Raw genomic sequence first — 469,220 nt, forward strand, 5'->3', positions numbered from 1 at the left:
CCAAAACGGCCGCTATGGAAAGTATAGATAGCGCCACCGTAGTCTTGTGTGTTTGACAGAACAGCAATGCTGTCACAATGCTAAATCCCATATACAGTGGCGCCTTTGTTTTGATGCGCTGAGCACTTGCAAAAACTACCTTCAATGATCCATTGGTCTGAATTTCCATGGTAGTTTCAAGAATGGGTGTAGTCAGCTAAAATAGTTATTTTTACCACAGAATTTTTTCCCGTGTAGAGAAATTTTGTATTGGTTTCTCCCAGGGCGGGTGTACGGCTGTCAACTACAAACAAAGCTCGCCTAACAATCATCTCTCACGCGGGCCGTCCCAAACAGCATCATTCCTCACGCGGGCCGGCCAAACAGCACAGGTCGAAAACGCGGGCCATGCCAGGCAACAAATGCTGATGCTTTTCAACACTCAAACAGCGGGATGTCTAGCAGCGTTTTGAGCCACACGAGCACACCCACAAAACATGAACGGTAGGCGCACCTCGTTGCGTATACCCCCCCTGGTTTCTCCCTCCCAGGATCATACCATTTTTAACAACCTTACGAACGGCATTTTTTCAACCAGCCCTGCAGTTCTGTCAAACCCACGTGTTTGTTTTTTTTTTCGTTTTGTTCCTCTCTTGTCACGTTTCAGCTTAGATTGTTGTTTTCTTTCGGCACGTTTCGACCGACCGCCGGTTGGTTTATAGTTTAGTGGAATTTTTTTTCAAAATTCGTATAAATTTCATCAAAGTTTGATACTGAACAAGTTCAGACAACCATGGGAAAGAAATTCAAGAAAGGTTCCGGGCCCGAAGTTTCCGACGTTGCCGTGAATAAGGCGGAGGTAAAAGGTGATTCGTCCGGAATCTTGGGCTTATCGTCCAAATCGAAGAAAATCAAAAAACAGAAAAAGCGCGAGGCTGACTCGAAAGTTTTGACAGCGGTTCCCAACTCGGAATCGAAAATCCCGGATGCAATTGCAGTAATCAAACACAAGAAACGTGAGAATACGTTAACGGAAACGGCTCCGAAAATCAAAGTTGAACAGCCGGTATCTGGAACTCCTAAGAAATCTAAAAAGCATAAGAAAAAGAAGAACAAGGATCACACTAACGGAACGAATCCGGACGATTCCCGAAAGGAAGTCGGAGGAAAAGAAGTCAAAGCTGAAGGAACAGGAAAGGAGGATGCATTGAAGGTGCCTAAGAAGCACAAGAAAAAAGACAAGCGCCGTGCCGAGAGAGCCAAAGCTGCACAATTGCAGACAGGAACTGAAATTCAACCTAAGGTCAATGGAAACGAGACGCCGCCCACGAAGAAACATAAGAAGCATAAGCGCAAGTCTTCCGAAGTGGAACCGGAAAGCGTCCAGCAAGCACCAGAGAAGAAGCACGGTAAGAATCTGACCACCGAAGTCAAATCGGAACCGGAAACGAAGACCCATGAAAAGGCCCTGGAAGCCGATCGAGATGTGGTCACGTCGGAAAGTGAATCCGACGATGATGAAAATGCTGTCCAGAGCGAAATGGATCAGGCCAATCAGCTCATTTTGAAAGCGGAAAATGGAGACGAATCATCCGCAGATGAAGGGCAAACGGAACAGAAAGCAAATGGCAAGAAGGAGCAGGAAGTCAAGGAGGAGAAGACAGCGAAGCGATTTACAGGTACGTTGATGTTCAGGTGGGTTCTTTATATCATTCCCCAGAATGTGTCATTCTCCAGAATAATATAAAGAGTAGGACAGGGTAAGACCCCTCAGTTTTGAGACTGATTGGATGACTTTTGTTAAAACAACGTCACGTCCTATATGGCTTTCCATTATTCGTTTTACATAGGATATTGATGTGCTTTTTCACATTTGGCGACTTTTAACAGTTTTTCCCTGCTGGTTTTTTTCATGCTTATATGGTTTTTCACGTTTGCCGAGCAGTGCAAGATGAAGAGCCCGGGCAAGCATGAGTTTTTCTCGTTTACAACAGTGTATTCTATTGGGGCAGGGACGAAAGTCCAGGGGCTTAACGGGATCTCGAAGAAAAAATCAAATATGTTCACTTGATAATAAAAGTAAAATTCTTAAAAATAATATCAATTTTAAATCATTTCCAAAATCGGAAAAAAATGGCGGATATCAAAAATGTTTTTAAATTTCCATTCTTATATTTTGATGAGTAGCAATTTTCAATTTAAAATACTCTATCGATACTGTGTTAGTATTGGACTAATAAAAGAAAAAATACTCCAGTGTTTTTTTTATAGATTATCATTACATAACTATAGGTCACTTTATTTCTATTCGCCCACTTTTTCTGTTCACCAGTTTTTACGACATCTTTACATAAAATAATAAAAGATCGGTTTCATCTTGTAACTTAGTGCACGCATTATGAACAATGCTCGCTTTTAAAACGATTTTAAACGATTTTAAACTTTTTAAACGATATAATTTTCGAAGAATTCGAAGAGACGTTTGTAGAGCTTTAACCGTCGTCGATACTCTAAACGGAAGAATCGATTGCGAAGCTATCCTGCAACAAATGCATCTGAACGTGCAACCTCGTCCACTGCGGAATAGTTCGATGATGAGGCTTCCATTTCGTCGCACCAATTATGGATTGAGCAATGCTGTTCATGGTCTGCAACGTGTTTTTAATCGTGTGGCGTCGATCTTCGATTTCCATCTGACACGAAATATGCTTCGTCGTAAATTTTCTAGCTTTTTCGCTGGCCGGAGGGACTGAAGACATATTTTAAGTTTGAAATGTTTTACGATCTTGACTTTTTTATATTCAATGTTTTGCCATGTTTGTTTTGTTATATAATATGTATTTTTGTTTTTATTTTTAATATCATTGGGACTATACATAGTCTGTTGATTTAAACCTAAATAAATAAATAAATAAATAAATAAATAAAACACATTACAAAAGTGAAGATGCTGGTGATGACGGAGGGCGTCATCTAATTGACCATCACAAGTACCATCGCGCTAATGCTGTATGTGAAAAGCGAGATTTTGACCCAGATAACAACCAAAAACAACAGCGTGAGTGCCAACTTGAAAAAACTTCCTACCGTCAGCCGCCTGAAAAATCGCGCTTGCACTTCACACCACAAGCGTGGTGATGCTGGAAGCGCAAATGCCAAAAAGAGAGCAAGCAAAATGAATCTCTCTCGTGGACTGATTTCTCTCTTGTCTTCCCATCCGCACGCTCGCACGGATCGAATTTGTTGATGTAGCAAAACTGTGCACCGGTCAAAGTTGACGCTTTGGCTACTTACACACTGGCATTTGTAGTTCAAAATGCTTTCTACCATATATACAGGATTGCGTGTACGATACAAGGCAACGCGTTTCCCGAGCAGAGTGCACGCGTTGGGATTCATCGTCACAGCAGAAACGAGTAGCGTGGAACAAAGTGTTGCGCAGCATGCATCGCGCCGAGTGCGTAGAGAAAATTAGGTCTCAGGTCGCGCGTCGCATGAAACTTTTGCATTTTTTGCATAGCAAACATTTAACAATTCTGGAGCTCGATGTGAAAAGGTCGTAAGTAACAAAAGTAAAAAATCGCGTTTATTTCACCATTTGGTAGATTCTATTCAGCTTATCATGCTGGTAAAGTATCATATCGATATCATATTTCTTCTAAAATAAAAAAATAAATTGACACTTTGACGTAATTAACAAAAATTAGGAATAGTAAAAATTTGTTCATTCGTCCTATTGCGCATAAGGTCCAATGTAGCAAAAACACCAAAATTAAAAAAACGCGTATTCGACCTTTTTTCTTTCATCTTGGGTTTACAAAATCCCCCCATAATCAAAACCTGCTAGCTCAACACAGTTAACCATTTACTGGAGCTCGATTTGAAAAGGTCGAATGAGACATTTTTGACTATCTGGGATAACTCTCCATGAAGTTTCTCAAACAAAATTCAATTCCTATTTCAAGCAAATAGCTCAAAAGTGTTCAATATACGTATTAAGACACAAAATGAAATCCCCTTCAATAAACTATCGAACAAAACCATGAAAATACACTCAATTTATTGATTTATGATCATAAAAAAGCTTTCCGTCGATATAACATTGTTTGTTGTTCATTCGACCTAATCGATACAACCTAACGCTAGTCACCGCTGCACTTCGAACGGGTACGTTCAGACCAATGTGATGGATTTTACTAAGGTGGCGCAGATGATTGAAGCGTGCCACTAGTTCTCTCTTTCATTCTCCCGCTGTTCTTATACAGCGCAAATAGTGACGTCACTATTTGCGCTGCATAAGAACAGCGGGAGAATAAAAGAGAGTACTAGTGGCACGCATCAATCATCTGCGCCACCTGAGTAAAATCCATCACATTGCGTTCAGACGTTTGACATCTGAAAATGTCCATACGTCAAAGTACGATCGGACTGATTGGTGTCCAGTGAAGTACATACGACCCACCGTTGTAAACAAAAATAGAGAATTTCAAAGAATTTCTGAAGTTTTCTGCATGAAGGTATGTATTTTGTGAAGTTGGCAAACGATTTATGCGATCAGCGATGTTGCTCAGAGCAAATCCCCATCTGCGCTGAATGTCTACTGTAGAAAAAAGGCAACGGAAGCGATTATGGATGGGTTTGTCGGATAGATAATGGATTCATTGTATATGTTATATCGTTGCAGGAACATTCATAAGGCATCATTAGTACTTCTGCAGTAATGCTAAAGGCCGAAAATTAAACCAAAGTTGAACGAAGAGTGCAAATTGTCACGGAGTGGATCTTTAAACCTTTCCCTAAGGTCTTCCAAACAATCGGAAACGCTGTAACTTGATTTCCTAGGAAACGATACAGCACCAAGTGTTGCTCTGCTGTTTGCCAACATCTCAGTATAAATTTTATTTGCAACGATATAACATATACAATGAATCCATTATCCATCCGACAAACCCATCCATAATCGCTTCCGTTGCATTTTTTCTACAGTAGACATTCAGCGCAGATGGGGATTTGCTCTGAGCAACATCGCTGATCGCATAAATCGTTTGCCAACTTCACGAAATACATACCTTCATGCAGAAAACTTCAGAAATTCTTTGAAATTCTCTATTTTTGTTTACAACGGTGGGTCGTATGTACTTCACTGGACACCAATCAGTCCGATCGTACTTTGACGTATGGACATTTTCTGATGTCAAACGTCTGAACGTACCCGTCCGAAGTGCAGCGGTGACTAGCGTTAGGTCGTATCGATTAGGTCGAATGAACAACAAACAATGTTATATCGACGGAAAGCTTTTTTATGATCATAAATCAATAAATTGAGTGTATTTTCATGGTTTTGTTCAATAGTTTATTGAAGGGGATTTCATTTTGTGTCTTAATACGTATATTGAACACTTTTGAGCTATTTGCTTGAAATAGGAATTGAATTTTGTTTGAGAAACTTCATGGAGAGTTATCTCAGATAGTCAAAAATGTCACATTCGACCTTTTCAAATCGAGCTCCAGAATTGATATGTGAAAATTGCGTCGCAAGCTATTAGCAATATGGGTAATTGAAACAGGCTAGATTTTGTTAAACTAATTATTAAAAGGAACTTTGAAAGCAGTGCATATCGTAGGTGGTCAGGATGAACGAGTTGCCACCTGTGCAGTGCACATGTTGCACATGCGGACGCGACGCCTCTGCAAACATCCAAATGCAACTCTGTCACAGCGACCGGTGTCGCTTAAAGTACCCTAGCCCAAACTCACACTCACACTCCAGTACACTGAGAGATGATCTGAGATAGAAATGTGAAATGACAAAAATTTTGATTTCACAAATGTTCCAAATTCTTATTAAAAATTTACAAAATAAAGTACTTAGATGAAATAAAAGACACAACATTTTGAAAAGATTGAAAGTTTGCTAAACAATAGATTATTTACGTAAATGTTCATTTTTCTGCTTGAAAATATTTTAGGCAGTATATTGAAATTTTGGAAATACAGGTCGGACTCGATTATCCGGAGACTCGATTATCCGGTGACTCGATTATCCGGGATTCGATTATCCGGAATTTTAGACTCGATTATCCGGAATTTGATTTTTGATGTTCCTGTTTTTCAATTTTTATGCATAAATCTGAAATAATTTGGCAAAGCAATATACAACATGAATGGTTTTGCAGTTTTGAACGTTTTTAAGAAAAGGGGGGTTTGAAAAAGTGTTTTTTGTGTATGCTGATCAAAAACATTTTTTTTCTTGTAAGGACCCCTGCTGTTCCTAGATATTATTTCTGGCTACGCCACCGCATCATATAAATAAAACAATAAAAGATAATATTTAAGTTCTTGTATCGAAGATTCCAATTTTTTCTTAGCGATTCGATTATCCGGAGTGAAATAAAAATCGATACTCCGGATAATCGAGTCCGACCTGTATAATAAAATTTTCTAAATATGGTACTCAAAGAGATCTGCTACCTGCAGTGATCATATTGAATATTCCCTATCATATGGGATATTGATCATAAAACAGTATAATAGATTTGAAATAAAACTTATTACGGTTTGATTTTTCGAGAATCGAATGTCACTTTTTAGTCACTTATTTCTCAAATCTGGTCACTAAAATAACTTTTTTCGGTACCACTTTTTGCTACCAGTCCTGACCGTGGCTTTATTCAGTAGAGTTTGGCAGGCACCTTTGGAGTTCGTGTATATTACAGCTTTTTCGTATTCTTTTTCTTGAATCGTTTCAATTGCTTTCGACATTGCCAGCAGCTCAGCATTTGTTATGGAGTAATTGTTATTAATTTTATTCGTTTCATGAAGTTCTCCTGACTAGACTGGCCCAGCTTAGTATGGGAGAAAATTAAAGTTGTATAATTCCACGGGGCACCCTCCAGGATTATTCCTTAGAATTAGAAGAAGCTTTCCTGAAAGTTTCAGCTCATTCAGTCGTTCCATGAGCTGGCGCATTTGAATTGAAATTAATATGGGATTTCCAGCTCAAACATATGGGTTTCAGCACTTCATCTACTGTTTGGTTCAAGAAAATCGTTGATCGCGTTCAATTGCACCCAGAATGTCAAAAACACTACTTGATACCATATTGAACAATATTGTAGAAAGATGTATCATGATTAAAATTGATAAAGTTGGTTTTTTAACTATTTGAAGCAGATTTGCTAATCTCATGCTATACTGCTTTGTATTTCTTCAACATAGCCACTAAGCGCATCATAGCCACATATGACGCTGGGCGAGCTGCTACACAAGGCGCATGCATATATGTGATTGTACGGGAGGCTGATTCAGCCTTACTTTCAATAACTGAAAAGTTAATGAAAACGAGCTCAAATCCAGATACAACCTAGTGCAATTATGTTCATTAGGGTATCAACTAGTGTATTTGTCATTCTGGGCTCAATTGAACGCGACCAACTAGTATACCGAACGAAACAGTGACATTGGGTCAATTCTCTATATATTTGAAACGAATATCCCATACAAACTACAAATTGAATGCGCCAGCTGGTGGAGCAACCAATCGAGTTGAATTATTTGAGAGCTTTTTTCTTACCCTAAGGTTTATATCTAGGGGGTGCCCCGTTGAGTTTTACAACATTTTTGTTTTAGGGCCAGTCTACTCCTGACCTATCCATGATTCCTACTGCAGTCCCTTCGTACGTTTTCGATGCGTCCGTGTAGAGCTCTACATAGTTCCTGTATTTCCGGTCTTTGAGTTCTAGGAACTGTTGTTTCCACCTATCTGCACTCCAGTTTGATTTTTTGCTTTGGTATTCCACCAACTTAGGTTCAATCCTGTAGCTCATGTAGCTATCTGAATATTGTTTCCTGGGTTAATAAGGTATATTGCGCAGAGGATTAGCCCTGCCGAGGCTGGTCCCTTGTAACATTGTATAAGTCGGCTAGGAGAAGCAGTTTGCCTAGGCTACTTCTGCTACACGTGTTATGCTATATGCACTGGCCCCGAAGAAATACCGTAAGGTGGTTCCGGGGAGATAAGGGTCTGAGACCAAGGGTAATGTCGATGCACTGCACACCACTTGAGCAATTCTAAAATAATTGCTCAAGTACAGTGCATAGGCTGGTTTTAGCGGGTCGTCGTTGGTGCGTCATCCCCGCATTCCCTGAGTTACCTTCTCAGAGGATCTGTTTGCAGCTTTCCCCCTTGTAAAAAACAAAAAAATTACAATTACCGCACAATTCCCTGCACGTCTGGCTATTCGGAAAGATGTATATCAGACAATATTGTATGTTACACTGATGGTTCCGAACTGGAAGGTAGAGTTGGTACTGGAGTATATTCTCGTGAGCTAAGGCTGAATCAGTTTTACTTACTTGGTAGACACTGTACATACCGTTTTTTAAGCGGAAATATTTGCTTATATGTATGGAGTGCAATCAACACTTCAACAGCGCATAATGGGTGGTCATGTACATACTTCTGTTCAGATAGTCAGGCTGCTTTAAAAGCTCTTGCTTCGACCAACTCAAGGTCGAAGCTTGTTATCGCATGTCGAACTCAAATTAAGGAACTGAATTCAGTGAACTCTGTAAACCTTGTATGGGTACTTGGCCATTCTTCCTTCGCTGGAAATTAATTGGCTGATGAGCTAGCTCGCGATGGAGCATCGCATGACTTCATTGGGCCTGAACCGGCTATTCCAATTTCGAAGTGCTGGATGAAGCTTCAGATAAATTCATGGGCGGCAACTCAGCACAAGCAATATTGAAATAGTTTGGAGTCGTGTTGTCAAACAAAATTGTACATTACTGAGCCATCTCCAAGGGTGGCGAAATATTTATCCAATCCGTCAAAGCAGAATTGCAGTCTCTCGATCAGAGCATTGACTGGCCAACTCAATCATCACATGGAAAATATTCAACGTGTGTAATTCCGATTATAGAACTTCGTATCACCTGTTATGTAACTGTCCAGTTTTCATTGAATATCTGGCCGTTTTTATTTGTTTTATAGTTTTCTGGGAAATGTTATAGAAACATTCAGGTGGGCCTATAAGTTGATCCTTAATTTAAATGACAATTTTCTAGGTCCCGAACATTCGATTTTCATCGGAAACCTCCCGAACACGGTCAAGAAGTCCACGATGAAGTCGTTATTCAATCAGTACGGTAAAATACTGACGATTCGGTTCCGATCCAATGATGGCATCACGCTGTTCAAGAAGAAAGACCGGAAGGAGGCGAAGGCACTGAACTGTTACATCCGCTTCGAGACCAAGCCGGAAGCGCAAGCGGCCTGTGCCATGAACGGTCAACTGGTGGAAGGCAATCGAATCCGGGTGACGATGCACATGCAGAAACAGATGGGCCATGCTTCGTCCACCGTGTTCGTTGGGAACATCAATCGCAGTAAGTATCATCAGCATTTCCATCCTTTTCGATCGAAAGAGCATTCGAACGTAAACAAGAATAGGGGTGTATGTGTATAATAATCTCATGATCACGGCATAAAAATTAACAAGGCAGGCTTTTTACTGATATAAATATCAAATTCCATTGTAAACATGTGACTTCACTCCTATGGACCTATGCACGGGTTCACTATTTGACGTTTTAGCGGTGCCGTGTTATTTATGTGACCATGGCAACCAGTGAATTCGGCACCGCTCAAACGTCAAATTAGTGAACTCGTGCACTGATCCATTGTACCATGGATCAATGCACGTGTTCATTAATTTGACGTTTGAGCGGTGCCGAATTCACTTGTTGCCATGGTCACGTAAATAACACGGCACCGCTCAAACGTCAAATAGTGAACTCGTGCATTGGTCCATATACCTTCCGGATCACTAGATCATTTTTTTCGCAAATTTGTTCGAGGTAGATAGGAATGACGTCGTCAAGTAGCTGTCAGTTTTCGGAATATATCACCTTCTTAATATAGTACACCGTGCTCATGATATTGACCGAGAAAGTCGGAAATATGAGAGTGAACGGAACTGTTATGTTGTACGGGACGTTTCATGGCGTTTAGCAACAGCCTTCTGCGATCCTAGGGACCATCGAGGTAGCCTTGACAACCAACTTTTACTATATTTTTCTATCTCGATATCGAGTAATCGAGAGTTGAAGGTGAAGATGAATCGAAGCCAAACCTCAAATTTTCAAGAGCACAAATCTGGAGAATCGAACACCCGTTCAAGCTGAAAACTTAATCGACTGGTCACTAGCTGGTGGTGACCAATAGTTTAAGTTTTCAGCTTAAACGGGTGTTCGGTTCTCAAGATTTTGGCCTTGAAAATTTGAAGTTTGGCTTCGATTCATCTTCACGTGAAATCATGAAATCTCAACAATTCACAATCTGAAAATAAGTATTAAATTTAAAAAGACAGAACACGTCAGTCATAGTTTGGGTGCAACTGATTCATTAGCTTGTTACCTATGCATGTAGGAAATTCACATGAATATGGATACTGTTTGGCTTCTTATCTCAATCGTTATAATTCGTATTTAAATGGAAAATTTGATTTAAAAAAATGTATTTACTTCATCTACTTCATCAAAATGTCAGCACATGTATTTGCGTCTACGAAGGTAATTACCACAGTTGACCCTATGCGTGAAGCTCCGATCATTTTACATGGCCGTCAATTTTCAAATGCTTCTAAAAAATTCAAAACACTTTTTAATTAAATTCTGTTAAGTGTACGGGGTTAGACTATTGATCAACTATAGAATCAGCAGCATATTGAGGAAAACATATATACCGTAAAACGGGGTAACTTTGATAATGCAAGTAACTTTGATAGTGCGTGGGTTACGCACTAAACGAAATATCATAATTTCTGTTAATCAGTTAAGCAAAACGAATGCAAAACTAAGGAACATTAGTATGACACTTCATGTAAAAGCGGATTTCATTTGAATCAAGAACATTCTAGGCTTTCTATACGAATTTAAAAAATTACACAATTTTAGCATTTTCGAAACGCTTACAAACAATCTGTTCTACGATCACTATTTGATGTAGTTTTGAATAGTTGGCCACTTTTCTTTGACAGCCTAGTTATCATAGAACTTGAAACCGGTCTCAAATTTCTTAGCGAAAAGCATTTTCACAAACTGGGACCATTTTTGTAAACTAAGTCAGAAATTTCCATATAACGTTAAACGCCTAGAGGTATGCAATGCCCTACAAATGTTCGTTATTCATTCAATTTTGTTCGAATCATACTCAGGGTGTCTACTACCTGGAAAAACCTGGAAAACCTGGAATTATCAGGGAATTTTATTCAACCTGGAAAAAACCTGGAATTCTCAGGGAATTTCGATCACAATCAGGGAAATTATTTTGAAGCAGTAATTCATGATAGAATATGTTCACGACAAAGGATTTTTGCGTTATAACCCAGAGTTATCATTAATTGCCAGAAAACTATCTTCATCCGAAAAAAAATTCGGCTGCGCCGCTCTCCAAAAACTATATGAGCTGTTCAGTGAGAATTCTTTCGAGTATGAAATTTCATCAGCTTATCAAAACATGATTGATATTTTTAATGTATCTAAATTTATTCGGTAACATATCTAAGGCTGGCAGCAGGTTTCTTTTTATATACATATTTTTTGCAAGTCTCTATAAAGTCTCTATTTTTGATAAAAGGTGTCTGAAGTCTCTATTTTAACCAAAATAGTATCTAAAGTATCTTTTCTTTCCTTATCTTGCTTGCAGATAACTGAGATGCAAAATTTCTTCTCGTATTTCTCGAGAACAGCCTTAGGAAATCTCCTTGTGGTTTCTCCAAAGTTTTTATTATGAATTCTTCAAGAAATTGCTTCAGCATTTTTTCATAGGATGCTTACAGGAGTTCCTCCATAATTTGCTTCAGGAAATCCTTGAACGTTTCAACGTTAATACCTCTAGAAATTTTTCTCAGGCAATACTTTGAACAAAGACTATCTTAGGACTTCCTCCAGATATTTTTTCACTAACTATCCAACCGAATTCTACAGTCGTCAATCAAAGAGATATCCAATGTTTCCCACAGAATTTCTCCCAAGAAAACTTGACAAGAATTTCAACACCATTTCGTCTACGGTTATTCCAAAGAATAGATCCAAAAGCTCCTCGAGGGGTTATTCGAGTCATTATATTGAGAACATTTCAAATAATTTCCTCAATTCGACCTGTGTTTCATTATTCAGTTTCTTTAGAGTTTTTTTTTCTAGGAATTTCTCCAGCATTTCATCCAAAAATCACTGGAGTTCATCCAAACATTTTTCAATGAATTTCTCAAAAAATCCCCATGGAATATTGAAAAGTTCTTTTAAGGTTCCACACAATTTAACACCACAGCAATTTTTTCTATGAAATCCTTCGACTGTTGGAATGATTATTCCTACACAATTATCTAGTAATTTCGTCCAGTGTTACAGGAGATCCTGCGCAATATCCTGCGAGATATTATGATTTTTCTTTTTTTTTTACTATCGTAAAGTTCTTCAAGAGTAAGTCTTCCTGAAAATCCTCTTTAATCAAGGGTGGCCTAAGAAATTACATAAGTAACTGTAACAGAAGATACCCATAAATTTAAGTCAAGGATTTTTTTTTAATTCTCAGCTTTCTGGGAAATTACATTCAAATTTCCTTGGTGAAAACTCCTGGAAGAATGCTTGAGAAAAAGGTTTTGAAAACTTCCTTGAGAAATATCTTAGAATTAATAGAAGAATTTCCGAGAAGAAATCCTAGGCGCAATCCTGAAGGTATCTTCAGAGAAATTTGTAGTCAAAATCTTATAAAAATTCTAAAGAACAATTTTGTAGAAAATCCTGAGAAATCCTTGGAGGCATCTGGAGAAGTTTCTAGTTGAATATTACAACATGTTTTAAACGGGAGTTTTGGAGGATGTTCTAGAAAAAACTAATTGTAGAATCACCGGATAAAATCCTCGAGGACTAAGGGTTTTTTCACAAAAAAAAATATCTGAAGGAATTTCTGATGAAAGCCTTGTGGTATTTTTTGTGATAATGTTTGGAAAAATCTTGGTTCTATTCTAAAAACAAAATTTTTGGAGGAATACCTTTGGAAATTTTTTGGAGAGTGAATATCTTAAATATAGATATGAATACTTCCCTTTCGTAATGTCGTCGTAACACATTAATGAATGTTTGTCTTTTACTGGCATATACCAGATGTGCTGGTATGTCGTCGTAATGTAGCAAAAAAAATATCAGAAAAAAAAAAGTTTTAAACATATTTTCAGAGAAATGTCTGGTCTGATTAAACTATTTTGTTCTGGTTCCTGTTAGGTTTCGGTTTTTGATTATTGTTTTGTCTCTTTTCGGTCTCTTTTTAATCTCTTTTTTCCTGGAAAGAGGTTTCTAAATATCATATTTTCAAGAAACTCATTCATTTTTTAAATTATTGGAAAATATTTAATTTCAGAAAATGACTAATCATGACTAATTTAGAACTTTTTCGAATGAAATGCAAACATTTATAATTTAATCATATTACCACAGTCAAATGTTATACGGTCGAACGCGATTACCCAGGGGCTTGATAATCCGTGTTTCTATCATAAAAAATGGATCCGGGATCCAAAAGTTTTACGAATTATTTGTGTTAATTTAGATTGTAGACATATTGCCACATATCCAAATAAAGTTTAATTTAGCGCCCATGAAGCTGTCTAAGTTATCCAAACGACCAATGGAAATGAATGGTACATAATCTGTACAAAAAATACTTTCAAGAAGACACATACTGATGCACTTGAAAGTTCCGTTCATTAATTTGTTTTAGACATATAAAATTACAGTATTTCTTGAACCTGGAATTATTTTTATAAAACCTGGAAAAAAACTGGAAATATCAGGGAATTTCATTTTGCTAAACGAGTAGACACCCTGATACTCCATTATCAAAGTTACCCCAAAACAGAAAACCAACTTTCGATTATATGAAAAAATATATATCCATTCATAATAAATCTTTTGCCAATCTATCGACTGTAATCGATAGCTAGGATGCCAGTACTTGTTTTAAAAATATAAATTGTAAATCTTTGAAACAGCATGCATAAATATTCAAGTTTTCTTCGAAAAAACTATCAAAGTTACCCCGTTTTACGGTACCATATATATTGGACTGAAGGCTTAAGAGCTGCTCAAGAGCTTAATTGATTTTCGACGAATATGAGACAAATGGAATCGGATGAATATGCAGTAGTTGTCAGCAATAGAGTGATTCCAAGCAACAGCACCAAAATTTGGTAAATTTTTTAATTCATTTTTTTCTATTGAGCTGAAACTTTGCACAGTTTTCCAGTTCCATCTAAATCGTCATTTTCCGATATCAAATCTTCAAGTTGAGTCACGACTAACTTTTCAAAAGGGTGTATGAGAAAATGGTTCAAAAATATTCAAAAAGCTGCACAGCACAAACGGTTCGTTCGATTGTTAGACAACTAAAGAAACAAAGTTAGACAACTAAATAAAGATTTCAAAAAAAAAATACACACAGTAAAAAAATTTTTTTTTGCATAAAAAAACATAATTGTTGACACAAAAACTCAAATATCTCAAAACCCTATCGGAATACCAACGTAATTTTTTGAGGGAAAACGGTCCATTATATTAGCTATCTACCATAAAAATTTATTGATGGTAAACCAATAAACAAAAAAGTTATGACATTTCAAACATGTCACAATTTTCACATTTAGTAGAAAAAAAATTTTTTTTCGGTGTAAATTATTACGGGAACCGCAGTTTGTTGCTGATTTTATTGTTAAGGGCCTTGCGTGAATTAAACAAGTCGTTTTCATGTATTCATTAGTATTATGTATATTATATGTATAAATATTATGTATATGTATAAATATTATATGTATATGTATATATGTATAAATTAAAATGAATTAACAGATTACACGAAAATAATTTTTTTTTTTACCAGGATATTTTTTTTAGAGTATGATCGATGAGTTTCTAAATGTTACATATAAACTTTAAAAGTTTTGGATTTGGGTATGCGTTATGAGATCATGAAAACATTTTATTAATACTTATTTATTTATTTATTGTTATTAATTTTTTTACAATATCGAACACTTTTGCATCATTATCAGTACAGTTCGAGTATAGTTTTGCTTTAATTTTATTTTCTGACAATGGAATGAAACAGTGAAATTTTTGAGTTCCTTGGATCGTTTTCGCGTTATTATATTGCTCGCTGAGCTCTGATGCCGTTAATTCGTACTCTTCAGTAGTAGTAAAACAAAATGATAATTTTGTTAAATCTTCTTCTTTTCTGCGATTCGCCCAATCAAATAGTTCTTTTGCAGTTTTAATTGGATGCTCACGTTCTTTGGCTAAACTTGCTCTTGTGGCCATGCGCTTTATGGTTCCTCCAATAGCATCACAAGGACCTTTGCCATGTGACGTAGCAAAGAAATGCCATTCTGCATCAATTCCGTACTTTGATTTAAATTGACATAGGCTCGAAAAATTCTTACGGTTTTTGTACTGCGATGCTGCTCCATCAGACATGAAATATATCTTTCTGATTTCTTTATCCTTATCAACGCGTAAAAAGTTAATCATTTTGGCAACGAACAAATTTACAGATACTGAGTCGTGTCTTAAATCTTCGGAAATTACAATAAAACTAAAATGTTCAATTTGCGTACTTCCATTGAAATAAATAACGAATGGATGAATTGTAGCTTGTTGTACGTTCCAGTGATGGGACTGCACTTCATCTTGCAATACAAAGCTATAGTTTTTAGAAAAATCACAAATGACTAAAAATTCACCATCTTGTAATGTATTTTTCGTATTTTTTAAAAAGCGGGATTGCTCTGTTTTAATAAAGTCGTGAGGAATTAAACTTTCTAATTTCAAGCAAAAAAATGACACAAACTCATCTACAGGTTTTACAATAGTTTCTAGGTCACACCTATCCGTGGTCACCCATTGCTCAAATGATAACTGATCAATATGATTTTCTTCAAACTCAGCGAATAAAGTATTTTCCAATGATGATGAATCTGGACAATCCGAACAAGATCGTAGATAGCAATTTGATGTTGTATTTTCACACAAAAGACTACCAGTTAACATTTTAATATCCTTTGATAAATTGATTCTTTTCAAACTATGTAAGATTAGGTTAATATTTTCGTGTGTTGTGCACACACAAACATTATGTGTTCTTGAATTGGATAGAAGCTTGCATTGCCTTGGACGAAGGCTTGCAAATGAGGAAAAACCTACCTTAATATTTTCGTTAATTTCCTTGAAGCGTGTATACGCTTCTTTCAAAGTAGTCATCATTATTCGTTTTTAGATTGCTTGACGCTTTCCATCTTTTTTTACAGATACATAATCTTTTTGGCCAGGCATAGCTCTACTTACTTCATCGTCTTCAAAATATTGAATTATTTTTTCTTTTGTCTTATCTGTTGATGAAGTACTCGACCTAGCATTTTTGGTTGCAAGACAGTTATTTTTGAATTGTTTTGCCTCTTTTGCTGTATTTCTATTGGTTTTGAACTCATCAATGGCGTCTTGAATAGACCACGAGCTTGGCAGCATCGACAAAATCAATAATTTTTCTTTCCTTGTCGTGGCTAGATTCGAGAACCTTTCCTTCATATTCATAATTACCTCATCGTAGTCTGTATTTTCCACATTCTCAGGTCCTAATTTGAAGAGGTTTCTTCGTATTCGTACAGCTTCGTTGATTTCACGGTATTTTTTCTCGGGATAATTGACGTAACCCATCTTCGTCCATTTAATCGGAGTCACTTTTATTCCAGCTATCCCTTCGTTGAAGCGTTCGATGTTGACCTTCTGGATGCACTCATCTTCTGATTAATTTGTTGAAACAGATGTCGCTGATGGTACCGTGGCAAGACTATCTGCACTTGGTAACTCCTCAGTTGTTGTCGGTGCATCTAGTAATTCCTCAGTTGTTGTTGTTTTCGAACTTCCTGCAACCTGATCCACCGATGATGTACAGATTGCCCGTTTGTCAACGTTTAAACGGCAGGACGTACAAATGCGTAAATTTGTATTCAATGTAGACATTGGAGCATAACCAGCCGCTTTCAGTTTATCTATGGTGCTTTCGGTGAGATTTCGTAGCTCTTTCGAACACTTTTTTCTGCAAACGGCCTGCAACAGTTGAGAAAGCGACTACTCATGTTGCTCGTTAGATTTTAATAAACAAAATCACTTGTAAGTTTTTACTGACTAGTTTGGTGTCGTTTGCTTGACTGAAGAAAAATTTTACAATTAAATCTTTTATAACCATAGTGGTAGTATATTTTTAGCTTTTTCGTGAGTATGTTCATGGTATGTACCTATCATATTTTTGATGTTGTTGAAGTTACTCGCTTTCTCCCAAATATGATTAACAAAGTCTATTCTCTACCAAGGCGGGTCTATACCCAGGTGTAATCAGATTTTAACTTTGTGGAGAAAACCAGCGCCGAGAAAACCGACCTGCTTTACGTATACTAGATCACCTGGGTATAGACCCGCCTTGTTCTCTACGAGGTAAACTTTTTGCAGGTAAACTAGTCGTATACCTGTATAGAAAACTTTTTTTGTAGCTTTTGTCTTCAATATTAGATTTCTTATAGGTTTCTTTTATCAAAAGGTTTCAACACTATTGAGAGAATTTTTCTTCAGTTACGTACAATAAAAAATATGACACTATCAAGACTTTAGATCACAACACTGGATCGCGTCTAACTTTCTAATAGATGCTATAATAGTTATGAATAATTAAATAAAATATCATGAAAACAACTTGTTAACCTCATGTGGTACCCTTAACAAAAAATTCAGCAACAAACTGCGGTCGTAAAAAAAATTAACAATGAAAAAAATTTTTTTTTCACTAAGTGTCAAATTTGTGAAATATTTGAAATGTCATAACTTTTTTGTTTATTGGCTTACCATCATCAAATTTTTATGGTAGATAGCTAATATAATGGACCGTTTTCCCTCAAAAAATTACTTTGGTATTCCGATAGGGTTTTGAGATATTTGAGTTTTTGTGACAAAAATGATGTTTTTTAATGCAAAAAAAAATTTTTTTTACTGTGCGTATTTTTTTTTTGAATCTTTATTTATTGTCTAACTTTGTTTCTTTAGTTGTCTAACAATCGAACGAACCGTTTTTGCTGTGCAGCTTTTTGAATATTTTTGAACCATTTTCACATACACCCTTTTGAAAAGTTAGTCGTGACTCAATATTTGATATCGGAAAATGACGATTTAGATGGAACTGAAAAACTGTGCAAAGTTTCAGATATTTTTGAAATGGTCGATCAGAATCGACTTGCATGCCTCCGTGGAATCCCTCAATAGATTTAACGGTTGCCCTACCAAGATGCCCCGGCGTGAGTGCTTCGCAGCTGTCCGGTGATGTGGAAATGGGGTACAAAGGCCTCGAATTTAGGCATGCTTCGACACAGTACAGTTGACAACTTCTCGAACGTAAGCTTTTCGTTCCCAACGATTGGTTTCAAAAGATCTTTTGCACTCTTCACAGCTGCTTCCCAAATGTCACCCTGATGTGGACTAGATGGCGGAATGAATCTTTAGCGAATGCCAAGATTGCTGAAGAAGGGTTCGATGGTTTTCTTGTTTTGGGACTGCGTAGCTTCATAGATTTCCGTCGGTTGGCACCAACCCGGGAGCATCATGACAGCTGCCATACAATGTCAATGTACCGAAAAATTTTGGTCCGTGGTACTGTCAAACTCAATGAAATCATGGAGTGTGCTCAAAATAGGGCGCAAATTAAAATGATGCTTAACGGACATATTTTTTTTATTATATTTGTTTGGCATTTGTAATATCATTATTCATCAGTGATCACCAAACTGAAAAAGTTTTGTGCGGTCCTCGGGAAGATTTTGTACGACTCACGAGCGAGTTTTGAATAGCGGTGTGACGTGGTTCGCACAAAGACATGCTGAAAGATGCTTATAGTAACCGATTCTTTGCTTTCGAAATTATGTTTTGACCGCTTGGTAATTCAAAAGATGTCAAATTTGTCTGCGTTTCTCCATGTTGGGGATTGTAAAATATTACGTAACGCAACAGGGAGAGGAAGGGGGTGTTTCGTAGTGTTACGGGCCATGCAAAAACAAAATCCATAGATAATCTGTTACTTGGCGAAGGGAGGGTGCTTAAAATTGGTCATGTTATATTTGAATAATTCCTTAGCTATATATGATGATTTATGTCACATTTTTTTTTATTCATGGAAAGATTTTTCTTTTGCAAAAGTGCAGTGAAGTGTTAAAGTTCAATTAGTAGTTTTTTTTTCTTAGTAATTTATCAGTGGGAATATTCCCACCGTCCCTTTCTATCAATCTATAGTAATTTATCAGCTTGAAAATCAATTTTATGTAGTTCATATTCAGCCTTTTACTCGCAGCACATTTTTCTATGTGGATTTGAACACTTTTTTTTCTCATACTCACCACCAAATGTCTAAGCTTCAATCAGATAAGCTTATTCGGTGAACTATCAAGCTTTTACGAGCGCTAATATCATCATTAGTTTGCTCACTTTTTTGTAAGCTGCTGTTGAAGTGTCAAAATTTTTGGACCGAGTGAATTAAGTACAACGTCGATTGAATGGACTAAAGCCACACGTCAAACTGATGGATCCCTACCAGAAAGTAAATAACTTTTGAAGGCCATTACCGCTTTTGAAAAGCTGGATAGTTCATGCAATGGATTCATCCACGGTCTTATTTTCTTGTCGACTTTTTTTTTTCTTTTCCGCTCTGCCCGTATGTGTTTATATAAAATTACTATCGCACTAAAAGACTAATCCATTGGTGTACTAAAATCACTCGGTCTGAAAATTGTGACACTTGAGCAGGTCCAGAACACGTCAGGAGCATACGGATGCGTGCCCCGCTCAACTTTCACCATTCTCAGACCGAGTGAATTTAGTACACCGGTGGATTAGACCGTATCCAGTGAACGAATGTTTACCGGATGAACAATGCGTGGATGAATATGTAACGAAATCGTTATTTTTTTGTAAACATCGGCCGCTGTAAAGGTTTTCTTCTCGATGGAAGTTGCAGTGTGACATCATCGTAAATTAGTTCACGCACACTTAAACGGAATCGCCGAGAATCCAATAGTTGATTTTTCGGTTATTATTTGACGATTTTCGGTGAAACCTTTACCGAGATCTCGGTAAACGTTCACCGAGATCTCGACAAAATTTGGATTTCCGAAGTCTTTATAAAATAAGTACAGAGTCGGCATTGAAAATTACCGAATTCTCAGCTGTTGGGTTCTCGGCAAAACATTTTACTGAGGTCGGTGAAAAAATTTAAGTGTGTAGGCCTATTTTATTGAAACGTAGACCTCTGGTGATGAGTATGAGAAAAAAGTGTAAAAATCGCGCATTTTCACTTTTGGATTTAATTCGATCCCATTGAAACCCGTTCATATATTTTATTTTTTTATAATACGGGCCACGCCTTCTTTTGAGGGCATCAAAGTTACCCACAAAATTAGTTTTGTGACTAATTATGTTGCAAAATATCTAATCGCGCCCGATAACTTTACTCCGTTAAGCGATAAAACATGTACGTCAAAAATAAATGTACTATTATCACTGTATGAAACAGCATTTCCAGCTAAACTAACCACTAACAAGTCAATTAATCGTTTCAACGAACGATTTGATGCGCGTTTAATTCATTTGGTGTCAAAACTTGGTGCTTTCATTAAGTTTATTTTCATTGTATGAAGAAAAAATCGGATTCGCCCTTATTTCATTTCATTCCATTCGTTGTTCTGCACCCGTCAACAACGAAACAAATTTCCGATCTCCCATAGTGAAAAATCGTGCCGGCAGCGGTGGATGGCCCCATTGTTTACGCTGCAAGTAGGTACGTGAAAATTGCGTTATCTGTCACTTCGCGGGGGGGTTGGTTGGCACCGACTAGGTTCGCCCCAATATCTGACCACAACTCGTTACAGTATCCTCGGCGAGCAATCATTCGTTTGAACGCTTCCAAAAACGTATCCGCTGAAAGATCACCAGCTACCTCCAGATGAACAGCCTTGCTCGACAGGCAAACAAATACAACAATATATCTCTTCGAGCAACGTTCCCCGCGAGTATTACTGCACCGCACAAGAATTGGACCCGCATAGTCAACTCAAACATGGCTGAGTGGTCGACGTGCGGTCACTCGCGCCGCCGGCAAGCTGCTGTGCTGGCGGCAACATTTGACCCAAATTTGGATGACTTGCTTGATGCGATGCTGGTAGCCTTGAATTCAATACTTTTGGTTGATTGTTGCTGTCAGGAGTGTAGGATCCGCGTGACAGTTCTGCAAGTGTAGTTCTTTAAGTTCGATACCCGATGATTCTTCGGGAGTATCGCCGGATGCTTCACCTCAACTCTACTGACTCTAATTGTACCACCGCCTTCCAAGCTGCTGATCCTTGACTTCGTATGAACTTCGTTTCCCTTCGCCAGCGATTTTGCTTCTTCTTCGTAGTGTTCATGTTGAGCTAATCTGATGAGCTGCAATCTTGCTTCATTAAATTCGGAGGGCAGGATACCACCAGAACGTTTTTCATAGAAAGACGATGATTTCGATCTCACGTTGTAGATGAATCGCTTCACACACGCCAATTGTCGGCATGCAGCGCCGATGGTCGAGTATGCGCTTCTCGATCACGTACGTTGTTTCTGCATTGCTAATAGAGAAATTCAGTGATTCAGTGAACGTTTACGTACCTCCAATGACCACCACAGGTGATGATCGACGAGCTCTGTTGGAGATATCCCACGTGAAGCACAGTCGGCGGGATTTTCTCTCGATGTAACGCGGGCCCAATGTTTACGTGGAAAAATCTCCAGTATCGATGATGTCCTATTGGTCGCTTGAGAGACTCAGCGACCTTCGTCTTTGCTGCCAACAATGTAACGTGAATCTTTCCATCGAGGTCCTAGGATCTGAGGTACACTACTGAGGCGTACGCTTCCTCAGAAGCGTCAGAGAAACCGTTCAGTCCGATTTGATTATTGTAGTTGGGTGCCCATAGAGGAATGTGGATGATGATGCAAGTTCTCCTTCATTTCGATCCATTTTTCTTCGACGGCAGGGGGAAGTAGATCATGCCAATGCACAATGGTCCAGATAGCAAGTTTAGGCGGACATGAACTTTTCGACGTCATTTTGTGGTTTTAGAGTATAGGTTGCTTCCCAGAAGTGTCTCGAAATTAGTTGTACTACAATTCGTACGAAAGGGATTTTTTTCTGCACTAATCGCAATAGTGTCCTATACGCCAACTTTTTTATGTTAATAGATAGCAAGTTGGTACATTCAGCAACGTTGTAGCATATTTTAATACAAAAAACTTTGTAGAACAAACTTTTTCTCTATCTCTTATACTTTCTGAGATAATTGAGTTTTTATATAAAAAAATGAACTCATAAGTCATTTATTTACAAATTTTAGCAGTGTTCTCCAAAGTTTCTGGTACTATTATATTCTACAACTTTGGTAAATATACCACAGTTGTATTTCTTCTGGTTTTCTTATTGTAGGAGATATTAATTTAAAATCATGCCGTATTACAGGCCAAATAACTCGCAAAGATGCACTTGAAAATGAACCTACCTGTCACACCGTGGCTCTACACCCCTTAAAGAGTATTTGAGTGAAATTTGGTGAATATATTACGTTTATATGTATTTTTAAGACTATTTTCAATGACGGGTGATTTGCAATTAAAACACATTAATTAGTCATCTTTTCTATAAAAAGCCCTGATTGCATCCCGTAAATCGTTCTGCGTCTCGCTTCCAGTACTGTGCCACGAAACGCGGTCCTGATTCGCGTCCAGGAACTCGGTGTAAATGTCTTTCACTTTGAAGTAAACTTCTTCGAATTGTGTGCGGTAATTAAACACCGATGTGACATCCATCAGATTCGTCGTATTCTCATCATTCGTAGTTTGCACGGCATCGAAGTTTGTTGCAAGTTCCGTGAGTTTGTCCCGGCGTTCACACACTTCTCCAAACGATGAATTCTGGACGTGGAGTGCGTTCGCGACGGAAAATTCCCACTTGATTTTCGCAAATATAACCTCTCGCTTTGCACGTAATCATTCCAGCTCGGCTGGCTCCATTATGCGGTTCCGAAGGACCAACACTATGTATGAATAATGAAAGCGAATAGCGAAGAGGTCGCGGCGGAACTTGGACAACAATCGGTAACCCGAAAACACGATTCGGACGGTCGGAATCTTTCTACCGGCGGAACACGCATTAAAAATATGGACTAACTAGTTTTCTTTTTTTTTTTTTGTCGGTAGCGATAGGGGTAGTACTGGCACTCTTAATCTGCCCTAAGCTCCTTCCCAGCATTTGCTTTTATAAGCCTCTATTGCGTTCATCACACAGACGTTCCTAAGCAATGTTGCTCAAATGGTCACTGTGTACGCTAGCAGCAATCAGCCCTTGCCGTAGTTTTGCAGTCTAATAGTTCAAAATACTATCAAACTATGATAAGGCCTGAAATGCTACTAGAGTGGTTAAAGTGAAGAACGAAATAGTTTTATTAAAAGGTCCTCATTCCCCATTTCATTTCATCACTCACTATCGTCACTTTTATTTTCGACACTATCACGTATATCACCGATTATCACTCATCAACTTTCGTAATACACTTCAGATATACTTTCTATTATATCACTTTTCACATCACACCATTTTCATATAAATCTGTAAGCATTACCATCTGTTAGCATTACTAAGTAATTTAAAAATACCGTAAAATGGGGTGTTAAGGGATGAAAAAAAATTTCACTTAAGATTCGAGCAACTTCTAGTATGCCAATTGGGTCCTAAAATTTTTAATGAAATCTTGTTTTTATTTAATAACACGAAAAAACATGTTGCTGTAACTACTTTAGCAATTTTTCCCGCTCAAATAATGGCTATATCATGTTTAAACTTTAATTTAAAAATTTGGTCCATAAATGAACCTTGACACTTAAGATCATGTTTGACGTTCGCTTAGTCGACAAAAACACCACAGGGGTTTTAGTTCGACCACTGGGGTTGTTCCTATCTGACATTTCGTAAGGGACACGGAAAACAAAATACACCCAAAATTTGAGTTCAAGCCAAAGGATGTGACAAAATCTAAAAAAAAATGTTTTTGGGCTTAAACCAACGGAAAACATTATAAAATTGAGTAAACATGTGTTTTTGGCCTAAACTTAAGCGTTTGGCACTAAAATTGGGACAGGGCTTTAGGACCCTATAATTGAACAAAATTCAGTCCTACCATTCTCCCGGCGTGTATATCAAAAGCCAATTACAATGAAGACGATTATATGGCAGATTTCTGAGATAATAATAAAAATGTGTGATTTTTGGCGAAGATGCAAAATGGGGTGTTAAGGAATTTGAGCTTTGTATATAAAACTATATTTGCCAACAGCAAAAAAATATTTTGGTCAACATCGTTGATGTGTCCCTTCAACTCTAAAGGTCTTGTTCAATCTAAAGATGATATTACTTCAATATAATTCAAGTTGGAAGTCCTGAAAACGCTAATCGTTTTATTTTTATTGCTAAATCTCTCATACCCATTGATTCTATTTTCAAGCAAGCTATCAGTGCATCGCACAATTGTCTTGAAAAGATTTTAATACTTATATGCAGTATTCGTATCCTAGAACAGTGCAGAGCAATCTTGTCATGACTTGTCAAAAGAAGGATAATTTCAACAAGCTTTAAGTGTGAATAGGGTAAGTGTCCAATTTGCCTTTTAAATAAAGCACCACACCAAATTCAGAGTTTCTTAATATCAAAAGTATCAGCTGATGGCTGATGCTCTAAAACTATCAATATCACTTGCGAGCTATCAATATCACTTTGATTTGACAACCAACAGCATTGATGCGACATAGCAATTTAGGTCATAATCACTGCAGAATGAGTGATCACGTGGTAATTATCCAAGCTTTTAAGGCTTTTCAGTGACCAACACGTAATTTCAATCTGTTTGCAGCACTGTCAAAAAAATCATACTAATAAATTGCCATTTTATTTGCCTAGTTTTAGGCTAAACTTAACCCATCAGTGTTATCCATAGTCTATCGCCATCAATGCACTAGTGATGGAGTAGACAGCATGATGTTGATGTGTATGGAATGATCCGAGTTGTATCGCATTCGGCCTGTACAAATCAGCAAATTTTAAGCGTTGATAGTGACAGCGAGCAACTCTGCACCAAATAACGGATTTACATGTAACACCCAGTGGCATGATCGAGAAAAATCCTAACGAAAATTTACCAATATAGAGCGGAAATCGCTCACACTATACCGCACACTATATATTTTCCAAAAAGAGCTCGGAAATAGCCTTATATTATAATTGTTTATCTAGGTCCTAGGTAATACTTAAAAGAATTAATAGCTCTAAAGCATCTCAAATAAGATAATCATTCTTGTATGCAAACTTTTCACCAATGTGAATAGCTTTTGAAAATATTATCATGAAAAAGCCATATTCACATTAATCATTTTTTGTCTACATTTTCCTACCAATTTACCAAATTTTGAAATAAGTCATTTTTGGTGATATTTAGTGACTTGCTAAATAGATCCCTTAACTTTACGTTGCAGTTCAACTTCACGGAACAACTCAAAACTATATTGAAATATATTACGGCATAAATTTAATGAGTTTAGTTACTTAGAAAAGTTAGAATAGATAATTCCTTAACACCCCCTTATTTTCAAAACGAGACTTTTTTCATAAAAGTTTCTGAAAATCGAAACCCAGAGATAATTTTAAGAAGTTTTTGTCTGTACTATGATCTCAATTAAATTTCCTTATCTTCTACCTTACTCGCGAATTTTTCTCAAGTATATTTCATAGTTTTGTAGACAAATGTTTTTAGACCATAAAATTTGAACAAAAATGTTTGGAAAGGTTTTCAATTTCTAGAAACCACAATACTTCATATTAATAGACAGCTCCTATTACATAATGCAGTTCACAATCCTCTGGACAAATCGAGCATTTCAGATGACTTATATATCGACTTTCTAGGTTTCTATGATTTGTCGAACTTGGTTGAGAAGTTCAATCCCTTAAAACCCCACGAGTCCTTAACACCCCATTTTACGGTATTCAATTTAAATGTATCATTATTTTTGTTGCTGTAGAGTCATTACAATTCAAACTACGATTTAGCACTATGATCAAGAAAGTTACATTAAAAAAAAATCAATTCGATCCATTCTTCTGCACTCGCTGTCATTATGTATTAATATTTTTATCATGCACGTTTGAAGAACTAGGCAATTAAGTTTATATTCAGAAAAATGATTGCACAATGTATTATGGCCATTATTAAATTAGTAGAGTTCACATCATTATTATTATATTTTTAACAAAACTATCAGAATCACTTCACCTTAATTTTCAAATTTTCATCACTATAGATTTAATTATAAAATCACTATTAGCACCTTCACAATCACTAAATTTAATAACGACGAGTGTAACGCACAGTTCCACCAAACACCCATTCTTATGTTGCATTATAAAACGATTGATCACACGTTGGCTTCGAAACTTAACCACCATTGCTGATTAGTTTTATGTTTCACTTGGTGTTTGTAGATTCACTCTTAGTTTAAACTTTCGGGATATAAAGGGAAAACGAAACTACGTGTGGTTTCTACCAGATCACAGAATCTTCTGCTGCTGGATATATTTTCGATTCGTTCTTAGCCTACTCAAAAATCGATCGGCTTTTCGGCCGTATAACGACAGGGGTTGGATCATTTTACCGAACGCGCTAGATTAGATTTGTACGCGGTACGCTACAGTCCTTCCTTCTCAAGAACCTTGCTATATCTAATTCTTCTTAAAATATAATTTGAACTTAGGTTTAAATAGTACAATTCAGATCGTATTTCAATAAAATTCATTAATTTAAATCGAATGCACTACGCGCAAATTTTTCCTCAAAACCAGACCGGTCAAACTTTATCTTTCATTTCTCGAGCGCGACTCCTGGTCATCATCAGGCTACCGCTCGTCTTCTGACGTCTTGCTCTCTTAGGAATCGGTTCACTCAATACGTCCGGAAACCCTAGGAATGGTTCTTCCTCGGCATCGGATCCGGCACAACCTTGGTACTCGTCTGACTCCGCGCGCCCGCGCTTCCGATTCATTTCCGGAAGTAGCAACTTGGATCCTCGAACCGGAGTATGAGTCAGCTTCAATTGATTCTTGTGAGCCATGATCGTCGTCCTGTGGAGGGAGATTTGAAAGGTATTTTTAGAAAGTTGTTTCACAAATCTCGCCTCTATCCACCGTTGAGGATCAGTTTTCTTGTAATTTTTATAGTAAATTATATCTCCTTCCACTAATTTATCAAAAGGATCCGGTTTAGGAGGAGTTATCACAGGAATGTCCACGGGAACAGGTTCTTTTAAAAATTGTTTGTAACCCTTTTTTGGATTTATCAAATCAAGTAGTATTTTTGGTTTGTACGATAAAACTTTGTGTGACGGTGGGACTCCTTCTTTGCTAGCAATTTGATTGCGATAGTTAATGAGAAAAAAATTGATTTTAGAAGTTAAATCTAAATCTCGTAACTGAGGATCCAACAGATACTTTTCGAACACATCTTTTACTACCCTGACTAAACGTTCAGCTTGGCCGTTGCTGCTTGGATTATATGGAGGGCTTTTCATTACTCTCACTCCATGTTTTTCTAAGAACGCTACAAACTCCTTTGAATTGAAAGGCGGACCTCCATCCGTTACCATCACATCAGGAAGCCCATACCTGGCAAAAACTGTGATGAGAGAGTTTATCACACGTTTTGCTTCTGTTCCATGTAACATGACCTCTACCTCCACCCACTTTGAGTGACTATCAACGATGAGCAGAAATGTTTTACGTTCAAAATAGAAGAAATCTGCATGTAACCTACTAAAAGGCCGTGATGTTGGTATCCAATTACTATGAGGAGGTTTGGCAGGTACCGTGCCCATTTTGATACAGGCTTCAAATCTTTTTACAAAATTTTCGATGTCCAAATTAATACCTGACCAAAAAACTTTTTGACGTGCTAACTGCTTCATCTTTACGATGCCGATATGGTTTGCATGTAATAGTTTAAGGACATCTGCCTGTAGGACTGCAGGTATAATAACTCTGTCTTGATAGAGAAGGCACTTCTGAACCACCTCAAGATCCGTTCTAATTGAATACAAGTCCTTAAGCGAACGTTGAACATTATTAGGCCACTCACTTTCTACAAATTGCAACACCTCTGCCAAGCAAGAGTCTTTTTTAGTTTCTCTAGCAATCAAATTGTAATCCAACGGAAACACATCCGAAAAGTTCAAGCTATTGATATTACCTATATCAAGACTCTTGGGAATATACTGCTCCAGTGAAAAACGCGAGCAAAAATCAGCGTTTCCCATGTTTGTTGATGCTCTGTATGCAATTTTGAAATCATAAATGGATAATTCCATTGTATATCTCTGGAGTCTAGTTACATATAACGAATTGTTACCGGATTTGCCGAAAATTCCTACCAAAGGTTTGTGGTCAGTATAAACCTTAAACTTCTGGCCAAAAAGAAATTTGTGGAATTTCTTCACGGTACAAACTAACGCCAATGCTTCTAAATGAAGGATTGGATATCGTTTTTGTGCAGAATTCAGCGAAAACGATGTAAAACATATGGGTTTTTCTAATCCATTGATTTCATGGGCTAGAACACCACCCAATCCGTATGAACTAGCATCCGAGACAACCATTAGAGGTTTCTTAGGATCGTAGAATTCCAGCAAATCAGCCTTCAACAGAGCTTCCTTGCTGAACTGGAAAGCTTCTTCACAATCATTTGTCCATTCAAAAATTGCATCGTTTGCTAGCAGAGCGTACAAACTCCTTAGTTTGGAAGACAGATTGGGAACGAACTTATTGTAAAAATTAATCAAACCAAGAAATGCTCTAAGTTCTGTTACGTTTGTCGGCGCTTTAGCTTGACTTATCGTCGAAACTTTTTCAGGAGATGGCGATAGTCCCTTGTCAGTTATGAGATGTCCTAAATAAGGCAATTGTGAAACAAAAAACTTGCACTTCTTGAAGTTTACTTTAATATTAGCCTTTGAAAGTCGTTCAAGAACCGAATCCAATATTTCAACACATTTTTCAAATGTTTCAGCTGCAATAAGGACATCATCTAAGTATACACCAACACCCTCTAGCCCATGTAGGACCTGGTCCACAATTTGTTGAAAAATTGCCGCAGAACTTGAAGCTCCTTGCGGAAGTCGGTTGTAGGTGAATAATCCTTTCATGGTGTTGATTACAGTGAACTTTTTGGACCGCTTAGACAGAGGAACCTGCGTGTACGCCCCCGCTAAATCAAGACAACAGAATACCCTACAGCCTGCTAGTGATGCAAAAATGTCCTGTGCTAGTGGTAGTGGATAAGTATTTGGAACTATTGCTTTATTGATTGATGCTTTGCAATCTATTACCAATCGTATATCTTGATCTTTTTTAACTACCACTATCACAGGCGATGCCCACTCACTAGCCTTTATGGGTGTGATTACCTTCTGCTGCTCCAGCATTTCCAAATGTTCCGCTAGTTTATCCTTTAGCTTGTAGGGTACCATATACGCCTTCTTGAAAATGGGCTGCTCGTTTTTCAGGATCAGTTCCCCCTCATAGCCTACGATAGGTTCTGAAAAATCTTTATCAAAAATTTTCTTGTACTTTTGTTTCATACTGTCAACAATGTCGTCAATACCTTTCTGCTCATTCAGATTATTCACCAAAGTAGTATTCGTAAATCCAGATCGCCATCCAGGGAAGAAACAATCAAGCCATGATCTTCCAATCAAAGGAACAAAACTGTTGTTGCATTTAAGCACTACTAACTTTAGTTGTGCTATCAAGCCATTCAACTCTACTTGCACAGAAATTTCGCCTAAAATCCTCAGCCGCGCACCATCAACAACAATAAGCTGTCTATTGGTGTTACGCATCGGAATTGCCTTGAAAAATTTCCTAAAATCGGCCTCACTGATCACAGAAACAGCTGACCCTGAATCAATTTCCATTTTCAGCCAACAGTTTTGCACCTTTGCTTCAATCATGCATGGTTCATTCAGTTTGTTAACCGCAGAAATCATTAAACACTCCATTCCATCTGTTTCTTCGTCTGAATTATCATGTCCACCTGACCGCTTGAAATCGTAGCTCGTGTCTTTTTCACCCTTCTCAACATGATGCACTGAGTTTCGATTTTTCAAACTATAACAGTCTCTTCTCAAATGACCTCGTTTTTTGCAGTAATTACATATCGCATTAGCATATGCACCACGATTTCTAGCTTCAGACGGTGATCTACCACGAAAGCTAACACGCCTATCGTACCGATTCACGTTCCTGCCTCTGTATGACCTGTCTAATCTGTCACGTCCATAGTCTCGACTACTTTCACCAACCTTTTGACCTAATCTACTCTTCACTGAATGCACTTCATCTCTTCTTGTATCGCTACACATCGCTTTAGTTTGTCTGTTGGCTACCTCACTGCTAAGCAATTTCTTTTCTATTGCGTCCAGTGTCAGTGTCTCCGACATTAGCAAAGACTTTTGCAGCTCCCGATCATGAAGTCCCATTATCAAACGATCCCTGATTGCAGTTTCTTTAAACTGCTGAAAATTGCACAATTCTGCCTGAAGCTTCACCGACAAAATGAAACTTTCAGCTGATTCATCTGCTTTTTGAAAACGATTATAAAAATAGAACCGTTGCATCATGTCGGGATCTACCTTGTCAAACCTTTCCTTCAACTTTTTCACCATATCAGCGTAATTCAATGTTGCTAATTCAACAGTGGGAAATATAAGTTTCAGCTCATCATACACAACCGGGCCGGTTAGAGCAATCAGCACCGATTTCTTGTTTTCTTCCGTCCAATTATTGAAAGAACTAAGATGCTCCAAACGTTCCATATAATTTGTGAAGGACGTACCCTTCACATAATGGTCTAACGTTCCAAACGAAGGCATGGTGCAATAGCAACAATCAGCAGAAATAGAAAAAAAAATCCACTTACTTGATGCACTTTTTCTCACCACTGGTGCAACTGTTGATAACACTGTTGTTTACGTCTGTATGAGACACAGTCAGTTGAGTCTTCTCACTACTCACAACCGCTCACAACCAGAGAACTCTCACCAGTCAGCACAGTGACAAGTTCTCTCAATGCGACAGTACTCCCTCTCTCTCGCAAAGTGCTCTACCACACGATCGCTCACACGCTCACCACTCTTGCTCGTCGTTAGTGAGTGGGTCGGTAGAATGGGTGGCACGCCGACTTTCTGATTGCTGATGCTGAGGCAAACAATGGTTCCGCGGTAGAACAAAAATGACCAAATCGGTGGGAGCGGGGTGGAGTACTGTGAATAATGGAGAAATAAAATGGTGAAAAGTTGCACAAAATGAAATTTTTGGTTTCACAATATAAATACGCTATTACAAATGCTTGAGACACATGAATTTACACGCCGAACGAAGCGCTAAATGTTTTGTTCCTCAACAATGGCTCTGACTTGAACAAGGCGTTTTGACCTCTTCAAAACTGACACAAGCACACTGTCTTCGCACAAGTTTTCTAGAGCTTACCACCCTCTGCAAAAACTCTGCCTTCTACTTACACGGCTCACTCTGGAATTTCCTTGCTACAGGAGTTATTCCGTATGAGGCACAATATCACTGTTTTTCCTCGTCGCCAGCTTTTATGTTTCACTTGGTGTTTGTAGATTCACTCTTAGTTTAAACTTTCGGGATATAAAGGGAAAACGAAACTACGTGTGGTTTCTACCAGATCACAGAATCTTCTGCTGCTGGATATATTTTCGATTCGTTCTTAGCCTACTCAAAAATCGATCGGCTTTTCGGCCGTATAACGACAGGGGTTGGATCATTTTACCGAACGCGCTAGATTAGATTTGTACGCGGTACGCTACAATTAGTACAAAGGATGCTACAGCTCGTGTAAACGAATTGAAACATCAAACAACCAGCACTGGTTTATAAGTAACTAATGAGCTCTGGCGGTCCCTCCGTTCGAAGAGGACCTGATAATATGCCGAAACATATTAACAGATCCTCCGCCTGAATGCAGCCGTTTCATGATAAATCATGAACCGTTGGAGGTGTGCCAAAGTATTGGGAAGGTGATATGTTTCACAGACGGGTATTATTATGATGCACCTTCTACTTTGGCACCGTCAAACCCTGTGATCGTGGCCAGGGAAAATATGGACTAACTAGTTTTCACGTGTTTATTACTGTTCTGTTCGAATACAAGTGGTTTCAATTATGTTTCTTCTCTTCGTTAGAAGATGCGTTGGTCGCACAGTGGTACAAATTTCAGCGAAAATCCCCAAACAGTACTATTGAAAAACGATCAAATTTAGTATAAACTGGTTACGAAAAATTTAGCCCATTTACAACACTGTTTTTTCAAGCATTTTATATAAAAACGCTTTTGTAAAGAAATTGTCGATCAAAGTCGTGCGAAAGAAAGGGTTAAAGATGCTAAATATAGATTGCTAGATAAGCCACTACAGAAATCCTTCAAGAATCATAGGAGAATACTTTGGGGGAATTGCTAGTAGAGTTTCTGTAATTGCCAACTAATTTATATTTTTTTTTTTACGTAGGCGTTAGATAAAATCCAATAATTTAGAATTTTCTTCCAAATATTTTCCGCTATACTCAAATATCTTCCAATGGAATCCTCCCTGATCAAGATGCTTGACAAAAGGTTTGAAATTTACCTTTTTTTTAGAAACCACCGACAACGAGTTGTACGATTTCTTCAGCCGCGTCGGCGAGATCGAATACGTACGGCAGATTGCCGACAAAGGCATCGGATACGTGTGCTTCAAGAAGGGAGTGTCAATCGCCAAGGCTCTGAAAATGAACGAGCAAATGCTCAACGCACGGCCATTGCGCATCATGAAGGTGGACCCAAACAAACAGGGTCAGCGCAAGAACAAGAAGGGTAATCTAGTCGACAAACGTCGAGGCGGCAAACCACCGACCAGCGACGAAAAGAACCGCAAACAGGACGGAGGACCTAAGCCGAAAGCCCAGGCGAAGGACTTCCACGGCTCTGTTGCCCACAATAAGATGGGCAAGAAGAAACACAAGACTAACAAGAAGGGCGGTGGGGACAAGAAGAAGAAGCTCCTGGCGCAGAAGTTGAACGCTGCCGCCAGCAACAGTCGAAATAAGTAAGCTTTACATTATGTACAACAGGACTGTAAATGTTTTATTTTACTCGTGAAATACATGAATTCAGTGACAAACTCAACTCTTGAAATTGTTCCTACTAAGAAACGAAAAAGAAAACTATCGCATCGAGCGTAATTTGTATTAAAAAAACTAAAATCGAAATAACAGCTTATTATCAGCTAACAAGTTGGCTAAATCTGTACACATTCATTTTTTTATTCCATTTATATTAAATACAAGATAGAACAATCTATCCACATTGTGTTGAAATTCTACAATATTGTTGATCTTAAAGCGAAATAACTTAGCTTTTCGGTTTTTTGTAGACTACATTCCTTTTTATTGAAACAATCCTAATTTAAAGATGCATGTTATCGGCATACCGAAATCTGGAAAGAGAGAAAAAAAAAGTTCATTCGATTTTTTATAACCTGCAAATCCGAAGAAAATGTACGCAACTCAACAAAGTATACTATTGAAATCGGTAGCTTTAATTGTCTATTAGGTACTTACAAACTTTTCCCTTAATTATAACTAACTACACTGAGAACAGCGTTGCGGTTGAAAATACTATATCAGAGGGTTAAATTAAATACACAACGCCACTTGATTTGTGCAGACTAAATTCGCATTTATTGAGAATATTTTGTGCATTCAATTTTACCATGGCACCATTTGCATAGTAAAAATTACTATATCATGGTTAAAAACTTGCAGCAGACCAGAATCGAACCGAGGATCAGGCGATTGTCAAGCACGAACGCTAGCCGCTCGGCTATCGACGCGGTTGGATTGAGAGGGAACAAAACGCAAATAAAAAGCGTTCATGATAGCTCAATCGTGGTTGAAATAGTAAATTCAAAAACACGTTCATGGTTCTCATTACTGCAACGCTTGTTTCAGTGTAGATATTGACGAGACCATCGAATGACGGAGGTATCGAGGTATTTTTATTTCGTTGATGTACACTGCCGTGAATCGCAAGTCAGTCCCATTTGCATTTTTGTCAAAATTGAGTTGAGTTCAGTTTTCAACATATCTTCCGATACCTTTTCAGCTACACTAATAAGACAATATAATTTGTTTGGAAAAATTAAGAAAAAACAGCAAGCTAAATTGTCCCATAATGAAAAGTAACCGCATATCAGTCACACCACTGAATTCCGCAACGTGTACCACATGAATGAACCGTATTCTGATCATCTTTATATTTTTCTTGGATAGATATTATTAGAGATGTACCGAATAGCACTATTCGGCTTTCGGCCGAATACCGAATAGTTGAAATATTATTATTCGGCCAAACGAATATTCGGCCGAATAATGACTCAATATTCAGCCAAATAAAACCTTAAAATTCGGCCGAAAAACACCCATATGTTCGTCCAATTACCCGAGAACTTCATTTTTAATTTGGATCTACAACAAAAAATGCTTGTTTTTTTTGCAGTGGAAAAAGCTTCCAAGGCGAAGAGTTGGACGGAATGATCGTTTTATTGAGCTTCTAATACCGTTTAAGGAAATTACAATAATTATATTGTGTATTTCTTTCACCACTGGACTGCGAATCATGTTGGTATCTTCAGAGCACTTATTCTCTTATTTTTACAAAGAATAAGTTCCCGAAGACACCTATCCGATTTGATGCCATTGCGCACTTACATTAGCGTGTCCGCACTTGTAAAAACTTTTGCGATAGTCTAGTGGTGAAAGAAAGTTCTGAGGATTTGTTTTTCTGAAGTTGTATCTTATTAACAATTAACAATTGGTGGTATTTTTTATCCAGTTCATTTTTTTAAGAAATTCGGTTAATCCGACTTCTGGAAGTGCTTTATACCGAGACCACTGACTCGCATAATAAAGGAAGAACGTGATCGTGTGGGCTTCGTAGCCAAGCGGTTAGTTTTACAAGGCATATAGCCCTATGATCCAAGAATCTTGTGTGGTACTTCGTTCAAAGGACATAACCGTCCACTGGAAGCTTTAACGTTATGGTGTCTTTGAAGTGTCGCAAAAAATATCGAAAGTATGGATAGCCCTGACCGTAGTCGTCTTAATGCCGTAGAACGGAAAAAATCTCCATAGAATCAAACAATTTTTTTACATTTTCCTTTGTGTGAAACATAATGCTTTATTACTTTTCATTTTATTTTGCTATTATTCGGTCACTATTCGGCCGAATAACGAATTTCAATATTCGGCAGACCGAATATTTGGCAAAATCAAAATAATCGTGATATTCGGCCGGACGAATATTCGGTACATCTCTAGATATTATAGTGAAAAGCAAATTGTGAAAATTTCACTCAGATTGGAACATGTTCAAATCTTCTGGAATTTTTTAAATATTCGTATGGAAAACGAATTTGTGAACTTCAAAGTTGATTTTCCCAATGCCTACTTTTCACAGATGGGACTGACTTGCGATTCACGGCAGTACAAGGGGGTCAGGGGCCAAGTCTCCAGCATATGTTTAAAATGTCACACCTTCCATAATACACCGGGATATGGCAGGCTTGATAGAAACTTTTCTGCGATGCAAAGATTTTCTGAGGAGAAGAAACTGAACTCAAAATTTTCAACAAGGATCCTCAAGCGATTCGAGTGAAAGTGCAAAAGTCACTTCATTACTACGGAACTCTGAGCATCGAACAGAAAGGAGAAATGCGGACAAAATGGATGGATCAGGTTCACAAGCGTGTCGTGAAAGCGTTTAAGCTGAATCCCAATGCTTCCGTCGGGGATGTGGCCAAAAATTTAGGTCTGTCCAAGTTTTTCATTCGGAGAGTCAAAGGCCGAGAGGGTCTCCATACATACAAAGTGCAGAAGGCTCCAAATCGTGATGAACGGCAAAATACGGTGGAAAATTCGCGGATCCGGAAACTGAATCCAAAACGCTTCACACGCTGCGTCTGCCAGAGTGGAGCACTCTGCTTCAGTTGACGACAACGATACGGTGCTTTGCTTTCGGGCACTCCAACAAACTGTGGCTCCATACAGCTTGAACAGGATTCCAGAAACCGGACGCCTGTCATTGACATCAGTTGCCCAGTTTGCGCCGGCAAGGCCAATTATCTGATGGTTGGACACGGTTGAACGTTCGTAGAACAATCCATAATTGGCTGTACCCTGCAGTAAAATCTTCTTGGCGTGCGTCCAGTGATCTTCAGTTGGATTACTTTGGAACTGGTTGAAATAATTCACCGACGCACTCAAATCCACGTACATCAGCAAGAACACCTTTTCGACACCACGCTCACGCACGTACAGGCAACTATCGCTCTCGCTTCGTTGAAAACCGATGCGGGACACGAACTCGTGAAATCGGTCATTCCTTGCCGTTGAAGCCTGCCTCAAACCGTAGATGGATTTATTCAGTTTGCCGACTCGATTCTCCTTCTCAAAACCACGAGGTTGGCGCATGAAGATTTCTTCTGAGAGATTGCCAGCCGTTTGGAAGGAATCTCTGATTGGAAGTCCATCTGATGGACCAACAGATTCTGCTGTTTGGCTAATGCCAGCATCATCCGAACCGTCGACATCCGCATAGGTTTCGGTGTAATCATACCCATATCGCTGCGAGAACCCTTTCGCGATTAGTCTCGCTTTATATTTGTCGATGGTGCCATCCGGTTTCATCTTGAGCTTGAACGCCCACTTGCAATCAACCGGTTTTATTCCGCTCGGTAGGTCCACCAGCGCCCAGGTGTTGTTCGCAGCCAACAATTTCAACTCTTCTTTGATGGCTTCTCGCCAGTCCATTTGTTGGTCCATCGGCCAAACACACCGATTTTAGCGTTGGGCGTACATGCTCTCTCGACTATGATTTTGATTGCGATTTGTTCTAAGTGTTACGTCTGTTTGTCTGTGCGGCAGGTTTTGCACAAAGTTTCCAGCGTTTAGCGCATACGCCAAACTACCTCCAACCTTATCTGGGGCCTCCGGATAGGTGTTCTTCTCCTCGTATTAATCGCTTCTTCTGCTTTATGTTCCAGTGAAATAAAACTATAGTTGTCATCGTCCTGGTTTGTCGATCGATTGACCAACTTGGGCAGCGCTTTCCGACTCGATTCCATCTTCTCGCTTATCTCGGACTTCCATCGGCGATTTCGGTTGTACCCAAATTGGTTGCTCATCGTTATCGTTCGCGTTCTTGACTGCTGTTGTCGATTCATATCTTGATTCAACGATTATTACATCCCGAGCGATGTAAACCTTCTGTTTGTGACTGTGCCACAAAGGGTATCCATTAATGGCATAGCCCACGAAATAGCACGTTTGGCACATGCCTACATGCATCCAACTTCGAAAGTTTTTCCTTTGGAACAAAACTCTAGCTCTTGCTCCCCCAGATGCGGAGTTTGGACACGTCTGGTTTACGCTCATACCACATCTCGTATGGCGTCTTGTTCAACGCCATGGTCGGACTACAATTGATGATGAACACCGTTGCGTGAACAGCCTCGTACCAGAGTTTCTTTGGGAGGCCAGAGGCTCGCTTTGTCCAAGATCGTACGATGCAAACGCATGCTCGCGTCATTTTGTTGTGGCCTGTGTAAAACGGTATATTCCAGCGGCATCCCACGATCTCGGCAGAACAGCCGAAACTCGTTGCCCATGTATTCTCCGCCGTTGTCACACCGGAGGCGGCGAATTTTGCTGTCGAAATGGCCCTCAGCCATGCTCGCGTACTGCTTTAATGCATCCAGTACCTCATCTTTCACCGCAAGGATGTAGGGGGAAGTCCTCTATGGCCGGACAGTTTGAATTTTCCAAAAACGAATAATGATATCAAGATTTTAGTATTCCAGGATTATACCAAAACCCATTTTTGCAGTGTATACAAACTATGACGTTTTCATGTCCAAACGTAAACAAACAGTAGCTGTTAAAACTTTCACTCTGATACTCTACCAAAAAAATGTGAAACGATAAAATTTCATACAGGTATAGTCACGAATGTTTCTTTTAATTTAACCTGAATTGTCGCCATATGTTGACTTCAGTAAGTTTTGCATCAATCGCAATGCAAAATTTAATAGAAAATGTCGAATTTCAAAGAAAAGCAACCTTTTTTGTAAACCATTGCAAGTTCTCTATGGCCGGACACCTCTTGTCCTCTATGACCGAACAGTGAAAATGTTAACCTAATAATTGGGATCTAATTCATAATTCGCTTTTTTTCATAAATGTAGGGTACAAAAAACAAACTGCAACAAAAAAACATAAACAACAAAAATTTTGGTCCTTGGAGGCCTTATAAAGTGCTGTAAACATGATGCTTTTAAGGCAAATGAGCGCACGAGAAGCAGCCACAAGATAAGATGTACCTACAGTCATCTCTCCATAACTCAATAATGAAGGGACCATCGAGTTAGGGAGATATCGTGTTATAGAATAAATATAAAACCAGTGCAAATATGCGATTCAAGGGACCATGAAGGTAGTCATAACACCACATTTTACTATGGTTCTCTAATTATATATTGAGATACGAAGGTCGAGTAAGGGAGAGTTAACTGTACCTGCAGGGCTGGTAGTAATTAGACAGTAAAATAATACTGACTTTAGTGACCAAAATGATCAAAATGTGACCTAAAAGTGACTTCAAAACTACAAGTATTGGTCATAAAAATGGCTAGAAATGAAAATACTTTCTATTTGTATATAGGTAAACCATTCTACTGTCCACATTTTTCTAAATTGGTTTACAGGGTGATTACTATATCCTGTCAGTAAAATAAGTAATCATAGAAAAAAAATGGTTATATGAATTTTAATTATCAGTGCATATCCAGTTTAGGACATCTATACCATTTGTCTTTGCTATACATAGATAACAAATTATTTTTTTTTACCTCAATTTCCAGCCACAAGCATTGTTTCAGAAGCATTACAGTTAACACGCACGTTATTCAAAAGCATATATTTTAACCAAAAAATACATATTTTTTCGCTAAAATTTTCCATAATCAGTCTCATTCTATTCCCTAGTAAGTCTAAAAGATTGTGGTAACATGCTGTTTCAATCAGGCAATTTTTTCAGCGAAGTTTAGTCAAAAATACATATCTGTGGAAAACGTGCGTGCCAGGTGCAATGCCTTTAAAACAACACATATGACTAAAAACTAAGGTAAATGAAAAAAGATTTAATCTTTACTTTATCAAAACAAACTTTATAGATGTGCAAAACAGGATGTACACCGGAAATTAAAATTCATACATACATCTTTTATCTACGAACATTTACTTTACTGACAGGAATTAGTAATCACCCTGTAGTGAAGAAAAATTTATACTTTTTTGTAGCTTGATCGAAAGAACACATTTTTCTAAGTATGACACGATTTAATTGCACTTCAATATCTTAATGTTGATATCAGAAATGATTAGAAAAGATTTCAATCCGTCGACCCAATGGCATTTCAATTTACATGACAGCTCGCCCCGAAGTAAAATATGCCGAGGAGTGATTCAAAAGTGAATTTTAGCATTAGCATTAAGCAATTCGCACAAATTCGTAGGTGGTACAGTTCTAAACCGTTGTATGAGGGTTGCCTCCATTGACGTAAATACGGGTGGGCTAGGGGGGTCTTAGCTCCCCCTACAAAAGTTCAAACCCCCCTAGAAAATTTTAACTCTCATGCTAAGTACATCTTTCTTAAGTGATTTTTTTTTTATCGAACAGGCCAAGCCCCCTCTAGATTTGAGTTCAAGTTACGCTAATGGTTGCCTCCTCCCCGTTCGTTACCAAAGTCAAAGATTTGGGACTCACTCTTGACTCTTAGACAAGATTGACGCATCCTCCAACAGTTGAGAGCTGTCCTGGCCACGTCCTTGCGAATGCTGAGGAATGGGAAGTAATGATTAATTGAACTCTCGCTTTCTTGTTGCGATGCTCATCTTTACTCACGCTTCAAAAAAACGCTTGAGCGTCCCGCCCGAACAAGACAGTCCTCGGGAAGTTGTGATAGAAATCTTTTTTTTTATGGAATTTTACTTTGGTGTGTTTTACTTCGCTCCCTCGCAAAGAGGCAAAGGCAGCACGCTGCTTCAGAGTATGTCACCGAACTCTGACGATGCTAAGGAATAATATCAAGCCTGATGGAAGTTGTCCCCTTTCCTTCCGTTATTTAAGTCAGCGATTTGTGACTAGCCCCTGACTCTCACACAAGTAACTGGCTACATCCTTGCAAAAGCTGAGGGATAGAAAGGTGTTATTGAGCGAGTACCAACTTAAGAGAGATGCAGAGAACACAAATTATCATACGTTCGTACAAACAGATAATGCAATACTTCTGCTAAAATCATCTGGAGTCCACTAAATTTACTAAGAATTTTGCCAAGAGTTTACTAAACATCTTTGTAAAAGTATGATAATAAACTTCTAAAAAGAATATTGTTAAAATCAACAGAAAATCAGAAAGTTGATTCAATAAAAGTTTTTGACAGCTTGTTAAAAATGTCCACAATAGTACAATGAAGTTCTTTTCGAAATCACAAAGATTTTCACTATATTTTGAAGATTTCATTGTGTAGTCTCAAGCTTTCCATAATAATTTTCGAAATTTTCCCAAAGAAAGATAAGGTGCCCTCCACGCAAGCTAATTTCATGATATTGCAATAAGCCTTTAAAAAGCCAACTTAAGGCCGTTGCAGGATTTCTTTTAAATTTGACCAAGAATTATTCAAAAGTCTTGTCAGATCAAGAATCTTTGCAGAAATCCTCTTTATGATCACTACGACAGATAGATGTTAAAATTTCACTAAAATTATGCTAATAAATTCGAGAAGATTTAGCCAATTGTTCGTTAGAGAAATCAGAAACAGAGAAGAATTTCAAATTTCTTAAATTCCCTCAATAGTTCGCTAAGAAACTTTCAAGAAATTTTTCGGGGGTCTCACTAAGAAGCTGGAAAAACCTGCCAATGATTAAGCCAAAATTATGTCACGAACGATATTAGGTTCGTTGTCACATTTGAAAAAAAAAACATACAAAGCCATCGAGGTAAAATTGGGCTTGTAATCATTTATCGGCAGAAAAACATTGCTAGTATTGATCAGTATTGTGTACATAAAAATTGGACGAGTTTGAACATTTTGGGATGAAATATAGAAAATCTGAGCCCCACGACTAATGCTCTAAGCGAAACAAACAATGTAGAGATTCCATGCATTTATTTTTCAATCGTATTTACTATGGCTTCGCGGACCCCCTGATAAGTCGTCACGGCCCCCTAGGGGTCCGCGGACCACCGGTTGAGAAACCCTGCTGTACATCATGCAAAGATTGAACCCACAAGGCATGTGCTGACATACGAAGCACCCCTTGGCCTTTCTGTGGGTTTGGTGTAAACTTTGATGGTGAAAATCATAGTGTCCGAGCATAGAGGACACATTTCAGTGCACACCATTTTTGGTACATAATGTAATCCACCATAAAAATGAATTGTAAAGGTTTATTTTTGTTCTCATGTTAGTTTTTACTTAAAATAATGTGCATTTTTAATACTGTACACAAATTAACCGTAAAACTAAGGTAGATTTTGAAATATTACCAAAAAACAAAAAGTGTCCGGGCATAGAGAACTTCCTCCTATATAACACTTAAGCATGAATTCTATACATGAGAAAGATTATAACCAATATTAGGCAGATCCAGAGGCAGATTAATAGCTTTTCAAATTTTATGTAGCACTTTCACATAAATTTCTCGGACAAATTAGGCAGGATTTTCACAAAGAGCAATTTTGTCATAGAATCCTTGTAGGAGTTCACGAAATGATGGCAAAATGACTATCACCAAATACTGGATATTAGTATGCAAAATTGTCTTAAGCTATCCTCAGCGTATTTCTTACATAAATCTGAGTAGGACTGAGTTCTCCAGATTCTAGATCAGGATTTTATAATAATTTCAGAGAGTTGTTTTGCGGAATATTGGAAAATTTTCACAGAATCATACACTGGATTATCGTAACATCCATGGCTTCAATTTTATAATAAAATCTTCAATTTTATAAAACTAATCGGGGTTTTCAAACAATAGTAGATGAGATTCTGGTAGAATCTTACGTAAATTTCTGATAGAATTCAGAGAACGATTTTTATAAAATCCTGGACAACGGTCTTACAGAACTGTGCTGAATTTTTAAAGCAGGATATCACATTTCTAGCAGAATTATCGAGATTATCACATAAGCAAGTATCTATTCAAATTTTTCCAAAAGATATTTTAATAAATTTTATTTCACATTGGATTTTTTTTAAATCGCTACATTAAAAAAAGTTAGGCTCGCCGTACAATATTGTTTCTGAGATTTGACCCGCGGTTCAAAAAGGTTGGGCAGGCCTGCCCTATAGTGTCTTCGACAATTGGGTTAATTCTACGAGTGGCGTGAGGTGACAATTGTCGGTGTCGTATAGCGAGGAGACAATTCTCGACTCGAGTGAAGTGACTCGCTGTGCAAATCAAATGGAGAGTAATTTCACTCGAGTCGAGAATTGTCTCCTCGCTATACGACACCGACAATTGTCACCTCACGCCACTCGTAGAATTAACCCAAGAATCTCGCTGAGGAGGTAGAGCCTGGGTGAGGGTTAGCTTGGAATAAGTGCCCAAGCGTTGGAGGCCAAGATGCGATCGGGGCTGTCGATGCGGCTATGCTACATGTGCGATGCGGCTATGCTCAGGGACTCAGTATCAGTGATGAGCTTGCTACAATGCGGAGTTGGCCAGAAAGTATATGGTGCGGCAGACCAGGAGAAGCTCGAGGCTAGGAGGAGTTCGGCAGCTAGGAAGAGCTCGGTGGCAGATGTTCGGTTCGGAGGTTAGAGAGCAGGTACATCAGACGCTCTGTATAGTAGAGATGTCTTTGGGTAAGAATTGTAGAGGTAGCGGGCCATCTACGGCGGAGTGCAGATAGAAAACGGAACGTGAAGAAGGTGAATTATTCATGAATTGCACCAGCTACTGCGGACAAGAACCAACCATCGTCCACCTCGCAAATATTGGAAGGTTGTGATGGGCCAGGCATGTCACCACAATGTCGAACCGGGTTGTTGGAGGAAATGGTTCTCGAAAGCAAGCAAGATGGATCGATCCAATTAAGGATGATTTGCGGACCGAGTTGAATGAAGACGTCTCATACGTATAGCAGAGGCCAGGCCTTAACTTGACTGGTATGTGAATATGCCAATAAATGATGTTTTGGAAAATGCTTAAACTCATATTTAAGGTCCCTCGATAACCGCCAAAGAAGTAATACATCATTGACTTACCATTGCATCGATAATGTACACGCCTTATTCCATATCATCCCAGTTCTCATCTCCGCCGCCGCCATTGTCGCCACCATCCATTTCATTCATATCGAAGCAGCCTTCGTCAAACATCTGTTGCTGCTGCATCATCATTTGTTGCATGAAACGTGGCTGTTGCTGTTGTTGCTGATTATTGAAGCGATTGTTGTTGTTGAACCGCTGGTTGCGCTGTTGAAAATTGAACCTTTGCTGCTGATTGTTGTTGTTGTTGAAGCGATTTCCGCTGTTGTTGTTGAAGTTGTTGCCGGGGTTGTTGTTGAAACTATTGTCAGCCGAATCGTCGTTGAAATTGCTGTCGAAGTTGTTGTCCGAATTGTCATTGAAGTTGCAATCCGAATTATCATTGAAATTGTTGTTGAAGTTGTTGTCCGAATTGTTGTTGAAATTGTTGCCCGAATTGTCTTCAAAGTCATTGCCAGAATCGCAGTTGTCGAAATTGCCCGGATTGCCACCGAAATTGTCGTTGAAATTGTTTCTTCGATTGTTGTTGAATCTGTTGCCTTGGTTGATGAAATTGTTACCCGGGTTGTTATTATTGAAGTTGTTAAACCTGTTGCCCTGGTTGTTGTTGAAGTTATTGCCTTGATTGCGATTGAATCTACCGCCCCTACCGCGACCTCCACCGTAAATATTTCCGGCATGGCTTTGGCGTGGATCACGTTGTTGCTGATTCTGATCGAATTGCTGATTTCCTCCGAAACGTTGTTGTTGCTGGAAATTTGGTCGACCCTGTTGTCGTGGATCGCGATTGCCACCTTGTGGGAAATTATTTCCGTTGAAGTTGTGTCTCTGGACCATTTCATTGTCTTCCGGAGGAAAGGCGTTGAATTGGTTATTTCCTTGCTGGGCATTGAAATTTGGGCGCCTGTTGGGGTTGAAGTCTTGGTCGCCTCCCCGCCCGAATCTATTTTCTTCAGGAGGAGCAATGTTGGATTGATTTCTCCCGGGATGATCATTAAAATTTTGACCTCTATTGGGTTCGGGACGCATATTACGATTAGCACCATGTTGAAAGGGTCGTTCATTGAAATCATGGATTCCTTTCCGGATGAACATGTTTTCTTCCGGAGGGACTAGACTCGGCAGGTTGGGTGCTACAGGCAAATTTGGTCGTCTGTTCAGCTCAGGGCCTTGGAATCTACCCAAGAAGCCTGAAGGATGCAGTGGTGAATCGCTAGTCCTTGTTTCCCGGTGGAAGTTCGGGAAGTCATGAGAGGGCTGGTCGTCTTCCAATTGTCGCTGAGGTTCCATCGGTTGCAACAGGGGGTTAACCAATGGGGGAGGTGGTTGACTCACATCTACGGGAAGCATGGGAGCGAAGGGCGATGGAACCCAGGCATTTGCAGGGAACGGTATAGCGGACTTTGCAATGGGTTCAGTGGGTGGCGGTGGAGGATTGTCAGGAGGTGGTGGTGGAGGGGCGTCCGCTGGAAGTGGCGGTATCGGAGGAGCAGCAATAGGGGGTAATGGTGGGCAAACCGGAAGTGGTACCGGACACACTGGTACTGGCACCGGAACTATCTGTGACAGAGGAATGGGTAGCGAACCCGGTTCAGGGACAGAAGGTTTAATGAGCGACTTGTCGACACTGCTAAGCAGAGCGTTGACAGTAGCAAGTAGGGCTCTTGGAGATACAGCTGTCTGACTGACTACCAATGGCTCTGATTTCGATTCTTTCGTTTCATCCTCGAGGCCCTGGTCAACGGGTTTTACTGACTCAGGAGCTTCGCTCGGTTTCGGTTCCGGTTCTGCACTGGGTAGGACATTTGCCACACTTTTCTGTTTGATTTGCGCTAGAAGCTTTTGCCTGGCTTGCTTCATCTCCTCGAGTTTCTTCAATCTCTCCGCTCGCTGCTTCAAATTATCCAACACCGTTTTTTTCTCATCCGGTGCAACATGGGGCTGGGGCAAGAGATTCTCAGGTACAATATCTGCTTTTGAGCTTGCTTTGGACGAAGATTCCTTGTTATCCATACTTCCGAGCGTCGTAGAGTCGAGATCTTTGTATGATGGAATAGAATCAAAGGAATCACGTGAAGCGTCACGATCACGATCCAGCGTCGAGACTGCTGCAACAGAAAGGTCGCCCAGCCTGATCGGAGGAGACTGGGTACGTGAGAGCAGCTTGAGTGGGATCGTGTCAAAGGGCTGCTTCTTACCACGCTTGGTATTACCAAAATCGTCTTCATCTTCGGAGCTTATGGCATCCAAAGCACTTGACGGACTATACGAACCACTAACCTCTCGGCTATATTTAGGTTTCGGCTCATTTGCCCATATTTCCTCGGAATCGATTCGACTCTTGTGAGCCTTTTCCACCCGCGGAGGTGGAGGTGACCATGACCTATCCCCAGGCTCAAGAATATCACGAGGCGACCAGCGTTCAGGAGATTCGTGCCGTTCTGGCGAAATGTTTCCCATTTCCTCGTCTTCCACAGCCTTCCAATAATCCAAGGTGTTTTGGTAGCTTGGACTGTGTTCGCCGAAACTGCGTCTTCGCCGAACAGATGGGCGCTCCATGGGCCACCTTTCGGGCGATCGTGACCGGCTTCGCTTCCTGCGATCAGGTGACCGATCACGACTCCATCTGTTGTCGCTTCTCTCGAACATTAACGGTCTATCGAAACTAGTATCCCTTCGTCCAGAAAGCGAACGATCACGTTCGCGATCGCGTTCTCGACTGCGACTTCCCTCGAAATCGGGTGATATCCGCTCCAAGGGAAACCTTTGATCACGTGGTTGACGCTCTCTGTCCCTCAGCGGAACGTCATCATCCCAGTTGTCTCCGGATAGCAATGTATTTCTCGGAGTATCTTGTCGAGGCGACAACCGTTGCATCCGCTGTAATGGTCTATCTGCGTCCCACATATCTGATGCGCCAAGTGAAAGATCTGGACGGGGCGGTGAACAACTTCTACGTGATCTAGACGGTACACGACTAGGAGATCCTCGGAAGGGTGAACCTCGTCGATGGATCGGTGGAGATCTGCTACGACCCCGCTGCCGCATATCGACATATGGTGACCGATCTCGGGCAAGGTTTCTGCGATCAGGTGATCGGTTCACACCTGGATTCCATCTATCCAATGATCGTCGTCCTTGGAGAGCAGGTGACCGACTTCTTTGTCGGTGAATCGGAGACCGATCGCGGCTTCGACTTCGCCGGAAATTCCTTCGATCAGGTCTGATGGGTGATCGATCCGCACTGCGTCTTCGGCGATCGAGAGATCGCTGTCGATCGGCAACCTGATTCTGTCTGCGTCGCTCGGGAGATGCCCTATTGAAAGAAGGTTCATCAATCGATGGACTACGACGATCAATAGGATATGCTGCTAACCCTGTCGGTTCTTGATCGTCATCCCATGTTTCATCACTCAACAAGGGATTCCGAGCACGATCTTGGCTACGAGAAGCAGGACCTGGTCCTGCGTCATCCCACATATCGCCAGTAGAAATGGTGTTGCTCAGCTGGACTTGCCGAGGTGATATACTTCTTCTACGAGGCATCTCTTGTCTCGGGTTAGATTTGGAACGACCGGGGGACCAAGATTCGCCATGATCAATCGTTTGTTGCGGTTTCCGCTGGGCGGCACCACCAGGAGACCATGATTCTCCGGCGTCGATTGTATTTCTTTGATGTGGGCCACGAGCCTTTGGACCACCTGGTGACCAGTTGTCTCTACTATCGGGTGGCACGTTTTGTCTGCTATTTAGATTCTGTTCTCGGAGAGGTCTCTGCGCTGGTTCAGCATCCCAAGTGTCTCCTGAACCGATCGTATTCGACGGAGCATTATTGGCCTGCCAAGGCGGCTGCGCCCAAACCTCCGGTTTCTCCTTGGGGATGTTCCAAATTTCTTGGAACGTAGGTTTGTTGGCTCCACGGTTTGGTGGTTCAAACTTCCAATTTTCGTTCCGAGGGGTTGGTTTTGGTGGACCACTGGCCGAAGTTGGTGGATCGGCTTGTGGTGGTGTTGGCGGAATACGCTGGGGTGATGGAGAGTGATCGTCCAGTGCTGGATCGAAGTAATCAGGAGATGGTTCGCGTTCCTTGGGGGGTCCGGATGTTTCGGATCGTTTCTGTTTCCAGTCGCGATTTTTGGTAGTGTTGTCACGAGGTTTGCGTTCTTTCTGAAACCGTTTCCTTTGAATATCCGGATCGTTTGCTTCCTTGTGCAGGCAGTTCAATTCGCTCGCGTTACGATCGATCGATGTTACGCTGGAATTCTTCTTGGGGATTTTGAAGCTCGTGTTCAGATGAGTTTTGAGTTCGATCGGCAAGTCTGGAACCGGGAGATGCTTCTTGTGATTTATGTCGGTTTTGGATTTGACCTTTGATTTAAGCTTCGAATTAGCCGGCAGGAACTTGCTGTCGATTCTATCCAGATTAGTTTTGCGTGGCTTATCAGATTTTTCTTCCTTTTTCTTAACAGAAGAAGCGTCGAAAGATACCTTTTTCGGAGCGGGTGGTTTCACGTGGTGATCGCTGGATTTGGTTGCATGATCCTTGGGCCTGGATACGATGTGTTCTGTAGAAGTAATTCGTTTCAGTTTCACCAGAAGCTTAGGTAAAACGTCGAGAAACAGAAGATTTTCATCATGCGTCTTTCCTTTCAAAAGTCCGGCGCTCTTTGCATCTAGGGCGACAACTATCCGGTCCGGTTTCTTCTGTTCCATGGACTGTATTTCGATAACTTCCTCTTCTGGTTCATCAATTACCAAGGGCTGTTCATCTTCCGACTCGATATCGGCTGCGGACTCCACTTGGCATATTTCAACCGTATTCGCTATGTCAGGAACTGATTCGCTAATCTTGCCAAACACTTCGGAAGAAGCTGTCGATACGTCGACAAGTTGTTCATTAGCTACTTCAGACTGTTTCTCATCTTTTGTACTCGACTCTTCCTGTTGCGTCTGTTCAGTATCCAACGCTACACTTGATTCCTTTTCGACTGATTTCTCAAGTTTCGGTTTCTTCTTCTTTTGCGATGAGCCGGGTCCAGCCGTTTTATGCGACGCTTTTGGTGTATTACAGTTCGGATCTGATGGTTTCGATGATGATTCATCTTCACTATCAGATAACACACGTTTTATGGGCTTCTTCGTGGTCACTTCAGTTGCCTCAACCTTCATCGAGTCCAAATGCCTTTTCATAGCCGCTTTGTCAGGGCCAGGTTTCCGCTTTTTGCCGGGTACAACATCCTCTGATTTCACTTGTTTCTTTCCTGGAGCATCCTCAGCTTTGATTTGACTAGTAACACTTTCCCTCCGAATCGTGGACAAACTTTCAATTTGTTCCGGAGATAACTTAGTTAATTGCACGAAAGCTTTTTTCCCGAACTGCTGATGTACACTGGCTTCATTTTTCACAGGGCGCTTCACTTCACTGGCATCTTGTGTTGTTTCAGATTTAGTTGGTCCAGTTTCTTCATTCACCTTAACTTCCTTCCTTTGCTTCTGATGCTTGACGTTGCTTTCAGTTTCCTTCTTGAGTTTTTCTCGTGCAATTTCTTGTTCTTCACTGACTGCCGCTGGCATGCTTACGACTTTGTTTTTGCTTCCTACACCGGTAGCTGGAACAACTACTTTTTCATGTTTCTTTTTTGTGGACTTTTCCACAGGTTTTTCTTGTTTCATTTCGATATCACCACTGGTAAAAACTTCATCTTTTATGTGCGGTTTGTCTTCTTTTCTCTTCTCTTCGCCACGTTCTTTATCCTTCTTCTCTTTTTTCTTCATTTCTTCATGACCTTTGTCCTTCTCCTTTTTCTTTGTTTTACTAGTTACTGGATCTCCCGCCTTTTTCTCTATTTCAGAAAGAGTTTTCTTTCGTTCGGGGCTCTTCTCCTTTTTCTTCTCTTGCCCACGTTCTTCATCCTTCTTCTCTTCGCTACGTTCTTCATCCCTGTTCTCATTTTTCTTCTCTTCGACACGCCCTTCGTCTTTCTTCTCCTTTTTCTTTGTTTTACTAGTTACTGGATCTCCAGCCTTTTTCTCTGATTCAGAAAGAGTTTGCTTCCGTTCGGGGCTCTTCTCTTTTTTCTTCTTTTCCTTAACTGTCGCGTCGCTGCTGCTCGGCTTCTTCGGGCCACTCTTCCTAGGAACATGTTCGCGCTTGGAGACCTTTCGCACAGCTACCCTCAACTGAGGCAAATCAACCAAGCGTAGCAAATTACAGCTGAGCTGTAATATACTCTTGGTCCGATGATCTACCAGAACCGTGCCGGGCGTTGCTTTACCCTGCGACTGCAGTGCTTGTTCTTCGATCGCGGCCACGTCAGCACCTGCCTCGCCATCTGGGACGATTTCCTCTTCGGTCACGATGATCTCCTCGTTCCCAACCTCTAGAAGCGGTTTGTCCGAGTTGGTGCTCTTATCTTTCTCGTCCGCTTCCAAATAATCGTCCAAGTTCTCCATGTCCAAAAGTTGCATGAAATTGTTGATTTGGCCTTCCTCTTCGTCCACCAGTAGACTACTGTTCTGATCGATCTGCTCCAAGATACAGGTCTCGATGGATGCACCGGTGGAACCGTCCAGTACCGACCGGATCGTCACGGGATACTTGTCCAGATAGTCACACCGGCAACTGGACTCGACTGCTGAGGGCTCTTCGAATACTACGTACGTCACGGTAGTAGTTTTCAGTACGAAGCTAACGTTGCCAAATGTGGTCATGTGGTCGTAGATGACCTCCTCCGTGTGCTCTGTGGAAGGAGTAGAGGAGTGATGCTATAGTTTCGACTGAATAAACGAAAGTGCGGGTTTTGGAACAAATAAAAAATGACAATTTTGTGTTTAAATCAATCGAACGGAAAAGTTTCGATGCGTTTGCATATCGAGCATTTTTGTTTTCATAGTCACAGATTGTTTATAATCCCAACCTATCTTTGATCAAAAATGATTTGTACTGACGGTACGAACTAATTTGACAGGATCTGTAAGATCTATGAAGCGTGAGAAAAGCTAACCAACAGAAAGAGAACATCGAAATGTGGATGTAGTATTTCAACGAACACCTGAATAGGGAACGACGAATATCTGAAAGAGCAGCGAACGAAACGCTAGTTTTAGAAAAATAAAGAAAGTGAAAACTATTATCATTCTGAAAGCATTATTATATTATTATTTATCTTTATTTGAGTGGCCTTTCGTCCTTTTTAACGGAAAAAAGGCTGGCCAGATGGGTTAGCCTGGACGGATTACATTGAAGGTTTTCACAGATTTCACGTTACTAACTACTTTACAGTTAACACATTCAAACAAGTTTGGATTATTTGCAACTAGTCACCGTGGGGGGGCTTTTTGCATCTTGCATACAGCTTGCGTTCCGTTTCGCGGTTTCCCAACGTTTAACGTTTACACGCTTCCTCTTTCTCTCTTGTTTCCACTGATTTCGGGCAAAATCCGGGTCTGTCCAAAACCGCCGAGGACTGGTCAGTCCCAATGATGAAATCGTGGATCCTGATTTCGTCGTGGGAGCATCGTATATGGGGAAAATATTTTTCCACTTCTCGTCTGTGTTGTGCTGCGAAGATGGCTACGACGGGTGCTAGAAGGAGAACCCACCATCCTTTCAGCAGAAACCCTCGATGTGCCGTCGTGTAACGAAGGAAAAGTTAAACCCCTTTCCCTAAGGTTGGGGTATGCGGCGAAACCGGCTACGACGGGTGTGGGAGGTGATCACCCACCAGCCCCTTGAAAAGAGGGCGTTGGTCGCCAGCATTCCGTTCCTCCTATGAAGATGTGCCCAGCGAAAGAGGCTACGACGGGTGCGGGAAAAGACCTCCCACCAGCTATTGGACCGATGAGCGACCGGTAGCAGCGGTGAGGATTCGTAAAAAAGGGATTGGTCCTGGCAGCATCCCTGATTCGGGCAAACGATATGCCTTATGTAGGAAGCTGTTTCTCTCCTCCAAAAAATCGTATCGTATCGTGACGGAGGGGAGATCGACTGATAGCCTGGGTGAGTTGGCTACAAAGTAGCATAATTGTGCCTAATTTATTGATTTTTGTTTCTTTTCAGGATTTAGATTTCTTTCTTGTTGTGTGTTGTTCAGTATGTTGATACGGCCGCAGACGTTGGACTTACCACCTGAGTTTTGGGTGCTCAGGATGCCCAGTTACGGATTTTGTTGCCTACTCAATGGTAGGTCAACGTTTTCACTGGCGTAGACGTGGAACTTACCAGCCATGTTTAAGTGCTTGGGGAGCCCAGTTATGCTTAGGTTATCCGAAAACTCTAAAGTTCCGTCTGTTAGATAAACAGTTTCTGTGTTTAATTTTCGTCAAAAAGTTTGGCATCTTTAAGAAAACAGAAAAGCGTAGCCTCGCTGCTTCTATCGCCCTATAGGATCGTGCGAATGTTTCCCATATCGTACTGCTTTCTCAGGAGTTCCAGAGTGGGACAGGTGTACAAGAAGTGCTCAACAGGGTTATGCAAAAGAAGAGGAACAAGAAGCACGAAGTGCAGGAGCGTAGGGATACCAGGCCAAAGAAAGGTAGGAGGGTAGGTGTTAAGCGCGAAAAGGGTAATGCGATCATCATCAAGACGGAAGAGTCCAAGTACTCGGAAGTCTTGAAGGCGATGCGCAGCGACGCGAAGCTCGCAGATCTAGGAGCCGACGTACGCAGTGTCAGACGCCCTCGTACAGGTGAAATGATCCTCGAGCTTAAGCGCGACAAGGAGCGCAAGGGCGCCGCCTACAAGAGTTTGGCGGAAGAGGTCCTTGGCGAGGGCTCTAACGCAGGCAGTGACTCTGAAGGTGATGAATCTTGAGATCACTGACGCAGAAGAGCTCGTCACGGAACTGCGGCAACAGTGCGAGGTACAGGTGCCCACCGCTGCCGTTCGGCTACGGAAAGGTCCGGCAGGAACTCAGGTGGCCTTAGTACAGCTACCTGTGGCGGATGCTAATAAGTCCGCTAAGGTAGGGAAGATCAAGGTGGGTTGGTCAGTATGCTCATTGACCATACACGAGCAACCGGTGATCTGCTTCAGGTGTAGGGAACCAGGACACAAGTCCTGGGGCTGTAAAGGCCCTGATAGGACCAAGTTGTGTAGACAATGTGGTGCGGAAGGTCATAAGGCACTAGGCTGCAAGAACCCTCCCAAGTGCTTGATTTGTTCCGGGAAGTCCGTGAACAATAAGCATCCAACGGGAGGCTCAAGGTGCCAGACCTTCAAAAGAGCCATAATTGAAAAGTCACAGTGCAGGTAACGCAGCTGAAACTGAACCACTGTGACGCAGCTCAGCAATTGCTGTATCAGGCAATTGCAGAGTGGGGGACGGATATCGCCATCATATCGGACCCATGCCGAGTACCCACTGGCAACGTCAACTGGGTCGTGGATGGATCAGGAAAAATTGCGGCGATATGGACGACGGGTAAATCCCTGTCCAGGAGTTGGTATCTACTACCTACGAGGGCTTCGTTATCGCCAAGGTAAATGGGGTCCTCTTCTGTAGCTGCTATGCGCCTCCGAGTTGGTCGACCGAGCGGTTCACGCAGATGCTGGACTGTATGACGACCGTGCTGACAGGGCGAAGGCCAGTAGTAATAGCGGCTGACTTCGATGCCTGGGCCGTGGAATGGGGAAACCGTATCACCAAGTCCACCCTAGGAATGGGAGACCACCGACGTACTGGTGGACTCAAGCGATTGCGAACCTGCGCCGTGCCTGCCTACGGGCCACGAGGCGTATGCAGCGAGCACGTACTGAGGAGGAGCGTGAAGAACGACGGGTGGTGTTCACTGCTGCCAAAGTCGCGCTGAAGTCCGAGATAAGGGCAAGCAAAAAGGCCTGCTTTGAGGGACTCTGTCAGAGTGCCAATGCAAATCCGTGGGGCGATGTCTACAGGATCGTTATGGCAAAGGCAAGAGGTGCAATGGCTCCTACAGAGCAATCTTCAGAGATTGGAGGAGATCATCGAGTGGCTCTTTCCGCGCCACAACCCTAGCCCTTGGCCTCCTTTCATAGGAGAGCCGGGGATTGGGGCTGGCGATGAGGAGAGGGTAACCGATGAGGAACTTGTAGGGATTGCAAAATCCCTCAGTATGGGGAAGGCACCAGGTCCGGACGGAGTTCCAATCCTGGCCCTCAAAGTCACAATCCAGGCTCCCGGGTTGTTCAGATCTGGCAGGTGTGGTCATCGTTGGCTTTGCCGACGATATTACGCTGGAGGTCTACGGTGAATCGATCGAAGAAGTGAAATTGACTGCAGCCCACTCGATCGCAATTGTGGAGGAGTGGATGAGCTCCAGGAAACTGGAATTGGCTCACCACAAAACTGAGGCGGTTGTTGTCAACAACCGAAAGTCGGTGCAGCAAGCGGTGATCAGTGTAGGCGACTGCACAATCACTTCGAAGCGCTCCGTCAAACACTTGGGGGTGATGATCGACGATAAGCTTACCTTCGGTAGCCACGTCGATTATGCCTGCAAGAGAACCTCCACAGCTATTGTGGCACTGTCCCGGATGATGTCCAATAGCTCTGCGGTGTACGCCAGTAAGCGTAAGCTTCTGGCCAGTGTCGCCTCGTCCATACTGAGGTATGGTGGCCCGGCTTGGGGCACGGCTTTAAGTACCGACAGCTACCGTAGCAAGCTAGAGAGTACTTATAGGCTAATATGCCTGAGGGTTGCGAGCGCGTACCGTACCGTGTCACACGATGCACTCTGCTTCATCACCGGTATGGTGCCTATTGGTATCCTTATCATGGAGGACATAGAGTGCTTCGAAAGGCGCGGCACAAGAGGCATACGCAGGACTGCAAGACTGGTCATACAGGTGCCCTCCGGTCGAAATTGACCCTTACAGCGATTAAGTGGCAGCGGGGAGAACATCTTGGTAGCATTGCTGTAGTGGCGCCGGCCTACTGGGTTGGATACGAGCCTCTGGTTGTTCGGGGCAGGTGGAGGCCCCTTCGTCAGCAATCCCAGCTGGTGCTAACTGATAGGGCCTGAGCCTTCAGTAGGTCAAATTGCGGAGCCCACAGTATCAGTTCTTGATATCTGCGGTGCAGCTGGGCGCGGGCGTTGTGGCTGACCCTGCCCGCCTTCAGCGGACAATGAGAGGTAAGGACCACCTGGGAAGCTGGCAAAGCGCCAGCATGCTACCTTAAGCGTGTCATCGATGTTCGTTGCTGCATGGCTACGCAGCTAACCTTGAGGTAAATGGTCCCCAACCCCACACTCCCGGACCTTGGTCCGGGGTCTGTTGAGCAGATTATCCCCCCATGGCTAAGAAAGACAAAAAAAAACACACACACACACACACACACACACACGGACATGTGCTCAGTTCGTCGAGCTCTATCGATTGGTATATGAGACTTGGCCCTCCGGGCCTCGGATCAAAAGTCGGTTTTTCAAGCGATCTTTATAACTTGTATGAAAAGTAAAAACAAAGTTTCTGATTAATTTTTATATCTTCCCTGCTGAGCATGGATTGAAAGCTTTCGTTTAATGTATTGACAGTAACCAAAGGTTTTTTTGATTTATGTATAAAACATATTTTTCCTTAGGGTACAATTTTGAAAACTTGGATTCTGGTCCAATTTTCAATGAAGATTCAGTACCGTAATCCGGGGTAACATTGATCAGCGGGGCAACATTGATCAGTATGACCCGTCTCGTAAAAAGTTCGAATTATCATTTATTGATGGAACATTTTCAAAGCATGAATGGTGTCACTCTTTCTTACATTCATTATCTTATAAGATTTAAGATTTGTGGAAAAAATAAATTTAGTTCATGCCTAAATTTGCCAACTTTTTGAACCAATGATTTTTATCATTATGGATGACACTACCGAAGATTCATGTCCAGCATGAGTTCTGCAAATAGTAAGAGCAAGGAAAATGTGGTTGTTACTAAATATGACACCGCCGAAAACGATTCAATTGTCAAATCTTTCATAAGTTTATTCAATTGTAGCTTAATTAACGAACTACTATAGGAACGCAGAATTTCCTAAGAAAATTGCCTACCTTTCAGGCGTTTTCCGTAGTTCAAAATGTTTTTCTTTTTGACATAATTCAAAAAATAAATGTTTGGTTTTCATATTTGGCTTCAGGGGTCATGGCTTAGGTAAGTAACGACATTTCCAATATTACCGAACGTTTTTTACATGGGTGATCAATGTTACCCCATATCAGCTTAATCAAAAAATCGCTTTAAACATTTATTTAAACATACTTAAATCTTTTGGAACGCAAAATACAGTATGTAGTCACGAGCGGTGGGTTGTCAGTACAGTAGTTTTTAAAATATAAAACTTACGACATTTGCATTTTCAAATGAAAAATTCAAGAAATATCCCAAAAACTGATCAATGTTACCCCGGATTACGGTATATAGAAATTTAGAAAACTGGATAACTTTCAACAATCCAATTACCCATAGTCCCATGTCAATCATTAGTTTGTAGTATGCAAATAACACTTACTTCAAGCGTAAATAACTTGATTAATTGATCCTTTTTAATTAAAAGCAACAATATCCAAGTTTGATAACATTTTTACACACCTGCATTGTTGACAAGAACGTTTACTCCATTCTTATTCTTGTCACTTCTATTCTCATCGATATTATGAGGATAAATAGATCATTTGACTTACACCCTTTTATTCTGGAAAACGCTGGTTTGCAAGCATGCCTTCTTCAAGATTGTCACAAGTAACACATCTACATCATATTTCGTAATAAAACATTTTTGACTATTTTTAGTTTGTATGATTTTTCATAAGTACTTGATATAATATATTTTATAGTTATTATTTTTTCATTGAAAACATCACATAACTCTAAATGGCAACCCATCAAGGGAGCAAATGAGTCCAACAAATCCAAGAAACACTCACTTACCCAAGCAGTTTCATTTCTATATTTATGATTTCACCATAGACTAGAGGGGCAATCAAAACTCGTTTGCACAATTTGAAGCACTCCTCTGCAGGATAACTAACAAATAACACACAAATTTGTTGTTTTTCTCTAGTAAGTTACACAAATTGATCGGACCACAATACGCAGAATGCAAAATCTTTTGGAAGGAAAATTCGGACTTGACGGACGGATCTGTCAAAGTGCTGCTATATGAGAATGAGGAACCACCCTGTTCGGAAAGCTCGCACATTCAGACAGTGTTGCAAGATTTTTCAATTTTTATATGACTGTGAAGGTAAATAGCGCCAGGTCGACACTATAGGGTGCGTAGAGTATTAAAAATTGTACATGGCAAGGTATAGGAAGTAAAGCTTCAAATACTTCTACTTAAATTTTAAAACTGCCCATAACTGCATGTTTGTCACATTCTACATTTTTGACAATTTTATGTTAATACCGAGAGGAGTCACCAAATGATAAACATTTTCGACCAACTTACTGAAATCTATGAAATTGTTCTAGAAAACTCGGAAAAATACCAAGTTGTTTTGTCACATTGGCAATTGTAACCGCATAACAGTAACACTGAGATTTTACATGAGTCTCGTAATGTACTAGCAATTAAATTTCTATCAGATTTTTTTTTCTGACTATTCACTCAATATTCGATATAAGCTGTACAAAATTTCAGCATCAAATAAGCACGTTTGAGTTCTTGGTAGTTTTTCGAAATTGTAGTTTCTTCCCATACTGCCATGAAATGCACACTTAGTACTCCAATTACTTAATGCCTACTTTTGCCGAATGTTACAAACTTTTGATTATTAGCGTAACTTGAGCTAAAAGCTAGGGGCGTCATCAATTCAATCAAGAAAATCCTTGAACAAGGTGCATACCGTGATGAATCAATACCCGGACGCTTAATGTTCTAATACTAATATCAATATATTTGCGTTAGATTCGATTTTTAACTTGATGAAAATTAAAAATATTCTAGTTAAAATAACGAATATAATATGAAAATAATGATATTTATTAAACATGTCTTGTTTTTTTAATCTGGACATGTGAATCAAAAAGCCGGACACCGTTGAATCGATTTTCGGACATCCGAGCTTTACAGAGTCAAATTCAAATAAAATTAAGAAAATTCAATTTAGATGTTCTGCCCGTAAACGCATGTCAGTCCCATGTTTGCTGGATTTCCTATTCACATGGGACAATTATGTGTTTATGGGCAGTAGGGTGTCTCATTTTTCTCCGACCATCTCGGATTTCGCCTCCCCTTCAATTAACAGTTTCCTTTTTATATTGGAAGACTTCCTGTAAAATTTCAGCTCAATTCATCCAAATCTCAAGCATCACAAAGAGTTATTCGAAATTAGGTATATTTATTGACCGCCCATAAAACTGTATGCGACCAACTTGCATGCAAGAAAATATATTCCTAGTGTGCCATGATTTTTTGAAAGAAAACAACAATCATCCATGTTTGACATCACACATTAGTTTCTCCTGCAGTTGTGTTACTGAATAGCTAATTATTTTCAATTTTTTTCAGGTTTCTTTAAAAGGCAGGGTACAAGAATGATGAGTGATTACCTGGATTTGCCATTTATCTGGATTCGTAATATAATGAACTGTGACGCCGTATGCCGGATGATTAATACTACAGCATGTTATTCGCGAATGAAGTGTACAGTATCATATTTGGATAATTAAACTCAAAAGCAAATAAACTACTATCCGAATAACGATTGGATATTGCATCTGTGTGCAAATTATTGGCCACTAAGTTTGTGCATACGCTCCATCCTGCTCGAACAAAAGGAGCACCTATTCGTTTCCATCATTTGCTTCTATAGACTCCTTTTACCTTTGAGTCGCATGACCGATATAGCCATAAAACAATAATAATTTAAAACAATCACGGTCGAAACCTTCTCCTATGTATATGAAATTTGGCTAATAAGAAAAATGCAGTTCTAACTGGATCATGTGGTGACTGGCGGGAAGAGCACACATGAAAGAGACAAATTCTCTGACTGCGTGTCAATTCTCAATATCAGTCATCGATCGATAGAACCGTTCGGTTGATTGCCGTCAGTATAAGAGCTCATTGAAGCCTCCTGTATTTTGCCTGTGTTGGTAGCAAAGCTCATAGATTTGAGCCAACCCTTTTCCAGTAGAGAAGCTAGGCAAAATACAGGACGCTTCGATGCTTACTGGCTTTAAAATGGCTTGCTCAATTTTCACCACCTAATTAAAAAATTTTAATCTTGTCGCTCCCTTGCGACGCCTATGCACCTATTCGTTTCCATCATTTGCTTCTATAGACTCCCTTTACCTTTGAGTCGTATGACCGATATAGCCATAAAACAATAATAATTTAAAACAATCACGGTCGAAACCTTCTCCTATGTATAATTTTAAGTATTATTACAAGCTGCTAACGATAAACCAGTATTTTATTTTCATTTTATATGAAATTTTCGATAGTCTATCTTACCCCAAAATATCTTTGTACCCGGGGTAAGTGGGACCTATCAAAATAAAAACCAGAAACAAAACTTTTCGCATACGTTTCATACATTTTCCTAAAGAGTAGCACTAAAACATTCAAACAAATGATTTTTATCAAAAAAGATCAATCTCAAATTACGTAATTGCATAAGAGGGAGAGGAAAAGTGTAATTATTCTTTATTTTTTAATTTTTGAAATACGACTTCAAAGTTGAACAAACACAAAAATGAAATTTGAAATGCATCATGAGAACGATCACTTTTCTATTTTATTTGAACTTTATTTGTTATTTTTACCAAATTAAGTAGTGATGGAAAACAATTCCACCCAATTAAGTGGTTTTCTGCCATGCATATAAATAGTAACAAAACATATTTATGATTTATTTTATAATTATTGATTGTTTATGTGCTACATTTTAATTTACAACTTATAAATGGTATATTTTGAACATGTTTAATCCCTCTTTACGCTTTTATTGAGGAATTTTCAGTTAATATTAAATGTGAGGTGACATACTATTAAATAAAGGTTTTCTTCCTAAAACGTTACGTATTTAATGGTTGATTCCTTATGTGCATCAAATATGTACTTAAAATTAAAAATCTATGATTTATTAATCCTTTTATTGTAATGGTTGACTTGCTGATGTTTATTGACGCATGAAACTGGATGTGTCCCACTTGCCCCGTTTAGCGAGGTAACTGCGGCTAATGGCTCATTCTAAAACTTTCTTCCAAGGTTTTCAAAATTTCGAAATAATTCGATCAGTTTCATGCACACACACTCAAATATGTTTTCAAAATGTGATTGTGTTGTTGGATTTGAAAAATATTGGAATATTTTATTAAACAATTTGTTTGAACTATCGTTTTTTTCGTTCCCACTTGCCCCGCGGTACCTTACCTCGATAGGTATTTTTACAATGAAGCATATTGCCGAAGACCGCGAAACAATCCGATGCTTGTGAATTTGCTTTCATTTTCATAAAAAAAACTTTGTTTCTATGATGCTTCGTTCTTGAGTTATGATTTTTCAAAGTAAGTAGTGTCAGGGGAAAACAAAAAAATTCCAACTGAGTTTTCTGGGAAAATAGGCGACCCTGAATTTTTCTCAATTTTTTTTTATTCATATATTGATGAGCCCTGCCTATGGCAAAAGTTCCATGAAAATCTGAGACCCTTCGGCCCACTTTGTACGGAAATAAAAAAAAATCCCCTGGTGTAAACCTTCAAGTGAATAACACGTATGTTTAAAAGTGCTCTTGTACAACATATCATTGATAACTATCGAAAAAAAATCAAATACATGAACACTGGTAAACAAACTCGTCATAGAATTTATAAAATTTCTGAACATGAGGAACTTAATGCCAAAAATTCATTAACAATTTTGAAATAGAGTTGCACAACGAATTACATTTCTTAACAAAGCTGTGGAATAAATCGAGGGAAAGTGTTTGGTTGTAGACAAAATTATGGAGGAAATCGAGAATACATTTTAGAACAAAATCCTGACATTTTTTTTTTGTGGGGACATGATACCACTGCGACCATTAATTTGATCTATCCTGACATAATTCAAACACCAAAACAAACAAAAATAGAAACTCCTGCTAAACTTTTGGCGAAATTTCTGTAAAATTGAGAAGTTAAATAAACAATAACTCCAGAACACAATAGATTATTGACGAATTCGAGACACAACAAATTAGATGGATGTCGTGCATAAAGAATTAGAATGTGATTCCATGCGTATTTCAAATATCTATATTTCAACTGAACATTCCAATGAATTAATTATTGAAAAAAATCATATCACTCAATGAAGACTCGTAACCTCACGTTTTATCTGATCTGCGACCCTGAAAATGACTTATTTTGCAAATTTAGATTACAAAGTAAACAGTAAACGATAGAAATCGCTGAAATTCATGAACAGGTAGATTTGACGTTAGAAAAGTTTTTTGAGAACTTGTGGGGTCTATTTTGTAAATCGAGCGAATTCATGTGACTCGTCTGTAGCCATTGTCGATCAAAGTAAGCATGCATATTTCAGATGTCAACCGTCGACTCCCATAGTAATCCAGTCACATAGAGTGACAACTGTCGATAAACTCGGGTGACAGAGCTGAGTCGAGCGAAAATTGTGGTCGACAGTGACTCCAGTCGAATCGCTTTTGGTCGACTCGACTTAAAAAAATAGGGCCCTGTGAAATAATGGCACAAAAATATCGAGAAACAAAAGAAGTTATTTTAAGAAGTTATTTGAATATTTTTATTGCGGTAAAATATGAAGCTGCCGGTAAAGGGTTTAATTATTATCGTTCAACAATGTTCTAGCATTCATTATAGAAACATGTGTTTTGTATAGAAAGAGTTGACTAAAGTCGTGTAAAAACAGTGTCAAGGGTTAATCGTTAGAAGCATGTATTGTTTATTTGTTCGAATTTCTAATGTAATGTCTGAAATGATTTCCAGCAAAATTAGTACTCGCCTTTGAAGTCCTGGACGAGTTTCTGATAAATCTTTTTTTTTCTTTTTTGTTATTTCCAGCCATCTCTGGCTTATATTCGGGAGGAGTTTTGATGATGTTTTCTTCAGAAATCTGGTTTTGAATATCTTCCATAGTTGTAGATTACTCAGATCAGATATTGGTCCTGGTTTTCGTCAAAATTCTAGAATGTTTTTGCTAGAATGTTCTTCAAATCTTTTCCCAGGAAACTTTTAAATTTTCCGTTGTAAATGTCTACGAAATATTCACTTGAATTCTTCCAGAAAGTTAGCAGGGAGGGCGGGGATGCACCAAACTCGGGCTGAATTTCCCCATAATAAAGAGGCAATAATAATATAGTCCCCATTTTTCTTGAGTCAAGAATCTTGACTTTTTGATTTCAAAACCACACTGTTGTCTTTATAATAACAAATATAGGGGAACTTACGTATTCTCGGCAGTCTAAGCGGATGTCGTGCTTCTTTTGTGATTTTCTCGGACATAAGCTGCCAAATTACGTGATTGTGTGTTTACATTCATGCATTGCTCAATCCTCTATCGATTCACACCGACAGACTTGTTAAAATTTTTCTGGATACGTTTTTACAACGCTGCGAACATCTCTTGTCAGTGTGACTATTGTCGGCAGCCTCAATCTCTTCGGCAGCTTTCCCATAAGCGCTGCAGGCGAATCTGTTCGGCAGCTCCAAATCAGTCGCATTTTGAGGCGTGTTCATTTTAATTGATGACATCTCTGGCAAAATTGTCCCGTCTCGCAAATCTCGTCAGCGGGAAGCTGGCAGAGCAAAGAATCATCTGAATATTTTCATTGGTGTGTTTTGACAGAAAAATACTGTGTATTCGGCGTTTGAAATTTGGTTGCCGATAATAGTCGAATGGTGCCGAAGCCGTGAGTCTCCCTATATTTTTTTCTGTTTGTGTTAGAAAAGCTAACCCAGCCATAAATTTCATTATCATCTGATCACGAAAAAAGTGACTTCAGTGACCATTTTCCTGATAAAAGTGACTTTAGTGACTTTTTGTTGGAAATAGTGACTTTTTAGTGACCAGGTCGAAAAAAGTGACCAAGTCACTAAAAAGTGACTTGCTACCAGCCCTGCTCTATCGACCATACACGCAAAAAAATTGTGCGGTAAAAACTACCATTTTAGGGGGTTAACTTAAGCGCTCGCACCGGCAATTTTCAGCAGACCAGAAATGCGCTTGATTTTACCATAGCTGTGATGTTAAAGTCACCAAAATAGCTTTGGTGAGCGAATTTGACGGATAGCGCCGACAATTTTTGTCGCATAGGATTCATCGAGCGTAGCGCGGTTGTTGCACCATGGCCAGATTCATTTCCCGAGCGCGTGCACGGAAAGAAATAACAATTGTGATTTAAAAAAAAACAGTAGCGGAAAATCAACTGATGATCATTGTCAGCAATGGTAAATCGGTCTGATGTATTCTGCGCAGTTCATATGTATTTTCCACACGTTCTCCTATAATTGTTTTTAATCCACTTCGATACCGTCAATCCGCCCCCAAACTGGATGGCGTACACTCAGCTTAACGCAATTTATAATTAAGTATTGAGTTGTATATATTAGTATATATTAGTTGTGGTGCTAGAGGACATCTTGAAAATTCACTGAGATTCTTTCAGAAACCCTTCTGAAATTATTATATGTAGTTATTTCTTTGATCGCTCTGATTTTTCCAATAACCTCCTTGGGACTTCCAATTGGACTATCCCAGAAACCCATCTTGGGTTATTATGGAAATCCTTTCAGGATTCTGCTGTAAAATTCTGGAATTCTGCCGAAAATGATTTAATGATTGCTTTCCAGTGTAATGGAATCTATTTTAAAAATCTGGGTTCGGGGATTCTCACAAAATTTCTCGGGATTTCTTCTGGAAATCCAATCGAAATTATTATTTAAATTCTGATATTTTCCTCGTAATTCTTCAGTATTTCTTCCGTGAAACTCTTTGAAAGTTCTTCAAAATCCCTTTGAGATTCTTTCCGAAAAATGTCTTAGATTATACCTATTATTCTAGAATACTCTCGGAAAGACGCCTGAGACTATAATCAAAAAAATCTATTATTTCACTTCACTTTCTTCCGTGCAAATTCTTGGGATTCTTTCGGAAATTCCTCTGGAATTCTTTTGTAAATCCCAATGGAATTCTCCCAGAAATCCCTGTGGAATACTTCCGAAAATCCTGCTAAGAATCTTCCAGATGACGGGGATTTTTTTAAATCTTTATTTATGGAAATCATCCGAAAATTCCTCTGTAATTGTTTGTAAATCCTCCTTATATTCTTACAGAAATCCTTCTTATATTCTTACAGATTTATTACTATTGATTTTATTGTTTCTGCCTGAGATAATTTTGTATATCCAGAATTTTTCCGAAAATTCTTCGTGATTCTTTAAAAAAAATTTCTAAGATTTTTTGAGAAAAAAAAAAACTCTGAGATTCTTCTGGAAATTCATAAGGAAGTGTTTTTGATTTTTTTCGTGATTTATCATTGATTTTCCTTGAAAATTTTCTTAAATCCTTGGCAGAATTTTCTGAAAATCCCTCTTGACTTCAAATGGAAATCCTCCAAGAAAACTACCGGACAGCCACTGGGACTTTAAAAAAATACCTATGAGATTCTTTGATTACTGATTTCTTTTTCTGAGCATCTTTTGAAAGTGACTTTTAAATGGTTCTGGAAATTCCATTTGAAATTATTCCGTAAATCTTTCTGGAGCTCTTCTGGACATCGTAATTATTCTGGAAAATATTCATGAAATCGTCTGGATGTCTGTGACTTTTCATTGAATCTTCAGGGGTTCTTGCGAAATAACTTCTGGGATTCTTTTGGATATCACTGTAAAAAAACATTCAAAATCCATTCGAAATTCTCCTGAGATTGTTTCAGGAATTTACGAGAATCCTTAAAATAATTCCTTTAGAAATCTCCCTGATAATATTTTAGTGATTTCTCTGTGGTTCTTCTGTAAATCGACCTGGGATTCTTCCGGAAACCCTCCTTTCATTCCAAAGCAATTTCCAGAAAAATTTTCAGAAGGATATTTTTAAGAATCCTGTATATTTTTCCCTAAGAATCTCAATGTAATTAAACAAAATACCAGAACAATTTACGGTTGAATCCCACAAAAACTTCCGGTGGAATTCTTGAATGCTTATCATTCAAGCAGAATTCCAGTCGTATTTCCGGATGAATTTCGGCAGGTTTTACGGAATTCAAGGAAATTCCAGTAAAATTTCTGGAAGAATATTTGAAAGATGTTTTGAAGTCCTCCAGCAGGATAACAGAAAGAAATCTGGGGGTATTGTAGAAGAATTTCCGAAAGAATCCTAGAGAGATAGTCGAAATAATAACAGTTTTCTTGAAAAATTCAGGAAACTCCCAGAGTCTAGAGGTAATTCGGGAAGAATTTCTGCAAGAATCCTTAACAGAAGCATTTGAAGGATCCTCAGAAAGATTTTCGAAAGTATCCCAGAATGCTTCCCGAAAGAATGCTAGAAAGATATCTGGAATATTTCCTACAGGATTTTTGGAAGAGTCCCAGACAAATTTCAAGAATATGGACGTAAAAATCTCAGTGGCATTTCTAGAATAATTTCAGAAAGATTTTCGGAAGCATCCTCGAAAGTATTCTAAAGGGATTCCAAAAGCATCTCAGGTGATTTCCGGAAGAATACCAGAGGTATTCTCATAATAATCCCAGAAGTATTTCCGGAAAAAGGCCAGAGTTATTTTCGGAGGAATTCTCGACGAATTTGTAGTAGAGTCGTAGTACATTTTTTGGCAAAATGCTCTTAAAATATCCAGAAGAATAGCATCAGGATTTTTGTTAGAATCTTCCATTGAATTTCCGAAAGAATCTTCGAAAATTTCGATTCGAATTTGATTTCCAGGATTTCAAAAGTAATCCTTAAGGAGATAAACGCAAACTCACATACAGATTTATGCAAATATTCCAATAAAATGTCCAGAAGAATCACAAAGGATATCCGAAAGAATCTCAGATATAGTACCGGAATGCTAACGATTTTTTTAGATGAGTCCAAAAGCGATATCTGGAAGTATTCTGTGATTTCCAGAAGAACTTAGAGAAAAATCAGAAATAATCTCAAGATTTCCAGAACAATCCCAGAGAGGTTTTGAAGGATTCATAAGTGATTTAAGGAAGAATCCCAGGAGGGAAATTCCATAGAATTCTGGAGTAATTTCTGGACCAATGTCTTTTTATATGCTGTATCAATATTTACAAGTAATTATAATAAACAAGTATTTATGGAACAGTAACAATTTTAATTTATCGCCATAATTGAACCACAATTTTAATTAGAATGTGCATCCACCACATCATCCCTCTCAGAAGGATTGTGATTCTCAATATTTTTTTTTTGCGGTGATTCAGAATTGTAATCACATACTAGTTTAATTGTATGTGGTGTCATTCAATATTTAAAATAAGATTCGTTAAGCCGACCATGTTGATCCTTCGACATGAACCAACGAGCATTGCTTGAAATAATGAGATTTTTTCGATTACTTTGATTACTGATTTCTTTTTCTGAGAATCTTCTAAAAGTAACTTTCAAATGATTCCGAAAATCCCGTTTGAAATTATTCCATGAATCTTTCTACAGTTCATCTGGATATCGCAATTATTCTGGAAAATATTCATGAAATCTTCTGGATCGTGGCCGAGCGGTTAGTGTCGTCAGGCAGTGACCGTATCGTGTCATGGGGTGTGGGTTCGATTCCCGCTTCAGCCATTGAAATTTTTCGTCAGAAATGTTTCGTGGCTGTGCCACTGGAGCATGCTTGTCCGTTGTCTAGTGTTAAGTAACAGTCTGTGCAGCTAAATGGCTGAAGACGGTGTCCGTGTCCGTGTCTTTTTTTTTAATATCCTTTAAATCTTTCAGGGATTCTGGCGAAATAACTTCTGGGATTTATTTGAATATCACTGTAATTTGGATTTAGAATTCTCATGGGATTATTTCAGATATTAATGAAAATCCTTCATACAGAAGTGATGTTTCTGTGAATCGCCTTGGAATTCTTCTGGAAATCCTTCTATAATCCCAAAACAATTCTCAGAAAATTTTTCAGAAGGATATTTTTAAGAATCTCAATGGAATTTCTGAAAAATACCAGAACGATTTACGGTTGAATCTCACGAAAACTTCCGGTGGAATTCTTGAATGATATCCGGAAGAATGACAGTCGTATTTTTGGATGAATCTTAGCAGGTTTTACAGCACAATCCCAGCAAAATTTATTGAAAAATTTAGAATAGAAAGATATCCGAAAAAAACTCCAACAGGATTTTTGTAAGAGTCCCAGGAGTATTTCAAAGATATTGGCGTAAAAATCTCAGTGGAATTTCTTGAAGAATTTCAGAAAAATTTCCGAAAGCATCTCAAATCATTTTCGGAAGAATACCAGAGGCATTCTCATAAGAATACCAGAAGTATTTCCGGAAAAAAATCTAGAGTTATTTTCGGAGGAATTCTCGAAGAATTTCTAGTAAAGTCGTACATTTTTTTTATAAAATCCTCTTTAAATATCCAAATGAATTGCATCAGGATTTATGGTAAAATCTTCCATAGTATTTCGAAAACAATTTTCAAGAATTTCATAGAATTTAATTTCCTGGATTTCAAAAGTAATCCTAAATCACATACAGAGTTCTGCAAAAAAATCCAAAAAGATGTCCAGAATAATCGCAATGGGATATCCGGAAGAATCTCAGAAGTAATACCGGAATGGTAAGGTTTTTTTTTGGATGAATATCAAAGCGATATCTGGAAGAAAATTCGGAAATAATCTCAAGATTTTCAGAACAATCCCAGCGAGGATTTGAAGGATTCATGAGTGATTTAAGGAAGAATCCCGGGAGACGCTGCCAAAGAATTCTAGAGTAATTTCTGGAACAATTTTTTTTTCATATGATTTATATATAAAAATACTCTGATTCAAATATATGTCTTGTGTAGCATTAAGTTTCACTGCAGACACAGCTCGTAACATCAATAATAAATTTAATTTATAAATCTTTTGAGCACATCCAAATTGAATAACAGTTCAAAGAGTAAAATACCATTCTCATGAGTTTTTGAGGATCATATGGTCGGTGTTTACACAGACCAGACTAGATGAATTTTGGAGCTCTAAGGATACGTAAAGAACTCCATCAATTTTAAATCTTCCATGTTATTTTGATACAAATGTATCATCAAATAGATAAGTTTCATTATTACAGTAAATATCTATACTATTTTGATGTTTCACATGTTTGGGGTACATTTTTCTTACTCGATTAAAAAAAAACACTTGATTCAGTCTGTCTGAACACTGACCATATCTATGTTTGCTATTTGATATTTAAATACTTGAATTGTGCTGTATCAATATTTACAGGTAATTATAATAAGTAAGTATGTATAGAACAATAACAATTTTAATTTATCCCCATAATTGAACGACAATATTAATTAGAATGAGCCTCCACCACATCATCCCTCTCAGGAGAATTTTGATTTCCAATATTTATTTTTGCGGTGGTTCAGAATTGAAAATATCAAAAGTCTATTGTAATCACATCCTTTTTGTTCAACTGCATGTGGTGTTATTCGATATTTAAAATAAGATTCGTTAAGCCGAACATGTTGATCCTTTCACAAGAACCAACAACGAGCATTGCTTATGTTAAGAGATTTTATCGTAATGCACAACCAGCCTAAACGTTCTTCCCCTTTTGTTTATGTACTTATTATAATTTCAAATTATTTTAATTAAATTAGTTGTGTTGTCTACTATTGTACACGGCAACATGTTTCAAAATAAGTGGAGCTGCTTCTAAAACAAACTTTAACATCGATCAACCAAACCATAGAATATCCAATAGCGGAAAAATAATAATAATAACCGATCATTGCAAATCGAGCCGAACTGGCGCTCTTTCCGTGCGCACGCGCTTTCTGCAGAGCTGTCAAACAGACTTTTGTGCCTTCCTTCTTTTGCTCTCCTTCAACTCAACAACTCAGCACATGTCTGTAGTCGAAATCAGATTGTTGTAATTTTGTTCTGTCAAATGTACCAGTAATGCGGTGGGGTGTACCGTAAACATAGTAAATTGGTCTGAATTTCCATGGTAGTTTTAAGAATGGGCGTAGTCAGCTAAAATAGTTATTATTACCACAGAAATTTTTCCCGTGTACTATCGGTTATGTACGATGTGAAGCATAGTAGATTAGTAGTGGTCGAGCGACCGGTGGTGAAGCCGTGTTGATCGGTGTCAAGCTGATGTTTGCAGTGTGATAGCAATGGTTTTATAACTGCGAGTTCGAAAAGCTTCGAAACTGAGCTCAGAGTTTTGATGCCACGATAATCATCTACGTCACGTTTTCTCCCTTTCTTATGCACTGGAAACATGTTTGCTACTTTCCAGCATGAAGGAAAGGTTCCGGTGGAAAGTGATAGGCGAAATAGACTGTGCAGCGGAGTAAGCAGACTGTCGATATGGTTCTCTACTGACGGAATTCCATCTGGTCCAGGGTTATACGACGACTTGAGTTGCAATGCGGCCCTGGAAATGGCATTGTCGTCAACATCGAAATTGTCGAGCGTTTAGAGGAGCATTGTTGGCTGCTAGGATGACTTGTTCATTACTTATTCGAACGTCGCTGGATACGCTGGCAAATAACTGGTATATCTCCTGTAGGCACGATGCGGTTCTACAATTCCATTCCATCGAGGATGGAAGACCAGAACAGACAGAAAAAAAGTCTGCCTTCTTACATTCCGCCTTTTTGTAATTCTACCTATTGGTTTTTGACCCCTCGGGGTAAAATTTACATTGGAGGTATTTTCTGCACAAACCACATTGACATTTAAACTCACAGAATTGATCATCGTTATTTTAACCTAAATTTAAACCTTTAATATGCTTCTCTGCTTAAAATCAAGTTTCTGAAAATTTGTAAAACATCAAATTAGAGATGGTCGGGTCTCGGGTTTTCAAACCCGAAACCCGCCCCGAACCCAAACCCGACGGGTTCGGGTTTTAAAATTTAAACATTTTCGGGTTCGGGTCGGGTTTGAAGGCTACAAAATTATCGGGTACGGGTCGGGTTCAGGCTTGAAAAAAGTCGGGTTTATTCGGGTTTGGGTCGGGTTTGGTGAAAATTGTGAACAGAGTAGCAACCTGAAAGCTTACCTATGCATCAGAAATGATGAATTTATCATCTTTACAAACTCGGGTTCGATTCGGGTTTTTCTTTGAATTTTTTTTCGGGTTTCGGGTCGGGTTCGGGTTCGAATCCGGGTTTGCTTTTCAATTTTTGTCTCGGGTTCGGGTCGGGTCCGGGTTTGAAGAAATAAAATAAGTCGGGTACGGGTCGGGTTCGGGTTTGAAAAATATGAAACCCGAACATCTCTACATCAAATATATCAAATTATAATTAGTATAGGTTAAAGTAGTGTTCAAAGGATTTTATTTGATCCTAACCCGATTCACAATCTTTTTTACTTTGGGCCATAGTACCAAACAATGCTACATGGATACTAAATGAAAGATTTGTGGCGGTCTCACTTCCCTGTTGGCTTGCTTTTCTCAATCAGTGAACGTTTTGAACAGAATAATGGTTCATACTACCGAAAATTATACTTCAGGACGAGCTGTGCTCTTATCAACCGAAGAAATGTCATTGTGCCCATGGATCGAAATCTGTTTGATACTTGAGACATTGAATCCTTATAGCTTGGTGCTTAGGAAAATGAGCTCATTCGAGAAAACTACAGAAATAACTGTAGCTTTTTTATTACTAAACAACCGAATTCAATTTTAGCTAAACTTACATTTTTTATTATATTTTTTTTTCTTAAAAATCGCAATAATTGAAGTTTTTAAAAGAGATAAATGAACGACCCCTCACGATTTTTTTACAAGAATAAGTCTTTGCGTATTAACTTCATGAACAACAATCTGAATAGTTCCCCAAACTAAAAGATAAAATTGGCAACATTGAAAAGAGCTTTAAATAAATTGTAACACTTCTCAACCTTTCCGCCGGCCGGTACATAATTCGAACATAGATTGTTATTTAGCCCTAACAAATTTTGTTCGGGACACACCAGACCAAGCTTTTATTTTGTAGCGCAACACGTGATGTAGCATCGTGTCTGCGACAGTTTTCCTTACGCAAATTTGATGCAACGATACACCTCAATATTGGAAACGACATTATCTTCGATAGCGTTTTTGCTATTTAAACCAGAAACTGGACTCTGGATGAAAAAGTATACCAAATTACCTCATAATTATTTTTTCTTCTTTCTTGCATTACGCCCACGTTGGATCACATCCTGTTTGTCAGCTCCATGTTGTATGATCATTTCCAAAGTTGATCTTTTATGTATATTTTTATCGTGTGGCTATTACAAAGAATATCCTTATTTTGATTTTTGTATAGCAAAATAGATTACAAGGCAAAAGGGGTCTAAAAATCATAAAAACGAGACCACGTGGTTGCTGAACAACCCTTATATACCCCAAAAACTTAAACTAACAGGTATTTGAAACAATTCAAAATTGTTTGAATGAGAAATCAACAATAGCTGAAATTGATCACACATTTCAGTGTCTTTTTAGATAGATTAGACAAACCGTGTTTGATTATTATTATAAACAATGTATTTATAGGAATCTACAGTGAAGGATAAAACTTTAAGACCACTTCACTCAAAATCTTCAAAATTATTATACTGCTCCTATAATTCTCATAACTGCTATAGAAATCCTATAAAACATGGGACTAATGTGCGAATAGGAGCAGTATAGTTTTAGCACACTTTGAGCAAATTAATTATGAGTTTAAAATTCATTCTGTCCTATTCAATTTTAAGAATAAAGCATTTGCAGAATTGTAAAAAGAGTTAGCAGGACATATAAACAAGTGCGTGAAAAATGCGCGACAAAAATATAAGACCAGTATATGAAGAACATTGTGTGTACTACCAAAAACTATGATATCCAAAAAAATAATAATTAAAATTTAAGTTTTTCCATATAACGGTTGACTCGCCCTACAATATACTTAATTATATACTTATCAGTTCTAATATTCACTCACCTTGCAATCCATTCAGTTCGACCACATTCCTCTTATCGACAAAATGCGTTCTGTCTGGCTGAAGAAGCAGAATCTTCTTCCCATTGAGGGTCAGCGTGTTCAAAACCTTTGAACGAGACGCAGATTCGGCCGAGTCAAACTTGGCGACAAAAACGTTCGTGGTCAAAAGTCGGTGAGTAACTTGCTGCAGCTTTACAATCGACGCAAACCCGCAGAAGAACTTGTTGATTTCCTCCTCCGTTACATCGCGGGGACAGTTCCCGATGAGCACTGAAAATTAGAGAAAGAGTTAGGTAAGCAATGGAAGAAATACGTAAGCTGACCATAACGTAATAAAAAAAAACGGGATAAATGAAGACAAATGGAACATTTTTGTAAAAGCCCATAATATATTTTTTTAATTGTAACAAATTCACGGACCACAAAGCGCTAACACTTCGTCTTTGCCTCCCCCAGCTAGGACACGAGCCGGCCGTGGTTTATGGTCATTTCGACCGCATCTGCTCACCGACGAAATCGTTGCCGAGTTCCAAACACAGTGGCAATATTGGAACCGGCAACGTGGAAATTACGGCTCGTGGATCGAGGGGTGGGTCTCGTATGCTAAGCCCAGAATTAAATGACGAAACCATGACGCGCATCAGCGTCTATACGCGGAGTACTACCAGCTTCCCGAAATACTACCCACCATCAACCGTTTAAAGGGCAAAATTTTGGCGCTTCAACGCAACTGTTCGCCCATGTTTATGCGGAATTGTGGCGGGAGAACCCGTCTCGATATTTCAATTGAATAAGGATACATTTCACCACTGGACAATCGCAGATGTTTTTACAAGTGCGGAAACGTTAATAAAAGTACGCAATTGCATCAAATCGGGTAGGTGTCAAACAAACAAACATGCTTGTTCGAAGAGCAAATTATATGCATTGCATATAAGTTATAGTCGACGATTCCGTTCTTCGATAAGTCTTAGGGTAGGTGTACCAGTTATGGCCATAGTGGTTCCAAATCGATACGCACTTGATCCGCCCACCTAGCTCGCTGCGCTCCAAGCCTTCATGTACCAACCGGAACCGACGCGAACACCATCTTTGCAGGGTTGCTGTCCGGCATTCTTGCAACATGCCCTGCCCACTATATCCTTCCAGCTTTTGCCACCTTCTGGATACTGGGTTCGCCGTAGAGTTGGGCGAGCTCGTGGTTCATCCTTCGCCGCCACACACCGTTTTCCTGCACACCGCCAAAGATCGTCCTAAGCACCCGACGTTCGAAGACTCCAAGTGCTTGCAAGTTCTCCTCGCGCATCGTCCACGTTTCATGCCCGTAGAGGACTACCGGCCTTATGAGCGTTTTGTACATGATACATTTGGTGCGGGTGTGAAATCTTTTTTGACCGCAGCTTCTTGTGGAGGCCATAGTAGGCCCGACTTCCACTGATGATGCGGCTCCGTATTTCACGGCTAACGTTATTGTCAGCCGTCAGCAAGGATCCAAGGTAGACGAACTCGTCGACCACCTTGAACGTATCCCCGTCTATCGTAACACTGCTCCCTAAGCACGCTCGGCCCCACCAGCTAACATGTATTTTGTCTTGGCCGCATTCACCACCAGTCCAACCTTTGCTTTGTACAAGTTTGCCACCTTTTCAAATGTTCGGCCGACAATGTCCATATCATCCGCGAAACAAACAAATTGACTGGATCTCGTAAAAATCGTATCTCGGATGTTGAGCCCGACTCTCCGCATAACACCTTGTAGCGCAATATTGAACAACAGACACGTAAGTCCATCACCTTGTTGTAGTCCCCGGCGGGATCCAAACGAAATGTTCGCCTTAAACTTTCACACACTTTTGCACACCTTCCATCGTCGCTCTTATCAGTCTCGTGAGCTTCCCGGGAAAGTTGTTCTCGTCCATGATTTTTCATAGCTCTACGCGGTCGATACTATCGTATGCCGCCTTAAAATCGATGAAAAGGTGATGCGTTGGGACTGGGTATTCACGACATTTTTGGAGGATTTGCCGTACAGTAAAGATCTGATCCTTTGTCGATCGGCCGCAACGAAGCCGGCTTGATAACTTCCCACGAACTCGTTTACGACAGGTGACAGACGACGGAAGAGATGATCTGGGATAATACTTGGTAGGCCGTATTTAGAATGGTGATCGCTCGGAAATTCTCACAATCTAACTTATCGCCTTTCTTGTAGATGGGGCATATCACCCCTTCCTTCCACTCCTCCGGTAGCTGTTATGTTTCCCAGATTGTGCCTATCAGCCAGTGCAGACAAATGGCCAGCCACTCCGGGTCCATCTTTATGAGTTCAGCTCCGATACCATCCTTACCAGCAACTTTATTGTTCTTGAGCTGGTGAATGGCATCATTAACCTCCCTCTGGCTGGCTGGCTGGTTTCCATCCTCCGCAGTACCGACGAAGGCATTACCTCCGTTGTCCCGTCCTTCATTGCCTGTGCTTTCAGCACCATTCAGGTGCTCGTCGAAGTGCTGTTTCCACCTTTCGATCACCTCACGCTCGTTCGTCAAAATGCTCCCATCCTTATTCCTGCACATCTCGGCTCGCGGCACGAAGCCGTTGCGGGATGCGTTGATCTTCTGATAAAACGTGCGTGTTTCTTGAGACCGGCACAGCTGTTCCATCTCCACTCCTCCAGGCGGCGTTTTTTCTCCCGAAAAAGGCGGGTCTGCGGTTGCCGTTTCCGTTTATATCGCTCCACGTTCTGCCGGGTCCCTTGCTGCAGCATGACCGCCCGAGCGATGTTCTTCTTCTCCAGAATCTGCCTACATTCTTCGTCGAACCAATCGTTCCGTCGACTCCGTCCCATGTACCCGACGTTGCTCTCAGCTGCATTGTTGATGGCTGCCTTCACTGTTCTCCAGCAGTCCTCAAGAGGGGCTTCATTCAGCTCACCCTCTTCCGGTAATGCAGCCTCGAGGTACTGCGCGTATACCGCTGCGACATCCGGTTGCTTAAGCCGCTCTAGGTCGTACCGGAGCGGCCTTCGATACCTTACGTTGCCGTTTTCGTTCGTCAGCCGGTGGGAGCTGAACATTCCAATCGTCGGTTTGAACTCCTCCTCCTGCCCAGCCTGAGCGTTCAAATCTCCTATGATGATCTTGACGATGTTGGGCAGCAGTCGTACTCGCGTTCGAGCTGCGCGTAAAAAGCGTCTTTATCATCTTTAGTGTTTCCGGAGTGAGGGCTGTGCACGTTTATTATGCTGAAGTTGAAGAGCCGGCCTTTGAGCCTCAACTTGCACATTCTCTCATTGATCGGCCACCACCCGATCACGCGCCACTGCATATCACCCATCACTATAAAAGCTGTTCCCAGCTCGTGTGTGTTGCCGCAGCTTTGGTAGATGGTATGGTTATCTCTAAACGTTCGCACCATTGATCCCTTCCAACACACTTCGATCAACGCTATGATGCCGAATACACGGTCATTTAGCACGTCGGCGAGTATGTGTGTGTTCCCGATGAAGTTGAGAGATTCACAGTTCCACGTACCGAGCTTCCAAACGCTAGTCCTTTTACGTCGTTGTGGTCTTCGCCGATTGTCCCGGTTCGCATTCTCTCGTTGATTATTTGTAACTTGTTTTTTTTTACGGTTGGCTTGCAGGGTCATGATCATGACACCAACCCCCTAGATTTCCGGAGGACCATTCCCCCTGAATGTTCGGAGGACCATAGTGCGCAGTTTAGCTAAGAGTCTTTCTCTGGCACTCGGACGATGATCAGCCGCCCCTGACATGGGGAACAGACGCTGTTGTGAGCCGCTCCTAACATGAAGTACAGACGCTCCAGGTTTACTGAAGCAAAAGCTAAAGCAAACCCTCCTTCCCTGTCAGCATACGACCAAAGTTCCCACCGGGGGTTGGTTACCCGATCTTCCCTAAGGTTACTCGTACCCCGGCCATTACAACGAGGAGGTAGGGATAGGAGTTGCTGGGCAAGAGGCTAAGGACCACACAAAGGGGTCTATTTTATTCCTGCAGGTACACGAGGTACCAATGGTACGCCATGCCCAGCCAACTAAGCTGAGAAGCTGGCTCTGTCCCAGTGGGGACGTTAATGCCGAAAAGAAGATGTGACCTACAAGTTTAAAAATAAAAATCCTTATCAAATAAATCAAGCGTGTGCTAGAATAAGGGCGTAAGTCGCATGATCGATTTCTCTTCATCGATCCTCTCTTCTGTTAATAAAGGTGACAAGATGCGGATTTGTCAGCATTTGTTCACCTCAGGAAGCAAGATTACATCGGTGCCTAGCGCACTGAAGTGAAAAAGTGCTGATAAACCCGCATCTTGTCACCATTATTCACAGTAGAGAGGATCGATGAAGAGAAATCGATCATGCGACTTACGCCCTTATTCTAGCACACGCTTGAAATGTGTGAACCTTGATTCAGAAAATGGCGTTAACATTCTTACAGTTCGTGAATTTAATCATTCAATTGCAAAGGTAAACTTTGGAAACCAGTATAATACGCCTAAATGTAGGCGATTCCCCTTGACATTACAGGTTTTCCGACAATAACGATTTTATGATTAACTAATTATTCTTGTTATGCTGTAAATTTTCAAAAACAAGCTCAATAGTTAACTTTTAAGCTTACAAAACTATTCATACTCTCATAGTTTGCATATAAACTTAGCACCAGCGGATTGTTTAGTACTGACTATTCCAACAGCATTGCTTACAGCCAAAAAATAACTAAATATTTCTGAAACTAACGTTATAAAAAATAAAATTGTTTAAAATTATCATTACACATTTATAAACTATAAAAGATGGAATGTTTGTGATGCAAACAGTAAATTCAGCATCCTTGGCAAGAATTGCTATTACATATATGTACCGATCTGAACAAATTCGCTCCAGTGGTCATTTTGTCCCCGGATTATGGTATGCTTTATGATACTAAACGCAAGAAATTCTAAACGGAAACTAAATTTTCGGTTTGTGAGAAAAGACTCAGTGTAGGGGGAGATCCCCCAGTACCGACCCTTAAGCCACTTAATTCATAACTCAAAAATTATTGGTTTTATGTGATCTTGTTACCCATTTATGATTAATATTATCATTTTTGTAGCGTACAAAAATAAATTTGAAGATATAAATATGAATTTTGACATTACATTTTGATGATGTATTCTAGTACCAAATCGTCCAATCACAAGAGGTAACTTTCAATACCGGACACAATCTGGAAATGGCACAATTTCTGTAAATTTGTACATCATCGAATGTTTTTTTACTCCAGGAATTTGCAGAATTGAAAAATGTACTCTTTCCGGTTAGAGCAAATGTGGTATAATAGTTTTCTCAGTGTGTACCCATGTTTGAAAATATGGGACAGTTTTTAATTTTCATCAATGTGATCTCATCCCCAATGAAGCGCTGTCTATATTTGAAGTGTAATTTACATTCATATTCAATCTAAGACATGTGATTTATATTAAGTCAATTGAAATAAGCAGTATTAAAACTGTACTGTCAAGTTAAAAATGATTCTGTCCCGGCACTTAAATTTTCATTCAACAGACGAGACCATCAAGTTTAAAAAGGTACGCAAGGTCAGCCTGAAAGGTACTAGAAGTTGTAAATTTCACCCACCTGTGTCCTCGGTTGTAGTCTCGGCTAAATGGGTTTTAATTTCCTGAATCAAGAGTTCAAAACCGCTCGCCAAAGGTTCGCTTTTGGAGCATGCTGAAAGCAGAAATAAGAATAATATAACAGATAACAGATATATAAGCAGAAATAAGAATATATAACAAATTATTGCATTCCTTATAAAAATCTTACCGCTGGTGCCCGCTTCCGGGCTAAGTACGGTTTGTTTCGTCATGGCATCTGCTGCTATCTGAAATTGCACAAAAGTAAACAAAAGGACGAATCAATCAAACACGCATTGTTTCTTCGAAAACAAAAGAACCCACTTACCACTAGGGGATGATTTCATACTTGGGATGTTCCGGCAGGCTCGGTGCACAGTTTAAACCGTTTAACAGTGTAATTTTATAATTTTAAGGAACTTTTTTCGGCAAAATGCGTAAATGTGCGTCGCTTCGCGCTTGATGAAAATTTACGAAGGTAAATAAACAGATCGACACACGCGCAATGCACCTGTCAAATGTATCGAATGTTGCGAGTGACGAAGTGCAGTGATGCCATCTTGTCGATCACGCTCACAAATACACTGAGCCAAAAATTGCGCACTATATTCATGCGAGACCGCATTGTGAATGGGTTTACCTGCTTTGCTCTTGTTCACAGTTGATCAGCAGAAGTTTTCTCGTTTTATTTTGTATGGGGAATGGCATCTAACTTCAAATATCTTGTGAATGAATGCTTTAAGCCTGATTCGCTGCTGACAAGTAATTTCTTGGCCTATCTTGATGCATGGAAAATTTCTGCAAGGAATCGATCAAGGAAGCGCTTTTTTCTGATCGCAGTACGCAGTTGAAAAGAGATGTCAGTTCAAACGGGAGTCGCTGTACAAAAATTCTGCAAGGAATCGACGAGAAATTTCTTTACCGATTCCTGTTCAGCAGCAAATCAGACTTTAATCGAAAAAAATATTTGGTAGGCGTGATAGCCATCATCATCACGCACAATCGGTACCAAATAAATATTTTTTAGAAAATAGTTCCCAATTTTGAGAAATGTTAGATGTTAGATGCATTTCGCCATACAAATATGTTTCGCGTTATCTTCTAGCGATTATTTGTACACTCAAAGAAATCCACTTGTCAATGCTACGTGAAAGATCACGTAGATCTCTATAAATGATCTCTATAAATGAACCGTTGGTAACGATGAAATGAGACTTCAGTAATATTTACTGTTTATGATCATCACACCTACGTGAAAATCACGTACCCCACATAGATTCATTTCGATAGGTAGTTCATTCTGTGTTGTGGTTTGATATTTGACATTTTATATTACGTTCATCGTTTGTTGTGCTCGAGATGGTGAAGATGAAGTTATTCTTGGAGGCGTATATTTTTTTTTGCAAAAAGCTAAATTGCAATTCAAATCAGCATCAGATTTTTGGATCGAAGAGTTTTTTCGGCACCTGATTGATTTATTTCATTCTACCCAAAGCGTGAAGGCTCTAACGCAATGATAGCGGAACGGCAACGGAAAGCGGAACCGGTACGCCAGCATGAATCACAACATCCCGAATGAGCTGTCAACGAATAAAAGTGAATCAACACAAAGCCGACAACCATATTGTAGCTCATGCTGGCGAACCGGTTCCGCTTTCCGTTGCCGTTCCGCTATCATTGCGTTTGGGCCTTAAGTACCTATTTTTTTGCATTGTTTTCTCGAATGTACCGCCATTGTGTGATTCTACAGGAGCTGTGTAAATCCGGATCTTCGGACAACCTGGGTACCAAGCTGTATACCCGTTCACATCTACTGAACAGAGCACCACCACCCAACGAAGCACCTAGTAACTCGGTCGGAACTACCTAGAGAAAACTAGTCTGGCATTCATGATCGATCTTCGATCTTTTCAGACAAACATGAAAATAAAGGCCAAAGTGTTTTATAAATTCAATTTTTATTTTTATAAGAATATGTAAAAAGATGCGTATTTCAATACTTTATATTGTAAATTTCGCACCTTTTCGAACGATTTATAATCGGCGCTGGTGAAACCGTCGCCAAGCCAACACGCAGAAGAATTTCTTTATATGTTGAGATTATACTATCCCGTTAATTACTTTTACTTACGCACAAATAGTTGTTTCGAAGTCAAATTAACTTACACCAACACTAAAATAACGTCAAATCAAATACACACACTTTATTGATTCAGCTATTGTTAGGGTTCATTCACAAATTTCATAACGCTAAAATTGGGCATTTTTTGAGGACACCCACCCACCCCCTTCAGCGTTATGGAATTTGTGAACAGGCCCTTATCACAAGCAATCCAGTGGTAGCATCGTAGCAGTCCATGGCAGCCAACTCTGAGTTGGCATTCTGACAAGTTACTCTGAAAAGAGTGGTTCCATTACCAGCTCTTACAGAACAGTCGCAATTAGCTCTAATAAAGATTATTTTAGAATATAACCTCGGAGGTCAAGATGTTTTCCGGCTCATTCTCCAGCAAAATCAGCAGATAGCGGAACAGAATGCTCGTCTAATGGCCATGATGGAACGTTTCAACAACCTAGAAGCTCCAGCCAGGACAGCAAGCGGCCCCGAATTCATCATTGAATCCCTAGCGTCAAACATCCGTGAGTTTTGCTACGATCCCGAGAACGGCTTAGTATTCGACCGATTGTACCAGAAATATGAAGACCTTTTCCTGAAGGATGGCGTTAATCTGGATGATTCAGCGAAGGTCCTTCTCCTCTTAAGAAGCCTTAGCGTGAACGTGCATGACAAGAACGTGAACTTCCTATTACCGAAGCATGACCGTGAGTTTTCGTTTGAGGACACCGTCTTCAAGTTGAAGCAGCTGTTCGGAATGAGAACCACGTTATTCAGCAAGAGGTATCAATATTTTCTAATAACGAAGAAAGCGGAAGAGGATTACGTGACCTATGCAGCGACAGTCAACAAACGATGTGAGGATTTCGAGTTGAACCGTATCACAGCTGATCAATTCAAATCCCTCATTTTCATCTGCGGATTAAGATCGCCGAAGGAAGCTGACATCAGAACCAGATTACTTTCAAAACTAGAAGCAGACAGAGAAGGCGAGTGCAAGTTGGACACCCTCATCAACGAATGTCAACGGTTGCAGAATTTGAAACACGACATCACCTTGATCGAGCAGAAATCATCAATTGCATAGCAACAGTCTGTGCAGTCAAACAGAAGAAGCAACAATTGAATCAATCTGCGCAATCGAAAAAAGACAACAAACATTCAAGCATTCCAAGAACACCATGCTGGCAGTGCGGTGGCATGCACTTTGTTCATGATTGCCCTTTTGCGAATCATATCTGCAAATCCTGTAACAAAGTTGGGCATAAGGAAGGCTACTGCAGTTGCATTTCTGTGAAGCCCAACCCAGGATCCAAGAAACACAAAGATAAGAAGAAATCGAGCGTCAACGGCATTCTTGCGGTTAATCAGATCAGCAGCGAAATCAGAAGGAAGTTCGTGAACGTCAACATCTGCGGCGTGAAGATTAAGCTTCAGTTCGATACAGCATCTGATATCACCCTCATTTCAAGACAAACCTGGGAGAAACTTGGATCACCGGATTTGAAACCAACAACAAGCGAAACGGAAACGGCGTCGGGGAAGCCTTTGAATCTAGTAGGAGAGTTCACCTGTTTTATCAATCAGTGCGCATCGTACCTTCGTGCTGTGCGTACACGAATTCTCTCTGCACTTGGAAGTTTTCTTAAAAACTACCTAAAGCAATAAAACAGTACTTTTCAGTGCTAAAATTAAAAACGGTACTTTTCAGTGCTACTAAAACAGTACTTTTCAGTACTATTTTTTCTACTATTGATCCCTTTACGATCCTTGTTTGGACCCGTGCCTTCGATTTTTCGTTGGACCCGTTGGCGAAAGCTAGCGGTGGTAATCCTTCTTGGACACCGTATTGGGAAAAAACCTCTCGAAGGTCACGTCTTTCTCGTTTATTAACTAAACATGGTATCAACAACTAACAAAAGGAAGGGTGAATCTCTGAATTCACTACTTCCTTCTAAAAAAGTGGGATTTAAAACTGTCACTACACGTGGCAAGAATGGAAGAAAGGTTCGCTTCCCCGGAATGCGAACTTTCTTCCAAGGGTGAAATGAATAATTGTATCGAAATGAGCAATCAGTTCGATGCTCTAGACAAATTTTCCGAACACCAAATCAAAGCATCCTCTAGCCCAGGCTCTTTGATTCAAGTGAGGAAGCAAAGAGTGCCGCCTATCGTTGTCAGTTGTTCCGAATTTGGGGAATTTAGGCAGGAGATCTTGAACTCCATTAGGGAAATCAAAGTTTCCTTGCAAATCGCAAAGAAAGGAGACTGTCGCGTTTTGCCGGAAACTCTTAAAGATCGTGAACTTCTTCTCAGACATCTTGAAGAGAAGAAGCACATTTTTTTTTACTTATGACGACTAAACTGAACGTTTGTTCAAAGTTGTCTTGAAAGGTCTCTCAAGTGACTATAAGTCACCTGAAGAGATCAAAAATGGAATAAATGATTTACTTGGATTTTCCCCAGTCCAAGTAATTATTATGAAAAAGAGAACCCAATCTGGCATTGTTCGGAAAGAGTTTTCTCAAGAATATTATTTAGTTCACTTTAACAAAAAAGAACTAAATAATATTAAAGCTTTAGAAAAAGCAAAACTTATGTTCGATGTCCGTGTGACATGGGAACATTTCCAGAAACCTGGAGGAAATTACCAGAACCCCACTCAGTGCCGTCGGTGCCAAAAGTGGGGTCATGGTACAAAAAATTGTCGCATGGATGCTAAATGCATGATTTGCGGAGGTTCTTCTCACGCTAAGGACGTCTGTCCTGTGAAAGAAGATACCAGAAAGTTTGAATGCGCCAATTGCAAGGGCCCTCATAAAGCTAACTTTTGGGAATGCCCTTCACGCAAGAGAGTCGTTGAGGCTCGTGCCAGGCAGATGAAGGATAATATCCGCTACGATAACGGTCGTTTGCGGAATTTGCCTGGTAGAATATCGAACAATGCTCATTTTTCAGTTAACGATCGCTTGATTAGAAATCATACCCACCAGGAAGATCATAATCATGCTCATTCACAAACAAATTTTAATCCGTCGGGTAGCCGTTCGAATCTTTCAATTTCGAATGTATCTACCCACGGAAAATCCTTTGCTGATATCGTAGCAGGTAATTTGAACTCCTCCCCTGTTCGAACTATGAGTACCCATTCTACTTGTTTCAAATCAAATGGAAAAAAACCCTACCGCCTCAGGTTACATCTACTCCGCCTCTTCGTCTACCGAAAATTCTAATGGAAAATCATCAGATGTACCCACTTCAAGCGGTATGTCTGCCTCTGATTTTAATTTTCTAACTGAACAATTGAATCTAATGATTGATGCAATGTTCAAAGCCACCACTATGACTGAAGCAGTCCAAGTTGGTGTAAAATTTACAAATCAAATTGTTATTGGATTACGTTTTTCTAATGGATCCAAATAATAATTTAAATATTTGAAATTGGAATGCTCGTTCTCTGAATGGTAAAGAGGACGAGCTGTTTAATTTTCTTCCGGTTAATAACGTGCATATAGCAGTTATTACCGAAACTTATTTAAAACCTGGATCCAAACTAAAAGAAGATCCTAACTTTTTTTATTTATCGTAATGATCGACTTGATGGGGCATGTGGGGGAGTTGCAATCATCATTCATAGGCGTATAAAACATCAACTGTTTTCGTCATTTGAAACTAAAGTTTTTGAAACTTTAAGTGTTTCTGTTGAAACGCAGTCTGGTAAATATACTTTCATAGCTGCCTATTTGCCTTTTCAATGCTCTGGACAGCAAGTTAATTTGCTCCAAACTGACTTGCGAAAATTGACTCGCAATAAGTCTAAATTTTTTGTCATTGGTGACTTTAATGCCAAACGTCGGTCATGGAATAATTCTCAAAGTAATTTCAACGGCAGAATTTTATTTGATGAGTGCTCTTCAGGATATTTCTCAATTCAATACCCTGTTAGCCCTACATGTTTTTCATCTTTTAGAAATCCATCTACGATTGACTTGGTCTTAACCGACTCTAGTCATCTTTGTAGCCAATTAGTTACTCATGCTGATTTTGATTCTGATCATGTCCCTGTTACATTTCAAATATCCTATGAAGCGATTCTCAATCCTATCAGCTCCACTTTCAATTATTTTTGAGCCGACTGGAATATATATGAAACATTTATTGACTCTAATCTTGATGTTAATATTCCCTTACAAACAAAACTTGATATTGACAATGCTCTTGAAACTTTAACAAATTCTATTGTTGAAGCCAGGAGCATTGCAATTCCAAAATGTGAAGTAAAATTTGAATCCGTGATTATAGACGATGATCTTAAACTCTTGATCCGTCTTAAAAATGTGAGGAGAAGGCAATTTCAACGCACTCGTGATCCTGCTATGAAAATTATATGGCAGGATTTGTAGAAAAAAATCAAGAAACGTTTTGCAGATTTAAGAAACAAAAATTTTGAAAATCAGATTTCTCAATTGGACCCTGGCTCTAAGCCCTTTTGGAAATTATCTAAAATCTTGAAAAAACCTCAGAAGCCAATACCGGCATTGAAAGAGGAAAACTAATTATTACTAACTAATTGCGAAAAAGCTCAAAAACTTGCTATGCAGTTTGAAAGTGCGCACAATTTTAATTTAGGACTTACTAGTCCAATTGAAAAACAAGTTACTCAGGACTTTGAAAATATTTTCAATCAAGAGAACGTTTTCGAAAATGCCTGGGAGACTGATTTGGAAGAAGTGAGAACTATTATTAAAAAAATCAAAAATATGAAAGCTCCTGGCGATGATGGAATTTTCTACATCCTCATCAAGAAACTTCCAGAAAGTAGCTTATCATTTTTAGTTGATATATTCAACAAATGTTTTCAATTAGCATATTTTCCAGACAAATGGAAAAATGCTAAGGTTGTTCCAATTTTAAAACCAGACAAAAATCCAGCAGAAGCTTCTAGCTATCGTCCAATCAGTTTGCTTTCCTCCATCAGTAAATTTTTTGAAAAGGTTATTTTGAACAGAATGATGGCCCACATCAACGAAAATTCAATTTTTGCCAATGAACAGTTCGGATTCCGCCATAGACATTCGACCACTCATCAACTCTTACGTGTAACAAATTTGATCCGTTCCAACAAATCTGAAGGCTATTCTACTGGTCTTGCTCTTTTAGACATAGAAAAAGCATACGACAGTGTTTGGCATGAAGGTTTGATCGTAAAATTGAAAAACTTTGATTTTCCAACATACATTGTTAGAATAATTCAAAGTTATCTGTCAAATCGTACACTTCAGGTTAATTATCAGAACTCCAGATCTGAAAGACTTCCTGTCAGAGCTGGTGTTCCTCAAGGCAGCATTTTGGGACCAATATTATACAATATTTTCACATCTGACTTACCTGAGCTACCTCAGGGATGTCAAAAATCTTTGTTTGCGGATGACACAGGCCTCTCCGCCAAAGGACGAAGCCTGCGTGTCATCTGTAGTTGATTGCAAAAAAGTTTGGATATTTTTTCTTCATACTTGCAAAAATGGAAGATTTCTCCTAATGCTTTCAAAACTCAACTAATAATATTCCCACATAAACCAAAAGCTCTTTATTTGAAACCTTCAAGTAGACATGTTGTCACGATGAGAGTGGAACCCCTCTAAATTGGTCAGATGAAGTTAAGTATCTAGGGCTCATGCTAGATAAGAATTTAACTTTCAAAAGTCACATTGAGGTCATTCAAGCCAAATCTAACAAATATGTAAAATGTCTTTATCCACTTATTAATAGAAAATCAAAACTTTGTCTTAAGAACAAGCTTTTAATATTCAAACAAATTTTCAGGCCAGCCATGTTGTATGCTGTACCAATATGGACTAGCCACAGACAGCCACAGAGTCTGTGGACTAGCTGTTGTAATACCAGGAAGAAAGCTCTGCAGAGAATTCAAAATAAAATTTTGAAAACGATTCTGAGGCTTCCTCCCTGGTATAGTACCAATGAGTTACATAGAATATCCAATGTTGAAACATTGGAACAAATGTCAAATAAAATAATCAATAATTTCATCAAAAATCGTTACAATCTTCTATTGCCACGATTAATGCGTTATATGTTTAGGTTAAGTTAGGTTAAGTATATTGAAAACGTTTTTTTTTCTCTTATAAGCAGGTGAAATCAACTCACCTGTAAAAAATCTGAACTGCTACGGCAAATGAAATGTAATATGTTGTTAACAAAATGTTAATAAAATCTTAGATTTGTTTTACCAAATTAGGATGATAGTGTTGCCTAATAACACAGAACAGAAGAAATAATGAATGTAATGTTTGGAATAATACTAATAAAGTAATTAAAAAAAAACCTGTTTTATCAAGTTTGGAAACATCATCAAAGACGGCACCTGCTTCGTGAAAAACCACCCTAATCTCAATTTGTTCGGCCTAGATTGGATTGAACTTTTTGAACTATGGTCTAAACCTCTATCAGCGATCTGTAGAAAAGTGCAAGCTACGCAGTCATCGATCCAGAACTACAAAGAAGCGTTTCCGAACGTGTTCAAGGATACCCTCGGACATTGTTCCGTGTACAAGCCGAAACGTCCAGTTCCGTTCACATCCATCACGAAGGTTGACGCCGAATTGGATCGTTTGGAGCAAGCGGAAATCATCACACCCGTAGATTTTTCGCCATGAGCCGCTCCAATCGTTACTGTGAAGAAGCCTAATGGGAAGGTACGCATCTGTGCCGACTATTCCACCGGATTAAACGCAGCGTTAGAAGCGAACAGTTACCCTTTACCAGTACCGGACGACATTTTCACCAAGCTAAATGGATGCAAGTTCTTCAGCAGTTGGAGTGGATGACGATTCAAAACAACTATTAACGATCAACACACATCGAGGACTCTATCGTTTCAACAGATTGGCGCCAGGTGTGAAATCTGCCCGGAGCTTTTCAACAATTGATGAACAGCATGATAGCAGACCTCGAAGGAGTTGAATCATTTCTGGACGACATCATTTTATTCAGCAAAACAGAAGTAGAGCATCATCAGCGTCTCGAAGCTCTTTTCAAACCTCTGCATACCGCGAACCGTTTGCAACGATGGGCGCTGACTCTCTTAGGGGCCGTCCATAAATGACGTAGCATTTTTTCGCTTATTTTTTACACCCCCTCCCCCCTCGTAGCATTTCGTCACAAATGCTGGTACTCCCCCCTGGAAAATACGTAGCATATCGAGCACCCCCCCCCTATATTTTTTTTATTTGTTTTCCTTAGCGACTGGGTCAAAACAAAAAATTGGAATTGAGAAGTTCAATACAAAGTTTGATATTAATTACTGACTGAAATGAAAGGATAATCTATTCTAACAGTAGTGATATACAGTAGCGCTCAAAAGTAATTTGGAAAAGTTTTAAATAAACATTTTCCTTGGTTTTGGTGTCCAGTTTCTTATAGACTAAATTATATTACTATTGCTGTACTTACCATAAAAAAACAAGTTTACTATAAAAAATGTGAAAAAAATTGATTGGATTGATGCAGCTCGTTACTGTGGAACAAAAATTTCGTTCTATTAGAGGATTGTTTTTTTTTTATTATTATTCTTTGTTAGGAAATAGATTTCAATGAAGATGATCAAGAAAATATATTAATTTGAAATGAATCATCGTTAATATTATCCAATTTCAAATCATTTTAGCAAACAGTGGCCAGATACACAAAAGATTACAGTTGAAATATTTGGAATGTTTAGAAAATTTTAGCGATTATTATACAAATACAATAATCTCTATTAATATTTCAGTTGATTTTCATTATCGTTTCCATACACAACCTATAATGAAACCGTTAAATAATAAAAATTCTTCAAATTACCGAGTTATTAACAAAATTTAATGATAGGGCCATTTTGTTAACACTCGAATCTCTTATCCTTATCAATATTCAGGCTATTCCATCAAGAGCATTGATATATCAAAACAAATGATAAGTTGATTGGGTGGAGATCTCCTGGAACATTGAAGGCATAATTCACGGAATAAATATCTTGTACTCCCAGTAAAAAATGTACTCCAAGTATTCAGAGCATTGATTTTTAATCAATTCAATAAATTTATTTTGTTTATTTATAAATTTATTAATTTGGACACGAATATAATATAATATTCGCATAATTATTAAAAGCTTCAAAACATCTGTTTGATTGCATTTATCAAGAAAATCTAAAGTTTCATAGATATTTTTTCAATCTTGTCATATGAATGTTTTGAATAACCCAAGCTTATAAGTAGAAAAAATAAGTTTCATAAAAAAATAATTGTATGCAATTTTTTTTCAGCGCCTTTCTTTTTACGGACTTGATTCAAAATGCTACGTCCACTAGCTAGGACCCCTCCCTCCCCCTCGTCACACGTCGTCACAAATTCGTGAAGACCCCCCTCCCCCCTAAAAAGCTACGTCATTTATGGACGACCCCTTATGCTACGACTTCGAGATTGAATATGTTTCAACTACATAGTTTGGCTATGCTAATGTGCTATCGAGGCTGATCAACAATCACACGAAACCTGACGAGGATTTCATTATTGCTGCTGTTCAAAAAGATATTGAAGTTCCGTTAGACGAAGCTGTCGGAATACTGCCAATAACTTTCAACATGATTCGAAAAGAAAAAATCAAGTGTCCCGTTCTGCAGCAAGTGGTCCGTTTAAATCAGCAAGGATGGTCATCAAAAGCAAACAGTATCGAAGATGAGCAAGTACGTCAATTCTTCTCGTATCGTGAAACTCTGACTGTTGTGAAAGGATGCGTCATGATGGCCGATCGTTTGGTAATACCGTACAATTTTCGTACATGTACTCTGAAGCAACTACATCGTGGTCATCCCGGAATTGATAGAATGAAAGCCATCGCCCGAACTCGCGTGTTCTGGCCGAAAATAGACAATGCTATTGAAGCTTTCGTTAGATAATGCAACACTGTGCCTCCCATTCGAAAACGCCAAGGAAGGTTCCGCTGCAATCATGGCATCAAACCGCAAGTCCTTGGGAACAAATTCATATCGATTTTGCAGGACCGTTTTTCGATCAATATTTTCTGGTTGTCGTCGATGCACATTCCAAATGGCCAGAGGTTCAACTACATCAAGTGTTATTGAGTTTCTGGACGAATTGTTTTCCCGTTTTGGAGTTCCTTCAACTGTGGTATCGGACAACGGATCGCAGTTCACCTCGGAGCAGTTCACCGCGTTCTGTAAATCCAATGGAATCCAACATCTAAGAACAGCACCGTACCATCCACAATCCAACGGCCAGGCAGAGAGGTTTGTCGACACTTTGAAGAGATCACTACTTAAGATAAACGAAGGGGAGAAGATTGCCAAGAACTACAGGTATTTCTTCAAACGTGCCGTTCTACACCAAGTCGTATACTGCAAGAAAAATCGCCAGCAGAACTAATACTTGGTCGCAAAATGCGTACAGCTCTCAGTTTACTTCAACCAACCCAACGCATACCCACCACAGTCGTGAACCAGCAGCAGAACGATTAATTCAACAAAAAACATGGAGTTGTTTCCCGTTCGTTCCAAGCCGGAGATAAAATATATGCCAAGGTTTATTCTGCGAATAAATGGACTTGGTCAGCAGGAGTCGTGATTGAGGCGTTTGGACATGTAAACTACAATGTGTTACTAGACAACCAGCATGGCAGACGCAAGCACATTCGATCCCAAGCAAACCAGCTGAAGTGGCGTGAAGTAAGCAGCAGCGTTACAGATTCCAGCAGATCACCATTAAGTATCCTAGTTGACATGTTTGGCCTACAATCAAAACCTACACCCGTTCAAGATACTATTCCGGTTGACACAGTTGAAAATCAGGAAATATCGCACATTTCTGATGTACGTTTGCAAGCTTCCAATGAAGATGACCATGGACCTGTAGCTAATCAACAAGAATCAGAAACTATACCTTCAGTTACTCCAGAGGTACGAATCCGTCCAAAGCGAACAATTAGAATGCCGTACTCCGGAATAAGAAGGGAGAGATGTTATCACAAGCAATCCAGTGGTAGCATCGTAGCAGTCCATGACAGCCAACTCTGAGTTAGCATTCTGACAAGTTGCTCTGAAAAGAGTGGTTCCATTACCAGCTCTTACAGAACAGTCGCATTAGCTCTAATAAAGATTATTTTAGAATATAATAGCTATCCACTTGTACCTATATCAATAATAATTTGGATAATTACCACTATCCGAAAACATTTACATCCCTATAGGGATGTCTATAGACTTCAAGTCATGCTATAGACTTCAAGTCATGCTCACAAATCTATACTAACTTCCAACTTGCAAGGAATAGTGTAGGTGATAAGATGAACTCTAGGCCGTCCCTTATTTTTCGAAAATGCGAAATATTATAAGTTCGTAATTGTAAAGTTGGTAAGAAAAAAAACAGGTAAAAATTTGAAGTCCATACGTGGACGCTAAGTGGTCCCCCAACGGCCCTGAAGGTATTAGGCGTAAATGACACCGTGCGCAAAATCGAGCTCGCTGCTCTAGTGTACGCAACATGCAGTCGAAAATCCAAAAGTATGGACCACATTTTACCTGATTTCTAGAAGAGGAAAATCATGTAGGGCTATCAGGGTATTGAATTGAGAAATATACTGAAGAGCACTCATCAAATAAAATTCTGCCGTTAGAATTACTTTGAGAATTATTCCATGACCGATGTTTGGCATTAAAGTCACCAATGACAAAAAAAAATGACTTATTGCGAGTCAATTTTCGAAAGTCAGTTTGGAGCAAATTAGCTTGATGTCCAGAGCATTGAAGAGGCAAATAGGCAGCTATGAAAGTATATTTACCAAGTTGTGTTTTAACTGACACACCTAAAGTTTCAAAAACTTTAGTTTCAAATGACGAAAACAGTTGATGTTTTATACGCCTATGAATGATGATTGCAACACCCCCACATGCCCCATCAAGTCGATCATTACGATAAACAAATATGTTAGGATCTCTAGTTTAGATCCAGGTTTCAAATACGTTTCGGTAATAACTGCTATATGCACGTTATTAACTGTAAGAAAATTAAACAGCTCGTCCTCTTTACCATTCAGAGAACGAGCATTCCAATTTAAAATATTTAAATTATTAGTTGGATCCATTAGAAAAACGTAATCCAATAACAATTTGATTTGTAAATTTTAAACCTACTTGGACTGCTTCAGTCATAGTGATGGCTTTGAACATTTCATCAATCATTACACACTTAATTTAGAATGCCGAATCTCGGCTAATTTTAACCGAGATCCGCACAGCCGAGTAGTCGGCAAACAAATTTCCTGGGATCTCAGCAAATAAAAGCCGAGTATCAGTAAATCGTGCTTCGTTGCTAAGCAACCAGACAATTTGTTAGCTGAGTCTCGGTTAAAATCATCAGGAAACCGAGATTCGCACAGCCGAGCTCGTGAAAAAATTCTAAGTGTGTAGATTCAATTGTTCAGTTAGAAAATTAAAATCAGAGGCAGACGTATCACTTGAAGTGGGTACATTATCCAATGAATTCCCATTAGAATTTTCGGTAGACGAAGAGGCGGAGTAGATGTAACCTGAGGCGGTAGGGTTTTTTTCCATTTGATTTGAAACAAGTAGAAGGGTACTCATAGTACGAATAGGGGAGGAGTTCAAATTACCTGCTACGATATCTGCAAAGGATTTACCGTGGGTAGATACATTCGAAATCAAAAGATTCGAACGGCTACCCGACGCAATAAAATTAGTTTGTGAATGAGCATGATTATGCAATGAGAATATATACTAAGGTGTGGAAGAAGAAGCAAAGGGTATGTATTAGTAAAGAGAAAAAACGTAAACAAAAATAACTACGTCACTAATTTACATGGTTTCTTATGGGAGCTCGCTCGCTTGTAGTAGTGAAACATTTTGCACCGTACACGGATGCCACGCACACTAAATGTCTTCTTCCTCACCTCGGTATATATTCTCATTGATGATTATGATCTTCCTGATGGGTATGATTCCTAATCAAACGATCGTTAACTGAAAAATGAGCATGGTTCGATACTCTACCAGACAAATTCCGGAAACGACCGTTATCGTAACGGATATTATTTTTCATCTGCCTGGCACGAGCCTCAACGACTCTTTAGCCCCGCAATTAGAGCATATGAACTTGGTGGTATCTTCCTTCACTGGACAGACGTCCTTGGCGTGAGAAGAACCTACGCAAATCATGCATTTAGCATCCATGCGACAATTTTTTGTACCATGACCCCACTTTTGGCACCGACGGCCCTGAGTGGGGTTCTGGTAATTTCCTCCAGGTTTCTGGAAATGTTCCCATGTCACACGGACATCGAACAAAAGTTTTGCTTTTTCTAAAGCTTTAATATTATTTAGTTCTTTTTTGTTAAAGTGAACTAAATAATATTCTTGAGAAAGCCCTTTCCGAACAATGCCAGATTGGGTTCTCTTTTTCATAATGATTACTTGGACTGGGGAAAATCCAAGTAAATCATTTATTCCATTTTTGATCTCATCAGGTGACTTATAGTCACTTGAGAGACCTTTCAAGACAACTTTGAACAAACGTTCAGTTTTGTCGTCATAAGTAAAAAAAATGTGCTTCTTCTCTTCAAGATGTCTGAGAAGAAGTTCACGATCTTTAAGAGTTTCCGGCAAAACGCGACAGTCTCCTTTCTTTGCGATTTGGAAGGAAACTTTGATTCCCCTAATGGAGTTCAAGATCTCCTGCCTAAATCTCCCAAATTCGGAACAACTGATCACGATAGGCGGCACTCTTTGCTTCCTCACTTGAATCAAAGAGCCTGGGCTAGAGGCTGCTTCGATTTGGTGTTCGGAAAATTTGTCTAGAGCATCGAACTGATTGCTCATTTCGATACAATTATTCATTTCACCCTTGGAAGAAAGTTCGCCTTCCGGGGAAACGTACTTTCTTCCATTCTTGCCACGTGTAGTGACAGTTTTAAAACCTACTTTTTTAGAAGGAGGTAGTGAATTCAGACATTCACCCTTTCTTTTGATTGTTGTTGATACCATGTTTAATGAATAAACGAAATAAGACGTGATCTTCGAGAGGTTTTTTTTTCCCCCAAGACGGTGTCCAAGAAGGATTACCACTACTAGCTTTCGCCAACGGGTCCAACGAAAAATCGAAGGCACGGGTTCAAACAAGGATCGTAAAGGGATCAATAGTAGGAAAAATAGTACTGAAAAGTACTGTTTATGTAGCACTGAAAAGTACTGTTTTATTGCTTTAGGTAGTTTTTAAGAAAACTTCCAAGAGCAGAGAGAATTCGTGTACGCACAGCACGAAGGTACGATGCGCACTGAGACAAAGAACATTAATTCAATGAGCACTAGATTGAAAACCACTCCGTTACTAGGAAAATAACAAATAACAAACTTCATTTCGAGTTTCCAAATTGTTCTGAATCACTTAAATCTGGTCTAGTAACCTAGTCTAGTAAGTTCATATCGACATATGGAGAGAAAATTGGGAACAAAAAATCAACAGGAATACATCGAGATATGGAGATATCGAGATAAGGAGGATATCGAGATATGGAGAGCGAAATTGTATGCAGAATGAAGGGACCGAAGCAGTCGTCGAAATAGGGAGAGACAGTGGCGCAACCAAGGGGGGTTGGGGTCAAACCCCCCTAGAGCAGAAAAAAATTATATGACTTACCAAAAATATTTTCAAAAATTCAACACTGTAATCTACAAACACCGTAGTAGTAGGTTGTATTATCAGTTGTAGTCTTCTAAATTGTGCCTTTTAAAAGGACCTCAAAAAGTTTCACAAAAAAGTAAATTTTTCACTTTTACTGATAGATATGGTGAAAGTTTTCACGCTCTTTGAATGTTATTCTAAAAATATATTCAGACTTTTTCACATTCACCACCGTTTCATCTCTCAAACCCCCCCCCCCCCCCAAAAGCAAAATCCTGGTTGCGCTACTGGGGAGAGATATCGAGATGCAGAACATCGAGATGTGAAGAGTCGACTGTAGTACGAGAACATCCGAAGTGCGATCCTATTTTGGTTGAGGTTCGTGACTACGTCTTACAGGGTTGGCTCAAGGCGTTGGACCCCGCTTTAAAACCCTATTTCCAAATCAATTCGCGTCTTGGAATAGATGAAGTAAGTAAGTAAGTAAGTAAGTAAGTAAGTAAGTAAGTAAGTAAGTAAGTAAAGTAAGTAAGTAAGTAAGTAAGTAAGTAAGTAAGTAAGTAAGTAAGTAAGTAAGTAAGTAAGTAAGTAAGTAAGTAAGTAAGTAAGTAAGTAAGTAAGTAAGTAAGTAAGTAAGTAAGTTTTTTTTTTTTTTTTTTTTTTTTATAGTAGGGTTTAAAAAAGCTTCAAAAGCCTGGCCTGTTGTGTGTTGGCACGGTGTGGGACTCACGTTAGGCGTGCTTAACCACTAAAAAACTTTCCCTACTGCTCCTGTGCCTCGATCTCCCCCGGAACTACATCAGGCAACTTCATCGGGGGAGGGCTGTGCTCATGCACTTCTTCAATCTCAGCCTCTAACTGTTCTGCTAGTTCGCTGTTGGAGCGTTTTGCCCAATTGGCGATTGAACATCTCGCCGGGACTTTGGACAGCTTTCTGTGCGACGACGCATACTTCCCTTGGGCTGGCCTCGCATCAGAGCTCTGTTCATCTTCTACTGGACGCTCATGTGCACTTCGTTGCTCTACGACGACTTGTTCTCCGCTGCTGCTGTTCGAGCTCTCCTTGTTCACCAGTTGGATGCCGAGGTCGGTCCAGCGATTCCGGTTGGAGGATGACTTCCGGTTCACTGGCGCCCAGACGACCCTAAACTGGTTTGTGACGATCGATGCTACTCGGCTTAGTCCCCGACGGTGGAGCTAGCCTACTCCGGCTACGTGCTTCTTCATGATTCGATACAGGCCGGTGGAGTGCCGAAGTCGGTCCAGCGATTCCGGTTGGAGGATGGCTTCCGGTTCGCTGGCGCTCCGACGACTCAAGCCGGTGATACGCTACGTACTACTCAGAGTAGTCCCCGGCGGTGGATCTATCCTACTCCGACGAAGATTTCCCCGGCGGCGGAAGATCTCCCGAACCGATGCTATCCGGGCAGATGCCGAGGTCGGTCCTGCGATTCCGGTGGAGGGAAGCTTCCGGTTCACAGGCGCCCCGACGATCATTTGCCGGTGCAACAACGCGATCTACTCAACTAGTCCCCGGCGGTGGACTTAGCCTACTCCGAAGCTGGCCGGGCAGATGCCGAGGTCGGTCCTGCGATTCCGGTGGAGGGAAACTTCCGGTTCACAGGCGCCCCGACGACCATTTGCCGGTGCTATTTCGCGAATTACTCAGCTGGACCCCGGCGGTGGACTCAGCCTACTCCGACTCGACGTTGGTCGGCCAAGTGCCAGGGTCGGTTCTGCAATTCCGGTTGGAGGATGGCTTCCGGTTTGCAGGCGCCCCGACGACTATTAACCGATACTACGCTACGCCCGCTCTACTCGGTCTAGTCCCCGACGGAGGATCTAGCCTACTCCGATCGCGACCCGGAGCTCTCTGGTCTTCACGCCATCTCCTTTGCAGCAACGACATAATCGCCGTTATTCCCCTGTTCACCGCATTCCAGGTGCTTTCATGCTGGCACATGTTCTGCACGATGTTGTCCGGATTTAGAACGCTTGCGGTTTCTGGCATCATCTCGCTTCGTATATCCCTGAATCGAGGGCAGTCGAATATAACGTGCTCCGGTGTCTCCTCGATATTTGGACAGGCCGGACAATGTGGAGATTCTGCGTGTCCGAATCTGTGCAGATATTTCCGGAAGCATCCATGGCCTGACAGAAACTGGGTCAGGAAGAAGTTAACTTCTCCATGTTTTCTGGTCGTCCACACCGACACGTTAGGAATGAGCCTGTGGGTCCACCTTCCTTTCTCCGAGTTATCCCACTCCTGCTGCCACCTGGCCATTGTGTCCAACCTAATGGTATTCCTCACATTCCGTGTGTCCCTTTGCTGGTAACATGCGATGTCTTCAGCCAGAGTGATGCAGATGGGGATCATTCCGGCGATAACGCACACTGCCTCCGATGATATAGTGCGGTAGGCACTCGCAACCCGTATAGCCATGAGCCGGAACGTACCTGCCAGCTTATCTCGGTTACGTTTGGTTCCCAACGCTGCAGCCCAAGCCGGGACTCCATACCTCAGTATAGACGATGATACGGTCGCTAGAAGACGCCTCGTGCTGCTTCTTGGTCCTCCAATGTTGGGCATGATCCTGGCTACGGTGTTAGCAGCTTTCGCTGCCTTTTCGCAGGCATAGTCTACGTGGCTGTTGAAGTTTAGCCTGTCGTCGACCATTACTCCGAGATGCTTTAGAGAGCGCTTCGATGGGATTGCGTGCCCTCCGACGTTGATTTCCAACTGCTGTACCGCCTTGCAGTTGCTGACCAGCACCACCTCCGTTTTATGATGAGCCAACTGCAGCTTGACTCCAGTCATCCACGATTCGATGGTGTCTAGCGATTCCGCCGTCAGCATCTCCACCTCCTCCGCAGTCTCACCAGTTATCGCAAGAACGACGTCGTCTGCGAACCCGACGATCTCGACTCCATTCGGCAGTGACAAGGTTAGCACTCCATCGTACATCATGTTCCACAATGTTGGACCAAGTATGGATCCTTGTGGAACTCCCACCGTGACTTCAATTGACATCCGTCCCTGGTTCGTGTCGTAGACCAGTACCCGGTTCTGGAAGTAACTTTGCAGAACTTTACACAGGTATCCGGGAACCCGCATTCTGTGTAGGGCTGCGGCAATAGCCTCCCAACTGGCACTGTTGAACGCGTTCTTGACGTCTATTGTTACCACTGCGCAGTATCGATTGCCTCTCCTCTTCTGCTTGGCCGCTTTCTCCGCGCACGCGATGACTGCCCGAACAGCATCCACCGTCGAAGTCTTTTTACGGAATCCGAACTGCTTTTTCGACAATCCGTTCTCGCCTTCCGTGTAGATCATCAGCCTGCCGAGGATGACCTTCTCCAAAAGTTTGCCAAGAGTATCCAGCAAGCATATTGGTCTATATGAAGCAGGATCTCCTGGCGGTTTTCCCGGTTTTGGCAGTAACACCAGCTTCTGCACCTTCCATCTGTCTGGGAAGCAGCCTTCCGCTAGACACTTCTGCAACGCTGTCCTGAATATGTCTGGGAACGCCAAGATTGCTGCCCTTAGCGCAACATTAGGGATACCATCTGGTCCGGGAGCTTTGTTCAGCTTCAATCCTTTCGCAACCGTTATCAGCTCGGCGTTAGACACTTGTATACCGGCATTTTCCTCATCTACGTCAGCGTACGGTGTGGGCGGCCACGCTGTTGGAGCATGCGTAGGAAAGAGACCGTTCACTATCGCCTTCAGTTTGTCGGGACACATTTCAGCTGGGGTAACTGGGCCCTTGATCTTCGCCATCACTACTCGATAGGCGTTGCCCCAGGGATTTGCGTCAGCTTCCCGGCACAACTCCTTGTAGCAGTTCGTTTTACTCGTCGATATTTCCCGTTTGAAGGCGGCTCTGGCCAGTCGGTAGGTCACTTTACGCTCTTCCATGCTGGCTTCGGATCTAGCTCTCTGCACGCGTCTTCTGGCTCTTAAGCAGGCTGCGCGAAGGGTGCTGAGTCTGTCGTTCCACCAGTATGCAGGACGCCGTTGATTTCTTGGCTCCAATTTTCTTGGCATAGTTGCGTCACACGCTCTCGCCAACGCTTCTGTCAGCTCTCCTGCATCCATGTTTGGAGCGTCGCTTACTGCTCGGAGTGCTTCGACGAAAAGATCCTTATCGAAATGCTTCGTCTTCCACCTTCGTTCTCCATTCCTCCTCTGCCATACTGCACAACTTCTCTGGCCAACGCAGTAGTGGATCGCTTGATGGTCACTGTGGGTGTATTCTTCGCTAACTCTCCAGTTCATATTGGTGACTAGTGACGGGCTGCAGAAGGTCACGTCGATGATGGACTCCCTACCGTCTTTGCGAAATGTGCTAGCGAGACCGTCGTTGCACAGCCTTACGTCGAGCTTCGCTAGAGCTTCCAGCAAACTGTATCCTCTCGCGTTGGTCAGTCTGCTACCCCACTCCACGGCCCAAGCATTGAAGTCTCCTGCTATTATAACCGGCGTTCGACCGATCAGCTTGTCGGTTAGCACATCCAACATCTGGGTGTACTGCTCCAGTGTCCATCTCGGGGGGGCGTAACAGCTACACACGAAGATTCCGTTAATTTTAACGATCACGAAGCCCTCGTATGAGCGTTCGACAACTTCTTGGATAGGGAATCGGCCCATTACTTGAATCGCCGTCGTCTCTGCTCTGTCTGATACCCAATTGCCGTTATCGGGAGGAACCCGATACGGTTCTGCAATGATCGCAATGTCGCACTTTGATTCTGATGTCGACTGCCACAACAGTTGTTGTGCGGCGTCGCAATGATTGAGGTTCACCTGCGTTATCTCCATCATCATTACTGCCCTGCCTTCGCCTTCTGATATTTGGGGCACTTGAAGCCACCCGTCGTATGGGCGTTACCTTCCTCCACCTTACACAGCATGCACCTAGGTGACTTCAGGCAGTCCCTGCCAACGTGACCTTTTTCACCACATTTCCTGCAGTGTTCGGACCTGTCCGGGCCTTTGCAGTTTATTGCCCGGTGGCCGAAATCCATGCATTTGAAGCATCTCTCCACCGGATTTGTCTCCCGAGGGATCAGTTTCAGCGGGCAAACCGACCATCCCACCTTGATCTTACCAGCCTCGACGAGTTTTTTGGCTGCTGCGACTGGTAATCGGATCGTCGCTATTTGCATACCTCCGTAAGCTCTCCTCAGCCGGATGGACTGTGGTGCTTCTTCCAGGTTGCATTGAGATAGCAGTGCACCCCTCACGTCGTCTTCTGTTGTGATCTCGTCCAGTTCTCTACATTCGATCACTGCCTCCTGGGATAAGGCTCTCACGCTTGCCTCGTTGCCCAGCGACTTCGCGACGAGCTCTCGGCAGGCCGAACTCTTGATCGACGGATCTTTTTTAAGCTCAAAGAGCATGTCACCTTTCTGGGTGCGCCTGGTTCTCACCACGTTTTCACCCAGCTCCTTAAGCTCTGGGTCCTCCCTCACTCTCCTGAGAATCGCCGCGTAGCTTGTCTTATCGCTTGCCTCAATGACAAGAGCATCGCCCCTGAACCTCTCGCGAGGTGACCGTTGCTTTTCTTTCTTCTTCGGTTCCTTTTTTTGCCGCTTCCTCTCCTTACGAGCTGTATTCTTCTCCCTTTGACCTTTCACGGTGCGCCATCCACTGCCGTTCTGCTCACTGACGCACTCATTGCCGCTTCTCTGCTTTTTGGGATCTTCCTCCTCTCCTGGTGTATCCCTCGTTCTTTTTTCCGTGCGGGTGGTCGGATTGCTCCTAGGCGTCTCCTGTTCAACGGCTGTTGCATTCACCGAAGTTAATGCTTTTTCGGCTTTTTCCGCTCTACTCCGCAATTCCTTCTGCCCGCGTTCTGCGGCTGTGACGGCAGACTTGATGCTCGTGACCAGCTGCTTGATTCTGAGGTGGACGTTGTTTTTCGTCTTGACGAACTCATAGAGTTCATTGACCTTCCTCTTTACTTCCGACAGCTCCGACTTATCATGCTGCCGGTCGTCTTGAGCGGTGCTACTCCCCGACTTTGGTGTGAGCACTTGACTCAGGAAGCCTGCATCCCGCTGGTTTCCCGGTAGCTCACTCGGTGTGCTGCATCTGCTAGTGCTGGCTGCTACCGTCTGTGGTATCACTGGCGATCTCTGCATCTTTCCGCTCCTTGCGAATACTATCGCGTCTTCGTTCCCTCCACTAGATTCTCCATCCAAATCGATTATTTGCTCCATTCGATTGGGTCCCCCCTTCGAGCCGCTATCTCTACTCGTTGTAAATAGTCGCCTCTCGTGATCCCATGGTTGTCTATGCAAGCAGGGAGGCCATGCTAGGGTTGACACAATCCTTCATGGGGGTTGTGTTCAGAGCCGGATCGGCGTAAGTCAGGAATGTTACATCTGAGCCTACTACTCACCGAGGTTGGTGACGAGTTTCGAACGTACACGAAGGCCTGCCAAGGTTTTATCAGGACGGAGGCAGTTTCCTCATAGTCCCATTCGCCGTTTCAAGTTGGTGTCACCCTTCCTTACTCAGGGAACAGTAGAGTACGCTGCCAGCCCACGACTGATAGTCGACGTATCCAATCCGTAATCCGTGTCCTGTCCGTTGTTCTGCGTTATGACCAGTATACCATAATCAGGATTTTACTGGCATCCATCCTGATGTGCCGGTTGGCACTCCAGAGGGCTAAGGTACTTTGAAAGCGGTACCAGGTCGCTTGTTCAGGGTTACTTGCAGATATGTGGTTTTTTTGTAGAGATTCACCAGAGCCCACTGATGAAACCCCGCCACATCCTAGGTAGACCATGCTTGAGCCCCTGGTCAGATGGACCAGACGCTCGGTCACCTCCCGAAGGAAGTACTAAAGGTGGTATTCCATACGGCTGTATGTACGAGTTTCGCTTGGAAAGGGTAAAAATCCCAAGCTCCCACCTGGCACCTCCTCACTCTAGCTGATGTCAGAAGGACAACAGTGCCCAGGTTGCACTACCAGCAAAGTACGCAACCCTTTGCTGGCGGTCTTTGTCATCGTTAGACCCGTGGAAGCGTGAGGTAGGGGCTTGTGAGGACCAGAGCTATGTTTGGACGCTCCTTCCTAGTTGTCGACTCACCATTTTGCAACCCAAGTAATAAGTAAGTAAGTAGTAAGTAAGTAAGTAAGTAAGTAAGTAAGTAAGTAAGTAAGTAAGTAAGTAAGTAAGTAAGTAAGTAAGTAAGTAAGTATAGTAATAAGTAAGTAAGTAAGTAAGGTACAGTAAGTAAGTAAGTAAGTAAGTAAGTAAGGTAAGTAAGTAAGTAAGTAAGTAAGTAAGTAAGTAAGTAAGTAAGTAAGTAAGTAAGTAAGTAAGTAAGTAGTAAGTAAGTAAGTAAGTAAGTAGTAAGTACAGTAAGGTAAGTAAAGTAAGTAAGTAAGTAAGTAAGTAAGTAAGTAAGTAAGTAAGTAAGTAAGTAAGTAAGTAAGTAAGTAAGTAAGTAAGTAAGTAAGTAAGTAAGTAAGTAGTAAGTAAGTAAGTAAGTAAGTAAGTAAGTAAGTAAGTAAGTAAGTAAGTAAGTAAGTAAGTAAGTAAGTAAGTAAGTAAGTAAGTAAGTAAGTAAGTAAAGTAAGTAAGTAAGTAAGATGAAGTAGTAAGTAAGTAAGTAAGTAAGTAAGTAAAGTAAGTAAGTAAGTAAGTAAGTAAGTAAGTAAGTAAGTAAGTAAGTAAGTAAGTAAGTAAGTAAGTAAGTAAGTAAGTAAGTAAGTAAGTAAGTAAGTAAGTAAGTAAGTAAGTAAGTAAGTAAGTAAGTAAGTAAGTAAGTAAGTAAGTAAGTAAGTAAGTAAGTAAGTAAGTAAGTAAGTAAGTAAGTAAGTAAGTAAGTAAGTAAGTAAGTAAGTAAGTAAGTAAGTAAGTAAGTAAGTAAGTAAGTAAGTAAGTAAGTAAGTAAGTAAGTAAGTAAGTAAGTAAGTAAGTAAGTAAGTAAGTAAGTAAGTAAGTAAGTAAGTAAGTAAGTAAGTAAGTAAGTAAGTAAGTAAGTAAGTAAGTAAGTAAGTAAGTAAGTAAGTAAGTAAGTAAGTAAGTAAGTAAGTAAGTAAGTAAGTAAGTAAGTAAGTAAGTAAGTAAGTAAGTAAGTAAGTAAGTAAGTAAGTAAGTAAGTAAGTAAGTAAGTAAGTAAGTAAGTAAGTAAGTAAGTAAGTAAGTAAGTAAGTAAGTAAGTAAGTAAGTAAGTAAGTAAGTAAGTAAGTAAGTAAGTAAGTAAGTAAGTAAGTAAGTAAGTAAGTAAGTAAGTAAGTAAGTAAGTAAGTAAGTAAGTAAGTAAGTAAGTAAGTAAGTAAGTAAGTAAGTAAGTAAGTAAGTAAGTAGAAGTAAGTAAGTAAGTAAGTAAGTAAGTAAGTAAGTAAGTAAGTAAGTAAGTAAGTAAGTAAGTAAGTAAGTAAGTAAGTAAGTAAGTAAGTAAGTAATAAGTAAGTAAGTAAGTAAGTAAGTAAGTAAGTAAGTAGTAAGTAAGTAAGTAAGTAAGTAAGTAAGTAAGTAGTAAGTAAGTAAGTAAGTAAGTAAGTAAGTAAGTAAGTAAGTAAGTAAGTAAGTAAGTAAGTAAGTAAGTAAGTAACGGTAAGTAGTAAGTAAGTAAGTAAGTAAGTAAGTAAGTAAGTAAGTAAGTAAGTAAGTAAGTAAGTAAGTAATAGTAAGTAAGTAGTAGTAAGTAAGTAAGTAAGTAAGTAAGTAAGTAAGTAAGTAAGTAAGTAAGTAAAGTAAGTAAGTAGTAAGTAAGTAAGTAGTAAGTAAGTAATAGTAAGTAAGTAAGTAAGTAAGTAAGTAAGTAAGTAAAGTAAGTAAGTAAGTAAGCAAGCAAGCAAGCAAGTAAGTCTTGGGAAATATTCAAATGCCAACGGTTTCGCAGTATGGAACAAACTTAATTGTCCGATTACTTTTTGGTCAGTGTAATTATTCTCGTTTTTACAGACCACAGTCCTTCCCAGCATGGCCTATTTGAATTTTACAATCATTTCTAATAAGCCCTCTGACAAAAGTATCCCCATCGACTGTTTTGGAATTTCTACGAATTGCATTTGTGACTTTATTTCGTACGAAACGCATGCCAAGAATATTTCCGACTGCAGCTCTCTCCTGAGCAGCCGAGATAAGTAAGGCCCAGCAGGGTGCTGGATGGCAGACGATGCATAATGCCTTTCCCCGAGCTCTGTGCGAGATGATTGATTCTTATGCTCATATTCTCTCGGTGGAGTTCTAGATACCGCACCGCACCCTGATATTCTAAATCTAAACAGTCAGTGTAGTGATTGAGCTGTGTGGAGCCGGATGACACACGTTTCGATGCTAAGGTGCACCGGTACTGGACAAACTATCACAGAATGAGGAATAAATGTCTTGTAAGAATGCAAGTTCATCAAGCACACAGAAGTGAGAATTTGGAGTAAAAGAATGATTGTTGAATGCTGATTATTTAAAACAAAAATATTCTTATTTGGTTACCTAGTCAGGTGTCGATTTCAGAGAAACATTTTTCAGGTATGGCACTGTTACAAGCGCTCTGGTTACAGTGTCTTCCAGACAAAACCCAAACTGAGAGCGAGAGAAATTTGTGAGCACATTACAGTGATGAAGAGAGCCGTCTAAAAGATGGTCGATTCAACGAGTGTGTTAATATTGGGGACTGGGTGTGTTGATTTCTCGGTTCGTTCCGTCATTGACTGTGCCGCCGCCGTCGTCGCTGCGTTCACGACAAGTCTTGTGTAAATTTCTGTTGCTGGTGAGATCATACATCTTTTTCTGTCTAGAACATTTTGGACCACACCGCAGGACACATCGGTGAAGAGTGCTTCTCGGGGTCTGCAATATCGAGTAAGTTCTGCTGAGGTCCTGTTTTAGACTGTATACTGCTTCACCTAAGCTGGAATTGGATTAAGTGCAACACCGTCTGCGGATTCCATACACTTAGGACACAGAATAAAATACCATTTAAGGTAATACAACCCGGTGACCTAGCTCATTGGCCTAAATCGACTACGCGAGTGTTATCTGCTGCAACCTCAGAAGGCGCTGCTGGAAAGTGTGTCCTAGTTACGGATGATATGCAAGCTTGCAATATTGGTGCTATTCAGTGATATATTTCAGGAAGCAAATTAACCATTGAGAATATACATATGTGCAACTGTGAATTGCTGAGCTTTGCTTTTTCTACCACCGAACGACTGCTTAATAGAGATATATGATTTTCATTATTTGCTCGCCTGTCTGTGTTTGCATCGGCTTTTGCGTTCATGGTATTCTTGCTCGCTCGTGCGGATGGCATTCTAATTTTGGTGCTAAAGTGAAGAATTCCGTCACATCTCCATAGTAGGCCGATTGTGGAAAACCTTAAGTTCTAGATTCGAATGAATATTCAAACGCACGTTACAATAAGTGAAAATTCAACCAGGAATTGAGTTGAGCCAAGTTGGAGCTATTATAGAGTTGGGCGTAGCAAAAAAAAGTTTGAACGAAAAAAAGGAAAGTGTAGAATTTTATTTTTGGAAATCGTCATTAGTGTACCAGTGGATACTGTGTGTGTCACATATGTGTGTGGTATCATCCAACTCAGTTCGTAGCGTGTATTAAAAATACCACAGCTTGCCATGGCACAGTGCATGCCATAGGCGACTAAGAGTGTGAAGCGCGAGAAAGTCTCGTTACTTTGAGGAAACGTGAAATGAGCCAACTCGAAGAATCGCAGCAGCCGCAGCAGAAGATTTGTGTGAAAAATCGTTAAGAGATTTTATGTAATACTGATAGTGCTCGTGGCTAAAACTCACTGTGACGAAATTGAAATTTGTTAACGGATAATAGCATTCTGATTTATGATCGCGTGCATTGTGATCAAGTCGTATGGAAAACTTGTAATAAACTCAACATAATTGCATTCAAACGACGGCGGCGAAGTTTGCACAATATTGGAATCACAAACGGCTTTGCTGTTGCATGGTAAGTATTTCACACTTTTCGAGTTTGGGATTCATATTACAGTCAATTTTTTATACTATAACTTGATGTTTCAATCAGTCAACATTACTTGAACCAAAGTTATATTTGTTTGTTCGTTTCAACATTGGATATTCTATGTAATTCGTAATAATTAATAATTAGTATCGCAACATTGATCAGTTTTAACAAAATTTCTTAAAAACTTCATTCAAAAAAGCAAATGTTGTAACTTTTAATATTTTCAAAACATGTACATAGCTCATATCAATATATAGATTTTCCTTTTCTAACAGTTTTAAGCATGTTTAACAACCGTAAAATTCATTTGTTTATATTGTTGATTTAGGAAAACATTGATCACCTATGTAAAAGACGTTCAAAATGATAAAAAAAACCTTTTTTGATTTATTTCAAATCAAAAACATCATATCAAAACATTTTAACTTTATTTAGGGATGCTTAATCCATTGTCGTTTTCAAAAATATTGTAGCACGTCTAGTTTTTGTATAAGTCGAAAATACATTATTTAACAATTTCAGTCAACTTGTATGGAGATTTATTTGCTCAATTCACCATGAAATTCAAACCCTATGTTTCAAAGAATATCTATCAACAAAGTACATAATACTTTCAACGCTCATAAGTGTTATACTTTATATAATAATGGTATTTTGTCATATAGAAGAAACCTAGAATTTCGTATGGAGACTGCAGGCATGTTGGAAAATTTGATGTAATCAAAGTTAAATCAAAATTGAACCAAATTATATCCTACATGAATGTTCCATTCTGTATGATTGGTGGATGAGACATCAAAAAGATGAGACATTAAAAATCATAGTTTTAATTTCATGCAAACATTGATATAAACAGTATTTTATGCAATTTTTGCGACCTGGAGCTCGAAATTATGACGTGCTGGACAAATTCTAAGAGCGGCATCAGAATTAACAATCCCAAATCTCTGCTCGGATTCCAAAACTAATTACACCATCTACATTCCAGCAAACATTTTTTTCATTACTCACCAGCAAAAAAAAATCTTTCCTTCGAAGAAAATACGCACCGGAATTCGCCTACTGGATTCCTCTATCTTCTATATAAATAAAAATGGAGTGGTGTTTGTATGTCACACACTTAGATTTTTTTCACGAGCTCGGCTGTGCAAATCTCGGTTTTCCGATTTTAACCGAGACTCAGCTAACAATTTGTCCGGTTGCTTAGCAACGAAGCACGATTTACTGATACTCGGCTTTTATTTACTGAGATCCCAGGAAATTAGTTTGCCGACTTCTGTGCGGATCTCGGTTAAAATTAGTCGAGATTCGGCATTCCAATTTAAGTGTGCACGGCATAACTTGATAACGAGTCAACGGATTAACCTGATTCTTTCACAATTAGATTCTTGAAATTTTCCGACGTATCAGTAGTAGAATTTTCAGAAGGTATTCAGGAGCCCTTAAAATATATACATTCCATTAATTGTATGGCCTCTTATTTCTATTTTTTTCTATTTCTGTAGGTCTTCTGTCTGTTCAAGAGATTTTGCTTGAATATGGCTTAAGTATCGGAAGTTATCCAGATTCTAAGATATCCATAACTCAGGAAACGCTAGGAAATCTTTCTTTCAGTAATTCTTCCAACAATTCAAGTTTCTTCAAAAAGCTTCATCAAAATCCTTGCAATGTTTCTGAAAGTATAACTGTTGACGCCAAAGTTTATCTGTGAATATCCTACCGACATGCAGATAATGCCATTAGTTCTTATTCCTATAAAAGTTCTTTTTATGAAATTAATGCCCAGTTTTGCCATTTTTACTTTTAGGAATTGATTTTTGTTTTTATCCATAAATTTCTGTTTTTCTTTGTTATAAATTGACTGGGAGTCGTGGGATCGAAGCCCACTAGAATGATTCCATTATTTTTCACAATTTTACACCTCAATTTGTTCAAATTAACTCTTGACCGGTTTAAGCCGTAATAGGCATTACAACCCTAGTTGTCTGAAATTTCTATTGATATATTTTGGTGGAGTAAATTGGAGAGTTATTTTTATGGCAAAGAGGCTTGCTGGTTTGGTTAGCAGACTGCCTATGCATCAGGCGTAAGGAAAGGTGTGCTATAATGATGAAAGAATGGATGCGTAGCGAAACGGTTTATTTCTGTCCGTCTCGCATTCTAGCATAGATCAACTGTGATATCTTAAGAGTGATAGATTGAAGCAAGTGAAAGATACAACTACAATGTACGAGGAAAGGGACGGGCCTGGGATTGAACCCATGACCTTCTGACCAGGTCCGTCACACTCGGGCTCAGATTGGGTACCACTTCTAGTACTGCATTTCGTCCCTCGGTAGTGCAAAAGGTACCCAAGTTTGACAGATCGCAGTACACTTTTCACGGCATTCTAGATTACCTTATGAGCCATAAAATTTTGGGCAACTGCAAGGGACATGGAGGTCTTTAATTTGTCTTTGTTCTGACGGTAGCCATTAGACCACCAATCCCGTCTCTATACCAATTACTTTGAAACCTTTTCAAAGAATAACTTAAATATTATTCTGTCAAATAATTTAGCAGAAATTCATCAATACTCTACACCTAAGGGGTGCGGTCATTCAATTTGAACACAATTTTTTCCACCAGTGCTAACCGTTGTTTGTTTGCTTGTATCGCTGGAAACCATTTTCAAGTTGCTTCACACTAAGCTTCTGCAATTTGATGAGGGTAATAAGTCCAATGAATCAGCTGCAACAGATAGTTTCTGACCGTATGTTAGTATAAATATATTTCACAAAAGTATTACGCATCAATAAGACCACGTAAAATGCTTCTTCAACAGTTGATTGTTTCTGTGTCACATAAAATGTAAAACATTTTTAGCGTGACGAAATAATGACCGCACACTTCTAGGCATACTTGGATCATTTTGATGAAAATTTGAGCTTGACAGCAGTCTGGCTGCTTGTTGATATCCAGTTCGCACCACCCCTAGCTCTACACAATTCTTGAAAACAGAAATCATCTTCCATTTCTGTTAAGTAGGGTAAGTGATCCATTCGTTGTAGGTGTTCCTATAGTTGCGGTAGTGCTATTGTCACTTATTTTATTGCATTAGCCACAGAACCGATACTGCCAATCGATGAATTGGCTTGTTGATACACGAAATATTTGAAAATAGCGTTCAAATTGCTTTAAAATTGATGAAATATCCCTAAAATTGCCAAAACTTTTCATACTTGTACCAATAGTTGCGGTAAAGTGTTGTTATAGTGGAGGATCCCATAAGAAAACAACGGATTTATTTTCAAATACGGCTTTCAGAAAAAAATCAGTAAATTTCTCTCTTTCTTTTTTTGCTCAAGAACTTATAAATTTTTAATTATAATTTATGTTCAAATTTTTCATGTATTCTTGTCATAATTCTATTAGAAATTTTCTAAATAGGGCGATATTCAAAACTGAAAAGGCAATAGATGACTCTTTTTCAGTGGTAGTAAAAACGAAATCCTGAAGCAAAGAAAGCACAATGGAAGATGAACTAAACACAAAAAGTTATGTATTCATATTGCGCTTGATTTCTAATCACTACTTTTTCGATCCAGTTTCCTAATTGCAAGTAATTTACCATTTTTAATTAATTTCCATACGTTTTGACAGTTCACCGACTACCATTCTTCCATGCGCTTGTGTTTGAAATTTGAGAAATTTGAGAATCCAGCGTAGCGCGATCAGTGAAAGGAATACACACATCAGTGTCGCCGCTAGGCGGCCAGCACAGATAAACTGAATGTTCGAAGGGTTGTTGTCTGTACTTTTTGCCACTGGCGCCAACTGTTAGCGATTAAGATCAAAATAAACAGTCGTTACCCTATTGCTGAATCCAGATTCCCCGCCAAATGGAAAGAATCAATAATGTTTCCGGTATACAAAAATGGAAACATGTGAGACGTAAAAAAATATAGGGGAATAACTTCGTTATGCGCTGGATCAATAGAAATATTAGTAGTAGAACGCTAATGGCGCTGTTCTTACAAAACTGAATTAGTTTATTACCACCTTTAACTGTATCTCTTCATTGTTTGTTCGATGCCATGTGGTAGTGGATGATTTTAAAGTTAATTTGACACTTTGAAGACCGGTACTCAAGCTGTCAGCGCGTGGCAAACTAGATGTTGGTAACACGAACAGTAGCGACATTAGCATTCTTAGGTTAATGCTTCTGGGGATCTGCACTGTTTGGATTTTGCATGGGTTTTTGACGTTTACTGGCCTTGTTGTTTACTAATTTCATAGAAGAGTGAGAGAGACAGGATGATTTTTGTGCAGAGCCCAATACTGCTAGATCCAAGCTGCTTGAAATCCTAGCCAGCGATGTTTTGTTATCAGCTTCTAAGTCGTACATTTCTCCTGACCAACATGGATTTTTTCCGGGACGCTCCAGTGAAACAAATCTGGTACAATTTTCATCGTTTTGCCTGAGAAACATCAAAGAAGGCAATCAAGTCGACGCAGTCTACACGGACCTGAAATCAGCTTTCGATCTGGTCGACCATTTGATTCTAATAGCTAAAATGGAAAGATTGGGAGCACCTTCGTTCTTCACTCGTTTGCTTCAATCTTACTTGAGTCTGTTAAAATACGTGCGGTACAATCTTACTATTTCACTAACAACTCTGGCGTACCCCAGGGCAGTAACTTACGTCCTGTACTGTTCTCGATATTCATCAATGATGTATGCTGCTTGTTACCTACTGGATTTCGTTTAGTGTATGCGGATGATTTAAAGATCTATCTAGTTGTAAAGAATCACGAGGATTGCATCGAGCTGCAGAGGTTGGTTGATCTCTTTGAAGATTGGTGTATCAGAAATCATCTGGTTATAAGTGCCCAAAAATGTACAGTGATATCATTCAACCGGAAAAAATGTCCAATAACATGGGATTATCAAATTTGTGGTACTCTGCTGTCGCGTGTTACCGTCGTCAAAGACCTTGGAGTCCTTCTTGACACAAATCTGTCTTTTCGTAACATTTTTTCTAATATAATTGCAAAAGCAAATAGAAACTTGGGTTTCATCATGCGATCAAGCGGAGATTTCTCTGATCCATTCACTTTAAGATCCTTTCGCTAGTTTGCTCCACACTGAAATATGCATGCGTTGTTTGGAGCCCTTACACAAATGTATGGATATTGAGAATAGAAGCAATTCAGGCCAAATTCACCAGAAATGCCTTGAGACTGCTCCCCTGGAACGATATTGCCAAAATGCCAGCATATGAAATACAATGCCGTTTGCTTGGTATGGAAACGCTTCGCAATCGACGGAATTCTTTGAGAGCATTATTCGCCGATAAACTGTTATTAGCGGTTATAGACGCTCCAAATATTCTTGAGCGACTGAACATCAATGCGCCTTCAGTATCCCTGCGTTCCAGAGATCCTCTCAGACCGGATTTTTGTAGAACGGATTACGGAATCAACGAACCCATCACTGCATTGTGCCGGGAATTCAACAAAGTCTATCATCTATTCGATTATTCCATCTCAGCTTCAGTATTCAAAAGCAGACTAAGACGTTTCTCTCTACATCCGGAATCTGAGTGAGCAAAATTGTGTCGCAATTAGGTGAGTCCCAGTCCAAGAATTTTAAAAGTTTTAAATGATGCTTCTTGAGTGTTCTTTTCTTTCATATTCTCGGTCATCTTCCTTCAATACAACGAGTGACGAATACTGCTGCGTATGAACTTGACAAATGATTATTTCTCTCATAGCTCTTTATAAGTATTTATTGCGTAGAAATGTCAATTTGTATTTTATATTTTTATGTATTATTTTTAATCTGTATGTAATCCATTGTATTTTGTTTTGAAAAGATAAAGGGTTTTTACGCATCACAGGTGTGAAAGTGATGTCTTATCACGATTATTTTGAGCAACGGGGTATTCAATGCAGAAGATTGCTCTGCATCAATAAGCTAGTTCTATCGAATGTTTTTTTTTTTATATTTCATATTCAATATCATGAAAAATGAAAAATGAGAGGGTGGAGGCTGCCGGGTTCTGGATGGTGCCTGGCTCCCCTGACCACCCCCCTGTTTCTAAAGCAATGCCTATATGGAGGTCAAGGAAATTTCCAATACGAAAACATCTTGAGCCAACCGAGAATCGAACCGAGCCACTTTCAGCTTGGCAATATGCAACATGTTTGATAAAGGTTTTAGGATAATCAGGGTAAAAAAATGATAGTTTCAGCACGGAGCTCGTGCATGAACTTTTGAGGTCGTTTGGCCCCCTGATAGAAAAGCTGGCTATGCCTTTGAATATTTGGCAGAAACCTGGTAAGATCCATGATAAATCGTTAGAACGTGAAAAACACTCCAAGCTTAACCCAACTCATGACAAAGCTTTTCAAAGATGAATGCCAAAGGCAATAAAGTCATAGTGTCTTATAAAAAGATAAACTTTCAACACCCAGTTTTCAACAGACCAACTAATTCCAAACCAATTAACAATATCATTTCGTGAAATAATTTGTATGATCCTAGTCATATGCTGTGCTTCGAGCTAGTTCACTTGAAAGGATGATCGTTGCTCGGCAAACCAGTCATTAAATCTACCAGGAAACAATAATTTACTTCGTTTGTACTTTCTTTACGCACATATCCCAGTCCAGTAAAAGGAATCGGGTGAAAATAGCTGCTCAAATTTGCACGTTTTACTCGTTTGTTTTGTCTTGAGCACAAGCAAACCAGCGAATCTACACATAAAACTGCCCACGCCTTGGAACGGGTGTACGTTCTCAGAAAACACACCAAATCCATTCAACCGGTGCGGCGCTGGTCAAACGGCATATGGGCGTTCCAGAATGGAACTAGTCTTTGCAAAAAGAGCAGCACAAGGTAACGAGGCCATAATTGGATATTTGCCGCGGAAAGGTGTCTGGCCACTTCAGTCCATTCGTTCCTCTGGTGTGTGTCGTGATGGATACGCGGAAGCATGCTTTACAACGTGTCATCCCACGAGGAATCGCTTATTGAGTGTGAGAGTTGACAATGACGTTGTGGAGAGTGATGAGTTCACGTCTGAAGTCCCAGCAAGGTTGACGAAATCTTTTGCAAACTTTGCCCAGCTCGTACAAATCAGCGACCAGTGGGTTAAATTCGGTGAGCTGAGACAGGCGCCAGGCTCTGTGGGCGGACCTGATGTGGTGTTGCGACTTGTGAGTTTCTTGCTGTACGGAGAGCGATGCAAAAATGAGGGTCCTCTCTTCAACAGCTGCTGTTGTAAACTTAGTAGGCCGAAATGATATCCACTTTGTTTGTTTGGATTGGTTAATTAAGATTTCAAGCAATTATCATGGTAATAGAAGATTTGCATACGATTTTTGTCTATAATTATTAATAATTTTATTCGATATTCGTTCTAATATTTCAATATTTGATATTCTATGCAATTCATTTGTACCAGGGAGAGAGTTTCAATCTAATTTTCAAACTTTTTTTTTAAATCTTCTGTAGAGCTTTTTTCTGGTATTACAACAACTAGTCCATTTTGGTTCAATATATATGTTCAATGTGGTTTTGGATAAATAAAAGATTTATCAAATCCTAAATTCACAAAAGTAAACAAGAGAAATTCGAGAGATAAATTATTAATCTTTGTAAAAAATATTCAAAATTTATATCTAAGAATCGTACTTTTGAAATATACAACAATATTTTCTACTTTTGTGAATTCCGGCTTTGATGAATCATTTATTTTTATAAAACTATATTGAATATATAGTTAGGATTACTCGAATACCTACGACAACGCACACGACGTATCTACAGCTTGTGGGTCAAGCTCGATCACATCCACCACAAGGTGGCGATGAGGCGACGTTTCAGCAGAAAAAAACGCAAATGGAAGACGATGACGTACATTTCAATTTACATATTTGTCCGTTGGGAGAGTTACGTGTTAGCCGCACTACAATGCAGTCGGCGTCATATTTATAGACGAAAAATAATAACAACAACAACACCCGGTAAAAAGGTGTATGAATCACCTTGACTGGCTGGCTTCGCATTGAACCGGCAGCACAGCCTCCTACGCTCGTTTCCCGCAGGTTCGATGTCGTGACGCCGATGGTGATTGGTTCATACGCAGTCCTTTGCCTACCTAACTACTTCAAAACGATTGATGACAAAAATGGTGCTTTCGCGACAACCGTGTCTATCAGCAGACGATTTTCAAGGTGACGATAAGCATACACTTCGGCTTACTTGTCGTGCATTGCCCTGAGTGGATATTTTTTTTTTTTTTTTTTTTTTTTTTTTTTTTTTTTTTTTTTTTTTTTTTTTTTTTTTTTATTAGTATCATTTCAAACATTACATTCATTTCTTATATCTAGGTGTTCTGTGTTATTAGACAACACTATCATCCTAATTTGGTAAAACAAATTTAAGATTTAATTAACATTTTGTTAACAACATAATACATTTCATTTGCCGTAGCAGTTCAGTTTTTTTTTTTACAGGTGAGTTGATTTCACCTGCTTATAAGATAAATTTTTTTTTTTTTTTTTAATATACTTAACCTAACTTAACCTAAACATATAACGCATTAATCGTGGCAATAGAAGATTGTAACGATTTTTGCCTGAAATTATCAATGATTGTATTTGACATTTGTTCCAATGTTTCAACGTTGGATATTCTATGTAACTCATTGGTACTATACCAGGGAGGAAGCCTCAGAATCATTTTCAAAATTTTATTTTGAATTCTCTGCAGAGCTTTCTTCCTGGTATTACAACAGCTAGTCCATATTGGTACAGCATACAACATGGCTGGCCTGAAAATTTGTTTGAATATCAAAAGCTTGTTCTTAAGACAAAGTTTTGATTTTCTATTAATAAGGGGATAGAGACATTTTACATATTTATTACATTTGGCTTGAATGCCCTCAATGAGATTTTTGAAAGTTAAATTCTTATCTAGCATGAGCCCTAGATACTTAACTTCATCTGACCAATTTATTGGAACCCCTCTCATCGTGACAACATGTCTACTTGAAGGTTTCAAATAAAGAGCTTTTGGTTTATGTGGGAATATTATTAGTTGAGTTTTGGAAGCATTAGGAGAAATCTTCCATTTTTGCAAGTATGAAGAAAAAATATCCAAACTTTTTTGCAATCGACTACAGATGACACGCAGGCTTCGTCCTTTGGCGGAGAGGCCTGTGTCATCCGCAAACAAAGATTTTTGACATCCCTGAGGTAACTCAGGTAAGTCAGATGTGAAAATATTGTATAATATTGGTCCCAAAATGCTGCCTTGAGGAACACCAGCTCTTACAGGAAGTCTTTCAGATCTAGAGTTCTGATAATTAACCTGAAGTGTACGATTTGACAGATAACTTTGAATTATTCTAACAATGTATGTTGGAAAATTAAAGTTTTTTAATTTTACAATCAAACCTTCATGCCAAACACTGTCGAATGCTTTTTCTATGTCTAGAAGAGCAAGACCAGTAGAGTAGCCTTCAGATTTGTTGGAACGGATCAAATTTGTTACACGTAAAAGTTGATGAGTGGTCGAATGTCCATGGCGGAATCCGAACTGTTCATTGGCAAAAATTGAATTCTCGTTGATGTGGGCCATCATTCTGTTCAAAATAACCTTTTCAAAAAGTTTACTGATGGAGGAAAGCAAACTGATTGGACGATAGCTAGAAGCTTCTGCAGGATTTTTGTCTGGTTTTAAAATTGGAACAACCTTAGCATTTTTCCATTTGTCAGGAAAATATGCTAATTGAAAACATTTGTTAAATATATCAACTAAAAATGATAAGCTACTTTCTGGAAGTTTCTTGATGAGGATGTAGAAAATTCCATCATCGCCAGGAGCTTTCATGTTTTTGAATTTTTTAATAATAGTTCTCACTTCTTCCAAATCAGTCTCCCAGGCATTTTCGAAAACGTTCTCTTGATTGAAAATATTTTCGAACTCCTGAGTAACTTGATTTTCAATTGGACTAGTAAGTCCTAAATTAAAATTGTGCGCACTTTCAAACTGCATAGCAAGTTTTTGAGCTTTGTCGCAATTAGTTAGTAATAATTTGTTTTCCTTTTTCAATGCCGGTATTGGCTTCTGAGGTTTTTTCAAGATTTTAGATAATTTCCAAAAAGGCTTAGAGCCAGGGTCCAATTGAGAAATTTTATTTTCAAAATTTTTGTTTCTTAATTGAGCAAAACGTTTCTTGATTTCTTTCTGCAAATCCTGCCATATAATTTTCATAGCAGGATCGCGAGTGCGTTGAAATTGCCTTCTCCTCACGTTTTTAAGACGGATCAAGAGTTTAAGATCATCGTCTATAATCACGGATTCAAATTTTACTTCACATTTTGGAATTGCAATGCTCCGGGCTTCAACAATGGAATTTGTTAAAGTTTCAAGAGCATTGTCAATATCAAGTTTAGTTTCTAAAGGAATGTTAACATCAAGATTAGAGTCAACATACGTTTTATATATATTCCAGTCGGCTCGTAAATAATTGAAAGTGGAGCTGATAGGATTGAGAATCCCTTCTTGGGATACTTGAAATGTAACAGGGACATGATCAGAATCAAAATCAGCATGAGTAATCAGTTGGCTACAAAGATGACTAGAGTCGGTTAAGACCAAATCAATCGTAGATGGATTTCTAGAAGAGGAAAAACATGTGGGGCTATCAGGGTATTGAATTGAGAAATATCCTGAAGAGCACTCATCAAATAAAATTCTGCCGTTGGAATTACTTTGAGAATTATTCCATGACCGATGTTTGGCATTAAAGTCACCAATGACAAAAAATTTTGACTTATTGCGAGTCAATTTACGCAAGTCAGTTTGGAGCAAATTAACTTGCTGCCCAGAGCATTGAAAAGGCAAATAGGCAGCTATGAAAGTATATTTACCAAACTGTGTTTCAACAGAAACACCTAAAGTTTCAAAAACTTTAGTTTCAAATGATGAAAACAGTTGATGTTTTATACGCCTATGAATGATGATTGCAACTCCCCCACATGCCCCATCAAGTCGATCATTACGATAAACAAAAAAGTTAGGATCTCTTTTGAGTTTAGATCCAGGTTTTAAATACGTTTCTGTAATAACTGCTATATGCACGTTATTAACCGTAAGAAAATTAAACAGCTCGTCCTCTTTACCATTCAGAGAACGAGCATTCCAATTTAAAATATTTAAATTATTATTTGGATCCATTAGAAAAACGTAATCCAATAACAATTTGATTTGTAAATTTTACACCTACTTGGACTGCTTCAGTCATAGTGGTGGCTTTGAACATTGCATCAATCATTAGATTCAATTGTTCAGTTAGAAAATTAAAATCAGAGGCAGACATGTCATGTGATTTCCCATTGGAATTTCCGGTAGACGAAGAAGCGGAATTACCTGTGGCGGTAGGGTTTTTTTCCATTTGATTTGAAACAAGTAGAATGGGTACCCATGGATCGAACAGGGGAGGAGTTTGAATTTCCTGCTACGATATCGGCAAAGGATTTACCGTGGGTAGATACATTCGAAATAGAAAGATTCGAACGGCTACCCGACGGATTAAAATTAGTTTGTGAATGAGCATGATTATGATCTTCCTGATGGGTATGATTCATGATCAAGCGATCGTTAACTGAAAAATGAGCATTGTTCGATACTCTACCAGGCAAATTCCGGAAACGACCGTTATCGTAACGGATATTATCTTTCATCTGCCTGGCACGAGCCTCAATGACCCTTTTGCGTGAAGGACAATTCCAAAAGTTGGACTTATGGTTAGCCCCGCAATTACAACATATGAATTTGGTGGTATCTTCCTTCACTGGACAGACGTCTTTGGCGTGAGAAGAACCTCCGCAAATCATGCATTTAGCATCCATGCGACAATTTTTTGTACCATGACCCCACTTTTGGCACCGACGGCACTGAGTGGGGTTCTGGTAATTTCCTCCAGGTTTCTGGAAATGTTCCCATGTCACACGGACATCAAACAAAAGTTTTGCTTTTTCTAAAGCTTTAATATTATTTAGTTCTTTTTTGTTAAAGTGAACTAAATAAAATTCTTGAGAAAGCCCTTTCCGAACAATGCCAGATTGGGTTCTCTTTTTCATAATGATTACTTGGACTGGGGAAAATCCAAGTAAATCATTTATTCCATTTTTGATCTCTTCAGGTGATTTATAGTCACTTGAGAGACCTTTCAAGACAACTTTGAACAAACGTTCAGTTTTGTCGTCATAAGTAAAAAAATTGTGCTTCTTCTCTTCAAGATATTTGAGAAGAAGTTCACGATCTTTAAGAGTTTCCGGCAAAACGCGACAGTCTCCTTTCTTTGCGATTTGGAAGGAAACCTTGATTCCCCTAATGGAGTTCAAGATCTCCTGCCTAAATCCCCCAAATTCGGAACAACTGACCACGATAGGCGGCACTCTTTGCTTCCTCACTTGAATCAAAGAGCCTGGGCTAGAGGCTGCTTCGATTTGGTGTTCGGAAAATTTGTCTAGAGCATCAAACTGATTGCTCATTTCGATACAATTATTCATTTCACCCTTGGAAGAAACTTCGCATTCCGGGGAAGCGTCCTTTCTTCCATTCTTGCCACGTGTAGTGACAGTTTTAAAACCCACTTTTTTGGAAGGAAGTAGTGAATTCAGAGATTCACCCTTCCTTTTGTTAGTTGTTGATACCATGTTTAGTTAATAAACGAGAAAGACGTGACCTTCGAGAGGTTTTTTCCCTAGACGGTGTCCAAGAAGGATTACCACCGCTAGCTTTCGCCAACGGGTCCAACGAAAAATCGAAGGCACGGGTCCAAACAAGGATCGTAAAGGGATCAATAGTAGAAAAAATAGTACTGAAAAGTACTGTTTAAGTAGCACTGAAAAGTACCGTTTTTAATTTTAGCACTGAAAAGTACTGTTTGTGTAGCACTGAAAAGTACTGTTTTATTGCTTTAGGTAGTTTTTAAGAAAACTTCCAAGAGCAGAGAGAATTCGTGTACGCACAGCACGAAGGTACGATGCGCACTGCCCTGAGTGGATATGAATAAATGAATCACTAGCCGTCATGGTGATAATCGTTTATTAGAGATGATTTTGTGCGTGTGTGTGTAGAATCAAAGGAGGCTGTGAATGAAGGCTTTGATAATGAATTAAAACATGTTTATTAATGTTTGATTCATTATCAAATGGTTTTCGAAAAAAAAAATAGATCCAAGATGAAAGTGCCTACTCAGTCAAGGATGGATGAGTAATTTAGTAAGCTCGTTATATGCTTTTTTTTAAATGTGTAATGTTTTCAAACATAATTTTATCATAATAACGGTAGGGATGTAGCACATTAACTCTTGTTCATGTTTTACATAACATTGAAAAACATACCTTTCCTTCTAACTAATTTTGGTCATTACAAATAAAAACTTTAGATTTTATCTTCCTATGGGTTTCCGTTGTCTTTATAGATAATTTTTAGAGAAAGACGTGCGTTCTATAGCAAGGTTGGTTTATTAGTGACCAGAGTTGGGAAAAGTTCTGAGATTCACACAACAGTAGGCAAGCGTAGCGCTTCACAGTCACCGGAGCCAGTGAAACTCACGCGTATCGCTGCTGTACGCAAAATGCCTTGAAAATAGCAAAACACCCGTTGCTAAGGGCAACCCAAAACTACTGTAGAAAAATGTTCTATTTCCCGTTGCATTTCCCGCATTTGCAGCCTTCAATGACACTCCTGATTTAGAAAATTCATGTATCCAACATAGGCTACTTGATAACTGTATTATTGTCTGTTTCATGGACAACAAAACGCGCCACCAACTTTCAAACAGACCGACGAAATCGACGTCAGCAAACAAATCAAAGGAGGTGATTTGCCGTTATGTTGGTAAGACTGTTGAAACGTCAATTTCGTAGCGGCTGGTTGGCTGGCGACGATTTTGGCGACAGTTCCACCGGCGACGATTACAAATCGTCGCGTTCGATAAGGTGCGAAATTTACAATATTACGATTGTTAGGAAAATTTTCCAGTTTGCGGTAGCCGCAGAGTTCTACCGCAGCTGTCAAAGTTTTACCGCAGGCTTCGAAATCATTCCATCATTGAAGCAAAAATTCAATCATAGTATGCTTGAAAGAGAAAACGCTATGAAAAATAGCAACAAACAACAATCATCAAGACGGTATCCAAGGTATCATTGAAGCCTACTGATGATTTACCAGTGCAAATCAGTGATGTGACAGCTGCGGTAGCTTTTCGTTGAACCGTTAAACGGAAAGTTTTCCCTAAAATTGCAATAGGAGAACCACATGATCTTCGCAAAAACTCAACTATTACCATTCTCAGCACTGTTGGTGACTAAGTTTTCCAATAGTTGATAACGTATAAACAACTTGTTGGTAACCAAGGTGGGGATATAATCAACTGCTCCTACGATTTACCTCTTCACCCCCTCACAGTTGATGGTCTCCAATCCAATCATCGTCCGTAACGTATTGAAATTAGAAGTTTGAAGGGACTTAGTAAGAATGTCCACTTCCTGCTTCTTAGTTGGCACGTAGACAAGCTTTACTTTTCCTTCTGCAACCGCTTCTCGGATAAAGTGAAACTTGACATCATGTGAAGCATCGTTTTGTTTCCTCTTTCTCTGCCATAGCAATAGCCCCCTGAGGCCCCTCGAAGATTTGAACAGGGTATAAACTTGATTTTCGCATATCAGTTTAAAGTCCACAAAGCCAAATTGTTTCACTAACTGCGCAACTCATCGTGATGTATTCAGCCTCAGTTTATAGCCACCGCTCACAAACATCGCAAGTGTTCCCTCACATCGCCTTGTTTAATTTTCGATTTATATTTTTTTTTTGCAATGAACATCTCGCGAGAAAATACTTTGATCGTTGATTTCAACGTCCTACCAGTGCGTCCGGATACAGCAAAAGTCCACCAGTTCATGGAGAACGAGGTCAAACACCAACTGGCGGACGTTGAAAGTATTCAGCTGCATAACATTCGGAACTGCGTGTATATCGAAGTCAACGATAGTGAGACAGCTGCCCGCTATCAGGAGCTCCATAATAACAAACACTTGATTTATTATGGAGACATAGGCTTCAAAATTCCCGTGTTTGTGGACAATGGAGCGGTCCCGGTGCGTGTGCAAGATCTACCACCGGCGATGAAGCACGCTACTGTGTAGCAAGGTTGGTTTATTACTGACTAAGGTTTTCAATGGATCAGTGCACGAGTTCAATATGCCAAATTCACTAGTTACCATGGTCACGTAAATAACACGGCACCGCTAAAACGTCAACGAGTGAACTCGTGCATTGATCCATGGGACCAATGCACGAGTTCACTAATTTGACGTTTGAGCGGCGCTGAATTCACTAGTTGCCATAGTCACGTAAATAACACGGCACCGCTCAAACGTCAGATAGTGAACTCGTGCATCGGTCCATAGTTGATAACGTATAAACAACTTGTTGGTAACTAAGCTGGGGATATAATCAACTGCTCCTACGATTTACCTCTTCATAATTTAAATACACTTGTGTGGAATTTACTTGCAAACATAACAAAAATTTGTAGTTTGAAATATATACTGAAGCATTAAAGAATCAGCAGAGTTATTCAAAGCAACATATTTGTTAGACACCAAATCTCACAACACGGAACATAAAAGAACAAATTGTTCAATGTTGCTAGTCGAACACCACTAGGGGGTAACAATAAAGTTATTTCATAGTTCCGTCCTGCAATAGCTGTGTCGTTGCCCTTCATAAGCATAGAAGTGGTGTACAAATTGTCCTTCCGTGAATAGAATTCCTAGAGACAGCTTTGCAATTTCCAGCTTCCTAGCAGCAGCAGCAACAGCAGCAGGCCACGCCTCGAAAAATTTCGCTCCGAGGGCAGCAATCCACAGTCTCTCCAGTCAAGTGCCTATATCTAACCTATAAGCGCATAGTAGCTACCAATCTGCCTTTCGCTGCTTTATGCTCCAGAGCTGTACGTACACTGAGAAAATGTTTCACTTAAATGTCACTTGAAATAATAAGTACATCTTTTCCTTCTAGTTAATTATTTAAAATTATATGTTTCGTTACAAAATATTTTTCATTAGGAAATACAAAAAAAAAAATTGAACTCTTATTGCGATATGTAGTCGTTTTCATGTGAACAAAAGTAGCAATTGGGTTTTTCTGGGGAGTTAAGTTTGTTTCATTTTCAAACTCATCGTTCATATTTGACCCATCCATATAAATAAAAATGAAATGGTGTTTGTATGCCACGAAATGGCTTGAGAACGAACAAAAGGATGTTTAAGATTCTTCTATAGTTATGTTCCTGAAGTGTTCCGATGTGTGTACAAAAAGCTCAGGATGTCGTTTTTGATATCTTCATAATTTCAAAGCAAAATCCAACAATTTCTTACTAACAAGACCTTAAGTTCGGTATATACAAAACTAAAAAGCTTCCAGTGAAATTTACGTTAAAACTATTCTGAGTGCAGTATAGGGAGTCCGTATACAGTGCCTCCTCGAGGCACAAGTCCTCGTGATTGCACGACGGAAAAATTGTGACATCAGAAAGAAGCACTTTTCCTTCCTAGTTATCTACTTTTGCAGCGGTTATAGTATGCAGTGCACGCTAGTGGAAGATTATGCCCATTTGGCTGACAGCGAAGCATTTGAAGCAGAAAAGAGCCGGGTCAAGTAGCGTTCTTCATCACTTCTGTGCGAGACCTACGTTTGCATTGTGTATGTAGTAATAATTCGTATAAATTATGATTAGGAAAGTAAATTTGTAAGCTCAATGTTGGTATTGTGTAAGGGAAAAAGATCTTAAGATTCAAGGACATTATATTTGTCTATTGGATTATAGAAATATGCCAGTTAAGTTATCCGTAGATATACGCCTTTTAAAATGTGCAAACTTTTGGCTAGAGATAAACCAACAGACAAACATCGGTGTCAACTCTGCCAAAATGTTTGCAATGTCAAATATTCGTTTGTCGCTGTATCAATCCGAGCCATATATTTTCCATCTTAATGCTTATTAGGCGCCGAACAGTGGTCCAGATTTGAAATAATCATGACAAAACTTTAGCTTCCTTAAAATTTTCCTATTTTAGTACATGAAAATGATCTAATGATTTAGGATTGCAGACCTTATTTGCAGCTACCATAATTTGATTTATACGAAAAAAAATTCTAACAAAACTGTTGTTTTAACATATTTTGCGGCTCTCCATAAAAAAAACAAATGTTGAGGTAAACTTAAGAAAGAGCAATCTTCTCTAAAAGATTCTTTAGTCTTAAAATCACATTTGGACAAGATATGTCATCGGGTGCGACATAAGTGGTAGGCTCAAGCGTTACGACTCACCATTATAACGTGCAACACTGTTCAACTTCAAAACTATTTATGTGAATGCAAAGTTTAAGGATTCAGATAAACTTTAAATAATCTGCTACCGATAAGAGTATAAAGATGTGAGTGCATGAGTTAGATCTGACCGCACGGATCGTTATCATGCCCATTTCAACCAAATTCTCCATTTTATTATATTGTTCATATGATCTGTCATATTATATGTAGGCAAACCGATGATTAGATATTGACGTACCATTTGTTTTAAGCGATAATGCTTTAGAGGAGGTATTGCATGAATTAAAACATACCGCTCGGATCGTTACCATGCCCATAACACCTAATTTCCCCATTTTAGCAGGTTTTGCATATGCAGGGAAACTGTTTATTAGCTATCCACATAATGTTTTCTAAGTGATGATGATCTGGAGAAGGCAGTGCATGATCTGGAAAAGGCAGTACATTAAGTAAAATCGACCGCCTGGATCGGTATCAAGCCTATTTTACCCGAATTCCCCAATTTATCAGGTATTTTTGTAGGATTTCTCAGCGCCGGTTAATTATTTATTAGCTATTGAAATAAATTTTTCTAAGCGAACATATTTTTAGTAAGTGAGTGAAGAAGTTGAAACTGTCCACACGGATCGTTAACATGTCCATTTTTCTCAAATTCCCCATTCTATCAGGCTTTTGATAGGATTTCTCACATTATATGCAGAGAAACTGTGTAAAACCTATTGACATAACGTTTAGACGATAGGAGTGTAACTATTTGAGTGTAGAAGTGCTACCTGACCACACGGATAGTTAACATGCTCATTTTACCCAAATTGTTTATTGTATTAGGTTTTTCGTACAATTTATCATATTATATGCAAGGAAATCGTTTATAATCTACTAATATCACGTTTTCTAAGTGATAATAGTCTAAGAAAGAGAGTGCATGATATAAAACTGATAGCACAGATCGGTATCATGCCCATTTTACCTGAATTCTTTAATTTATCAGGGTTTTGATAGGATTTATCAGATTATATGGAGCTAGTTCTTAGTTAATTCCTGAAAAATGATTTGATCGAGGATCATCGAAAAATCATTAAGCAGAAATAACTTGTTCTAGAAACATCACCCTCGAATATTATGATCTAAAAGTTTCACTCGATAATAACTTATACTAGTTAATGCCTCCTCACTCACCTTACGTTCCGATATAAATATTGGTGTCAGTGAGTCACTGACCTCTTGCTGAGTAGATATTATACAATAATCTTTTTTTTTTCTCCGTATTGCACGATAATACCCAAAAACAATATTCTAATATCGCATAGAATCTATCGGAATAATGTTAAATGATAATAAGTATTGAGGGTTACAATTTTATATAAAACTATCCCTCTTTTCATATTATCGTTCCAGAGAGCGAGTAGTGGCGCTTAAGCCTTGGCTTCAATAAAACTAGAACTCTAGGGAGAAAATCCGGTGTTCCAACTCCTGGACCATCGGATAACTATGAGGTGAATTTAACCTTTCTTAGTAATACCACTTCCAACAGTCATATTCCGGTCGTATCACTCGGTTATAGTGAATCCTCGACCATCACTTTACCACCCACCTAAATCCTTGATGAGGGCGTCGCACAGTGCGTTGCTCCATAGACAAAAATCAAATTTCAAATGATTTTATCCGGCGATAACTATTCGCAAGTGTTTTAGATAGCATCCGTTATTGAAACAAGTATTTATAAGCTATATAAAGAACTAAAACTACAACAACAAACGTCGAAAGTGTTAGTTGTCGGAGTAGCAGAAAAACTAAATTTTGTCGCATGTTTTTAGCAATCCTTTCAACTAGCACGAAGAGTGTTGAAACCAATCTATTCAATCAAAATCTAAAAGAGAACATGGCTGAAAGTATATTTGATGTGATAAGAACAACAATTTTTAATTTGAATATGAGAAACCGGCACGTTGAGTTGTCTCTGAAATCAAACATATGAAATACTAACATGTAACTTTGATTATCGATTCAAAAAACGTTGCACCGAGTTCCACCCTAAATCACGCACAGACATGCTTCTTAGAGTGTCTTCTAAGAGGTCTGAAAGATACAGCTGCAACTCCCTGCAACTCTTCGGGATTTTTGACTATTTTTAGGTATACTTCTTAACTAGAATAAGTATGGAAATGAATTGTTTGTGATGAAAAATCCGGAAATCTTGCAACGCTATGCGGGCTCGGCTTAACCAGACATTACATCAGAGCAAGATTATGCTTGAAATAATATATTTTAAATGTAGGGTAGGTGTACCAATTATGGATGCAATATGTCAACAGTATGGATAAAAATCAAGTTTTACCCGCGTTCCTAAAACGTAAGCATGACTTGTTGGTGTTAATTACTAGTTTGAAGCCTTGCGAAGCAGTTGAATTAAACAGTTTTAGTACTAAATTGACTTTAAGATTCTAAAAAAATGGTTTTAAAAAGCGTTGCCTTTGTACCAATTATGGCAATAGCGTTCCTAGCATTCGACATAAAAGTGTTCCAATTATGGACTATCGAATATTTGCATGAAATGAACTCAAAAGTCATCCAGAGCGAATGATAATGCAACGCTAATATGTAATGAAGTAATTGCTCATAAATTTTTCCAAAAGTTTTGTGTTAAATGCATGTTAAATCAATTTATTGCAATGGGTTCATGAGAGCAAATTAATTTTCGAAAAGGAGTCGAAATGTAGTGAAAACGCAAATTATGATACAAAACAGCATTAATAAACTCACATTACCTTTCCAGCGCCTAATTTTAACGAAAAAAGAGGGAAAATTCAAAAATCGAGTGTCACCGAAAGCCCTCTCTACCATGAAATTAGCATCTTCACCTTGCGAACGTTTTCGAACGTGTGACTGAAAAATCTTAGCAAATGAGTACAAAACATGAAGATAATGCCTTACCGAACCTTCCCATCGTGGAAGTCACCAGTAAAACAGCTTTACTTCTTTTATTTCACTGATCAAAAAATGTTAACAAACTGCCTCCAGAGTACTGCCATAATTGGGCTCTCATACACTCCTTGTACCAGTTATCGACATAGTGGAAATAACACGATTTCCAGCTTGAAACAGTAGATTTGATAGCTCACCAGCTAAATTTATTCATTTGTTCTCACTAGGCAACATACATTAATCGGTTGAAGCAGTTTTTTCCGGATGAAAACATACATTTCGTAAGTGGTGTCCTTTAGCAAACTGCTAAGAAGGATATGTGTGAGGCAAAATTTTCAAATGTTCATTTTTCGAAGCTTATTGCACGAATGTTCTTATCAAGGTTTAGTTACCATCAAAAACAAATAGGTTTATCATTCCTGTGAATATTAGCCGTTATATTCTAGTGAAACAATAAGAAAAATCTCTTTTTGTTCCCACTATTGCCATAATTAGTGCTATAGCCATAATTGGTACTTCTACCCTAGTTTCCAAGATTTTATTCAAAATTTTATATAAAACTGAAACATTGAAGAAAAAATCGATTTTTTTAGCATGAAGGCGTACAACTGATAACATCTCTTCGTATTTTATCCAAAATTCATTTCGTAAAACAAGATTTCGTACATATAACACTATTTTCATTCATTGTACGAATTATTTGTACTTGACAGAATTTCGCGATTCAGTGGCTTTACGAAATAATCGTAAGATGTACGATATACATTTCGTAGATATGCGTTATCGTGTTGTTCGTATTACGAATTGTTTAGTATTACGAAACTGATCGTTTTAATTCTAACGACAATTATTTGTTGTTTTCTGCAACGAAAACCCAAACCCGGTAGCAGTCAGGAGAAGCAGGATGCGGCCACCAGGACGTCTCAAAGGATCATAAACAGAAATGCTACAAAATCTGTCAATACTCTAACCTCAATCCCCAAAGACAGTATGGCAGAGTATGTGAACAAAACACTGACCCATCCTACCAGTGCTTCGAAAAGTCCAACCCGTGTTCGATCTCTGGACAGAATATCGGGTCAATCGATGGCATACGCCAACACTGATGCCTGTACAAGTGAATTGGACTTTACGGAAGGCGATGGTGATACCGTCGCATCACCATTCATATCTCCAAACCAATTTGAACCACTGAGTGACGATGATGAGGGTGAACTTCCGAGTGCAAGTGCGCAATCGAAGAAGCCTTCCAAAGTTAGATTGCCGCCGATTTTCATCATGGATTCCACAATCAGTGATATATTCAAGCTGCTGAAGAACTGTGCCACACCACAGAGTGAGGATTTCCTGTTAAAGCGCAACAAATCTTCGGTGCAACTCTTAACCAAATCAAAGGATGTGTTCGACAAAACCATATCGACATTAAAGAGTAAGAACGTTCCGTTCTTTACGCACGGTACGTCAGATAACGTCCCAGCTAAATTCGTTTTGTCAGGATTGCCACTCGCCGAACTATCGAAACTGAAAGACGAACTAACGAGAGTTAACATTAACCCAAGTGACGTCAAAGTTCTGTCGACCACGAAGACATCTCAAGATACGTATGCACTATACGTACTCTATTTTCCTCGCGGTTCCGTAAAGATACAGGATCTGAGGAAAACGAAAGCACTGTTCAATGTAGCTGTATCGTGGAGATTTTATGAGAAACGTGCAGACGACGCTGCGCAATGCTATCGCTGTCAGCGTTTTGGACATGGCTCTACAAATTGCAACCTTGCACCCAAATGTGTGAAATGTGGTGGAAAACATCTCACCGATGGATGCACACTCCCCAAGAAAGCCAATCTCAGCAGCAAACAAAACGATAGGTCTCTGTTAAAATGTGCGAATTGTGGTGCAAACCACACTGCCAATTTTCGTGGTTGTCCAACTAGGAAAGCCTATCTGGAAAACCTTGAGAAGAGAAAGACAAAGCCTGTACAACGCCCGCCTCGTATGACGAACGATGATTTCCCATCCCTAGTCGGCCAAGGTACAGCCCTCCATAGAACTTCTCCTAATGCAAAAGGAAGAGCTACTTATGCGCAAATCTCTGCCAACACACCTCTCGCAACTTCTGCAAACCATTGCGATGAAAATCTATTCACGATTTCTGAATTTTTGTGTCTCGCCAGAGATATGTTTGCCCGGCTCAGTGGTTGCCGAACTAAGGAACAGCAATTCTTCGCTCTGTCTGAGCTGATGATTAAGTACTTATACCATGGGTGATTTAACCAAGCTTAATATTGTCAACTGGAACAGTAGGTCAATCCTACCAAAGAGAATTGAATTTTTCGATTTTCTAAACCAGCACCAAATTGATGTTGCTACCGTAACAGAAACTTGGCTATCACCTAAAAATTCGTTTCACCATCCTGAATATCACTGCATTCGTAGTGACAGGAGATCAAATAACAACGAGCGAGGTGGTGGTGTCCTTATTGCTATCAAAAAAGGCATAAAGTTTTCACAATTGGACCTCACTACAGGAGCAATAGAAACCGTCGGGATAGAAATCCAAAATGCAGCGCAACCGATCCACATTATTGCCGCATATTTTCCAGGTGGACACAGAGGTACAAGTTGGAACACGTTTAGAAGGGACATTAACAACTTAGTGAGACGCCCCGAGCCTTTCTTCGTTGCGGGCGACTTTAATGCACGTCATCGGCAATGGAACTGTTTGAGAGCGAACAAAGCTGGAAACATTTTGGCCTCCCGCGCATCTTCCTCTGATTTCTTCATTCATGCCCCAAGCGCGTTCACATATAATCCTCAAAACGGTCGCAGGCCGTCAACGCTAGATCTGGTTCTTTCCAATAACTTGGTTAATATGTCAACGGTGTCTGTTGTTAACGATTTATCATCGGATCACCTGCCGGGTCGTTTCGACATAGATCTAATCGCACCAGTAATCACTGTTACTTCCACATCACGATGTTACGCACGAGCTAACTGGCAACTGTACAAGCGATTGGTGAATGAGAAAATCGATCTAACTGCCGGTGTGATAAACAACCTCAATTGCTCCGCAGCGATAGACAACTCCATCCTACTTCTGACCACAACTCTCAAGGAAGCAGAAGCAATAGCAGTTCCAAATGTGCCAACGAAGATGTATAAGGATGTCAAGGTCTCAAGTTCTACTCGCCAGTTAATTCAGCTAAGAAACGTCCGTCGTCGACAATGGATTCGTACTCGTGATCCTCTAATGTTGATGATAGTTGAATCACTCAATAACCGGATTAGGGAGGAGTGCATGTCGGAAAGAAATCGTCAATTCTCTAGGACTATCTCCAATCTGGAAAACGGTGCAAAAGATGTCTGGAAAATCAGCAAAGCTCTTCGTAAAACTGTTAAATATAGTCCACCACTGCATCAAATTGACACCAACACTCTAATATCATCTCCTTCTGAAAAGGCAAACCTCCTCGCAGAATGCTTTGCTAGTACTCATCGTAACCCTTTACCAAGCGACGATCAAACAGCCATTGCTGTTGAGGAATCGTGTAATCTCATCGCTAATACGGCAACCGCGATCAACGATGTTCCAATGATTCGTCCCAGAGAGATCGAAAAAATCATTAAATCTATGAAACAGAAGAAAGCACCCGGAAAGGACAAAATCCGGAACGCACTTCTTAAGAATCTTCCTCGAAAAGGATTGGTTATGCTCACTAAAATCATCAACGCATGCTTGAGGAACTCCTACTTTCCAAAAGTTTGGAAACACGCAGTTGTCACTGCAATTCCTAAGCCAGGTAAGGACATAACTCTTCCTGCGAACTATCGTCCTATCAGTTTGCTGCCCAGCATGAGCAAAATACTTGAGCGAGTCATTTTGTCTCGAATCGAAGGACACCTCGAAGGTCACAACATCATTCCTGCGCAACAGTTTGGGTTCAAACGTGGTCACTCCACAAGTCATCAGCTAGTTCGTCTCACCCAGTTCATTAAAACTGCATTCACCAGTGGAAAGTCAGCTGGCATGGTACTTTTGGATGTGGAAAAAGCTTACGATTCCGTTTGGCAAGATGCAATTCTGCACAAAATGAGGACTGCCAACTTTCCAATGTACATCCTGAAGCTTCTACAATCTTTCCTTAAAGAGCGTAGCTTCCAAGTCATCGTCAAGGGAGAGCTGTCTCACGTTCAACAGATACCCTATGGTGTTCCACAAGGTGCTGTGCTGAGCCCGATTTTGTACAATATCTTCACGTCAGACATGGTGATGGTGAACGGAGTCGAATATTTCCTATTCGCTGACGACACTGGCTTTGTGGCTGTCGACAAAAAAGCAGAGGTGGTCATCGAAAAGCTACAGACAGCCCAAAAAGCTATTGAGGATTACCAACGGCAATGGAGAATTAGGATAAACCCGTCGAAAACTCAAGCTATCTTCTTCACTCGACGACGTAATCAACGTTTCCTACCACAAACGCAATTAACAGCAATGCACCATACTGTTCCTTGGTCGGATGAGGCCAAATACCTTGGCCTAGTGATGGATAAAAAGCTTAAGTTTGATAAGCATATTGCAAGCATATTGGGGAAATGTGACAAACTCATTAAAATGCTTTATCCTCTAATTTGCCGTCGATCACGACTCAACAGCGTGAATAAAATACTAATATATAAAATGATATTCCGGCCTATCATCACATACGGCTTTCCAGCTTGGCACAGCTGCGCTCAGTCTCGTCGCATGAAACTTCAAGTCAAGCAGAACAAGATCTTGAAAATGATGCTGGATTTACCATTCAACTGTTCATCTGATGAGCTACAAGAAGTATCACACACTGAACACTTGGGTTCATGGACCACAAAGCTGCTCCAAAAATTCTGGACTGGATGCACAATTTCGGAAAACGATTTGATCGTCAATTTGGTGCCATAATTTGTCTGTGATATAGTTTTAAGTAAATAATCCTTCCTCTTTCTGTCCCATCTCTAAAAGTAATGATTGCAGGTTTTTTGCTAGTATTTTCCTGCAGAGCTGCTCAAACGATATTGTATAAATTACGTCAAATGACAAACTGAATTATGAAATAGTTGTAAGGAAAACCAAAACTCTATTGTTAATCTAATGATACACTTTGTAAACTGACAAAACAACAAATATACATGAATTGAATTGAATTGAATTGAGGTTTCGTAGACACATTTCGTAAAATACAACATGACACGACCGCAGCTGAGAGAGGTAAGAAGAAGCGCGTATAAATGTTCGTTCTGAATACGAAACAATCGAATTTCGATTACGAAATGTTTAGTACATTATAACAATCATTGTTTGTTTTGATTTCGAGTTTGAATCATATTACGAAGCTGGTTGCATACATTTTACGAAACTGTTTCGTTGCAGAAAACAACGAATAATTTCGTAGTTCAAACGAACGATTTCGCAATATAAAATAATATATATTTTCAGTGTATAAGTCACTGATATATGTCATTGAATAATGAAATTGGCGCTTGGGACAGTTTTGCGATTATGCAAATATTATAGGTCATTTATGCAAATTGTAGCTCTTTTGACCAGAAACAACTTTCCCATCCATGCCAAGGTGCTCATAAGGCTTGATCTTCCAGTTTTGATGTTTGTCCCGCATCTCCATACATTCAACGCACTGTGCGTCGAGTAGATATAATATCATCATTATCCTTTCCTATCCCAGGAACGGAGAAGATGGGCGTGGCTGGCAATGGAAGCTTTCATATCTTCTCAACTCTGTCATTTCGGTGCACATGGTAACCACTGACATTAAAATAAGGGAGTTAGAAGCAAAGGGGTGTAAGCGACAAAAATCTGTTTCGAGGAAATTGACTTAGAAGTTTTTTTTTGCCTTTTCATTCCATAACAATGTATGAGAGCCAACAAAACAAGCCAAACTTATACGAATTATATTCATTTTTTTTCTTGGGCGAAAACATCGACAAAAATTACCGTTGGAAAGTTTAGAAACTGTAGCTTGTTTTAGTATGCTCAACTCAAAACCGATCAAAAAGTCACTTACATCATTTTTGGGCCTCTAAAATATAATCACCTTTAATTTCCAGCCAAGGATTCCACAGGGTTCAAAAGTTTCTTAGCTTTACTGTGCACAAAATATTTGCCAACGTTTCAAACGTGGATGCGCTCCTAACTGTGGAAGTACTTCAATGGTCACTAAGCTCAGAAACAGGCTCTGTCCTAGTGGGGATTTGGAAAAAAAATTATTGTAGGTCGTCCTTGGACAATCAGGATACCAGAAACAATCGCGAAGAAGACATCAAAACGATTTGAAGTAACTGCGAGAATCTACCAACATTTTTAAAAGGTTTTCAAGATCTCGATTGTTTTGTTTTATTTTGTTATAAATCTTATTGACATTCTATAGTAAATCGTCGAAAATGTTTATTTCTTCCTTGGAATTTTGTTCTTAGTTCAACTAATTGATTTTCAAAGCACAAGTGGTGCATAGTCAAAGTGAGTCGTCAGTTTTGAACAACGACTGAAATACGATTTAATTAGAGTTGATAGAAGAAATTTCACTTTTCAATCCCTTATCCTATTCGAAATATTATGTGTACCATCTAAAAGAAACGTTATAGCATCTGTATACAGTAGCAACTCAAATCAAACAACGCATAGCGCTGCGCCTATGCGAAATAATTGCTTCAAGCCCCACACACTTTGGAGTTACTGCTTTACTGCGTTGATGGGTAGCGTGATGTCAAAATCCCCTTAAAATCGTTCGGGTTTAAAAATAAAACCAAGCTACCAGCGCAGCGACGTGAAACGCAGTTCAATTTTCTTACACTCTTACAAGTAGGCGACGACGACGACGGCCATCAGCATCACGGCAAGAAAACCACATGAGGGTGTACGTTTGGTAGGGTAAATGATCCGATGGTTGTGGGTGTTCTTATAGTTGCGGTAGTGCCGTTTATCATGTATGCCTCGAATCAGCGTCATAATTTGCACACACTATCGATAGATTGGCTGGTTGAGTATTAGAAAAGAAGAAAACATCGTTGAAATATACCTCCAAACGTGCTTGAAGTTCTCTCACTTGTACTGATATGTAGTAGCGATAAAGTGTTCCTATAGTGAAGAGTCCCGTAAGAAAACAACGAATTCTGCAACAATAGGAAGACAAATTATAAAAAAAAAATGATATACCACAACTAAAGAAACAGTGTTTCAATACGACACTGCACTGTTTTCATTTAGTATGGGATTTTGACGTTTACTGCCCTTGTTGTTCACAAATTTCATGGTAGAGTGCAAGAAGAGAAGCCCTATGAACCACTGCACGAGTTCACTAACTTGGACAGTGACAATGGATTCCAAGCTGTTTCATCTTAATGGCTGTTATTTTCCATTACAAGAATAATATGAACATTTAACGTGGGGATTTGAATTCTAAACTGGTAACCATCTCAGTTATTGGGTCACCATGTGGCTCGGTAGCTTAGTTGGTAAAGCGCTCGTCTAGCATAGAAAAGTCGTGGGTTCAAATCCCAGCCGAGCAGGTGGATTTTTTTCATAATTTCACCCATAATTTGTCCATCTTTACCCCGCGTAATGAGTTAATTAATTTAATAACCATGCGGATTGGATTACCGAACAGCTCAATATAACATTTAACGGTCTTATTGGATTTTGAGTGGTTTAACAAACTTGAATCGTGCTTCATACCTCAATTATAGGTACATCTACCCATACATGGGTACATGTAGGTTCGTTTGGCAAATTCGTGGAAGTGTCTGGGATTGGGACGAGATTGCAAGAGAGCATCGTCGGTCGACCGAGGAGGGATCAGCAGCGCTCAAGCGAGGTGCAATGAAGCACACACTGATAGAAAATAAACCGAACAAACTGAAACAATCTCAAAGTTACGTGGGTGAACTTTTCTTTCCCGTATCCGATCATGCTCTCAGTGGTATGTCTTTACTTGTGGTCGAAGAAACTGCTCAATAAACTATGAAGAGAATCACAACGGGGCCATATGAGCTCGAGCAATTTTGCGTTTCGAACTAATTAGTGAGAAATGTAGCTTTCAAACACAACTAATAGCCCTGATTTGAGTCCAACATTCGAAGTCATTGTTGGCTACTAGCAAAAACAAGGGAAAAAGTCTATAGGATTTTCCAAAATAAATATGTTGCTCTTCTTTTAATTCTTACAAGTCCCTAGTTGAACCTACATTGAACGTTATTTTCATAACGTTCATAAATATTGACAAAACCTTACAATTCAGCAACTTTATGAAGTATTCGTAAATTACACATTATCCAAATAGTAGATGTACGTTTTCGTTCATGTACTATTTGGACGCACTGGATAAATGTAGTTTAGTAACTACAACGAAATGTTTTTTTAGATTAATTTATAAGAAATCTTGTGTTTCATACCAGAATCTATCTTTATATATCTATATAAAAATAGACGCAAAAAGTAGTTTTGAAATTTGAACCGTATTCAAAAAATGCAATAGTTTCTTTTGTGTTTAACTTTTTATGGCATGTGTAATAAGGCTTTGTTGCATTTCTTTTGAGTACAGTTCTTATGTAACGTGCATTTCGTGGTTATGATTTGCGAAGGATTCGTATGATTGAATGTTAGTTTTTTTTTGATAAATAAACAAATTTCGACAAGATTATGATACAATTTAACAATGTTATTCAACTTGTAAATTAAAAAATATTACGAAACTGGATAAATACTTGCCATGCAATTGTTTCGTTGCAATAACCACGAATGATTTCATTATATGAAACGAAATATATTTTCAGAGTAATAATCAAACCCAGAAGTAGTCATGCGAGTATCAAATAATGAGGTAAATCTCGGCGTTCAATGACCTATTTACGCGCGCTACCCATCCAGACATCAATTGAGAGCAGCAGGCAGTGACATTTGTGCTGTTCCAATGAGGGTAAATCTACACCAGATCATTTACAGCCACCTATGATGGTTTCACTAGCATGTCCCTAACAAAGGTGCACATGCATAAATATTTACATAACAGAGCATGCCAGAACTACTGTCTCTTTCCCGTTCGTCGCACCTCGACATTGTTGGTATCACATTTCTATTGACATGTGGTGTTTTAATGAGACTTTTCATTAACAGACTAACGACTTACTCCTGGTTGGACGTGGAGAACGGGAACAACCAGGAGCTGTCATTAGATATGCACAAAGAAGACACGCTAGACATCTTGATGTGTAACTTCAACACTTATGAGTATAGTCCTTCAATGTCTCTTGGACATTTAATTCCCAGCAACAGGAAATATGATTCCTTCAGTTTTCGAAATCTAATGGCAACAGTTGATTGTTAGGCAGAATTTAAGGTGAAGATGAATCGAAGCCAAAGTTCAAATTTTCAAGATCACGGATCTGGAGAACTAAACATCCGTTTGAGCTGAAAACCTAATCGATTGGTCACCACCAGTCGATTAAGTTTTCAGCTTGAACGGATGTTTAGTTCTCCAGATCCGTGCTCTTGAAAATTTGGAGCTTGGCTTCGATTCATCTTCACCTTAAAATTTTAATCCGTTTGTGTGTAACTTTTTGCTCTCGAAAGTTTTCAAAAATGCCTTTTTTCGATCCTTGTTTGGGCGCGTGCCTTCGATTTTTCGTTGGACCCGTTAGCGAAAGCTAGCGGTGGTAGTCCTTCTTGGACATCGTCTAGGAAAAAAAGCTCTTAGAAGGTCACTTATTCTTTCGTTTATTCATTCGTTCATTCATGCGCGCTTTCATCCAAGGGTGAAATGGTTGATGTTGATATTTGCATCGAAGTGAGCAATCCGTTCGATGCTTTTGATAAATTTTACGAACATCAAATCGAAGCAGCCTCTACCCCACACAGTTAAAACATAAATGTAAATTTAAGTTTATTTTCATGCACATATTTGGAGCATGAAAATAAACACAAATTTAAATCTGCGTATATATTAACACGACTTGAAAAAAGGTGAAGTCGTGTAATTTTACATGTCGTTTAAATCTACTTGATTGGCAGCACGTGGATTTGTTTGTTATGGCCCTCTCCCATTTGTTCTTTGAATTTGGTTTCCCACCCGGCTATCGGCAATTGAATATCATGATAAAATTAACAGGAATCAGACACAGGACATACGTATTATTTATTTCACTGTAAATACTTTCTTATTTTAAACAATAGCACTTTTCTACACATTTCCACCCGTCGATCGCTGCTGGCTGATTATGAGGAGATTTCGTCCGTTTCATCTCGGCTACAAGTATCTGAAAGTAGTCGGGCTTTTGTTGGCTCAAAAGATGCACCAAATATTCCGATAGAACTTACCTGCAGGTTTTCAAAGTAATTGGCTCAGGTGTGCTGGTACAATTAGTATTTGAAGCACCTCAACACAGCAGTAAACAATCGAATCAACAACACGATAAGCTGACCGAATCACTTGGTTTCAATACGTCGGCCATGTTACTTTCCCAACTGACGTTTAAAGGTTTATTTTTACACGTTGATTGAAAATTCAATGTTTATCCATTGAGAATCCCATGGATATTGATTTATTTTTGATAATACGTTGAAAAATACATTGTCTAGTAAAATTATATCGGTAATGCTGGGATATTGTATGTTTTCCGATGCTCAAATTATGTGCATAGAATTCAACTCAATTTTATTTCATCTTTTTGTTTCCAGCAATGTAAATTTACAAAAGACTTGGTTTACACGTCATTTAAATTTCAACATTTTTTGCTGTGCAGGCTCTTTGATTCAAGTGAGAGAACAAAGGATGCCGCCAATCGTGGTCAGTTGTTCCGAATTTGGAGGTTTTAGGCAGAAGATCTTAAACTCTATCAGGGAAATCAAGGTTTCCTCCCAAATCGCACTCTATTGTATGCCCAGGCAAGTCATTCTATTGTATGCCCAGGCAATCTCCATTACGAAATGATCATGGACTGATCTGGAATTGAATGCAGACATCTTCAGCATAGCTATGCTTTGTAGTCGTTTGCATTACCACTAGGCTAAAAAGACATGTTGAATTATTCTTAAATTATATTAGCGGCTGCAATCCAGAATATATCATAATTAGCTCAAAAAAGAAAAAAAAAGCTATCTGTGCTTTTCAGCATGTATGTAGATAAAGGCACCTTCTAGCAGATCAGGTAAACCTAATCCGAATATAAACTTTTCCGCTTCAGTATCTGAGTCCTACATACATAAAAGTGCAGATTTACACTCAGTTCCGTGCGGCTCAAATTTTCGCTGTGGTGAAACCGTGATACCACAAATAATATTTGCGCACGTTTGCGGTTGGCGGATGGGTCATACAGCTCAGAACCGTGAACGGAACGGAGCTCTTCACGAGTGGTGTCGGTGGGGGTGAAATGGAAAGAACATCCCGTCATTCCATTCACCGGTCGACGCTGGAAGTTGGCGTAGCTCTACTTTGTAGCACCTTCACTAACGTCCGCTATCAGACTCACGGTTAGAGGAAAAGGCGATAAAACCACAGGAGAGAGAGAGTAGCATGAGCTTAAGGCCGCACGGGACGTCATCATAATCACCCTATCCATTTCAAGAAGCAAATCTCAAGAACCACTCCATATATCGATGCGAAAAAGTATCACTATGATTCTACATATGTAGTGCACAACCCGATAAATTTTCATCATCATCGGTTCACTGAAACTCGAGATTTGCTTCCACAAAGTTTTGATGATTATTGTTAGAGTGAGACGAAAGATAGGGAAAATAACACGGTCTCCCGTGTCCCCTTAATGGAATTAGATAGATGAAAGTGTGAGGCACATCGTGAATCTATCCCGACGTTGACTTGTCTACCCGATCAGGAAGACATAACTAAACTAGTACACAATTATATCAACCATAGATATGTGTATCAACTGTTGTTATGTATTTCATGGATTACATGAGTTCTAAATTTGTTTTACAACATTTCTTCATAATAGTTTATTAATTGATAAAAGTTATAATTTATTTTCTTTACAATCAACAGTAAAGCTCCTGCGATTTACAGCCACAGTCGACATAGGATGAATTTATCCAGACATTGACTCGACATCGACCTAAAACATTTTGATCATCAACCCGACACTAATCCGTTGTCTATCTGACATATCAGTTCAAGATCAGCCCATATGTTTCCTTTGTGAATAAATCGGCCCTCCACCCATTAGCACCATTTTTATTTTTGCTAAAATCAGCAAATTTTTGCTGAATTTGGCTGAGCTGAATTTTTCCAGAAATTTTTGCTGAAATTTCAGCTCGATTTGCTCTAATTCTGCTAAACACCAGCAATGCTTTGTTGAATTTCTTCTGAATGGATTTGTTGTGTGGAACTGATTTAATTCAAATCAATCCATGTGCGTTGATAGCCTCATTGATAAAAGCAATGTCAGATATGTCGCAGACCCGAGTTCGACGCCCTTCTTATTCAGGTTTTACAAAATTTGTTTTTTATTCTGACTATTAAAATTACACATAGAAAAGCATTAAAGGTTACCCAAATTAGTTTTTACCTAAAGCTTTATATGTAAGTCAATGTGTAATAATTTTGAAAAAATCTGTCATAATTTTGTTACAGTTGTTAACGAAGAACCTCTGGCAGCACGGTTGTGTATCCATGCAACCGCTGCTACTGTGGTTTGGCCCTACTAGTAAGGCAACACTGTGGTAGCTGTCATTATTTTCTCTCCACTTTGTTATTCTTAAATGTATCTTCGATAAATACAAACGTATTTAGTTTCTCTTGAAGAGCACTTCTTTTATCCACTTCTAGTTCCTCCGTGTCGTTCCGAAACCCATTTCAGGTTTTGGGTCCAGTAATCGCGTGGTGCGAGTGTAATCGTTTCGTGATAAGTTGTTCGCGATGGAGGAGGAAAAAGTCGAGCGTGTTTGCCTACCGCTTTTCGACGGCATGAATTTTGCACCATGGAAGTTCCGCATGCTGATACTCCTGAAGGAGCATGAGCTCGTGGAGTGGGTGGAAACTTACGCTGCTGATGTGCCGGAACTGCAGGAAGTGGCTGGCGATAGTGAAGCAGTGAAGAAGACAAAAGAATTGGTCAGAGAGAAGGAAGAAAACGGATCGCAAGTGTAAATCGTTGCTAGTGTCGCGTATACACGATTCGCAGCTGGAATATATCCAGGTCAAACCGACTCCGAAAGAGATTTGGGTTGCGAAGCGGCGCAGCATCGCGAGCAGCATGTACCTAAAGCATCAGATACTCACAATGCGTTTTGAGAGTAGTACCGGGCAACTGATGCAGTGCTGGAGAAGATCAACGTGATCTGCCACTTGCTACCGTGGTTAGGGATTGTTCAAATATTACGTAACGCAAAATTTGCCAGGCGAAGTTAAAGGTCGACAGAGTATTGCCGAATGATGTCTTTTCTGTTCCCAAAAGAAACGAGCAAATCGACGATAGTGATGATGAGGAAGAAGCGAGTTCCGTATCCGATGGTGAGTCGAATGTTCGACAGTTTCCGTGATGATGGTTCATCGGACCCTGGCGAAGGAACGGTGGCGGTCGATGACACCGGATCAAGCGGAGAAGCAGATCGGAGCAGTGGTAAATCAGGTAGAACACAGCGGAATCGGAAAGTTCCGCCCTGGTACAGGGACTACGAAAACGACTATGCAGCATACGCGCTGAATGCAGCAAGCTACGTGGAAGACCTCCTGAATTCCATAGCAGAAGCGAAGAGACGTGCTTCCGGAGAACCGTACACCGATTACTAACAAGTGGGTTTTCAAAGTGAAGCGTGGCGTTGATGGAGTACCGGACCGGTACAAGGCACGGTTCCCGAGCAAAGTCGAATAACAACCACATAACATAATGATAACAAGATGTACAGCATGATTTCATTTTGTTATTTTTTGTTATCAATACGAAGACTCTTGTTATCAACGAATTTTGAGCTGTCAGATTGAGGATGCCACCGACGGGTGAATGACGTCAAACGTTTGCTATCATAATTCAATCTTCATAACTAATTGATAACATAATTAGTTATCAATGAGGGAAATTGGCTGGATAACAAAACTTGTTATCAATATGTTTCAAATGATAACACAATGAGATATTTGTATGATATCTTTAGTATAAACTTTTGTTATCGCGTTTGTTATGTTGCCTGCTTATTCAACCAAAATGATAACAAACAATATTATCAAATGCTTGTTATCGGATAACACAACTTGTTCTCATTTTGTTACCCAACTTTGCTCGGGTTGGTGGCTCGGGGATTAAGCCAAAAGTGCGGGATAGACTACAGCGAAAAGTATTCTCCAGTTGCGAAGCTGGATACTCTGCGCACTATATTGGCTCTTGCAAACCAGGAGAAGTTGGTCGTTCATCTAATGGACGTTCTTATATGGAACATTGGAGGAAGAGATCTATATGGTACAACCGGAGGGCTTCAAGCAAGGAAGAGAGTTGTTATGTCGTCTGGACATGTCCATCTATGGGCTGGAGCAGGCATCGCGCGCGTGGAATGAGTGGTTTCACAACTTCGTCTAAGAACGGCTCAAGTTCAAACGAAGCGAGAATGACCAATGCCTGTACACTCAAAGGATTGGTTCGGAGAAGTTGATCATCGTTTTGTACGTTGACGACATTCTCATAGCTGGATCGTTGAAGGCAGTTAGGATGGTGAAGGATCTCTAGTCTCGCGAATTTGAAATGACCGATATGGGTAACATTAGAAGCTTTTTGGGAATGAAGATTGACTATGATTTGGAAAAAGGAGTAATGCGGATCACTCAGCAGTAATATAACGAGGATGCTTTGCGAAGATTCGAGATGACGCAATGTAAGCCGATTTCAACCCCTCTGGAGCATTGATTGAAGTAACCAAAATGAAAAGAGGAGAAGAGGACTTTCAAGCCGTATCGCGAGTTGATAGTAGAGATGGTCGGGTTTCACATTTTCCAAACCCGAAACCGACCCGTACCCGACTTATTGTATTCCTTCAAACCAAGACCCGACCCGAACCCGAGACAAAAATGGAAAAGCAAACCCGAACCCGACCCGAACCCGAAACCCGAAAAAGTTTTCTAAGAAAAACCCGAATAGAACCCAGGTTCGGAAAGATGATAAATTCATCGTTTCTGATGCATTGGGAAGCTTTCAGGTTGTTACTTTGTGAACAATTCTCACCAAACCTGACCCAAACCTGACTAAACCCGACTTTTTTCAAGCCCGAACCCGACCTGTACCCGATATTTTTAGCCTTCAAACCTGACCCGAACCCGAACCCGAAAAAATTCAAACCCAAACCCGACCCGAACCCGTCGGGTTCAGGTTCGGGTCGGGTTTCGGGTTTGAAAACCCGAGACCCGACCATCTCTAGTTGATAGATTGTTTGACCTATGCGGCAATGACAACGAGACCAGATTTGGCAGATGCTTTAAACTTCCTGAGTCAGTTTCAGAGCTGTCCAAATGAAATACATTGGGTGCATCTGAAGAGAATTCTACGATACATCAAAGGAATCGTCACTGTTGGATTGGATGTGCGCAGAAGATTGAATGTGCCAGCAGTGGAAGTATTTACGATCAGTTAGATAGGCGTTCCGTCAGTGGATGTGCTTTCCAAGTGTTTGGAGCAACGGTCGGTTGGATAACCCGGAAACAACAGTCAGTCTCTCTTTCATCAACGGAAGCAGAACTTACCGCATTGTGCACGGCGGTTGAGCAGGGGTGTTAACGAACAACCTCTGACAGCACGGTTGTGTATCCATGCAACCGCCGCTACTGTGGTGTGCCCCTACCAGTTAGTTATTATGTTTTAATATCTGAACATTTTATAAGCTTATTTTATAACACACCATGTTACAAAAAAAAAATGGAATAAATAACACCAATTGTTACAATACTGTTTTGCTCTTTTGATCGGGATACCTTCCCGCTCTTGCCCAACGTTTTCCAACAGCTGAAACGTGATGCATTTGGCGGGCTTCCGAGAAGACTATAGCGACAGGTACGACAAGGAAGCGATGGATTAATTTATTTGGATTTTATCATCAAACACCTAAGCTGCTGATTAAATGGCGCTGTTTTGATTCTGGATATTGCGTGAACTATCAAATTTTCAATTTTAGGTGCTGGATTATATTCAATCGTTTCTCAAATACCGATATAATTAGTCCCTCAGTAGGAGCATGACGCATGTTGCATAATTATGCATCAAGCACATTTAGTTCTAGACATGGGAAGCCTCCAATTAACAGTTGTGAAAATGTTGTTTGTTACTTCCTGCTAAATCGCATTAAAATCCATATTTTCCATCGCTCGGTAGATAGATATGGTTGTTGACAGCGGCTTTCATGTGGTAAATGTGGCAAAACTGGAGGGTGTATATTATGCAATCACTTGGATGCTGTATTGTTGCACCATGATGATACAATAACCGACGATAAAACTCATAACGATGAAGGTCAATGCAAACTGCAAACTTATTTCAAAAGTGCACTCGCTTCTGAAGCAATCAAAAGCCGGTTATGGTTTTTCCTTTTACATTTAGTTTAATTTCAAAGGAGCAGTGAACAGGGACCGAAGGAGGTTTATCGAAATCAAATCAGAGCAGTGTAACCTGAATTAGATTTATTAAACTGGAAATCATCTTGGTCACTGCATAGCAAGGTGGTTCTTTTTCATATAAAAAAATACAATTGTAAAAATGTTTTTGCAATTTCTCATCGTAATGGGCTGTTTTTCATCACGCCAATCTGTCATGAAACGGCCTACTTTCCTGCACTGAAGTATGCAGTGCGGGAATAGCCATTACGCAACTGAATCCAGTACTGTAATGATTCATTACGCAACGCTTTCTCATTACACAACTGTTTTGAGTTGCGTAATGAATCATAGCACAACAATTTTTCAGAAATCGTAAAATAATGGTGAATGCATTCCGATATAATTTCTGATTCTCTCAAGTGGTCTTCTATGAAATTGCAAAAAATGTTGTACGTAACTCGTTGCAGAACTCGATTTTTTAAGACTCGTGCTGTAAAAATCATCATTCTGCAACTTGTTCCGTAAACTACTATTAGTTAACCACTAACGGGTTAACGGGTAACATCTACGCACTGTTATAAGCGGTATATGAACTGGTTTTTAAGTGCCAACTAGCACCATAAAACTTTTAACGCGTCATCTGTACTAGATTGCAAAAAAGTTTGAATACTTTTTCTTCATACTTGCAATGGAAGATTTCTCCTAATGCTTCCAAAACTCAATTTATAATATTCCTACATAAGCCAACAGCTGTTTATTTGAAATCTTCAACTAGGCATGTTGTCACAATGATACTGGTTTAAATAAATTGGTCAGATGAAGTTAAGTATCTAGGGGTCATGCTAGATAAAAATACAACATTAAATAAGCAGTTGAAAAAGGTTGGAAATTATTTTTTTTGTCGTTAGCATTCCAAATTTTAATTTTATTCGGCTTAATTTTAAGAAAATCTACATTATGTTGAAGAACTACTTGAGCACTTCCATGATTCACTTTGATATGTGGGATTTTCCTCAGTAATTGTTATTGAAATTTTGAAATAAGAAAGACTTCAATATGAATCCTATTTTTCGTATAATACTGACATGTCAGCTGAACGTTGCCTTATAAATCTTGATCGAACCACATGTGATTAATTATTATTCAAACCTTTCAAATCCTATTCGACAAAGTAGATTGAACCTAACAAAAACTTCGACTTTTCTCAGTATTTTCTCTAAGCTCGCTTGTTTGGCCCAGCGAGGACAATTTACTTGTCGGCACTCGCACACAACATTATAATGGTTGACATATGGAACGCAAGGCATTCTTCTGGAATGCTTTCCAGGTTCCACCCAACACACAGCCAACAACGGAGCTTATGCCTTTGTCCTTTCAAGGGTGGGCTGTTTCCCGGCTTGTTCGAGTGTGCCCTTGTGGTGCTACGTCCTGCATTATTACTCGTGGAATTTCTTTACAATTGAGCTATTCAGATTCAAGTCCCCATTTTGCGGATATTTGAAACGGGCGAGCACATATCGAAGAAAAATGATTTGCATCAATAATACCTTTTGTGGACACGTACATAACTATCTGGACCGAAATCCTGAAATAACTGTTCATAATTAGAGAAACTTAAAAGTAGATGGAGTACCGTGTACCTTTTAATTCCGCTGAAGAAGACTGCAAGTAGTAGTCGAAATGCGCGTATCTGTCAAAGATAAGCATTTAAGAGCGGAATTAAAAGGTACACGGTACTCCATCTACTTTTAAGTTTTTCTATTTGAGATTCTGCTCAGAGGATTCGAACATTCATTAAAGAGTTGTTCATAATTGATATCAACGCTTTTCAGGATCGGTAGGTGAAATGGAAATAGACTGCTAGATTGGACATTACTAATATTTAATAAATAACAACACATCAGCAAAACTTGATATTGAAAATGCTCTAGAAACTTTAACAAATTCCATTGTAGAAGCAAGGGGCATTTCAAACCCAAAATGTGAAGCAAAGCCGTGATTATAGACGATGATCTAAAACTCTTGATCTATCTTGAAAACTTGAGGAGCAGGTAATTTAAACCAAGGCTGGTTCATTGTACTCTGTAGCCAGGAGCTGTGGAGGAGCTGAACCCGCCTTGATTTAATTGCACTCGCGATCCTGATATGGAAGCTATATGGTTTTCTCTATTAAAAAAAAAAGAAAATAAAATTACTCCATTGGACTTGGCTCTAAACCCTTTTGGAAATTAGCAAATTAAAAAAAAAACCTAAGAAGCCAGTTCCAGCATTGAAAGAGGAAAACAAATTATTACTACCGTAAAACGGGGTAACTTTGATAATGCGGCTAACTTAAATAGTGCGAGACCCACGACATACTTAATAAAATAACAAAGTTTCTGTTAATCAGTTATGCAAAACGAATGCATAAGCAAAGAGTATCAGTATGACACTTCATGTCAAAGCTATTTTCGTTGGAATCAAGTACATTTGAGGATTTATATGCAAACTTTAAAATATCAAAAGATTTTAGCATTTTTGAAACGCTCACCAACAACTATTTGATGGAATCATAATGAGTTCGTCGCTTATCTTCGACAGCCTAGTTGTAGTAGAACATGAATTCGGTCTCAAATCTCTTAGCGAAAACCATTTTTACAAATTGGGACCATTTCTCGCATACTCTGAGATAACGCCCTAAAAGCCATTGGTAACCACGTGTGTAGCTCGTTGTTTCTGAGCAAATGAAAGAATAAGCACCCAAACCAATACCACAGACAGGTAGATAATGATATTTTCTTCCCCATAGCGTTGTTAAATAACATGAAAATACATTCAAATGCTCAGAAACAATGAGCTACACACATGGTTACCAATGGCTTTTAGGGCGAGATCAGAAGTTATGCGAGATTTTTGTAATCTAAGCCAGGAAATTCCATATAGCGTTAAACGCCTAGAGGTATGCAACGCCCTATAAATGTTCCGTAGATTCAATTTTTTTCCATTATCAAAGTTACCCTAAAACAGAAAACCAATTTTCGATTATATGAAAAATTATATACCCATTCAGAATAAATCTTTTGGCAATCTATCAACTGCAATCGATAGTTAGGATACCAGTACTTGTTTAAAAAATATAAATTATAATTCTTTGAAACATCATGCCAAAATATTCAAGTTTTCTTCGAAAAAACTATCAAAGCTATCCCGTTTTACGGTAACTAATTGCGAAAAATCTCAAACACTTGTTATGCAGTTTGAAAGTACGCATAATTTTAATTTAGGACTCACTAGCCCAATTGAAAATCAAATTACTCATGATTTTGAAAGCATTTTCAATCAAGAGAACGTTTTCGAGAATTCTTGGGTGACTGATTTGGAAAAAGTCAGACTTATTGTTAAAAATTAAAAACATGAAAGCCTTTGCAGATAATTTTTTTAAATCCTCATCAAAAACTTTCAGAGAGTAGCTTATCATTCTTAGTTTATATATTTAACAAATGTTTTCAGTTGGCATTTTGAACAGAACAATGGCCCACATTAACGAAAATTCAATTTTGGCAACGGAAGATTTCTCCTAATGCTTCCAAAACTCATCTTATAATATTCCGTCATTGTAGTGTCGTCAATGAGAGGTAATTAAAACACGTCTGTACAGCTTGACAGTCTGGATCAAAGAGATCGATCTATTTTATTATGCCTACTGTGATTACAAATCCATTGCACAGCCTACTACATCTTTCCCCCTTTCAATAAAATTTGATTAAAATAAAATTAATTCTAGTTAATCTTTTTACAAACACCATAATCTTTCAAGTACAGAGGCTTTCGATTGTTCGGTCGATTGTTCCGAAGTCTCGAAGGTCCAGCATTTGTGGTCAGGCACAGTAGTTTCCGATAGCTATTCGGCTGTATTAGTATCGTCGGACCCCATAACTTCATCGAAAACGGAAAAAGGTTCTTCTACCGTTAAGGATGGGTTACTGCAGGTTAAATGCTTCGCATGATGGATGTGTCTGTCGTACTCCACTCCAGTCGCTAAATTCTTCACCATAACACGTGTTCCATTCTTATGTGTAACCAGATATGGTTGCGGGTCAAAGTTAGGGGTTGGCTTGTTTCGTTTCACCATATTCTTGACAATGACGTGATCACCAACATCGATTTCAATATGCTTGGCATGTCTTCTTCGATCTCCGTACACCCTTCCTTTTTCCTTTTTAGTGTTGTGTGTATCGATCATATTCTTATCCACTTTTGTATCTGATGGTATCTCTGGTATCTTGTCCTTCAAGCTGCGACCGATTATAAGTTCTGCTGGGGTTTCATTTGTGACAGAATGTGGCATGTTACGATACGCTAATAAAAAGTCACTTTTCCAGTCCCTTCCTTGAGTAATGCTGATTTGAACAGTTTTCAGTAAAGTCCGGTTATATCGCTCAACCAATCTATTTTGGAATGGTGCATATGGGGTAGAGTATTTTACATCGATCCCCGAAACAAAAATGATTGAATCTTCTGATCCACACGGCAGCCCATTAACGCAAACGATTTCTTTAGGAAAACCATACCTTACAAAAATCATCCTTAGCTTGAATATCGTGATTGCGGCAGTTGTTGATGTCATTATCTCAATCTCTGGAAATCTTGAGAAAAAATCAACTACGACTAGTAACTGTACGCCATTAGTAATTTCAGTGAAATCTATAGCAAGTTTTTGCCATGGGCCTGAAGGCAATGGAGTTCTCACCATTGGTTCTGTCGACGGTTCTAATACCAGCAAACGACCGTCACATGATTTTACAAAATCTTCGATCGATTCTGGTACACCAAACCTTATCCCTTAGTTTCCTCTCAATTACTGTAATCCCTAGGTGTGGCTCATGTGCAAGAGCTAGAACCTGGTTTTGCAAAATTTTTGGAATGACAATCTTATTGTTTTTCAATACAAGTTTACCATCTGTTGACAGATCTGTTACTATCAGTTTATAGCGAATCAATGTTTTAGGCCATCTATTTGGTGGATAAGGTAACCATTTTATTTTCTTCTTCTTAATTCTGTTCGGTAGCACATTTTTTTTGTGTGCTACCTCCTAATGGACCGGCATCTTAGGCCATATGTCCAACCTGATCTATTTTTATACTCCGTAGAGTTTACAATTCGTGTTCTTTTTATCGACACTGCGCGGTGTGTTTGTTTTACAGTCCGTAGACTTTACAATCGTTTTAATGTCCGTAGACTTGTTTATTTAACTTTTATAGTCAGTAGACTGTATTCTATCCCTCCATCCCTGGAGGGAATGGGAATTGAACCCAAGACCTTCTGATCCATAGTCAGAAACGTAGACCAGTACTCTACATCCCCCCCCCCAACCATTTTATCAATTCTAATTATTCTACATCTCGTTTTGTGGCATCTATTATTTAGCAAAGAGAAACAGTAACTGAGCAAGAATCGTCTGACCTACCTACCTACCTTGATGGCTACACAGAAAAAAAATCCGTTCTCGTATCCGTGAACAGCAGACGTGAACTCGTCAACAAGCAAAAATACACCGTGAACTAGATCATGTTTAAGTGACCTTTGGTAGTTCATGGTGTATTTTTGACAGATCACGTTTTCCAGAACTCTTTTTTGGGCGTGTACAGCGCCATTGCCGGGCGTATTGTAGAGCTCCATCTTCGTCGGTCGTGGGCGAAACTTCTCCAGTTGCCCCGAACGTTTAGGGTCGCCAGGTCCTCTTCCACTGCGTACAGCCAGCGTATTCGTGGTCTTCCCCGAAGCCACCGACCTCTACCTGGTTCCCTGCAGAATATTATGTTCGCAATTCTTTCTTCCAATATTCGCGCTAAGTGACCAACCCACTGAAGTCTGCCGTATTTTACACGCTTGATACACCTTTGTACACCTGATACAACTCGTGATTCATGCGTCTGTGGCACACACCACTTTCGAGTTTCCCACCGAGTATTGTCCGCAGCACTTTACGCTCGAAAACACCGAGAGCTTTCCGGTCTAACTCTTTCAACGTCCACGCTTCGTGCCCGTAGAGAGCCACCGATACAATCAGTGTTTTATACAGGGCGAATTTTGTCTCCGTTTGCAAGCTGCGGAACCTATGCTGGTTACGTAGTCCGTAAAAGGCCCTATTCGCAGCCGCAACATGTCTTTTCACTTCGCGGGAAACGTCGTTGTCACATGTCACAAGTGTTCCAAGGTAAACAAATTCTTCAACAACTTCAAACACATCCCCATCAAACACTTCCTCAGCGCCTACACCACCAAGGCTGACTCTATCTCTACTTGCAACCATTAACTTTATTTTGATAGAATTAATGGTCAGGCCTATCCTCGCTGTCTCCCTCTTCAGAAACACGAAGGCCTCTTCCACTGACCTGCGATCGATTCCAATTAGGTCTATATCGTCCGCAAAGCCAAGGAGCATGTGCGACCTTGTGATAATAGTGCCATTTCTCTGCACGCCAGATCTCCTAATAGCACCCTCGAGTGCAATGTTGAATAGTATATTCGAAAGTGCGTCTCCCTGCTTCAATCCGTCTAACGTCACGAACGAGGTTGACACCTCGTCTACGATCCGAACACTTGATTTCGAACCATCTAGCGTAGCACGTATTAGCCTAACTAGTTTCGCTGTAAAACCATGTTCAAACATTATCTGCCAAATCTCATTTCTTTTCACTGTGTCGTACGCCGCCTTGAAATCAATAAACAGATGGTGAGTCTGAAAGTTATACTCTCGGAATTTGTCTAGGATCATTCGCAAGCTAAACATCTGGTCCGTTGTCGAACGGCCCTCACGAAAACCAGCTTGGTATTCGCCGACGAAGGACTCCTCGAGCGGTCTCAGTCTGTTAAACAAGATGCGTGACAGAATTTTGTACGCCGAACTCAACAGGGTAATTCCGTTGTAATTGGCATACTCCAATCTGTGCCCTTTCTTGTAGATAGGACGAATGAGGCCATCCAACCAGCCGGTGGGCAATTCTTCGTCCTCCCATACCTTCAGAAGTACTCGGTCTGGTCACTTCCGTGCTTGAGAAGCTCGACCGGGATCTCGTCCTTCACAGCAGCCTTACAGTTCTTCAGCTCGCTGATAGCCTTTTTAACTTCTCCTATGGTCGATGGGTCCACAGCTTGATCGTCATCATCTATGTTCATCCTGTTCCTCGCTACATTTCCATTTTCACCGTTCAACAATTGCTGAAAGTGCTCCTTCCACCTAGCAGCGACTGCCGTTTTATCGGTCAGCAAATTCCCTTCTCGATCATTGCACATGGCGGGCACTGGTACGGTATTGTGCCGCGCACCATTGACCGTTGCATAGAATCTCCGCTTAGCATTCCGGTTCATGCTTTCTTGAGCTTCAGCTACCACACTTTCCTCGTGCTGCCTTTTCTTTCTGCGGTGGATTTTCTTCGGCTCTCGCTGCAATATACCGCTCTCTGTTCTGTCGGGTACCAGCCACAAGCATACGGGCCTCATCGGGCGCAAAAACCAAAATATCGTCAACGAACACAATCAACCACGGAAGATCACCTAGAAGTGACTCCATGCATTTTTGGAACAATTCTGGTGCAGCAGATAATCCGAATACAAGACGCTTGTATCGCATCAACCTTAATGGTGAAATGAAAGTCGTTTTATAGCGACAGTCTTCACGGAGGATCAAATGATGGAAAGCGTCGAATTTAGCAAAAATCTTACTGTCTCTTAATCGAGTAACCAACTGTTCGAAAGTTGGTAATGGATGAACTTCCCTTACAACTGCTTTGTTCGCTTCTCTAAGATCGATAATGATCCTAACAACATCTGCACTTTTACCAAAGACAAATTAAAGACCCCCATGTCCCTTGCAGTTGCCCAAAATTTTATGGCTCAGAAGGTAATCTAGAATGCCGTTCAAAGTGTACTGCGATCTGTCAAACTTGGGTACCTTTTGCACTACCGAGGGACCAAATGCAGTACTACAAGTGGTACCCAATCTGAGCCCGAGTGTGACGGACCTGCTTTTACGCTTCACCAACATAGGTGAAACCCATTCAGACGCTTCAGTTACACGTTCTATTACATCCTGGCGCACAAGTTCTTTTAATTTGAGCACAGTAAGTTCTTCCAACGGTATAGGTATTCGGTGATACATCTTTTATGCATGAAAGCGTCTCTCCACTTACTGCATGCAAGAATTTCACAAGTCCAAGGTTTTCTGCTGTTCTTCCTGAGAGAACTGAACATCTTCCATCTTGAATGACGAAGAACGTAGTCTCGCAAGATGATTCCCCACAGACAATGCGAGCATCTACTTCACCAAAAACAACCAGAGGCTTCATAGCACCATATGCACGAAAAATCTTCTCGCTGCCTTTTCTAATGTCGATCGCTTTGAATCCAATCTTCTTCAAATTAGCCCAGTCTTCAACACTCAGGACATCCTCATCAGCTTCAGTATCGATGACGAAACGGACGGATACTCCTCCTACGCTAGCATTCACTGTACGCTTACCCTCAATGTGGAATAGTTCCCGGATTTCAACTGATTTCGTCACGTCGTCACCTCACGTACCAACTTCTCTTTCTTTTCAATATTACAATTACGTTCCTTGGAATCGTTTAGTCCTCTCCGAGTAGCAAAAGGCCGGAAAACAATAGTTTTACAACACCGTGCGTGCATAGGCCATTAGTTACCACATTTGCTGCAACGTGATGCTTTAGCAGGACATTGTGCATCAGATGCGAGGTGCGGTCCCAAACATCTGGAACAGGACGGATTATCCCGCTTCGTGTCACGACGACTTGTAAAATTCCGCAATTCCGCCATTGGCACAACTTTTTCGCGAAATTCGTGTAACTGCGTCATGATCGTCAATTCCTTTGAGGACTAAGTAGGAAACAAATTGGTCTTACCATTGTTCCCAACGTGCACTGGACGATCCATCTCCATTTTCCGAGAAAGGTTGAATATTGGAATTGAGCTGCAAATTAAAAATTATCAGTGCATGGGTTATTCACACTTCAAAGAGGTTGACATTTCTCTAAAAAATAACGGTGTCATGTTGCTATGGTAACGCTTGAACTTTTTTAGTCTTGTATAAATTTTTTTCCACAGTTTTGTTTTTCCAGGAACGGACCGGATGATTCGTTTTATTCTTTCGTTTTTTAATTGAAACAGACCGAAATTCCACGATATCTCCCCACGTTCCTTTTACAGAAACGGACCAGAATTTTTTCTATTCGTTTCTTTCTGAGAAGTAGACCGGAATTTAGTATTCCCTTTACTATCTGTTCTTGTTCCAATTGGAACTACTTTTATCACACATATTTTCCCTTAATCTGTTGAAAACTTCTGCTCAATCATCGAATGTTATTCACTGATTCTTAATGCTAATATAATTACCAAACCGATAAATTCCGCCGATTTCCCGTTACGCTGTCCAGCTCGTATCCCAAATCGTCAGTCAATGTAGTGTCGTCAACGAGAGGTAATTAGAACACGTGTGTACAGCTTGACAGTTTGGATCAAAGAGATCGATCTATTTTGTTATGCATACTATGATTACAAATCCATTGCACAGCCTAGTAGAAGCATTAACCTAAGAATGCTAATGTCGCTGCTGTTTGTGTTACCAACATCTAGTTTGCCACGAATTGACAGCCTGAGTACCGGGCATCAAAGTGTCAAATCAATTATAAAAACATAAACAACAACAAGGCATTGAACAAACAATGAAAAACCATAATTAAAGGTATAAACAATTAAAATCAGTTTTGTGACATCAGCGCTACTAGCGTTCTACTACTAATATTTCTATTCACAGCCTACTACACTCATGAACCAAAAGCTCTTTATTAGCAACCCTCAAGTAGACATGTTGTCACGATGAGAGGGGTTCCAATAAATTAGTCATATGAAGTTAAGTATTCAGGGCTCATGCTAGATATAAATTTAACTTTCATCAAACACATTGAAGACAATCAAGTCAAATGCATTAAATAGATAAAATGTCTGTAGCCACTTATTAACAAGAAAACGAACTTTGGTCTTAAGAACAACTCCACAAGGGATGCGACGTGTTCGTGCAAGGAAAACGTTCAGGAAAGTCTCCGGGATAATCGGGAAAACGGGAGAAGTCTAAGATGTCATCGGGCTGATGGTATTCGGACATATCGCATTTGTGCTTTGGACTTGTGTCCCTACCTATCTATAACGTTATAGAATTCTGTTATGATATGCAGAGAAATTATAATAACCAGGATTGTGGCGGTGGTATGCCGCGTGTATTGAATAACAATATAATTTTCATGAATCGAATTACTGGTATATTTTTGCCAATGCAATGTGTACGAATGAACGTATATCGTTTCTGTTACAATGTTCAATTTGTTATTTTGTTCCCACACATCGACCGTCGCCGTCGTTGTCGTCGCATGTTTGTGAAGAAAATGGCAAAGCAATACGGTTTATTACTTTGTTTAGAGGATTTATGGCATCTGCTTCTTATCGGCACGATGGTAGGCAGCACAAGTTCAATACAGTACGGTGTCTAGGTCGCAACATTCACCATAACCTTCCCATTTGTTATTACAGTTTGAACTGCGGAATAATTCCATCAGGGAAATTTCATAAAACGAAAGGTAATGTCATAATAGGTAGTTCAATGTGGGGAATTGCGTGTCTTGATGGGCTGGGTGAGAAAGCTTTGCTTTCGATTACTCGTCAAGTGGATGGATGTTTTATTAAATCAATTTGTATCCGAGACAAATTACATTTCCCCTTCTCCATGGTTTGCATAAGCAATAATGTCTGTCAGAAGAAAATACATGCAATGATGCTGTAGGGGGGAGATATCAGTCAATGTATACGATCGATATTCTGAGCTTTTTGTTTCAAATGGATCTTCTCCCTTTTAACTGGCATCACATCTTCTCTAAAGCCTGTTTTATATCTTAGAGCTCTGTAAGCACTTCCACAATTATTAACTAAGAGCTTTATGTGTTAACGTTATACACTGTTGTTACATTTATCCAACGAGTCTTTGCAAGTCAGAGAACTACCATGAGTGCGGTAAAAATCGAGTTCTGCAGAGAATTGCGTAAGTGCTACTTTTACTTTACAGTGAAGCAGAAGGACACATCGAAGTTGTTGTTTTTTTTTAACAGAGGAGGTGAAATACGTCGAATTTGTGAAGGCGATACAAGGTACATCCCATCGCACCAGAGGTCAGTGCTAAGGTCAAAATGCAAATTCCAAAAAAAAAGAGTTAAAAACTGCATGAGGTCTCCGCTGCTCCTAAAGAATGGTGAGACATCGATGTAGGCAGTGAACCCTGAAGTCAACAAAGCTATGGACCTATGCACGAGTTCACTATTTGACGTTTTAGCGGTGCCGTGTTATTTATGTGATCATGGAAACCAGTGAATTCGGCACCGCTCAAACGTCAAATTAGTGAACTCGTGCATCGATCCATGGACCGATGCACGAATTCACTAATTTGACGTTTGAGCGGTGCCGAATTCACTGGTTTCCAAGGCCACATAAATAACACGGCACCGCTAAAACGTCAAATTGTGAACTCGTGCATTGGTTCATTGGCTTGGGCATCTAGTATGTCATTTAGACAGCCAAAGTTGCAATCGAGCATAGAGCAGAGACATCGGTGGTTGTCAATCAGGATGTAAAGTTGGCGTTTAATTGCGCAAGTTGGGGGCAGGCTATCGACATCGATGGAGACACCATCTTCTATGGTGACAGAGGGCTCGATTGGCTTGTCAGATGCCTACTGCAAATCGCTGCAGTTGATATAGGGCATGTCCATAGGCTAGTTGGGGGAGATAGCCCATGCACTTCACCGCCTCAGATTCACACAGGTGGTTGTTTATTTTTATTTCTATAGTTCTCACTCAATGGTCTATTATGGTCTACGGATGCACGTCTCGAGGGTGGTAACAGAGAAAAAAGGGGGAAGATAACTTTGTATCACGCTACCTTTATTTGGCTTGGGCTACAAGTCCGATGTCTCCCGGAACTACCTAATAACTTTTACTACATGAGGCTTAGGGCTTGTTGATGCCTCTACGCCTTTTCGTCACCTCTTACTCTATTGGCTTTGGCTGCAATTTGTCTCTTCAACGTCACTCACATTTATCCATGTGAGACTTTTTTCAGCTCTGCTCGTCATGCTCTTCGGGCGGACCGGTGGATGCCTAGGTCGGTCTTGCGATTCCTGTTTAAGGGTAACTTCGGTTCGCAAGCACCTCGACGGCGAAGAGCCGCCAGTTTGTCGTGATCGATACTACTAGGGGTAGTTCCCGACGGTAAAGCTAGTCTACTCCGATGGAGAGTTCCTCGATGGAGGATATCTACCGAAACCGGTAACGTTACGCGTTTTTCATACTCCGTTGTTGGCCGGTAGAGTGCCGAAGTTGGCAAAGAGATTCCGGTTGGAGAATGGCTTCCGTTACGCTCGATCTACTCGGTTCAGTCCCCGACGGAAGAAGTAGCCTATTCCGATTTCGCCCGATGGTCTCCTTAATGTTCTATCTCCAGCAAACTGACTGACGAGTGCCGAGATCGGTCTGATGATTCCGACGGAAGGTTGGCTTTCGATTCATCGGCGCCTCGACGAACCGACGTCAAGCGTGGCTCTCTGCGTCTCATTTCACTACTCTGCTAGAGAGTTGTGCTGTAAGCCAGACCAAATCGATACAGATATTGCTTAAAGCAACCGTGACCTGACAGAAACTGTGTCAGGTGTAAGTCCACTTAGCCAGCGAACAAATTCCTGCCAACTACCTCGCCTGCCTGTTTTCTCTTTGCTGATTGTGATGTCTTCGGTCTGGATGATGGAGATCGGGATCATCCCAGCGATACGACGATATAGTCCTGTATGCGCTCTGCACTCGCATGGTAATGAGTCGGAATGCACTGTTTAACTTCTTCCAATTCCAATTGGTCTGTAGCGCCGCGCTCCAGACTGGTGCAACGTATCTTAAAAGCGATGTTGATACGCCAGCCAGAAGACGCCTCTTATTCCTTCTAGGACTACCGTTGTTGGGTGTTATTTTTGTGAGCGCATTGCTCGCCTTCACCGCCTTCTTGCATGAATAATTGAGGTGACTGTTGAAGTTCAGTAGATCGTATAGCATTACAACCAGGTGTTTCAGCGTTCGGCATGCCCCCGATAGTGATTACTGCTTTGCAATTGCTGATTAGTAGCACCTTCGTCTTATGGTGAGCTATTTTCAGCTTGACTCCCTCCATCCAATCTTCGACCTGGCCAATTGCCTTCGTTGCCGGCATTTCTTTTCCGTTATGACAACGTCATCGGCAAAGACGAGGATCTCGACCCCTTTGGGTAGCTGCAGCGCCGCGTTCTTCACATTTATCGTGACCATGGCTCAGTAACGATCCCTCCTACGCTTTTGTTTCAATGCTTTCTCTGCCTTCTTCAGTACCGCCCGAATTGCGTCCACCGTCGACTTTCTTCGACTCGAGGTACGCATATCGTACGGTTTTCAAAGAGTAAGTGTGCGTCATAGCCGGGATGATGCCCATCGGGCTTATAATCGAGGAAGATGTTCAGCGCTTCACCCAAAGAGGTATAAGAAAAGTTCGTAAGGCGAAAGAAAACGCTTAGAGGCTGTCAGCGGAAATGGGTTAGCTTTATCGGCTAACTACAAAATGTATCAAATTGATACGAGAAATGCCTTGTTCGATTACCCGCGTTTCTATGTTGTGAGAGATTGCATGCTCGCTACATACGGAGGGGTCACGAACATGGACGATGTCATCCATTTTCCATTTTCTGTGCTATGTTTACAACCAAAGGGGTGTTTGATGAACCATTAGATTATAATTAGGTTGTTATAGGGCTGTGCAAATATCGATATTATCGATAATATCGATATAATCGGCTTGATTTTTTCGATACGATATCCGATATCTCTTGACCCGATATTTTCCGATATCGATAAAATTATTGTCTGTCCGATAATCAGGACAACATTCAACGATTATGTTAAAACTAGTCAGACGGAATTTTAGATACCGTAAAATGGGGTGTTAAGGACTCGTGGGGTTTTAAGGGATTGAACTTCTCAGTCATGTTTGACAAATCACAGAAACGTGGAAAATCGATATATAAATCATCTGAAATGCTCAATTTGTTCAGAGGATTGTGAGCTGCATTATGTAATAGGAGCTATCTAATAATATGAAGTATTGTGGTTGCTAGATATTGAAAACTGTTCAAAACATTTTTGTTCGAATTTTATGGGCTAAATACATTCATCTACAAAACCATGAAATATATTTGAGAAAAATTCGCGAGTAACGTAGAACTAAAGTAAATTTAATTGAGATCATAGTGACAAAAAATTCTTAAAATTATATCTGGGTTTCGATTTTGAGAAACTTTTATGAAAAAAGTCTCGTTTTGAAATTAAGTGGGGTGTTAAGGGATTATCTATTCTAACTTTTCTAAGTTACTTAACTCAGAAAAGACTTATCTCAAAATTTGGTAAAATTGTTAGGAAAATGTAGATTAAAACTGAATTGGGGATACGACTGTGATAGTTATGTTCTAGGTTATGGTTTTCACTCTATTATGCTCAAAAACGGATTTTTAGTGTTCATGTCCGAAACGTCGGATGAAAACTTAAAATCCGTTTTGAGCATAATAGACTGAAGCCCATAACCTAAAAGATAAAAACTGATTAATCTAAATATGGGGTTTTCATGATAGTATTTTCAAAAGTTGTTCCATCGCATTGGTGAAAAGTTTGGAAATAAGAATGGTTATCTTATATGAGATGGTTTTGGAGCTATTAATTTTTTTTTAAACCACCTACGTCCTAGATAAACAATAATATAAGGTTATTTCTGATCTCTTTTTGGAAAACTTTTACTCGTGGTCATGTGTTAAGTGTTGTCGAGCATTGAGTACATTGTAGTATAGTGTGTGCGATTTCCGCTTTATATTGGAAACTTTTCGTTAAGATTTTGTTTCCGATTATGCCATTAGGTGTTACATGCAAATCCGTTATTTGGTGTGGTGCTTTATTGAAAAGGCAAATTGGACACTTACTCTATTCAAACTGAAAGCTTGTTGAAATTATCCTTCTTTTGACAAGTCATGACAAGGTTACTCTGCACTATTCTAGGATACGAATACTGCATATAAGTATACAAATCCTTTCAAGACAATTGTTCGATGCACTTATAGCTTGGTTGAAAAAAGAATCAATATGTATGAGAGATTTAGTAGGTAAATTAAAACGGTTAACGTTTGCAGGAGTTCCAATTTGAATTATATTGAAGTAATATCATCTTTAGATTGAACACATCATCGATATTGACCAAAATAATATTGTTTTTTTGCTGTTGGCAAAATATAGTTTTATTTACAAAGCTCAAATTCCTTAACACCCCATTTTGCATTTTCTTCAAAAATCACACATTTTTATGATTATTTCATAAATCTGCCATAGGATCATCTTCATTGTGATTGGCTTTTGATATACACGTCGGGAGAATGGTAGGACTGTATTTTGTTCAATTATTGACATACTAGAAGTTGCTCGAAATTTAGGTAGATTTTTTTTTCATCCCTTAACACCCCATTTTACGGTATCCGCTAAATATAACATACCATAACTGCAAAACTCAAACAATTGATTCCACAATGCAACAGTTGGTGTCAAATGAGCCCGAAATAGTCGATATTGTTTGAAAATCGCTTCATTAAAAATATCGGATATCGGTTTGATACCGATAATGTCAAATCCGATATATCGCCGATACCGACATTGAAACATTGGAATATCGCCGATACCGATAAATCGTCATTGTGCACAGCCCTTAAAGGCTGCATTAGGGCCAGACATTGCAGAATTCGCTCTCATTTGAGTATGAAGCAGCGAGCGAGAGCCCCAAAGAGAGAGCGATGATAAAATCCATTTTTCTCGCTTGTTTACCGTTGGGGATAGGTGTTTTTCTTTACTGGCACGATAAACAATCTACGAACTTCCAATAGCAATAGTGTCCCCCAGGCTTGAAGCATGTTTAGAGGGGTTTTATCATGCACTACTATCCCCCCAATCTGATCAAAGTTGTAGCAGTATACGATAAACAGTCTCTCATAATCTGCAGCATGTTATGATAGTTACAGAGAGCGATGCGTGAGAGGTTCTCTCAATTTTCTTAGGATTCAATCCCTAATTTAGGGCCCATTAACAAATTTCATACCGCTAGAGGGGGTGGGTGGGTGTCGTAAGATTGTTCGACTCATACCAAATTCGTAAAATATTCATACAAAATTCGCTACAAAACGGTGGGTGGCATAAGCTTAGTTGCGGCCGTGCAGGTAATATCGAGAGAGAGAGAGAGAGAGAGAGAGAGAGAGAGAGAGAGAGAGAGAGAGAGAGAGAGAGAGAGAGAGAGAGAGAGAGAGAGAGAGAGAGAGAGAGAGAGAGAGAGAGAGAGAGAGAGAGAGAGAGAGAGAGAGAGAGAGAGAGAGAGAGAGAGAGAGAGAGAGAGAGAGAGAGAGAGAGAGATTGCATGCCGTAGAGTTACTACTGTGAAATAATGAAGTTGTCGTTTTTTTATACAAATATCATTTTTAGCGTATCAAATTATTGCTTCTACTTATAAGGTTCAAAGTCGTTTTTTGAAACCGTGAACAGGTGTCATCGCATAAGACATTTGAATTCCTTGAAACAAGAAGCTTATTTTAGAAGTTAAGAGGTCTGCTGCTCCACTGATTCGGAATCGTTTCTCTCCTAGATACCTTGATGGCTACAGCGTAGCGTCATGCCATTGCCGGGCGTATTGTAGAGCTCCATCTTTGTCGGTCATGGGCGATACTTCTCCAGTTGCCCCGAACGTTCAGGGTCGCCTGGTTCTCTTGCACTGCGTACAGCCAGCGTAGTCATGGTCTTCCCCAAATCCGCCGACCTCTACCTGGTTCCCTGCTGAATATTATTTTCGCAATTCTTTCCGACATTCGCACTAAGTGACCAGCTCACTGAAGTCTGCCGTATTTTATACGCTTGATTATATTCGCATCTTTGTACACTTGATATAACTCGTGATTCATGCGTCTGCGCCACACACCAGTTTCGAGTTTTCCACCGTATATTATCGCACTTTACGCTCAAAAACACCGAAAGCTTTCCGGTCTGCCTCTTTCAACGTCCACGCTTCGTGTCCGTAGAGAGCCACCGGAAGAATCAATGCTTTATACAGGGCGAATTTTGTTTCCGTTTGCAAGCTGCGGGACCTAAGCTGGTTACGTAGTCCGTAAAAAGCCCTATTCGCAGCCGCAGCACGTCTTTTCACTTCACGGGAAACGTCGTTGTCACATGTCACAAGTATTCCAAGGTAAATAAATTGTTGCCGTTGGAGGAAGCGCCGGCGAACACCGAGTCTTTCAGCAGAAAGTGAAACAGATTTGTTTGTTTCTGATCAGCTACAAAGCTATAAACAGTTTTTATTAAGTTTAAGGATCTTAAGTATTTAATTGCAACTTACAAATTCGGTGAAATTATGTAAAATACATCACGGTCCCCTGCAGACACCTCCTCTCTACAGCTATTCATGTTTACTACTGTCTGTGAATTTGATGCTTTAGGCATACTGTAATCAATTGAGTTGTGTGGTTTCTAGGGATGCTGTATAACTTTTTTATACTAAAAGGTTCAAATTTACAATGCGCTATTATGCGCAACACAAATTCTTCAACAACTTCAAACACAACCCCATCAAACACTACCTCAGCACCTACACCTCCAAGCCTCACTCTATCTCTACCTGCAACCATGTACTTCGTTTTGGTAGATTTATTGGTCAGGCCTATCCTCGCTGTCTCCCTCTTCAGAGGCACGAATGCCTCTTCCACTGACCTGCGATCGATCCCAATTAGGTCTATATCGTCCGCAAAGCCAAGGAGCGTGTGCGACCTTGTGATAATAGTGCCATTTCTCTGCACGCCAAAATAATAATATAATAATAGCATAATGAAATCAATAAACAGATGGTGAGTCTGCAAGTTATACTCACGGAATTTATCTAGGATCATTCGCAAGCTAAACATCTGGTCCGTTGTCCAACGGCCCTCACGAAAACCAGCTTGGACTCCTCGAGCGGTCTCAGCCTGTTAAACAGGATGCGCGACAGAATTTTGTACGCCGAATTCAGAAGGGTAATTCCTCTGTAATTGGCACACTCCAGTCTGTGCTGTTTCTTGTAGATTGCGCGTATGAGGCCGTTTATCCAGCCGGTGGGCAATTCTTCGTCCTCCCATACCTTCAGAAGTACTCGGTGGATCGACTGATAAAGCTGTTCACTTCCGTGCTTGAGAAGCTCGAGTGGGATCTCGTCTTTCGGTGTTCGGTGGGTCCAGCTTAATCGTCATCATCAATATTCATCCTGTTCCTCGCTACATTTTCATTTTCACCGTTCAACAATCGCTGAAAGTGCTCCTTCCACCTGGCAGCCACCGCCGTTTTATCGGTCAGCAAATTCTCTTCTCGATCATTGCACACGGCAGGCACTGGTACGGTATTGTGCCGCGCACCATTGACCGTTGCATAGAATCTCTGCATATCATTCCGGTTCATGCTTTCTTGAGTTTCAGCTACCACACTTTCTTCGTGCTGCCTTTTCTTTCTGCGGTGGATTCACTTTTCTTCGGCTCTCGCTGCCCTGTACCGCTCTCTGCTCTGTCGGGTACCAGCCACAAGCATACGGTTTCTTGCGAAATTCCTCATGTCTATCTTGACGTCTTATTTTGGCACTCTCCGTAGGCCTTATCCAGGCTCTCATAGAACTCATCCTTCGCTTATCGTTCGTTAGCGCATATATGCTGATCAGGCTGTAGTTGAAGAACTTGCCCTTTATTCTCAACACACAGATTCGGTCGCTTACCGGTTTCCACCGAATAATTCGCTTCATCTGCTTCCCAATCACTATGAAGCCAACTCCATGTTCTGTTCTGTCGCCACCGGTGGTACTTGGATGAAGTGTTGGCGATGGGGTCCTCCGCTCAGAATTCACGTTTTCCGGTTCTCGGCCAGCGTATTTCGTGGATAGCTGTCACGTTCACGCCGACATTCCGCGGTTCACGAACCAGGAGCCCAACAAGCGCGGGTTCATTAAAAGGTCCCACGTTCCAAGATCCAACTTTCCAATCGTTGTCCTTTATCCGTTGCCGGGTCTGTTGCCGTAAAATTAATCCGTTTGCTCTACTTTTGCCTTTCTTGGTTGGTGAAGAGTCTTCGATAGGCCACCTAACCAGGGTTGCGCTATCTACAACGTGCTAGAGGGGCTGCCTCCCCGGTGCTGACACGATACAGCACTGTCCGTTTGTTCTTTACATGATGACCACGGTCATAGCCATCACAACCATCCACCTTTATCAGGGCTTGGGACCTGTAGCTCTGGTTCTCAATAGTTTCATGTTTTTTCGGACATGCTACTATAGTGAGCCGTCAGTCGCTAGCGGTGTTAGCAATTTCTCTCCTAGATATCGAAAGATAAACTCTTAAACTCGGAAAGAGCTTGTCTCATGAGTTAAAACCAACCTCAGATGCTGATTGAGCCATTTATTGAAGAAATATTTCCGAAGGTTGAATTGCACTTCTCCTTTTTTTTATTCATGAGCTAATGAAAATTAAGATGTTTTCGGAAATTGCATTTACTTCATGCGTAAATTTAACAACTTTTTGAAACAACAATTTCAATGTTTCAGGATGACACTACCGAAAACTCATGTCTCAAATAAGTTGTGCAAGCGATATGAGCAAAAAAATTGTGATTCTTACTAAAAATGACATCGAAAAAAACGATTCCGTTGTCAAAACATTCATAAGAATGTGCAGTTAGGCAACATTGACGAATTACTGTTAAGAATGTAGAATTTCCTTAGGAAATTGCCTACCTTTAGGCGTATTCCGTGGTTCGAGGTGTTTTTATTTTTCCAATAACTTAAAAGACTTGTAAGAGTTTGGTTTTCATATTCGGCTTCAGGGGCGATGATTTAAGTAAGTAACGACATTTTCAATATTACCGAACATTGTTTACATGGGGTGATCAATGTTACCCCATATCAGCTAAATCAAAAATTTACCTAAATCATTTATTTAAACATACTTAAATCTTTTGAAAACAAAAATACAGTATAGAGACACGAGCGGTGGGTGCCAGTACTTGTTTTAAAAATATAAAACTTGCGTGATTTGAATTTTCAAATGAAAAATTTAAGAAATATCTCAAAAACTGATCAATCTTACCCCGAATTACGGTATTAACAAGAACAGATACAACAAGAGTACAATATGGTAGTCTTGTTGTATCTGTTCTTGTCGGAATGCAGTAACTACGGCTATCACTCGCATTATGCTGGAAGTGCAGCGTCTGTGGCGCGCCGATCAAGAGTCGGCTACAGAGGTTAGCCCCTAGAATAAGGTTCAAGTCGGCTAAGAGAAGCAGTTTGCTGAGCATACTTTTGTTGTCTGTTTGTTGTCCCAGTACTTGGTTAAAAAAATACAACACTTGTCATATTTGCATTTTCAAATGTAATTTTGAGAGATAAAAAAAAAAACGGATCAATGTTACCTCGGATTACAGTACATATTTTTATTGGGGGTTGCGACTGGAAGTTGAAAACGTAAATTCTTGGTTGTCGGCTATCTCAGTCTTAATTTGCGAACGTTTTAATTTATTTTGCCCGACGTTTCGGCCATTTGTTGTGGCCTTTTTAAAGGGAAATATGGTCAATCGTTTTTATAAGGACAAAAACGATTGACCATTTTTCCCTAGAAAAAGGCCATAACAAATGGCCGAAACGTCGAGCAAAATAAATTAAAACGTTCGCAGATTACGACTGAGATAGCCGAGATAGCCGACAACCAAGAATGTACATATTTTTAATTGTAAAAATCTTAAATGATTTTGTTATGTTATGTCCAATCAGCCCTGTCGTCCTGCTTAGTCGCGCTTAGTCGACGACTAAGAAGCTTTTCTCAGACTAACGCCTTTTGGGACATCAGTTGAGAATTCAAGCTGTATCATCGACCTGAATTAATTTAACTTTGTTGCATGTAGATCAGGTGCAACTAAACGCCCTGTGTAACATCAATCGAAATTGTCAAGCTGTATCAACGCCCTGGAGTAATTTGACCTCGTCTCAATTAGATCAGTGGCCTTTAACGCCCTGTAGGATATCATTAAATAATTACAAGCATATTAACGCCCTGGAATAGTTTGAACTATGTAGATCAGGTGCATCTTAACGGTCTGAAAACATCAATTGCTTGTTGTATCAACGCCCTGGAGTATTTTAACTTTGTTCTATGTAGATCAAGTGCAACTCAACGCCCTGTATGACATCAATCGATCAAGCTGTATCAACGCCCTGGAATAGTTTGACGTTATTATACACAGATCTTTTCGAAATCGGGAGCATCTTTATGCCCTGTAGAAAATCAATTGAAATGTCTCTGTATCAACGCCCTGTAGTTATTTGACCTTATTATGTATGTATATCAGGTGCATCTTGACGCTCTGTAGGACATCAATCGAAATTTTCAAATTGTTTCAACGCCCTAGACTAACTTGCGAGATCTGGAGCATCTTTACGCCTTGTAGAAAATCGATCTAAATTTCCGAGCTGTATAAACGCCCTGGAGTATTTTTACTTTGCCCTATGTAGATCAGGTTCATCTCAAAGCTCTGTAGGACAACAACTGAAAATTCCAAGTTTTTTCAACGCCGTGCTGTAATTTGATATTGTTTCACGTAGATCAGATGCATCTTAACTCTCTGTATGAAATAAATCGATCCATCTGTGTCGACGCCCTGGAGAAGCTTGACGTTATTCCACATAGATCTTTGCGAGATCTGGAACATCTCAACGCCCTGGAGAAAATCAATCGAAATTTTCATGCTGTATTAACGTCATGGAGTAATTTGACCTTATTCCATGTAAATCTGGTGCATCTTGACGCTCTGTAGGACATTCATTGTAAATTCCTAAACGCCCTGGCTCTATTCTACACAGCTCTTTGCGAGATCTATGGGGCGATCCATTAATTACGCAAGACAATTTTCAGGGTTTTTCAACCCCCCCTCCCCCCATGGTAAGATTTTTTGTATGAAAATTAAAAATAAATCGTATGGCGCGTAAGAAATCCCAAACCCCCCCTCCCCCCATAAACCCTTACATAATTAATGGACAGCCCCTATAGAATCTTAACGCTCTGTAGAAAATAAATCCAAACCTACGTGCTCCAGGGCGTTGGAGTAATTTGAGCTTATTTCATGTATATCAGATACAACTAAACGCCCTGTAGAACATTTATTGTAAACTCTAAGCTGGATCAACGTTCTGGATTAATTTGACATTTTTCCATGTAGATCAGGTGCATGTGACCGCCCTTTAGGGCTTAATTTGATGATTCCAAGCTGTATCAACGCCCTGAAGTAAGAGTCCACAAAGATCTTGGTGAGATCTGAAGCATCTTTACGCCTTATAGCAAATCAATCGAATTTTTCTTGCTGTATCTAACCTCTACGGTTATTTGATGTATTTGAATATGTAAATAATGCGCACCTCATAGCCCTGTATAACATCAATCGAGATTGTCAAGCTGTATCAACGCTCTGGAGTAATTTGATTTTGCCTCAAATCAACGCTGTATCAACGCCCTGGAGTAATTTGTCCTTGTCCTTTGACGATTAGGTGCATCTTAACGCCCCGTAGAACTTCAATTGTAAATTACAAGATGTATTACAGGAGAAATTTGACAGTATTCCAAATAAATCAGGTGTATTTGAACGTCCTGTATCAAATTAAAATTGGTCCAACATCAATTAAAATTGGTAAGCTATATCAACGCCCTTGAGTAATTTGACTTTATCTCACCTATATTTTTGCAAGATCTGAAAGATCTAAAAACCCCTTTGGAAAATCAATCGAAATTTTTCATGCTGCTTCAACACACTGAATTTTTTTATCTAGTGTTATGTGAATCATCGCCCTGATTATGATCAATTGCAAATTCTAATCGGTACATACGACAAACTTGACCTTATCCTATGAAGATAAAGTGCGCCATGACGCCCTAAATCAATTAAAAATTCCAAGCTGTATCGACGCCCTGGAGTAATTTGACCTTAATTCAAGAAGATTAGGTGCATCTTAACGCCCTGAAGGATATCAATTGTAAAATACATGCTTCTAAACCACATTAGAGTAATCTGACATTGTCTTATGTAGATCATTTGCATCTTAACACTCTGTATCATTTGAAAATTTCAAGCTGTATCAAGGCACTGGATTTATGTGACCTTACCCTACACAGATCAGCTGCATATTAACGCCCTTTATGGCATCAATCAAAATTGTTAAGCTTCATTAAAGTCATGAAGTTTGATCATGTCTCATTTAGGTCAGACCTGAGGACATAAGCTGAAAATTCAAAGCAGTGTCAACGTTCTGGAGTAATTTGATTTTATTATATGTAGATCGGCTACATCTCGTCACCCTGTAGGGCATCAATTAAATATTTATACTTTATCAACGCTCTGAAGTGTATTGACTTAATTCCATGTAGATCATATGCATATCAACGCTCTGTATGGTATGAATCGAAATTGTCAAGCTGTATAAATCCCTTGGAGTAAATTTTAGATCAGCTGCATCTTAACGCCCTCTATGACAACAATCGAAATTAACCCGAGCTGTATTAACGCACTGGAGTAATTTGATATTGTCTCAGTAACTCAGAATCATCTCAAGTAACTCTTGAAGTTTGAGATACATGACATTTTTAAGCTGAAAAAAATAATGTACCTAATATGTTCTAAAGACAATCAGTTCGTATTCTTGTTCATCTTGGGCCAATAGTTTTCATGTGATAGTGACGAAAATTCATTATCAAGTACGCATCAAAAACGGTATTTGCTGAAATGAGTTTGAAAACCTGCTGTAATGAATAATTAACAAGTCTAAAATCCACTAATAGATCCAACGCCAAACTACTATTATAAACAATAGCGTAATATTTTGTATTCCAGGGCAATCGTTACATTTTTTGTACTTTGATATCACTTCAAGAGTGACATTTCATTTTAAAACTAAGCGATATATTTGGCTGAAGTTCGAACCTCTTGTTTAATCCCAAAATAAGGTTCAAACTTTCTAGATGTCCCGCTTTAAGAAACCTTGAGCATTTGTTCGTGAACTTAATTTATCGATTCTATTTTTATATAAATAATATAAGGGAATTTACGCATTTTCAGCATTCTAAGCCAATGCCGTGATTAATTTGTAATTTTCTCGGACATACGCAGACAAACTAAATGTTTGTTACGTTTATGTGCTGCTCAATCCTGTCTTGGATCACACAGGCAGGCTTGTTGAAAACTTTTTAGAAACGTTTTTACAATACTTCAAATATTAGATGCACATGAAAACCAAGAAAATACAGCATGCTTTGTTCTTAATAATACCGTTTTGCATCGAATTCCCGGACGCTTCGAAAGCCGGACACTCAGATCAATTTAAGCTATTTTTACATGCATATGTACCTAAATTTTGAATAATAATATACAAATCATTGCCTTACTTTAAGTTCTACATGATGCAATAATTTTCATCATAGTAACCTGGTAAAATAATTGTTAAAACTTAAAAAAACAAAGTCTTGTCATATTGAACGTTAGTTTTCGCGCTGATTAGGTCTTAGCTTAAGATTCGCCACTTGAGCGAATCTTATTATTTCAGAGTATTGAAGAACATTGAAGTGATTTTAAGCATAATAGAGCAATATTCTTGTTTGAAGTGATATTTGCAAATGGTGAAAAGTGTAAAAAGCTGCATAAGATTTCAGTATTTGTGGAAAATACCTGGTGTCCGGGTTTGGAAGCATGAAATTCTACCGTTTCGAAAGCCGGACACACTATGCTTCGAACATTCTACTCACAATGATTATTGAAATAAGATGAAAAACTTATAATAAGTGTTGATGACTGTTTTATAGTGGCTGCAAACTTCACAAAGCTTAGGAAAGTTATGGACTATGAGTGAGCGAGTTTTTCATTCAAAACAAATGTATGTTTAAGTTTATTTAGGGATGGTGCTGTAGATATTATACTTATATTTTTTCTTCAAACTACGTGAATAAATCCATGCTGAACAAAACAGGTAAGGAATGAATATTTAAAAAAAGTGCTATTCAAAAATTATATCCTTGTCCATTGGAAGGAAATATAATAAATGTTCCACTCATTGAGTTCGATTCACGCTTCAGATTAACTAACTCTATTGAAAACGGAAGATACAAACCTTTTCATAAACAGCTTAGCGTGCACTATTCTTTTTCATCTAATGTTGATATGTTGGATTTAACAGTACTTTCATTTGTTTTTTTTGTAATTGTATGAAATCTTTATGTTGTTTGTGGAAAGTGTCAGAAAATTTTCTAGCAAATATTTATTAAATTCAAAGCATTTATTGGTAGTTTTCGAGTGCCCGGATTTCGAAGCAAAACTGTCCGGGATTCGAAACATACAATATTCAGTGTCCGGATTTCGAAGCAAGACATACCACACATTTAATGTATTTTTAGTGGTTTATGTCCTATAACTCGTTATTTTTTATGCATTATAACTCTCTAAAGACAGTTGTTTTCAAACTTCAACAAAATATTTTATCGTTTAACATGAAATTCCTTGGAAAATATTAGGTTAAAGCTGTCTAGGTGCTTAGGTGTCCGGAATTCGAATCAAAACGGTACAAAGAAACGAAAATCTTCTGGTGTAAGCAACCAAAGACAATCTTCCCGGTTGAAAAGATAGATAGTATTAAGATGAAAATGTAAGTTATATACTGAATAATTGAGTAAATAAAATTAAAAAAAAATAATAATCTTGTTTGTTCCATAGAAAAGAAAGAATCCCTTTTCAGTGTAATGAAAAATTGAGGCAGAAACAGTTTTTTTCAGTTTTTCTTAGCGGTGTAATTTTTTATGAAAAATATCATCCATTCCGACTTTACTTCATTAAAACCAATCCCATATTTTTTTTCAGGTGTTTTAGAAAATTTGCAATTGCTTTGATAAAAAATCTTTGTTTTCCGATGCTTCGATTGAAATATGGGTTTTCAAAGAAAAGGCTTATATGATCATTTTCCACAAAATTGGCCATAACTCAAAAACGAAAAAAAAGTACATGTCAAAAATTTCAGTGATTAAAGCTTATGAAATAACTGAAATATTTTTTTGAAAATTTTCCACGAGTTGGAGCATAGTTTTCCGGCTTTTCTTTACGAATGTTCTCATCGTTGGAATGTTTTGTGGAAAACTTTTTCCAGTTATTGTTTTTTATTCCTGAGAAAATTTGCTTTCATTTTCATAAAAAAAATTGTTTCTATGATGCTTCGCACTTGAGTTATGATTTTTCAAAGTAAGTAGTGTCAGGGGAAAACAAAGAAATTTCAACTAAGTTTTCCGGGAAAATAGGCGACCCTGAATTTTTCTCAATTTTTTTTTATTAATATATTGATGAGCCCTGCCTGTGGAAAAAGTTTCATGAAAATCTGAGATCTTTCGGCCCAAACCCGTACGGAAATAAGAAAAAAATCCTATATCCTAAAACACAAATCAAACTGAGAAAGTATGTAGCTTTCATATGCAATAATTTTGGTCATTTCAAACTTGGTCATCTTGAATTTTATCAGAAAAAAAAATTATAATTAGTGCACCATTCGTTTTTAATTTCACCATCAAAAAGCTAACTACCCGAGCCAAGTTGAATAGCAAAATGATAATAAATCTTGTTACCTGATTATTATCATTTGATAACTGATTTTGTTATGATCTTGGCTGAATTAACAGCCAACATAACAAAATTGAGAACTCAAATTTGTTTGTCAAATTACAAAGTAATAGTAAATTATGTTATCTTTGAGTTCAAGTTAATAACTAAATTTACAGTATCATATTTTTATGAAGTTTATGGTCATAAGTCACGGACAAGTTGTGGGAATAGAGTGTATTGGATTAGACTTATGTTTCAAATAATTTTACAAAATTTTGTATGGCGAAAAGTCAACTTTGTTTATCAACACACACTTTGTTAAAATGTTATTGGAAAGAAGTGTGATAACATATTTTGTTATCAATCTGTTATCAATAATGTCTGTCACGGATACAATTATAACCAATTTTGTTATCATTCGGTTATCACTGATAACAGAATATCAAATAGATAACAGTGATAATGAAGGTAGGCCATTTTGATATCATCCAGTTATCCGCCTTTGCTCGGGTAAAGGGTCACCGAAAAATGACATTTGTCATTTGAGGGAGGGCGATGGTCTACGGAAGTGTGACAGTGCTTTTATTAGGTATTAAAAGGCATAATAGAGGGGGGTGGGGGGTCTAGAAATCCCGAAAAATTATGGACGTCATATTTGAAACTTCCCTAAGAAAAAACTGAGTTAGAACAGCTGCAAAAACTAGGTGAGCAATGGTATTAGCCGTTTGAAATGAACGGTTTTCTAAATTTATGGATACAACATTGTACAACAAAGTAAAAAGTATTAAATCGCTGGTTCTTTCCGAGTAAACTGTAAAATGCGATTAAATTTTGGGTAAAAAATCTGGCGGCCATCTTAATTTAAGCAAAAGTATGAGTTACTTAGTATGATGATACTCATCATGTTGAAATGAAATAAAAATTGAGTTGAAACAAATACTCTCCATTTTGAAAAACTGTGTGAATTTTAATCATATATCCCTGGTTTTGAAGATATTCCAATGTATCTAGAGGGCTCGACATAATCCATATATTTTTTTAAAAATTTATAGGTGTTTCTCCGTTTCACATTTGAATTGGAATGAGCATTGAACACAAACTTAACACGTGCAAATGCATATTAGTTTTCATGAGTTTGGAATATATATTAATTTGATACAATTTTCGTGTGAGACTCCCTCATTAACGCCTGGGAGTACAACCGCCCTCTGGGCTATAGCAACGCCCTCCTCAAAAGGGAATGACTAAGAAGCTCAAATTTTACGACGACAGGGCTGTGTCCAATGATATTCGAGCCTGCCGAATAAAAACAGATTAGTTTATGTATCATCATAGTGGTGGCCCAAAGGTTGATAGAAACCAACTCAATTGGTTTCAATCATTCAGCTAATGCACCTTATTTTGGTCTGAGATTCAATATTAAAATTTGGTAAGTTCTTCATAAATAAAATATCTGGCGTCGCTCGCAAGTTAGTACTTAATTCAAAGGTTTCATTTTCTAAACAAAAAAAAACTTGAATGAAGCGCGGTGATCCGTTGAACGAATTTACATTGCTGGCTAACTGACAACACCCAATGAAACCCCGGCTAAAAAATGAGATTTTCCACCGCCAAAGCGACGACCGAGTGTTTTAAAAACAGGAATAATTTGGTGAAACGCGAAACAACACCGAGTGTTTTGGATTTTATTCAGTGACTTTGTGAGACGGTGAATTGTAAATTGAGACGGTATGTTCGTTGCTTGAGCGTGGGTGAACCGTTTGGAGAAGGTCGCACTTCAAAAGAATGCTGAAGTGGGTGTTGAGAAGGACGTATTCTATTAGATAGGCGAAGTATGTTTCGTTTGCACTCCATGGACTAGATTTTTGGTTTATTTGTTAGCAAGACAATCTGTTTGTATGGAAAGCAACTTATTACGATTCAATTAAATATGCTTGATTATTCATTACGCAAGTAATTTTTACAGTATTGTTTGAGTTAACTTACACAATAATGCTATGTTGCCGATCCACACCAACGTGCATAATCGCAATAAAAGCCTCGAGTTATGCTTTCCACAAGCAGAAATCCCTCCCAAGGGCAAGGTTATGCATTGTTGAACGTTACATCGTTCGTACTAAATAGGCAATTGTAATCGTGTTCAAAAGCATTCCGATGGGAGCCTGCACAGTTCGAACGAAACGTGTAAATTTCTGAGACATATAATGCACATAATTGGAGCGTGGAATATCATGGATATTTACATGATATGTCATGTAAACTTCAATTATATGTCATGTAATCCAGCAGGATCCTGAGTGGTTACATGACATATAACACATTTTTACATGATTTCAGACTTAAATTTACATGATTTCTTGTTTACATGGCATAAATGAAGTTTACATGACGTGTAATCTTCATTATTTTTTACTGTGTGCCTGCAGAACAGTCATCATCATAACCTAGTTTCGTCTCCATCAGCATCGCCAATCATCGCCCTCATCATCAGCATTCGTCCTGTGAAGGTCTCCTCCCCGCTAGACACAAATGTTTCATTCGGATTCATTTCCCTTCCAGCAAACATTTCACCGCATGAGCACTCATAATGAAAAAATAACAGATTCTACAAGCGAAAGCTACCCCCCGGCCGTTTGCCTTTTGTTTTACACCATCACTGTTGTCTGGGTGACTGTTCGTATTTACAGTAATGAGTGGAACCAGAAGGATCTTCCCCAGTGTTCATACAAATGTTGAAGGAAGTCGGAATAGGTTGTGCAAATTCACATCTAGCGGTAGACTTTTTCGTTAGAGTGATCCCTGATCCTGTTCTGTCCCTAATTTGTAAAGTAATTTATAATTACTAAATAATATGTGACAAAATTATACAAAGGTAAATGAACATGTCTCAATGGTACTCAGAACAAGATTTGTAGAAAGATGAATTAAAATAGTATGAAGAGCGAGGAGCTAGAATACAACAATAGAAACTAAACTAGCTGGGGGCTAGATATCCTTGTAGCGCTAAACGCGCAGCTATTCAGCAATATCAAGCTGAGGATCATAGGTTCGAATGCTGGCGTAACGAAAATTTTCGAATGCTTTTCGTAACGAAAATTTCCTCGACTTCCCTGGACATAGAGTATCATTGTACCTGCCACACGATTAACACACACAAAAAGTAATCAATTTGCAAAGAAAACTATCAGTCAACAACTGTAGAAGTTCACATAAGAACACTAAGCTAATTATTGCTATGCATTCTTCATCTGATAATACACTCCTTAGACATGCAAACAACACTTCTTTGCTCGAGAATATTTGAACATATTTGAGGGAACGTAATGACATGAGCACATACAGCAACCTATCCGACCAAACATACATTTGTTAAGTGTTTCTTCGGATGTTCATTTCATTTATTTAATTAACATCTAAACAGATAACACTGCATCAACAATTTCACGCCACAATACTCGGTTCGTGGCTGCATCTCTCCATTCTCGGTTCTGCCCCACGCTCGCCAATTCGATACGCACTTGATCCTTCCACCTAGCTCGCTGCGCTCCACGCCTTCTTGTGCCAACCGGATCTGAAGCGAACACCATCTTTGCAGGGTTGCTGTCCGGTATTCTTGCAACATGCCCTGCCCACTATATCCTTCCAGCTTTTGCCACCTTCTGGATACTGGGTTCGCCGCAGAGTTGGGCGAGCTCGTGGTTCATCCTTCGCCGCCACACACCGTTTTCCTGGACACCGCCAAAGATCACCTAAACACCCGACGTTCGAAGACTCCAAGTGCTTGCAAGTCCTCGAGCATCGTCCACGTTTCATGCCCGCAGAGGACTACCGGCCTTATGAGCGTTTTGTACATGGTACATTTGGTGCGGGTGTGAATCTTTTTTGAACGCAGCTTCTTGTGGAGGCCATACTAGGCCCGACTTCCACTGATGATGTGCCTCCGTATTTCACGGCTAACGTTATTGTCAGCCGTCAGCAAGGATCCAAGTTAGACAAACTCGTCGACCACCTCGAACGTATCCCAGTCTATCGTACAACTGCTACCTAGGTGAGCTACTCTTGTTTAAATAAAGGCTTTAAATTTTAATTTAAAAGAATGGGTTGAAATTCAACCTTGACACTTTTTATCATGTTTCACGCTACAGGGTATTTTTCTTTTTAACACTGGAGCTGGTTCTATCTAACATTTAAGATGATACACGGTGAACAAAATTCACCCAAAATTTGAGTGTTAACCAAAAGATGTGGAAAAATGTCGAACCTCGAACAAAATGTATTTTGGACTTAAACCAATTAAAAAACATTTCTAAATTGAGTAAACATGCCTATACTTAAGCGTTTGGTAAAAAATGGGCTTTGGGACCCTATTGAGCTCTGCTGTTGCTGTTTGATGAAACTTATTCGAGTGTTATGTCTGTGATAATAAATCATATGGGTCTCTCTTTACCATGCATGTTTAAGAAAGAGAAAAAAAAACACGATGCGCCCTAAAGCCTTGTTTCATGCGGCAGGAGTGAGAGTGGAAACGCAATCAAGCCTCATACTATTCGAGTTGTCATTTGTCATACAATACACCTAGGATGCGACCTGCTACGGGTTGACAATGAACTTGTCCCGACCCGAGTAAATGAAGCTCTTTTCTTATTTGACAAATTATATTACAGTTGGTATTTGACGAAAGCATACCTACCCAACGAAACAGGACTTGCAGTGAAATGCTCACACAAAGATCGATGTTGATTTTCTTCCCGTTTGTGAGTCCTTTGCACTTGTGTTTAAGAAAAATGCTTGAATCCATATTTACAAAGCGACCATTTCGTATGGAGATTGTACCACAATATACTGACTATACTTGCATTTTTTTCCATCTTTATTACTTTTACTTTTTCTGTTTTTCAGTTTAGTATTCCTTGAGAACTTTTACAATTTATAGTTTACTTTATCGAGAATTCCATATAAAAGGCTCATGACGCTTTTCTCGCCACTTCATATTCGGAGTTGGCAGTACTATCAGTACATAAAAAAAAATTTATATGAGACCTTATAGAAAATATTATTTCTTTATTGTTCTATTTAGTACCTAGGGAAAATGTGATAACAAGTGAGAGAAAAAAATACATGATTTAACAATCGTGTAACCTTGCGATGCGATTCTAATGAATTTCATTTTATATATTTTTAAAAGTATTTTTACTTCAATGTCCAAACTAAGCCTACTTTTTTACACTTACTATGGGCAGGGATAATCTTTATTTACTTGATAAAAGATTCTTCTAATCTTATTCTAATTTTGTTAGAAACTGGTGAACGGACTATACAGAAAAAAATATAATTTTCAATGTGATATAAACTGAAATCTACTGTAAAAATAAATCAAATTCGTGTGTTGTTTCAGCATCATGTAAATTTAAATGAATATACATTCAATTTTCAACTATAAATGGTTGAATATTACATGATCGTGTAAATTTAAAGTGAATTTGATTGAACAATAATTGATTGGTCGTTGAAATTTAGGTTTATTTTGATGCTCCAAATATGTGCATGAAAATAAACTTAAATTTACAACATATTTTTAGCTGTGTATGTTCCTGTTTTGATATTAGAAAAAAATCTAAACAAATTAAATTGATTTGATTACTGGAGAACAAAATCATTTTAATTAAATTCTCCACTGCTCATTCAAATACAAAATGCGATTATCGGAATATCAATCAATAATAATGACCCACTAACCTCGGATCTAAATTTTCCAGTCATAAATCAAGGATGACAAAGCTGAAATCATCTGAAGTGTTACGGGCTTTTCACGTTCGCTTACATTCTCTTTGATGCTGCCTAAAATTGAATGTTTTCGTGCCGGCTAGCAAACATTGCCCAAATCCTCTATCGCAAGGCGCTCTGGTTCCGGACGACCCTGGCTGGAAATTTTCCCATCCAAATCCAATGAGCGACACCATTTGCGCTGAGCATTTCCGACTGTGAGTATACGCTCAAATAAACAGCATCAAATAGGAAGCGAAAATCTCCACCTCTGCTGCCTGTATCCACCACCATCAGCAGCGAGCCTCTGCTCATAGGCAGTTGGTTCATGTCTAGTCTGGACCTGGAGCGGCCAGAAACCGGAAAATCGGCCGCAAGAATTGCCTTGTGAAGCGTGTCGTCGGCATACCACACTCCACCACACTTTCAGCATCCTACCGTGGAACAAAATCAGAAACGCAGTCGTGAATTCGGTTTGGTTGCAATTCAGGACGAATATATATATGTAGGAGAGAGTGGGATGTTGTTGACAGAGCCGTAGCGTGGCCTCACGGCGCCCTTGGCAAACTTCTCTTTGGGCGCCCCCAAGCCAATTTTGTTTTCAAGATGGCGAGTTTGTATGTGGATTACCGTTTACGTAAAACATTCCAAGAAACCATGCTACTCAAGCTGTAATTTATGCATACAAACGGTGCACTATAATATATAACCTTAGTTATACGGAACTTACAGTTTAGACGAAATTTTGAAAGAGGGAAACCTTCTTTGATTTCCATTCGAATTTTTTCTTAAGGAGACACAGAACCTCTTCATCTTCTTATATAACGTTACAAAACAAAAGAAAACTCAAAACTAAAGGCTCATATGGCAAAGATATTTGAGTTAATATTATGAATTATAACATCAATATGACTCTAGAGCGGACCTTTCCCTCCTTTAAATCAACTTTAATTGTATCTATAAAGTAATCCAGTTTTATGTTTACCGTTTATATGCCTGAGTTACAGCTTCAGCAGCATGGTTCTCGGGAAACTAGTCAATTGTCATTAAAAATTATTTTTAAAATACTAGAAGGACTACGGTATGAAAGTATTATCGAAACCATAAAAAATATCATGCTGAGACTTCAGTATTTACTAATTTAGAGAATATTAAAATATTTGATAAATATCAATAGACGATCTACAAGACAGATTTTCTTGAGAACTGATCAAAATTATGCTGAGCTTGACATTAATGAAATTTTTCTTAAAATCGCTGGACCATTTAGTTTAATTTTTAATCTGTTGGATACAATGTGCTAACTACATTTTTATTTACTTAGAAAAATGCAGAGGCTTCTACCGTTTTGAATCATATTACGGACAGCTTCAAATTCCGGACACTCTACTTTGTATGGGAAACATTTCACACGAAAAGTTTCATTTTTTGCTGTTCAAAATTTCTCACTTTCGAGGCTCGTTTTAATAAGCTTTTTCCATAAGCAAGCTTATAATGTCCAACTCCCTTAGACGTCTCTTTAGTGGCTTGTCGGCTTCAGCTGATGGTTTGACTTTTCTATTAATGATTTCCATGAGCTGTCCGAAATTCAAATCAAAGTGTCCGGAATAAGAGCCAAAAGTGAGGAAGCGTCCGGAATAAGAATCATGAGAAAGCCACGCATTTCGATTTATTTAAAATTATTAAAATTGCGGAAGCGTATTCTTTACCTACCATTCGAAAGGTAAGGTTTTCCGACGCTCAATAACGCTGAGAAATCATACAGAATGATTTATTCCAGAGCATATGCTGAGTTATACTTCACTAAGGCCTTAGGTGTCCGTAATATGAATCAAAACGGTAGATATTTCATAATGATTTTGCTTAACAACTCCTCCAGAAAACATTGTTTTACTTATTTTGCCAAGATTTTTCCGAAAAATAGAAACAAATTCTTCAAATTCTTTGAAAAGATGTAATTAAAAAAAAACTTTTTCAATTTTATTTAGTGAAATTTATAATTTTAATTCCCAAATAGTAACACGGAAAATAGAAAATTGTTGTAATCATTGATAAAAGGCACTTTGGAACAAGCGCAGAATTCATTACGATTTTTTTTTTGCATTTCAGAAATGATATTGTAATGTTATCTAAAATTGGTTAGTGCTAAATCTTCTCCAGTAATAAATACTTGGTTCATACTAGGGAAAAACTAATTTCATTCTTTTCAACTCATGTTTGTTCTTCACTGGTACAAAATTATCTGAAAATGTTGTTCAGGATTATGGGTTTTCCAGGTTGTGATTTTTTTAATATTTTGCCCAAGTGCAAAGAAGTTTACAAAGGAAATCCGTCAGAAACTCACCTTGCGTCATGTGAAATGTTCAGGATTTTCTGTTACAATTATGTACCGTACTCTTAGAACCCTGTGTAAGATTCGTTTAATGTACGTTTGTAATGTATGTTTATGCTTTAAGCGTAACTAACATGGAATATAAACACCACAACAAATTTGGTTCAATTGAAATAGTATACCAACAAGAAACCCATCCCGATTGCGCCTATGGCATAGAAAAAAAAACATTTGAAACATGCATCAATGTCAATTCTGTTCTCTTTCATCACAATAAATACTAAAAAAATATTTTTGTCAAATTTACAATTAGCCTAATAATATAATATACGTACAAAATTGCCCCTATTAGAGCCCCTCCTGGCTATACCACTGGTCCATCACCCGAAAGGCTTTCGGGTTTTTCATATTTCAACATGTAGAATCTAACAAAAATAGTCCGGTTGAAAACCCCGTGTAACACCATCGTGACCTTCCCTTGTTAGATATTTTCTTGAGGAATGCGCAAAAAATTACTGTCTTTTTTTTATTTTCCTCGGTGGATTTTTAGCAAGATCTTTGAAAAAAAATATCGTAGGGATGAACAACCGGTGAAATTTTTGAAATTCAAAATTTTTCACTTATTGCACCCAAATCCTTGGCGCAACTCGCATACAGTTAACTAGATTTTTATTTGATTCCTTGTTAGATTTTACCATATTCCTGCAGCAGTACTTCTTGGGAATATTCTTGAAGGTTATCTGACTGGCTTTTCTGACAGTTCCAGGCGAAATTCATCCCACGGTATACAATGGGCTATGAAAACCTTTAGAAAGTGTCTTGAAATATGCACAGAAGCCGCCAAGCCGTTGATGCTTGCTATCTTCAAAAAATTGCCTGGCAAAAATATCTTCACGGGAACCTTTCAAGACGATTTTTGGGGAAATCTTTAACGCTAGTCCCTGGCCATCAAATTGATCGTGAGATTATTTGTTGGAGCTTTCGCAAGAGCTTATACTGCAAGAATTTTGTAGAATTTGAGCAATATTCTTTAGAGATTTTTCTTAGATACTAGTTCCTTGTTATTTTCACTGTAGATCCATACAGAAGGCCATAGAAGATATTATACATGGAACGCAGACGTGATCTCTGTGAGACTCTGTCAAGGACATCTATTGATAAATGTATAATTTTTCGAAAGATATACTAAACCGCTAATTAGGTTACTTGCCAAAATGGAAATCACGAAGCATCTTACGCGTGTAAACCAACGCAAAACAAACACGACAGTCTCGCGAACAAACTTGATGAGAGTAGGTTTGCACCCGCCTGCACGGGAGAACATACCAGAACAAATATTGAAATGTTCGTGAACATTTACTCGCGTGCAACTAAACAAGGTGAGATTTATTATGGTTTTGACAGACAAATCTAGTGTACATCCATCAAATCGACAGTAAACTACAAGTTTGTAATAAAAATCCCCTGAAGTCTAGAAAACTCCGAGGACTTTTTCACCAAAAGCCTAATTGACTTCGAACAGCTCCCAATACGTACACGAAAAGATTTATTATCGACAGATTACAGCACTCTTATACTCGCGAGTATTTTGATTTTTTTTTGTTCTGGTTCACCACCTTCATCACTGGTTCATCGACAGTTTTTTTTTTTTCAATTTCATTGATCATATACAAATCCTTTGTGAGATCTATTTAGATATGCTGGGAAAAACGAGAAAGAACATGTTTTTGTAATTGTAGTTAATTGAATCTAATCCTTTTTCTGATCTGCATTTAATTCACCACACTTAAAAACCAATCAAATCTTTTTCATTTATTTAACAAAAAAAAAGATTTCTACAATTTTTGTTTGCAGGGTTTCGCGGGATATTTGTAGAACTTGAAAGGGGCCACAGCTTCAAAAAGGTTGGGAACCACTGGCCCAGATGGTTCATTAAATCTTTTGAAGATTACTTGGAATATGCAATCTTGGATTCATGTCAAAAGTTTTAGCCAGCTTCACATGAGAACAATAACATGTATTTGGAACTATTATTTCTGTTAAAAGATCTTTTCTTGGATGCAACATGAGATTCATCACAGATCAATCATTTCTCCATAAATCAGGCATAAGCCATGAGTAAAGCATAGTTCTTAAGACATTCTTAAAAGGTAATAGGTTGGCTATTGAACTTTGCCCTTTTGTGTAAGTTTAGATGTACAAAGCAGGCCATAATTTCTCTGAACTTCCTACGAATTCCAGGGGGTAACGGTGTTTTAGATATTTCAGCAAATCAGCATTGTTTTTTCATAAGGGCCTATCTGCGTTCATCGATTTCTCTTCATCGTTGTTCTATTTGCGTTATTGCACACGGGAAAACATTCTGTGGTAAAAAATACTATTTTAGCTGACTACTCCTATTCTTGAAACTACCATGGAATTTCAGACCAATTTACTATGTTTACGGTACATCCCACCACATTACTGGCACATTTGACAAAAATAATTTACAACAAACTGATTTCGACAACAGACATGGTAAAATCAAGCGCATTTCTGGTCTGCTGAAAATGGAAGTTAACCCGGTTAACCCCCTAAAATAGTAGTTTTTACCGCACATTTTTTTTGCGTGCAGAAAACTGATTCTGTTGTCGTAGGATGAAGAATCACTATCTTCTTCATTAATAAGAAATATTGCAGATTTATCTAATTAAGCAAAGTTATTAGCGGAAGAGAGGATCGATGTAGATGTGCAGAAATATTTTAAATCTTTTTGTCTAAAACCCTTTTAAAATGTAAACCGTTTTTTAATTGTATTGAAAATAATTCATAAATAAAATGTACTCCAAATTTGTCCATTTCGTATGAAAAAAAAAAAAACAAAAATTTCAAAACGCAGGAATTTTTTGCCATCTGTTTTTCAATTTCTTGGACAGCCGGGAAAAATCTGGGAATTGGAAAACTGATTTTAAATGGACACCCTGGTGTAAGTCTATTAAAGAAAATGACAGACATGAAATAAAAATGGTTCTATACCGTTTTTTAGAAACCAAATCTTTAACGGGAATCGAACCGAGATATGTACCAAACCACCGGGATGCACCTGACGCCCCTACCATTGAGGGATTGGTACACTTGTAGTGAATCCTATATGAACATGGACTTGGTGTTTTTCAAATTGCTTCCGCGTCTGAGCTGTAAAACATGACTTCACAGTCAGTGACGTAAATAAAAGGTAAATCATTTATTTAGCCGGCTCAAGCGCTCTTAGGCTTTACGGAGCCGGATTCTTTTGATTTAATTTTAAACCATATTTGCTTCTTATGGAACTAAGATAGTTTTGGGGAACCGTAAAACTCACTGTTTGGTCGAGGTTGAGAAGTACAATCATTTTTTGGAAGGAATGGGAATTTTGGGTTTACTTGTTGATCTTCACCGTTTAATTCCACTAGAGTTTGTATTAGAGATGGGCAAAAAGTATCGGAGCCGTTCAACAGATCCACATCACTCGTAGAACGAGTGACCCGTGGCTCTTTTTTGGGGAGAGTCGGTTGATTTGACCAGCACGGATCAGAAATCAGAGAAGCAGGATAGTCAATTGAGCGTAATGAAAGAGGAGTTAATATCGATGACATTCCCGATGATCCAATAAAACAGTCGGTGCTATTGGATGTTCGAAAATGCACTTGCAAGCTTTCACACTGATTATGCAGTACCGGGCAATGATAGACGAAGGATTTGTTAGACGATTTTAACTAGTTCGGATTTGATGCATTCTCCACATCTTACAATAGAGCAGCTCACTCAAACCTTCGGTAGCCGGACTTCTTCATCGCCAATACAATCTCCCATCATTATTGACTCTTTTCACAGTTTATTCTGAAACTACAGGCATAAAAGCTAGAACGATCCATTTCCATGTATTTTTTTTCCTATGACAAATATAAACTGGGATCATAATTTACGTTTGTATGTTTTAAGTAAATTAGTTCATGATTTCAAGATCCTGCTTCATGACTTCATGACAAAAATTTCCATTTTTCATCATCAAAACTGGAATCATAAATGACAGGCATCTAAACTCATACTATTCATGAGCTTATGTTTTCATGAACTGTATACATGATTCCAGATCCTGCTTCATGAGTTTATGGCCGAAATTGCCACATTTCATATTCAAAATAGGAATCATAAATGACAGATAACTAAATCCTGGGAGGGAGAAACCAATACAAAATGTATCTACGTCACAGTGAGCCGAGAATTTTGCTGTCACGAACTGTCACTGTGAACCCGGATCTTAAACAATGGACAAACATGATAAAAGCGCGTAATTAGTCTAAGTATATTTTTGCATTTCACTAAAAGTAGCAAAAATCGAATTAGAATCAATTTATGCACATTCAGAAGTAACGTCACGAGACCACCGTTTATTCTTATTGAATGTAACGTATTGGAATGAAATTCTTTTTACTATTTTCATTAAAACTGAAAATCAAACGCATAGAAAACTGTGGCCCTTTTTCAATGTTTGTCCAGAAAGATCGAAGGTACACAACAAATAAAAACTAGCGATTTTCACTAAGCCTGCCTTGATTGCCGTTGGCAAACTGGAGTAATCTTGCAATTTGGAAAACAATTTTATCCAATTTCGTGTGTAGTATCGGTGCCTCCCTCCCAGACTAAATCCATGAATAGGGTTTATGTTTTCATAAATGTTATTCATGGTTCCAGCATACATACAGCTTATGGTTCAAATTGACGCTTCGAAAACGTAACGTACAGCAGGCGTTACGGTAAAATGATTCATGATATCATGTCTTTTGGTCATGGTGTATTTACATGAAAATACATTTTCCTCCCGAAATCACGGCTTTTTCTCCTTGTTTTGAGTGCCGCATTTTTACCCGTGTATATATGTAGCAAACTAGCTGATTTCGATCTATTCTGTCGGCTCTGCAGACCCCTCTGGCTACGTCCATGTATTTGAAGAGATTTTTGGATAGACGTTTTGTAGACTAAGTAGACTTCATATTGCTGTTCATGTGAATGTTGCAAATGCTTTGAAATGGCAATTCCTGTAGGGAAAACACTCAATGGATTCGAGACGTTTCTAGGTTGTGTTCGATATTGAAGGCCGTATGTTGAGATTGGTCCACTTGTTACTAACATACATCATCAAAATTTATGGTAAGTGGATAACATGATTGATACTTAGTCTGTGCACTTCGTGCTAAATCCTTTCCCAAATGTGGTATCGAATTGCTTGATGATGGCCACACCGCACACTGATTCAGAGTCCGAAAAACGTTCGTTTTTGATGTCTAAACATTATTTTATTCTGAAGAGTTTGACATACCATAAACAATAATTCCAAATAAATTAGCATTGGGCAACAACGGAGCAAAATGAAACAATAACTGATCGTTAGGCTAAAAAATATCTTTCATGTGGAAGTTGTTTTGTTTGCCATTTTCCAATGATATGTTTAGACCAAAAAAAAATACTATTTTTTACTAAAATCGTCAACTACTTTAACCCTCTAATACCCAAATTTTTATTTTCGATTTAAGTTTTATTTTTCGTTATCTAAAATCGTTCTAAACACGTTTTGGGCATTTATTTATTTTTATTCGCAAATTTTTAAATTTTGGTTTTTGATTTTTATAATTTTTATTTTCGAACAACTCTAGCTTTTTTCACATTTTCTTGAAGCCTTTTCTAGTTGTTGATTTTTGGCAATAATAATAATTTAAACTTTTACGGTATTTTTAAAAATATTAAATTTTTAATTTTTTTTCGGAGCGTATTTCATTTTCCGTGTAACTAACGGAAAAACAGGTTTGAAATTATTTTAATACCACCAGGCTCTTTGTTTGTGATAGGTTAATTGTAGAAAAATATAAAAGGTACGATTTTCTATATTACACGTTGAATGAAGCCCAGGCATTTGTAGGTTATATAAGAATGCAATTTTTCAAACAATTTCTAATAATACAAAAAAGTTTCAAAAGTCATAAAAAACTTTTCTTATATGCGTGTTATGAGTCAAGGTATAAGCCAAAAATAAAATCATTTTGATTTCCGAGCTACGAAAAAATACACAAAATTACAAAGTGCACCCCGTCTAAAGGCGGGGTTGGGTATTAGAGGGTTAAAATAAGATGAGATTGAAAGTTGTTATATTCGTTAAAAAAAAAACAATAAACTATTATTTTTAATTTATTCTATGTTTGCAATCACCGTTATAGAGGATGTTATTCTAAAAAATCTGGTTTTAGTCGTATTTTAAACAAAATGCTCTGTAACTCTTGAAAAAATGTTCGTACAAACCTGTTGTCTGAAGAGAAACATTTTCAATTATCATTGTCTACAACTTTTCTGAAGACAGTTACTCGATTTGAGCAAGTATGGAACTGCACTGGTGGATAGATCCCAAATATGTTTATACAAAACTGAAGCTTATGAGATACCCTTGTAAGACCAAGACCTTCTAAAATCACGTTTAGACGTCGAAAACTGGAAAACGCAAGTTTTTCGGACTCCAATTTTCAGCTTAGATAAACGATTAGTTCTCCAAATTTGTGCAGTTGACAATACCAGTTATGACTCCAGTTAATCTTCTCCCTAATGTTACGCTTTGGTTAGTAATTTCCAAGAGCTTATCCGTAGACGCAACTGATCCGATTCGCAATTTCAAAACGCCAACAATGTTAACGTTTATCGAGAAAGATTATCCATATAACTGTATAGAAAACTGGCGGATCCAATTTTCACGTAACCAAATAAAGGCACTGGTGCGGAAAGCCGGAGTGGATGGAAGAGACAGTAGAGCAAATAAAAAAGCTCCCTTTCCAAATGCTGGTGGATGATATTCTTTGGGGATAATGTAGCAATTTATTGGTTTCATTGTCTGTGGAATAATAATGTCCTTCGGAGGATTATATGATGTAGACACGGCTTGCTTTGAATTCTTAAGCTATTTGTAAATTGCAGGTAGACTTTAACGAGAGTACACATATAATGCGTCTTTAGTTTTTTTTTCTTTACGCGTAGGTATTTAATATTATGTTGCGTTAACAATATCCAGTTTTAGAGTCTAGATTGAATTACTTCTGGTACATCTTTTTTTTTTATTGAAGCAAATATTCAATGGAATAATTGCAAATTAACAAGCCGATGTATCTAAGAGTAGCTAAGAAGGCCATAAGATTCTGTCTATTAATTACGTAAGACAATTTTGATGAGTTTTCGAAAAAATAATTCTTCATAACTCGGGAAACTAGCATAATAGTACGTTTTCTATAAGAACGGTTATGTGGTGCGTGTTCGGACACTTCATTTCTTTCAAGGGTGTTCAACACAGTGTAGGCGATCGTCAATTTATTAAAAAAGGCCACTCACCAAGGCCATCGAAATAATAAAAGAAACAATCTATATAAATAAAAATGGATTGGTGTTTGTATGTCACGAAATGGCTTCCGAACGGGTCAACCGATTTGAATGATTATTTTTCCGTTTTGTTCGTCAAGTGTCCCGACGTGTTTGTGTGTATACAAATCCTAGGATATTCACCGGGAAAGTCGGAAAAAACGAGCGTGAACGAAACTGTTATTTTGAATGGGACGATCCATGGCGTTTTTTAACAGCCTACTTGATGGCAAGACGAAGTTTGCCGGGCTCACTAGTTTAATAATAATTTGTGATTTTCTTTTCGTTAAACTATAGTTCATATAATCCTCACACTAAACTCTGAATTTCAAGAAATCGAACAGTAATAGGGTCCTAAAATTTTGTATAAAAAATGTTTTTACAAGACAGAGCGTGTTCTTGCTACTACTTTTGCAAACTTACCCGATGAAATAACGATTATATCATATTTAAACTTAAATTTCAAAATTCAAAAAAGGAGGCCGTGAGCGATCGGCCAAACCGAAGGTGATCATGACCAGTGCTGTTAAATGTCAAAATTTTGGAAAAAAAAAATCAAATGCTTATAGCACCCTTCCATGCGAAATGTTGTATAAGTAAATATTGCCAACCGATAGTGATTCGGAAAAGGTCACCGGGAAAAATATTTTCCGATGACTTTTTCCACGGGGAACGATGATATTGGCAATATTCAATTGTCAAAGTCACGTGATATTCATGACATTTAACAGCCCTGATCATGACATGATGAGGCATCCGATCGTGTCAGAAACTTTAATCATTCCACAACAAGTCTTTAAACAGACAAGACGTGTTTTATAAGCAATACTTGAATAAAGCTATTCTAGTTTAACTCGAAGCTCACTTATTATCTGCCCATCTGTAGAGAACCTCCTTTAGGTCCAAACTTTGAACATTGATACTGTTGACCATGTTTGACGTTTACCTAGTTGACAAAAATGCCACAGGGACTCAATTTTACAGCACTGGTGTTGTTCCTACCTGACATTTCGAAAGGGTCACGGAAACAAAATACACCCAAAATTTGAGTTTTAAGCAAAGGGTGTGACATAATCTCAAAAATCGGAAAAAAAAGTTTTTGTCCGTAAATCAACGTAAGGCATTTAAGGTGAAGATGAATCGAAGACAAACTTCAAATTTTCAAGAGCACGGATCTGGAGAACCGAACATCCGTTTGAGCTGAAAACTTAATCGATTGATCACTTGCTGGTGATGACCAATCGATTAGGTTTTCAGCTCAAATGGATGTTCGGTTCTTAAGATCCGTGCTCTTGAAAATTTGAGGTTTGGCTTCGATTCATCTTCACCTTAAAAATTGAGCAAACGTGTGTTTTTGGCCTTAACTCAAGTGTTTGGTACTTAAGTTGGGACAAGGCTTTAGGACTCTATTTCAGCAAAATATTGCTGAAAAAATCAGCTTGTAAAAATTCATGCTGATTTCGTCGCTACAAAATTGATGTAGATCTAATCAATTTATCTAATTAGTCTAACGACATTTTTTTTTGTTTGCTTTTCAGATTCGAATATCAACCGAGACAAGGCTACAGCCATACACAAAGCATGTAAAAATCAAGGTAATTATTGTTGTCATTCTCAGATATTCAATTTCAAGACCAAGATGAGGGTCTAGGGCTCGAATCCCACCGGTCTAGGATGTTTTCGTTAAGAAAATATTCTCGACATCTCTGGACACAGCGGACATTCGTGATTGCCACACGATAAACTCAATCGACAAAAAAACCTCAGTTAATAACAGTGGAAGTGCTCATAAGAACACTCAATTGAGAAACAGACTTTCTCCCAGTTGAAACGTAGTCCTCTAGCGTGTAGTTTTTGAAAACATCAAATTTTGTACGTTATATTTGAAGTTGCAAACTTCTTCAAATGATTAATTTTATCAATGATTGGAACTAGCTAGAAATGTCCAGAAACTATCTAAGAACTTTCACCGAAAATTAATATCGACTCCGCTCAAAATCCGTTAGGAATCCAGAATCTCACTATGAATCTTGGAAGGATATAATTCACTTACATTCGCTGTAAGATTCCATGATTAGGAATGATAATGAATATTATAATGAATAATTTTCCGGAGAAGATAAAAAATGTGTACTGAAATTTTCGTCCATATCTTTCAATTATTATACATACTCTCAAATACGTGTCTGCACTATTAACCCAATACTATAGGCAGTCTGTTTCCACATGATGCGACCCAGTATAAATCTCCTCAAGCATGCGAAGATAGATGAAGAGTTGATTTCTGTGTGCGGCATTTTCAAAGAACGAGGAAATATCGCACAACATACCACATTTAAGCGATATTTTTCCACCACTCTCCTGTTCATCGTTGAGGGTCATCTTTACTGTCACGAAAACTACCGAGATCGCAAGCTATTTTACCAAACCAATCTCATGCGTCGCGTTTTCGTGTTTTCGTGGCAAGATGAAAATTTTTGGCAACTAGAATGATGGGACGTTATTTATATGTGAGATAGGCATGGCGTTACCACCATCACATCTGCAGAAAGTGGTTTTCCCGTCTTTACACAAGCAAGCGTGGAAAATTTGTTTTCATTCTAAAATTGACTATTTCCACCGAATACTCGATTGTGTTGGTTGGGTTTGAGAGCGTTGATCGCAGCAGGCAATACTGAGTTCGCTCTACAGAGAGAATGTTTTTCGGTTGCTCTGCGCAAAAGTCTCAACAGCGGGAACATTGTTCCATACAAATTAAGGTAAACATTTTCCTACAAAAATAATTCATGTCATTGAAGATTTCCAAATGCAAAAGTCACAATCATGCGAAAGCTGAGCAAGTTTCCCAGAGATATCCAACTGTGAAATGTTGCCAACAAACATCAAATTAGTTGTCCTTTATTCTACAGCGCAGATGGTATCATCTAACAGAGCAGGCCTTGGATTAGATTCAAATCAAAGTTTTCTGACAATATGGCCATCTTTGATACGATACCCAGCTCTCTCGTGAATGCTCGATCCCTTTAGTTCGGAAAGCACAGCACACTAGATCGCCTCGCACATGGGTATCCGTGCGATCTTCAGTAGTGCGTTTTTCATTTAGATGAAGAGTGTAAGTGTGAAAACTGGTGGAGTTCGGAAAATTTGTGCTAGCTCATTCGGGTGCCATATTACAAGATCGATTAGCAAATTTTCACCAATTAATCGGGATTTGTCTGCCTCAAATTGCATATTAAACGCAATACTATACATAAGTGTATTGAATTATAGGAAGATGTTAACGTCATGTGTTAATTGTGCTCTAGACTTGTTCACGTACCTAGATTCGAGCAAATTTTCGAAAGCAGTAGAGAAGTAGAAAACGTTCTTCGTTCGGAAACTGCGGAGATAGGCCAATTGTGGATACGCTGAGGAGCAAGAACCCAAAACAGAGTCATAAATTACAGTAATGTAAGTATAGTATACTAACCGAAATTAATCGCCTTTAGTGACATGAAATAGTTCGCCATTTTCCCTTCATTCCGTGTAAGCACATGAACATACGAAGTGCATTTATCCTACATTGAATGCTGCCAGGAAATTTATGACAATCAGTTTCCGCCTGTGTAGATGTGTAGCGTCAATAAGAGAGGTACATTTTCCTTGATAAATTATCGTATTAAACTTTTTTAAGGCTGTCATTGCTGCTTATATCGATAGACTATTCTTCATGGTGGATATTTTTTACATCGCACATATGTTTTTTTCATTGGCATGATTTTTTACACATAGCGATTGGCATTTGTTTTTTTTTAAGGCAAAGTAGGCCGTCATTGAAATTAGTATGCGTCATTAATCATTGATGCTATCTCATCGCACGATTACAAAGTAATGGAAATCAGTTGGTTTTGTACTGACAAAGCTTAAAAAGGATCAACATACTTTCTTCAAATAAGTGCATACTTTTTCGTATCAGTATTGACTATGAGTACCGATTTTTATTACTATGAAATGGCGAACAGAAAATACAACATGGTTTCCAAAACAAATGACAGGCTACTTAGAGTCATGTTCGAGCGCCATAGTGTTATACGATGCTTATATGGGCAACAAATTGTATATAAGATGGTGCGAAAAAGGCTTATACGTACAAAGGTGGTGGCGATATACGTGCATATTTTATATGATGAAAATAAGCATTCAATGCGAGTGTGTAGATTCTTTTGTGAACTTTATGTGACTAAACTTATGACAACACAGTTGATTTGGCAGCTGCTACGGATTGAACCGACTTATTTTGTACGAATACAAGTTGGTTAAATAAACGGCTTGGTTCGTGAACTGTTATGCGTCTTCTGGTTTATTGTAAGGGCATAACGGATCTAAAATCATGTCATTTTGACCGTTGAATTATCTTACATTCATCTTAAAACTATGTTAAAAGTTTATCTTTGACGCAACCGAATTTTGCTGCCTGACGTTTTGAGTCTGACATCTTTCAAAATATCCTGTCAACAACGCCCATATTGTCCGCGAGGCAAACAAAATGACTGGATCTGTTGTAGATCGTTCTTTGCCTGTTACAGAAAACTTTCTGTAAAACGATTTCTAGTGCGATATCTAACAATAGATACGAAAATCTTTTACTTCCGTACCGGGTCCTAGTTTTATTGACAATGAGAAGGGCTTTACCAACGGGTCTATTGATGAAGGTAAGGCAAATATCTATTTCAACGTTGTAAAACAGGTCTTTTTAACGGAACAATATATTTTTGAGTTCCACATATACGCCGTTCTGTTTACTACTTGTTTACATGATGGCTACAGCGTAGCGTCACACCATTGCTGAGCGTATTGTAGAGCTCCATTTTCGTCGGTCTTGGGCGAAACTTCTCCAGGTGCCCCGAACGTTTAGGGTCGCCAGGTCCATTTCCATTGCGTACAGCCGTGCCCGTAGAGAGCCACCGGAAGAATCAATGCTTTATACAGGGCGAATTTTGTTTCCGTTTGCAAGCTGCGGGACCTAAGCTGATTACGTAGTTTGTAAAAGGCCCTATTCGCAGCCGCAACACGTCTTTTCACTTCGCGGGAAACGTCGTTGTCACATGTCACAAGTATTCCAAGGTAAACAAATTCTTCAACAACTTCAAACACATCCCCCTCAAACACTTCCTCAGCGCCTACACCACCAAGGCTGACTCTATCTCTACTTGCAACCATGTACTTCGTTTTGGTAGAATTAATGGTCAGGCCTATCTTCGCTGTCTCCCTCTTAAGAGGCACGAAGGCCTCTTCCACTGACCTGCGATCGATTCCAATTAGGTCTATATCGTCCGCAAAGCCAAGGAGCATGTGCGACCTTGTGATAATAATGCCATTTATCTGCACGCCAGATCTCCTAATAGCACCCTCGAGTGCAATGTTGAACAGTAAATTCGAAAGTGCGTCTCTCTGCTTCAATCCGTCTAACGTCGGTTGACACCTCGTCTGCGATCCGAACACTTGATTTCGAACCATCTAGCGTCTCACGTATCAGCCTAATTAGTTTCGACGGAAAACCATGTTCAGACATTATCTGCCACAGCTCATTTCTTTTCACCGAGTCGTACGCCGCCTTGAAATCAATAAACAGATGGTGAGTCTGTAAGTTATACCCCCTACTGCAAGTTATTCGGCCCTCACGAAAACCAGCTTGGTATTCGCCGGCGAAGGACTCCTCGAGCGGTCTCAGTCTGTTAAACAGGATGCGCGACAGAATTTTGTACGCCGAATTCAGCAGAATAATTCCTCTGTAATTGGCTCACTCCAATCTGTGCCGTTTCTCGCAGATTGCGCGTTGAGGCCATCCAACCAGCCGGTGAGCAATTCTTCGTCCTCAAATACCTTCAGAAGTATTCGGTGGATCGACTGATAAAGCTGCTCACTTCCGTGCTTGAGAAACTCGAGCGGGATCTTGTCATTCCCAGCAGCCTTACAGTTCTTCAGCTCGCTGATAGCCTTTTTAACGTCTCTTATGGTCGATGGGCTCACAGCTTGATCGTCATCATCAATAATCATCCTGTTCCTCGCTACATTTCCATTTTCACCGTCCAACAATTGCTGAAAGTGCTCCCTTCACCTGGCAGCCACCGCCGTTTTATCGGTCAGCAAATTCCCTCCTCGACCATTGCACATGGCGGGTACTGGTACGGCATTGTGCCGCGCACCATTGACCGTTGCATAGAATCTCCGCACATCATTCCGGTTCATGCTTTCTTGAGCTTCAGCTACCACACTTTCTTCGTGCTGCCTTTTCTTTCTGCGGTGGATTCGATTGTCTGCGGCTCTCGCTGCCCTGTACCTTTCTATGTTTTGTCAGTTACCGGCCACAAGCATACGGATTCTGGTGACATTCTTCGTGTCTGTCATGAGTGCCAGAGCTCTTCATCGAACCAGTCGTTTCGTCTTCGTCGTTGACCAGTGCCAATCACTTCCCACGCCGTTGTTGTCACAGCTTCGTGGATAGGGTCCAACAGGCTGTCGAGATCTCCAGCAACGTTGATTCTTCCCAACTGCTCGTCTAGCTGCTGGCGGTACTGTGCAGCTACCCCATCAGCCGACTAGCGTTGTATATTGAAGCGCAGCGTTCTGTTTGTTCTTGGAACTCGTGACGCTGGATAACCGCGCACGAATTTTAAGCTACAACGAGATAATGATCCGACTCGATATTAGGGCCTCGGAAGGTCCTGACATCCATGACATCTGACACATGTCGCCCATCAACCAGCACGTGTTCTATTTGGGAGCAGGCATCGCCACTCGGGTGTCGCCAGGTGTGTTTACGGATATTCTTTCGTGCGAAGTAGGTACTGCTGATTGCCATCCCTCTAGCAGCAGCGAAGGTTACTAGCCGCAGGCTATTATCATTGGTAATAGAATGAAGGCTTTCCGTTCCAATGACGGGTCGGAAGAAATCTTCTTTCCCGATCTGCGCATTTGCGTCACCGATGACTATCTTGACGTCTTGTTTTGGGCACTCTCCGTAGGCCTTATCCTGGCTCTCATAGAACTCATCCTTCATATTACCGGTGTAACCGTTCGACAAATTCGAGGTTAGTTAACCGTCGATTTGATTTTCCCGACTATTTCGAATTTTTACCTCAGGGGTACTCGAACGGTCGCTGGTTCAAATTTGAAAAAAGAAACGCAATCTCTGAAAGGTACAATGTCTCCCACAACACGCTCAATCCCGGAAAATTGAAGCAGCAACTTGAAAAAAAAAACTCGCAATTGAAGTGACCTTCCTTACAATTGCACTAAACGAAACGCAACTAGCATAGCATAGACTGACTGTACATGTCAATGGTTGCTACTCCGTGATTGATCGGAACTGCCCAAGTAACCACAAGCATTATACCATTGCACTAATTTGACCGAAAGTCAACATTTTTTGCATTAATAATGTTATCATGCATTTATTCAATAACTGGCAAGCAATGATGCATTTGATTAACATCATAAATGCTTTGTAGCATTATTTTAATTCAGCATTATGTTGAGCGTTTAGAGTGAATATACAGTTATGCTGTCATACAAGATTACGTAACCTCATTAAACGCACTCGTATCTGTAATAAATCTGCCATATAAAGCTGAACCAATTCAATATGTAATTCACATATGTCAGCCTACCTACCATTTCAATCAGATTTAATATACATATTACACAATCAAAAATGTGTGTACGTGCGGCACGTGTTGGTTTTTGGACCCACAATAAAACGATTTGTGGTATTTTAGGTCTGACATACGAACCGCATAAATTGCTTTCTGGAAATAACTGCAATTTAATTGTGTTGAACTGATTTGCTACGATTTATCACAGCAGCACGTCAAAGTGAGACAGCCAGTGGGACAATTGAAAATTAAATCAACAATTAGTCGAAAGTACCAACGTGATTCAAGGTATGTATCGACGTTCAAAATATTTTTTTTTGCGTTACGAACCACGATTGAGAAGTTTTCTTTTTGAGATATAAGAGAATAAGATGTACGATAATATCAATATGCAGAGACCATTCATACCATTCTTTTACAGTATCGGACAATACATTTGGGAGACTAACTAACTAAGATTTAGAGTTAGTTTTGGACCGATTTAAACATTTTTTTTATTATGAAAATTATTTTTCAGGATATACTAAAAGAAGTTCAAAAACGCTTTACTCAATTAAGAAACAACAATTTTGGAAATAAAATTTCTCAATTGGGCCCAGGAACTGTCTAAAATTTTGAAAGAATCTCAGAAGCCAATACCGACATTAAAAGAGGAAAACAAATTATTACTTACTAATTGCGAAAAGGCTCAAAAAGCTGCAATTCAGTTTGAAAGCGTGAATATGAAAGCCCCTGACGATGATGGAATGTTTTACATTGTTACTCGGTGTCAGGAGGACCACCTTTTTGCCTAAAGCACGGGCAAGCTAAGCCGTAGCGGTAAACGCGCAGTTATTCAGCAAGACCAAGCTGAGGGTCGTGGGTTCGAATCCCACCGGTCGAGGATCTTTTCGGGTTGGAAATTTTCTAGACTTCCCAGGGCATAGAGTATCTTCGTACCTGCCACACGATATACGCATGCAAAAATGGTCATTGGCACAGTAAGCTCTCAGTTAATAACTGTGGAAGTGCTCATAAGAACACTAAGCTGAGAAGCAGGCTCTGTCCCAGACGTAATGCCAGAAAGAAGAAGAAGACGGGCAAGCTAAAGCATGGGGATTGTACCCCGTTTGGCATAAAGTCGTTTGGCATAAGGTCTTTTGGCATAAAGCCGTTTGGCATAAAGTCGTTTGGCATAATGGTCGTTTGGCATAATGATTGACTTACAATGAATATCGGTATTTTTAAAGTTTTTTATCGAGATCAACACCACCAACAATTTTTGGTAGGGTCTCAATAAGCGTGGTGTTCGTTTAGAGGTTTTCCAAGCTATGAATGTCAAAAATTGTTGTGACTTTAGAGAGCATAACTGAATAAAACTCGTGACAGGTCTGTAAGATCTCTTCGGATCAATATTTTTCTCTACATCCCAGAACATAGAGTATCTTTGAGCTTGTTGCGATGTACATATTTGAAAACAGTAAATTGGCAAAGAAAGTTCGCAGTTATTAATAAAGGGAATGCTCATAGAATATTTCGTTGCAGATCAAGCTCTGGCCCAGTATGAACGTAACACTTGATTAAAAATTACTTGATAAAAAGGGAAAATTTATTTGCATTTATTTGCTCTAATTCAAAGATCTTTTATTGTTGCCTAATGCAAAATATTCAGATTTTTTTTTTCGTTCAAAATGTTTAAAGCTCTAATGCAAAAACTCTTCCCACAACATAACTCAAATGAACAACACAAGTTTAAAAGAAAATATTTGGACGATTCAATATAAATTTTGATTTCTGAAGTGTACGTCAAAGCCACCGTCTATTATCGAAAGAAGGGAAAATTTGTGATTGAAATTTTTTTTCCAGCATATTTCGAAAATAGATCATGTGTTTGCAAAATATGTTGATTATTGGCAGGTTCTTAAGCAGGGATTGAATCCTGAGAAAATTGAGAGAATCTCTCACGTATCGTTCTCTGTAACTATCATAACATGCTGCACATTATGAGAGACTGTTTATCGTATACTGCTACAACTTTGATCATATTGGGGGGATAGTAGTGCATGATAAAACCCCTCTAAACATGCTCCAAGCCTGGAGGACAATATTGCTATTGGAAGTTCGTGGATTGTTTATCGTGCCAGTAAAGAAAAACACCTATCCCCAACGGTAAACAAGCAAGAAAAATGGATTTTATCATCGCTCTCTCTTTGGGGCTCTCGCTCGCTGTTTCCATTTATCAGACTTGTTACACCTAGCGATACAATGACGATCGTGGACCGCAACAGATGGGATGTTTTTCTTTGCTTGCTTTGATCGTGCTTCATACTCAATTGAGAGCGAATTCTGCAATGCCTGTTCTTAAGTAATTATCATTCTAACAGCACGTATTGCCAGAATTGCTAAAACAGTAAAATATAAAAATAATTAACATTAAGATTTACTTAATAATAAAATTTAAAACAGTATAAATATAAAGAACAGCCTATTATTAAAAGAAGGCAAAATTTATGATTAAACCAATAGAAGATTGGACGCCAAAAACTATTGCGGCATAATAAAACAAAAAGACATCAAAAATTGCATTCAGAATCATCGAATCATACTTTTCCCGAATGTTGTTTCCCCGAAAAATGGTGCAGATTAAAGAGGTGTTATATTAGTCTTCAGTGGCAGGATAGTGAACGAGAATGAATGATAAGCAATCAAAAGAAGGAGGTATTCTGACATTCACATGTTGGCAAAAATGCTGAGGACGGTAAAACTCGAAATAATTGCCAATTAAATAAATAAGGGTGCATAACAGATGGCCAGTTCGTTCACCATCCTGAAATGTATAAAGTTACGTGAATTATGGATTCCAAAAACTTTTCGGGGAAGTTGGCTAATCGGGGAAACGAGTTATTCAGGGAACTGGCATTCGGGGAACTGGCGTTCAGGGAAACGACATTGGGGGAAAAGTAGCACAATCCATCGAAGTAATCGATTACTCTTTTCGCCAGTAACTTAAGTAGATCAATGTTACCGATTGCCACCTCTTTGTCAGTTTGACACAAAAAAATATCTAAAAAAAATATAGCCCCAGAGAACATCCTATGTATAAAAGAAGGTGAGATTTATTTTAATTTTCCATGAACAGTCCTTATACTCATAATTATGGTTATATCATATTCAGAAAAAGTAGAATGTTTGAAAGAAGGGTTAATTTGTGCTAAATATATCAAAATCTCCAGCGCAAAAAAAAAAAATTCAATAGCGAAGCTCAAAAGAAGAATTAATATTTGAATGAAGGGTAATTTTTGGATAAATTAAAAAATACTATTGGCAATAACTTTTCTTATATGCTTTAGTCTATTCAAGAGTATATGATTGTTGAATAAAGTGTCTTTTTGTATCAATTGACTTCAAAACATGCCTGATGTCATCTGAAATATTCAATAGAAACGTAAAAACGAATGTCATTCTAATAAATTCTTGGTTTTAGACTCATTATGCCAAACGAATATTATGTCAAACGACCATTATGCCAAACGACTTTATGCCAAATGACCATTATGCCAAACGACTTTATGCCAAACGGCTTTGTGCCAAACGACTTTATGCCAAATGACCTACCACCAGCATGAATCCTGGAGACCCTCAGGGTCGGCTTTTAGGGCTTTCATGGGGTTCCTTTCTTCTACTAAACAGGTTTTGTAGCCGTTTGCTAGGGTTTATGCTATAAATTCTTAAACTTTCAATCTTGTGTGTGTATTGTGATGTGTGTTAGGCTGGCCGGCTGATTTACTGGACAGGCTAGCTACACTGGTGTTGGCCACTGCTGCGATCAGCTCGGGCTGGGGACGGTCGTTTGTCTTGACCAGCCGCGTAGGGTGAGGACTCACGGGTAGGTGAGATGATGGCGCAGATTCTTGTGGTCTGTACGGGTTGACCACGGAGCTTTCAGGTTGGGCCTCAAGACGGGGTTCTGCCCGTTGTTGAAAGCATGAGCCCACTTTGCCTTAAGACGATCAGTAACTCCTTTCAGCCGAATAGGGTTACTTTTGGACACGCGGATGTGTCCCGGAACGCTGTACTATCCTCTGAATGCTGATTTACACAGTCAATCGGTAGAAAGGATGGGTTATGGGTTAGGGAGCTACTAGGGGGCTTCCATTATGCTTATCATACCTGATTCGACTCCTTGCAATGTTAAGGGTGCACTTCCCTTCTTATTTCCACCAAACCTGGTTATATAATGCGGTTTTCAAGCTGGGTTCTAACTTCGTATGAATACGAAATGCGATTGAAATTGTGCATAGTTATCCGAGACCCTTGTAGCCCGCCCTTTTCAAATATCCCTGTCCTTTTTCCCGGTCCACTTGGCTCTTTCTCTTATCAATTTGGTCCATTTGCGATGGCGAACATATATCGCAGCGAACTGTGATGGACTACAGGGGAGTAAGCTTCGACATAGTTTAACCCCTTTCGTTGCGAAAACCCTTTGATCGTAAGTCGCTCCTTTTGTCGATCAAGGTTTCCATCGGCATCCAACTTCATTTTTTAGACCCATTAGCAACGGATTGCCGAAGTTCCTCCAAAGTCCACGTTTCGTTCGCCATATGGGCGTTATAGTACTCCTGCATGGCAACCTTCCATCTTTTCGAATCGTCTCGACTCATTGCTTCTCGATGCGGGGTCGGGTCGTCAGGGATGGGATCGCGGCTCGTTCGTCACTCTACTGCTGGGAAGCCACACCAGTTAAGGTGATTATAAAACGAAGCCAAACTTTGAATTTTCAAGAGCACAAGACTGGAGAATTTGACAACCGTTCGCGTTGAAAATCAGTCAAATTGCTTGCTTTCTGGTAGTGACCAATGGGATAAATTTCCAACGCGGAGCGCTGTTTGGTTCTCAAGTCTTGTGCTCTTGAAAATCTGAGGTGTGGCTTCGTTCTATAATCACCTTAATTGGCTAGAGCACTCAGGACCCAATGATGAATCGGTATTCAATGGATTTTTATCATCGGTTGCAGGAATTTTGGAATGGTGAGAACAGGCAAAATATTTTAACTTGCCTGGAAGTTCGTGCTCCCGACCATTGCACCTCAACACCTTTGACGAAGGTGGATTTGAAGTTTGTCGATGGGGGAGGACTACCTGATATTGCTTGCTGCTTCTTCGAATTCTTCTCGTCCCAATCGCCTTCTTCGACTTCAACTAGACCAGTTGCACTATCCGCGGGAGTCGGATGTACGCCGGTAGCTTCTTCTGCGTTTGGAGACTTTATCGCCTCTTGTACGTCTAGCTTGTTTATCAAAGGTTTGCTGCCCTTGTTAGTTGCCGCTGCGGTACCGGTGTCGCTCTCGTTGATGAATGATGAATATTAGATCTTGACTTCTTGAGATAGTCTTCGTTGCCGGGTCGTATAAACGATAGCTTTCGTGTCTTCAGGGAATCCAACTACACACTTAGAAAATATCACCGACTTCGGTAATTTTTTTTTACCGAAATATAAACCGCTGAGCGTTCGGTAATGCTTTCGGTAAAGTTAACAATAACCGAACAATCCGTAAATAAAAGCAAAACGCCAAAAAGCAAACGTCAAAGCTGTCAAAATATTACAAATCGTTCGTGAATGATTACCGAATCAATTACTGAACGAATTGTTCATATTGGCAGGCAGTCGGAATTGGATGGGATGATAAAAAATAAAAAAAAAGAATGACAATGTATTCTGATATTGAATTAAATAATCATATTTATTTCTAGATCTTTTCTTTATAGGCAAATATTATGCGCCACCATCATAGAGGTCACTGGGCAAGGAGAGAAATGTCACTGAAAGTGGTGCTGCCGATTTCCTCTTGAACGAGCCATCTTTCATCTACAAAAATAACAATTTTGAATAATCTGAGGACATAATTTTTCAATTTATTTACCTTGATCATCCAACGATGCCTGACAGTGGATTTTTGTTTCTAACAATATTTTGTTGCTTCCCAAAGTAAACTTGGCGATTGATAATCTCAAATTACCAATTGTTCGGCAAAATACTGTAGCACTAGGTACCGAAGTACGGTAAACTTTTACTGGCTACGGTGAATCTAAACGATTTACAAGTTTTCGGTAAATGAAGTGTCGATTTCGGTGAAAACAAATAAATATCTTTTGAATCTCCCCAACTGTGTACGTTTTTTTCGGTAATGCTCATTTAAAATACCGAAACATCAGGTGAATATTTATTTACAGTACGTTTTCGGTAACAAAATTTACCGAACAACGAAAGAAAATCTAAGTGTGTAGACGACATTCATGGGCCTTCGCATCCCACTAACCTTCGGGCTGTCGCGCTGTTGTATTTTGTACAACAGTTGTGATTTATATGCTATCATTTTGCAACAAAGATATCTATCGACACCAAACCAAAATGTATTCCTCAAGAATCTTCTTAAGAACAATACTCGACAGTTTTTATTTACAGTATGACCCTTTATAATACGGTAAAATCAATAAATGTACATGGAAGTCGCATAATAATGAACGCACTATGTACGGTTCGAGGAAACCACAGTTTGAAATCGTCATTTCTCGAAATCCAGATAATATAGAAACTTGGGGTCTTTAGTAAAGTTGTTCTGGAGGTGAAGCGCTATCTGATGGTACCTCATTTGATTCGGAATTTGACCACTAGGTGGCACTAGTGGGCATGGAAGTTTCACTTTTGTTTTAAAGATTTTTGAGGATCCTGACCATTTAGAAGGATGTCGTCTTCGGCAAAGTTGTTTAGTAAGATAAGGACTATAATTTTTAGAGTTAGTTGATTCAAAATTTTGCCACTAGGCGGCGCTAGTAAGCATGAAACTTTTATTTGCAGATATCTCAGGAGCCTGACCACTTAGAAAGATGGTGTCTTCGGCAAAGTAGTTTGGTAGCTCAAGGGCTATCATTATTTGAGCCAAAAAATACGATATTTGGCCATCACGAGCATGAAATTTTTGTTTTGCGGATACTGCAGGATCTTGACTTTTTAGACAGGCACCTTTGGCAAAGTTGTTCAGAAGCTCAGGGACTATCATTATTTTAATAAATCTCTAACTTTAAGGATTAAACAAAGAAAGAATTTGAGCTACTGAACAACTCTGCCGAAGACACCATCTTTCTAAGTGATCAGGCTCCTGAGATATTTGCGAAACAAATGTTTTATGCTCACTAGCGCCGCCTAGTGGTAACATTTTGAATCAACTAGCTCAAACAATGATAGTCCTTGAGTTACCGAACAACTTTGCCGAAGACGCCATCTTTCTAAGTGGTCAGGATCATGACATCTGGGAAACAAAAGCTTAATGCTCACTAGCGCCGCCTAGTGGCAAAATCCCGAATTTCTTGGCTATGATAATGATAGCCCATAAGCTACTGATCAATTTTGCCGAAGACTTCATCTATCTAAGTGGCCAGACTCCTGAGATATTCGCAAAACCAAGGATGTTGTACAAAGTACAACGCGCGACTACTCGCGTTACAAAAATTCGCGCGACGACCGAAAGGCTAACGCCGCTTTGGTTTCGGGACATAAACCGTCACCTTTGATCCAAAGATCCGAATATTCGACAAATCTGACTTTCCAACACTCGCTCCAGCACTCTTTGGGTGTCATCCCATGACCGCGAGTCGGCGATCGATTGATGAGGTACACCGCCGTCGAAACCGCTTCTGCCCAAAACGGTTTTTGCAGGTTTGCTTCAAATAGCATGCACCTAGCTCGCTCGACGATTGTCCGGTTTGCCCTCTCAGCCATACCGTTCTGCTGTAGTGTGTAGTCATTCGTTTGCTCATGCCGGATACTAAACTTCTCCATGGGAATCTGGAATTTCCAGTTGGTATACTCCAACCCGTTGTCGGTTCGGATGGTTTTGATTTTCGAGCTTGTCTGCCGCTCAGCCATCACGTGGAAAGCTTGAAACGCCTTCGAAACTTCATCTTCGCATTTCATTCGTATTTTTATTCGATTTGTCGTCCACAAACAGGATGTAGTACCTGCTACCCCCTAGTGACGATACATCCATCGAATTGCAAATATCCGAATGAACGACCTCCAGCAATTGCTTTGCTCGGAAACCCTTTTTTGCCAAACTGTAGTCGGGATTCCCTTTGGACGCTGGAATCAGTTACGCTATTTGAATTTAATTTCACGCCACTTACCAGACCACTCGCTAGGTGTTTCATACTGGCCCCGCTGAGGTGGCCCATGCGCCGATGCCAGATGTCCATGGAATCTTTCGACGGACAAGCCAACGCCTTGCCGGCTCCGTTTCGCTCTTCTTGAGCCACCAGGTCGCCGGTTGAGTTTAACACCTTGCAGCCAACGTTATCCAACATCATCGTGTACCCTTTGTCGATTTTGTTGATGGAGAGGAGATTCACGGACAGCTGTGGAATGTTGTGGACATCACTCATGGAAATTTTGCTTCCTTGATCCTTGCATAGTGGGTTTGAGTGCTGTGGTGCATGTTCTCTCAATCTGCATAGCAGCCTTCAGCCGGCTTCATATTCTGCAACAGAGCCTTGCTTCTTGTCATGTGAGTCGTGGCCCCAGAATTGAAGTACCAGTCAGCGGATTCGAACGTAGTCAAGACGATGCAGAAAGCATCTCCCTTTTTCTGGCTTCGACAGTCCTTCGTAATGTGCCTGTAGTTGTGACACTTCCTATATTTCGGTCCTTTCGACTGATGTCCACGGTGCTGTCGTTGCCGTGGCTAGAGATGGCCAAAAATAATCGGAGCCGTTCGAAACATCCAGATCACTCAAAAGAACGAGTGATGGCTCTCTTTTTTGCGAGAATCGATTCATTTAATCAGCTCAAATCAGACAAAAAGTGACCCGGAAAAACAACTTCACTGGAAAACCAACACATTCGGAGTTCGGAACGTGAAAAAGCGTGAAAATTCAAATAAACGTAATTAAAATTTCTAGGTGTTTTTCGATAATTTCAAATTTTTAAAAGTAGAAGTCATGGCCTACTTATATCTAACAGATACTAACAAATAAATTTAAAAAGATGATGTCCCATACCTCTTCATTCTGCGCTAGAAAGTTAGACATGCAACTCGTTCAAAATCAGTTTTTTCTGAACATCAAAATTTTCTATCTATTAGAGTAAAGAAGTTATCCGTCGATTTTCACCTATTGAAAAAGGAGATATGGTACTTCTATAACTTTTATAACTAAAACTCACCACCCGGAATTTGAAGAAGATTAAATAGTGAATGTTTTTGTGGCTTTCCTGTTTTTTTTTTAGTGCGATGATTCCCTGCTCGTGGTAAATTAAGGCAAGATTGAGGCAGACCTTGAGGCAGTTGAGTCGGGGAGTATTTCAGACGCTGCCGTTTGGCTGACCTTACAAACTCCTCTTTGAAAACGTAAATTATTGTTTCTAGGAATTCACTAAAATCTCACACGATTACAAAAAAATAGTACCATAATTTTCCAAGGTTTTTACCAGGAAAGACATTCTTTCAATAATCTGAAAATCACGAGAAAATGCGCTAAGAATTTTGCCAAAAATGTCATAAGGAGCCTTATTAAGGAAACTTTGACAATATGCTCCAAAAAAAAATCACCAAAAACTCTCATCCATAACCTTTTTACGATGTAATTTTGATAAAAACACATTTGAAGTTTTTCATTCACATACTCTGCTATAAATGTTATGTGTGCCAAGGAAGATAATCAATTGATAATTTTATCTTACTTAATTTAGTTATATAAGACTTTCCTTGTTGACAGGATTAGTTTGGAAAATTGGAAAATAAGTTTTGATGCAATTATTATTCACTCTTCTCGGTCATGAATACTTTCAATGATGTTTGCCTTCTTAGTCCATAATTTATTCCACAAAGAGGGCAATAGAAGGGAGAGGGGGAGGATACACTCTACGAAAACTATCAAACCGGCAACCGAGCCAACCCACTTGTCGTCTTCGACCATTGCCAAAACGTCTCACAAATATGTATGTCCTATTGAGAAAGAGAAATTGCTCGATGTCACGAATTGCATCATTTTCTGCCCATGTGCTTCTACTCAGCCGTGCATTTATTTTCGTCCTGAATAAGTAGTTTACCGCATCATCTTCATCATCATCGATATCACGCAATTGAAAGTCATATGATTTGATGAGTGTAAACAATCTTCTGACCGCAGGACGGAAACTTTTAGTGAGTGCATTTTAGGTCGTCATGCTATAGTACTCTAATGTCGTAAATCGCAAGTCTGCTCCATCTGCGTCAAACTAAAATAATGCTAGATAATTGCACTTTAGGCTTTTATTCAGAAGTTTAAAACATGATTTAGAAATGCGCTGTGTAGTGTCGAAATTTTGGAAAAATAAAATTGATTATGGCCCCGTTCCATGCGAAATATAGCATAAGCAAATATTAACAATCGTTAGTAATGTAAAAAAGGTCACCGGGAAGAATATTTATCAATGTCAAACATTCTCATTGTCACGTGATATTCATGACATTTAACAGCACTGATCTGGGGTGTTAGGCGAAGTAAAACATACAAGGGACGTTTTTTAATTCCGCATGCAATACATTCAGTTACTCCAAAAACGATGGAGACGCATGATGGCTCTCAATTTTACGAAGAACTCAGAAGATCTGTGTTTCAGGAGTATCTTCTGAAACAACTTACAATGAGTTTTAAATATTCGTAAATGATAAATCGACTTCGAAATACTTTATCAATAAAGAAGGTCATAGGTGTCATCTATTGTTCTGCAATCATAAATTATTTTCATTTGTTTTCATCTTTAGAATACAGTCGGCTTTCTCCAATTTTTGTAATCGAACTAATATATAAGAGCAATTGGAAAGATTTCAGCCTGCTAGCACAATTTTGAGGTGTGTGCAAATTTTTTAAGACATAATATGCACATTATTTTGAAAGGCTTTAGTTGGCAATCGGCTAATTGCGTTTCAATACAGTCCTTAAGTGCCTCCCTCATTCATGTCGACTAATGGAACTGTAATAAACACAAAAAATATGGTTAGTTTGATATCGATTTATTGAGGGTACACTCTACTAAGATCAACTGTTAACGATATTGGCTTTCAACTGTATTTAAAGCTGGTTTGTTCCAGTAACTCAAATGCTGTTTCCACGTAATTTCAAGCAATATGATTGAAGCAATGATTGAACCAATGTTGCTGCAAATTGCGTCTATCTTTAATTTATACCAATTTATACAAATAAACTATCTTTGCGTGGTTCCTTTCCTCCCATCATGCTTTATTGAACGCTTTCCCATATGGAAAGCTTTAGTGGCTAAAAGTTAAATTGCAACACATATAACTTTAAGCACGCTTGTCGCTAGGATTAACAAACAGCCAGCGTTTGTTAACGACGGATACGGATGGATCAATCTGTCAGGGAACAGCACAACATTAACAAGTGGCCTTCGCTCTCGACAACGGATCGGGCTCCCTGGTTGGCCGGCCACTGACTGTCACTCCGTTTAAAGTTTATAAATAGCATCACTATTAGCAAACAGTTCCTCCCCTTCCATGGTATATGTTTTCATTTGCTGTGTTTTTTTTCCTATATGCTCTTATGATGTTGGTGCGTCCCGTTTGGGTCAGCGAATGTGAAGTTGGTAAACCCCTAATACTCCACTAAGCGTAGAGTAATACTTTTTTTTATTCCTTTATTAGTATCATTTGAATCATTAAATTCATGTCTTATATCTGTGTGTGCTGTGTTAGACAACAATATCATAATAAATCTTCGAGCTGTTTAGTAGAATACCGTAATCCGGGGGCAAATTTATCAGTTTGATCAGGTCGGTACCAGAAAACATTTCCTCCGAAGGATGCTGAAAGCTTCGTTGGCATCACAGACATTCAATGTTTTCTAGTTTATGGATGTCTAATGATGATGTTGCACTATTTCATTTTTATAAGGCTCAGTTTTTTTTTTTTTTTTTTTTTGAAGGTGTAAGCAATACCGTTGGAAATGTCGGTGCTAAACAATCTACTGGTGTCAACTGGTACATGTCATCTTTGAGTATTTAAAATGTTGTGTAAGCTTAAGTATGAACAACTGAACTCATTTTTTACATCATACAGCATAGCAAGTATAGTTTTTTTTTTGTTCATAAGACCGTTTATTCTAAAAATGAGCCTGCATTTAGGCGTATTAGGCAGATTTTCGAAGTTTAATTTTGCAATAAAATGATCAAAAACTTGAGTTGTAAGAATTTTGACATCATTTTCAGATTCAGGAGACCTAAATTTAGTAGATACGGACATTTTTCATTCTTAAACCTGCTTTGTTGTATGGTGATCAATTTCGCCCCAGTGTGTCATTTTAATTTTTTGATATCAAAACTATTTTTATGATATGTTAATTATTATGTCATGAAAAGTCGATTACATCAACTAATAAAGATCAATCAAATTTATTAAACAATATTTGAATTCCCAAGGGTAACACAACAAAAAGTTGTAAAAAAGTGATCAATTTGCCCCCGGATTACGGTACCTATAAGTAGATGAAAAAAACGAATTTAGTACTGTACCATTTAATTCCACTAGAGTTTGTATCCTTTAACAGATACTCGTATTTCGACCACAACTGTAAGGCCGTATTCAGTGTCGTGTTCTAGACTCTAAAGTCGAGTCTAGTACACGACACTGAAGACGGCCTTACAGTTGAGGTCGAATCATCATATCTGTCAAAAAATACAAACTCTAGTGGAATTAAATGATATAGTACTAAATTCGTTTTTTTTTTTCAACAATATCATCCTAATTTGGTAAAACTAAATAACGCTTTTATTAACTTGCTGGAAATATTTTCGGCACTGCAGTCTTAAAAATAAGCTAACACGTGTGTTGCTCCTACGTTTCGGTTATTTTATTTAACCTTCTTCAAAGGGATAGGATTTTGTGTTTTTGTTATTGTGTGTAATGTCCTAACATTTGGTTGTCTGTAATTTGGTGTAATGGCGTCCTCTATGGTACATGCGTCGCGATTTGTTCGTACGGCACTGTGTTTCGAAGCTATAAAAACTTAATCGCGCAAAAGCTTGTTTTAGAACTATCCCCAAGCAACCAATAGTTCGGATTGTACTTAAGCAGTGAACTCCAGAGTTCACTTTTGGTACAAATCTAGTTTCAGTGAAACTTTTTCGCTGATTAAGAGAACACCATGAATATTAAATGAACTTCATTCTCAGAGAAGTAATTTATGAACTCATCAACAACTTGAAAGTTCAGAACAAGTTTGAACTGAACTTCTTTTGTACTTGAAGGTAACAATCAAACTTAAACGAACTTTATGTAAACTGTAAAGTTCGGTTAACTACTTAAAAAGGGAGCTGATTAAGCCCAAACATGCCCTTCTATCCGAACTTTTGGTTGCTTGGGTCTCTTTTACCTTTTGCCATTTTATTAACTAGATATGACATTTCATTAGCCTCAGAATTTTCAAAGGTTAGTTGAATTCACCTGCTTATAAGAGAAAAAAAAACTTAAATATAAAACGCATTTATCGTGGCCAATCGTGACAATCCATTTTTTTTTAAGACACGGACACCATCTTCAGCCATTTAGCTGCACAGACTGTAACTTAATACTAGACAACGGACAAGCATGCTCAAATGGTACAGCCGAGAAACATTCCTCACGAAAAGTTTCAATGGCTGCAGCGGGATTCGAACCCACACCCCATGACACGATGCACTCATTGCCTGACGACACTAACCGCACCGCCACGAAGCCCACGTATGCAAGTATGAAGAACTCTTTTATCCAAACTTTTTTGCAACCTACTACAGATGACAAGCAGGCTTCGTCCTTTAGCGGTGAGGCCTGTGTCATTCGAAAAAAAAAAGATTTTTGACATTCCTGAGGTAACTCAGGTAAGTCGGATGTAAACATATTGTATACTATTGGCCCCAAAATGCTGCCTTGAGGTACATCAGCTCTTACAGGAATTCTTTCATATTTTTAGTTCTGATAATTAACCTGAGGTGTACGATTTGACGGTTCATGGACAAAAGGTCGAAAGGACAAAAGGTAGAAAACGATTTGCTTGGTGGGAGATTTATCCTTCCTTGAAAATAGATTTTCGACCTCTTCGTCCTTTCGACCTTATGTCTTTCGGCCTTCTGTCCTTTCGACCATTTGTCTTTCGACCTTTTGTCTTTCGACCTTTTGTCAAAGATTCGCCAAACATCGAATGCCTCTTCTATGTCTCCAGTTCTCCTGTGGTGTGCGTTTTTTTATTTGTGGCGCCTCGTGTTTAATAAAATCAAATTGACAACGAAATTTTCTTGTCTTTTCTGGAAAACAAACTAAATTCAAATACATTAGGACTTTTTAATAGTTTTCTCAGTTAGCTCAGCATTTAGGGGAAAACGGGGCAACAGCGCCCACTGGGGTTAAGACGGACCACCTCCAGTTTGGTATATAGTTCACCAAAAACATAAAATTTGTGTCATTCTGAAGCATTTTGGGTAATTCATTCATCTATTTAGTTAACATCTAAACAGATAACACTTAATCAACAATTCCACGCCACAAAATTCGATTCGTGGCCGCATCTCTCCGTCCTTGCTTCTGCCCTACGCTGGCCAAATCGATACACGCTTTATCCGCAGTACTCCACACCTTTTTGTACCAACCGGATCCGAGGCGAACACCATCTTTGCAGGGTTGCTGTCCGGCTTTCTTACAACATGTCCTGCTCATCGTATCCTTCCAGCTATGGTCACCTTCTGGATACTGGGTTCGCCGTAGAGTTGGGCGAGCTCGTGGTTCATCCTTCGCTGCCACACACCGTTTTCCTGTACACCGCCAAAGATCGTCCTAAGCACCCTACGTTCGAAGACTCCAAGTGCTTGCAAGTCCTCGAGCATCGTCCACGTTTCATGCCCGTAGAGAACTACCGATCTTATGAGCGTGTTGTACATGGTACATTTGGTGCGGGTGTGAATTTTTTTTTGACCGCAGCTTCTTGTGGAGGCCATAGTAGGCCCGACTTCCACTGATGATGCGCCTCCGTATTTCACGGCTAACGTTATTGTCAGCCGTCAGCAAGGATCCAAGGTAGACGAACTCGTCGACCACCTCGAACGTATCCCCGTCTATCGTAACACTGCTACCTAGGCGAGCCCTGTCGCGCTCGGCCCCACCAGCTAGCATGTACTTTGTTTTGGACGCATTCATCACCAGTCCAACTTTTGCTGCCTCGCGTTTCAGGCGGGTGTACATGTCTGCCACCTTTCCAAATGTTCGGCCGACAATGTCCATATTATCCGCTAAGCAAACAAATTGACTGGATCTCGTAAAAATCGTACCCCAGCTGTTGAACCCGTTGACTCTCCGCATGACACCTTCTAGCGCAATATTGAACAACAGGCACGAAAGTCCATCACCTTGTGGTAGTCCCCGGCGGGATCCAAACGAACTGAAATGTTCGCCAATTTTGCACACCCTCCATCGTCGCTCTTATCAGCCTCGTGAGCTTCCCGGGAAAGCTGTTCTCATCCATGATTTTCCATAGTCCTACGCGGTCGATACTATCGTATGCCGCCTTAAAATCGATGAAAAGGTTGGGACCTGGTATTCCCGACATTTTTGGAGGATTTGCCGTACAGTGAAGATCTGGTCCGTTGTCGATCGGCCGTTATCGAAGCTGGCTTGATAACTTCCCACGAACTCGCTTACTATAGGTGATAGACGACGGAAGATGATCTGGGATAATACCTTGTAGACCGCATTTAGAATGGTGATCGCTCGAAAGTTTTCACAATCTAACTTGTCGTCTTTCTTGTAGATGGGGCATATTACCCCTTCCTTCCAATCCTCCGGTAGCTGTTCTGTTTTGCAGATTGTGTCTATCAGCCGGTGCAGACAAGTGGCCAGCCTCTCCGGGCCCATCAACAGTTGAATTGAAGCAGCGAACGCTACAAAAAATGAAACCAGTCGAAAATAGAACATTAGCGTTAATACAGCTAAAAACTACAAATGAACTTTAACACTTCACTTTTTTGCAAAAAAAAAAATAAAATACTAAAATCACTAAGGTGAGCAAATACCTTTAAACTCTAATATGTGTTGCTTATCTTGACAGATAGGCCTATTTCGTCTGCGACTTACAGACTTCTTCAGTGTCGAGCACTCGACACTGAAGAAGTCTGTAAGTCGCAGACGAAATAGGCCTATCTGTCAAGATAAGCAACACATATTAGAGTTTAAAGGTATTTGCTCACCTTAGTGATTTTAGTATTTTTTTTTTTTTTTTTTTTTTGCAAAAAAGTGAAGTGTTAAAGTTCATTTGTAGTTTTTAAACATACTCTAATAATCCCTCCCAAAGTTTAATATAAAAAAGTGTAGTTAATACAGCTATAACGCAAACATTTTGCAGCTTCAAATCTCAGCTGACTACATATTAGGGTGGTTCAAAAAATCGTTTTTGCTCCACACCGCTCATTCAATTAAAGATCAAATTTTGAGTGTCCTCCCAAAATTTGAGCTCATAAGGATGAAAACTTAGACTGCACAAGCTCTTCAACGTTTGTATGGGAAAAGCAAGCAATTCAGCAAAGTTGTAGGTGACGAATGCATCCAACAGTATTAGCGTAGCTCTAACTCTTAAGAGCACATGGGCAAACATTATGACCGTTTGAATGGTTGCTTTGCAGCGTTAAGACTTGTGGATGCAGTGATCGTGAGTTCGATCCCAAGCGGTGGCAGATACTTTAATGTGTAACATTGGGAACACTACATTCAGCTACTTATGAGTTAGATTCCGGAAGCTGTGAAACAACTTGAAAATAATATTCAAACGATAATACAGAGAAGCTGTATAAAAAATATTCAACAGTTGCAAAATGGTTAAGAAACCGCCTTCCGAAGTTGTTACACGACTACTTGTCGTACAACTGTCGAGATAGAGCAATGATTGGTATGCATAAGAGCTGGCAACAGAGTTTAAAAATAGCTGAGTAGATTCGTCAGATTTTTGGTGACAGGATCTGTTGTTTCTAAAAAATATCTTGTTATTTTGATATAACAATATGTTGGACAACAATTCTATATTGTTAAAACACTGAGAGAACTTATTGCAGCGAAAACAATCCAAAAATCTTATTGACTTTGTGTCAAATAATGTACGTTTTACAATAGGTTTTTTTTCTGCGTGTATAATTCTTATTAGGCTAAATGTCCTCCATGCCGAGCATCTTTATGCAAAATGTTTCACCCTCTTTCAATGATTTTTGTTAGGTATGCTTCTAAAATTTATATTAAAATGTTTTGGTGTAGAACTTCAGTTTTACTGATTGGTTTCTTCAAAGCAAAAAAAATTATGAGCATGATCCGTTAGGTTCAAGGGAAATCTTATTCTACATTTCATTAGTATGATTAAAAGTTAATCTCAATTACAATCATCAATTAAATTTAATAATATCAAAACATAAACTCACATTCATGAAAATCAGTTATATAAAAAAGGCGGTTTCCCAGTTACAATTAACTAGCAAAACTTTCGACATGAATCTTCTCTTGAAGGTCCATTTCCATTAATTATTTTTCTTCGTTTTTCTTTCCAGGAATCACTTACGACTGTGAAGGAGTTGGCTTTAATTACATTGGATAATCGATCAGAGTGAGTTAAGCAAAACACCGAGCGGACCAAACCAATCCATCTCAGTCCAACGTCCGTCGCCTAGTGTACAACCAGACCCCGAAGAGCCGAAACCACAAACCGACGCAAACATGGTGATAGGAGAGTCCACCAACAATGGGGAGGCTGTGCCTCCACCACAGCAATTTGCTCCCCAGAAGGCAACCATCGAGAACATAATGAGTGGAATTGAAAATACCGGTACTGTGAAAATGAATAATCACAGGAAAAAACTGAGACAACGGTAAATGTCATTTCTCACCTCTCGTAAGATTTGCTCTGGTCCAGCGTAACATCTGAAATGAACCAAAGATTGCTTTCGGAAAAATAAATCGAAATTATTTTATTTTCACGAACTAAGAAAACTGCTGTAAACATGATCAAACTCAGAAAAACAACCAACAAAATCGAAATTTGAATAGGGATCATTTGAAGCGTTACTCTAGATACTCCTCATTTCCCTATGCAAATGCCATCCACTTCAGGTCTTCCGTTGAAACCCGGAGGGAAAATTCATTACGGATTTCTACCGTTCGGTTTCACCTTTATTTCCTCATTTTCATGGTTTCTTTTTTCTCGCTGCAGATTTGATATAATCAAAAAGCTCGGCCAGGGCACGTACGGCAAGGTGCAATTAGGTATTAATAAGGAAACCGGTCAGGAGGTCGCCATCAAAACCATCAAGAAAAGTAAAATCGAAACCGAAGCGGACCTCATTCGGATACGAAGGGAAGTGCAAATCATGAGCTCAGTGCAGCATCCCAACATCATACACATCTACGAGGGTAAGTTTTTGTTTGGATGAAAAAAAAACAAGAAGAAGAAAAAAATAATACCTGGAGACAGATATTTCGAAAAACATAAACTTGCGTTCAGATAAAGGGAGATTTTCGGCATCTACGCTTTGGTGATAAACTAAAACACTAAGTCATTCAAAAACTTCTTGGAATATTTGTCCTGAAATATACTAGCGTAAAAACTAAATTTTGTGAATTCAATGGACGTTTTTTTTATTCTAATAACTTCCTGAGTATGGGTCTTCATATATGCATAAATAATAAGTGAGATTTTGGAGGAATATTGATCCAGTACACGTTCAAGAAGTAATCCTAATGCAATATAGATAGATTTTGCTGGAAAATGGTGTTCGTATCCAATCCGGCTCTTCGACTCATCGGCTTCTTGGAATACATATCTGGCAATCTACGAGCATAACTTATTCTGTCTTGAAGAATTTTGAATTGAGGACAGACCCGGCAAGGTTTAATGAAGTTTATTAAATTTTAATTCAAGTGAATACAACAGAATGTCTTCAAATGTTCGAAGCCTAAATGAACCTTTAGGAACCTTCGTAACGGATCCTACGGATCTTCGTGGGCAACCTTCACCAAATTTCACGGACTATCGTGGTCCTCGCAGATCTTCGTACACCATAGCGAATCTTTGCAGACCTTTGTGGACCTTCACGGATCTTCACAGATATTCACAGATTTTCACGGACGTTTAGAAATTGTCACATACATTCATGGACCTTAGGATTCCTTTGCAGATGTTCTCGGACATTCGCGAAACCTATCTAACGTTTTTGCGGATTATCACGGACCATCCAAACGAAATTTCTCTGATTCGTATAACCTCATTTTTTCATCTATTTAGTTAAAATCTAAACAGATAACACTGAATCAACAATTTTACGCCAACTGAATCAACTGCCCCACGCTCACCAAATCGATACGCACTTGATCCGCCCACCTAGCTCGCTGCGCTCCACGCCTTCTTGTACCATCCGGATCCGAGGCGAACATCATCTTTGCAGGGTTGCTGTCCGGCATTCTTGCAACATGCCCTGCCCATCGTATCCTTCCAGCTTTGGCCACCTTCTGGATACTGGGTTCGCCGTAGAGTTGGGCGAGCTCGTGGTTCATCCTTCGCCGCCACACAGCGTTTTCCTGCACACCGCCAAAGATCGTCCTAAGCACCCGACGTTCGAAGACTCCAAGTGCTTGCAAGTTCACGGCTAACGTTATTGTCAGCCGTCAGCAAGGATCCAAGGTAGACGAACTCGTCGACCACCTCGAACGTATCCCCGTCTATCGTAACACTGCTACCTAGGCGAGCCCTGTCGCCCTGTACTTTGTCTTGGTCGCATTCAACACCAGTCCAACTTTTGATGCCTCGCGTTTCAGGCGGGTGTACAGGTCTGATACCTTTTCAAATGTTCGGCGACAATGTCCATATCATCCGCGAAGCAAACAAATTGACTGAATCTCGTAAAAGTCGTACCCCGGCTGTTAAGCCCAGCTCTTCACAAAACACTTTCTAGCGCAATTTTGAACAACAGGCACGAAAGTCCATCACCTTGTTGGAGTCCCCGGCGGGATCCAAACGAACTGGAGTGTTCGCCTGAAACCTTCACACAATTTCGCACACCTTCCATCGTCGCTCTTATCAGTCTCGTGAGCTTTCCGGGAAAGCTGTTCTCGTCCATGATTTTCCATGGCTCTACGCGGTCGATACTATCGTATGCCGCCTTAAAATCGATGAAAAGGAGATGCGTTGGGACCTGGTATTCACGACATTTTTGAAGGATTTGTCGTACAGTAAAGATCTGGTCTGTTGTCGATCGGCCGTCAACGAAGCCGGCTTGATAACTTCCCACGAACTCGTTTACTATAGGTGACCGACGACGGTAGATGATCTGGGATAATACTTTGTAGGCCGCATTTAGAATGGTGATCGCTCGAAAGTTCTCACAAGAGATGATACACAAATTATGTCACGCTAAATTTCGATACTTTGGACCTCCTCCCCCCCCCCCCCTTTGTCACGTTTTTTGTATGAGTCCTTCGAAAATTTTGTAAGGCTTGTCACGCTTTGCTTGATCCCCTCCCCCCCTTGGAGCGTGACGTAATTTGTGCATGACCCCCAATCTAACTTGTCGCCTTTCTTGTAGATGAGGTATATTACCCCTTCCTTCCACTCCTCCGGTAGCTGTTCTGTTTCCCAGATTGTACCTATCAACCGGTGCTGACAAATGGAACGAAGCCGTTGCGGGATGCGTTGAGCTTCTGATAATACTTACGCGTTTCTTGAGACCGGCACAGCTGTTCCATCTCCTCACACTCCGTCTCCTCCAGGCGGCGTTATTTCTCCCGAAAGAGGCGGGTCTGCTGATGCCGTTTCCGTCTATAACGTTCCACGTTCTGCCGGGTCCCTTGTTATAGCATAACCGCCCGCGCTGTATTCTTCTCCTCCAGAATCTGTCTACATTCCTCGTCGAACCAATCGTTCCGTCGACTCCGTCCCACGTATCCGACGTTGCTCTCAGCTGCATCGTTGATGGCTGCTTTCACTGTTCTCCAGCAGTCCTCAAGAGGGGCTTCATCCAGCTCACCTTCTTCCGGTAATGCAGCCTCGAGGTGCTGCGCGTATGCAGCTGTGACGTCCGGTTGCGTAAGCCGCTCTAGGTCATGCCAGGGCGGCCGTCGGTAACGACGGAGAGTTTTGGGTGCAGTTTAACCATCACCAGATAGTGGTCAGAGTCGATGTTAGTGCCACGATAGGTCCTGACGTCGATAATGTCGGAGAAATGGCGTCCATCAATCAGAACGTGGTCGATTTGCGATTCTGTCTGCTGTGGTGATCTCCAGGTGTATCAGTATGAAAGGCTGTACTGGAAGTAGGTGCTACGAATAGCCATATCCTTGGAGGCGGCGAAATCAAATAGTCGTAGGCCGTTTTCGCTGAACTTTCCAATATTCGGTCTGAATTCCTCCTCTTGGCCAACCTGAGCTTTCAGATCTCCTATGACGATTTTGACGTCGTGGCTTGGGCAGCTGTCGTATTCGCGTTCAAGCTGCGCTTAAAAAGCGTCTTTGTCATCATCAGTGCTTTCGGAGTGAGGGCTGCGCACGTTTTTTATGCTGAAGTTGAAGAACCGGCCTTTGAGCCTCAACTTGCACATTCTCTCCTTGATCGGCCACCACCTGATCACGCGCCCCTGCATTTCACCCATCACTATAAAAGCTGTTCCCAGCTGGTTTGTGTTGCCGCAGCTCTGGTGGATGGTATGATTACTTCTAAACGCTCGCACCGTTAATCCCTTTCAACACACTTCCTGCAACGCTATGATGACGAATCCGCGGTCCTTCAGCACGTCGGCGAGAATGCGTGTACTCCCGATGAAGTTGGGAGATTTACAGTTCCACGTACCGAGCTTCCTATCGCTAGTCCCTTCACGTTGCTGTGGTCTTCGCCGATTGTCCCGGTTGTTATTATCTCGTTGATTATTCATTGCTTGATTTCTTTTACGGATGACTTGCAGGGCCTAACAGCAACCTCCTATATTTCCGGAGGACCATTCCCCCTAAATGTTCGGAGGACCATAGTGCGCAATTTAGCTTAGAGTCCTTCTCTGGCACTCGGACTATGATCAACCGCCCCTGACATGGGGAACAGACGCTGTTGTGAGCCGCTCCTAACATGAAATATAGACGCTCCAGGTTTGCAGAAGCAAAAGCAACCCCCACCCACCTCCCTTTCGGCATACGACCAGAGTTCTCACCGGGGTCGGTTACCCGATCATCCCTAAGGTTACTCGTACCCCGGCCAGTACCGCGAGAAGGTAGGGATAGGAGTTGCTGGGCAAGAGGTTAAGGACCACACAAAGGGGTCTATTTTATATACCATTTACCGCGTCATCCGTTTCGATGTTTAGATTTACCGTGCCATCTGTTTAGATGTTGACTAAATAAATAAATGTAATACCCCTGAACATTATAGTAAACGGCTCTGGAACGGTATTTTGTTCCCTTTGACACTTCTACACTTCTTCTAATCTACATACGTATGTGTATGAGGGAGTGGTCATAATAGAATATAATGATATCTAGAGGGAGCACGATGAATTTTAAGGAGGGAGTTTACATATAATAAGATGAGTAATGTAAGGATGATACAGAAAAGTGTATGATAAATTCCAATTTTACTCACGCCCCTTATGGAATTATTAGCCACTAACAAAGCAGCCGATGACCTAGTACAAAGTACGCCTGGATCCGGAGAAGACCATTTTCAAGAAATCTGCAGGTAATTCATGCCGCTGAATCGAGCGATGGTGGAGCAAAACGCCCGGCTGATGGAAATGATGGAACGTTTCGGCAATCAAGAAAACGTTCCCAATCGTTCCGCGGGCAGCCCGGAGTTCATCATCGAATCTCGGGCATCCAACATCTGGGAATTAGTCTACGATCCAGAAAACGGGCTCGTTTTCGACCGATGGTACCGGAAATACAAAGACCTCTTCCTCAAAGACGGCGCGAAGTTGGACGATGCAGCAAAAGTTCGGTTGCTGTCGAGAAGCCTCAGCGTGAGGGTGCACAACAAGTACGTCAACTTCGTGCTCCCAAAGCATCCTCGTGAGTACTCGTTCGAAGAAACGGCGAAGAAGAACGACGGAATGAAATGGATCATAGTGGTTTTCACGCCCAATGGTATGGGTACCCTAGTGTAGATGTAGTTGTGAACCTTAGAGGAAAACAATATGCACTCAGTCTCGAAAAACACGCAGAAAACGGGTTTAAATTTTTCAAATTGGGTAATATTTCCATATGCATTTTGGTGAGTCTGGAAAGCGTGTGCAAGTTTCTTTGAGGAAAACAAAAACAAACTGTGTATGACGAGCGTATGCTAGTCTACGTGTGTTCAAATGTCACTAAGCTCTATTGAAGGTAGTTTTTGTCAGTGCTTACCGCATCAAAACAAAGGCGCCACTGTATATGGGATTTAACATTGTGACAGCATTGCTGTTCTGTCAAACACACAAGGCTACGGTGGCGCTATCTATGCTTTCCATAGCGGCCGTTTTGGTTATTTTAATGATCCATTCCATCGCATGCTGCAACTTCGACATCAAGTACGTGTCCACCACGCAGTTTGAATGAGCTGATGTTCTGTACCGCCTTATCAACAGTAACACTAAACCGGAGGTGGTTTTCATCATCGCCTCGATTCAGCTGGAAGATGACATCGAGATTCCATTCCAGGAAGCCATCAGTACGCTGCCAGTAACATTCAAGTCGATGCACGACGCTACCCCCACTGTCCAATTCTCCAACAAGTCTCGATGACATCGCTAACCCTGAAGTTCGCCCGTTATTCGCTCATCGAGACGCACTATCGGTAGTGAAGGGCTGCGTCATGATGTCCAAGCGCTTGGTGATCACGGATAGATTTTGTAAGCGGATTCTCAAGCCAAGCAACTCCACCGAGGACATCCAGGAATGGAACGGATGAAAGCTATTGCACGTAGCCACGTGTGCTGATCAAGGATCGATGACAACATTTCTGAATTCGTCAAGAGGTGTGCAATCTGTGCCATACTTTCAAAGACACTGTCCAAGGTTCCACTACAGTCGTGGCCGCTCGCTTAATCTTCCTGGGAGAGTATTTACATCGATTTCTCTGGCCCAATCAATGGTCTGCCCTTCCTCATAGTGGAAGACGCCATCACAAAATGGCCGGAAATTCGCATTGTTCATTCCCCGACAAAATCAGTTGTAATCGAGTTCCTCGACGAGCTGTTTGCCCGCTTTGGCGTTCCCAACGTCTTTGTTTCCGGCAACGCTACGCCGTTCACATCGGAACAGTTCGTGGCTTTGTGCAGGACAGAAGATGCTCATCAGATCGCACTCCAACCAGCTCAAACATCGTTCCAGTGAAGCAACAGATTCAATACCACTAGGATATCCATGTGGATGTGGATGTGGATGTTTCGACTCCAATCTCCAAGACCAGCCGTACAGCACGCCACTCAACAAGGTCAAGCTGAGCAAACACCACTTCTTGTTTTCATCCAACCACGAAACGATGTGCAAGTGGTGCCAGCAGTTCCCAACCGGGAAGTCGAATCAAGTCAAAATCAACTCAAAGATGTTCCCAATGTGCTCTATCGATTTTACCAAATAATTTTCTATCCTACATGAAAGATTGGATAAAACTGGAATTTTATTTCTACCTTGCATAACATTATATTTTACCATCTTGCTGTAAATTTGCGATTTTAAACTTTATTTTTCTTAAGCAGTGTTGCCAACTACACGAATGAATTTGTATGATATGCAACATCTACTTGAACTTTGGTGAACATTTGATATTGTCTAAAATTAAATATTGTTTGAATTCAACACCTTCATATAATTGACTCTTTCGATAACAATCGAACAGTGTCTAAAACCATAATTTGAAAACGTAAGTGGCCATTTTGGGTTCTCAAACCATGTTTAAGCTTTGCTGTATTTTCGTTAAGTGCATTTTCCAAAAACGTTATTGTGAGCTCAAGTTTTTTACGAGCTATTCTTTTAACGGTCGTAAAACCAGTTCAGAGTGTACATAATACAATGTATGCCACATAAACGACAAAACTCCTCCCTCTCCTTATGTCAAGCGTAACGTACTTGACACGTACGAGACAACTATCGCCGGCAGTGCCCGAGACTTTACTTACTTGCTACCTCTTCGAGTATTGTCCACGTCTCATGCCCGTAGAGGACTACCGGTCTTATCAGCGTCTTGTACATGGTACACTTAGTACGGAAGTTAAGTTTACCAGACCGCAAGGTCTTGTGGAGTCCGTAATAAGTACGACTTCCGGCAATGATACGTCTTCGAATTTCTCTGCTGCAGTTGTTATACGACGTTATCAATGATCCGAGGTAGACAAATTCGTCCACCACCTCGAACTCATCCCCGTCGATCATCACGCGTCTGCCAATGTGAGCTCTATCACGCTCGGTTACTCCAGCCAGCAGATATTTCATCTTCGACGTATTTACCTTCAATCCAACCCGATCTGCTTCACGTTTTAGCAGTATACAGCTGTTCAGAAACCACCTGGAACGTTCTTCCGATAATGTTCACGTCGTCAGTAAAGCAGATGAACTGGCTGGATTTATTGAAGATCGTGCCCCGCATGTTGAAGCCCGCCCGTTTCATAACACCTTCTAGCGCAATATTGAGCAGGAGGCAGGAAAGACCATCGTCTTGTCGAAGTCCTTTGCGTGTTTCAAACGGGTTCGATAATGCAACCGATATCTTCACACAGCACTGTACACTATCCATCGTTGCTTTGATCAGTCTAGTCAGTTTCCCGGGAAAACCATTCTCGTTCATAATCTACCATAGCTCTTCGTGGTCGATGGTATCATAGGCCGCTTTGAAATCGATGAATAGGTGGTGCGTAGAGACATGATATTCGCGACACTTTTGGAGGATCTGCCGCAACATAAAGATTTGGTCTGTCATCGACCGCCCGTCCACAAAACCGGCTTGATAACTTCCCAGAAATCTGCTTGCCAGTAGCGATAGACGGCGGAAAATGATCTGGGAAAGCACTTTGTAGGCTGCGTTAAGAATGGTGATCGCTCGATAGTTCTCACATTCTAACTTGTCACCCTTTTTGCATATCGGGTATATTATTCCCTCCTTCCACTCATCCGGTAGCTGTTCTGTGTCCCAGATCAATCGGTGCAGACTAGTGGCCAACGTGTTTCTTGAGAACGTTACAGCTGGTCCATCTCTTCACACTCCAACTCTTCCAAGCGGCGCTTTTTATCCCGGAATAGATGGGTTTGCTGTCTTCGCTTTTGATTGTATCGTTCCACGTTTTGACGGGTGTCTTACTGCAGCATCATCGCCCGCGCTGCATTCTTCTCGTCTAAAACCTTCTGACACTTCTCGTTGAACCAACCGTTCCGTCGATTCCCTTCCACGAACCCAATGGCACCTTCCGTTGCGTTGTTAATGGCTGCTTTGAGACTAATCCAGCAATACTCCAGCCTCTCGGTGAGCTCTCCCTCTTCCGGCAACACTGCCTCAAGCCCTTGCGCGTATTCAGTTGCGACTTCGGGTAGTTTGAGTCGTTCCAGATTGTACACAACGGAATCGATGTTGGCGCCGCAATAGGTTCTGACGTCGATAATGTCCGAGAAGTGTCTTCCATCAATCAAAACGTAGTCGATTTGCGATTCAGTCTGTTAGGGTGATCTCCAGGTGTACCGATACGGGAGGCTGTGCCGGAAGTAGGTACTACGTATGGCCATGTTTTTGGAGGCGGCGAAATCAATCAGTCTAAGGCCGTTTTCGTTCGTAAGCTGGCGAGCGCTGAACTTCCCTATAATCGGTCTAAATTCCTTCTCCTGACCAACTTGAGCGTTGAGCGTTTTATACCTGCAAGTACGCGAAGTACTACGCATTGTCCAGTCATTTACCACCCAGTGCCCGAGAATAGCTCTGTATTTTCCCGATTTTCATGAAAAGGTTTCGTTAAGAGTAATCTTGGATATCATGTCCTTTGATTGAAATGCAAATCCGTAAGACTAATGTGGGTGGATTTGGGGACTGCTGTACCATTTTCCTATCCTTTCCATGGAACGAACTGAACCAACCTTAGGTTAGGTCTCATGCCGGTCAATTTAATATTGGCGAATGGTCCTCATTAGAGGTGGCGCATAAGCCATTCACTTAACTAACGCAAAAGGGTTATTTTTGTCAACGTGGGAATTTGGAGTAGAGAAATTTTAGTTCTTTTGGAGTAGATTCTTAGATTCGTCTTAATAGTATTAGATAAGGATCTGAGGTAAGGCATACCATACCTTACGATAAAAACATCGCTCAAAAGCATTCCTAATTTGGTGTTTTCTTGGATATTGAAGGTGTTTTTGATTTTTGACGTAACATAATCAACAATATGTGTGTTAAAATTCTGAATCAAAGCTAGAATGTTTTAAACAACGACACTCATTCCGAAATCAATGCTTGGTCTTCCAGTTTTCGAGAACCGTGAAAAGATGGTCCTAGTCATGGAATTCGCTGCTGGTGGTGAGCTGTACGACTATCTGTCGGAGCGCAAGGTGCTCTCAGAGGAGGAAGCTCGGCGAATTTTCCGTCAGGTCGCGACCGCCATCTACTACTGTCATAAGCACAAAATCTGTCATCGTGATCTTAAGTTAGAAAATATACTCCTGGATGAGAACGGCCACGCCAAAATTGCTGACTTCGGTCTCTCCAATGTATTTGATGAGCAAAGACTGCTGGCAACGTTCTGCGGTTCGCCGCTGTACGCATCGCCGGAAATTGTTAAAGGTACACCCTATCTAGGACCGGAAGTAGATTGCTGGTCCTTGGGTGTGTTGTTGTATACTCTAGTCTACGGTGCAATGCCATTTGATGGTGCCAACTTTAAAAGGCTTGTGAAGCAAATTAGTCAAGGTGATTACTTCGAACCGAAGAAACCATCCCGGGCATCTCCGCTGATTCGGGAAATGTTAACTGTTTGTCCACAGCGAAGAGCAAATATAGAACAAATTTGTAACCATTGGTGGGTGAATGAGGGCTACGAAGGATCATGCCTAGATCTAGCTGAAGAACTGGCTAACCAAACTCCAGTGCGATTGGACGTGCTGCTTTCACTGGCACCACCATCCGTAACTTCTGATCAAGTCGTGGTGGGGAGTGGTCAGGATGAAAATAAGCCAAAAGAAAGAATACAACGAAGTCATTCTGTTGGATCGATTATCGACATGGGTGCTACTGAAGCCGAACGACGAATATTGGACATGGTTGCTGCTGGTGGTGAAGCTGCCCTCATGCCATCTCCGACCCGTACTATCACGCCCTCAGAAAGCAGTCCCGCACAGCCTAAACGAAAACTTGAACCGACGGTTTCTACCGAAAACGCAACCGGAGCAGTCAAGAAAAAAGAGAAGGCTTCTGACAGACTCAAACCTGACAAATCTCAACCTGTGATCCCTGAAGATATGGACGTTGAGCAGTCACCTTCGCCTCGTCCAAGCTCAACTTCTGAAATGGAAACCCTTAAATCCGACGTGGAGTCAATTGAACAAGAATCTATTCCTAGCACGCCAATTGCTGCACAAGATGTTTTAGAAGATTTACAAAATCTTGAAAACATGTGTGATGAACTACTGCAAGAAACTGCCACTCCACCCGCTTCCAAAGCCACAACGCCCGAGGATACAGCATCGGCAATCAACGAAGCACCTCCTTCTACCCCACCGACGCCAAAGGTCGAATCGCCTCCTAAAACAGTTTCAGGCGTTAAAGCTAGACTGGAAAAACTTGAAAAGGCTGATAAACAACCGGGAAAGGTTCCGTATAAGAAAGTATTCAGTAAAAATAAAACTGTTGATCTTAGTTCCGCAATCAATCAAGTATCGAAGCAAGATCAAGAATTCGCACAAGTCAAATCAGCTTCCAATTTAGAACGGAAAAATAGTCTTCCAGAAGAAAATCTTACCAAACCAGCCGAACGACGAAAATCCCGCATTTTGGAAACCGCTGAGAAGTTCCAAAACATGAACAATCAAAACAACGACAAATTCAAAAAGTTCTCTCTTCCTGGAATTCCTACTGTTGGAAACTATAAAAAGGAGTTCGAACGAAAGGCTTCCATGAACAATTCTGCTTCCTCGAGTTCAGCATTCAGGCCATCACCGTATGAGATGACGCGAAAAATTGAATCAGAATACAATTCTCCAGATAACAGCTGCCAAAGCAGTGGAGCGGATCTTCACACTCCTCTATCGCCTAGTGACGAAAAAATTGGCACTCGTGATGCTAAGCTTGAGTCAGAAGAAGTCAAAGAGAGCGACTCCAAGAGCTCCGTCAGCAGTTTCTCACTCGAAGAAGCTAGACGGTCGATGGAGAACTCAATCGCAATGCTCAGCAAAGTACGCCCGGAGGCCAACACAGTCGATCAACTATGTGCCAAGACGGAAACGGTGTCCATGTCCGACGTTAATGAGAGGGAACGAAAGCTGAAGAATGCTCGAGAGATCATCAGCAACGCGATTCCAATTGGACGATTGCGGAAGCCTCCAATGCCATTTGGCGCTAATGGGCGGTCAGCTACAGGGGGAATCAACCTCACTGGTTCGCAATCCACTAAGCAGTTCCGATTCGGACCCGACACGCCGGAGCCGAAGTTCGACACCATGTCAGTGCCTAGAAGTAAGTATAGACGTGGACTGTTTAACAGTAAGATTAGATTCACTCATGGTTGCTCAATATTTGCAGAAGTATCGGTTGGAAGCATTTCTACACCACAGGGAGATGAAACTAAAACATCGCATGCAGAAATCACGCTCAAATCAGCAACGTTACCGAGGAGGAAAATCGGTAAAGTCGATGTACATGGAGAATCGCAAACGAAGGTAATTTACCGCATAATTCAGCATATATTGCTATTCATTAACCATCCATCTTTTTCCATTAGGCCGAATCGACGACACCAGCAGCACAGCCGTCGTCGATGCGATTCTCTACCGAGATGCAACATCAAATGCCAGACCTTCGCAGTGCACCGATTCGAGAGCATCCCATCTCGTTCACCGTACATCAACGTGCCAACAGCCTTGAGCCACAGATCAAGGAACACACCATCCCCATTCAGAAGCCACCCACCTACCAGCGGACAACATCGAATGCATTTGGTTCGTCGACGCGAGGCTCCCTTTCCCGTCAGTCTACCAACGAGTCTAACGATTCGGACACTACAGCGTCTCAAAGCCAAATTCCGCCTCTTCCAAGCAGTGTTGCGAGCAGCGGCGCCACCATGCCCATCAAGAAGAGCCCACGTGAGTTCATAATTCCTATTGCAGTGGAAGGCGGTGGATTTGTTACCCCACGTGCCAACAGTTTGGAACCATCGGAATCGAGCGCAACGACCACCTCTACTGGGTTCGGTTCAAAGGCACGCCTGGGACGACCACGCAAGATAAGGTAAGTCACTTTTCACTTCATCCGGATGGATTCCAATTTGAATCCAATCAAAATCCAACACAGTATCTATTTGAATTGGCTTACCGTACTATTTATTCCAGTTCCCTTCTAAGCGAAAAGGATCCTGAAGAAGAATCATCGTTCCCAAGACTCAACCGACACACATCGCTAGGCCGGGAGAGCGACTCTGAAGAGCCTCGTTTCCATACAATGCACAGACTGAGGTAAAACCCAACAACCCTTTCTGAAAAATTTTCATCACTCATTCCACACATTTCCCCCCGTGCAGGAGTTCTCGTCCATCCCAACGAGGAACGGTTGAACCGAATGATTCGGCCAGCTCCGGAGAGGAAGATGACGACGATGGCTTCGAAATTTTGACGGCCGAAAATCTTTTCTCTACACTTTTGTCCAGGGTAAGTTGCGAGAAAAGTTTCGCTTTCAAGCAAGGTTGTATTTATTTCACATCCATTCGATCAGGTTCGTGCACTTACCAATCGGCTCAACGTCAACGAGCCGAACTCTTCCGGGTTTCCTTCGTCTCGTTTCATGAGCGGCCTGAGACAAAATCAGCCCTCGTTCTGGCATCATCATGATCCATTTTCAAGGTGAGTTTTTTTAGAATTTTATAATCAGTATTAAATATTAATTATGTATCGAGTTATTGGTTGAATTGTAATTTAAAATGCCCTGAATGAGACATGTATTGTTAAAGCCGAAGTCTATGATCAGACAAATTTTAAAAATGTTTTACGGGAAAACACGTGGGAGGGAAGGTTGTTTCAGCTCCTCATCTTGATGACTTCGGCTTCAATGCCATTCTTTCCAGCTGCCTTATTGCTGTTGAGCTGATAGTTGGCATCTCTAATGCCGGCACTGCGAACTGAGACAGAGACTCTAAAACACGTATCTGATTTTCGTGCCAAAACTAATCAGCCTCTGATTGGTCTGCGAAACAGCGTTGCCAGCAATGATTATTGCATGGTAATTTGAGCACCTTCTGTGCTCCTTTTCCTTAGGCCTTTTCATGTGACAGATCCGTCTATGCATTTGTTTACATTGGTGGAGGACCGGTGCTAACACGGGCCTGTCATATTCATAGAAGAACTGTCAAAGAGCTTCCGGATTAGCTGATTTGAAACGTCATGTGAAAAGGCCAATTTTCTCTCTCCTTTTCAATTTTTTTATTTGCACTAGTTTTCTGGCAACACAAAGATCATACAAGAGAAAAATAAAACTGACAAGAAGCCACATTTGGTCTTAGCTGCGAACGTAGTGATGTTCCCTGCGAACTTTTTCATCTGTGCTATTCAAGTGTTTGTCATAGTGCTGCTTCAATCTTTCGATTAAATACTTCATTTTCCCTAGACATATGCAGAACAAAGCCTTTCTCAAGGTGCATTGAGCTTCTCGCGTTGTTTGCGAATGATGCAGCTATTTCACTCTCTTTAACATACTGCTTCATGTAGGCGGTGCTTTTCGTATGGGAATAGGCGGGTTTGACCCCCATGCGAAAATTGGTTGACCCAAGTGCAGGCTTGATAATTCTCCTCAACATCATCAGAGTTCGGTGACATACTCTAGAGCAGCGTGCTGCCAGTGCCTCTTTGCGAGGGAGCCAAAAAATGCTAAGCAGCGAGGCAACGAAAAATGAGCGAGGAAGATGCAGCACAAAAAAAAAACCGAGTTAAATTCCATCAAAAAAGGGTGCTCTCACAACTCCCCGAGGACTGTCTGTTCGGGCGGCAGACTCGAGAGTTCGTTTGAAGTGTGAGTGATGGTGAGCATCGCAACGAGAGAGAGAGAGTGTCTGAAAAAATCCTCGCATTTTTCTGCACTCTCACTCGAATCGCTTGAGGATCTGTGTTGAAAATTTTGAGTTTATTTTTTTTCTCCTCAGAAAAACGGCAAAATCGCCTCCTCTTTGCCTCGCAGAGGAGTTTCTATCAAGCCTGCCCAAGTGAAGCTTAACCTAGGTACTTATTTTGTCTCCGTGTACCGGTGAGTTGTTTTACGACAAACCTTTCCAGTCAATCTGAACACCAGGCAAAGCCAACGGAACTCAATCGCTGAGACATCAATTAAGGTGAAGATGAATCGAAGCCAAACCTCAAAATTTGAAGAGCGCAAATCTGGAGAACCAAGCATCCATTTAAGCGGAAAACCTAATCGATTGGTCACTAGCTGGTGGTGACCAATCGATTAAGTTTTCAGCTCAAACTGATGTTCGGTTCTCCAGATTTGTGCTCTTGAAAATTGAGGTTTGGCTTCGATTCATCTTCACCTTAAGATGGCTATAGAACAAAGCCACACCTTGCATTTTCACAAGCACAAGCCTTGAGAACCAAACAGCGCTTTGCGTTGAAAATTTGATCGATTAGTCATCATCAGCAAGTAAGCAATTCGATCGATTATCAACGCAAACGGTTGTCAGATTCTCCAGATATGTGCGCTTGGAAATTCAATGTTTGGCTTCGTTTTATCATTTTATCACCTTAAGGTGAAGATGAATCGAAGCCAAACTTAAATTTTCAAGAGCACAAATCTGGAGAACCGAACACCAGTTTGAGCTGAAAACATAATCGATTGGTCACACCCAGCTAGTGACCAATCGATTAGGTTTTCAGCTTAAATGGATGTTTGGTTCTCCACATTTGTGCTCTTGAAATTTTGTGATTTGGCTTCGGTTCATCTTCCGCTTAAAAGCCAAGGACAGGCCGCAAAAGCAAACAATATTATTTGCATTTTGTTTCCGAATCTTGCCACTCTTACGAGCTCTAGGCAATCCACTCTCCTACTATATTTGGTCGGCGTTTAGTCAGAGTGGACCAGGCTTGATAGAAACTCCTCTACGATGTATAGAGGAGGCGATTTCGCCGTTTTTCTGAGGAGAAAAAAATAAACTCAAAATTTTCAACCCAGATCCTCAAGCGATTCGAGTGAGAGTGCAAAACAATGCGAGCATTTTTTCAGGTACTTTCTCTCTCTCGTTGCGATGCTCACCATCACTCACACTTTTTATGGAATTTTACTCTGTTGTGTTTTGTGCAGCATTTTCCTCGCTCATTTTTCGTTCCCTCTCTGCTTACCATTTTTTCGCTCCCTCGCAAAGAGGCAAAGGCAGCACGCTGCTCTAGAGTATGTCATCGAACTCTGATGATGTTGAGGAGAATTATCAAGCCTGGAGTGGACCAAGTGACATTTTTCATATTTCAAGCGTGTGCTAGAATAAAAGCGTAAGTCGCATGATCGATTTCTCTTCATCGATCCTCTCTTCTGTAAATAAAAGTGTCAAGATGCGGGTTTGTTAGCAATTTTTCACTCTAGACCACATGGCAGCGATGCAATCTTGCGTCTTGAGGTGAAAAAATGCCGACAAACCCGCATCTTGACACCTTTATTTACAGAAGAGAGGATCGATGAAGAGAAATCGATCATGCGACTTACGCCCTTATTCTAGCACACGCTTGATTTTGAGAAAAATGGGTTTAAAATCTAGCGCTATGTAATTTTTGAACTCGTTTATATTTTGAATCAATGGGTCACTACACAAAAATCTTCCTCTCTCTTTCACTCTTACATAATATTTTTAAAGAACAAGGCCAGTAAACGTCAAAATCCCGTACTAAATCAAAACAATGCAGAGCCCTATATTGTAAATTTTGCACACCATTTTAAGTATAAGAAGTTTCATACACCTTTTGGTGTACACCTGTGGCCAAGGGCTAATTTCACGAAATATGAACACTTCTTGCGAAGAATTCCTCTGAACTTTTATTTCTTATGCTCACGAACATGATCAGATCAGCTCCACTATACACAATGGCAACCAACTGTTTTCTGACTTCAATTCCACTTTTTCTATAAAAACTTAAATTTCTTGTCAATCAGAATCGCAGTGGGCAGCGCGCGCGAACGGGTGTGTTGAAAATTGATCTGTCACGTGGTTATCGGCTCCGTAAATTATTATATTAGGCTAATGAGACGGCTGATGTAGCTCTTAAAAAAAATGTGTATAGGCCTATTCAAATGACGTCTCAAATCAGCTGATCGGGAAGCACTTTGACAGTTCTTCTATGAAAATGACAGGCCCGTGTTAGCACCGGTCCTCCACCGATGTAAACAAATGCATAGACGGATCTGTCACATGAAAAGGCCTATATCGGAAATGAAACGGTTTATTCTGCACGCGTTCTGCATACCTCTAGGCGTTCAACGCTATATGGAAATTTCTGACTTAGATTACAAAAATGGTCCCAGTTTGTGAAAATGCTTTTCGCTAAAAGATTAGAGACTATATTCAATCGTATCAATTTTAATTATTCGTATATAAAGCCTCAAATGTTCTCGATTCAAATGAAAATAGCTCTTACATGAAGTGTCGTACTAATATTCTTTAGTTTTGCATTCGGTTTGCTTAACCAATCAACAGAAATTATGAAATTTCGTTTAATAGGGAGCCGGATCCTGTTCTTGGCACTTTTGATTCACTTCGGCAGAGGGATTTTTTGAAAGCCACAGAGCTCATTTTTGGCCACAACATGCGTCGTACTGAAGTGCTCCTTGTTGCTAAGTTTCAGACAATTCGGCCGAGAAAAACTCCCCATGCCAAAGTGAAACATGGAAGTGCCCAAGTAGCTCTGCAACCTATGTGTTGGGTAACGCACTATCAAAGCTACCCGCATTATCAAAGATACCCCGTTTTACGGTACATCAATTTGTGTTTGTTGGTTGTATCCTTCGCTTATCGTCAGTAGCTATAACTACAAATAAAATGAATGCGATAATTTATTTATTATTCATGTAACATCGTGTATGTTCCCTGATTCATCACACCTGTTGCCAGACTCACCAACCCCATACTTCCATTTACCAAACGAGCATCAAAAACTAATTTCGGTATATCCATGCTGTATGTTGCCACATTTTAGCCCGCATTACACATATTCATACAGGAACGAAACCATCGAAACGAAGGACGTGTAAGTATCCGAGATTCTCATCCGACAGTAACCCCCCATTCAAACACTTTCGTCCATTACCACATTGTAGATTTAAGCTTATTTGAACCGCATCATGCTTCGTGAACGAAATTGTATTTCAATTTATTCACATAATAATCGATATAATTATGAATCGAAATTTTGCAGAGCTAATTTTAGAAATTTCCTCAACGAGTGATACAGTTATGACCGGTGATGTTAATACAATTTAGCTTCTACGTGGTCCCATAAAGAGAAGATAATTTGCAAATCAGTAGTGGATTTATATTGTGTATAATGGTGAAACATTTGCATTCAATCATCCCTTAATATTAAGAGTTGTTTCAAAAACACTTTTCCATCGCCCTATCACTCTGTACATCTGTAAAAGTTGAAAGCTGATGTAATGATGATAGTCGTAAAGCGCCCACTTTTGCTGAGATTCGCCATTAGGTTTAAATTGCTTTTCTAATGTTATAATGTATTTACTGACCATCGTCATGAAAATCAACGACCACGTTTCGCTTGGTGCAGAATTGAACTACCGGTCACGACCTATACCATCATTCCTGACCTACTCTCGTCAATAACTTTGCCATTCCGACTGAGGAAAGCGACCCGAACCCTAAAATAATTAAATCAATTCTATTTAATCGGGCCTGTGTTGTAAGCATATCTTTTTAATTATTTTCTCTCTGCTGTTCAAGTAGTATACTTATTAATCATTAATTTGTACGACTGGTCATCAATAAGAAACTTACTATGGAACAAAGTCGTCTACGTCGGTATGACTAGTGTGGTTAATATAAGGACTGTTCATTTTATAAAGTGGACACCTTGTGCATGCTGTATCTTTTTAATTTATCAATGAAATTTCAATCGGTTTTCTGCACATCGTTCGACTAGTACCTATAGTACAATGTTGTGATGATAAAAATTCTCCAAAATAATTAAATTTTACATGAATATGGAACAATGATTATAACGGTCGATTTTTGGAGGTTATCAAAATCAATGATTGTTAGAAATTGGCTGGAAAATACGACAATTTATATTTTTTATTTACAGATATAATAAAATCATTTTTCCCCTATATTTTTTAAGAGAAAACTATTTAAATTTGAAGGGAACTGATATGAGTAGAATTTTTTGGTTAAAAGTATGTCCTGACGGAAGTCCTAAGATAGTATTAATATGAAAAATAACCTACGCCTTCATAAAGTTACTCATTTAGTCCCCACGTCACATTTAAAGCACAATAGAAACACAATTGCTTTATTCTTAGAAGACCTTTCAAAGAACATTGACAATCATCAAAATTGGCAACACTGCTATAATGAAGTCGATTTAATTTTACACATTTTATTTTCATAATATGTTATTCTGAGATTACCAATTGAAATATTTGGAGAAAACCATTTACAATTTGCTGTAGATCGATAAATATGCGTACATGATCTTAAAAGCATGAGACTGTTCAGTAAAACTACCATAAACATTAAAATTTGTACTTAAGACCATGGTTCAAACGCACGATTTAGCTCTCGTTTGTACAAATATAGTTTCTTTAGTAAACCAAACTAGTTTTGAAGACGCTTTATACTCTTCTCTTTTGCTGGGAGTGAAAGAATGGTGTATCAGCAAATTTGGCCATAAATGAGTAAATCACTAAAGCCACCTAATGTCAGAGAATGGTGGAAAATAATTTTTTTTTAAACTATATCTTTAGTAGAATAGTAAAGAATACAAACATACAATTTGTTCATAAAAATTAGAATTTTTGTTCTGCGGAAAATAATGCTAAACTTTTACAGACAGCTTTTCTTATGAGATTTTGGAAAAACTATTTAGCTTTTCAACCAAAAGCACTTTGTTTAAGATCTTATATTTTCATTACATTGTAGAATAATAGTTGAACGATGCACAGAAAACCGATTTCGATTTTATCAATAAATAAAAAAGATATAGCATAAACAAAGTGTCCACTTTATAAAATGAACAGTCCTTACTGCTATTCTTCGATCTACGACGTACATCATCTAGGCGGTTTCCATGTAGGGTAGGTATACTGTTTTTGCCACTCCAGATAATATACTGCTTTACGACACGAATTGATGTACATTGTTTAGTGTCCAATAAATCACTTTGGATAAAGTGAGTACGGTTGGTAAATGGCTGGGCAGGGCGTACCATTGGTACCTCGCGTACCTGAAGGTATAAAATAGACCCCTCTGTGCGGTCCTTAGCTTCTTGCCCAGCAACTCCTATTCCTACCTCCTCGCGGTACTGGCCGGGTCACGAGTAACCTTAGGGAAGATCGGGTAACCAACCCCCGGTGAGAACATTGGTCGTATGCTGACAGGGAGAGGGGGGTTTGCTTTTACTTTTGCTTCTGCAAACCTTGAGCGTCTGTACTCCATTAGAGTGATGCAAATTTAGAAATTTTTGCTCCCCTATGCTTAAACGATTTAAATTATGGTAAAAAGCATCCTCTCAAAATTTGAAATGATTTGGAAAAAAATTGACTGTGCACACGCCATTTGAAGTTTATATGGAGATTACTATGGAAAACGCCAACCTTTTGTGTTCAGCCCTCTATCTCTTTGTCATAATATTTTATGGAAAAGTGAACACACTCTTTTCATGTGAAATTCTACCAGCTACAACTTTGCCGAAGACCACATTTTGATTGGACGTAATTGTTATTCATCATCATAAAGTGGTTTTGCCTTCAGTAAGCTTCACCAACTATTCGGCAGGCAACAGTGGTGCCCCTGGCGGGAAGTATGGACCAATGCATGAGTTCACGAATTTGACGTTTGAGCGGTGCCGAATTCACTTGTTGCCATGGTCACGTAAATAACACGGCACCGCTCAAACGTCAGATAGTAAACTCGTGCATTGATCCATAGATCAAAGTAATCCAGGCTACTATGTTCTACAGCAAAACAGCAGTTTTGCTCTGAAAGTAATTGAATGATCATCTCAGCATGGTTTAGACTTTGGAATCAAGAATAACAAATTATCCTTACGTCCAATCAAAATGTGGTCTTCGGCAAAGTTGCAGCTGGGAAGATTTTACTTGGCAACAGTGTGTTCGCTTTTCCATATATTATTATGGCGAGCAGATAGGGAACTGAACGCAAAAGGTTTGGCTTTTCCATAGTAATTTCCATATAAACTTCAAATTTCTTCCAAATCACTTCAAATTTTGGGAGAATGATTTTCATCATAATTGACACCGTTTTAGCATAGGGGAGCAAAAACTTCAAAATTTGCATCAGTCTAGTACTCCATGTTAGGAGCAGCTCACAACAGCGTCTGTTCCCCATATCAGGGGCGGCTGATCATCTATGGTCCTCCGAACATTTAGGGGGAATGGTCCTCCGGAAATCTAGGGGATTGGTGTCAGGCCCTGCAAGCCAGCCGTAAAAACATCAAACAACGAATAATCAACGAGAGAATATGAACCGGGACAATCGGCGAAGACCACAGCGACATAAAGGAACTAGCGATTAGAAGCTCGGTACGTGGAACTGTAAATCTCTCAACTTCATCGGGAGCACACGCATACTCGCCGACGTGCTGAAGGATCGTGGATTCGGCATCGTAGCGTTGCAGGAAGTTTGTTGGAAGGGATCGATGGTGCGAACGTTTAGAGGTAACCATACCATCTAGCAGAGCTGCGGCAACACACACGAGCTGGGAACAGCATATGCAGAGGCGCGTGATCGGGTTGTGGCCGATCAATGAGAGAATGTGCAAGTTGAGGCTGAGAGGCTGGTTCTTCAACTTCAGCATAATAAACGTGCACAGCCCTCACTCCGGAAGCACTGATGATGATAAAGACGTTTTTTACGCGCAGCTCGGACGCGAGTACGACAGCTACCGAAGCCATGACGTCAAAATCATCATAGGAGATTTAAACGCTCAGGTTGGCCAGGCGGAGGAGTTCAGACCGACTATTGGAACGTTCAGCGCCCACCGGCTGACGAACGAAAACGGCTTACGACTAATTGATTTCGCCGCCTCCAAGAATATGGCCATCCGTAGCACCCACATCCAGCACAGCCTTCCATACTGATACACCTGGAGATCACCACAGCAGACAGAATCACAAATCGACCACGTTCTGTTTGATGGACGGCACTTCTCCGACATTATCGACGTCAGGACCTATCGTGGCGCTAAAATCGACTCTGATCACTATCTGGTGTTGGTTAAACTGCGCCCAAAACTCTCCGTCGTTAACAACGTACGGTACCGACGGCCGCCCTGGTATGACCTAGAGCGGCTCAAGCAACCGGATGTCGCAGCGGCTTACGCGCAGCACCTCGAGGCTGCATTACCGGAAGAAGGTGAGCTGGATGAAGCCCCCCTTGAGGACTGCTAGAGAACAGTGAAGGCAGCCATCAACAATGCAGCTGAGAACAACGTCGGGTACGTGGGACAGAGTCGACGGAACGATTGGTTCGACGAGGAATGTAGGCAGATTCTGGAGGAGAAGAACGCAGCGTGGACGGTCATGCTGCAGTAAGGGACCCGGCAGAACGTGGAGCGTTATAGACGGAAACGGCAACAGCAGACCCGCCTCTTTCGGGAGAAAAAACGTCGCCTGGAGGAGACGGAGTGCGAAGAGATGGAACAGCTGTACCGGTCTCAAGAAACATGCAAGTTCTATCAGAAGCTCAACGCATCCCGCAACTGCTTCGCGCCACGAGCCGAGATGCGCAGGAATAAGTATGGGAGCATTCTGACGGACGAGCGTGAGGTGATCGAAAGGTGGAAGCAGCACTTCGATGAATACCTGAATGGCGCTGAGAGCACAGGCAATGAAGGACGGGACAACGGAAGAATTGCCTTCGTCATTATTGCGGAGGATGGAAACCAACCATCCCCCACTTCGAGGGAGGTTAAGGATGCCATTCACCAGCTCAAGAACAACAAAGCTGCTGGTAAGGATGGTATCGGAGCTGAACTCATAAAGATGGGCCCGAAGAGGCTGGCCATTTGTCTGCACCGGCTGATAGGCATAATCTGGGAAATAGAACAGCTACCGGAGGAGTGAAAGGAATGGGTTATATGCCCCATCTACAAAAAAGGCGACAAGTTAGATTGTGAGAACTTTCGAGCGATCACCATTCTAAATGCGGCCTACAAAGTATTATCCCAGATCATCTTCCGTCGTCTGTCACCTGTAGTAAACGAGTTCGTGGGAAGTTATCAAGTTATCGACAACGGACCAGATCTTCACTGTACGGCAAATCCTCCAAAAATGTCGTGAAGCTATGGAGCTATGGAAAATCATAGACGAGAACAGCTTTCCCGGGAAGCTCACAAGACTGATAAGAGCAACGATGGAGGGTGTGCAAAATTGGTTTCAGGCGAACATTTCAGTTCGTTTGGATCCCACCGGGGACTACGACAAGGTGATGGACTTTCGTGCCTGTTGTTCAATATTACGCTAGAAGGTGTTATGCGGAGAGTCGGGCTCAACAGCCGGGGTACGGTTTTTACGAGATCCAGTCAATTTGTTTGCTTCGCGGATGATATGGACATTGTCAGCCGAACATTTGAAAAGGTGGCAGACCTGTACACCCGCCTGAAACGCGAGGCAGCAAAAGTTGGACTGGTGATGAATGCGTCCAAAACAAAGTACATGCTAGCTGGTGGAGCTGGTGGAGCCGAGCGCGACAGGGCTCGTCTAGGTTGCAGTGTTACGATAGACGGGGATACGTTCGAGATGGTCGACGAGTTCGTCTACCTTGGATCCTTGCTGACGGCTGACAATAACGTTAGCCGTGCAATACGGAGGCGCATCATCAGTGGAAGTCGGGCCTACTATGGCCTCCAGAATAAGCTGCGGTGAAAAAAGATTCACGCCCGCACCAAATGTACGATGTGCAAAACGCTCATAAGACCGGTAGTCCTCTATGGGCATGAAACGTGGACGATGCACGAGGAGGACCTGCAAGCACTTGGAGTCTTCGAACGTCGGATGCTTAGGACGATCTTTGGCGGTGTGCAGGAAAACGGTGTGTGGCGGCGAAGGATGAACCACGAGCTCGCCCAACTCTACGGCGAACCCAGTATCCAGAAGGTGGTCAAAGCTGGAAGGATACGATGGGCAGGGCATGTTGCAAGAATGTTGGACCGCAACCCTTTGGTACAAGTAGGCGTGGAGCGCAGCGAGCTAGGTGGGCGGATCAAGTGCGTATCGATTTGGCGAGCGTGGGGCAGAACCGAGGATGGAAAGATGCGGCCACGAACCGAGTATTGTGGCGTGAAACTCTTGATTCATTGTTATCTGTTTAGATATTAACTAAATAAATGAATGAAATCACTTTGAAATCATGTGACAACATTCTTAAATCCTTAAATTTAGTGAGAAAATAATATAAAAAATCATTTTTTCTCATAATTATTGATTCTTTGCAACCTTATTTTGCCATGGTGTTTCTGAATTCGCCACCCTCCTTAAGAAATCAATGTAGTTGGCAAATTCAGAAAACGGAATTAAGAACTTGGCGAATACTGTTGCAGGTGATCCAGTTTTCGCCAACCCAATTTTCAATGCCAAAATTAAGTTTCTGACCAGTTCTTATATTTTTACTGATAACCATGGATTGGAAGCTTCCTTACCTGAGTTAACCTTCCTTAACTGTGTGGTTAGAATCCGCGGCTACCAAGCAAAGCCATGCTGAAGATGTCTGGGTTCGATTCCCGGTTGGTCCAGGATCTTTTCGTAATGGAAATTTCCTTGACTGCCCTGAACATAGAATATCATCGTACCTACCACACGATATACGGATGCGAAAATGGGAACTTTGGCAAAGAAAGCTCTCAGTTAATAAGTGTAATATACTATTAGAAAGCTTCTTATTTCTCACAATCGTGATAAAATGATGTCTGCGTTATGCTTCATTTCCTGTAGTAAAAAAGTAGGTTCAAGACTACCTTATTTGAAAAAATGAGTTTTCTTTTTTAAATACTTCTAAAGACATATCATTTTAAACACGAAGGTTCAAATACCTTAACCACATTATTTTTTTTCCTCGTAATTATTAACGTTGCAAAAACTGTTTGCAGAAGCTGCATTGAGAAAAGGGTATCAAGCCTCCGCTATGATTAATCTGCACACCAGTTGAACCCAGAGTCTATAAATGACTGTCAAATCAGCTACCTATTGAGCAGACCAGCTAAACAGATAGGGGCTATTTTCGAAGACGAAGAAGAACAATCATTCAAAGAAGTCTCTTTGCGCAACTCTCTGTATATAGACTCTGGTTGCACCGTATAGCAGTAATATCATAGTTTTCGATGGATCTTTTTACAATATTTTACAACTTTTCGAAAGTATTTGTTCTAGTCTGGCCTAAGATGTTGTTATGTCATCATCAGTTATCTATAACCTGTCCTACCATTAGTTCTAGTTCAACACAGAACATTCGCTACTTTTTCCAATGAATCTAACGTACTTCTTTCTTTATTTTTCAGCCGATTGAATGGAGGAAATTCCAACGCCTGGCGGCACAGTATGTCCCGTGATCTCAGCTCGGACATCGATTCCATGTTCTCGCGCTCTGGCGCCACGCTTCCTAGAGGTGATTATCGTAGTTTCTTTCACTAAATTCACATAATAGTTCGTTTCTTTTCATTTAGTTGTATGTTTTTGTAGTTCTTTTTTTTTCATATTTTAAGTTTTGTTCCTGTGTCTGTTTATGTCATATGTTTTATTTGATTCAACATTCAATAACCTGATATTATTTTTCTTTATTTTACTATCCACCACCCGAAGAAGTGAAGAACCGCCTAAAGGTTTACCTTTAGTGAAACCTCATTTTTTGAAAATACGAAACTTCTTACTCGTTGAGTGACGCGAAGCAAAAAAAATACACTAAACCAACTAAAAATTCCAAATTAAATGGAAAACCGCACAATTCCTCATTCAATGAACTGAACCGGAAATCCGCAAATAAAAATCAAACACCAAAAACTGTTACAATCAACTTTACATGTATACATTCAATTACTTAAACACTAGAAGATAACACACTCCTGAAAGTATATACACGTTTTGAGAATGATTTTTGCTAACGCTTTTAAATGTGGGTGAACCCGCGTTTGAGTTCATTTTTCTATAGCCGAGTAAAAGTAATTGCAACAATATATTGTACTAGAGCGACACATTATATGTATTACAAATAACTGCTTTTTGTAAGTTTTGTAGCTAGTGATTTTTTTTTCTGAAACGAGTGTTATGTATTAAATGATTACATGATTAATTTATTTATCTAGTGTAACATTAAATAGATGTTTGGATTGAAGATACATTGATGAAAATGTCAGAAACTGAATAAAAATTACATTGGTTGTTAAAATGTAGTATTTGTTTCCTTCCTTAGCTCTTACGTAGTTGTAGTTAGACTGTCTAAAAATCGGTAGAAATTGTCGCGTATGTTTCTTAGCGTGTCGTGTTTCGTAATCGCATAGGGTGAGTGCCTCAGTTTTCGACCAAGCTCCCAATTAGAATCTTTACAAACGTAGGTAAACATGAAGCGACATGAAAACAAGCACAAGGTCGAAGGTGGTTGTTACCTCCCTAATGGTAGTCTCAATCCAAAATATTTGTTTAGTGTTCCTCTCAGTTTTAGTTCTTTTTTGAAAACAATCCATTTCGATGCATTTTCTGACAATTACTTACTGACTGTCGTTGTATTTTTGCTAGTTATTTGCTTTCTGCTACCGCGTCCAATAAAGTCCAATACACATGGTCAATTAACACACTTGTTATTCAAGCAGAGAAATATTCTCAAATCCACATTCCATTGAACACGAGAGATGGTTAAAGTTGACGATCAGTCGGAAATTGAGTACTTTTTGAATAAAAAATAAACATTACTGTCTATCTGTTTGGGACTAGAACGAGAGGTACTAACTAACCGAATATTTTGCATGAGCTCTTATCTTCCTTGATCCGCGGCAACGTGACTAATCGAATTCGCGACATCGTACGGCTTTAACCATCTGTCAATGTCAATGGTACTAGTGGATGACACGCTGGCGATTCAGTGTGAACTCAAAAAAAGTGCAATTAGTGATGAAAGGCTTTGTTTTGGGTTTTGATGAAACTGAGGAGACAATAATACACAGCTTCCGGTTTGCAGCACAGTGAGTAGAATAGTTTTAGACATGATCAAATTGGCTGAATGTTGCTTTCCTTGGGTGTTGGTTAACGGAGAAAATTATCACGCGATGCATGAATTGTACGAGTAAGTTAAAACTGTGTACTAATTTTAAAAGAAATGATCAAAGGTTAATTTTTTAAAATAACAAGTGCCAATAAAAACTACAAAAATGGCTGTAATTTCAGTCTTCCAAAACCCTAAATGGCATCTACTTGTTTCCCATCCTCTAGCTGGTTGATGCAACTTGAGGTAAAACGAGGAAGATTTATTGTTACTGATCTGCCAGGGTACAAACCATGCTGGTCGCTGGAGATGAACGCTTTTGTTTGGCAAAAAGGTAATCATTGATGACTGTCTCAAACAGTTTGGAGCCGGCGCATAATGAAGTTATACCCCGGTAGTTCCGAACATCGCTTTTGTCACCGGTTTTGTAGACTGGGAACATGAAGGATTGTTTCCACTGAGCAGGAAATTGCTTCTGCTGTAGCGAGAGGTTGAAGATGTAACACAACGGAACGGTAAGAACGTCGATGCATTTCTTGAAGACGATAACAGTTATCCCGTCGGGCCCAAGAGTGATAGACGATTTCATTTTCTTCGCAGCTTTACGTAGGATTTGGTCAGTAACGAGTGGCACACCAATGTCGCATACGTTTTCTAGCACTGTGGAGCTAGCATGTATCGCATCATTAACTGTTGCAAAGTCAGCATTGAAAACACTTGAAAAATGCTTAGCGTAGAGTTCGCATTTTTCCGGTGCAGTTGATGCTACTTCGCCGACAAAAGATACCGAGGCAGGGACACCTTCGTTTTGCTTACGTTTAGAGTTAACGAACTTCCAAAAACGTTTTGGATATCGACGGAGGCTGTCTTGCATTCTATCAGCATACTGCGCGTAAAGATGCTCGTTGAGCGATTTGTATGCATCACTTGAATCTTCATTGTTTAACCTACACGGAAAAATATTTTTACCTAATATTTGAGTTTACTTTACCCAAAATTAAGTATATCGATTTTAGTTTCAACCCAAAATCTCTCGGTTTTCTCTTTCTCCCACACGAATGTTGTCAAAAATAGAGAGAGCTGCATCTACCCAATGGGGGTACTTTGGCCCAATAAGCCAAATTTGGGTAAATGCAACTTTTTCTTATGTTTGGGTCGAAAGAACTCAATTTTGCGTTAAATCAACCCAAAATAGAGTATATTTTTCTAATGGAATTAAAGCCAAACTACCTAATGGGGACCTTGGTAATTTAGCCAAAATTGAGTTATTGGGCTCAACTACGGAATTGCGTTGAAACAACCCAAAATTGAGTTGAATTCCGTCTCCGTGTATCATTCGTAAGGTGCATAAAATTAATCGAGTAAGCACAAATATTCCTCTCTATAGGCCTTCTCATATGACAGGTCTGTCTATGCATTTGTTTACATCGGTGGAGGACCGGTGCTAACACGAGGCTGTCATTTCTATGGAAGAACTGTGAAAGAGCTTCCCGATCAGCTGATTTGAAACTTCTTGTGAATTCGACACCGCACAAACGTCAAATTTGTTGAATCGTGCATTGGTCTGTGCTGATTCAAAACTCATTGTTTTGCAATTCCTCATCGTAATAGGCTGTTTTATTATCACACCACCCGGTCATTAAATGGCTTTCCTTCCTGCACTAAATTGTGCAGTGTCGTAATAGTAGTTTACGGAACAAGTTGCAGAATGATGATTTTTACAGCACGAGTCGTAAATTTATCCTACGAGGCTTGCCCAGTAGGATAATTACGACGAGTGCTGTAAAAATCGAGTTCTGCAACGAGTTACGTACAACATTTTTTGCGATTCCGTAGAAGACCAGATTGGCGTGATGAAAAACAGCCTATTACGATGAGAAATTGCAAAAAAAGTCATTGATCCGCATTCGTAGATTAAGAGAGGTTATAGGCATTTACCACTATTGATTATCTTCCATATCGACCAAATGTTGGATTAAATAGGTTAAGGCAAGGTAAAACTACACATTTTTGTCAACTATGATAAATTCTACTTAAAATTTATAATTGTAGTATTCAGGGCTAAATTACGACACGCCATTAAAGACAATCACCCTTATTCTTGTTTACGGCGGATTCAACTTTCGATCGAATCCTATTCGTTCGAATCCATGGCCCATTTGATTTTGCTGGTGTAAACGGGAATGCAAAAAGGTTTTCGATCGAAGACAATTTGAACGTAAACAAGAATAGGGGTGAATATAGAAGTTAAAGTCGTACGGTAGAAGACCATGTAAGCAAAATAAAACTCTTTGTTGGATTATCTACTAATGCATTAAATATATTTTAGCTTTAAGCTGTGTTGAGTAACTCCACTGCAACATCGATGTCACCAATCCGAACAAATATTGTCATGCCCAATAAAATCAGTGAAATAGTAAGCTGATATGATGGATCATAAAAGGTACACGCAAACAAATTTTGTTGTATAATCTACCAAATCCATGGTAGAATTAAGAACTGCACCAACGATTTTCAACCGACTACAAAAATCTGTTGAGTTTACCATAATCTGGTAAAAATCACTAAGCAGTGCAGTAAATTTGACTATGTCCATAGTAGCATCCACTACAAAGCATTGTACTTTTTTACGACCGAAATTCAGATTAACGACCGTTTTTATTAATGATCATTATCTTAAAAAGTATTCAAAACAGAGGATCATGATGTTCAGCAAAATTGTTCAGCTAACATATGGTGGTCATTTAATTGCGGAATTTTGCCACCAGGCGGCGGTAGTGAGCATGAAACTTTTGTTTTGCGGATATCTCAGGATTCTGGCCACTTAGAAAGATGGCGTCTTCGGCAAAGTTGTTCAGTAGCTCAAGGACTATCATTATAAAAGCTATAAGATTCAAAATTTTGCCACCAGGTGGCGCTAGTGAGCATAGAACTTTTGTTTTGCGGTTATCTTAGGATCTTAACCACTCTATGCTCACTAGCGCCGCCTGGTGGCAAAATTTCGAATCTCATTACTTTTATAATGATAGCGCTTGAGCTACTGAACAACTTTGCCGAAGTCACCATCTTTCTAAGTGGCTAGGATCCTAAGATATCTGCAAAACAAATGTTTCATGCTCACTATCACCGCCTGGTGGCAAAATCTCGAATCTCTTGGCTAGAATAATGATAGTCCTTTAGCTACTGAACAACTTTGCCGAAGACGCCATCTTTCTAAGTGGCCAGGATCTTGAGACATCCGCAATACAATAGTTGCATGCACACTTGTACTGCCTGGTGGCGCAATTCCACTTAAGCAGTGTTGCCAGCTACGAAAAAAAATTTGAACCCTTCATGAAAAACTGGATTACAGTTGAAGAGTATTGCTATGTTGCTAAGCATTCTATTTTTCTGTTCCTCTCAAGTTTGATGGTTTTGATCTTTACTTTATTCTTCCTAAACAGTGTTGCCAGCCACATGAACATTTGTGATTCGGCCAACTGTATGGCACGCAACACTTCTTTCAACTTTGGTGAACATTCGGTATCGTAATCTTTAATTATTTTTTTTGGTATTTGCATATCACACCACCATAAAATTGGCTCTTTTGATAACAATCGAGCAGTGTTGCCATCGATTACCAAAATATGAAAACTTGAACGGCCATTTTGGAAAGTTCTCAAGCCATGCTTCAACTTTGCCAAATATCTCGAATCAGTATTTCCGCATCTAGACGTTGCATTTTTCAAAAACATAATTATAACCCTGATTTTTTACGACCCCCCGATAACGGTCGTAAAAAGAGGTTGGGGTGTATCCCGATGTAGAACTTACGAAAATATTTTCGACCTAAAATAACGCAAAAAAGGAAACACATAAAATAAAAAATCAGCATTTAAATTTTAAACAAATTTTAAGAAAAGACTGAAAATGAGCATTGGCGTAGATTTTTTTCTGGAGGGGGCCCCTAGGGCCCCCGTAATTTTACCAGAATTGTATTGATTTTATTTATTAGTTATTTTGTCTCATTTCGCGGCACTTCAATGATATTTGTAAATTTAAGTGTGTGATTCAGTAAAAAATCCTTCCAGAATTCTAGCGCAAAAATCACAAGAAATGTCCTTTGTGAACCATCCCCGGATTTTTGCAGGTATTCAACTATGTGCTGTGAAGAGATTCCTCAGAATTTCTTCATGAACTTTTTTTTTACTTTTCAGTGTTTTCTTTAAAAACTCCTTTACCAGTTTGGGTATTTTGGGTTTCCTACGAAAAATCATTCCCAGACTTTCTGATCATCAGAAAATTTCTCTATCAATTTGCTGAAAAAATCACTTGAAGAATTCCGCAAGAGAATGCATTGGAAATTCTTTTAATAATTTCTCCTAGAGATCCTCTACGTACACTCCACACATTTTTAGAATTTTGTATACAAAATTTATATTTAAAGTTGAGACATTTTTCAAAAAACATAGCTAATTTCCTCAGCATTGGGTCGACTAAAATTTTAAAAGTAGATGTCATTAGAACCGTAATCTTATATTCTTTGAAGAGCACTCACGAAATTTTTGCGAAAAAATCTGAAAGCTAGTCAAAATCAATGGAACACTCATTCAAGTCATCGTGCAAAAATTTGGGTTCACCTGAGCCCTACGAAATTTTTTAAGGGCTTTTATAGAGAATTTTATTATTGTTTTCCTAAGATTCTTCCCAAAATATCACCATAGATCTCTCTTTCTTTAAACCTCACAAACGATACTTTTTGGAATTTTTTTAAATAATTTTTCGTCAAATGTACTAAGATTTTGCACTTTATTCTTGAACTTCTTAAAAATTTCTCCAGAAGTTCCATCAAACATTATTTCAGGGTCTAGAAATAAATCTATTTTTTCCGAATAGTTATCTCAGGATTTTTTTCATAAAAAAACATTAAAAATGTATCCACTCTTTATTTTTTGGTTCAAAACCTACTCCAGGAATATCTCAATATATTTAGGGATAGTTTCTCAATTTCCTCTACGAATCACTTTAGTATTCTAGAGAAACACATACAAAAAAAGTTATGAAAGAGCTTTGTAGGACATCTTTTGAATAATTGCAGCTTAAACATCATTTAAATACTTTCTTTCGCAGCAGCTTAAATTTCTGCAATTCATCTAAAGAAAACATTGATATGCCAAAATTCCTTGAAAGTTATGCCTTATCGACAAAAAATTTCGCTATTTATTGTCTTAGAAATTCCTTTAGCAATTCTGTCTGTTTTTTTTTTCAATAATTGTTTTCGGACATTATACGAGTTGAAGTTAATATATGGATTTCTTTAGTAAATTCTCATTACTGGACACCTCGAGCAGGTTATCCTCCAAAAACATAATAAATCAGAATGCAGGGAGCTTGCTGCTTTATGCTGAAACAGTATTATTTGGATTTAGAACGAATTTTGGGAATCGAATTTCCAGGATATTGACCCTTTTTATTGTACCAGGGTATTTTTTGCAACGGTTATTTTCAACATGAACCATTCGATCGACAGCAACGGTTAAGCTATCGGTTGTCACACGAAGCCGCCACGCTGATGATATGTGAAACAATAGAGGTTTCCTCACTTCAGTTGTACAACATAAAAAACGTAATTACTGAAGAGATATTTGTCAATAACCATTACTCTTGTTGTTGAGAACAAGAGCGATGGGCACCGATCTTACAGCAGGACAAATAAACCAGAAATTTATTTATCTGTCACATGGTAAAAAGCTAACATTTATTCATTAGAATAGGTATAAATTTGTTATACTGAAAGCTAAATGGGTACTCACAATTTCGGTGTTTTCCCGTATTAGAGTATATTTCTAACACGCCCGTGCTGCATTTTGTTCTCGTTCGTACAATTTTATGACTTACTCTATTTTACAGCACGTATAGGCATCACAGACAAACATAGAGAATCTAGTACAACATGCATCTAGTACAACGTCACATTGACAAGTGAACAGGGGTTTGCATATTGTATTCTCATTGTTGCGATTGCGGAATGTGCTTGAAGACATCGACTCTTTCAGCAGAACAAAAGACAAGCATGTTTGTCTGTGATCAGCTACAAAGCTATCAAATAATATTTATTGAAATAATTAATCAAAGATACTTAAAACTACTTACAAATTCGGTGACTATTGGTAGGAAAACAATTGATTCCTAGTTGCACGCACCTCCATCTTAGCAATGCAGTTTGGCTTCTGATAGTTATTTATACTGGACAGATTTCTTAACATTGCTAGCTGTTAGATTGAATATTGCAATTCTTGTTCAAATTTGAGATGCGCTATTTTGCGCAACACTTGTTATTGTCAAAAATCTTTTCAGAGTTACATTGAATCAGAAGATTTTGCTACGTGTTAATTGGTTGTTTTTTTATATTTTTTTATTACCGGTAAAAAATCTGGGGGGGGGGGGGGGCTGGATGATTCTGGCCAGGCCCCCCTGCCCCCCTCTGTTCCTACGCCAATGAAAATAAGCACTGCAATAGGAGAAATATTTCTAAGAAAAATACAAAATAGTACCTAAAAGCAACCATACGTTCGCAGTTTCCATTGGGAAAGCAACACACATGTTATGATTGAGTATTATCAACTTATATATGACTAGTTTAGGTCATACATCAGTTGATAATACTCAATTATACCATATGTGTTACTGGGGTTACAAACAATTGTGAAGTGCCCGGTTTCTATTTTTCATCATCGAATTTTGTGTTTTTCAGTCCCAATATTTTGTTTTCCATACGTTATTTCTAATTGTTTTTTGTGGGTCACTTTTAAATAACGTATATAACGACAAAAATATCGAAGAAAGCAAAAACAAGCGTGTCGCTTTTCATAAAAGTCGAAATTTACGTGTTTTGATTATGTTCAGCTTAGAAAACGATGCTTCAAGCTTTGTATTCGTGTGCGAAGATAGATTATACCTTTGCTGGTTTAAAAAGAAACAGTTGTTTAACTTTTTTTTTCTAGTTCATTTATTTGAGGCTCAATCGTGTTGTTTAACTTTAATTGAAGACACTAAATAACTTTCTTATCAGTGATTTACGACCCTATTTTCTTAACACATTTAGCCATATTTATAGATACCCTAACAGCAGTATTTAATTGACAAAGTCACGTGATTTTTATGAAATTTAACAGCACTGGTTATGAAAAACTTTTTCAACGGATTTAAAACTTTTTTTTTCGAAAAACGTACAATTCATGCATCTCAGATATCAGTAAAATAGGCATATAAATTCAAATACGCACAATCCAAAATGCTTAAATTAACCAATCGTATTAAATCTAGTATAAATCAAAATACACCTTCATGTCTCCAACGAGATTTACGCATACATAATTTAAGGAATCAAAAACACTTATACACACATTATCACACTCACTTAAAAAACAATAAACACATCAATTTCCATTCCACGTGATACATTACATTGTTTAGCATGTTTTATTTAGAATACAGAAATGTTATGTTGTAAACTTTTGTTTTGAATGAGTCGGTAAAAGTGAACATTAAATACATCAAATACGAAAACTGCGGAAACTCCATTGCAAATGTGTCGATCAACATCTGAACAGCTCAGCACTAATTGGTTTCGAATGCATTTCTGTATTCTGTTGTTTCGTTTTAAATTTAATGCTAAGTTTCATTCCCACCATCGGCATTTTTTGAAACGTTTTTGTCATTTTTTTCCCTTCAGATGTACTCCTTTCGGTTTATTCCTTTCCCATTTTTTAGCCTTCATAATCATTTTCTTTAAGTTGTACTGTTGAATAATAAAACAAAAGAAAAATCAAATACAGAAGGAATAAAAGAACAAAAGCTGACTGTTGCTTGTTTGTTTATCTTCTTTTCTCTATGTGATTGCAGTGGGGTTCCGCGTAACGTTATCGCATGCACCAAATACCAGTAGGGGTAATTTGCAACCGGGAGCTACTTCCACGCCAAGTGCAAATACTTCTATTACCAATACTACCACAACTACTACTACTAGTACCACACCATCAGAGAACACATAAATCGAACATGGTGAACGGTTAAGTCCTCCTACTCTTCCCGCCAGACAGACAGTGTGTACAACCCTCCCTCTTTCTCAAACGATTAGAGGTCGTGGCTTGATAATAGCTAAATGCAAACTCAATTACAAAACCAAAACAAAGAATTTCATCTTCTCACATATACACAGATTCTTCTATACACTCATATATTTCATCACTCAATGACAATACAGCATTCATAGGATGCAATTCACTGTTTGAAACCAATACTACTATAGTTTGAACAAATTGTTTGTTTTCTGTTTAACGTAATGCTTTTATTCGGCGATAAACTTGTCTAACATGTGCACTAGAATTTATATTTAACTATATTAAATAAGTGGAATAACAATCGACTATTTTGTTACATTTTTCAATTGAACCCCAACTAAACCAGTCATTTTATGAACCAAAATTCGACTTGCTTAAAAGATGATGTAACTAGTTTAATAAAGAAATGAAAGCTAAAATACATCGACGTAATGCCTCGTTACTGTTGTTCTTTTGTGTTATTACCCATCTAATCCTGTTTGATTTACTACGTTTGAAGCTGGTATTGAAGACGTTAATATGAGACTTGGCGGAAATATTCAGGTTAGTATAAAGAGTAAGTATACTATTGAAAAAAATAATTTTAGATTTTTCAAGATATTTTAATATGAAAGAAATAGCCTCATCAAAGAGCTGTTTCTACCATTTTCTACCTAGTGATCAGCGATTTTTTATGGACAGCATATGACAAGCACTAGCACAGCCTTGTGCACGTGTCATTTACCGTTGCTTGAAACTTCCACAAATCACACTTGCTTCGTTTTGGCTTTTCTTTCTACGGTAGATACGATTGTCTTCAGTCGAATACCGGACACTAGCACTCTATGACACTCTTCATCAAATCAGTTGTTTCGTCTTCTTCGTGTCGTTGAATTCAGATTTACACAAGCTGTTTTCGATTTTATAACATTACCCGGAATGCAACTAACCGGAAGACCACTTACCGGAATGTACAATTACCCGGAAAACCCATTTACAGTCGAATTTCGTTCGTTACACTATCTTTAAGTGGGCTACGTTTTAATTGGGCTCCCGTTAGTTGGGCTATAGCCCACCTAAAACGAAGGCAAACGTCATTATCTGACATAAGACGCACTTTATCAATGTTGGTAGCTGGGTGCTGCGAATTGAATCCCTTTTTATTTTCAAGCAAATCTTGAAACATGCTTCTTGTGAAGAACTGAGCTTGTCGTATTAGTCCCTCAAACGTCACTTTGAGTTCTCTGTTTATCAAATTTCGCTCTCTGATCTCTCTCTGGAGAGCTTGAATGCGTCCTAGCTCGAATGACTTTCTCATTGTGAAATCGGCTAATAGTGGGTCTGCTAGAAGTCCGTGGATCTAATTCATTTTTATGTGATTGTGCCTTTGGATTAGAACGCTGAGTTCATTCAAAAGTTGCCGGAGCAGCAATTGAAAGGATCTTGTCGATGGTTTTATTATTCCGGCCGTAGCAACTCGATTCCTAGCTTCAAACCGAATAACATCGAAAACGACGATTCTGATTAATCAATTTCGGAAACACCGATGGCGTCAGAATCTCGAACGCTTTGATTTTGAAGATTATATGGGTGGCCAAAAGCCAAAAGGAGAAGAAATACTCAACCGACAAAATGTTGCGCATGAAGTGTCAAGTATTTTTTCTTGTGTGTATATTAGGTACACTGTTGTTGAAGTAAGTCTTAAATATTATTTAGACTATTTAACAATTTGTTGCAATATAAAGAAAATAACAAAAATAGATATATTTTTTATCTCTGAGATTACAATACTTTCTCACGAGATCACATTACTCTCTCACAAGTAACATAACCACAATCTGGAATGTTTGGCTCCGACATTCAGGCTCCCGCTTGACAAGCAAATTGAGTCAGACCGCAGCACCCAGGTTGGTAGCTCTGTTTTTCTTTTCTTCTATGTTATTTGACAGCTCGAAACTCAGCCCGATTAGTGAAAGTCTTTCACTAAGTGGGCAACGAACGAAAGTTGACTGTACTGGAATGCACTGTTACCCGGAAAACCAAATCTTCAATTGTCAGTAAATTTGTATACAATTGTTATTCTCTTTCATTGATGATGAGCACAAATTAAGTTACACCAACCATGGACATTCTCGACTCCCTCGCTTTCTAAAAACACTTTATCAAAAGACATCTCCAAACTGCTATGGACCAAATATGTTGTCCTGCTTGCGCGCGTTACGACCCAACAGGGACAAAGTAGCTGTTTTAAAAGCATTTCTACAGTTAATAGCTGAGAGCCTATGTCAACTGACCATTTTTGCATTCGTTTAGTAAGTACCGTTTTGACTTATATTCCGAACACTTAAGGTCAGCAGTGACTTCAAATGCATCTGAAAGGCATAAATCAGCAGATATTTGTGAAAATTTTAGTTTCTTCGCAAAACCTAACCGTTAGCTGTTGGGTGTGCCGATAAAAATGTTTATTCAAACTTGTTCAGTATTGTTTTTACATAAAAGTATTGAACAACATATTGATTCAAATGCCAAACACTGTACTCATTTTGTCTCATATTCCGAACACCTTGATTCGGACGGCATCTTCTCTCGGTCGGTCAGTTTGATTTGAGCAAAGCAAGAACAACTGGGGGGGGTGTCCTTCGCAATCGATGTGTGTTCCTGAGAACGCCCGGTCAGAGCAAGCCGACCTGTTTCCTGCGTCAACTTTTCTCTAGCACCCCTATTTATAGATTTGCTTGAACTCAACGTTCTCATTTAAAACAGCTACCGTCGATGGGGGTGACAATGGGTCTAGGGGGTGAGATTGGGTCAAAACGGAAAATTATGATTTATGTAATATATCAGCTAATAATGCTGATATCGCTAGAAATAATTATTCATATGTTGGGGAACATATTGTGAAGCTCAGAATCGTTGTTGGCAAGCGGGAGCACCACGAAGAACCTTGCATTCCATTCTGACATTACTATAGGAGTGAGGCGTCGAAGTTGTGCCATGCCTACTAGATCGTTTGATGTCCGATCCGATGTTACATTCTCGGAGTTCTTTCAACAGGCTTTTGATTGTCAACCATCATAACAGGGTTGGAAGACAAGATCTATGACAATGTTCATTCAGTACCACACATCCTCCCTCTTCTCTGGAAAAAAAAAAGTTTGAAGTGATGAGTTTTCACATCGTTTCCGTCATCACGAAAGCTTTCATGAATTCAGGATGTATATTTCACATCGCTAAGAACTTCACCGATGTATACTGTTTCATATTTCAACTGTTCACTTGTACATGCGACTTTGAAACATTTTTCCGCTGTAGCATACCCACGCAATCAGAACGGCGTTGAAATTATTGATCGGTTGAATGTCGTTCCATACATTAGAAACGGCAAGCTAATTATATGAAATGACATATCTAAGATGAATTTTGGACAAAATATTGCTATTAATAAACTGACATACATGCGTTCAACAGACTAGCATCAGTGTTTGACTTTTATCTTGTTGTACATTCAATCCACCGTACTTTCACGGAAATACTCACTCAAAGACTTGTTTGACTGTTGTTACTTGTTTTGATATAACATATCTACTAAGTTACTAGCCATCATTGGGCTTACATATCTTATTCTATAGATACAGTCGCGCATGCATGTGAACATCACTTTTATTAGGAACCAATTTGTGAACTAGTCGCGATAGCAAGTGTACACCACCTTAGAGCACTAAGAGTAAATATACGACCACCAGTCGAGTTAACAACATCAATAGCAGTTACTATGAACAAGTATGCGACCACCAGTCGCGGTAGCAAGTGTACACCACCATTGCATAGAACAAATATACGACCACCAGTCGAGCTTACAACATCAATAATACTTGATAGGAACAAGTATACGACCACCAGTCGAGTTAACAACATCAATAGCAATTACTATGAACAAGTATGCGACCACCAGTCGCGGTAGCAAGTGTACACCACCATTGCATAGAACAAATATACGACCACCAGTCGAGCTTACAACATAAATAATACTTGATAGAAACAAGTATACGACCACTAGTCGAGCTTACAACAACAATAATACTTGCTAGGAACAAGTATACGACCACCAGTCGAGTTAACAACATCAATAGTAGTTACTATGAACAAGTATGCGACCACCAGTCGCGGTAGCAAGTGTACACCACCATTGCATAGAACAAATATACGACCACCAGTCGAGCTTACAACATCAATAATACTTGCTAGGAACAAGTATACGACCACCAGTCGAGTTAACAACATCAATAGCAGTTACTATGAACAAGTATGCGACCACCAGTCGCGGTAGCAAGTGTACACCACCATTGCATAGAACAAATATACGACCACCAGTCGAGCTTACAACATCAATAATACTTGCTAGGAACAAGTATACGACCACCAGTCGAGTTAACAACATCAATAGCAGTTACTATGAACAAGTATGCGACCACCAGTCGCGGTAGCAAGTGTACACTACCATTGCATAGAACAAATATACGACCACCAGTCGAGTTAATAACATATTCATTGCAACCATCTGTCGCGTTAAAGACAACCAAATACCAAACCAAATGCCACCACCAATCGCGGCAATTATATTTTTTTAATTGCAACCACCAGTCACGTTAAGGACATTTTTTTTTGCATTGCATACACCAATTGTGTTAAGGGCATTTTTTAATAGCAACCACCAGTCGCGTTAAGGATTTTTTTTTTCAAACATGTTATTTTTTTTAACATGGCATTTATTTAGAAATAATAATGAATTAAGTAGATTTGAATAGTTTGGATCTCACCGGTTATCGACACAAAATTCACAAATTTCACCGATTCAGTATGCTTCACACTTAACTTGTTCGTTAAACATTACGAGATACACAATGTACTGAAGCAAATAGGAAAGAAAACAATCATGTGCATTATAGGTCAAATTTGACCAAAACATCGATAATACTGAATCGATTAAAATTCGATTCGTCCTTTGTATCGATTTTATTCAAATCGATTCGATTTCTTCACTCGTAAGCAAATTTACAAGAACAACGACTCAAAATAAGATCAAATCCCTTGTATTAGGATTTCATGTTGTTTCAACATCAAAAAATCGATTAATTGGAACGAAAAACACCAATTCAAAATCGCCCATGGTTAGGAATATTTGCACACACTTACATTCATTTTTCACTCTATTTTATTTTATTGAAATTATTTTTGTTTTTATTTGAAAGCAGGAGAGATAAGATATAGAAATGTGTGTATCATCACAGAAGAAACGATGAAATGATCACATACAACCAAGTTTGCGAAGTTTTATTATTATTTATATAGAAATTTGCACAGTTGATAAATGTTATGGGAGTTTTTTTTCGATTGAAATTACTAATTGATAAGTTATACAAATTGATTAATATTCATGAAAACCACTAATAACTTTAACACTTCACTTCTCTTTTGCAAAATCACATTATTTTACAAATTATACTTAATTATACGATATTTTTTTATACACGTTTTGTACGGATATGTTCAATTGACTTATGCAAAAAAAAAGTTCAGTTCCTAACGTTATTCTTTTTTCCGTTCAACCTATACAGAAAATAGGTCCCTGATAAAAGCAAAATGCGCACTTCATAACTTAGATGAATCAGCTCGAAATGATCATAATCTTTGAATCGGATAAAATAGATGAAACACTTTCTATTACATTCAAATATTTCCATCGAAGCAATCTGTTGGAATTCAAATGCAAAACAAAATATTCACTTCAAAGCCTGCATCGCGCAACTCAAATAGTTGAGGTGATGCTGGTGTTCAATGAGAGCAACAACAAGAACAGAGAGAAACATTGCTGCTTCAGCGAGTAGTGAAGCAGCTAATGCATATTAATGTCATATTTCCTCTTCAATCAGTTTTCTATTATTCATAGAAAATACCACATTGCTGTTTACTTACTAGAAATGGGCAAAACGGCTCATTTTAGTGAACGGATCCGATCCGAATCACTCATTATAGTGAACCGGATCATTTGAACGGTTCAGTGGCTCAGCGGCTCGCAAAGGAAGAGCGAACTGAGCCGAGCGAACGGAAAAAAAGAGCGGTTCACTTCTGTTGCGCGACATGCGTCGTATATGAAAGGTACTTTCGCTCTCAAACTCATGATACACAAGATCGGTTTCCCCTACCCGTACCAAAAGGAAGAAGCAAAATGTGCTTCGCCTTTCTCGTGCGTACTTTTTCTCTCATCTGCCTCATGCAAGTGAGATGGTCAAATTAGTTGTTAGGGTGCTGAGCTCCATCATACGGTTTTTGCATGTGATCCATGGCGCGCAAAGGAAGGCACGTGTCAAGCGTTATAATAAAGCCGAGAAACGAACAAAGCAGAGTAGAGGAAAAGAATCGATTCTTCCATTTTCCGGGTCACTTTTTGTCTGATCCGTACTGATAAAATGAACCGACTCTCGTCAAAAAAGAGCCACGGATCACTCTCGTTCTTGAGTGATCCGAATCTTTTGAACGGCTCCGACTCTTTTTGCCCATCTCTATTACTTACAGATGCCTTTTTATCAGATTCAAACTTCACTCCACAATCACTCTGAATACATATTTTCACACGCGGTTTAAGAAGCACTCGACACAAACACATTTCCTAGTGGACACTCCCGCTTGCTATCGAATCCAGGCTCTCCAGGAAAAAACGAAAATTTATTTAAAACTCCTGGCAGGATCGCCAAATGTGAAGCTCAGAATCGTTGTTGGCAAGCGGGAGCACCACGAAGAACCTTGCATTCCATTCTGACATTACTATAGGAGTGAGGCGTCGAAGTTGTGCCATGCCTACTAGATCGTTTGATGTCCGATCCGATGTTACATTCTCGGAGTTCTTTCAACAGGCTTTTGATTGTCAACCATCATAACAGGGTTGGAAGACAAGATCTATGACAATGTTCATTCAGTACCACACACATATTATTACACATAATTTATCACAATATACATTTTTAGAATTAGTAATTTTTGTTTACTATATCAATACTATATTCAACATACAAGTTGAAACTAGATAAAATTTACAGCATTAAATTTCTCCTGTGCAAAGTATAACGCATTTACTTTAACCTCTATCTATAGAAGGTTGAAAGACTTTTCATTACACTTCACAAGTATTTTCCGGAATCTAATTGATTTTTCCACAAAAAAATATTTTTTTCGGTACGGTGTCTAAAACATTGAAAATATCAGGTCAAGCAAGAACGATAGTTAATTAAATTGCAAGACCACTTTTTTTAACATTTTACGGTGTCGGGTGTTCTCATTCCTCATTAAGATGTGTTTATTCTTTATAAATACAGCATCTCTGAAACATCAAACAAGTCCGCTTGAGGATTCCGTGCATCGAATAACAATGCAACGAATTTTGACAACTTCTCAAACCAGCAACTGTGTTTCGTGCGCAGCAACATCGTAAAATTTTATCAATTGTTTTTTTTTTAATAAATGTAATTATTTATTAGTGTTTTCATATTACAGAAACATCTCATGAAAGTACGAATGAGTTGGATCGCTTAAATAACGGTACTATGAAGTCAAAATCTGCCTGAAATATATTGATCGACGAATGTCGCACCGAAATATAACTATTTGCGAGGGTTCAAAATAATCAGTACACCTCTGGGAAAACTGGAAAGGTTTAATGGCAATGGGGATGAGACTTTGAAGATAATTTGAGGGAAACAAACAAGAAAATTTGTGTAAACTTGACGATAAATGTTGGGTCTCATATATTTTCTCATAGCTTTTCAATTTTCTGGTATAATCGTTCTTTTAAGTGGGTTTATCATACTTGTGAAATATCTTAGATATCTTTTCGTCTTGTTTGCATCGTATTTCATCAATATTTTCCAGCTGTGAATGGTTTTGCAATCATATTCTCAAAAATAAGTGACCCAATGTCACCCCCAATGGGTGAGATTGGGTCATTTTTCATTCACTTGTAGTGCCGCTGTGAATAAATATTTTTCAATAATTTTTTGAACAGTTGTTAATGTACCATCAAAGTACATACACATCAAATTTGAAGTTTATTGGAGCGAAATTGCGATAGTTATTCAATAAACAAATCGTACATATGCCTTTTTGACCCATTGTCACCCCCAACGACGGTATTAAACTATTTTAACTATCCCTGATAATGGACCAATGCACGAGTTCACTAATTTGACATTTGAGCGGTGTCGAATTCACGGGTTTCCATGGTCACATAAATAACACAGCACCGCCAAAACGTCAAATAGTGAACTCGTGCATAGGTCCATAGTGAACCCGTGCATAGGTCCATAGCATGAGAGCAGAGAAAAATGCACAGCACAGTACGATCTCCAATATGTTACTGTGCGTTGGAAACGCACTAATTTTCGACCTACAAGAATTCTGTGCCAATTTTCGAATTTTCATACAAAGTAGGCCAAAATCGAATGGGTCGAAAACTAGTCCTGGTTCGAAAATTGGTGCTTTTCCCCTAGTGCAAAGTTTTAGTAATTTTAAGGTGAAGATGCATCGAAGCCAAACTTCAAATTTTCAAAAGCACAAATCTAGAGAACTAAACAGCCTATCAAGCCAAAAATTTAATCGATTGGTCACCACCAGCGAGAGACCAATTCTCGAAAACTTATTCAAATATTCTCAAGTCTGAAATGTTGGGAGGAAGAAATAAAAACACACGCGAGACTATAATTGGATAACTACTAATTGTTTAATTTTTTTTATTCTAACGGTTTCTTCTTGTGCGTCTGCACTGGTCGACGGTCGGTTAGGAAAGAGACCGAACGGAAGTCAGCATGCGCTGAGCAACCTAACTGCTATAATTATTCTATAGCAATAAGACAATACTATTGCTGTACAATGAACTCTCGAAAACTTATTCATACAGACTCAAGTCAAAATAGTATACAAATTTACTTTATCGATCCTACGTGTTAAGCAGGCGAAATTCTACACGTACCGCTCTATACCAACTCAACTTTTCACTTTTAGAACGTTTAATTTTCGGATTTACAAAACGACGAAAGTAACATTTTCAACTTTCGCAACCTAACCACTACTTTCGCCGCCCCGCTGTATGGAGTGACAAAGTGACTTAACCACGAATCAAAACAAAACACTACTTGAGCCGATTTTACACTGGTAGAAAAACGTCGAAAGTAACTGAATGAAACGGCTTATCATTTTCTTATAATTATTTTTGTGGGAAATAATAGAAACTACCTAGTTTTTGAACGTGAGCTGAGTGTATGCAAAATTTGAGCGAAGTACACGGCATAAAAATGTTAAAAAGGTGATTCATTTTAAAACAGTTTTAGAAGATAGATTGTGATTTTTCCTAATTAATTTTCTCAAAATCGTATAAAAGTTACTTACGTCGGTTTGAAAAAGTAATCGAGAACTATTGTTTAAGACAACACTTTTTGCCATAACTATACTACAAAGTCAAATAAGTGAATAAACTTACTTTATTGATCCTACGTGTTTCGCAAACGAAATTCCACATGTTCCGCTCCTACCCTACTAGATTTTTCACTTTTAGAACGTTTAATTTCCCGATTTACAAAACGACGAAAATAAGATTTTCAACTTTTGCAACCTAACCACTACTTTCGCCGCCTCGCTGTATAGCGAGACAAAGTGACTTAACCACGAATCAAAACAAAACACTACACGGTAAAAAAAAAATAAGCACCATGCTCTCAATAGTTCTGCACTTGGATTTGCACTACTGTTGAATCTTGACAAAATCAAGATAATAGCCCTTGAATTCAACGTTGCATGTTTTGAATTGTAATAAAAAAAAAGTTAAAATAAACATTTCCGCGTGACCTAGATTTGAGCCAGCAATCTTCAGAGTGCAAGTCTAGTGTCTTACCTCGACACCAACTCGCATCTGTTGAAAGGGGTTGAATTGATCTCAATCACTTTCTACAACGAGCTGTCAATGATTGCTTTCACACAAAAGATATGATATTCAAAATCAACAACTTTTCACTTCAGAGTCTTGTTCTAGAGACAGTAGAGCAAATCCAAAGTTAGAACTCTTCAAATAATGGTGATTGGTGTTTTGAATTGAGTCAATTGATCAATCTATTCAATCGAACGTGCTGATTTTTTACCGTGTACTTGAGCCGATCTTACACTGGTAGAAAAACGTCGAAAGTAACTGTATGAAACGGCTTATCATTTTGTTATAATTATTTTTGTTGAAAATAATAGAAACTACCTAGTTTTTGAACGCGATCTGATTGTATGAAAAATTTGAGCGATGTACACGGCGAAAAAATGTTAAAAAGGTGATTCATTCTAAAAGAGTTTCAGAAGACAGGTTGTGATTCTTCTCAATTAGTTTTTCTCAAAATCGTATGAAAGTTACTTACGTCGATTTGAACAAGTAATCGAGAATTGATTATGTTTTCAGCCCAAACTGCTGTCTGGTTCTCTAGATTTGTGCTCTTGAAAAATTTAAGGTTTGGCTTCAATGCATCTTTATCTTAACAACATCCTGCATCTAATTTATAACAACCAGTGTTGCAAAAAATGATCATAACTAAATAACACATCGAGTTTTAGTTGTGATAATTTCTGCTAGTCGGGTACCGAGACGTTTTCTTGGATAATTTATTATGGGTTTCTCAGATGAATACTCTGAAAAACTATTTTAGGGATACCTTCGAATCAAAGGAGGTTATTTGCCTTTGCTGTTGATAAAATTGGTGACACGTCAAATTCGCCGAGGCTGGTTGGCTGGCGACGATTATAAATCGTCGCATTCGATAAGGTACAAAATTAACAATATAATGATCACATATGCGTAAAATTTGTGACTGAACTGTCAACATCGCCCCTTGACGGAAATCCTGGCTTATATATGAAGATGTTTGCAGCATGCAATACAGATGATAAGAATGCATTGTGAAGGTAAGTCAATTTCAGGCAAATTTTAAGAGAACAAGACATGCATTCAGCTAACCAACGGTGAGTAACAACTGTAACGGTTTTCTATCACACTCTAACATAATAACTCTAGCTAACATTCATAATTGACTAGCATCCATAATTGGCACAACCCAAAACAAACCAAATAAACACATAAAGATTAGAACAAATATAAAGCCGCAAAATCCAACACTTACGAATAAAGTCGTTTTTCTTCGTTACCAGTTTATGATATATTCATCCTTTCCGAATGTTCCATTTCAAAAGTTCTCTCCCACAAATGTTCGGCCTGTCAATACTGTTTGTTCTTCTCTTTTCTCTCTTCCTCTCTTTCTGATTTTCTTCCAGGAACTAAATACAGACCACAATTCAAAAAAACAATTTTGATGTAGCTCATAACAAATCCGAAGGTTTGAGTCTCAATAACAATAGCAACAATAATAATCTGTCATCCACAATGTCATCGTCCTATAGAAATGGTAGCAACAGTAGAACAGATGCATATCAGACTAGTTACGGAAACAGTAGCAATAGCAATAGTAATTTGATTAACAATAACTGTTCTAACCATGATAGCCGAAGCAATATCGAAAACCTGTACGAAAATGGCGAAGAAGTCTTAGATTTGGGCGATCTAGACCTGTCGCAGTTGCGATTATCAAAGAAAGACCTAGAGGCGCTTTCCAGTATCACGCCATCGTTGTCGCAACGTGTACAGGAGCAACTCTTAGCCCAGCTTCCTCCACAACAAGCCAAAAAGCTTTCCAGAACCTTGTCAATGCAAAATGGAAACAATATATCCAATCCCTACTCAAGCACAACTAAAGTATATAAACGCAGCTCAAGCAGTAGTGCAGGCCGTACCGTAGACGACTCTAGAGACAGTATTACACCTACGAACGACATGTTCGACAATGATGTGTACCTCCAGAAGATATCGTCGAAGAAGCTAGACCGGAGCTCACGCAGTTCCAGCAACTCAAGAGATATCGCATCACCACCTCCACTTCCACCACCTAATTTCAATGACGATTATGGAACATCTTCATCATCTCGTTTTCCCTACGCAAACGAGAATCATGAACGATTCCGATCATACGAGAAGTACACACCCTACCTAACGAACTCCCACAACGATTCAGAACACGAACGAAGCAAATCTCTTGAATACGACAAGAAGTTCAGTTGCTATGAATCGCTCCCTCCACGCACATCTTGCCTTAGCCCTACAAACGAAAGCTATGGTAGACCGCCAAGCGGTTGTATTTCTCCCCCACCCATATCCACGTCGTCCGGATATTCCAGCCAACGTTCGACACGACGAATCTCCAGGTTCCTGCGTCCGGACTTTTTTGATCCACCAAAAGAATCCAGTGACCAGGAGAAGCTGAAAAGAGAGCAAGAAACCCAAAACATTTTAAGAGAAATACGGGGAAAAAGCCGTGAGCGAAGTGTAGATCGTAGCTTTAGTTCAGAATACACGGATAAAAGTTCTGATCGCTTGAACTACTTTATTCAGAAATATCAAAAAGACAATAGCACAGAGAGTAGCAATCTATACAGATATAATAGTAGCGAACGAAACGAAGTGTTAGTTCCACCAAGAGACAGTCATGATCAACGAAATCGAAGAAGTATATCCAGACCGAGAGAAGTTGTGGATTCCAATATTGCAGTACTAGATAAAATAACAGCAAGCAGTACATTCGCCGAAAAAATACTTGACGAACTTCACAACTTAGCAACATCGCAGAACATTAAAAACGTTATCGAGGAGGTTGCACCAAGGAAAAGTAGAAGCAAGGAGCTGATTCCAGACAGTGTAGTTGCGGAAGTTATCAAACGAGTAACCCCAGAGCGAAATGCAGTTACCAACTGTCTTGAGTGTAGCAGTAACAGCACCCCGAAACAACCAGAAGAAAACGATTCTACAAGCAACAATAATGCAGTTCCTGATGAACCACTAACTGAACCAGCTGTCACTACAAAAGTTGTAAAAGTGAAGAAGATAAAAATGAAACCAAAACTAGACGCCGATGGTAATCCTGTGACAGTAACGGTGAGAAGAATCAAAAAAGTAGTCAAGTCAAGTGCTGAAGGTACTCCAGCAGTAACTCCCGTAGAAGAAACTGTCGCAGATGACAAAAGCCTAACTGAAAAGCCACGAGTTGTGAAGAAAGAATCCAAATTGGTAAGGCCGAAATCTTACCCATCCAAAGATCCGGAACCATTGAAGTTGAAGGCCGTTGAATCTTCATCTTCAAAGCTTTCCACGACTCCACTGAATGAATCCGAACCATCATCTTGCAGCACTTCATCTAACGCAACCCCGAATGCAGCAACGGTCAGTAAGTTAGTTCGACCGAAAAGTTTTCCATCATCAAAATTAACCCCGCCAAAAGACACGAAGGTTGTGAAAACTTCAATCGAAGCTCAGCCACTTAACGTAATTCCAGAAAATCCTGAAAACAAAAAGATCATGAATGAAGCCACATCTTCACAAGTAGTATGTAAGGAAAAAACGCCCCCAAAAACAGCCACTGTCAACGGAACAGCCACTAATGAAGGCACAGTGACACCAGCAGTAACCCCAGGAACAACTAAGAAAGTGCGCAAAGTAATACGCATTGTGAAGAAATCAGCGGCATCGAAAAGTGATTCGTCCACCAAAAGTAGCAGTGAGGAGAAAACCGCCAAAGAATCAACCACAAGCACAAAAGTAATTGATGAAGTGAAAGAATCGAAAGAAGTCAAAGAGAAACGAGTTGAAATAATAACCCCGGAGCCGATTAAAAAAATTCCCAAAGAAAAATCCAAATCTCCAGAGAAGAAAATCAAACAAGGATTCCTCGCTACCATTGGTCAAAAGTTTGAAAAATTCCGGGAGTCTAGTAAAATGTCGAAAGATAAGAAAACAGAAGGTAAAGTAGCAGACAAGGAGGCAGAGAAAACAATCCAGGAAGATAGTGATCGAGCAATGGATACGCTGAAAAAAGAGAAAAAGAAAAGCCGCAGTGTAACAAACGCGACATCATTACCGGATGATGCACCAGTAAGTGAGGAGAAGAATGCGCGAAAATCTAGGATAGATAAAGTCATTAGGAATCTACGTGAGATGTCGGTGCCACGATCGTCGGGGCTGACAGAGTCCACCCTTATCAAGCGAGCCGTCAGCGTTGAAGAAATGCCCGGGACTTTCAACAAGTGCAGCGTGAACAAGGTACTAGGTTTTTTTAAGAAGATTGAAAAAGACACCAAAAATAATCGAGTTCTCAATACAAAGTCATCTAGTCACATCAGCACGATGGATACTACCGAAACTCTTAGTGCGTTGGAAACAGTCATTGCACAACGGGATAGTCAAATGACACCATCGGAGGAACAAGGAAAGGAAAGGCCCAAGTCAGGAAGCTTTGTTAGCAAAATTCGCAAACCATACATTGGAGCACGAAGTGATACTGTGCTCACCATGACGGAGCAAGAGTGTAAGTCCAATGGAACGGTACCGGACAAACAAAACGGTGACCACCAAACTCACATCCCGGTTAAGTATAGTTGTCCTGACTGTAATAAAGAAGGTTCTAACAAAGATGTATCGAAAAGGCATTCCTCCGCTTTGACTGATGCGGCGAACCACTCGCAGGACGAGAAAGAACGCGTCAGGAACAGCCGCCGAGCACTGACACTGGACTTGAGCAAGCTCGGTGAAAGTCGTCATGTTCAAAGCAATAACAACAATTACAGCTATCCACCCCCATTACCTAGTGAAATTATGCAAAACAGCAACCACGTTACCACCTCAAACAACAACACAATGAATATGAACATGCTTACACCATCATACGACAGCATCACCAATTACTCTTCGGGTTCGAGAAGTAGTCCTTACGACGATTGCAACTCCTCCAGCACATTCATGTCTCCATCAGAAGAACACGAACTCTACTTTGATAACTGGTCGATCTGCTCAGATGACCACAACAACATGCTTAGCGCTTCGCCATCCACATCGCGACTGTCGAGGCTAACCTATGTGAACTCTGTCTCTCCGGTAGATAACGATTCCGAGAGTGTAATTGAACGGATTCGTCGGAAAAGTTTCTACACCCGATTCAATGAACAAAAGCCTCGAAGAGTAAGCTCAATCCTAGCGCCGAGCAGCTCTAAGGAGTACTATCGCGATCAGTCTCTTTCCAGAGGTGGACCATCGTCCACTCGTTTGAAGGAGTATGGTAAGTCATCATCGTCTTCGGTAGCGAGCGCTTTGACTAGTGTCGATCGCCCCAAAAACAGCTACGATTATTACCGCTCACTTACCAGGACACCGAGTTCCTCCAAGAACAAGTATGCGGATTCAACCGACGAGTATTCCAAATCTTCGTTAAACAACAGTGACTACTATCATCACCATCACCACCATCACCATTACCATCTTCCTTTGTCTAACTCGTCACGGAAACTCAATTTCTCCAGTAACGATTCTTCCGATAACCTTAATTATAACACTGTCGGCAAATCCTCATTAAGAAGTACATACTACGAAACCTCGTCACCACCGTACTACAACACATACAATCCTCGACGGCGATCCTCGTTTACCAGCAATAGCACAACAGCTAATCTAACCTCGTCCTCTTCATCGATAGCATTAGACACTGCCAACACAGGAAAAGAAACGCGTGACACCGTGCCAAAGTCTACTGCGACGGCAGCGATGACAGCTGGGCAATCCACTGGAACGGGTACCAACTCCTCGTCTTCTACGACGATTTCCGCGACGGATGGCCTGCCTAGCCAGGGAAGTAGTTCGCGAAAGCTACGCCCGTACGACAGCCGGAGCATTTCGATGTTGAATTCCTCCTCCATCAAAGAGTCGCGATATGGCGGTTACGACAGTGCAGGGATTATCAGGTAAGATTATTTCGGATTCAATCTTTGTTTGATGACTGTATTATGCTCTCGCAATCAATTCATTCCTCAGTGTACAAGTGCGTGTGTTCTTAGATTTTGCGTCAACTTCTAACTGTAACTTTCTGTAGACTTTGCTAACCCTGTAAAGATGTGATAATCTAACGTATCATCGAACTCCTGTTCAATGTGAGACCATATACAAGAATCGTAGAGCTTGTGAACTTATTATACCGTAATTTTGTGGCAAATTGATCACTGGGGTATATATTTGGAACCAAATTAAATTGTTTTTCAAAAAGGTTAGTTTGCTTCAAAATATTTACAAGGTGCTACTTATATTGTTGTACTAAAGACTACGCTGATGTATAACTCTCCCGATACTCCCTGAACTGTGTCGCAAGGTCGTCAATCTACGGGGTAATCAGAAGAGCTTGGCAAACTAAGTATGAGCTCTAGGAATATCAACATTTTTCAACATCTATTTATCTGTATTGTATTCTGTATAGTGTGGGTGTGGGTTGGACATTCGTGTGGCGTGTACGCGGAGCATAAGAAACTCATCGTACTCACGGCTGCAACTACCGTTGACCCTTCTACATCGCGTTGGCCTACACGGCTGCTCCTGCACTACCAACTGGCAGCAGGGCTGCTCGGGGTTGGTGAGATGGCGGATCTTGCTTCCATCTTGTTTACCACACACGTGTGCTTGAATCGTACTCCCAACATTTGGCGACGAGGATGGGATTTTAAGCCGAAAACAGTGGAAAAGAGTTATAAAAACATTTCCGGAATTGTGTGGCAGGATAGCAGGGTGAAAATTTCAACTGCCGAAATTGTTGGATTCAGGCAGTCAGAACGTAGCGGCGTGACAGATATTGTTGAAGAGGCTCGGATTTTGGAGACGGTTCGACGCAATCGAGAACAAATGGTGACATGCACGGTTCCTGCGGGAAAAGAAGGCCTAAACCAAGTAAGACAAAGCAACAAAAAGGAGGTGTGCTTCCGTTGCAGCCAAAAAGGGCACTTCGCGAATGACAAGACCTGCCCGGCTCACGGAAAGGAGTGTGATAAATGCAAGCTGATTGGTCATTTCCGCAAAATGTGTAAAACTAAGTCTGGAAAGAAGAAAACCACATCGAAATGCAAGCAAGTACTACAAGTGGCTTCTTGTGGCAGCAGCGATGATTCGGAACCGGATGACTGCGAATCGGATGATGACGGATGTGGCAGCGATATTCAGCAAGTATGTGCGGTTGGATCTGATCATGAAATGGTGACATGCTACACGGACGGCGTGGAAATGGTAATTAGTATCATTTCAAACATAACATTCATTTCTTATATCTAGGTGTTCTGTGTTATTAGACAACACTATCTTCCTAATTTGGTAAAACAAATTTAAGATTTTATTAACATTTTGTTAACAACATATTACATTTCAGTTGCCGTAGCAGTTCAGTTTTTTTACAGGTGAGTTGATTTTACCTGCTTATAAGAGAAAAAAAACGTTTTTAATATACTTAACCTAAACATATAACGCATTAATCGTGGCAATAGAAGATTGTAACGATTTTTGCCTGGAATTATTTATTATTTTATTTGACATTTGTTCCAATGTTTCAACATTGGATATTCTATGTAACTCATTGGTACTATACCAGGGAGGAAGTCTCAGAATCATTTTCAAAATTTTATTTTGAATTCTCTGCAGAGCTTTCTTCCTGGTATTACAACAGCTAGTCCATATTGGTACAGCATACAACATGGCTGGCCTGAAAATTTGTTTGAATATCAAAAGCTTGTTCTTAAGACAAAGTTTTGATTTTCTATTAATAAGGGGATAAAGACATTTTACATATTTATTACATTTGGCTTGAATGCCCTCAATGTGATTTTTGAAAGTTAAATTCTTATCTAGCATGAGCCCTAGATACTTAACTTCATCTGACCAATTTATTGGAACCCCTCTCATCGTGACAACATGTCTACTTGAAGGTTTCAAATAAAGAGCTTTTGGTTTATGTGGGAATATTATTAGTTGAGTTTTGGAAGCATTAGGAGAAATCTTCCATTTTTGCAAGTATGAAGAAAAAATATCCAAACTTTTTTGCAATCGACTACAGATGACACGCAGGCTTCGTCCTTTGGCGGAGAGGCCTGTGTCATCCGCAAATAAAGATTTTTGACATCCCTGAGGTAACTCAGGTAAGTCAGATGTGAAAATATTGTATAATATTGGTCCCAAAATGCTGCCTTGAGGAACACCAGCTCTTACAGGAAGTCTTTCAGATCTGGAGTTCTGATAATTAACCTGAAGTGTACGATTTGACAGATAACTTTGAATTATTCTAACAATGTATGTTGGAAAATTAAAGTTTTTTAATTTTACAATCAAACCTTCATGCCAAACACTGTCGAATGCTTTTTCTATGTCTAGAAGAGCAAGACCAGTAGAATAGCCTTCAGATTTGTTGGAACGGATCAAATTTGTTACAAGTAAAAGTTGATGAGTGGTCGAATGTCCATGGCGGAATCCGAACTGTTCATTGGTAAAAATTGAATTTTCGTTGATGTGAGCCATCATTCTGTTCAAAATAACCTTTTCAAAAAGTTTACTGATGGAGGAAAGCAAACTGATTGGACGATAGCTAGAAGCTTCTGCAGGATTTTTGTCTGGTTTTAAAATTGGAACAACCTTAGCATTTTTCCATTTGTCAGGAAAATATGCTAATTGAAAACATTTGTTAAATATATCAACTAAAAATGATAAGCTACTTTCTGGAAGTTTCTTGATGAGGATGTAGAAAATTCCATCATCGCCAGGAGCTTTCATGTTTTTGAATTTTTTAATAATAGTTCTCACTTCTTCCAAATCAGTCTCCCAGGCATTTTCGAAAACGTTCTCTTGATTGAGAATATTTTCGAACTCCTGAGTAACTTCATTTTCAATTGGACTAGTAAGTCCTAAATTAAAATTGTGCGCACTTTCAAACTGCATAGCTAGTTTTTGAGCTTTTTCGCAATTAGTTAGTAATAATTTGTTTTCCTCTTTCAATGCCGGTATTGGCTTCTGAGGTTTTTTCAAGATTTTAGATAATTTCCAAAAAGGCTTAGAGCCTGGGTCCAATTGAGAAATTTTTTGTTTCTTAATTGAGTAAAACGTTTCTTGATTTCTTTCTGCAAATCCTGCCATATAATTTTCATAGCAGGATCGCGAGTGCGTTGAAATTGCCTTCTCCTCACGTTTTTAAGACGGATCAAGAGTTTAAGATCATCGTCTATAATCACGGATTCAAATTTTACTTCACATTTTGGAATTGCAATGTTCCGGGCTTCAACGATGGAATTTGTTAAAGTTTCAAGAGCATTGTCAATATCAAGTTTAGTTTCTAAAGAAATGTTAACATCAAGATTAGAGTCAACATACGTTTCATATATATTCCAGTCGGCTCGTAAATAATTGAAAGTGGAGCTGATTGGATTGAGAATCGCTTCTTGGGATATTTGAAATGTAACAGGGACATGATCAGAATCAAAATCAGCATGAGTAACTAATTGGCTACAAAGATGACTAGAGTCGGTTAAGACCAAATCAATCGTAGATGGATTTCTAGAAGAGGAAAAACATGTAGGACTATCAGGGTATTGAATTGAGAAATATCATGAAGAGCACTCATCAAATAAAATTCTGCCGTTGGAATTACTTTGAGAATTATTCCATGACCGATGTTTGGCATTAAAGTCACCAATGACAAAAAATTTTGACTTATTGTGAGTCAATTTTCGCAAGTCAGTTTGGAGCAAATTAACTTGCTGTCCAGAGCATTGAAAAGGCAAATAGGCAGCTATGAAAGTATATTTACCAAACTGTGTTTCAACAGAAACACCTAAAGTTTCAAAAACTTTAGTTTCAAATGACGAAAACAGTTGATGTTTTATACGCCTATGAATGATGATTGCAACTCCCCCACATGCCCCATCAAGTCGATCATTACGATAAACAAAAAAGTTAGGATCTCTTTTGAGTTTAGATCCAGGTTTTAAATACGTTTCGGTAATAACTGCTATATGCACGTTATTAACCGTAAGAAAATTAAACAACTCGTCCTCTTTACCATTCAGAGAACGAACATTCCAATTTAAAATATTTAAATTATTATTTGGATCCATTAGAAAAACGTAATTCAATAACAATTTGGTTTGTAAATTTTACACCTACTTGGACTGCTTCAGTCATAGTGGTGGCTTTGAACATTGCATCAATCATTAGATTCAATTGTTCAGTTAGAAAATTAAAATCAGAGGCAGACATGTCATGTGATTTCCCATTAGAATTTCCGGACGAAGAAGCGGAGTTACCTGTGGCGGTAGGGTTTTTTTCCATTTGATTTGTTATACAACAATCTCGAATCTAGGATGACTCGGCCAGATGGGCCTTGTCACCGGGGTACCCCTGACTTCTGGTCACGGCCACGGAAGTCGTCTGGGGCGGGTAACAACCACCTCTTTTCCCAGGGTCGGCTCTTCGCTGTGGTACTGATCAGTGCCCAAAGTAAAACAACACCACTTTATCACTTTAATTAGGTTTTTATTACACTTACTGTGTGGCGTGTATGGTGTAGTGTGAGTTGCTGGCCAGCTTACGGGGTACTCGGGCGATGCGGATGGGTGGGCTCTCGAGGATGAACGGGTGGCGTGGTGTCTCCCAACAAGATGGCCGCCGGTTGGCGTGCCTCCTACTTGTAGATGGACCCGGGGAGGGCCTACGGCGGAGTGCCTGGAAATCCGGCTTGGATTTTCCCTGGGCTCAAGCTAAGAAGCAACAATGGGTCCTATTGTGGCACGAATGGGAGGTCTTAGGGCTGGGTCTGACTAATGGCGTTTGAATATCTTCCATACCTGACTTCGCTGGTAATTTATCACCGAATTCTTTTTAACGAACGATTATCCTCCACGATAAATATCACAATTTATCTATATAAGGCACTTTAGTGACTAACTGAATTTTAACTGAATAGTTCTTTACACTTTGGTGGTTCAAGTTGGAAAGAACTATCTTATCCTTCAGACCCCTTAGCTAACCTCTAAGCCCCTCCCCCCCTCTTCTGAGCCACCCACTTATCCACCACCCTTCTCCTTGATCCATTCCAAACTTCCAATGCCCACCTTATCCTTCTGTCATCCCGTGATATATATTGTCAAGTTGTTTGTGTAGTATGTATAGTGTGCTAACAATAATTCCTGACATTCAATTTGGCGGTTGATTGATTGGGAGTGGCTTACCTATAGTATATAATTCAAAAAGTAAACTGTTATACACATATTGTTCTACAAATTCATGCCGAACTCTAGTATGGCATACCTCTCTTATCTCCTAGTTTATTACTCACTAGCTCTGGATTGGAATTATAGGGTAAACGTACCAGAATGGTAACAGATTTGAAACAAGTAGAATGGGTACCCATGGATCGAACAGGGGAGGAGTTTGAATTTCCTGCTACGATATCGGCGAAGGATTTACCGTGGGTAGATACATTCGAAATTGAAAGATTCGAACGGCTACCCGACGGATTAAAATTTGTTTGTGAATGAGCATGATTATGATCTTCCTGATGGGTATGATTCATGATCAAGCGATCGTTAACTGAAAAATGAGCATTGTTCGATACTCTACCAGGCAAATTCCGGAAACGACCGTTATCGTAACGGATATTATCTTTCATCTTCCTGGCACGAGCCTCAATGACCCTTTTGCGTGAAGGACAATTCCAAAAATTGGACTTATGGTTAGCTCCACAATTACAGCATATGAATTTGGTGGTATCTTCCTTCACTGGACAAACGTCCTTAGCGTGAGAAGAACCTCCGCAAATCATGCATTTAGCATCCATGTGACAATTTTTTGTACCATGACCCCACTTTTGGCACCGACGGCACTGAGTGGGGTTCTGGTAATTTCCTCCAGGTTTCTGGAAATGTTCCCATGTCACACGGATATCAAACAAAAGTTTAGCTTTTTCTAAAGCTTTAATATTATTTAGTTCTTTTTTGTTAAAGTGAACTAAATAAAATTCTTGAGACAGCCCTTTCCGAACAATGCCAGATTGGGTTCTCTTTTTCATAATGATTACTTGGGCTGGGGAAAATCCAAGTAAATCATTTATTCCATTTTTGATCTCTTCAGGTGATTTATAGTCACTTGAGAGACCTTTCAAGACAACTTTGAACAAACGTTCAGTTTTGTCGTCATAAGTAAAAAATTTGTGCTTCTTCTCTTCAAGATGTCTGAGAAGAAGTTCACGATCTTTAAGAGTTTCCGGCAAAACGCGACAGTCTCCTTTCTTTGCGATTTGGAAGGAAACCTTGATTCCCCTAATGGAGTTCAAGATCTCCTGCCTAAATCCCCCAAATTCGGAACAACTGACCACGATAGGCGGCACTCTTTGCTTCCTCACTTGAATCAAAGAGCCTGGGCTAGAGGTTGCTTCGATTTGGTGTTCGGAAAATTTGTCTAGAGCATCGAACTGATTACTCATTTCGATACAATTATTCATTTCACCCTTGGAAGAAAGTTCGCATTCCGGGGAAGCGTCCTTTCTTCCATTCTTGCCACGTGTAGTGACAGTTTTAAAACCCACTTTTTTGGAAGGAAGTAGTGAATTCAGAGATTCACCCTTCCTTTTGTTTGTTGTTGATACCATGTTTAGTTAATAAACGAAAGAAGACGTGACCTTCGAGAGGTTTTTTCCCAAGACGGTGTCCAAGAAGGATTACCACCGCTAGCTTTCGCCAACGGGTCCATCGAAAAATCGAAGGCACGGGTCCAAACAAGGATCGTAAAGGGATCAATAGTAGAAAAAATAGTACTGAAAAGTACTGTTTAAGTAGCACTGAAAAGTACCGTTTTTAATTTTAGCATTGAAAAGTACTGTTTTTGTAGCACTGAAAAGTACTGTTTTATTGCTTTAGGTAGTTTTTAAGAAAACTTCCAAGAGCAGAGAGAATTCGTGTACGCACAGCACGAAGGTACGATGCGCACTGAATAAAGCAATCGTTCCGGAGCGTCATCCACTGCCAACCTTTGATGAAATTATGCCGCATCTCGAAGGATGTCGATTTTTCAGTAAAATTGACTTAACAAAGGCGTTCTATTAAATCAAATTGGCTACTTCTTCCAGAGAGATTACCACTTTTGTCACACCAAACGCCTACTATAGATATAAAAGATTGATGTTTGGAATGAATTGTTCCGCGGAAGTGTTTCAAAGAGAAATTGAGCGCGTGCTGCGAGGACTAAAAGGGACTTAAGTGTTCATCAATGATGTTTTGGTTTTCGCCCAAACCAAAGAGGAACACGACGTTAGAGTGAAGGCAGTACTGGAGATTGGAACAAAATGGCTTGACGGTAAACCTGGATAAGTGCCAAATCGGAGAAACTTCTGTTGTCTTCATGGGGCACACTCTGTCAGAAAAGGGAATTCTACCTGTAAATGACAAGGTTAACGCAATTCAACACACCTAATATAGAATGCCGAATCTCGGCTTATTTTAACCGAGATCCGCACAGCCGAGAAGTCGGCAAACAAATTTCCTGGGATCTCAGTAAATAAAAGCCGAGAATCAGTAAATCGTGCTTTGTTGCTAAGCAACAAGGCAAATTGTTAGCTGAGTCTCGGTTAAAATCGGGAAACCGAGATTCGCACAGCCGAGGTCGTGAAAAAAATCTAAGTGTGAACGCTTCAGGAGTCCGACGAATACGAAGGAACTGCGTAATTTCATGGGATTGGTGATTGATTCCCAATCTTTCTACGATATCCGCACCGCTGAGAAACATGCTGCATAAGGGTGCAAAATTTCAGTGGACGAACGCAGAAAAACGATCTTTCTTCAAGATTAAAGAAGCCATGTCGAAGCCGCAGCACCTAGCGTACTACAGTGTGCACAACCCGACCTCGCTTGTCACCGATGCCAGTGATCACGGCTTTAGACCGATTAGTTATGCCAGCAAGAGCTTGACGAAAACGGAACAAAAGTATTCAACATTGGATAAGGAAGCGCTTGCAGTAGTCTGGGCCACGGAACGTTTTCAGATGTATCTGAAAGGACTTGAGTTTTCCATTTTGACCGGTCATAAATCGTTGGTCGGTATTTTCAACGAAACGTCTACACCGAACAAACGCCAAGAAAGCTAGGTTTTGCGAATGCAGGAGTATCGTTGCCACATTTCTCACGTCCCCGGAGAAATCAACATCGCAGATCCACTATCTCGACTTTCGGTTGCGCTTGGTTTGAAGACCTTCAATAAGGCCTCAGAAGACATCCTTTGCTCCATCGTAGAAGTGAACAGGCCTGCGGCTGTAAGTATGACCGAAATCATCCAAGCATCGGAAGAGGATTCCGATATACATGCATAGCATAGCATAGCATAGACTGACTGTACATGTCAATGGTTGCTACTCCGTGATTGATCGGAACTGGTAAGAATTGCACTACGATCCAAATGAATAAGGGATGGGAGTTTCCGCTTACTCTCGAAGTGCAATTTTAGCAGATCTAATATTATTGATCAATAAAGGCGCCAGCCAAGTCCTTACAGTCAGTTGGGATGGGGAAGGAATGTTAGGGTGTAGTGATTGTTGCTTCTAGAGACCGAGAATACCTCTGCATCTCCACAATCACCACGGGAAGGGTGTTTATTAGTGAGGGAGGAAAAGATCTGGGAGTCACCTCTGGTCGGTGATGCGATCCATGGACAAGGGGGAAATATACGACTTGTATTTAAAGCTAGTTTTGTATTTTTGTCTCGAGAAGTTTTTGGAAAAAATACGTCAACATCTATAATGTCGAATAATTCAAAAGACGTTTTTATTAATGACGAAAACTGAAAATTGCATGTATATATTTTAACTTATATGAAACAGGAATAATGCCGACACTTGTAGTGACGAACCATACATAGTTTGTTTGAAAATTACATATGAGTATTACTGTGCATTTTGTCTCGATATGGTAGAAGTTTTAGAAAATACGTCAACATTCACAATGTCGAACAATTCAAAAGATAATTTTTAATAATGTCAAAAAGAGAAAAATATATGTACAGTGCTGTTCTGAATAATAGCAGCGCATGTCGATTTTCATACAAAATGTTCAACTTTGACATGCTGTAGTTTTGTTCCCTTTCAAGCAATCGAGTTGAAATTTTCTCCACAGAACTACAAATATGCCCAATTTTGTAAACACAAAATTTCAAAATTTTCTAAGCCCCTGCCGGAAAGTGAGATACTAGGTGAAATTGTTCGAAAAAATAGCAGTTTTAAAAATTTGAATTTCGGCTTGACATTATAGTATATCACTTACCATTGGAACAATCTCCTCCTACTTATCAAACCTACACCTAAACCGAAAATGTTTAAAATATTTGTAGAAGAAAAATTTTAAAATGAAAAACTGCTATTTTTTCGAAAAATTTCACCTAGTATCTCACTTTTCGGAAGGGGCTCAGAAAAAACTGAAATTTTGGTGTTACAAAATTGATCATATTTGTAGTTCTGTGGAGAAAATTTCAACTCGTTTGCCCGAAAGGGCACAAAACTACAGCATGTCAAAGTTGAGCATTTTGTATGAAAATCGACATGCGCTGCTATTATTCAGAACAGCACTGTATATTGAAATTGTATAAGAAAATAGCATAATGCCGACACTTATAGTGATAAACCATACAAAGTTTGTTTTAATATTACATAAAAGTTACGCTTTCAAGAAAAAATGTGTTATCATAAGCATGAAACGAACTCACCAGTTGGTAATCCATTCTCGACTGAACACAAAACTGACACTGACAGCAAAACTTCTTGGCGTCCCGAAAACAAACCGTCTTGCTTGGGCCTTCCCAAATACGTACCCAGCAAGACGCTCCAAAACAGGGGGAAAAAAAATCTCCGGCAACGAAAACACGCGCGAATCCGTCAGCAAAACCAATCGGACGACGCAAAACCGAACTGTCCTGCTTGGGCTTCACAAAGCACCCGGAAGAGGATTCCGATATACAGAACATAAAAAGAGCGAAAAAAGAAGTATGCACCGTTCAAGTCAGAATTGGTTTTCGCAAAGGAGGTGCTAGGGCTCATTCACAAATGTTATAACGCTAAAGGGGGTGGGTGGGTGTCCTCAAGATGTTACGGCTCATACACAATTTGTAGAAAGTTCATACAAAAAGCGTTACGAGGGGGTGGGAAGGTGTCGAAAATGGCCATTTTCGGCGTTAAGAAATAAATGAATGAACCCCTACTTAGGAACGTTCGCATTGCTGTGCCCACGAAGCTTCGAAAGACGGTGATTTCGCTGAGTCACATTGGACATCCAGGACGAGAAAAAATGAAGCGGCGACTTCGTACCATCGGTGGCCATCAATCGATGCAGATGCGGAGAAATTCTGCAAGGAATGTATTGAATGCCAATTTGTAGCACCTTTCGACAAGCCGGAGCCACTGCGTATTAGGGAACTTCCGATGGCTCCATGGGTCCATCTGTCCGGAGATATCCTAGGACCGCTTCCCACCGGATACTACTTATTCGTCCTAGTTGATCTCTACAGTCGTTACGTCATCGTCGAACCAATGGTTCGTACTACCTCGAACGACGTGATTCGAGTTTTGAAAGGCGTCAGTCGATCCTGAAGGTACTCCGAATAAGCAATCAGCGTGATACGGATTGGAAGGAAGCTATTGAGGATTATGTCAACATGTATTCGCTGACTTCGCATTCTGTAACGAATGTCGCTCCGGCACAACTGATGTTCGGTCGAAGATTTCGTGATCTAATCCCGCACTTCCAAGCAAATATTGCCGACGATGGAGAGCTGCGTGACCGCGATCGTACTGTGAAATTCAAAACTGAGGAAAGTCGCGCCAGGAGAGTTGGATCTAAGGAGTTGACCGTGCGTATTGGAAATGAACTCGTATAGTCGACCGCCGAGAAAACAGCCTCGTACTGGAAACTCCGCATGGTAATGTAGTCTACAATTGATTGACGAAATAAATAAATAAATAAATGTCTACAAGCGCAACACTTCACACGTAAAATCTGCCAAGCAACATTCCAACCAAGATGATATGGGCAAAGCACCACAAGCTATCGAGAAGGCAAGACTCCAGCGTAACAGAGCTCCACCCAAAAGATTCGAGGACTACGCGTTGCACATTTGAAGCAGTTCTATGTAATGAGAAATAAGTTTTGTTAAATATTTTTGTAAGAGAAAAGGAGATGTGTTATGATTTGAATTGAATTTGGCAACACTGTTCTTGTTCGGTAATAAGCTATCTTGTTTACCACACACGTGTACTTTAATCGTACTCCCAACATATAAGACATTGATTTTGGATTTTGTTGAAATTTTCAGAACTTTTTGGGCTTCGTAGCCGTGCGATTAGCGGCGTCAGTCGTTCAGGCGTATTGCGCCACGAAGCGTGGGTTCGGTTCCCGCTCCAGTCGGTGGAAACTTTTTTGGTTTTTGGGTTGTTTTGCTCTTCGCTCTCTGACAACAATAGAAGAAGCAAATAAAATAGAGAGAGAAAAATAACTCAAAAATAAGTTTAAAAATACTCGAATATCTGAGGAGTGCGGTCTTGAACATTTTGGTCATTCAATTTGAACACAATTTTTTCTACCAGTGCTAATCGTTGTTTGTTTGCTTGTCTCGCAGGAAACCATTTTCAAGATGCACCCTTAAAATACTTCTCACAAAACTTCTGCAGTTTGATGCAAGCAATTAGTCCAATAAATCAGCTGAAATAATTGTTTCTGACCGCATATTAGCAAAAAATATATTTCACAACAGTGCTGAAAAACTTGCGTATCAATTAGACCAAACAAACGTTTTTTCAACAGTTGATAGTTTTCATGGAACATAAAATGTATTGCAATTTTTAGCGTGACGAAGTAATGGAGACACACTCCTAGGCATACTCGGATCATTTTTTATAACATTTTAGCTTGACAGCAGCCTGGCTGCTTGTTGATATCTAGTTTGCACCCCCCAGTGAAATATGTTATGTTTTTGTTTTCTCCGTGTAGGGGTGTTCGAATTCCTCCTACAGCAATTAAACCAATACATTTTTTTTGTTAACTGAATCTGCATGAGAATCGTGTCAAATCAGACCGAAAAAGTTGTTATTTGAAGTTTCTCAGATTCGAGTTGTTGAGCAAATGGCACTTCCTAGTTGGCTGTTTGGCTATGAATCAAACTTCTACCCAATAACATGTAGTTTTTGTTTTTCGACATGTATTCAATTGTGGAAGCCTAGTGCACATGTTTAGTTATAAAAAGAAATGTTTGACTGCATTTCGAATTTCTATAAATTAAAATACTTTGAAAACCAATAATCTTAGATCTATTTCCCATATTTCCGAATTTAAAGCGATGACATGTAGTTTTCTGGAGCACTTCCACCAGTTATTAACTGAGAGCTTTCTTTGCCAAAGTTGCCATTTTTGCATTCGTATATCGTGTGGCAGGTACGATGATACTCTATGCCCAAGGAAGTCAAGGAAATTTCCATTACGAAAAGATCCTGGACCGACCGGGAATCGAACCCAGACACCTTCAGCATGGCTTTGTAGCCGCGGACTCTAACCACTCGGCTAAGGAAAGCCCCACCTTGAAATGTATAAAGTTATGACAATTATGAGTGCCAAAAACTTTTCGGGGATTACGGTACTAGGAATTCTGTGAAATAAAATATTCTCATAACGAACATCTCCCGGTAAAAGGATATGCAATTTTCTCGATGTTAAAAATATGTAAAACAGTTTAGAATATTGTATCTAAACTTTGTTGGCAAAAATCTCACAAGAAATGAAGATTAACAGTGTTAGATTGTCTCCACTCTGTGCCCTAGCAAAAAGCTTAAAATGAGGCGGTTTTATTATCCATTTAGTGCTCTTAAAGATCTGTACAGGGGCATTTGTCGACTATTGTGACGGCCATTTTTGGATTTAGGGATGTTTCACCATGAATTAATCAAAATCAAACAAGAAAAAATGGTTTTCTGGCGTATGTCTTTCTGGCGAATAGTTTTTTGACGAATGGTTTTCTGGAAAATATCGTACAATCCAAATTATACTTCTGAGTCATTATCTATTGATTCTCAAGTTCCTACATTGAATTAAGCCAAAATGCATCATTTCTGTAGTAGAAAAGCTTTTTACGTTAGCTATGAAAAAACGAAGGGTGATTCGATTTTGACAATTCAGGTCTACCGATTTTATAGCTGGATCTTAGTAGGCTGAAATTTTAGGCTGTTGATTGAGCCGTCAACAATTTTCACTACGGTTTAGTTTGGTTTGAATTCTATTTTCTAAAAAGTATTTATCAAGTTGATTATTTCATTTAGTTTCTTTTAGGAATCCGAGGACTAAAGGTCCAAACGCAATGATAGCGGAACGGCATCGGAAAGCGGAACCGGTTCGCCAGCATAAATCACACCATCTCGACTGATCTGTCAACGAATGAAAGTGAACCAAGTCCGAGTCGACATGCAGGCTATAGTTCATGCTGGCGAACCGGTTCCGCTTTCCGTTGCCGTTTCGCTATCATTGCGTTTGGGGCTTAAGAAATAATCTGACGCCTGTAAAAAATCAATACGCCATACATACCTCATCATTACAAATAAATCAATGTGACAATACAAGCGTTCTCCGTATCACCAGTGGTGATTCACCACAGAGAACAGACATGGAGGCTCGAGCAAAATTTCATCTAAATCATGTGTAAAGCTCGAATCAGCGCCGCCAACGCAGACAGCCCGACATACAAACTCGTTTCGACAACACGATGTCACTAGTGAACATCGAAATGCATTAGCACACAAAGCAACGCTAGCGACAAGTGGCAGTTTTTGATATCGACCTAGCGACAAACCCAAACGCAATGATAGCGAAACGGCAACGTAAAGCGGAACCGGTTCGCCAGCATGAACTATAGTCTGCATGTCAACTTGGACTTGGTTCACTTTCATTCGTTGACAGATCAGTCGAGATGGTGTGATTTATGCTGGCGAACCGGTTCCGCTTTCCGTTGCCGTTCCGCTATCATTGCGTTTGGACCTAAAGTGTAAAAGGCGGCAAATATGTAGCGTTCTCAATAGAGCGCTGCATATGACGAGCCTAACCTCACTTATTTGACAGCTGCTGGTCCTGTTGTTTACGTTTCGGACTTTGTCGTTTTTTCCATCATTTTTTCATCTTCGCATTTCTATCACCAGCATGATGATGGTTACAATTTTCCACGGTGGGAAGATAGAATAATACGATCCGTGGGTATCTGCAGTGGATTTGACCTCTCATCGCAGCAAACTTTCACAAAATTAAGAATGATTCGAAAAAAGTACTAAGTCCAAACTGTAAACAACAGGACCAGTACCTGTCAAAATTGATGCGTGACGTCACAGTGCAGTGGAGTATGGACTTATAGATCGTTGCACGTTTGACCTAACCTCGAAACTCCATATAAAAAAATGTCAACATTTCCAGCAGTGAATGTCAACTCCATATAAAAAAAATCTAAACAATTCCAGCAGTGAGTGTCAAAGAGCAGGACAGTCAATTGAGCGTGATGAAAGAGGGACAGAGAAGGAGAACTTTTCGTGACGTCACCATGCACTCTTCTATCCACGCTCTTCTTTTATTGTCGATTTTCTTTTTCTTTTCCGCTCTAAATGAGGGCCGTGTTTACATAAAATGACATCCGGACCACCATCCAGTGAAGAAATGTTCACCAGATGAACATTGAGTGGATGAATGCGAGGCGAAAACGTTCATTTGTTGTAAACACGGCCCGGAGTTTGGAGACTAATACAGAAGACCCTTATATGCTGACTTTATTGTTGTTTTTTTATAAGTCCCTCCAACAAAGATAATGCTGATGAAGTTAGTCATAATGTTGTGTCCCGAACCCAGAGGCTTTGGACAAAAGCATAATTTTGCGAGCTTGCAGAATGGTATTACGGATCTATGTTTAATTTTGGGCAAGCTGATAAAGTCTATTGATTTTTTTCTCAAGTTCACCCTTTGAACCCCAGAGGAACTGTAAATTTATTTGCATGTTATAGATAACCGAACCAATAGATAAAATTTAGGATTGAATCGACAATCGCAAATTCTAACAATCTGAAAAATGATTATGCAAGGGACAATGCCGATAATTGACATAAAAAATTGGACGGTAATAAGAATATAACTTGCTATCTATAATTTTGGCCCGATCTTATTCTCTACACCCTTCAGAATCTTTTCACAATTGCCGTAATGTTGAACAGAGTTTAACGGTTTGCCTTCCAGCCAGAGGCATCTTTAAAATACTAATCATTAGGTTGATGGTTTGGTAAATGTTTGAGCATAAAGTGACTTCAATTTGGACCTCAGGTTACTATTGATTTCTGATCCTTGTAGTGATAAAATGTATAGAGAAAATATTATAAAATAAATATAAAATGTCCTATTTTGATTTCGTAAGACTACAATTTAAAAATTCTGACATGGAATTGTCAACAACAAAAATTTTCTTCATCACAAAGCTTGCTTCGATTAAACCATAAAAATTATAGTGTAAGCAAGCAAAGTCAAAAAGGGGTGATTCTAAATTTATGGCAAGCTAGCGTAAAAAGCTGGATATTTCTAATTATTGCAAGCTATGCCAAGCAGTAAAAATAAACAAGAATGAATTTAAACATTTTTGGGAGGCGAAGGCCTTGCACGCTAAAAATGGGGTAACCTACGTCATTGCATGAGAAGAGAAAATTTAGCATTTGCTGATTGAATGTTCTAAATCTAACTGACAATACAATTGGCAAGACGTAAGTCAGCCCACATATTGGGTTGAGTAACAGAAAAGGGAATATATGTACAGACAGCTCCTGTCCACGAACCGTCTTCTGGATATCACCTTCACAAAATACTATAAATCCAACCCATACAGAGACCACATAGAGTACTGTAGGAGATATACGTGCTTATTTATAAGTATATCTCCTACAAGTACGTCCTGATAAATATCTGAAGAAACTAGAATAAATTATTAGAAATTACCGCAAAATCTCCTTACAAATCAGACTGTCGGGTGACTAACTATTTCAAATGGAAGCCTTGTAGAAACAGTTTTCAGCGCAGTACAAAGCCACGAATATAACTTTTTCTGAACAAATTAGAATGAATGCCATAAACTCCCTGTTGATTAACTGCTGCCCATCAACCTAAAAAAAAAACGATAAGATTGAAACGGGCTGGAGAAAAAATCTATATTCTAAAACACAAGAAGAAGGTTTGACATTTCGTTGTCAACATAACTAATTTCCTTCACCATTAAGCTTGCTTTGATCAAGCCATAAAATTTATAGTGCATGCAAGAAATGTCATAAGGGGGTGATTCAAAATTTATGGCAGGCTAACGTAAAAAGCTGGATTTAGAACATAATCGAATGATTTGCAGTTGCAGAAAATTTCTGTACAGTAGTTTCTCAATTTTTTCACAGTTCGCTTTAATATCGCTTCACTATTTCACTCTCGATTTAAGCACGGTTTTCTGTTCGATTTTATCACGCCACAATAATTGTATGAAGTTCAACATAAGCAACCAACATGTATCTATTTGACCCATCTCTCACGTGCTTTTCATTTTATTCGCTCTATTTCTGCAACATAAACCTCAATTTTTTACGACAATTATGTGACAAAAATAACATTTTCAGTATATCACGCTTGGGTATATCACGCCTGTTTTTTAGGATCCGTGATATAATCGAGAAACTACTGTATAACGTTAAACACTAGAGGTATGCAACTCCCGTAAATCATTCGATTATGTTCTAATTATATTTAGTTTTATTACAGAAATGATTGATTTTTAATGTCTACCTTTGATTCCAAAAAAAGCAGTTCGCTAAGAGATTTGAGACCAAATACACGTTCTACTATAACTATTCTACCAAGCATACCCAACTCTTAAAAATTACATCAAATCAGTGATCGAAGAACAGATTGTTTGTAAACGTTACAAAAATGATAAAATTTAATCAATTTTTAAATTCCAAATATAAAGCCTCAGTTTTTCTCGATTCCAACGAAAATGGCTTTGTCATGAAGTGTCAAACAAAATTCAATAGCGTTCTAAACAAGGAAATTTTTCGATCAAACGATTTCATCTACCATGTAGAGCAGGAATGATGAAGTTTATATAAATAAACAACTTTGATCGTAAACTATCATAGATGTCTGGTTGTCTGGGAAGTATTGAAAATTATATTTTATGGAATACCCCAGCTTAGTATTGTGCAGCAATTTTCCCCTACTTGGGTTATTATAAGATAAGAAATACTGAAAACCATTAGATTGAACAATAAATGTGTACCCACCACTGTATGGTAAAAATGTCGTGCATGATAGAATGATAAGCATGTTGAGACGTGCATTACACCTACATATCATAATATATTTTATTGAAGATCATAAAAAAGGAAGCCAAAACTACGATCTTATATATGGTACTTGTGTTTTTGTGACATTCCGAGGGAATAGATTCTGCCTAAACTAATCTATAGAAAAATGTCTTCTTTCCTAAACCGTTGCTTCAACGCCAAACCCAAAACAGTGAAACCCGCTTCAGCCCCGTCCGATCCGTTCTATACAAGAACCATCTCCTTTGTTTGAAGCTTAAGAGCAGTTAACCGCAACGAAAGCCTATTCCCTTCCTCAATTCGACGACCTTATCACAGCCTAACGACAAGGTAATCACGCAGAATGCCCCGATAAGACCCATTTGCTCTTAGTCGCGTGAGTAATATCTACAATCTAAATTGCTTTACAACAGGGTCATCCATGAGCAGCTTCGCAAACCGAGCTATGCGCAAAATAATTCAGAGTTTATTCAACCTAATAAATATTTTTTCCGAATCCTTACAGAAATGGTCGTCTCAGAAACTCGTCAATACCTCGGAACCCCACCAACGTATGATCGTCAGTGAACAACGACTGCGATATGTATTACAATTTCTAGCGATTGAGCCCCGATTGAGAAGCAATTATTATATCTAGGCGTAAAAGAATGTTTTAATTGTATTCATAGGGATTAGCATTTTAATGTTAAAGTTAGTCAAGTTACTTTCCAACGCCAAAGGTGAAAGCAGAAGAACAATGAATGAAACCATCAAGCTTATGAAAGAGAGAGATGAATAAGACAGAATGGATTTTGTACATTTATTTTAATTGTAATCAAAAAAAGAACGAACCCCACTTTAGTGCTAAAAACTATTATGTCTGTATAGAGAAAGAAATATTTAGAATCAAATTTATTGAAGAACAAACAATCGTTGAAATAAATAAATTCTTAGTCATGGCAGAGTTATATGTGTATTACTTTCAAAAGAAATAATCCAATTTAGCGCGGATGTTATATTTAAGCTTGACCAGATGTGTCCCTCCGCGATAGAAAATATTAGATTGGTACAAAAACACAACTCTCTTTACATTGATTTCTTATTTCTGGATGTTTTGTGTTGTGCAACATTATCATCCTAATTTGGTAAATATAGCAGTGCGGTCTCTTCCCCTCATGTGTGTCAGAGATTTCCAACTACCGTTAAGTCACCAGTCACCGTGCGGCCTCCATTCACCGTACACATATGCAAATTCCTACAGAATATTCATACAATTTTCACAAATTATTCTTTTGTCAGCAAAATAAGATAAAACTGATGAAATTAAATAATTTTCGTCACAAAGCATTTCGAAAAACCTTGTTTATATAGTCAAAATCATGTGAATTCTGTTTGATGAAAAGATTTTTCAACGCTCTTAGTAGAAACGCCAAAAATTCTCTAATAAAGTGCTCAGAGAGAGAGAGAGAGAGAGAGAGAGAGAGAGAGAGAGAGAGAGAGAGAGAGAGAGAGAGAGAGAGAGAGAGAGAGAGAGAGAGAGAGAGAGAGAGAGAGAGAGAGAGAGAGAGAGAGAGAGAGAGAGAGAGAGAGAGAGAGAGAGAGAGAGAGAGAGAGAGAGAGAGAGAGAGAGAGAGAGAGAGAGAGAGAGAGAGAGAGAGAGAGAGAGAGAGAGAGAGAGAGAGAGAGAGAGAGAGAGAGAGAGAGAGAGAGAGAGAGAGAGAGAGAGAGAGAGAGAGAGAGAGAGAGAGAGAGAGAGAGAGAGAGAGAGAGAGAGAGAGAGAGAGAGAGGAGAGAGAGAGAGAGAGAGAGAGAGAGAGAGAGAGAGAGAGAGAGAGAGAGAGAGAGAGAGAGAGAGAGAGAGAGAGAGAGAGAGAGAGAGAGAGAGAGAGAGAGAGAGAGAGAGAGAGATTTCAATAGCCGTGATTATTAGATTTAAAGAAATATACCATTACAATTTGATTCGAATTTGGTGTTTTAAGTTATTTGTAACTTCTCAAGTGCTATAAGGCATTACGAAGCCAATTTCATCATGTAACCAAATTAGTTTTTATACAACAATGCTCTGAATAGTTTGGTGAAGCAATGAACGCATGATTTAGAATATTGCACATGTAATCCATGTTGTATATCGAAGCGCAAATTGAAGTCAAGAATACTTTCGGACTTGAGTTTTCGATTATGGATAGCAGGATGGGGAATACAATCAAATTAACGATGTAGGAAGCAGCGTTTCAAAATGAAAAAAAAACTATGTTTAGATTATCCGTTATTATTTTGTTTATTGGAATTTTAAATTGTAAAACTATGTCACCTATGAAGAGTTTGTTTAGCAAAGTAGGATTTATTTTCGTTTGTCTTCACTGGTTATAGCAGCGGGTGAGTTCTTACTTCACAGGCACAGTGTTTTCTAGTAACAAAAACTGGTAGTTAAGTCTTTTTTAAATTATTCCCCTCTGAATCCCATTACCCCGAATACCATGAACGTGAAGAGCATAACCTCGTTCCAGTTCTTAGAATGGTATTACTTCTAAATCCATTATCACGGGGCTATGTGTTGGGGTTATGGGGTAGAATCTTTTCAAGAGAGAAACTGACACTTATATTGAGCTGTTCGGTAATCCAATCCGCATGGTTATTAAATTAATTAACTCATTACGCGTGGTAAAGATGGACAAATTATGGGTGAAATTATGAAAAAAATCCACGTGCTCGGCTGGGATTTGAACCCAGGACTCTTGTATGCTAGACGAGCGCTTTACCAACTAAGCTACCGAGCCACTTGGTGACCCAATAACTGAGTTGGTTACAAGTTTAGAATTCAAATCCCTACAGACCACGCGGACCCCTTTCATAACCAATATCCATCCATCTCTTGTTCCTACACACGCGGAGCGAGCGAGTGCGATTTATTTAGTGTTGAAACTGTTTGCCTATCGTACCTACTACATCGCTTCCACAACAACTGTATTGTTGAAGAGTAAAGATGTGGGAAGGCTATCAACGTGTCGTTCTCACTCAAGTGACGACATGACTACTACAGAGAGGCAGTACACTCTAATATAAACTGACACTTATATTGAGCTGTTCGGTAATCCAATCCGCATGGTTATTAAATTAATTAACTCATTACGCGTGGTAAAGATGGACAAATTATGGGTGAAATTATGAAAAAAAAATCCACGTGCTCGGCTGGGATTTGAACCCAGGACTCTTGTATGCTAGACGAGCGCTTTACCAACTAAGCTACCGAGCCACTTGGTGACCCAATAACTGAGTTGGTTACAAGTTTAGAATTCAAATCCCTACAGACCACGCGGACCCCTTTCATAACCAATATCCATCCATCTCTTGTTCCTACACACGCGGAGCGAGCGAGTGCGATTTATTTAGTGTTGAAACTGTTTGCCTATCGTACCTACTACATCGCTTCCACAACAACTGTATTGTGGAAGAGTAAAGAATTCTAAACTTGTAACCAACTCAGTTATTGGGTCACCAAGTGGCTCGGTAGCTTAGTTGGTAAAGCGCTCGTCTAGCATACAAGAGTCCTGGGTTCAAATCCCAGCCGAGCACGTGGATTTTTTTCATAATTTCACCCATAATTTGTCCATCTTTACCACGCGTAATGAGTTAATTAATTTAATAACCATGCGGATTGGATTACCGAACAGCTCAATATAAGTGTCAGTTTATATTAGAGTGTACTGCCTCTCTGTAGTAGTCATGTCGTCACTTGAGTGAGAACGACACGTTGATAGCCTTCCCACATCTTTACTCTTCCACAATACAGTTGTTGTGGAAGCGATGTAGTAGGTACGATAGGCAAACAGTTTCAACACTAAATAAATCGCACTCGCTCGCTCCGCGTGTGTAGGAACAAGAGATGGATGGATATTGGTTATGAAAGGGGTCCGCGTGGTCTGTAGGGATTTGAATTCTAAACTTGTAACCAACTCAGTTATTGGGTCACCAAGTGGCTCGGTAGCTTAGTTGGTAAAGCGCTCGTCTAGCATACAAGAGTCCTGGGTTCAAATCCCAGCCGAACACGTGGATTTTTTTCATAATTTCACCCATAATTTGTCCATCTTTACCACGCGTAATGAGTTAATTAATTTTTCAAGAGAGGTTTGATTTGAGTTTCGATTTTTAAGGAAGACATGTAAAATTGAGCTCTGCAAGTATAACGATTATAAAACCAAAGAATCCAAACAGTACCGAATATTTATTACTTTTCTTGAAAGTATTTCAAGTATTGAGGCTTATTTTCACGAGTTAGCTTGAGAATGGGTCAATTGATTTATATAATTCTTTCACTATTGTATTTATCCAGGACTCTTACATGTTTGTGAGATCGTAAAGACCGGGAAAGGCGCAGGTAAAATTATAGATTTGTGTAAAATCTGAATGTTGTTATGTATGCTACAAATGATCACATAAATGTTGATAGTGCTCTAGAGTGCCATATGTTGGTCAATAGTGCATTTCTCAGCGATAGGAGTTTAAGTTCTTAGACAGTACAAAGTTAGCCAGAACAGCCAAGGGGCAGCTACCTAGTTGGGTTATAACAATATTTTATGACTAATAATAACATTACTCCGTAATGCCTTATATCGCTTGAGCCTATGAAAAATCAGTCAATTGTGAATTACTTTGACGGCATGTAAGTGCAATGTGGCATTGAAAATATTTGAACATGCTTAATTAATCTATTTAAAATTAGTGATTTTAATAGTTACACTTAAAAAGGGCGTAACTTAAAATTTAGACGATCATCTCATTCGAAACTGCGCTCAGAGGTTACAAATAACTAAAAACACCTATTTTGAACCAAATTTTGCTGGTTTATTTCTTCAGATAATTACGGATAATAAAAATCCGTTTAAATATCTCAGGTTTCCTTTGAAATTGTGGACTAATACAATCAAAAGGGCGTAACTTCAAAACGGGCCCTACGATTTTTTTAAAATTTTACCCAGACATGCACCTTAACTATAGAAAACGACTGGTGAGCACAGATTTGATGGAGATTTTTTTCTGATAATAACGGTCAGGGGAGCCCGTGTTTTTGCTATTTCGTAGAAGACCACTTGAGGGTATCAGAAATTATATAGGAATGCATTTACCATTATTTAACAATTTCTGAATAATTGTTGTGTTATGATTCATTACGCAACTCAAAACAGTTGCGAAATGAATCATTACAGTACTGGTTGCAGTTGCGTAATGACTATTCCCGCACTGCATACTTTAGTGCAGGAAAGAAGGCCGTTTCATGACATATTGGCGTGATGAAAAACAGCCTATTACGATGAGAAATTGAAAAAAAAGTGTTACTAGCTTTTTGTTACTTGTCAATCAAATACTCCTAATTCACACGGACTATATCCTCTAAACAAATATATAAATAATTATCATAAGGTTCTAAAGTTTCTCAAACATACAGATTTGTGCATAGTGATCGACACTAGGCCAATGAAGATATGATCTAATCGGTTGTTAATACGAGTAATTAAAAATACATTCAGCATGTGCAAGATGCCCGTAAACAAAGTGTACGGAAAAATAGACCACTACCGTATCAGTACTTTTCCCATGACTGATCTAGATTTGCTGAAAGACAACATCAAACACTCCAGGGAATAACAATTCCTTATACTGTTTATATATCTCTGTGTATCTAATTGATGCAAGTGTCAGTAAATAGCGATATACAATTCGTTTATCACCCCGCCGCAATTCACTGTCAGGAAAATAAAACGCCAAACTGCTACTACAACTACAATTAGCGAGCAAGAATATACCCACTCGTAATCATCGTCATCGACGAAGATCTTCCATGCGTCCATTCAGCCAACGCGTGCCCACAGTGGTTTCAGTTGACAAATATGTGAGGCTGCTTCTCACTCGTGTGCGGAAGGCAACTTCTAGATCAATATTTTCTCACACGTGTCTCGACACTGCCGTTTATAACTTGAACGATACATTGAGTTCATTTCAAAGCCTGTTTGGGTAAAAGTAACTTCATCAACATTTACCACCGGATTCTCAAAATTTCTAATTACAGTAAAATAGGGTACCCACATAGCTATAGGTCGTAGCATAAATATAGAAAAAAGTCACAGCTTTCGCAGCACATAATAATTTCAGCTTCTGGATGTTTTGCAGGAACAGCTACTGAAATTTTTGTAAAAGTTCCTTAGGAATTTCATTTAGATTTTTTCCTTATAGAATTGCCCCAGAAGTTTCTCTAAGATTTTTATAAGTATTTCTGATGAAACTGCTTCGATTCTTTAATAAAGTGTTTTATTTTTGAACATTTTATGTTTTTCTTAAGCATTTTTAGAAGTTTTTGTTGGAATGTGTACATGATTTCTTGTTAAAATTGTCTATAAACTGTGTCCTTTGCGCGCTGAATCAGGCTATCACGAAACATAAAACGTACTGAAAATATATGACCAAAAAACTGTAACTAGGTCCTAATTGGACCATGTTCCCCTATATTTTGGAGAATTTCTGAACGAATTCTGTTCGGGAAGACTGAAAATGCTGGCGGAATTGTTGAAGAAAGGAGGAGAGAAACCATTTACCAAGAATCTTCAACTTCTAAAGTAGTTTTACAATTATCCCGGAAGTTTCTAGCTTCAGTGATATCCAGTTTTTTCCACTGCTATGAATCGCAAGTCAACTTGAATTGATATAAGGTTTCAACATATTTTTCCATGATCTTTCAGTTGCACTAATGATACAGTCCTTGAGTTGGCCAAAGTAGAAGCTTCTATAGCAGCCTGACTATCTGACATACTTCAGACTTCAACTCTTCCTACGAAGGGAGTTGTGTGGAAAATTTTCTGTAAGGAAAGTGACAAGAAATTGTCAGATCACTCGAAGCAAGGACAATTGTGTCCCAATTCACCAAAAGTGGAAACATCCAAATCACTAGGATTTCCTATAGACGGAGATTGTCCATGAAATTTGGTCACAACCAATTCCCAGTTTGCAAATGCAAAGTCTGCGAATTTACATTTAAATGTTCAAAGAAGATGCAGAAATGGTCAGATAATAATTCATCATCTGATACATGCCAATTCTTCAACTCGTGACTGATTCTGTTCGAGCAGAGCATTAAGTCTAACATTTCTTCTCTATTAGATGCCATGGAGGTTGGGCGATTGCCTATAATAAATAATCCAAGATCTGTACTACTAAAGTATTCTATCAGACTGGAGCTTCTCAAATTGATATCTGAAATGCTCCAGATGTTGTGATGAGTATTAGCATCACTGCCCACAACCAGCCGAAGGCCCTTTGTTAGGCAGTGCACGACAACTCTTTTGGAATAATTCGTTCAGCACTAAAAAGACCAGCAACGAAAAAACCAGATCGGTATATCTTAAAAGTCACCAAAGACGAAAAGTACAAAATACACTGTGTAAAACATACAATGCGAAACCATGAAGGTCAAAATTAAACTAAATTACATCTTTCTAATCCCACCCTTATTTAGCCTCAGTATTAAGACTGATATTGGCACGGTAAATTGCTGGGCATGGCGTACCATTGGTACCTCGGTTACCTGCAGGAATAAAATAGACACCTTTGAGCGGTCCTTAGCCTCTTGCCCAGCAACTACCTCCTCGTGGTACTGGCCAGAGTACGAGTAACCTTGGGGAAGATTGGATAACCATCCCCGGTGGGAACTTTGGTCGTATGCTTACAGGAAAGGGGAGGTTTGCTTTTGCTTTTGCTTCTGCAAACCTGGAGCGTCTGTACTCCACGTTAGGAGCAGCTCACAACAGCGTCTGTTCCCCATGTCGGGGGCGGCTGATCATCGTCCGAGTGCCAGATAAGGATCTAAGCTAAACTGTGCACTATGATCCTCCGAACATTTGGAGGGAATGGTACTCCGGAAATCTAGGGGATTGGTGTCAGGCCCTGCAAGCCAGCCGTAAAAACACATCAGCACAAGAACGTCAATTAGAGAATACGGACCGGAAAAATCGGCAAAGACCACAGCGACGGAAACGGACTAGCGATTGGAAACTCGGTACGTGGAACTGCAAATCTCTCAACTTCATCGGAAGCACTCGCATACTTTCCGAGGTACTGAAGATCCGCGGTTTCGACATCGTAGCGCTGCAGGAGGAGTGCTGGACAGGAGCAATGGTGCGAACGTTTAGAAGTAATCATAACATCTACCAGAGCTGCGGCAACACACGCGAGCTGGGAACAGCTTTCATAGTGATGGGTGATATGCAATGAACGAATGTTCAAGTTAAGAATCAAAGGCCGATTTTTTAACTTCAGCATAATCAACGTACATGGCCCACACTCCGGAAGCACTGATAATGACAAGGACGCATTTTACGTGCAGCTCGAACGCGAGTACGACCGCTGCCCAAGCCACGACGTCAAGATCATCATAGGAGATTTGAACGTTCAGGTTAGCCAGGAGGAGGAGTTCAGACTGACGATTGGAAAGTTCAGTGCCCACCGGCTGACGAACGAGAACGGCCTACGACTGATAGATTTTGCTGCCTTCAAGAATATAGCTATTCGTAGCACCTATTTCCAGCACAGCCTCCCGTATCGGTACACCTGTAGATCACCTTCAGCAGACAGAATCGCAAATCGACCACATTTTAATCGATGGACGCCACTTCTCCGACATAACCGACGTCAGAACCTATCGTAGCGCTAACAACTCCGACCACTACCTGGTGATGGTGAAACTGCGCCCAAAAAATCCGTCATCAACGACGCCCGCCTCGGCACAATCTAGCGCGACTGAAATAACCAGATGTCGCCAATGTGTACGCGCAGCATCTTGAGGCAGCGTTGCCGAATGAGGGCGCGCTCGATAGGGCCCCTCTTGAGGATTGCTGGAGGACAATCATTAACGAAGCTGCCGAAAGCATTGTCTGATATGTGGAATGGTAGTCAAAACACGATTGGTTCGTCGAAGAGTGCCGGGAGGTTTTAGAGGAGAAGAATGCAGCGCGGGCTGCAATGCTGCAGCAAGGTACGCGACAAAACGTGGAACGATACAGACTGAAGCAGAAACAGCAAACCCGCCTATTCCGGGACAAAAACCGCCGCCTGGAAGAGGTATGGAGTTGCTGTATTGTTCTCAAGAAACGCGGAACTTCTATCAGAAGCTCAACACATCCCGCAAAGGCTTCGTGCCGCGAGCTGAAATGTGCCGGGATAAGAATGAAAGCATCTTGACGAACGGACGCGAGGTGATCGAAAGGTGGAAGCAGCACTACGATGAACACTTGAATGGCGCAGAGAAGACAGGCACAGAAGGTCAGGACAGGGAAGGCTATGGCTACGTCAGCACATCGGACAGTGGAAACAACCAGCTCCCATGATGGGGGATGTTAAGGATGCCATTCAACAGCTCAAGAACAACAAGGCCGCTGGCAAGGATGGTATCGGAGCCGAACTCATCAAGATGGGCCCGGACAGGTTGGCCGGTTGCATAGGCTAATAGTCAGAATCTGGGAAACGGAACAGCTACCGGAGGAGTGGAAGCAAGGCGATATATGCTCTATCTACAAAAAGGGCGACAAACTGGAGTGTGAAAATTATCGTGCAATCACTATCCTAAACGCCGCCTACAAAGTGCTATCCCAGATTCTCTTCCGTTGTCTATCACCTATTGGAAACGAGTTCGTGGGAAGTTATCAAGCAGGTTTCATCGACGGCGTTTCCGTGCGGCAAATCCTCTAGAAATGCCGTGAGTACCAGGTCCCTACGCACCATTTTTTCATCGATTTCATGGCGGCATACGATAGTATAGACCGCGTAGAGCTATGGAAAATCATGGACGAGAACAGCTTTCCCGGGAAGCTCACAAGATTGATCAGAGCAACGATGGACGGTGTGCAAAACTGCGTGAAGATTTCGGGCGAACACTCCAGTTCGTTCGAGTCTCGATGAGGACTACGATAAGGCGACGGACTTTTGTGCCTGTTGTTCAATATTGTGCTTGAAGGTGTCATGTGGAGAGCCGGACTTAACAGTCGAGGCACGATTTTCATGAGATCCGGACAATTTGTTTGCTTCGTGGACGACATGGATATTGTTGGGAGAACCCGCCTTAAACGCGTAGCAACATGAGTCAAAACAAATTAAATTCTGGTTGGCGGAACTGAGCGTGACAGGGCCCGCCTAGGAAGCAGTGTTACGATAGACGGGGATACCTTCGAGGTGGTGGACGAGTTTGTCTACCTCGGATCCTTGTTGACGGCTGACAACAACGTTAGTCGGGAAATACGAAGGTGCATCATCGGCGGAGGTCGTGCCTACTATGGGCTCCAGAAGAAACTGCGGTCAAGAAAGATTCACCCCGCACCAAATGCACCAAAACGCTCATAAGGCCGGTAGTTCTCTATGGGCATGAGACGTGGACTATGCTCGAGGAGGACTTGCAAGCTCTTGGGGTTTTGAACGCCGAATGCTAAGGACGATTTTCGGCGGCGTGCAGGCGAACGGCGTGTGGCGGCGAAGGATGAATCATGAGACCGCTGAACTCTACGGCGAACCCAGTACCGTGAAGGTAGCTAAAGCTGGAAGGATACGCTGGGCAGGACATACTACACCTTTCGATCACCGACGATCAGGTGACAAAATACATCAGTCGTAAGCCGTTCTCGTTCGTCAGCCGGTTGGCGCTGAACTTTCCAATCGTCGGTCTGAACTCCTCCTCCTGGCCAACCTGAGCGTTCAAATCTCCTATGATGATCTGACGTCGTGGCTTGGGCAGCGGCCGTACTCACGTTCGATCTGCGCGTAAAATGGGTCCTTGTCGTTATCAGTGCTTCCGGAGTGTGGGCTATGCACGTTTGCTGAAGTTAAGGAATCGGCCTTTGATTCTTAACTTGCACATTCGTTCATTGATCGGCCACCACCCGATCACGCGCCTTTGCATATTACCCGTCACTATGAAAGCTGTTCCCAGCTCACGTGTGTTGCCGCAGCTCTGGTAGATAGTATGATTACCACTAAACGTTCGCACCATTGAACCTGTCCAGTACACCTCCTGCAGCGCTACGATGTCAAAACCGCGGATCTTCAGTACATCGGAGAGTATGCGAGTACTTCCGATGAAGTTGAGAGATTTGCAGTTCTACGTACCGAGTTTCCAATCGCTAGTCCATTTCCGTCGCTGTGGTCTTTGCCGATTTTTCCGGTCCGTATTCTCTCGTTGATGTTCCTGTGCTGATGTGTTTTTACGGCTGGCTTGCAGGGCCTGACACCAACTTCCTAGATTTCCGGAGTACCATTCCCCCTAAATATTCGGAGGGCCATAGTGCGCAGTTTAGCTTAGAGGCCTTATCTGGCACTCAGACGATGATCAGCCGCCCCTGACATGGGGAACAGACGCTGTTGTGAGATGCTCCTAACATGGAGTACAGACGCTCAAGGTTGACAGAAGCATAAGCAAAAGCAAACCCTCCCTTCCTTGTCAGCATACGACCAAAGTTCCCACCGGGGATGGTTATCCGATCTTCCCCAAGGTTACTCGTACCCCGGCCAGTACCACGAGGAGGTAGGGATGGGAGTTGTTGGGCAAGAGGCTAAGAACCGCACAAAGGGTTCTATTTTATTCCTGCAGGTACGCGAGGTACCAATGGTACGCAATGCCCAGCCATTTACCGTGCCAAAAATTATAAAAAACGAAAAATTTAAGTGATTTGTACATTTTTGGTGTCCTCGACAACTTGTCGTATTTTTACACGGTTCAAAACTTTCTTGTAAACGCGAAAGCTCTAGAACGCAAAATAAAAAAAAAATGTATCGCAGCCCCACCTATGCGGCGAAATTTCCAACTAACTTTTATCATCAAACCAAATAACAAACAAATCCAAGATAAGTCTCCTTTGACAACAACCGAAAAAGCACTCCTAAAGCGCTACAGGTTTTGTCTGGCTAAATTCAGCTCCTGGTCCAGTGTGCAATGTAGGCTTAATGTTTTATACGGATCTAATTTTGAAATAAAAAAAATGAACAACATCCTTGCCCTATAACTTTAAAAATAGTTAATATTGATGATTTATGATTTTATACCCGTAATTTGTCATCTACCAAACTCCTAACACAAACAGTAAACACATTTGAGTAACACATGTAATATATCAAAATAAAGATTTTTTTTTATAATCATTGTGACCATTTTACATTTATAAGGTATGATCACCGCATGACTTTATCATTAAGTCTATACTTATAGTGAAAGGGATTAACGAAAGTAATGAACTGAAAAGATGGATAGATATGTGTGATCAACACAATCGAAACGATGAATCGTTGCCTAACGGTCTTGAACGGCTAGATGTTGTAGTGTTGGTCACTGCTAACACTAGACAGGCAAATTTTTGTCGCCTCGACCTGTTAACTATATTTTTCGGCGTATATTACAGTTCTATCGATCGTTGGCATATTTTCAGAGATTGCCCAAGGGTTTATGGACAAAAGGTCGAAAGTCGAAACGTCGAAAGTAAAAAAGGTCGACAATTATTTGCTTGTTGGAATTGAGTGAATTTAGACCTTTTGTTCCTTCTTTTTTTTGTTCTTCGACCTTTTGTCTTTCGACCTTTTGTCATAGATTCTGCTCAAGTGATCCTATTTAAACGGACAAAAGGTCGAACATTAATTGCTTGTTGGAAATATTTTCCTTCTTTGGAAAATGATGTTCGACCTTTTGTCCTTACTTTTTTTTCGACCTTTTGCTCTTCGTCTTTTTGTCTTCCGCAAGCTCTTGAGGTCCAAGAGAACGGTTATCTACTGCGAACCCAGTATCCTGAAGGTGCCTTAAGCTGGAAGGGCATGTTGCAAGAATGTCGGACAAAGATGGTGAAAATGGTGTTTGCTTCGAATCCGGACGGAACAAGAAGGAGTGGAGCGCCGCGAGCTAGGTGGATTGACCAGGTGCACCAGAACCTGGAGAGCGTGGGTCGCAGTCGAACATGGAGAAAAGCGATTATTAAACCGAGTTAATTAGCGAAATATTGTTGACGAGGTTTTATCAAGTTAATTGATGTAGAAACAAATAACTAAAACAATAATGAAAGTCACGACCGCCAAGTTGACGTTGGATAACGTTAGCCTCTTCTATTTCCAGGCTTGAGACCGTCACTAACTTATGGAAGATTTCTGCTGCTAAAAATCCAATTAATTTTCACACTATTTGTTGCATGTCAATTCTGATTTATTATGAACATTGTGTGTTATTATTTTGTGTTAATACAAAATAATCACTTTACACGTATCCAGAAGCTTAGGCCATTATATTGAAGAATTGAATTTTAAGTGTATATTTAAACATTGTTAATTTGGAGCAATTAATTCAAAACAACTCTTTTCCATTGATTTTGGGTTACGAAATATTTGAATCATTCCTTAACAATAGAAAATATATTGCATTCCGACAGCACTGCAGCAGCGTCCTCTGAAACATTCTCAAACTGTCGTTTTGTCAATTCTTCTTTTTTCTGGCGTTACGTCCCCACTGGGACAGAGCCTGCTTCTCAGCTTAGTGTTCTTATGAGCACTTCCACAGCTATTAACTGAGAGCTTACTATGCCAATGACCATTTTTGCAAAACACATTAGCAAATATTACACAAATAACTCTTTAGTACACATTTGTTGGCCCTGAAAAAGGCCGATTGAACTGTGAGAATCGAGTAACAAGGACACATTTTGCCAGCAAACAGGCTGAAATCCTCTTCACCCGATAAGGTTCACGATGGCGATGACGATGGGCGCTTGAAGAAGCGGCTTGGGCTGATTTTCTTCAGTCATCTCGTAGCCAGCAATTTCACAAACCGGACACTAGATTTGCAACAGCTTAATGATTGTAATTTTTAGTGGAATTTTACTGATTTTGGTAAAATGATTACCGCAAATCACTAAAAATTTCACCAAAACTATTATTTAATTCACCGACAGTTCTGTTGCTGTCATTATTGCCAGTTATGTTGCGCTTAACGGTAGAAATATTTTCAGAACTTATTTCAACTTTCAAAATTAAATCGTCGTCCTGAAAAGGACGGTTGGGTGAGGATATCGTTGATCACCATTCCATGCTCAGGTTTAGTGGATTCAGTGGTAGTTTTGAATTGTGGTGTCGGTTGGGGTGATTTAACCTCCATATCTGTACAGCGTACGGCCCTGCCTCTTCAGAGCGTAGCCGACAGAATTCTGGATGACTTCAGCACACCGCGGGTTTTCTCATAGATCAGACCGAAGCTATGCTTGACGTCGCCACGGCGGATGGCGGGCTTGGCGATGATGCAATGGATGTTATCACGCAAAACCTTGCGATGACGCTTGGAGCTCCCTTGTCAGGCCGTGTAAACCACGGTCTATCTTCGGCAACGATTGAAACAAAACTGATGCTCGGCCGCCGGCTCGGCTGCTTTTATGCGGTACGTGATGGATGAATTCTTCTTGCTCGCTCGCTGTTCACTGTTCGTCTCGCTCGCTCGCAATAGAAGGTCATAAAAGGGACCGGCAGCCGCGCAAATTCAATCATTCGTTTGTTTCAATCCGTCCAGAGAACACTACTACGACGATGGCTCTTACCAAGCAGACTGCCCGTAAGTCCACTGGTAGAAAGCGGCCCCTCGCAAGCAGCCGGCCGCGAAAGTCACTCGCAAGAGCGCCCCAGCCATCAGAGGAGTCAAGAAGCCGTATCGCTATCGGCCAGGAACGGTCGCTCTGCGTGAGATCCGTCGCTACCCGAATTCGAAGGAGCTGCTGATCCACAAGTTGGATTCGATCGACAATTTCTTACCAAATCAAATCATCAACAAAGCTGTTGCTGATAAGTTTTAGCTTTCAATTCGACAAGTTGATACTAATCGCTTTGGCATGCATGTTAGTGACAACGACAACGGCATTATTCATTCATCGCTAAATGCGAGGCAAACCGGGATGTAGTGCGGTCCGCAATTTATCTCTCATGCACACAATGTCGACAATTGCCCTGCGGCCCCTGCGCGAGCGCGATGGGAAGTTGATTGCTTGGCTCTGTGATTCTCGAAAAGCACTATTTTTGACCCTGATGAGTGATTGCAGTGACTGTCCGAAATATGAATCCATCACATCCATTCACCAGTAATGTCGCTCTTCACGGTGTGAAATTCTCATAACTTTTTTTCAAAATTAAATTGTCGTCCTGAAAAGGACAGTTGGTGGTACTCACAAACGATCGAACTGGGTTTTCATTCCATTCTTAGACAGAAATACACCAAAAGATTACCGAAGACGATTGAATTAAAATTCGATCATGCACGTGCACGTGAAGTGGAATTTGGTTGGCTTCGACTGAACACGAGATAATAAAGAAAAGTAAGAAGAATACCGAAAGGGATGTTTCCATTTGAATGACGTGGCTAAGATATCGCGCAATGATGTCTGTGTCAGGAATACACAAGAAAAATATGCTTTTCTATGAAAAATAAGACATACCTCGCTATTTCCCAATTTTTCATGAGAATTAATAGTTTTGATTGTTGGAGTAGATTCGTAGAAAGATTTCCAATCGATTGGTGCAAGAATCTTGAAAATCTATCCGGGCGTTAGTAAGTTATTAACAGTCAAAATCTAACCACTTTCCATGACGCGAGCGATTTTTCGTTTTTCGAAATTGTACCCCAGTATGCTGCCGTAAGACGTTATCCAACGTCAAAACCAACTTGTGTAGCAAAGCCACGCACCGTTTTAGTTCACATTTCGATCGCCTTCGGTTGCACAATAAACCCCATCGCGACCACGGTGCAACCGAATGACTCCTCGTCGCTGGATTGTTTAATACCAGAGTGCTTCTCGCGCGTCCAACACATATGTTCGAAGCTTTTCCTCCCTAAGTAACTCATGCTGCTCGAAAACGATTCGGCAGCAGTTGAGTTCGAGGCTCGCCCAAGTCCACATCTTCTTCCGATTCGTTGCGAGCCGGGAATAGAGGAGCTAATTTTAATTCAATTCAATTCATCTTTTAACCGATCGTGATTGAAGCTATTAGCAAACAGTGCTTACTCTCTCATTCAGCGACTTAGCAATGGAAATGGTGGAAACTGGTGCAGTGGTAAATGATACAAGTGCTTGGGAAGTGTATGGGCGATTATTAACCGAAATCGGTGCATTGTGTCGTTGCAGAATGTGGACATGAATGCTTCCGAAAAGTCACCCCAAAAAAGAGGCGCCGACATTAACTATGGGATCGACGATGCGCCACCTTGGTACCTCAGCATCTTTATGGCTTTGCAGGTATGAACTAGTCTACTTTGCCAAGCCACGTGCCATGAATCTGTAATTAATGACGTGAATAGACAAGAATATTATAAATAATACCGAAGTACAAATGACACGAATGAATGGCAAACAGTTTTGGCTAGATGGATTGAAATCTCTTATCGTTGTTCCAAACACGATCTCCGGATAAAGGCTCTTCTTTGCATTAAGGGAGATATAATGAACCACCTTGCGTCTCCATGTGAGCTATGGATGACACAGGTTTATGGCGGTTGGCTTGGATTGCATTACCTAGATATATAAAAGGGAATTTAGAATTAATAACGTTCATGTTTCAAAATTCAGTTTCTGTGTGAACGGACTTCCGCTAGAATAGGTAAAGTTCCCGTTACTATTCTCGTGATTATGGAAGTAAACTTGAGGTAACAATATCACTTGAGTAGGATAAAAATGTGAAATAGTTATATTCAGCCATTCCATGAAAAATCGATTTTGTGGTTCACCGAATTCCGTGAAAATTCGCTATTTTGTTCCTTATCCGAGATAAAGATGTTTTAATAATCATAATTTTTGAAGCGCTTGACCGATTTTCAATTTTCTTGGACGAAATGAAGCTAAAAATTTTGACTTTTCAAGAATAATATAAAATTTCACAAAAAATGATTTTTTATTGAAAAAAAAACCAAAAAAATTCGTGTTTTGAAGCCCTCGAGACCAAAGGGGCTATTGCTGTTCTCATTTTTTTCTTGAAAATCTAGAGAATTTAACGTTTACTGTCAAATTTTAAGCGATGTATGTTTCTTAGTTTTTGAGATATATTCTCTTGAAAATAAAAAAAAAATCGGTCTTTTTTTATCGGAAGTCACTGTAAGTCTCAGCGCATTAGATTTTTTATTTCTAAAATATCATAGCTTTTGAACAGCTTCACACTTAAATTATTTCACCGACCTCAGTAAAATTTTTCGCCGAGAACCCAACAGCTGAGAGCTCGGTAAATTTTAACGCCGAATCTCGGTACTTATTTTACCGAGATTTCGGCAATCCGAATTTTTTGCCGAGATCTCGGCGAACGTTACCGAGATTCGGTAAACGTTTACCGAGATCTCGGTAAAAGTTTTACTGAGAATCGTCAAATTATTACCGAGATATCAGCTGTTGGGTTCTCGGCGAATCCGTTTAAGTGTGAACCGATTTACTTTTTTTTATGAAAAGAAAGCTTAAGATTTCAATCTTCAGCTTTCATTTCGTCCAAGACAACTGAAAATCAGTCAAGCGGTTCAAAAATTATATTTAAAAAAATATATTAAAAAATTGCGAAGGCGCGATATTTCTGGTCACCCTATTTCGGAAATGGTCACCCTAATCAAAAAATCCAAAACACGTGTATCCTTATTTCGGATAAGGAACAAAATAGCAAATTTTCACGGAACTCGGTGACCCACTAGATCGGGTTTTCATGGAATGGCTGTATTTGTAAAGTTATGAAATTATGAAGAAAGAATCTGACTTTCAAGTAAAGAAATTCTGTCTAGCTAGTATGGTTGAGGAGGAGCACTTTATCAGAACTAACAAAGCTCATTATTTAAACTGTATTTTCTAGATTCCACGATTTCTTTTTGTCAGCTTTGTATTTAACCTATTTTTACCTTATTTTGTTGACTTGATTTTTCTGGCATTACGTACTTACTGGGACGGATAGAGGAAAGCACTAATATTCGAACTACAAGAATTCTGTTTCAATTTTCGGATTTCCATACAGAGCTGGTCGAAATCGTATGAATGTGTCGAAAACTAGTACGAGGTCGAAAATTGGGACTCTTCTCCTACTGCATCTCAGCTAAGTGTTTTGCAAAACTATCCACACTAATTGCGTTATAAGGGGGTGGGTGGGTGTTGAAAACGGCCATTTTTGGCGTTATGAAATTTGTGAATAAACCTTAAGATAAAATAAAGGTGAAAAATGTGAAGTATGCGTTTACGTTGACCTATTTCCTAATAAGAATTTGGTTATCTGGAGGCACAAACCCGTGTACCGTATTTACAGATCTTCGGTAAACGTTTACTGAAAACTCGGTAGTTTTGACAGCTGAGGCACGAAAGGTCAATAATCTATTCGTTTACCGATCGTTTAGCTGTTGAGATTTTGGTAATTAGATTACCGAATTAGATGATTTGGTCTAAGTGTGTAAGATGTAATACTCCACTGCACTTTGACGTCACGCATCAATTTTGATAGGTACTGGTCCTGTTGTTTACAGTTTGGACTTAGTACTTTTTTTCGAATCATACTTAATTTCGTGAAAGTTTGCTGTTAGGAGAGGTCAAATCCACTGCAGATACCCACGGATCGTATTATTCTATCTTCCTACCGTGGAAAATCGTCACCATCAGCATGCTGGTGATAGAAATGCGAAGATGAAAAAATGATGGTAAAAACGACTAAGTCCGAAACGTGAACAACAGGATCAGCAGCTGTCAAATAAGTGAAGTTAGGCTCTTCATATGCAGCGCTCTATTTAGCCAAATTCGATCAATTCATTCACTGAAAAAAGTACCGTATTGCGGGGTAATATTGATCAGTTATTTTGATATTTCTTGAACATTTCATTTTAAAATGCAAATGGATTAAATTTTATATTTTTGGAACAAGTACTGGAACCCGTTGCTCGTGACTACTGTATTTTATTTTATTAAAGTTTTAAGCATGTGTAAGTGTTATGCGATTTTTAGGGTGAAATTGATTACCCATGTAAGCAATGATCGATAGTATTTAAAATGTCGTTACTTACTAAAATCATGGTCCATCAGGCATGGTACATGAGAACCAAAATCTTACGATTTAATTTTTGAGTTATTTGAGTTAAAATTAAAAACACGGGAATCGTAGCAAGCTGCTCCACACAGCAAGCGCGTGAAAGGCTGATTTTTTTTGCTCTGTCACGGTTCTTCTCAATACCGCGTGATTTACAATTCGGCTGGCCAAAACTCGGGTTTGACTGATTTGTTCTTTTAAAAGTTTTTCGCGAGTTCTTACGATAGTGGTTTGTAATGAATCGTGAAGAACATAGTGTTTTTACTTGCTTTGCGGATCAAGAGTGTGTATCGATTTATGCCGCGATACAACGAATTAAGCACTTTTTCAGGGCATCTGGTGAGTTTGTTCCTTTTAAAAGAAACCGGCTTTCGCAAGGCCGTTGGAGATAACGGAGCAAACGTTTTTTTGTGAGCATTTTTTTACATATTGGTCATGATCATTAGGAGTGATATTTATTTGTTCGATTCACCCGATTCACCCATTTCCGCCGTTGCTTAACATAGAGTAAGGTAGGGTAAAAGTTCGACCTTAGTGGTATAATCAAAGTTTCCAGGAAAATAATAGCAAATGAAACAAAACAGATACCATACAGTAAACTTTCAACATGTTGACTATAATTTTGCTTGTAACAATATATTTATCCAATTTTAGTTATGACAGTTTCAAAATTGATTGTCTAAAACGAACTATTGCCTCACCGGTGAGGTAAGAGTTCGAATCTAGTGTGGGGCAAAATTTCACTGGCTAAAACACAAAATATCGATACTTTTATGACAGGCATACTTTGTACTAGCCGTAATCTTATGCTTGCCGAAAAAAAACACGCAAAACTAAGAGGGAATGTAGAATTTTTTTGACATTTTTCTCACGATCAGGCAAATTTTGCTTAATTTGAAGATAATATGTGAATTTTAGGCAATTTTCAAAATTTTCCGTGAGTTTATACATGGGTCGAACTTTTGCTCCACTATGGGCCAAAAATTGTTTCCAAGCATTTTTCAAAAAACAAATACACCTCAAAGCATCCTTATGTAAGGGCGTTTCTAGGCCTATCATTTTAAAAAAAGATTTTATCTTTGTTTGGTTCCATGCTTCGAAAGTTTGACCAAAAATTACAAGATTCACGTCAAAAAACAACAAATAGCCATAACTTTTCCAAATCTCAAGCGATTTTCATAATATTTGGGGTGAAAGTCTCTTACTTGAATAGCATTCAAACCACCATGACAGTTGTAATTTTTGGCTTGAATTGAGCTAGAAATCATAAAAAGAAATTCTTGCCCCACTCGAACTTTTGCCCCACTTTACTCTAAAGTTTGCCATGCGTTGTGGGTGCTCAGACGGTTCATTTGTTTACGGCTTCAGCTTTTTTATTAATATGCGTGATTCGCTCGATGGTTTTTTTTTTATTTTGCTTTCAGAATTTGTCATTTATAGCAATTTTTTTTAATATATTTTTTTTTTCTTTTGCTTTTATTTAAAATACAGTGCCTTACAATTTTGGCAACACCTGTTTTTGGCAACATTTTGAGCCAAAATGAAAATGGAACGAGATGTGGAACGTATTTATAAGTTATAAACTAGCTTCATAAATTGGTGGAGTACGTGGTAATCGACAAAAGCAAGTGAAAGAAAGCATCAAATGTTAAGCAGGTCAGCTATACCGTGTGATATATGAATCGGATTATTAGTGGTGGTCTGATGAGCCTTTCAAATTATCTCGTGGTATTTTTTTATTTAAGGTATTTCTGCCGGCATTTCAATTCCAGCCCAAATTACTTCTTTATCATGATTTTTTTTCGAGAAATTCCTTCCAGCCCTCTGATTATTCAGTTTACTATTCTCAGCAGAATATTTCCCGAATCTTAACAAACGAACACAATGCACTTAGCATGGGACACGGTTATATGAGAAATTTAGAATTTCGATCCAGTCCACTTTTTGAATTGTATTTAGGTCCCATAGCAACTGTGCAAAATTTTAGCTCGATCGGATTTTAGCGCCTGCCGTTCAAAATTTGTATGGGATTTACTGTGAGAAAACTTGCTTTTGCAAAGAAAAATCGCCAGAGGTCGCCCATTGTCCTCTACAAAAATTCCGAACACAGATCACGATGGGTATTTCTACGATTAACAACATTGCCGAACATCGCAAAGCAATCCGAAGCTTGTGAAAAAAAGTTATTAAGCATAGACTATCCGGAAATTTTGCCGGATTTTGTTATTATTGTTATTCTTTTACGTGTTAATCAACGTCACCGTGCCAATAGGTTTTCATTGAATAACTTTTTTTACAAGTGTCGGATTGTTTCGCGGTCTTCGGCAGCATTCTTCATCATAAACATACCTATCGAGGTCTGTGTTTAGAATTTTAATAGAGGTCAATTTTGGTCAGAATTTAGAATAGAGATTGACCTGGCGAATTTTCTTTGCAAAAGTAAGTATTCCCATAGTAAATCCCATACAAAATTTGAACGGCTTGCGCTAAAATATAGTGTTTCCGACCGAGCTAAAATTTTTGCACAGTTGCTATGGGACCTAAATGCAATCCAAAAAGTGGACTGGAGCGAGAATCAAAATTTTGTCCCACACTAATGCACATTGGTACCGTAGCCATAAGACTGGCCTTTAAACAAAAAAGTTGTGAAACTCAACGGGGCACCCCTAGATATGAGTCTTGGGGTAAGAAAAACGCTCTCTCAAAATTTTAACTTTATTGGTTCCTCCACCAGCTGGCGCATTCGATTTGAAGTTTGTATGGGATATTCTTCTCACATATATTGAAAATTGATCCTATGTCACTGTTTCGTCCCATATACTAATTGTTCGCGTTCAAATAAGCCCAGAATGCCAAATACACTAGTTGATACCCTAATGAACATAATTGCAGAAGATTGTATCTGAATTCAATCTCATTTTCATTACTCTTTCAGTTGTTGAAAGTTAGGCTTAGATTCGCACTCCCGTACAGTCGCTTATATGCATGCGACATGTGCCTCAGCTCGCCCAGCGTCATAGGTGGCTATGATGCGCTTAGTGGCTACTTCCAAGCTATGTTGAAGAAATACAAGCAGTATTGCATGATATACTTCAGATGGTTAAAACACTATTAATTTTGATCATGGTACAATCTTCTACAATATTCTTCGCTATTACATCAAGTCAGAGGCGCGTCCATGTTCGAAACCATGGGTAGGACAAACATTGACAAATATTTTGTGCACAGTGTAGCAAAGAAAAATTTTGGCCCTGGACTGGAAATTTTAAGCATATATATTTTAGAGGCTCAAACGCAAAGCGTGTAAGTGACATTTTGATTCTGAACGATTCGTTCTAACGATATTTTCAGGTGATTTTTTCGCTCAGCAGAAAAAGAAACATCATGATTCTTAGAAGACTGTTTTTTTTTATTTCCATACTACTTGTATAGAATGAAAAATTGCGAAAAAAAACTTTTAACACTTCAGTCGTCGCGCTGTTGTATTTTGTACAACAGTGGTGAAAAAACCTCGCTAATCGTACACAGCATCAGCGTGGTGGTTCAGACGGTGGCAAACCGCGCGACGACTGAAGGGTTAAATAGATTTTCTTAAAACAAGGTATTTGTCTCTGACCCCCCTTCTTGCTTCTAACCCCCTCATTTTCATGCGAGTTGTTACCACAAGACTAAGAATGCTTTTCGTCTTAACAAAGCTGGTTGCGACTGAGTGACATTACGACAAGTATTACTGAATTTGTTTTATAATGATTTTCTCTACGAATTTCATCGATTTATTATTGTTTTCCATGGAATTTCTCTACGAATTTTCATAGGAAATTTCTCTAAGAATTTTATTCAGGATACCTCAAGAATTCAACATGAATTTTTCCAAGGAGAAATGGAAGATCTCCAAAGATTATTTCAGTAATTATCTTTGAGGAATTTTTCAAGAAGTTCATACACCCACGATTTTATCCAGTGATTCATCCATCGATTTTTCTGGCACATCGTCCAATATTCCCGGCCAAACCTTTTCTTTAATTCAATCAATAACTTCACCAGAGATTCCAAAGGATTTCCTGTAAAATTTGATTTTCAGGATTTATGCAAGATTTCAACTAGGGATTTCTTCAAATTTACTTTCGGCAATTGCTCCAGAGATAAGATCTAAGATTTCTACAAAAAAAATAATTCTTTGAGATTTTCTCAAGATGCATGAAAAAATAGCTTCCAGAAATTTTTAAGAAGATCTCATTTTTTTGATCGCAGCACGCAGTTTAGAAGTAATGTCATATCAAATGGACTTGACCCATTCAGTAAAGAGATTGCTTTGCTTTTCTTGAAAGAAACAGGAAACTAAGCATAAATCTTGAAAGTTTTTTTTTTCTTCCAGGAATGTCTCCTGGGAAATAACAAGAAAATTTTCTAAAAAATAAATACGTGAGGAATTTTTAAAGAAATCCTAGATAAACCTCTTACAAAATTTGTATAAGTCACCCTTAATGAACAAGGTTCTCTGAAATAACTCTCTGATTAAAAATCGCTCGAATCTCGGAGTAGTATTTCTTAGGATTTTCTTAAGAAATTTCTTGAAAAACAGCTCTATAGAAATTTCTTAAGCAATATTCGAAGGAAATTAAAAAAACTTAAATTAAATTTAAAGATTGCATGGAATTTTTTTGACAAACTATTCAATAAATGCTTGGTAAAACTAGTTGTTTGAAGAACCCTTCAAGGAATTTTTGATTTCTGAGAGAAAACGTGAATGAATTCTTGAAGAAATCCACATGAACAGGCGAAGAAACTGTACTGTTCGACCAAATATCCAAACCCTGTCAAAAACACACACATAAATGTTTTATAGCAAGTCTGTGGATTAAATGAATAAAACAGACCATCGAGGTCTTTAGTTCTGGACTGTGACTGAGAGCAGACGTGTTTCTTTATAGTTCCGAAATATCTTAAAAGTTTATACAAAAATTATAAAAGTGGCGACTGTAGGAGAAGATTTTTTTTTTTTTTCAAATTTGGTGATTTGAGAAGTTGTGTAATATTTATCTCAGCAGTGGTTTGGGGAAGCGTGCATAATCAATTGCCCTGTGAGAGAAGAAATCAGTATTCAAAAATCTGCATAGCGTGGTCAGTGGGCTAGGACAAAGCATCTGACACGTGGGTGTATATTAGAAAGAGATTGCAAAGTGATATCGACATTGGTTGGATAGTGAAAATCGTGGAATAGCGTTTTCATGAAAATTTCATGCCGTAGTTAACAGATAAGTTTCATTTAGATTCAATAAATTTTACGATCAATTCAGCCATTTTGTAACTTGGAAGTCAAGCCTTAGAAAATTTGTAAAGCTGATATCTTTTGTGTATGGACAATAGGTTGAATTGTGTATTGAACGAAGGATCAGTGCCAGCTATTATACGGTGAGTTGAGTGTGAGAACAAAGGTGAGACACCGGCGGCCCGATAGTGAAGCGTGAGAACTGTTAAAGTGAGTATTGAGTATACCGAAAGGCTTTGAAGGCATCAGTGAGCGAGGGAAGGCATCAGTGAGCGAGAGAAGACATCAGTGAGCGAGTGAAGACATCAGTGAGCGAGGGAAGACATCAGTGAGCGAGAGAAGGCATCAGTGAGCGAGAGAAGACATCAACCTTTGGTGAGCAACCAAGTAGAAATTGATTGAGTGACGGCTGAAATTAGTTATCGGAGAAGAGAAACTACGATTGGTACCACTAGGCAATCCACGAAGTGTACAGCAACACTAGAGCACGTTTGGCCGTTGGTTCAGCGACATCAGCGGGGTGCTGTGGAATAACTGGTGATTCAACCATGTCATCTTTGATCGGCACCGTGGATCATTATGTGCGTGGCTCCAGTTTTGGAGATTATATGGAACGCATGAACATTTTATATTCTTTGAACAACATTCCCGAAGCTAACAAAAAAAATTTGTTCATAACTTTGAGTGGACCAGTAATATTTGAAGAGGTCAAGTTGATATTTCCAGGAGTTCCAATTGCGTCCATAAATTATGAACAAATGATTGGAAAACTTAAAGAGCGTCTAGATAAAGTCAAACCTAACATGTTATACAGACATAAATTCAATGCTCGTACACAGGGTGTTGATGAACCAGCTGAGAACTATGTGTTGGCTTTGAAATTGTTAGCGAGCCAGTGTGGTTTTGGTGCATACAAGGATGAAGCAGTTAAAGACAAAATTATTTTCGGTTTGCGTGATGAGGAATTAAAACACACTTTACTAATGAAAGACAATATGACGTTAGAAGAAGTTGAAGAATTAGTGGTACGTACTGAATTAGCAAAACTTCGCGCAAAAGAGTGTAAAGATAGAGATGATATGGTAAAGAGTGTCAATTCTGTGAAATATCGTTTGGGTAATAGAAGTGATCAGGATGGTTTCAGCAAGGACAGCAGATTGACGCGCGCATATGACAATCGGTATCGTAGTCGCAGTAGAAGTTTGAGTAGAGAACGTGATCGTGTATTCAATTATAACCGAAATGACCGTAGGAATTATCGAGATGATGAATCTAAACGATACCAAGCGCGTCGCGTTTATGAAGATGACAATCCGCATGCTAATGTCATTTGCAATTATTGCAAAAAACGTGGACACGTAAAGCGAAATTGTTTTAAGCTCAAGAACAGAAAACATGTGAATTTTGTAGAGGAACAACAGATGGATAGCTATGATTTCAAAAGGCTTAGTATTAGGGATTCAGAGGATGAAGAAGTCGACTACCCATGTATGATGATTTCTACTAAACATAAAGTCAGTAAGCCTTGCCTTGTTAGCGCGTTGATTGAGAAAATCAAATTAAACATGGAAATTGATTGTGGTGCGGCAGTTTCGGTTATCAGTTTAACGACATACAAGAAACATTTCTTTAACATCCAAGTATCCAGCTGCAATAGTCGTTTAGTGGTAGTGAATGGACAACAGTTGGGCATATTCGGGAAAATGGACGTGGACGTTATTGTTAACAACATTCAGCATGAGGTCTCTCTAATCATTCTAGACGGTCCAATAAGTTTCGTTCCTTTGTTGGGCAGAAATTGGTTAGACATTTTCTATCCCAGTTGGAGGAACATCTTTGGAAGTAGCCTGAATATAAACTATGTAAATGACAAACAGCAGATATCAACGCTAGGTAATATTGAATCTGATCTAAAATTGAGGTTTCCAAAAATTTTTGACGGCGACTTTTCGCATCCAATAATAGGGTTTGAAGCGGATCTAGTACTTAAAGAGGAAAGGCCGGTGTTTCGGAAAGCGTATGAGGTGCCCTTCAAATTAAAGGACAAGGTGATCGAACATTTGGATTCCTTGGAGAAGCAGAATGTTATAACTCCGATTAAGGTTAGTGAATGGGCATCTCCAGTAATCATAGTGATTAAGAAGGATAAAGAGATCAGAATGGTGATTGATTGTCGTGTTTCCATTAACAAATCCATTATTCCCGACACATATCCTTTGCCATTAGCGCAGGACATTTTCGCTTCTTTGTCAGGCTGCAAGTGGTTTTGTTGCCTGGATTTAGCAGGCGCATACACTCAACTTCAATTATCGAAAAGATCAAGGAAATTTGTGGTGATCAATACAGTAAAAGGACTTTATTCTTACAACCGTTTGCCTCAAGGAGCGACATCTAGCGCTTCTATATTCCAAAAAGTCATGGATCAAATATTAATAGGCATAAAACATGTGCGAGTCTATTTGGACGATGTGCTCATTGCTGGCGAGACAAAAGGGGAGTGTGAAAAAAATCTATATTTGGTGCTAACTAGACTTGAAAAAGCAAATATTAAGGTAAACTTTAAAAAAATGTAAATTTTTTGTTCAATCTCTTATTTATTTAGGACATTTAATTACAGAAGATGGTCTTCTTCCATCACCTGATAAGCTATTGACCATCAAAGAAGCAAAAGTTCCTAGAGATGTCACAGAACTAAAAGCTTTTTTAGGTTTAATAAATTATTATGGAAGGTTTGTACCCCACTTGTCTACGAAGCTAAGATGTTTATATAATTTACTAAGAAAGGATGTGAAGTTTATTTGGGACGATAAGTGTCAAAATACCTTTGAAGAAAGTAAAACAGCTCTAATCAATGCCAACATTCTTGAATTTTATGATCCAGATAAGCCTATTATAGTGGTATCCGATGCCTGCAGCTACGGGCTCGGTGGAGTATTAGCTCACTTAATTGATGGACAAGAGAAACCCATAAGTTTTGTTTCGTTTTCCCTCAACTCCGCACAGAAGTCCTATCCTATACTTCATTTGGAAGCTCTGGCATTAGTATGTACGGTGAAGAAATTTCATAAATTTCTATTTGGGCAAAAATTCACTGTATATACGGACCACAAGCCACTTTTGGGAATTTTTGGAAAAGATGGCAAAAACCAAATTTGTGTAACCCGATTGCAGAGATATACTATAGAGCTCTCAATTTATGAGTTCGATATATGTTATCGGCCTTCGTCTCAAATGGCTAATGCGGACTTTTGTTCCAGGTTCCCTTTGGAACAGGGTGTACCAAAAATAATAGATAACGGATGTATAAAGACCATCAATTTTTTTAGTGATTTTCCGTTAGACTATTCTTTAATAGCGAAGGAAACAAAATCTGATCCCTTTCTTCAAAAGGTTGCGGAATACATCAAGGATGGCTGGCCCAAAAAAGTTGAAGGAAACTGGCAAACTATGTATTCTTTACGTTTTGATTTGGAATTGACACAAGATTGTATTTTATACAATGATAGAGTAGTTGTTCCATCATCACTCCGAATGGCTGTTTTGAAATTGCTTCACTCAAATCACATTGGCATGGTAAAAATGAAGCAGACGGCACGACGTTGTTTGTTTTGGCTCGGATTGAATGCTGATATCGATAATTTTGTTACGCAGTGCCAAATTTGTATGAAAACAGCTGTATTACCAAAGCCAATTTGCAATAGTTCTTGGACTCAAACGACACGCCCTTTTAGTCGTATTCACGCCGATTTTTTTTTCTCGAATCTAAAACCTATTTGCTGGTTGTGGACAGCTACACAAAATGGCTTGAAATAGAGATTATGAAGTATGGAACGGACGCTAGTAAGGTGATAAAAAAATTTACTGTGATTTTTGCCAGATTTGGACTCCCAGATGTTCTAGTGACTGATGGTGGCCCGCCTTTCAACTCTTCCCAATTTTGTTCGTTTATGGAACGTCAAGGGATAAAGGTCATGAAAAGTCCGCCCTACAACCCTAGCAGCAATGGCCAGGCGGAAAGAATGGTGAGAGTTGTAAAGGAAATTTTAAAAAAATTTATGTTAGACCCGATGACGAGATCTCTCGATGTTGAAGATCGATTAACTTTATTTTTAAGCAATTATAGAAATACTTGCACTTCTGACAACAGGTTTCCGTCTGAAAAAATGTTAAATTTTAAACCAAAAATTTTAATGGACCTTCTACACCCCAAGAATCATTACAAAGAACATCTCAAAATTCTTCCTGAACGGGAAGAGTCTTTTATAGATGATACTAACAGACAAACTTCGGATCCGTTTCTCAAGCTGGCTTTAGGAGATAAAGTTCTTTATAAAAATCCGGATAAACATGCAATTGAGAAATGGATAGAAGCGCAATTTGTCAAAAGAGTTTCACTAAACGTTTTCGAAATATCTTTTGGCAGGAATACAACCAAGGCTCATCGAAATCAATTACGAATAGTTCCACCTCGACCAACGAGCACTACTATACATATTCCAATCCAACGAGAAAAGCGACGTTACAGTGAGAGTGAATCTGAAGAGGAGTTTCATGGTTTCCCTGATGTCCCGGCAATTCCGCATGGAGCACAGTCAGAAAATGTGGGCAAACGACTCAAGTATACCCGACGAAGTCCGATTGCAACACGTAGCTCAACTCGATCGAAACTCCACCATGATTAGACAACGCCGAATAGACAGATCATCCAGTAGCAGTGAAGTACGTTCCGTATTCTCATTGAGTCCTGGGAACCGGCCAAAAATGAAAATATTTCATATAATTGCAATATAAAATGTGTTAAGTTATTAATTCAATGAATTGTCGAAATCAAGAAGAAATAATTTCTAGTGGATAAGTTGAAAGTAAATTTTGAATAGCATAATTGAAATTTTAACATTATTAAAAGAAAATTAATGTTCATGTTCTACATGATTTCGAATTAGTTTATTTTTTAAGGAAATGTTCAGAGTAGTTACTTTAGGGGAAAGAATTGTACTGTTCGACCAAATATCCAAACCCTGTCAGAAACACACACATAAATGTTTTATAGCAAGTCTGTGGATTAAATGAATAAAACAGACCATCGAGGTCTTTAGTTCTGGACTGTGACTGAGAGCAGACGTGTTTCTTTATAGTTCCGAAATATCTTAAAAGTTTATACAAAAATTATAAAAGAAACTTTTGCAGAGTTTCTTAAAAATAAAAAAATCTTTTGAGCTATTGTTTTCAAACACTCTGCACTAAACCATTATGAATTTCATAAAAAGAAATTCTGTACGAATCTTTGGGAGATCTCCTAGAGTAACAACTGGAGGATTCGATTAAAGGATTAGTGAAAAAAAATCCTTAAGAAATTCTAGGATAGTTTTGGTATCAAAGTAATACTTGAGGAAATTACTGGAGGTAGTAGTTTTGGAGTTCTCATGGACTTCCTGGATCAACATCTAAAGGAATTTTTCTAAGCATCCTTTGGAAAATCATTAGAAAAAAAATGGGAGAATCGGTTGAGAAATTGCTAGAAGTATTTCTGGAGAGATCCCTGTAGGAGACCCTGAAAGTATACTGAATCAATATGATAATTCCTAAAGCTTTTCTTCGGGGAATCTGAGACAAAATTCTTGAAGAGCCTGTTGAACAGGTTATAGTCTCCGAACCTTACTTGGAGCTTGTACAATTTCGCATCAGGATTCATTAGAAGTAGAATAAGGAAAAAGAGACTTTAGACACCATTTTGGTTAAAATAGATAGTTTAGAGACCTTCTATTGAAAATATAGATTTCTTAGAGACTACTTAGAGACTCTTAGAGCATTAAAAAAGAGACCAAATCTTTTAAAACAAACTTAATATCAGTCCTGCCTTTGGGTTTACTCATTGGATCAACTTTTGTAAATGAATGAAAAAAAAAATGAATATCCTTTATTTTTATATCTTTATCAAACAAATTTGACAAAAATAGGCCAAACTACTTGCCTTTATAACCAAAGAGGTTAACAAATGGATAAATACCAAAAATTGTGCCAATTTGTGTAGTTTGTTTTTCTTTGCAAAGAAGTGACCCTAATCGCAAAAGTTTTCAGGAGAAACTGAATATGCTTGACAAATGTTTCATCACGCACAAACTCCATCAAATACCTTATCGTGTCCTACGACGTTGATCGAGTTTGGATGTATATTGAACAAATGATAAATTGTTTAATTTATTTTTCAACCTTTCTGCTGTCGAATCGTGGGTAGGACAACCCAACCTCCTACCCAGGTGTTTTCGTGCGTAGTACATGTCCTACCTCAAGTAGTGTTTTTGACATTCTGTGTCCAATTGAACGCGATCATCAATTTTCATGAATCAAACAGTAGATGATGTGCTGTTGCTCATATGTTTGAGCTGAAAATCCCATATCAACTTCAATTCAATTGCGCCAGCTCATGGAACGACCAAATGAGCTGAATTCTTCAGAAAGGCTTCGTCCAACCCCAAGAAATAATCCTGGGGGGTACCCCGTGGAATCATACAACTTTATTGTTCTCTTATACTGAGCTGGGCCAGTCTAATAGCCATATCTAGGAAGAGAAAAATGTTTGCGCATAAACCATCAGTTTTAGATATATGGTGTCTTCGGGAAAGTTTCTCCATATTTTTCAGACATTTTTTCCAGTGATGAGAAATTACGGTGGTCCGCATGGTTTACTTACTTGATACTTGGTGGGCTACGATCCCCTACGATGAATCTACACCGAAAGTCGCCCCGTTAAGTGCGCAGCCTACCACGAAGCTGGCGGCCTTGTCCGAGTTCTCTACCGAATACTATTTTTGCTTGTCGTTCTTCCGACATTCGTACCATGTGACCAGCCCAATGCAGCCTGTCGTGTTTTATAAGCTTAACAATATCCACTTTTTTATATACCGCCGTGCGGGGTGACATTGGACCTAGGGGGTGACTTTGACCGCCTCTTTCGATGCAGCTCATGACTAGTAGGAACGCCAAAAAACTAATCTATGACCATCTATTGACTATTTGTAACGTAATCTTGAAGCTTGGCACATTGCACTATAAATTTATGTGATTTGTGCTAACGTAAGAACAACACGACATTCACGAAAACGCGACGTGAGACAAGACATAACACTTATAGTTCTTACTATCGTCAAAAAAGCTTAAAAATTACCTTTCTGTCGACCGGTTTCGGGCGCGATGTAGCCCATCTACGGGACAATGTCCGACTGATTGCGATTCGTACGATGTTCGTACACGTCCGAAGAGAAAACTGCTAGTGAAGTGTCGTGTCCACCAGATCAAACAGACACGATACGATGGGGGGATCGTCTTCATTCATCAGCGGTCCGTGGTTGTTGCTGATGAACATTGATTCCCAGGCATTAAGATGGGAAGCTTTTCTTACACTTTTGATAAGCTTTGCATTTTCCCAATCTATTTCGTGATTGGAATCTACCGCATGAGCTGCCACACTGGATTCGTTTATTTTATTGGAAACAACTGCATTTCTATGTTCTTTAAGGCGAACTCTCACTTTCCGGCGGGTTTGGCCGATGTAAACTGCCGGGCAATCTCTACAAGGGATTCGATAAACCCCCGACTGCTCATCCGGTGGAACTTTGTCCTTGAGGTTGCACAATAAATCGCGCAAAGTCTTGTCGCTTTTGTGAACAACATGTAGGTCTTGTCGACGGAGTATATTCTTGATTGAGTTGGTAACCTTCGGGAAAAACGGCAAACTAATTCTTCTGACTTTTTCGGCGTCCTGTTCAAGTGTTGTGAAGTTTCGTCGTTGTCGTTTTCGTTTGTGTTTGCGTTTGCGTCGTTTGCGTTTTGTTTGTCTGTGGATACAGCAAATCGTTTGTGGAAAAGATACTCCGCAAACACAAACGAAAACGACAACGACGAAACATCACAACACTTGAACAGGACGCCGAAAAAGTCAGAAGAATTAGTTTGCCGTTTTTCCCGAAGGTTACCAACTCAATCAAGAATATACTCCGTCGACAAGACCTACATGTTGTTCACAAAAGCGACAAGACTTTGCGCGATTTATTGTGCAACCTCAAGGACAAAGTTCCACCGGATGAGCAGTCGGGGGTTTATCGAATCCCTTGTAGAGATTGCCCGGCAGTTTACATCGGCCAAACCCGCCGGAAAGTGAGAGTTCGCCTTAAAGAACATAGAAATGCAGTTGTTTCCAATAAAATAAACGAATCCAGTGTGGCAGCTCATGCGGTAGATTCCAATCACGAAATAGATTGGGAAAATGCAAAGCTTATAAAAAGTGTAAGAAAAGCTTCCCATCTTAATGCCTGGGAATCAATGTTCATCAGCAACAACCACGGACCGCTGATGAATGAAGACGATCCCCCCATCGTATCGTGTCTGTTTGATCTGGTGGACACGACACTTCACTAGCAGTTTTCTCTTCGGACGTTTACGAACATCGTACGAATCGCAATCAGTCGGACATTGTCCCGTAGATGGGCTACATCGCGCCCGAAACCGGTCGACAGAAAGGTAATTTTTAAGCTTTTTTGACGATAGTAAGAACTATAAGTGTTATGTCTTGTCTCACGTCGCGTTTTCGTGAATGTTGGCACATTGTTTTCATTATTATTCCATTAGCTTGCTGAGAAAATATTGGCCCAAAGTCACCCTTATGGACCAATGTCACCCCGCTCGACGGTACTCGGTACAACCCATGATGCATGCGACGCCGCCAGATGCCATTTTCTTGTTTACCGCCGAGTATCGCGCATATACGCCAATGCTTTCCGGTCGACCTCTTTTAACGTCCAGGAATCATGGTCGTATATAGCAACCGGAAGGATTAGTGTCTTATATAGCGCGCATTTTGTTTTCATCTGCAGACTACGAGACTTAAGCTGGTTACGAAGCCCATAAAAAGCCCTATTCGCAGCTGCGCCTTGCGGGTAACATCATTATCGCACGTCACTAAAGTACCAAGGTACACAAATTCTTCCACTACTTCAAATGTTTCACCACACAGCACCATTTCGCTGGCAACGTCACGATTGAAGCCACGCTATTTAACGGCGATCATGTACTTTGTTTTGCTGGAGTTGACGGTAAGTCCAATCCTCACTGTCTCCTTTTTAAAAGCCATGAATGCCTCTTCTACTTACGGCTCGACGATCAATTCCGATTACCGTAAAACGGGATAACTTTGATAGTTTTTCGAAGAGAACTTCAATATTTATGTTGGGTTTTAAATTTAAGTTACAAACATTGTTGGAAACCTCTATTAAAATGAATTGTATCAAACAAAGCAATAGAATAAAGCAGTTTTGGTTGAGCGTTGTGGCAGATCAGAAGTAGATGTCTGCCCCGCATGATAGCAATTGATATGTGTTTTCGCGTGCTATAATCCGAGAAGATGTTCGACTGGTGCAATTTAAATGGGATCCCAACATTTATGCATGCTGTTTTATAGAATTACAATTTATATTTTTAAAACAAGTACTGACATCCTAGCTATCGATTGCACTTGATAGATTGCCAAAAGATTTATTCTGAATGGATATATTATTTTTCATACAATAGAAAGTCGGTTTTCCGTTTAGGGGTAACTTTGATAATGGAGTATATATTGTAATTTTCACGAATGATTAGACTTTCATGACGAAATTGAGAAGCTGCCAATAATGTACTCATGGTACATTTTCAAACACCATTGACCTTTCATCCTTGATTTTAGTCACTATCAGCTGGTTTTGACACGAAAACACGATCAGCTGGAACATGAGAACAATGACGATGACTGTAAACATCGGAGGACCAGCTGGTGTTGTTGTGTACACAAGACCAGCTGGTGAATCGAGAACAAAGAAAAAATGGTAAACATCGAGCCGGCCGGAGAAAACTGTCATGAACATCAGGATAATTGCATGGGCGGCGGTGATCGAAAAGGGGCAGCGAAATCGATGGCGAAATCTGAGAAATACGAAATTTAGATCACTAAAGTCTAAGTGGTGAAAAAAATCGTAATATCGCACAAAATTGAATTAATTACAGAACATTTATAGGGCATAGCATACCTCTAGGCGTTAAACACTATATGGAAATTTCTGACTTAGATTACAAAAATGGTCCCAGTTTGTAAAAATGATTTTCGCTAAGAGATTTGAGACCGAATTCATGTTCTACTATAACTAGGCTGTCATGGATAAGTGATGAACTCATTATGACTATCAAATAGTGATCGTAGAACAAATTGTTTGTAAACGTTGAAAAAAATGCTAAAATCTTGGTAATTTTTAATATTTGCATATAAATCCTCAAATGCACTTGATTCCAATGAAAATAGCTTTGACATGAAGTGTCATACTAATACTATTTACTTTTGAATTCGTTTTTCTTAACTGATTGACAGAAACTTCGTTATTTCGTTTAATATGTTTTGGGCCTCGCACTATCAAAGTTACCCGCATTATCAAAGTCACCTCGTTTTACGGTAGCTTCGAGAGCAATGTTGAACGAAAGGTTCGTAAGCGCATATTCTTGCATCAATCCATCTAAAGTTACGAAGGAGCTCGAAATCTCATCCGCAGCCCGCACACTTCTTGCGTTTAGTATCATACAGGCGTATATAGAGTAAGGTGGGGCAAAAGTTCGACCTTAGTGGTATAATCAAAGTTTCCAGGAGAATAATAGAAGATAAAACAAAACAAATGCCATACAGCAAACCTTTAAGATATTGGCTATAATTTTTCTGAACAAACTTGTGTCAAAATATTTACCCAGTTTTAGATATAACAGTTTCAAAATTAATTGTCTTAAACGAACTTTTGCCCCACCGGTGGGGCAAAAGTTCGTTGGCTAAAACACAAAATATTAATACCTTTATGCCAGGCATACTTTTTACCAGCCGTGAACTTATGTTTGCTGAAAAATACACACTAAATTTTCATAACAAAAATGGGTTAATTGTAATACACCCAAAAATTAGCAGTTTTTTTTTTTGCTAAATTTGAAGATAATGTATAGATTTCAGGCAATTTGAATTTTTTTCCGTGAGGTTATACATGGGTCGAACTTTTGCCCCGCTATGGGCCAAAAATTGTTTCCAACCATTTATGATAAAACTAATACACGTCAGAGCATCCTTATGATAGGCCTAGAAACGCCCTTACATAAAATATTGAAAAATATATTATCTTCATTTGGTTCCTTGCATCGAAAATTTGACCAAATATTACAATATTTGAGTCGAAAAACAACAAATAGCCATAACTTTTCCAAATCTCAATCGATTTTTTATGATATTTTAAGTGAAAGTCTCTTCCTTGAATAGCATTTGAATTACCATGACATTTCTATGTTTTGTTTTGAATTGAGCTAGAAATCTTAAAAAGAAACTCTTACCCCACTCGAACTTTTGCTCCACTTTACTCTACACTATACAGTGATCGATTTCTCTTCATCGACTTTCTCTTTGGAATAGTACATATAATTCAAACGTTCTCAGGAATATTTTACGATGCAGAATGACGAAGGACGATGAGTACTTTCTACTGAATCACAAATAACAGTCAAAAACATTCGCCCGGCCAAGTAATTAGCTAAGAAGAAAATCGATGGAGAGAAATCGATCATTGCAGTTACGCCCTTGTGATACTGAATGCGAGACATGATTTCGATCCATCTAGCGTTGCACGAATCAGTCTAATCAGTTTCGTCGGAAAATCGTGTTCTATCATTATCTGTCATAGCTCATTTATCTTTACTGAATCGTTACGCCGCCGCCTTGAAATCAATGAACATTCAGAAATAAAAATAGTCACAAAATTACTATAGTTTATGCATTAATGACTATTTTCTATCTGCCTCTCTTTCATTCTGCTGTGAACTTTCACACTAACTGTCATTTCGACTGGGTTGGAGCTTAGCGATGCTTCAACCCAGGTGAATTGACAAATAGGAATAAAATTCCCTGCAGAATGAAAGAGAGGCAGATAGAAAATAGTCATAAATTACTAAAATTTACCGTTCTGTGACTACTCGTGTTTCTGAGTGAACAGATGTCGCAAGGTAAACATTTGATCCGTCGTTGATCGGCCCTCACGAAAACCAGCTTGGTATTCGCCGACGAAGGACTCTTCCAGCGGTCTCAATCTGTTGTACAGAACACGCGACAATATTTTGTACGCCGAATGGAGGAGCGTTATTCCTCGGTCCTGCTTTGCTCTTGTCCACAGTTGATCAGCAGGAGTTTTCTCATTTTATTTTGTATGGGGAAAGGCATCTAACTTCAAATGTCTTGTGAATGAAAGCTTAAATCGAAAAAATATTTGGCAGGCGTGATAGCCATGATCATCAAGCACAACCGGTAGGGGAAGGGGTGGTAAAATGAACACCTTAAGGAAATCATCTTGTTTCTGATAGAAAAACGAGGAATTTGTATAGTTCTATCCCACAACTTCAAAAACAGGGATGTTATCTATAGCAGCGGCACGAATTCAGACTAAAATAGCTGAATTTTCACATATTTTTGTCGCTAGCAAAAAACGATGTGAATGTTCATTTTAGCTGCACTATGTGGGTAAAATGAACAACTGTTGGTGGTAAAATGAACATCATGCAAAAAACGTGAGCAAAACAAATATTTCTGAAAATTTGTATTGCCCTACCGAAAATATATCCATTAATGATTGTAATCCATTCAAAAAGAATTCTAAAGGTATCAGATTTGACCTCATATCATAACGATATTCACCTCACTGAAAAAGCTCAAGTCTTCCGAGCTAAAAGTTACGTCAGTTCTAATTTTCAAACGTGAATTTCTAAAATCTTAGTTTTCGTTGATATTTTCACTTCAATTGACCTACGTATCAACTCGAACACTGATTTATGTTATAAATCGTCAAGGTGTTCATTTTACCACCCCTATTCATTTTACCACCACTTCCCCTACCAAATATTTTGTCGAAAATAGTTCCCAATTTCGAGAAATAATTCGTTAGCTGCAATTCGCCATACAAATATTTTTCGCGTTACCTTTTAGTGATTTTTCGTGCATAGACACTAGCGCATGGGCGATACGGTGTGGCGAGTAGCGAATCAGGGCATGCATATAACCCATTGGCGCACTGCAATCTGTGTCCCTTCTTATACAGAGGGCAGATGAGACCCTCTAGCCAGCTAGCAGGCAATTATTCTTCAAATTAGTTAAGAATGCATGCCTAATCCGCATTTTTTCCCCAAAATATGGGTGCCCCAAGATATCTGAGTTGTTAGAATTAATTAACCGAAAAAAATACTCAACATCTAGGTCAATCACTCATAAAACATTATACTGTTTGAAATAACAGTGAACTTATGGATTTTTTCGCAAAATTGTATAGGAAAATTGTGGTGATCGCTTTTACCACGTCACTAAAAATAGTCTTGATAAGAAATCACTTTTCAAAGTTTTAAGTAATAAATAAATATCTCGATTATATCACGGATCCACAAAATGTTGGTGTGATTTACTGAAGCGTAATATAATGGAGCAGTATTTTCTTGCCATACAGTTTTCATCAAAATATGACGAAAACATTGGAGAAATCAAGTGAAACGAAAGAAGAGCACATATGAAATGGATCAAATATGAAAGCATTGATTGTTTTAGGATTATCATTCAATGTAACATGTATGAAAATCATATAATTATCATGGAGTGAATTGAAACGAAAACCGTGCTAAATCGAGCGTGACAAAATGAAGCGCGATAAAACTGAGCAGTGATATAAACGAGAAACTACTGTATTTATAAATACAAGGCCTGTGATTTTTTTAATCATGCCTAAGGCTTCAAAAAACAACATGCTGCTTGTAAAGAGGATTCTTTGATTGACAAGTGACATCTGACATTGCTTAGGTGGGCAGATTTCCCCGTCTTCTCCTTGAATACGGTTTTAAATCTTTTAGCAAAAAGCATTACAAATTTGGGCGAATTTTGTAATTAAAGTCAGAAATTCACATGACACATTAAACGGCAGCTGTATGCAATTTCCTATATGCTTAACGTAATGCTAAATATTGGAATAAATGATATTGATTGATTGATTGCTTGATAATTTCATGCAATTTCTTACAGATGTATAATGTTATTTATCATATATGTCATTTTGCATGTGATTTTTGCTATACATTCTGTATTTTAATGCATAGAATCTAATCCACGTTCTCTTTTAACATTTTTCAAAACAGTAGTTTGGTTCCTGCGTGTTTACCTACTCGATATCAAAGTTTATAGATGCTTAAAAATTATAGATGCCTTCCACTGCATTCGATAACTAAGATACTAGTACTTGTTTTAAAAATATGAGATAAAAATCTTTGAAATAGAATGCAGAAGTAATAAGATTTGCTTAAAAAAAATACGTTTTTTGGCGCGTTTGACAGTACTTCTATTTTTGTGTTACTTCCTTACTGGGACTGATACTGCAACTCAGCTTAGTGTTCTGCAGAGTATCTACAGTTATTAACTGAGAGCTTACTTAGCCAATTGACCATTATTCTACATATACTACTGCGACTCAACGCCCCCCCAAAACAGTATTTGCAATCACAATAATTGTCTAGTTATTATATAGTTATTAGTGACCAAATATACCAAATACTGTTTTTTTTGAAAGGCTCAATTCACAGAACACTATTGAGACAGAATCTCCCCATCCTATTTACACAGATTCTTTAGCCGAACCACTATTTATGGTGGTTTGATGTATGGATTCTAAATTTAAGTAAAAAACCTATTTTTCACTAAAACTAGAAGCAATCATATTAGCGAGAATGATAGGAATTGGATTGAAGGGAAACAATTATAAGATTACAACGTTAAGCTGCTAATGACTCTAAAACACTCATTAAGAATCGAACAATTATGTGAGACTCAAGCTCAGTTACTCGTTCGGTTTGTTAATAACCGTCGACTCGACGTTAATTGACTCCTCATAAAAGATGTAAAGAAGAGTCAACAGTTGAACTAGGGAGGAAAAAAGTAGTAGGAAATTATATTTTAAATACATTTTCGGTCTACTAAATCTGTTGTTGCGGGAATGTTATTATAATGTGAGCACTTTTTTTTATTTTAATCCAAATAAAATTTTACTAATGGTAAAAATAAATAAATTAAAATTCCCAATACGACAAGCCTTCGTATCTAAACCAGCTCAAATAGAAAATGTATTATTCATAAATCAATGAAGCTATTTGCTGCACGATCGATTGGCGCTGTGAAAATAAATCTCATGAAATGCAAAGATTGTTTGTTATTCCAGCAAGGAAGGTGTGTCAGTAGTCGATGATAGTAGTAATCATTGAATATTACTTAACAGTATACTTGATGTCATGCGAAAAATACCGGCAGTCCTGTTCTTTACGAACAGGTTCACCTAATTATTCCATCTCGTGATTTATTTTCAACTCACTGCTACTATTTAGTGATGTCGATAAATAACGACCAAATCAAATTTGTAATTCACACTCGATAATAATAATTATAATCGGTAGTCACAAAACGCCGCACAGTAGGACGAAATCAGAAAAAATGAGACATGTGTATTTGTGCTGAAACTATTAAGTTTAGCGTTTCGACATGTTCTACAAAGTTTCATTATTTTTTTTAGCACTTTCTTGGGACACTGAAAAAAATCACTTCAGGTGGTGTACACTAAGAACGAAATTACCTTTTATTTATTTATTGCCAAATTGAAAACTGTCTAAGAAAACATTGTAAGCGGCATCATTTCATGGACCTTTGTTGTATCTCTTATACTGACGAAGTTAGAGGATCAAAATGACAAGTATGTACCCCCTTAAAAAAAATTTCTGCGGTCTTAACAGGGTTGTGAAAAACTCAATTTCTCATTACGCACGCTTGAGATTTTTCATGCGTGAGTTGTCAATAACGCAACTCAGCAGTCAAAAAATCGTGGATGTTTTGGCTCACTTTTTTGACTCATTGTCTCGTATTTCTACAGTTTACTCACACACGGCTAGTCTGGTAAAATTTTAGTAATCCTTTCTAACGTAAATAACAACATTCGTGTTTCACGAGATGAATTAAAAGCGTTCCTTAAAACATTCTTCAGTATCAACAAGGTTTTACGTTTGTTCTACAGAAACAAATAGTAACATGGTCTTATTATCTTTTCAATCTAAAAACATCAGAAAATTGGTGTCAATAGAACATTGAAAAAAAAAAGAAATGTTGCGACATCTACGACTTTACACGGTTCGGTGTTGATTTTTGTAGGAGTCCGCCACTACAAACTAAAATTCGCTTGCTGCACCATTGTTCGTTTTCTTTTTTTTTTGTAAAACTTTACCATAACTCTCATACACAAACATTTCCCAGTAACAACGATTCGTTCTAGATAATTGATCAACAAATATTGCAGCATGTCTTAAAATATGAGGAGACTTTTGGTTTTCTAAATAACAATACCTCTACAAATGGATCAACCCAGTTCTGCTAATTCTAAAACATGCTTCAATGGCTTTCAATATCGAGAAAGGGCAAAAAGAAAACAGTATGGAAGTATGTGACGTTTGAAAATTACATAATTCTATTGCCTGTCAAACAATGAAATTTATATTCAAAATGTATTTAACGCGTGTTTGATTCTAAAAGTTAGTTTCAACTATATTGTCATTTCTTTTCCATTTATTTTTTCGGGGAACCAAGCCCATGGTTCGGGGGGCCAAGCCCATGATTCGGGGGGGCTAGCCCCTGGCCCCTCCCTAGTTACGCCAATGTGCATATCTCTCTAGTATTCGAAGCGATTTTCAAACAATTTTCAGCAATGGAACCGGACACTATTCAAGATTGATGTTCATCTTTGGGTTTTTGAAATAGATGCGTCTACCCAAAGTTATTGAGCAAAAGGTACTTCCTAGTTTTTTGAAAACGCATTTTTTTTCACAAATTTAACAATAAAGCAAAATTCAAAGCGATGACATCTAGTTTTTTCGACATTAATTTGCTTGATTGAAATTGAAATTTTTGATTATACTCAAAATTTATTTAACCCAAAACATTACGAAAAACCCTATTTTTTACCCGTTTACCTGTAACTCAAAATTCAAAGCGATGACATATAGTTTTCTCGACATCAGATTGATTGTGAAAGTCAAGTGAACATGTTCAAGTAAAAAAAATGTTTTCCGATAACACTCAAAATTTATTTTCCCCAGAAAACCACACAAAACACGTATTTCATGAGCTGCATGCAGTTTTTTCGACCTGAATTTACTTTCAGCAGTCAAGTGAGCAGAAATTGAAATTTTTAATTACACCTAAAATTTATTTTACCCAAAATATAATGAAAAACCCCCTATTTTGGACACGTTTGCCTGTAACTTAAAATTCGATGACATATAGTTTTTCCGACATTGAGCTTATTTGGCTTTACATCAATTATCTTGATAAAGCCTCGCCAACAATATTTCGCCAATTCACTCGATTCATGGCCGCTTCTCTCCATCCTCAACTGTGACCCACGCTCTCCAGGTCCTGATGCACCTGGTCAATCCACCTAGCTCGCTGCGCCCCACGCCTTCTTTTTTCGACCGGATCCGTAGCGAACACCATCTTTACAGGGTTGTTGTCCGACATTTTTGCAACATGCCCTGCCCAGCGTATCCTTCCAGCTTTAGCTACCTCCACGATACTGGGTTCGCCGTAAAGTTGAGCCAGCTCGTGGTTCATCCTTCGCCGCCACACGCCGTTCGCCTGCACGCCGCCGAAGATCATCCTTAGCACTCGGCGTTCGAAAACCCCAAGAGCTTGCAAGTCCTCCTCGAGCATAGTCCACGCCTCATGCCCATAGAGGACTACCGGTCTTATGAGCGTTTTATACATCGTGCATTTGGTGCGGGGTGAATCTTTCTTGACCGCAGTTTCTTCTGGAGCCCATAGTAGGCACGACTTCCGCTGATGATGCGCCTTCGTATTTCCCGACTAACATTGTTGTCAGCCGTCAACAAAGATCCGAGGTAGACAAACTCGTCCACCACCTCGAAGGTATCCCCGTCTATCGTAACACTGCTTCCTAGGTGGGCTCTGTCGCGCTCAGTACCACCAACCAGCATGCACTTTGTTTTCGACGCATTCTTCATTAGCCCAACTCTTGTTGCTTCGCGTTTAAGGCGGGTGAACAAATCTGCCACCGTTTCAAATTTTCTCCCAACAATATCCATGTCGTCCACGAAGCAAACAAATTGTCCGGATCTCGTGAAAATCGTGCCTCGACTGTTAAGTCCGGCTCTCCGCATGACACCTTCAAGCGCAATATTGAACAACAGGTACGAAAGTCCGTCGCCCTGTCGTAGTCCTCGCCGAGACTCGAAAGAACTGGAGTGTTCGCCCGAGATCTTCACGCAGTTTTGCACACCGTCCACCGTTGCTCTGATTAATCTTGTGAGCTTCCCGGGAAAGCTATTCTCGTCCATGATTTTCCATAGCTCTACGCGATCGATACTATCGTATGCCGCCTTGAAATCGATGAACAAATGGTGCGTAGGGACCTGGTACTCACGGCATTTCTGGAGGATTTGCCGCACGGAAAAGATCTGGTCCGTTGTCGAGCGGCCGTCGATGAAACCTGCTTGATAACTTCCCACGAACTCGTTTGCTATAGAGTGATTCCAAGCAACAGCACCAAAATTTGGTAAATTTTTTAATTCATTTTTTTCTATTGAGCTGAAACTTTGCACAGTTTTCCAGTTCCATCTAAATCGTCATTTTCCGATATCAAATCTTCAAGTTGAGTCACGACTAACTTTTCAAAAGGGTGTATGTGAAAATGGTTCAAAAATATTCAAAAAGCTGCACAGCAAAAACGGTTCGTTCGATTGTTAGACAACTAAAGAAACAAAGTTAGACAACTAAATAAAGATTCCAAAAAAAATACACACAGTAAAAAAAAAAAATTTTTGCATTAAAAAACATAATTTTTGACACAAAAACTCAAATATCTCATAATCTCAACCCTATCGGAATACCAACGTAATTTTTTGAGGGAAAACGGTCCATTATATTAGCTATCTACCATAAAAATTTGGTGATGGTAAACCAATAAACAAAAAAGTTATGACATTTCAAACATGTCACAATTTTCACATTTAGTAGAAAAAAAAAAAAATTTTCGGTGTAAATTATTACGGGAACCGCAGTTTGTTGCTGATTTTATTGTTAAGGGCCTTGCGTGAATTAAACAAGTCGTTTTCATGTATTCATAAGTATTATGTATATTATATGTATAAATATTATGTATATGTATAAATATTATATGTATATGTATATATGTATAAATTAAAATGAATTAACAGATTACACGAAAATATTTTTTTTTTACCAGGATATTTTTTTAGAGTATGATCGATGAGTTTCTAAATGTTATATATAAACTTTAAAAGTTTTAGATTTGGGTATGCGTTATGAGATCATGAAAACATTTTATTAATACTTATTTATTTATTCATTGTTATTCAATTTTTTTACAATATCGAACACTTTTGCATCATTATCAGTACAGTTCGAGTATAGTTTTGCTTTAATTTTATTTTCTGACAATGGAATGAAACAGTGAAATTTTTGGGTTCCTTGGATCGTTTTCGCGTTATTATATTGCTCGCTGAGCTCTGATGCCGTTAATTCGTACTCTTCAGTAGTAGTAAAACAAAATGATAATTTTGTTAAATCTTCTTCTTTTCTGCGATTCGCCCAATCAAATAGTTCTTTTGCAGTTTTAATTGGATGCTCACGTTCTTTGGCTAAACTTGCTCTTGTGGCCATGCGCTTTATGGTTCCTCCAATAGCATCACAAGGACCTTTGCCATGTGACGTAGCAAAGAAATGCCATTCTGCATCAATTCCGTACTTTGATTTAAATTGACATAGGCTCGAAAAATTCTTACGGTTTTTGTACTGCGATGCTGCTCCATCAGACATGAAATATATCTTTCTGATTTCTTTATCCTTATCAACGCGTAAAAAGTTAATCATTTTGGCAATGAACAAATTTACAGGTACTGAGTCGTGTCTTAAATCTTCGGAAATTACAATAAAACTAAAATGTTCAATTTGCGTACTTCCATTGAAATAAATAACGAATGGATGAATTGTAGCTTGTTGTACGTTCCAGTGATGGGACTGCACTTCATCTTGCAATACAAAGCTATAGTTTTCAGAAAAATCACAAATGACCAAAAATTCACCATCTTGTAATGTATTTTTCGTATTTTTTAAAAAGCGGGATTGCTCTGTTTTAATAAAGTCGTGAGGAATTAAACTTTCTAATTTCAAGCAAAAAAATGACACAAACTCATCTACAGGTTTTACAATAGTTTCTAGGTCACACCTATCCGTGGTCACCCATTGCTCAAATGATAACTGATCAATATAATTTTCTTCAAACTCAGCGAATAAAGTATTTTCCAATGATGAAGAATCTGGACAATCCGAACAAGATCGTAGATAGCAATTTGATGTTGTATTTTCATACAAAAGACTATCAGTTAACATTTTAATATCCTTTGATAAATTGATTCTTTTCAAACTATGTAAGATTAGGTTAATATTGTCGTGTGTTGTGCACACACAAACATTATGTGTTCCTGAATTGGATAGAAGCTTGCATTGCCTTGGACGAAGGCTTGCAAATAAGGAAAAACCTACCTTAATATTTTCGTTAATTTCCTTGAAGCGTGTATACGCTTCTTTCAAAGTAGTCATCATTAATCGTTTTTGGATTGCTTGACGCTTTCCATCTTTTTTTTTACAGATACATAATCTTTTTGGCCAGGCATAGCTCTACTTACTTCATCGTCTTCAAAATATTGAATTATTTTTTCTTTTGTCTCATCTGTTAATGAAGTACTCGACCTAGCATTTTTGGTTGCAAGACAGTTATTTTTGAATTGTTTTGCCTCTTTTGCTGTATTTCTATTGGTTTTGAACTCATCAATGGTGTCTTGAATAGACCACGAGCTTGGCAGCATCGACAAAATCAATAATTTTTCTTTCCTTGTCGTGGCTAGATTCGAGAACCTTTCCTTCATATTCATAATTACCTCATCGTAGTCTGTATTTTCCACATCCTCAGGTCCTAATTTGAAGAGGTTTCAGCTTCGTTGATTTCACGGTATTTTTTCTCGGGATAATTTACGTAACCCATCTTCGTCCATTTAATCGGAGTCACTTTTATTCCAGCTATCCCTTCGTTGAAGCGTTCGATGTTGACCTTCTGGATGCACTCATCTTCTGATTGATTTGTTGAAACAGATGTCGCTGATGGTACCGTGGCAAGACTATCTGCACTTGGTACTTCTGGTAACTCCTCAGTTGTTGTCGGTGCATCTAGTAATTCCTCAGTTGTTGTTGTTTTCGAACTTCCTGCAACCTGATCCACCGATGATGTACAGATTGCCCGTTTGTCAACGTTTAAACGGCAGGACGTACAAATGCGTAAATTTGTATTCAATGTAGACATTGGAGCATAACCAGCCGCTTTCAGTTTATCTATGGTGCTTTCGGTGAGATTTCGTAGCTCTTTCGAACACTTTTTTTCTGCAAACGGCCTGCAACAGTTGAGAAAGCGACTACTGATGTTGCTCGTTAGATTTTAATAAACAAAATCACTTTTAAGTTTTTACTGACTAGTTTGGTGTCGTTTGCTTGACTGAAGAAAATTTTTACAATTAAATCTTTTATATCCATAGTGGTAGTATATTTTTAGCTTTTTCGTGAGTATGTTCATGGTATGTACCTATCATGTTTTTGATGTTGTTGAAGTTACTCGCTTTCTCCCAAATATGATTAACAAAGTCTATTCTCTACCAAGGCGGGTTCATACCCAGGTGTAATCAGATTTTAGCTTTGTGGAGAAAACCAGCGCCGAGAAAACCGACCTGCTTTACGTATACTAGATCACCTGGGTATAGACCCGCCTTGTTCTCTACGAGGTAAACTTTTTGCAGGTAAACTAGTCGTATACCTGTATAGAAAACTTTTTTTGTAGCTTTTGTCTTCAATATTAGATTTCTTATAGGTTTCAAAAGGTTTCAACACTATTGAGAGAATTTTTCTTCAGTTACGTACAATAAAAAATATGACACTATCAAGACTTTAGATCACAACACTGGATCGCGTCTAACTTTCTAATAGATGCTATAATAGTTATGAATAATTAAATAAAATATCATGAAAACAACTTGTTAACCTCATGTGGTACCCTTAACAAAAAATTCAGCAACAAACTGCGGTCCTAAAAAAAATTAACAATGAAAAAAAATTTTTTTTTCACTAATTGTCAAATTTGTGAAATATTTGAAATGTCATAACTTTTTTGTTTATTGGCTTACCATCACCAAGATAGCTAATATAATGGACCGTTTTCCCTCAAAAAATTACGTTGGTATTCCGATAGGGTTTTGAGATATTTGAGTTTTTGTGACAAAAATGATGTTTTTTAATGCAAAAAAATTTTTTTTTTACTGTGTGTATTTTTTTGGAATCTTTATTTAGTTGTCTAACTTTGTTTCTTTAGTTGTCTAACAATCGAACGAACCGTTTTTGCTGTGCAGCTTTTTGAATATTTTTGAACCATTTTCACATACACCCTTTTGAAAAGTTAGTCGTGACTCAACTTGAAGATTTGATATCGGAAAATGACGATTTAGATGGAACTGAAAAACTGTGCAAAGTTTCAGATATTTTTGAAATGGTCGATCAGAATCGACTTGCATGCCTCCGTGGAATCCCTCTATAGGTGTTAAACGACGGAAGAGAATCTGGGATAGCACTATGTAGGCGGCGTTTAGGATAGTGATTACACGATAATTTTCACACTCCAGTTTGTCGCCCTGCCAACCTGTCCGGGCCCATCTTGATGAGTTCGGCTCTGATACAATCCTTGCCAGCGGCCTTGTTGTTCTTGAGCTGTTGAATGTCATCCTTAACTTCCCCTATCGTGGGAGCTGGTTAGTTTCCACTGTCCGCTGTGCTGACGTAGCCATCGCTTTCGCTGTCCTGACCTTCTGTGCCTGTGTTCTCTGTGCTGCTTCCACCTGGTGTTCATCGTAGTGATGCTTCCACCTTTCGATCACCTCCCGACTAGAGGCTTATAACAAAAATATAATAAAATTTTATCAGAATATGATATGCATATCATATTATGATATAATTTTGTTAGGCTCCGTTCTCCATAGAACATAATAAAACAGAAATATAACATAATGTGTTTTATTTCCCTTTAAGATATTTTTTTTATTCATTTTTAACAACTTTATAACAAAATAAATAGATAGTTATGCATTTAAATAATATACAATCCCGACTAGAGGCTTATAACAAAAATATAATAAAATTTTATCAGAATATGATATGCATATCATATTATGATATAATTTTGTTAGGCTCCGTTCTCCATAGAACATAATAAAACAGAAATATAACATAATGTGTTTTATTTCCCTTTAAGATATTTTTTTTATTCATTTTTAACAACTTTATAACAAAATAAATAGATAGTTATAAGTTGCATATATGCATTTAAATAATATACAATATTATCGTATTTCGAACAGTATTATAATTTTGATACTTTGTATCAAATATTATAACTTGGTTTGATATGTTTTTGATAGAATTAAAACATATTTTGTTATGTTTATGTTACTATTCATACACTTTTTGTTATAATTTTAGTTATTTTAACAACATCCTGCATCAAGTTTGTAACAACCTATGTTCGAAAAAAACTTATAACATAATAACATATGCTGATATAATTTTGTTATGTACCCTTAGTCGGGCTCGCATCCGTTCGTCAAGATGCTCCCATTCTTATCCCGGCACATCTCAGCTCGCCGCACGATACCTTTGCGGGAAGTGTTAAGCTTCTGATAGAGCTTCCGCGTTTCTTGAGAACGGTACAGCAACTCCATCTCTTGGCATTCCACCTCTTCCAGGCGGCGCTTTTTGTCCCGGAATAGGCGGGTTTGCTGTTTCCGCTTCAGTCTGTATCATTCCGCGTTTTGCCGCATACCATGCTGCAGCATTGCAGCCCGCGCTGCATTCTTCTCCTCTAAACCTCCTGGCACTTCTCGTCGAACCAAACGTTTCTTGAGCTCCGTTCCACATATCCAACAATGCTTTCGGCAGCGTCGTTAATGGCTGCTTTGACTGTCCTCCAGCAGTACTCAAGAGGGGCCCTATCAAGCTCGCCCTCATCCGGCAACGCTGCTTCAAGATACTGCGCGTACGCATTGGCGACATCCGGTTGTTTCAGCCGCTCTAGATTGTACCGGGGCGGGCGTCGGTACCGTACATCATTGATGACGGATAGTTTTGGGCGCAGTTTCACCATCACCAGGTAGTGGTCGGAGTCAATGTTAGCGCCACGATAGGTTCTTGACGTCGGTTATGTCGGAGAGAGTTTCCGACATTGAATTGATTGTGAAAGTCAAATGAACATGTTTGAGTAAAAAAAATGAATTCCCGATAACACTAGAAAAATATTTTACCCAGAAATCACATGAAATACGTATTTCTTGAGATTTTTTATTATGTAAATTATAATTGAAGGCTATAACATGTAGTTTTTTCCCCAAGAATTTTATTTCACAAGTCAAGTTAATATTGCAGAGTGGAAATATATTTTTTGACTACACTCAAAATTGTTTTCACCTGCAAAACTACATAAAAAAATTATTTCCCGAGTTTGTTCGTCTGTAAATAAAAACTCGAGGCTATGACATGTAGTTTTTTCGGCATGAACTTACTTGTAGAAATCAAGTATGGTCACTATTGAGCAGAAATTTAAATTTTTGATTACACTCAAAATTTGTTTTACCTAATATATAAGTAAAATCCTTGTTTTACGGACCCGTTTGCCTGTAACTCAAAATGCAATGTGATGAAATTTAGGTTTTCCTTAGTTTTTTTTTCGTCTGTAAATCCAAAATTTAGGCGATAATATGTAGTTTTTCTGTAATGAATTTGCTAGTAGAATTCAATGGAATATACTGCACTTTAAAATTTTACTTAGAGAACTACACAAAAACGTATTCCCAGAGCTCGTTTGTTAATCAACATTGACGGAAATATTGCTAAAAAGATTTGCGAACTAGGCGAAACTGACAAAATGTACACAATTTAAGAAACTATGGCGTCAAAATTGTAGCTTGATTGTCTATTAACTGCACTTGAACTTTTCTCCTATCGATAATTTAACTATTCAAAAAACGCAAATTACTAGAAGACGAAACTTCACCTCATGCAAAACCACACACTGTATTGATTACGCCTGTGTTTTTGTTTATCAAAGAGATGGGCGCATCTGAAATCGAAATCAAAACACGGCGAGAGTAAACGGCGACACTGCAAACAAAAAATAAACAAGGCATACACGGTGGGCTTAATTGAAACAAGAATGTAAACACGGCGCAAAAGTAAAAGGCGACACTGAAAATAATATCGATTACAGGCTCATAACATTGGACGATACTGGCATTCTCGAGTACGTTTTAAGCGAAACCTTTAAAGTTTTATTGAGTACGAAATAGCTAGGAAAATTGAAGGAGATGTGTGTGGTATTGATGAGGATTTTGAAACTAGGTTTATGAAATGTGTATTGAAGTGAAAAGGTTAAAGTTTGAGTATATTTTCTCCAATTGGGATTAGAAATTGCACATGAAAATTTCATTGATTGTTTTCTCATTGTTATTGATTTGTCAGATAGGCTCTTATCGCGAATCCCTCTCGATTGAGTGTAATCAAAAATTTCATATTCTGCTCAAACATGTTCACTAGACCTGTTCATATTTTAAAAAATGTCTGGAAATCTACCGGTCAAGCAGTATTCGAAATTCTCATGCCAAGAACAATGTCTGGTCAAATTTTCAGCTTATTTGATAAAGATTTCAGTATGCTTCAAGTTGAAAATGTGTTTTTGGACTTATTTCAAGATTTAATAAATCATAACCAGCATATGGAAAATCAAAACCACTTGCTATTACCACTATTTGAAAACTAATTTTATTCTGTTAAAGTTTGTCGAACACACTAATAAGATTAAATTGAGTTTTAACATTGTTTGATCCAAATTTGTACTCCGCAGTACCCAGAAATTACAGTTTTCTCAATATACATGGTATATAAAACACCCATTGGCATTATTTTTTCAGGCCCTAGTCAACGGGAATCAAACATAATACATTTATGAATTCATGGACAATCAACAGATTGCATGTTGCTTAAGGCAATAAATTACAATAAATGCCCTAAGATCGAGCACCGCATCGCATCCTGATGATAGTTAAATCATGCATGACACATGTACCGGAAACGAATGAATTGAACAAGTTAGCATTGCTTTTTCTTTCCGAGTGATGATTGTTTTGATCGCATTTCACTGATCATTTAGAACGATTTGAAAACAATCATCATCATCGACTGAGAAACGGCAGTGCTAACGTGATCATTTTTTGTATTCTTCGAAGCTCACGGTGGTGCTCTTGGCTCACCCACAGTGGATTTACAAATGTGCTTCATAAAAACCTATTTTTTACAATTTATTTTCGTAAGATAAATGGTAACTTTGAACGGGATTGACTTTAAGATATGCATTGTCATCATGTCTGGAAATTGAAAATCCGAATTTTTCATGCAGGCACGCTGTTCAGTGAAAACACTTCCCGAAAAAAGAGATTTTCAAGAACCTCGAGATACAAACCTCAACCAAACTATGTAAAAACTTGCTCCAATCATAAAATTGTCTTCAGCAAAAGTTCGTAGAATTGGATAAACTATTATGTAGAGGTATTTCCGATAAATTTTGATGTTTAGTTCGGCAGTTATGATTTTTTAAAGCTTGAAAATAGCCCAAAAACACATAATTGATTTGAAGCACAACTAAATTTACTCTAAATTGAGTGAAATGTTGGCTAGAAGTTCATTTCTCAATGAAAAATCAAAGTATAGGTTGACTGGGGAGTTTCCAGACATATTTGAATATATGAATATGTCTAATGTTCACGTGACTTCTAAAAGATATTGCTTGTCGAAAAAAAATCACGTCAAGACCGTTTAAATTTCAGACGAACAAAATCAGGTTAAAAACAATGTTGAGTGTAGCAAACTATTTTCTACTCAAACACATTCACTTGATTTCTACAAGTAGATTTATGTCGAGAAAACTACATATCATAGTCTTCAATTTTGATCTTCGGGATGAACCAGCCTCGGGCTGAATTTCCCCTTAATAAAGAGTCAATCAATCAATCAATTCAATTTTGATTTACAGATAAAAAAGCTCAGGAATTACGTTTTTGTGTGGTTTTCTGGGTAAAATAATTTTTGAGTGTTATCGGAAATTAATTTTATTCTAAAACATGTGCACATGACTTTCACAATCAATTCCATGTCGAAAAAACTTTATGGCATCGATTTGAATTATGAGTTACAAGCAAACGGGGCTAAAAAATAGGGTTTTTCATAATAATTTAGTTAAAAGAAATTTTGAGTGTACCGTAATCCGGGGTATCATTGATCAGCGGGGTAACATTGATCGGAATGGCTCATATCGTAATACGTTGGTATCATCATCTATTGATGAAACATTTCCAAAGCATGAATGTTGCTTCCCTTTCTTATATTCATAAGCTATTGAAAACTAAGATTTTTGCAAAAATTGCGTTAATTGTATGCGTAAATTTGTCAAATTTGCGAAACAATGATTTCAATGGTTAAGGATGACACTATCGAAGATTCGTGTCTCACATAAGTTCTGCAAGCGATATGAGCAAGGAAAATGCAGTTATCACTAAAAATGGCATCGCCAAAAACGATTCCGCTGTTAAAACTTTTATAAGTATGTTTAATTAGGCAACATTACCGAATTACTGTTAGGAATGTATAATTCGCCTTGGAAATTGCCTACTTTTAGGCGTATTCCGCTGTTCGAGGTGCTTTTAATTTTAAAATAACTCAAAAAGTAAATGAGATGTAAGCGTTTGGACTTCATATTTGGCTTCAGGGGCCTTGATTTTAGTAAGTAACGACATTTTCAATATTATCGAACGTTGTTTACATTGATGATCAATGTTACCCCATATCAGCTAAATGAAAAAATCACATAAAACATTTTTTTAAACATGCTTAAATCTTTCAAAAAACAAAATACAGTATATAATCACGAGCAATGGGTGGCAGTACTTGTTTTAAAAATATAAAACTCACAACATTTGCATTTTTGAATGAAATATTTAAGAAATATCCTTAAAACTGATCAATGTTACCCCGGATTACGGTAATCAAAAATTTCAATTTCCACTCAAACATGTTCACTATACTCAATCAAGCAAATTAATGTCAAAAAAACTACATGTCATCGCTTTAAATTTCGTTTAATTGACGAATTAGTAGAAACAAAGCCTTTTTCAAAAAACTAGGGAGTGCCTTTTGCTTAAGTAACGATTCAAATATGACGTTCATCGTTTTTCGAGATTTCTAGAAAGATCCACCCCCCTCCCTCCCTCTGTCACGCTTTTTCCTATACCTTATACACGTACTGTCACACTTTTGTAGACCCCCCCTCCCTCAAATGATGGACGTCATTTTTGAATGACCCCTAATAACTTTGTGTAGTCGCATCTATTTAAAAAACCCAAAGATGAACATCAATCTTGAAAAGCCCCCGGTTCCATTGCAGAATTTTTTTTTGAAAATCCTTTCGAAAACGACAGAGATATGCACTTCCAACTTTTTTTGGACCCTTGGTATTTATTTGGCGTAAGTTTTCACCCCCTTGGTAGAAGAAGAGTTAAATGTGACGTGGGGACTGTATAAGCGTAGATTATTTTTCATATTATTACTATATTAGTACTTCCATCAGGACGTACTTTAAACGTTTAAAATCCACTCACATTAGACCCTTTGAAATTTAAAATATTTTACTCAAAAAATATCGACGAAAAATGGTTTTATTGCTGTCTGCAAAATTTTTACTCAAATAAACTTGATATTTTCCGGCTTTCGAAGAACAAGCCTTTTTTCATAAAAAATATAGATTGTCGAATTTTCCAATCAATTTCATAATTTTATTATCACAACATTGTACAATATTAGTCGAACGGAAAACCAATTGCGATTTCATTGATAAATTAAAAAGATGTAGCATGCACAAGGTATCCACTTTATGAAATGAAAAATCCTTATAAGGGCACAATTTATTACTTATGACGACAAAACTTAACGTTTGCTTAAGGTCGTCTTAAAAGGTCTCTCAGGTTACTATAAGTCACCGGAAAAATCAAAAATTGAATAAATAATTTACTTGAATTTTTCCCAATCCAAGCAAACTTTCTACAATGTAGCGTATACACTATTTAAGTCATTAAAAAAGTTAATGTTGGATGAACTAGATGAAACGATTTGTTTCTGGTATGAAAAACACAAATCTCTTCCACTCTAACCCCTTTGATCGTAAATGCGCCAATATCACACCTCAATTAAATTATTAGCCGTTCATTCTACTCTGGGTTGCAAGATTCACCGATTTACTTGATTGGAATCCCAACCAAGTGAGAACAATCATCTGATTATATCATTGCAACCACATGCACGAACAACCACTATCATGTGCATCGCGGTCAGCTCATTCACTGCTTCATAATTATAGCACTGTCTGTCTGTCTATCTTACTCAAAATAATTGATTTGAACCATACCCAACAGATTATTATTGAAATTATAAGGTGACAGAAAAGAAATCCCCAAAGGAAAAATGGGAAAAATGACGGGTAATTCAGCCGAGTTACCCTCTCTTGGTTCTTGAGAGGGGGTTTCAGTTAAAACTTCCCAACTTATTGGGGAGATGTGGATTGTAGAACATTTTATCACACTACATGCAACCTTCGCAATTATTTTTTATTGTCCTGTAGGTTAAGATACTTTAGGGCATCTCAACTGGATTAAGTTGCACTAGGCAATTTTGGGTAGTTTCTAATAGTTTAGTTCAAGGTATCTAGAAGGAAAAAATCTTGGTTTAGTTGAAGGAAATAACTTCTTTTGAGATTGATGATTATTTATTGAATGTCAGTCTTTTTACAAATTCAGTCATGTCTACCATAAGTCACCACCTTCATTGATTATATTGATTAAATTTTTTTATTAATTGCTTTATTAGTATCATTCCAAACATTACATTCATTTCTTATATCTAGGTGTTCTTTGTTATTAGACAACTATCATCCTAATTTGGTAAAACAAATTTAAGATTGTATGAACATTTTGTTAACAACATATTACATTTCATTTGCCGTAGCAGTTCAGATTTTTACAGGTGAGTTGATTTCACCTGCTTATAAGAGAAAAAAACACGTTTTCAATTTACTTAACTTAACCTAAATATATAACACATTAATCGTGGCAATAGAAGATTGTAACGATTTTGGCCTGAAATTATTAATTATTTTATTTGATATTTGTTCCAATGTTTCAACCTTGGATATTCTATGTAACTCATTGGTACTATACCAGGGAGGAAGCCTCAGAATAATTTTCAAAATTTTATTTTGAGTTCTCTGCAGAGCTAGTCCATATTGGTACAGCATACAACATCCTTAGCGCATTCGTGACAAAGACGCCTCTGAACCTACGGAACAACCAACAAAAATCTTCTGCGGTACCAGCCAGTCAGCAAGCAACGTACTGGAAGCTAGATCTGACGAAAACTTCTGGGTGTATTTAACTAAAATATCACCTGAAGTCTCGGAGAACGACGTGCTCAATCTAGCTAAGGAGCGCTTGCAGACTAAAGATGTGGTAGTTCGATCCCTGGTTCCTAGAGGTTAGCCGCTATCAATGCTGTCGTTTGTGTCCTTTAAGGTAGGGGTCCACAACGATTACAAATCGAAAGCAATGGATCCAGCAACATGGCCCAAGGGAATACAGTTTCGTGAGTTTGTTGACAACGATTCCAATGCTAGACATTTTTGGAAACCTCCGCAACGCATAGATCCAGGAGCAACCTCTTCGATCCAATCACAGCAACTGTCGAGTCATCCAGTCCAAGAGCCACTTCCAATGTAGATGAATCGCGCAGCCTAGTACCCCTCCAACTTCTCTTCAACCTTCCTGACGGTCTACTATCAAAATTTTAGAGACATCCGAACAAATCCGCAAGAACTACTCTTGAATTTATGCTCTTGTGACTATGACATCGTAGTACTCACCAAAACTTGGCTACGTTCGGATATTTTTAATGACCTCAAGCTACAACGTATTTCGATGTGATCGGTGCTCGGCTACTAGTAGCCTTCAACGTGGTGGAGGAGTGCTAATTGCAGTTAAGGCGGAACTGAATTGCAGATCGGTGGAACTAGAAATCTGCGAATCCCTCGATCAAGCCGTCGTTCAGATCAAGCTTCAAAAGTTTTGGGATATATCTACGACCAAACTCGCAGCCCGAGCTATATTACTCACATTCCATGGCAGTGCAACAATTATGTGAAAGAAACGCGAGTGCCGACAAGGTAATCGTCATGGGAGACTTCAATATTCCCCAGTTTATCTGGCAGAACGACGAAGATATTGACGGTCTACTCTACTGCCTTGTAATGCTTCATCCGAGCAAGAAATTCCCTTGGTCGAAACAATGGTTGCTTCAGGACTGCGTCAGATCAATTGCCTACGAAACCTGAACGGCCGCCTATTGGACCTTGTTTTTGTTAATGAAGCAAGCAGGGCTGTGCATTTTCGAAAGCATTTTGTGAAACACGAAGGCTTGGTTGCGTCGTCTCGATGGTGACGAACAACTGCGTCGCTTCGTTCTTCTTTCACCACTCATTCGTTTCGTTACCTGATTGAAAGCATCGAACAAGAAAGGTGAAATGAAAGAGTAAGAACTTCGTTTCATTTGATTTCATTTAAATCTATCAAAATGTTTCAAATTGAATTTTACCTATTTTTTGCAATAGTGATGTATATAACTTGTTAGGTAATAAATTAAGATAGGGAAAATATGCGAGCCACCAAGTCGTTCATTTGAATTAATCAGCTCCTAAAGTTAGAGACTTCCGATTGAAAGACCAGCTCGCTGCGGTGAGGCTCTGATAGATGACGCGCGACGCACAAGCAGCACGAAAGAAATGAAAAACTACGCTTGCTGCGATGAAAGGAAATGTTTGTCGGATTGAAACGAAGTAGGGTTTCAATCGAAAGAGAAGCTTGAGTCAGTCAGTTGGGGACTGAAAATGCTTTCAATGAATTGAAAATGGACGGCCCTGGAAGCAAGGGACATTGAGGTAATCGAACCACCGTCACCGCTCCTCAAAATTCATTATCACCATAAGCCGCTGGTTCTTCGTATGGACTTGAACGATGTTTGTATGCAGTTAGCCGAGGATTCGAGCCAACAGCGTGACTTCGATTTTCAACGCTGTGATTTTGCGGAGTTGAACGATGCTATTTCAGCCATTGACTGGGAGGTAACAATATACGTCTTATCGAAACCAGTTATAATGAGTGTCAAACTGCAGCATTTCGAAGCTACGTCGCTCGTTTGGAGACGACCGCTAAGCACGATCCTAAAGCCTTTTGGAATTTTATTCGAAATCGCTAACACTCAACTCGATTTCCTGCTGAAACGACTTACAAAAAAACTATCGCTAGCTGCCCTGAAGATGTTGCTAATATGTTTGCCGACTGCTTTAAGAACGTGTACATTTCGAATCCACCAACGTTTTCATCGGAAAACCTCAGAAATTGCCCGACTTATGATCTGAATCTCGCGCCCTTCGATATTTCGCGGCAAGATGTATATTCAGCTTTGAAAAATCTGGACGTAACCAAACGCGCTGGTACTGACAATTTGCCGCCGTTAGTCTTAAAAGAATGTGCAGAATCGCAGCAAATGCCGCTGGATATTATCTATAATAAGTCGCTTGGTAATAGCACTTTTCCGTCGATATGGAAGAAAGCCTCAATCACTCCTATCTTCAAAGCTGGTCCTTCTCATGCTGTCGAAACCTACCGTGGCGTTTCAATTTTATGCTCCATAGCTAAAGTTTTGAAAGATTATTTTACAATGTTCTCTACGCTGCATCTACCCCAATAATTCCGGAACTCCAGCACGGCTTTGTCAAAAAGCGATCAACGAAAACTAATTTTATGGTGTTCACTAACTTCCTATCGACAGAAATCGAAAAAAGGAGCCAAGTAGATGCTATATACTTTGATTTCTCCAAAGCGTTCGACAAAGTACCACACGAACTAGCAATATCGAAGCTAAGACACTTGGGCTTTCCGGATTGGATAACTGAGTGGTTGCGATCGTATCTGACGCAACGCGAAGCATTCGTCAACATCAATGGCACACACTCTAGCGTTTTCTATATTGCTTCTGGTGTCCCTCAGGGGAGCGATCTGGGGCCACTGATTTTCATATTGTTTATAAACGACCTGTGCATCCGATTGAAATCGGGAAAGTTGTTCTACGCTGACGATTTGAAAATATAGCATCTCATCTGGACTGCTGTGCGTTACAAGCAGATATAAAGGAACTCGAGCTGTTGTGCGTGGAAAACGGCATAGAGTTGAACATCAAAAAGTATCGTATTTTCCCGCCGATAATCGTGCATCGAATTTGGATATTCGATCGGATCAGAACCATTGGAGAGTCAATCCGAGACTTATGCGTTATTCTGGACAGTAAATTGCGGTTTAATGAACACATCAATGATACAACAGCGAAGGCGTTTGCAGCCTTAGGATTTGTTCGACGAAATGCTAGCTGCTTCAAGGACATCTATGCTCTCAAGGCATTATATTGCTCGCTTGTTCGTAGTACTTTGGAGTATGCTGTATGTGTGTGATCTCCACATCATACTACCAACATTATCCGGATTGAAAAGGTCCAGCGTAGCTTCATCCGCTTCGCCCTTCAGCAGCTGCCATGGTCGGATCCATTTAACTTGCCTGATTACACGTCACGCTGCAGAATCATTGCTTTGCAAACACTTTCTTCGAGACGCAGTAACCTACAAAGTCTTTTTATATTTGACATGATCGGAGGAAATCTTGACTGTCCATCGCTCCTGCAAAGTGTTTCGTTCTAGGCACCAAACCGACATCTGAGACAACGTGATTTGCTGCTCATCAGACGGCATAGAACTTCCTATGGCTTCAACAATCCGTTATGTATATGTCCTCTTTTTTTTTAATTTCTTTATTAGTATCATTCCAAATATTACATTCATTTCTTATATCTAGGTGTTCTATGTTATTAGAAAACACTATCATCCTAATTTGGTAAAACAAATTTAAGATTTTATTAACATTTTGTAAACAACATATTACATTTCATTTGCCGTAGCAGTTCAGATTTTTTACAGGTGAGTTATTTTCACCTGCTTATAAGAGAAAAAAAAACGTTTTTAATTTACTTAACCTAACTTAACCTAAATATATAACGCATTAATCGTGGCAATAGAAGATTGCAACGATTTTTGCCTGGAATTATTTATTATTTTATTTGACATTTGTTCCAATGTTTCAACATTGGATATTCTATGTAACTCATTGGTACTATACCAGGGAGGAAGCCTCAGAATAATTTTCAAAATTTTATTTTGAATTCTCTGCAGAGCTTTCTTCCTGGTATTACAACAGCTAGTCCATATTGGTACAGCATACAACATGGCTGGCCTGAAAATTTGTTTGAATATCAAAAGTTTGTTCTTGAGACAAAGTTTTGATTTTCTATTAATAAGGGGATAGAAACATTTTACATATTTGTTACATTTGGCTTGAATGCCCTCAATGTGATTTTTGAAAGTTAAATTCTTATCTAGCATGAGCCCTAGATACTTAATTTCATCTGACCAATTTATTGGAACCCCTCTCATCGTGACAACATGTCTACTTGAAGGTTTCAAATGAAGAGCTTTTGGTTTATGTGGGAATATTATTAGATGAGTTTTGGAAGTATTAGGAGAAATCTTCCATTTCTGCAAGTATGAAGTAAAAATATCCAAACTTTTTTGCAATCGACTACAGATGACACGCAGGTTTCGCCTTTGGCGGAGAGGCCTGTGTCATCCGCAAACAAGGATTTTTGACATCCCTGAGGTAACTCAGGTAAGTTAGATGTGAAAATATTGTATAATATTGGTCCCAAAATGCTGCCTTGAGGAACACCAGCTCTTACAGGTAGTCTTTCAGACCTGGAGTTCTGATAATTAACCTGAAGTGTACGATTTGACATATAACTTTGAATTATTCTAACAATATATGTTGGAAAATTAAAGTTTTTTTAATTTTACGATCAAACCATCATGCCAAACACTGCCGAATGCTTTGTCTATGTCTAGAAGAGCAATACCAGTAGAGTAGCCTTCAGATTTGTTGGAACGGATCAAATTTGTTACACGTAAAAGTTGATGACTGGTCGAATGTCCATGGCGGAATCCGAACTGTTCATTGGCAAAAATTGAATTTTCGTTAATGTGGGCCATCATTCTGTTCAAAATAACCTTTTTAAAAAGTTTACTGATGGAGGAAAGCAAACTGATTGGACGATAGCTAGAAGCTTCTGCAGGATTTTTGTCTGGTTTTAAAATTGGAACAACCTTAGCATTTTTCCATTTGTCAGGAAAATATGCTAATTGAAAACATTTGTTGAATATATCAACTAAAAATGATAAGCTACTTTCTGGAAGTTTCTTGATGAGGATGTAGAAAATTCCATCATCGCCAGGAGCTTTCATATTTTTGATTTTTTTAATAATAGTTCTCACTTCTTCCAAATCAGTCTACCAGGAATTTTCGAAAATGTTCTCTTGATTGAGAATATTTTCGAAGTCCTGAGTAACTTGATTTTCAATTGGACTAGTAAGTCCTAAATGAAAATTGTGCGCGCTTCCAAACTGCATAGAAAGTGTTTATGCTTTCTCGCAATTAGTTAGTAATAATTAGTTTTCCTCTTTCAATGCCGGTATTGGCTTCTGAGGTGTTTTTAAAAATTTTAGATAAAAGGCTTAGAGCCAGAATTCAATTGAGAAATCTTATTTTCAAAATTTTTGTTTCTAAATTGTGCAAAAAGTTTCTTGATTTCTTTCTGCAAATCCTGCCATATAATTTTCATAGAAGGATCACAAGTGCGTTGAAATTGCCTTCCCCTCACGTTTTTAAGACGGATCAATTGAGCTTAAGATCGTCGTCTTTCATCGCGGATTCAAATTTTACTTCACATTTTGGAATTGGCTTCAACAACGGGATTTGTTTAAGTTTCAAGAGCATTGTCAATATCAAGTTTTGTTTGTAAATAAATGTTAACATCAATATTAGAGTCAATATACGTTTCATATATATTCCAGTCGACTCGAAAATAAATGATAGTTGAGCTGATAGGATTGAGAATCGCTTCGTGTGATATTTGAAATGTAACAAGAACATGCTCAGAATCATAATCAGCTTCTTCTTCTTCTTCTTCTTCTTTCTGGCGTTACGTCCCAACTGGGACAAAGCCTGCTTCTAAGATTAGTGTTTTTATGAGCACTTCCACAGTTATTAACTGAGAGCTTTCTTTGCCGATTGACCATTTTTGCATGTGTATATCGTGTGGCAGGTACGATGATACTCTATACCCTGGGAATCGAGAAAATGTCCTTTACGAAAAGATCCTCGACCAGTGGGATTCGAACCCACGACCCTTAGCATGGTCATGCTGAATAGCTGCGCGTTTACCGCTACGGATATCTGGGCCCCTCAATCATAATCAGCATGAGTGACTAATTGGCTACAAAGATGACTAAAGTCGATTAAGACCAAATCAATCGTAAAAGGGTTTCTAGAAAAACGTATAGCTCTCATCAAATAAAACTCTGCCGTTAGAATTACTTTGTGAATTATTCCATGATTGATGTTTGGCATTAAAATCACCAATAACAAAAAAATTGACTTAGGGCAAACGCTCCCTTAGTGGAGGTAGCTCCAATAGTGGAGGTAGTGTGTTTTGGCATGTTTCACGCTAATAAATGATTATGTGATATTTTTGTATTATGTACGATGCGAAAATGATACAAGTAATCGAATAATATTCATGAAATTTAACCGTAAAACTATTTAAAACAATTATTTTGCTTAATTTTTTTGCTCCTTTGCACCTATAGTGGTGCATCAGTACCCATAGTGGAGGGTCTCATAAGAAATCAATGGTTTGCGCCACTAAAGGAACCATCCTTAAAATATACCTCCACTAAAGGAACAGTGTTCCTATTATTGGTGCAAGGCTTTTTGCAGGCAAATTTCAAATGAATCGTGAATTTTATACATTTGAATGATAGAAGGATTTGAGATCTATCGAATGATACGTTAAAATCATATATTTCATGATCTTAACACCGTGTTTTAGCAGTTTTCTCTTAGGTGCACCACTAATGGTACACTTGCCCTATTGCGAGTCAATTTTCGCAAGTTAGTTTGGAGCAATTTGAATTGCTACTCAGAGCATTGGAAAAGGCAAATAGGCATCTATGAAGGTATATTTACCAATTTGGGTTTCAACAGAAACAAATTGTGGGCTTCATAGCCGTGCGGTTAGTGTCACCGAGGCATTTAGCCGCATCGTGCTAAGGAGTGTGGGTTCGATTCCCGTCTCAGGCCGTAAAATTTTTCGAGAGGAATGTTTTCCGACTGTGCCACTGGGCGTTGCATGCTAGTCCGTTGTCTAGTGTGGTGCTTCCTTCAAAGGGCAAATAGCCCACTGGAAGCATTAACGTGTAGTGTCTTTTAAAAAAAAATAAAGGATCAAAAACATATGAATGATAATTGAAACTGCCCTACATGCTCCATCCAGTCGATCGTAAACAAAAAAGTTTAACAAATATGTAAAATGTCTCTATCCCCTTATTAACAGAAAATCCAAACTGTCTTAAGAACAAGCTTTTGATATTCAAATATATTTTCAGGCCAGCCATGTTGTATGCCGTACCAATATGGATTAGCTGTTGTAATACCAGGAAAAAAGCTTTGCAGAGAATTCAAAATAAAATTTTAAAAATGATTTTGAAGCTTCCTCCCTGGTATACCGTGACATGGTCTATTACCATGAGGTTAAAAAAACTCAAGTTTCAATCGATCAGATAAAAATAACGTGTGATTATTTTCAAGACTTTCATGTTTATATAATAGACCGTTTTATATACTTTGCATAAAAAATATGATTTGAATTATTTTGAAAATTTTAACCATAGTTACAGTTGATGTTGTTAAACATACCAGTGTTCCAAATACCGTCCAAAGCGCATCAAAAATAAAACTTTTATATCAAACAACGTATTGAGATTTCAATGATTGATTCGGGAAATAAAATATATATTTCACTTCGCCATTTTGAAATTATAACTGAAACACGGTATTTGGAACACATAAGCAACCGTGCCCTAATACCGTGTGTTGGCACCAGGAGATTACATTCTAACATTATTTTTGTTTGTTTGTGTGTGCAAAATTAGTTCTAGTTTGTCATGGCTTTCTAAATACTAATTAATGTGTTAACGTTTGTGACAATCATTTAGAAAAAATAATAATATAATATGGTAGAAATCCACATAATTCCCAAATACACGGTATCAGGCAACACACGGAATTAGAGCAGGTCACGGTAGTACCAATGAGTAACATAGAATATCGAATGAATGTTGAAACATTGGAACAAATGTCAAAAAAAAATTAATAATTTCAGGCAAAAATCGTTACAATCTTCTATTGCCACGATTAATGCGTTATATATTTAGGTTAAGTTAGGTTGAGTAACTTGAAAACGTTTTTTATTCTCATTTAAGCAGGTGAAATCAACTCACCTGTAAAAAATCTGAAGTGCTACGGCAAATTAAATGTAATATGTATGTTGTTAACACAATGGTAATTAAATCTTAAATTTGTTTTACGAAATTACGATGACAGTGTTGTCTAATAACACAGAACACCTAGATATTGCTGTGTGCGTTTGGAATGCAAATATAAAATTCGGGGACACAAAACGCGGTAAGATTTTTCACAAGGAAGGCGAAGTCAAAGTTTTATTTTCTTTTCTAGGTTGGCGGTGATAGGGATCATGATTGCTAAGTATCCTTTGATTGCTTTGTGTTACTTTTTAAGTCTATGGTGTTACGCATTTGAAGCCTAGTTAGCCAAGGTTTGCACGTCAAACGCAAAAAGCAATATAAGAAATGAATGTAATGTTTAGGAATAATACTGAAATAAAAAAATAAAAAATAGATTTAAAAAAAAACATTAATCATTTCACCCTTGGAAAGAAGCGCGCATTCCAAAGAATCGTCCTTTCTTCCATTCTTGCCACGTTTAATGACAGTTTTAGGCCCCATTTTATAAGTCGAGTCGATCGAAAACGACTTGACTGGAGTAACTGTCGACCAAAAACTTCGCTCGATTTGGCTCTGTCACTCGAGTTTATCGACAGTTGTCACTCTATGGACTGGATTACTATGGGGCTCTGCACAAAAATCTTTCTCTCTCTTTCACCCCTTCACAAAATTTGTAAACAACAAGGCCAGTAAACGTCAAAATCCCATGCAAAATCAAAACAGTGCAGAGCCCCATGGGAGTCGACGGGTGACATCTGAAATATGCATGCTTACTTTGATCGACAATGACTTCAGACGAGTCACGTGAATTCGCTCGAATTACAAAATAGACCCCTTAGGGATCAAAATGACTCGACTGGAGTCACTGTCGACCGAAAAATTTGCTCTACTCAGCTCTATCACTCGAGTTTTTCAACAGTTGTCACTCTATGTGACCGGATTACTATGGGAGTCGACGGGTGACATCTGAAATATGCATGCTTGCTTTGATCGACAATGAATACAGACGAGTCACATGAATCTGCTCGATTTACAAAATAGGCCCCTAAATCTCACTTTTTTGGAAGGAAGTGTTAATTTCGAGATTCACCCTACCTTTTGTTCGTGGTTGCGCCCATGTTTAGTGAATGAACGAAAGAAGACGTGACCGTCTGAGAGATTTTTTCCAAGATAGTGTCTAAGAAGGATTACCAGCGTTAGCTTTCGCAAACGGTTCCTATGAATAATCGACGGTACGGGTCCAAACAAGGATCGTAAAGGGATCAATAGTAGAAAAGTAGCACTGAAAAGTACTGTTTTATTGCTTTAGGTAGTGTTCAAAAACTTCCGAGAACAGAAAGAATTTGTGTACGCACAGCACGAGGGTAGGACGCACACTGCTGTTGCAAAATTCGAGCATTCCAATTCAAAATTTTCAAAAATTTGTTTGGATCCATTAGAGAAACGTAATCTTATAATAATGTTATTAGTCTATTATACACCAAGTTGGACTGTGTCACACATAGTGGTGGTTATGATGATAGGGCCCTAACGCCCTGTCCCAATTTTAGTGCCAAACGCTTAAGTTTAGGCCAAGAACACACTCAATTTTTTAATGTTTTCCGATAGTTTAAGTCCAAAAAGATTTTTTTAGATTTTGTCACACACCTTGGCTTAAATTTAAATTTTGAGTGTATTTTGTTTTCCTTGTCCTTTCCGAAATGTCAGATAGGAACAACCCTATAGTGTTAAAACTGAAACCTCTGGTGGTGTTTTCGTCGACTAAACGAACGTCAAACATGATCAAACATGGTTCATTTATGGACCAAATTTTTAAATGCGCTAAATTAATTATATTTATATTAATTTATTTATTAAATCATGAACATATACACAGAACTTGCACTCCTTGACGAAATGCTACCGCAAATCGGATGACAATCTTAGGGTCAGATTTCCAGTGAATGAATCCCACCTTAAAAACTTCCTTCAAAAGCGAGATGAAATTCAATAGATAACTGGGAAAATCAAGGGGCCCAGATAGCCGTAGCGGTAGACGCGCAGCTATTCAGCAAGATCAAGCTGAGGGTCGTGGGTTCGAATCCCACCGGTCGAGGAACTTTTCGCGTTGGAAATTTTCTCGACTTCCCAGGGCATAAAATATTATCGTACCTGCCACACGATATATGCATGCAAAAAAATGGTCTTTGGCATAGTAAGTTGAGAAGCAGGCTCTGTCCCAGTGGAGACGTAACGCCAGAAAGAAGAAGAACTGGGAAAATCAATTACTGGATAATAGATTTAATTTATATATAAAGCCTCGTATGTTTCGAAAATGTCTTCAGATCGAACAATGATTTATAGAAATGTTTTAAGGTGAAGGTGAATCGAAGCCAAAGTTCAAATTTTCAAGAGCACGGATCTGGAGAACCAAACACCCGATTGAGCTGAAAATCTAATCGATTGGTCACCACCAGCTAGTGACCAATCGATTGAGTTTTCAGCTTAAGCGGATGATTGGTTCTCCAGATCCGTGCTCTTGATAATTTGAACTTTGGCTTCGATTCATCTTCACCTTAAGCATATTTATATTGATTTCCCGCATAGAAAAACATAGTTTGCTTTACATTCCAAACAAAATGTTTATTTTATCGGTAAAGGTTAGTGTACCACAAATAATTACTTTTTTGTTGAACAATATGGAACTAAAAGTTTATTACTGTACCTATGAAATGATTTCGTACTTCATACCGAACAGTAACAATTTGTTTCAGTGTCCAAATAATGTTGAACAATTTAGGGATGAATGCTCATGAAATACAGTGAAATTGTAACATCACATTTTGCCAAATTGTGTGTGATTATTTTTCCGCTTCAAACTAACACAGGGATATTTCACTATATTTTCCCTTTTGCAACAGTTTGGCAAACAGTTACACGTATTATTGTGTCCAATGTATTTGTGAGCGCGCATCAGTATACAGATGTACAGTGCCGATTCCGATTAAACCATATGATACCTAAACCCAACAGTTTGGCTAATTGTTTTGCATGTCGGTATTTGTAACCGACCCGTACATGCAAATTTTCATCGTATTGCTGCACGGGAAAAAATTCTGTGGTAAAAATTACTATTGTAGCTGACTACGCCCATTCTTGAAACTACCATGGAATTTTAGATCAATTTACTATGTTTACGGTACATCCCACCACATTACTGGTACACTTGACAGAAATAATTTACAACAATCTGATTTCGACAACAGACATGGTAAAATCAAGCGCAATTGCCGGTGCGAGCGCTTAAGGCCGCACGGGGCGTCATCATAATCACCCTATCCATTTCAAGAAGCAAATCCCAAGAACCACTCCATATTTCGATGCGAAAATGTATCACTATGATTCTATATATGTAGTGCACAACCCGATAAATTTTCAGCTTCATCGGTTCCCTAAAACTCGAGATTTGCTTCCACAAAGTTTTGATGATTATTGTTAGAGTGAGACGAAAGATATGGAAAATAACACGGTCTCCCGTGTCCCCTTAAGGTGAAGCGGCGTGTAACTCAAAGAATCATTAGAATCATCATTGATGTAACAGTAGTAGTGTCGCCTTTCCATGTATGTTTTCAAAACAAACAAACAAAAAATATAACATTTGTGTTAAGCATATTTTTATGTAAACACATGGGAAACTTAGTAGATTGACGAGTATTGGAAATCAAAATCAACTGTTCAATCGTACATATCAAAAGAAAACATTACAATTCAATGAAGGGCAATGGAATTTCTCTGTTTTTTATTGGATTTATCGCATATTTTTGTTATGTATCGGTACGGTTTATGTTTGCAAGGGATGACGGTGTTGCCAGGTGATTGGTGACAGATTTTTCTAGCAATTGTTATATGCTTGTTTTCGGAACATTTGCTGCATATTATAAAAACTTATCATTTTGCAAATAGTTTTCCATCATAAGATCACTGATGTAATAAAATTTTAATGATTTTTGTGATCAATCCACATTAAATGCTATGATTTTACAGATAGCAACTCTGACATCACTGCACTCAACGGTCGTGATGATTGTGCACACACGATAGACGCGTCCCGACGCATCGCACTGTGGAGCTTTTCAATTATTTTGGGTGGTCCAAATTTATAAACCCTTGGTATGATTTTATGCTTTGTAGAGATGGTTTCTTTAATTTAAAAAAAAAATGAAAAACAAACAACGTATGAGTTTCAAGTTTCTATCCTTTGCCCAACCTTTCCGCACTGAAAATTAATACAACAGAAAAAAAGTTGGATATTTTAGACTATAAACACAGGCATGTCTCAGTGTGCGGTGGCGGCGTCGATTCGCAACAAGTGAAAACCATCGCCATAATTGTTTTGAGTGATGCGGTTGATAAAACTTTATAAATATTGAAATCCCGGTGGAAATGTGTTCCTTTAAGGAAAGTTAATAAGAGATGTGTTTAGTGGAAGTGTAGTGAACGCAATATGGGATCCAAAACACAAATGCTTGCCGCTGAATTACAATCGAAAAGGTAAGCACCTTCTATTTACAAGTGTAGTTGTGTGAGGCAATGAAATGCGGCATGAAATCGGAGATTTTTTTGAGAATATAAATCTCATGTATATTGTCGCTAAATTGATAATGTTGTATCTGAAAGTGTTGATTAAATATTGAAATACCACCTGAAGCATTTTTCTTCGCATAAATTATCCATTAAATCAGGTGATAAGCAGTTATATTTCATCGATGTTGCAAATACCAATACTATCATAACAATATGTTAATGATTTTGGTAGAAGCCATTTTGTGATGACGCACCAAAAGGCCTTAAGTTAACCCCCTAAAATGGTAGTTTTTACTAGTGATCCTTTATAAGAGAGATACGCGGAAGCTGACATTTCTGTCAAAGTGTGAGCCAATCGAGCAGTGAGAGCTGTCAAAGTGTGAGCCAAACGAACATGCGTTATGTTTGTTTTGAACTTTTCTTTAAAAGTAATGTAATCTGCTTGAAATTATTTCGGTAAAAGTTGTTCGGCATAAAGCAAAAAATATAAAATATTTTCCTTTTTTGATTTTTTTGTCAATGCAATATTTGATTGTTGATTTTTTCTGATGTTTATTAATTTGGAAATGTAGCTCAAAGATCTTTTACGAATCAGAATACATTTTTTAGCAATGAGGAAGTCATGTCCGTATTACAATATTATTCTCGACGCCGAGCAAACTCAGCACTGCTGGTCTGTTGCCAAATCATTCCATTTTACTTCCGCTCATCTCTCATATAAAGGATCACTAGTTTTTACCACACTTTTTTTTTTTGCGTGTGCAAACCGTCGCGCTTTTTTGTTTGTTTTTTTTCTAATCCTGATTTCAACAATTCAGAGTGAGTGAAAATTAAATTTGGTTATGAAACTAGCAAAGAAAACTCTCGTTGCTTCCGTTAAGATCCGTTCCGCATTGTGGCCGATAGTGACATCCCCGCAAGATGATGAAACGGGTTATGCTACATGCAACGGGAAGTGAACTGAAAAATCGAGTGTTTGGAACTGGAATCATGCCGCCGGAAGAAAATAAAAAGTGTTCGGTTCGAATTACACGTTCATGAGAGGCATATCTAAAACATCAGATAACGGAAGTAATGTGGTTCTCCAGACGATGTGTAAGATTTCAAAATACATTTTACATAAATTTGTCTTGATTTTACTAAGTTCCATTATGGGAAGAGGTGGCAATATGATCAAGTCTTGTAGATTTTATAGAATGCTGTGAAAAATCAACAAATATTGGTTTGGTATAATTGTTTAATGAAAATGTGCTAAATAAAAATTGTAACATAATTTTAAAAGTTAATTGTTTTCTTCCAACTACGTTATGGGTCAAGGAAGGATTGAAAAAATACCTCTTTTATTTAAACAAGAACAAATGAAACAAGTGTGTGTGATGTAAATTTACTTAAAATTGGATCTGTAGTCGATCTAATTGAAGTAAGTTTCTTCCACGCGTCATTATTTGTTTCATTATTTCTTATTTAGATCATTTATGACCCGACTAAGGGTACATAACAAAATTATATCAGCATATGTTATGTTATATTCCTGTTTTATTATGTTCTATGGATAACGGAGCCTAACAAAATTATATCATAATATGATATGCATATCATATTCTGTTAAAATTTTATTATATTTTTGTTACAAGCCTCTAGTCGGGCTTCCATAACAGAACAGTGAAACGAAGGGTTGAAATACCGTTTTGATTCATATTACGGACACTTAAAGACTCAGGGAAATATAACCCAGCATAGAGCGTACAAAATAAATCATTCTGTATGATTCCTTAGCGCTATCGAGCGTCGAAAGCCCTTTACTTTCGAACGGTGGGTGAAGAATACGCTTCCGCAACTTCAATAATTTTAAATAAATGAAAATGTGTGGCCTTTTCATGATTCTTATTCCGGACGCTTCCTCACTTTTGCCTCATATTCCGGACACTTTGAATCGAATTCCGGACAGCTCATGATAATCATTAATGGAACAGTCAAATCATCAATCGAAATCGTTAAACCTCCAAATAGACATCTAAGGTAGTTGGGAATTATAAATTTTCAAAGATATTTATGGAAAAAGTTTACTAAAACGAGCCTTGAAATTGAGAACTTTTGAACAGCAAAAATTGAAACATTTCGGGTGAAATATTTCCCATACAAGGTAGAGTGTCCGGAATTTGAAGCTGTCCGTAATATGAATCAAAACGGTACTTCAAATTACCGTAAATCAACAATTACACATACGTTCTTCGCTTTCTTTCAAATTTATAGTTTGCTGCAAACTGTTTGCTTTACAGTGGATTGGACCAAAAATTGACAGTTAATCGACAATTGCACAAATTATGAACGTAAAATTTTGTTCGGGAAAATCGGCGTTTTTGAATGGTTACATAACTTAACCGCCTATTTCCCATATTGTAGTTTGCCCAATCACAATTCAGCAAACTGTTAAAAACGTTCGTGAAAGCGTGAGTTTATTGTTATTTTGTCTGTTATACGAAAACATCCAAATATTGTTGTAAATGGTTGTAAACAGTTTTGCAAACAGTAAGCGTACGGTTCAGAATTATGCGGGTTTATTTCGCACTCAACAATAACCAGCAGCCAAAATAATCACGGATCACTCCAAAACATGCTTCTGGAATCGACTTCCTGAGCCATATTATTTCGAATCTGTGCACTCTTACATGCTTGATTTTCAGGAGATTCTATGATTCTGAAACGAATAAAAATAGCAATTGTTTTATTACGTACTAAAAATGTCTACTAACCACCTCTCTGTCATGTCTACCTATCTCAAGTGATATTAATTATTCTGCCTTTTGGCTTGGTACCTTTTATCTGTTCGTACCTACGGTATTTCTGAGCTATAAGTACTGGCTGCAGTTGGCGCAGAAGGGAGACTTCCCGAACTGTGGACTGATTAACATATTATTTTATTCTTAATTTTCAGGATATAAAACTCTCATCACGAATCAATATTTTTTTCTGTTCTTGCAACATTTATCGAGAAAAACAATTGACAACGAAAACGGTTGCCATGAGATGAACAGCGCACTGTGATCAAACATTGCAGATTGTTTGAACTTGAACACGGCTCACGTGAGCACAAGCTTTGAACAGAACATGTTCAAATGCATCTCTGGTTTAAATACGATATAGCCGTTGTATGAGCGTTAAATAAAAACAAGATTTCATCAAACATCTTAGAATCCGATTGTATTAATCATTTCTCGCGTTCAGTATCATAAGGGCGTAACTGCAATGATCGATTTCTCTTTGGCTAATTACTAGGCCGGGCGACTATTTTCAACTGATATTTTTGATTCAATAGATATTATTCATCATTCTTCGTCATTCTGCACCGTGAAAAGTACCGAAAACTGATTGAATTTTGTTCAGTGATCCAAAGAGAAAATCGACAAAGAGAAATCGATCACTGCAGATACGCCTGTATGATACTCAACGCGAGATTTGATTCAATTGTTGTTCCACTCAACTCACTCGATTTCTTGCAGCACTACAATATTTAAAAATATTAATATCTGTTCAAAAATGAGCTCATGACATTCTGTGTCAGAATAAGCGATAGAATTAAATTTCCAACAGTCCTTTTGAAATAATAAAATATTTCACATTCTTTTCAGCACTACCTCACAATGATCGGGGCGATCGTGTCCATACCGTTCATACTTACTCCGGCACTGTGCATGGAAGATGAAGATCCATCTCGAGGGATAATAATTTCTACAATGATTTTTGTTACCGGTTTAGTGACATACATTCAAGCTACCTGGGGATGTCGTCTTCCAATTGTTCAAGGAGGAACAATTTCCTTTCTAGTACCTACGTTAGCGATCTTGAACCTACCGCAATGGCAATGTCCCGAAAAAGACGTAATCGCTGCCATGAGTCCAGACGATAAAAGTGAACTGTGGCAGATAAGAATGCGAGAACTTTCCGGAGCGATTGCAGTTTCTGCACTATTTCAAGTTTTCATCGGCTACACAGGATTGGTTGGGAAGCTCCTGAAGATTATAACTCCATTAACCATAGTGCCTACCGTATCTCTGGTAGGTTTGACCCTATTCTCGCATGCTAGCGAAACAGCGTCAAAGCATTGGGGAATAGCTGCTGGAACGATCCTGCTGATGACATTATTTTCGCAAGCCATGACCAACGTGCAGGTACCGACTCTAAAATATCGCAAGGGGCACGGCGTGGAGGTTGGCTGGTTTCCATTATTTAAGCTTTTCCCGGTATTGCTAACGATTATAATCATGTGGTCATTGTGTGCGGTGCTCACGGCAACCAATATCTTCCCAGAAGGTCATCCAGCACGCACAGATGTTCGTTTGCGAGTGCTTCAAGATGCGTCGTGGTTCCGCATACCATACCCAGGCCAGTTCGGAGCACCAACAGTTACCTTAGCCGGTGTCTTGGGAATGTTAGCCGGAGTTTTGGCGTGCACCGTGGAATCCATTAGCTACTATCCAACTGTTTCGCAAATGTGTGGCGCTCCTCCACCTCCACTGCACGCCATTAACCGTGGTATTGGAATGGAGGGCATCGGTACAGTATTGGCTGGCTTGTGGGGATCCGGAAACGGAACTAACACATTTGGCGAAAACGTTGGCGCCATCGGCGTTACGAAAGTAGGCAGTAGACGCGTTATCCAATGGGCCGCTCTGATCATGATACTTCAAGGAGTCCTGAATAAATTTGGTGCCGCTTTCATTATGATTCCAGATCCAGTGGTTGGTGGAATATTCTGTGTTATGTTTGGTATGATAGCTGCATTTGGTTTATCTGCCTTACAATACGTAGATCTACGTTCTGCGCGAAACCTGTATATCTTGGGACTATCGATCTTTTTCCCGCTAGTTTTGTGTTTGTGGCTGAAAGATCACCCTGATTTCATTCAAACTGGAAATCAAACATTAGACTCGACGCTATCAGTACTACTTGGAACGAGTATTCTCGTTGGCGGATGTCTTGGATGCATTTTAGACAATCTAATACCAGGGACTCCCGAGGAACGTGGATTGAAAGCATGGAGTAATGAAATGGCACTTAACGTCGATAGCATAGTCAATGACGGAACACGGTCGACATTCGATTTCCCCTATGGAATGCAGTTATTGAGAAGGCAAGAACTATTCAAATTGATATAAATATATAATTTAGCATTTAATGACACTACTTTTTTTACAGCTGGAAATGGACTAGATTCGTGCCTTTCTTACCTACATATAAAATGAAGCTATAGGTCACGACAGTGTTGATAAAAACGCCAAGCCACCTTTTATTTTCAGTTTTATCTGGTTTATTGATTAAATAGAACTCCTTGTTTTCAAATAAAGTGTAATACATGTGAAATATTCTAATGAGCTTTACTGCTTTAAAATAAAGATGAACCAAAGTTACACTTTTTGTCTTTAAGAGCAAAAACCTGGAGAACTAAACCGTCGTTTGCTGAAAAATTTGTCACTCGCTGGTGGTAACCTGAGAGAGACTCGCGAAGAGGAAAAATTTCAACGTCATGTGCAGCCCAGATTCCCCTCTCACGAAACGTCAAATGCAGCCCACCGTTTTTATGGCTGAAAAAGTGAAAAGTATTGTGTTCAAAGTAAATTGTTATTGAAACCCTCAGTCAGCGGAGCAGTTTTTTCCAAAGTTTCTGATAAATTTAAGTTGAAGATTAATTATTTCTAATGTGTGGTACGTTTGCTAGCATGAAATTTCACTCAAACGGCTATTTATGATTCGATGTGATGCAAACTGAATCGTTTTTTGCTGGGAGGTTCATGTGAGGATTTGAACGGCTTGCGCATAATTGGTATAAACACAAAGTAGAATAAAAAAAAAACTCAGCAATCACAGAAAAAGAAGACCGTCTTCGCGAGTCTCGTCTCAGGTGGTAACCAATCGATCAAGTTACTAATAGAGCTACCACTGCCTAACACTGGTTGTTGGGGGAAACTTTTGGGGATCTTAACGAGCACGGAACACCACGGTGTGGGATGTAATTCAGAGCTGTAAGCTATGTATTTAATTAGTATAGTTCATTTCAATCTTATATAAACTTACATTGGTCACCTTAGTTTTTTACGCTGTCCTCAACAATCCAAACAATCGTAATTCCGCAAACTTGGTGGTCAATCCAAAGACAAATTAAAGACCCCCATGTCCCTTGCAGTTGCCCAAAGTTTTATGGCTCATAAGGTAATCTAGAATGCCGTGCAAAGTGTACTACGATCTGTCAAACTTGGGTACCTTTTGCACTACCGAGGGACCCAATGGAGTACTCCGATTGGGACGGACCTGATTGTAGTAGATAGATATATGTTCCATGATAAATATAAAATAAATAACAACGTGATATGGCTTGTAAATGTTTAGCGTGTTTGCCGTAGAGTCGACATACGCCAAAAATAAAAGAAAACTTAGAAGAAATCAACCACGCAATATGTGTTTAATAGTATTTGTGCAGTTTTCTCTGAAGAGGTCGTCTAAATGCGATTTAGGGACTAGACTAAGTTCGGGTGAAGAGGGATGCTTCGGCAAGATATTATGTATCCGGTAGAAATCAAGACCAACATTTCTGGAGCTCGATGTGAAAAGGTCGTAAGTAACAAAAGTAAAAAATCGCGTTTATTTCACCATTAGGTAGATTCTATTCAGCTTATTATGCTGGTAAAGTATCATATCGATATCATATTTCTTCTAAAATAAAAAAATAAATTTACATTTTGACGTAATTAACAAAAATTAGGAATAGTAAAAATTTGTTCATTCGTCCTATTGCGCATAAGGTCCAATGTAGCAAAAACACCATAATTAAAAAAACGCGTATTCGACCTTTTTTCTTTCATCTTGGGTTTACAAAATCCCCCCATAATCAAAACCTGCTAGCTCAACACAGTTAACCATTAAAACTGAGATGTTGGCAAACAGCAGAGCAACAATTGGTGCTGTATCGTTTCCTAGGAAATCAAGTTACAGTGTTTTCGATTGTTTGGAAGACCTTAGGGAAAGGTTTAAGAATCCACTCCGTGACAATTTGCACTCTTCGTTCAACTTTGGTTTAATTTTCGGCCTTTAGCTCTCTTAGCATTACTGCAGAAGTACTAATGATGCCTTATGAATGTTCCTACAACGATATAACATATACAATGAATCCATTATCCATCCGACAAACCCATCCATAATCGGTTCCGTTGCATTTTTTCTACAGTAGACATTCAGCGCAGATGGGGATTTGCTCTGAGCAACATCGCTGATCGCATAAATCGTTAGCCAACTTCACGAAATACATACCTTCAAGCAGAAAACTTCAGAAATTCTTTGAAATTCTTTAGTTTTGTTTACAACGGTGGGTCGTATGTACTTCGCTGGCCACCAATCAGTCCGATCGTACTTTGACGTATGGACATTTTCAGATGTCAAACGTCTGAACGTACCCGTTCGAAGTGCAGCGGTGACTAGCGTTAGGTCGTATCGATTAGGTCGAATGAACAACAAACAATGTTATATCGACGGAAAGCTTTTTTATGATCATAAATCAATAAATTGAGTGTATTTTCATGGTTTTGATCGATAGTTTATTGAAAAGGATTTCATTTTGTGTCTTAATACGTATATTGAACACTTTTGAGCTATTTGCTTGAAATAGGAATTGAATTTTGTTTGAGAAACTTCATGGAGAGTTATCTCAGATAGTCAAAAATGTCACATACGACCTTTTCAAATCGAGCTCCAGATTTATTTATAATTATTTTTTTCTCGGGCACCGTGCATCGCAGCTAATATTTGAATAGTGCGCTGTGTTAATAAAAATCGTAAGAATGCAGCGCCACACTAAAAAACTTATTTCAAAATGCGGCGAGTTGAGGCGCGTCGCGAGTCTCACTGGCGCGATCCGGTTTGGTGGCGGTGCGACAATAAGTAGAGAGCGAGAAGCTTCGGGAGAGAAGAAAAAAATAGAGTGCGTTAATGAGCCATTTTACGAGACGTTTCGGAACAGCTGATCGCCGCAACGGCGTCAACTGACAAGAGACCTGGGATTAAATCGAGCGTGATTTTCAATAACGCCTCATCTTACCAAACGAGGACATGGAGAAAATGACAAAAATGAGATCCAAAAATGTTCGTTACTGCAACATTACACCTAGTTATTGTATCAGCTACCTCTTTGTTACCCATATTGCACATAAAAAAGCACTTTCTGATCACAAATATTTTAATAATTTTTCTCCATTTAAGTTTTCGCTACGATGAAAAGCTACGCTAGAAATGCGCACAGTCATCAACCATCATCATCGCGAAAACTGACGCCGATGATTGAAAAATCCCAGGTCTCCTGTCATTTGACCAGGCTTCGTAAAATGGCTACTCGCGTCGGGAAGATATTTACTGGGAGAGCTTCGAGACACACGCTCAAGTCAAACGAACTTCGAAACGAGCGCGTGGATCGGTATCTGGAATCGGACTGAAGGCTGGAAGCCGCTACGATGATGAAGCAAAAGCAGTCTGTTGGAATATGTTGACTTGATTGGACGTGGTTTTTGGTCTCTAGATGTTCTAAGCCACGAGCGGATAGTTAATTAAAATAAAATTTTTAAGGCGGTACAACACTGATGAAACTGTACACGCAAAAAAAAATGCCGAGCAGTGTCACGAACACGTGCGCAATTTTGCTGGTTGAAAATAGTGCCGTTTGATTTTGCTAGGAACAGCTGATCTTTGTTTATATTTTCAACCAGCACTCTTTAGGTAGTGTTGGTGACATGTAACGTGTATGTACACGAGCGCAGAAACCACTATGGAGGTCTTTAATGTGTCTTTGGTTTCATACCATTCATTTACCAACAACAACAACAAGAATGCAAACGCTTAGGTCAAGCGTGTGCCAGAATAAGGGCGTAAGTCGCATGATCGATTTCTCTTCATCGATCCTCTCTCTTGTGAATAAAAGTGACAAAAAGCAAGTTTGTTCGCACTTTTTCTTTTTAGATCGATTGGCAGCGATGCAATCTTGTGTCATGAGGTGAAAAAATGATGACAAACTTGCATCTTGTCACCTTTTTATTCACAGAAGAGAGAATCGATGAAGAGAAATCGATCATGCGACTTGCGCCTTTATTCTAGCGCACGCTTGAGGTAATGCACCAAAGGCTTCAGTCGTTCAGTCCGCATGACCCAGCTTTTGGGTTTTAGAAGTGGGCGGTGCTAAGGTTGGGTGCGGAAACACTGTCCACAGTTTGTTTGTAAACAAAACGCATATCATTGGAAGCCTTGGAAGTCTGTAGTCACTCTTAATTTCAAAATTTTAAAACTGGTAAAATAACTGAGAATTAGATGATCAATCAATTTATCAATGCGATTATAAGTGTATTAATTGTCTAAGAACACCAAAGCGATGTCAAAACGTTGCTGTGCTGCTTCCTGTTACAATTCTGTGGCAACAAATCGTTCGGTTGAATATTTTGGATTTCCGAAAAGTAATGAATAGTAAGTATTGATATACAATAACAATGTAAGCGAGAATAATGCAAAGTTCATAAAATTTCAGTGCTGCAGCATGGGCCAAAGCGGCTGGTCGCGAAGATCTGCTAGAGAAGAGTCTCTGCAATATCATCAAATATTACCTCTGTTCGGAACATTTCTCCGATGATTGCTTCCAAGATCCACCACACAACAGGAAACTGAGGAAAACTTCCCGCCCTGTCGTGGTTCCGATTCCTACCATTTTCCACAACAACTTTAACGAATGTGTATCGAAATCACTGAAAGAGGAAAAAACCGACCAGCCAACGGAGATTCTGGTACTGAATACCTTGGAACTTGCACAGGAACCAATGTCCAATGACATCATTGATAGAAGAAGGGCGATGAATGAAGCGGATGAGGTCCAAGCGATGGAACCAATCATTTTGGAAGCAATAGATGACAATTTGGTGCCAACCGACATCGAGGTGGTGCATTATGATGGCTTGAAAGTAGAGGAGGATCACACCCTGACCGATATGGACGAAGAGCAAATACAGTTCCAACCAGAGGACGACACATTCGAAAGGATATCCTCCTATACTGAAATCGATATTGGCCCTACCAGTTGTCGGCTGTGTCTTGCAATCAAGAAAAACGAACTGTTCGTTCCGATATTTGAATATGGAAGTGAAGCAGCATATATCCTGGAAGCGCTGCTACCGGGGGCGGTAAGTAAACCCAATAGGGTCCTAAAGCCCTGTCTCAATTTTAGTACCAAACGCTCAAGTTTAGGGCAGAAACACATGTTTACTCAATTTTTAAATCAATGAATAAGTACAAAAAATATTTTTTTATGATTTTTGAGATTTTGTCACACCCTTTGGTTTAAACTCAAATGTTGGGTATATTTTGTTTTCCGTGTCCCTTCCGAAATGTCAGATAGGAACAACCCCAGTGTTAAAACTATATGCCCTGTGGCATTTTTGTCGGAAAAGTGAATGTCAAACAAGATCACAAGTGTCAAGGTTCATATTTGGAACCATTTTTAAAAATCAAGTTTAAAAATGTTATAGCCGTTATTTGAGCTGAAAAATTTGCTAAAGTAGTTGCAATGACATGCTCTTTCGTATTATTAAATTAAAACAAGAATTCATTAAACATTTTAGGACCCAATTATTCTCATATTTTCGTTTTGACGAACCGAAGAACTTAACGCCTAGACCTGTTCATATATGAAAAAAATGTCTGTAACTCTTCCGGTCAAGCAGTATTCTGAATTCTCATGCTAAGAACAACGTCTGGTCAAATTTTCAGCTCATTTCTGGACAAACATTTAAAAAGGGTTCAAGAGATATTGAGCCTTTTTTTCAGGAACGTTGCTGTTGAGCCCTTTTTAGCCCGCCCATGCAAACTAACACCACTAAGGTACCGTGGGGCAAGTGGGTAATGGATTTCACATAGTTGGGATTCTTCAAATCCTAGAGATTTTAAATTAAAACAAATCAGTTCGCGTATATTTTTTAGCTTGACTCCCACGAAATATAAGCAGTATGCTGAAATATTTTTTTTTCATGTAAAATTGAAGAAAAAATTACAGGAAAAGTTTTTGAAATACGTCTTTTCACTTGCCCCAAGTGAAAAATTTATCGTTTTGAACAATAAATTCAAAAACTAACAGTTCGAGAGGGATTCGCGATAAGGGCCTATCTGACAAATCAATAACAATGAGAAAATAACCAATGAAATTCTCATGTGCAATTTTTAATCTCAATTGGAGAAAATATAGTCAAACTTTAACCTTTCCACTTTAATACACATTTCATAAACCTTGTTTTAAAATCCTCATCAATACCACACACATCTCCTACAATTTCCCTAGCTATTTCGTACTAAAAAATATATTATAAGGTTTCGCCTTAAACGCACTCAAGGATGCCAGTATCGCCCAATGTTATGAGCCTGTAATCGATATTATTTTCAGTGTCGCCTATTACTTTTGCGCCGTGTTTACATTCTGGTTTCAATTAAGCCCGCCATGTACGCCTTGTTTATTTTTTGTTTGCAGTGTCGCCGTTTACTCTCGCCGTGTTTTGATTTAGGTTTCAGATGCGCCCATCACTTTGATAAACAAAAACACAGGCGTAATCAATAAAGTGTGTGGTTTGGCATGAGGTGAAGTTTCGTCTTCTACAAATTTGCGTTTTTTGAATAGTTAAATTATCAATAGGGGAAAAGTTCAAGTGCAGTGAATAGACAATCGAGCTACAATTTCAACGCTATATTTTCTTCAATTGTGTACATTTTGTCAGTTTCGTCTGATTCGCGAATCTTTCTAGAGTTATATTCACGATTTCTATTACCTTTAACATTTGTTAAGGCGTCCCAATAAACAATAACATAAGTAACATGTAAATCAAGAAAATTTTATTCTTGTTTACTTGATTTTTCTTCTATCTTCTGTTATGTTTGTTGAACTGATTCGACAACATTTAATGTTGCAGTTATAATGTTGTCGAATCAGTTCAACAAACATAACAGAAGATAGAAGAAAAATCAAGTAAACAAGAATAAAATTTCCAATGTTAGTTTTTACATCATGGGACAGCAATTGCATTTTTGCTCTGTAGAATTTACGCCGCTCGTTATTTGTTAAGAAAATCGGGTATGACGTCGGATAACTCTTCGGGAGAAATCAAACGGAATCCTTCAATAAAGTATTTAGAAACTTTTTTATGTGGATATACCCATACCCCATTTTATGTTTTGAACTTTACATAGACATTTCACGAGATTTCCGTGCGTTATCTTATATTGAAACTTTTCAATCAACGTCTTCCTTTTAATCAACTGTCCGAAGTGAACATATTAACCTTCCAGTCGTCGCGCGGTTTGTCACCGTCAGAACCACTACGCTGCTGCTGTGAACGAACAGCGAGCTTTTTCACTAGTGTTGTACAGAATACAACAGCGCGGCGACTGAAGTGTTAATATCGTAATGTTTGGCAACCTTTTTTTCGAAAAGTTCAATGATTTGGCCATGATCATAGCTTTTAACGCTTTGAGTATAGTGTTTCTTGAATTACCAGCAGTTCTATGATAATTGCGAACCTTGTATAATTATAGCTACCCTAAAAAGAAAACACAAAATCTCTAATGAGAAACTTTTCACTTGCCTCTCGTGATTAGAAAATTGACGATGTTTTAATTTAGTTATTTTTAGGTCTATGTCGAATAAATTCTAAAACTTATTTTATTGCAGTTTAAAACTGTCAGAGAGGACAACTTAGAAGTGGTACAGAAAATTATTTTCCGCAACTTTTTTCCGCCGAAAATTTTAAAATAAGATTGCACGCCGCCAACTTTTTACGGAGTAATAGTTGACAGGTTAACAATCTTTCGCTCTATTATGCAATAATGGCTGAAAAATCTCAGAAATCTCTTGCCTAACGTAATGTTCTCAATGGCCTCAAAGGTTTACGCATGAGTTTAAAACGTCAATTCACATATTCAGTTAAATATACAGTCGCCCCACAGTTATGGATAGCACACAGATATGGATCAAAGTTGGCCTAAATGGTGAATATCTCATCAAATAGGGTAAATTATGTATTTTGGACAGGCTAAGGATATGTCTGGTAACAGCGAACGATTAACTGCATAAGATATTAATATTTTATTACGTAATGTTACTTATATGCTTAATGTCTCATTGTACTTTGAGTTTCTGGGGAGAAAAAGCTTACAAACTGTAGCATTAGCTTCAAAAATAGCGTTTTTCAGCGGCCTGTCTGTTATACATTTCGGACATCAAATATACATTTTGGACACCCTCATGTGAATATAATTTGGACAGGGTCGTTATCTCAATATCCATACAATGGTTTCTTGCAAAGAGGGTCAAATAATAAAGTTTTAAGTGTTAACATGTTACTTATGCATTTTTTCGCCTATTGGATGTGTATATTAGTGATAATTAACAATTTAATTTAATGCAAGCAAATATCATCAGATCCACGAAATAAGCCTGCAAGTATGCATGCATGTGACATTCCAGTGTGTTTCATCAGATGGCCAAATTATATCAACTGAACAAAAACCATAATCTATTTTGGACATCTTCTGATTTATGCCTTATAAACTCATGTTAAGATTTTAGATGAACATAGCTTCAATTTTAGACATATTTCATCATATTGCCACTTTTAAATGTTTTATGAATGCCAATTCTAAGCACTTTTATTGCATTTAATGTTTGTTCTTCAAATGTACATCCTCTTACATTCGTAGGTTTCACAGATGTTCTGTTGATACAATTTATATTTTGATATTTTTGAAGCCAATTTGTAATTGTTAAGAAAATGGTCATCAGTATTAAGTAGCGTTGTATATTAGTAATGCAATACATGATTTCTCGTACATATATTCCTTACCATCTTATTGGAAATTAGCATAGAATGACCAGCCTGTCCAAATTATATGCATGTCCAAATTATATACGTTACCCTAGAGTTGCAATACGCAGAGCACATTTTATCTACGTGAACCATGAATCTGTACAGCATTGCAATCAATCATAATATCTTCGAGCATATTTTATTCGTCCGTATGAAATAAAATGTTTTTCATTTTCATAGAATCGTTGATTCATAACTGAGGGGCATTGAAACCCATACCACAGTTATGAATCAACGATAAGACGATTCCGAAAGAAACGCCGAAATGTATACTTTCATTAACGCACCATTCGTTTAGTTCACAGATAAATTGCTTTTGTAGTGTTCTGATCCATAATACGAGTCGATTTGATCCATATTAGGGACCCTCCTGTTCCACTGATCCACATCTGTGGGATGGACAACGTTTTAAATTTCTATCGAAATCGACACATTTTTGGTAAATAATCGCGATTTTTTATATTAATTCTCGAAAACAATCATATTCGGCATTGCCAGGCGGGTAATTTTGTTTTGTACAAGGTCACCATGATTTGTAGTCATGTTTTATTCTTAAAAATGACCCTTAGCTGATCCATAACTGTGGGGTGACTGTACCAATTATTTTCACTTACCCCATTTACCCACTTGCCCCGCGGTACCTTATCAGAAAGATTGGTGTTAGCTCTTCCTGATAGTGGTATTGGTGAACGTTATCGAGTTGAATTGGGCACATCAGCGGCTTGCAAAGCCAATCGAGAGGGATTCGCGATAAGGGCCTATCTGACAAATCAATAACAATGAGAAAATAAACAATGAAATTTTCATGTGCAATTTTTAATCCCAATTGGAGAAAATATACTCCAACTTTAACTATTTCACTTTAATACACATTTCATAAACCTAGTTTCAAAATCCCTATCAATACCACACACATCTCCTTCAATTTTCCTAGCTATTTCGTAATAAAAAAAATATTATAAGGTTTCGCCTTAAACGCACCCAAGAATGCCAGTTTCGCCCAATGTTATGAGCCTGTAATCGATATTATTTTCAGTCTCGCCTATTACTTTTGCGCCGTGTTTTCATTCTGGTTTCAATTAAGCCCGCCATGTACGCCTTGTTTATTTTTTGTTTGCAGTGTCGCCGTTTACTCTCGCCGTATTTTGATTTCGATTTCAGATGCGCCCATCACTTTGATAAACAAAAACACGGGCGTAATCAATACAGTGTGTGGTTTTGCATGAGGTTTCGTCTTATACAAATTTGCGTTTTTTGAATAGTTAAATTATCGAAAGGGGAAAAGTTCAAGAGCAGTGAATAGTTAATCAAGCTACAATTTTACCGCTATAGTTTCTTAAATTGTGTACATTATGTCAGTTTCGCCTAATTCGCGAATCTTTCTAGCAATGTTTACCAATGTCGAAGTGCCCTTTTGAAATGTTTGTCCAGATTTGATAAATATTACGGTATGCTTCAAGTTAAAAATGTGTTTTTGGGCTTATTTCAAGGTTTGAAAAATCATAACTTGCATGTGGGAAATCAAAACCACTTGCTTTTGAAAGCTAATATTATTTTGTTAAAGTTTGTCGAGGACGCAAATAAGATTAAATTGAGTTTTTACATTGTTTGATCCAGATTTGTTCGCCACAGTACTCAGAAATCACAGTTTTCTCAATATGAACACCAAATTTTACAATGGTTTTCTAACTAGATATTGAAATACGGAGATCGAGTAAGGGAGAGTTGACTGTACCTAAGAGCACAATTCAACCTTCGAGCTGACAAAGAAATTGTGAAGAACTATAAACGCGTTGAATTCTCGAAGACATTTTTATTTGAATACAAGCAACCGCTTATGCAACATAGACGGCGACATATGCCGAATCGATCTATGGCGCTGATCAAAAAGGAGTTTATAGAACTGACCTATGATCTCGCTAATATGCCTCATTCGCTGTACATCATGCAAAGATTGAACACACAATCAACGGGAATCAAACATAAGAAATCTGTGAATTCAATGACCATCAACTGCTTGCATGTTGCTTGAGGCAATAAATTACAAAAAATGCCCAAAGATCGAACACAGCATCGCAACTTGATGAAAGCTAAATCAAAAACAAACTTTGCAGAAGCATGTATAATATAATTTCAACACAATTTCTATGAAAATGTGGTCCACCCTAATTTTGAATAACACCAAACAAAGCGCTTAACTAATGCAAACAACTTTGTAGAAGATCATTTTCGTCTAATGTTTCATTCTAAAGCTCAAAATGCATCTTTCCGTGTAAAACTGATTCCTGGACCACTGTGCACTGGCAATACTAATATTTGTCATCTGAATATAACATAACATTCATTGGTAACAGCAAATGGTTCCTTTCTTCAATTTGCATAAAATGTAAGTGTTTTATCCTATGAATCTAATTAAAACAAAATCGCACAAGTTTATGTGATAAATTGATGAGCGTTATGTGAAAAGCCATATGGAAAAAGACTATATGTGTTTTCAGATAAATCTGACATGATTACTTGGTTCAGTGAATGTTGTCGAATCATTTGAACAAACATAACTGAACAGAAAAAAAAATGAATTGACAAGAATTAAGTTTTATTTGTTTACATGTTAATTATGTTATTGTTGATTGGGACTCCTTAATATAGCGGACTTTGGGGCAAGTGTGCCACCCATGCTTTTTTATAAAAACTACATGATATATTTTCTCTTTGAGCTTAACTCTTCTCTTTTTTATTTTCGACTTTTTGCAGTCAGCTGTTTTTACTTTTAGGGGAAAGGTATTCAATATCGGCAGATAGAGATATGTTTGCCAAATTAAGTGTAATTGTGGTAACATTGTGCTAAAAGATTATGTAGCCGGCGGGACTTGAACCCACAATTTCCATTCTGTACACGGACGTATTACCAATTATACTACAGCTACGTTACGCTAAACTGAAGTATTTGGCTAATGACCTTTGTAGCATCCCCAAGCCCCACAATCTTACTAGTCCAATATACCACACTTATCCCTCACCATATCTCTATCTGCCGGCATTGAATACAGTCGGTGTGAGAAAACGCAACACTATTGTACCTACATCCTCATATGATCGCACGGGTTGTCGATTGAGCTTAACATTATGTTCTCTTATAGTTCACAATACAATGATCAAACTATGATGAAAATTTGTTCTTTTTTTACGGATTTACATCGACTTTTGTAAAAACAACCAAATTTGAGTGGATTTTTATAAGATTTCGTTGTTTCTAAATAACATGGTGAAAGGTAAATTATTAACAGATTTTTCTAATGTACTGCACATCGTGAAACTATTCAAATTCGCAAGTTGTTGTGGCATTTGAATGAAATAAGTATTTAGTTTTACATACGACATCCAGTTTGGTTGAAATCTATACATTTGGGGCAAGTGTGCCACCTATATGGTAAATAAACATGTTTGGAGTGAAATTTATGAAAATGTTAACATCTTCAACAAAACCATAATAATTGGTTTATTATTATTATTATTATTATTATTATTATTATTATTATTATTATTATTATTATTATTATTATTATTATTATTATTATTATTATTATTATTATTATTATTAAGGTGAAGATGAATCGAAGCCAAACCTCAAATTTTCAAGAGCACAAATCTGGAGAACCGAACATCCGATTAAGCTGAAAACCTAATCTATTGGTCACCACCAGCTAGTGACCAATCGATTAAATTTTCAGCATAAACGCATGTTTGGTTCTCCAGATTTGTGCTCTTGAAAATTTGAGGTTTGGCTTCGATTCATCTTCACCTTAATGATGTACCATTAGTGGAGTTCCTATTATTTCACACAACAATTTTATGACAAAATGACAAGCCCCTACTCACGTTTTCAAAGGCACAAAACTGGAGAAATAATTGGCAAACGTGTCTGATCTTCTTATTTTAAGCTTTCTGCTAGTGCACAAAGCCAAAATAAAAAGTTCACTGCTGATGGATGCTTTCTTCGCGAGATTTGTGCCTTTAAAGTTTCAGTGCAATCTTAGAAGTTGATTCCAAACTGTTTCACCTTAAGGGCTATTATTATTATAGCCAAGAAATTCGGGATTTTGCCACTAGGCGGCGCTAGTGAGCATGAAACTTTTGTTTCTCAGATCTCATGATCCTGACCACTTAGAAAGATGACGTCTTCGGCAAAGTTGTTCGGTAACTTTAGGACTATTTATTGTTTGAGCTAGTTGATTCAAAATTTTGCCACTAGGCGACGCTGGTGAGCATAAAACATTTATTTCGCAAATATCTCAGGAGCCTGATCACTTAGAAAGATGGTGTCTTCGGCAGAGTTGTTCAGTAGCTCAAATTCTTTCTTTGTTTAATCCTTAACGTTCAAGATTTTGCAAAATAATGATAGTCCCTGAGTTTCGGGGCGATTTTCAGGTTAAAGGGGCGAAAATTTGTTCAACAGAATTTGGGGGGCGAAAAATTCACAAAGGGGGCGAAAAGCTAACATGGGAGCATTTGAAAATAATTACTCATAATCTTTGGAGGACACACATCTGAAAGTTAATCAATTCCAAACTTAAATATTTCCAGGATTGTTTTACCTTAGATCGCCATATCTCTAATCATGTTCATTTTAAAATTATTATAGACAACATTACATGATTGTCAAACATAAAATGTTTGTGTTATTCATTGAGTTTTTTAAATGTCTTGTGAGTTTTAACAAGGGTCAGCATTTGAGATTTTCACGAGATTTTGCAGATGCCCAATATATATAAGGATCTTTTTTGTATGTGAACTTCAAGGTTTGGAAGTTAATATTTCTGGCACCCGACTTTTTACAAAAAAAAAAAAACTACAGTACAGTTTGTGATGTTTTCGAGGGGGCAGGATCCGTCATTGATTACGTAGTTTTTAAAAGCAGTTTCAAGAGAATTTACAGGAAAATGTGTTCATTGTATTCTTTTTTCCAATCGAAACACAGTGAACAAATCTTCATCCAAAAATTTTTAGTTTTGAACAGAGAAACTGCTTTTGAAATTTTGATGATGATGATGATTACGATTACAGAGCGTTGAACGTTAATCATTTTATAAACAAATTTTGGAAAATTTAGCCTACAAAAATCGCGTTCCAGTGATGCCAAAGACAAAAAAACTCTATTTATAAATAGATTTGAAGAAATATCAGAGATGCGTTGGATTTATAACTCCAGAACGTCCGAAAAATTCAAGTTTTCTTGGTGTTAGAAAAACACCCTCTTGATAAATTTAATTGATAAATGAGTTGAAAAACATTCTGGATTTTTATATAATTTTCAGGGTTTTTGGATTGGATAGAAAAAGCGATATAAACGTCAGGCATATATTACTCAAAATTTCTGAAAATTATTCCAGTAATTTTAGAAATAGCAGATAAATGAATCTATGATAAAAGGTCGAAAGACAAAATGTCGAAAGACAAAAGGTCGAAAAGACAAAAGGTCGAAGAACAAAAAAGAAGGGACAAAAGGTCGAAAATATTTTTTCAAAGAAGGAAAAATTTCCCACCATGCAAATCGTTTTCGACCTTTTGTCTTTCGACCTTTTGTCCTTTCGACTTTTTGTCTTTCGACCTTTTGTCCATAAACCTTTAAGAAAATATTTTTATATGTACATAATAGTTATTGTACTATGATTCTTTGGATTTGCGGTTCGATGATATGTTTTGTCCTTATTAAAATATTTGAATCACATATCAGGGGGGCGATTCCAGATCAATATTGGCCTCAAGGGGGCGAAAGTCGAAAAAGTTTGGGAAGCACTGTTCTAAATAGTCAGGATCCTGAAATATCTGCAAAACAAAAGCAAAACTTCCATGCCCACTAGTGCCACCTAGCGGTCAAATTCCGAATTAAATGAAGTACCATCAGATAGCGCTTCACCTCCAGAACAACTTTAATAAAGACCCGAAGTTTCTGTATTATCTGGATTTTAAGATATAACGATTTCAAACTGTGGTTTCCTCGAACCGTACATAGTGCGTTCATTATTATGCGACTTCCATGTACATTTGTTGATTTTATCGTATTATAAAAGGCCATACTGTAAAAAAAAACTGTCGAGTATTGTTCTTAAGAAAATTCTTGAGGAATACATTTTGGTTGGGTGTCGATAGATATCTTTGTTGCAAAATGATAGCATATAAATCACAACTGTTGTACAAAGTACAACAGCGCGACAGCCCGAAGGTTAAGGTGAAGATTAATCGAAGCAAAACCTCAAATTTTCAAGAGCACAAATCTGGAGAACCGAGCATCCGATTAAGCTGAAAACCTAATCTATTGGTCACCACCAGCTAGTGACCAATCGATTAAGTTTTCAGCTTAAACGGATGTTTGGTTCTCCAGATTTGTGCTCTTGAAAATTTGAGGTTTGGCTTCGATTCATCTTCACCTTAATGATGTACCATTAGTGATTTCTGAAGTATAGTAGGGAAAAAGCAGACATTTTTGCTCCCAAAGTGTTTTCTTTTTCTTAAAATATACGGTAATAACATGCTTTTTGGTGTGTTAAGTAACGTTTTACTTTTCTACATCAAGATTTCTTCGTTATTTAGTGCTGATCTAGTGTAATATTTAAATTGAATGGAGATAAAAATAACCATTAGTCATTTGAATGGTCTAGTAGAGAGTTCCGCATGTAATGAACATTGTTATAAAGAAGCTCCTTATGACGGTAAACTTAAAAATATGTTTTAAATTATCAATAAGCTTCTGCTTTGTAAGTAGTATTAATAGGGAGTAAAGAAAATTTCGTTGCTAATAGAATTACATGCGATGTTCATTCGGTGGCCGTCTTGCCCCATAGTGTTGAAAAATAGGTTATTTTGGATGATATTTGAGAAGCTTCAAAACTAATACTTTTTGAAGCTATTTTCTTTTTAAATAGCACAGTGTTTATGAAAAGATGCGAAACTAACACAATAAGGCTAAAAAGTTTGAGACAAAGTTAGAGAACGATTTGCTTAAGGTAGCACACTTGCTCCAAATTCCGCTATTCTAAAGTCTAAAGAAATCATACACTCAAAATAATCCAAACGTCATGGCTACGTGAAAAAACACGTAGATCATTCTAAATTCATTTTACCTCCACTTCACCTGACTATGATAAAGATTACTAAACCATTCATAACCACCAAATAGAGACTCGGTGAGTGTTACTGGGGTAACCTATCGCACTTACGTGAAAATCATTTAGGTACCGAAATTCATTTTGACATCTGCATGTCGCGCGTACATTCAGTAAAGAGAATGCTACAAACTTTAATTATTTTACGGATTCCTGTAAAATCTCAACAGCTGAACAGTTCGGTGAAATAAATTACGGAGTACGGTAATTTTTTACAGTATTCGGTGAAAAATCACCGGAATCCGTAAAATTTCGACGGAATTACGGTGTTTTATTTCACCGAACTGTTCAGCTATTGAGATTACGGTGAAATTCACCGTATGAGCTTAGTGTGTAAGATGGCGCCCACTAAATTTACGAAAAACCTTTGGGTGCTGTTGAATTTTAAACCCTGTTCAAGATTGAATTCAAGGTAAATATGCGTTGAAAACCGGGGGCCTTGCTTAGCCGAGTGGTTAGAGTCCGTGGCTACAAAGCAAAACCATGCTGAAGGTGTCTGGGTTCAATTCCCGGTCGGTCCAGGATCTTTTCGTTATGGAAATTTCCTTGACTTCCCTGGGCATAGAGTATAATCGTACCTGCCACTCGATATACGAATGCGAAAATGGCAACTTTGGCAAAGAAAGCTCTCAGTTAATAACTGTGGAAGTGCTTTCAAGAACACTACGCTGAGAAGCAGGCTCTGTCCCAGTGAGGACGTAAATGCCAAGAAGAAGAAGCAGAAGAACCTCTTGGGCCCTTTTCAAATGTTTGTCAAGAAATGTCCCATTTAGATAGGAAATCCAATAAAATAGGGACATCTGTTACCAAAAGTTAGTAATGATGCGGAATACGAGTTGTTTGGGAGTTACCCTTGACGAATGTTTATAGTTTCACCCATGCTAATTGTACTCAAAATGTTGTAGAAAGTTGAAAATCGAAGTCAAATAATCATAACAATTTGTGTGGAAACAATAATCTAGGAAGACATAGTTATACTACTGTTCTTATTCTTCATCCTTTTGACTATCTAAGTCCTTCTTTCTTTTACAGGTGAAACCAGACGATGGATTACCTCAACAAATTTGCCTAGCCTGTCTTGAAAGTGCAACCAGATGTCTCAGCACGATAGAAAAGTTCAAAGCAGTACAAGACAAGCTAAAAGAGTTACAATAATTAAGGGATTTCTTTTTATTCTATCCGAAATTTTCAAAAAAAAAACTAAGATTAATCAAAATTATTTATAAAACACATAAAGCTAAAGTTTCAAATCCACTAACTGTCCTTTTTCAGTTATGATATATTCTGTTTGTTCTCATCCTGATTTGCATTTTTATATTCGTTTACTTTTGCTTGAACGAATTTTAAACAAAATTGTAAAAAAATGGGAACACAAAAATAAAATTGAAACTTTTTTGTACACTATAGTTTTCAAATCAATTCGTATCACTAATTTTCCATTTACAGATTAACATAAAAGTATATGCAATAATACAGGAAGATAAATTTTCAGGATGTATCAAAAGTATGTGTTGTTATCATCGTGTTCAGTAAAAAAACTGGTCTTACCTTTCCCTGTGACAACTGTTCCATCCCTTTTATCTCACCATATTCTTCTTCACTTCCTCTGTAGAATAACTAAATCTAAGGTAGAGCCGTGCCAGCAATGAACCTTGGAGTTGGTTCAGTAGTTCGAGTTGGTCTTCATTTTTTTGTTCCGATGAATTCCGCCTAGACCATTGTTGCTGGCACCGTCGTCAACGTCCGAACTGTCCGATTCACGTGAGCTATCGTTCATGCCTAGCCCGAGATCGCTGCCATCACCGAAGTTCCCGGTGGCACGTGCCTGTTCTAGCTGGCGGACTGTGGGGGAAATTAGGTTAAAAAATAGGCACATACTTCCATTAAAACAGAAACTAGACTTCCATCTAAAAATCTCTAAAAAGAGACCTGATAATAAGTTATTCTAAATGCTTTATACTTTTTTAATTCAGATATAGGCAGGGCTGTTAAATGTCATGAATATCACGTGAATATGACAATTGAATATTGCTAATATCATCATTCCCCGTGGAAAAAGTCACCGGAAAATGCTTTTCCCGGTGACCTTTTCCGAATCACTATCGGTTGGCAATACTTGCTAATGCAAATTTTCGCATGCGATATAGAGTGCATGCAAGAAGAGTCATACCCCATGATACTTACTTTGAGTTTCCAGCAAGGTATTTTGTCTTTTCAGATCATCAATGTCCTGCTGATGAGAGTTATTCTTACGTCTCATAAACTGAATGTATTCTGCGGCTTTTTTCAGTATTTGTGCACGGCTAGCCTGTAAGATTTGTTTTGAACATGTTAATGTGTGCGGACAAACGCATGCTTCTGATTGATGTAGTATACCTTTTCGCCTTGCAACGATGGAACCGAGTCACGAAGAGACGTAAAGCTATCCTTTATATGATCGCGTCTTTTCCGCTCAAGTGCGTTATGATGAGCACGTTTTTCGGCCTGGAAAATTTAAAAATACTGTTTATCTCTGTTATATTGACCTTCAGTGGGTGGGTGTCTTCAAGTTGTTAGGGATCATATAAAAAAATGTGAAATATTCGGACAAAATTCGTACAAAAAGCATTGGTCGATGCAAAAAATTACAATTTTCTGCGTAATAAAATATGTAAATTTGGAGTAGGTAGTCTTTTTTAAGTGTGCCTTTTGAAGCTCCATGATTGAATTTTCTCAACAACGCCAATCAACATGAGCTTGATTCTGATGGTTTTTCCTTAAGATCAAGATGCATCGAACCCAAACCTCGAATATTCCAGAGCACAAATCTTAAGAACCAGAAAACCGTTCGGGTGGGAAATTTGATCAATTCATCAGCGTTCTGGAAGTTCGAGAGTTAGCTTCAATGCAACTTCCACCTTAAAAAAGTATCATTTTTAGGAAGTTACTGTTACACAGGGAACCAACAGATGCTACTCAGGATCAGTAGCATCTTCAATTACTGGTGCTCTCATTATTATACCGGCGTCGGCTGCGTCCGAATGCAGGTCAATTTGGGAATAGGAGGGAAATGTTGACGTGTTACTTGCTTTATGGAAGCCGAGGAGTCCTCTGCACTTCCACAAGAAAACACTGGGAGTTTAGATATGGGCAATTTCAAGTTTTCAAGTTCAAGTTTTGGAAAAAAACACGTCCTCATTCTTTGAGGTTTGAGTTTGGAATGCCTTCTGATGCTGCAGCACTCACAGAGCGACGTACTCTGCTTCGCTTGAAGATGTCGCTACTGTCGTTTGCTTTTTGCTAGACCATGATACGGTAGCATTGAAGACCTTGAATATGAAGCCACTCACCGACTTTTGGTCCTCGTTATCCGCCACCCAATCAGCGTTCGCAAATCCAACCAGTGGTGCTGAACTTTCGCCACGCTTGTATTCCAGACAAAGCCCCGTTGTTCCTTGCAGGTAACGTACGATCCGCTTCAATGATAGTCAGTGTTGATCAGTTGGATTCTGCTGGAACCTTCCCATGTAGCTCCCCAGATAGCAGATGTCCGGACGAACACAGAGCATGGTGTACATTATGCTACGCAGCAGCTCTCTAAATGGCTCGTTCGTTGATGGTCCGTCACGCTTCAATTGGAGTCCTTTTTTCATCCGAGTTTTGCGAACTGCTGTTGACCACCCCGAATCGATGTAGAATTTTCACTACTTGAGCTTCTTGTGATAGCCGAAGTCTTCCTTCATCGCGATTGTATTCGACCTTCATTCCTAAGAAGTGATGAGCCTCGCCACAGTCGGTCATTTTGAATACGGCGAATAGTTCCTTCTTCAGTCGTGCGACTGAACTCAGCTTCCTTCCAGCGATTAGCAGATCGTCTACGTAAAACATTATGTATATTTCGTCCCCTTCCGTGCATCTCGTGTAAAGGCAGTAATCGTGGCATGACCTGGTGAATCCCATTCTCAGCAATTGGCCATTCAGTCTTTCGTTCCAGTGTGGAGACTGCTTCAACCCGTACAAAGACTTCTCTAGCTTGCATACACTGTTTCGACCAGCTTCTACGCCATCCGGTAAAACCATGTAAATATTCTCCTTCAGGTCACCATGAAGGAACGCGGTCTTGACGTTCATCTGGTGAAACAGGAATCTTTGGTGCACTCCGACGGCCAGAACTGTTCGGATTGTGGTAAGTTTCGCTACGGGAGCGTAGGTCTCTTCATAATCGATGCCCGCGCGCTGTTGATACACTTTCACCACCAGCCGGGCCTTGTATAGGACCTTATCGCCATTTTGGTTCTCCTTCACACGAAACACCCATTTGGACTGGAGCGGTTTGACCCCCAGAGGACAGCTTTGTAGTTTCCAAACGCGATTGGTCTTCAAGGATTCCAATCCTTCTTGAACAGCCTTCAACCAGTAATCTCGATCATCTCGGCCTTCGATTTTGTTAAAGCAGTCTGGGACATCTGTAATGCACGGACCGGCAAAAGTAGCTCTATACTCAGTGAAGAAATTTAAGAACTTACCGGGGAGCTTGCGCTTCCGTTCGCTGCGCCTCAGCAACGGTTGACCCTCATCCTCGGAGTCGTGCTGTTCTGGTAGCGAAGGGAGCGCCCCAGTATTTACGGTAACTACAAATTCATTGTCGGTATCTTGATTGCCATTTGCTTCAACATCCACAAGATGGTTGGGTCTGTCATCCTCAATGCCGTGGGCTTCTTCTCCCTCTTGCTCGGGCGGAAAATACACCACCAATGGAGGATCCGTCTTGTCATCGGGACACTTCTTATACGGATAACAGGCATCGTCACATTTTACGTCTCGAGCAATGATTATCTTCCTCGCCTTACGGTCCCACAGTCGGAAACCATTTGGAGTGTAGCCAACCATTACGGTTTCCCGACTCCTCGCATCTGGCTTCTTTCGCTGCTGACTAGGAATCCAAACGTATGCTTTGCATCCAAACACACGAAGTTTCGCCAAGCACGGTTTGCTTCCATACCACAGCTCAGCATGAGTAATCGTCTTGGAGAGGGCAGTCGTCGGACTTCGGTTGATGAGATAGACTGCGGTTAGGACAGCCTCGGGCCACATCTCCTTGGGAACGCTTGCATCGATCAACATGGTACGGACCTTTTCGACTACAGTTCGGTTGAAACGTCCCGAAACTCCATTTTGTTTTGGCGTATAAGCCACCGATGATTCAATTTGAATGCATTTCCTGCAATAGAAATCTTTTTGCGCGTTGGGACCATACTCATGTCCTTGGTGCACTGTTAATATTGAAATTTTTAAGCCAAACTTGGCCGTTGCCATGGCCTTGTACTTTTGATATTTGCTGAAGACTTCAGACTTCCTCCGCATCAAATACAGCCCGCGAAATGGGTATGATCATCAATAAAGCTCAAGAAGTATCTTGATCCATCCCATGCTGGAGGGTCGTTGGAATCGCACTCGTCCGAATGAACCCTTTTCAATGGCCTGGGTGCTCGATCGCGAGTACCGTTGAAAGGGTCGCGACATTGTTTCCCTTGGACGCAGGCATCGCAGAAATTCAACTTTTCTCCTCGAAAGTCAGCACCAGTTGGTCCTTCCAGGTCGATCTCCAGTTCATACAGTCCGCCGCTGAGGAGAGCGTTTGCTATGGTCTCTCCATAATTCTTCAATAAAGCTACCTTGCCGACCAAATTTACCTGCACTCCGGCCATAACGAGCTTCTTCACGGACATCAAATTATCACGCAGTTCCGGAATAAACAAAACGTCCTTCATATGCAGCGGATATTGCTTGTTGCTGTTGCCATGGTTCTCACCACTTGTCTTCGCGATCAGGGACCGGTCATCTTTTGCCACGTTGATCACGATGGGCTGCTTCAGCTTCTGAACCACAGAAAATACTCCGCTGTTGTTGACGAGGTGATCGCTTGATCCTGAATCTAGCTTGAATACTAAGGAGTGTATCGAAAAGTAGTCGCAAACATTCAAAACGGTATATCTCAGAGCATAGTTCATCTTTTTAAATATTTTTTCACGCAAATCTCCATCATGTCATCAAATATTGAAGCAACTAAAAAAATATTGATTAATGTGCAGTCTTAATATAAATACAACAAGGTTTACAAAGCATAGAAAATAAAATCTTGCACAAAATTACATTTTTGAAGTGTCTTCTGAAGATTCGATGATTTGTATTGAACAAAATTTAAATTAAACAAAATAGGATGAGTAGCTTATTCTATCGGAAAATATGTTTACTTCACACAGCACGTAAAACGGATTTCAAAAAAATAAATTATTGCTCTAAGAAAGCTCAAATATTGGAATAAGGTCGGTTTTAGAAAGTCACTTTTGTATAATCAACTTTTGAAGCTCTGTCATATACAGTGGTAATTATATACAGTGCCATTTTTTGCTTGCGTTACTTCATAAATATGCAAAGAAACTTTTCCAATCAAAAAATATTTTTTTATTCGTTACAATCGTTCGATACTACCATTAACGTGTAGAAAGAAAAAATCAAAAAACGAGGTCCTTCAAAATCGACTTTTTTTTTATTTTTGTATTTGCTCTCAAATGCTTGTTAATGTATTTTTCAAAATATTTTTTAAACTACGTCATAAGGCACATAATATATTAGCATAAACAAAAATCATTTTTTCTTAAAATTTAACACATTCATTACATATTATTTTTTTCAGAGGTGTGCAAGATTTTCATCGACATCTGTTAGTAATTTACAAAATTATCATACAAAATACCACTTTAATGAAACAATATTACCGCATCATAATTTTTAAATACATTGTAAAGCATTTCTGATCAAAAAATTGTTTCTAGGTGCAACCCAATATTTTAGAGACTGTTTTGAATGTTTGCGACTACTTTTCGAAACACTCCTTAGTTTTCCGCTCTTTCGCTTCACACTGCTCCGGGTTGCCACGAAGCTCACCGCCTTTCTTTTATTTTCAGCTACGTTAGCTTCACCGCCGGTCCCGATCTTCTGCCGGAAGTCCTTCTTGAAATGGCCGCGCTTGCCACTTTTATGGCACTTACCCTGAAACTTGAAGGGTTTCTTGGTTTTATCACCGGAGAAAGCCGCTCCTTTAGCTTCACCATCTTATCTTGGTCATTTCGTTCTTGGCACAGCACCACCAGATGAGCTTCGTCCACTTTTGCACCAGCCGTCTCCATCTGCCGGATGAATTCGTCGAACACCAGCAAATGCGGTCTCATCGGTTCACCTTCTTTCGGCTTCAACCGGTTGAGCTGCTTCCTGATCAGGTGTTGCGATCCGATAGACTTGATTGCGAACGTCGCTTCTAGGGCTTCCAACATATCTTTAGCCGTCGATTTGTCACGGTTGACTTCCAAACATTCGTTGGGCAGGAAACTTACGATGAGTGCCTTTGCCTTACGATCCGCCTCTTCAAACTTGACCTTGTCCACAGGCGCTTGAGGTATAATCTCCGTCAGGTTATTCAAAACGCCGACCGAATCCAGATGCATCTTCACTCTGAAGTTCAAATGTTGGAAATCCGGTCCGCCGTCAAACTGCGGAATTCCGCTTGCAGTATTCACGAAGCCCAAAACAAGCAAGCAGAGGCGTCTGGTCAGCCTGTTCAACCTGTTTATTGAACAGGTGGACCATTTGAATTAAAATCGTACAACTATTTTCGAAAATCAAATCAAATTCAACAAATCTTAAAATAGCATGAGTGTGAGCTTATACGCACTACATAGAAAGTAGCATAGCAATTGTCCCAAGGCGCCAAGAACGATCGCGTAGAGTGCTGAATTCTCACACCATGTAAAAACCTCGCTTGATATCCACAGCACGAGCGTGGTACTTCACTAAAGACAGCAGCGCAAAAGTTGAAGAGACATGCCGTCGGAAAGCTATTGTGTATTCAACCTGTTCAACTGCTGCTGTTGAACCAAATCCCATATTACTAAGGTCCCACATACATTCACAGCTTAGTAATCTGTACACGCTCAAAAGCATACATGTGAGGAAACAACCCGTTCAACGAAAGAAGTTGAACAGGTTTCACTTTTTCTCCTCCCGAAAGATTGGTGCACGCTAAGAAGTTTCCTAATAGAATGTATTTTGTTCGGAATAGATTGGATGTCCAATGTCCATTAGCCTGGGACAAGGATGTATGAAAAATTTAGATTCTCGCTCCAGTCCACTTTTTGGATTGCATTTAGGTCCTATAACAACTGTGCAAAATTTCAGCTCGATCGGTGAAACTATATTTTAGCGCCAGCCGTTCAAAGTTTGTAAGGGATTTACTATGGGAAAACTTACTGTTGCAAAGAAAAATCGCCAGAGATCGCCCATTGCCCTCTATAAAAAAATCTGAAAACAGATCTCGATAGGTATTTCTACGATGAACAACATTGTCGAAGACCGCATAGCAATCCTAAGCTTGTGACAAAAGTTATTAAGCACAGACTATTTAAAAATTTTGCTTGATATTGTTATTATTGTTATTCCTTTACGTGTTAATCAACGTCGCCTTCCCAATAGGTTTTCATTGAATAACTTTTTTCACAAGTGTCGGATTGTTTCGCGGTCTTCGGCAATATTCTGCATCGTAAAAATATCTATCGAGGTATGTGTTCAGAATTTTTATAGAGGTCAATGGGCGATCTCTGGTGATTTTTCTTTGCAAAAGAAAGTTTTCCCATAGTAAATCCCTTACAAACTTTGACTAGCTGGCGCTAAAATATAGTTTCACCGATCGAGCTGAAATTTTGCACAGTTGTTATGGGACCTAAATGCAATCCAAAAAGTAGACTGGAGCGAGAATCTAAATTTTGTCCCTCACTAATGTCCATCCAGACATATTTACATCAACTTAGAAGGATATCCACATTATAACATGAGAGGTTTTAATAATTAAAATCAAATTTATAACAATTCAAATGCATACCAAGCATACGTAAATTTGATTAATCTAATGTTAAACTAATCAATTCTGGTCTTTGGTGAAGTTAACGCAGTCAGTTTCTGAAGGAATGTACTACTGTACATAAGCTAAAAGTGCTAGCAACCAAGCCGTACGCTTATCACTAGAAAACTATCGTTTCTTAGTGAAATACTGCTCATTTTCTACGAATTGAAGTCCTCTGAAGTGGAAAAACATCGAGTTTAAATCAAAAGTGCTTTCGTCGTTACAATTTGTCCATCTTATAATACGCCACTTTACATTATTATAGTGGTGTGAACCCTTCAGAATGTCTTTATCTGATGTTTACGGTTCACCACTTGTCATCACTTCGCAATGATGCAAAACAACAAAATCGTCACACGATCGGGATCAACGTCGTCTCTGAATACAGTGGGATCGCAAGCCAAACGGTCTCGTGAGGATATTTCTAAACATGATGACGAGGAAATTGCTAGTTTGAATGATCTGTGGACGAAAATGCAAAACATGATGTTCAGCACCAGTGAAAGGATTGAGGCAAAAATTGAAAGCTGCAATAATGTGCTGGAAAAGCTATCTCGTTGGTTGAAAGTTAGCTAGCTGCGGTTCGGGATTAGTTTTCTGGTAGAGTCGTTAAACTCGAGGAAGAAATCACAGCTACACGTAATGAGATGGACTACATCGCTGAATCAGTTCGTCGCTGTGATAAAAATAAGGAGCTAATCATTTCTGCTGTTCATCATCAAAACCAATAAGATTTGGTAGAAGTTTTCAAATAAATTTCTGGATCCATTGGATTCAAGGAGACAAAAATACCGCTGGTTGAGCTGCAACGTTTATCACGATCTCCGATCGCTCCTGGACTGACACCACCAATACTATGTGAGTTCGCTCTCCACAATCACAGAAACGAGTTCTATCGCAACTATCTCTCAAAGCGCTCACTCTGTCTTCGTCACATCGGATTCGAGAGTGAGATCCGTATCTACATCAATGAGAACCTCACACCCAATGCTAGACGGATTAGGAGTGAAGCTGTTAAGCTGAAGAAAGCAGGACGATTGGATTCTATACCAAGCGTGATGGAATCGTATACGTGAAGCCCAAAGGATCTGAAAAAGCTACGGCACTTCATTCATTGCCACAGGTCGCTTCGTTCATTAGAAACCCTATCCAATAAATGCTCTAAACTTCCTTCCTGCTGCATCCGTGTTTCCGATCCTTATTTCCATCATTCCAACCTCTCCTAAAAGTCAATTTAAAAGCTAAAAAAACTATCCTTGCAAGCTCTCAAACTCCTATCATGTCATTCCATGAATCCGTTCCACTGCAATTTCCATGATCTCTTCCTTCCTAAAAGTCAACCGTTCGATTGCTGCACGGGTAGAAATCAGAATCCAAAAACAAGATTATGACTCATGATATCATGATTCCAGCGTGTTTTCGTCTTATGAAAATACACCATGATTTGGACTCATGAGTCAGATTGCCGTAACGCAACACACGCGTTAGGTTTTTGTAGCTGATTGCTCGGAATCATGATTCAAATGCCAAAAATGCTGAGTCGCGCATCCGTTTATGATCGACAAAATAAAAAAAAAAGTTAAAAATAGCATGCATTGAGATTCGAGCCGAGAACCTTCCGATTGTGAGTCACGTACTCTACCACTCAACCGCTTCGTCATCTTGAATTCGGAGTGATCGATACGAATGTGATGAAGCAAAGTGCGCCACGGATGTTACGCTTATGAGGAATCATGATTATGACTCCAAGAACCATGATTTGTGATCCTGATATTATGACCTAACCAATTTATGAATTTCATGATTTGTAAATCATGGTGTGGGGATCAGATTTTTTTCTTTTTTGAATTATGGAGAATTTCATTAAAGTTATAGAATATCTAGAAGTAAAACTTTACATTATAAATTTTGATCTTCGGGATTTTGGTACGTAACGGTTTGGCTGTAAGCCAATAATGCGATAGGCGATTCAAAATTAAATTGTTTTTCGGAGACTTGGTTAGATACAGAGGCGTCGCGTGACCTAATTACTCACCTGTGCACTGCTTACTTAACTTTAACTCTTTTTTTGCAATATGTATGCTCCACGGACATGCTAAGTTTTTTAGTATAAAGAGCGTAATCACCATTCTCGAATATTTGTTTTTCTCAGCTTTTCAATAGAATTAAATATTTTATATTTTACTTAGTAATCAAGCTCTTTAGTTGAATTTATCAATAGAGTTGTGTATGGGTATCCAATTTATATATTCTAAATCTTCTTTAGCTATAGAATCCAGTATCAACATTTTCCGTGCCCTGAAACTGTTAATCCCCCTTGGCAAATTTTACTACAGGACGAGCTGTCAGGATGAGATGTCATTGAGCCTGAAATTTGAGCTTGAAATCTATTTTGATCATTCAGAATATAAAAAATAAGATGTCAAGCGTAATAATATCGTTCTAAACAAGAAGTGCGCTTTCGGTCAATGGATCATTAAAATAACCAAAACGGCCGCAATGAAAAGCACAGATAGCGCCACCATAGTCTTGTGTGTTTGACATAACAGCGATGCTGTTACCTTCAATGATCCATTTATTCGTGATCAAACGTCAAAATCCCACCGCAAAATCGCTAGTGTTTGGAGGTGATGTTTTCTTCAAACTTCTTGCAATTTAAAACTGTGACTTTCTATGGTCACCATGGTCATGTATATCTTTACATAGAATTGAACCAAAACAGTTCGCATCGTGTAAAATACTCGCTAGTGTTACATATAGAACAAGCGTGGTGACGACGATGGCGCTGGGGGTGGGCGCGTCCATTCTGCGATTAATTATTGCAAAAACTACTGCGCAGGATGCGAAAAGCGAGGTGAAAGTCAACTAAAATATAATCCACCTTCCGCTGCCTGAGACACACCCGCGCTTCACACCACAAGCATGGTGATCCTGATTGCTGACGGCGCGAATTCCAAAAGAGAGCAAGCAAAATGAATCTCTCTCGTGGATTGATTTCTCTCTTTTCATGCCTTTCTGCACTCTCACACTGGTCAACTTGGTTGCTGTAACAAGATCCCGGTCAACCAGTCAGTGCTTTTCGATAGCGATCGATATAGATTCGTTTTGAACCGTTAGCGATCGCCATCGTTGGTCAAAGATCTATAAAGAATTATGAAGAGTGGTTGGTCGGGATGTGCACTGGTCGGAGTTGACGCTTTGGCTACTCACACACTGGCATTTGTAGTTCAAAAAGCTCGCTACTACATTGGCAGCATTGCGTGTACGATACCGGGCAGCCCGTTTACCGATGAAAGTGCACACGTTGGGTTTCATCGCCCCAGCCAGCAATGTGTAGCGTGGGATAGTGTTGCGTAGCATGCTTCGTGCTGTGCGCGAGCAAAAGAATTGTTCTCAGATCGTGCGTCGCACAAAAATGCCTATTTCATTAAATTTGCAAAGCAAAATTTTTACAACTATTTTGATGAATGTAAATTATTTAGCAAACTATTGATAATAGTGATACTTGTAAAGGGCTATATTTTGTTAGGTGAATGAATTATTAAATTGTCATTGATAAGTTATACATATTGTTGGCGATCAGGATGAACGAGATACCACCTGTGCAGTGCACATGTTGCACATGCGGACGCGACGCCTCTGGTTAGATAGTTCTATTTCTAATTAAAGGGTTCAACCTGATAAGAAATGATCGTAATCGGCATGGTGGTGGACTTTGTGTTTATATAAGGACAGGTTTATCATATCGTTTGATACACAAGTCGGAGTCGTTTATTTCTACCGAATTTTTGATTGTTGAACTACTTCTGGGGCGTGATCGTTTGCATATTTGACGAATATTCCGTCAAATATGATTCTACGTTTTTTATTGGTGATTTCAATACGGACCCCAATAAACATACTCGTAAATCACAATGCTTCAGAGACACTATATCCAGTATGTCTTACAGTATAGTCAATTCAGAACCAACTTTATTTTACAACACAGGGTCTTCATTTTTAGATCTTTTCATAACTGATTCGCAAGATAGGGTTTTTAAAATTCAATCAAATTTCAATGCCTGGTATATTTAAGCATGACCTTATTTTTGCTTCGCTAGATTATTCACATGTAAAAGGTGAGCATGGGTACTGGTTCCGTGACTATTGTCATTTTGATGTTGCCTCATTACGTGAGTAATTTCATATCATCAACTGGAATGAATTCTTCAGTATAAACGATTCAGATATCATGGCTAATATCTGGAATAACCATCTTAGTGCATAATGTGTCATCACACTTAAATTATTTCACCGACCTCAGTAAAATTTTTCGCCGAGGACCCAACAGCTGAGAGCTCGGTAAATTTTAACGCCGAATCTCGGTACTTATTTTACCGAGATTTCGGCAATCCGAATTTTTTGCCGAGATCTCGGCGAACGTTACCGAGATTCGGTAAACGTTTACCGAGATATCGGTAAAAGTTTTACCGAGAATCGTCAAATTATTACCGAGATATCAGCTGTTGGGTTCTCGGCGAAACCGTTTAAGTGTGTAATAGAAAGGGACCTTGCATATCGTAATTGGAAGCGTAGTAAAACCGCTGAGCATGAAACCATTTACAAGAGACTCAGAAACAAGGTCAATTCGGTCGTGGAAAAGGCAAAAGCAGGGTTTGATAGACAACGATTAAATGTAAACTTGCCGAGTAAGCAGCTTTGTCGGAATGTACGAAACTTAGGAATTGCAACCAAAGTTTTTTATTATATCTTTATTAACGAAATTTTTAGCCCTGGGCTAGTTCATCTCGGGACCAACGGCTTTACTTCCCTTCCGAATGAAGTCGTCACTGAATTTTTTAGTGACTATCTCGGGGATGGGATTCGATCCCAGGTCCTCGGCGTGAGAGGCGTGTGTTCTAACCACTAGACCAGGTCCGTCCCCAACCAAAGTTACTCGTCCTGTTGACAACGATCTCACTGCAGATTCTATCAATGAATATTTCTCGTCTAATTTTTGCGCTGACGACTCCAGAAGTCCTGAAATATTTGGCAATGAAAGCGGTTTCAAATTCCGACCAGTTTTGGATTATGAAATAATCAACGCTATATTCGAAATTAAATCGAATGACGCATTCCTATAAGTTTTATCAAAATTATTACTCCGTTAGTGCTACCCATGTTGGAACATCTATTTAATGCAATAATATCTACAAGCAAATATCCTAGCGTATGGGAGCGATCAAAAGTAATTGCTATAAATAAGAAACCTAACTCTTCATCATTACCTAATTTAAGACCGATAAGCCTATTATCTAGTATCTACAAGGTCTTTGAAAACTTATTAAACGTCTAATTTCGCAATTTGTAAATAGAATGAATTTGTTACATCCCTTCCAATCTGGATTTAGAAAATACCATAGCACTGAAACTGCTTTAATGAAAGTTCACGACGACATTGCTCGAACAATCGAAAGTAATGGTATGACTATCTTGTTAATTGGAGATTTTGCCAAAGCTTTTGATCGAGGGTCCCACAATAAGCTAGTAAGTAAACTTATTTCGCTGTATGACTTCTCAACTGAAGCTGCAAGACTCATCAAAAGTTATTTGTGTAATCGTAGGCAAACTGTCTGGCACAATGGAAATTTTTCGGACTTCATTCCAGCTATATCAGGAGTTCCTCAAGGGTCGGTACTTGGTCCACTTCTATTTTCTCTTTTTATATTGCGAATCTTTACTTAAATCCGCAGACTGTCCAACCAACAAGTTACGCGCCGGTGGCCCATGCGCCGAGTTGTGCGCCAGCCAAAAAGTAAATAAATAAATGTCAAAATATCTTGCCAAGGAAGTGAATCAATTTTAGGGCTCGAGTCCTAAAATGGAGAGCAATCATAATTGTTTTAGCGATACCGTAAAATGGGGCGAATAGAAACACTCTCCGACGTGTTTGAATGTGTACAACTTAAACCGTGTAGATAAAAACCATTTTTATTACTCTCAAATATGGGTCCCGCCTTCCTTAGCTGAGACCCCAATTGCCGTTAAAAACAAAAATTATTTCGTACAAATATTCCGCAATGGGGCGAATAGAAACACTGTTCAGTAAATATCAATATTTTTTTCATTTAAATGGAAAAATAAACACTTGTTCGAGTGCATCTTAAAGAAATATTATAACGAATTCATCTAGTGAAGAAAAACAATTGAAATTATTAAAAACAATTTCAATTTTGGATCATGTTGCAAATTGTCAAAAATGGCGGATGTTTCAAGCTATCAAAAATAGTTGAGATTTCAATATTTTCTTCTTATTTTGTTTAAGCAAAATGTAGCAAAATTTATGATTTGAAAATAGTCTGACGATACTAATGGAAAAAATATATTTCAGTAGGTTTTTTATGTTTATCTTTAAATAATAGACGCATTTCTACCTGTAGGTCACTTTGTTTCTATTCGCCCCACTTTTTCTATTCACCCCGTTTTATGGTACAAAACATATGGAACAAAATTGTTCGTACCCTCTTGTGTTCAAGTTGCAAGCGATTGAAATCGTCTTGACCGACCTACAACTCGGCGCATAATCGATCGGCGCGCAACTTATGTGGTGGTCTGCGGTTTTGAGAAAAGATTCGCAAAGTGTGCAAGTATTTGCACATTGCCCAACTAGTACCAGACCATGGCGCGTAACATTCGAAATAAAGAGGAAGTGATCGAAATGCTAAAATTTCTCGAGAAGCTCAATAAATGACCCCCCGAGTGTTTTGAACTTTTGCTCCGTGCATCTTTTTGCTGAAGATGTACAAATTCACATTTGCACAGACGATAGTTCAGACTTGACAGCAATTGCGAACATGATGAATAATGATCTACGCTTGATTATTAATTGGTCCAATGAAAATTTGTTGCCTATAAATCCTAGCAAAACAATAGCCATGCTAATTTCCAAACAAAAAACCAACATTACCCCTCCAAAAATACCTCCTCCGATCGTTTCGTGTCTGTTCGATCTGGTGAAAACGACACTTCGGTAGCAGTTTTATCTCTTCGGACGTGTACGAACAACGCAATCAGTCGGACATTGTCCCGTAGATGGGCCACATCGCGCCCGAAACCGGTCGACAGAAAGGTAATTCTTGGGGGCCCAGTAGCGGTAAACGCGCAGCTATTCAGCAAGACCAAGCTGAGGGTCGTGGGTTCGAATCCCACCGGTCGAGGAAATTTTCGGATTGGAAATTTTATCGACTTCCCAGGGCATAGAGTATATTCGTACCTGCCACACGATATACGCATGCAAAAATGGTCATTGGCATAGTAAGCTCTCAGTTAATAACTGTGAAAGTGCTCATAAGAACTGTTACGAATAGTTTCGCACCTTAAATTTTGCCTTGAACATACCGAACGAACTATTCTGTACAGATCTGTATTCTTTGTGCAAAGAGGCACACAAATTGTTTGTCCAGTGTGGAGGTGTTTGTTACACACGATGGAAGCAATTATCTTCCCTTGGATAAATGTTAATAAGACACCGAAATTGTAAGTAGGCTATATTTAGATGGAATAGTTTTAGAAAAAAATATTATTTTAGCTGTTTAGCTGATGAATGACAAAATCCTTGTCGTGCTCTGCTGTAAGCGTCGGTCCGAAAATTACATCCAACACCTCCCGCAACAAGAACATTAAGCTGAGAAGCAGGCTCTGTCCCAGTGAGGACGTAACGCCAGAAAGAAGAAGAAGAAGAAAGGTAATTGTTAAGTTTTTTTTGACGATAGTAAGAACTATAAGTGTTATGTTTTGCCTCGCGTCGCGTTTCGTGAATGTCGTGTTGTTCTTACATTAGCACAAACCACACAAATTAATAGATCAAGAAAATTATTCAAAAATAGTGTTTTTCTATATTTCTGCCAGATACACGAGATTAATATGCAGATGAAAACATTTTCAAATCAAGTAAAACATACCAATAAATCGTAAAAAAAAACAATCGAACACTGCAGTTATTTTACTAAATGCAAGAATGCGTATTTGCACATTGATACATTTTGTTATTTCTGATGTTTAGTAGTTGAAACTTGCATAATCCGGTTAATCACCAGTGTTTACCGTTTACATAGGGTAGATGTACCAGTTATGGCCATAGTGGTTCCCTATTTCGCCATACGTAATAAATTGAATGTCTTAACATTTTGAAAAGTTTTTTTGTGTTTTAGCAGTAAGATATAGCTTATATCTTGATGTTAAAACATTCTGTGGAATTTATCCGAATTTTGCATATGGCCAAATAGAGAACCACTATGGCCATAACTGGTACACTTTCCCTATGCGTTACCCAATTAAAAAAAATATTTTTCTTGTTGTTCCACAGGTGGCTTATTTGAGCACGCGACCCCTCTGCAAGCAAGCTTGCAATACACAATGCGAGCGAGGTGCTACTAAGGATAGTTGAGAGCGCGAACGCTCTTGATATTAAGACATCTTTAAAAGCCTTCTTCTCAAACTTTGGTTTCGTTATCATCCATTACTAAAGGTCCACAGGATGTTTGTAGAACTTCAAAGGGGATCCCAGCTTCAGAAAGGTTGGAAGCCACTGATATAAGCTCACCGACTGACTCCTCAGTCTTCAGAAGTTATTTGACTTCTAATATACTAACATCGATCTAGTTCAACAACGATAACAGTCAAGATGTTTCCATTCCGGAATTACTCCGGACATAACAATTACATCGTGTGAGAATACTCTACCTCTAATTTTTAAACACCCCCTTCGGAACAAGCAGTGTTGACCTTGAAAATTTCACCCACAAAGTGTGCTTATTTTGGGCATTTTGGGTCGCAGTATAGCATACTAGGCCAATAATCCTGTCCTAAACTTGCTTACCTGCGAATAAATTTGGCCTCCAGCCGCATTCCGGGACTGTTTGGTGTTATCGGAATCTTCGCCATCCTGCAAAAATGAAAACAATTCAGCTCCATTTTTGTGATAATTATCGTATTTAACGCAACTATATAAACTCACATCGCTGTCGATATCAATATCCCGGTCATCGTCGCTCATGTTTTCGTAGGAATCTCCGGTGCTGATCTTCCTTGCCTGCTGCTGCCGCTGGGAATCCTCGTATAAGCGCATCCACAGGCTGTTTGCTTTTCGTCTCGTCTCCTTCGCTACGGCTCCTAAGGGGTTAGCCTACTGCCAGTTCAACCTAATTCCGACAGCTGCCACACAAATTCGCACTAATCCGGAAGAAAATGCGACCGAAAAACTCGAACAATTTTGGATTTTCTTTCCAGCGCGTCAACAAAAGGAAAATGTAGTGTATTACGATGTAATATGGAGAAAAACGCGATCACGACGGTTCAGAACACAACAATGCGGGGAACGAAACGAGAGAGATGCGAAAGATGCAACGCACACACACGAACTACGGTCCAAAAAAGGATAAACTGTCAAACTTCTGTCTGTGTAGAATCAATATGCATGAATGTTAAGGTACAAAATCTGGGTACACTGATAAAAAATAAATAGTTTGTCAAACTACACAATACTCTTATTTTTACTATTTATGTCGTAAAATAGTAACAATAACCCTCAAATAAAGCGAAATCTATCAAAAGATAGTAATGGCTACTATAAGGCAATCCATGAGACAGCTGCGATCAGCTGGTTTTTTTGTTTACCACGTGCTTTTGGCGTTTCGCGATCGGAGTGACTTTTCGATTACAAAGGAAAATGTAAAGCTCTGATAACACTCGCATGATTTGTTTACTCTTTCATTTCGGTTGCGTTCACACTTTTAGCTGTCAGTCCTATCACGAAAAGTCCTCATGGATAGCCTTATATTAAGATAAAAACTAGGGTAGTGCTCAACGTAGTTAATATGTATACAAAGACTGACGCCATTTTACCATTAGATTCTGAGTAAGCTCCTCGTGCATAATTTCTGTTTAAATATTTTTAAACGGTTTAATAACATTTTCGTTCTGAAAAGGTAAGTACAAATGTAAACAAACTGAGTTTCATTCACCTAACAGTTTATTTGATAAATTACAATCATACAATACACAGCTGTTCCTTAGATATAACATTTTTCACGAAATAAATGACAAAAACATAAAGGCGCAATTGATATTCTCTTTCGATTCGAACTCTGATGTCAATTTCACCCATCTTCCCCCCTGCGGTAACCGGGCGCATTTGAGATTGAGTGTGGCAGCAGGGCGCATTTCAAACTGAGTGTGCAGAAGGGCGATAGTGATAAAGTTTCGTGTGAGAGAGCGTAGCAGAACGGCGAAGCTGATGATAGTCAAACCAGAAGGACGAGGTCAAAAGGCGCAATCGCTGTTGTCAAACTGAAGAAGACGAAAAACCGAGGGGCGCAACAGCTCTATATTTTCATGAAGTGCGCATGATGGATTTTTATTTACTTTAACATGTTGTTCATAATATGTAAATAAATTAAATGTTTTGCTACAAAAGTAATATTGTAATGGATCCTACAAAAGTGCATCATGCGATTAAATCAATCGGAAACATAATAGGATAGGTGTACCAGTTATGGACATAGTGGTTCCCTATTTCGCCATACGTAATAACTTTAAAGTCTTAAAATTTTGAAAATTTTTGTGTGTCGTAGTAGTTAGATTTAAGATATATCTTGATGTTAAAACATTCAAAAAGATATAAAATGTGAAACTTATCAAAATTTCACATTTGGCCAAATAGGGAACCACTATGGCCATAACTGGTACACCTACCCAATAGAATTAAAATTACATCCGCTAAACTTCAAACCGATTTTACTGAGAATGTATTAGTCTTCACATTCGCCCTAATTCTGACTCTGTATTGAATTATGTACACTCAGGCAAATCGACTATCGATAAACATAGGAACCCCTTATGAAAATTCGCCACAAGAAATCGGGCTGAAATTCATAAATTTGCCTTATGAAACCAGAATTTGAAAACAAAAAACGTTTTCGCGGCAACCTGGAATCGAACCAAGAACCTTGCGATCTATGTACACCACACGCCTATCGACGCCTTGATGAGTAAAGATGCTAAAACGATGTATAAAGCGTTCGTATTGCAATAATCGTTCCACCTTTCATAAGGCAAAATGTATGAAATTCGATAGTCCAGTTCGCTGCGTGTACGGTACAGTGATCCTGCGATGCTATCGTGTTACGTCCATCACTGATGATCGATCCGTTAACGATATATGGGTAGTATCCATTTTGTAACTACTGTGCAAAAGGATAGAACAAGTAATAGCCAAGAAATACTTCAGCTGTCCAAATTACTTGAGCTGTATCCAGTTGACAAGTATACTGATATACTGGTATACGAAATAGAGCTGATTTCGTAACATTGGTAACGCCTGCCATAAAAATCAAATGGAACTGTCACTATTCCGTACGGAAAATGTGCCGCTCAATTATTCCGCAAGTAAAAGTGACACTTCGCTCATTCTGGATCAGCTGTCAAAATTACTTTGGTAATTAGCAACAAATTATACTTGACTTGACCGCTCTACTCAGGATGTGGATACCAGGCTATAATTAACAATATATAAAATAAAAGGACTCGATCACTGCAGTTACGCCGTTATGATATAAAGGCGAGAAATACATTTCAAGCCTAATTTTTCAAATCGGCGTATCTAACATTTGGAAGGATTCGAGAAAAATGCGATGCAATATATTGTAAAGCATTTTAAATCCTGTTTAAAATGTTTTGCATTTTTTCTATTGCTGTGTCTTCTATAAGTTGAAAAAAAGAACACCGTTTCTAACCACTATTAAACAATTCCGATTTGTTTTGAATTAGATTGAAAAACTGGTGAAATTATCGAATAAATCCTTTTGCTTTGTGCTGCTCACATACACCATGATGATTCGTCGATATCATACCTTGCTTGATACATACACCTTGCTTGATGCGTCGGTTTGACAGTTCATTTATCACATGCGTCACGTCATATACACCAGTATTGTTTTGAAGTTGCACATACACCGGTTTGCAAATTCCCATAAAACATAATAAAGTTTGTTCTATTCGTCAGTTTCTACGTTCAACTACAACGAATATTGAATGTTTCCAATTTCAACTCGACTAACAGGAGCACCGGACGGAGCCGTGAGTAACAAAAGTAAATGGAGAACAGTTCTTGTGAAAAATTTGGTGAGAAATTTGTCTAAAACCGAATACTGATGATGTTCCACATCAGTTTGCCGACCCGTCAGCTTACTGCAGCTGTGAAAATCCGAATCTCTTGATTTCCAACATGTTTAGTAATTCGAAAACAGTATGACGTATCTGCTGATTAAAATTTTATGTTTTGATTCTGCATATAGGTCGCTTTGCTATGAGCATATGTACGGTGTATGTGCTAGCATGAAAAATGTTGACAGTTGAGTCGCTTTGCAATGGTAGGGTGTATGTAGCCAAATTAAAAACACTGAGTAAAGTGCACATAGGGCAGAATTGAAATTTATTTCAAAAAATCAAAAAAATGTTTTAGGATTACTTTTTTGGACTCAATATGTAGATTATGCGTTTGTCAAGCCCATGCAAAGCAAATCTCGATTTGTTTATTTTTGCAGTTACGTCGGAATGAAGAATTATGCTTGATTTGCAGTAAAGTTTCACTGTGACGTCATGGATTTTTAACAAGCTAACACAACACAGGCAAACAATTTCAGCTTGCCGAAACCTGCTATATGTAACTTAATCCTTTCAATCTTGCCAACAAAATTTATTAGAAAAGAATCCTTATCACTATCAGCTCGTTATTGTTTTGTTTTATCTTCATATTTCATTCCAATACGTTTTACTGATTAGGTGTCGTATACCTTTTTGAATTGACAATCCCACTAGTATTAACTCGAGTGCCTTCTGGTGACATTATCAAATCAGACGTTGTTCAAAATGGTTCAGAAACACTCCGTAGCCGGCTACGAAAACTTCGTCAGCTTTATGAAGGACTTCCAGAGCAATGGCCAGATGGTGAATATCCTTTTCTCGGGAGCTAAGCTGGAAAACGGCGTCAGCTGGTGCAGTGATTGCGTTGAAGGTATGTACCTAGACTTATGGAGTTACATTACCATCTCGTGAGAGCTGTTTCGTTTTTAGCTGCCCCCTTCATCGAAGCGGCCCTGGCAACGGCACCGGCAGAATCCCATTTCATCCACGTAGACGTCGGGGATAGACCAACGTGGAAAGATATGAACAATCCGTTCCGCAAGAATAGCGATACCCATCTCAGCGTTATTCCAACACTGATCCGGTGGAAGAATCCCCAGCGATTAGAAGGCGAACAGTGCTGCAAGGCAGATCTTCTGGAGATGTTCTTCGCCGATGAGGACTGAATGATGAAATGGTGTAACATTACGGTTCAGCGAATAAAGCAAGATGTGTGGGAATTTTAATCATTCAGCTAGGTATTTGAAATTTTTATTTCACAAGGGGAAATCTGCAACCCTAAAAGGATAACTCAGTGTGAGGATGTCGCACAAAACGACCGATGAGCATCGTCTCGGCTATTATTCCGTTCCGTATGCGCTTGCTACTCTTAGGCACATTATCCCATACGTGCTTTCCAACCGCTTTAGGTCTCTGTTCATTCTAAGCGCTTTTGACCAGATTGGTCCTCCATACCATATGGATAGCGCCACGCCTGCCATGAACTTGTATTTGCTGCCAATTACAGCAGAGCTATTAGACATCATTCTCGTGAGCGCCAGCTATACACCCCTATTCTTATTTACGTTCGAATGCGCTTTCGATCGAAAACCGTTTTGCATTCTCGTTTACGCCAGCAAAATCAAGTGGGCCGTGGATTCGAACGAATAGGATTCGATCGAAAGTTGGATCCGCCGTAAACAAGAATGAGGATGATAGCTTTTACAGGCATATTCAACGTGGCTAGCGAAGCTGAGCTTGTCATCGATCATTACCCCTAAGGAATCGCTTAGACTCTATGGTGCAATCACCTATCGAAATAAGCACCCGGTGCTCGGACTTGCGGTTATTGACCACCACCACCTCACTCTTGTGACTGGCCACCCAAGTAACCACAAGCATTATACCATTGCATTAATTTGGTCGAAAGTCAACATTTTTTGCATTAATAATGTTATCATGCATTTATTCAATAACTGTCAAGCAATGATGCATTTGATTAACATTGTAAATGCTTTGTAGCATTATTTTAATATAGCATTATGCTAAGCGTTTAGAGTGAATATACAGTTATGCTGTCATTCAAGATTACATAACCTCATTAAACGCACTCAAATCTGTAATAAATAAGTACAGGTATACCTCGATTTAGTGGACATTTTGATTTCAAAATTGTCCATAAAATCGAATTGTACATAAAATCGAAGCAAAATTTTTATTTCACTTTTTGCTTTCTATTCAGTTAAAACTTCATTAGAATGTATCATTATCGCTGAAAAACTTATTTTCGATACTAGGGTCAATATTCCAAGGTTAATTTAGCTAACAAATTCTTGATGAAATCAGTCCGTCAATGAAGTATTGCATTCTAATTCAAAATATAAATATTATTCATAAGAGTACAATTAAAAAGAACGACATAAACTATTTTTCGCATGTTTTACTTATTTGTTTATTCAAAAGCTCAAGCGCTACCAGGCATTACGGAGCCAAACCCATTTGAAATTTTATTTACAATTCCTTCCACAGCATAAAAAAATAACATTTCTGCGTATCTAAAGGATCAAATTATATGTCTCCAGTGAATTTGGGATTGCTGAATCTGATACCACTCTTAGAAGTTTTCCAGCATGTAACAATTTTGAGCTACAGGTCGCCAAAGTTATACAAAATACCGGTTTTATTTATGTTTACATGAAATAAAATTATAACACATAGAAATTTTGCAAGGCTTAATACAAAAAATCTGTTTATTGAATTCAAAACCACAACCTTTTTTATAACATGTCACTTCAATAATCAAGGTTTGTCAAATAAACAATGTTATTTTGATATAACAATGCATTTTCTACACGCTTAGAATAACTGCACTGTGCACACACCAATCAAAAAATCGTTATTTTCGATATTCAAAAATGATACAATTACAATAATACCATTGAAGGCAAAGTGAATTATAACATTTGATGTTTGTTAAATTATGTAATTAAATTGTCCCATGTCCTATGTAAACCTTAAGGATCGCGAGACGCGTAGAACGGCAGCTCGGTAAAATTTTAATCAAGGTCCAAAAATTCCAGCAAATTTATTGCCAATGCTATGGTTCCATAAACGGCATCCTATCGATCGGACATGACAGCCAACAAAACAAGCGTAATGGGACATGGGACAGTATCTACTCCAAATTCACAAAGGTAAAATCAATTTTTAAATTTTTAATCCAGGAAAAATATAAATGAAGCTTTTATTGAGGTTTGCGTAAATTTTTCATTTAAAAAAATAAAAATGGTATATTGTTGCTTAATATTATAAGAATATGAGACTGGAAAATAAGATTTGACTTCTATTTAATCCAAAATATAATGAGTTTTCCATATTATCGATTGTTCAATACATTTGTGAAGAATTATTTTCGAAAACTTTTTTTCTACATATACCGTAAAATCGAGTGTAATTGATCAGAAGGGTGAAATTGATCATCGTATCACACGATTTTATTTATTCGTAATGGAGCACAAATATCAATGTAAGCTGCAGTAAATGAACGTTGCTTGTCGTAACTATTGTCGAATTGTGTGTTGTGAAGTTTTTTTGCGTTAAAGAATGTTTATTTCTATGAAAATAACGTAAAATTTCAAAATCATGCGCAGTGCAGTATTGACAAACACCTATGAACTTCTATTTATAAGCAAGGATTTGAACATGGTGTAAACCTGAAAGTTTGGGAGGATGCTTGAGATATATCCCCAAACAAGATTTCATCACCAAAATTTGTAACAATTAGCTCATATGGTTGAAATAATTGAATTAATGTTAGATATCATTGAATTCCTTAAGAAATTGCATACATTCAGGCGTTTTCCGCGTAATTCTTGAAATTTAACTATTCGTTATTTTTATAAACATTGCATTGTTAAGAATTTTATAAGCATATTCGGATTCAGGGAGCTCAAATTTATCATGTAGAGTTGTTATGGAAACTAACAATAACAGCATTGACAAGTGATCAATTTCACCCCGAAATGAGATCCTCTGATTTTATATTTTAGAGGTATTTGTTAACAATAAAATGACATTTGTTAGAAAATTTCGTTACATAAGTAGATGAGGCTCACCTTCGTACTTGTTTTCCTGCATTTAGTTGTTTGGCATTATTAACATTATAGAAAACAGACTAGAAAAACCGTGAAAAATTATCAATTTCACCCGAAATTACGGTACATTTTGTTTTATTATTTTCAAATAAAATAAAACATCGAAATGGAATCAAAATAATACTTAACCTAACATTATCAGTTTAACAAACAAACTTTTCAACATGGCAAAAATGATTGCTGGATTAACAAACATGTCAAACTGAGTGACAACAATTATGATTGTAGAACCAACGGACATGTCGGGTTGAATTCAACCAAAATGTTTGTTAGCCCTGAGAGTATCACCCAATTTTTCGTTGACCGTACAATCTATTTCTCCGCGTGTATAATTTATCAAATTTTTGGTGACCTAATCCACCTAGTTTACTTTCCATGTAGAATATAATTTAGTAAAAAATGCATCATTATATTTTTGATTAAATCGGTTTCAACAACATGGGTACCGTCTTCATATATTTCAAAAAATATACTAAAAGTGCTTTTCTAACTAAATCAAATATTTTAAAATAGTTAACTCATAACTTTTTTATTTCTGGTAAAGGTTTTCCATTAGAGTATCGTATGTAAGCAAAACTTTTTCTTGTAGCAAAATTTCATATTTTAATCTCGAGATGTTCCAGTATGACCAGTTTCCTCAGTGTATGTCAAGTAACAAACGTATAAAATAATAAATAGAATTTATTTTTGAAATGTTCAAATAACTACTAGATAAATCATTATAAAGTTTTCTTCAACAATTTTTGAACGACTTCATTGTGGAATTTTTGTCTTTAAAAAAACTTCAGGAACTTAGAAAAACTCTTGATGGAACCCTCTGAAAAACCCAACGTAGGGTTACGGTTGTATTTTGGACCCCCTAAGGAAGTGATTTTAGTTTTTGTTCCAATTAATCAATTGCACAGCGTAACCAAGTCGAAGAACATGCTAAAATGTAGAGAGAAACTTCCTGATAAAAATGCAAAAACGGTCCTGTAGGATCCACAAAGCGTCGAAAATAATTGAATTGTGAAGCATTGTTTTTCATTATTTTGGACACACCAATACATGTTGGACCCTCAAAGTATATATTTTGGACCCCCGTCATTTTTTATTGTTTGGCGTCAAAGTCCACGACACTGGTTGTATAATATGCTTGCCCGTAGTCTAATCAATCGATTGACAATGGAAAACCAAAGAAACTCTTCGCTCTTAGTTCAGAAATTTGAAAAAAGTTTATGTTTACATTTGAAAAATTTCTGACGGCTTCAATTTCTGTGTGTAACGTGTTGTAACGGTTGCATGGATGAACCGATTGAATTAAATTATTTTCAGATAAAATAAACACATTTTCCATGTACAAACGGTTGATACAAGTGCGGAATAATCCAATCTTTCTAAATGGCATGCGATTTGAGTTGGTCTTTCGATTCAAACTGGGAAATTTGCAGGAAAACGGCCCAGGGGGTCCAAAATATATAGAGGTCCAAAATATATTGGTTACCCTATGTATCGATTGGAGTGATTGAATCATTGTGCACGAATCATTCATAAAAAATCTTTCCTCATTGTAGTGCTTCAAAGCGAGCTTATAGAAATAATTTCAGTAGGTTCGTCCAAATAATCCTGAAGAAAGACGCATAAACGTTTGAGTAATTTGTTGATAAATCCTTGCTTGATTTAACAACTCTTCCTTCTTCGAGAAAACTCTGGAGGAGTACTTGGATCAATCTCTGAAAAGTATAAAACCCCCTAATGAGAAATGCGAATTTGTGGGATTTTCGAAACAATCCAAAGAACAAAAGGTAACTATTTTATTAATAATTAAAATTCCCACAAATCACTATAAACTTGATTGAAGCAAGTCGTGAATGGCAACATGTTAAAAGTTATCGTTTATCACTACACAGAGGGTGTTCGCTGGTTGGGACAAAATACAAATTAAAAGTACTCGAAAGCCACTAAAACGGGTTGAGTAAGTCGAACTGAAGGCTCCTCATTTTTAAACTTTTCCCATCTTGTAAAAGCTTTGTTGTATATTTATTGATATTTTTTTTACATTTTTCAACAAAACATGATCCAATCGCTCTATAAGCATAGCTTAAATTCCTCACATTGTTAAAGTTTACATAACGCATGTTTAGAATGAGATAAACATCAAAAAATTAAACATGATATTTTAATGTCCATAAAATCGAGGTAAAATGTACATAAAATCGAAGTACATAAAATCGAGGGTCCATATAATCGAGGGTCCACTAAATCGAGGTATACCTGTAAGACGATCGAGCACGTTCTCACTCGCTCATTACGTTTTGGGATATGGAAGAATAATGAAATGACTTTCTTTCATCTCGAACCCCCATTTTATTGTGCTCTGCAAGATAAATCCACGTAATGCGATTATCTGAAAATGTCGATATACCGTCGCAGTGGTAATGAAAAACACCAAATGTTTCAGATTTAGCAAATTTGGAACATTTGTGTCCTTGAAGGACGAAAAAATCCAAGCCTATTTGAATTTTGACGTTGCGTTTGAATTGCGCGCATATCTTCTGCGCGTTGTCACCGCCGCTGGATGTGGATTTAATATAAGCGCCGCAATATGATCTAAGGATATATGTATTCATTCAAAATTGTTGTATTTTATCCATGAGACTCTTTTATTCAAAAGGAGCGAGAGGAAATGTCGATCAATTTCTCTCCCCCCAAAATCTGTTTAATGCGCTAGGGCTTTGTTTTGTGGGTTAAGTTCTGTTATTTCCTCTACGAGAAAGAATGGAGATCAAATGGGCCCATTCACAAATTTCATAACGCTAAAGGGGGTGGGTGGGTGTCCTCGTGATGTTACGGCTCTTACAAAAGTTATAAAATATTCATAAAAAAAGTGTTACGAGGAGGTGGGTGGGTGTCGAAAATGGCCATTTTCAGCGTTATGAAATTTGTGGACAAACCCAATTATTTATATTGATGTTTCATTTGGTGAGGAAAGGAAATCAATCGTCGAAGATAATTCTTTCTATTCGTAATAACTGGGTGAATAGTAATGTGAACACACACAGTGGCTTCGTTTATAAGGAACTTTTATCCTACCTTATTACATCAGCAGCTTTAGCACAGGACACCAACGCGCCAGGCATCCAGCACACCATCATCCTAGTTGTGAGTTCGAATCCAGATTCCAACAAAAAATCATTAAGCTGGTAAAGAAAACCATTGAAAGGTAGTCAATGGATTCATTGTTTTGTTTATTTTTAACGCAAGCCCTAAACATACATTATTTTAAGCTAATATACATCATGAACCCTAAATATACAAACATAAATGCTTTAGTAGGGCTTGTGCATTAAAACTGTTTTACCAAGTATTGCATTAATTTGATTGTTTTGGGCCCCTTTCCCACTTTAATTATGCTTTATAAAGCTCTTAAAGATTATGTCACTTTAAAACAAAATCTGATAGCATACTATAGAGCAAACATAAAGTATTCATATATAGCTTCGTGGTTACTTGGGTGGTATCCTTGTTCGTACGTATACATAACATCCATTGTGCGCAAATAGAGTCCGTAGACTTTTTTTTCTTGTTTATTTTGAAGGCACTCTGTGCTCGTGGCCACTACTGTGCCGGAATCAGTTCTTCTGTATCTTTATTACCGATACAGTTCTATTTTTAACTAATCTATATTTACATCTACTTTCACTCTCTTCTACTCTTTTACTCTCACACCGAGCAGGTAGGAGAGTGCTCTGCTGTTAGTCCAATCGATTTCCATAAACCATAGTCCATTTGCTCTTGCGGTGGATCATTTTTATCGTGTTCCTGAGTCGTTTTGAGGCTAGCTGTTTTCGAAGAGGGTCAGTTTGTCTCATGTCGTTTTCGATTATTCCCGACGGTGCACCGCGCGAGTGTAACAATTGACACCAGAAAATAGAACGGTTTCGGTGCAATGTTTTGATAACGTATGATGGTGTTTGTGACGACGTCAATCAAAACAAAATGTCATTTTTCAACCAAATAGAACAGCTGTTGCTGTTATTCATGATTTTCTGTTTGGGATTCGAAAATATCAGATTCGTTTGTGTTTTGTGTAGTTTACTTGACTATGCCGTGGACGAAAATAAATGTTCGGTATATGAAAATTAATTCATTTTTCCTGGGAATTGATACCATAATACATGTTTCGTAATTCAATAAAACATGTTTAAAATTCAGAATTTTCTCATTTCAATACTGCAAAGACTTATTTGACTTCATCGATCCTCTATCTCTGCGTAATAACTTCGCCAAAACTTCCGCAATGTTTCTAGCTCAATAATAATGTAATAATACGAAAAGAGCAACTTAAATCGATCATTGCATTACAATCCTGATGAAAAATCAATGTAGATTCTTGTCAATAGACTTTTTTTAAATATAGTACTAGAGATTCTGTGATCCCAGTTTGAATTATGAGATCTTACAGCTCCAGCCGCTGCTGATTCTATTTTGTTGGGACCCATGTTTTTTGTTGGTGCCTATGCGCAAATTTCGGAAAATTTGACTTAAATAAAATGTTTTTAATGTAGTACTTACTAGTATACATGTAATCCAAATATCTGAAAGAAGAATTCAATTTTCTGACATAAGCTGCTAAAGTTCATACTGATAGGACATACTCATACATATTAGTATCCCTTATCATACATATACAATCTATACTGATTGCAGTTTTTGATTTATTTATTAAGCATTTAATTCATCTTATACTGAATAAAAATAATCAATTCTGAAATAAATCCATTTTATCCACGCAGTCGAAAATGAGCACAAATGAAGCATCTTGTTTGTTCGTTACCTAAAACAATCAAAACAAGGATGCCACTGACAGCTAAGAACCATATATGTATTGGTAAAAAGAGTGCATTACCTGCTACACCCATCTCGATCAGGGTGTAGGATTTTCTGCACCGGTGGCGATCGAGTGTAAAAACGGTGTGCTACCTGCGGAATAAAAGAACGGGTTGGGTGCAACTTTTGCTACACCGGTGGGAAAACGGTGCAGGCGGTGCAAATAAAGAAAAACGACATCAGTCACCATCTGATACTGACGGAGGCTGTATGTGCTCCCCAAAGCACAGTCCTCCGTGCGGCGTCTTCTGGTGGATGGACGGGTTTTTTGTGGAGGGGCTGGGTATTGAACCCATGACCTTCCGCTTATGAAGCGATAGCGTAACCTCAAGGCTACGGACCCCCCTTGCAGCCAACAACGTTGCGCCGTTTGGGTGCCTTTGTAAGGGCCCACGTCTTGTTGTCTCGTAGATATGCCATCTCCTCGTCCATGGCGGCTTTGCAATTTTCACTGTCCTGGCTTTTAATTACTTCTCTATATGTTCTTGGCTCAGTACACGTGATCACAGCAAGGCCAATTGTGTCGGTATACCGCCCTGGAGGTACACCGAAATTTACCTTCTGCGACCGCCGCAGATGCGCTGGTACCGGGTACCCCCGTTAGTTTGACCACATTTAATCTGAACACTTTTTAATCTGTACCCCGCTAATTTGCACATCGTTCAGATTAAAAGTGGTTCAAACGTCATTTAGCTAATGGAATGGAGTGAAGTAAAATGGAATGCTGTGAAACGGAACGCAAAATCAAAACAAAACAGCAAAAGTGGTTACCAGCACGGTGTACTATATTGAGAAGGTGATATATTCCGAAAACTGACAGCTACTTGACGACGTCATTCCTATCCACCTCGAACAAATTTGCGAAAAAAATGATCTAGTGGTCCGGAAGGTATATGGTACGATAGGAGTAACGTCACATGTTTACAATCAAACTTGATATTTACATCAGTGGGGAGACTGCCTTGTTAATTTTTATGTCGTGGGTTACCAGAAACACAATTCTATGGTGACTAGATGTTCAAATTAAAAATGAATGGTTTGCATGAGGTACCGTTCAAATTAGCGGGGGTGCATGATACTGCCTCGTTGGGGTTATCGCTGTCTTCATCGAATCCCAAAAATTCTTCCTCTTCTTGAGAATCGTCGCATCTTCCCGCATTCTGTCCACAATTGTACAGTCTAACTGCAACCTGTTCGTATTAGTTCGGGAACTCACCTGGTAGACTACGGACGGTTCCATTCTTAACGTTCTTGTCTTCTTCGTCGAGCTCCAAGAAACGCACGTCACGATTGATGACTAATTGGCCGGTAGAAATATTTAACAAACGATAGGCTTTGCTGCCCGACGCGAATCCAGCTAATGTCATTTTGGTCGCCTTCTTTTCAAACTTCTTCCTCTTTTGTGGTGGAGTCCACACGTATGCACTGCAACCGAACACCTTCAAATGTTGCAAATCCGGTTTCGTACCGAACCAGATCTCGTACGGAATCGATCCGATCGCTGATGATGGCAACCGGTTATGAATATAAGCAGCGTTGTTCACTGCTTCCGCCCAAATACATACACAGACCCATTTCGTTTAACGTTCTTTTTCTCCTTTCTGTAACGCCGTTCTGCTGTGGACCGTAAAGTGGTGAATTCTGCTTTGATTCCTTCCTCTGCGTAAAACTTACGCAACGCATTGCTAGTGTACTTGCTACTTTGTAACATGGTTACAATATTGTTACCAGTTTTAGTTTTTTTTTAATAAATCGATTGATCATCTTTTCGTCATGAAAAGTCTGATTCAATCGTACCCTATAGGCAAATTTAATGCGCCACCATCAAAGCAAAGAAGGAGAGAAATGTCATTGAAAATGTTTGTTTACGTCCAAAATTCAATTTTTCGACCCAAAAATTAGCTAATAATCAATTAATTATTAAACTATTTTTCATTGGCATAATCATTTTGACCCTTTATTCTTGCGATACGCATGATATCACAATAAATTTAGCCACAAACAAAGAATCCGGAAGTTTATAACCTATGTAGCCAAACACCAATTTTCCAATTTTATCCCACAAATCGTACATGAGCACTGACCGGATCTGTACATTTTGGAAGGAAAAAAAGTTTATCATGTTTTTCAATGCTCTCTGACCGTTTACAACATAACTATTTCGAGAAAAAGTGTAATATGTGTGCTCCTTCCTATGCTGCACACGGTGCGTTCTCAACCCAACTTCTTTTATGACGGTTCTCCTACTAGCCACCAGATGTCGAAGTGATCGTTCAGCTTTGAAAATATTAGCCTATAGGCAAATTTAATGCGCCACCATCATAGAGGTCGCTAGGGAAGAAGGAGAGAGATGTCATTGAAAATGTTTGTTTACGTCCAAAATTCAATTTTTCGACCCAAAAATTAGCTAATAATCAATTAATTATTAAACTATTTTCCATTGGCATAATCATTTTGATCCTTTATTCTTGCGATACGCGTGATTTCACAACAAATTTAACCACAAACAAAGAATCCGGAAGTTTATAACCTATGTAGCCAAACACCAATTTTCCAATTTTATCCCACTAATCGTACATGAGCACTGACCGGATCTGTACATTTTCGAAGGAAAAAAAGTTTATCATGTTTTTCAATGCTCTCTGATCGTCTACAAAATAACTATTCCGAGAAAAAGTGTAAATTGTGTGCTTCTTCCTATGCTACACACGGTGCGTTCTCAACGCAACCTCTTTTTTGCGGTTCTCCTACTAGCCACCAGATGTCGAAGTGATCGTTTAGCTTTGAAAATATTAGCCTATTGAAGAAGTAGCCATATCCAACCAATCACTTATATGACGGTAGCGCCTCCCGGTGGTCGGTATAGCAACCACCATTCTTCTATCTCAAAGCAATCTCTGAACTCACTTAATTCTTAACTCAGTTCTTCTAACTGATGAGTATCCTGTAACGGATTGCGTATTGTGAGTAACAATCTTATATACTTCTAACAAAGAGTCAAATATTCTGGTCATCAGCCTTTCCGAGTCGAACGGTGATCAAAGGTGGACGTAATCCCAGATTAGTCAGTGGAAATTAGAAGATTTACTTAGAGATTATAAGCTGTTCGAAAACGCCAAGTGAGTTAGAGGCCCACATATACGCCTTCGAAAATTAATTCTCTAAATAATTATTTTAGAAATCGGAAATATTATTGAAAAGTGTGGAAGTTTTAGTAGGCCCAAGTGCAAGGGAACAGGCATTCCCATGTGAGTGAAGTAATTCGGCCATGAGGATTGCATAGATTTTAATTCATTGTGTGTCCTTTTTATAGATCTTAGCGTAAGATAGTTGCTGTCACTAAATCAGCAAGACCAAGAAACTTCTGCTCGAGGCTCAGGTAATTTTGTTGTAATTCGTTTGTGTCCTGTGGAGAAGTTGTGTTGTCCATGTGCTCATTAGATGCTAATCCACACGTGTGTGCTATTTTCTTTTATCGTGAAGGAATCGAATCCTTCACGCGAAGGTGTTCCTGCCGGGTTCTAGAACCGGAAGTAGGTTGTAGGGGGATTCGACCATTACGAGTCCTCTGGGTGGATCCGGAAGCTTGGCGGCTTGTAGGCTATAGGCCTCGTCGTCCGGCCAGTGACCCATCGTCGCACCTACGGGCCTGGGAGCATTCCACGACTCCCGAGAATTGCGCGCTGGAAGCCAATCATCAGTGCACTATGGGCCAGGGACGCAATCTGGCGTGACAAAATTAATAACTCAGTAACGAAGCGTTTCCGGTATTTGGTGTCTTCAGCAAAGTTTTTTGTAACAACGAGGACCATCTATTGACATAAACGGATAGTTCGTAAATCTTCCGCATAGGTGGCGCCACAATCTAACTTTTTACTGTGACGTTCTAGAGACTTGGCATGTTCGAAAAAGTTGTTCATTTTGATAAAATAAACAACTCTTTGGAAGACGTCAAAATTCCACAGCCTACTGTTTTCGAGTTATTGGCAAAATTAGAAAAAAATAGTGAACAAAACGATTTTTTCACCGAATTTGACATTTTTCCTAAGAATCGTGTCATATAATATTTTTTGCTGATAAATATATAACAAACGCAAGCTCTGGTGGAAAAATTTTAATAATACGACGCACAAAAATTAAGAAACTATGAAAAAACTTGAAAAATAGAGCAATTTTTTAACATTAATATCTCCAAAAGCGCAAAAAATCGCAAGCTCAAATTTTCAGGAAACATAAAGCAATACTTGATGAAACGGATGTCAAAATTCCAGAGAGGTATATTTTGGTGTTTTTGAGATATTTCATTTTTTACAATGATTATATTACTCGAATATACAGTCGTCTCTCCCTTACTCGATATTGAAGGGACCATCGACTTAGGGAGGTATCGAGTTACAGAACATAAAACCAATGCAACTGCGATCCAAGGGACCATCGAGTTAGCCATGAAAACCAACTTTAACTATGGTTCTCTAACTCGATATCGAGATACGGAATATCGAGTAAGGGAGAGTTAACTGTAGTTAGTTTCCATGAGGAATCTGAAGGTACGATCGACTTTAAGAAATAACGAGTCGTGGAACAAAAACTTTCGAAAAACTGTTTAAAAAAGCCATCATAGTAGCCATGAAATTCAGTTTAAGAGACAGAGTTGATATCGAGTAATGTAGATGAAAGTGTAGATTAAAAGTGGGTACATAATTTTTGTTCTTCAATAATTCAAATGGTATAGTATGCCATGATAAACTTGATCATCTATCAGTTAATTGTTGTCATCATGGTTCGAGGTGAGTAATTTATTTTGTGAATGTGTTACTTTTAACACGGAAAATCAAATTTTAAAGCATATTCATGTCGATATCTCTAAATACTGAAATTTCAGAGCGCACGATCTTTTGTCCGGAGCTTGTATATTTGTTTCAAAGTGGAAAGAGCGTTGATCCTTGGATGTTTCGAAACAGAGGATACATATCAAAGGTATCAATTTGGAGATTCCTTCGATTTTGAGAACTGTTAGGTTGTTTAACCTTAAATATGTGTTTAATCAACGGATTTGCTTAAATTTCCGGAAAATTGTAACAATGAATTCGAGATGAAATCCAAAGCCAGCTTGTACTATGAGCAGATATAATAATTTCATGAAATAATAAAATATATTTTTCCGCTAATTTTAAAATACACTTAAATATTTGCCACAAAAATATTAATCGCGTAATAAAAAGAAAACCGTAAAAAATTAAAAAATCTCAAAAACACCAAAATATACCTCTCTGGAATTTTGACATCCATTTCAACAAGTATTGCTCTACGTTGCCTGAAAATTTGAGCTTGCGTTTTTTTTTTGCGCTTTTGGAGATATTAATGTTAAAAAATTGCTCTATTTTTCAAGTTTTTTCATAGTTTCTTAATTTTTGTGCGTCGTATTATTAAAATTTTTCTACCAGAGCTTGCGTTTGTTATATATTTATCAGCAAAAAATATTATATGACATGATTCTTAGGAAAAATGTCGAATTCGGTGAAAAAAGTCGTTTTTTCACTATTTTTTTCTAATTTTGCCAATAACTCGAAAACAGTAGGCTGTGGAATTTTGACGTCATCGAGAGAATTGTTTATTTTATCAAAATGAACAACTTTGTCGAACATGTCAAGTCTCTAGAACGTCACAGTAAAAAGTTAGATTGTGGCGCCACCTATGCGGACGATTTACGAACTATCCATTTATGTCAGAGATGGTCCTCGTTGTTACAAAAAACTTTGCCGAAGACACCAAATACCGGAAACGCTTCGTTACTGAGTTATTAATTTTGTCCCGCCAGATTGCGTCCCTGGCCCATAGTGCAGTGGCATTCTCCCATCGATAGCCTCGAGACAGTTGGCGGTTCGAAATCCAACCGAACTCGCATGCAAGAAGCGCATTAGCCAGGACACGCCCTCGTCGTCGTCGTCATCGTCGTTGTCGTCGACGGCAGGCTACAACAATCAACAGGAGCATATGCTGGCCTACCGTTACATCCATCGTTGGACACCACCTGAGCTTGAGCCGAGCCAGAAGAATAAGTTCAGATAGAATAAGCTAGACATAAGCAGGACCGTCCGTAGTGTGTACCTCGGACTAAAAGGGACTTAGTTTTAAGCACGGCCGTGCGCAAGTAAAATTCCTATTGGAATCCAGATAGGAGAAAAATTCAAAACCGAAAAATACAATTCTTGTTTGAACGTTTGCTAGTTTGCCCTAGATGAAGAAAGGTTGTTGATGGGAATTGATTCGATTTTGATGTTTTTTGGGTTTGCTTAAAAATTTAGCGTGTGGGGTCAGAGTTGTGGTGAGATTGATCGGGTTCGAATTTTGATCTTTTTCGGGTTTTGACGGACTCGCCCTGAGTCTCGCTGGGCATGGATATTGCTGCTTCACATGCATACGATTGAATCGTCTGCTTGGCGCAAAAGTGAAGTCAGTTGAGTAGAAAGAAACCAGATTCGATTCCATTCAAAAATTAAACCGTTACAACTTTAGCTTCGGTCTGAAAGAATGACCTTTTGTCTTCCTTTCGAATTGAGTTACGGTGAACCTGACATACTCACGAATCCTTTTGATTACCTCGGACTTCTCCTACAAAAAATAGCTGCTGTGGTCGTCAATCATCGTAATATAATATCGGCACAGGCCCGGCGATGTTTTTATAGGACCGCATACATCACGGTGCACGATATCTAGCACCGCTTTCGACTTCTTCTCAGCTGTTTGTAGAAACGGCGGCCGTGCCATCATCCCTACGACGCAACACTCACAAGTCATCCGGATACCACATGGCTTGAAGCCAAACTACGCGGCTCAACTTCTCCAGTCGCATCTGGATCTCAGTGGCCTAGTCGTCGATGTCACGTGTGCAGACAATCCGTGTTGTGCTGCTTTTTCACTGACCCGTCATACACCAGCCGACACTGATCCGTATCGAATTCCGCACGCACTACCTTCTCTGCCAGCTTTGGCACCGACATCAAATTGCCTTCGAGTCCCGAGGAACCGGTCAACGACACCGACACTTTTTCTTTGCGATGCGACCGTTTACGCATTTGATTTCATAGTCTCCGACACCTGCCGTACGCAGTACTCTACCATCGGCGGTCGAAATGTCCAGGCGCACACTCTCATCGAGTCGCACAATCAAATTTTGGGTTTTCGCCAAAATTTCACATATGTGACGTCGCGCCCGAATCGATCACCCACGCACTCGCATCGTGCTTACCGCCACTGTTGTGGCCTTAGCCTTTCTCTCTTCGGATTCGCATTTCCTCTACACTCTGCTAGGTACACTTCACAATTTCGCTTTCGGTGCCCTGGCGTAACGCAGTGATAACAGATGAAACTTTTTTTGCGATGCATTCGCTCCACCCGTTCGCAGCACTTGCTTGTCGGACCCGGATCATCCAGCAGCTTTAGCATGGCTAGGTCCAGGGTAAGCTCATCTTCGATTCGCGCCTCCAGTGCGGTCGTCAGAGGATTGAACGACTCCGGAAGTCCCCGCAGTATCGGCACCACCTTGAGGCACTCTTGTACTCGAAACCGGAATTTTCTAGACGCGCATACTGCTTCTCAATTTCTGCCAGGTAGGCCTCCATATTTTCACTTAGATTAAAATTCTGGTTTGTGATTACACGGAGTAGTATTACCCATTGCCTCAACGTGGTCCTCTCGTGATGAGCTTTCATTGCCGCTCACGTGTCCTTCGCCGTCGTCATGTCACGAATCAGTGCGTATTGGCTCTCATCCACCATCAAGTGAATCGTGGCCAACGCCTCCTCGTCGCTTTCGTTCCAAGCGTCCGTTATCGGTTCCGGAGGAGTACCTGGGCCCACGCGCTTCCAGAGCTGCTCCCTCCGCAACAACGGAGAACGACCATGCTTGGTAGTTCGAATTATTCAATTTCATGATTTTCGCCCACTCCATCGCTTTGAGAAAACACAGCAAACTCTTCATGCTTCCATTTTCCGATCAGAAGCTTCAGGCTGGGCCAATAACTTATTGGAGATTTAAGTCGCAGGGAAAAGACTTTTCCGGGATATATTAACTTGACCCGTCTAGTTAATGGTCATTCTACTAAGAAAATTTTATTACAGGTTCGTATTCTACAAGGTTCGTACTCTGTGGAATGTAGGGGTACCGGGGGCAGTATGGACACCCGGGGCAGAATGGACTCCCCCTGTATCTTTGCATAGGCGAATACTTTTACACTTTCAATGCAAACAATATTTCAGTTGACTATCGGAGAAGTGAACTATCCACTAAAATTTCAGAAAAAATGTTGAAAAGATTGATTTTAAATCGAAAAATTGAGCATGATTTTATTTGGTTCGAAAATTATAACATTCACACCTCACTAAATAAGGCTTCAGAAGCAAATGGCTGCAAGTTGACCGATAATGTATCTCCTGATTGAATCTTCAATTATTTATGCTATATTCAAAAATATAGTAGATTTTTTTCTGGTACTTTAAGACATTGAAAAACTTATATGGAAATTTCTTATACTGTTGGGGCAATATGGACACCGGGTGGCAAAGTAGAGCTGGCACTTCAAAGAGGAAGAAATATAACTTCAAACACAAAATTATCCAAAAATATTTAGCATTCAATGCAATAATTATGAAGTGGAACCATAAATCGGTTGAAAATCGTCAATTTCTTGATTAAAACTAACCTGGAGGCAATATTGAAAGCATCTCTACGAAAAATGTCGTAAATTGATTTTAATCATATTTTCAGTGGCACAGTGACCTGTCACTATGGTTTCCTGAATATGTACTTTATTATCCGAGGTTTTGAGAATGATCGCAGCACAATTTTCCTATAAACATTGAGGTGTCCATACTGCCCCATGGGGGTGTCCACTTTGCCCCGCTAGCTTGATGACGACTACCAAATATAAGCTTTTTTTAAACCTTTTTTTGAAAACAAAATATTTTTTTCCTGATTGTGTAACCATGTTTAACAAATGCTCAAGAACTTTAAAAAGCAGACTGCACATAAAAAACAGTATAACATTCATGTTTTTACAATCAAAATAGGCAAATTCCTTAGGGTGTCCATACTGCCCCGTGTCCCCCTACATAGCAACGGAACGATGTTGAATGGCAATGATTGCAGTTTTTGCAGCGAAGACTTGAACTCGTTCACCTTGAGGATTTCTTGATTCTTCCATAGTTCCGTTTAGCTAGTAGTTTGCTGGAGCCAACAACCTGATGAAATCTGGGAGCTTAAGTGGAAAAGTACTCTTCTATGTTAACGATTTATTAATTACCTAATAACAAGTTTATCAAAAATGACAAAGTTACAAAACGATAGGTTGTTATGATGAAGTTCTAGGTCTGCGATGTTGTTTCGATACACGGAACAATAGTGACGAACCAGTCACAATTTGTTGGACAATTACATAAATGTATTATTGTCCCGATAAAAAAATGCGTGTAATCACAAGCATGGAACGAGCTCACCATTTGGTAATACATTATCTACTGAACAGTCACGATACGCAAAAGCTGAGATAACAAATCGCCTTCGAAAATGGGACGAATGTTATACAAACCGATCATTAAATGTCGCTACTAAGGATGTGATATAATTTTCAATTCACCAAGAATTAAAAGCTCAGATTTATTATAAGATGGCAGTCTAAACATTTATCAAGCTAAAGTTACGTACGTTTTGTGGGCAAAATCATCGAAGAAAAACAGAATCTTATATCATACAAAACTTACGCGTAAGGATACACACATCCAACTCACATTACGTATACGTTCAGGGACGCCCAATGGACATTACGGCAGTTGATCTACGACTGGAGGGGCCACAGTTGGCCAGTAATCGCGGAGATTCCCGTCGCGGTTGGTGAGATAAACCGTCTACGGTTGGCGATTTTGTGCTACTCACCGCTGAAGCGACCGCCAGCTTGGAAAGAGGCGTAGCTTTCATCGGCGTCTGCTGGCGTCCTCCTGATGGGTTGATCGGTCTGTTTTCTCGGCTATGCGGCGTTGTGTTGATGATCCTTCGGGGAGAATTTCGCCCGTAATGTTTCTTGCTGTGTGGGGTTTTGTTGTCCAAATCGTAGAGATTCGGTGAAAAGTACAATTTGAGATCCGCGTTGGCGCAGTTGATTGGTACGGCGGTTTTGGACTGGTCCTGAAGTTTCCGTATGATATGTGGCGAACTGAATGCTTTCGTTCCGGGGGATTTGCCTGCCAGTCTAAGCTTTTCCCGTCGGTTTATTCCTCCGCCATGTGGAGATTTGGTCAAGGCCCGTTTATGTGGCGTTGATCGACGGGGACTTTTTATGTTATGAGTCGAGGTTACCGTCCGGACTTTCTGAACCTGTCGCAATTGGATCTTCTCGGGGACGTGCATCAGCGGATTTATGGTTTTCGTCCCATCGGGGTTCTTTTTCATAACGAATTTACTACTTTGACGACGGTTGGGTTGGTTTGTATTCGTGACCATGCCATCGAAGAGTTTGGCTTTGGCCATAACCATTCCTGCGTTTTGACTGCGCAAGCGAGCGATTGATGCCCGGCCGGATTGCAGTTCTTGTAGCGGCGTGAGATGGGTTTTCAGTAAAGTAGAATCCAGTCGACCGGGAGTCTTGGGAGGAAGCATTGGAGTTTTGGATGGAGTTTTTCGAGGAGGTACCTCCGGAGGGAGCATAGGAGTTTTAGCCTCACCCAGTTCTATTCGAGTTACGAAATGTGGCGTTGCTTTCTTGCTACTACCACCGGATCTTATGGAAGCCCTTCGTGGGACTGCGATCACCACTTCTGGAGTTTTGAAAACTTCGCATGTGTTGACCACAGTTGTATCCATTGATACCTTTTGTTGACTGTCGGCCCCACCGAAGAAGCGTTTGGCACAGGTCCACTTTTCTTCTTGCTTCTCCTCGTCGGTGATGTTCTGTCCAGATTCGAACATGGAATTGTCTTCGCGTTTCACGGGACTCAGATCGGGTTGCTTTAGACCGGACTGCACGGTATTCGGACGACCTCTTTTGAGGTTTGTTTTAGGATAAAAAGACAGATCTGATGTCAAAGCTGGCATTGGCTTTGCTGAGGAGGCACTATTGTTGGATCCCACGTGCCACGATTGATTACGAGACAGTCGGACATTTTCCTTGGAACGCCTTCTGATGGTTCCAATCTTGCGAGCGCTTGGTGAACGCATCACTTTATGCTCCACACTGCGACGAATTTTCAATTCACGACTCAACCTTTTGGCCAGTTGATCTGTACTGGAACAACTCGCTTCAATGGGTTCCGTCTGTTCCAACGTTTGCTGATATTTGTCCTCCACTCGTTCTATATTGTCGATCACTTGCCTTCTGTCGTCCACCACTCCTCCTATGATACTACCGAATTCTTGTGATATTCGCGTTTCAATTGCTGTTACACGCTCTTTGATGGCTTCGTATTCGCTTTTCGGTATGCGCATATATTCCTCGTCATTATCATGCTTACGATCATCGTTGGAATTCTCTTCGTCATCATCATCGTCATTGAACAGGGCTTTCCCCTTCATCATGGGCATCTTCAAAATTTGCGCTTCGAATCGCTCTCGTTCCTGTTCAATTTCTGGTGTAGCCAGGTTTGGCAACGATATGACCGGTGATAAACCCGACAAACCCTTTTCCTCGTCGACTTCGTCCTCTTCTTCGGTTTTACTGCCTGACTCTGATGTGGTCTTGCCATTATTTTTCTGCTTTTTGCGGGCCCACGGCGCCCCGACCACGCTCCAGCGGCGTTCCATCGGTTTGTTGTCCACAATGGAAGTAACAGAAGTACTCGGCAGCAAGCGAGAACCGGTTTTGCTGGATTTGTTCTTATTGCCGCCGAGGCTCAGACGAGATTTTTTCGTCTCCCTGCAATAACCAAAGCATTGATAAGTAATGTAATTTGAATTGAGATAGACAAGCACTTACTTCATCAAAGCCAGCGGAGTGTAAGGCAAAATTTCCTGACTATCGGGAAGCGATGACACAATCTCTTTCCTAAAACGAACAGCATAATTTATTAGGGAGAAATCACTGATTTTTTAAATCTTTAATTGCTTTAATCCATAATCATAATGCTATATTTTGAATTTAATTCCACTAGAATTTGTATTCGGCCATCTTCAGTGTCGTGTACTAGAATCGACTCGAAATTCTTGCTTTTCTCGGTATATTGATAATTTTTAATCGAAATCTTCTTATTTTCTGCTCTGGACAGAGCCTGTTTCTCAGCTTAGTGTTCTTATGAGCATTTCCACAGTTATTAAGTGAGAGCTTACTATGCCAATGACCATTTTTGCATGCGTATATCGTATATCTATGCCCTGGGAAGTCGAGAAAATTTCCAACCCGAAAAGATCCTCGACCGGTGGGATTCGAACCCACGACCCTCAGCTTGGTCTTGCTGAATAGCTGCGCGTTTACCACTACGGGCCCCGAATCGAAATATTCATTTCAATTATTTAATTTATCTTAACAGATAAATAAATAATTTCACGCCACAATACTCGAATAGTAGTTATGTTTGTTTGTTTACCTTCGACACTTGACACCAACAGGGTGCATTCGTGTCGTATTCGAATAGTGGCAACTCGCCCATCTAGCTCGCTGCGAATTCTTGTACCAACCGGATTCGACGCGGATGCCATCTTTGCGGGGTTGCTGTTGGGCACGTCAGGTGTAAACTTCCTTTTCCCAATCAGCCTAGATAGCCGTGTAGTTTCGGTAGCGGTTGTTTAAATTGGCTGCCTGTTCCGGTGGTAAAAGCCCACCTCACAGGTGACCCCTAATTCATGCGGCCCCGGGTAGAGGTGAATAACAAAATAATGGTAAAATAAGAACAAATTTTGCAATCATATCTAGTTTAACCATTATTATGTTATTAATCTATGACAATAAAAATCGCATCAATAGCAAAACATACTATCATAGCAAAATTTGTCATTGATATGTTATACTTCAAATTCATGTAATAACTAATCGATAACAAAATATACTATCATGGTAAAATTTGCTATTTGTGCAAAAATACTAAAAACATTGAATATCTAAAGAATAACAAACATCGCCATCATAGTAAAATATGTCATTATTTTGATATTTGAAAACTTTATTTAAATAGTTCATGAGAACAAACCAATATCAAATTTTGCCATAATAGCTCATTTTACTATTTGTATGATATTCATTAAAGATTCAAAAAGCAAAAGTTTTTTAGCAGGAAAGCTAAAAGTTCATTTTTAAATCATGCTAAATTTAGATATTAAAGTCAAAGAACTAAAATTATCATTATTTTGATCTACTCGTGAATAGCTTATTTAGTTATTATTTTGTTATTAATATCAAAATAATTACATATTTTGTTATTTACGATTGCCTATATTTTTACTATTATTTTGTTATTACAATGGCAAAATATGTTATGATTTAGTTTTTATGCCATACAAACTCAGTTATTATTTTTGTTATTTTATCTCTTATTTCAAACAAACAAATAACAAATTTTGCTATTCAAACATTCTATTTTAATGGTAAATTTTGTTATTCGTTTGCTATTTTCCTCTACCCGGGGCTTTAAGCTGTACCATTTCGCCTAAGATTGAATGGTTAAGGGGGTCTAAAAAAACCTAACCGCAAACGGAGCCTGTGGAGTACCAGGGCGCCCCCTACAGTATTGTGCCCTTCCTGTGCTACCCGGAGCAATGGTGCAGGTGACCTTGTCTTTCTCCGAGATAATCGGCTGCCCTTCTTCAGTCTCAACCCTGAGGCTAAATAAGAGTGGATGTTGTAATTTATTTTAAATTTTCACACTTATGGCTTCGCATTACGCGTTTTACACAGTGTATTCTGTTGGGGCAGCAGGGACGAAAGTCAGGACCTCTGCAAGTTGGGGAGTTGCCCAGGATGTGGTGAAGTTCGCAGTGGGCTCTGATGAACCTTCATAAAGACCACAAGAATCCGAATGCAACTCTGACACAGCGACCGGTGCCGCTTGAAGTACCCTAGCCCAAACTAACAGGAGTGCCAACCGGCACATCAGGATTGATGCCAGTGAGATCCTGATTATGGCACACTGGTCGCGATACAAACGGACAAGGCATGGAACTACGAGTAGGAGTGCTTCGAGCACATTGGGACCAACGCCAGTACGGCCCCAATTATGTATACTGGCAGCGCACGACAACTGGACAACGGCGACCATTCTACTCCTTTAGTAGGGTCGGGTGACACTGGCCCGAAACGGTGAGTGGGTTAATGGCGCAGGCTGCCCCCGTCCCGTAAAACCGTGGCAGGCCTTAGTACCTAATTCCCCAGTTGTCCGACATTTCGCGGTAAATCATTCCGCGGTCAACCATTTCGCGGTGTACCATTTCGCGGTCTGTATCATTTTGCGGTTTACCATTTTGCGGTTAGTACCATTTCGCGGTATGCCATTTCGCGGTCTATACCATTGCGCGGTGTAGTTTTTCCTACGAGTTGCACCGAAAATTGTCGGCATTATCATATATTTTTATCGGTGATTTACCCTTCTTTTGAACACAGATAGTCCTTCAAATTGCACTGCTAAGATATGTGAGACATCTCGGTACAAACTGTGAAACGGTACACCGCGAAACGGTACTGACCGCGAAATGACATGCCGCCAAATGGTACTAGTAGCGAAATGTCGTACCGCGTAATGACCGCAAAATGTTACACCGCGAAGTGGATTACCGCCAAATGTTATACAATCACTATTCCAGCGGAGATGGATAGCGGCTCTTAGGAGGACCCATAAGAGATGATCAACCAAAACAAACAACTAGCGGAATGTGAAGGAGAGCCTTCTAGACCTATCAGTAACCGGCTAAGGTTCCCGCCACGGAAGGAGGCGATCATCTTTATTGAAAACAGTGTGGGCAAAAGCCTAGATACTGTGACGATGGCAGGCACTGGCCGCTCCAGTGCAACATATGAGGTGACCGATGGCCCGGGACTAATCGAGGCCATGGCTCGCAATAGGGAGTACCTCCCTAAAATGCAGGTAGCTGCTGAGCAACTTGATGTCATCATCGAGTTTGTTAAGAGCAAAACCAATATCAGCAAAGACTTGAAAACAAGTCTACTGAAATTGCGACAATTAGTCCTAGCTGCAAAGCAGGACTACGAGAAAGCCAAAGAACAACTTGGCAAGGTAGAAGGCCAAAAAGACACTAGGTCGTGTCAGACCGAAGTGTTTTCCTTCACATGCAACGCGAATATATCTGATGATATTATTCGATACGCGATGCGGAAGAGGAGAGCTTCCGGGGATGAATACGTGACGAAAAGACGTATGGTTGCTAAGGGAAAAGTGATCTAAGCGGCCGTCCTCCAGAGCGGAAAAGCTGACACGAGCCAAGCCCCGCGATCAAGAGGACATGGCAACAAAGGAGAGGCCAACACCAAGCCTAAGGCCAAGAAAGCCAAGAAAAGGGAGCGACGGGATAACCCGAACCAGGAAGAGCATCCACAGGAACCACGGGCGCTAGGCAACAGCAACCAGTGGATACGAGCTGGAAATAGCAGCATAGCATAGCATAGCATAGCATAGACTGACTGTACATGTCAATGGTTGCTACTCCGTGATTGATCGGAACTGGTAAGAATTGCACTACGATCCAAATGAATAAGGGATGGGAGTTTCCGCTTACTCTCGAAGTGCAATTTTAGCAGATCTAATATTATTGATCAATAACGGCGCCGGCCAAATCCTTACAGTCAGTTGGGATGGGGAAGGAATGTTAGGGTGTAATGATTGTTGCTTCTAGAGACCGAGAATACCTCTGCATCTCCACAATCACCACGGGAAGGGTGTTTATTAGTGAGGGAGGAAAAGATCTGGGAGTCACGTCTGGTCGGTGATGCGATCCATGGACAAGGGGGAAATATACGACTTGTATTTAAAGCTAGTTTTGTATTTTTGTCTCGAGAAGTTTTTGGAAAAATACGTCAACATCTATAATGTCGAACAATTCAAAAGACGTTTTTATTAATGACGAAAACTGAAAATTACATGTATATATTTTAACTTATATGAAACAGGAATAATGCCGACACTTGTAGTGACGAACCATACATAGTTTGTTTGAAAATTACATTTTGTCTCGATATGGTAGAAGTTTTAGAAAATACGTCAACATTCACAATGTCGAACAATTCAAAAGATTATTTTAAATAAATAATTTTTAATAATGTCAAAAAGAGAAAAATATATGTATATTCAAATTGTATAAGAAAAAAAGCATAATGCCGACACATATAGTGACGAACCAAACAAAGTTTGTTTTAATATTACATAAAAGTTACGCTTTCAAGAAAATATGTGTTATCATAAGCATGAAACGAACTCACCAGTTGGTAATCCATTCTCGACTGAACACAAAACTGACACTGACAGCAAAACTTCTTGGCGTCCCGAAAATAAACCGTCTTGCTTGGGCCTTCCCAAATACGTACCCAGCAAGACGCTCCAAAACAGGTGAAAAAAAAAAAAAATCTCCGGCGACGAAAACACGCGCGAATCCGTCAGCAAAATCAATCGGACGACGCAAAACCGAACTGTCCTGCTTGGGCTTCACGAAGCACTACCCAGCAAGACGCTCCAAAACAGGGGAAAAAAAATTCTCCGGCAACAAAAACGCGCGAATCCGTCACCAAAATCAATCGGACGACGCAAAACCGAACTGTCCTGCTTGGGCTTCACGAAGCACTCAAGTGGATACGAGCTGGAAATAAGAAAAAAAACAGAGGAAACTGTAAACGGAGCCCAAGGAGGGGCCCATTCACAAATTTCATAACGCTGAAGGGGGTGGGTGGGTGTCCTCGTGTTGTTACGGCTCATACAAAATTTGTAAAATATTCATACAAAAATCGTTACGAGGGGGTGGGTGGGTGTCGAAAATGGCCATTTTTGGCGTTATGAAATTTATGAATGAACCCGAGGGCGCTAAACCGAAAACAGCGAAACGTAGGAATTTAGGCGAAGCCCTCGTTATCAAAACGGAGGAAGCGAAATACGCCGAGATTCTGAAGGCGATGCAAAGCACGGAGAAGCTATCGCCATTGGGCGCAGACGTGCGGAGCATAAGGCGAACTAGGATTGGTGAAATGATCCTAGTCTTAAAGAAGGACGCCAAGGAAAAGGGTGCAGTCTATAAGCAACTGGCACAAGAAGTACTTGGCGATGAGGTTGATGTAAGATCCCTTACTGCTGAAGCGACTCTCCAGTGTAAAAATCTGGATGAGGTCACCGACGCAGCGGAGGTCTCGGCTGCCCTGAAAGAGCAGTGTGACATCGACGTAGCCAGTAAGGCCATCCACCTTAGAAAGGGCCCGCAAGGCACCCAGGTGGCGGTGATCAGGCTGCCGGCCGCAGAGGCCAACAAAGCGAAGAACTTGGGCATACTCAAGGTAGGCTGGTCGGTTTGCCGGCTGAGCAGCTTCCTGAAGTTTGCTTCAAGTGTTTCGGGAAGGGCCATAAGTCGTGGAATTGCAATGGTCCCGACAGAAGCAAGATGTGCAGAAAATGCGGCACCGAAGGCCATAGGGCAAGCGATTGTAAGCAAATCGCGAAGTGCCTAATATGTGTCGACAGAGCAGACAACGGACACTTAACGGGCGGACCCAAATGTCCGGGCACAAGCGGAGTATCAAAGCAGCCAAAACGGAAGTAACACAGTTAAATTTAAACCACTGTGATGCATCCCAGCAGCTGCTTTGGCAGTCAGTCTCGGAAACAAAGACTGACGTGGTGTTACTATCGGACCCATACCGCATACCAGCCAACAACGGGAACTGGGTTGCGGATAGGTTTCAACAGCTAGCAGCTATAGGGATGACAGGACGATACCCAATCCAAGAAGTAGTCTCTAGCTCAAATGAAGGTTTTGCGATAGCTAAAATCAACGGCGTGTTCTATTGCAGTTGTTACGCACCCCCAAGGTGGTCGATTGAGGAATTTTCCCACATGGTCGACAGGATGATAGCCGAACTAGCTAATCGGCAGCCAGTAGTGACTTCAATGCATGGGCAGTGGAGTGGGGTAGCCGCTGCACCAATTTAATATAGGCCAGCTATTGTTGGAATCCCTGGCCGCATTAAATTTAGAGCTGGCAAATGTGGGTACAGTGAGTACCTTCCGCAGATATGGCGCAGAATCGATTATAGACGTGACGTTTTGTAGTCCTAACCTTTTAGGTACCATGAACTGGCGCGTTGATGACGGTTATACTCATAGCGATTAATAATCGATTCGCTATAGTATAATACCAGGCGGGCGGACGTCAGCGCGATGTAACTCGACCCAACTTGAGTTATGGAATGCGATGTACGATGACGTACTGAGGCTGCCCCTTCCGACGGGTGTTAAGGCGCAAGAAAGAATGATACAAAAGTCAGAATTGAAAAAGCAGTTTTCTCCTTTTAAATCAACAAATTGATGAAAATAAAAACACACAGCCTTTCTATTTGGCAAATCAAAGAGCTGTGTGTTTTTATTTTCTTCGATTTGTCTATTTGAAAAGAGAGAACTGCTTTTTCAGTTTTGACTTTTGTGTCATTTTTTCTTGCGCCTTAAGATTGTTGGCTTCGCCGACGATATCACCCTAGTGGTCTATGGTGAATCGAAGGAGGAAGTAGAGTTGACAGCAGCGCACTCTATTTCCATAGTTGAGGAATGGATGAAATCTAGGAAATTAGGACTGGCCCGTCACAAGACTGAGGTGGTGGTGGTCAACAACCGCAAGTCCGAGCAACGGGCGCTTATGTCGGTAGGTGATTGCACCATAGAGTCAAGCGATCCCTGAGGCATCTTGGGGTAATAATCGATGACAAGCTCAGCTTCGCTAGCCATGTTGAATATGACTGTAAAAGGGCATCTACGGCTATAGTGGCGCTTTCGAGGATGATGTCTAACAGCTCTGCTGTAATTGCCAGCAAACGCAAGCTACTGGTAGGCGTGGCGCTATACATACTAAGGTATGGAGGACCAATCTGGTCAAAAGCGCTTAGAACGAGCAGAATCCTAAAGCGGTTGGAAAGCACGTACAGGATTATATGCTTAAGAGTAGCAAGTGCATACCGGACGGTATCTAAAGAGGCCGTGTGCATCAAAGCCGGGATGACGCCCATCGGGCTCACCATCAAGGAAGATGTTCAATCCTTCAACCAAAGGGATACCAGAGGAGTCCGCGACACGTGTAAAGAGGAAACGCTCAGAAATTGGCAGCAGGAATGGGATAACTCCACTAAGGGTAGATGAACCCATCGGCTAATACCAAATGTGTCAGATTGGTATAGTAGAAACCATGGGGAAGCGAACTTCCACCTGACGCAGTTTCTGTCAGGACATAATTGCTATAGACGGTACCTGCATAGGTTCAGACACTCAGAATCTCCTGCGTGCCCCAATTGTGCTGGTGTAGAGGAAACAGCGGAGCATGTCGTATTCGATTGCCCCCGTTTCATTGTTGTGAGAGGTCGCATGCTCACTACATGCGGAGGGGACACGTCCCCCGACAATATAATAGAGAGAATGTGTGCGGATGCCGAGTGCTGGAATGCAGTAACTACGGCTGTCACTCACATTAAATTAGAATTACAGCGCCTATGGCGTGCCGACCAAGAGTTGGCTGCAGAGGATTAGCCCTGCCGAGGCTGGTCCCTTGTAACATTGCTTAAGTCGGCTAGGAGAAGCGGTTTGCCTAGGCTACTTCTGCTACACGTGTTGTGCTATAGGCACTGGTCCGTCCCCGAAGAAATACCGTAAGGTGGTTCCGGGGAGATAAGGGGTTGAGTCCAAGGGTCATGTCGATGCACTGTTCACCACTTGAGCAATTCTTAAAGAATTGCTCAAGCACAGTGCATAGGCTGGTTTTAGAGGGTCATCGTTGGTGCGTCATCCCCGCATTCCCTGAGTTACCTTCTCAGGGGATCTGTTTGCAGATTTTCCCCTTGTAAAAAACAAAAAAGACATGAAGTTGGAAGACAACCTACAAGCGCTTGGATTGTTTGAACAAGAAGGCGTGGAATGTAGCGAGCGAGGCTGTTTGATCAAGCAACAGAATCTGGAGGGCGTGGGCTGAAATAAAAGTGTGAGAGACACAGACACGGTCCGAGTTAATTGGTGTAACATCGTTAAGGAGATTACATAAAAATAATTGATGTAATACCAAGTAAAGAAATAATAAATACACAGACAAAATAAACCCAATTTGTAGCATAGCATAGCATAGCATAGACTGACTGTACATGTCAATGGTTGCTACTCCGTGATTGATCCGAAATGGTAAGAATTGCACTTCGATCCAAATGAATAAGGGATGGCATTTTCCGCATATTCTCGAAGTGCTTTTTTAACAGCTCTCATATTATTGATCAATAACGGCGCCGGCCAAGTCCTTACAGTCAGTTAGGAAGGGGAAGAAACGTTATTGTGTAATGATCGTTGCTTCTAAAGACCGAGAATACCTCTGCATCTCTACAATCATCACGGGACAGGTGTGGTTAGTGAGGGAGGAAAAAGATCTGGGGGTGTCCTTTGGTCGGTGATGCGATCCATGGATTTGGAGGGAAAATACGACCTTCACTTATAACTAGTGTTGCATATTTGTATCGCAGTAAAAATATATTGAAAGAAATTATAAAAAATCGACATTCATAATATCGAACTATCCAAAGGTTATTTGTAGTAATGACGAAGACAGAAAGATTTGCGTATTTTAAAAGTGTATGTAACAGAAATAAGGGTATTGTCGACACATGTAATGACGAATCATGTATGTTTGAAAATTAAAAAAAAAAAGTTACGTTCCAACAAAAAATGTAGCTTTGCAACGATAAAAATGAATTATCATAAGCATGAAACGATCTCACCGGTACTTCATCCTCGGCTGAACACGAAGCTTTCCGCACTTGATCAACACGAACCGAACACGATTGGTCTTGATTCCGTACCTCGTCCCTCCGGAACATACAACCGAATCAAAAGACCACGCACTACCCAGACAAAATAAACCCAATTTATGGAAAAAAAAAACTTTAGGAAATTTGAAATAGTTATGACAAAATCATAGAAAACTCTCAATTTATCCAAATTCAACTTATTCCATGCTATACTCAAACTTTTTATCTGAAAAATTGCAGTGAATTGCTGGTAGCAGGTCTCTTTTTACTTACTTGGTCTCTATTTCATTCAAGTCTTAATGTTTTTTTTTTGCAGTAGCGATAGCTTAGCACTATGTCTTTTAATTTGGCTCGAAATTTACGACAAAGTTACACGTGTTCTCGGTGAGAATCGATCTCACGACTCCTAATTCGCTAGAGACAGGCGATTCAGTAATGTCAGTTCCGCAAATGCGTAATTCATGAAATTGAATAGTAAAATGAAACTCTAAACGCAAAATCTCAATATGCTAAAACTATAAAAAATATGCTAAAACTATAAAAAAAATTAGCGAACATATCTTTCTTAGTAAAATGGTTTTAAGCTACAACTGTATGACTGCATCTCAAATAGGTAACTTACTTTTTCTTCGCACTGAACGGCATTCCATCGGTCACCTTCCGTTTCTTGGACGATTTGTTCAGGCACGGTGTGGCCACTGCTGCCATACTGCTATCCTTCTCGGTGAAATCGTCCGTCTTGTCCAAGCTTTCAGACGAACCAATGGCACCCACAATCTTCTTCAGGCCATGGAACATTCTCGTCAGTGAACCACTCCTTCGTTTCTTTTTCTTCTTATCGGTGGTGTTGGCCGCAGAATCAGCCGCAGTCTGGCGAATCAAGCTGATCGAATCGTTGAGTTTTTCCAGAATTGCATCCGGTACCACGCCGATCTGATGCGAATTCTCAATCAACAGTTGAATCACTTTGACGTGACTATTCAGCCTCTGTTGAACCATTTCCACTATAGGCATCAGATTTGGCGCCAGAATTATGGCCAGATTCTCAATGGTCATTTTGTTACCGGACGCATGCAAGGAAACGGTATGGAGGAACTGCATGAAGAAGGCCAACGTGTTCAAGGTGATTGGGGGAAGCAACAGACAGGTGATCATGAGATCGTACACTTTATGCTCTCCTGATATGAGGCAACGGATGAGCGCTTCTTGAATGTTTCCCGGCGGTAGGAGAGCTTCCGGTAGGTCGCGGAAAAACGTTTTCAGTATATTGGCAACATCGATGACGTGATGCGATTTCCCTAGAGGATGTCCAGACTCAAGACTAGCCTAGAACATAAGACATTTTACATAATTAATTTAACCTTTGCGTATCCCACGTCTGTCTTTGAGGGTTTCCATATCTTGAATAAGCTGTTGAAATTTAATTTTCCATACGATTTTTTGTTGTAGATGAATGCCATCGGATCCAAAAGTATCCCAATTTGCAAGAGCCACACTATGAAACCGGTTCATCTAAAGGTTACGGACTTATTCCGTATTCCGATGGAGTCAAACCCTGCTTAAATACGATGTGTCAAATCGTTATACTTTTTTTTACCTCAACGTTTATTTGAGGCCTCAAGCGCCGTCAGCAGGGCTGGTAGCAGTCATACAGCAAGATAATAGTGACTTTAGTGACCAAATTGACCAAAATAGTGACCAAAAAGTGACTTGAAAACTACAAGTATTAGTCATAAAAATAACTAGATATGAAAATACGAATATAGAATTTAAAGAATTGCAGTAATTTCAAATATTTCTTAATAGTTATGTGTCCGTGGTGAGACTTGATTGTAATAAATGGTTAAAAAGATCGCGCATTGGAGATTTCACTTATTATTTTTTTACTAGAAGAACATTAGTTCGATATAGGTAACTATTTTATATTTCTGATCTCAGACGAAAAAAAAAACAAATAGGGCATTTTACGGCTTCGGCACCACTCAGCTATTATCGACAAACAAATTTTAAACGCCGAATATACAGTTTTTTTCTATCAAAACTATTCTATATATTCAGATGATTTTTTGTTCTGTCAGCTTCCCGACGACGAGACTTCCAAGACTGAACAAATAAATTCACCAGAGAAGCGCGGCATCGGCTTAGACTGCCGAGAATTCGTAAATTCCCCTACATGAACTTTGGTAAACAAACTCGCAATATAATTTTTAGCCAAATTCCGGGTCATGAGGAACCTACTGGCAAAAATTCATTGATTTGATTTTGAAGTAAAGATGCAAAACGAATTACTGGAAGCGTTTCTTAATAAATCTTAAATCTGTGGAATATATCAAGGGAAAATTTTTGGTTGTAGACACAATTGTAGCGAAAATCGTGAATGAATTTTAGAACGTTCTGACGGTATACACACTACAAAAACAAACGAAAAAAAGATTTTTTTTTCGGAGCTGCCTGACAGCTTCAGCTTAACTTGTCAAGGCTGAACCCTCACTCTGGCTTTTGCCAAGTTTCCCCTCTACCAGGACCATTACTCAGACGGACTAGGTGCCCACATGAACACTGTTTTTTTATTAGTATTGTGACGTGATAGTTTTTGAAAAGTACCCATATTCCCTAGCTTCTGAGGAAAGGAAGCATTGTGAAAATCAGCAGCTCCATCAGAACTTGTTTGAAGTCGAAATGGTTTTGAATAATTTGTCATTCAAGTGCTATTCTGATTACTCTTGTCTTTTACGTAAGATTAGAGTCTTAAATGTCAATTGTCGTCAAGTCTTAACAAAATTAGGCTGTTTAGTAGTAGTTCTAGTTAATTTCATTATTTGTTGTTAAAAGTATTTATTGGTCATTACGTTCATATATCCTTAAAGAAAAAAGTCGCATTCCTTGTCTGTTCAACAATTTTTCGAAACTAGCAAGTTTACCCTAATGATCGATCTCAGCGTCTTACTTTTTATAGTCATTTTTATAGTGAATATTGAAGAGTAAAGTTACCTTACGCTTTTATTACAGTCTCCTACATGATTCACTTTTCGGTGGCAAATGCAATGCTTCACAACGCCTACTTTCTACTTGTAAATTTTGCGAAAATGAAGCTGGAATTAGATTATATATACCGCTGTTACAAAAGAGGTATTTCTTATTATGGCAATGTAAAAACCAATGTCGCCACTTATTTCTGCTCAGTGAATCTACTAGTCATTTCCCTAAGAGTTCCTAAGTATTCCCTACGTCGTATATGATAACGATGTATCTAGCTAGCTAATAATAAGAGTGGCTACGGATCATTCTGGTTAGCAAAAGGCAAACTGAACGTCACCAATAGTAACTATTAATGTCCACTTCGAATAGATTAATTATTTGAAATGGGCATCAATTCTATCAATGACGCAGAATGTCCGTTGGATCACATCAGAGATATTATTGCGTCTATGCCACACGCGGCTTTAAGCAAAATATGCCAAAATGTGATACCACCACTACAGGTTACGCCTTTGGTTTCCATCATATGGGCTAATCAGGGTGTCCATTCAAAATCAGTTTTCCGATTCCCGGATTTTTCCCGGATGCCCAAAAGATTAAAAAACGGATGACTAAAAGATCTTGCACCTTGATATTTTCGTTTTTTTTTTCATACAAGATGGTCAAAATTGAAGGCCTCAATCTAACTTGTTAATGATTATTTTTTTTAAATTTAGAGAATGCTGTGAACCGAAAACTAATTTTGAAAGAGTTTCAGAAAAAAGTATATACCCTATTACACCCCTAGAATTTATAGGAAGTTCAGAGAGATTTTGTTATGTATTTAGACAATATTTCCAAAAAGAGCAAAGTTCAACGGCCAACCCATTATCATCTAAAAATCTCTTCGGAAATACGCGTTAAGATTTGATCCATTGCTGGTTCCTGGTAAAACCTTGATCTGGTGAAACTCATGTTGGATCCAAGGAGAAATCTAGAACGATATCTCAAAAAATATTTTATTGTTCTCCTATGAACCTGGCTAAAATGTTTGACTCATAACCAAAATTGCATCTCCCAAGCAATCTATCGAAGATTTGACCAAGAATGTCATGAAGAACTTATCAAAAATCTGGCCAAGAAAACCTAAAGGATCCCGCTATTTATTTATCCATTAAAGATCTTGTCATAAATTCATAATAAATATTACAATAAATGTGTTGTGAATTATGGGAAAAAATCGCTGTAAATCTGCAGAAAACCATACAAAATCTAATTAGAAACCTCATACGTACTTTGTTATAGATCAAGAGCTTTTCAAACTAGTCCAGAAAAGACTTCAACGAGAATCAGTGTCATCAATAACCTCAGAAATCCGCGCAAAATTCTTAATTAATCGCTCCAAGACTTCAGTAAATCTCTCAAGAAATGTTCCATATGTAGCGTTTAAAAATGTACTAAGAATTTTAGGCAAAATGTTCTAGAATGTTCTAAGCATCTCGTAAGCAGCAATCTACTCATAAACAGTGTTAAAAAGAACTTCAAGAAATTGGTCAATCATTGGCACGACTCCCGTTAGGATTCTAGCAAAAATCTCATTAAAAGTTTGTCATGAATCGAAATGGAAATCTAACAAGCATACCGCCAAGAGCCTTGCCAAAAATCCCTATATCCCCTTCTAGATTTTTTTCAAGGATCTCATTCGTTGACTATCTCTATACCAACTCACCAAAAGTTAGTCATGATGCGCAGACATCATGTATACGCGCTTCATATTAAGAGCTTGAGATCAGCTTGTCATGAGCACACAAAAATAATCGCGCGCTTGAGCACGTGCTATGGTGAGACACATTTTTTACGATCTCATGTAGCAATGTACAAGCTCAAACGATCACATCTGCACTGGCTCATGCGTCGTCTCATGAGAAAATTTCAATGGGACAGTGCATTTGAGACTCGCAGGTGAAGGTTTTAGAAGTAAAGGAAAAGGATTAAATCATGGATTAAACTGCCCTTAGCCAGTTTGAAAGCACTGACGCGGTTCCACGCGGTTGAGATTGTTGAAAACTTGGGCTGGACACTGAAGAAGAAGAGGCATACCTAGACCGAAGCCGCATGCTTCCGTGGGGTTATTGTACTAGGTAAACATAACTGCATGAAAGTACTCCTAGTAACGCATGTGACGAGCCTCACGAGATGTCTTATGAGACTCGCTCACTAAGATATATTTTGTACGTATCTACATCTCGTGCCTCACATAATCTGCGAGCTGCGATATGAAATATCGCATGGCACACTAGCTCATTTAGGTATACATGAGAAATACGACACTCTAATGATGCGAAGTACGAGTTGACAAAAAGTTGTGCACATCATGGAAAACCTATAGTGCTTGAAATTGGAACAAACCGGTATTCTTATGTTTAAAATATATGATTTCCCGGTAAGTTCTCCAAATTCCCGGGTATTTCCCGTATTTTTCCCGGTCATTTTACATTCCCGGGTTTTTCCCGCTTTTCCCGGATTTCCCGGATGGATGGACACCCTGGCTAATGGATTATGCCCTCCCATCGCGGCAAGGTCGCATAACCAACGGGAGGGAAAACAAACGAAAAAAAGAAATTCAGGCTAAATTTGTGGCAGAATTTCTGTAAAATTAAACCAGTTCTTCAAATAAACAATAACTCCAGAACACAATTGATTTTTGACGAACTCGAGACAAACCGAATTAGATGAATGTCGTACATAAAGAATTAGAATATGATTCCATGTGATCGTATCAATAAATTAATTATTGGCAACAATCATCACTTAGTGGTGACTCATAACCTCACGTTTTATCTGATCTACTACCCTAAAAATGCCTACCGGAGGAGTGAAAGGAAGGGGTAATATGCCCCATCTACAAGACAGGCGACAAGTTAGATTGTGAGAACTTTCGAGCGATCACCATTCTAAAAGCGGCCTACAAGGTATTATCCCAGATCATCGTCCGTCGTCTATCACCTATAGTAAGCGAGTTCGTGGGAAGTTAACAAGCCGGCTTCGTTGACGGCCGATCGACACTGTACGGCAAATCCTCCAAAAATGTCGTGAATACCAGGTCCCAACGCATCACCTTTTCATCGATTTCAAGGCGGCATACGATAGTATCGACCGCGTAGAGCTATGGAAAATCATGGACGAGAACAGCTTTTCCGGGAAGCTCACGAGACTGATAAGAGCGACGATGGAGGGTGTGCAAAATTGGTTTCAGGCGAACATTTCAGTGCGTTTGGATCCCGCCGAGGACTACGACAAGGTGGTGGACTTTCGTGCCTGTTGTTCAATATTGCGCTAGAAGGTGTTATGCGGAGAGCCGGGCTCAACAGCCGGGGTACGATTTTAATGCGATCCAGTCAATTGGTTTGCTTTGCGGATGATATGGACATTGTCGGCCGAACATTTGAAAAGTTGGCAGACCTGTACACCCGCCTGAAACGCGAGGCAGCAAAGGTTGGACTGGTGGTGAATGCGTCCAAGGCAAAGTACATGTTAGCTGGTGGGGCCGAACGCGACAGGGCTCGCCTAGGTAGCAGTGTTACGATAGGAGGGGATACCTTCGAGGTGGTCGACGAGTTCGTCTACCTTGGATCCTTGCTGACAGCTGACAATAGCCGTAAAATACGGAGGCGCATCATTAGTGGAAGTCGGGCCTACTATGGCCTCCACAAGAAGCAGCGGTCAAAAAAGATTCACACCCGCACCAAATGTATCATGTACAAAACGCACATAAGGCCGGTAGAGTTCTACGGGCATGAAACGTGGACGATGCTCGAGGAGGACTTGCAAGCACATGGAGTCTTCGAACGTCGGGTGCTTAGGACGATCTTTGGCGGTGTGCAGGAAAACGGTGTGTGGCAGCGAAGAATGAACCACGAGCTCGCCCAACTCTACGGCGAACCCAGTATCCAGAAGGTGGCCAAAGGATACGATGGGCAGGGCATGTTGCAAGAATGCCGGACAGCAACCCTGCAAATATGGAGTTCGCGTCGGATCCGGTTGGTACAAGAAGGCGTGGAGCGCAGCGAGCTAGGTGGGCGGATCAAGTGCGTATCGATTTGGCGAGCGTGGGGCAGAACCGAGGATGGAGAGATGCGGCCACGAACCGAGTACAGTAAGGACCCGATTTTGTCAGCCCTCCGATGAATTTTAGGCTGACGAAATGGGGAACCTGACAAAATCGGGTCATTTTATTTTGTTCCAGTTCTTCAAAATTTGACGTGTTACATGGTTACATGGAATTTTAAGGGGGCGATGGACATGAGCGTAGCTAGGTTTTTTTATCAGGGGCTTCCTCCCTTATACTGACAATACCGATTCTTAACACTTCATTCACGATTTTCACGTCAGAAAGATCATTATACACTGCCTCTGTAACCTTTTGGCATTAAACATAAAACTATGCAAGATATCCACCCTTTTTTTCATAGTAGGCTAAGTGAAGTCCTAAACGCGTTTTATTTCAATGTTGAATGACGGGTCTATTTAAAGCCTTAGAGATTTACCTATTGAAAAAATCCTGAAGAATCGATTCGTTGTGGTCCCTTTGATTGGCATTTTTGCTCTGACCGATCCAATAAACGGAATCGACCTGAGTTCCCTAAATTATCTATGAAGTTCTCCCAGAACAACAAAATTCCTATAGCGCTTCATATTAAAATTCCTTTAATTTTTCTTAGAAACTCCCTTAGAAATAGCATAAAAAATTGCCTCGAAGCTCTTTTTGGAATTCTTGGAATTGGAAAATGGATTTTAAGTATAATTCAAACAATGTTTCATCCGGAGATGTCCATATTTATTTTCCTAAACATTATTTTAAAACTCATCCGGAAGCGTTCTGAACATTTTTTCAAGGATTTGACATGGAATACTTGTAAAAATATTTCTAACAATATAAAAACCAAGTAATTTTCTTTACTTTCCATGGATTATTTTTTGGTGTGTTTTGGTTTTCCTCGGGCCCTGAGGGATTCACATGAATCGATTCAGGCAATATTGTGTTGGGGGCAATACCAGACGACATGTATTATGTCTTGGTAACCTTCGACACAACCACATCGATTGCTATCTGCGAAACCTATTCTGAAGAGATGCGAGCCTAAGGAATAGTGATTGGACATCAGGCGACACATTGGGTGGTATGGAAAAAAAGCGTTGAACTTTACTACATGTAGCATCTACTCAAAAACAAAATCCACAAAGTTAACTACACTTTTGGTACACGCAGCGAACTGGACTATCGAATTTCATACATTTTGCCTTATTGCAATACGAACGCTTTATACATCGTTCTAGCATCACCCTACATCAAGGCGTCGATAGGCGCTTGGTGTACGCACGAGCCTATCGTTCGCAAGGTTCTTGGTTCGAATCCAGGTTGCCGCGAAAAATATTGTTGTTTCCAAATTTTGGTTTCATAAGGCAAATTTGTGAATTTCAACCCGATTTCTTGTGGCGAATTTTCATAAGGGGTTCTTATGCTTATAGATAGTCCATTTGCTTGAGTGCATATGTGTAAGCCAAATTTTCAAATAGTCATTTTTCGAAGCTTACACACTTAAATCACAGATAACAGATGTTTATGCTAGAACAAAAATCTTCTGAAAACTTGTGTAAGTATTCAAACTAAAACACGTTGAAAACACTAGCGCCGCCACACAACGTATTGCTGCAATCAGTGGTGAATATAAGTATCTTGAAATGTTTCATATTCACCACAGACATCACCATGGGAACTTATCGATAACAGCGCCACCACGTTGTTGCTACTTGTGTTGCCACTTAAAATCACCATTATTTGTTTTACACAGTTTTACAATCGGACATAAACATCTGTTATCTGTGTGTGTGTGTGTATATACAATCCACCTCCCACTGACCGGCAGTGCTTTTATGGAAGAAAATTGTATGCATGTATTTATTGATACCCTTCGATATCTTTATATCTGCAGACAATTTTAGCCCAGGAGATGAAAGGTGATAGCTCTACTGAAATTCCAACGACCCATTTCAAGAATGGCAGTAAATACACACACATTCTGAGGTCATTTTCATATACAGTAAGCCCCGCATAAAACACCCATATATCAAATGGATATCTGAAATGTTTTTATACTTCCCGAATCGAAAATTAAATTTTCGACCCTGGCACGTATTTAGTTTCATAGGGTAATAGGTGAGTAAATAATAATAAAGAATGAATTTACCAGGATGTAACGCTGTTTCTCCTGTCGCAGCACTGTGCTTACCGCAAAATACTACACACTTTCACTACACTACACACGTAACATGATCGATTCTGACCGCATCACCTGCCCCGGCAGGAGCAAGCGTCACGGTCAAAGGATCACACACTACTCGGACATAAACATCTGTTATCTGTGCTTAAATCATTTTACGGATTCCTGTGAAATTTCAACAGCTGAACAGTTCGGTAAAATAAATTAACGGAGTACGGTGAATTTTCACAGTATTCGGTAAAAAATCACCGGAATCCGTTAAATTCCGACGAAGTAGGGCAAATGTACCATTAGTGGTGCACCTAAGCGAAAACTGCTAAAACATGGTGATAAAATCATGAATTATATGATTTTAGCGTATCAATCGCTAGATCTCAAATCCTTCTATCATTCAAATGTATAAAAATCACGATTCATTTGAAATTTCCCTGCAAAAAGCCTTGCACCAACAATAGGAACACTGTTCCTTTAGTGAAGGTATGTTCTAAGAATGGTTCCTCTAGTGGCGCAAACCATTGATTTCTTATGGGACCCTCCACTATAGGTACTGATGCACCACTATAGGTGCAAAGGAGCAAAAAATTTAAGCAAAATCATTGTTTAAAATAGGTTTATGGTTAAATTTCATGAATATTTTTCGATAACTTGTATCATTTTCACATCGTACATCATAGAAAAATATCACATAGCCATAAAAAAGTGCGAAACATGTCAAAACACACTACCTCCACTGTTGGAGCTACCTCCACTAAGGGAGCGTTTGCCCTAACGGTGTTTTATTTCACCGAACTGTTCAGCTGTTGAGATTACGGTGAAATTCACCGTAAGAGCTTAGCGTGTACTTCACGAGTGTTCCTATCAAAGTTTAGTTATCATCAAAAACTAAGGTTTATCGTTCCTGTGAATATGAGCCGTTATATTCTAGTGAAACAATAAGAAATATCTTTTTGTTCCCACTATTGCCATAATCGGTACTTCTACCCTATATTTGTTTACCAACTTGATGTGAAAGCAGTGTCATGTATGAATATGCACGGCATAAAAGTAACAAGGCAGGCTCTTTACTGATACTTACTTACTTACTTATTTGGCTTTACATCAATTATCTTGATAAAGCCTCGCCAACAATATTTCGCCAATTCCCTCGGTTCATGGCCGCTTCTCTCCATCCTCGACTGTGACCCACGCTCTCCAGGTCCTGGTGTACCTGGTCAATCCACCTAGCTCGCTGCGCCCCACGCCTTCTTGTTCCGACCGGATTCGTGGCGAACACCATCTTTACAGGGTTGTTGTCCGGCATTCTTGCAACATGCCCTGCCCAGCGTATCCTTCCAGCTTTAGCTACCTTCACGATACTGGGTTCGCCGTAGAGTTGAGCGAGCTCGTGGTTCATCCTTCGCCGCCACACGCCGTTGTCCTGCACGCCGCCGAAGATCGTCCTTAGCACTCGACGTTCGAAAACCCCAAGAGCTTGCAAGTCCTCCTCGAGCATAGTCCACGCCTCATGCCCATAGAGGACTACCGGTCTTATGAGCGTTTTGTACATCGTGCATTTGGTGCGGGGGTGAATCTTTCTTGACCGTAGTTTCTTCTGGAGCCCATAGTAGGCACGACTTCCGCTGATGATGCGCCTCCGTATTTCCCGACTAACATTGTTGTCAGCCGTCAACAAGGATCCGAGATAGACGAACTCGTCCACCACCTCGAAGGTATCCCCGTCTATCGTAACACTGCTTCCTAGGCGGGTCCTGTCGCGCTCAGTTCCGCCAACCAGCATGTACTTTGTTTTCGACGCATTCACCATTAGCCCGACTCTTGTTGCTTCGCGTTTCAGGCGGGTGAACAAATCTGCCACCGTTTCAAATTTTCTCCCAATAATATCCATGTCGTCCGCGAAGCAAACAAATTGTCCGGATCTCGTGAAAATCGTGCCTCGACTGTTAAGTCCGGCTCTCCGCATGACACCTTCAAGCGCAATATTGAACAACAGGCACGAGAGTCCGTCGCCCTGTCGTAGTCCCCGCCGAGACTCGAACGAACTGGAGTGTTCGCCCGAGATCTTCACGCAGTTTTGCACACCGTCCATCGTTGCTCTGATCAATCTTGTGAGCTTCCCGGGAAAGCTGTTCTCGTCCATGATTTTCCATAGCTCTATGCGGTCGATACTATCGTATGCCGCCTTGAAATCGATGAACAGATGGTGTGTAGGGACCTGGTACTCACGGCATTTCTGGAGGATTTGCCGCACGGAAAAGATCTGGTCCGTTGTCGAGCGGCCGTCGATGAAACCTGCTTGATAACTTCCCACGAACTCGTTTGCTATAGGTGATAGACGACGGAAGAGAATCTGGGATAGCACTTTATAGGCGGCGTTTAGGATGGTGATTGCACGATAATTTTCACACTCCAGTTTGTCGCCCTTTTTGTAGATAGGGCATATAACGCCTTGCTTCCACTCCTCCGGTAGCTGTTCCGTTTCCCAGATTCTGACTATCAGCCGATGCAGACAAGCGGCCAACCTGTCCGGGCCCATCTTGATGAGTTCGGCTCCGATACCATCCTTGCCAGCGGCTTTGTTGTTCTTGAGCTGTTGAATGGCATCCTTAACTTCCCCCATCGTGGGAGCTGGTTGATTTCCGCTGTCCGCTGTGCTGACGTAGCCATCGCCTTCGCTGTCCTGACCTTCTGTGCCTGTGTTCTCTGCGCCATTCAGGTGTTCATCGTAGTGCTGCTTCCACCTTTCGATCACCTCGCGTCCGTCCGTCAAGATGCTCCCATCCTTATCCCGGCACATTTCAGCTCGCGGCACGAAGCCTTTGCGGGATGTGTTGAGCTTCTGATAGAACTTCCGCGTTTCTTGAGAACGGTACAGCAACTCCATCTCTTGGCATTCCACCTCTTCCAGGCGGCGCTTTTTGTCCCGGAATAGGCGGGTTTGCTGTTTCCGCTTCAGTCTGTATCGTTCCACGTTTTGCCGCGTACCATGCTGCAGCATTGCAGCCCGCGCTGCATTCTTCTCCTCTAGAACCTCCTGGCACTCCTCGTCGAACCAATCGTTTCTTGAGCTCCGTTCCACATATCCGACAACGCTTTCGGCAGCGTCGTTAATGGCTGCTTTGACTGTCCTCCAGCAGTCCTCAAGAGGGGCCCTATCGAGCTCGCCCTCATCCGGCAACGCTGCCTCAAGATGCTGCGCGTACGCATTGGCGACATCCGGTTGTTTCAGCCGCTCGAGATTGTACCGGGGCGGGTGTCGGTACCGTACATTGTTGATGACGGATAGTTTTGGGCGCAGTTTCACCATCACCAGGTAGTGGTCGGAGTCAATGTTGGCGCCACGATAGGTTCTGACGTCGGTTATGTCGGAGAAGTGCCGTCCATCGATCAAAACGTGGTCGATTTGCGATTCTGTCTGCTGAGGTGATCTCCAGGTGTACCGATACGGGAGGCTGTGCTGGAAATAGGTGCTACGAATGGCCATGTTCTTGGAGGCGGCAAAATCTATCAGTCGTAGGCCGTTCTCGTTCGTCAGCCGGTGGGCGCTGAACTTTCCAATCGTCGGTCTGAACTCCTCCTCCTGGCCAACCTGAGCGTTTAAGTCTCCTATGATGATCTTGACGTCGTGGCTTGGGCAGCGGTCGTACTCGCGTTCGAGCTGCGCGTAAAATGCGTCCTTGTCATCATCAGTGCTTCCGGAGTGTGGGCTATGCACGTTGATTATGCTAAAGTTAAAGAATCGGCCTTTGATTCTTAATTTGCACATTCGTTCATTGATCGGCCACCACCCGATCACGCGCCTTTGCATATCACCCATCACTATAAAAGCTGTTCCCAGCTCGCGTGTGTTGCCGCAGCTCTGGTAGATGGTATGATTACCTCTAAACGTTCGCACCAATGCTCCTGTCCAGCACACCTCCTGCAGCGCTACGATGTCGAAACCGCGGGTCTTCAGTACATCGGAGAGTATGCGAGTACTTCCAATGAAGTTGAGAGATTTGCAGTTCCACGTACCGAGTTTCCAATCGCTAGTCCATTTTCGTCGCTGTGGTCTTTGCCGATTGTTCCGGTCCGTATTCTCTCGTTGACGTTCCTGTGCTGATGTGTTTTTACGGCTGGCTCGCAGGGCCTGACACCAACCCCCTAGATTTCCGGAGGACCATTCCCCCTAAATGTTCGGAGGGCCATAGTGCGCAGTTTAGCTTAGAGTCCTTCTCTGGCACTCGGACGATGATCAGCCGCCCCTGACATGGGGAACAGACGCTGTTGTGAGCCGCTCCTAACGTGGAGTACAGACGCTCCAGGTTTGCAAAAGCAAACCCCCCCTTCCCTGTCAGCATACGACCAAAGTTCCCACCGGGGGTTGGTTACCCGATCTTCCCCAAGGTTACTCGTACCCCGGCCAGTACCACGAGGAGGTAGGGATAGGAGTTGCTGGGCAAGAGGCTAAGGACCGCACAAAGGGGTCTATTTTATTCCTGCAGGTACGCGAGGTACCAATGGTACGCCATGCCCAGCCATTTACCGCGCCGCTCTTTACTGATGTAAATATCAAATTTGATTGTAAACATGTGACGTCACTCCTATGGGCCGATGCACGAGTTCATTATTTGACGTTTGAGCGGTGCCGTGTTATTTACGTGACCATGGCAACAAGTGAATTCGGCACCGCTCAAACGTCAAATTAGTGAACTCGTGCATGGACCAATGCACGAGTTCACTAATTTGACGTTTGAGCGGTGCCGAATTCACTAGTTGCCATGGTCACGTTATAACACGGCACCGCTCAAACGTCAAATAATGAACCCGTGCATAGGTCTATGAACCAATGCACGAGTTCACTAATTTGACATTTGAGCGGTGCCGAATTCACTGGTTTCCATGGTCACATAAATAACACGGCACCGCTAAAACGTCAAATAATGAACACGTGCATTGGTCCATGGACCCATGCACGAGTTCATTAATTTGAAGTTTGAGCGGTGCCGAATTCACTCGTTTTCATGGTCACATAAATAATACGGCACCGCTCAAACGTCAAATAGTGAACTCGTGCACTGGTCCATGGACCTATGCACGAGTTTACTAATTTGACGTTTGAGCGGTGCCGAATTCACTCGTTGCCATGGTCACGTAAATAACACGGCACCGCTCAGATGTCAAATAGTGAACTCGTGCATCGGTCCATAGGTCCATCGTACCTAGGACAGGACGTGACAGCTCAACTAAGACTGCCTAGTTGTTTTTCAGTCGATAACATTGACTATACAAAAGCCAGTGCTACCAGTATTCTTCTTAAGTAAATCTTGTGAAACAATTCAAATATCAAGGCTCACAATTTAATTGTTTCTTGCACGCTTCATTAATTGACTGCAATAGAGGATGCTTTATTTTTAAAACTCACGATTATATTCAAAACCGACGATATTTTTAGAGCAAATTAACACAATTTCCATTATATTGCTTTCAATCACGTATTTTTTTATGTATTTTAATATTGTAGGAGCACATGTGGTAAACTTAACATCGAATATAAATAGATTTGAAATAAAAGGATTTCATGAAAAAAAAAATCAAACTTTCGATGAACACTCTAATTTAGGATCTAGCAACACGGCCGGGCTAGCAACAAAGTGCCCTGTTGCAATCCAACTCAACGATGTGAAAGTATAGGCCTTTGCCAAAACGACCAATGAGAAGTGGTCTTTTCTGACAGGCAATTGGTTTCATTTTTGTACTTTGACCTGTCACGTCTTGTCTTAGCATCGTACCATATATCTTCCGGACCACTAGATCATTTTTTTCACAAATTTGTTCGAGGTGGATAGGAATGACGTCGTCAAGTAGCTCTCAGTTTTCGGAATATATCACCTTCTCAATGTAGTATACCGTGTGAATATAAATTTGAGACACTGCACTTGAAGATTTGGAACTCTTCTCAAACAGACTGACACTGGGTACGTAAAGGTTAACACAAAAACGAAGACCACAAACGTACCTTAATTTCCTGCTGCCGCTTCGACGACCCGGCCTTCCGGAACAATCCCTCGGTATTTACCTGCTCCAGAACGCGCTGGCAGGCATCCGATACGAAAAGGGGAACCTGGGCTATGCCCCCATTGGCCAGAATTACATCCGTCAGCTCCAAGGTGTGAAGCGGCACATTGAAAATTCTCTTACATCGGCCTTTATCCTGAAGATGATCAAAAATATTAGGTTTCAATCCTGGATCCGAAGTACAATCCGACCCTACCTGACCGGTTTTGGTGCGCTTTTCCTTGCGATATTTGATCCCATGGCAGCGCAATTCTCCGACAATAACGTTGAAGAGTTCGTCCTTGTTTTCGATGTCGTTGATCAACATTTTAACCTGCAGCTTGTCCATCGCTCAGCAGGTCATTTTTCCTTCAACTCACTAGATAGAACTCCGTCCTGCTGATTCGAATTGGCGCAGAACTTTTCCAAAATGGGCTAACAGCTATGAAAAACTCGTAATTACTCCGGATACAAACAAAAACCCGCTAGAAAATATCGGAAAACTTTTTCTTTCTGTCAACGGTCGCTGAGATTGTGCGATCGCGATATTTTCGCCAGCGAGCGAATTCTCTCCCGATGTTTCTCATTTTTTCTCTCGCTCGCAAAATTTCGCCCGCAATCAAAGTCCCTCAAATGAAAAGGTAAACTTTAATTCGCCTGGTCCGTACGCATACACTGGAATAAATTTAAATCATTTATTTATTTATGTAGAACATAAATAACATTACCACATATTACTTCAAGGGTTCATTCACATATTTCATAACGCTGAAAATAGCAATTTTTGACACCCACCCACCCCCTCGTAACGCTTTTTGTATGAATATTCTACAAATTTGGTATGAGCCGTAACACCAGCAGAACACCCACCCACCCCCTTCAGCGTTATGAAATTTGTGAACAAGCCCCAAGACATTTCTCGGTATGACCTCATTACATGTTCTAAAGTACACCACTCTATAATGATTTAAACCCAAAGGTAAGGATTCCAACTTGAGGATAAGTCCATTCTAAACAATCTTTTAAATATTTGATGCTAAATGTAGGAGGAAAGAGAAGATCAAGCGGATTGGTAATCCAGATATTCAAAATTATGTTCACAAATGGATCATGATTCAATTAAACCATAATTAAAATATACCTTTATGTCTGGGGATCTGAAAAATGTATCATCCATTTCTTTGAGACGATGTTATAGTCTAAATATTAAATTCGTCAAATGAGTGCCCAATAGAGTGGTTCAAAAAATCGTTTTTGCTCCACACCGCTCATTCGATTCTAGATCAAATCCTGAGTGTCCTCCCAAAATTTGAGCTCATTTGGATGAAAACTGAGACTGCACAAGCCCTTGAAAGTTTATATGGGAATTACTATGAGAAAAGCAACCAATTCGTTCAATCGATCATAGTGTTTGCCCATGTGCTCTTGGAGATTGGAACTACGTTGATACTGTGAGATACAATAATCAGCTACAACTTTGCTGAAGACCGTTTTTACATCGGACGTCCCAGTAATTAGTTATTGATTTTTGAAAGAGTTGTAAAACTTTGGCTATATTTATTGGGCTGCTCTGCAGGCATCACTGGATATTGTCGCACCGCCACCAAACCGGATCGCGCCAGTGAGACTCGCGACGCGCCTCAACTCGCGCGATTTTGAAATCAGTTTTTTTGTGTGGCGCTGCATTCTTACGATTTTTATGAACACAGCGCACTATTCACATATTAGCTGCGACGCACGGGGCCCAAGAAATCAATAATTATAAATAAATGTTGGTCTTGATTTCTACCGGATACATAATATATGCAGTAAAACATAGTAGCCATGATTTGCGCGTGCTATCTTTCGCGCCAGGTGCAGCAATGTTGCCTGTTCAGAAGTTAAATGAGCACTGCTGAAGAATTTGTGACTGGATATAAATCAATAACTAATTACTGAGGCGTCCGATTTGAAAACGGTCTTCGGCAAAGTTGTAGCTGATGAAAGTATCTCACAGTATCAACGTAGTTCTAATCTCCAAGAGCACATGGGCAAATACTATGACCGATTGAATGAATTGGTTGCTTTTCTCATAGTAATTCCGCGTAATTCCCATACAAACTTTCAAGGGCTTGTGCAGTCTCAGTTTTCATCCAAATGAGCTCAAATTTTGGGAGGACACTCAGAATTTGATCTAGAATCGAATGAGCGGTGTGGAGCAAAAACGATTTTTTGAACCACTCTAGTGCCCAAGTATATTCGTGTTATTCTAACTTTCAGAGAACTATTAGTGAACAAGTACGGTAAACTGAACAGAAATAGCGTACATTACAATAAAATACTAAATTGGGGTCCTATTAATTTATTCTAAGCCTTAAGTATGGTAGCAAATTAAATTGTGGAAGACGAGAAGCTATTTCTGAAAATTCACTTCACATTGTCTCACATACAAGAAAGCTATGTTTTGTTCAAAGATCTGGGAAATCAGGATTACTCTTGAAGCATTTATGTTTTTTTTGTTTTTAAAAATACATGTGTATATTAGCAGAATAAGATCAGCTTTAGTGTTTACATGATTTTTCGTAATGATAAAGTGTGATGCGGTAGCTAACTTCATCATCCGGTAATTAATAAGTAAACCAAATGCTATTCAACTTTTTCAGGAAAATAGTCAGCCTATGTTGATCCTCACATTTGCATGTTGTAGGGAATAAGATTAGTAACGAAATGTTATGTTTTCAATGAATTAGGATCAATCACAGTAACCTAGACAATAACAAATCGTAGGAGTCAAGCAAAATAAGAAAAGTTTAATGAAGGAGTCTTAAAAGAGATCTTGGAGAGGAAGCACCATATAAAACTCGTTGTTCTGATTTTAAGTTTCATCAATTTGTCCGTTTGTCCCGTCGTCAAGATCCTTTCCAATATAGGCCTGTCCCAAGGAACAATTGGTAGCTTTTAAGATACTTACGTGTTTAATACAAGCCGCAGCAACCATTGCTGAACAAATTTTTAGTTGAATCATTAATTGAATAAAAATAATTTCCGCTTGTAAAAAAGCTGTTATTCCACTTTAACTTTGTGTTTTGAGTAAGAGCTGAATAAACTTCCAAAAATGCAAATATAGTAGCTTTTGTTCTACAACACATAAGAAGTTTAACAATTGACTGATTAAAAGCTTCTATAGGTTGTAGCCATCATTTAAGAAGAATATTGAACATTCGATTAACAACAAATTGTACAAAAGTTTCAGTGTCTTATACTTAAAATGTATACCAGCATGATTAGTAAAACTTTTAAACAATGTGAATAACAGTATATGAGTATGCTTTTATTCTAGCAAGACATATTATGTCTTTTTTATGTTATTTTCAAATGTTTCAAATGTTTTCTAAATCAAATCTCAGACATGTAGGCGACATGTGGATCAACGAGGTAAAGTTCGAATCACATTGGATAAAAAAGATCATAATTTAAATTTCCAAATGTAGTGATCATCACTTGCGACGTTATTGATATCGGAAATAGTTAAGGCCCAAACGCAATGATAGCGGAACGGCAACGGAATGCGGTACCGGTTCGCCAGGATGAATCACACCATCTCGACTGAGCTGACAACGAATGAAATTGAACTAACACTTAGTCGACAAGCTTGTTGTAGTTCATGCTGGCGAACCGGTTCCGCTTTCCGTTGCCGTTCCGCCATCATTGCGTTTGGGGCTTTACTAATCATAACATTTTCAATGATAATCGCAGTATACATAATAATTCAAAAATAATTACATGAAAGTGGTTACCCAACTAACAGTCCAGAGTCACAAATAAACATACATATTTGATTATTGTTGAATGATGGTGACCGTTGAAAGAATGCCCTAGAAAGAGCTGAGAAGATGCAATTTAGAACCAAATTTAAGTCAATGTTCAACATTTTTTACTGGAATGAATAATAATAGAATCAACACTTATTAAACTTTTCCAAAGCATCTCTGTCGACTTGTCAAGATTGTTTTACTAATGAGTTGAACAAGTCATTTTTCATTCTATTAAAGAGCCAATATTCCACCAAACAAATATATTTGGGTAAACAGATGTACAGGAGATGAACAAATGTTTTGGTTGCTTCGCACTTCAGCTGTTTCAATGCTTAACATGAACATGATTAAAAGCTGAATAGGTATTTTATAAAATCCTAATTCAACAAAGATATATCATCCGAGCAGTTAATCCAAAGAATGCCAAAATAACGATTAATAAACACATTGTTCAGCAACAAATAAGCCTTACAAAAGAGATCACACCATAGCCAAATTCACGAAAAGTGGACAAAATATTTAAAAATTGCGTTGCGTTCATAATGTATTGCAGTGTTCAATTTACTAATATTATCATTAATTATCTCTATTTGAGTGGCTTTTCGCTTTTGGCGAATTCGTCACTAACTTACTCATATATAAAAACATATTGGATACAATCATTTTTCAATACAATTGAATTCAATTATGAATTATGTTTAAAAAATATTTTGAATCAGTCTTCTGATATAGGATTTTGAAAAACAAAAAGAGCACGTTTAACATACAAATGATTGAACTATATTTTATATTTCTATAATGCTTAATAGGTAGAAAAAATACGACAAATGATTAAAATATTAACTCAATGAAATATATAATATATGAAATTAATGAATTTTAGTATACTTAGATGATCAATTAAATTAAAGTTTTAACAAGTTAAAACTTATTATGAAATTCAATTAATCATATCAGACTGTTTTTACTTTGTGGATAAACTTTATTTTTGACCAGCATTGTCATAAATTTGCTTACTGTGTGCTATAAATAGCCGACTGAATTCAGCTTGCATCAGTACTGAAAGCAGCAGAAGTAATGCGCATGTTCAGTTGTTGATCAGCCTAGCACATGTTGATTAGACATTGTTGAATAGAAGTTCAAGCATGATCAATATTCAGCTACAAGAGGTTTATATTGGGCACGGGAAGGCTGATATATGAATTCAAGGATGGCGCAGATGGCAAGGTACACCGCTGATGATGGAAAGGTCTTGAGTTTGAATCCTGTATCCAGGTAATTATTAAAAGTGGTTATTAATTCATGGTAAAAGTATACACGCGTATACACTGCATTTGAAATACATACGATTTTTGGTCATTTATTTGTTTTCAATATTAATTTTGTGGCAGTTGAATACAAGCTGAGATAAATGCTTATGAATCGATTTTGAAGTTGTAGAATGAAGTCAATATTCAACGACACGCTTTATGACTTCTCCAAATTTGTGTGAACAACGCCTGAACAAAGGCTTCACATGGAAATAATTAAAATGTTGTTAAACATGATGCTGAATTAAACTGCAATAATAATGTTTGTTACACACTTAGATTGTATTACCGAAGTCGGTAAAATTTTACTGGGTTTTTGAACAGCAGAGTTATCTCAGTAATTTTTTGATCGTACCGAAAACTGCGTAATTCTCAAAGCTCCTGGAATTGTCAAAACATACCGAAATAGTCAGTACTTTTTGAAGCGTATATATTACTGGCTTTTTCAGTAAATGTTTGTTTATTATTGATTGCTGATTTTTTCAGCTTTTAGAAGGGCTAACCAAAATTCCGAAAATGCCTACTAATTTGTTTTACTTTTCAATTAATATCCAAAACAAAATCCAGGATTCATAAAACAGTCATTCAGTTATGGTGTATGTTATTTTCAGTCAAATTCTCCACTCTTTTTTGTCTCCATCTTTAGCATGTGGGCAGCTCTTCATGGTAAGGTTCTTCACGGAATGAGAAATCGAATATTTGCGACAAATTGTTTGCATTAAACCACACAATCTGAAACTGGGAAAACTTGTCTTAGCTGGTCAAGCACAGAAAAGTGATTCCAGTTCTGATTCCAACAAATTTCATCGGAATACGTCGCAGATATTCGATTATTCCTACTTACCATGAGTAGCTGACCTGATGGGTGCTAGATTTGGGTAACAAAACTTTGCCGGACCAGAAAATATTCATCACCGTTGAAGCCGCGTCCGTTTTGGCTGACATGTGTTGCAGAACAATGTTTTTATTCTATTTTAACGATAACTCAGTAGAAATTGTTTTTTTACCGAAATCTCGTTACTCAACATTACTGATTTTTTACTGCAACTGAGTTTGTTCGGTAAAGTTTGAATGTAACGATGTGTTCAGTACAAGTGACTACCGTTTTCAGTAAAATACGAAATAGCATCGCTGAATCTCAGTGATTTTCACCGAAAAAGCTGAAAACTCGGTATTTTTTGTGTTTTACAATTCGAACACCGTAAAAAAAATTACCGAACACAAAAAGCGCGATTAAGTGTGTAAATTAGCGTTGTTAAATCAACAGTTCTTAGAGATGGTACACAAATTATGTCACGCCAAATTTCAACCTTTTAGGTCCCCTCCCCTTCTTTGTCACACTTTTTGTATGAGTCCTCCGAAAATTTTGTAAGGCTTGTCACGCTTGGCTCGACCCCATACCCCCGCCCTTTGAACATGACGTAATTTGTACATGACCCCTTATTAGGCTAAGTGGAACCTGAATAAACATCATTACAATATAGGGTAACCAATATATTTTGGACCCCCTGGCCCATTTTCCTGCAAATTTACCAGTTTAAATCGAAAGACCAACTCAATTCGCATGCCATTTAGATAGAAAGGACAATTCCGCACTTGCATCAACCGTTTGTATATAGAAAATGTGTTTATTTCATCTGAAATTAATTTAATTTAATCGGTTCATCCATGCAACCGTTACAACACGTTACACACAGAAATTGAGCAATGTGTGCGTAGCAGCTGCAAAGTAATATAATAAAGCAACTATTCAGTATATAGTTGTGGAAAATTGCCTAATAGGGTAACGGTCGTATTTTGGACCCCCTAAGGAAGTGATTTTAGTTTTGTGTCCCAATTAATTAATTGCACAGCGTAACCAAGTCAAAGAACATGTCAAAATGTAGAGAAAAACTTCCTCTACGAGATAAAAATGCCCAAACGGTCATGCAGCAACCAAAACCGTCGAAAATAATTGAATTGTGAATTCCAGAAACACCCATATTGCATGGGTTCCAAGTGATTTTTCACAAACCGGAAGTCGCAATCTTGGATTCCCAGATTGCACCGGACATCGATTTACGGTATCACCGCAGACAGACGTTCAAGTTAGACTCAGCCACTTGTGTAAAAACATGGCCGCCACAAATCGCCAAGTGGCAATAAGCTAACAGATGGCGTTAGTGGCGTATGCGTCCCGCCACCATCCTGATCACATTTCGTTGACAGCATGACACACAACCGCTCCCACAGTCCACGTGCTCAACGCTAAAAACTATGCACCTTTTTTTCGCGCTGGGTGGGTGATGTTCCCTTTTGGTTCTAATTTCTCATGTAAAAGTTAATTAAATCCATTGTAATTTTTACCACAAGTTGGCATTTAATTTACTCACAGATTCATGCTAGTATAACACCCTTGAATGATCGTAACTCATGTAAAATAAATTGGCGTGAAAATATCACAATTGTGTGAATCATTTTTAAAGTGATTATTTTGATATTTTTGTTCAGTGGGTGGTGGACTGGGTGGTAAGCGAGAAGATGAAGCCACGTGCTTTTACGAACTGTCACTGTACTGCAGCAATTTGCTCCCTAGGTGACACCACGGTAGAATTTACACAGGAATTTTGAATAAATTTGTTCCTGCTTAAACGTCTGTCTGCGATGTAATATTCAACCACTTTTTTGCTGTGTATTGATGTTGACCAAAGCGGGTTCTATTCTCTAAGGTGTAAAAGATGACCATTTTGTATAGAAAATCGAAAAAGTTGCAAATGTTTTGTCCAATACTGTATGACAAAGTATGTACCGTAAAACGGGGTAACTTTGATAATGCGGGTAACTTTGATATTAGGCACTATCACCCACCACATACTAAACGAAATATCATAATTTCTGTTAATCAGTAAAGCAAAACGAATGCAAAACTAAAGAGCATTAGTATAACACTTCATGTAAGAGCGGTTTTCATTTGAATCAAGAACATTTTAGGCTTTTTATACGAATTTAAAAAAAATTACACAATTTTAGCATTTTCGCAACGTTTACAAACAATATGTTCTACGATCACTATTTGATGTAGTTTTGAATAGTTGGACACTTATCTTTGACAGCCTAGTTATCATAGAACTTGAAATCGGTCTCAAATCTCTTAGAGAAAAGCATTTTCACAAACTGGGACTATTTTTGTAAACTAAGTCAGAAATTTCCATATAACGTTAAACGCCTAGAGGTATGCAATGCACTACAAATGTTCGTTATTCATTCAATTTCGTTCGAATCATACTCCATTATCAAAGTTACCCCAAAACAGAAAACCAACTTTCGATTATATGAAAAATTATATATCCATTCATAATAAATCTTTTGCCAATCTATCGACTGTAATCGATAGCTAGGATGCCAGTACTTGTTTTAAAAATATTAATTGTAAATCTTTGAAACAGCATGCATAAATATTCAAGTTTTCTTCGAAAAAACTATCAAAGTTACCCCGTTTTACGGTACTGATATTCTTAATCTGGGAGGCATTTGAGAAGGAAAATCTAAAGATCTGATGAAACATGATTAAGTGCTAAAATACCTCTTGCTAAACACCGACATGATTCTTTGTAAGAAATCCTGGACTTTTGAAGAAATCTTAGTGCATTTCCTAGACAAATTGCTAAGATAATTGAAACAAATAATTAATCAAGTCTCTGGATAATATCATGCAAGGATATCTAGGAAATTACTATTACTGTTGTAACGGCAGATGAGAAACTTAAATGAACTTTTGAAGCACCCATTAAAATTTACTTGAGAAATTATTCGAGAAATTGTTTGGAAAATCTGCAGGAGTAATTCTTGAATGGAACGAATATTCCTAGGAGGAATTTTTAGAATAATTCCTGGGCATAAATGTGGATGAACTTATATTGGAAGTCATATGAAAATGCCCGAAAGACTAACTGGAAAAATTGGCGTAAATACGTAAATTTAATTCTTAGAAAACTCTTAAACGAACCTATGTAGATTTGCTAGAAAGAACGCCTGTATGAATCTTTCGAAGATCTCCTATAATAATTTAACTGTAGAAATCAGTTGAAGAATTAGTTTGAAAATATCTGAAGAAAATCCTGAGACAGTCTTTGTGGAGCTAAAGGAAATAGAAGCGATGAAGTGCTTAAGGATTTCCTGGAGCAAATTCTGTAAAAAATCCCTCTAAGCATCCTTTGAAATGACGCTCGCAGAATCACTGGAGAACTCCATAACAGTATGCCAGGAAAAATCTAACGAAATCACTAGCAAAAATTCCTGAGACTTTTCCTCGATGAATCTGAGAAGAAATTTACGAAGAACCTGTGAACTAGTCGTGTAATAGTCTCTGAAGGTTTTTCGGGAACCTCTAAAATTTGGCATCAGGATTCAATGCAAGCGAAATAGGGAAAAAGTGACCATTTTAGTTAAAATAGAGATCTTAACGACCTGACGTTAGAGATTTTTAAGAGACATGTATTGAAATAGTGACCAAGTCTTTGAAAATAGATTTGTAACCAGCCCTGTTACAAGCCTCCAGGAGATTTGTCAGCAACTTCTCAAGGATATTCAGGTTCAGGCATTTCTTCGGGGATTTTCAAAGACTCTGGTAGTTCCTCCATAAGTTTCTTCATGAATTTTTCGAATTATTTATCCGAGGCTTCTTTAGGAGTTGACCCAGGAATCCCCAAGAAGTTTCTCCTGTTATTCCTCCATGCGTTTCAGAAGTTTCTTCAGTAATTCATACACAACTCCAGTGATTCCTTCTGGAGTTTATCCGGATATTACTTCTGACAAACCTCCGTGGATTCCTCTTAGAGATTTTCCAGGAATTTATCCAGCTATCTTTAAGACTTCCTCCAGGAATTTGACAAATATTTCCTCGAGAGACTTCTAGAGTTCCTTCGGTGATTTCTTCAGAGAGCGCAGGCTTGCCATCTTTTACTTTTCCTCCTGCTTGGAATAGACCAGGGTCAGGAGGCACTTGTCGCAGTAGTGACGATATTCGTGAGTAACTGTGAAGACTCCGGCACTGCAGGTGTCGCTGATGTACTCACGACGCAGACGGTGGATCTTGCCGTTTTCGTCGATCTTCTAGTACTGAAGACGATAAGTTTGACCTTGTGCTTGATCTTCTTCCGGTCTTCTTCTTGCGCTCCTTGGCGCGGTGGAGGCGCAGCACCAAGTGGACTCCTTCTGGATGTTGTAGTCAGAGTGCGGCTATTTTCCACCTGCTTGCCGACGAAGATGAAACGCTGCTGATCTGGCGGGATTGTCCTCCTTGTCTTGGGTTTTGGACTTGACATTCTCGAACGTATCGGACGGTTCGACATCAAGGCATCAATCTTGCCCGTCAGGGTCTTAACGAACATCTGCATCCAAGATGCCTTACTCTGACACCACCACCAAAGTCAAATGTTTGGGAACGAAGGCGGATCTTACCAGGAACGAGTTGGGTGGGGTGCTGATGTAGAGTAATATTTTGGATTTCGGCCTGAAATTACAACGAATTGGATTAATTATGATTGATTTATGTAAAAAATACCAAAAATACTTACATTTTTCTGTCTACGACGACGGCGAGGACGAGGAAACAAAACAAAACATAAATTTCGAAAACAAACTGTCAAAAAATTAAAACGTCAATCTGACACTTCGATGTGCACGGAAATAAAACTACACGGAAAATGTTTTTACTGGGTACCCGATTGGTCCCCCAAATTTAAATGCGTTTCTTCGACAGTTCAAGGTCTTACTTTTTAAGTCTATGGTATCACCTTGTCGGTCCCGTTCCAAAAATACCAATATTGCATGGGTTCCAAGTGATTTTCCCAAACCGGAAGTCGCCATATTGGATTCCCAATTGGCACCGGACATCGATTTCCGACATCTACTCGTCAGCCCCGTTTCAAAAATACCCATATTGCATGGGTTCCAAGTGGTTTCCTCAAACCGGAAGTCGCCATCTTGGATTCCCAATTGACACCGGACATCGATTTCCAAGAATCTCTTTGGAACTCCAATAATCCCTATGGAACTTTTTTTGCACGGTTTCTCGAAACAACACGGATTTTTTTTCACGGTATTTTTTTACACGGTACGCATCCCCCCACGGTAAAACATCAGCACGTTCGATTGAATAGATTGATCACTTGACTCAATTCAAAACACCAATCACCATGATTTGAAGGGTTCTAACTTTGGATTTGCTCTACTGTCTCTAGAACTAGACTCTGAAGTGAAAAGTCGTTGATTTTGAACATCATGTCTTTTGTATGAAAGCAATCATTGACAGCTCGTTGTAGAAACTGATTGAGATCAACTTAACCCCTTTCAACCAGGCCCATGGCACGGGACGACTTTTAGCGTAGTCAACATCTCCATGTGTTTACTCATTTTCGGGTAATTTGAATCGAGAGTGCAATCAAAATGCAGAGTTTTGTTTAATGTTTATGATCCATACTCGAGCAAGTGTCGCAATCAAATGACTGATTGCTTGCTTGGAGGCTTGCAGGATGCCTTTTAATGTTTGCTCTCCTTCCAAAACTATCGAAATGTTGAATGTGCTTCAACTTTTTGGCACTTTATTAGCTGATTTAACAATATCAAAAATTGATAACCAAACCATAACAAACAATTCTCGCGTAACTTTTCAAAACGGCCTATCTAACAATTCACACATTTCGAGTAAATCGAGCTTGAAGGTTGTGAAAATATATTTTGAAACTGTATCAAAATGAAACAATTTTTCCCCACTGTGTTGCTTGTAGAGGGAAGCAGTGTAATAGAGTTCAACGTATGAAATAAAATTTTGTCAATTTATTTGGAAATTACACTGAAATCTATAAAAACATCAGATAGGACGTTTTGACCAAAAATATGTACATAGGATAAATCACATAGGTCGTTCTGTTTCAACAATTGTTACATTGGACATTAATTTCTGTCATTTTGTTTCAGTTATAGTAACATCGGATATTTTGATTTGAGCACACAACAATCATGTTTTATTTCATTTTGTATCCACGTGCGTTGAACTGCTTCAACATTCAAGTTGAACTGCTCATTTTGTTGCGGTGTGATAATCGCATGCACCAGCTGTGCTTTGTTTTTATTCATTTGAAGAAGAGACGAATGACCTTCGGGTTAAAGTCTCTCACGAACAACAACAATTTGATTCATTCAATGCCACGCCGTCACTCCCCCCCCGCCTATGTGTCCTATGTAACAACAGAAGGAGGGGAAACGTTGAGCTGTATTTGGGACTTTTTGCTTTCTCACTGTTTCTCTCTCAATATTCCTCCCGTTTCAATGCTGGTTTCGCCCACACTTGTTCGTGTGTGAGTTACCCACTGCACGACGGGTGGTGACGACTGTGTTGCATTCGGCACCAGCCGTCGGCGCAAACAAGAAATAGCGGTGGGAAATGATGACGATGACGGCGCCGTCGATTGTGTTGTAGGAAACCAATGCCAAACAAATACATACAGCTTCTCCGCTCTTCGGTGAATGATTGCTCTGCAAATATATGTGCGCAAGTCGCGCATGCACGTTGCTCGTGTTGCTGCCGTGAAGCATATGTATATGCTTCATCGACCATGGATCTGAATCGGATTGATACAATAAGATCATGATGCTGAATATCATTTCCCTACATGCACTCAATACGCTGATAATCGACATTTTGTTGCGGTGTGCTAATCGGAGACACCAGCTGTGCTTTGTTTTGATTCATTCAATCGCACGACGTCACTTCTTCCCATCCGTCTATGTGTCCTATGTAACAACAGAAGGAGGGGAAACGTTGAGCTGTATGTAGGACATTTTGCTCTCTCACTGATTCTCCCTCAATTTTCCCCCCGTTTTTATGACGGTTTCGCCCACATGATCATGTGAGAGTTTCCCACTGCATGACGTGGTGGTGATGTCGGCTGTGTTGCAATCAGCACCAGCCGTCGGGTGAAACAAGAAATTGCGGTGGGGAATGATGACGATGACGACGCCGTCCATCTTGTTGTAGGAACTCGAGAAAGGAGCCCACGTCTAACAAATACATAAAGCTTCTCCTCTCTTCGGTGATTGATCGCTCTGCAAATATGTGTGAGCAAGTCGCGCATGTACGTTGCTCGTGTTGCTGCCGGGAAGCATATTTATATGCTTGATCGACCATGCATCTGAATCAGATTGATACAATGACATCATGATGCTCAATATTGTGCTCAATATCAGAGTGGATCTAGATAAGAGTGGCGTCAATGTCAAAAATTGGAACAGCGGCGAACTGTCATTTCCATACAAATCCGCGTTCCAATCGAGCAGGAGACCTGTCAAAACTGGAACATGACGTCACTCTTGTTTACAGGCACTCTACTCAATATCATTCCCCTATATGCACGCAATGCGCTAATAATATGAAAAGAGATGTTGCAGCTGATCCAATCCAGCGAAACGGTAAAACATGGTTTGGCAAAAAGACCAAAATACAGTTTTGTGTAACTCATTCTCTTTTTGTCACTTGAGCGTTTTCAATTTTGCGAGGCAGTGCGACTTTGAAAATATCGACTGAAATGATTGAGAAGCAGTTATTATGGCATTATATGCATCTAAGTAGTGTCTGAGACACGCTTCTACAAATCATTCTACCTTTTAAACTCCATTCCAAAGCTTTATTCAGGAATGTCCAATGTAACATTAGAATCGTGTTTATGCATAATGTTACATAGGACATGTGGTTGGTTCTCTGATCAAAGGTCCAATGTAACAATTGATTAAAAGCGATGCAGTTTTGAACATTGGTCATTTTGTTAAGCTTTGAATAGATTAATTTGTTGTTAATGTATCAGAACGAGTGTTCTAGTGCGCTCCTAAGTGGTGCAACGCAAATGATTTGCAATGATAATCTCGATTTGTTTACATTTGTTACTTAGGACGTTTTGAAAAGTTACGCGAGAATTAAACAAAGCAATGGTCTTTATTTTCACAGTTGTCACAACTGACAGTGGGCGATATTCATGTATCGCCCGGGACATCCTGGCTACGAAGAACACTGGGTGATATGAATAAAAAACTTTGAACTTTACTACATGTAGCATCTACTCAAAAACAAAATCCACAAAGTTTACTACACTTTTGGTATGAATAAAAAACTTTTCGAACATGTAGTACCGCAGACAGACGTTTAAGCAGGAACAAATTTATTCAAAATTCCTGTGTAAATTCTACCGTGGTGTCACCTAGGGAGCAAATTGCTGCAGTACAGTGACAGTTCGTAAAAGCACGTGGCTTCATCTTCTCGCTTACCACCCAGTCCACCACCCACTGAACAAAAATATCAAAATAATCACTTTAAAAATGATTCACACAATTGTGATATTTTCACGCCAATTTATTTTACATGAGTTACGATCATTCAAGGGTGTTATACTAGCATGAATCTGTGAGTAAATTAAATGCCAACTTGTGGTAAAAATTACAATGGATTTAATTAACTTTTACATGAGAAATTAGAACCAAAAGGGAACATCACCCACCCAGCGCGAAAAAAGGTGCATAGTTTTTAGCGTTGAGCACGTGGACTGTGGGAGCGGTTGTGTGTCATGCTGTCAACGAAATGTGATCAGGATGGTGGCGGGACGCATACGCCACTAACGCCATCTGTTAGCTTATTGCCACTTGGCGATTTGTGGCGGCCATGTTTTTACACAAGTGGCTGAGTCTAACTTGAACGTCTGTCTGCGGTAGTACTTACTACTTTCGAACATGAGCAGTGACTGAAGCTGCACGTTAAGAAATTTCCATTCAGAGTGCAGAGTGATTCTGCACGTAAAGAATAATCTATTCAGAGTGACGCTTAAAATTAATACAATCATGCATATGAAAAAATGCATGGAATCTAATCGATTACGCGACAATTTGCACAAATCATGAAGGTGCTGTTATTTGACAAGATTTGTAGTGTAATTTTGCGATTAGTCTGGTATTCTCTCTATGTCTATGATTTTATGATGATGGTACATCAAAGAATTTTCTGGGTGGTTTTCGGCCTTCGCCAACGCCGATGATTTTTTAAATACTAGCTTAACATGAAGAGATCTTGAGATTACAGCTATCAAATTTGGAACCACATATTTTCTAGCACCAGTACTGAGATTCTGGTGAAATTGCGGTAGAATTTTGATGCTCCTCGTGTGTTTTCTTAACAGCATGTTGAATTCCGATGTTCTAAGTGTTTCTGTGATATTCTCGTTATTCTGGTGGGGTTTCTGATAGTATCCTTGGAATGTCTAGAACTTAGAATGTAGAGATTTTTATGAGAATTGTAGTGATTCCATTGGAATTCAATGAGGATCTCCCCTAAAACACCAGGGTTCCCTTTGAAATTAATAAAATTCTTAACGATTCCCCAAAAAATCCCATTGAAATCTATAAAATATTTACCGACATTCAAAACGTTTATATTAAAGCTTTACTTTGAAATTCCAACGGAACTTGAGATCAACGGAATCTTAAAGGTTTTTACAATAATTACAAAGATTGATTTTCGGAATCACAAATATTCACACAATAATTCGCAGGAATCCCACCGCAATCTCATAGATTCTTACAGAAATACCGTCTCAAAGATACCCACAGAATTCCAAGAGATTAATATTCGGAATCCCACCCCCAAATCTAGAGTTTTTACCAGATTCCTAATATTTCCGCAATATTCCTAGAATGGTGTTTAAATTTTCAGAATTATCATAAAAAATCCGACATCCCTATCGGAATCTCAAAGTTCCTACAGGAATTCCGGAATTCAAAAGGAAATGTGATATGTCAGAATTTACACGTAAAATTCAGAATTACTTTATCAATATCTGAATTCCTACCGACATCCTAAAATTCCTAGAAAATAACATAATTATCGTAATGCCAGAATTCACACGGATATTAAAAATTGCTACTGCCGGTAATCTTACCGGAATCTCAGAATTGGCGGAGCGAAAGTTTTCGTAACCTCAGAATTCCTTTGCAAAACTCAAAATACCTTCCGATATATCAAAACTCATATCGTTTTCCCATGATTTTTACTCAAAAATAAATTATTCCATTCAATTCCGCAAACTCAAAGCATGTGTAGCAACCTCTAAAGCTAACTACCAGTAGCTTTGTAGTAAATGCTACCTTTATTCATAGCAATGCGTTGTTTGTAGTATGTTCGAAAGGTGTAGAAAGGAAAATGACACTAACATGTTCCACTCGTGTTCCACATATAGCGTTTACTACCGAGAATGTAGTAAACTCAACTTTACTACATTTTATTCATACGGCCCACTGTGTATCGATATATGGTTGTCATGGGCCTGCTTTCAACAGATGCGAGTTGGTGTCGAGGTAAGACACTAGACTTGCACTCCGAAGATTAGTGGTTCAAATCTGGGTCAGGCGGAAATGTTTATTTTAACTTTTTTTTATTTCAAATCAAAACATGCAACGTTTAATTCAAGTGCTGTTACCTTGATTTTGTCAAGATTCAACAGTAGTGCGAAACCAAGTGCAGAACTATTGATAGCATGGTGCTTATTTTTTACCGTGCCGTGCAAAAAAAGAATCGGGTGTACACTGAAATGAATTTTATAGTAGAAACTACTGAATCCATGGTAAAATTAAGAACTGCACCAACGATTTTCAACCGACTACACTAATCTGTTAACTCTACCAGAACATAATCAACATCACCACACAAGAAAATATTTTCGGTTTAATTAACCCCTCTACCGGCAGCTTCATTTTTTACCGCTAAAAAAATATTCAAATCGCGATAACTTTTTTGTTTCTCAATATTTTTGCACCATTTTTTCACAAGCTCTCAAAAAACTCTTCTAGTTTAAGAATTCGTGTCGATAGTAATCATTGGTGATCTAGTTTTGAAGATATTTCGATGTTCCTTGGGGGACCGACATTCTCCATATAAAATATCATTGGCCGCCATTTTGTGTTTGGTCAATTAATCAAAAAAAAAATAAAATGTGTACTATACAATGCCAGGTAATAAGGAGCTACTCTGAAAAAAATCATACAAATCGGTTCAGTATTCTTGGAGAAATCTTAAAATTCCGATATAAGGTTTTTTAAAGTTGTCAAGATCTTTATATTTGTTCCGCTTGTCCACCTCGTTTACCCCTTCCCGTTTTTTGGATGTCCACCTTGTTTCCCTCGAAACCCGTTTGTTTGTACCGTTACAGGTTGTCGTCATGTCCACTCTGCGTTGATCAGCACCAATAACGCCACTACAATATGCTGCTGTTGAAGATCAACAAGTAAACCCAAAATTCCCATCCCTTCCAAAAATGATTGTTCTCCTTAACCTCGACCAAACCGCGAGTTTTACGGTTCCCCAAAACTAACCTAGATAATAAGAAGCAAATATGATTTTGTAAAATAAATCAATAGAATCCGGCTCCGTAATGCCTAAGAGCGCTTGAGCCTGCTTAATAAATGATAAGATAAAAAAAAAAGATCTTTATATGTCCAGTGTGGTACCAGAAACATAAATGCTCATTACCCAAAGATGGCTGCACCAAATTGCTTCATTTTTGCACAGCATACTCGCATCAATGTATCATTCCAAGGAGTGAATATCCAAATACGATAGAAATTCTGTAGCCTGAGATATTCACGTGAGTTATGGCTACGCGTCGGTCCCCCAAGGAATATTGGAATATATTCGGAACCAGATGACCAATGATTAATATCGACACACATTATAAAACTAGAAGAGTTTTTTGAGAGCTTGTGAAGAAATGGTGCGAAAACAGCGATAAACAAAAAAGTTCGCTATTTGAACATTTTTTAGTGATGCAAAATTAAGCTGCCGGTAGAGGGGTTAACCACAGTTGCAGCATTTATAACTAGAAACATTCTTGATTTGACAAGTTTGGCATTGTATTTATTACCACACTGTGTTGTAAGGTGAGTGTCACGGATTGAAATACAATGCTATGTAGTCGAGACTACTATGGACATGGTCACTTTTACTGCACTGGTCAGTGATTTTTACCAGATTATAGTAAACTTAACAGATTTTTGTAGTCGGTTGAAAATAGTTGGTGCAGTTCTTAATTCTACCATGGATTCAGTAGATTATACTACAAAACTTGTTTGCGTGTAGAGTTGGTTCGGTTGTTTGATTGCTGAAACGAAAAAAAACAGAAACAAAACAGAAACAAAGTGTTAACATTAAAACGGGGTTTTATAATTGATAAATGTATCGATAGTTTCTCATCTGTTACGTTTCCTTATCGTAGCGCTGTCGATTTTTTCCATCTCCAGGGTGTTCGTCTCCGCTCGAGCAATGAGGACCATGATGAAATGAGAATATAAAAATGTGAGCATTAGTGTTGATCTACTAATAGATTAATTTAAACTGCTTTTCATGTGCTAAATAACTTGTAAATTCCTACTCAATTATGTTTTGTTGGCCTACACGTTTTATTTAGACACAATTTTTATTTAGAAAACTATTTGGATCCGAGATTTTAGGTGCAGATTGAGCATGTTTGATAAAACAAGCATCCTGTTTTCAGTTAAAGAATGTTTATGAAGTTGATGATTCAGTTATTTATACTAGCTATATACAAGAATTCACTATTGATGTAATATATGGATATTGAATAAGTTTCAACGCGCGATTATAATACTTCAGTTTTCGTGCTTTTGTATTGGCGTATGTAGTGGGAAACCAAACCGGTTTTTGATTCTAACAGTAACAAATAGCACGACGAAAGGAAAGTTGATAATCTATCACCATTATGATTAGAGATGTACCGAATAGCACTATTCGGCCTTTGGCCGAATACCGAATAGTTGAAATATTATCATTCGGCCAAACGAATATTCGGCCGAACATTCGGCCGAATAATGACTTAATGTTCGGTCAAATAAAACCTAAATATTCGGCCGAATAACACCCGTATGTGCAGTTTTTATAAGCAGGAAAAGCTGAACAATTAAACGAAGTATAAATGGAAATGAATGATCGTCTTCTTGATCTTTTGAAACCGTTTGCAGAAATCATAAGTTCTGAGGATTTCTGTATTTCTGACGCTAGGAAGCTGTATCCTATTGTTGATTTTTTTTAAGAAATTTGGTTTACTATTCATCCGACTTTTGGAAGTGTTTCATAAAAATTGAGGCAAATAGACCGCAGACCCCTGACTCTCATAATAATAGAAGAACATGATCAGTAGGTTTTGCAAAGAATATAGAACGTATAGAAAGTCCTGATAATTGACGGACTTTAAGGTGAAGATGCATCGAAGCCAAACCTGCATCGAAGAGCATAAATCTAGAGAATCTGACAGCCGTTCGCGCTGAATATTTGAATGATTGGTCAACACCAGCGATTGACCAGAAAGTTAAATTTTCAGCACAAACGGTTGTGTGGTTCTCTAGATTTGTGCTCTTGAAAATGCCGGGTTTAGCTTCGATGCATCTATACCTTGAAAACAAATTTGCTACAACAAATGGTAACACCATAGAACATGAAGAAATTCTCACTTTTTCAATATTTGACATCAAAGTCTATTCAAGGTGTCCATAAAAAGAAAAATTCGGTCATCATTTGAATAAATTATTGATTTTTTAAATTTTCCTTACATAAACATAATATTTTTTTTACAGTTTAGTTTGTTTTGTTATTATTCGGTCACTATTCGGCCTATTCGGCCGAATAACGGATTTTATTATTCGGCAGAACGAATATTCGGCAAAATTAAAAAAATCGAGATATTCGGCCCGAATATTCGGCCGGCCGAATATTCGGTACATCTCTAATTATGATTTCAGTCCTAATTTCATGATCCGTTCAATAAATTCCGCGTATGATTTGGCAATTTTAACAATTTATCCATGTGTATTCGAAGAAAACAGACTACCTACGAGCATTTATTACCTTGCAACACATTCCTAAGTGATCAGATATTTATCATTTTCTACAGCCTAATTTAATGATACCTACATTGGGTTGTAACAAAAATGTGATCTTGGGATGTTGATTTGCCTCCTAATTATAGTTTCGACAATAGTCACATGCTTACTATACCTTATGGCAGTGTTGTTGATTCTATTGTCTATCGCTCATCAGTTTCGCGCTACCCGGCAGGGACATGGTCCTCTGTACCCAATACTCTGCTGTGTCTTAACTTCATGCAATACATTCTGTAGATGTGTGATACAGTTTGCGGAATATTATGATTTATCACTTCGTTCAGATGGAAAATTCTGTTATGGTACCATATTCACATATCAGATAACTCCCACCTGGAACGATGTAATACATCGGAGACATGTAGATTCAGATGTTTGTATACGATCTATGCCTAGTTCGGCTCTGATCGACAGGCAATCAGTGTATTCAGTTTTTCAACTAGCTTGAAGCGATGAACGTTTCAAGACAAGCTCTCCACTATATCTGCTAGCAATCAGCGGTCGTCGATAGACATTTCGGTTCTTTTCTGCTAAAGAAAGATCCGATTGTATGCCAAAGACTATGGCTCATGCTTTTCAGTGCAGCTGGAAAAACAAGAACTACACCCAGCACCAAATAGTACGTAACTATGAGGCGGACCGGAAGGTTTGATGAGCAATCCCCACCAAGGTTTGCCAAGGGCGCCCTGAGGCCACGCTACGGCTCTGCTAATTCCCCAAAAAAGGCTTTCGTAATTGTCGAAACAGAAATGAGTATTATAATTTTACAAGCATCGAAATATTTTCATTATTACTTTATTTTATCGTTAACTGTTTATATAGAACTCAGGGAAATATTAGGCAAATAAATGAATGTTATAAATCAAAACTTCGCTTCGTTTACAACGTTCTCTGCTCCGGAACAAAGCTATTATTCTGAGTTTGATTCAACGGAGGATGGCTCTGGCCGGCAGAATTTGTGTCCTCGCTGATGCAAATCCATTGCCCTTCGTTATTTTCGCGCCACAAGCTGATTTTATTGTCCCCGCCGGAAACGGCCAGAATGTTTCCCGTCAGGGACCAGCTCACGTTCCAAACCACGTCGTCGAAGTTGTTCAAAATCATCGATTGCCAGTTCTGCAGATCATCGCTACTCCAGATGATAACCCTTCGATCCTGGGAGCAGCTAGCAATCTGATGCCGGGGAAGCCCAACATTTGGCGCCCACGCCACATCCCGAACCCAATCCGAATGCAGTTCCAGACGTTTTTCCTCCTCCCAACGGTCACCGTCTTCCTTCCAAATCTTGACCGAATTGTCACAACCTCCGGTGGCCAATCGTTTAACGGCTAAGTTGACCTTCGATGGTCTCTGGTCAAAGGCCGGCTCCGGAGCAGTTGCAGGGCACCAGCTTACCGTATTGCAACCGATGCTGTGGGCATTTGGAATCTTCTTGGAATCCCACGTTCCCGCTTCGATACTGGCCGTCAAAATAGACACCGAACCATCCGAGCTTCCACAAGCCAGAATCAGTCCATATTCCGCCGGGGCCCAGGCCACGGAATTGACCGACGAATCGTGATTACTGTACTCGAACCACTTGGTCCAATCTCCGGGGCCGGCTTCCTTCCATATAATCACCTTCCGATCGTAGGAACACGAGGCCAAAATATTTCCATAGCGGGGATGGGCCCAGGCCACTTGCCACACAGGCCCCCCATGACCCTTCAAATCCGCGGCCAGTGTTTGGGCTCCGCCTTTGATGTCGAAAATCTTCACCGAATTGTCCGAAGAACACGTCGCCAAACGAAGCCCGTAGTAATCGACCTCTGCTCCGTGGATCATGTCCTCATGACCCGTATCGATTGTGTTTAACACGGACACCATTATGCTCTTGCTACTAGCACGGAATGCTTGCTAAATTTGTGATTTTTGTGGAGAAATTAGCTAAATTTTAGTGATTAGGTTCCGCAGCGAAATTTTCGTTAATGACAGCACTATGTTTGACGTGGATTGGTGACGAGGGATAGCCCAATCGCTTTGCGCTGTCGGAGTGTTGGTGTGACATACGTTACATAGGTTATGGTTTCAACCAAGGTATCAGAGGGAAGGTAGTTCAATACTGAAACAAGCGTTGAAGCACAGACAAACAGACGTCACACTCTCATCATTGTGCATCGACCACCTTTTTAACGGTAGATTCAAAAATATGGTAGGTGGCCAATCCGTCACCTGCAGCGCTCGCATCGGTTTTGTTCGCGTTTGACGTTTACACACTACCACCATCTGTTGGCCTGTCGACCAAACAAACCGATTTTAGCATTGGGCGTACATGTCTTCGTGACTATGATTTTGATCGAGATTTGTTCTAAGTGTTACGTCTGTTTGTCTGTGGTTGAAGTAGCTGAAGTAGTGAGCTTACTACAGCTCATGTAATTCCGTTAGTGGAATCATTCGGGATGGTACACAAAGTATGTTACGCTAAATTTGAACTTTTTCGACCAACTCCCCCCCCCCCCTTTGTCACACTTTTTGTATGAGTCCTCCGAAAATTTTGTAAGGCTTGTCACGCATGGCTCGACCCCCCCCCCCCCCCCCCTTTGGAGCGTGACGTAATTTGTGCATGACCCCTTCCATGACCGTTTCTAGTACTATCCTTTTGCACAGTAAAGCGAAGTATGCACTTCAACAGAAAAGTTATCGCCTATCTCGATGCGTGGGAAATTTCTTGCAAGAAATGCTCAAGAAAAGCAGTTTTCTTTGATCGCAGTACGTAGTCGAAAAGAAATACCACAGACAAACAGACGTCACACTCTCATCATTGTCCATCGACCACCTTTTTAACGGTTGATTCAAAAATATGGTAGGTGGCCAATCCGCCACCCGCAGCGCTCGCATCGTTTTTGTTCGCATTTGACGTTTACACACTAACGCCATCTGTTGGCTCGTCGGCCAAACACACCGATTATAGCATTGGGCGTACATGTCCTCGTGACTATGATTTGGATCGCGATTTGCTCTAAGTGTTACGTCTGTTTGTCTGTGGTTGAAGTAGCTGAAGTAGTGAGCTTACTACAGCTCATGTAATTCCGTTAGTGGAATCATTCGGGATGGTACACAAAGTATGTTACGCTAAATTTGAACTTTTTCGACCAACTCCCCCCCCCCCCCCTTTGTCACACTTTTTGTATGAGTCCTCCGAAAATTTTGTAAGGCTTGTCACGCATGGCTCGACCCCCCCCCCCCTTTGGAGCGTGACGTAATTTGTGCATGACCCCTTCCATGACCGTTTCTAGTACTATCCTTTTGCACAGTAAAGCGAAGTATGCACTTCAACAGAAAAGTTATCGCCTATCTCGATGCGTGGGAAATTTCTTGCAAGAAATGCTCAAGAAAAGCAGTTTTCTTTGATCGCAGTACGTAGTCGAAAAGAAATACCACAGACAAACAGACGTCACACTCTCATCATTGTCCATCGACCACCTTTTTAACGGTAGATTCAAAAATATGGTAGGTGGCCAATCCGTCACCTGCAGCGCTCGCATCGGTTTTGTTCGCGTTTGACGTTTACACACTACCACCATCTGTTGGCCTGTCGACCAAACAAACCGATTTTAGCATTGGGCGTACATGTCTTCGTGACTATGATTTTGATCGAGATTTGTTCTAAGTGTTACGTCTGTTTGTCTGTGGTTGAAGTAGCTGAAGTAGTGAGCTTACTACAGCTCATGTAATTCCGTTAGTGGAATCATTCGGGATGGTACACAAAGTATGTTACGCTAAATTTGAACTTTTTCGACCAACTCCCCCCCCCCCCCCTTTGTCACACTTTTTGTATGAGTCCTCCGAAAATTTTGTAAGGCTTGTCACGCATGGCTCGACCCCCCCCCCTTTGGAGCGTGACGTAATTTGTGCATGACCCCTTCCATGACCGTTTCTAGTACTATCCTTTTGCACAGTAAAGCGAAGTATGCACTTCAACAGAAAAGTTATCGCCTATCTTGATGCGTGGGAAATTTCTTGCAAGAAATGCTCAAGAAAAGCAGTTTTCTTTGAATGCAGTACGTAGTCGAAAAGAAATATCATTTCTTGACCATTTCTTCCGCAGAAATTTTTACTTTTCTTGAGCAAAACAGCATACTTAGCTTAAAGCCTGATTCGCTGCTGACAAGTAATTTCTCGGCCTATCTTGATGCATGGGAAATTTCTGCAAGGAATCGATCAAGAATGCGCTTTTTTCTGATCGCAGTACGCAGTTGAAAAGAACTGTCACTTCAAATGGGAGTCGCTGTAGAAAATTTCTGCAAGGAATCTGCGAGAAATTTCTTTAGCGATTCCTTTTCAGTAGCAAATCAGGCTTAACAAGTAATTTCTGGGCCTATCTTGATGCATGGGAAATTTCTGCAAGGAATCGATCAAGAATGCGCTTTTTTCTGATCGCAGTACGCAGTTGAAAAGAACTGTCAGTTCAAATGGGAGTCGCTGTAGAAAATTTCTGCAAGGAATCGGTGAGAAATTTCTTCTGCGATCAGGCTTAAAAACAATAGAAATAATAAACCATAGAAGAATAATGTCACTACCCAACTAACAATTCAGAGCCACAAACAAGCATGCATGTTTAATTATTGTTCAATAATGGTAACGGCAGCTGAATAAAAAAATTGCTCTATAAAGAGCTGAGAAGGTGCTTTTTTAACACAAACTAAGATCAATGTTCAACGTTATGCATTAGAATGAACAAAAGTTGAATCGCCACTTATTAACGTTTCCAAAGATTCTCATTCGACGAGTCAAGATTGTTCTACAAATGAGCTGAACAAGACATGTTTCCCCCAATTAAAAAGCCAATATTCGACTAAACAAATGTATATGTATGAAAGGATATTCAGAAGACGAACTAACGTTTTACTTGCGTCGCACTTCAGCTATTCCCACATGTTTAACATAAGCATGAATAAGAGCTGAATAAGTATCTTATAAAATCCTAATTCAGCTTCAGTATATTATAAGAACAGTTGATGCAATAGAGGCCAAAATGACGATTAACAAACACATTGTTCAGCAATAAATAAGCCTTGTAAAAGCGATCACACTATAGCTAAATTTAATAAAATGGACAAAATATCCGAAATTTATGTTGAGTTCCGAATGCATTTCAAAGCTCATAAATTATGCTTTCTTAAAACTTTTGAAATAGCTGTTCATAAAATAAACATGGTCAGTCTCCAGAAATGCAGAATTATTGTGAAAAACAAAAATAAACATTTAAGCTAAGTACTCCGAGTAGGAGCAAAGTACTGACAAACAAAGCGTGATATTGACTTGATTGACATAAGAGATAAAATATCTGAAGACAATATCAAAATTTTGTTCCTGGAACTTCTAAACCTATGAAAAATTTGATGTACGCAGACCTAATGAATAGCTCGCAGCTATTGGTAAAATCTTGCAGAATCTAAATATGAAATGCCAATTTTGTTTTAGCAGTTTATTTGAGATATCATTTCCAGATATTTTATATCATATATCTATCAAGTTAATATCACTTCTAGCTATCCATATTATATTTCTATTGCTAAGCTTTTTTCGCCTGCTCAGGATGTTTTTCCGTACAAGAAAAATGGAAATTTCTTTGACAGAATTGATTAAATAAATTTCTATAGCCAGCTACATTTGAAATGACATTTCTTCACAACTGAATAAATACTGCACTCTAAGAAAAATGATTTACTTGGCCACTTCCGAAAATAAAAATCGCATCAAGATATTCGAATATTTTTCTATTCAGGTGGGTTCTGAGGACTAACCCTTCAAATGATTCAAATATATTCATACAGAGAACTTTTACTTCAATGCATATGTAATAGGTTTATGAAAAATACAAATAAAATATAATCAAACTATAATTTATAAAATTATTTAAATTAATTAATCAGTTTTGAACAAACTAATACTTATTATGAAATTACATTAATCATTTCAGACTGTTTTTACTTTGTGTAAATAAACATTATTTTGACCAACATCGACATAAATTTTCCTCACTGTGCGCTAAAAAATAGCCGACTGAACTCAGCTTGGATCAGCACTAAACAGCAGCTGAATAATATGCTTGTTCAGTTGTAGATTAGCGTACCATGTGTTGATGACAAGTTGTCGAATAGAAGCTCGAACATGGTCAATATTCAGCTATGAAAGTTTATATTTTGCACTGGACGGTTTAATCATCAATTCTAGGATGGCGCAGATGGCAAGGCATACCGCTGACGATTAGAAGGTCTCGAGTTCGAATCCAGTATACAGGCGATTTTTAAATAAGATTGATTTACTATCATAATAATAGTGCACACTACATTTATTAAGTGCCTAGAAAAATATTTTTTTTTGTTTTTATTAGTCTTTAATTATTTTTAGACCAGCCGAATAAAAGCTGAACTAAATGCTTGTAAAACGTTTTTAAAGCTGAAAAATAAAGTTGGTATTCAACGACATGCTTTAAAGTTTCTCCAAATTTGTGTGAACAATGCTTTAACAAAGGTTGGCCATGGAAATTATTAAAATGTTATAAAACATGATGCTGGATAAAACTGCCATAATGGTGTTTGTTTAAATGAGTGAATGTTAGTTGGGTATTGTTCCTTTTGTTCTCGCTCAGAAACATGTTGGGTACATAAGTGTCAAACTACATACATTTTCGCGTTGACATTTATAGCCCCGCCTATCTCCGCCAGCAAAAGATGTTCCGACAGTGACGCCAGCGACATCCTTCTTCTATGGTTTATTACTTCTATTTTAAAAAACTAATGATCAGCATGGCGCTCTGCACAAAAAAATTTTCTCTCTCTTTCACCCCTTCACAAAATTTGTAAACAACAAGGACAGTAAACGTCAAAATCCCATGCAAAATCAAAACAGTTCAGAGCCCAATACCAGCCATAACATACACGCAAACAAATTTTGTTGTATAATCTACCGAATCCATCGTAGAATTAAGAACTGCAACAACGATTTTCAACCGACTACAAAAATCTGTTAAGTTTACTATAATCTGGTGAAAATCACTGAGCAGTGCAGTAAATTTGACAATGTCCATAGTAGCATCCACTACAAAGCATCGTATTTCAATCCGTGACACCCACCGTACAACACAGTGTGGTCAAAAGTATGATGCTAAACTTCTCAAATCTAGAATGTTTTTAGTTAAAAATACTACAACTCTGGTTAAATCAACAGATTTCCATTCGGAATCCCAACGATGCCATTCGGAATCCCAAGGATTTCATTTGGAATCCCAAATATTCCGGGTGGAATCCCAAGTATTCCGGGTGGAATCCCAAGTATTCCGTGTGGCATCCCAAGTATTCCGGGTGGAATCCCAAGTATTCCGGGTGGAATCCTAAGGATTCCGGGTGGAATCCTAAGGATTCCGGGAAGAATCCCAAGGATTCCGGGAAGAATCCCAAGGATTTCGGGTGTAATCCCAAGGATTTTGGATGGAATCCCAAGTATTCCGTGTGGAATCCCAAGTATTCCGTGTGGAATCCCAAGTATTCCGGGTGGAATTCCAAGTATTCCGGGTGGAACCCCAAGGATTCCGGGTGGAATCCTAAGGATTCCGGGAAGAAACCTAAGGATTCCGGGTAGAATCTCAAGGATTTCGGGTGGAATCCCAAGTATTCCGTGTGGAATCCCAAGTATTCCGGGTGGAACCCCAAGTATTCCGGGTGGAATCCCATAGATTTCGGGTGGAATCTCAAGTATTCCGGATGCTACCCCGGTTAGCAGCGCCCGGTACGGATCAGTGTAATGATACTGCGCCATGTAATTTAGTTTAGTCGCGCACCGTTAAGGTTGCTCTAACGAGTTAAAGAATACAACCGTCACCGTCACACGGCACATCCTTCGCGAGAGAAAATTCAACTCTATTTATGCTTATTGGAGTATACATTCCCTAACTGTTAGCAGTGTATAAGTGGGGGCAATATTTTTACCCGGCGCCACTACACTGCAATCATTACTGCAGTAGAGAAAAAGTGCAATCGAAACTCCTGTGAATTTTCATTCCCGTGTAACAGTCCGATCATTAAACACGTTCTAGAGTAGTCGGTACGAGTTGCGTTTTATTTCCTCATTATCGCGAGTTCCCCGGGTTAATTCCGTCCGCTTTCGGTGTTGGCCTGTCCACTTCGCTACCTGCTGGGTGTCCGCCGGTGAATCCCACAGGTTATGGGCTCCAGGCCGTGCGGGAACTGGAACAGAAAGTGTTTTTTGCGAAAGTGAATCGTTTCGGCGATTGAGGTTATGTCGCTTGGCGAATAACCACCAGTGATTCGACTGTGTGCGTTGTTTCATCGATGCGAGTGCGAACAAGTCAAGACAAGTTTGCGTGCGACTCTCTCGGTGCAGGTGCGCGAAAGTGAAAACAAACTTTGCGAGTGTTTTGCTTGATCGCGGGCGTGCGAACAGTGAACCGAAAATGAGCGAGAAATATTTGTTTTCCCGGTTGAGTAACCAGAACTATCCCGTCTGGAAGAAGCGCATGGAGATGCTTCTTAAGCGCGAAGATTTGTGGTCGGTAGTGTCGGAGGCGAAGCCGGAACCGGCAACCGATGTGTGGTCGAAACGTGACCAGAAAGCGCTAGCTACTATCGTTCTGTACGTTGAAGATAGTCAGCTGAATTTAGTGCGGGATGCGATTACAGCGGCTGATGTGTGGAAAGTGCTCCGGGATTTTCACGAAAAAGCGACAATGACGTCGCGGGTGGCATTGCTCCGGCGGATTTGCAGTCTCAACATGGCTGAAGGAGGAGACATCGAGAAACATCTCTACGATCTCGAAGAGCTTTTTGACCGACTAGCCACTGCTGGTCAAGCTCTGGAAACACCACTCAAGATTGCTTTGATTTATCGCAGTCTCCCTGAATCGTATGGAGGTCTGATAACAGCATTGGAAAGCAGACCCGATGCAGATCAGACGCTCCAGCTGGTGAAGCAAAAATTACTCGACGAGCACCAGCGGCGTGTGGAGCGATCAGGGGAAGTTTCGGAGAAAGCCATGAAGAGTCGGAGTAAGGAAAAGAAGAAGATCTGCTACCATTGTCGGAAGCCAGGGCACTTCCGGCGCGATTGCCGTCTGTTGAAATCGCAGCAGAAGAGTGATACCGAACATAAAGTGAAGCCTTCCGGAAGCAAGGCGAAGAAAGCGGTCACAGTGCAGTGTTGTGAATGAAGAGGGATAAGTGGTCACTACGGCTGAGCTGTGTGGCAATTTGTACATCCTGAAGACGGCAGCGGATGCGTGGATGAGCAAGGAGGTTCGGCATCTGCCGGATTGCCAGCATACGTGGCATCGCCGGTTTGGCCACCGGGATCCGGCGGTTTTGGATCGCATTCAGGAGGAGAAACTCTGCGAGGGTTTCAGTATGCACGATTGCGGGATCAGGCATGTATGCGAGCATTGCCTAGCAGGTAAATTATCTAGAATTCCTTTTCCTAAGCAAGCACAGAACCGTGCTGCTCGTATATTGGACGTAGTTCATACGGACGTATGCGGTCCAATGAAGAACGTCACGCCGGGAGGGTGCAGGTACCTGATGACCCTCATTGACGACTACAGTCGCTACACTGTGGTCTGCCTGCTCAGGCAGAAATCGGACGCTGCGGACTGTATCAAGCGTTATGTGGCCCACGTGAAAACGCGATTCGGTCGAGCGCCCGGTGCTATACGTTCTAATGGTGGGGGCGAATACGCTAATAAGGAGCTGAAGGAGTTCTATGAGCGAGAGGGCATCCAGGCCCAATTTACGACCGCGTATTCCCCACAACAAAATGGCGTGGCGGAACATAAAAACCGATCCCTCCAGGAGATGGCAACGTGCATGTTGTTGGACGCAGGACTTCCCAAGAAGTACTGGGGCGAGGCGATTATGACCGCGGGATACCTTCAGAACCGGTTGCCGTCGCGATCTGTCGATTCGACACCGTTTGAGAAATGGTTCGACAGAAAGCCTTCGTTGAAGAATCTGCGTGTATTCGGAAGTCCGGCGTACGTCCACGTCCCCGACGTGAAGCGAAGCAAGTTCGACCATAAGGCTCGAAAGTTGTTGTTCGTTGGCTATTGCGATGATAGGAAGGCGTTTCGTTTCCTGAACCCGGAAAATGATGAAATCACGATCAGCCGGGATGCTAGATTTATCGAGTTGGGAGATGGTTCGCTGGACCAGCGTGATCCAGTATCCGACGGTAGCGAACAGCTTGTGGAGCTCGATGTTGACAGCGGTGAAGAGCCAACAGCAGAGGAAGATTCGGCCGAACTGGAGTCACAGGAAGATGAAGCAACACTTCAGGAGGAGTCGTGTTCGGACTATTACGATCCGGATGAGGAAGAAGGTGCAGTCGGCGGAGAACTGCCGGTGCCGAAGCGAAGCACCCGCGGAGTGCTTCCGAAGCGATTCGAAGATTACGAAGTGGATGCAGCCATAGCAGTTGAAGGAGAACCGGATACCTACGAAGAGGCAGTGAACAGTTCCGAACTGGATTTGTGGAAGGCCGCAATGGCTGAAGAATACGATGCGTTGATGCGGAATGACACCTGGTCGCTGGTTCAGCTGCCGTCCGGCCGTGTTCCCATCGGCTGTAAGTGGATATATAAGAAGAAGGAAGACAGTTCCGGCAATGTATCGCGATTCAAAGCTCGCCTTGTAGCCCAGGGCTTTTCGCAGCGTTATGGGGTCGATTACGACGCTGTATTCGCCCCGGTTGCCAGCCAGGCAACGTTGCGGATTCTCTTGACAGTGGCTGGGTACAAGAAGATGGCGGTACGTCACTTAGACGTGAAGTCAGCATACCTTCACGGAAAGCTGCAGGACGAAATTTATATGCAGCAGCCGAAGGGGTTTGTGGTGCCTGGAAAAGAGAAGTTCGTATGTCGGTTGAAGCGGAGCCTATACGGCTTGAAGCAGGCTGCAAGGATTTGGAACACCACGATTAGCGAGTTGCTGAAAGGATTGGGCTTCGATCAGTCCCGATCAGATCCTTGTTTGTTCATCAAACGTTCGCCAGGAGGAGGTTTCGTCTACCTGATGTTGCATGTCGATGATATGATTGTCGCCAGCATGACCGAGAAGGAGATTGATGCTGTCGAGATTGAGCTGCGGAAGAAGATTACCTTGTCGTCGTTGGGAGAGATTGGCCATTTTCTGGGCATCCGGATTACGAAGGACAAGAACGGATTCTACTGTCTGGATCAGGAGAATTACATCAAGAAGGTGGCGTCGCGATTCGGACTCGAACACGCCAAAGGTTCGAGCGTGCCGATCGACGTTGGTTACTTCAGAAGTCGTGAGGGAAGTAAGGAGCTGCCAGACAATGAAAGATATCGTAGCCTTGCCGGTGCGCTACTCTACGTCGCTGTCAATACACGTCCCGACGTAGCAGCAAGTGTGTCGCTATTGTGCAGGAGGATCAGCCAGCCGACAGAGGTGGATTGGAACGAGCTGAAGCGTGTGGTGAAATATCTCATGAAGACCAGCAATAGCAAGCTGCGACTGTGTGCAGAACGTGGCAAACCGCTGCGTTTGAGTGGATACTGTGATGCTGACTGGGGCGGAGACACGGCGGATCGCAAGTCCAACACGGGATACCTGTTCTTACTTGGTGAAGCGTCTGTTAGTTGGGCGAGTCGGAAGCAATCTAGCGTTTCGCTCTCCAGTATGGAAGCGCAGTATATCGCAGTGTCAGAAGCGTGCAAAGAACTTGTGTGGCTACGCCGTATGTTGGATGAGATGGGAGCTGAGCAATGCGGCCCCACCGTGCTGTTTGAAGATAACCGAAGCTGTATGGAGTTTGTCGAGATGGAGCGCGTCTCGCGCAGGTCGAAACACATAGACACTCGTATGTTCTACACGAAGGACATGTGTGAGAAAGGTTTGGTGGAACTACGATTCTGCCCTTCGGAGAACATAACGGCCGATCTTCTCACGAAGCCGTTGGGTCCCGTGAAGCAGAAGAAGTTTGCAGAAGCCATGGGGTTGACGGAAGTTGAGAGTTGGGCCGGAAGAAGAGAAAAATATTGAGGAGGAGTGTTAGCAGTGTATAAGTGGGGGCAATATTTTTACCCGGCGCCACTACACTGCAATCATTACTGCAGTAGAGAAAAAGTGCAATCGAAACTCCTGTGAATTTTCATTCCCGTGTAACAGTCCGATCATTAAACACGTTCTAGAGTAGTCGGTACGAGTTGCGTTTTATTTCCTCATTATCGCGAGTTCCCCGGGTTAATTCCGTCCGCTTTCGGTGTTGGCCTGTCCACTTCGCTACCTGCTGGGTGTCCGCCGGTGAATCCCACACTAACATCCTCATAGAAACGGTAGAGTGAAAAACAGTGTACACAAAGCCGCCAGCTAGCCAAGGGCCCATTCACAAATTTCATAACGCTGAAGGGGGTGGGTGGGTATCGTTAAGATGTTACAGCTCATATAAAATTCGAAAAATATCCATACAAAATGCGTCACGAGGGGGTGGGTGGATGTCAAAAATTATTATTTTTGGTGTTAAGATATTTGTGAATAAACCTCAACAACCGTGCACCTCTGGCTGCTTAGATCGGTAAACCTGTCATTATAACAACCTTGGTCTATATCCTTTTACACAGTACTCACGAAGTGGATACCTGAGAGAGACTCGCGAAGAGGAAAAATATCAACGTCATATGCAGCCCAGATTCCCCTCTCACGAAACGTCAAATGCAGCCCACCGTTTTTATGGCTGAAAAAGTGAAAAGTATTGTGTTTAAAGTAAATGTCTGCTACGTTTGCTGGCATGAAATTTCACTCAAACGGCTTTTTATGATTCGATGTGATGCAAACTCAATCATTTTTTGCTGAGAGGTTCATGTGAGAGTTTGAACAGCATGCGCATAATTGGTATAAACACAAAGTGGAATAAGAAAAAAAAAACTCAGCAATCACAGAAAAAGAAGACCGTCTTCGCGAGTCTCGTCTCAGGTGGATACTACCCATTAACGATAAACTTGCGACGATCGACGCGCCATCATATTTCATATAACGGAGTGTATTAGAACTAACTTGGAGGTGATGGTTTGGATGTTATTTGGCAATTTGGAGGTTAAAATCCCCTCCAAACACTAGCGATTTTGCGGTGGGATGTTGACGTTTGATGACGAATATAAACAAATTCTCTAGTCCAGTTGTTAATTACACCTATCGTTTGTCTGGTGAGTTGCACGCTTACTGTCAATGATGATGTCACGCTACACGATAAGTGTTCATCTGCAACAACCAGACAGCTCACCAATCCACCGCGAGGTGGATCGTGCTGAGTTGTTGAGTTGAAGGAGAGCGAAAGAAGGAAGGCACAAAAGTCTGTTTGACAGCTCTGCAGAAAGCGCGTGCGCACGGACAGAGCGCGTGCGCACGGAAAGAGCGCGTGCGCACGGACAGAGCGCGTGCGCACGGAAAGAGCGCGTGCGCACGGAAAGAGCGCCAGTTCGGCTCGATGTGCTATGTGCGGTTATTATTATTATTTTTTCGCTATTGGATATTCTATGGTTTGGTTGATCGATGTTAAAGTTTGTTTTAAAAGCAGCTCCACTTATTTTGAAACATATTGCCGTGTACAATAGTAGGCAACACAACTAATTTAATTAAAATAATTTGAAATTATAATTAGTACATATACAAAAGGGGAAGAACGTTTAGGCTGGTTGTGCATTACGATAAAATCTCTTAACATAAGCAATGCTTGTTGTTGGTTCTTGTGGAAGGATCAACATGTTCGGCTTAACGAATCTTATTTTAAATATCGAATAACACCACATGCAATTGAACAAAAAGGATGTGATTACAATAGACTTTTGATATTTTCAATTCTGAACCACCGCAAAAAAAAATATTGGGAATCAAAATTCTCCTGAGAGGGATGATGTGGGGGAGGCTCATTCTAAATAATATTGTCGTTCAATTATGGGGATAAATTAAAATTGTTATTGTTCTATACATACTTATTTATTATAATTACCTGTAAATATTGATACAGCACAATTCAAGTATTTAAATATCAAATAGCAAACATAGATATGGTCGGTGTTCAGACAGACTGAACCAAGTGTTTTTTTCAATCGAGTAAGAAAAATGTACCCCAAACATGTGAAACATCAAAATATTATAGATATTTACTGTAATAATGGAACTTATCTATTTGATGATACATTTGTATCAAAATATTGACTTCGCAGCACTAAACCGTAATCGCACCTGCTCATGTGATGCGAAGTTTTCTAGATGCGAAGCTAATGTCAAAGTCGAAACAATGGGACGGCGGCTGTGACGACTTCGGGCGGCTTCCACAGATGTAAATAAGCGGCTAAATTGACCTCTTACACACTAAGTCATTATTGACGAACTTCAATGAAATGTTATGCAGCTTGTGAAATTAATATTTCTGACGTCGACATTTCACTGAAAACTGTTTTATTTTGATCAATTATGATGTGCATTACTCTAATTTGGCAAGGAGTATTGATAATCTTTGTGAAGTCTCATTTATGTTGCTGCATGTGGTGTTAGAAATCAAGAGAGTTTTTAGACTTTGTTCTGAGCAATTTTCTCTCACTGTGTAAATAAGTTCGCAGCTCCAAACAGAGCTGCGATCGCATTCTGGATTTAACCAAAAAATACAATAACATGGAAGATTTGAAATTGATGGAGTTCTTTACGTATCCTTAGAGCTCCAAAATTCATCTAGTCTGGTCTGTCTAAACACCGACCATATGATTCTCAAAAACTCTTGAGAATGGTCTTTATTCTTTGAACTGTTATTTAATTTGGATGTGTTTAAAAGATTTATAAATTTAATTTATTATTGATGTTACGAGCTATGTCTGTAGTTAAACTTAATGCTACACAAGAAATATATTTGAATCAAAGTATTTTTATATTTAAATCATATGAAAAAAAAAATGTTCCAGAAAGTACTCTAGAATTCTTTGGGAGCGTCTCCCGGGATTCTTCCTTAAATCATTCATGAATCCTTCAAATCCTCTCTGGGATTGTTCTGCTGAAAATCTTGAGATTATTTCTGAATTTTCTTCCAGATATCGCTTTGGGATTCATCCAAAAAAAACGTTACCATTCCGGTATTACTTCTGAGATTCTTTCGGATATCCCATTGCGATTATTCTGGACATCTTTTTGGATTTTTTTTGCAGAACTCTGTATGTGATTTTGCGTGTATCTCCTTAAGGATTACTTTTGAAATCCAGGAAATTAAATTCTTTGAAATTCTTGAAAATTGTTTTCGAAATACTATGGAAGATTTTACCATAAATCCTGATGCAATCCATTTGGATATTTAAAGAGGATTTTATCAAAAAATGTACGACTCTACTAGAAATTCTTCGAGAATTCCTCTGAAAATAACTCTAGATTTTTATCCGGAAATACTTCTTGTATTCTTATGAGAATGCCTCTGGTATTCTTCCAAAAATGACTTGAGATGTTTTCGGAAATCTTTTTGAAATTCTTCAAGAAATTCCACTGAGATTTTTACGCCAATATCTTTGAAATACTCCTGGGACAAAAATCCTGTTGGAGTTTTTTTTTTCGGATATCTTTCTATTCTAAATTTTTCAATAAATTTTGCTGGGATTGTGCTGTAAAACCTGCTAAGATTCATCCAAAAATACGACTGTCATTCTTCCGGATATCATTCAAGAATTCCACCGGAAGTTTTCGTGAGATTCAACCGTAAATCGTTCTGGTATTTTTCAGAAATTCCATTGAGATTCTTAAAAATATCCTTCTGAAAAATTTTCTGAGAATTGTTTTGGGATTATAGAAGGATTTCCAGAAGAATTCCAAGGCGATTCACAGAAACATCACTTCTGTATGAAGGATTATCGTTAATATCTGAAATAATACCATGAGAATTCTAAATCCAAATTACAGTGATATTCAAAAGAATCCCAGAAGTTATTTCGCCAGAATCCCTGAAAGATTTAAAGGATATTCACAGACATCCAGAAGATTTCATGAATATTTTCCAGAATAATTCCGATGTCCAGATGAACTGCAGAAAGATTCATGGAATAATTTCAAACGGGATTTTCGGAATCATTTGAAAGTAACTTTTAGAAGATCCTCAGAAAAAAAAAATCAGTAATCAAAGTAATCGAAAAAATCTCATTATTTCAAGCAATGCTCGTTGGTTCATGTCGAAGGATCAACATGTTCGGCTTAACGAATCTTATTTTAAATATTGAATGACACCACATACAATTAAACTAGTATGTGATTACAATTCTGAATCACCGCAAAAAAAATATTTAGAATCACAATCCTTCTGAGAGGGATGATGTGGTGGATGCACATTCTTATTAAAATTGTCGTTCAATTATGGCGATAAATTAAAATTGTTATTGTTCCATAAATACTTGTTTATTATAATTACTTGTAAATATTGATACAGCATATAAAAAGACATTGGTCCAGAAATTACTCCAGAATTCTATGGAATTTCCCTCCTGGGATTCTTCCTTAAATCACTTATGAATCCTTCAAAACCTCTCTGGGATTGTTCTGGAAATCTAAAGATTATTTCTGATTTTTCTCTAAGTTCTTCTGGAAATCACAGAATACTTACAGATATCGCTTTTGAACTCATCTAAAAAACATCGTTAGCATTCCGGTACTATATCTGAGATTCTTTCGGATATCCTTTGTGATTATTCTGGACATCTTATTGGAATATTTGCATAAATCTGTATGTGAGTTTGCGTTTATCTCCTTAAGGATTACTTTTGAAATCCTGGAAATCAAATTCGAATCGAAATTCTCGA

At 39.3% G+C, this 469,220-nt stretch overlaps 10 protein-coding genes, 2 long non-coding RNA genes and 1 pseudogene across 27 annotated transcripts; 7 read left to right on the top strand and 6 right to left on the bottom strand.

Annotated features, from left to right (window-relative positions):
• The first annotated feature begins 605 nt into the window (after window positions 1-605).
• On the top strand, window positions 606-33,428 carry LOC5576560 (RNA-binding protein 34). The gene is made up of 3 exons (XM_001662693.2): window positions 606-1,658; window positions 9,049-9,369; window positions 32,901-33,428. Exons 1-3 carry the CDS (start codon window positions 773-775, stop codon window positions 33,350-33,352), a joined length of 1,659 nt encoding a protein of 552 aa, XP_001662743.2. The 5' UTR covers window positions 606-772; the 3' UTR covers window positions 33,353-33,428.
• On the top strand, window positions 4,366-5,315 carry LOC110677965. The gene is made up of 2 exons (XR_002501352.1): window positions 4,366-4,496; window positions 4,664-5,315. It is a non-coding gene; the product is annotated as an uncharacterized LOC110677965 (long non-coding RNA).
• Window positions 33,429-33,541: 113 nt separating the features above from the next.
• LOC110677960 (serine/arginine repetitive matrix protein 2-like) lies at window positions 33,542-77,876 on the bottom strand. 3 transcript variants are annotated; one of them, XM_021850108.1, is made up of 7 exons: window positions 77,709-77,876; window positions 77,571-77,628; window positions 77,382-77,474; window positions 71,742-72,011; window positions 47,010-50,373; window positions 43,631-46,949; window positions 33,542-33,738 (listed from the first exon to the last, which is right to left on the bottom strand). In XM_021850108.1, exons 2-6 carry the CDS (start codon window positions 77,611-77,613, stop codon window positions 43,655-43,657), a joined length of 7,065 nt encoding a protein of 2,354 aa, XP_021705800.1. In that variant the 5' UTR covers window positions 77,614-77,628; window positions 77,709-77,876; the 3' UTR covers window positions 33,542-33,738; window positions 43,631-43,654. The 3 variants fall into 3 exon arrangements, with proteins under 3 accessions (XP_021705800.1, XP_021705794.1, XP_021705808.1); XM_021850102.1 differs by having other exon boundaries at window positions 43,631-50,373; XM_021850116.1 differs by lacking the exons at window positions 71,742-72,011; window positions 77,382-77,474; window positions 77,571-77,628; window positions 77,709-77,876 and adding an exon at window positions 56,537-56,751 and having other exon boundaries at window positions 43,631-50,373.
• Window positions 77,877-102,469: 24,593 nt separating this feature from the next.
• On the top strand, window positions 102,470-256,474 carry LOC5576559 (serine/threonine-protein kinase MARK2). 9 transcript variants are annotated; one of them, XR_002501358.1, is made up of 14 exons: window positions 102,470-104,155; window positions 184,934-184,990; window positions 208,607-208,924; window positions 209,266-209,465; window positions 218,506-220,707; window positions 220,774-220,910; window positions 220,973-221,478; window positions 221,580-221,702; window positions 221,768-221,894; window positions 221,959-222,086; window positions 226,410-226,460; window positions 233,958-234,064; window positions 243,536-243,735; window positions 255,082-256,474. XR_002501358.1 is itself a non-coding variant. In XM_021850196.1 (13 exons), the coding sequence occupies exons 3-13, from the start codon at window positions 208,773-208,775 to the stop codon at window positions 255,123-255,125; spliced, it is 3,777 nt and encodes a 1,258-aa protein (XP_021705888.1). In that variant the 5' UTR covers window positions 102,470-104,155; window positions 184,934-184,990; window positions 208,607-208,772; the 3' UTR covers window positions 255,126-256,474. The 9 variants fall into 9 exon arrangements, 8 of the variants coding, with proteins under 8 accessions (XP_021705888.1, XP_021705870.1, XP_021705898.1 ...); XM_021850196.1 differs by lacking the exon at window positions 243,536-243,735; XM_021850178.1 differs by lacking the exon at window positions 255,082-256,474 and having other exon boundaries at window positions 243,536-244,195.
• LOC110677985 lies at window positions 240,837-243,529 on the bottom strand. Its single transcript, XR_002501362.1, has 2 exons — window positions 241,784-243,529; window positions 240,837-241,729 (listed from the first exon to the last, which is right to left on the bottom strand). It is a non-coding gene; the product is annotated as an uncharacterized LOC110677985 (long non-coding RNA).
• LOC5576558 (general transcriptional corepressor trfA) lies at window positions 255,161-278,037 on the top strand. Of its 5 annotated transcripts, none has more exons than XM_021850156.1 (3): window positions 255,161-258,965; window positions 259,380-259,644; window positions 277,600-278,037. In XM_021850156.1, the coding sequence occupies exons 1-3, from the start codon at window positions 255,191-255,193 to the stop codon at window positions 277,649-277,651; spliced, it is 4,092 nt and encodes a 1,363-aa protein (XP_021705848.1). In that variant the 5' UTR covers window positions 255,161-255,190; the 3' UTR covers window positions 277,652-278,037. The 5 variants fall into 5 exon arrangements, with proteins under 5 accessions (XP_021705848.1, XP_021705854.1, XP_021705860.1 ...); XM_021850162.1 differs by having other exon boundaries at window positions 255,161-258,218; window positions 258,789-259,644; XM_021850168.1 differs by having other exon boundaries at window positions 255,161-258,218.
• A 14,885-nt stretch (window positions 278,038-292,922) lies between these two features.
• Window positions 292,923-350,289, top strand: LOC23687387 (solute carrier family 23 member 2). 2 transcript variants are annotated; one of them, XM_021850238.1, is made up of 4 exons: window positions 292,936-293,168; window positions 293,240-293,350; window positions 348,509-350,010; window positions 350,076-350,289. In XM_021850238.1, the coding sequence occupies exons 1-4, from the start codon at window positions 293,142-293,144 to the stop codon at window positions 350,128-350,130; spliced, it is 1,695 nt and encodes a 564-aa protein (XP_021705930.1). In that variant the 5' UTR covers window positions 292,936-293,141; the 3' UTR covers window positions 350,131-350,289. The 2 variants fall into 2 exon arrangements, with proteins under 2 accessions (XP_021705938.1, XP_021705930.1); XM_021850246.1 differs by lacking the exons at window positions 348,509-350,010; window positions 350,076-350,289 and adding an exon at window positions 305,840-306,531 and having other exon boundaries at window positions 292,923-293,168.
• Window positions 350,290-353,709: 3,420 nt separating this feature from the next.
• Window positions 353,710-367,334, top strand: LOC5576002. The gene is made up of 3 exons (XM_001662289.2): window positions 353,710-354,374; window positions 354,436-355,081; window positions 367,003-367,334. The coding sequence occupies exons 1-3, from the start codon at window positions 354,283-354,285 to the stop codon at window positions 367,123-367,125; spliced, it is 861 nt and encodes a 286-aa protein (XP_001662339.2). The 5' UTR covers window positions 353,710-354,282; the 3' UTR covers window positions 367,126-367,334.
• Window positions 367,172-384,303, bottom strand: LOC5576008 (protein max). The gene is made up of 5 exons (XM_001662291.2): window positions 383,901-384,303; window positions 383,763-383,828; window positions 368,347-368,454; window positions 368,155-368,278; window positions 367,172-367,812 (listed from the first exon to the last, which is right to left on the bottom strand). The coding sequence occupies exons 1-5, from the start codon at window positions 384,009-384,011 to the stop codon at window positions 367,634-367,636; spliced, it is 588 nt and encodes a 195-aa protein (XP_001662341.2). The 5' UTR covers window positions 384,012-384,303; the 3' UTR covers window positions 367,172-367,633.
• A 3,219-nt stretch (window positions 384,304-387,522) lies between these two features.
• Window positions 387,523-388,318, top strand: LOC5576010 (thioredoxin domain-containing protein 17). Its single transcript, XM_001662292.2, has 2 exons — window positions 387,523-387,956; window positions 388,016-388,318. The coding sequence occupies exons 1-2, from the start codon at window positions 387,812-387,814 to the stop codon at window positions 388,249-388,251; spliced, it is 381 nt and encodes a 126-aa protein (XP_001662342.1). The 5' UTR covers window positions 387,523-387,811; the 3' UTR covers window positions 388,252-388,318.
• A 17,388-nt stretch (window positions 388,319-405,706) lies between these two features.
• Window positions 405,707-432,992, bottom strand: LOC5576006. The gene is made up of 5 exons (XM_021850272.1): window positions 432,533-432,992; window positions 432,278-432,472; window positions 417,666-418,369; window positions 408,050-408,118; window positions 405,707-407,989 (listed from the first exon to the last, which is right to left on the bottom strand). Exons 1-5 carry the CDS (start codon window positions 432,662-432,664, stop codon window positions 405,886-405,888), a joined length of 3,204 nt encoding a protein of 1,067 aa, XP_021705964.1. The 5' UTR covers window positions 432,665-432,992; the 3' UTR covers window positions 405,707-405,885.
• Window positions 432,993-442,252: 9,260 nt separating this feature from the next.
• On the bottom strand, window positions 442,253-443,194 carry LOC110674503 (annotated as a pseudogene).
• A 9,951-nt stretch (window positions 443,195-453,145) lies between these two features.
• LOC5576003 (protein SEC13 homolog) lies at window positions 453,146-454,393 on the bottom strand. Its single transcript, XM_021850280.1, has one exon. The coding sequence runs from the start codon at window positions 454,250-454,252 to the stop codon at window positions 453,266-453,268; it is 987 nt and encodes a 328-aa protein (XP_021705972.1). The 5' UTR covers window positions 454,253-454,393; the 3' UTR covers window positions 453,146-453,265.
• Between the last annotated feature and the right edge of the window lie 14,827 nt (window positions 454,394-469,220).

This window comes from Aedes aegypti, chromosome 1 (assembly GCF_002204515.2).
Source record: "Aedes aegypti strain LVP_AGWG chromosome 1, AaegL5.0 Primary Assembly, whole genome shotgun sequence".
In the NCBI taxonomy this organism is placed as follows: domain Eukaryota; kingdom Metazoa; phylum Arthropoda; class Insecta; order Diptera; family Culicidae; genus Aedes; species Aedes aegypti.

Excerpts from the sequence above, each read along its gene's own strand:
- LOC5576560 (XM_001662693.2), top strand. The coding sequence starts at position 773 with ATGGGAAAGAAATTCAAGAAAGGTTCCGGGCCCGAAGTTTCCGACGTT. Across the intron at positions 1,659-9,048 it reads GACAGCGAAGCGATTTACAG|GTCCCGAACATTCGATTTTC; the intron begins GTACGTTGATGT and ends ACAATTTTCTAG. Across the intron at positions 9,370-32,900 it reads CGTTGGGAACATCAATCGCA|AAACCACCGACAACGAGTTG; the intron begins GTAAGTATCATC and ends CCTTTTTTTTAG.
- LOC110677960 (XM_021850102.1), bottom strand. The coding sequence starts at position 77,613 with ATGACGAAACAAACCGTACTTAGCCCGGAAGCGGGCACCAGCG. Across the intron at positions 72,012-77,381 it reads GACTACAACCGAGGACACAG|TGCTCATCGGGAACTGTCCC; the intron begins GTGGGTGAAATT and ends TCTAATTTTCAG. Across the intron at positions 50,374-71,741 it reads CGAACTGAATGGATTGCAAG|AGCACACGGAGGAGGTCATC; the intron begins GTGAGTGAATAT and ends CTCCTTCCACAG.
- LOC5576559 (XM_021850178.1), top strand. The coding sequence starts at position 208,773 with ATGGTGATAGGAGAGTCCACCAACAATGGGGAGGCTGTGCCTCCACCA. Across the intron at positions 221,479-221,579 it reads GGACGACCACGCAAGATAAG|TTCCCTTCTAAGCGAAAAGG; the intron begins GTAAGTCACTTT and ends TATTTATTCCAG. Across the intron at positions 234,065-243,535 it reads TGGCGCCACGCTTCCTAGAG|TGGGGTTCCGCGTAACGTTA; the intron begins GTGATTATCGTA and ends ATGTGATTGCAG.
- LOC5576558 (XM_021850143.1), top strand. The coding sequence starts at position 255,191 with ATGTCATCGTCCTATAGAAATGGTAGCAACAGTAGAACAGATGCATAT. Across the intron at positions 259,645-277,599 it reads GACAGTGCAGGGATTATCAG|AAATGGTCGTCTCAGAAACT; the intron begins GTAAGATTATTT and ends GAATCCTTACAG.
- LOC23687387 (XM_021850238.1), top strand. The coding sequence starts at position 293,142 with ATGGAAATGGTGGAAACTGGTGCAGTG. Across the intron at positions 293,169-293,239 it reads TGGTGGAAACTGGTGCAGTG|AATGTGGACATGAATGCTTC; the intron begins GTAAATGATACA and ends GTGTCGTTGCAG. Across the intron at positions 293,351-348,508 it reads GCATCTTTATGGCTTTGCAG|CACTACCTCACAATGATCGG; the intron begins GTATGAACTAGT and ends CATTCTTTTCAG.
- LOC5576002 (XM_001662289.2), top strand. The coding sequence starts at position 354,283 with ATGTCAAAACGTTGCTGTGCTGCTTCCTGTTACAATTCTGTGGCAACA. Across the intron at positions 354,375-354,435 it reads TTTCCGAAAAGTAATGAATA|TGCTGCAGCATGGGCCAAAG; the intron begins GTAAGTATTGAT and ends ATAAAATTTCAG. Across the intron at positions 355,082-367,002 it reads AAGCGCTGCTACCGGGGGCG|GTGAAACCAGACGATGGATT; the intron begins GTAAGTAAACCC and ends TTTCTTTTACAG.
- LOC5576008 (XM_001662291.2), bottom strand. The coding sequence starts at position 384,011 with ATGCGCTTATACGAGGATTCCCAGCGGCAGCAGCAGGCAAGGAAGATC. Across the intron at positions 368,455-383,762 it reads GAGGCCAAATTTATTCGCAG|GCCGAAAAACGTGCTCATCA; the intron begins GTAAGCAAGTTT and ends TAAATTTTCCAG. Across the intron at positions 367,813-368,154 it reads TACCTTGCTGGAAACTCAAA|TCCGCCAGCTAGAACAGGCA; the intron begins GTAAGTATCATG and ends TTTCCCCCACAG.
- LOC5576010 (XM_001662292.2), top strand. The coding sequence starts at position 387,812 with ATGGTTCAGAAACACTCCGTAGCCGGCTACGAAAACTTCGTCAGCTTT. Across the intron at positions 387,957-388,015 it reads GTGCAGTGATTGCGTTGAAG|CTGCCCCCTTCATCGAAGCG; the intron begins GTATGTACCTAG and ends TTTCGTTTTTAG.
- LOC5576006 (XM_021850272.1), bottom strand. The coding sequence starts at position 432,664 with ATGGACAAGCTGCAGGTTAAAATGTTGATCAACGACATCGAAAACAAG. Across the intron at positions 408,119-417,665 it reads CCGTTCAGTGCGAAGAAAAA|GAAAGAGATTGTGTCATCGC; the intron begins GTAAGTTACCTA and ends TGTTCGTTTTAG. Across the intron at positions 407,990-408,049 it reads ACTCCGCTGGCTTTGATGAA|GGAGACGAAAAAATCTCGTC; the intron begins GTAAGTGCTTGT and ends TGGTTATTGCAG.
- LOC5576003 (XM_021850280.1), bottom strand. The coding sequence starts at position 454,252 with ATGGTGTCCGTGTTAAACACAATCGATACGGGTCATGAGGACATGATC.